Consider the following 561,865-nt stretch of genomic DNA (forward strand, 5'->3'; position numbering starts at 1 on the left):
ATACCCTTCTTACATTTTGATAGATCAAACTGTTAACTATATCATCAGAATGTACTATTTATTATGATTAACCAAAATGTCCACCAGCAGCTACTGTAGTAAGATCCGCTCTACAGCTATGCTGCTACACAGTTCAACATATATGAGAAAAAACACACTGACTGTGAAATTCATCAGCCACACCTGCTGGTTCCATACCGATTACAGGAATGGCGTCATTACAAGCCTTCAACTCCAGAATGCATTTGTCCCTTAACAGTGTGATTGATGATAACCAACAAAGCAGAGGGAGGAGAGAGGAAATAACAAATCAAACAAGATAGATGCAATTAATGATGCTAACTGATCAACACCCACTGGAAATATGGAGCAGGTAAAAAACAAAAAAAAGAGGGTTATATATTGTCAGCTTGGTTCAGTCAGTCAGTGTGCACATCAGGAGGTCAGAGGTCAGAGGTCACACAGACCAAAGTCTCTGACCGTCTTTACCCTCATCCACCAGATGACGGCCCTCTCCTGCCAGGTCTATAGGACAAAGAGCTTCCTCCTTGTCCAGTCAGGGGGTTGTAGTCTGAAACACACACAGAAGAACAGAAAAGAGTAAATTCAGATTTAGATCAAGACGTATGAAGAGAGGCGCTCATCGTGCAGCGAGCGTGTTGATGACATTTCCATGTGGCTGGCACAAAACGGGAAGCATACAAATATCTGAGGCGGAGGAAGATCATGAAGACGCCAACGGAAATGTCTCACTGGACAAAGAAAAATCTGTTGCGAGTCAACGCTGAAAACGTTACACAAATTTAAGCAGCGGCAAGAGAATCTGCGGTTTACGACCAAATGATGAACCTGCCGTTCGTGTCCTGCCAATCCAACACAGAACTACACATACAGAATGTATATATCCACCATGGAATATAAGATCGTTTCATGAAAGTGAGTTTTGCATGCAGACGTGTGTCTTGGTGGTTAAAGCACTGAATCTTGAGGTGGGTGTAACACCTGAACATTTCATTCTGAAAACATTTGATCAAAATATTAGAAAAGCTAAAACATGGCTGCATGCTTTGGGAAATGGCTCTAACGGAAGGTGAAAGCAGTTATTTGGCAGAAACATGCAAAGCCATCAGTGGTGCTGGCTGTGGTCAGAGGAGGAGCACTGCTCAGTGTCTTCAGTTACTCTTTAGTTTAGTGAATGAGAACAGTGTGTTTGTTAGAAGAGGAGCCATACCTCTTTGAATACCCTCAAGGAGTACATGTCTACATGCTGGTGTGTGTGTGTGAGATGCACTACTGTACTGTACTTTGCATCATGGGTCTCGTCTTATGATGTTAATGGAGGTTGCATTGAGTTACATTATGATGTATTCAGTGAAGATTAGCATTGGTTAAAAGTCAATTCTAATGTAATCACGATGTGTTCAAAGTGTAATCTTGTAAAATGAAGTATTGGTGATAGACTTGAATAAATCCAGTAGTTTGAGATGTTTTCACATGAATATGAAATAGATATTAGAGATGAATTATGACCTGATTATCTTCCTAACACCAGCTCTAAGCAGCTTATAACACATGTTCTAAGCAGCTTATAACATGTTCTAAGCTGCTTATAACACGTGTTATAAGCTGCTTACTAATGCCAAGACTTTTTATCAATACACAATTTTTGATTTCCTAAACATTTGATATGTGTGCTGTTGTGCAGATGAACACAATAGATGACTTTAGAAGTAGAAGCATAACGTTTAGGATGTTTGATGGCTTAAAGTGACAGTTGAAATGATTTGGGGGATTTGGGAATATTATCACTGTGTGCCGTCTGTGCTGCAGCTGCTGTGAAGTACATACCTGCACTGCGTAGTGGCTTCTTGTCCGACTTTGGTTTCGACCCCGTTGTCGATGAGCTGGCCTCTTCAGCGGTCTGCAGTGAAATGCATTCATCAGATATTAAAGTGAGGGACTCACCGTGACCACACTCATGTGTTTAATGTGGTGAGCCTTGGTTAACAGCCTTTACAACCTTTGATCAAATCACAGTTCAGTCATCTGAAGCAGTGCCAGTGACACAGCTGTGTGATCAATGATACAGATACACACATGTGATCTCAGAGAATCAGAAGACCTGCTGACACCAATCAGAGTAACATTACACGGCATGTCAGTCTAGTTCACATTAAGTCTCACAAACATGGGACGGCTTTTATTGAGCCAGCAGATGAGTTTGAAATTAGGGATGTTATTAACAACTAAACTTAGTCGTTAGGCAAAAAAGTAAGAAAACACTCATAAAACAGTCTACATTGAGCACAATTTAATCTATGAGGTTAAATACTGTGTAGGCTATTTTAAATAAATTGTAAATCACATTTTTTAATAAGCAAATTATATTTCAAATGCTGTTAAAATCAGTATGTCCCCTCCGGTCCCCCCGGTCTTTAGCGCTGACAAAGACTAAATAAAAGCTATTTAAGAATACCCGGTTAGGAATCCCCTCAGACCTGATATGTGGTGTAGTTTCTGATGAAATGGCAGTAGGGACTGTGTTCTAAGAAGAGTCAAGCTTTTTCATCGCCTAAACCATTAGCATCTTAGCGTGCACGTTGGATTCATTGAGCTAACTGGCGTTAGCCTGTTTCGTTATTCAGCCCTACGCTCCCTCAGCCCTACAATCCCTCAGCCCTACGTTCCTCAGATCGGTACCTCCAGCGGTGTCGTGCCATTGTTTGAGGCTGAAAATGTCCGCTCCACAGAGGCAGCAGATATTGGGATTGTCACCGCCCAACATGTCACGCTAGCCCACTGACCAATCACGTACTTGTAGGCCAGCTAGCAGCTCTGACACGTCAAAGAATACACCCAACATGTCAAACTAAAGATCTGATTGGATGAACACTATGACAATCAACAGTATCGTCCCCATTCACTTGAACTTCATAATGTATTTATGAAAAATTATTAAATTATAAAATAGCTCTAACTTTGTGATTCTGTTTAGACCAGCAGAGAAGGCTTTGCTGGCCCACCACTGTTGAAGTCATAATGTAATTTAAAAATGTGTGCACAAGAGTGAGCAAGATTAAAGGAACTGTAGTAAAAGAATAAAGGTCCCGATGATTAAACTCACCTGAGAAGGTTTCGCTTTGTAACTTCTTCCCTGTTGCATGCTCTCCCACACCTCTATTTTCTGCCTCCTCTTCTCTTCTTCTTGCTGTTACAGAATACACCACATTCAGTTAGCCTGACAGCATCTTTCTTTCAAACATTCCATGTTTATTTCACTACTGCACCTGTCTTTGTTTCTCTCTGAAGATGTCAGCTTTGGCATCAAGCTCCTCTTGCATCTTTATGCGAGCTGCTTCCATGGCTTCTTGTCTTTTTACCACCAGCGCTGCATCTTCATGAGAAAACAGTAGCGATCATGACATTCAGCCTTCACTAACAAGTAGTGTGACCAAACTCTTAGACTTAAATAATAGACAGAATATGAACCAACATCATCAAGAGTTATTTATGCAGTTTGAGCTTCTCCAGTGTGAGGATGTTTACTTCATTGTAAATAGAATAGCTTTGGGTTTTGGATGACTGGTTGGAAAATAATTCACCTACGACTCTTGGAAACTTTGACTGACACGTTTCACTGTTTAGTGACTCAGACAGTGGTTACACTCGTCTTTCCAATGTGACTCTTATGATCAGATGCACCAGGTCATACCTCAGCTGTGTCCACATGTTCACACTTGACACTTCAATGAGACTAATGCAATTTAATTTCTTCACAATAAAAGTCCCTTGATATTTAAAATTAGAGTGACAGAGGACAAAGTGTGTCCACACTCGTGGACATCTGAACTCAATGCGAGCCAGGCCACCTCAGCACGTGGTCTGGCTGACGGGCTTCTAATGAGAACAGGATCCGCTCTCAGAGTGTACAGACGGTGTGATGGGATGACACAAGTCACATTGAACAGACGAGCGGAACCGCGGCCACTGTATTTCCTTAATAATTGAACAGTTGCACAATTTGGCACAATTGTCAAATGAAGAACTACATTTTTTAAATCTGCATTTATTCTTGCATCACTACAAATGCCATTGACTCATTTGCTATCCTTGGTGCCTTTGTAGCAGGTACGTATGGAAACAGGTGTTGGGAAGTGCTGACCTTGCGGTGTTTGTTGGGGCGCGCGGCTGGAGCTCTGGCTGGATCTCCTCTTGCTCAGGTGCTGGATGAGCAGGTAGACCAGAACAGTCACAGCCAGCAGGTACCATCCATACTGGGACAGGAGCTCTCCGACTGTGGGGCCAGGAGCAAACACAGCACTGTCGTCCTTTAAAGCAGCTTTGTTTGCCAGGCATGAACAGATTTACTACCAAGGTTTAATAACCCAGATGATCAAATAAAACTGATGGCAGAAAAAAAGTATTGGTTAAGTAACGAGAAACTGATCTAACAACTGTTGCACTCATGAATAAAACAAGGCTCATTACATGCTATTGACCCATAAAGATGATCATACATCATGTCAGATATATGGCTTACATCGAGAGATTGCATATAAACTAGACTAGAGAGGATGATTATGATTGGATGTATTAAGACTGCAATAAGCAGCAGTGAAGATACAATCATGCTCCTCGCAGTAACGAGCTGGTAGATGACGTAATGTTACGTTCTGTGACTTCACGTATCAACTGACGTCAGTGTAACGTTCAAAACAAACAGTGTTAACGTTAGCTGCTAGCTGCTAACATGCTTACGTATATCGCTGCCAAAGACACAGTAGTGTAACGCTAGTTAAAGACGATGCGACCCGTCTGTAGACACGCTGGTCTTGTTGTCATGTCGCGTTACCGTTCAGGCTCAGGGAGCTCAGGTCCTGGTTGTTGAGAGGCGCCTTCTCCACCCGGTAGGGCGAGTTGTCGTCTTCGACATCTGTAATCTCCACGTCGTCCATCTCAGGCAAAGAGTACCGCTGTCTGAATAGAGCACGAAAATGTATCTCCCGTGTTGCTTAGCTAACGTTATCGCTGTGGAGTTACCGCTACACGTCGTGGTGGGACCTCTTCCCCATGGCAGCCATCTTTACTGGCTAACGCTAGCCACGCAACGCTAAGCAGCATTTAGGGCGACGTGTCGGCGTCGTGCTGTGTTTCAGGACCGCGGGAAACCACAATACTGTTCAAGCGACGGTTCACATGCGACGTTTCTTTCCTCCTATGACTAGACTAAGTAGTATGTTGATCTGCATAGATTTAATATTTGATTTCACTTTATTTAAAGCAAACAACGGCCACCTATAACCAGCTAGTTCTGGATTATAACAGTGATCATACATTAATAAAATATTATAATTTATTACATTGTATTAGAAATTATAATACATGATCCTTGCATAAAATAGTCTGAGTGACCAGCAATCATTAAGTATACTTGACTTTATAAAATGCTTTGTAATTATTATAATACAGCACTATTAGCAGATTATAACACATTATCCATGTTTATTATAGACATGGGTGTCGTAGAAAGTGTTGCCAATGACTTATTACATTATCATTCAGCAATATGAATATACACGTGTACATGGGCCCGGCTGTCTCCTCTTTACTGGTCTGCAGTCATCCAAACTGATCACACCATGTGTGCTGTCCGGAGGCAAGATGCCATCACACCCCTCCAACCCGATGGCAGTGATGGTTCAGTGTCCACCTTCAGTCACACTCGTTAACAGACTGTGCACCGCTGGTACAGCCAATGAATGCCACCAACACTCACTCATAATGTGTGCAGATGACACGAGACTGGCAATAGAACAGGTCCAGAAGACCAAACTACTGCGTGTAGTGTTGGATGAACGGTTGTCGTGGTCGTTGGAACTTACTACCTCCTCATATAACTCATACAGGTAATAATCTGTCATTTAATTAAAGGCTCACCTCAGGCCACTACCCACTTGATGTTTTCCATGTCTCCTGATCCTTCTTTGTGTAAATGATGGATGCAGTGTATATATGGTTGGTTATGACAATATACATCCTAGTCTTTGACTGCACTATGTATCTGATTGTACTGTTTTTAATGTCATGTTTTGTATGCATTATGTTTTGTCCTTTTTGTGGACCCCAGGAAGATTAGCGGCGCTAATGAGGCTCCAGTTAAACTAATAGAGTCAAACATCGCTCAGTGATCGATGGAATCCAACCCTAGAGGGGAAGCTTCCCTACGTAACTACACACATGCAGGGAGTCCTGCATGAATCACAGCTCTATTGACAACAAGTGGCCACATCTGAAAAGGGCCGTTCACTCTCGACATACCGCCACCGGCCTTAGCTGCAGAAACCTGGCAAAGAGTGGGCTATAATTCTGCTGCCCAGACTCACGCTGATGGAGACCCGTCCAGGCAGACTCAAAGCTGTAAAAAGATGCTTCTGCAAAGGGAATAATTGTACACACAATATTTTATTTTTTATGAAAAAAATTAAACCCAGTGTAGAAATGGGTTTTCAGTTTGACACTAAAGGATCTTTCTCAGTTAATAATCTGCGAAAAATAATGAAAGAAGTTGAATGTGATGCAATGTTGTAAGACAGTCAAGCATGACAACTTCCAAGGGAGAGAAGAGCTTTTGTAGGCACCGTACCAGCCAGGACAGGACTAACGATGATGCTTTAGGATGATCCAGTGATCTGTGAACCATGCACCCAATAGTCACTAAAAGTCAGGATGTCCAAGCTTTTAGAGTTTCGATTGCTGCCAGTTTCAATCCATCTGTATGGACGTGCACTGCCGTTTGTAAACAGAGGACATGAACAGATGCATATAGAAGGACCGCACACAGCTGAGAAGGTCTTAAAATAATATGCACAGAGTAATATTAGAAATCAGTTTAATGTATGCGCTTTACAAAATAAAAACCCTGGCAGAAGTACGTCCAACTTAAAAAACACAGAAAACAAAAAAAACATATTTCCAGGTATTCAGGAGCCATTGACATGTGGCTCTTGTTCCATGTCTTCACCCTCCTCTTGATCACCCTCATTTATCTCCTCTCCAGAACCGCCATCCATATGTGCCGTGTCACCCTCTTCTTCTTCTTCTTCCTCCTCCTCCTGCTGCTGCTGCTGCTCCTGCTGCTCCTCTTCCTCCTCTTCTTCTTCCATACCAGCTGGACCTGATTTTACAAATGAATTTATTCATCAATCCATGAATCTCAAAATACAATGAGGTTACCAAAGAAACAAAATGTAATTCAGACATGGGTAGAGCTGGCAGTCTCCCTTATTATCCAGGAGATTATGTAATCGGTGAGGTGTGCACGGCTCATCCCACCAGCCTAACATTTGAGCTCATTCCTGACTGTATGAAGGACCTCTCGTGGTTAGGGTTGAGGACAGGATCTTAAAAGGAGCTGAGGAGTATCAGCAGAGCGTGTTCCTGATCTACTGCAACCGTTGTGATCTTGTGCTGTATAAATAAAACTGACTCGACTATTGTTTGAACGACGTGTGTTTTACACGGCAATAACGTCTGTTCATTTGGTGGAAGAGAGAAACTGTAATTCAGTAGGTGCATGGCTGTATGAATATACTCACTGCATGGATTAATATATTTATTCTGTGCCTTTTATTGGGCATCGAGCTCGCATTCACGTCAGAAAAACAAACGAGGCGCAGACGCATACGTATGGTATGTGCAGACACACCTTCGTCCGTTTAATACTTTGACTCCTACAGAGGACCAAAAACACAGACGCACCGATCAAAACCGGTCATTGACGCGGGTAAGAGAAGCGCTTAGCTCGCAATTTGTCCCTACTGCTACAAGTCCAACACAAGTTGTCGAGGAACAACACTAAACTTTTGGAACAACTTACTAGATCAGGAACTAATTCATGAGTCATTCTAATGCACGCTGCCCAGAGTAACGGAACCACAGCCCTGCCTGGAACGGAGCTAACGGCTAACGTTAACGGAGGTTACATTAACTTAATGATGCGTTCAAGCTCTACTCAGCAAAGATAGGGAAAGGCAAATTATAAAATGATAACATTATCACGATGTGTTCGAGATACTTGAATAACTCCAGGAGATAAATTCACAGCAATGTATAAAAAGAGGGAATCACGAGCCGTTTCACTTCCCAACAAGCTTACAGTACAGCGTTAAAATGACCGTTACGTGATATCAAAGACAATATTTCAATGTAAATACAATGATGCATTTCCTATTCATTTGAAATGTGTGTTTTTTGCAATTAACCACTATAGATGAGGATGAAGTCAAAGTTTACGCTGACTTTGGAGAGTCTAAAACGTTGGTGTAAATTATAGTTCTAAAAGAAAGAAATATGAATCGGCAGGTCAGATGTAGAATTTAAACTAAACCAAAAACAATTGCAATCGGTGGGTCTCTGCTCACAAATGTGTCATTTTTAAAAGCGGGCCCAGTCATTTTCTGAAACAGCTGCTTCAGAAAACATTAAACAGGAAGAAATAGTGCCCAGCACATGCACTATTTTCAGTGGCGGATTAATCACATTTGGTGCTCAAGTGAGTATTTCTGCCAGCAGTATGTGTGTGGGTCTGTACGTCGCCCAGTGCTCATTGAACACAACAGCAGCATAGCACAGAGGAAGAAGAGATATCAGGCTTTGCATAACAAGTACCATTCAGAAACTACTACTGTGATTGGCTGGCAATGTTGCGGCATCAGTACAGTTTAGTCACAGCTCCTAAATAACACAATGTGAGAAAATCTGGACAAACGTGATTATACAAACCAAAAGGGACATTTCAGCCTCAAAAATCCACGTTCAACAGCATTAGTAGCGTTGTAAGTATTTGATCAGCACTGACCTGGTCTCAGATCTCGTCCTGGGATCTGACCAGCCTGCAGCATCCCCTTCAACCTCTCCACCTCCGCCAACGATGACGCATTAGCGATGGCAGTCTGAAACGCAAACTCACGTAAGCTGACAGGCTGATGATTAGAAATATTTTACAGCCAACAAGCTAGAGATCTGAATTTTGATCTCGGTCATTATATAAAGTCACATCAGTGGTTTCTATGACCATTATGTCATTCATTTGATCATCTGCCAATTGGAACATGCTTTCAAGGTAAGTTATGACCAACACGTATTCAGAGTGAAATATGAAAAAAAGTTGAAAATTAAGAATACCGTCTTGACCTTAAAAACAGCATTTTGACCACTCGAGGTTCCCTCACTGGCTATTACTGGAGCTTTCAACCTCATTTCACTGTTTTCCTCAGAGGGCGGCGTCATCCGGTGATTTTCACACGGTTTATTTATCGTCACTCTACAATAACAGGGTGCGCAACCAAGTGCAGTTGTAATCCCGTAATGCTAAATTCACAACAATGAAGGCGTCTCAGCCTGGAGTGTGGTGGTACGACAGCAGCAGGGAGAACAGACTGTGGCTGCATCGTCTTTGTACGTCCTTAAGGCTCTTCACAGGCTCCCCACCTCCACAATATGATCACTGATGCGCGGTAGATGGGTACCAATTATGGGTGGGCAATACATCAAATATGCTCCGTGTATTGCAGCTTGTTCTACAGGGACTCTAATCGAACATAGGTCAAATATTTATTGTGGCATCACTTTTTTAAGCTGCCTACATGAGCCTTGCTTCGGTGTTCTGCTGCTCCCTCTCCTGAGCGAGAGTTTGGTGGATGATATGGATGCAAGTACGGGACACACTTGTATCAGGAGGGAAGCAGGGAACATGGAAAGGGCCTGGAGAACGAAATAAGTGACGCACAAAAGAGTTAACAAGTGTTGAGGACAGACACAGACGGAAGATGCCAGCCTCCACTTTGAAAACTCCCACGTTGTTTTGCGGTACGTGCACTCGGCCTCACGGTAAGAGCACGGAGGAACTGACTCACCGAAAAGCAACCAAGAACTGCCTTCAATAGATAGGAATCTTTTTATCAAGGCATAGCTTGAAAATAGAGATATTATGTATAAGCCATATAGAGAGAAAGAGCAATTATACATCGCTCTCCACTGAGAGCAATTAAGTCCCGCCCACACCGGAGGGGAAAACGATTCCTCGCTCTCCGTTGACTTATCGTATGAAGCTGCCTTCTTCTCACTTTCATCTGCTAGCAAACTACAGGTCTGTGCGGTGGGATGCACTACCAACGTTTAACAGGCCGAGTATACGAGCACTAAAACCTGAGGCATCATCAGCAAGAAGAGACACTGCATGACTAACGTGATGTGTGAAAGCTATGCAGTATTATGTCTTCAAGTGCTTTAGCAACTACAGTAACTTGCTAACACATGGCTAACATTCGCTTGCTAACAGCTGACTTGTCCCTTCCATCATCATTTTAGTTTTTAACCTACTGGTCACCCCTGGTAGACATAGGATGTCTTTAGCTGCTACAGGCATCGTGGTAGTGTTTGAGCCTTTGGTTGCACATCGTGGGGCGGATGGTGTTCCTCTCTGGTGGGCGTGGTTTTCAGAGTACGATGCGTCGCATGCTCCGTCACCATCCAGCCAGAGTGACAATAATGTTGTGCGAGATCTTAATGGACCGCTGCAGAGCCCTCCTGTCCCCGAGTCATGCACACACTTCCAGTCAGAATGCTTACTTCTGCTCCGCTCTTAAAGTTAACAGGAACGTGACACGGGAGTGTTTCCCTCTAATGTTGCCTTCGTTACGGTTACAAGAATGCTCATTGGCTGTCTGAACACGTTCAAAGCATCCACTGAGAAGAGGTCAAAGGTCATCGAGCAGGAAGTCAGCGGCCGACCAGTGAAAGAGCGACGACATCCACACCAGACACCATCTTTGACTGTCCTATCGTACACAGCCACCTGTTCCACTCAGTTACCTCCACCCTCTGAGGAAGACTCCGATGGGATTTAAGAATCCAGAAGAAGACAGTGAGAGAACCTCAAGTGTATCGTTTCATGTTTGGGTTTTTGTTAAATGCCAGACATCGATTGAGGGATAGAAAGTCAAGCTCAGCTCTAAAAACACAAAGTCAAAAGATTAACCTTGATGGCTTCCACATCTGCTTGAGACGGGCCCGTCCTCTTCTTCTCAAGCTGTGCCGCCACCCCCGGAGTGAATCTGAAAGGAACACCCCTCATTAGACCACATGGACACACACAAACGGCTTCTCAGACCTCTCAACCAATGTAGTGATCTCATGTATAGTATCTTTTCTTGAGTCAGATAAACCGATACATTGTCCACAGACAGCAGTCCTGAGCAACACTGTGGGGAACGTTTGACTTCAGGTTTAACGGTAGCGCTTAGAGAGTATTACCTTCACTAAGGAAGAGATGCGTTTGCTCACATTTGACAAATACTCTGAACACGGTTCAATGATTTCAAACGGGGTAATTTTGTCATAAATGCCTGCATATAGAAGACGTATGTTCGTTACTGTGCATTGTTATTCACAGATAGTTTGTAATGGACAAGCGGTGACAGAGCGTGTTTCTTTCTACATGTAACCCGTTCCATCAGCCAGGATCCAGTGATTCTGAGGAGCTGCTGTCTGACAGAGACGTTCATCTTACGTTTTTGTTCGTCTGGCAATATCCTTTGCAAGTTGAGCACCTCGTTTGCCCTTGAACATTTTCTCTGCCTCCTGGCGTTCCTATAACAATATCACACAGTTAAAGGGAAAACCCTCATGAAGCACAGACTGAGCTGCATCCGGGGGGGGGGGGGGGGGGGGGGGAATGTACAACTCACCAGAACGTCAGACGTTCAACAGGTTAGAAGATTTTAACATATTGTTCATAAGCACTGTAATGTTTGAAAGGGAAAAGTTCATACTACTGTTTTAGCTTGCATCCCCCAATACATGTGATCCATGACTCGCACGTCGTGTCAGGTTCACTGACGACCTGTCTCTCACATTTAAAACGGTGAAAACATGCCTGTTCCATGACTTACCTTGAGCTTTACCTTCTGGAAGTCGAGCACACGGATCTGTGGGATTTTGTTGATGACATAGAGCCGGTAATGCTTCTTGTTTGTCACTGGATTCCTTAACAAGCTGGAAATTCAGTGATCATTACAAACATGTACGATCATCATTCAGCGCTGCATTATCTTTGAAGATCCACTTTGTCTGTTCCGCCATGTAGCGGTGGAAAGTCTTCTAACCATGTGAGCTGGTGACTTATAGAGGAAACGGCTGCTGTCACTAATGATGCAGTGAGAGTCACCACCTAAACAGCAGACACCATCGTAGAGTACGTGTTCTGCTATGTTTTAAGAGTTCACAGTAACACCGTAGCCCTCAGACTGTCGGTGCTGCTTTGCTAAATAACGGAGCCAACAGTTAATGTACGGAGGCTGCATTGAATGAAGTTATGATACGTTAAAGCGCTGTTCAGTAAAGATGGTTTTTGGTACGGGTAAATGATAACGTTATCATGATGTGTTCAAATATAATCTTGTAAAACGTAGTTTCTGGAAAGAAATTTGAGGCGTCACGGTTTGATAATAAAAACTGTGCCGACAGTAATAAAGGAGTGCATGTTGACGTACATATCCTTTTGTTTTTTACCATCGTACTGAATTAGGTATTAAGAACCATGTACCGTTACTGGTCCACTACTGAATTTCTAATATTGTGAGCAATAAGTAAAAGTAAAAACGGTGCACTTCTTAGGACGGCTTGCTTTCAAACGTGTGCGTATTGTAGAGAGACAGCAGCGCTGCATCGGAGACTTCCCCGGGTTCATATTGTGATCATACCTGAGAAGAGTCAGTGTCTTCACTGTGGCCAGAGGATCCAAGTCACCCTACACAGGAAACAACATCGGTTCAGAAAACACTCTATGGGGTTCCTGAATATCCAAATGAATCAAATCAAAAAAGGGGCAACTAAATACACTCAAATAAACTAGCAGAGAAATAGAACACCTGTGAAGTGCAACACAATGCAACATCCCTTCAAAATGACTATTTTGCAGCAGACCGTAGGGCTGCACAATTAATCGAATTTTAATCGCGATCACGATTTTGGCTGGCACAATTAAATGAGCATGATCGTCAGCGACATTGACATTTAAACGTGCTCTGCTACATATCAAATCACGCGCTTCCTCAACTAACAGTCAGCCAACCACCAGGGGGGGAACGAGGTGGGAGGAGTCATGTGTAGAAGAATACGCATTCTTCTGATATATCAGTGTAAACTACTTACGTTTGTGATCGCATCTAAAATGAGTAACGGGTTCAGACGGTTCTGTTGCACTTGCTGCTGCTGAAATGTACTCACCAGCTCCTGAATGTTGTTGTTCGTGAGAACCAGTTCTGTCAGACCCTGCAGGGAGAACTCCAGATTCTCACCTATGCGACTGGAGAAACATTTCATTAAGTTACAAGAACGCAGCTCTGTACTCTTCTACAGCATTTTGTTTCTTGATGACACTCAAAGCGTGGCAGCCCCGACTGCAGCTATGAAGTCATATTTAACCCGTTCCTTAATAAAGGGCAATACTCCCATTAGTTCTTCCAGTCACATCAGAGGGTTTGTAATAGTCAACACAAGTCTTTTACACATCAGATATATGAAGGCAGACAACTGTGTTTAATTGGGAAGCATGGCTTGTGATAGGACGTGCATGTCTGAAGTTTAGCCCGTAGAGACCGTACCGCAGAGCGGACTGAATGCAATTACAGCCAATTGTTTTTAGCGCCTGTAAGAGACTTCAAATATGAGGATAAAAGTCAAACGGGTATTTGGAGGGGTGATTAAAGGAACTTCCATGACAAATAAAACAGGAAAATGTTTTTGATTGTGAAAGTCTATGTTGCCTTTGTCACGGTTAAAAGCAGTAATACAGTTTGCCGTCTTGGTGCGGACTACTGAGCCTCCGTGTCCTTTCATAAATATAATGTGAGTGGTTGATTTGCTGTGCAAAGGCTCAGAGAAAAATAAAGTATGCCTTTCACCACGTAACGTTTCCGTTCTATGTGAAAGTGTTCTATTAGAATGACAGTTGAAAATATATATAATTAATTGCAAGAGAAAGAATTCCCTTTTTAAATTGGAATACATGTTCAGATTATTATTTATGGCGTGCAGCTTTAACTTACCAGATCCTGTTGTTGTTCATCAGCAATGTTTTCAGTCTCTTGAGCAGAGGAAAGCCGTCCAGCTTCCGGACTTCATTATCAGAGAAGTCAATCGTGTCAAACTGGTCCAGAGTAGCTCCGAGGTTTTCAAGCACTGGAATCTTATAACCTGTGAGGTGGAAAAAATAAAAAACATAAAAGTGGAGGAGGACCTCGTTCATGCTCCTCCAGAAACCCTTGATTTGTGTCCCCAGAGATCAGTGTGGTGAGAATGTGGCCGACATGCGTCTGTCGAACACCATGAGCCTGTAATTACTTTGATACAACATGATTAAAATGGTACAACAGCGTTTATGGTTGATATCTACACAAAAGTGGCAACACACAGAGGCCCCTTCTTCTATTCAAGAGGTAGAGAATATCCATACAGTTTGTTATGAATAACACAGCTGTGAGCCATGAGGAGCTACAGTACTGGTCAACTACTATGGCACATGCTGTACTGTGTGTGTGTGTGTGTGTATATATCATCGTGCTGGACGTGTTGCACGATGAGAACAGTGTGCGCGTGTTCTATGCTCCACTAAAAGAACAGACTGTTGACATGTACACTTCAAAGAGCATGTGATTTACAACTTAGACAAGTCATCAATGACAAACCCAACAAAGGAGCGTATACGGTTTAACAGTAACTTCACTCAGAAATCATTACAATGTCGCCTTCACTGCGGAACCTCGCGCGAGAACACACCACCGGAAGCCATGTTTAACTATGCTAATGTTGGCTAGCAATGGTATACCTTCAGGACGCCAGTTCTGCGACATAACTTAATGTCTGATTAAAAGCAGGTGTTTCCCTGAGTTCGTTTGGTCTTGGTGAGCAGCAGCACTCTTCTGAGGATGCTATTGGCTTTGTAGAGCTTGTACTCCGACTCGCAGAGCTGCAGTGGTCGCGGTTACTTTCGGACCTCACGTTGTAGTTAACAGATAGCCGGCATAGCTATTAGACCAATTTTAACTTTTATTAGCCAACATAGACACTTTGCTGCTTGCATCGTAGAGTACAAACGCGTATCGCGTTTTCGTTTTTCTTTACGGTGTTCGGCGTGAGGCCCGCGTAAAGCCCGAGCAAGCTGACGTTACATAGCCGGCTAACGCTAACGATACGGCGTTATAAAGGAAGTTGAACTAACCTCGTAAATCCAACTCCCTGTCTCTCACTGCGTTAGTATATTGAGCAGCTTGCTCAATCAGCTCTGCAGATAATTTCACCATATTGAGGCCACGAACAGACGCTACAGACGAACTATTTCTGCATCAAAACGTCCTCCTACGCGCTCAACGCTGGCAAACACGCTGTTTCCCGGAACAAAGGTGTTTGCCGCTCTGTGCTGATGAAACCGTCTTTATATTGTGCTAGCGCCACCCAGCGGATGGAGGACACTCCTGATGCAAAGCAGGCAGCGGAGCACATGATGGCCCAATCACAATTTTCCACTTACGGGCCAAATCCCAATGTCCCCCCTAAAGCCTCAAACCCTGAACCCTCAAGGACTTACTGACGTCACCTGCTAAGTGGTTGAGTGTGAGAGGCTGTGAGGGCTCGAAATGGTGTAAATAGGAATGGGACAGCACTTTTGCTGCAACATGATGCAATATGATGTATACTTGTGTGTATTTATTTTATACTTTGTACTCCCTGATTTGAACGTCTTCCAGGATCTTTCCTCACAAGATGAGAAGTAATTTCATATAATCTATTTACTCGTTTTTGTCAAAACAGCTTCAATGACAAAATCTAATATTTTATGAATAAATAATATTCTCTGATTTCATGTTTATTTTTTGTTCCATCTTTAACCCTTAATGTTTCTGTGTAAATGTAATACTCCAGGCTGAACCCACGTGAGCCGTCCTCTTTGTTTACCTTTTTTTTTTAGTCTCCATGCATCCTTACCCCGTGTTTAACGTCACATTGCAATGATTTGTGGGTAATTCCCTTAGGCTAAGTCAGCATACCATGCTGACTTGCGGAAAGGGTTCATAAAGGGCTCAAAATGTCTGCCAGAGAGCCTCAAACACTCGATGATTTGACAGTGGGACAGCCCTAAACCCTCACGGACTTCTCAGGAGCGAGGAAATGACAATTAAGAGACTTGGGATGTACCCAATAAATCCGAGATGTGTGTGTGTGTGTGCGCACTACTGCTTCACACACACAGGGGGGCATAGTTCAGTCATCACTCTTGTGGGTATCAACATTAAATTCAGCTTTGAATTGGTCTTTACATCAGCATTAAGTAGAATTTTCATTGTATGCTACTTCCTACTTAGGCTACTTCACTATATTTAAGAGGAGAATGATGTACTTTTTACTCCACTTCATTTGACAGGTATAGTTACTAGTTACTTTCAGATTTTACAAACAACACATGTAAACGGTATTTCAATATGATTCTGTGTTTTAGGTTTAATTACCCAGGGTGAACCTCATCTCTCCCCCAATGTCAGTTGGGATGGGCTCCAGCCCAACACAACCCTGTAAAGAATAAGCGGTTATAGATGAAGGATGGATGGATGGATGGGTTGACGACACTATGGTCAGATTTAGGTCACAAAGAACTTGATTAATTTCAGGTAAAATTGTTGCCACGGTTAAAAATTGAAGAAAACATCCAGAAGCAAACCTCTGTCAAAACCCAGCCAGAGTTACTATAAGAATCTCTCACTACGTTATGCACTGGAAGTGAATAATGGCAATAAGTATAAATTGTGTACAGCAAAATCATCCAATATGAACAAAAGAGTGCTGCAGAGATGCCGTATTTGTATTGGCCAACCTTGAAGTTAGCATTGCACTGGTTCCTTCGACAAAAAGCCAATGGGATATTTATATCGGATTCGGGTTTTGTAGCATTTGCAAACAATTGCGATGCATTTTGTTCAGGAAGATCATCTTCACAAACGAATACCACTTTTATGATTTTTGAAGTGTAAATGCAATCAGCAGAAGTAAAAAGCTAACGTTAGGCTATAAACAAACTATATCTTGTTCTCATGAGCGCAAGTATACTCAACAAGGCTGTAGAGGGCGGACTAGTTGGTGTGATGACATTTAGTCGTCTCATTTAGACACTTTTTTAAGACACATAAAAGCTTCTATATCCATCAGAGGGACATTAACTGACATATTTTCTATTGGAGAACAACAACTTGTGTGAACTATAGACCTTATTTCAGACATCTAACCAAAAACCTATACAAAAGTAGGTACTACCTTAACATGCACCAAATATTCCTGTTCTTGCCCTTATTCCGAAAAAAAGACAATATTCCTAATAAGCTGTTTAAAAATGAATATGTTACTAATATTGCCATTTACATGCAGCAGTTCATATTCTGATTAATGTAAAATGACCCCATGCACCATCCTCATCACCAGGGCTGGTGAATCCCACGTCATTCTTGGTAATGTTTGACGGGTCAGAATATTTCTTTTCGAAGTTTTCCACCGGTGATGGACTTGTTTGGCTCTGCCAACACAGCTTCCCTCTTTCATTCCTTCTTGAAAAGCTTGCGTTGTGATATTTGTACACATCCAAACACCTGTTGAGAGCCAAGTCCTTCATAATGCTTAAAAGTAGGTGCATTCCTCCTGCCCACCAGAGATGTGGACTTCTCTTTCGGGCATGCATCTTTACTCCAGCTTTGCAAACTATTGATAAGTTGGCAAATTTGGGAGAGCTGATCGTAAACAAGAAAGTACCGTAAAAACCCCTATTGATACACATATTCCAAATGCACTGTATACCTGATCAGAGAATGATGGCATATGCCACATGTCTTAATTGGAAAATGTTTTATTCGAATAAGGCCTAATTCAGAATATCCAAACAGAATATGATGTTTACATCAGCCAAATCAAATTCCGAATATGGTCAAATTCCGAATAATAGTGGAACATGAGTAGTGTGCATGGAAACCTCGTCAGACTTCAAAACCAGGGAATCAGAAGTTGGAAAATGCTGAGTCATTTCCGGGCACTCTTTAGGCCTTGGACTACTGTGCTGGCAAAGCTGGTGCTGTTTCTTCTTCTGTTCAGGTGTCCCTCTAGTTTTTTACCCTCACCAGCACCACTCCTGCTAGACAAACAGCAGCACTCAGCATCGCCCAGAGCTATCAGTTCAACCTGATACACTGATAACAGCTCATACACATTTGGCTTATCTCTCTTGCATGCCAAGAGCAACCAAACCTGTGACTTCTGCATTTCAGAACAAGCAATCTTTCTTGAAGTTGCAGTTAAAAAAACAAAAAAACAATTTTACGTAAAGTAAACCAGTACTTGATCTATGTGTACTGTATTTTATTCCTACCACAATGCTTGATGGACGCTGTTGCTCATACAGCAACTGCACCATGGAGCAGAGGGACAACTCCAACCTATGTGAGAACCACATCTTTATCCAGTGGTGGAAAGTCTCTTAGCACATTCAGTATTTTGAAGTACTTCTACTTCACAATTTAGTTGACAGCTGCTGGTTACTGATCATCTTATAAAATACGATGTTTTGTTAAAGACTGAATTACCAGACAGAATACTGTATACAACAGTAATATTTATCTCCACTTGTTCAGTAGCTAGCGTGTAGGGTTCCTGCATAAGCTAACTCTATGCCAGGTATATACTCATTTCACCCCAAGGTTAAAGCAAAGTTGAAATTTTTGCTAAAAACCTCAACAATTTAAAATTTACAATTTGATCAACAATGTGATCTCGCTAGAGTTTTGCAACTTGTGGGTTACCTTCTAGACAAGACTGCCAAAGTGTGTAATAACAACCCCCAGGGTCCATCATGTGATGCCATAGGCCCCAAAATAAAAATTTTCCTCCGGACATATACATTCGGAAAAGATGTCTGTAAAGTCTCTAAAAAATTATTTTGCGGTAAAAACCTTAATATCCCTTTTAAAATAATTAGGTCCTAAAAGTTCTAAAATGCACTAATAGCCGAATCCAGGGTTATTTTTCTTCCTCCTGAGAACCAGCGGCTGGTAGGTGGGGTTAAAGGAAACGCTAGTACGCTTGTTCTATGGGCCCACAGATTTGGAAGATAGCCGGAAGTCTATCAGGGCAACTTTCATAGGAATGAACCAGAGCCCGCCTCCAATGCTGTATCCTGTTCACTGAATCCATGTGTGGAACTTGTTGCTCATTTAATTCTGGTCTTTTCAGGCTAATTTCGGACACCAGAAGAACTAAAACTCCGTAGTTGTTGCTTTGGAGCATGCACACATTTGATCACTGATTCAGGCTGTGCGCTAACTGTCCAACAAAAACTGGTGAGTGAAGTGAAGCCAAACATGCTGCAAGCAGTTAGCATTTTCGCAAACAACAAACACTATGCTAACGCTTACCATTGCGCTAACGGCTTCAGACACGTGTAGATAGCGAGGTCTCTATTGGCTACCGCCATTGTAGAGTCTCACGTCATCTTGTGGTCTCGTGAGAGACATCGCCACGTTTCAGACTACGCCGTCTGAGCTGTTCTCTCGCTCCTCCCCCCTACACACTACATGCACCCCCCTCCCTTTACATAGTCTGTTGACTTTAGATAGCGTGCTCATAAATGTATAGTTTTGTTGTACGTTTTAGATATTAGTTGACTAGATCATTATTATTGGAACTTAATAAACTCTGTTATATTTTAAAGAGCAGCTGTCTGTGATTACTTTGTGCATGTGTATTGTGATGATAGCTGGATATGAGGTCTGTTGCTCAAACTTAAACCTTCACTTTCACTCTGAATGTGTAATCGTACTTTGACTATTGACATTGTGAGCGAATACTAATTAAAAGACTTAGTTTATCGTTTGGTTATTGGTCCCTGATCGCAGGGTGGTGCCCCGTTATTATTAATAATCGTTAATAATGACATGTCACTTACTGACATTGATAATTCTATTGATGTCAATCATTTGGTTTTTTGATATGCTGATAACTCAAACACGCTCCTTTTCGTTCCCAACAATACATTTAATTTATATAGCGCTTTAAACTGTACTCAAACGCACTTTACATGGTAAAAACAGAAACAATAAAAGCAATAACAATATAATCTAGGCTGATAGATGACATTATAACAGTAAGAAACAAAACAAAAACATACTTAACTAACTTCACAGGTTAAAAGCTGATTTAAATAGGTGAGTTTTAAGTGCAGTTTTGAAAATGGCGAGTGACGGAGAATGTCTGAGGTGCTGGGGGAGAGAGTTCCAGAGGGAGGGGGCAGCCATGGAGAAGGCCCTGTCCCCCCCAGGTCCAATGCTTGGACAGAGTAGGGGGGGTAAGGAGGTTGCCGTCGGTGGATCTGAGGTTGCGGTTGAGAGCGTGTCGATGCAGGAGGTCTAAAGGTATGAAGGGGCGAGGTTATGAAGGGCTTTGTATGTGATGAGAAGAACTTGAACTGGATTCTTCTCCAGTGGAGGTTCTGAAGGACTGGGGTGATGTGATCTCTGGTGGAGTGGGAGAGCAGACGGGCAGCTGAGTTCTGGATGTTTTGTATTGGAGGAGTGTTTCAGTGGCTGAGGAGGAGAGGGAGGGGCGGATACGGGCGATGTTTTTGAGATGAAAGAAGGCATTTTTTGTGATGTGATTGATGTGGCGTTCGAAGGAGAGAGTTTGATCGAAAATGATGCAGAGAGAGAAGTTGTGGTGGGATTTGTTTAATGATTTGGGGCCAATGATGAGGATTTTGGATTTGTCGCTGTTGAGTTTGAGAAAGTTGACTTGCATCCAGGTCGGGGAGGTATGATTTGAACCAGGAGAGGGCTGTGCTAGTGATATGGAGTGATATAGAGGGAGGACTCATGACGGGAGAGGAGGATAAGTGGTCGATGGTTTCAAAGGCTGCGCTGAGGTCAAGTAGTATTAGGATGTTGAGGGAGTGGTCATCTGAGAAAGTGATGCTTTATATATTTAGCAAGTAATGCTTTGCTGGATGATATTGATGAAGAGGTTTGACACAGACATCTCAAGGTTTGTTTATGATCAAGTATCTTGAAGTTAAGGTCCAAAATTCTTTCCACTAGACATTGGAGAAAATCTTTTTATTCCTTCATTAAATCCTTGTCTTCGTTCCTCCCAATGGCCAGTCCAACTATGCATGGAAAAAGAGAGTGTGCTTTAATCATTTTTTATGGTACAATGCGGTAAAATATTTTTTAATAATGTCTCACAATGGGCTGCACGGTGGTGTAGTGGCTAGCTGTCACCTCACAGCAAGCGGGGCCCGGGTTTGGCTGGATGGGCCTTCTGTGTGGAGTTCACATGTTCTCCCAAGTGGGTTCCTTCCGGGTTCTCCGGCTTCTTCCCACAGTCCAAAGAAATGCAGCTCATGGTAATCGAGGACTCTAAATTGCACGTAGGTGAAAATGTGAGCGTGAGTGTCCCCGCCTTGGCCCAAAGTCACCTGGGATCGGCTGAATAGGATATGCAGTTTGGATAATGGATGGATGTCTCACAACCAGCAAATACAACAAAATAAAGATGAATATAACAATAATTGAATTACAATAAGATAATGCAATGCATTTTCTAATGACAGGTCTGTGTGTCACATGGTGACCATTCTTTAAGCACTTAATATTACGTATGCACCGACTGCTACTTGAGACTGACTAATGCTGTAACTTTGCCAAAGTTGACAAGTTGCATTGTGTTGCTAACACACAATTGACAGCACTGAACAATAGAGGGAACAGGTTTACTGTGATTAATGACTATGTTCATGTCAGAGGAACTTTCGACTGAGTTCTACTGAGACTGTTGCTCACGTGCAATATCGGGAGCAAGGCTAATTCACTTTTTGATGGGTATCGTAATGACCTCCTGCAACAGTTGCCATGGTGTCAGATTTATTGCAGCAATACTGACTGCTGCAGTAGCTAGTTTTGTGTGAGATAATCTTATGAAATAGAATATTCTCTAAGCCAGCCAGACAAGTAATGACCAGACGTAATGACCAGACCCAAAGTTACATTTCATAATTTTCTTTTGAAAACTTCTTTTGAATTCAACGATGTTCTGGAGTCCACACAGTTCATATGGCTTTGTATTGACCATTTATAAATGATGATTTTTGAAATGTGAATCTTTGAGATTCACATCTCAATATCTTTGAGATGTATTAAAGAAGGTATTGTACAATGTGTCAGAAAACATTAGGCTAGTCACAAAGTTTCAAAGAATTAAATCGTTTTTTGGGACACAAGATCACAGTCTTATTCAAGTGAAACTATGATGTTAAGAGCATTTGGCCTGTGATTCTTCACCTTAACATTTCATGGTCCAACTCTATGGAGCTAAATCCAGGTCAAAAGTTTTGTTCATTTGAAAAAAAAAATCTGAACCTGAAAGTTCAAGTTGTGGTCTTGAACATTGAAAAATACAGCAATGTATTCAAAATAAAAATAAGTGAATGAAATTTATTTTTGGGTTGAATATAATTTTTATTCAGTTCTAGAATTATCACTCACGATGACACGCTCACGATGACACGCCCCTCTCAGTTGATACCACGCCCCCCACGCTAGATCAGGGTCAAAAGTCTGAACTGAAAAAAAAGATCTGAAACCGAAAAAAAAAGATTTGAAACTGAAAACATAAGAACTCAAATATGTGAAAGTGAAAAACGAAAAAAAAAAATGTATTCAAAATAATTCTAGAACTGAATCAAAAGGTTCAGATTTTTTTTTTCAAATGAACAAAACTTTTGACCTGGATTTAGCTCCATACAACCCTATCGCTTACAAGAACAATATTATTGATATAATACAAAATTGTATTGCAAAATACATCTTGAAGTAAAAACGACTTGACTGAAATGAGTTGTCACCTGTTAAGCCAGTGCTTATGGAATCTCTGTTCAGCCCCTCCTCTAGTTACATTTAGAATTTAATTTTGTGCTCCTCACTCCAAAGACCTTGTAGTGAGTCCTCTTGGCTTTTCTCTGTTCTGGCCCCAGTGGCAGAATAAGTTCCTGCACATCTTTGGAAAAACCACCTCTTCAGACGACACCTCCCCCCTATCCACTGTTAGCCCTGACTTATTGGCAGTGTCTAGACTTCTGACCTCGTCTAAAATGAATTTGTGGACCTGTTGCACTGAATTTTATTGAAGGACAAATTGAGAAAAGGCAATTCTGTAAAATTCAGTACTTAGTCTACACCATTTATTTGCCCACCGTGTTGCAGACCCAGTTAATGTTCAGGGATTAAAATGGCAGCAGATGTATGCTGTGTATTGAATGGGTCAAGCATGAGTAGAAAGCAGATCTATTGCATTGCCTGTTAAAATAAAGAATTGTGGTTTGTGTAGTTCAGTATTCAATGCTGTTCAAATTGAATTCATTGAGCTTTTAAATGATAATTTACTGTGTGAACTAAATAACCATATCTGTTACAACCGGCTTGTTGGCTGTAACAAAGAAGGGAAATGCAGCAAATTGAAGTTCACCCCAGACTTTAGTTCACACAAGTCGTTACACAGTGGGATTACACTCTCCACATTATGTTTTCCATTTACTAAATATAAAAAAATCCTGTATTTGTTCCTATAAATTATGTTTACAGTACATAGTAATGATACCTATTTATGTCATATGCTACTGTAGCTCATGGCACATTTGTAATCGACTTATAAGAACATTTAAAATCTAAAATAAAAGTCTAGCCAACATATGTGGCATTCTTGTGTTGGCATAATCCAACTCACTAGTCATATTCCTTAACAATTCAATCATCAGATAAGTCTGGATGATATAAATGGGCTTCTCAGCTGATTTGTTTTATATGTACACATGATTTAGTCATGCTAGCCTCATTTTCATTTTATCAAATATTTGCTTTGTGACTTTGCTTTGATTAAAGAATGTGTTCAGATTTGTCCAAAATAATCCATGTCAAAACACAGGTGCTGCTTTTTTTGTGATTGACCACCGAAGTCTCAACCCAGTTATCACTGTTGGTTAAAGGAGGTGAACGCTGTCCAAACACCCAATGTTGTCACATTTAAGTGACTCAGAAAATGTCAATATTGTGCAACATTTTCACTTTACATTCAAGTCAGAGCCAAAGCTACCACTGAAGACAGTGATCTTGTCTTTTTTCAAATACCCTCTGCTACTATCAGATATAGGTGACAAAAACAATATGCCAATGGGTAATACAATGAATTTCTTAAAACTACATTATTTGTCTTGTCATTCACTACAATTTGTGACAAGTTCAGCATCCAGGTAAAGGTATGTGTATCTTTCTGAACAACACTGGTGGGCATCAAAAGTGTAATATGGAGTCCCATTGTCAGTCCTCTCGGCTCAATGAGAACAAGCAAGTGAGAGAGAGAGAGAGAGAGAGAGAAAGAAAGAGACAGAGATAGAGGGAGAGGAATTGCGGTGGTGGTGTAGCAAGCTAGAGAGTGAATCCATAAACTACAACCAGCATCCTCTTGATCATGTGTGCGCATGCTGTCGATTCATATGTGCTTGTCGTTTGCAAATGACTTCATCAGCGAACATTGCGAAGCAACCAACACCAGAACCATGCCGCAAAGCTAGGTTAAAGCTAGCTGGCTAACCGTAGTTTGTCTTAGCTTACAGTTAGCTAGTTGGCCACCCCTGCCTTGCATCGCTCTCTGCTAGTAGAACGCAATCCTTAGTGATACAATTTAGTTTGTACCTTTAAATAATTTATTATACACAATGCTGTTCATCATCCCCTCCAAACTGATCACTCAACTCTGACCTGGGCATCAACACCACTCTGCACTGGATAGTGGACTTCCTAACCAACAGGTCCCCAGTCTGTTAGGTTAGACAAACACCTCATCAACCCAGCGCACCTGTGTCCCACGGGGCTGAGTCCTCTTCTATACTCCCGCTTGAACTACAATGACATGCACATACATGGTTCTAATATATTTTTCAAGTTCACAGAAGACACAACTCGTGCTGGCCTCATCAACAACAATGATAAGCCAGCATACAGCGCGGAGGTCCAGCACCTGGCAGCGTGTTGTACTGACAACAACCTTACTCTCAACACCAAGAAGACCAAGGAGCTCCTTGTGGACTTCAGGAAGCCCAAAGGTGGCAAACGCACTCCCATCTGTATCAACGGTACACAGGTTGAGTGTGTCGCCAGCTTTAAGTGTCTGGGTGTCCACATCTCCAAGGACTATCTTTGGACCTTCAGCACATTGACCCTCGTCAAGAAGGCTCACCAGCATCTCTTCTTCTTGAGGAGACTGAAGAAAGTCCCTCTGTCTACACAGAGTGTAGTGAACTTCTACCGCTGCACCATTAAGAGCATCCTCATCATTTATGATACAGCATTATATATGTAATGTTTTTAAATGTATTCATATATATATATATATATATATATATATATTGCTGTATTAGTACCTGCTGTGCAATAACACTAAACCTGAATCTGATCTGATCTAATCTAATTTTAGGAGCTAATGTTTTTGTTTTACAGAACCTCGTATGAAACAACAGGATTCAAATAGCATGATAAAACAATAAAACAATTGCTGATTTGTGTTGCTTTGTAAATGGCAGGGCTACACCCATGCTGCTGTGCAGTGCACAGCAGACCCTCTTCAAGTAGCTTCATAATCTCATTTGGGTGGATGGTAAAACAAGACTAATGGATCTATAATGCATTTAAGTAATCTCTGCTTTCCATTCTTGTTGCGTCACTGTTGAGTCTTTCTATTGTTAAAGATGACTGCTGGTGATAAGAAAACAAAAGATAAAAGCGGTTAATCACTCAGACATCAGAACACACCTTGAATGGGTTTAATCTTTTATCGTTTGAGTCAAAATATGATAAAGCAAAGCCAATGAAAACACTCAGAGGAGTATTTAGTAGAGTCTTTAATTATCTAAAGCCATGTGTTCCGTAATTGGTCATAATGGTGGTCTATTATTCCCACAGGTCTAAATCAGATTTCAGGTTTCCTATTTGGACCTTGAATAATGCCAAAGCTGTATCCTTAAGCTCTGAGCCTGAAAATAAATAACTTTTGGTTTCCTTCTCACTGGTCATTGCCACAGGTAGAAACATACTGAATTCATCTTCTCAAATACAGGACACATGTTTGGGTTTGAGTTGCGGTTTTAAGCAATGGTTATCCCCAATTCTTATGGTTCCTCTGAAATCACTGTTGATGTTTTAAAAGGGTTAGTTCAACCAAATGACAAAACAGCACTTCCTTCTAGTGGTGTGTCTCAATGCTGTTTTTCTTTAATGGTGTGTATTTGAGATAAAAAATGAAGGACGAAGATGGCTGGATCCGAGCAAGGGCGCCGTAAGTAGGGGGGTAGGAAGTGGTGAAGGGGACATTGGCACCCCCCACTTTACACTTTGCGATTCAGCATCACAGCAGGTATGGTCTCTATTGATTCAGTGATTAGTGATTCAGTGAATGGAACTGGTTCATTTGTCATCATTTGACCTAAGTATAAAACTAGCGATAACAAGCGGTCGTTTATGGGAGCAGATAAAAATAATCTGGAATCGTTTTTATTTCAATCACATACATACAGTCACTGCATGAAATTCTGCATTTTAACTCATCCTAAGCATCAGAATCAGTGGGATGCTATGAGACATCCGGGGATCAACTCAGGCATGGAACCACCAACCTTGTGATTTAAGGACGACCCGCTCTAACCCCTGAGCCACAGTCAGCTCTGGTAGTAACTGGTAATCTTTGTTTAAAGGTGGTTTGGAACTTGAATATGGATACAGAAAGTTATTAAACTGTATGATCAAATGATCAAGTAAAACCACCATGGTAGAATGGTCGTCATTGTGTACATGGACTCCACATCCGTATAGGCCGTGGCCTTTAGGTGCTGGTTTGTTTCCATCACAGATGTGGGGTGGACATCTGTTTGCATGCTCTGTAACCTCGCCCTTCATATATATCAATTGTTTGAAGCGGAGTGAACCAAGGACAATGGAAATAAATGGGACAAACAAAACCGGCAGTTATGAATCACCATATCAAGCTATGGAATTGCCACTCCCTTACCTGCCACATTAAGACCTTGCCCCCTTCTATAAAGAGCTTGGCCTCCCTCCCATCTGTCTCAGAGATCCTGTGGAGAAGCAAATGGCTATGGCTAACGGGTGGCTGCTATGGTTGGCCCTGTCTGCTGTTGTAGCTGCTTGGCACAGCGGTACATTTACCACATTCCATACGGCAGCCTAGCAAATATGACAAATGGGACTATTAACAGTTCAAATGTTTATGTTCAACAGCCTTATTTTGTTTTAATATAGTTTAAGATTTGATTATTGATTACTTGACAAATAACTTGACAAATAACTCTTATTTCTTTCAACAGAGGCAAAGTCTGCTGTGAACGTGTTCTCCTCCATATCCCAGATTCCTGGAAGAATAACAGGTGAGCTTGTTGGTTGTTGGTTAGTAACTGTAAAATGTTTCATTATGTAGGCAATGTGTGAGAATTCATTCATGTAGGTGAAGGCCTGTGTAAAGTACGGCCACTGTTGTGGTGTCATGTCCTGTCTTTGTAGGCGTGAGTCCCATCCACAACGGCCAGGTTTGCAGTACGTGGGGCAACTTCCACTTCAAGACCTTTGATGGAGATGTTTTCCAGTTGCACTCCACTTGCAACTATGTCCTGACCTCTTCATGCCGGAGCAGTTACAAGGACTTCAACATCCAGATAAGAAGACAGGAGGCTGGCACCCATCACACCATCAAAAGCATCATTATGAAGCTGGAGGGTTCAGTGGTGGAGCTTTCTGAGGGCTCTGTGATCGTTGATGGCAAATTGTAAGTTCACTCTTAAAACTCTGCCCTTTCCTATTAATACCTCATAAAAACACCAAAATGAATGGTTTGGATTGCAGTGTAGTTACCATGTCAACTTTAGTATGTTACCGTACATATCTAATGTTGTATGCTTTGTTTATGATGCTTTATTAAACCTGAACTTGGGAATCCTTCTTTGCTCTAGCAATAGTCATTAGAACTCCACAGTGAGAACATAAAAACATCAGCCACACAGAAGTTCATCTACTGACACCCTTTGCTTGCCTTCCCATATGGGTTGATACCATTGACAATCTACCTTTGACTCTAATGGCCAAAACAATGTGATTTTTCCTTTTGCAGAGCCATCCTACCATTCAGTGAAGGAGGAGTGCTCATCGAGAAAACTCCCACCTACATCAAAATTAAAGCAAAGCTAGGATTAGTTGCTATCTGGAATGAGGACGACTCTTTTCTGGTAGGATTGTGACTGTGGTATGACCGTTATGGTTTAAAAGTACTGTCAAAGCTTCAAATTAAGATATTACAGAGTAAGGCTGCACATTGAACAAATGACTGTCATGACGATGTCATGCTTTGTAATCTAACAAGTGTTACATTAGCCTGTTGATTGAAAACAGAGTTAATTAAACAGACAGACTTGGAGAATGCTACTAAAGCTACTTTGGGGGGTGGCTGTGGCTCATTGGGTAGAGAGGATCGTCCACAAGGTTGCAGGTTCGACCCTCGGCTGCTACGAGTCCTTTGCCGAAGTGTCCCTGGGCAAGACCCTGAACCCCTAACCGCTCCCCGGGCGCTTTTCAGGAGCAGCCCACTGCATAGGGATGTATAGGGACGGGTCAAATGCAGAGAACCAATTTCCCCTTGCAGGATGAATAAAGTATAATAAGATTCTAGCTCCTGCTTAAGGCGATGCTTTTTGTCCTCAGGTTGAACTAGACCTGAAGTACAAGAACCAAACATGTGGTCTTTGTGGAGACTTTAATGGAGTTCAGCTCTACAATGAATTCTACAGCCATGGTACACTTTGACCCATTTTAACAAGTCAGTCAGTGTAGATGTGGCCACAAAACTAAGATGCTTTTTTTTTTATATTATCCAAACAGGTGTGAAAATATCCCCGGTGGATTTTGCTAACTTCTGGAAAATGGATGGTCCAACTGAAGTCTGCTCTGACTACACACTGGAATCAACTCAAAGCTGCAACGAGATGGTGAGGCTTCACTCAGTTATAATGAAATGTTATACACAATACTTCGTCAATATTAAACCATGGCCAGTCCCTGATTTCTTAGAGGTTGGCCCTTATTTTCAGATAACTATCTGTCCCGCGGTGTCAGTGCAGACTGAATGCTACTGGTTTCAGCAACTGTGTGCTACCAATGGCTTTTCCTCTATATTTGGTAGTAAAGTAACAGTAACAAGACGGACACATACATTTCACACATAACGTTTGTTTTGACAAGCTTACCTTGAGTCTGAATACTGTCATGTGTCCTGTACAGTAAAACCCACTTCTCCTATTTGCACTGGTTGTGCAAAGAAGTGGGTTTTACTTGGCGGCCACATAATATCATGCAGAGTCAGAAAGCTTAAAGGGGCCCTGCAACGTTACGTTCAGTGTTACTCACCAAATCCCACATCAAACATATCTCTCGCTCCTTATAAAATATTTGCAAAGCTGATTTTAAATCCAGTATTGTTTAAATACATTTTTAATAGCTTGCAGCTTGGTGCGTTACTGCTGCAAAAAACTGATGAACCAATCAACGAAAATCTTCATCTTCATGTCATTCCTGTCTCTCTGTCCTGTAGAAACCTCTGTGTGAGCAGATCCTCACAGGGCCGGCCTTCAGCAGCTGTCACAGTCTGCTGGACGTTGCCTCCTTCACTTCTGCCTGTGTTGCGGACCTCTGCCACTGCGGCAATGGCATAGATGGACACGCAGACCCCATCTGCCTGTGCAACACTGTGTCCGAGTTCTCCAGACAGTGTAGCCATGCTGGTGGAAAACCTCTCAACTGGAGAACCAAGGAGCTCTGCTGTGAGTAGACTCATTCGACCCTAATTATTGAATATCTCATTGGTAGGAGGGCTTGTCCAAAAAGTGTCTTAGGTGTCTGTGTTCATTGACTTAAAACACGCAAAGACTAAAACTCACACTAGGAAATTAGAAGGAAAAAACTTCTGAAAAGTTCACTCTGACATCATTTCCCGTCAATGCTGAAGTTTGTAGTAAGCGTATCAAGAATGTTGGTCAGTATTTAGAGGAGACAGACAGAATGTTTAGAGGAGACAGACAGAATGAGGAGACAGACAGAACAAGCAAGACCAGGGCTACACCAACAATGACCAAAATGATCTCCTAACTTGCTAAATTAGGAGCAAACTAATGTCTATTGAATGTTCCAACCCCACCCCTTCTTAAAGCTTAGCTTAGAGAGCGTGGACAGGTCCATTGAGGGGCTGGAACCAGGCTACAACAGTGCAGTTTGTGTGATTATATGCTCAGAATGAGAGTCAGAAAGGTTACGTAAGTCAAGTGGGGAAAAACATCTGATGCGTTCACAGGGAAGTCATGTCCCTACAAGATGGAGTACAAGGAGTGTGGGAGTCCCTGTGCTGATACCTGCTCCAACCCAGAGGCCAGCCACACCTGTGACAACCACTGTATCGATGGATGCTTCTGCCCCGCAGGTACAGCAGAGTCTCACACACACACACACACACACACACACACACACACACGCACACACAAAGACTGTGTTACAGTACAGTGAGTCTTTGATTACTTTCAGGCATGGTTCTGGATGATGTAAATGGAAAGGGTTGTGTCCCAATGAACGAGTGCTCCTGCAGCTACAACAACAAGATCTATGGATCTGGGGAGTCCTACTCCAGTAACTGCAAAAAATGGTAAGATACGGAGTGTGTCAGTATGTCTGCATGTTAAAGGAACATTACAATTAGTAAGTAAGAGCCTCTTTAGCTTCTGTACTGTGATGTATTCCCCGTGAAACGGAATATTTGAGGAGTGTACGGCTACAAGAGGGATTGAAAGCAAATCCTTCACATTCTATTGGACTGCTAAAAAGTGGGCGGGTTTAGAGTTTATGCACGGTACGACTGTTGGGTTAGGTTTAGTGTTACTGTTGACTCAACACACACACACACACACACACACACACACACACACACACACACACACACACACACACACACACACACACACACACACACACACACACACACACACCTCCCTTAACTGTTGTTAGATCAGGAGGAGGACGAGGTAGAGATGAAAGGGAAATATTACCTATTTTCCACCGGCTCTGTGTCACTGCATTCATCGAATTAAACCTTAGCTGCGTTGTTTTGAAAATACAAACAAAGCTTATGCTTACATATTTAATATCTCTCTCCATATTGCTCTGTTAGCACTTTTATATGACCAGTGTGGCTAGCCAGTCGCCCAGAGTCTCATTTGATTGGATGATATTTTTGTAAACACCCCTGAATGCAGAATGAGACATCAAACATTTTAAATAGTTTCATGGAAAAGACAGGGATTGAATGTAAAACTGCTCTGAAACTGATTTTCTGACATATTGTGCATATAACAAGAGATATATGAACAATTAACACATGATTAAAACTGGGAACTTGTATTATTTATCTAATTTAAGTGAGTATATGATGATCTAAACCCACTAAAAACGGCTGTAGGTATACAGGATATATCTTGACAAATCTACAGATATTACTGAAAACTGCATTTAAATGATTAGACCTTTTTGGGATGTATTTTGATATGATATAACTAATCAATAATGGGAAGTCAAAGTCAAAGTAAAGCAATTATTTGATTAAGATTTACTTTATTTTTGATAAAATCAATGAGGCCTAAAAGAAAATGCAGAATGAATCCAAAGTCCCCAACATTTAAAAGAGACCCCATCGGTAACAAGAACAGTGAACATATTGATAGTTGAAATGATATCTAGCACCAAACAGCATGTTTAATATGAGATTTCTATTGGAAAATCCTTTTTATACAAAAAATGTGCTTTGAATTTGAGGTGTATCGTAATCAGATTTGCATACAACAGTGTCATCTGCATATAAATGAACAAAACAAGTAGACCAACAATGTGGAAGATCATCAATGAACAAAGACGACACTTTAGCGGTTTAATAAATAAACTGCTGTGTGTCCAGTGCAGAGATACAGTAGCTCCCACAATATCTTCATCCTAGCTTGTTATGGACTTTTCAATGAAGATGAACTCGTGTGTGTGCTGACAGTGTGTGTGAGAGTGGACAGTGGAAGTGTACGGAGGAAAACTGTCCAGGAATGTGCTCTGTGGAGGGCGGGAGTCACATCAACACCTTCGATGGAAAAGACTACACCTTCCATGGGGACTGCTCCTACGTCCTGGCTAAGGTAGATCACATCATCATCAATGCTGTAATACCACACACACACACACACACACAGCAAACAAACAGCTCTGATGCATCCCCTGATACTCCTTCTACTGGTATTCTATACCTATAAGCTGCTAACTGCAGCCATGTTGTTTCAGTTCGGCAGTCGTTGGAGAGTTTTGTGTTTGTATGTTTAGGACTGCAGTGGAAACCAGTTTGTGGTTCAGGGACAACTGGTGCAGTGTGGGCTGACTGAGAGTGAAACCTGCCTGAAGTCTGTTACCCTGGGTCTGTCTGGAGGAGCTCATGTGAGTATGATACACACACACACACACACACACACACACACACACACACACACACACACACACACACACACACAAAGAAGTGTGTTGATATGTTTCATCATCCAGAATAACAATATTACAAAAGAAAGTTCTTTACTTTCCAAAGCTATTCAGCATTATTTGTATTACATTAGGAAGGAAATGAGCAAAACATCATATCTTCATCTATCATACAATTAAGTTGTATATTATTGAATAATGTTTCAGTACGCAGTTAAAATAATCTTGTAAACTTGGAACTAGATTGAGTCTATTATAGTGATCATAATTCCTACTTTTGTGTTTTAATCAAACGATTACTTTAATCAAAAGATACTATGAAGAATAATATACAAAATACTTTCCATGTAACTGTTTTAGATCTAGAGAGCAGCAAACAGGATTCTTAGCTCATTGAACACACTCAGACTGTACAGATGTGAATGCTAACATCTGCTCTCCTGTCACATGAAGGTGATCACCATCCAGCCCAATGGAAAGGTGTTTGTGAATGGCATCTACGCTCAGTTACCGTTCTCTGCTGGTGAGACACTCCACTCTACAGTCTTCTCTCTCTGTCTGACATGTAGACAAATACAGTTAGCCCAAACGATCACAGTATACAGTATATGTTTCAGTTGAGCTGAATAACTGAGGAGGAGATACACACTTCATTTCACTTCCTGTCAGACTTCTCAGGTCCTAAATAGTTCACCCTAAGGCCCAAACTATGGTATCTGATTTCTTACTTTATACAAACATTTACATTCTGCTTTAAATCTGTCCTCATGTTTATGTAATACAGAACTTAAGCTGCTTTCTATATTCCATAGTTGTTTTCATTCAGTGGAGTGAAACACTACAAAACACGACACTCTGTGGTTGGCCTTGCCTTATTCTAGAAATCCTGTCGGCCCGGTCACACACAGCTGTCCTGGTTGACGCTGAAGTTAAATCTGTTGAGGACATAGCGAAGGCTAAGGGGCTGTGCATGGGCAGAAACCATGTGCAGAGCTTTGTGGTTCAGCCTTGATCGTCAACTCCGGTGACCATAGTTGCCTGTGGCTGTGGATGGGAAACTAGTGAGGACCAATGTCCTGGTTGCTGCACGAGCACCACCCACTGGAGAGAGTGTGTTGGTGCCAGTGTGTGTCTTGTGTGATGAATTTCATTGCTGGCTGATGAAAAAGAGTGGCTGGCGTCATCTTGTGTCCATGTGAGGTCGTTCTCTCACCGTCACATCTCAGGAGCATGCCCTCCAGCCTGACCATCGTTACTGCAGAGCCAGCGTCTATCCGTCTATCTATCTATCTATCTATCTATCTATCTATCTATCTATCTATCTATCTATCTATCTATCTATCTATCTATCTATCTATCTATCTATCTGTAAGCTGTTTTTCTGACTAGTCTGATGAGCAGACACATAGTAGTTCATTCTGTCACCTCCCTTCCACTCTTTTAACAAACTCCCGTCCTCATCCTTTCTCTTACCCCGCAGCTGGAATCTCCGCCTTCAAAGCGTCCTCCTTCTACCTGCTGGTGCAGACGGGTGTTGGTGTTCTGTTGGAGGTGCAGCTCCAGCCAGTCATGCAGCTCCACGTCTCAGTGACCAGCGACTACCAAGCCAAGACCTGTGGTACGTGGACTAAAATGACCCGTGTGCGCTCTCAGACTGGAAGCATCCCTCACAACTCAAATAGGGATGGTGCTATTCTGAAAAAAAAAAGTCATACATGTATACAATATACCATATAACCATGAGTGTGGAAAGCTAGAAAGGATTGGGACATAAATACACAATATCCAACAATGTACTGGTTCTCTAGTCAGTGTTTTGGGAACACGTTCTAAAGCATTTTCTCATGACTAATAAGTTAAAGTATCTTAATACTTCAGTATTGCTCGTCACTCACTGACTTCTTTTGCAAGCATCACAGTGTATCATCATTTCCACAGCTGCAATGCATCACAATCACTGTTATAACGCATATTATGTTCTTTCATAGATTACTGAAAGCCAACAATAAGTTATAAAGACATTATAATGCATTTAGCAGTTTTCAGTTGTGGATGACTTCACGAATAGACAGACAGTGAGACGCTGAAGCCGTCGTGACTTTCCTCTTGTAAAAATGAGAAGTGGTTCCTCTGTTCTGTGAAAGAGTACCCTCACAAGCTGCCGCTCACAGTCTATGTCGTCATTACTGTGATGGTGTCTGCCTGCAGGTCTTTGTGGGAACTTCAACAGTAACCAAGCTGATGACTTCCTGAAGCTCAGTGGAGTTCCAGATGCCACAGCAACCGGTTTTGTCAACAGCTGGAAGACACATGCTGGTTGCCCCGATGTTAAGAGCAACTTTGAGAACCCCTGCAGTCTCAGTCTGGAGAACGGTAGGTCGGAGTCATTTAGAGTCTCTGTGATCACTGCGGGTTCTTCCGAATGACTGATGTTGGTCTTTGTTTGTCAATGACAGAGAAATACGCCCGGCACTGGTGCTCCATGCTGAGTGACCCCGAAGGAGTGTTTGCCTCCTGTCACTCAGAGATCATCCCTGACTCGTACCAAGAGGTAAGGCTCACAGCTACAGCTTCCACATGTTTCTGTGGACCAGTGTCCAGACCTTGAGGCATGACCTTTTTTTTAATTTTGTCTCCTCACAGAACTGCATGTATGACAGCTGTAGCTGTGAGAACAGCGAGGACTGCATGTGTGCTGCGGTCTCCTCCTACGTCCATGCCTGTGCAGCAGCAGGAATCCAGATGAGCGGCTGGAGGAAGACCATCTGTGGTGAGTGGAGAGCAATTGGTTCTGTATAATTACTTCATTATTTGGTGCTCTTAATTCTCAAACAAATTTGAATTGATTTGAAACATTACACACCAAGTGACCTTTGGGCTTTTGCATTTTGAATACCGATCAATTTCATGACTTTTTAGCGATGGGGTATAGAAATAGGTGTAGCTTGTACTAGAAGATGCAGCTCAATGGACTTGATACGTGGATATAAATATATGAACGTGCCATTTACTGTTCGCCAGGTATGTCGTTACGTTTTACATTTGCACCATTGAATTGGATGATATTTGGTAAACGCCCCTGAGTGCAGGTCCAGTCCTCAAACATTTGAAACCGTTTCACAGAAGAGAAAAGATCGTGAATTTAATGTAAAAAAAGCTCTGATACTGATCTTTTGATATGTATTTGGCATATAACAAGAGATGAATGAACACATTCAGTTGTTCACTGATTCTGTGGTCTGACCTTCTCAGGGAAGTACGCCAGCTCCTGCCGCAGCAGCATGGTCTACTCCTACAACATCACGTCCAGCAGCCACACCTGCCGCTGCATCAGCAGCACAGACCTCAGCTGTCACCTCTCCTTCCCGCCCATCGACGGCTGTATCTGTGCAGAGGGAACCTTTCTGGACGACGCGGGGAAGTGTGTCCCATCGCAGGAATGTCCCTGTTATGACAAAGGCTCCGTGGTGCCTGCTGGACAGGTCGTCAACAAGGACGGGGTCATGTGGTATGTACATGATATATTTGCACACGTTGGTATTAGTCATTGCAGTGAATGAGTACTTTTCACCTTTTATCTGATTCTAAAATCCAAAGTCAAGTTTTGAATCTTCACTCCTTTTGTTTACAGTTGGATTAGAAGAACGAGTCAATATTTGTTCTTTAAATTATTTGTGATATACCAAAAATATGACAAATGTTTAAACAGTGTGCTGTAAGGTTATATATGTATGTATATTAATGTGTTTCTTTTTTTATATTTCTCCACTAGCGCCTGTAAGGAGGGCAAACTGGGCTGCATCGGGGAGTTTATGACACAACCATGTAAGTTACATTGTAGCTGATAAGTAGCGAGTGCTACATTACGTCCTGATAGTAGCTTATAAACTCAAACTTAAACTACAGAATTGTTGTTCTGTAATTGGGATTCTCGGGCTGTGTTTGATTCATGGGGCTTGTTTCTATAATAAAAAATAGATTTTTATTTTATTGTTAATTAAAAATAAAAGGTATAAATGGTAATGGTAATAATAGTAATAATATAAAGAATAACCTCTGGTGGATGAATGGGTCAGACTTCCAGGAGACTAGAGGTTTATTACACATAGTTAACTTATTGTTTTCTGTTATTTTATTACTAATATATTTAGTTTTTAACTGGAGTTTGGTGAGACTTTGGCAACAAAACTACTTGGCTAGGGTTAGGAAAAAATAAGCTAATGTGTACTATTGTTGTTTTTAATTAAGGTATAAAATGCATTATCTTGGAAGTATTAAATCAGGAGTGGTTAATGGCTAAGTTATCGACCGCGATTCATTTGAGAAATAAATCATTTCCAACATGTTTTTTCTCAGTGGCCTGTGCTCCTCCCATGGTGTTCTTCAACTGCTCTGTGAATGGTCCGGCTGCTAAAGGAACGGAGTGTGAGAAGAGCTGCAACACATTAGACATGGACTGTGTGAGTCTGCAAATTACAGATTAATAGTTTGTATCTAGATGACGTATTTCCTCGGGGTACAGTAAAATATTTTCCCTGCTGGTGCACAGATCAAACATTTGGTGGTGGATCAGTGGTGTAAGGCAGTACGTTTCTCTTTGAACACAGTTGTCTATTTGGCAATCTAAATCACTTGTAAGGGCCTGTTCCCTTCATGCCCCCCCCCCCCCCCCCCCCCATCCCATGGGCCCCGTGGAACCTGCACTGTCTGTATTTCGCCCCGTACAGTGGATTGTAAATTTGATCTATTCTTCAGGTGACTACAGCGTGCATGTCCGGCTGTATGTGTCCATCTGGGATGGTGTCTGATGATAAAGGAGGCTGCATCAAGCCAGAGGCTTGTTCCTGTCTTCACAACGGTGTCTCTTACCAGCCTGGACAAACCACCAAGGTGGACTGCAACACCTGGTAAGTGAATCACAAGTAGAGTGAAATGCTGTTAAGCTAGAAATATGCAGCAGCTACATCACTACTTTGGTTGCACCTCCATCTGTGACTGAAATGTACAAATTCAAGGATTCAAGGATTCAAGAATTCAAGGATCATTTATTGTCATTATGCGACACAGGGATGCATGACAAAATACAGTTGTAGCCCATTTGTAACACAAGAAAAACATACAAACAAACAAACCACAGCAGTACTTTCCTGTAGTGCATCTTCTGAATGTGCATCATAATGAATGTAAACAGCAGCAACAAAAACAACTCTCTGGTCAGATAACTTGGCCGGCATCTTTACATTAAAATCTCAACTGAGGAAAACATTTTCCATCAACTTTGACTGTGTTTGAGCACCAAGCATCATGATGTGGACACAGAGTCCTCCTCCTCTGGTCCACCAGAGGTCCTGCTTTCTGTCCTGTGGTTTGCCCATCAAGTGCTGCTTGAACCTGGATGGAGCCAGGTCTCTGTAAAGATGTGAGCTCAGTAGTCACCGACCTCCCGTTGCTGGGTTCTCCTGTGGTCTTATTTCATCCGTCTTATTTCCCACGAACGAACATCAGACAGCCAGCAGTAGGCTGGGTCGTGGAGTAGTCTCAGTTCTTTGCTTCCATCTCGGCTCTCCTTACTCTCCTCCCTGCAGCAGTTTGGTGGTGTTTGGTCCAGCAGGTCTGGCTAGGTGGTTGGCCGTGAGTGCTGATCGTCCCAAGGCATGTCTTTTATTATAAGCCTGATGTGTGTCTGTTTACAGCACTTGTAAAGACATGAAGTGGCAGTGCACCACCAACCTGTGTGATGGAACCTGCTCGGTCTATGGCGCTGGACACTACATGACTTATGATCAGAAGCGCTTCACCTTTGACGGCAGTTGCGAATACGTTCTTACTCAGGTATGAACACACAAAGGTTGTTGAACAGAGTCCTCGGTGAGAAACTTTCTCCATCATTTTCTTCCCATGCATAGTCCTGCTCGATGCTGGTATACAGTAGTTCTTTGGCTTGTAACAGAGTCATGAAATATGTCATAGAATATAATGCGTTCTGTGTCTCTTTTAAATATGTATTCTCCTGTAAATCAACTTCTCTACTGAGTCGGCACACATGTAGGCATGGTTTACTCTTTCCTCCTCTTTTCTATCTTTTGTTTGGGGAAAATAACTTATTTTGAGTATTTTGAGTCCAGCCTTGCTTCAGTAACTGCATCTATCAGGATGGCTACATTCCATATCTCTGACCTATAAGAAAGACGAGAACCAATGGGTCAATAGTCAAGCAGAGCCACCAATATTGATGATTTATATGTGTGTGTGTGTGTGTGTTCCTCAGGACTACTGTGGCAGTAATGAGACTAATGGAACCTTCAGAGTGCTCACTGAGAATGTTCCGTGTGGAACAACAGGAACCACCTGCTCCAAGAACATCAAGATCTTCCTTGGGGTAAACAGTCAATATATAAAACTTTTCAAAAGACCACCTGCTATGTCATGACACAAAATGAACTGCTGACACAAAGCTGAGATCCAAGATGGATTCACATCGGTAAACTGATTTGACGTGTCGAGTGAAAGATGAACCGGAGTTGCTTTGTTGAAGACAAAAGGACCATCTTGGTTTTTTTCACACAAAAAGACAAAAATGTGAAAAAAAAAACTACTTGATTTGTGAGGTGCATCGTGTTCATGGAATACAACAGAAAGAGAGGAGCTTCTCATAGCTGCATTTAGTGTGGACACTGGCTCCAGTGACATTCGCTGAGATGTTGAGATTTGAACTTTGCAGTATACTGTCAATTTCTGTCCTTTTTTAGAGTGCAGAACTGATTCTAACAGAGGGAAGCTACCAGCTGCTTTCTAGTGGAAATGAAGAACCAGTTCCATTCCAATACAGCACTATGGGCATTTACCTGGTCATTGATGCCAACAATGGACTCATCTTCATGTGGGACAGGAAAACCACCTTGTTCATCAAGATCAGCCCAAAATATAAGGTAACCCTGCAATATGTCAAGGACGTTTGGGGTTTTAATGTGACTATAATTGATTTGACAGCAAAAGGCAAGCTTTGATATTTAAATTGACCAACATGACATAAGGAGCTCTACTTTTTCAGGGTCGTGTATGTGGACTGTGTGGCAACAATGACGGCATTTCAAATAATGACTTCACCACAAGAGGCCATAATGTGGTTGTCAACCCACTGGTGTTCGGAAACAGCTGGAAGAATTCGCCAAGCTGCCCCGACGCTCAGAGCACCACCAGCCCCTGTACAGCCAACCCATACAGACAGGCCTGGGCCCAGAAGCAGTGCAGCGTTATACAGAGTGACGTCTTCTCTGCCTGCCACTCCAGTGTAGGTTGTTGTTATGTGGACACAATGTTTGACTTTTTCTCTTGCATCTTCAGGTCAAAAGGTCAATTTTGTTCAGAAGAAATCAAACAACCTAATAGGCAGATTGCCATGAAGTAGTAAACATGCACATGGTTAAGTTTATGCTTCTTAAGGACGTGAATATGGTTAAAAAAAATGTGACTAATAGATATCACCATGAAACTTCCCCAGTTGATTTCTTACCTTAAGACAATTAGTTTTGCATTATATGTTTTCTGAAAAGTAATGTTATGTTTAAATGTTCAAATGAGGCATTATCTATTGGTAACTTTTGGTGAATTTAGGAGAAATCTACAGACGAAAATAAACACAGAAATGTGTATTTTCTTTCAAATAGTCTAAACAAAGACATGTTGTGGAAGCAAAACAGACCAACATTTTACAAACTTATTATTGGCACAAAAGTATCAAAAGTAAAAGTACTCATTGCCCTTTTCAGTGTTAAATTATTATATGTTACTGTTTATTATTTGATCATTATTTGTAGTGTTGTAGCTAGTTGAGGTGATCCATACTATAACCTGTCTGTTTGTAAAGTAGTCAGTGACTCTAGATTTGAGGTAAATGTAGTGGAATAACCCTGTTTAACTCATTAGTGTATCATCATACTCTTCGCTCTAGGTGGCTCCTGCTCCATTTTATGATGCATGTGTGTTTGACTCATGTGCTTGTGACACGGGTGGAGACTGCGAGTGTTTCTGCACTGCTGTGGCTGCTTATGCTGAATCCTGTAATCAAGCTGGCATCTGTATACCATGGAGAACCCCAAAGATCTGTCGTGAGTAACCAAGATTAAACATTTCATTTGTAAAAGCGACAATAAGCACGCAGTTAATACAGTAGTACATCTGAGCCAAACTTATTTTTAAGACAAAGGGAGAAAGGTCTATTAGGTCTGTAATAACTTGTATCAATAACGTATCAATTACAACCATTTGTTATCAGTGATAACTATATTTCTTCCCTCAGTTGTTTAAAGTTTAAATCTTAAATGCACTTTATCCATTTTGAGATCCGGGTCCTTAAGTTCTGAGAAGTGCAATTAAGAACCAATTTAGGAGTGAAAGAGGTTGTTTTCTAAAACTGAGAAATACAACACATTTATCATTCGATTTACTCCTATTTGCAAGGAGGTCTCAGAACTTTCTTTTAGAGATCGCAGTTCTCAAGTCGGTATTTTGCACAAGATTCTTCCACAAAGAATGACTTCACAGGACCAGTTACGTCATGAGGGATTTGCTGGAATCTTATAATTTTCTCAATGAAATGCTACATACTACTGCTACATACAGTACAATGCTCAAACAGGTCACAATACAGTAGACACAGCCCAGTCACATTTTCACCAATAACAAATCCTCCTTTAAAGTGTGAACCACCTCCCACCCATCGGGACGAGTTAGTGGTGATATCCCAGCAGGTTTTGAACACACTAATCTCAAGGAGCTACATGTTCCAGTTTGCCAGGTTTTGTCCTACTTAGACAACCTAATCCTTATACCTCCATGTCAAGAGAAGGCTGCACTCCACATGGTGGAAGACTTACAGTATCCCCCTAGTTTCACTATCCTTCCAAGCCCCCCTCCAATTGACCAACTCCACCGTGTCTCCTTGTACATTTCAACTACCTCCTTGCCCCCGTTGTACCAAGCGCCATTTTCTTTCCCTGCTCGGTCACCTACATTTTGCCATCTGCATCATCCCTCAAGGTCGATCCTTCCTATCCCATTTACTGTCCATCTCCACCGCCACCCTCTACTGTAGATTCATGATTCCACCGTCTTGAATGACACCTGTAAAATGAAGCTGAGACTGTGGTTTTGACTTCCTGACCACTTGAAACAGTATGTGATTTTTCTACAATGTCAAGATAACTCAGCCCGAAGACATCCAACTGTACATCGATGGAGCACCCTCCAACAGATTCTGATGTTACCACGGTAGTAGATGGTTCGCCTCCACGTGGCCTCCGGAACTGCCCTTACTCTCTTTTTCCTCCGCCCTTTTAGGACCTGAACCCCATGTTCACCACTGCCCTTCTTTGGGGGCAGTAGTGTGCCAGAAAAGTCATCCTCATTCATTTAGACAATCGCGCCGCCATCAATATCATACAAAAAGGTTGCTCGAAATCACTAGACATCATGAAGTTTCATCCACACTTTACAGTATGAAGCTAAATATAAGGCTGTGTACCACCACAGGCCTACACGCATCAGTATGCTCTCTGAATAGTCCAGTCTGGAATGTGCCTACACTAAGTAGTATTATCTTTTCCAGCTCTTTTCTGTGATTACTACAATCCCGCTGGTGAATGTGAATGGCACTACAAGCCATGTGGATCTCCTTGTATGAAAACCTGCAGGAACCCCTCAGGCAGCTGCTCTACACAGATTCCTCCACTAGAAGGTATGCCACAAGCATGAGGTTTTTATAACTTGACCTAATCTCCAATCAAATTCAAGATTTAACATTTTTTAAAGTTATGTTTAAAGAGTTGCTTAATAATATCACTCATTCAACCACAATGTCAGGTGAACACAAAAAAAACACGTTCAAATGGTGGTAACAAGTATTGAGGAACCGATTTTTTGCAATGAGTGAACAGTTGTTTGTTTTTCAATTAGGTTGCTATCCAACATGTCCTCCTGCACAACCATACTTTGATGAGGATACAATGACATGTGTTTTGAGAGAACAATGCGGCTGCTACGATAAAGAGGGGAGACACTATAATGATGGTGACAAAGTGCCAACAACTGAAAACTGTCTTACATGGTAGGTATTGAATATATCACATGTCCCAAACAAGGTTATCTAACTTTGTGACAGGTGAAATGAAATTGAAGAAAACAATTCACAACTGACAAATATATTTCATGTTTTCTTTCTTGAAGTACATGCAGTTCAATGACCACCCAATGCCATTACGATGCCCAAGGTATGCAAAGACTGGGAGAGATTATGGGTTGTAAAAATACTAACTTTTGTTAATGGTTAATTATTTTAATGATACATCTCCTCTATTTACAGCCTGCACTTGTACATATCTTGGAGACAAGTATCCCCCCGGCCATACCATCTATAACACAACAGATGGACATGGTAACTGCATGACAGCAGTGTGTGGGAAGAATGGTACCGTGGATAAGAGATCATATCCATGCCCAGTAACCATACAGACAACACATATGCCCATTGCAACCACTGCAGCCAGCCAGTCTCCAACCACCTTTGTTTTTACATCAACCTCACCAGGAACAAAATCACCAATAATACCTACAACACCTTGTCAGGAAACATTATGCACCTGGTCACAATGGATAAGTTCAGACTACCCTCTACATGGTCTTGGAGGTGGGGACAATGAAACCATCAAACACGCCATCCAGAAAGGATATCAAATCTGTGAGAATCCGTTGGCAGTGGAATGCCAGGCTGTACACTATCCCAGCATTCCAATTGACCAATTGCCACAAAAGGTTACATGTAATAACGAAGGACTTCTGTGTAGGAACAGCTTACAGATGCCTCCAATATGTTTTAATTATGAAATTAGGGTAAAGTGTTGCGAGACAATAAAGTGTAGCACAACACCAAAGCCTACTATTACTTCCACAACCATACCAACTACAACAACAACTACGCCAACCACCACAACTCCTACCACAACTCCTACCACAACTGAAACAACAACTACAACACCTTCAACTACGCCAACCACCACAACTGAAACAACCACTACAAGTCAGCCACCTACATCTACACCTTGCCCTGGGGGACACAATATGACATGTGGTTGGTCAGACTGGATTGATCTTGGCAAGCCCACAACCGGCCCTGATGGTGGTTATGATAAATCCATCCAGGAGATAGCGTCTGCTGATCATCATGTATGTTCAGATCCCGAAGAAGTCCAGTGTAAAGCTGTTCTTTATCCAGGCCTGTCCATTTCAATGGTGGGGCAAACTGTGACTTGCAGTAAAGATGTTGGTTTCATATGCGTCAACAAACAACAAGGAATTGAGAAACAGTGTTTTGATTATGAAATTAAATTTAAGTGCTGTGGGTGTCGAATTCCATCAACTCTTTCCACAACAGTTCCAACTACAACACCTTCAACTACGCTGACCACCACAACTCCTACCACAACTCCTACCACAACTCCTACCACAACTGAAACAACAACTACGCCAACCACCACAACTCCTACCACAACTCCTACCACAACTCCTACCACAACTGAAACAACAACTACAACACCTTCAACTACGCCAACCACCACAACTCCTACCACAACTCCTACCACAACTGAAACAACAACTACAAGTCAGCCACCTACATCTACACCTTGCCCTGGGGGACACAATATGACATGTGGTTGGTCAGACTGGATTGATCTTGGCAAGCCCACAACCGGCCCTGATGGTGGTTATGATAAATCCATCCAGGAGATAGCGTCTGCTGATCATCATGTATGTTCAGATCCCGAAGAAGTCCAGTGTAAAGCTGTTCTTTATCCAGGCCTGTCCATTTCAATGGTGGGGCAAACTGTGACTTGCAGTAAAGATGTTGGTTTCATATGCGTCAACAAACAACAAGGAATTGAGAAACAGTGTTTTGATTATGAAATTAAATTTAAGTGCTGTGGGTGTCGAATTCCATCAACTCTTTCCACAACAGTTCCAACTACAACACCTTCAACTACGCTGACCACCACAACTCCTACCACAACTCCTACCACAACTCCTACCACAACTGAAACAACAACTACGCCAACCACCACAACTCCTACCACAACTGAAACAACAACTACGCCAACCACCACAACTCCTACCACAACTCCTACCACAACTCCTACCACAACTCCTACCACAACTGAAACAACAACTACAAGTCAGCCACCTACATCTACACCTTGCCCTGGGGGACACAATATGACATGTGGTTGGTCAGACTGGATTGATCTTGGCAAGCCCACAACCGGCCCTGATGGTGGTTATGATAAATCCATCCAGGAGATAGCGTCTGCTGATCAACATGTATGCTCAGATCCCGAAGAAGTCCAGTGTAAAGCTGTTCTTTATCCAGGCCTGTCCATTTCAATGGTGGGGCAAACTGTGACTTGCAGTAAAGATGTTGGTTTCATATGCGTCAACAAACAACAAGGAATTGAGAAACAGTGTTTTGATTATGAAATTAAATTTAAGTGCTGTGGGTGTCGAATTCCATCAACTCTTTCCACAACAGTTCCAACTACAACACCTTCAACTACGCTGACCACCACAACTCCTACCACAACTCCTACCACAACTCCTACCACAACTGAAACAACAACTACGCCAACCACCACAACTCCTACCACAACTGAAACAACAACTACGCCAACCACCACAACTCCTACCACAACTCCTACCACAACTCCTACCACAACTCCTACCACAACTGAAACAACAACTACAAGTCAGCCACCTACATCTACACCTTGCCCTGGGGGACACAATGTGACATGTGGTTGGTCAGACTGGATTGATCTTGGCAAGCCCACAACCGGCCCTGATGGTGGTTATGATAAATCCATCCAGGAGATAGCGTCTGCTGATCAATATGTATGCTCAGATCCCGAAGAAGTCCAGTGTAAAGCTGTTCTTTATCCAGGCCTGTCCATTTCAATGGTGGGGCAAACTGTGACTTGCAGTAAAGATGTTGGTTTCATATGCGTCAACAAACAACAAGGAATTGAGAAACAGTGTTTTGATTATGAAATTAAATTTAAGTGCTGTGGGTGTCGAATTCCATCAACTCTTTCCACAACAGTTCCAACTACAACACCTTCAACTACGCTGACCACCACAACTCCTACCACAACTCCTACCACAACTCCTACCACAACTGAAACAACAACTACGCCAACCACCACAACTCCTACCACAACTGAAACAACAACTACGCCAACCACCACAACTCCTACCACAACTGAAACAACAACTATGCCAACCACCACAACTCCTACCACAACTGAAACAACAACTCCTACCACAACTGAAACAACAACTACAACACCTTCAACTACGCCAACCACCACAACTCCTACCACAACTCCTACCACAACTCCTACCACAACTGAAACAACAACTACAAGTCAGCCACCTACATCTACACCTTGCCCTGGGGGACACAATATGACATGTGGTTGGTCAGACTGGATTGATCTTGGCAAGCCCACAACCGGCCCTGATGGTGGTTATGATAAATCCATCCAGGAGATAGCGTCTGCTGATCATCATGTATGTTCAGATCCCGAAGAAGTCCAGTGTAAAGCTGTTCTTTATCCAGGCCTGTCCATTTCAATGGTGGGGCAAACTGTGATTTGCAGTAAAGATGTTGGTTTCATATGCGTCAACAAACAACAAGGAATTGAGAAACAGTGTTTTGATTATGAAATTAAATTTAAGTGCTGTGGGTGTCGAATTCCATCAACCCTTTCCACAACAGTTCCAACTACAACACCTTCAACTACGCTGACTACCACAACTCCTACCACAACTCCTACCACAACTACAACTCCAGCAACTTCTACTATCACTTCACCAGCCACAACTACGTTACATGTAGTGACAGGAGAAACCTCCTCGCATCCACCTACTAAACCACTTTGCGCTTGCCTTCATAATGGTACATCTTTCAACCCTGGTAAGTTCAGCTTAATAAAGACACGCTTTTTAACAACATTTATCTTGCAATTGAGCCACGTCTATTTCAGACACCATTGTGGATTTCATGAGCAAAAACCTTGTCCCCCACGTCAATTTATCAAGACTTAAGTACCTTATTTTACATTTAGCATGTTTTAAACCAACCAGACAGTTTTATTGAACAATTAATGTGATAGAAAACTAAAGCTGCTCTGACACAAAAATTCAGGGTAGGAAACATGAGTCAGATGATAATGGAAATACAATAGCCAAACGTGTAAAGGAAGTTGAATGGCTTAGTTTTTACAAATTGACCCCTTTTCTGTTGATAAACATGACATATTTTTGTGGATGGAGCGTAGTAGGAGGCAGAATAATTCTCTTAACACTGGCGAGCAAGTTCTGCTCTTTTTCATAATTGCTGAAGAAACGAGTTTCTCTCAATGTTTACAGTCACTCACTCTTCGAGACCACAAGTTTTACTTGAGAAAGATAATATCAACCAAAACGACGACCATATTAGCCGATACGCTGCTGGCAATCACATTAGGGAAGAAAGCAGATGGGAGCTCCGTGGCTTCGTTAGCTTGTCCATTTTCACTGCTGGCTAGTGAGCTAGCTAGTCTCTGGAGCTTCCGCCTGCTCTTCTCCCATCAAAGGAGTCTCTTAGCAGAGAGGATTTAAGTATAGGGACCACAGACCCAGCCCTGCTGCAGATCACTAGCCTTCTGTGGGATTCATTTTTTTGTAATTAATACATATACATCTGTGTGATCTGTGTGCTATATGATAGCCTCTCTCATAAATGAAATCACATCGGGATGTGTGATGTGTGGTTGTCGTATGTTTCAACAATCTTCCTGTGTTTCATTTTCAGGCTCCATAGTTTACAATGTTACGGACAATGATGGCTCCTGTTACATAGGATACTGCAATGAGAGCTGTCATGTAGTACCCAAACACACACAGTGTCCTAAATTGTGTGTTACTGTAATACCTCCAAGACAGGTACTTCTTTATTTCCATTCTCTACATATTTAACTTTGTTTTTATATGCAATTGTTAAGCAGTACTGCTCAATCTTTAAAATGCTATCATTACATTTGCTTTGCATGACTAATTAATAGGTTATTCTATATATACCAGCCTTCTCCTTTTTCTATAATTCCAATCTATTGTTGTCCTTACAGAATGGTGATACTTGGCTGGAGAGTAAATGTGTTATGGGAAAATGTGAAGATGGCATTGTGACGTATAACAATAAGCCGTGTACACCTCCAAAGCCTATAGTGTGCGCAAATAATTTCCCTCCTGTTGAAGTGCTGGATGCTGATGGATGCTGCCCCCAGCTTGAATGCCAATGTAAGTCTGACCACCTAAAATATTGCTTGGTCTGCAATATCCTAAAGTTTAGTTTTTTTAAATGTTACTTACATTAAATTCAACTATGGACATTATGTATCAGATGATACCAGCTTACTTGAAATGTTATTTTAAAAATATTGTATATGTGTCATATGAAGGTACCTGCTACGGTTGGGGAGACCCCCATTATGTCACCTTCGATGGAACCTACTATGATTTTCAAGGCAACTGTTCCTACTGGCTGATGAAAGAGATCTTGCCCAAATACAACTTCAGTGTTATGATTGATAACTACTACTGTGGTGATGGCTTATCCTGTCCTCAGTCCATCACCGTCTTCTATCAAAGCTACAAGATCTTTATTACACAGAAGGATTTCAATGGCAATTTCACAAATCAGGTACTTACATGGCACTATTAACTTTCTCCATTCTTAATTCAAACTCCAGTCATGATCCTAGCAGCACTAAGCCTGATCCTAATTCATTAAACGTTCTGTGTTTTGTAAAGAAGGGCTAACTGTAGGTGCATTGAACCTTACAAAGAAGTCTTTAAATGATTATTTGTGGCGTTTATACCACATTGCTTTTTTTTTTTAGGTTTCTGTGAATGACAAGCGTGTAAGTCCTGCGTACCAGAATGATGACTTCCGTATAGTCACCACCGGCATTCAAACAGTGCTTGTCATCCCTAAAATCCATGCCAAGGTCACCTTCTCTGGGCTCATTTTCGGTATCTATCTGCGCTCTAGTGAATTTGCCGGCAACACCGAGGGACAGTGTGGTGAGTCCTGCAGTAGAAAGGGATAGCATCTTACTGTATGTTGAGTTTGAACAGCAGTTGATAAATGACATGCTTACCATTTGAATATGTTGTGAAATTAATACTTATAACAGATAAAACATGTTGTACCGATTTAAAACATTGTGCAATCAACATGACTTATAATGAGGGTTTCTCTAGGCACATGTGACAACAACCGGACAGATGACTGCATGTTGCCCAGTGGCGAAATAGTTCCTTCATGTCCTGACATGGCACACGAGTGGCATGCTAATGACAGTTACTGTGATCGAGTTCACCCGACACCAGCACCTACGCCTGATACCTGCAATACAACCATCTGTGAGATCATCAAAAGCAGGTAAGAGGAACAGGGGAAAACAAGCCAGAAATTACACCGTTCATCTCAAGCATTACATTTAATTCCCATTATTTGTATCGTCCAAAATTGCAAATTGGCCTCAGAGGGCTTTACAAAGGCACACGCCATCTTCTGTCCTTGCACCCTTGCATCGGAAATTGACCCACCCCACCCTGAAAAAAAAGAAGAAAAAAACTTTAACAGGAAAAAGAAGAAACCTCTGGGAGAGTAACAGAGGAGGTATCCCTCTCCTATGGACAGAAGTGCACTAGATGTCATGTGCACAGAATGAACAACATAAGAGAACATAGTCATAGTCAACATAGTACTCCATAGTCAACTCCTATAATCCATTACTTTAACAGATAGACCAACTGTTAAAGATTCCAAAGCAGAAAAGGCCTTATTAGACAAGTTTCAACCCAGCTTTGAAACAAACCTGACAAGCAACACATTCCTGGTTTATTCACATGTCTTGATAATGTGTAATGATGCATTCAGATTGTGTAAAGTGTCCATACTGATGACAAATCCCATGTTCCCCAGTGTGTTTGAGAGTTGCCACGAGAAGATTGACTACAGTCCATTTGTTAAGGCCTGTGAGTTTGACATTTGCCACATGCACATTAACCACATCGGCTGCACCAGCTTACAAACCTATGCCGATGCCTGTGCTGAGGCTGGAGTTTGTATTGACTGGAGGACTGCCACCAAAGGAATCTGTGGTATGTAACCAGAATATGTGATGTTAAAGTCAAGCACTATTTCTACTACTTATCATTTCACTGACAATATAACAGCAATGACCTCAACAAAAATGAATGATATGTTCTCTCTTCATCTCTTAATAGAATATAAATGCGAGAGTCCCAAAGTGTATCGGGCCTGTGGCCCTCAGGTGGAGTCTACCTGTGAATCCTGGTACAGCAGCTCACCAACACATTGCAGTCAATCCATTTCCATTCATTTATGCTTTGACTCACATACTGTACAACATCAAGGTGTGGCCTTCACATAACATGCTGTTGTGTCTGCAGGTACAACCAGAAATTCATCGTTGCTGACAATGCTTTTCGTGCCATGACAAGTATGGAGCTGGAGGGTTGCTTCTGCCCAAATGGAACCTTCCTCCTCTCTGCAAGCTCTAATGAATGTGTGCCCACCTGTGGTAAGATAGCAATACTGCACGGCGTTTAAGAATGTGCATCACTTTTTGTGACCAAGTCAAAATTCTATTTCTCATTCTATTCTTATACAGTTAGTATGTATATTTAGCTTAAGGTGGCGTAGACTGGGAGTAATTCAGGAAAGCTGAGACACAAACTGCTTTATGTTTCATATTTTTCTCTTAATAGAAATTTGTCGGCTGCCAAATGGAAAATGGACACCGGTAAGTCATTTTACTACAATGCTAGTCCCTTTCTACGTAACCTTTTTGACAGGCAAGTAAAGATGTCATGCCTCCTACCATCTGCAATAAACATTGTGTCCTCAGGCCAATACAACATGGATAGAAGGCTGTAACGAGTGCATATGTGAGGAGGACACGCTGCAGGTCACATGCCGTCATGTCTCCTGTCCAGCACAGCCATCCCTCAGCTGTGACCAAGACGGTCAGGTCAAGGTCACTGACACGGTTGGCTGCTGTCAAGAGGAGAAGTGCGGTAAGTGAGCACCAAGAAGGAAGCAACTCCTAACACTGTAGTCAACACATTCTGTATTTATTTAGATATACTGAATTTATATATTCAACACAGCGTGTAATCCATCCATTCTTGAGTCTTGAGCATATCCCAGCATGCATTGAGTGATACATCCTGAGCAGTACTTAACACAGCTACTGAGAATAATTGATTCTAATAATGTCCATAAAAGTTTAAATGAAATGAATAAAGCAATTTTCACCCCTTTCAATCACATCCCCAGTCATATTGTGTACTTATAACACAATCCAATGATCTTCTCTTCCTGTAAAACAAGATATGAAGTTTGCTTGTGTAAGCTTGTTCTGACCAATATCAACCAAAAATGATTATGACCTCCATCCATCAATCAATCTGCAACTTTTACCAACAAGAGTGGTTTGTGTGAGGGGCCACAGTCCTCTATAGCTCCGTATCGCGCTACATTCTAAGCCTGCCCACTTTGTAGAAGTCCAATCGATGAAGGATTTAAACTTAAACTTCTAGTATCACAGTGTGACAGGACACCTCTTATGCAGGGGTTGTAAATTAAAGCTCCACCATGAAACTCTTTTCTGCCAATATCTGTGTATGTACCAGTTAAGGAAGCAGCTGATGGAGTTCTATGTATGAACTATGTCTGCGAATATTTATAACCAAATACAAAAAAAAACGCTGTTTTTATTTACCGGTGTGAACATTCCCTCCTTCATTATAACAGAGTGTAATGTGACGCTGTGCCCTCCTGTGCTGACCTGTCCTGTTGGTTATACTCAGAAGATCACTATGGGAGTCTGCTGTTCCAACGTCACCTGCGGTGAGTGCGCTATGCTTGTGCATGTTACTGTAACTGCATAGCCAGGTGTCATTGTTGCCACTGATTTGTTGCATCACATATATAGATTATTGGTTGTTCTCTTTTCTTCACAGAGATTCGAAATGTGTGTGTTTTCCAAAACAATGTCTATCAGGTGAGACCTCATATCTACCACCTCTATGTGAAACTGATGTGAAGTGATGACATTGCAACTTTACAGAATAGGGAGATTGTGGGATTGTGTCATTGTGGAAAACAATGTCGTCATAACTCATGATCATTTAAATGTACAATGCTGCTTTAGTGCCATATATAGGGAACAGCATGTCAAACAGCACATTCGTTGACGACTGGGTGGAACGGGTCGATAGAGTGGTGGATAAGGCTAAAGTCTGCATATAAGTGTGTCCTAGAATCTCACTGTGAATCCAGGAAAGAAAATGTTGCTTCGTTGCCTCATGGTACACAGGTGTATGGTCCACAAGTGCTTCATTAATAGAATGTTTGCACGAGATCTGTTGAGATCTAACATTTAAGTAACTGAGTCACATTATGTGAGACAATATCATTTCTATTTCTTTTTACAAATGTAAATAGAATTCATGAGCTAAATTAAAATTGGGCTGGTTCAGGCTTTAGATCTGTTCTTTTCTATCCCTACATAAGTCTACTATGAACACTCAGTGGCCACTTTACTACTTAAACGTGTTAAACCTAATGCAATTCAAATCAATAGCTCAGCCACGAAATGCACTCTCACATGTATTAATACATAACTCTATGTTTATAACTGAAGTTGCAGTTTGCAGCGGCGTTGTACTGGACTGCATTCTATCGAGTGGAGTTTCTAATGTTTACAAGCAGGAGTAGCTGTATCTCTGCTGACCTTCTCACCCTGTCCATCCAGGTTGGAGACCTGGTGCCCATGAAGCCATGTGACAAGTGCAGCTGTAGTGCAAGGAAAGATGCCAGCAGCGGTTTTAACATAATAGAATGCGAGCCGACACCATGTGACACACACTGCCCTGTGGTAAGATGAGTCTCTATCTCTCCCTCCCTCACTCAGACACTTACATTTGTTACGTTTATTGTTGCGCGGATTTGATTTGGCAATTTTCTGCCATTGGAAGTAATGAAAATATGAGCTGGACTGTAAACTCAACAGTCAACCCTGAATCCCCAAAATACATATCAGCCAGAGCGTGTGTTGCTTTTACATGTTCATGTTGTTTTATATTGTATGTTGTTTGTATGGTAAGTTAGTTTGTGTGTCTCTATTCAGGGTTATGAGTATCAGACCATCGCTGGCCAATGCTGTGGGAAGTGTTTCCAGACAAGCTGTGTCGTCGTGCTGCCAAACTCCAACTTCACACACACAATACAGGTTGGTGTGTGTGTGTGTGTGTGTTTGTGTGTGTGTGTGTGTGTGTGTGTGTGTGTGTGTGTGAGAGAGAGCAAAGTAGATTAGATTGGATACATCTATAAGGTCACTAAGGTCTCCAACAACTCTACTGTCCTTTACAATAATAATGCTATTTTTGGCTTTGTCAGCATAACGTGACATATGACACAGATATGATCACCCAATGCGTATTTAAAGATATTTTGCAGTTTATGTTCATCCACCAAGAGGTGTGGCTCCTCCACAGCTCACAGTAGAGAAGTAGATCAAACAGTATTATTATATCATTAGAATTGAGTATCTTTTCTGCTTTTATTCTTTTTAAATGTACTGTATGTTACGGGAGTGCAGACTTTGCAAATCACTCTGATGACGACGTCATGGATTGCCTTTGTTAATCAAGGCTCAAGTCTCTGTTGATTTGGATTCTATAGTGAAATATTCATCAACTATTTAAAGGGTGTAGAAAATTGACTAAAACATACAAAACCACAGGTATGTCCCTTTAAGTTTTTGCAAGTTTAACATTCCATGTCACAAGAATCAGCACAAATCAACAAGAGGTGAAGTGCATCTTCATCTGATGACACTAACAAATATCCAAAAAAAATTCAGACAAGTCAACGAGGAGGAAAAATGGAGGAGAAGGTTAAACGCGCTGCAACTGCCTCATAAGGAATATCAGGCCTTTGATACTCAGATTAGCCCAATGTTGTATCAGGAGAGACCAAAGTATGCTGGAGAACAAACACTGTTTGAAGACTAACTTCTAGTGTCTTCATCAGAGTCAACAACAAATAAAAAAAACAATCTGATGAGAATGCACTTGGTGTCAAAATGTCAAAAATGAGTTGCTTTAAATTTGTGTGGTCCGGTTTTGACCAAATCTCTAAAGTCTCGTGTGTTTGACACGGAGGCAAAAGAGCTCTGAGTCAAATGTGCATCTGGAGATGATAATGTACAGATCGTAAAGCCCTCTCAGGCAAATTTGTGATTTGTGATTTTGGGCAACACAAAATAAAATAAATTGAATTGAATTGAATTGATAGTGTCTCTGATCCAACATTCTGTTGTTTTGTCCTTCAGCCTGGCACCATTTGGACTCCTGCTGACAACCCCTGTGTGAAGTTTGAGTGTGTGAAGATCGCTAATCAGTTCATCACCATAGAGGCCAAGATCACCTGTCCTCCCTACGACCCGAAAGAATGCATACCGGTGACTGCACACACACACACACACACACACACACACACACACACACACACACACACACACACACACAAACCAACCCTCATTATTGTAGCTTCATATCCTCTGAAAATGTGAGTACTTCAGGTTGGAATATAAAATGCACAACTTAAACATGATGTTCATGTTTAAGGAAAGGTGGTAGAACACAGTGCCCCCTGCAGTCTCATGTGAATCTCTACACAATGAATACATGACCCACAGAGTACTGATGTGAATGTGTGTGTCTCCTGCAGGGAACAGAGACCATAGCTCCGGACGGATGCTGCCATGTCTGTATGTATTGCTGCCATGAGTTTTTCATACCTGCATGTTATTTATGCTCACGTGGCCGGACCACACTCTCTTCTCCCTCTGGTTACACAAACCCACGATGTCCACTAGAGCTTCTAATAATCATGATGTCTTGTTCATCTAGGACACAATAATGCATTTTGAAGGTATCTGCAATACATTCCAATTATGGGGCTGATGGAAATGATCACCAAATCTTATGGTTAAGATGAGACTACATTCAAGGCATCATTCACCAACTTCAAAACACACGAAAACATCAACTTTACGAGACAAATTGGTCTTTTTTGTGTGTCGTCAAGTTTGGTGACGATGTTTCTTCAATTGCTTGTGTCCGTTTGCAGTACTTTGAGCTTTCTTAAGATAAGATAAAATAAGATAATCCTGTATTCGTCCCGCAGTGGGGCCACCGTACAGATGCTATGCTCTGTAAATCAGGTGAAATGAGATGTTTTTCCCTCTTAACATGTTTCTCTTGCCTGCCTCAGGTATTCCCAAGGGTCAGCCGTGCAAAGTGACCACCACTAGTGTGTACCTGGAGAGCCAGGGCTGCAACGCCAAAGAACAGGTCAACGTGACCTCCTGTAGTGGAGCATGTGGCACCTTCACCTTGTGAGTCCCCCTCATGTCTTATCCTTGTCCTCAGTGTCAGGGAAAATTCTTAATATTGAGTTTCAATTGTACATTTATCACATTAAAGGAGCATTTACATAAAAAGAATGGTCTTTAACAGTGTAGCAGAGGCCTGAGGTACCCTTTCAGTCAAGGATTTATTATTTTCATTAGGAAAATAACATGTAGTTGTTGCCTTCACCATGCCACACACACAGCAAGTCAACCTATTTTAATTCGAATATACATCATTAAGGTTGTTTCCTCAGACTTGAGCCATAGAACACATTGTCCTACAGGCTCAGTAGTACGAACCATGAGCTGTGAAACTGCTCTTTATTTGCAAAATCATTGGAGTGTCCCTTTAAATCATCAGAAATTATTAAAACTGAAACTATAGATGGAAAAAAAAAGGTTTAGCTCAGTTCTGTATAAATGTGGCTTAGATCATACGGAGGCCATATTGGGGAACTTTCTAAACTAGCTCTGTAGTCTTAAATTCTAATTTTCTTGAACTAAACTTATTTTTTCCCAATTGCCTTGTTGCCTTCTTTCTTTGTCACCTCTCTCTTTTCCCTTTCTTCACACCGTCCTTTCTCTCTTCTGTCAGCTACTCTACCAAAATGAGATCCTTGCAGCACAGATGCTCCTGCTGCCAGGAGTTGGCTACATCTGAGCGGACGATCGAGCTCTCCTGCCCTGACAACACAAAGTTGAGCTACACCTACATCCACATCGAATCCTGCGGGTGCCTCAAGACCGAATGCTCCGTGCCCGGCCACAGCGAAATGGCGAGCACGACCGTCAAGTCACGTCGACGCAGGAGATGAGGCAAAAACCAGAACAAGCATGTGCTTTGGCCACTTATGTAATGAGCATGAATTAATAGGACCATAACTGAACTGTCATATTTGAATCAATATCAACATCATCTGCATACATAATTCCTGTATTTATGTCTAGTGTATTAGCATACTTAGTTTTAGCTTGATACCATTATAAACCCACAAAGTTCTCATTAATAAAGATCATACTGCAGTGAGTCTGTTGTTGTTTGATTTCTTTCTGCATGCACAGTGTGTGTGTGTGAGTACGTATGTGTGAGTGTGTGTACTTTCCTAGTTTGACAAATCACCTCTCTTTTTTTTTTTTAAGTAAAATCAAAACCAAACCTCTACAACAAACATCACTGAGGTAGAGCGTACATCTTATCCCTCACTTAAATAGCAATTTGGAAGAAAACAGCAGATGTTCTATTAACAACAGAGAGCAGAGAGACAGTCTTCTCTGAGCACATTCAAACTAGAATGTATGCAGAAGGGCAAAGTCAGGGACAGCTGGAGCTGCTTTAGATGTAAATAAATGAGCAGCTGGTAGATTTCATTTAATGCTGAACTTTGAGTTGAAAAATGTTAATTATTATTGATTTGAAGAATTATTTAAACTACACAAACATTTTTGAAGATCATATTTATTCTATGAGTTCTTTGAACACTTAACATTTGTTCCCACAAACTTGCTGCACATTCAGTCACTTCAGGCCAAGTAGTCACAGATGTGACCTTTTTCTCACTGTTCAAATAGATAAAGATCAAATTAATTAGTTGTGATTCAAACCATGGGTATTAATAAAGAGAAGGAAAAGATAATGCTAAAACTCAGCCTTATAATTCTTTGAGAAGCCCCTTCATTCCAAGAAACCTCAGCTCCAACGCTGCATGGTGTACGGGCTCAGAGCATCCTCACATATCAGAAGAGGGTGCTGCTCTATCAGAATCAGAAACTGTTTATTGCCAAGTACGTTACACATGCAAGAAATTTGGCTCGGTGATTGGTGCATAACAATAAACACAGTGCGATGGTATAAGACATCAAAAATGAATAAAAAAATAGGAAAATGTACAATAAAATATGGAAAACAAACAAACAAATAAGAGTACCTTAAAACATTAAAGTGTCAAGTGTGTCTTAATAGATAGAAAGATGTGCGAGGGTGTGTAACTGTAGGAAATTGTCATGGGGATGTAAGTGTCTGAGTCAGTGGGGGTCCCGGGCATTATTGATGAACCCAACTGCAGAGGGGATGAAACTGTTGTTGTGGCGTGAGGTCTTGGTCCTGATGGACCGCAGCGTCCTGACAAAGCGAAGGGAATCAAACAGTTTTGTTCACAAGTCGTGGAAGGACCAGGTCACCAGATGGTCAATCTCCCACCTGTAGGCGGACTCATCCCCACCAGAGATGAGTCCAATGAGGGTGGTGTCATCCGAGAACTTCAGGAGCTTAACGGACTGGTGACTGGAGGTGCAGCTGTTGGTGTACAGGGAGAAGAGCAGAGGGGAAAGAATGCAGCCTTGGGGGGGAACCCGGTGCTGATGGTCTGAGAGACTGAGACATGTTTCCCCAGCTTCAGGTGCTGCTTCCTGTCAGACATGAAGTCTGTGATCCACGTGCAGGTGGAGTCGAGCACGTGCAGCTGGGAGAGCTTGTCCTACAGCAGAGAAGGGACGGTGGTACGGAAAGCAGCGCTGAAGTCCACAAACAGGATCCTGGCGTAGGTTCCTGAGGAGTTCAGATGCTGGAGGTTGAAGTGGAGGGCCATGTTGACTGTGTCGTCTACAGACCTTTTGGCTCTGTCGGCAAACTAATTGTATGGGTCTGTAATTTATAATTACAAATAACATTGTCCTTTTAACATATTTGGATTTTTAATTCATTTTCAAAGCTGATCTGATACAAGCCTGTCTAGGTTACTCTAGCACGTCATTTGAATTAATCAAAATGTTCAAAATGAACACTGTTTCTGTCATTAGTACAGTTACCTTTTTTTTCCTAGGAACCTTTCTAAGAATTCACAGTAACATATATCAATTTCTTGCTAGAAAATGATATATGATTATATTGTTATTACCTCCATCCATCCATTTTCCTCCTCTTATCCGGGGTCGGGTCGCGGTGGCAGCAGGCCAAGCAGGCTGACCCAGACTTCCCTCTCGGCCGCAACATTTTCCAGCTCATACTGGGGGATCCCGAGGCGTTCCCAGGCCAGCCGGGAGATATAATCCCTCCAGCGTGTTCTGGGTCTGAGAACAGCCTGGGGTAGGCCCTGCTTTCCCTTCCTGAGCCGTCGGATGGTTTGCCAGAACCTCCTTGAGGCCAACCGAAAGTCCTTCTCCATGGCCTCCCCGAACTCCTCCCATGCCCGAGTTTTAGCATCCGCGACCACCGCAGCTGCAGCCCTTCTGGCCTGCCGGTACCTCTCAGCTACTTCAGGAGAACCCTGGGCCAGCCAGGCCCTGAAGGCCTCCTTCTTCAGCTTGACGGCTTCCCTCACCTCCGGTGTCCACCACCGGGTTCTCGGGTTGCCGCCACGACAGGCACCGATGACCTTCCGGCCACAGCTCCTAGCGACCGCGTCCACAATAGAGGCTTTGAACATGGTCCATTCGGATTCCATGTCCCCAACCTCCCTCGGGATGTGTGAGAAGTTCTTCCGGAGGTGGGAGTTGAAGACCTCCCGGACAGGGTCCTCCGCCAGACGCCAGATCAGATGATACGATTACAAAGTCGATCATTGATCTCCGGCCTAAGGTGTTCGAACATGGTGTTCGTTATGGCCAAACCATGGCTAGCACAGAAGTCCAATAACGAGACACCACTCGGGTTCAGATCGGGCAAGCCGTTCCTCCCAATCACCCCCCGCCAGGTTTCTCCGTCATTGCCCACGTGAGCGTTGTAGTCCCCCAGGAGAACTATGGAGTCGGCAGGCGGCGCCCTTTCCAGGACCCCTCCCACCGACTCCAAGAAGGCCGGATACTCCGAACTGCTGTTTGGTGCATAAGCACAAACCACAGTCAAAGAGCCTTGCATGGAGGCGACCCTCTCGTTCTCCGGGGAGAACTCTAACACACCGGCGCTCAGCCGGGGGCTCGTGAGTATCCCCACTCCCGCCCGGCGCCTCTCACCTTGGGCAACTCCAGAAAAGGATAAAGTCCAACCTCTCTCCAGGAGCTTGGTTCCAGAGCCAGTGCTGTGTGTGGAGGTGAGTCCAACTATATCTAGCTGGTATCGCTCCACCTCCTGCACCAGCTCCGGCTCTTTCCCCGCTAGCGAGGTGACGTTCCACGTCCCTAGAGCTAGTCTATGCTGCCGGCGATCGGCCTGACCCGCCACCCGGTCTGCATTGCAACCGACCCTGATGCTTGTCCCTGCGGGTGGTGGGTCCACAGGGTGGCTGCTCCATGTTGAGTCTTCGGACTGAGCCCGACCGGGACCCATGCGCTAAGGCCCGGCCACCAGACGCTCGCCGACGAGCTCCCCTCCTGGGTCTGGCTGCGGGAGGGTGCCCCGGTTTCCCTGGTCCGGGCGAGGTGGCTGAAGACCTTGGGCTGCTTATCATCAGGGTTATTTTGAACCGCTCTTAGTCTGGGCTCTCCCCTGAGACCTGTTTGCCTTGGGAGACCCTACCAGGGGCTACTGCCCCGGACAACATAGCTCCCAGGATCACTGAGCCACTCAAACTCCTCCAGCACGTTAAGGTGGCGGTTCGCGGAGGGGATTATTATTACCTATAAAATTAAATATGGCCTAAAATGCAGTTTAGTAGAACTTTAGTCATGTATTCATTGTTTTACAGCTTATTGTAGCTTCAAGGACTGAAGAAGTCTTTCAATAAGTCCTGGAATTGGAATGCATTGGGCTAAACCTTGGACACATAAAGGTAGGAGGTTTCTGAGGACAACTGTATCAGCCACATTGTGATTCAATATCAAATGACGTGTGTGTGTGTGTGTGTGTGTGTGTGTGTGTTTGTGTTTCACCCTGCCTCCACCTTAACCTGTGTTAATACTACACATTCAGCTGAGCTCACATATCAAGAAGCTGTGTGAAAAGCCTTTCACCTCAATACATCCTGTTTCCAGTTTACTTCCCAGCCCTGAATATTTGCCCAACACTTGTGAGATAAATGTCAGAAAGATCACAGCGACGCTGTGATGACAGAGCAGCCAAACACAGCGCTGGAAACTACACACGGAGTCACAGACAAATACTCCCAGTGTGACACTCTGCATTTGGGCAAGGCGGTACCACACAGCACACATCTCCAAGTCAGATCTTTCTCAGGCCAATGAGTGTTTACTTAATTTATTAATCTATCTATCTAATGAAAGCAAATTATCGTGACACATCTCTCAAGACCAAGTTCTGTGAGTGTACAAGTAACAGTGTGTAGTTGCGAAGGGCTTAATCATATCAACATGTTACATGAAAATAAACCCATATTAATTTAAATTGAGTCAGACCAGTAACTTTTTACTTGACGCATTTTAAAGCCAAGTTGTTAAGAGCAATATATGACAATGTTGATGTTGTGCATCGCTGGAAATCATCCGATTATAAATATTAATGTTGTATATGAATGACCTAAGCTAGAGTAACACATTCAAACATGTGGATGTTGAGGAGGAACTACACAGCTACACTGATAAATCACATGTTAGGAGTTATGGTCAAGTGGACCCAAATGAACAACACCGACCAGGAAGCAGATAAAGTCAAACAGGTTTATTGTAGTAAAGGCCTTTGTAGATACTCATATTGTAATGACTGTGCATATTGTAATAATTTAAATGCACTAAAAGCTTATAATGTAATAATCAGCACATAATGCTTTGTGTGGTCCAGAGCAGTGGTTCTCAAGCTGTATTTCTGAGAGTCAAAGTGTAGGTGCCACCACTAAACTGTCATCATAAACAAGGCATTATTTATTTGGGTTCTAGCCTCGTAGGGGCAGAAACTGTAAATTATGTGCATGGGCTTCCCGAGAAATATGACTCTAATCGGCTACATGGTGGCGCTGTGATTAACGGCTAAAACACAATTTTGAAAAAGGCCAAATCCATCACACGGAAACTCTGATTTACTTGAAATTTGATTCATATAGCCAGCTCAATGGGCTCTACACAAATGCTACTGGAGCATGCTGCTAACTATTTTGTCCAACTGCCACTGTGGATGGTGGTTTGCAAAAATCGACCAGCCACTCAATCAATTACATCTGGACCCTGGTCCTTCCTCTGCCGTGGCCCTGCTGACTCCCACTGATAATATCATTTTTATTAGTAGTCGCATTGCTTGCTTTGCCGACACCATTGCTGCTTTTGCTATCATTGTTATTTTACTTTATCCACTGCTTCTGTTATTATTATTAGTTGTAATGTTTCCATCATTATTATACTTACTGCTCTCATTATATGAATGATTTATGTCATATACATTGAATGTGCTGTAACTCTGTTATGTTGACATCTACACATGACATCTATCACACTTCTGTCCATCCTGATAGAGGATCCTCCTCTGTTGCTCTCTCAGGTTTCTTCCTCTTTTCTCCCCGTTAAAGGTTGTTTTGGGGGAGCTTTTCCTGTTCCGATGTGAGGGTCCTGGACAGAGGATGTCACATGTGTACAGATTGTAAAGCCCTCTGAGGCAATTTTGTTGATTTGTGATTTTGGGCTATACAAAGTTTTTCAAACACATCTTTGACTCCTAAATTGTAGGTCTGATTGCTATAACATTTTCTGTGGATCATTATTGTACAAGCCTTATCAAAAGCTTTCAAAAAAACTTGTTGATTTGTTATTTCGTGACCAATTAACTTCAAAAGGGCGTGGCTCAGTGCATAACTAGACCAAAGACAGCAACCCATGGGCCAATCCTCACAAAACCATGTCCACAAGAGTACCTGAGACACACCCTGAAGGTTGCGATCAAACCAAATTTGATCTTTTTAATGTTTATTGCCAGGTCTGACAGTAACATTCAACTATCTTCGAACTCTGTTAAAGTCCATCTTTAGCTGTATTTAACAGGATTAAATCACCTACGTAGAGCAGGAATTTGATCTCCGAGTTTTGAAGTGTGAAACCATGGTGCTATGGACTGTTGTCAACTCAATTCTAATATAGATGTAAAACAGGGCCGGTGATAAACAGGAGCTTTGTCTCACCCCAAGTTCTTGAAAAATAAATGTTGTTCTCTTGTGTCCAATTTCGATGGGGCACATGTTCATTAACTTTATCAATTTGTGTGTTTTAGCTTGTTTGTAAAATGTTCTTATGGCCATGGTGCTGTGCTGTGCTTGTGTAAACTGCTGTGGATGAAAGACTGCGGACAGAGCTGATTGAATTAGGTTTCACTTTCGTTTACATGTTCGTATTGTTGAACAGGTGTATTGATAAAGTATTGGCTTTTTATATTGCATGTACAGTAACGAGCGTAGTTGTCGTAAGAGTATTCTTCACTTCAGGTGTTTCACTTCACCATCTCCACCACAGCATCTCTGCTTCCTGACACTTTATGTGGAAGAGCTCAGGCCGACAGAGAGAGCAGAGGACAAGGACTCTCTGCACTGGCTCCCTGTTAAAATCCTTCTCCTAATTCAACCAGGCACCATCACATCTTAAGGAGCTTATAATAACATATTACCCAACTAGAGAGCTGCGCTCCCTGAATTCAGGGTTCCTAGAGTCTTAAAAAGTGGGATGGGAGCCAATCAAGCTCCTCTTCTGTGGAACAACATTCCCGTTTCAATCCGGGGGGCAGACACACTCAACACAGTTAAGAGTAGGCTTGAAACTTTACTTGTTGATGGTGCTTGTAGTTAGGGCTGGCTCAGGTCTATAGTTAGGGTTGGATCATGTTTGCCTTGGACCAGCCCCTAGAGATGCTGCTATAGTTATAGTTAGGATTTTATTGTCATACTTCTGCATTTACCCATCCCTTGCTCATTGGGAGCAGTGGGCTGCTGAGAAGCGCCCGGGGAGCAGAGTCTTGCTCAGGGTCACTTCGGCACAGGACAACCCTCTCTACCCATTGAGCACACAGCTGCCCCTATAGGCCTAGACTTCCTAGGCAAATCTCCTCGTCGAGCTCAAGCGCCAAATAATTTCTCTGTAACTCATTAACGTGTCATCTGTCATAATAAATGTTAACTACTAATCATTCACTTGTCTCTCCTGATTGAAATACCGTTGGTACAAATCCTTTTCCTGTGTTGGCCAATTGGATTCAAATCACAGACTTCACCTTTAATGTTAATTGATAATGAATAATATGGGATTACTTATTACAATTAGTATTACTATTCCTCATGGAATGGGTTGATGTCATGAAAAATAAAACAAATGGCACATGCAGTGGCAGGATGCACACGCAGGTCCACATGCACATCTGTGTGTGAGGGGCAAGCACCCGCATGGCTGAGTTGTACTAATCACACACATACGCACATACACACACACACACATGACACTTTAAGTCCTCTGTATCTCTTTCTACCCTCCTTAGTGCACACAGACGCACGTACACAGGCACGCCTGTGTGTATTAGGATTCCCGCCACTACGCATTGATAGGGCGGGAGTGAAATGCTACAACGTACCCGATTGGTGCGGATAATTGTTACTGACAGAATTGTAACACTTGCTTTGAACACAATTACTTAAATACAAGTATATATACTACACTGTAAGTAGACTGTAGATCTAACTATCTTTCCATCCATATCATGGTGGATAGTTATCTATACAGGTATTTTCCCCTCCATCCATCTATTGGTCTCAAATTTACATGAATATTGACAAGAGACTATGCGTCAAACACACATACACGCATACACATCCTGCCCATCAGGACTAACTAATCCTCTGATTAAAGAACAACCCGGCTCTACCACTGAGCCACAGTCGCCCAATATATATATATATATATATAATAAATGAATATTTGGTGGTTATGATCAGGACGGATGTTGGTTAAAGAAATGTACTCAGCAAAAGTGGAAATTTGTATTAATATTTAGTGCTTATAACAAGTTTTTTGTTTAATCTGACTTTACACAAAAAACTACAATGCATCTAAATCAACGTTGTTGCTAATCATTAACATATCCCCCTAGCATTTAGTATACAGATTAATACATTAATACAACAGTGGCATTGTGTAAATAGACAATGAAACTGAATATGATGTTGACTGATAAAAAGATTTAACTGAAATAATATTCTTATGGCAGTACAAACGACACCAGCACAACATTTTAAATTAAAGGATGCAAAAGATTATAAACATAATCGTAACTAATGTAAAATTGATCAAAAATGTAGGAATCTGAGTTATTTTGCAATAGAATGCAAGGCATGACATTGTTCTGAATGGCTCATAAGTCTTTATTGACACAACACAAACACTCCAGCTAGCAAAACAGAGCAGAGCTTTTATCAAAGATGCACCACAGGATGCACATCCTGGACTGAGGAGCTGAGTCACGGTGGATTATTTACGCAGGCCTGCGACATCAACACAAACCAAACAATCCCTCATAACTCCTTAGAGCAACACACGCCATGTTTACATCTGAACAAAGTGGCATATTGTGTTCAATTTCCAAAGCTGACTAAGTGATGGGTGCGGACCGCCGCATATTGAAACTTCTTAAGCAGTGAATAAGCCATTGATTAAAGATTCAGTTTCTGCTTGGTAGCTATAAGTCATCTTTATTAATTGCCATTTTATGATGTAGATGTTGATGTCCAATAGTAATTGAAAGCACAACAGCGTGAACTTTGTGATTGGAGGATATAGTGTCTCTTTGCATGGCTACATGCACAGATTCTCTTTTAGACTGGGGGGGATGGGCCCCTGCACACAAAAGCCCCTTTTCCAACCCAAGATATCTGTGGACACACAACTTATTCAGGTGTTATGAGGGCTTCTTCTCCACCTCATTGAGCCGATCATGGTTTTGAGCAGAACTTTTGGACTCTTTGACTCACCGACAGGAGATGTTTCATCTCAGAGACTCTGACTCACCCCGTGCCCGATAGGACCATTTAGTAATTCATCCATGTCTTCCCGGTGCAGTGATTTTGTCCTCAAAATTAAATAAGATAAATGTAAAATAGAATGCATTGAGAGTGCAAACCTCTTCCTGTACATTATTTGCATGATACAACAGTGGTTAGAGTGCATCAGCATCCACAGGGGTCAAGATGCTATCGTGATGTCAGGCTTTTTGGGGCTGGATCTGAACCTTGCTGATCAGGTTGTGAGTCAGTAGTGAAGTTAAATGTGATACCAGAGCCCACGGCTTTCAATATTCTGAAGCGGTGACGTTCAAAGCACTTGGCTGGAACCAACAGGTGGTATGAAACTACCTTTGGGGGGGATGGAGTAGCAAAATGTGGAACCCTGTCTGATTCTGGGAGAGATGAAACACTGACGGAAGTATGCAATGTAACAGCTACCCCTGATGGATACTGATGGCACAGGAGAATGCAATTAACATCCCATGTACTGCTACTACTTCTTTTAACCGTGCCCCTGATCTCTACCCAACCCTAACCAAGTACTTTTTGTAACCTGTTGACAGATCCACCAACGTATCCTCATACGGTTCGTATGATATCTTACGAATCTCATTTTTCGTGCGTTTTCTTAAGAATGCAAGCAGCAAATGCCAGTTTCTGATCGTCACAGTCTTTGCAAAGTAAACTTTTTATTTGTTTTTTTGTTGATGGAAGTGATGACGTGATATTTGCTGAGCAAACAAAAATACCAGTACAACGTTTAAACTATGTGTGTGCACTGTCAGGCATTTATTTTATATGTAAATGAGAACCACCCGGAAAATATCTAGAGTGGGAACTGCCTTTCACACACTCTATTTTTTTCTCTCTCTCTCTCTCTCTCTCTCTCTCTCTCTCTCTCTCTCTCTCTCTCTCTCCTGTACTGGTTATAAAGGGATGTGTCCTCCAGGTGAGTCCTCAGAACCAAACATGGGGACCACAGGACTTCAATCCACATTGTGGCTCATCTACCTGACCCTGGTGGTTGGCCTACTCACTCAGACTGGTGAGTGATGACCTGAAGAATGCTTACAGCTTCACACTTATTGGATACAGTACGATTGGTTGGTGTTCACAGAAATTCAGAATTCAGGAAAAAAAATTCTTTTAATTGCGATATTTTACATCTTGTTATGATAACTTCTACATTTCCTATTATAGTAGGAAACTCCAAAGATTCGGTCTTATAATAATAATAATAATTTAATACTAATTGTTATTATAAGTCTACAATAGTGCATTTGATTAAATTGTTTATGGCACTGACTCATGCGGTGTGAATAGAATTCATTTAACAATTTGACTCCACGACTCATACCGACTTTCATTGCTGACATTACAGTATCTTACCGTTCATTACATTCCTGTACATTCCATATTTAAATGTTAACGGTTCAAACCAAGGTACTGCCTCTGACCGGGCAGATGGCTTATCGCGGATGATGGGTCGGCCAATCCGACTTCAGGGGTGTCCTGGACATGCCCCTGTTAGAGCAAGCTGATACAGAACATGTGATATATGCAGTGGGAATCAATTCTAAATTAAAAATGGATTATTTCTTCTCTTTACTACAGTAACCATCATTCCTTCTCTGCAGAAATTAAGCCTGAGTTCAGGTAACTGTGCAAATTCCCAAACTAGATTTTTGCTCAACTCTTCATGTCAGTTAAAAAGACGTTTTAATATGTTCATATTTTTGTTGTAGCTGATGCCAATCACATCGGCCAAGTATGCACGACTTGGGGACGAGATCACTGGAAGACCTTTGATGGACATTTCTTCCAGCTGGACTCCAGTTGTAACTATGTCATGGCCTACCGGTGTGAAAACATCAACGAAGATTTCAACATCCAGATGAGGCGCACGACAGTCAACAAAGTCACCACAATCAGCAACATCACCATGGTGTTCGAGGGTACAGTGGTGGAGCTCCAAAAGGACTCAGTGATCGTCGATGAAAAGACGTAAGTTCAGTCATGCATCCCTGGGACGCTGTTCCATGTCACACCCTGAGACTCTGTTTTAGATGTTGAGGATTTTTTCTCTAATCAGATATTTACATTCAGTACATTGAGTTGTATTAATGAGTTGAAAGACGTTTTGTTACCTTGAAAACAGTAGGAAACTAGCTTTAAACCACATCTCTGAGTCTGCCTTTAGAGGATGGAGGTTCCATTCCCTGAGGAAGATTGTGAGATACGATTAAAAGCTTTGAAAAAAGCTAATAAGTGGACCGTGAGTTCACAACCAATTATCTCCTCGTGGTCTTTAAAGGCTTTCCACTGTGTGTTAGAGTCTTGAATCTTTTCCCAAGCAGAAAAAGATCAAAGATAAGGATTCTTTGACTATGAGCAACTCGTAGATACAGCTTTATCAAAAGTCACTATGTAGAGATTTCTTTTATCATTCAAATAATTCTGGTGACATAGGGTTTGGTTTATAAAAAGCAGCAGTTAAAGTCTTGAATTAATATTATCCATTCTAATGGACAGCTTCAGTCTTTGTCAATCTTGTATACTAAGTTGTGTTACATGGAAGTTACATGATTTAGATCAGTGATTCCCAGCTGTGTGTACTCGGACCCCGAGGGATACTTCTGCCACGGCGTCACAGAAAAATACCGTTGGATAGCGATCACCGTGTAAAACATCGGCACATATTGTCTGTCCAGGTGCTGAGTCAAAAAGATGAATAGATAGTTTTTCTTACATAAATTAGAAAGAGTGCAATGTTATTCCATAACGAAAAATAGATCTACATATTAGTGTTTCTATGTGATGCTGATATTGAATCATTTGTAATCAGTAATCAATAATCAATAGACTACGAGTTACAATAGGCTGTAGCATACGACAATATTACAGTTATTACAGGAATGATTACAGTTTTATCTCTTTTTAAAGTATTTAACCCTTCTGTTATGTTCGTTTCTTAGGTACAGCCATGATGTTCGCGGGTCAATATGACCCGGTGCATGTTTAATCATCCAAAAGTTGTCAGAAACCAAAAAATCCTAATAAATATAGTTTGTACCTCATCACCAACACCCTTACTAACAATTCAATCAGTATTTAGTGGAATGAAGTTATTCCCCCCTCCATAGATCATAGTTCAATGAGGGTAACTCACTCGTTTTAATGAAAAATACATGTTAAAACAATTTTTTAGGTACATTGGAAAAACCTAGATGTAAATTGCATTAGTCTATCATAACATGTATTTTTCTCTAAATTATTTTTACATTTTGAAACTTTCTTTTTTTCATGGGGTGATGTAGATAAATGGAGATGAGACACCTCTGCTGTTCAGGGTCATATTGACCGCTCACTCAAAATCAAGCCAAATGAGTCATGAGGATTTGTATTGAAATTAAACTGTACTCATGTTTACTTATAGTGTTAAGGAACAGACATTTACAAAAATTAACAAGATATGAACACAATGAACGAGGTGTGTGTGTGTGTGTGTGTGTGTGTGTGTGTGAAGGTTTAGGTGTGTGTGTGTGTGTGTGTGTGTGTGTGTCTACACAGCACACGAGTGACATGTCGTCACGGTGTGCTTTGTGCTAATACATGTTGCCACTGTCTTTATAATATTTTCGGTATACGTGTGTTGGGTGAGGATGAACACTGTATTTCACAATTTTTTGACACAAATGTCTCGCTTGGAGGAACAGATATATCAGTTTCCTCATCTGATGGTTCATAATCAGTAACATTGTAATCTGAATTGACCTCAAGATGGTCTTCATGTTCAGACACATCCTCCTCTATTTCACTGTTGGGATCAAGGATGTGCTCCAGAGCCTCCAGGGCTGTCATCCTTTTGTTTCTGTTGCTCATGTTGTCCTCCAGTAAGCTATTGTGTTGCATGTATCTGCAGAGTGTAATGTTGGTAGGACTCCCAAGCAACCCTTTCATATGTTTCTCCCCTCTCCTGCTAAGTGTGGGCGGAGTTTTCCCGCGAGAAAAAAAAAAAATGGTCTAAACTTGACCCTTCTGACCCCTTATAGCCTCCACTTTCACTGCCGGGTCAAATTGACCCGAACATCATCTCTGTTATATAAACCTGCAGGGGGGGGGTTGCACATACATGATATTTTTTATTTAATTTTTTTCACGTTGATTACCCTAATTAAGGCAAGCAGAAGAAGTTTCATACAGAAAAAGTACTTTAAAATATTTTTTCTAGATTTTCAAACTTTGAAACGGGTCAATTTGACCCGCAACATAACAGGAGGGTTAAAAGAGATCGTGCCAGGCTAAACTCTAACTCCGTGTTAAAGTGTGTGGATGGTAGTAGAGCATATTCACACCTTGAAGAATGGAATGAGTTGGTGTATGTTAAAGGTGGTCACTGAAGGTCAAAATCAAAAACTGCTGTTCATATCAGAACAAAGCTTTTGAAATCAACATAATGCTGCCTGCAGTTCTTCAGATTGAAAACATGTTTTTATTCTGACCTCCTGTAACCTCTGGGAGGGCTGGGACTGTCTGAGACGATTTGCAGCAATAGGCCATTGACTTCTTAAATTCCTTCAAATGACCCTTATGACTCTTTGACTTTCACATACATACAGTTATTACTTTGTGTCATTAGAATATGACTTCCTGTGTCTGCTCTCTGTCTCATGTTCACACGAACTCTCTGTGTTTGCTGCAGGGTGTCTCTGCCACATGTCAAATTCGGGGTGACTGTCATGAAAACCACATCTGGTATCACTGTTGAAGCTAAGCAGGGAGTTAAAGCTACCTGGAACATGGATGACTCCCTGGATGTATGTATCACACCCTCTCATATGTACACACGTCTGTCCTGTTTGTGCTCAGGTGTATGGTCATGGAGTTTGAAACACACCGACAGAAGGACACATTGTGAGCCTGCCTCAAACAACTCAGCAGGATCTGACTCTACCTGTTTCTGAACATGCTTGTTATGTGTGCATACATGACATGCAAACACACACTTTGCCCTAAACCATTTGAATTGTTTAAAGAATAAGGCTGATGTTATCTCATCATTTATCACTTATCCCTCTCTGTCACAGAACTCCATCAACAAAAGCTATTAAAACCAAATATACAAGAGCCATAGTGTTGCACTTGGGTGACATGAAAACAGCTCATCAAACTAGTGGCCACAGTCACTTTGTTCAAAAACCGAGAGAATACATTAACAAAAGTAGGCAATACAGTTAGCGGTGAGCAGCAGTGCACTGATACCGAGCACTCTTTACAGTGAATATAGAGTAAAGATGATCCATTTATTGTGGAGTCATCGACTCCTCAGGGTCTGGTCTTTGAGCAATTCAATCAATACATTTGTTTCCAGTCAAGAAATGAGGGCCTTGTGTCGTCTGTACTGCAGCACTCTCTGTGTGATTGAACATTTTATGAATGCCAATGGTACTCGCCATTAAAATCAGTTCTTCCTCCTCGGCCCCAGCCTGAGTTCAAACCTCGTAGACAAACTGCACTGAAACAAAGTAACCTCCATGGCTCAGGAAATTGGGAGAAGCCTCACCTCAAAGCTTGGTCAATGTGATTGCATAGCAGCAGTGAGTCACTGGGAGAGTTTGTGGGATGTGTCCCGGACCGATATGCAAACTATAAAAATAAGAAAAGCCTGAAAACCATAATGTTGATGTAGCTTCTTTAAGTAAACCTAAGCTCATGTACCAGCTGATAACAATCCAAACCAAACATGGCAGTCCATCGCAGCGCTCGCAAGGCACATGAGTGTGACCTACTTAAATTCCAAAATGGATTACATAGAAATAATAGCATGTTGACATCTTAACAACCTGATTTGAACGATACATGGTTCACTAACTAACCAATAACTACTCTTTGTTTGGGGTGTGTTCACAGATTGAAATAGATAAGAAATACCAGAACCAGACATGTGGACTCTGTGGCAACTTTGACGGCAAAACCAATGACTTCATGAAAGACGGTACGGTCCTTTTGTCAGTGAGATCCCTTTCACTCTGTATTCCTTCATATTAGCCATGCAGCGTCTGATGGAAGTGGGCCAAGAACGTCCCGTGTCTCTTTGGATATTTCAAGAACTAAAGTGGATTTTTTTTACACTGATCCATGGAATGAATACTTTGATATGAAAATGAAAATGTATTAATTTATTTGTAAATCACAGAAATTGCATGCATTAGGGACATCTGCGTAAATGTTTGTTTAACTGAAAAAACTGTCCGCACTAACTAACTGCACATTTTAAACATATTCCCCTTTTTGACTTGAAATTGTTGAACAATCTCAAAAAGGGGAACAAACTGCATCACATGTTTGTACTGAATGATCACAATGAGCTTTGTTGTGTGATTGACCGCCCTGTAGGAAGTGAGCTGTCTGTTGAAGACTATGCTGACGAGAATAAGGTGGACGGGCCAACAGAGACTTGTGAGGAGCCTGCGCTTCAGCCAGCCCTGAGCTGTGGCAATAATAAGGTAACTCTATACTGATAATACTCCAAACATTAAACGTCTCATGAAGTGACATATGTGAAGGATAAGATGCCCGATACGTTCTTATCTTTGCCAAGGTTGAACCACCATGAAGTCAAATGTACCATTTTATTTCTAAAGCCTTCAATTCTGGTTGTTAAAAGTTTCCTCAGGTTTTTACATTTACATTTTCCACAAAGACCTGTTACCTCTGGAGGACATTTGAACTGTGATGAAATGTCCTGACCTTATTTTATCGGATACAACAACACTTAATCAACAATCAAACACATCGGAGGAGATGTGTTTCACTATGAATCTAAACCCCTGAAATCATTTAAACACATTTTCAGTCTGGAAAAGAGAATCTTTCAAAAATAAATTATTCAACAAAAGGAAATAATGTCAATGTTAATTCAATTCTATAGCTAATTGCCATGTCAACACAGTTCAGCGGCTTCAAGTGAAACATACTTGCTACATGAACAACGTCAGTAATAGTGGGATGGCATAGAATTAAGTATGGAATTGGTATTATTCAGCAGTATTTCCTTTTGTTGAATCATTTATTGTTGAATGATTCTCGTTTCCAGGCAGGTTTTTAAAAACACACGCATGTGTTGGTTTACACGCCCTGTTTAGGACTACAAACTGGATTCTATAACAGATTGGGGCGACTGTGGCTCGGTGGTTGAGCGGGTCGTACTTCAGTCAAAGGCTCGGTGGTCCGTAGCTGTTCCTGCGGTGTACAGACGTTAGTTAGAGTCCAGATGGGCAGGTGGCAACTTTCATGGTAGCCCCTGCCATCAGTGTATGAATGGGTGTGTATGTGTGAATGATGACATGTAGTGTCAAAGAGCTTTGAGTGGTCGGAAAGACTAGAATAGTGCTGTACAAGTACAGTCCATTTACCTTGCTTTTTCTTTTTTTTCAGCAATACTGTGACCAGATCTTCTCCAGAGCTTCATTCAGTAGTTGCAAGAACCTTCTGGATGTGGAATCCTTCACTAAAGCCTGTATGGCTGATAAGTGCGACAAAGACGCTGACGCTGACCCTTTCCTCTGCAAAACCATCTCAGAGTACTCCAGACAGTGTGTGCACGCAGGTGGCAAGCCCAGCCAATGGAGGAACGCCACATTCTGCTGTAAGGGTGCTAGCACCTAAAGATGGATAATTAACATGCACTTCATTGAATGTTCTGGCCCTGAATTACAGTTGCAATGTTTTTTGCTTGTTACTGGTACATCAACATGAAAGTGTTTGTCTCCACAGTCATCCAATGTCCATACAACATGGAGTACATGGAGTACAGCAGTTCATGTGCTGACAGCTGCTCCACGCCTCAGGCCAGCCAGACATGTCGCAGCCACCACAATGAAGGCTGCTACTGCCCTGCCGGTATCTACACACATTCTACACGACAGTGTATACGCTCTTTGCAAGCATACACAAGCTCAATCATGCCTCGTGACAGCACTGATTGTTATCTCCCCTCTCCTCCTCAGGAACGGTCTTGGATGACATTAGAAACGCTGGCTGTGTTGCAGTGGACCAGTGTCCCTGTCTGCACCACAACACGGTCTACAAGTCAGGAGAGTCCTTCTCTCAAAGCTGTAGATCCTGGTGAGAGGAAATCTGTGCATTTATGGGCTAACTTCAAGTGCTAATGAATGAACACATATGTGACCACAACCCTTTTTACACTTGCATTCAAATGCACCTAAAGTAATTGTCTTTTTTGACCGCAAAAAAATTTGACTTGTGTGTGTGTGTGTGTGCTGACAGTGTGTGTGAGAGTGGACAGTGGAAGTGTACGGAGGAAAACTGTCCAGGAATGTGCTCTGTGGAGGGCGGGAGTCACATCAACACCTTCGATGGAAAAGACTACACCTTCCATGGGGACTGCTCCTACGTCCTGGCTAAGGTAGATCACATCATCATCAGTGCTGTAATACCACACACACACACACACACTGGACTCATACCATCAGAAGCATGGGGGGGATTGATAAACCATCGGCATAGAGGCTGACAGACACATCATCATGCTGCATGATATGATGTAATGAATGCTCTCTGATGGACCCATGAACTACATAATGATCAGCAACATTTGAGTGTGTCCTGAAACAGATCCTGTTTATGGTTCTTAACATGAGTTTGTTATGTGTCATTGTTTTTACTGTCACCAGCTGTCATCCTTTTAGTCATTATTAAAGTCCTAATGTGTGTTGCAGCAAGGTAATGGCTTCTTATACACTGTGCTGGGGGACCTGGTCAAGTGTGGTCTTAATGACAGAAGGTCCTGCCTGAGAGCTGTAACTCTGAGTCTGTACAAGAACTCTGTGGTAAGCTCCTGATGCAGACACACACTCACACACACACACACACACACACACACACACACACACACACACACACACACACACACACACACACACACACACACACACACACATACATACAGATATACACTGTTGAACAGATCCATGTCAAACTTGCAACTACTTTTATATTTTGCATTGAAATTAGTTTGGAGTGTTCGTGGTGGTATAGTTTTGATGACAATATCACATTTGTGCAAATGTGTTATTTTGAAATAGGTTTGGACTCCTGTTGATATCATCTAAAATGTGTCTTTCCAACTGTCAGGTTATTAAGATCCAGGCGAACGGGCAGGTCAACGTGAACAACATTCTGTCTCAGCTTCCACTATTTACGCGTGAGTTCCTTCAAATGACACACAGCTCGCTGTGTAAAGTCAAAATGTTTTAAACAAAAAAGATCTTATTTCCTAGTAAAAAAATATATATAAAAAAATGTAATAGAAAACTTATGAATTTGTATTGAAGCGATAGATGCACATACATGAATAGACCAACATCAAAATAAAAAGATGGACATGAAGATGGCTACAATTCAACATACAAAGATTTTAAGATTCATATTTATACCTCAGGCAACGAGTTATTAAGGCGTTGATTTTTTTCACGGTCTTCTGACTGCTGCAGCGAAGGTCAGCGTCTTCAAGCCATCATCCTTCTACATCGTCGTACAACAACAGATGGGGATTCAAGTGATGGTCCAGCTGTCCCCCATGATGCAGGTCTTCATCTCAGCTGACACTTCATTCAAAGGAACCATCTCCGGTACGGCTCGACGTTACGTTTCAGTGTCTGGATAACCGAGCAGTCACACAAAAAGTGTTTCTGTTTGTAACACTTCACACATGATCAAACCTTCATATCCGTGTAAATGTGCATCAACTCACCCGACAGGTTTGTGTGGGAACTTCAACAACAAAATGACTGATGAATTCAAGACGACTAGTGGGCTGGTGGAGGGCACCGCAGTAGCGTTCGTCAACTCATGGAAAACTAGAGCCAGCTGCCCCGACATCAAAACACGCTTTGGACACCCCTGTCAACAGAGCACCAGCAAGGGTACAGCTCCAAAGTCTTGTCATTTCACATGATGCAATGTTTGTCATGTTGTACAACATGAATGAAACTATACCAAACCACATTTTCGAGTTAACCATGCTGTTTTGGGGGCATGTGATGTAACTGCTTCATTTCTGTATGTTTCTGTGTCTCAGAGAGTTATGCCAAGTTCTGGTGTTCCAAACTGACGGATCCTAAGGGAGTGTTTGCTCCTTGCCACTCTTTCATCAGCCCCAAGATACACAGTGATGTAAGTCTGCACACACAGAGCTGCAATGACAAATAAACAAAAGTCTTGTCCCCTGATAATGTGTCCATGCTCACTGTCTCCTCACAGAACTGCATGTACGACAGCTGTAACTGTGAGAAGACTGAGGACTGCATGTGTGCTGCGGTCTCCTCCTATGTCTATGCCTGTGCAGTGGCAGGAGTCCACATCAGTGGCTGGAGGGCGAACATCTGTGGTAAATAAAACACCGAGGACCATTTTGTATTACTTGCGGTGATAAAGAGAAGATGGGTTTTCACGAGATTTCATGAAAATATTGCTGTGTTTATAGGACCAGGTGTACAATTGTACCATTTGCACCATCTCATATATCTGCAACAATTTAAAGACATAGAGCAGATCCACTCTCATGCTACGACTCCAATCTTATCTCCCCACTAGGCAAATTCAGTACATGTCCAGCAAAAACAGTGTATGGATACAACATGACCTGCTGCAGTCGTACCTGCCGCTCCCTCAGCCAGCCTGACCACTCCTGCAAGACCAGCTTCCCCACAGTGGACGGCTGTGGCTGTGCCCCGGGAACCTACAAGAACGAGGAGGGGAATTGTGTGGCCAAAGAAAAATGTCCCTGCTACGATAAAGACACCGTTATTCTTGCCGGAGAGGCTGTCAGCACCGACCAGTACTCATGGTAAAAACAGAGTGTAACGATGCCAGGAGCTGGCCCTTATGGGGTCATGTAATAAACACTCAACCGTTTACTTCATAGTGAGTCGTAAATCGAGACTATGTTCCATGTTCTCCGGGTAATACGGAGCATATATTTTACACTGTGCATTCAAACACTCAGATAAAATGGAGGAAAGTGAGCATAGTGCACTAGATAGATAATAGGACGTTATTTCAGGGAGCACCACTGCAGTGGAAAGAAGCTAAAAGTTCAGTCTAAGTATTTTGAGATGCTGATGTTTGTGATGGCAACATGCTAACAATGACAACACAACATGCTTGTAATTCCCCATCACCATCCTCGTTTAGAACGTCAGCATGCTAAAACGCTCTCGGGTCAAACATGTTAAATGATCCGTCTGTCCCACGCACGCGCCTTAAGACCCGCGGTGACCGAGCCTTTGAGGCAGGAGCACCGAGGCTGTGGATGCTCTGCCTGCAGCGCTACGTTTCTCGGATTCTGTGAATTCATTCCAGAATCAGCTCAGACTCACCTGTTTAGACTGGCGTTTGGGTTAAACTCATGTCCTAGGCCTGCTTTTAAACCATGTTTTAATGTTGTACTTTCTGTGTGTATGTAAATGATTGGCCCTTATATGGTCACATCGTGTTGTTTATGTTTGTAAACCTGCCCTGTTAAGCTTTATAAATAAATCGTACTTACTTACTTACATTAACTGTTATAACTGTTCTCACAGTGTCTGCCGACAAGGAGCTCTCTCCTGCAAAGGAGAGCTACCATGTAAGTTTCCACATATGGACAAACTCAAATCCCTGTAACTCTAAAAAACAAGTGGTTTAAATGCTTTTGTGCTGAAAGAGAAAATTGTTCCTGCCAAAATACAGGGATTGGTGGATGCAATTATGCAAATTAGATACTCACTCATACTCTTTATCCTGAATTTATTATTTATTACCCAGCGTCATCATCATGCCGTTCCTCCATGGTTTACTTTGACTGCTCCAATGCTCAACCTGGGACCTCTGGGACTGAGTGTCAGAAGAGCTGCAGCACTCTGGACATGGCTTGTGTAAGTACAGCATAGCACACGCACACGCACACACACACACACACACACACACACACACACACACACACACACACACACACACACACACACACACACACACGATCTGGGTAAGGACATTCAAGCAAAACATACACGTTTATGCTGATGTCATTAATACCATGCTCCCTCCATAGTGCAGGAGGAGCTTCAGGCTGCATTTCAGTTTAAAATTGGTTTTAATTGGTCTTCTCAAAAGCTCTCTTACCGTTGCTTGATGACTTCAGCATTGTCACATCCGATAGTAAATTCATTGACGGGGTGCCCCTCGTACAATTACTAGGGTATATGGATCGACAAACTTTTATTATCATAAAGTGAAGATTTTTTCTTTTCTTTCAATGCCAAGAAATAACTTGTGGAAGCTTCTTTTTGGTCTGTGATTGAAAACGGTGACATATTGTGTGTGCATGCAGCCTCCTAAGAATGAGTCTAAAGTATGCCATGCATTACAAACACAAAGTCCCATACTCACCCATTGCATTCTCTATGATTTGGTGGGTTGGACATCATTGACCACTTGCAGACAACAGTATTGGCGTATTTTAATTTATAAAGTGATACTAGATTAACGTCCAGTTTACGTTCTCTGTCTTAGCTCAAGTAGTTAACAGCCTCGCTCCTCCAAGATCTTGCCTTTTAATTGATTATGTGTTCTGACAAATCCGGGGAAAACATTTTCATACTATGCACCTTGGGCATGGAATAATTTCCCAAAAGATTTATAATGAGAAAGATTCATAACCGTTGACGAATTCAAGGGCATCATAAAGAATGTGCTGATAGAGGCATGTGGTTGTTTCTACTGAGAGGCTACTGTGTAAAACACCTGTTTTCTTTTATTCATGTTTTGTATGGCTGCTCACTTGGCCAGGTCTGTGTTATGAAAGAGATCTTTATCGCATGGGACTTCATGGTAAAATATAGGTAAAATGAAAAAATACACATACATGCATAGGCCCTGTTGGGTTCACAATCTCTTTTCATCCTCCACTTTGGTGGGTTCAGATCAGTACAGGCTGTGTATCCGGCTGCATGTGCCCTGAAGGCCTGGTGTCAGATGGAGTAGGAGGCTGCGTCGAAGAGACCAGCTGTCCATGTATGCACAATGGAAAGGCATATCGGCCGGGGGACACACTGACTCAGGACTGCAACACCTGGTTTGTACAGCGCTTTACACACACACACACACACACACACACACACACACACACACACACACACACACACACACACACACACACACACACACACACACACACACACACACACACCAATACAGTATGTACCTCCATGGAAATGTACATACTATACATTCCTCTCACAGAGGACGCACTACAATGATATAAGATTTCATTTAATAAACAAACCGAAGAAATAATATTTGTAACTTTTAAAAGCAAGTTCAAACGTGACTTTTTATGAAAACATAAATATTATTAGAGAATAGAGAAGAGACACCAGTCCAGACATAATATATACAAAATATGTGATCAAACTAACAAAACAGACATTTAGTAAAAGTCTAAATAACAACCAACAGACATTGAATAAGTGGGTAAAGATCATTTATTGACTTTCCTCAAAATTCAAAAAGAATTTCCAACCTGCAGATATAAAAACATGTATTTTAATGTTTTAATCCTCAATAATCTGTCAGTACAACATTACTGTCTTTATTTTTTGTTTCTTCCACGAATCGCCATCTTATTTGTTTTTGACTGGAACCATATTGTAATACTTTTAGAATTTGACCAACATTGTGAAAACCAAAACATTCACCATTTACAATTGTAAGTGGTGACGTACTTCAACTTGAAGTAGGCTGCCCTATATCAAAGGCTTTATTCGTATCTAGTGTTAAAGTGTCTCTTTTTGTCTTGCAATTTTCTTTAAGCATTCTTTTATATTTACTATACATGGAATAAAACCTGTCTGTCTGGATTATTAGTACTATTATTTATTTTGTAGCACTAAATTACCTAAATTTAGAATTGAATGATAATATTTACAGATGATTTAGCTGATGGCACCAATGAAAACCTCCTAAAATGCAGTGATTTTTCTGGGCAGGATGATTGAAAGTTTGTGCCTGTGTGTGTGTGTGTCTCCCCAGCGTCTGCAAAGGAAGGAAGTTCACCTGTACCACTAATGTGTGTAATGCAGTTTGTGGGATCTATGGCGATGGTCACTACATCACATTTGATGATAAGAGGTTTGACTTCAGCGGAGACTGTGAATACACACTCCTTCAGGTAAGGGGACAGTTGGACAGAATCCGATTATAATCCTTAAGGTGTTAGACCTTTGGTTTCAATGGAAACAGCAAATGTGAAGGGGGGGGGGGGGGGGGGGTTGCAGCTATGTTGTCAGAAAAACAAGAGAGGAGCCGCTTATGTATCGACCATTATTTGATTCCATGCTGCACACAGCTTGAGTAGCTTTTCACACGACAGCAGACACTTAAAGCAGCACACCTTGCTGAGGAGTTGGAGGTGTGCAGCCTCTGCAGCTCTTCATACAACAGCTAAGTGTGGCTGCTCTGTCTTGTTCCCTTACTCCTCTGCAAAGATTTAAAATCATCCACTGACAAAAAAAAAATATCAAAAGTGACCCTTGTCCTTGTTTTGTAGACACATTTTGGGTGAGTGATCATGGTGACACATACATTGCATTTCCTGTGGCTGCTCCATAATAAAAGCTACCCAGTGTGTTACCAGTTGAACACAAAATAAGCAGCAGCAGCAGGAAATTAGCAGTAACTTAATCCAGCTCTGATACAGCTGAAGAACAATGAACAGTAAACAGTGAGGCGGATATCAGGGAGATAGAATTGTGCCTTAGGCTTCGGTAGGCGATCTGAATCCAGCACGGGAACAGTGGAGCCCACCACTACCAATACAAACTGCTATATAGAGAGGTATTTACTGAATGTAAATACATTGAATGACTATTGAAGGACAATTGAAGGACAATTGCAGAGCAGTAACTGGTAATGGGGTTTGATTTCATGAAAAACGTATAACTTGCTGTCCAGTAATTGCACCATGTGTCTATTCCTTACTCAGGACTACTGTGGCACCAGTCAGAGCAATGGAAGCTTCAGGATTATCACTGAGAATGTTCCATGTGGGACCACAGGAGCTACCTGCTCCAAGACCATCCAGATCTTCCTGGGGGTAAATACAACACAATGTACAATGTGCACATGTTCTGCCCCAAACAACAGATCAGAATGTCAGACTAATATAAATGTTGAGGTTTGGCAAGGATTATTAAGACTGGGACCAACCATTCTTTATGATTGATAAGCCATATTATGCCTTCGATAAGTCAGCATTACAATGAATTCTCAAGTGGGTGAGCAAGCAGCATAGAGTGAAACTATACTGATATTTAACTTTATTTTCCAACATAGTTGGAGGCATAAAGCTCACTTTAAAACTAAAGATGATAGAATTTCATCCCGTGGTAACGCTATGTAACGCATTCAATGACACTGTCAATAAAATGTGGCCTTCCAGTCAAATTGTATCTGTTCCTTCGAAAGGAATGATGCAGTTGCTTTCCATTTATTTGGGAACCAAGTTCCTTTTTCACAAAATAGCATGCAACTCCTCAGGTGATAAGTAGAGAAAGAAACCTAGACATGATTTACTGAGTAACTGATTACTTGTTCCACCTCACTTAGCTGGTGCAGTAATACTTGTTTATTTGATGTTGATGCCCACAGGATAATGAATACCAACTTAAAGATGGGACCTTCCATATGGTAAAGGGGAGTGGCCAGGTGCTCCCTGCTCAGATACATAAGATGGGTATTTACCTGGTGGTGATGATCAAGCCGGGTCTTGTGCTCATGTGGGACCAGAAGACCAGTCTTTTCATTAAACTTGCCCCGCAGTTCCAGGTAAACAATCACGTCTGCATGTCTTGACTGACTGTTGGCTTTTGCACAAAGCATATTGGTTTGGGCGGTTCATTCATTCTGGCTTTTTTGTCATGATACTCCATGAGAATCTTCACAGACACATCAGGAAATGTTGTTCCATACAGAGTGGTTGCTTTGATGTTTTTCTGGAGCTTGAGGGCTGAAGGATATTTCACAGGTGCCTTACTCTGCATCAGCCCCATCATATCAGTAAACTCTGTCATTGGGTTCCTCCCTCTCAGGGTCAAGTCTGTGGTCTGTGTGGAAACTACGACGGCAACAGTAAGAATGAGTTCACCACGCGCTCTCAGGAGACAGTGACAGACGTTCTACAATTTGGCAACAGTTGGAAGGTTTCAACCAGCTGCCCGAATGCCGAACTGCTCGCTGATCCCTGTTCCTCGAACCGCTACCGGGCAGCCTGGTCCCAGAAACAGTGTAGCATCATCACCAGTGTCACCTTCCAGAGCTGTCATTCACAGGTAACTATGGTGATAGTATCATACTCCGCACAAATGTATGCCCATACACAAACATTGTCACTTTAACTGCCATGGTATGTTCAATTAAAGGAACAGAATTGAGCCCTAAGTGCTCATTGCTTTTTGTGTCCATCCATCTGTTTATTCAAAACAATGGTCTAAAGCAAGATGTCTTAAAAACTGCTTATCAGCCTGTAATATTTATACCAGCACCAATAATACAGTCTGTGTGATTACAACTTTTGCTACCAAATGCCACAGTTGATACTACTTCTAGAACATTTTTGTTTCCTTTCACTTTTATTTTTCTAGTAAACAGTACATGATTGTGTGTTCAAGGTTGACCCCGGTCCATACTATGACTCTTGCGTGAGAGACTCTTGTGCTTGTGACACCGGTGGGGACTGTGAGTGTCTCTGCACTGCTGTGGCGACCTACGCCAAAGCTTGTAATGAAGCTGGGGCCTGTGTTAATTGGAGAACTCCAAAGCTGTGCCGTAAGTTTGCTCACAATCTCACAAAGAAAATCTGAGCTACAGGAGTTATCATTTGTAGGGAATTGTATCTTTAGCCAAAAGATAAAAATGTGTTGGGACACCCTGACTTTTGTATCAACAGCTAAGATATACTTATTTTGTCTCTTGCAGCTATTTTCTGCGACTATTATAACAACCCTGATGAATGTGAATGGCACTACAAGCCTTGTGGAGTTGACTGCATGAAGACATGTAGGAATCCATCAGGAAACTGTTCCAGCCTCATCACTGCCCTGGAAGGTACATTGGACAGATCTTTTAACATGTCGTCTTCTTGAATAGAGGTTTCTGTCATAGAGGTCAACTCAGGTCAACTGACTGATTTGATGGCTATTATTATTATTACAATTGTTTTGTGATTTAGACCAACATGTCAGGGATAATAGGCAAACTTTTCATTCCTTTGGGTTAGTTTGTTTTTAGCATTTTGCTCTATTTGTATTTCTACTGAGGCTAATCTATTTGTTAAAATGGTGTTGCAGGCTGCTATCCACAGTGTCCTCCATCCGAGGCCTACTTTGATGAAGACACCATGAAGTGCGTTCCCTGGAACCAATGTGGCTGCTATGATGGCAAAGGCATCCATTACAGCATCGGAATGAATGTTCCAGCGGACAACTGTTACATTTGGTATGTCTCAAACAGAAAATTCATGAATGATTAAATCCTTACGTTCAGCATAGGGCATATTGACAGACCAATTGCAAATGCATGTGCCAGAGGCCATTGTCTCATTTCAACAAGGACATGAGCAGCCAGACGTGGGCCCTGTGTGGAGTTTGCATATTCTCCCCGTGTCAGTGTGGGCTTTCTGCCAAGTTCTTTGGCTTCCTTCCACAGTCCGAAATGATTAGGTTATTTGGTAAATGGTAAATGAACGGTACTTGTATAGTTCTTTTTTATTCTTCCGACCACTCAAAGCGCTTTAACACTACATGTTATTCATCCATTCACACCCATTCACACACTGATGACAGGGGCTACCATGCAAAGTGCCACCTGCCCATCAGGACTATCTAACATTCACACACCGTGGGCACAGCTACGGGAGCAACTTGGGGTTAAGTTGACATGAACTCGCGTAGCCGAGGATCGAATCGACAATCCTCTGATTGAATGATGACCCGCTCTACCACTAAGTAACTCTTAATTGCCTACAGGTGTGCATGTGAGTGAATAGTGGTCTGTGTCGATGTGTCAGACCAGTGATTTAAACCAGTCTGTGGTAAAAACATGATTGTTTCATGCCCCCATGAATATTGCATAAACAAACTGATGCAATTAAAATAAGCCAAGCTTCCCGAAAGGGTGCCTGACTGTGGCCAATATTTGCCTGCATATTAAACATGAAATACAGGGCATGGACACCCTGCACCCTGCCTTGACACTTGATGACAAAAAAAGTGTTTGGCAGGACTGAATGGGAGTTTTTTATGGTTGGATATTTTATTGATATGGTTATTATAATCTATTTGAATCCCTCTGCCATGGTCGGTCAAGTATTATATGTTCTGCACATAATTGTGTCGATGCTTATATCCAATTACACAAAAGATTTACAAAATCACATTAATTTGCATTTGCAAATATGAGATAGATGATATAAACGATTCAGGTTTGCATTTTGGGAACAATATCAAAAATAAGTAAACCAAAACTAAAAGGAAAAGAATTTGAAAATTAAGGAAATAAATAATTGAATTAAAGAATGTTGACATAGATCAAATAAATATGTCCTAACTAAAATAAACGACAAATTAAATCGGATTCTAGGAATAGGAACATATCATAGACCTTCCTCTCCTGTTTCCCTGTCCCCTACCCTTCTCTCACTCACAGGTTCCTAAAATAAAACATAGCACAGTGTATTAGTGTAGGCTACAGCTCAAGAACTTCTATTTGTCAGGTGTGATATGAGGGGTTGTCAGATCACATCATACTGTGGTAGTCTGCCCTTTAACATATTTCTTATCCTTTCCAAATGTAATGTACTGATTAGATCACGGATGCACATCTTGGCAGTAAAAATTGTTGCTTCTTTCCATGACATAAGTTGCAGTTTTTTTAGCTGTAATGAGGCAGTAAGAGAGGAATTGTTGTTGGGCTTTGGCGAGTCTTCTTAATGCTTCAAATACACCAAGAATAATGAGTAGTAGTGCTGGTTTTACAAATTGTTAATGATTTCTGAGATGATGTTGAAAATATCAGACCAGAAGCATACAATCATGGGGCATAAAACAAAGCAATGAGATAAAGTTGCTTCTGAGGAATGACATTGATCACATACGGGTGATGTGTTTGGATATGTACTGTGTATTTTTACCTTGGAGTAATGGAGTCTATACAGTATTTTAAATTGTATTAGAAAATGTCTGGCGTTGTTTAAGCATTGTATGTGTTCGAAACGTTCTTCTCATAAGTCATCTGGTATTTCAATACCCATTTCCTTTTCCCGACTGGCCATGAAACTTTCAGAAGATGGAGAGGTCGTTGATAGTAGGGTGTTATCGGGGTAGGAGATGAAATTGTATTTATATTGTGATGTTGTTAGACAAGTGTTGAATGTTTATTGTCTTTCAACCTCAAATCCTATTATATACTTATGCTTGTAATCTATAATTTGCAAGTGTCAGGAAAAAATGCACATGTACCAGCAACATATCCTCGGCAAAATCTTTGACAATACTCATCCCTGAGTCTCTCCATGTTTTATCTATATTTGATTCCTGTTCTATTTTTAACCAGTTAGGTGGCAAGATCGAGGTGTCTAGCCAGAAAGCAAAGGACTTAACAGCAGAGGCCCAGTTGTATAGGATAACATTTGGAGGAGTTAGGCCTCCTTTAAATTTGGATTTGTAAAGATGTTTTAAACTTAATTTTTTAGCCTTGTAATAAGACATTGTTGAGTCTAATCTCTAAAGAAAAACGCTGTTGTAAACATTCTCTTTTTTTAGTTAGATAGAATAATTAAGGTAGGAAGATCTTAATTGAGGTTCACTCTTCCGAATAGGGAGATATAGGTAGTGTCTTCCAGACTGAATTTAGCTTTTTCATTTATCTATTAGGGGGTAAGAGTTGGCCTCCAGAAAGAGAGGAGGGGAGTTTTGGAATCTAAATCCCTGGATAATGGAATTTAGGGTACAGTCTGTTGGTAATATAAACAGGACGAGGGAAAAAAGTACTATAACCATTCCACAAGTGGAAGTTAGCGACAGCGAAGGGTGCATAAGTGTTCTTGGTGAACAGAGGAGAGAAAGAAGAAGAGCAAGGGTACCGTGTGATGTAAATGATCAGTTGAAACGTTTTATAGTTGATGGGAGAGTTTCCGTACCTCATCTTCAGCTTTCAGTACATTTGGAGTCTATATGTAACTGGAGTTTTGGACTAGAGTCCCCTTATAGTCCTCACTGTTTTCTGATCAGCTCCTCTATAGACATATTGCTCTGTCAATTGAATGCTGATGAAAACCAAACATTCCCTACCTCTGAGTAACATTTGCTTTACATCATGAAATATAATTCTGATTGCTTAAATAAGGCTGAAGGTCAATGATATGACTACATTTTAATTTTATTTCAAAGCACCTGTACTGTCTCTGGAGTATCGTGCAGCTACGATGTGAACTGTAAGTATATGTACACACTGACTTTTTATAGCAACTTATTTGTTTATGTGTATAAACACACAAACACACACACATACACACAGACTTTTGAAGCATTGAAAATGTGATCCTCTTGATCTGCAGCTTGCTCATGCTATATTGATGGAAAAACCTACGGATATGGGGAAACCATCTACAACACAACGGATGGCCTGGGGAACTGCATCACAGCTAAATGTGGGGCGCATGGGACCGTAACCAGAAGCATGTACAAGTGCATTTCTACCACCACAACTGGCCCTAAAACTACTCCCTTTACATTCAGCACGGTTGAAAAGACAACTTCAGGTAACAAAATAGCACTTTAATAATTTATAAAAAAGACTTAGAGGTACTTGAGTAATAAAAAAATGTGTATGGAGTTCTTGAGAATTTACTAATTTGTCTGATTTTACCACAGTTACTACATCACAATCAAGAACCACAATGGTATCCACAGCCATTTCTCCAGAAACAACTACATCAGAACAAACAACAGGAAGCGGGACAACACAACCGCCTCCAGAAGTCACCACTGGCCCAGTAACAGTAACTACAACCTCAGTGGCGAGTGCCACAACAACAAGCCCTGAAACAACAGTTGTAACATCAAAACCTTCTGTTGAAACCACAACCACTGAAGTACTGTCAGGAACAACTCAGGGAACCACAGCCATTTCTCCAGAAACAACTCCATCAGAAGGAACTACAGGAAGCGGGACAACACAACCGCCTCCAGAAGTCACCACTGGCCCAGTAACAGCCTCTACCACGTATATTGTTGAAACTACAACCTCAGTGGCGAGTGCCACAACAACAAGCCCTGAAACAACAGTTGTAACATCAACATCTTCTGTTGGTACCACAACCACTGAAGCACTGTCACTACCAACTCCGGGAACCACAGCCATTTCTCAAGAAACGACAACAACAAAAATACCAGGAACAGTTGTAGTCACAGAAAGTGCACAAACATCAACTGTTGTTACAGAACCAGTAATTGTAGTGTCAACTGTAATTACAGGAGGTACAACTTCCATTGCCCCATTAACAAAGACACTTCCAGGCAGCAACACTGTTTATACTACCAGACCAGCCATAACGACAGCGATTACGACAAAAGAACCTCCTAAAGAAGTCACTACTGGCCCAGTAACAGCCTCTACCACGTATATTGTTGAAACTACAACCTCAGTGGTGAGTGCCACAACAACAAGCCCTGAAACAACAGTTGTAACATCAAAACCTTCTGTTGAAACCACAACCACTGAAGTACTGTCAGGAACAACTCAGGGAACCACAGCCATTTCTCCAGAAACAACTCCATCAGAAGGAACTACAGGAAGCGGGACAACACAACCGCCTCCAGAAGTCACCACTGGCCCAGTAACAGCCTCTACCACGTATATTGTTGAAACTACAACCTCAGTGGCGAGTGCCACAACAACAAGCCCTGAAACAACAGTTGTAACATCAAAACCTTCTGTTGAAACCACAACCACTGAAGTACTGTCAGGAACAACTCAGGGAACCACAGCCATTTCTCCAGAAACAACTCCATCAGAAGGAACTACAGGAAGTGGGACAACACAACCGCCTCCAGAAGTCACCACTGGCCCAGTAACAGCCTCTACCACGTATATTGTTGAAACTACAACCTCAGTGGCGAGTGCCACAACAACAAGCCCTGAAACAACAGTTGTAACATCAAAACCTTCTGTTGAAACCACAACCACTGAAGTACTGTCAGGAACAACTCAGGGAACCACAGCCATTTCTCCAGAAACAACTCCATCAGAAGGAACTACAGGAAGCGGGACAACACAACCGCCTCCAGAAGTCACCACTGGCCCAGTAACAGCCTCTACCACGTATATTGTTGAAACTACAACCTCAGTGGCGAGTGCCACAACAACAAGCCCTGAAACAACAGTTGTAACATCAAAACCTTCTGTTGAAACCACAACCACTGAAGTACTGTCAGGAACAACTCAGGGAACCACAGCCATTTCTCCAGAAACGACTCCATCAGAAGGAACTACAGGAAGCGGGACAACACAACCGCCTCCAGAAGTCACCACTGGCCCAGTAACAGCCTCTACCACGTATATTGTTGAAACTACAACCTCAGTGGTGAGTGCCACAACAACAAGCCCTGAAACAACAGTTGTAACATCAAAACCTTCTGTTGAAACCACAACCACTGAAGTACTGTCAGGAACAACTCAGGGAACCACAGCCATTTCTCCAGAAACGACTCCATCAGAAGGAACTACAGGAAGCGGGACAACACAACCGCCTCCAGAAGTCACCACTGGCCCAGTAACAGCCTCTACCACGTATATTGTTGAAACTACAACCTCAGTGGCGAGTGCCACAACAACAAGCCCTGAAACAACAGTTGTAACATCAAAACCTTCTGTTGAAACCACAACCACTGAAGTACTGTCAGGAACAACTCAGGGAACCACAGCCATTTCTCCAGAAACAACTCCATCAGAAGGAACTACAGGAAGCGGGACAACACAACCGCCTCCAGAAGTCACCACTGGCCCAGTAACAGCCTCTACCACGTATATTGTTGAAACTACAACCTCAGTGGCGAGTGCCACAACAACAAGCCCTGAAACAACAGTTGTAACATCAAAACCTTCTGTTGAAACCACAACCACTGAAGTACTGTCAGGAACAACTCAGGGAACCACAGCCATTTCTCCAGAAACAACTCCATCAGAAGGAACTACAGGAAGCGGGACAACACAACCGCCTCCAGAAGTCACCACTGGCCCAGTAACAGCCTCTACCACGTATATTGTTGAATCTACAACCTCAGTGGCAAGTGCCACAACAACAAGCCCTGAAACAACAGTTGTAACATCAAAACCTTCTGTTGAAACCACAACCACTGAAGTACTGTCAGGAACAACTCAGGGAACCACAGCCATTTCTCCAGAAACAACTCCATCAGAAGGAACTACAGGAAGCGGGACAACACAACCGCCTCCAGAAGTCACCACTGGCCCAGTAACAGCCTCTACCACGTATATTGTTGAAACTACAACCTCAGTGGCGAGTGCCACAACAACAAGCCCTGAAACAACAGTTGTAACATCAAAACCTTCTGTTGAAACCACAACCACTGAAGTACTGTCAGGAACAACTCAGGGAACCACAGCCATTTCTCCAGAAACAACTCCATCAGAAGGAACTACAGGAAGCGGGACAACACAACCGCCTCCAGAAGTCACCACTGGCCCAGTAACAGCCTCTACCACGTATATTGTTGAAACTACAACCTCAGTGGCGAGTGCCACAACAACAAGCCCTGAAACAACAGTTGTAACATCAAAACCTTCTGTTGAAACCACAACCACTGAAGTACTGTCAGGAACAACTCAGGGAACCACAGCCATTTCTCCAGAAACAACTCCATCAGAAGGAACTACAGGAAGCGGGACAACACAACCGCCTCCAGAAGTCACCACTGGCCCAGTAACAGCCTCTACCACGTATATTGTTGAAACTACAACCTCAGTGGCGAGTGCCACAACAACAAGCCCTGAAACAACAGTTGTAACATCAAAACCTTCTGTTGAAACCACAACCACTGAAGTACTGTCAGGAACAACTCAGGGAACCACAGCCATTTCTCCAGAAACAACTCCATCAGAAGGAACTACAGGAAGCGGGACAACACAACCGCCTCCAGAAGTCACCACTGGCCCAGTAACAGCCTCTACCACGTATATTGTTGAATCTACAACCTCAGTGGCAAGTGCCACAACAACAAGCCCTGAAACAACAGTTGTAACATCAAAACCTTCTGTTGAAACCACAACCACTGAAGTACTGTCAGGAACAACTCAGGGAACCACAGCCATTTCTCCAGAAACAACTCCATCAGAAGGAACTACAGGAAGCGGGACAACACAACCGCCTCCAGAAGTCACCACTGGCCCAGTAACAGCCTCTACCACGTATATTGTTGAAACTACAACCTCAGTGGCGAGTGCCACAACAACAAGCCCTGAAACAACAGTTGTAACATCAAAACCTTCTGTTGAAACCACAACCACTGAAGTACTGTCAGGAACAACTCAGGGAACCACAGCCATTTCTCCAGAAACAACTCCATCAGAAGGAACTACAGGAAGCGGGACAACACAACCGCCTCCAGAAGTCACCACTGGCCCAGTAACAGCCTCTACCACGTATATTGTTGAAACTACAACCTCAGTGGCGAGTGCCACAACAACAAGCCCTGAAACAACAGTTGTAACATCAAAACCTTCTGTTGAAACCACAACCACTGAAGTACTGTCAGGAACAACTCAGGGAACCACAGCCATTTCTCCAGAAACAACTCCATCAGAAGGAACTACAGGAAGCAGGACAACACAACCGCCTCCAGAAGTCACCACTGGCCCAGTAACAGCCTCTACCACGTATATTGTTGAATCTACAACCTCAGTGGCAAGTGCCACAACAACAAGCCCTGAAACAACAGTTGTAACATCAAAACCTTCTGTTGAAACCACAACCACTGAAGTACTGTCAGGAACAACTCAGGGAACCACAGCCATTTCTCCAGAAACAACTCCATCAGAAGGAACTACAGGAAGCGGGACAACACAACCGCCTCCAGAAGTCACCACTGGCCCAGTAACAGCCTCTACCACGTATATTGTTGAAACTACAACCTCAGTGGTGAGTGCCACAACAACAAGCCCTGAAACAACAGTTGTAACATCAAAACCTTCTGTTGAAACCACAACCACTGAAGTGCTGTCAGGAACAACTCAGGGAACCACAGCCATTTCTCCAGAAACAACTCCATCAGAAGGAACTACAGGAAGCGGGACAACACAACCGCCTCCAGAAGTCACCACTGGCCCAGTAACAGCCTCTACCACGTATATTGTTGAAACTACAACCTCAGTGGCGAGTGCCACAACAACAAGCCCTGAAACAACAGTTGTAACATCAAAACCTTCTGTTGAAACCACAACCACTGAAGTACTGTCAGGAACAACTCAGGGAACCACAGCCATTTCTCCAGAAACAACTCCATCAGAAGGAACTACAGGAAGCGGGACAACACAACCACCTCCAGAAGTCACCACTGGCCCAGTAACAGCCTCTACCACGTATATTGTTGAAACTACAACCTCAGTGGCGAGTGCCACAACAACAAGCCCTGAAACAACAGTTGTAACATCAAAACCTTCTGTTGAAACCACAACCACTGAAGTACTGTCAGGAACAACTCAGGGAACCACAGCCATTTCTCCAGAAACAACTCCATCAGAAGGAACTACAGGAAGCGGGACAACACAACCGCCTCCAGAAGTCACCACTGGCCCAGTAACAGCCTCTACCACGTATATTGTTGAAACTACAACCTCAGTGGCGAGTGCCACAACAACAAGCCCTGAAACAACAGTTGTAACATCAAAACCTTCTGTTGAAACCACAACCACTGAAGTACTGTCAGGAACAACTCAGGGAACCACAGCCATTTCTCCAGAAACAACTCCATCAGAAGGAACTACAGGAAGCGGGACAACACAACCGCCTCCAGAAGTCACCACTGGCCCAGTAACAGCCTCTACCACGTATATTGTTGAAACTACAACCTCAGTGGCGAGTGCCACAACAACAAGCCCTGAAACAACAGTTGTAACATCAAAACCTTCTGTTGAAACCACAACCACTGAAGTACTGTCAGGAACAACTCAGGGAACCACAGCCATTTCTCCAGAAACAACTCCATCAGAAGGAACTACAGGAAGCGGGACAACACAACCGCCTCCAGAAGTCACCACTGGCCCAGTAACAGCCTCTACCACGTATATTGTTGAAACTACAACCTCAGTGGCGAGTGCCACAACAACAAGCCCTGAAACAACAGTTGTAACATCAAAACCTTCTGTTGAAACCACAACCACTGAAGTACTGTCAGGAACAACTCAGGGAACCACAGCCATTTCTCCAGAAACAACTCCATCAGAAGGAACTACAGGAAGCGGGACAACACAACCGCCTCCAGAAGTCACCACTGGCCCAGTAACAGCCTCTACCACGTATATTGTTGAAACTACAACCTCAGTGGCGAGTGCCACAACAACAAGCCCTGAAACAACAGTTGTAACATCAAAACCTTCTGTTGAAACCACAACCACTGAAGTACTGTCAGGAACAACTCAGGGAACCACAGCCATTTCTCCAGAAACAACTCCATCAGAAGGAACTACAGGAAGCGGGACAACACAACCGCCTCCAGAAGTCACCACTGGCCCAGTAACAGCCTCTACCACGTATATTGTTGAAACTACAACCTCAGTGGTGAGTGCCACAACAACAAGCCCTGAAACAACAGTTGTAACATCAAAACCTTCTGTTGAAACCACAACCACTGAAGTGCTGTCAGGAACAACTCAGGGAACCACAGCCATTTCTCCAGAAACAACTCCATCAGAAGGAACTACAGGAAGCGGGACAACACAACCGCCTCCAGAAGTCACCACTGGCCCAGTAACAGCCTCTACCACGTATATTGTTGAAACTACAACCTCAGTGGTGAGTGCCACAACAACAAGCCCTGAAACAACAGTTGTAACATCAAAACCTTCTGTTGAAACCACAACCACTGAAGTACTGTCAGGAACAACTCAGGGAACCACAGCCATTTCTCCAGAAACAACTCCATCAGAAGGAACTACAGGAAGCGGGACAACACAACCGCCTCCAGAAGTCACCACTGGCCCAGTAACAGCCTCTACCACGTATATTGTTGAAACTACAACCTCAGTGGCGAGTGCCACAACAACAAGCCCTGAAACAACAGTTGTAACATCAAAACCTTCTGTTGAAACCACAACCACTGAAGTACTGTCAGGAACAACTCAGGGAACCACAGCCATTTCTCCAGAAACAACTCCATCAGAAGGAACTACAGGAAGCGGGACAACACAACCGCCTCCAGAAGTCACCACTGGCCCAGTAACAGCCTCTACCACGTATATTGTTGAAACTACAACCTCAGTGGCGAGTGCCACAACAACAAGCCCTGAAACAACAGTTGTAACATCAAAACCTTCTGTTGAAACCACAACCACTGAAGTACTGTCAGGAACAACTCAGGGAACCACAGCCATTTCTCCAGAAACAACTCCATCAGAAGGAACTACAGGAAGCGGGACAACACAACCGCCTCCAGAAGTCACCACTGGCCCAGTAACAGCCTCTACCACGTATATTGTTGAAACTACAACCTCAGTGGCAAGTGCCACAACAACAAGCCCTGAAACAACAGTTGTAACATCAAAACCTTCTGTTGAAACCACAACCACTGAAGTACTGTCAGGAACAACTCAGGGAACCACAGCCATTTCTCCAGAAACAACTCCATCAGAAGGAACTACAGGAAGCGGGACAACACAACCGCCTCCAGAAGTCACCACTGGCCCAGTAACAGCCTCTACCACGTATATTGTTGAAACTACAACCTCAGTGGCGAGTGCCACAACAACAAGCCCTGAAACAACAGTTGTAACATCAAAACCTTCTGTTGAAACCACAACCACTGAAGTACTGTCAGGAACAACTCAGGGAACCACAGCCATTTCTCCAGAAACAACTCCATCAGAAGGAACTACAGGAAGCGGGACAACACAACCACCTCCAGAAGTCACCACTGGCCCAGTAACAGCCTCTACCACGTATATTGTTGAAACTACAACCTCAGTGGCGAGTGCCACAACAACAAGCCCTGAAACAACAGTTGTAACATCAAAACCTTCTGTTGAAACCACAACCACTGAAGTACTGTCAGGAACAACTCAGGGAACCACAGCCATTTCTCCAGAAACAACTCCATCAGAAGGAACTACAGGAAGCGGGACAACACAACCGCCTCCAGAAGTCACCACTGGCCCAGTAACAGCCTCTACCACGTATATTGTTGAAACTACAACCTCAGTGGCGAGTGCCACAACAACAAGCCCTGAAACAACAGTTGTAACATCAAAACCTTCTGTTGAAACCACAACCACTGAAGTACTGTCAGGAACAACTCAGGGAACCACAGCCATTTCTCCAGAAACAACTCCATCAGAAGGAACTACAGGAAGCGGGACAACACAACCGCCTCCAGAAGTCACCACTGGCCCAGTAACAGCCTCTACCACGTATATTGTTGAAACTACAACCTCAGTGGTGAGTGCCACAACAACAAGCCCTGAAACAACAGTTGTAACATCAAAACCTTCTGTTGAAACCACAACCACTGAAGTACTGTCAGGAACAACTCAGGGAACCACAGCCATTTCTCCAGAAACAACTCCATCAGAAGGAACTACAGGAAGCGGGACAACACAACCGCCTCCAGAAGTCACCACTGGCCCAGTAACAGCCTCTACCACGTATATTGTTGAAACTACAACCTCAGTGGCGAGTGCCACAACAACAAGCCCTGAAACAACAGTTGTAACATCAAAACCTTCTGTTGAAACCACAACCACTGAAGTACTGTCAGGAACAACTCAGGGAACCACAGCCATTTCTCCAGAAACAACTCCATCAGAAGGAACTACAGGAAGCGGGACAACACAACCGCCTCCAAAAGTCACCACTGGCCCAGTAACAGCCTCAACCACGTATATTGTTGAAACTACAACCTCAGTGGCGAGTGCCACAACAACAAGCCCTGAAACAACAGTTGTAACATCAAAACCTTCTGTTGAAACCACAACCACTGAAGTACTGTCAGGAACAACTCAGGGAACCACAGCCATTTCTCCAGAAACAACTCCATCAGAAGGAACTACAGGAAGCGGGACAACACAACCGCCTCCAGAAGTCACCACTGGCCCAGTAACAGCCTCTACCACGTATATTGTTGAAACTACAACCTCAGTGGCGAGTGCCACAACAACAAGCCCTGAAACAACAGTTGTAACATCAAAACCTTCTGTTGAAACCACAACCACTGAAGTACTGTCAGGAACAACTCAGGGAACCACAGCCATTTCTCCAGAAACAACTCCATCAGAAGGAACTACAGGAAGCGGGACAACACAACCGCCTCCAGAAGTCACCACTGGCCCAGTAACAGCCTCTACCACGTATATTGTTGAAACTACAACCTCAGTGGTGAGTGCCACAACAACAAGCCCTGAAACAACAGTTGTAACATCAAAACCTTCTGTTGAAACCACAACCACTGAAGTGCTGTCAGGAACAACTCAGGGAACCACAGCCATTTCTCCAGAAACAACTCCATCAGAAGGAACTACAGGAAGCGGGACAACACAACCGCCTCCAGAAGTCACCACTGGCCCAGTAACAGCCTCTACCACGTATATTGTTGAAACTACAACCTCAGTGGTGAGTGCCACAACAACAAGCCCTGAAACAACAGTTGTAACATCAAAACCTTCTGTTGAAACCACAACCACTGAAGTGCTGTCAGGAACAACTCAGGGAACCACAGCCATTTCTCCAGAAACAACTCCATCAGAAGGAACTACAGGAAGCGGGACAACACAACCGCCTCCAGAAGTCACCACTGGCCCAGTAACAGCCTCTACCACGTATATTGTTGAAACTACAACCTCAGTGGTGAGTGCCACAACAACAAGCCCTGAAACAACAGTTGTAACATCAAAACCTTCTGTTGAAACCACAACCACTGAAGTACTGTCAGGAACAACTCAGGGAACCACAGCCATTTCTCCAGAAACAACTCCATCAGAAGGAACTACAGGAAGCGGGACAACACAACCGCCTCCAGAAGTCACCACTGGCCCAGTAACAGCCTCTACCACGTATATTGTTGAAACTACAACCTCAGTGGCGAGTGCCACAACAACAAGCCCTGAAACAACAGTTGTAACATCAAAACCTTCTGTTGAAACCACAACCACTGAAGTACTGTCAGGAACAACTCAGGGAACCACAGCCATTTCTCCAGAAACAACTCCATCAGAAGGAACTACAGGAAGCGGGACAACACAACCGCCTCCAGAAGTCACCACTGGCCCAGTAACAGCCTCTACCACGTATATTGTTGAAACTACAACCTCAGTGGCGAGTGCCACAACAACAAGCCCTGAAACAACAGTTGTAACATCAAAACCTTCTGTTGAAACCACAACCACTGAAGTACTGTCAGGAACAACTCAGGGAACCACAGCCATTTCTCCAGAAACAACTCCATCAGAAGGAACTACAGGAAGCGGGACAACACAACCGCCTCCAGAAGTCACCACTGGCCCAGTAACAGCCTCTACCACGTATATTGTTGAAACTACAACCTCAGTGGCGAGTGCCACAACAACAAGCCCTGAAACAACAGTTGTAACATCAAAACCTTCTGTTGAAACCACAACCACTGAAGTACTGTCAGGAACAACTCAGGGAACCACAGCCATTTCTCCAGAAACAACTCCATCAGAAGGAACTACAGGAAGCGGGACAACACAACCGCCTCCAGAAGTCACCACTGGCCCAGTAACAGCCTCTACCACGTATATTGTTGAAACTACAACCTCAGTGGCGAGTGCCACAACAACAAGCCCTGAAACAACAGTTGTAACATCAAAACCTTCTGTTGAAACCACAACCACTGAAGTACTGTCAGGAACAACTCAGGGAACCACAGCCATTTCTCCAGAAACAACTCCATCAGAAGGAACTACAGGAAGCGGGACAACACAACCGCCTCCAGAAGTCACCACTGGCCCAGTAACAGCCTCTACCACGTATATTGTTGAAACTACAACCTCAGTGGCGAGTGCCACAACAACAAGCCCTGAAACAACAGTTGTAACATCAAAACCTTCTGTTGAAACCACAACCACTGAAGTACTGTCAGGAACAACTCAGGGAACCACAGCCATTTCTCCAGAAACAACTCCATCAGAAGGAACTACAGGAAGCGGGACAACACAACCGCCTCCAGAAGTCACCACTGGCCCAGTAACAGCCTCTACCACGTATATTGTTGAAACTACAACCTCAGTGGCGAGTGCCACAACAACAAGCCCTGAAACAACAGTTGTAACATCAAAACCTTCTGTTGAAACCACAACCACTGAAGTACTGTCAGGAACAACTCAGGGAACCACAGCCATTTCTCCAGAAACAACTCCATCAGAAGGAACTACAGGAAGCGGGACAACACAACCGCCTCCAGAAGTCACCACTGGCCCAGTAACAGCCTCTACCACGTATATTGTTGAAACTACAACCTCAGTGGCGAGTGCCACAACAACAAGCCCTGAAACAACAGTTGTAACATCAAAACCTTCTGTTGAAACCACAACCACTGAAGTACTGTCAGGAACAACTCAGGGAACCACAGCCATTTCTCCAGAAACAACTCCATCAGAAGGAACTACAGGAAGCGGGACAACACAACCGCCTCCAGAAGTCACCACTGGCCCAGTAACAGCCTCTACCACGTATATTGTTGAAACTACAACCTCAGTGGCGAGTGCCACAACAACAAGCCCTGAAACAACAGTTGTAACATCAAAACCTTCTGTTGAAACCACAACCACTGAAGTACTGTCAGGAACAACTCAGGGAACCACAGCCATTTCTCCAGAAACAACTCCATCAGAAGGAACAACAGGAAGCGGGACAACACAACCGCCTCCAGAAGTCACCACTGGCCCAGTAACAGCCTCTACCACGTATATTGTTGAAACTACAACCTCAGTGGCGAGTGCCACAACAACAAGCCCTGAAACAACAGTTGTAACATCAAAACCTTCTGTTGAAACCACAACCACTGAAGTACTGTCAGGAACAACTCAGGGAACCACAGCCATTTCTCCAGAAACGACTCCATCAGAAGGAACTACAGGAAGCGGGACAACACAACCGCCTCCAGAAGTCACCACTGGCCCAGTAACAGCCTCTACCACGTATATTGTTGAAACTACAACCTCAGTGGCGAGTGCCACAACAACAAGCCCTGAAACAACAGTTGTAACATCAAAACCTTCCGTTGAAACCACAACCACTGAAGTACTGTCAGGAACAACTCAGGGAACCACAGCCATTTCTCCAGAAACAACTCCATCAGAAGGAACTACAGGAAGCGGGACAACACAACCGCCTCCAGAAGTCACCACTGGCCCAGTAACAGCCTCTACCACGTATATTGTTGAAACTACAACCTCAGTGGCGAGTGCCACAACAACAAGCCCTGAAACAACAGTTGTAACATCAAAACCTTCTGTTGAAACCACAACCACTGAAGTACTGTCAGGAACAACTCAGGGAACCACAGCCATTTCTCAAGAAACAACAACAACAAAAACAACAAAAACAACAACAACAGTTGTAGTCACAGAAAGTGCACAAACATCAACTGTTGTTACAGAACCAGTAATTGTAGTGTCAACTGTAATTCCAGGAGGTACAACTTCCATTGCCCCATTAACAAAGACACTTCCAGGCAGCAACACTGTTACAACTACAACATCATGTGTCTGCATTGTCAATGGGACTACACATCGTCCTGGTAGGTGCTTTTTCATTTTCCATTTTCACATTATCATTTGTCCCTCATCATGATTTTCAGCACCTTTTTACTTGTTTTTTAAGAGAAACTTTTCCCCCAAAAATTGTTCTCATTTAAATGTTTAAAAGGAATTTCTCGATTTAATATTCAGAACTTCAGTTTGAAAGCCTTCTTTTCTCTTTTCTATCACGCTATATTTAACATGATTTAAACATTTGATCAAACAGTGAACAATAATCAATCCATCAACAATAATCAATTTAACACGTTAACACAATGAAAACGTGTTACACTTAGTTTGTAATTGTTAAGATAGTCTATATCATGTTCACGCCCAACACCAAGCAATTGTACATGATGATTTGCTCTAGTTTTCAGCATTAGTTTTCCCCTGTTTTGCTATTCGTGGTAACACTGTCCGGAGACTTGTGGCCCATTTACGGCAGCTTGTTTTTCATTCATTTTCAGAAATATCCTGACACACATGCATTAAATTATCTCTCAAAAAAGAACTTAGATGGGTAAGATGTTATAATACAGTACACAACATTGTGAGCAGTTATTTGGTTAACTGTGAGGAACAAATTTGGAACAACCTGATAATTAATGAGTCTTAATAAATAGTTCCTGAATAACTTTGAATCCAAGACTATGTAGTTGATAATGATGACTAGAGAATGGACTAGGACAGGGGTTGTTAACCCGCGGATCCGGAGCCACATGCGGCTCCTCTGTTGTGGCTCCCTGAGTCCTCCGTCCACACGTTGAATATGCATTGTTTTCGAGATGATCTCCGTCCAGACTTAAACGCCTGAAAACGAATATCACGTGACTATTCATGTACACTGGGCATGCAGTGGGTGCCGGTGTTACGTCCTACTGGTTTTCAAACCTACTGGTTTCCTTCCGTGCGTGTGTTGTGTTCGCGTAACAGCAGCAGCTGTTTTCTGCCTCTGTTGCCAGATTCGTCACACATTCACAAACATATTGCTGGTGATCTAAAAGCCACATCTCATATATATTGCGGGGATTACGATTGTATAAGTGAGCACTACATCACAGCCACGTATGAAGAAATACATTGAAGAAAATATATTTCTGGGAAGACCGCATCAACCTGGATTCGAACCCTGTCGAGCAAAATTGTAAAAAATTCACAAACGGCCGCGCTACGGATCTGCCACTTACATCTTACGTCGCTGTCAGCGGCTTTCCGTCAAGTTGCCAACAAACAATGTAATGTTGAAAGATGCTTCCAGAACAAACACACAGCATTAGCTGAAAGTATCACGCTGGAGATGAGCGAAAAAGAGCGATTCCTCAACTGCTGCAGCAAACTCTCCTCTTCATAAGATTTTGATATTGTTAGAACACGTAAAATAGCAACAAAATGTCAACAATTGTCTTTATTCTTGTTTGAGTTTCATAAATACAACAAACTATAGTTTTTGTATATGTAATATAACTATGTATAAAACTTTATAAACTGTGACATCAAATAGCTTTTGCGGCTCCAGACGAATTTTATTTGGTGGAAAATAGGGCAAAATGGCTCTTTGGATAGTAAAGGTTGCCGACCCCTGGACTAGGAGATACTACATTAATGAATCATTAGATAGTGATTAGTTCACAAATATCTGCAAATCATCAGTCGCATGTTTTCCATTATCCTCCATCCATTTAAATTGTCGGTAAATTGCCGCTGAGTGTTGGTTGGTGCAGCATGTACTCAGCTAAGCTACATTTACATATGCTTACACCACTGCAATAGATTGAGTTCAGTTACAGTTCAGTAACTTCAGTAACTGAATAAAAGAGTTACACAATGAATTGTTGAGAACAGAAAAATGTGTTGTTTTAGATGTTGTGTTCCAGATTCCTAGCTCCTCGTTCGACCCAGAAATCATTCTGGCCCGCCATCATGAAGGCCGTTTTAATGTTCTTATTTCTGCTCATTGGATAAACGAGGAGCATTCTAAGAGGAGGCATGAGCATTTTTCGTCAGGGCTATAGTGAGATAGTCACAAAGTAATGAGGGATTACTTAGTAACTACACTGTATAATATATCACTTTCCTTGGGGTGCCCAAAATTAATGTTTAAGTAATAAGTAATTAACAATTTGTTATTATCTAGTGCCGCTTAGGATTAATGTAGTATACTCATGTAGAAAGTGGTCAGAATGTCGGTTCAGAGATATTTATGATTGAATCATTACATATTACCAATTACCATTGAATTATTAAATTAGTATCTCCCATCTGTTCTGTTGTGTAATTTTCTTGCTTTACAATACATTACCTGGCCATGGTCATATATGATACTTAAAAGTTTTTTATTGGTACGTTGCAACGTATACAATAACTTGTAGCACTAGCATAGCACTGCAACAAGTTTATCCTTACTCTGTTTATCTGTGTCTCAGAGTTTAAGCTCACTGCTGACCTACAGCAGGCTGCCAAATATTCTCTTTTGTTTTGTTGTGGCTAGGGTTACAGTGTGTGTTTGTTTTTGTTCTAATATCTACTCTCTATTTAATATGTATTATGTGCTGCTCTGTGTCCCCCAAGTTGCGCCACTGTTTCAAATCTAAAGAAAATGGCAGCCCACTAGCTACCTGAATAGGACACAGAGTCACAAACGGGCCAGAATAGTGATAAGTGCTTTTGAACAACCTTCTTGGACTTTCGGAAGGCACAAACTGGGGCTTGAAATAATCAAGGCTTGGTCTGCTCACAATAGCTCAGAGTTGGCTTTACAAAATAGATTAATCCTGGTTCAGTCTCAGGCTCGTTTAATAAATGCTTTCACATTGAGAGCCACCTGAGCACAGCTCATTGCCTTTTTTTTTAAAGCAGGGTTGTTTTTGGTCTGAACACCCACTAAATCCTCTCATTTATCATATTTGTAATTAATTAGTAAAGTTTATTTGGTGCACTAAACTTTTAGTTCGACTCTTATTTTTACAGGGGACATGCTGTACAATGTCACTGATGGCTTCGGTTGGTGTTTCGCTGCATTGTGCAATGCATCTTGTAAACTTGAGACGCAATCCGGTCTATGTCCTTCAACACCGATACCCAGCACAGCCGCAAGTTCTACCACTCCAGAGCTTGGAGGCACTACAAAGTCCTCAGTGACTACCAGCCCCCCAGCTACTACCAGCTCTCCTTCCACTCCATCAACCACCCTGTCTACACCTACCACTGACTGCAATGATGGGAATTCAACAAGAACGGTGGGATATAGATAACATTTATTTGAATTCTTTCTAAAAGATTTTGAGCATTTTATTTCCCCAATAGCTGCTTTGTGTCCAGTAAATGGTAAATGGACTGTACTTGTATCGCGCTTTTCTAGTCAACCACTTAAAGCATTTTAACACTACATGTCATCATTCACCCATTCACACCCATTCATACACTGATGGCAGGGGCTACCATGCAAGGTGCCACCTGCCAAAAGAGCACTGGATCATAAACAGGACTATATTTATGTTGTAATATGAAGAATAAAGAGGAAACTCTTTCATTCCCAGATTGTCCATGATAAGTTTTGCATGTAAAACAATCAACTCTAACTGATTTAAACTTTAAAAGTGATTTTAGAAATTACGAAAACACATGCAAAATATAAGACCATATTTTTTATTATACTTTAATTTCATATATGGCACTATGGTGATAGTTGATCTGCTCATGTTTATTGTACGAATCATTGTTATGCCAAATGAAATCATGCACTATAATGTACGGAACATTTCTGCAGGGATATATCCAGTAAATTCAACTTGTAAAGAGTTATCTGCTCTGGGCACAATATTTGAGCTGCTGTGATGATAAATCAGCATTTTACAGACAACAATAAGTTTCCTTTTGAGGCAATGGATGCCCAACCTTTTAGTGCATCATGGAGGGGGGTGAAAGTAGTGAATGGGATTGTCCATGATTCTCACGGCCTTTAACACGGCCACGAATATTGTATATTGTATTCTTTCTGAACCCACCCTGTATCCTGGCCACGCAATTACCTTTATAATATTGATATTAAAGTGCATTTGGAAAGCCCCCGATGCACTGGTTGGGGTGCAGAAAATACATAACATTACAGTCATTTAGCAGACACTTTTATCCAAAGCGACAATTCAGATTCTATCACATTTCTACAGCGTAGGCACAGCTACGGGAGCAATTTTTGGGGTTAAGTGTCTTGCTCAAGGACACATCGACGTGCGATTAACGGAACCGGGAATCAAACCACCGATCCTCTGATTGAAGGACGGCCCTGCTATCCATTTAGCCACAGTTGCCCTGCAATGCAAAAAAAAATCTGTTGAATTATACTTCATTGTTATACACACACATCGTTTCCTGTATGACTCACTGCTTCTCGATACCCATCCAGAATGGAGAGTCCTGGAAGGTCAGCAACTGCACCACGGCTACCTGCACCGATGGCAAGATCATACAAATATCCGCTGCCTGTGCCACAGTACAACCGCTCATCTGTGCAAATGGCCGCAAAGCTGCTGAAGTCTATGATGAAGACGGATGCTGCTTCCACTATGAATGTGAATGTAAGTTGACCTGTGGTAGTAAGTGGTAACCTTTACGAACAGGTTACCACTTTTTTTTCCTTTTAAATGCAGGAGAGAATTTGGTGTCAATATGCTCAGACTATTTACATATCTTCATGTAAAATAAAATGAACTATTTACTGGAGAGCACTGAGGGCCTAAATTGCTTCAGTAATAGCAGTTACTAAAGCAACTATCTACCAAAACAAATACTGTTGTCAATATTATTTGCCAATAAACAAACATAGCCTTCTTGGTGGAGGTAATTGTGCTTTCTGCCTCTTCTAGTTGATACTTATTGTTTCCATTCATGGCTCTTCTTATCCTGCAGGTGTGTGCAGTGGCTGGTCCGGATCCCACTACATGACATTTGATGGAAAGTCATACAGTTTCAACGAGAACTGCTCTTACTACCTGGTCAAAGAGATTGTCCCTAAATATAACCTGACTATAATATTAAACAAGCATGACTGCGCTCATTCAGACGGCCCATTCTGTCCCCCGTCTCTCACTGTAACTTACAAATCCAACAAGGTCATTTTGACTCAGTTGAAGACTGCAGAAACAGCAACGAATATGGTAAGCAACCAGATATTGTCGCAGACATTTATTGTTTTAGTGTTAGTAACTCACTTCTGTTATTACTTTGAGAGTACTTTTCTAAAGTGGTGTGGTGCATTGTACAGTTAGAAAAGCTGCTGTGCTTCACAGTCTTCTCTAATGTGTTTTTTCACTTTGTCCTACAGGTGTTTGTGAATGAGAAACGGATCTATCCCGCCTTCCAAAATTCTGTCCTAAGCATCACGGGCACAGATATGGTGACCACATTGGTGATACCTGGGATCAACACAAAAGTGGTCTATAGGACCGCCTCGTTCAGCGTTGACCTTCCTTATTCCTTGTTTGGTGGAAAAACTGAGGGACAGTGCGGTGAGTTAGCAGACCACTTGATACTTAACGTGACCTCATCATTGGGTGAAAGAACTTAGAAACATTTCAATGCCACTTATAACCAGAGGGCACTATTGAGAGCAGCCTGTTGCACCTCCTGACACTTCCCTGTTACTGGCAGCCTGCAGTTATTGTAGGATAGGCCTCATGTTTAGTGCAGAGTTCAAATAGTCAATACAACAATTCACAGATCTGGAACAACCGGAATGAACAGAAGAACTGGAAAACCCTAAATAATTCCTAAGAAACTAATATGTAGTACAGCTGAGAACAAACACTGAGAATCTAGAAGGTAAAACTAAAAGTTTCAATCCAAGTCAACAATCACATTTAAATCATGATGATGATAATATGGTTAACAGAATATTAAGTTTGAAAATGCATATTAATAATAACGGACCACTTGTGCATTTTCTTTGTCAGAGAAATGTGTTAAATACAACAAATTCTCTTAAATCGCTGGTTCGTTCTATTTAGGAACAACTCTGTTGATCTGGTTCTTGCATGAGCCCCAACGCTTTGGCTTCAGACTCCCGTCTCTTCTTTTTCAGGGACCTGTGACAACGCCCAGAACAATGACTGTCGAACTCCAAATGGCCAAGTGGAAAGCTGCTCCGTCGCTGCTGGCCAGTGGAATGTTCCGGGTACACCCTGTGTCACCCCCACAATCCCAACAACTACGACCACTTCAAACACACCTTTCTCAACAACACCGTCTACTTGCAAACCTGCCATTTGTGAAGTCCTAACCAGCAGGTGAGGGGAACCACAAAATAATGAAAAGTCTTCATTCTCTCAGGCTTTAAGGCACAATTATGTTGTATGAAGCTAATTCTGCGTCCATCCTGTTAGCTTGTAATCACAACCACATTAAAGAGTCTGGAATGATTCTATTCAGAGATAAGACAAAGCTCAAACTTGGAGTGGAATAGGATTCTGGCATATCATCTATTGAAGGTTTAGAGGTTATCAGGTTTTCAGATTTCCTCCTCTACAGATATATGTAGATCTAGATGTAGTTGTGTTTTTTTTCCAGAAGCCTTGAATGTTGGGGCATTATGACATTTTTCTGCATGCAGTTTTGGATGTGAAACAGCTTCATTTATTGGCAAATGGAGAGCCTAAAAAGTAGAACTCCACGTTTGACTTAAGGTAGACCTGTAGCTGGATGATGTGGTACAGCTTGCTGTAGTTTAACAGTGAATGAAGGAGACTGTTGCCAGTTAATGAAATCAGTGGAACCAATCTCAACAAATACAAATTGAAAATTGTAGGTCTATTTTATTGCTCTCTAGTCATAATTTTGTCAGTGAAAATGTTGACAATAATCATTTGTTGACATTCTTGAATTGCTGGATTGCTTTTCCATTACGTCTTAGATGATGTTTATGTATTTCTGGTCACTTTTCCTGACATGCTGTTTCTGGCTTGTATGTTCCTTCTAGTGTTTTTGCACCGTGCAATACAGTCATACCCCCAGGAGCATTTGTGACATCCTGTAGGTCTGACATTTGCGACAGTGGCAACAATGGCTGCACCAGCCTGGAGGCCTATGCCACTCAGTGCTCTGATGCAGGAGTCTGTATCGACTGGAGGAATTCAACCAATGGGCAGTGTGGTAAGATATATAGCTAACAGTTTACAGAACTAGAAGTGGTGCATGGAGTTCTGACAAATGTGTCTATAAACATATCTCCATTTTACAGGGCTCAACTGTACAAGTAACAAGGTGTACAAGGCCTGTGGCTCCACTGTAGAGCCTACATGCGATGACAGGTAACGAATAAATCAATAATGTGTTTTTTTTGTTTATTTTCTTATTTTTAATTTAGAGATGTTGACATTTATACACCACTTGCCTGATTGAAATGCTTACATTTCCACTTCCCTGAATTAAGATGATGCTTAATGTCCTTAGTGGAGATTGTTTTGTTTTGTCACTGTGTGAGAAGGATGGATAGATAGTGAGCCCTGTTGTGTCTGTAATAACCAATCATTTCCTTTCTGATATCAGATACAACCAAAGGTTCCAGGCATCCCAGAACAACACTAAGGAGGGTTGCTACTGTCCTCAAGGCACCATCTTATTCAACACAGTCCAGGACACATGTGTGGCCTCCTGCGGTAAGATGAGATCCTAAAGAAAGCTTGAATTTTCTCAAAAGCATTAGCTTGAAGCACAACTCACCCTACAAACACTTGTTTCTGTTTGAATCTCAGGTTGTGTTGGACCTAATGGAAAACCCAAACAGGTGAGAGCTCTGCCTGTCGCATGTATTTGTATTCTCTAGCAAAGCATGAGTTGTGTGTCTGAACTGGCTCCTGTCTCTTAATTAAACAGCCTGGTGACACATGGACAAGTGACTGCAACACCTGCACGTGTGACAACGATTCCATAAGCATCCAGTGCGAGCCCGTTCAGTGCCCAGTAGCAATTACGGCCATCTGCAACAAACCTGGCCATGAGCTGGTCAACAAGACAAATGGCTGCTGCTCAACACAGTCTTGTGGTCAGTTGCAGTGTCACAGAACTCCATGTGATTCTGTCACTTTGTAGCCTTGATGCCACAAAGTGATAGTTGTTGGTAGTACAACATGCCTCTGAAGCGATGAAGGCCTTCTTTTTATCGGTTTTGAACTTGTAATCGTATATATATATCATCTCCACCTGATATTAACACGTGATCTGTCCATCTGAACACCTCAATGAATGTTACGATTATTTTAGCTATTTAGTGAATGTAGGACTGAATCTTTAAAACTGAAGCTCCCCTCACAAGTGTGAGACAGTACCATTGTTAGCTCAGTTGTAGCATGGACTGCGCCAGGTGGTAGCCAAGCTATCGATCCTATTGCCGCTGCTCATGGGAAGATGGGTTGTACTGAATCGGACGCAGGAGACTGAACTCATTACCAAACCGAAGACATCAGAATCAGCACAGTCATATCAGAGCGTCATCATGTGATTGCTTCCTGATGTACATACTGAAATATATTCAGTATATTACACTTATTTAGCCGACGCTTTTATCCCAAAGCGACTTATAATAAGTGCATTCAACCATGTGGGTAGAGAAAATTTAACTTCATGGAATATGCTGAACTGCTCCGAGTTGCTCCCTTATGAGACAAAAGGAGAACGAGTTTTACTTACGGGACCGTTTTCAGTCTGCGATGGAAGTCGTGTAGAGTTTCTGATGTGGATAGGACAGAGATGATGAGGACTCTCATCATTACCAAAGGCCATGATCAGATGTCATTATCCAGATTAATGTTAATACCAGGTGGAGATTGGGTCTTACTTTACCTTTCAATTGTTCTCGACCACTTTTTAAGCGAGAACCTACCAGTATATGTATGTTGTGTTTGTTTATTCTCTCATGCTTTACATTTATTGATGAAGGGTTAGAAGTGATTGCCTTGTGGAAGAAATAAGACCTGTCCCTCATCCAGTAGCATTATGGACAGGCTTTGAGGTATTTACGGGTAGATGTTTGGAATAAAGTAAACACCAGCAGTAGCTGTTGGGCCTTTAGAGGACCATACCAGTGTTGTTTGCAAACTAACATGTTTTCCCACCCTCAAGCAGCCGGTGGTTTTAGTTATTTTCTGTATGTAAAAAAGCTTTCACACAACATCCTTTGCCTTCTGCTAAATAGTTAAGGGCAAGGCCTTTAACGCCCAGCTGGCTCAGTGACAAGGAGATCAGTCAGCTTCCAGGTGTGAACGTGTCAAACTGTGTCAAAGCAGGGCCTTCCTGAAAAAGAGAGCCTGGGTCTCAGCAGAGTCTCCAGCTAACCTGTAGCGAATCATCTAAAACATGCAGAACTGCTGTTATTCTTCTTTGACTTATTGTCTGAGGCAACTCCCCACATCTCCATAATCACCCCGTCCTTTTGTTCCCAACAGAGTGCAACGTCAACTTGTGTCCCATTCCTGCCCCCTGCCAAGTGGGCTTCCAACTCAACATCATCAACGGCACCTGCTGCAAATCCTACGAGTGTGGTATGTGACTCGACTTCAGCATTATCTTCCAGTCCAGCTAATTCATCTTGAAAGGAGGAATAGTGTACCGTTACAGAGTTCAACCACACGATTGAAACTCATATTAAGAGCTTTTAAAAACAAGAACTTGTTCCATGAATGTTCAGATCTGTTCTGAAGATTTGTTTCTGTGCATCAAGTACAGAGACAGATTAGCCTAGCTTAGCACACATCTGATCTACAGTCAACTTAACGAATGTCTCTTGTTTTGTCTTGCAGTTCCTAAAGGTGTTTGTGTCCACAACATGGTTGAGTACACGGTAAGGACACAGTCCAGACTCCAGATATCAAGATATCATGTCAAAGCTCAGGAACAACAGGGAGGAGGATTCAAATACAGACACAGGCAGAGCAGGTTGAATTACAGGTGCTTTACGTCACTAGAATACAAGTCAGTGTGTGACAACGTCAGAGTCCCTCTGCAGCTTATCAACATTCAACAAAGCTCCTACCTAACCAGTCCAACAACATGCCGTCTGTTATCGGTTTGAATCACAGTGAGGATGTCTTTATGTACCCTGAGATAAAACACTTCTCTGTCCAATGTACTTGTGTTTCTCGCTTCAGTTCTCTTCGGCCAGAACAAAGGAAGAAACAGATAAATTGTTCCTTTTCTCATTCATACTAACTTAATTCAAATGAACGAAGGTAAAAGCATGAGGTCATCCGGACGGACAGGTTACTTAATCACCGGACAGCTTTGTTGCCTGTCGTTCTGGGACAGCAGTGCTACATGGACCAACAGAGGACAATCAAAACAGACTTTGTTGCCTTTTTTCCAATTTTACCTCTTAAAGAAATGGGTGATGAGGAGCATTAGCAGTCGAAACTGAAACTGAACCTCATCTGTCATGAACATTGACGGACATACAGAAACAGGACGAGAATGATAGTTGCTGACAAATAACAATCCAAAACAGACAGATTAGCACAAACCTTCAGTTTGAAGCCTTTTCACTGTGGGATGTATCAGAGAAAGTCCCAGAACTCCTGCTGGTGTTAGCAGGTTACCTCGTGATGTTGCAAATGGCAGCGGTGACAGTCGCCATGATTAGCAGGTAGATCTCTTACATGTAGCATTGTGGTTGGTGCGCTTTGCGATCGCACCACAAACAAACCGAACCAGAGTTTACTTGGAAGTGGTCCTGCATTTGTTTGTGCACCAATTGACAGCCACATCACACCTAATCTGAACCGCATGAAACAGCTTAGACCACAGAGCAGCCCCAGTGCATCTTAAGGGTGCTTTAACTGTTGTGTGCTTTGGTTTTGTTTGTGTGCGTTTGTGTGAACCTTCATTCATTCAAGCTGTGGTGTGGACTAAACAGCTGCACCAAGACCTCTTGAAAATGTGGTTTCTGAACAAATTGTGATCTGGACTGTGTGATACTAAATACATGATATCAGCATGACTGCACTGGTCACACTTAACTGTGAAAGAAGCCATCTTGTTGCATCTGTATGAATGTGGATCTTGTTTTCCCCTTGGTCCAGAACAATTCATTTAAGGTGTGAAAGAATTGCTTCTGAGAGTAAAGCTTTGAATAATGTGTATTTTATAGCCTGGTGCCAAGATACCAACATCAGAAACACCATCAGAGACACCACTAGAAGCACCAGTAATTACAGAACAACCGTCAGCAACCACAAGAGCACCATCCGGAGGAGCTTCCGGAGGAGCAGAAACAACACCATCCGGAGGAGCATCCGGAGGAGCAGAAACAACACCATCCGGAGGAGCATCCGGAGGAGCAGAAACAACACCATCCGGAGGAGCTTCCGGAGGAGCAGAAACAACACCATCCGGAGGAGCATCCGGAGGAGCAGAAACAACACCATCCGGAGGAGCTTCCGGAGGAGCAGAAACAACACCATCCGGAGGAGCTTCCGGAGGAGCAGAAACAACACCATCCGGAGGAGCTTCCGGAGCTTCCAAACCCTGCCAGGACTGTTACTGTGGGCCCAACGTGGATCCCATCACCAAGCTAAACATCATTTCTTGCAAACCTATTGTCTGCAATACAAGCTGCTCCATAGTAAGCTCACTCACAGGACATACCCACACACACATTCACTGTTCAGTAAAATGTATACATTCGTATACCTGAAAATATGACCAGAAAATCCCAGTATCATGTTCCAGCTTTTCAGAAAGTTCCACTACATTTATGGTCTATCCATGAACATTCTGAAGACAAAAAAATAGCTTAACATGGAGGGCACTCAAGAGCCCCCCCCCCCCCCCCCCCCCCCCCCCCCGCGGTTTCTTACAAAGTCAAAGGAGCTTTTGTCTTTTTGTTGTCTCTCTCCCTCACTCTCTCTCACATTGTCTCCAGGGTTATGAATATCAGACTGTAGCTGGCAAGTGCTGCGGTCAGTGTGTTCAGAAGAGCTGCGTCTTCACCACACCTGACAACACAACGCATAACATTGAGGTCAGTACTGCCGCCGTGCGAGTTTCCTCACATTTTGAATGGACCAGAATTTCTGAAAAATGGACGTTTGCTGTGGCAAGATAGTTCTTGTTTAGCTATTGACAATGTCGATATTTGTTAATGAATGTTAGAGAAAGAGAAACATACATATTTATTTGATATAAAGCAAAAAATAAGACGAATCTGACTTATGTTCTGCTCTCCCTGCTGTAACAGGTCAACAAAACATTTGTATCACCTAAAGACAAGTGTATGAAATATACATGTGAGAAGATCAATGGACAGCTTGTTACCAAGGAGACCAAGACAACATGTCCTTACTTTAACCCCTTGGACTGCGAACCTGTGAGTTTATTCTACCCCCCCCCCCCCCCCCCCCCCCCCCTCCTCCTTCCAAACTGTCTGTCTGACCCACAACATACATGAACTGTGTTTTTATCTTTCAGGGTACCGAGACAACAGACGCTAATGGATGCTGCACAACATGTAAGTCAGTGGAGTCACCGTGTTTAATACTGAGTCCAAAATCAGGAACCGACTTTGGAGGACAAATCTGTTGCATTGTGAGAGCCTAAAGGTTGCTGTGTGTTCCAGGCAAGCTGCAGAGCAGCTGTGAGGTCCAGAGTAAGCAGACCGTCATCGAGGTGAAGGACTGCAAGAGCACGCAGACGGTCAACTTGACGTCCTGCGCTGGACAATGTGGAAGCTCGTCCATGTGAGTCTTAATTAGCATCACAGTTTCAACTTAATCGGCTAAACCCCTTCATGTGTGTGTGTGTGCTAAAGGTGGCTCACTGGCTACTGAGCTGTTGTAATCAGTGGAGAGGATAAGAGCTGTTGTGTGTGTGTGTGTGTGTGTACAGATATTCTGCAGCAGCTAACAAGATGGTACACCAGTGTGAGTGTTGCCAAGAGGCCACCACCAGTAAGAAGCAAGTGGAGCTGACCTGTGCCGACGGCTCCAAGGTCCAGCACAGCTACATCGTGGTGGAGACGTGCCACTGCAACAAAGCAGAGTGTGTGGAGGGGACGACGTCCAAGCCATCGCGCCGCAGGAGACGCTGAGCAGACTGCTTCACACTGGACTGAAACCTAGAAACACATTGCGAGACTTAACCTCTGACCTATTCTTTTCAGGTTTTAGTATTTATAGTTAAACATATATATATAGCTCTTTTTTCTGTGTCACCACATTCTACTCCATGTCCACTTTCTTCTTTTTAGGATTTCATGGATAATCATTAATAAAATAACATTTCTGCAATATGAACACTGGTATTGTCATGCTTATTGGAGCCTGGGAATGATTCATGTTCACTAAACATGTTTCTTTCAAATTGCGAGAGAAAAGACAATATAAACAAAACAACAAGAGGACGACAAGGACAGGGAGTACAGGCCAGTTAACAACATTCAGTCAGTGGACGAGCGAACAGAGGTGTGTGTGTGTGAGTGTGTGAAAGAGAGCTATGTGAAATTATAGGAAAGGAAATAAGAAAGGAAATAAATAAAAAAGCAAAAAACAAAAGTCATAAAATAACATCAATAAACATGTGCACTTAATCTTATACTACTAATAATACTACAACAGTAACAATAATAAAACCGTCCGAAGCACGACCGAGGCACCGTCAAGGAGCTCCAGACCAGGTCAGCAGGATCAACTTGAAGTTATTGACAAGACCCTTAAGGGGGGGACTTGTTTTTTTGGGGGGACCCTCAAAAACCCGTTGCACCCGAGAGCGCCCAAATGGTCTCCCGTTCTGTTACGAGGCTCTGTTCCAAATGTCATAGAATGGACTTTTCATACAAAAATATTATTAATGCTTCATACATGCTATATACCAAATTAACGAAGAGATTCTGTTCAACCCGATCCTGCAAGCCAGTGTACACACTCCAAACACAATTCTACACAAACTCAAATAAACAACTAAAAGAATGTCCACAATATCACTCTTTTTTTGCCATGGCTGAGCCGACCACACACTCCAGTAGGCGCTAATAAGAAGAAGCTAAATGCTAACACGGAAAACGGAAATAGCAGAAAACACGCCAATAACACACTGAATCCAAAGATATCTTCAGTATTTCTCTAAGTGAAACCACCACAGAGCTGTGAGCAAACAAGCACCAGAACAACACACCGCTTCACCGCTAATATTTCATAAACTCCTTACCTTTGTGCTGTTTTGATGTAAACAAAGGCATATTTCCCCGGGTCCTACTGTTCTATCAACATCCTGTGACGGCTCTGAACTGTTTCCTAAAAACATTGGGATCAATCTAACCTTAGGGTAACTAACTTTTGACCTATTTCAGTTTTGGCCAATGGGTTTGACCCATGGGGGCGGATCACGGTTTTCGATTATTTTATTGGCTTAAAATTCTGTCAAACAACTCGAAGATCGCATCATACACTCCTCAGACTCTTCCGGTTTTATGTCACATGCGCAAATTGGCCAATCACAGGCTTTAGTAAGGTTCAAATACATCACGTAAAACTCATATTCTGACGAAAATGAGCCATATTTTACAGGTTTTTATATAGCCAAAGCTTTCAAAATGATACCAAACTGCTGTATTAGATAGATTGAACACTATTAGTGATAAAAGAAGTGAAATATAGAGTTATATAATATATAAAAGTACAATAAAACAACTATATCGGCTGCTTCCAAAATCAGAATTGACGTTGGCTGACCAAAGCTGACATGTACACCGGCATTGATTTCTCAGGCATACTTCACTCTATCAAAGCCAATCCTTTTTTTAAAAGGACAAAAGACATGTTGTGATATGATTTGGGAGAGTTTAGGCCTGGCTGTGCATCATTTAAAATCAATAAAAGTGCTTTTTAGGCACAAAAAAAAAGAAAAACCTGAAAATTCTCAATTTGAGCTGTGTGTAACATTCAGCATTTACCAGTAACATATAAAATGATATGTACACATATTAACAAAGCTCACATTTATTTGTGTTATTATGCCATTTCAATTATTCAAATAGACTTTGTAGTTAGCGAGATAAGCCCCTTTGCGTAAGGGTAGGACATTTTCGAGCACAGGGCTAAAAATAGGCCTAGGGTTCAATTCATTTTGCTGGAATGCTTATTGGCTCTTAATTTCGTGAGACAGAAAACTCGCTGGCTTCTCAACATGCTTGTAAAGAAATCTGCACCATCATAAAAGCAACTTTTCAGTCTCTTGAGAGTAAATTGTAACTCATCTGGAGATTTTGCCTTTCTGTATCTAATTCAAGGGATTGAAACACTGACAGCTTCCTGTCCAAATATTGTAATTTTCACTTTCAGTGTTTTACAGAAAATGAACCAAAGATTCAGAAAATGTCTTTATTCTCCAGCTATAAGTGGGGAAACTACAGGAGACGAGAGTACAGAGAGAAAAGTCAACAGAGGTGGGACAGATGTTTATATTTCAGCAGTATCACAAACCACAGCAACCATACAAAACATGACTAATCGTTTGCTTTAAGGATATTAGAATATAATATAAGATGTGGTTCCTCAGTCCATGATGCTTCCTGCTGATTCACTACAGGAGACACAATCCGACTGTGTGTGAACACATTTCCAGGTCAGAGGAATGGGAGACGTGCACCCCTGGACACACATTCACATGTAGGAACCATAAAGTCTCCAACATGAAAGCACTCAGGGAATACAATTCATAAAGACATGAAATGATCTAAAAGCACATAGATCAACTTAACATAAGAGATATAATGTGATATATTTTCATGCTTTCTATCTGACGACGTTTTTAAGGATTGAACACAGTTCTCATATTATTATTACAGATATTTGCACTGACAGTGTCAGTTATGGGATAGTATTCATTAAATGTTTTCTCAATTATTTACACCCTAATACTGGTACTTGAGCCACATCTACCACAACATGTAACTCATCTACCAAACCACTGAACCAATTCTGCTAAAAAATACAAGAACATTTACTGCTTCTCGTGAAGATTGTAGTTCTAAAATACGGACGGACCAATACACAACACTTTTGGGGGTTCAAGCCTCAAAGATGTACAAAACCCTATTGTTTACTAGGGTTCAACCGCCAAGTTTGGTTATTAATATTATTAGTTGTCTGCTGCAGAGGCTCAAATTCCCATGTAATGGAATGAGTTAGAAACATGACACTTGACCCAATAACTGGAAATAATGTGCAAGTGCTTCCCAAGAAATGTCTCCAATCGGCCACATGGTGGCGTTTTAGTTAGTGCCCTAAAACTTCATTTTGGAAAGGCCTCACTCGGAAGTCTGATTGATTGGACTGAAATTTGGCACACATATCCAGCTCAATGTGCGCTACATAAAAACCCAGGAACCAATAAAGTCCGTCTGATTTTTTTTTGTCCTTTTTTATTTAAAGCACATTTTGGCATCTTCTCCTAAACCTTAGTTACAACCAAGCTAACCACACAAATCAGACTTTAAATCAGAAATAGTTTGTGAACCATTACAAAACTCGCAGGACGTGTTTCCATGTGTAAGGGCCTCGCACAAATTTGGTCGTGAATGAATGAGTTCGTCCAAACATCTCCGAACTTGATGGACGTTGAACGTGTCTGTGTTGGCTTTAACCCAAGAACCGCTGTTATTAGTTCTGTGTGTAGAACATTTCACACATCCAACGTTGTGTTTGAAGGATGTAAAAAATATTTTGTTTATATAACAGTATGTTTGTGTTTATATATTTGAGTATAAAAGCATTACACAAAAATATTTAACAAGACTACTGTACATACGTAAACAGCGTATCACTGAACATGAAAGAGGTGTCCCATGAGCTCCCCAGTGTTCAATTGGTTCTTAGAACTGTCTATTCATTTGATAGTGTGTGTGACTTTTGAACACAAAATACCATATTGTAATGATATAGTGTTGTTTTCATGCAGGATATTTGTGGAGTTTTAAGAATGCTTTCAGAAAATCTGGGCAAACAATTGAGAACAAAAAAGCAGGTTTTATATTAACTTCTTCATGTCAGCCTATAGACGCCCTACTGTGGAGCAGTAGACCGTGGTGCATTGTGGGATACACTGAACTCTGAGGTGGCAGGTGTGTTGGTTCATCTGTCTGAACATCATTCAATGTGGAGTTTAATGACGTCTTGTAAAATGTGCAGTAGTGATGTTTTCATCTAGCGCTGGGCAGGAAACTGTTTCTTTACCAAGATAACTCAGTGACCCTGCTCCTGGGAACAACAACAACTTATACAAAAACATTAAATGACAAGATATTCTATCTAAAAGTGTTATATATAAAAACATCACGTGACTGTTAGCTGTGGTGTTACATGGAGTGTGACGGTTGTGTGATGACGTGTCAGCAGTCCAATGGTACCCTGACACATAAACCTCACACAATATTACAGTTTAGTAAAGTCCGGTCTCGTGTTCCAACAGCAGATACAATTCAACCAGTTAGGACTCGTCAGTGGAGACTGATCCAAGGTCAGCTGCAGGTGGTCAGACGTCTGTTGATTTGCAACGTTTAAGGTCCCTGAAATAAAGAACAAAAACACACAGATTATAGAGCAATGAGAAAGATTGTGGAGCCACACTGGTGTCACTGTGATGGTCAAACTGTCAGGTGGGTTCGGATGATCTACGGATAATTAAGAAAGTCTCTGATTTCCAAACATGTCAGGAACACCAATGTCCTTTGGAAAAGATTTAGTTTACCGTTAAAGTAATGCCATTAACAAAATACATTTTAAGACATGAACTATGTTCAATAGTATGCCGTTGTTGTCTCGCTAACATGCTCACTTTCATTCTGCTATAATGCTGTTGTTGCTAACATTTGCCTATTAGCACTAAACACAAAGATTGGCAAAAGTAGAGAGAAGTATCGGCGACATGAAAATGTTGACCTGATGATAGCGCGAGATAAAAAGGTCAGAGGATCACCAAAGTGATCACAATGAATCCTGAGTGGAACATGAACGTCTGAACCACATTTCATCACAATCAAATCAAATAGCTGTTGAGATATTTCAGTGTGGACCAAAGTGGAAGACAGACAGAGACTGACAGAAAGACATTACCATCCAAAGAGCTGCTTACATGACTGACAATCACAGCATTCATTTATGTTTGATCAAAAAAGATTCCGGTCCAAACTATAGCATTAACCTCCACCACATCCCTGCTCTCTGTCCACGGTCTACACTTTCTGTCAGCTGTCGATGACATCATACAGCTTTAGGAGATGTTGTGACCCTGTTCCCACAGCGTGGTTGTGTATTTTCAGAGCTTCAGCTTCATGTGTGGACCTTGTCCTGGGGTGCTGCCGACTTACTTTAGCTCCTGCTGCAGCCGATCCAGTTTGTCGACCAGCCGATTGTTCTTCACCTGAATGGGATTGTTGGGGACGAACCAGGCCGCTATAAACTTGCACACCACCACAACATGCTGCAGAAAAACACACGACACACACACACACAGACACTATTTTAATGCCATCTTCAGTTCAAGTGGACAACACTGCCTTAGCAAAATCTGGAGTACAAACCTCAAACAAGATGACGAAGGCAAAGCGCACAGCCAGAACCAACCAGAACTGAGAAGTCAGAGTGTAGTCCTCATCACTCCTGTAGTCTCTGTAGCTGTACGCACACAGACAGGTTGTCCTGTTAACCAGATATGTGACCCATTCTTCTGTTATGTTTGGACAGAGCAGAGTAACACGAAGGGCTTCTCACCTGCACTGTGTGACGTTGAAGCCGTCGTCTGTGATCATCTGCTTTGGAAGAAAGTCGCTGCTAACTGCCATGTGTGACACAACAGCCGTGGACAACGTGTCATTGATGTAGCCCTGCATGCAGCTGCAACAAGAACACAAGCCACTCGTGATGAGACACGACACAGTGAGCTGAGTGTGTTATCAGGTGATTCTTCCAGCTGTAATATGACTGACTGTGTGTGAGTGCTTCCATTAGCACAGGGGCCATAGCGGTAACGATAGACGAGGCGGGGAATGAAGTCTGATGAGACCCCGATGACCAGACCGTTAGCGATCACCGCTAACACACCGATGGCCTCCAACACCTTCGTCCACACGCCTGTACACAGGAGACAGTACAGTTACACACGTACACAGGAGACAGTACAGTTACACACATACACCAGTACACCAGTACACAGGAGACAGTACAGTTACACCAGTACACCAGTACACCAGTACACAGGAGACAGTACAGTTACACACATACACCAGTACACAGGAGACGGTACTGTTCCAATCACTTTGTGGTAACGGGATCTCAGGTGAAAAAAGACATTAAGATCCTCTCATGTTCTAGAAAGGAAACTGTCTAACTTTGTATTTTCACAGAGAACACTGGCAGTCATCTAAATATGTTGTGTATAATATATTGTGAATTTTGTGAGTGGTGAAAAAAGTGTCTTTATGTTGAGACCGTTCAGGAGTTCTGAACAAAACTAGTGTTTATAAATAGTAACATGCTGGCATTTTTACTATCACATGTCGAAGTCATTTCAATCTGTAGCCTTGCTGACAAACAGGACAAACCGTATCAATTAACCGTTATTATCTTCACACTGCCTGATAAAGAGTTTTTATTTGTTATATTTATCAAATGTTTCATTAGATATTATTGTAGCACTTTTGGACCTGTTGAAGGATTTCTGTGGAATGCTCTTATGTCGATGTTGAGTTCTGCTCTTTTCACCGACTCAGACTTTTGAAAGCCACTGTTCTCATGTGTTATTGAAATGATTCAGTTATGCAAAATGTATGCTGTAGCAGCCCACTCTACATAGAATATATTGACAGACACACAGCTCACCGATGTCGTTGGTCTTCCTAGGAACAAGCCGCCGTTCCAGGCGGACCATCTTGATGGCGTCCAGGCGGATCTCAAAGATGTTGTTGATGAGAGCCAGCAGGGGGGCGAGGGGGAACGCTGCCACAAATATGGTGGTGAAACTGAACTGGACCACTAGAGGGGATGCACAGTGATTTAGTAACATGGAAAAGTAATTATTTAAGCACTTTCATTAAAAGATACAGCATTTAGGTTTGTGCAATAAGCTTTAGGAGTAAGTTTAACAAGTTATGAGAAATGTGAACTGAATTATGCTGTTGTTCCATAACAGCGTTATGCAGGATGGAAAACAGCAGTACCTGAACCTGACCTCACCCCAACCATGTGTACATCAGATCCCTGGAGTTTCTCCCTTGGATTGATTTCACATACAAGGGAGACTAACATACTGGGGATGAAAGGCTGGGATTTCCCCCCCAACCCCTAAAGCCTTTTTTCTTTCACTAAGATATTCTATTATTAGAGAAGTTTCATAATTACTCTTACTTGTGCCCGTGCACCATTGACCCTAACGCTGACATTTCTCAGTCGGGTACTATTGGGACTTTGTATCAGCATACTATCTACCATTGAAAATTGCGTTGGTATTTTCAGGTGTGAGGTTTAGGGGGAGGCTGTGGACCTACCCATCTCCAAGAACTCATTGAACAGAGTGAAGGCGTCTGTGTCGGCCAGGTGGTAATTATACAGCCAGTCCCGAAGTTTGCAAGTGTCACACGGCTCAACATGTCCGTGATGGTCGCGGCAGGCCTTCCTGTAACAGTGACCACACTTCCTCTGCAGCTTCTTTGCAGTGCTTTTTCTCAGACGGTTCTTAAGCCAGCTGGAAAACACAACATTTCCACGTGAATGCAAAGTCTGACATTTCACTAACTCATCACTTACCTGCTGCCTTACAGGAGATGTTGGATGAAAACACGGCACACTTACGGCACAATGAACTCAAAGACGTTGTTGAGAGTCTGTTTGAGCAGCATGATGACGGCCATCTGGATGAAGAGGTCTGTCAAACAACCACTAGGATGGCACTATAACACACAGAGAACATATCGAAGGGTCAGTGCTGTGGTGCAGGCAAGCAGTATGAAAGACGAAACACTAAAGACGTCGCTCTACTCACCTCCTCCAGTCTCCATCCAGCGATACGCACATAATCCCCTGGATGGCCGTTTATCCTAGACAACAAAACATTAGCAATTAGCAATCTGCATGTTAACCCTCTGAACTGAAGGCTGGTGACAGTAACACTCTAGTTTTACAATGGTACATGCTGGAGGAAAAAGATACTAATGGTAAATGGACTGTACTTTTATACCACTTTTCTATTCTTCCAACCACTCAAAGCGCTTCAACACTACCTGTTATTCACCCGTTCACACCCATTCACACACTGATGACAGGAGCTACCATGCAAGGTGCCACCTGCCCATCAGGACTCCATCTAATCATTCACACACCTCAGGAACAGCCTGCAGGAGCAATTTAGGGTGAAGTGTCTCGCCCAAGGACACATCAACATGGACTAGCAGAGCCGGGGATCGAACCGCCGATCCTCTGATTGAAGGACGACCCCGGACTACAGCACCACACGACTAAAGAGGTAGAGCTACTTTAGAGTTCATTCTTTTTATGCTATTTTCTTGATTTTATTAATTGTACCACTAATATTATCACTTGAAGCTTTGGCAATGTTGACATTCATGCAAAAAAAACTGTATTTGAGTTGACAGCTACAGACAGAGACACAGTTACGGACGGACACACTGATATGTAGATAAACTATAAGAGACACACTGAGAACAGACAGTACCTGCCCAGGAAGAAGGCCACATAGAAGAGTGAGGAGAAGAGAGTGAAGAACTGGAAGGTGAACATCTTGACTGTGAAGTTCCTCTCTGTGGCTGCAAATGAGTTGGTCTTCTCTGAAAACACACATATGGCAATGCATTCATGTACTGTGAGATATGTGACAAAATGTCTTTGAATATTTGGTCTCACAATATGAAGAATGTATTTAGATATTGTAACTAGAATTAACTGCTTTAAATCTATGGAGAAATGCATTTCTAGATATTTTATTGCATTTGTTTACGAGCAACAACACACTGAACAACGTTTCCTACTATGTTCTCACCTAGGTGACACAGCTTGAGGGACACCCACCTGTTTACCTACAGGTGAAGTTGAACGAGAGAGACGAACAGAAAGACAGGAGAGATGTGATAGTTATTACATTGTCGGCAGGTTGATCTTACTAAGAGCAGGAGGCTCACAAGCTTGTTCACAAATATCAGATGCCCTTCAGGAGCTTCAAGCAGAACAGTCTCCTTCGGTTTCCTCAGTGGTGGGATGATTGTTCTGTTAGTTTAAAAGACAGAGGAGGATCCCTCTATCAGGATGGACAGAAGTGACATTTATTGCACTTGTGGTCAGAGCAAGGGCGCCGAAAGTAGGGGGTAGGAAGTGAGGAAGGGGCCACTGGCCCAAATTGCCATCTCTAGTTGTATTTGTCCTTCCTCAGCTCCCTTCTGAGTTGACTTGTGTAAGTTATCAAGACACTTTGATCTAGAATCTGTTGTGCTCATATACAAGGCAGGATGGTAAAAGTCAAACCAGCTTCGAGTCTGATCTCTTAACAGCAGCATGTTCATGACAGCGCTGTATTTGACAGGAGGAGGTTTCACTTTGGCCCCATTCACTTCACTTCCAGCAGCCACACGAGCAATTAACCAACTGATGTTGACCATGTTTAGTCTGTGATTTAAGACCAACGGGACACTGAATTGTGATTCAAATCCTGGAGTAACATACTTGATGATGAGGTCATAGGACATCCTGTTGCTGTGAGTCCTTTATATAACGTGAGGATGAACACAACGCTGAGTGTGCAGGACCTGGGCCCTGTACAACGAAGTGAGGGTATCTTGAGGAGTTGGAGACTTCAAGAATTTCTGACACCAACAACATCACCCACTTGGTGAAAAGAACTTTAGACATGTTGACAAACTGTGGGCAGAATGGCTGCAAATGCACCACCACTGGAGTTGTTTGTATCTGGTTTTACTTCGTAAGGAACTGCTGCAAATATTAAACGCAACAAAATAAGCTAATTCAGGCTGCTTCTCTGGTGTGAATACAAGGTCAGCACCAGGAACAGCTTGGAATAATGTGTCGATGTGTTTTTTCTTCCCATATACAGACGTGTGAATGCAGCATGAGGATCAGGATACAGGTATACATACGTACCCGGGTCATGATCTGAATGGTGAGATAGTGCAGCACAGCTCCAAGCATGATAGCCACAGTGTTGGCATGATCGCGGATAAACTCCCAGCTGCCTTCAGACATCAAGGGGGCGGCCACCACTCGAAACACCACCAGGGCTTGAGCGAGACCAATTATCAGCATCAGCTGGAACAAACAAACACACCAAATGTTGGTCGTTCTTTCTAATGCACCGTCGTAGCAACCTTTTTACAATGAATGCAATCATGTCACCAAATCAGCAGGAAATAATGAGGATTGTTTGACTGACAATAATATGAAGTTACAGCTGTTGTTCCGCGAAAAATTAAACTGATCTTTTGGTTGTGAAACACTGTCATTTGGGCAGTTAGTGATCTGTGCAGGGAGATACATTTACTGGCAATGTTTTTCCCCTGAATCATGCCTATCAGGTAGCGCTTCAGCCCACACTGTATTCCACACCCACTAAACTCTTTAGGTATCAGACTACAGATAGAGAGTGTGTGTGTGTGTGTGTGTGTCTTACCATGAGAGTTACCAGAATGAGGACCAGGGTGCTGCGCAGGTAGGAGTGTCTGAAGTGTTTGGGTTTACAGTTTGGATCATTGACTATTTCCAAAATCAGTTCCTCCTGTAAACACAGAGATTTAGCTCACACATTGAAGGGATATTACGAGGACCTTTGTGTCCTGGAATCGTACTTTAAAAAGAAGCTGTAACAGGAAAAAGAGCAGACTTTAAATGGAAAAGAACTTTGTGTCAAATTGAGCTCAGTGCAATGTAAACGTAAAGAAACATCACAAATGCAAAATATTATATATATATATATATATATATATATATATATATAATCTAAATGCAGGAAAAAAAATTCTGGAAATGAAAACCATCATTTATAGACAAGAAAACTTCAAAGCTGCAGTCATGTAATACATCCAGATATGTGGAAGTATTTAAAAGTGTCTCACTACAGTGAAGTGGAATTTACTCAACATAAAACCCTAAATTCATCACTTTTTCATTCAAATCATTTTACCAGAATCATCAGGAAGCTATCCGAGAAGTTCTCGCTTTATTGTAGATCGTTTTGGAAAATCACACCTGTGTACACTCTTCACCTGCATATTAAGTGAGTAGTGTGTATACTGTTTTTCTGCATAAAAACTAGATAGCGTGTGTACTGTTTTACTGCATATTAATTCAATATTGTGTTAACTATATTAACTACTATAATAACTTGTCATTTTTGTTATTATTCAGATTTTTGGAATCTGCATGTCACATGTAAGGATGCCATTAGTGAGGAGCAACACAACACTACAGATAACTACAGATGATCTAGACTAGATCTGTCAGACGTACCTCCTCCTCACACCAGTCATAGACCTTCCACTGAGAAACATGTCTGGCTCTGTGTCTCTTCCACAGCTCCAGGAACAGCGTGGCTGAAAGACACAGATACAACCAGTTAAAGAGGGACTCCACATCACAACAGCTCACGTTGGATTAGACATCAGAGTAGATCACATTAGATTAGTCATCACCATACATCAGACCAGGGCCCCGTTCCTCGTACGTGGTTCAACTAAGTCGATCAAATGTCCTATTAGCAGCTTAAATTAACTCGATGATTGACATCAGGCTATCTCGGTTCCTCAAAGGCTGATCCGCGCTCAAACAATCTCGTTAATTCGAACCAGACTTCAGTAATCAGGATAATTGCGCGTGCCCGTCTTCAAAAGGGGGAAGTGTCGATCGCCGAAACCATGATTTTATAACCGTACGATGGCAAATAAACTCAAAGAAAGAGCCTCTTTTTACTCCGCTGACGAGCAGGAGATGATCATGAACGCATATGAGGAATTCAAGACCATAATCATGACAACATCTAACACCGCCACCGCTGGGAGGGCTAGACGAGAAGCATGGCAAAATATCACAGACAAGTTAAATGCGTAAGTGTTGGGAACATGTATCGGCTAATTATAAGAGCCTCATCACCCCAATCAATCAGATTATATGTCTTTAAATAGTAGTAGACTTAATGGAACGCATCATCCAATGAGATCTATAGCGAAAATAACGATCTCAACTCTTTCAGAATAAGTAGATAAAAACAAGCCCAAAGAGAATCTAACTGATACGAATTAATAGATACTTATGAGGATATATGTACTGTATGCGCTTATGTATCATGTACTATATATATATATGTGTATATACACACATGTATGTGTAGATTACCATATAGAACTAGGAGTTTGAATATGCGTGTGTGAATCTGTGTATGGATGGATCAGTATGTATGTATTATTTATAATAAGCAGTGATTCTCTCTATTCTTATGAGTCCACCTTCATCATGTTCTACAGTAATGATATCTATGGTGCACTAATAACACTGTCATATCATTATGAGTGCTTTCAACCATCATGTAGTTCAACCAGCCATCAAGAGGACACTGGAGCAAGTAAACACTAAGCACACAAACATTATTCAGAATGGTGAGTTAATACAACATGTGCCATGGTGATGTAATGAACACATCCATCAGTTTCTTAAGCACCAAATAAACTTTATGAACAGCACGGCATGCAGCGGCTTTCCCGATGTTCTCCGCATCGCCGACACTGTACAAACATGAACCACTCGCAACACAGCGCGAGGCTGCATCAGTCTGAGACAGTCGATGCTCGGCTGCAGCGTGTGGGAGCTGACATGTTTTTCCGGGGGAGTGGCAGCTAATCCAGCTAATTTAAGTTAGCCTGCGCTGGAGCAGGTTCAAGCTTATGGATGTGTTGTTATTGTGATTTTGCCAAACTTGCTTCGAGGAACCGAAAAGCCTCACTTATGTAATCTCATCCTGAATATTATCCGGCTAACTCTGTTAGCCACGTACAAGGAACGGGGGCTGGTCAATGCAAACACTCACCCCAGATTGCCATGCACATAGCAAACGCCACAGTGCCCTCATTGTCAAACAGGTGGCTGACCTGCGTGGATACAAACACATCAAGATGGAATGTCATCAATATGACAACACACACAATAACAGCAGGAGGAGAGATCCCTCCTCAACAGCATAGAACATCACAGTAAACTTACAGTAAGGACGATTAGGATGACACAATTTTGGATATATTTATACACATATATAAGGAATGGATTTGGGAGGAAGCACTACCACTGTTTAGTCTGTGGAAGCAGTGGCGTAATGCCCTCTGTGGTTCAGGAGGAGCTTTTCAAAGTCTGAGAAAATATGATGTTCTTATGGATTGGGCTGAAATTATTTGCATAAAACCTGCATTACAAACATTTATGACAGTTTCACCAGGCGAGAAGAGAGAGAAAGATTAAGTCGTGTTATTTCAGAATGCTGTATTTTGGGGGTTTGACTCAAACTCGGGGACTAAAGAATATTTTGGACCTAATATTTAGAGAAGCAGTGGTTCGACCACTCTTTTTATTAAATCGGTTTCTCACAAACCAGTAACCCTTTACATACTAAAACACGTGTAGTGTCTTAACGTCGCACAAACCAATAATGTGATCATTATCTTTGTTACACCTAGTAGTTGATAGGCGTAAATATTTTGCGTGACAGCCACAGGAAGACATGGAACAGAGCTGGGATAAGAGCTAAGATAACCCAGCTAGGAGCTTAGGCTATTCCACTACCCATCCTGCTCCTGGCTAATGTCCAGTCAGCCGCAGGACAAGGACATGGATGAAATAAGACTCAGACTAACCCAGCAACAGCAGTCACATGACAAAACACCCAGATGTTTTTATTAATGTAGCTGGTAACCCCGGCCCCCCGGCTGAGTTCACCTTAGCGTAGGTGCAGGTGTCTGATAGCTGCCACACTGCACACCTCTTATCACAGCGAGGACACATAATGATGCTGGACTGACACACTTCCTTACTGAGGACACACAGAGAGACAAAGATTAAAGGGTCGCTGGAAATAAAAGGTCAATCATGCCGCAAACCTAGTTATCAGGAACAACTGGCTTCTCATCATCCAGTAGTCCAACTTAAAAAGTCCCCAACTCATAGCATGAGGACTTGCTGTCAAGTCAAGAGACATAGGAACTCATGCAGGAACCAGTCGTACAGAACAGATCGATTCTCATGTTGCTCATAAGAGTCATTTCGGAGAATCTGTGGCATTTACCAAATGTTCTTGTTTTTAGAATTTTCTCTGAGGTATGAGTAAAATTCACAAGTGGTGAATGAATTTAGAATTTAAACATGATACAGAAATGAACAACAAAAAATACATATAACTAAGATTAGCTTAATATTCTGTTCATCATCATGACTTCCGATTTACTGTTTTTATTATTATTTATTCCTTTAAATATTATTAATGGCTTAAACTGTTCAGCAGAACATACTGTAAAAATATGTCATGTGTGGTGGTAACGATATCTCACGGACAGTCATGAAGTCATCATCATTCCCCAAAGTCAGACATTTTCAAAATGCTAAACAGCGTCCAAAAGACTTTTGATCACAATGATGACGTTACGTAACATTACTCCACAGGATATTACTTCCACAGCGTCTGACTCACATGAGAGGGTTGGTGTTAAAGAAGGCGAGTCCATAGAGGAACACTACAACACCCAGAGCAGCAGCTGGAACCAGCAGCTTGGTATACCAGCCCAGCCACAGGTAGTACAAAGCCACTTTCTCTCCAAAGTAACACCTACGGGGAGGAAACACACAGGCAGACATGATGGAACACACAAACACATCTACTTTCCAGGCACGTCCAGCTGGTAGGAGACTTCGGGGTAGAACCAGAACACGCTGTGGAGATTGTACATCTATATACTGTACACTGGGAACGCCTCGGGGTCCACCAGGTGGAGCTGGACTATGTTGCTGGGGAGAAAGGACTCTGGACTACCTTTAACCTGATGCCACCCTTACCATGGATGTATGGAACGGATCAAATGTATTATTCTCAGTTTGAAAACCTCTGGTTAAATAAATGCAACAAGTTTTACATTCTGCGTTCCTTAATCCAATATGTTAACATCCTTAACAGTGACAGACAGACAGTTACAGACTGAGAGACAGTTACACACAGAGGGTCAGACAGACAGGAGGACGGATACAGACAGACAGACAGGAGGACGGATACAGACAGACAGACAGGAGGACGGATACAGACAGACAGACAGGAGGACGGATACAGACAGACAGACAGGAGGACGGATACAGACAGACAGACAGACAGGAGGACAGAGACAGACAGACAGACAGGAGGACGGAGACAGACAGACAGATAGGAGGACGGATACAGACAGACAGACAGGAGGACGGATACAGACAGACAGACAGGAGGACGGATACAGACAGACAGACAGACAGGAGGACGGATACAGACAGACAGACAGGAGGACGGATACAGACAGACAGGCAGGAGGACGGAGACAGACAGACAGACAGTTAGAGTTACTGACTTGACGTCGAGGACTGGTTGGCCTGTAAACAGACCCGACCATCGAGCCCAGTCTTTCCGCAGCTTTTTCTGAATCTTTCTCTGAGAATCATGGGAAAGATCAACATACAGACGTCAGGTGTTTATCCTATATGCTAATACACTGTTTCACATCAACATTACAACATCTGGGCCAACATATAGATCAGTGTGTCTAAATGTTTCATGTCTTCACTTCCATGATCCATGTGTGCGAGTGTGAAAAGGGAGATTTGGGTGCACCGGTGAGTGACTGACTCTAACCCTCCGTCTGAAGGCTCCATGTATTCCTCCACACTAGACATTTGCACAAAATAAATAAGTGAGGACCACTTTCATTTTCATCAGCCAAAACGCTGTAAAATGCATCCTCCATAACATCCTATGCATCCCATCCTGGTCACTCGTAACTACATCGTCAAATAACTGCTCTGGATGCAGGAAGAACAAGAGATTTTGCAGCTTACTGGGTCAATGTAGCACTCACTGAGGAATCTAGTGCGTCAATCGACTACATTTACCATCAACACTGAATGGCCAGCGACATAAAAGGCTCAGAGGATCTACTCCAATGCTATCGTTTCTCTCTTTCTTATTATAGAAAGCATGTAGGTAGCAGCTTCTCATTTTTAACATGTTCATCACTTTCACCGGTTTAAATGACAAATGTCCCCGGTGGCAGCTCACGGCAGCTGTCTCTAATGAGGTTAACTGACGTCTCCTCGCTTCCTGTAGGTTTTTAGGAGTCACCTTCTCTCAGTTAAACGTTTATTCATCTCAGATCAATTATTTAAACTGATCACCATAATAGCTTTGAATCAGGACCTTCTTTCAGTTAAGGTGTGAACAATAAGGTATGTCAGTTGTAGCAGCTACAGTTGTTTCAATGTGACATATTAATCAACATTTCATATCTTCTGCTGCTGTGTGTGTGTGTGTGTGTGTATCACTTGTATCTGTGTATACTGAGCATGTTTAGCACAAACATTTATTTCAGGAAGATGTCAGTTCAATATCTGATCTCGTGTTCAGGTTGTAGTTGAGCGTGTAAGTATCAGATCGTAACATAATTAGCAGATGATCAATATATAAGACTCTGATTGTGTAATAGCAGTTTAATGAGATCAGTCAATGGTTGACTCACCTCATGGAGGCAGAACATGGTTTCAAACACATCCTTCACCAACAGTTCCTCTAGGTTCTCTGAAAAAAAAGCAGAACATATCCGCATGAGAGGCTGTCGTTTGTCTCATATCACGACATGACAGCCGAAAGATGGGAATCCCGTGACATGTTTTTACTCACGGGAACATTTCTCTGCACCACATGTGATCAAATAAAAGAACTGCAGGAGAAGCTGATTGGTGCACTCATTAAACTACGTCAAATGTCAGAGCTAAATGCTGTAATAATAATAATAATAATAAAGTGGATTCATATAGCACCTTTCATACAGGGCGAGCAGTTCAAAGGACTTTACAACAAAGTGAAGAAACAAGAGAACGAATAAAACAAATGAACAAATACTGCCCAATAAAACCAAACAATAAAACTAAGGAAGATCTACAGTTAATTAAAGGCAATGCAAAATAAACACATTTCACAGAGCTCTCATCTCTTATAGCCTTGGGTTGGGAATTCCATAGTTTAGTGACATAGTTTTAAAAAGAAGGCTACGCTGCCGATTTTCTTACTTGTGTGATAGTTTGTATTTCAAAGAAATATCAGCAGAGGATCTATGAGGCTGTGAAGGATTATAAAACGTAAATAAATGAGTAAGGTAACGGGTAAATGGAGCTTCTTTATTCTTCCGACCACTGAAAGCTCTTTAACACTACATGTCATCATTCATCCATTCACACACTGATGACAGGGGCTACCATGCAAGGTGCCACCGGCCCATCAGGACTCTATCTCACATTCAAACAGCATTCACACCCCGTAGGAACAGCCAGCGGTAGCAATTTGGGGTTAAGTGTCTTGCCCAAGAACACATGGACATGGACTAGCGGAGCCGGGGGTTGAACCGCCGAAGTCCTTACACTGGTTACATGTTTTCATATTGATTTAAAAAAAAAAAATGTATTAGTCTATAAGGCACTGCATGGCCGTGCACCAGACTACTTCTACAAAATGCTTTTGATTTGTGGACCAGGGAGGCCCCTCAGATCATCCAGTTCTTCTCTTAAGTGTTCCACAAAGCAGAACAAAAACATTTGGCAATGTTTTGAGTTATTACGCTCAAAGCCGCTGGAGCAGCCTTCCAGAGGATTTACAAGTATTCAAAAAGTGCTCTATAAATAAAGTTGGATTGATTGATTGATGTTAGATTACAATATTCATGGCTGGATGGATGATATCTTGCTGTGTTTGCTGAAGGTCTGCAAAGCTACAGGAGTTGCTATTGAATTTGATTAAGCGAATCACACTCACCTCCTGTGTTGATGTAGGTCTGATGAAGGATGAAATTGACAATTCGGATCCTGGAGAAAAAAAAATAAATAAATAGAACAGAAAGTTGGGATTCTGTGATCCTAAAATACAACTTTAAAATTGTATTTCCAGCACCAACCTTTAAATATTGCTGTAAATCTTGACTCATTGATTTGAATACATTTGAAAGAAAGAAAAGACAAAATGATACAACATATTGAATATAATGTCCACAGAAGAAAAGTACCTTTTCTACTTCCGTCTGTACTGTATGCGCAGTGTGTTGTACATTTGAAAACAAATGTTTTGATATGAAACAAATGTGTTGCATTGCTCACTTCTCCCTGAAGAACAAATTAAAAACCTTTATGTATTAAAAGAATTTTGGGTGGATCCATATTCCCCAGCTCTGACGGGAGGGCAAGTTTATATCAGTCCCCAGGGCTTTGGAAGTGTTTCATAGACAAAGACGGGGAGGTGACTGGTGACATGAATCATCAATACCAGGAACCGGGTTGAACGGTTAGCTCCAGCAGCAACCGTTTGGTATTCTCCTTGAAATAGAAGGAGAGGAACAAACGGGTAGAGGAGAGGAACAAACGGGTAGAGGAGAGGAGCAAACGGGTAGAGGAGAGGAACAAACGGGTAGAGGAGAGGAACAAACGGGTAGAGGAGAGGAACAAACGGGTAGAGGAGAGGAACAAACGGGTAGAGGAGAGGAGCAAACGGGTAGAGGAGAGGAGCAAACGGGTAGAGGAGAGGAACAAACGGGTAGAGGAGAGGAGCAGACGGGTAGAGGAGAGGAGCAAACGGGTAGAGGAGAGGAGCAGACGGGTAGAGGAGAGGAACAAACGGGTAGAGGAGAGGAACAAACGGGTAGAGGAGAGGAGCAGACGGGTAGAGGAGAGGAGCAAACGGGTAGAGGAGAGGAACAAACGGGTAGAGGAGAGGAACAAACAAAGTGAGTGAGTGAGACACACATACATGTGTGTGAGTGTTACCTGGTAGCCTGGTTGACGGAGCCCTTTATATCTCCACACCAGTTGCAGGAGTCCGAGACTTTGAGCAGGTACTGGTAGTCTTGAAATATCTCAATGGGAGCACGGAGGCCAAAAAACACTTTGTCATCATGGTCGATCCTCTAAGACACAACAACACAAACATTAAAAGGAACAATCTTTCCCATTATATTACGTCATGTATCAAGTCAGGGTGTTTTGAATCAATGTGGGACAGTGACGGCAGCAGACTCACAGTGATGGTGATGTTTTTCTTTTGGAGCTGCTGGATGAAGGCTCTCTGTCTCTGAGCCTTCTGGTCGGTGTCATCGTCCACCTTGTGTGCCACCAGCACGTAGTCAAACGTCCTGTGGGCGGGCTGTTCAACAACAACAAAGAACAGACATTCACATGGATTACATCGTGAAGCAGCTCAAAAGACGTTTTCATGTCAGATTTGTCCACCTAACAGAAACAACAACAACAAAAAACTATTTCCCACTTCCCACCGCCCTACTTCCGGCTGTGACGACCCCTCCCGTCCACTAGGGGTCTGTGTCCCGTTTCTCTTTCTGTCTTTCAGGTTGTTGCAGCTGATGGGACACACCAAGTATAAAGACTCGGCACCTGACCGGAGATGGGCTTCTCTGCCTCCTCCTTTCGATGACACCGCTGCTTATTTGTTTAGTTATTTGTTCTTTAAATACATGTCTATTGCTTTTAACTCTTCTTGTCTCTCTTACGTTGCAGCCTTTGAGCCAGGTAACACCGGCGCCCGCACCATCTTTGAACTAATGAGCACACCTAACCTGACAGACCCATTAAACAAGATACTAGATGCAAATGACAGTGATATGAACAGACTGTTCTATCTTGAACAGTGACAGTCTTTTCATGTCTCACAGCACACAGGTTAATCTGTCCCAACGCAGAGTAGAATCCTTTCATATGAGCAGATATAGTCTCCGTTTGCATGTCACTGATGACCTCTTGTCTACAGTTATCTTGTTGCTGTATGGAAAGTTCAGGAGAGAGGCGGGGATTCTTACCGTTGAAGGAAGTAAAGGCTCAGAGCTGTGATGGTCCTTCCGTCTGTCCCACAGCTCAATGTCTCCCTTTGACACACAGAGATAAGGTTAGCATTAGAACTACACACTGTACGGCACGTATTACAATACTGACTTATTAGTGTCATTTACAGTTAAAGTGAGTGTTAACTTCTGACAGAAGAAATAACACTCTTCGTCCTACAGATAAAAAGATACGAACACTCGGGTGTCACAGTCACACCTGCTCAGGTATGACTAGTTAGCTTAGGTTAGTTTAGCTTAGTTAGCAGCTGCCGGATGCTGGACAGCAGCGTCCTGTGAACAATAGCACCATTTGTTTGTTGGAGACGGAAATAGAAATAAAATGCATTTAATTGGTAGGATTAGGATATTCGCCTAAACTGGTAAATGTTTCTCTTTATCCTTTGCATGCACTGTAGAGCTGTGGAGTTCACATTTCAGTTAGCGTTCGTATCAATGAGGGTGGACTAAATAACTGAAACACCTGTTAGCATAACTATTCAACAGCAGCAAACGATGAACACTGCTCAAACCGTTTCAACACAATCTGAACATTATAACCATCTTGAAGGAGAATTATATGGCGACTGTTGCATCACACTGCATTAGTTTGAGCAGGTGGACCAAATAAAGTGGACATGTGAGCTGTGTGTGTGTGGGAAAAGATCTGCAGTTTGTCACTGTGCGATACGTGGAGCAACATCAACATTCCGCCCGTCTAACTGTAAACTCTTGAATCATCCTGCTTGTTCACGTGGTCTGCTGTGATTCATCTACATACATTAATTCATATATTGGTGCACAGCGGCTGAGAGTCTTTGTCTTCCTGTCTAACAGACATTCAGCCTACAGGTCCAGACCTGCCCGACCATGCTCAGCGCCTCACGCCTGTCGTCTCCCGTCTTCTCCCACATTTCACCCTCTGCTTTGCTCTGTTAAACACATCTTCCTCTGCCCTCGTACCACTTTATCTGCACTGATAAACTGACTGATAAACTCAGTTTATATTCGTGGAGCGATACTGGATCCAGATACACTGCAGTGAACCTTCAACATGGGTGTGACCTTTACAGCTGCAAGTCATAAACAGGTTTCGCTTCTGGCCCACACACTTTATATTTATTTATTCTCTTGATTTTCGCCACCAGTAGTCGGATGCACCTGCTTCAGAACTGATTAATCAGCTGATCGACAGAAAACTTAATCCGCAAGACAATTGTGATGACCGATTCGTCGAGCAAATCATTTTTAATACATTCTCCGATTTAGCTTCCGAATTCTCCTGTGATTTTATTCTTCTATGATATCAAACGGATTCATTTTGGACAAAACATACATTTGAAAACTTCACCTCGAGCTTCGAGAAGTTGTGATTGTAATTTTTCACTATTTTATGAGATTTTGTAGACTAAACCAATGAGATTAATTGATTATGAAAGTAAACATTGTCTGCAGCTTTACGTATTGTCTTTATCTACGTATTTTAACAAAATGCAGAATTAAGTAATAATGCATACGAGTTCCCAGATCAGTCCCAGATGTAAAGTAGAAACAGGACAGCTGCAGATGTTTTGGAACTGCTCACAGAAACATGTTTGTTCCTTTAAGGAGATTGAACCTCAGCAGAAACATTGAAACTATCCTAATAAGTGCAATGCATGCTGGTACTGTGAGACTGCTCTCTATCTGCATGTGATTCAGTTCGCGAACTGAGTGAATTACTATTTGAGGAAAATCCCCGATGAATTTGACAAAGTTTGGAGTCCTGTTAGATTTAATGGCCAAAGCTGGAAAAAAAAACAATGTTATTATTGTGACTGAGATACAATGAAATGAAATTAGCTTTATATGAATAATTGTTATGTCAAATTAATTTTTAAACAGAAAGAGAAACATAAAAGACTACATGTGTTTTTTAAGCAGTTAGATATGTGACAGATATTCTACATTCGGTATAATGTACACTTTTATTTTTGTTTTTCTCTCTTGATGAGTTAAAATATTATTTCTTCCAGATAAACACCTCCATGTACATTCAAGCAGTATTCAAACGTGTATGTAAACGTGTGTGTGTGTGTGTGTGTGTGTGTGTGTGTGTGTCATGTTTACATGACTGTTACATTCTTCTTTTAAACGTGTGTATATGAACTATAGCATTGACCCGTGTGTGTTGGTGTAACCCAACACACACGTTCAGCACTGGCCAAAGCTACTGATAAACAAACATGTCTGAATCGGAATCTAGTCGTTAAGTGATCATCACACACTTAGTCTTTAACCTGCAGAGTAACGGGTGACTGGAACAACGCGTATTAGTGTAAAGTAGGCTCGTACTGCAGTAGAGGGAGCGGTCTAAGTTAGCATTACTGAATCATTCCAACTGACACATTTTAGCCCTACCAGCTCAGTGTTTACCTCGACGGCCTTGAAGAACATGTTGGAAGTTGGTCCAGTGTTGACGTGAAGGTCGGTCAAAGAAAAGTGACGTTACATCCAACAAGAAAAGCGTCTACATGTTCCTTCCTGCTGCTCATTAACATTCAGTGCCTCCATCACTCCGTCATTAACATCAAGCTATCACCAGAAAAAGAATGAACATGTATGTCGTCAATAGCTCCGCTCCTCGCTTCACTTCCGCATGCCTCCAGGTTTTACGTGTTTGTGTGCGCACGTGTACAGGTAAAGTTTTTTTTTCATGTAAAGGTGCGCCGTATCACCTGCAGCCGCTGACGTCATCTTCCGCCACGACAGGACCATCTACAGTTGCGTTCAGTTCCGCGGGAAAAAATGGAAAATGTGAGGCTTTTGTATACTTCTGAAGTCAGTTTTAACATAAACACTATCGCTCAGTTTGCACAGTGAAAAGTACTTTTAATGACATGACAATGCTGAGTATAGATAACTAATTACATTCATACATAGGTCTACAAAAAAGAAACAGTGTACAGCCCAAACAGTCACATCAACCCTCCCACACAACAACACAAAGAAGTGATACGTTCTAAGAAGTCATACCAGTAGTGGAAAGTAACTACCGGTATGTACATTTACTCAAGTTAGTACTATATTTTAAGTACAAATTTGAAGTATTTGTACTTCCAACTGATCGTGTTTCCATTCTTTGCTACTTCTCCATGCTTCCACTGGTTACCCCATGTTTAACGGCCCATTGCAATGAATTGTGGGTTCATAAAGGGCTCAAAGTGTCTTCGAGAGAGCCCTCAAACAATCGATGATTTGACAGTGGGACCCTAAACCGTCACGGATTTTGTGGGAGCGCGCCTCAAAGTCTGTGAGTCCGTGAGTGTGGACAATGAGATTGGGCCACAGTTTCCAAAGAATACACAGGAAGTCATTGAAACGTTTACCTCCTGTTAGTTGCATCTGTAAGATACCTGTAGTCTGCTGAACACATCTGGATATATACAGCTGAAGAAATTGCTGATGCGTTCTTGATCTCTGATGAAGTTGAAGCAGAGGAGATTCCCCTACTTTTCCATGGAGTTGGACTTGGACAGTGAAGGTGATTATGTAAATATTACAAATGAACCAGAACAAATGGCCACGACTACAACTCATTTAGCCATATTTTGCCTATTTTTCGTGATTGCTGTCTTCCAGTAATAAATACCGTGTGTAACAATGTTTGATGATTCTCAATCAGGTAGATTGATAAATTGGGTTTAGGCATTCTCCAACATTTTAGGCTAATGAAAACACAAAAAACTGTAGAACAATCTAGGAATGTAATTGTCACATAGTGTAAAACATGGTCGTGTTTTTATTATTTTATAAAAAGTTGGCATAGTGGTGCTACGTGGTTTTAAGTGGTCAGCAATGATAATAATTCAATAACTGCTCCCTACATGCCGAATGAGTTCTTGAGAATTCTGAAAAGAATCAGCATCATTGTTCTTCTCCTAGGTTGGTTGAGGAGGTTGTCCCTCTGTACAGTGGCACAGTCATTTCAGACTATCAAGAGGATGAGAGGAGGTAGGCTTATCTACAACATTCTAATGACCAAAGTATAATCTCTGATATTTGCATGTCAGTTTGTCTATCTTCTTTGCTATCTAGGACCTTGTGACCACTCTGGGACCTGGATGCTACATGAACAGTCAGCAAACCAAACTACCTGTGTGTAACCGTGTTCTCGCCTGTGAACATATCTACAGCTTCAACACATCTCCATCACTTCTGTTTCCATGTCGCTACACATCTGCATTTCGTGGCCGACAGCGGAAGCACTTCACACATCTCAGTTACGCTTTGAAACAGTTGGATTTCTAAATACAGTCTGTGCTGTCGAAGGATGTCTCATTCCCAATGATAAACCACATTGCAACAATCCCATAGCCTATTATAACAGAAAGCAATTCTATTCCACCATCCTCACCGGATTCTGTGACAGTGAACAGCTCTTCCGTCATGTAAAAGTAAATTGAGCAACACAAATTGCTTGGGGATGGTTGAGTAGTGCTAGGGTGTCATTACACAGACACAAAGTGAACCTGTAGAGCTTCAGTTTCTTAATAAGATGTATCAAAAACAAACACATAAATATTGTTTTCAACATTTTTATTGCTTTCTTTTAGTAACACATTCATTTCTTGTTGCTGCTTTTCAATGTCTTTTAGTTGGGTCAGTATTTGACCCGTACATGTTATTATTTTCTTTTCAAATCTCCCTCTTCTTCTCTCTTCTTCTCTCTTTCAATCTCATGAGTTGAGTTGCAGATGAAGATTCTCCATCAGAGACAATAGTTCTTAGAATAGGTTTTCTGATTCCTCACATTCGTTAATTTATGGACTACACACATTCCAGTTCTCAGATGTATTAGAGTAATGAATAAAAAACCCTTAATATGATTGTTATTATTATTATCAGCCACATCATTTTACAACACGAGACCAATAGCCAGCAATCTTGCGTCAAATTTCACAATTATTTGGATTATTTGAATTGTATTTATTTGAAATGAATTAAACTGAACATGTACATGGATTTTAATTGAATACAGTTGAATTAAATGAGCAGGAAGCGGCAGGAAGCGACAAGAAGAGACAGGAAGGGACAGGAAAAGACAGGAAGGGACAGGGAGCGGCAGGAAGTGACAGGAAGCGACAAGAAGAGACAGGAAGGGACAGGAAGCGGTAGGAAGCGACAAGTAGAGACAGGAAGAGACAGGAAAAGACAGGAAGAGACAGGAAGCGACAGGAAGCGACAGGAAGCGACAGGAAGCGACAAGAAGAGACAGGAAGAGACAGGAAGCGGCAGGAAGCGACAGGAAGCGACAAGAAGAGACAGGAAGAGACAGGAAGCGGCAGGAAGCGACAGGAAGCGACAGGAAGAGAGGAAGAGACAGGAAGAGACAGGAAGCGACAGGAAGAGACAGGAAGAGACAGGAAGCGGCAGGAAGCGACAGGAAGCGACAAGAAGAGACAGGAAGAGACAAGAAGCGGCAGGAAGCGACAGGAAGCGACAAGAAGAGAGGAAGAGACAGGAAGCAGCAGGAAGCGACAGGAAGCGACAAGAAGAGATAGGAAGAGACAGGAAGCGGCAGGAAGCGACAAGAAGAGAGGAAGAGACAGGAAGGGACAGGAAGAGACAAGAAGAGACAGGAAGAGACAGGAAGGGACAGGAAGAGACAGGAAGGGACAGGAAGAGACAGGAAGCAACAAGAAGAGAAAGGAAGTGGCTGGAAGAGACAGGAAGCAACAGGAAGCGGCAGGAAGAGACAGGAAGAGACAGGTTGAAGAAAAAAAAAAGATTGGAGAAAAGAGAATCGAAAAGAAGTGAGGAAACAAGAAAAGGTGTGAGAGAGAAGGAACTATTTCAGTACGGCAGTGAGGAGATGCAAAACACTACAGATGGATAATTCATGTGTTCACCTTAATTCTCTTATTTTCACTCTGAACCCGTTTTTTAAAGAGAGGAGAGGATGTGGGTGGGAAATATGAAATGTGAACTCCAACACAAAAGGGGAAAGGAGAGGAGGGGAGAGGAGAAATTTGAAACTATTTGATAAACATCAGGTATAAATGAATCAGTCTCTATGCAGGTGGATTTGAGGTTTTCTGTCAGAAAGGAAAAAAGTGGTTCAGATAGGTAACATGGTCTCTCAGCCTATGAATCTCAACACAAGGGCCCTCCGCCTTGTGTTCTCTCCCCACTGCTGTGCTAACACCAAAGATTTTGTATCTCATTGTGAATCTCTGCAGATTTGTAAAGATGCAGATGACACAACAGCATGATAAGGAACGGTGAAGAGTCAGCCTCCAGGGCTGAGGTGGGACCTCAGTGGAGCTGTACAGAAAGAGCAATCAGATTTTAAATGTCGCCAAGAACAAATAATTAATCGACTCAGGGAGGGGTGATGGGGCTCAATGACGGAGGTATGTGACATCTCCTGTTTCCAGTTGAGCCTCGCCCAGTTAGAACAGTTAGAACACAAATATAGAAAACGGTTTGGGGTTTGAAAATGAAAATGTTTTTGCAGGATAATCGGTCACAGCGAGAAGCTGATATCATCTCCTGTACCTCTGTATTTACATGTTGACTCAACATGTTTGTCCTTGTTAAACACAAGCTAAAGAGACACACTGTAACTAACACTGCATGACAAGAACTGTTTGTTAATGAATGGGTATTTATACATTCATATTGTTTCATGACTACTGGTTTATTCATTATTAAAAGTCTCCCATAGCAGTGCTATGGAGCTGTTACTGTGAATGTCTGTTGCACAGGTGACACGATGTACAGTCCTGCTCATGGTTTCACATCGTTCACCTGACGGACAGCTGAAACACACCGATGCGTCAAAGACAGAGAAGAGTGCTATTCGCTTTGCAAATGGTTTATAAGGAAATGCATTCAACACACAATGAGTTTTAGCGAGTTACACTGAAACTTTTGTATATTTACAATAAAACTCCACAGAGTAGGGTTAGAGGAGTAGTTTGGGTTGTATGAGGTATTCTCCATAGTCAGCGTATTACCGACAGTAGATGGAGTTTGGAGAAACAGACAGATGTACCTTCACAGGAGCAAAGCGATGTACTGCTGTGGATGGAAACGCTACATTTAGAATATGCTCAATATATTTGGAGGACGCAATTAACCCGAGCTATTTTGGAGCACTCATTTGCATTATCTTTGGAGAGAACATTCACACACAGACAGTTTGCTTCTGGTCTGAACCCGGTCCCTTTCCTCTCAGCCCAATGCCTGAACTGCAGCACAGAGCGGTCTGCACAGCAGTCTACAGGGCAGGCACATTCAAGTCTCATGACTTTATTCTCATTCAATTACAACTTGAAGTAGTAATATTAAGAGAATAAAGGTAATAGTTTGTATTGATTGAATATAGAATGTCTGACAACCTTACTGCATTATATGCCATTATACTTTCACTTGTGGCCTGAATTTTGTGTTTTTCTTTATGTTCAGACCTTTTCCACCATAAATTGATGCAGAAACATTTCCCAGAATGCAGGACCACCAATGTCTAAAATGCATTGTGCTGCACATCGCTTTGCTCCTGTGATGGTTTCTCTTTATTGGGGCTGTGCCGACAGCCGTCTCCTGTAGTAATATACCGACTGTGGATAAGTAGCTCATACATCCACACCGCAGAGAATCCAAACTATCCCTCTCAGATGGTGCTGAGGACACTAGTCTTGTTTTCATTCAATTGTCAAAGTTTCATCAAATGTTGTCGTTTCCACAATGTCATACTTCAGAATGTTCATAAAAATAAGTGAATGGGAACACGGCTACTGTTATGACGTCAAAGGTTTCACACAAACAGTTCACCTGGTTATGTTAAGTTATGTTTATAAGTCATGTTCATCCTATATTTCATCACTCGGCATTCATTAAATGCTTATGAGGATATTCATCTTTTTTCTTTTACACAAAAGAGCCTTAAATGTTTTTGAAAGGATGACAAATAAAATAAATATAAATCAAAATGTTTAATTGAGACTATTCCAAAATACAGAACATGCAACAAGAAATATAAATCAAATTACCATCAACAGCAACATTTCTAAATGCCTACACGGATTCTTATTTGACCAGTTAGGTGTAGACAGGATGTACTCACTGTCCTCATGTTCTTTTATTCAAAATATAAAATGAAGTTCCCAAATCTTCCACATTTTATTGAGTTTTCACGTTTGTCTTTCAGGCTGATTTGGCCTCGCCCCCTTATTTACTGCTGGTAACCCGTCACCCTTTCCTTTTCAGCAGCAAGTTATTACAGCGGTCGATTTAACCATCAAAAGTATTTCTCCTAAACAATCCCATACAACTAAACTGCATTTTCAACGACATTTGAAGGGATTTTGTTTTTGATGCGTCACAAATGATTCTGCATAAGGAGGAGGTCAGGGTCGGACAAACACAGGACTTTCACCCAGGAGGCCGCTGTCTGTGTCCTTTGTGAAACCAAAAGTCAGCATTGACTTATTTTAGTTTACGTCTGTAACTTCAATAACACCACATACTAGCTATTTCATGCCAAACCATGATGTTTTACTACATTAATCAAGTCCTTTTGTTGTCTTTTAATTTACATTAACCGCATGTTTAAAGCTGAGACAGAAGTAGCTTCTTAACGTTAGCCGACGACTGTTGATGTAGCCTCCTGAAATGAAACCTGTCACTACAGCTAGCTAATTAAGCTAACGTTAGCTCCATGACAAAGTTGAAAACACCGTCTCCTGTTAACTTATTGAATGTTTCCAGTAGACTTCTTTTAAAAAGGAGAATCATAAAAGGGTCTTTTTTTTTAAAACATTGAATCCAAATGTGTCCGGCCAATGAAATACTCCTCAGCTTTGGATGTAAATCTAGCTTACCTCATTGTGTGGTATGCTAACACCAGAACATTAACCAACAGTTTAATCCATGGTTCACTGTTGGATGTGGTAACACATTTCCAACCACACCCATGGGAGAAGTTGGGTGTGGGTCAGAGGTAAAGCAGGCTTTCAACTTTCAACCAGAGAAGTCTGCAAAACACTTTTGTTCAGTTAGTATTCATGAGGTTCAGGTTTGGTGACTCTGGACTGGACTAAAAACAGTAAAGTCAGCACATTTGATAGACAACAGTTGTTGTTTTTTTTGTTTTTTTTTACATAAGATGAACTCTGCTGTCTGTATTATTCTGAGACAGTGATGTGCTCAGTTGTCCTCTCGCCCAGAGCTCTTCCTGTAGTTCATACGCTTAGCCTTCTTGAAGGGGATAAAGGCTGGGTTGGCCTCTTCCTTCTTCATCTTCTCCTTCTTCTCCTCCTCCTCCTCCTCCTCGTCCTCCTCCTCATATTTTTCTTTCTGCACCCGTTTCTTCTCCTCTGGCAGACCCACGGCTCCCTTCGTATCTTTTTCTTCATCTCTTTCGTCAGCTTTCTCGACACTCTGGTCTGTTCTCCTTCCTCCAGCCATCTCTTTCTCCCTGCCCTCCTCATCCTCGACCTTCTCCTCCAGATGACTGAGGCGTGTCGCCTTCTCTTTGCCTCCAACCGCTGACGGCTGATCAGCAGGTTGCTCCTTTGGCAGCGCGCTGGGTCTGGAGAAGACCACCTTCTGTTGGATGTTACAGGAGGTATCGCTCTTGCTCTCCTGAGGCTCCTTCCTCTGCTGCAGACTGGACAGGAATTGGTGAGCCGCCCTCCTGTTGTCCCGATCGCTAGTCTCTTCCACATCTTCTAGATTGTAGTGGGTCCATCGCTCAGGGTGCACCAGGAAGTCCGGGACTCCTTTCTTCTTTGCCGGTGTGGGGCAGCTGGACGTAGGCTGGCTCATCTTCCTCCTGGAACGTGGAGGCAGAGGCCGAGCAAACACTCCATCTGTGACGTGATCCTGGGGCAGAGAGGAGGAGGCCAGCCGGGCGACACTGTCCAGGCATTCAAAGATGCTGTGGCTGCGGTTTGAGAAAGCTGAGCCCCCTCCTCTCAGACTGAATGGAGTCTGAGCTTTGTGTCCAGCAGCTGGAACAGAAATCTCAACCTCGTCGTCGTCGTCGTCGTCGTCGTCATCGTCCAGCTCTGGGTCAAAGGGAGCACTGCTGGGTAGTTCTTCGGGCTCAGACTCATCACTGGCCGATAGCTCATCCACATCATCGCTGTTCAGCATCTCGCCGTGGTCCCCGCCATTTTTCTGATCACACATTTTAACAACAAGAAGACTCAGCAGCTCGCCTAAATCAAAAACCTGGTGAAAGAGAGGAAGAGGTCAAACCTGTGGCCTTCATCACACAGCACAAGGGTGAGAGTAAATTCTCTTAGTTGTAAGTGAAAAAATAAGCTTTTATTTCTGTGTGTGTGTGTGTGTGTGTGTGCACGGCCTAGTTAGTAGTTGTTACAATACCCTCCAATTTTGAATCAATGGGTTTTGGGGGCTTGCTTTGCTTAAGCAACACACCTGTGAGTATTGCAGCTTGTGATAGGCTGCATTAATGTGCAGTTGATACTGAAACAGGAAGCTATTCCTATTTAACTCTGCACACATTCGATGCTACGCTTCTGGTTTCTTTAACCAACGACTGGTGATAGTTTTGATCTCAGTGTACAAAACACGACGGTCATCATAAACAACATATACTGTAAAAAGACAATTCAAAAATATAAAGAAGTCCCCTCTAACAAATCAAGCTTCTATGGCCGGCGATCCGAACGACCGGCAGTGTATATGATCAAAAGCGACCAATATCAGAAGCCCCCATTCACAACAATTTAAATACATTTTAAGAATAGATGTATGTTATGATAATGAGATTTTAAAGATGGGTACCTCTCAGGCTGGGTCCTGAAACTCTGAAGAGAATGTGTGCATACTATGTTTGTGCTCCTGTTGTAGCGTCCATGTTGTCTCTGTTGGTCTGCAGACTCACTGGCTCGTTATGAAACTGAGGAAGCCAACTCACCACACAATCTGTGATTCAAAGCAAGAACATGAAATCATTTCAACAAATGATACACTGAAGAGATCTGAAGACGAGTTCCAGCTGAAATACACAGATTTTAAGTGACAGGTCTCAACGTTCACACTCGCACTTTGAGCTAACGGGGACGCGTAAGACAAGTAAAGACACCAACACTGTGCACAAGTAGGGACATCCCAATCAAGACTTGTTGTTGTTCTTTGGCCGAGTGCAGACACACAAATAGTTGGGTCAAAAGTTGAAAACATATTAGTTGTGTTTTGCCAATTCGGGTGTGAGAGCAGAGTCACTCAGCTCTGCACGAGTACACTGAGCTAGAGGAAGGGTCCGCTTTATTACAGCTGATACAACAATCCAAATATCAAAATATTCTACATTGTTTAACGTGGACTACGTCACATGTATTGTATCTTTATAACTCAACATTAAGTGCAATATCATGGACATGTTGGATGACCCGTGTACTCCCGACACATACCGAGACCTCAGAGTTGATATTGAAAATATGAATTCACCTCGACTGATCCTTCCCATTCGCTTTCTGTGACCCTGTACACACACGCGGGAGGTTTTAATTGCTTCGGTAAAATCTATGGAACGTGGAAATGATGGGTGCAATATCCCACGCGACAACATTATCATATCAAAAATGAATCTGTGAAACAGACGCCCGTCTGTGGAGCGGCGTGTTTCATTCTCATTAGCTGATAATCGGACAACGATTCGTTAGCATGCTAATGCTAACTGCTGTGATGATGTGCGTGGTTTTAAAGAGAAGTGCGTCGTGTGAGTTCGTCCGTACCTCGTGGCAGACACGCTGCGTTTTCGTTTCACAGACCTAACCTTCATATTAACATACATCAGGGTTTACCTCATTATTGTTGTCACGACCACGCCAGTGTCTCGCCTATAGCCAGGACACGTTCTTCTTCTAGCGTTACGCTTCAGGTTTCACCCAGACCGCCACTGCCTCCCAGCGGTTACAGGCTGTGGCTGCAACAATGATTGTGCGGGCAGCATGCAGCGCGATGCGCGTACGTTCTGATCTTAAAAACGAAAATACACATATACCACCGTTTATCCGTTTTTGTTGTCTGAATCCAAAAAATAAAATACCAGAGAACCAACGCCAACTAATGAGTCCATTTTGTTTTATGTAAATTCCTCTTTTGTTTTTTATTTTGAAGAGAGACGTAAAGAAAGACAGGTGCCCCGGAAGTTAGAATATTTCAAAATAAAAGTCAAGGCAATGTAATGACCGTATGAAAGAAATTCGTATTTACATTCCATGATGCTAGCACATACCAGAAGAAAAAGTAAATGAATGAATATAAATAAATAAATCAGTGTCTTTGTTAATTATCTATGTTATTGTTATTGTAATGCAGTTTATTTCATCTGATGTTTGATGGTTAATTTGCAACCTAGTAGTCTATTTACTTGTTATTTTTTTATGTAATTTAAGAACCAAACATACCTACATGAAAGAGTGAGCATGTGTTGATCATGAGGCAATAAATAATAACAACTGAAAAATGAAGAGACATTTGGTTTATTCTTATTAAACAGCCTTCAGTGGACCTTGCCTCAGTTAACACCCAGTCATAGCACCACCTGTGCTTCCCATGTTTACCTTCATTACTATATCATCACTGTCATCATCATCAACCTCTAACCCAGTGGTTCTCAACCTTTTTTCAGTGATGTACCCCCTGTGAAATGTGTTTTCAGCTAAGTGCCCCCTAACCAGCGAAAAGCATTTTTGGTTGAAAAAACATCATCAGTGTCTGATTTATTAAACTGTCAACACTGAAGATTGACCATACGAGCTATTGTATAAGACTGAAACATGGAGAGCAGAGCTACTCTCATATTTCTAAGATGTCTCACATGGTTTTATAAATGATTGTTGTTTAGCACTGTTAACTGTTTTTATCCGTATGTCTATCTCTGTGCATGTACATTTAGATAAGTCATATTTATTGTATGTGTACACACTTAGCGCTGATTCTGATTATATAATCAACAATATATTAATTGGGGTAGTTTGCTATTCCTGTAAAACTGAGCAGCGGGGCCATTGGGTTCCCCAGGTTACATGGCGGTCACTAACACATTTACATCAGCAGGTCACGGCCTCCCTTAGCTAAGAGCAGTAGCTCACATTTACTTCTGTATGATCCAGTGACATCTGCACACGTCTAGATTAGCAAAGAAAGACAATCTTTAGTATTTTCTAAATTCTGTATGTCGAGCACAAGTTAAACACTCCCCTAAAAGCAGAAACCTTCAGAATCAGTTGTTGCATGGCATTGTGATTACATTCCTGTATTTGACTTGTATTGCTGCATCTCAATTCTTCTGATTCTTCCGTCTGCAGTTTATCTGCTCACATGATTTCAATCATCACAGTGTTGGCTTACAAGAGCTGTTCCTAAACACAGCACTCTTCTGTCCAAACATGATTGCCATCGGTGAAGTTTTGTGGTCGGAGAGAGGACTGAATCCATCCTCAGTTTGAGTAGATTTCATTTTCTTTAATAAACTGTCACACGTCACAAAGACTATCAGCAGTAGATGTTACAGGCCCAGCCTTTCCCATAATAGATACAAATGAAATTCATGCCAGACTGTGAAGACATGCACATAGAAGAAGAACTAAGAAGAGATTACTAGAATCAGGTGACTTGTAAAGCTTCGAATGACTATTCATACCACTGTTAATACTGTTGTCTCTTGTGCAACAATACCGCTAACTGTTCATTTCACATTCTATATTTGACTTATTTACAAGTAGATGGTGATGCGAGAGAAAATCATCAGTGCTGACAATGTCTTCTTATAACATCAATCAGACATTTGAGTCTTTAAAAAGTTGTGGCAGATTATTGACAGCTTTGTCCAGCAGTACACTCACATCTGGGCACTGCAGAGTAAACTCCCTCTCTGCAGCTTCCTGGTCCTGTGCACTGTGGAAGCGGTTCATGTTGTGTTTGTTGGAGAAAAAAAAATTCTAATTTACTGATACACGTTTGACTATTTTGTGCTGCTACAAATTCCACTGGTGCATGTGCTCAGTTGTTTTGCTCCAATAATACCGTCATAGTTTGGTCCTCTACGGACAGGACAACCCAAAGGCCTCAAAAAGCATCCTGCGCATGCGGACGGCTCCCTCTTCCAATGGGCTCACAGGCGTTCAGACGTCAGATAGGGGGCGGGACTTCCTGCAGTTCTGTTCTCGATTGGCTGCGGCCCTTCAGACCGGGAATATTTTGAAAGTATGGGCGTGTGCAGCCCGTGATTCAGTTATGTTTGGGTGTTCGTCAAACTGACACAACTTCGTAACGCCACTTGCAGTTAGCACATTCACATTGACCGACTTACGTGGCGAACATATTAAGTAGTTCTTCTCAAATCTCCATGGAGCAAGAAGCACGGGAAAACCCGTCTGCTGGGACGAGGAACGCCGGGGACGAGATGTCGGACATCGTGGAGGTTGATTTTGAGTCCTACGTCAACGTTGAACTCGACATGGAAGAGAACAATCATATTTCTGAAGTGGGACACAATGTATCCAGTTCAACCCACGGTCCGTAATGTGTTTTGTCTTGTTCATGGATAAATACTTCTAATGCCAGCGGCTTTGCTTCGCTAACGTGGTTAGCTTGAGACATTTTCAGGTTCACGTTAACTGATATTGCCTCATGTTTAGCTTCTAGTGTTAGTTTGCTGGTCGGTGCGCGTTTAAACACTCGTTTAGACTATGTTATCTGTATTAACGTGACAGTAGCTGTCGTAGTAGTTTAATTTCGTATATTTTCTACCTCTAATCAGTGGTAGCAAACGCTGTTCAGTACTGGCTAACGTTAGTGTAAACTAGTAATGTAACTAACGTTAAATGAAACTACGTATTTCCTCCAGTTCTACCATTTGTTCGACATGATCCACAGATGTCCTAATGGCTGCATTACACCAACATGGAATCAGCTGACGATGGTTTCATTTGGCTAACGTCATCCTGACAAAGTGAGGGTGATAAAAGCGTTAGTATTATTAAAATGACATCTAGTGGCACTCGTCTGGCATCTATAGTGGCACTCATCCGGCAATATTTTCAATTGTAATGTTATACCCACCACTTGCAGGCCCCATGTCTCTCAGCTCAGCCACCCGTTCCACAGGCAGAGACTGGCCTCTGGAGGTGTGTGCTGTGCACTGCAATAAATCACATCTATCTATCTATCTATCTAGGACAGTCAACTATACAGCAGGTCACTGTGGCATTACAGATTAGCATAACTTCCGTTATGCTAAACGTTAGCTTTGTCAGTTGGTTCAGTTAGCGAGACAACAGTTACAGCTAACAGTTAGTGGGTGTGAATATTTAGTAACTTCTCTCTATGTAAGAAGTAGTTTGTAAGTGAAACCAGTTTTACTTTAGTAAATGTAAAACTCCACCGAGAGGACACTTGCAGTATGTATGAAGAGCTGCTGTTTAGACTCTCCAAAAATGGAGAAAAGAACTCCAATTCTCTACTTATTGTAATGCATACGTTCATCCCAACAGCTCTGCTTCAGAATGAAGATGAGAGTGCTGATGATGATGATGACGACGACAGTGGCACAGACCATTTTAACACGGAAAAGTCCGGGACTCAGCTGCAGAGATGTGAGCGCCCGGGAGGAGTGACTTCAAGTCTCCCAGACACCTTCCAGACCAGCCACCTGCTGTTCTATGAGCGGTTCAAAGCGTACCAGGACTACATGCTCGGTAACCACAGACATTCAGACGCGTAGACAAAGTCCTAATGATCATTCTGAGTCTTTCCGTTCCTGATCTCAGTCCCTGTGTATTTGTACGTATTTGTGTGTAGGAGACTGTAAGCCGTCCGAGGTAAAGGCCTTCACAGCAGACTACCTGGAGAAGGTGGTGGAGCCCTGTGATTGGTTGGCTTTGTGGTCTATTGGTGTCTTTGATGTCCTGGTGGAGGTGAGACCAACTTTCAGACATATTTCTGTAACTTTACCTTTTTATTTTCACTCCACTTGACCCTTCTATCTATCGTCACAGCAGAGACTATTTGCCTGTTTCTGAGGGTGTACCGGTGCTCGATATTTTGTGACTAAAATGTATATCAAGTTGATTAAATGATGCCACCCAGATGATGTAGGCAACAGGGCACAATAGGCCTACTCTCAGATTTCTTGACTGACCTGTAGTGATTCAGTTTATTCCAGAAAATGGAGGATGTGCTCCATGAAACTTTGTCAGTTGTTTGGCATTATTTTGGATAAACTATGTTACACAAAATAGTAACTGATAGAAGCATGCACTGATTTGCCTTTTTTTCAGCATTGTAGAAATATGCTCAATATTCAGATTGAAGACTTGAAAGTGGTTATAAATTCTTGACATCAGGCCATTGATTTGACACATGCAAGAAGTCACAGTTGAGCAGATGCCAAAATAAATCTGGAGGAAAAACAAGTTTGGTTGAACTTGTTTACAGTGAACAGCTGTTCATGATTTCAAATGTCAGTGCTGAAGAGCTTCTCCTGATTTCAGGTGTACGATCTGGACCTGAAGGATCTGAAGGCGTGTGTGAGGCTGGTGCTGCCTCTGCAGTGTGACACCAGAGGCTGTGAGCTCACCGAGGAGGCCATTGTGACTCTGCTGGAAGCCAATCAGCACCGACTCCCTCTGCAGGAGCTCCTGGTGGTCTACGAGCAGTCTGGGGACTTTGATCTGACCGCCCTCGCCCTCGAGCACCTCAGGTGGGACTCCTGAGTTGATCCTGTTCCTGGAGTTCACTTGTTGTGTGTCCACATTTTTGTAACAGTTCGATTAAGACTACTGGCCCATTGTCCTCTTCCTCACTTTCCTATTCAATCTGCAGGTTTTTCTACACGCATATCTGGAGGCAGTGGGAAGAGGAAGATGAAGACGATGACTTTGACTACTTTGTTCGTTGTGTGGAGCCTCGTCTCAGGCTGTGAGTACACTTTGGGTTTGAGTGATGTAGTATTTAAGAGTTGTTTCATTCCCATGAATCCTGCTTGAAAATATGTCTTCCTCTCAGCTATTACGACATCTTAGAAGACCGAGTCCCATTAGGCCTGGTGGCAGAGTACAAGTCCTTACTGGAAAACTGCTCCCAGTGCTTCCAGAAGTTCTCTGTTCTGTGCAGAGGCCTCAGAACCGACTCTGACACGGAGCTGGACAACGTGTCCATGGTGGAGAGCCTGAAGCTCTACGACCAGCTGGAGACGCTCAAACGCAAGCTGCACATCATCGAGAACCCCCTGTTGAGGTGAGAGATGAGTTGAGACCATCGCCACTAGTTCCTCTTTGTCTCTCTATCCGACCTTCCCTCAATCTCGTCATCGTCCTTACCTCATCGCCTCCTCCCCAGGTATGTGCTGGGCTACAAAGGTAATGCCAGTCAGCAGTGTGTGCAGAGCCGTGGGCTCAGAGCGTCGGGTATGAGGGTGGTCCATGTGGTCACAGACTCCTGCAGCACCATCCAGCTCCAGTCCCTCCTCAGTGACCGACTTCTGCATCTGTGTTCCTCTGAGGACACTGAGATTCAGGTCAGTACCACACCTGAGCCCTGACAGTGTCAGGAAGCTCCGCCCTAAACTCTACTGTACGAGGAAACACAGTTCAGGTGACTCTCCTAAGGGTGTGTGTGTGTGTAGTTCTCCAGAGACCCCGTGTCGGCGGTGGAAAGGTGCCATCAGGGTGACGTGGTCATTGTTCTCCCAGGAATCTACAGTGTCACCAGCTCCATCTTCCTACCAGACTCCATCACTATAGAAGGTCAGCAGCAGTTTCCTCTGACATCATCAGACGGAGGATCAGTTTTGAGACGGTAGTCTCAATCATTTAGTATCTCAGTCATCTGTATACAATCACCATGTTGTAAAATGTCTTCCCGGTCACATGGAGCCACAATGCAGGAACATGTGGACTTCTGCCATAGATGTTTTTTTCAATTGACCATTACTCAAGAAATGAGCATGAGAAAGACACAGACGGTCTTCAAGCAGTCAATTATGTCCATAAAAACCTGCAGATAGTGTGTAACATATTTTTGAACAGCATACCGATCGCGATACCCTGCCTTAAACAGTACAATACCCCATTTTATTACAAATACATAAAGAATGATAGTGTTCTAATACATAAGAGCCGTATTTATGAGTTGCGGCAAGTAAGTGTAGGGCTGTGTGTGTCAGAGGGAATATGGCTCTTAAATTCTTAGTTCTTAGTTGATGTAAAAAAAAACGGACACTCGCATACAGCCCTGTCCATGATGTACCTACACTCAGGGAGCGCAGAGCAACGTTTTAGTGAGCAGGCGGATGGAGGTGTGAGGTGTGAGGTGCCAGATTCATGAAGAAAAAGAGACGACAAACTGGTTTGTAACTAAGGTGTGATTAACGGGGCTCAGTGGGCGGACATGCCTCTACTCCAAACGCAGATTTAAGATTCTTTTAATAACCTCTTGGATCTGATAGCAAGTTAAATCGCATTAATATCTGCACATGAAAACATCGTCTATATGATATACGACCCCAATCGGCAATTGGAACAAGTCTCATAGACGGGAGTTTGGTTTTATTGCAGAGGACAGCAGCTAGACTGGTGAACAACTGCAGCTGATCCGTTTCCCTTGTGATAAATACACAGACACTCCGATATGTCTTGCTGTCACTGGACATTGTTGGTCAGCTGTGGATCGTATTTTCAGTCTCTTTGTGAATGTACACTGGCTTGCCTCACACCTTGAGGGACAAATAAAAGGAGTGAGAGTTGAATAGAGCTCTGTTAAAACCTGACGAGAGTGCAGTGCAATCTAACGCACGTCTTGACCCTAATTCTATACACTGATTGTGTTCATATGTCGTCTGTGTGTCAGGCTTCGGGCTCCCTGATGAGGTGGTTATTGAGAAGAAAAACAAGGGCGACTCATTTGTGGAGTCCACAGGAGCCGATGTCCGACTGTCCAACATCAAGTTCATCCAACACGATGCTATCGAGGGCATCATGTGTGAGTATACATGAATCCAGGCCCTCGGCCTCTGTGGTGGCTCCTCGTCATCAGCGACATTATTACTCCCATGTAGCTGTGTGACGTGGTGTAAAATAACTCTCTCTCTCTCTCCTGGTGGCGTTCTGTCAGGTGTGCGTCAGGGGACTCTGAACATGGAGAACTGTGTGCTGCAGTGTGAGACCACAGGAGTGATCGTCCGAACGTCAGCGCGCCTCACCATGAACATGTGTGACCTGTACGGCTCCAAGGTGAGAGCTGATGGATGCTGAGCACCGGCTCCACCTCAGTCGTTAAGCTCTTGTCTGTGAACAGCGTAATCTTCCACAACAAACTAGTTCCCCCATATCAACCTCATAGGTGATGATGTATCCGTGTTGTGTTCACAACTTATTCCACAGCAGCTTTAAACAATTGTGACTGAGATGGTTTACAGTGTAAAACTGAGGTTTCTATATGACCTCAAAGACGTTCAGTTGTTGTCTAAATGCAGTGATAAACGATAAGCTGATGTTGTCTGCTCAGTTTACAGAGAGCCTACTTTGTTTAACGGGACTATATGTGGTCATGTTGCTGTGTGCAGGGGGCTGGTGTGGAGATTTACCCTGGCAGTGTTTGCAGTCTGGTTGGTAACGGTATCCATCACTGCAAGGACGGGATCCTCATCAAGGTGAGAACATTCAGTCGGTCTTCAGGGTTCGTACCAAAAACTCACCAAGAAAACAGTCAAGTTTAGAAAATGATGTTTAGTTTAATTGAAATCAAGTGAATTACATGAACATTTCTGGTGTCAGCTGAAAACATCCGTCTCCTTTTTAGTCCCGTTTCTAAGTGCAGTGCCGTCCTCCTGCTTTGTCATTACATGTGGAAAATGTTGGTGTCTGTGTGCGCAGGACTTTGCTGATGAACTTGACGTGATGCCGTCGATCACCATGGAGAACAACGTGATTCACAACAACGCAGGCTACGGGGTGATTCTAGTGAAGTCCAACAACGGGGAACAGCGCGACGTTGCTCTGGACCCAAGTGAAGGTAGGGTGGAGCTCACTCGGTCAGACTAGAACAGCCGCAGCACAGAATCGATGTTGATCAGACCTTTTTGTTCCCAGAAGGCCCTGCTGGACCGACAGCTGTAGACCAACAGCAGGGAGGCGTTACTGATCCAACGAACTCAACCAGTAACGGTTCAGCAGACGTCCAGCCGGAGTCGGCAGAGAACAACAGCACGGACTGTGACGTAGCCTCCGCCTCAGGCAGGAAGTTGCACTTTATTCGCCAGATAAGCAGAAACAAGGAGACGTCCTGCAGCCGAGCCGTCCAGGACCTGATGGACCACCAGATCTTCGTCTCCATTCAGGGAAACCAGTTCAGACGCAATGGCATGGGCGACCTCGGCACCTTTTTCTACTGAAGGTCAACTCCAGACTGGCCGGCCGGCGACACACTCACAACTGTCGCGCGTCTTTTAACATCGTTTATTTGAGGAGCGCTTTGTGCTTTTAGATTTCTTTTGTCATGAAATAAATGTTGCCGATTCACAGCAGAGACGACGACGACGACGACGTTCCTGTGTAGGAAGTGTGTTGTGATCCGTTATGATGCCTCCGGCTTTGACTCTGACTTCTACCGGTTTGAACTTTCACAAAAGCTTTTATCTTATTTATTCCTTTGGGCTCCTGATGTGAAATGTCTTTAATTTTTTTTTTACTGCATTATTTGTTTGAAATCCACTCGTCACTTTGAGTTTTGATGTTTCCACTTCAGATCTAATAAATGTATCTTTTTAAGGTGGTGGTTTGAAAGCAGTGCACAGTTTGTAATGAGTAATGAGTTCACACAAATATTAGTTTCCTTTGTTCATGAGTTTTCACATAGTGCCTCGGCTGTTTTTAAAAGTTAGATGTATTTTATTGTCAAGTCATCAGGTTGACTGCAGAAGAGCTTTTAGATTGACTAATGATACAGTTGAGTCTTAAACTGTTACTTCAGTAAATTGTGAATATAATGAATGTCTTACAGATTAAAAGGTATCTGTTGAAACCTCTGGTGGTGCAGTATGATGACTCATTCTTTATGTGCTGTGGACTGGAGTCATACATTTAATGATTTTAAACTTCAACGACTCGCGTTTGACTTAATGTCCTCGGTGGTAATGTACAAACGTCACTTTATTTCTGGAGGTTCAGCAGCTGAGACTTCTGTATCTCTGGCCAGACGGCAGCAGGGTGAACAGACTGTTGCTGGCTGGTTTTGTCTTTTAATACCTTTGAGCTCTCTGCAGGCTCCTCTTGTCACCAGTAGCACTGATGCTCTGGTTTTAATCCCCCGCTGTGGAGCCTCCTGTCCTGAGCCGTGCACGTCCCATGTCAGTTTGTAATGATTCCAGCCAGGATGCTTTCTATTGCTGTCTATATACTATATAACTATATATTTCACTTCTTTTATCACTAATAGTGTTCAATCTATCTAATACAGCAGTTTGGCATCATTTTGAGAGCCTGGGCCATAACCTGTACATAAAAGTATAATAAAACTGCTATATGTGCTGCTTCCAAAATCAGAATTGACGTTGGCTGACCTCAGCTGACCTTGATTTCTCAGGCATACTTCACTTTATCAAAGCCAATTGTTTTTTTTAAAAGGACTGCTGACATGTGATATGATTTGGGAGAGTTTAGGTCTGCTTCTGCATCATTTTAAATCAAAAGTGCTTTTTAGGCAAAGAAAGCACTTTTATTAGCTAATAAAAGTGCTGTGTCTGTGTTGAGAGACAGAGGGCAATAGCTTGATGGGGAGGTTGAGTCTTTATTGGGTTTTAGTAAGAGAGATGCGAGCAGTGTTCATGTCGATTGGAAGTTTGGATTTTTGTTTAATTTCAGCTGTTAATCTGTAGAAAACTGGGACTGAGAATTCCAAAAGTGTTTATTGAACTCAGCAGGGAAGCCATCAGGTCCTGGTGATGTTTATTACTGTATTCAAAATGTTTGTGTCCGTGTAGGAGGAGTTTTCTTGTTTGTGTTTATTCAGTTGTACTTTGTATTTCCGTAGATCATTTGGACTCTTGTGTTGTTGGATTACATGCGTTGATGCTCTCTAGTTCACGTATGTTTGCTGTTGGTTGTCTTTTTCTTGTATACGAGTGGTCATGTGGTGGCACAAAGCCAGAATAAACAAACATCCGAGGGTGAAGAACATCATTTACACCAGACACCAGCAAAAAATGTGTCGGTTAGGGCTGAATTCATCAGACAATGTCAATGAGGCTTGGTTGTGACTAAATTACAGCCCGGCCACGTAAACGTGTTGTCGACGGTTCAATGTCGTATCTGTCCCTACAGCTGCTGCACGATCCACTTTGTTCACCAGCTAGTCTCTCACCGTGTCGGTTTGTTGTTGAGTAAGCAGTGTACTGTGGCTAGGAGAGCGGCGACAGGGAACCAAAACACAGTTAAGTTGTGGGTCAGACAGATAAAGAGAGGAGAGTCTAAGAACTGTGTGGAGCTGATCTGCAGTCAGGTGACGACTTCCACATTACATGTTGCTACAGTGGGTTCGATGGCTGAGGACATGTGAAAGAAATGAAGGGGACCAATGTTGGCAGCACGTTCTGCTATACCTGGTTGCCCGTGACATCGGCAGACTTTAACATTCATCTGGTAGAAATAGACTAAAAATGAAGAGGAAATAATGTGTACATCATCTTTTATAAAAAGGCACAGCACATCATTTTCATTTATTCTTCATCTGTTCAGAAGCAGAGAGAGAAAAAGAAAAAAAACAATTCTAGCTCCAGCAGTATTTGGAGGTTTGAATGAAGCCCGAAGCAGCAGAGCCACATGGAAGTACTTTATATTTGAAGAGACATCCTGTAGTTTTCTGAAGCTGGAAACTAACAAACATCCAGTGACACTTGGACTGACGTTTGATTTCAGTTTGCAAAAAACAGGCGTTTGGCAGTTCAACAGATGGCCTGATTCATGACTTCTCCTCGTGTAAGCCTCAGCTCACACTGACACCAGTGGACAGAAGGACTGCACACGTCAAATCCTAAGTAATCAACTGTATTCCAAAACAAACAAAACATTTTTTAATTTCCTCTGATTGAATTACACAATCACTTTCAGATGTGCGTCTCTGCATAACCAGTGTTCACCTTTGTTAACAGGACACCAGTTCACTGCTGGCTGTGTTAACCACAATATATATATTACACATAGAAACAGTTCAGGCAGTTTATGAGTGCAACAATTATCAAATTCATTTCACATAAGGCAAGGTGTCGTATGTTTTTAAAGCAAAGCGGCCGAGTGCCATTTATCTACAGGTCATTATCAAAATATTGCTTCATCTGTCAAATAAAAATATTCTCAGTTGTCTTGCTGAGCGAGCGTTGAGCTCCATAGAAAGTCTGGAGAACGTCCTGTGAAATGATGAAGAGTAAGATAAAGTGTTGGAAATGTTGACAGGAAACGGTCCGCAGGTAAAAGTCTCATTGGTCGTCGTCGTCGTCCTGGTTAGCGCTCAGGTGACTCTCCTGCACCTCCAGCTCCTCAGCACTCACCATGGCAGGGCTGATGGCAGCGTATCTGGTCCCGTGGAACTGACGCAAGTGAATCTGTGCGTGAAAGAAAACAAACAGGCAGCATCATAAAAAAACCCCGTCAACTCAAGTCAATAAACACCACACGTCAAACACACGAAACATGACGAAAGCAGCTGGTTTCTGAGAACAGGCCGGCCCTGCTGTTCTGAAGTGGATCTCTGAGTTCTCTCCATCAGCATTGCATTATGAAGAAACGAGCCGAACTGATTTTAAAGGCTGCATTAAAGTAAAGTGATGTCATTTCTGAACTCTGCAGACTGTTCTAGCTGTTCCATTATTTGTCTTTACCCACTTAGTCATTATATCATCATCATCTCTGATGATTATTTATCAGAAATATCCTTGTGTAAATATTCCCTACAATATCGTCTCAATATCCATATCAAGGGATTTGGTAAAAAATATTGTGATTTTCTCCATATTGTCCAGCCCTACAACAAGATACACTATGTGTGACAATAAAGTGCCAGAGAGAATGCATCCTCAATCAGTGATCACCAGGAGGATCACCAGGAGGATCACCCGTAGGGATCACCAGGAGGGATCACCAGGAGGATCACCCGTAGGGATCACCAGGAGGATCACCAGGAGGGATCACCAGGAGGATCACCCGTAGGATCACCAGGAGGATCACCAGGAGGGATCACCAGGAGGATCACCAGGAGGGATCAACCGTAGGGATCACCAGGAGGATCACCCGTAGGATCACCAGGAGGATCACCAGGAGGGATCACCAGGAGGATCACCAGGAGGGATCACCCGTAGGGATCACCAGGAGGGATCACCCGTAGGATCACCAGGAGGATCACCAGGAGGATCACCCGTAGGGATCACCATGAGTCATGGTTTCATGGTGAAGGATGAACCAGAGCTTACCTGTATGTAGAGGTTGACTTCAGCACTCCTGCACAGGTAAGGGAAGTTTCCTCCCGTCTTCAGATGAGCTCGTCTGGCGTTGGGATACAGTTTATACATCTCCTCCTTCGCCTCCAGCGACAGAGCGCTCTGATCAAACACCTCAACACCATTCACAGAGGAAACATGTCCGTCAGGTTATTGGAGCAGAAATATATATATGAATGGACTCCTGATGGAGAGAGACGCTTTTAAACTTACATCTATAATGGTCACAGCAACATCTTTTATTTTGTGCGGCTCCACGTAGGAGTTCTGGCAGTTGAGTGTTAGCCGCGATGCTAACTCACTTTGGTTCAGACTCTCCAACTACAGGACACACAACACATGGAGGGCAGAGGTTAACATTCAAACACAAAGACATCACATATCTGTACTTCAGGGAACAAAACGGATAAAAGGAAAAGTCAAACACTCATTTTATTTATTTCCAAAAGTCAGAGGAGAAGATGGATATCAATGTCTGCAGTTTAAGGCTACTTTTCATTTGTCTGAAATGTTATTTCTTCACTTGTGTCTTTTCCTTCCACTGAAGATGTGAGGAGTGAAGAAACGCCTTTTTAGAGAAACAAGACGTCCTTTTCAGTTTCTGAAGACAACGACACAGCAGGATCACATCCGGATCACAGTAGGGCTGAACAATTCATTGAAATGTAATCAAACTAGCTAAGAAGAAGAGGGGGGGGGGGAGTCCTGTGGAGGCTGAGGACAGAAGAGAAAGACTTACTAAAGCCTTCCAAAAGTTCCATCGCACTGCTGTAGGTCCTCTTCTTCAAATAGGTACCTGGAGCCTGTGTTCAAGTCCATCAGTCACCTCCACACGCAGTCGTAGAACTAGAAGTTATAGTGCAGAACAAGGCTACCAGCCTCTGTCTAGTGTTCTCCAACATTTTCAGTGACTTTTTGACCTGCTGTGCATTCAAGGCAGGGAACATGGAAGCTGCCACATGGAGGCAGCACAGCATTTGAAGCAGGAGCCATGAAGCAGAAGGACAAAGAGGGAGGTGAGCGGACCTTGGTGTCATGCATGGATCTACAGGTTGCTCGTGCTCTGCACCAAGCTGCACACATCCACCCTCTAAACCAAGCTCCGCCTCCATAACTTCGCTATCTTTGACATCACGATACGTGACGCATGTTATGCCGGTCCCGCCACCGGGTCGGCGTTGTCAGCTGTATGAGAGCAGTGCAGCGGCAATGAGCTAGCCAATAGGACACAGAGCTTCCATCACATGATGGGTATGAAGTAGTACTCTATAACTAACATTCACACACTGCAGGAACAGCCTGCGGGAGCAATTTGGGGCTAGCCATGGACTAGTGGAGCCGGGGATCAAACCGAAGAACGACCATGCTCTACCACTGAGCCACAGTCCCTGAACAGGCTTTCATGCTTCTGGAAAAATGTTTTTTGGATATACAGGTTTATCCATTTAGTCCACCTACCCTGTCAACCATGAAGTCGATTGCGTCTGCCATTTTAGGATCCACGGGCCCTTTAGCAAAGTTCCCCAGAACTATCTTCTTCAACATGAAAGCTGGCATCAACCAGAAACTGTGGAGGGACACGGAAAAGGAAACATTAATAATGAATTTGAACACGGGGAGGAAAGCGTGCTATGGGAACGTTAGAAAGCACCTGTTTGATGTCCACGTCTGATTAAAGATGGAGGTATCACTGAATGAATTACATAGGACCAGTGAGTGCACTCTGGGAGACTTGTGTGTGCACTCTGCAAACTTCTGAGCCAAGAATCCACCCAGAGATGCACCGAACAGATGGACCTGAAGGTTGCGACAGAGAGTCATCATTAGATGGAGAGCCGGAGTGTAGAAAGGGTGATCAGGTAACATGCCGCACATCTACTGAATAACAGAACCGTTCCTTTACTCTCCATGGCTCGCTTGTTTTTGCACAGTCAGCCTCTCTGCTGCTCGTCAAAAAGATGCGGTTGAATCTTGATCAGGCGATCATATATGAATCGCTTACTCGCGGATAAAGAAAACACTCAGGTCTGAAGCTAAAGGAAAAACACAGACTTACTTTATCCAACTGCAGGTGATCGAGAAGCTTCCTGAAGCCGTCACAGAACTCCATGAGATCCCAGTACACCGGATACTGCAGCTGGAAACCACACAGACTATACATTTACATAATTGCAGACTCATCCTATAATAAGTGTCAGGCTGATATGGCAATTAATTAGTTGATTAATCAATTAAGTCTAGTGACAGAAACTTAATCTGTTTCAATCCTGCCAAATATTCTCTGGTACAAGATAGACATGTTCCCCTGTTCGGACGGAGAAAGCAATGAGCAGATGAATCAATAATGAATAGAACCATTGGTGGCAGAAATATGAAGCTGCAGTGTGTTTCCAGTGCCGGGCTCACCGAGATGACCCTGTAGCCCCATCCTGTCAGAGCCAGCACCTGCTGGAAGAACACCTCAGCTGTCCCACTGACCGGTGGGAAGAGGATGATGGGACACCTGATGCTCTTTGGGCCGGCATCATACAGCGACCACACCTTACTGTCATCATCGTCGACAATAATCTGGTGGAGACGGAAACACAAGGTGAGAAAAATACATCCGGCAAACTAACCATGAGCCTTATGTTTCTTTACAAAGGAGTTCAACCAGGCTGTATAAAATATGGACCTATTTGACTTAAAGACTAAAGATGGAGACCATAGACTGAATACAAGGAGTTCCTTATTCTCTGACATGTTTACGATTATTGAGAGGAAATATCACGGCTTTACTGTTTTGAAGATTATCAAACTGAATATTCCCAATAGGCCTAATGAACAAAAAATATGTATTATCATCATTAACTAACTATATTCTTTACTTTGTTATTAATCATCTATAGTGGTTATTTGCATAAAAACAATCATTTTTACTGAATGGAGCTCGGCTCTGTCCTTGATAACCACAGCTGTTAGCCGTTAGCTTTCCTCCTGCTCATTCAACACAGATGTGTTGTTCACGATGAAACGTTAGCGTTATAAGAGCAGCGACTAGAAAGCATCAATGCCGCTTTACAGATTTTTACTTGATCTAAGCCAATAACGGTCATCAGTAAAACTATTTTGCACACTATGATGGTTGAACTGTGTAATTATAATCTGCGGTTCACATGACTCCCTGCTCAGTTTCTATCCAACATGCTCCCACGCTGTCGATTTAAAGACATTGTTAGTGGATATAAGGCTGGAGTGTCGGTTCCCTGTGACGTTCCTACAGCTCTTCTGCTCAATGCTTCAGGTGAGTGGCAGCACTCACACACACACAATACAAACCCGTGCACACATGTGTTGTGTGACCTGACTCAATTGGTTCTGTAATCCCTCTCTTTTCTATGGACTTGACATTTTCATGTACTATTAAGTAACTGTGCAGAACATGGGGTGAGCAAACACACTTGTACAATGTTCACTGCTTAAATTGTGGGAAATATAATGTGCTCATAAAGGCAAACTACCCGATGTAACAGACAACGTGCTGTCTGACACGCCCACCGCGGAAGAAAAACATTCTACTCTGGTGAGGCACGTCTGTTCTGAGAGGCACGCTACGCTAAACTAGCTTAGCAGGAAAACAACAGCAGCACGCGCGCTACCAACTCTCCCCACAGCGTTTAGCTGTTCCCTACCGATTCAAACAGGGCTAACGGTATATTTCTACTCTGGAGCAGAAAACCAGGCTGTACGAACATGCTTAATGTTATTGAGCCCCGTGACACTACTCCTCCACGAGCCCATTTCTCCAGACCATAATGTCTGCTTTGGTAAGGAAAACTAAAGCCCAAACAGAGTTCTTCAGACAAAAAGCTACTTGACTGTAATCTCACTACTGAATGGGAGGAGCCATGTTCTTCAGACACGCCCCCTTGAGTCTCACCAGCGAGGATTTGGCATTTCTGTATTGAAAATGTACCGAACGTAAACCGAGAATTTTGTGAACCGTTACACCCCTAATATACATTGTGTATTACATTTATACACAATGTTTCACAGGAACCGTTTATAATTAATTGACCATTCTATTGTCTTTCTTGATATTGTCTCAGTATGACACAGAGTTGAGAAAACTTGAAACAAAACACACACAGTGTGACTCATGATACTGACACAGTCACAACAGTCACGCTGAAATATTAAGGTTCATCATCATTTTTCAAGTCTGTCCATATGAACATTGAAAGAGTTTTTTCTTGTGTGAGTGCTGCTGTTAAAGCAGACTGAGCCGTAGAAGTCCACAAGCTACACGGCTACACTTCTGATCTCCACCTCTGGACCAATGAATCATCTCGTACTTATGTTTTTGTTGGTCCAATCTGGTCCGTCTCTCATTGGTCTGTGTTTTATATTGCATTCCCTTTCTGACCTAATTCTTTGAAATTGTTCCATGAGTGAAGCACTTTGTAATTGTGTGTTTTAAAAAGTACTACATAAATAAAGCTTAAATTTACTTACAAACAGGAGTTCAGTAGTCACCAGAAACACTCTTGCTACAGTAGTGGATCAGCTTAGCCATCAGCTGATCTATTGTGTTTAAATCTGGTTTATTTCTCATTGGTACTCAAGCTGAGCAGCTCAGTTTGGAGGATTTTATTTTTGCTCAGGCCAGGTTGAATTCTTGAGATTAAAATCCTGGTATTTCCTAGGAACTCTCACCAAAACCTGCTCCCTTTTCCCAGGAAAATACCAGCGGGATGCTGGACCCGAGCATGTGTACTAACATACTGAAGGCTGTCATTCGTAATGAAACAAAGAAGCCTCATTACACTTTCAGAGATCTAGTTCAACCTTAACCTGCGGTTATTGTGGTGATCAACCTTTTCAGCAGCAATCTTCCAATGAATGTTACAAGTAAACAAGTACAGCCTGAGAATATGTTTCACACACTGTGAGACGTAAACACTGGAGAGAGGACTTGCTGAAAGCAGACGATTGAATGATTCTGTCGTGTTTTTGTTCTTTCAAAAGCAATTGTTGCCAAGTTGTTCAACATTTAGCCACACAATCAAATGAACAGCTTTTTTTCTTCTCTTCACTAATTTAACTACACTGAAATGTTGTTGCTATTCAAAGTTTTAATTGGTTACAAAGTCACAGCGCTGTGATAACTGTTCTTATAAATGATGATGTTTTACATTTATTATGACATTATCCAAAAGGCCTGGTGGGGATTCTTGCTATTTGTTTCATTACTGTAGCTCTGCTTTTGAATTTGCATCATTAAACTTATCAAACACAAGACCCACAAATGTATTATGTTGTAGTCATGATGATCTGAACACATTTCTTTCCAGCACCTCAAGACAAATGCAATAATGCCATTGAGGTTAAATGTTGCATAACTGTCCAGACTGAGAAAATCAGCATCCCTCCTCCCACTACGGACTCTAACACACATCAAGTATCAGTCCCACCAGCCACTTTAATGCTGGACACAAACGCCTTTTCTAAATGGACATTTTTAAAATGATGCTGATTGGGGAGGTTTGAAGCTATTATTGTCAACCCAAACCTCATGGGACAGACACACATTATATGATAATGTATCATGCACAGCTCTGTAATCACCAAGAGAACACTGAAATAAACACATCAGGTAGAATAATAACACTGGTCTGGTGTGCATTATGAATGCACCCTCTTGTCTGATGACTTGGGGATATTTCTTGTTTCAAAGCGTTTGTAACATTTCACGTTGTGGGTCACTGAACTTGTTGTCCTGAGTTAAGCAGTGGGCCCACGGGTTGTGGAACACCATCACAGATTAGAAATCAGGAGGTACTCACTCTTTTCAGGGGCACTGTGCTTCTGAACCAGTTGTAGTCAGGAGACACTTTAATCTCCTCCATCTGAGGACACATTGAGAGATCAAACATTCAGGAAACAGAGTGACTCCAACAGCTAACGTTAAACCACTTCCCGAATTCAACTGTTACCATAGAGTGCGACAAGCTGTAATATTAGCTTAACAGCTAACGTGCGCAACTGTGCGCATCAACGTAAGTGTGTGGCCGTTTGCACACGTTACGGTGAGAAGTCAATGATCGAATATAACGTTATTTACTGTGCCACTACGATATCTGGGTACTGTTACCGTGTTCGCTGTGGATGTTAGTCACCGTGTCCGAGGAATTTTATCCATATCTAGGTAGCATTTTCTCCGGCTGAGTGCCTGGTCATATGACTCCAGCTCCAGACACTTCCGCAAAGCCTCTGCCACCGCCCACCGCCCACCGCAACGCACGAGGGCACGCTGATTGGACTATGACGTCATTATGTCACGTTTGTATTTGATGACAGCAAATGCCGTGTTAACGGTGTTTACGCGTTTATATGTTCATATTGAACGTCTGAAGGCGGCTTCTTCGTCAGTTTCTGAGGGGAAAGCCTACATAGCATCATAGCAAACGACAGCTAGATGGCAGTAACAGAGCCAGACTATAGGAAGAATAGAGGGGGGGGGGGGGGGGGGGGGGCTATGATTTTACATTGTGAGTATTATGTAAACTTACTTACCGACTCTTGCTAGTTTATATCTTTAAGATGAATGTTGAAATATATATGTTTGATGTAATACTATATATTTTAGTCAAGATAAGATTGATAATAACATGCTGTATATCATACAACTATTTTCTATTTTTGGAAATTTTCATTACTAATAAAATGTCCCAAATTCATAAGAAGAATGGTCAGGAACCAAGCCAACACGCATGCACTTTATTAATACGTTTTACACAATATAGAACCATTGTATCTACTGTTAAAACAAAGGAAGCTATTAAAACATTGTGCGTTCACTGCCGCGTTAATCGCGTCATTCGCACCACGGACCACTTGTTGTCATTCGCGTGATTTACGCTAGATGCGCAGGGGAGGGGGCGTGGCTCATCGCCCTGACAGCCGTTATCAATTTAAGGGTTAAAGATGGAACAAAAAATAAACATGAAATCAGAGAATATTTATTTATTTATTCATCAAATATTAGATTTTGTCATTGAAGCTGACAAAAAATGAGTAAATAGATTATATGAAATCACTTCTCATCTTGTGAGTAAAGAGCCTGGAAGACGTTCAAATCAGGGAGTACAAAGTATAAAATAAATACACACAATTATACATCATATTTGTTGTCATTTTCATGGTAACGTGATATGTTGCAGCAAAGTGCTGTCCCGTTCCTATTTACACCATTTCGAGCCCTCACAGTCTCTCACACTCGACCATTTACCAGGTGACGTCAGTAAGTCCTTGAGGGTTCAGGGTTTGAGGCTTTAGGGGGAACATTGGGATTGGGGCTAAAAGACTTGGGATGTACCCTCAGAGGGCAAAAACAGCAATGACGATTCTACACCGATGGGAGGCAGCAACGCAGTAAACCGTGCCTAGTCTGCCGGAAATGATCAAATGAAGAAGAGGAAACGACGTCAACTAAACATGGCTTCTGTGCAGAGATGGGAATGGATGTAACTATTTAACGTTAGTGTTGTAACGTGCCCCGGTGTGCTACTGTACACGATATGGACAACATATATCACCACGCGTCGTCAGAAACACAGCAGCCTCTTGTGTATAATGGCGGATATCTGGAGACACCGTACACCGCGAGGAGACCGCCGCCGAGCAGCGCGGCTCATGAACCGGCACAGCCGGACCACACTGCTCCACAATGGACACCTACACGGGGATATGACGGTCACCCGTACGGATTTGGATGCGGCTTCCCTGCTCCGTCTCTCGGAGGACCCCTTCCATATGGATTTGACCCCTCCGTCCCCCCGCCTCCTTTCGGCTGCCCGCCACCTGGACACTTCCCTAACGCGGTGACCGCCGCTCCGATAAACCCATTCAACAGCAGAGGAGCCCCGACCTTTGACACATTTACCCAGCAGTTTCGACCCTGTCCCCAGACTACCCGGTATGAGATGGACCCCAGTCAGAACCAACAGCACGAGTATGAGGACTTCTCTGAGAGTGGAGCTCTGCTCGGCCGCCTGCATGACAGGAGTCCGGCTACAACACCGCGACCCGAGGATGAAACGGCCCTTCAGAGGAGGCAGGATCTGCAGTGGGTCGGACGTTTCTTACAAGGCAGAGACAAAACTCCCAAGACCCCACAGAGCCAGAAGCCGCAGCGGCTACGCTCCAGCTCTGCTCCGGACCCGAGAGAGGCTCTGTACAGGGCCGCTCAGCTCGTCTCTCAGCTGGCAGAGTCCTGCGAAGCTCTGAGGAACAACGTGGAGAACGAGTGCGTTTGGGCGGACTCGTATGTAATGGCTTTGAACGTGAAGGCAGAGCTGCAGGATAAACTCAAAGTGCTCAGTGACAGGGAATGTTTAAACGGTTGGAAAGCTAAACTGTCCCGTGTTGCCAAGAGGAGGGCTCGGCGACGGAGAGCCAGGAAAGAGCTCCTGACGGAGGAGAAACACAGAGAGGAGCACATCGCTGAGAAAGAGGCCGCCATCAACAAATGGAGGATGCAGCGGATCCAACAAGTGGAGGAGAAGAAGAAGGTTCACTACATGTGCTAAACGGATTCAAATATGGTTCCATCTGTTGTCCACTTGGGGACAGAATTGTACATCAAACCAACAAAGTTGTTATTGTGGCTAATGAGTTAGCAAATGCATGCTTAAATAACTAGCAGACGCAGAGCAACATTCGTATTCAGTTGTCATTGATGAATAATTAAAGTCCAACATTCACTCAGGTTTGATCTTTGTCTTCCTCTACACACAATGGAGGTAGAAGTTAGTCTGCAAAGCATGCATTGGCCCCATTATGAGTGTTGACCGGTGATGCCTGAGGATTTATATTCAAAATATTACAATATTTTGACTGTTGTAAAAGCATTTAACTAAGCCCGTTCTCTCAAATGATTATTTGTGTATGTGTAGGTGAATGACTAATGGCTCCACATGTTCTCTTGGTACCAGGAGCGAGAGCTGAAGCTGGCTGCCGACTCTGTTCTCTGTGAGGTGAGGAAGAAGCAGGCGGACGTGAAGAGGATGGGGGACATCCTGAGATCTCTGGAGAAACTGCGCAGACTGAGGAAAGAGGCAGCATCGAGGAAAGGTGAGTTATCGGCCATGCACCTTATTCCCGGTCCCTTTATTCCATGTGTGATTCATGGGCGCAACTACAGTTTATAATGGAAGACACCTGTAGTTAATAACCAGAGGTCCCGCCCATAATTCACTGGGGCTAGTATTAGGTGATTACGCTTCCTGTTAGGGACGTCAATTCATCGTTGACTGGCAATAAGATTTCTGTCAGTTAAACAGTTCAAAAGAAAAAAATTCAAAAATAAAAGCTGGAAGGAGAAAAGCCGGTTCATTCCGACCCCCGTCGCTTTAATCAGCAGGCTGCAGGAACCTACCGTGGGTCTTGAAGAGTTGAAGCATTTATTCACAAATCAAATAAACTGTACACACACTGTACTGCTACGTTCACAGCTATAATGTTACTGCCCCCCACACACACACACACACACACACACACTGTCTCTCTCTCTCTCTTGCATGGCATGCAGACACACAGCTGACACCCGTGCAGCTGAAGTCATTCATGCGGCGCTGAAGTCATGCATGCGCCGCGACAATGCACATAACACCGTGCCTTCTAACGCTCCCAGACGGGACTCCGTTGCCTGTTTTGCGCATACAGCGCAGCTGTTGATACACGATGAGTCCCCATACCTGGACCTGTGTAATGTAAATAAACTGTAGCCTTACGGTCTGTAACAGGACACCATGAAGCCTGTGGCCTTCAGTTTGTATCTCTGTGCGCGTGTCAGGAATCGTCACTGAGCAAGAATCTGACGAGGCGTTCGGCACCAGACTGGAGCAGCTGAGGTGTGTGATGAAGAAGAGGACAGCGGTTTACTCCGCAGAGGAGAAAGCTCTGATGGTGATGCTGGAAGGAGAGCAGGAGGAGGAGAGGAGGCGAGAGCAGGAGAAACGAATGAAGAAGGAGAGGGAGAGACACCTGCAGAGGAAACGCAGAGTGAACGACATGTTGTTTGGAGGTAACGACTCATTGACAGTACGATTGAACCACAGACGTGTTGTTTGTTATGACATTGTAATATGTGATTCATTGTTCCTGTTTGTTTCTCAGAGGATCTTCCTGCTGATTGTGTTCTGCAGCCCTTCAGAGCATATTACACCCAGACCGAGCGCTCGCTGCACGCTTTGCTACAAATCAGGTTCGATCTTCACTTCACTTTCACGGTCACATAATAAGGTTCATCAAATAGAGTTATGGTAGCCTTAAAGGGAGTTCCGTCCTGACATCATGTTGTTGTTGTTGTTGTTGTAGTGACCTTGAGGATGACATAGTAACTTGTTGGGACTGTATTCTGTTGTCTTTTAGGAGACAGTGGGATGTGTTTGTGGTTCCAGCGGATCATCCTGACGGTTCTCGGGTTCCTCAGAGCTGGATCCTGCCAGACGCCCCGTCAGACCAGGTCTGGGCCTCCGCTCTGCACTCCGCTGACACGGAGTGAGACGGACTCACCGCGTCCTGCCAACCACTGCCTGACACCCAGCTCCATGAACCTCTAACCGATAGACTGCAGCTGTCTGTGGGAGGACCGGCCGAGGAGGACGTGAACGCAACGTTAACGAGTAAATAAGGGATTTAGAAGTTGTTTGTTCCAGAACGCTCTGTTAGCTTGATTAGGATAATGAACACTGAGTCAATAACAAAAAACACTTTTCTTTGAATCCGTCTGTTCCTCCAAAGCTCCACAGAAACAAACAGGATTTTTCACAGTGATGCGTAATCTCACTAAGTTAACTAACAGCTTAGGTTCTTTTTATTTTTTGGAAAGTTTACTTTGTGTTTGTTTTTATTCATGTGAAATGTCGTACTGACTGATAATGATACATTTAATATCCACCGATGATTTTCTACTTCTGGATCTTCCTTATTTGTATTCAGAGAAAGCTAAATGTTGGGTTAACCCTTTCAGTCCCGTGTACAGAACCTTCATTGGCACGGCATTAGACCAGGAAGTCACCAGAATCATCACCAGTCATGAATGTTCTCAACAAATGGACAGGAAACGGTTTATTATTTATCTTATTCTGTGTGTTTCTCATACAGTAGAACCTAAAGTTGTTTCTGGCATCTTCACACAATAATAAAAGTAATAATGAATGATCACAGATTGTTGTGGAAGTCTTACAGATTAGAGTGTTTATGTCCAGCAGCCTTACATCACGGTGTTTGCTGGATCCTTCTGTAATCAGCTTTCTGTAGCGCCATAATACCGCTGACGTCAGGCTTTTACTCGCTGTTGTCGTCGTCTGTGCTGCGACTGTGTGGACGGTACATCAGCTGGTGTAGGTTACTGTGAGTCACTAGATTACTGTTCTAGTGTCAGTCTGAGCTTCTCACACAGACACACACACACACACACCTGAGAGGACGCTGACAGTCTGACAGCAGCTCCAAGACAACACAGGTGAGATGACATTTGTTTTTCTAAAACATTCAAATTCAGTTTAAATAAGCGAATGAAATACTGTAACACAGGTTGTTGTAAGATAAGGCTGTTCTATACAATCAGTTACTTCATGTATAGAGAAAATAACAAGAATGCCACCCATTCGTATATCACTGCTGCAATCTATTCATTGATTTAAGATGGAGGCAATTACTACATGATTGCAGCCAGATAGTTGATGTATATATATTTACATATAGTGTTTCACAAAGGAAAAAACAGCGTCAGCACCAAGATTTGTTATAATCTGAGGAAATAAAAGTACACTGAATAAAATAGAATGAACCGCCCAAAGTATAAAATATAAGGTAAAAGATAAATGCATAAAACATCAAACTTTGGGCTTTTTTTATGTTTTAAGAAGTGATTTAAAAGATGTTTCTGCTCCTGCAGCCTTTGATCTTCTTTGAAGATCATTTTAGGATGTTCACTCTTGTTGAAGTTCAAAATTCTTTCTCAACAAATACTTTTAGTTTTGTAGTACATGTTGTCTTCTACCTATTAGTTTATTGCAGGTCTCACAGTATAAAAATGGGTTACAGAGGAGTCTGCGTGGAAGTGGTCACATGTGTTTCATGTTGTTTGTCCGTTAGCATTAGCATGCTTCTGTTTAGCACGTCAGAGACAACACGAGGAGCTCACAGAGCACCTGTCCGCTCTGCTGTTGTAAGTCGTGGACCAGCTTGTCTGTTGGTGTTTTGGTGTTTCTGGAGCAAATATCTGATTAGCCTTCACAGGACAGAGGGACATATATATCATACTGTATATGCCTGAAGGTTCACTCACAGGCGTGATTTATGGCTGTCTTTTCCTGCACACAATCCACTCTTCATTGTGTAACATACTCAACCAATTTAGAAAGATGGAGGTGTGAGCAGACAGGTTTCCTGATTTAGCTTTCAGCTTTTCTCAGACCTGCACCGCTCAGTGAGCAGAAAGTCAAATGTACCTGCTGTCGTGTCTGACCACGAGCATCTTCATTCTGATACTGTCTGCGATGCTGACATCCAGTCCATCGAACACAGAACCGCTCTCACTCTCTCAGTAGCCACTTCTGTGACTGTCCCTGTGCAGACCAATGATGCTTTATTTAACTGTGAACGACACAAATCCAATATTTCTGAAAAAAAAGCTAAAATTATTATTATAGAGTATTCACCCAAACATATATACATCTTGCACCTACAAGGATGAATTAAATCTAAGGTTAGTTCTAATCCGAGTGTAGCAATATGTTTAAAATGATAAAGTTTAATCAATATGGAGATGCTTGCTTACCCAAATGAATGTATATATATATTGCTGTCGGGGCCTATAAGTATAGGCTATAACTTTTGGCTGCACTGTATTCCATAATAGAGAACAACTTGTTGGCTGAATTAATGGAGCAGTACGGCCAAATAATAGAAGATACATATCACAGCTTAAATCTGAGTTTAAAGATTTGGTGCAACACAATTAAGTTTATTCTAGGTTTAGAGTCAAAACTAAACTGACATTTAAATAGTTTAAATTGAATCTTTCTTCATTTTAAACTATAGTTTAAAGTTTGGTGCAAAATGACTTCAAGTTAAACAATGATTTATTCAGGTATAAAAATGAATCCTTGTTGGTGCAACCCAGCCTCTGTCTGCTCCTTTTATAACCTCTGTCTGTCCGTACTGTTAACAATGATATACGCCGGCTTCAAAGAGAGTGCAGAAAGGTTCAGCGTAGCTGTAAAAACACTGAAAAGGTTACTACTTTCATCTTTTCATAAGAACGAGGTGAGAGCTGCTTATTAAAACCAGAGCTTTGTTTAGCATGGCCGACAGGTGAACCCTGCTCCTCCCCCTGTACCGGTCTTTTCAAAGGATGACTGGAACGTTTTTATCATTCGTTGGGGATAAGGTCGCTGATTTAAGGCCTAGAATATTTCCGCCTGTAGCCCTGGGCCTGACTGTCCAGCTTGTGTTTCTATATTGAGACAGTTTAGCCCAGTTCATGGGAAGAACGCTCAGCCATTGTCTCCTTATGTGCCCCTCTAGTTCATGACATTTCAGTTCCTTAAGACCATCCATACTCTACATTGTGAAAAAGCTCTCTTAGCTCTGATGTGTGCGTGATTAATTTAAACAAAGCCAAGTCTTCTTCCTCGTAACTATAGACCTATATCCAAGCTTCCTTTGTTTCCAAGGTCTTGGAAAAGGCAGTAAGTAAATAAGACGTCCTGGACAGCTGTGAAATCTTTCACGAATTCCAGTCTAGTTTTGGTTTGAGGTACAGTGCTGAAACTTCTCTGCTCAGGGTTTCAAATGATATTTGAATGTGTGCTGGTGCTTAGGAATGTTCAGTTCTGTTGCTGCTTGACCCAAAAGCAGCTTTCAACACTGGAGGCCGCTCTGTTCTCCGTCGTAGGCTGCAGCATTGGGCGTGCATAACAGGCTGCCCTCAACTGGTTGGCCTACTTGTTCGACAGGAGTTTTTCCGTGGCGCTTGATCCTTACACTTCATCTGCTCATCATTTTTATAAATGTATAAAAATGTAAATATATAAACTTTTCCTAGTTTGACCACCACCGGCAAAGTTGACATTTAATACATTTAATACAGATAACTCAACTCAATGTTGAACTAACAACTTTTGCTCTCTGCGTTCGGAGCACTGGAGCTGATTTGTTGAGTTATGACGCATAGAAGAAGGAGTGTGATTGTGATCGTAGGTCTATTGAATGTCCCCAAAATTGACTTCAGTAAACGTGTGTGTGTGTGTGTGTGTGTGTGTGTCAGTAGGATGGACGGTGTCCCTCTGAAAATGCCACAGGGTGCCTCACAGGAAGTCAAAGAAGACGTGGAAGTTATTGTCCCTGATTATCTCACCAGACTGCAGGACACAGAGGTGAGTGTGGTTTCGACTTGTCATTAACCTGTGATTGATCTTAATGAACCCATGGCCTTCCCTTCATTATCGCCCAAAGCACAAACTCTGAAAGTGTAGCTTCTGGCTGAAAGAATTGCACATGTGCTAGTGTGATGTCCTGTCCTGTTTATTGTGTGCTGTGAATGGCTGCCAATGTGGCTTCAGGCTTTTAGACTACAGAGTTTCGAGGGGTTACACTAGCAGGGTATTAATGTAAAGTTTGGCCTAAAGTTGCTACCAGAGGAAAGGCCATGAAGTTGTATTTCATCAGCCTCAGTCGACAAAGGCATGCTAACATGCTACAGCTCTTTTATTTTGATCTGTGCTAGCAGGGCGGACATGACATGTAGTTCATCCTTCATGTCCCCCTCAGGATGAATTGTTATAACTTTGATGATCCTCACAATTTTCCATCATGAACAGGTGTTTAGATGTTTCACTTGAGAACTTGACCTACAGACTGACATCCGTTAAGATCCCTGCATGTTGCAACAATGACATTTGACTAGAGGAAAGAGAAAGCTACAGAGTTGCATGCTGGTTAGAATCGTTTCCGTCACTAACATGTCGTTTGTCCATGTGACAGTATGAGTTCAGTCTGGAGAACTGGGTGCTAACCGGGCTGCAGAGTGGCTACACCAGCCAGCATCGGCCTCAGCTCCCCTCCTCTTCATCAGGACTGCAGCCATCTTGTCCTCCGTACTGGATGATGTTCAGCAGCCCGCAGCAGAGCCGCCTGGCCAGCCGCCACTGCTCTGACTTCTGGGAGCCCAATCCTCGACAGCGCTCGCACAGCCTCAACCCCGACGTCCTGCGCACCAAGTTGCCGATCTCTGACTCTGAGGATGAGGCCTCAGAGAAAGCCAAGATGTGTTTGTCAGGGAAAGCCTGCTCTGGTGGAGAAATTGCTGCTGCTTCGTGTCAGCGTGGTCAGAGGAAATCACAGAGAGCCTTCGTCCCAGACCTCCTGAACCCTCCGGCCTGCCTCAGCAGCCTGCCTCACCAGCGCAGGAAGAACCTGCGACAGTGCTCCCTGTCAGTGCTGGACACGTCCGAACAGCACAGTCCCAGCACAGGCAGCCCATCCTCAAACAAGACCCCCACCAGCAGAGCCCCCAACACCAGAGCCAATACAGTCGACGTGCTCCCCAGCATCTACACAACACACATGGTAAGAGTTCAACGTTGTAACTTGAGGGAAAGTGTTGTATTGTGACCGACGGAGCTCCAGTTTTATTCACAGTAATCATTTTGAATAGCAGTCTCACTTTTTGAGAAGGATAACAGAGTTCCAGGATGTGTTTCAGTTTCACACGAATGGTGCTGGACCGAGGAAAAGTCTCATGGCAAGAAAAGGTCTGCGCTTTGAGCGAGCTTTTATATTTCTAATACGAAACATCTCACTAAATGTGTTCGTACTGTGGATTATAGAAAAACATTTATTTCATTGATTTGATTCAGTCATTTAGTGCGTTATATCTGAAATACATTGACGTCAAAATGCCAACGTTCTGCTTTAACGTGAGGGTGTTCACATCCAGTGTTGGGACGATTTATACAAAGTCCCCTTTATCAATGTTTATAGGAGAAATTAAAGTAAACCTAAATAAAGTCATCATACTTGAATGAAAACTACGGTTTATTACAACTAGACTGTTCTTTTTGTAGCTCCATGACATCATAAGACTGACTACTGAGATCTCAGGAGGCAGCTAGGTTGCTAAAAAGAGGTTCAAAGATCATGAGACAGGTAGTAAACAAGCCAACAGGTCGGACTTACCTGAAAAAGAAAATGAAAGCAAAAAAAAAAAAAAGAGCTCACTTTTAATTGACGTGATCTGGCAGAGCTGTCACAGGCTGGAGGATCATGTGACCACGTGTCCTTGTGTTGCTGCATTGTAACAGCTTCTAGTGATGTTTTCAGCCATGATCGCCAAAGCTGCATTCTCTCTAGTGTCCACCAGGGGGCGACTCCTCTGATTGTATAGAAGTCTATGAGAAAATGACTCTACTTCTCTCTTGATTTATTACCTCAGTAAACATTGTAAACATGAGTTTATGGTCTCAATCTCTAGTTTCAAGACTTCTTCAATACAGCATGATGTTCATTTAGTAAATGATGGTCCATTTAGAGTCAAACAGACCATAAAGCAGGGGATGCTTTAGGGCGGGGCTACACAGTGATTGACAGGTCGTTACCACAGCGTTGTCTTAGAACTTTATCCCTTTTACTGTGTTTTCAGTTTCAGGAAGTTAATTGTAACATTGTGGTCTCCTTGTTTTTCCTCCACTCTTTGCTCTCCTCGGGAGAGGAACTCCTGGGTGGGGGAAGATGATGGAGACCTACTTTGATAATTTGTCCACACCTCACTGAGACCTGAACTCAATGTGAGCCAGTCCACCTCTGCATGTGGTCTAGCAGAGCTGATCCCAATGTGAGCAAGATTCGATCTTGGATCCGACAGACTCAACAGTTAATGCGTCCCGGCATGATGGGATGACGAAAGTCACATTGAAAAGACAAGTGTAACAATGAGCTTATTTAGTTGAGTCGTTTGGTTGTACTCAGCCCCCCCCCCCCCCCCCCCCCCCCCCCCTTTTTCGTGTGACTTCTGGTTCCAAAAACCAACATGGCTGAACTCCAGACTTCAAAACGGTCGTGAACAAACCAATATATGACATCACGTGACTACATCCACTTCTCATATACAGTCTGCTGTCACCAAAACTTTGTGTTAGGTTGTTCATTTAGTCTCAACAGTGAGAGTTTATAGTGTGGCTTAGGGAATGCTAATGCTCTGGAATCCGTGGTATAGTTAGCCCTTTACTCTGGTCTGCAAGAGCAGACTATGAATACAGCGTAAAGCTCAGGGCATTACCTTCTCCTGAGCCCTACTATAAATCTCCACACATAAGCCAGTGACAGACAGCTCTCTGTATCACACACACCCTGACCGGCCAACACGGCAGAATTCGTTTGACTGTATTTATATTCAAGTCTTTAGATGTCCTTTCATTCGGCTTATGCACGTCAACACTGTGATAGCTGGAAGGGAAAATCAATCCCAACCATTTTTTTCAGTTCACATTTCCAAAGTACATTCAGGAATCTGCACTCTAAAAATAGACGGCGTAAAGTCATGCTCCCTGAATCCAGCCAGGTTATAAGAGGTTCTTCAGCAGGTGGAAGTTCTCTGAAATGTTTTTTCATCCCAGTAAAATGTAATACATTAATTTCACAGTCTCAGACAAATGTTGGCATGGCTGAGGTAAAAGAACACCCTGTTGTCTGTGGGGATGCCCTGCAGGGAACTGCCTCTGGTCAGAGGTAACACATGCCCTCACAGAGATCCTCCAGGTGGATGTTTCTAAATGCCCTATAGTCTATACATGCATACCAGAGACAAATTAGAGGGTTTATCTGTATGGAAATGAGATTTGTAACACTGGACCATCTTGCTGCTGAAGCTGGAAGATAAGAGCTCTAACCTTTTCTATCTGGAGCAGCTGGTTGGAAGAGTTTATAGATTTAATAAGCATGGGAAGAGCTGCTGCTACCTTAAGGCATCTGGATCAGGGCCTGGAGGGATTCTGGGATATAGTAAGGGCCTTCCTCATAGTCCTTTGTATGCTTTTATTTTGTGTTCTTTGTATGTCATTTGTGTATGTTTCATGGATGTAATATCTGTGTTTATGTCCAGTCTGTAAAATAAAAGGAATGTTATGAATTAAAAAAAAGAAAGGGTCAAAGCTGCTGTTATTACAGAAAGAATCGGAGACACTGTAATCCGATTTAATATGACTGAGTGGGTGCTGCTATCGGTCCTCACTGCCTGGCTCTCCTCTGTTACAACACTCACTCACTGGCCTCTTGTTTCCTAGAAGTCCTCTGGGTCGGACTCCTCAGCAGAGCTCCTGTCAGCTCTGAGCCCAGAGGAGAGAGAGCTGCTGGGGGCCATCACCGCCCGGGGTTACCCCCTCCGCACCGCCATCATCGCCCTGCAGAAGACCGGCCGGCAGACCCCAGATCAGGTCAGTAAGCGTCACAAGCGGTAAGACCACGATCATGATCTGACAGCAGATGTGGGCTGACTCTGATCCTCAATGCAATATTATGACTCACATTAAGACCCACTCCAGTGTCATTCCTCATGCCTAAACCTAAGGAACCCAATCAATGAAGGCTACGAGTATTAGCCATCAGAGGCAGAGTAGGATTCTTGAATAAGCATCCTGGACTGTGGCTGCACACTGCTGAACAATGCATCAAAATCATCGATACTGGATTTTTGAGGACCAAAGTCAAACACAAACACAGAAGTGTAATATTATAACATATACTGGCTGATTCAACAGTCCGGCCTTCATTAAAATTGGACTTGCTTCTGATATTCCACTCAAAAACAGCTGTGTCTTGACCAGTCCTGAATTTGATTTAAACCTCTGTTGTAACTGTACACTGCTCAAATATTCCATTTCACTGTTAAATACGTCACAGTACAGAAGCTTCAAGCTTCACTGGAACTTCAAACTATAGCTATTTATACATATTTTACCCACAGCTTTTTTCTAATAGCCAAGAAGATGTACTAAATGGCCAACTGGAGGTGGGAGTGAAACCAAAACACAGAGTAATAAGCCACTTTAAGCCACCGTAAAAATAGACCTCAGCGGTTCCACAGCCTGCTCCCTGTGCTTTCCCATAACCTTCCCTCACGTCTGCTCCGAGTCAGTCACAAGCCTCAGCACAGGGGGGGGGGGGGGGGGGGGGGGCGGGGGGGGGGAGGGATGAACATACCGGCTGAATTATTAATATTTGCTTCTTTTAGGCTAATTCTGATCCATTTTAAACTCTTGATTAAGTTCTACTTGAGCAGCTTTAAAGTAACAAAAACAAACATGCAAATGACAATAAGTTTGAAATAGCTTGAAGTTGTATGAGGAGAAATCTTCTGGTTTTTCAGTGTTACATTACAAGTGGGTTAAATAATCTTGCAGCACTGAAATGCATTTTGTTTGACTTTCTGGCATCTTTAGTGGTTTCACTTAAGTTTATAATCTCTCTTCAGTCAACAGGAGCTGATCTGGCAGCTGCTAAATCACTTTAATAAGAGTTGATCAGGACTTAATGAGCGTCTGACTTTGTCTTGGTCAGTCAGGTCACTCTGCTCTCACACAGATTGTATTTCAAGCACGATGTGACATGAAAGGTAATTACAAACGGATCACATGAGGTTTAACCAGATGACAGTGGTGGAAAGTAACTAAGTACTTTTATTAAAGAGCTGTACTTTTGAGGTTTTTGTACTTTATTGAAGTATTTTCATTGTGTGTATACAGTATATATATATATAAGGAATATGGAGGTGTCCCTTTGGCCTAAAATAATCAGCAGGTTACATAATAACGCAAATAAGCATTAGTTGGTCAAAATGAGCTCCACCTCCAGCAGCTAAAACAGTAAAACCTCATTATGCATGAGTAATAATAAGACATCTATATTAGTGCAATAGTCAAAGGGGACATTTGACTGATTGTACATATTACATTACAGTCATTTAGCAGATGCTTTTGGGCTCGAGGACACATCGTCGTGCGATTAGCGGAACCGGGGATCGAATCACCGATCTTCTGATTGGAGGACGGCCCTGCTATCCACTTAGCCACACATGTTTACTTCACTAAAGTAAAAGATCTGAATACTTCCTCCACCTCTGCTAGACGTGGTCAAAGAATGAGTTATTGTTGATTCTGCGTTATTAGCCTTCATAAGTCAGGTCAGCAGCTCTTTCTCTCAGACCAGGATAACTTTCAGTGGAAAAAGTCTCTTTTGTTTTTTGACCCTATTTGACCCACAAGATGCTGCTGTGTTCCACATGAATGAATATTCGTGTGTGTGTGTTTGCAGATCTTGAGTTACCTGGTGGCGTGTGACCATCTGTGTCAGCTGGGTTATGACGTGGCTCTGGTAGAAGAGGCTCTGGAGATGTTTCAGAACTGTGAAACAAAGGTAAGACGTGCAGAGAGCTACACCATTACATGAGTCTTTCATTGGAGACAGAAACACTTCACAATTCTCTTTTGATACTCGTTTTTATTGATCAAATTGTATTAAAAAAAACATATTGACGTCTTCCTCTTAGGCCGAGGAGTTCCTCCATCTGCTGGGTCAGTTCAATGAGATGGGCTTCCAGCAGAACGCCATCAAAGAAGTTCTGCTGGTTCACGAAAACCATCGAGAGCGAGCGCTGGAGGAGCTGATGATGCGTGTGGCGTGATGGCAGATCAACACACACACACACACACACACACTTTACATAACCCTGCTGCAACCTGAAATGTATTATTTCAGGTTGCTATTATTTTTATTAGGCACAGAGAGAACAAATATTACTGTCTTCTATGAAATGATTATAGCTGAAGATGAACGTGGCCTTCACCTAGGAAAAGTAAACTGTTGATTTATTGTAAAATATGGATGATGATGATGATGGTGATAATGATGAGGATGGTTATAAAGCCAATGGTGGTGATGGTGATGAAGATGACGATGACGGTGGTGATGATAAAGACGATGATGATGACGATTGTGGTGTTGATGATGTTGGTAATGATGACGATGAGGCCATACTGCACATTTTTATTCCTGTTTATTAACATTGTGTTTATTAACATTGTGTTCATGTCTGAAAGTGACTGAACTGATCTGTGTAACGGTCCCAAGTCATCTGAGTAGTTGTGATTGTGACAGATTTATTAAAGAAGCGTTGTAAATATTCCCTAAGGCAGTGTTTTTCCTTTAATTATCATTCATGAATGCTACTTGCAGGTTTCTATTATTATTCAACTCTTTGCATTTTTTATATCTCCTCTGTGTTCTGGCCTCATTCGACCTTGTTTCCTAGAATGAGTCCGTCTGGGAACATCTGGGATTCGACTTGTTTGCTGTGAAAACAGGAGCAGTGTCCATCAGGGACCGGTTCCCACAAACAGAAACTCAACATTACCAAATCATTGCTGTGTGATCTGCAAACTCTGTGATATTCCTACGATGATGCGCGAGCAGTCGGATGTAAACAAGTCAACAGTTAAGCAGATGACATAAAGACGATTCTACGGAAAAACTGTGAATACAGAGAGTACCGCAGGTCATAGTTGAAGCAAGAAGTCGATCTGTAAACCGAAAACTTACAACAGAGTTTGGGTCGTAAATGTATTCTTCCCCTTTTTTTCCCCTCTTTCCAATACATTTCTTTAAAGTAATGGAAATAGGGTGCATGTACCAGGACGAGCTCTCTCGGCAGCTCTTACAGGTTATCCGAGCATTGTGGGGAGAATCTGGGGAAGGCTCTGACGTTCTGGTCCTGATCCACAGAGTTTCCCGTGGGGGAGACGCAGGCTTTAGGCAGCCTCATCAGAAATGTATATATGGATCCAATCCTGCCAAAACCTTTCATCTCCCGCTTCACTCTCCATTTGTAATCCTCTACAGTATACTCTGTGGTCACCTGCCGGCTGAGTGTGAACACAGAGTCTCCTCTGACCACAGCAGTCAACAGAGAGCCTTTGCTGTTCCCGTACTGGCCAGACATGGCCGTCCACTGGCCTGAGCTCAGGTTGTAGCGGTCCATCACACACAGTAAGAAGTCATCACAGGGTCCATTGCGCATCACATACAGATTATCTTTATGGGCCACCATATAAAGACCATAACTGTGCTCACGGATGAGCGTGGTGACCAGAAGCCACTGATCCCGTTCAGACACGTACTCGTGTATATCTGTGGCCCCCTTACCTTTCCAGAGACAGATGAAGATCCTGTTCATGGCTACAGCAGACACTACCAAGGCTGCAGGGCAGGGGAGGGGGGAGACAAACCCCCAGCTGCCACTAGACACCCTGTATCTCTCAACAGACGACAAGGCCTTCATGTTGAACTCACCTCCTATGGCGTAGAGGCAGCCCTCATGGCCTATCAGAGTGAAGTTGTAGCGTTGCTGCTGGGAGCCACAGATGGTGGACCATGTGTTTGCTGCGGGGTTGTAACAGAAACCACTCTCCACTACCTTCTTGCTGATATCATGTACTCCTCCGATGATGTAAAGTTTGTTGTCCAGGACGGCCACGCCGGCCATCGTGGTGCTCGTGCTCACAGGTAGATGGGTCAGGACCTTCCACTCGCTGTGGTCTTCGTCCAGGTAGCAGACGGTCCTCTGGAGGTCCTGCAGCCGCTCGGTGGACGGCGAGTGGCTGCATACTGCCATGTAGCTACTCGGGAGAAGGGACTCTATGTACTCTACCAGCTTCTTTGGTAAGGTGTGAACTTCCTCCTTCAGGTCAGCGTACATATCTCTGATGAATAAGGCTGAACCGTGGGAGAGCTCCCACACGCCGTAGGTAGCAGCCGTGTGGTACATGAGCAGGCAGTTTTCAGAATTGACGATACTGACCAAGTGCTCGGTGAGAGCCGGCACCTGCAGGAAAGCCGTACACTCGATGGCTTCCACGATCTGGTCGCTGCTCAGCACGGGGCGCTCCCCGCCCAGGACCCGCAGCATGACCACAAAGCCCAGGACGCCCACACACTGCAGGTGGATCTCTTCCTGTTGGCACTCTCTCATTCCTGACTGGAACAATGCTCTGAAGTACTCGCAGTTCTCAGACAGAATGGTTTTTTCCACAATGAAGGAGCTGTCGTCAATTCTGACCTTCAGGCTCCTCGGCGGCTGACAGTGTACTGGCTGCTGGCTGAAGCTTGGGCAGCTGTTGGACTCCATCGCTTCCCTGCTTTGGATCTTCATTACATTCCAGCGGAAATGCACGCTCGCCACTAGAAAGCTTTGATCCAGATCAGAGTGCTGCACATCAGTGGAGTTTTACCACATACTGCCAGTGAGACTGAGCACCTCCGATCCAGAGCAGATGCTAGCTGACAAGAGATTTCTCACAGCTCTGAGAACAGACTCTATACATAGCAGGCGGATGTGTGACACAGTTCAAGTACATTATGATGACATGCAGCCAGAGGAGAAAGAGGAGCCGCATAATGGCAGGGTGACTGCGAATGCGCTGATGATTCATATTGCTCTTTGTCTGTGGCTGACAGTTGTGGAACAGCTGAGGATTTGTCCTTGAGCAGCAGGAACAGTCCAACTGTAACAATAGGTCCTTCCCCTGCTGCACATAGTGCAGGACATGCAGGACTCTAACTTGTAAATACTTTTCTACTGAAGCACTGCTAACTTTACTGGAGACATTCAATCCTCACACAGAAGAAGAAATCTAAATAAATAAATAGAAAATATACTAACTGATGTCAGTATAATTCAGCTTTAAAATCATTAGTGAATTACAATTGTATTATTCTCTTAATAATAAGCTACTAATAATCCTCCTCCTCCTACTACTACTACTACTACTACTACTACTAATTATTATTATTATTGCTATAACAATTATAATTACAATCATAATAAATGTGTTTGTAAATCATCTTTGAAAATAAAGTTACAAAGTACATCAAGTACAATCAAGATCAAGAACATTCCATGGCAATAAATGTAACAATGACACAATTAAATCCAGTACATTCATTAATAAACGACATACAAAGCAACCCACTACGATACTGAGTGACAGCATTAAAGCCCAGATAATCCCATCAGGGTGAGTGAATATTGAACTTCATTGATCATGTCGACACAAACACCACTCCAGATGAATGTTGCTGTGTTAAGATAAACAAGCGTCACATTGTTATCAGTCAATATATCTTTGTGTTTTTCTGCTTCTGAGTGCAAAATGGCTAAAAAAAAAATAAATGATTCTAATCATAATGTGTAAGTATGACCAGATTCGTCCAAACGTTTCTCTTAATTCAATGGCTATCAGATACATCGTCGACATGTCGGCCATATTGAATCACAGGAAACAAGAGTTTACTCAAAATGTTTCACAGGAATTCTGACTGCTTGACATCCATAAATCTGCTTTGAAGCCATAGAAAGAAGATGCTCCTTATTACTGCAGAACTTGCCTGAGAATCTTCAGGTTTTCTTCAGTATCAATGTACTGCAGTGAGGCTTGTCTGTACATCTATGGATACACTGCAAACAGCAACTGCTAGCAGCTCATTTAGCCGACTGTTAATGGTGACTATTTGACTAAAGGTATGGGCTAAAAACTAGATACGGCCCAGTATGCCTCTGCCAACCAGTCAGACATTCATGTCTGTCCAAAATGTCTTCACTTTCTTTTCATCCTGTAAGATGTTTGTGTAATTGTTGACCGCTAAAATCAAATCAGTTCATCCTTGAGTGGACGTTTATAGGAATCTCTCCCAGGCCCCAGAAAAGCTTGAACTGCCCCTGCATGGTGGGGAATTCAGTTACGTTACAGTCCAGCTTTTACAAGCTCAGTTTGAAGTCCTTCTCCTAAAATGGAGCGGTCAGTGCACCAGTTGCACACGAGACACTTTTTTCCCTCTCATGGGCCCTGAGGACTCACACACTGAGAACCAGCACAGTATTCCAGTCCACTTGGATCTGCAGAGGACATTTCTCTTTGTCTGGCGCTCGTCTTCAAGAAAAAGAAGAAAAAAACAACAACTTGCCTCGAAGGAAATGTCTTTTAATCTTCTTCAGCATTATCAAATGAGACCAGAGAGAAGCATGTGAAGCAGACTGTTGGAAGATAACCATGTCGGGGATGTTTGGGAAAGGGAAGACGTGTAACTCTGCTGCAGCGCCTGACCGGAGTCCAGCTGAGTGTAACCTGGTGCTTCTCGGTGTGATGGGCTGCGGGAAATCAGGTCCCATTAACTTATTATTTACAGCCAAATATTTCATCTTCAAACTGTAGGTTGACTGAAACAGATTGTTCGTGTAATGCTACTTCAGTGAGAAAATACTGACTGTAAATTCGCGAGTACATAATAACTGTTTTATCACAATGTGTCACAAAGTCATGATTTATGATAAAGTAAGTAGGTGAAAAACCAGAAACACCATAACACAGTGAATGAATTATTCCTGTTTTATTGGATCATTTGAATAATATATCAGTAATTTGCAGCACAGTTTCATAAGAATAATGTGTTGTCTTGGTTTATTCAGTGTTTTCAGTGGAAGTTGTTGTTGTGGTCAGGTACATAGAGCCCTTTTTATTTTGAAATGAACACCATCCAGTTATGTTTGTACTTCATGAGTTTCCTTTTGATGTTAAATGTGGATGTTTATGGAGCAGTGGTTTTCTCAGGGCCCTCCCTGACCCCGGGCCCCTGAGGCCCCACAGTCAGTCACACTGTGTCATGTCGTCTCTCTCTGTTTCACAGCACTGACCGTCAAATTCCTCACAAAGCGCTTCATCAGTGAATACGACCCCCATCTAGGTGAGATTCCTCTGCTTCATTTTAAGAGTATATATTAACTGAAGTACAATGTTGAGGTACTTGTACTTTACTTCAGTATTTCCATCGAGGTAACTTTATACTTCTACTCAACAATATGTCGGAGGCAAATATTGTACTTTTTGCTGCACAACATAACTTTAGTTATGGGGGACTTTGCAGAATAGCAGTATACATAAACACATAGATGATAAGAAATGATGTAATCTAACACATTAGTAAACATTAAACCACTGGTGTACCTGACAGAAAAGCAGTTGCGGTCTGTTGCTGCAGGTTTCAGTTGACTTTGAGTTGTGAGCTGAACAATTCCTGTAGCAGAACTCGTTTCGTTCTTCTTTGCAGCTTAAATAATCATCTCATGATTTCCTGGTACTTTAAGATACATTGCTGAGAATACTTCTGCACTTTTACAGAGCATTTTGAATGTAATAGAGTGTTATTATATGTAGGTATTGGTACCTTTGGTACATATACATAATAAGTATTTTCCATAAAAATGTATAGAATTACATCTTCTTCTTTATGTAAAAACCCATATTCTCTGAATCTGGAAATCATTTTTTTAATAAGATGTTCCCTACTTCAATGAAAAGTCCATAAATCCTGCAGGTACATCCAGGTGAGCTCAGAGAAACTCCAGCAGATGAGTGTGAAAACAACCTCTGGCCACACATTATTCTGCACAGTGAAGCTTAAAAACACCGTTTTGAGGGGAGGGGGACTTTACTTTACTTCTTCCACCAAACATCAGGATGTATCTGTGAAGATGTAATAGTGTCCTCTGTGTCATTGGCTGCTGTGTAGAGGATATCTATTCATCAGAAGAGAAGGTGGACCAGCAGCCCGTCACAGTGAGAGTGATGGACACCTGTGACCAGGTATGGACACGCTGTTGTGTTGACTGTGTGAGGAGGTAGAAAGGCTCAACGGTTTTACTCACATGTTCTCTACCAGATGTTCTTCATCTGTGTAGCACCTTATTGCTTTAATGCTATTCTTTATTGTTTCCATGAAAACCAGACAAAAGGGCTCCAAACTACATCAAATTAAAAGAGAAGAAATGAAATCACAGTAGCAGTTGATTCACGCCCATACAGTATGTACTCTGCTGCATACTGTATGAACAAGAAGAAAACAATGCACCTTTCCACTAAAGACCAAGTGTTAAATATATAACAACAAGCCCCCCCCCCTAACCTTATACCCCAAACCCTGCACGTTTTGAGAAGCTGTAAACATCTGGACCTCGTCACAATACAGATCCTTTTTACTGGGGTCCAATACAGCCCATAGAAAACATGAACCTGGATTCATTTTAACCTAGCATCTCTCACTGGGAGAATCATCTGCCCAACCAAGCCCTGCTACTCCCCATCCACCAGGAGGGCTGACCCACACCAAGCTCTGTGTGTGAGGGTTGGACTTACAGTGCAGGAGGCCAAATATAAAGAAAAATTAACAATCATTTCCAAAAGTCCAACATGATGTTGTCAGATGATTTTATTTTCTCACCGTACAAAGATATTCAGTTTAATATCACCAAGACAAAGAAAAGTCTCAGAACCTGCAGTGAAGAGACTTGTAACCAATCACAATAAACATCTGGCCTCTTATTCAGGTCACAGGTCATATCATCAGTTTGTGCTTCTGCAGTAAAAATATCAGCGCAATCCAACAGCAGCCGGTCACAAGAAACGTGGTCCAACAGAAGTGATTTCATGATTTTTGATCTATGGACTTGAACTGTGTGTTCTTTTGTACATCTTAATAGAAGACAATCCAAGCTCAGGCCCATTTGTGAGCGATGCCGGACACCTGCTGGTGGAACACAGGAACTGTTCACCACAGACACTACAGTTTTCACTGAAGATGGCTGCAAATAGATACAATTCACACAATTCAGAAATGTGTCAGAACTACAAAAACTAAACAGAAGCCTCGCAGCATAAAGCTTCACGTTATTTAACGAGGACATGACTTCATTCTAAATGTCCTTCTTACACTCATGTAACCCAGAGGCATGCTGGGACTGTGTGTGTCACACCTTTATGTGCACTATGCCACTTGGAAAATAAGAGAAATTAAACATTAATTCAGGCCATTTTCAATACAAGGTCATTTTTCCTCCAGATCATATTCAAATGTATTCATATTCAAATATCTTCCAAACGTTGGCCTTAGTGTAAAGTGATTTGTATGAACAGTGTTACGGTTCTTTATGACCAATTTCAAATGTAATCGGCCGAGTGAATGGGCGTCATCAGTGGTTTCTGACAGGCCGAACTGCACCACACTGAGAAAGTAAAAGTCAAACTTAATGTTGTGAATTAAAACAAGTTGGTCTAACTTTTGGCCACGTTTACTGGAAAATCGACAGTTTACTGCACTTAAAGGGACAGGAAGTAATATCTAGCGGCATCTAGTGGTGTGTTGCAGGTTGCAACCCTCTCCACAACGCTCTGCTCCCCCCTCCCTTTCTGACATGTTGCAGAACTACGGTGGCCTTCAGGTACAGAGTTATCTTTTTATCTTCTACTAGGAGCTCCTCTCATCAATACTCTGTTCTTCTACATGACTAAATCATTGTTTCTAAAAACATGTATATATATAATACAACATTCAGAATAGGATCATTTAGATTTAACTAAATATTGGTTCTAGAGCAGCAACAGTTATGTTTACAACAGCAAAGTCACGATATAAAGTAATCAATATCTCACTGGAAACAAATGTTAGATATCAATAAAATAAATGTTTCCGAGGGAAGTTTACAAAAGAATGAAGAACACAGACATCAATCAGTCCTTCATGTCATCATGTCCTCCTGTCTTCATTTCTTCATGTCTTCATGTCCTCCTGTCTTCATTTCTTCATGTCTTCATGTCCTCCTGTCTTCATTTCTTCATGTCGTCATGTCCTCCTGTCTTCTGTCCTTTTACATTTGAGAAACACTCATTTAGGCAACAGAACTAATGGTTTGGTTCAGGACAGGATCGTGGTCTGGGTGGCTGTGGTTCACAGATTGTTTGACCTCCCCATCCACCATGACTTCCTCCTTACACAGACTTCTTCTCTGCTAATACTACATTCCTGACTTTGTCCTTCTCCCGTCATTATTGCTACAGCCTCGAGGGGTTGACGTCGTCTTCTTGTATTCGTATCGGTGATCAGGACGATCCCCGCCTTCTGAACCTACAGGTGTAGCAGACCCTTTCTAACCCATATCTATGAGGCTGATAGCCACTGATAACGCTCATTCAATCGGCTAATATCATTCAGAGCGGGTTCCTTTATGACACAGTTGAAACCTTTGTTATATGAATGACAGAGCAGCCCAGTAAGAGAATAGGAGTGTGCAGTGTGAGTTTTTGGTTTCTGTGTGTGTACAGGAGGGTCCGGTGAATAGTGAGCGTTATCTGTCGTGGGCTAGCGTCTTCCTCGTCGTCTACAGCATCAACAACATGGAGAGCTTCAAAGGCTGCCAGCTGTACCTGCAGACCCTCGCCCTGCACAACAAAACCTTCAACCCACAAACTCCCATCATCCTGCTGGGGAACAAGCTGGACATGGACAGATACAGGCTGGTATCTGTGTGTGTCTCTGTGTCCTAAACAAATAATATGATAAACATAAGAACTCGAATGTGACAATCCAACCAAATGGGTCCATCAATACTGTGTGCACTGTGCTGCAGGACACACATTGAACATGTTTTTGGCTGAGGAAAGGCTTGGCCCTAATGTGCAGATTGTTTAGTTCTGAGGGAGGTATACTGAATGTTCTCTCTGGGAGCTTTCTACTACTTATATAGATCCTTTTATCATCAACAATGTGTGCATGGTGGCAACGGAAGTGGTGTTTTGCCCCAGCCATCCAGACGAGATGGCAAGCTTTAAACGTTGAACTAAAACTGTTAACGGCATCAAAATGTCTGCTTTTCAGAATCAGAATCAATATAGTAACTACAGAGTCAAGTTCTACAGAACTCTGTCAGAGTTACGACCGTTTCAGAGATGCATGTGTTTCAGTTTAGCGAGTGACCGTGTTAACGAGTGACTTGCAGCTGATGGATGCTCGTAGTAACTTAAGTAAATGGTTGGAGTTAATAAACCCAATCGATATGTATTTAAAAATTGATTAAAGGCTTTTACGAGGTCATCTACATGTTCTGTTAGTTTCAACAGCTGCTGTCACTAAGAGCAACCACAATGCATTTGGCTGAGAGCCACCAGTTAACACGGTCACTCGTTAAACCGAAACACCGGTGAAAACAGGACAGATTGTTTTGAACTAAGATGTCTTCATTCCACCAGACAAACTGCAGAAAAAGACTTAATCAGTAATTAAATATCTGAAGTCAGGGTGTGGAGGTCGAGGAATCTGGATAGTGTTCAGTACACTGTGCGCACTTTGTACTCACTTGTGTAGTGTGTACATTTCAACAGGGTAGTGCACACTGCTGTTATGTTCTTACCAGAAGCACTTAGATCAGCTCATGATCAACCCGGCAGTAATTCAATTCAGACAAATTAACCCAATAATGGTTTCTGTTCGACTACAGTATAATGGTACTTTAAGAAAAAAAACATTTTTCAGTTAAATTTGTATAATTTGTAATTTGTTTCACTCCAGCTGCTGCTGCTTCCTCTTAAAATGTTCAGTCTGAGATAGGTTGGTGGTCCCTTTCTTCCGTGACGTAGCAAAGATGGTAAATGTTGAGGGTGAGAAGTATCCAGCGTTCCACAAGCAACGCTTTGACCATCCAGGTACTCATAGTGCACTGCATGTTGCCATACGTGTCAGTGTGAACACGCTTATGCAAACAAAATAGCAAGTTTAAGTACAGAAATATACAAATTGAGACACAGCATCAGTCATTTCTTAGATGAGTATGTGATATTTCAAAACATTACGGTCAGCAGGATTCACGGTCTGGGAAACAATTGATCCGTGTACACTTTCCTCAGTTGTGACACAAGTGATCAGGTTTCAGTAAACTATTCTCTCTCAGGCAGGTGAGTCAGTGTGACGGTGAGCTGCTGGCTTCTCGTTTCGGCTGTTTGTTCTTTGAGGTGTCGGCCTCTCTGGACTTCTTCTCTGTGCAGCAAGTCTTCTACGAGGCGGTGAGGAGGGCGAGGCGCGGTGGGAGGCGCGGCCGTCTGGTACCGGCCGTCTACGTCAGCGAGGACAAAGCACTGCTCGGTGTCCCCTCCTTCACCACCCCCTGCTACAAGGAGCTGCCGGCCCCCGCCACCGCCAAGCTGGTCACCGTGAAGACGTCCAGAGCCCAGAGCAAACGGAGGGCCGCCACACTCACCCTGCTGAAAGGTTTCAAGATCTTCTGACACCCCCTGACACCACTGACTGTGAAAGACCCTGCTGCACAGGGGGTGGACACAATAATATGAACAGCTATACAGTGAGTGTACAGACATGTACTTGAGCCAGCCTTGTGGTTAAAGGACGACCCACTCTACCCACTGAGTCACAGATGATTTGAATAGTTTCATGTCCATCCAAGTCTTGAGAATCATAATATGGCCTTGACAATACACCACATCTCAACACAACTGAACACCTTGGGGCGATATTTGCAGTGACGCGCTCTTTGCATTTGGACAAAAGAAGACAAAAGAACGGCCACTATTGTATTGCACCTGGGAAGTAAACATGATTTGGTTAATGCCATGAACAAAACAGTCTATTTGAAACAGAGAACAGATCCCCCAAGACTGAGGTGCGACCCGCCGTATATCGTCAGCACCATTTCTGTCGTGTCGTTAAGCCTTTCTTATGGTCCTCCTTATTATAATGGTGGGATTAACACCGTTTACTGTCGCAGCAATTTTCTTCCATATCAACCGCTGAAAAGGTGTAACACGTCTAGTGGCAAATAAAAAAATATTTGGTGGCCATCACGAAAATAACATTATGCAAAATAAATTACTTTTGGAACAATATCTTACTTTTTCAGCCCAACAACTTGACTGTGTGACCGTCCACCGCTGGAGACGAATGAACCGTGTTACATATGCAACGTCACTCCAACATGCCGGCTTGATAGCTAGACATGAAAATAACCTGGTCATATCTGTTTTTTTAAATCAGAAGCTTTTTTTCTAATATATTTGGGCATGTTTTGTCATGGCTCAAGAGCTGGGTCGTGACAAATTGGGGGCTCGTCCTAACGTTACTACGGAGCTGCGTTATTGTGTTATTAATTAGATTAGATGGTGTGAATATCAATCGGAAATTTGCTGTGTTTTTTTAATGTCTCCAGTTCTCAATATTGTTGACAAATGACAGCAAATTATAATCAGCACTCAAACCAGTTACACAAACAGATACAGTCTCAAAGTGGGTGATGTAAGGAGGAGAATGAATCGGAAAAGGATGAAAAATTACTTTAGTAATATTAAGAACAAAACATAAATTAAACTTCAAATAGAACATAAAATGGAACATCGCCCATAGGCTCGTCGTCGTCTGCAAAATACAGAAAAAACATCAATCCAAAAACTGCATATCAATTTCGGAAGAAAATGGATGATGTTAAAAGCTATACCTGACTAAGGCAAAATCTTCAGCCCAAAGAGCATCATGACAATACAGTCAATCACAATGAAGAAGAAGAGCACGACGATGACGATGAAGATTTTAGATGTATCCTCCTCTGGGGCCACATCATGGTCTTCGCCCTGCAAGATGGCACAGTACAATAGCCGTAAAACATAACAAATAATAATCACAAAGTAAAAACATGCAGATCTAATAGAAAGCTATATGCAACTTACAGGGCCTTCTACCATCAAAATGTTTGGCAAACGTCCTGAACTGCCTGGAGTATTCATTCTGAAAGAAAAAGAAAAGACAATGTGTTGAAAAAGAACGTATTGAAAAAGAAATGTAAAAAAAAAAAAAGAGTTAAAAAAAAAATGTAATTAAAAAGAAATTTTACTAAACTTTTTTATAAATTAATAAATTATTTATTTTTGTATTAATGAAAGAATGAATGGATGGATGAATGAATGAATGCATTCATTCATTAATGAATTAATTACAAATTAAAACTACACCTTTAGCTGGTCTCTCACACCTAAACCAGTCAAATCAGTTAATGAATGGATGGCGACTGTAGCTAAGTGGATAGCAGGGCCGTACTTTAATCAGAGGGTTGGAGTTTGGATCCCTGGCTCTTGCTCCACTAGTCGCATGTTGATGTGTCCTTGAGCAAGACACTTATCCCAAACATTGCTCCTGTCGCTGTGATAGAATCTGAATTGTAAGTCGCTTTGATCTGCTAAATGACTGTAATGTAACAATAAGCAGTGAAGCCCTCCCCATCACATGAATAAATGCTTAAAAAAAGACAGTGATGTGCTTTTTTAAAAATCTAATTCTCACTTCTACACTTTTTTTATTTTTAAACACGATAAAAACGGACAATTTCGACGTATCTCACACTTCTAACACTCATATAAAGTAGTTAATGGATATTAAGCATAAATATACATGACTTTAGGGGAGAGAAAGAGCTTAGCACTTACCTTTGAAGAGATCAGTTGAGAAATGAGACATAAAGAAAGTATTTAAGGCAGCTCAAACTCTATTTTGATTGGCTGAGCCATTTCGTTAACGAAGTTTTGGCGATTTGACCTTGAATAAAATAGAAAACAATGGGCTAGGAAGCTGAAATGTTCACATTAATTCAACCTTTGCCCATAGATTAAATATCAAGTGGAAATTCTACCCAGAATCCTTATTTTAACTTTGTTCGGCCTAGATTCTGGTCTGGGGAAAGGCATTATCCGAGAAGACAATGGGCTAGAAAAACGCCATAAAGGATTCTGGGAAAAGTATAAGGAGTATCCACTTGATATTCACACCATAACATCTATGGGAAAAAAAGAGTTATGAGTGCTTCATCCGGTCTAGCTGGGTCCAGATATTTATTAAGGCTCTGTCTCACTGCTTTGAGGCCCAGTTGGGTATTAATGTTTGTATACTGATATTGATATAGGAATCTATATCGTAAAAAAGCATTGCTCCAGGAGGCATATCAATTGTTTTGATCTTGTGAACAAAATCGTATGTGTCTTTCACATAACTAGGATGTTTTTGCGATAAGGGATTGAGAAAATAGTCAATGTATTCTGCTACTCTGTAAGACTCGCAGAGATTGTCTGCTCACCTTCTCAGATTGATCCTTTCTTTTTCTCAAGGTCCTTTTAATAAAAAACCTGGGATATTTAGAGTATCCTAGCACAATTTCCAATACTTCAGCACTAATCTAAGGCGTTAGTAGGCCCAAGGTGCTCAAGAAGCTGCCAATTGGTTTATCTGTGACAAGCTATCTGTGAGCCACAGCCACCCAGACCACAATCCTGTCCTGAACCAAACCATTAGTTCTGTTGCCTAAATCAGTGTTTCTCAAATGTAGGTACTTTGGAGTGTCGCAGGGGGCACGTGAGTTTTGTTTAGTTAAATTTTTTTGATTCAAAAGAATTCATGCATAATTCCTAAAATAATGATGCTATAATCTTTTCAATAAAAAGAAGGTTGATAAACCACATTTTATATTCAATAATGGTATTTTCAATCCTTAAAGGAACAGTGAGTAACATTTAGGGGGATTTAATTTCAGAACTGGAATATAATATTCATAAATTTACATTAGTGTACCTGTCACCTGAAACTAAGAATCGTTTATATCTACTGTACTACTACTGGAGGACATGAAGACAGGAGGACAGACGACAGGAAGACAGAAGACAGGAGGAATGAAGACAAGAGGACAAGTGGACATGAAGACAGGAGGACATGAAGACAAGAGGACATGAAGACAGGAGGACATGAAGACAGGAAGACAGGAGGACAGAAGACAAGAAGACAGGAGGACAAGAGGACATAAAGACAGGAGGGCAGACAAGAGGACATGAAGACAGGAGGACATGAAGACAGGAAGACAGAAGACAAGAAGACAGGAGGACAAGAGGACATGAAGACAGGAGGACATGAAGACAGGAGGACTGACGACATGAAGGACTGATTGATGTCTGTGTTCTTCATTCTTTTGTAAACTTCCCTCGGAAACATTTATTTTATTGATATCTTACATTTGTTTCCAGTGAGATATTGATTACTTTATATCGTGACTTTGCTGTTGTAAACATAACTGTTGCTGCTCTAGAACCAATATTTAGTTAAATCTAAATGATCCTATTCTGAATTTTGTATTATATATATACATGTTTTAAGAAACAATGATTTAGTCATGTAGAAGAACAGAGTATTGATGAGAGGAGCTCCTAGGCTATGATGTTAATGAACGATTTAGGTGGTGTTCCCGTTTAAACCGTAGTGTTTTACTGTAGGACTGACTGAGTTACTGTATTCTTTTTTTACCCCCCAAAACCAAAACAAAACCTCCACCCTGCCCCAACACAAAATATATTATTATATCATTAGAGTTCAAGCATAGAATGTTGGTTCGGCTGATCTAATCAGAGCGACTGGTTGATCGGAGGCCAAGAAGAATGAGAGTAAAACTTATTTAGTGGGCTTATATTGAACATCTATTTTTACACCACACGGTGGCGCCGATGAACCACATACAGAACTCTACCATGCTGGCACCTCTGTGACCTGCAGACGGTCAAAACCTTTGTTTTGACGTAATGAATAGCCCGTGGGCGAGAGGGTGGAGCAGCGTAATTTTGTGTTTGGATGATCCCTCTCCCCTCACCTCATCACACCACACCCACCACCACCACCACCACCACCTGCACCGCACAACTACAAACAAGCTGGTAGTTTTCCACTGACACGTTGATAACAGAACATATACGTGTGAGTCGTAATGACTCACACGTATATGTAAACAATGCCTGGGGGAAGCGTATCATCGGTCACCATATACAATGCTAAATGTTTAGTTTGTTAAAAATTATTTCGCATTTTAAATGGATATTTCAACATTTTAGGAAAACACCATGTCTTGCTTTTGTAAGCTATTATGTTGAGTATGTTAAGAAGCAGTGTTCCTGTGTATGTGTTCAGAACAGCCTCTTGGACCCCCACCGGTCTGGGTTCAAAGTGGGTCACTCGACTGAGACAGCCCTCCTTGCGGTGACGGAGTCGCTTCACACCGCGAGAGCTAACTCTCTCTCCTCTGTCCTGATTCTCCTGGACCTGTCTGCAGCATTTGACACTGTGAATCACCAGATCCTCCTCTCCACTCTCGAGGGGATGGGCGTCTCAGGCTCTGCACTCTCCCTGTTTGCATCCTACCTGACAGGTCGATCCTATCAGGTGACATGGAGGGGGGCCGTGTCAGAAACACGCTTGCTGACTACGGGGGTTCCACAAGGTTCAATCCTGGGCCCCCTTCTCTTCTCGCTCTACACAACATCTCTAGGTTCTGTTATTCGCTCGCATGACTTCTCCTACCTGGGTGTGACCCTGGATGACCAACTGTCGTTCTCAGCAAACATCTCATCGGTTACACGCTCCTGTAGATTCCTGCTATACAACATCAGGAGGATTCGCCCCTTCCTCACTGAGGAGACGGCGCAGGTGCTAATCCAGGCTCTGGTGCTAATCCAGGCTCTGGTCATCTCCCGCCTGGACTACTGCAACTCTCTACTTGCCGGAGCCCCGGCGTCGGCCATCAGACCGCTGGAGCTTGTCCAGAAAGCTGCAGCTCGCCTGGTGTTCGATCACCCCAAGTTCTCCCACACAACTTCCCTTCTCCGTTCTCTACACTGGCTCCCTGTAAGAGTTCGCATCCAGTTTAAGACACTGGTGCTAGCCTAAAGGGCAGTGAAAGGAACAGCTCCTTCCTATCTCCAGGTGATGGTCAAGCCCTACACCCCCGCCCGACCACTTCGCTCTGCTGCCTCGGGGCGATTGGTTGCCCCGTCGCTCAGAGGTCCCTACGGCTTTTGTCTGTCCTGGCCCCACAATGGTGGAATGAACTCCCCACTGATGTCAGGACAGCAGAGTTGGTGCCCATCTTTCGGCGCAGGCTGAAAACCCACCTCTTCAAGAAGTGCTACCCTGAGCTCTCTTAGCTCTCTTACTCTTAGCACTTATTATATTCGTATTAGTTTGTTGCACTTATTGTATTCCTTTGTTTCTGCACTGTACATCTTTCTCTGGTTTATGCCCTTAGATACTTGTTTAACAAAGATGTACTTATGACTTCTGGTGACTAGTAGTTCCCTTGAATACCTGTTGAATACATTTATTGTAAGTCGCTTTGGATAAAAGCGTCTGCTAAATGACTGTAATGTAATGTAAATGTAATGTGCCTTTATTGTGGTGGAGGAGATGGAAGGTGAGGAAAGAGGTTCTGAAGAGGTGTGTGAGAAGGAATAAAGTTGCTGCCATCTTGGCGCCGAACACGGAGCCCTGTGTTTATTGTTTTATTATTATTATCCTAAAGTATAGGCGCAACATAAACCCTCGGCTACACTTTCTTTCTGCCTGTGTATTAAGAGCGAAGCAGGTCTCGGGACATGCAGTGACTGTGTGCCACTTCCTTTTCGTCAACATTGCCAGGTTTGGTGTCACTGTGCCTGAATCTACACTGCCTTCGAGACTTTCAAGGAAATTTCCAGATAATGTCAGGAGCAGGTTAACAACTACTAGGGCACCATACTGCCCGTATTTGCGTACCACTGTCAGGTCCTAACATGCCACTGCTAATATGATCTCACGAGAACCCTCACTGACGATTGATTGCACCTTCACACAAACACACACACACGCACACACACACACACACACACACACACACACACACACACACACACACACACACACACACACACACACACACACACACACACAGAGAGAGAGAGAGAGTGGTCATTTCATGCCTTTTGGGGACATTACATTGACTTTCATTCATTTCCTGGAGACCTACACTAACCCTTCCCACAACCGCACTTGCCTAATTCTAATCACACCCTAACCTTAACCTAACCTAAACCTTACCCTAACCCTAACTTTAAACCCTCAAATGTGATGATTTACATTATGGAGACAGGAATTTTGTCCTTATAAAGGAAAGCATGTCCCCACAATGTGACTGTGTAAAGAAATGTATGTCCCCACAACACAGGTAAAACATAAAACCCGGCTACACACACGCAAACACACTTACGATTAAACACATATTTGTTTTATTTACTGTCAGGAACTTTGCCATCAGGGTGTGGTGTACAAAAAAATAAAGAGCTGGCATCTTGGATTTGTTTTTTAGCTTTAACGTTAGGGTAGCAGAAACTGCTGCAAGACTTGACTTATCAGAAATTCTAACTTGATCCCAATCAGTTTTATTGTTGTTTGTGAGAGAAACACACTCACAAGGTTGCCAAGTTGTGTCCCATCCCTCCAGACCACCACTGTCTGTCCCTTACTGTAAGACTGTGAGAAAATGCCCTTAATCTCACCGTCGGCTGCGGAGGGGTCCAAACTAACAGCCTGTTTTAATTTCAGCCTTGTCATGACAGGAAGTGTGTGTGCGTGTATATATATGTGTGTGTGTGTGTGTGTGTGTGTGTGTGTGTGTGTGTGTGTGTGTGTGTGTGTGTGTGTTTTGGAGGCGTGGGGGGACAACAGGAAGCGGGGAGGACAGTGCATGGGAAACAGTTAATGGAGTTATTTTTGCTGGGGACACTGGTGTGAGGAGGGCTGCTTGACCCAGGTCTTGTTCACACTGATGCTAAATATGGCAACCAGGACTAATATTAGTGTTACCAGTCATCTGTCACTGGTTGTGCATTTCAGTTAGACATGAAGATAAATGCAAGATAACATTTTAAAATAAGAAATAAAATCAGTAGGATTGATACAATTTTTTAAATTTTACTTAGATCTTTATACACTATAACATCAATGTTTCTATGATGGACTTGCATGCAACAATACAATTAAATCAGGAACACAGAAAAAATGCAGAGGAACTACACCAAGTCCAATTTATTTTTTCCTCTTTCAGTATTCGTGCTGAACTTTACACAATGCACGAAAAGCCAAAGGGGAAACTGTGCACTTCTAATAACAGCGAATGTGTGTTGCATCCTTTTCGCAGAGTCACTGCAGTTTGTTATCAATGTCAGAAAATAAGGAAGACTGGAGCCGTGTGTGTGTGTGTGTGTGTGTGTGTGTGTGTGTGTGTGTGTGTGTGTGTGTGTTTTGCATGGCTGGAACAGAAGTTCAGTACAGACATGGAAAGAGCTTTTCTTCCTCCTCTATTATTGGCTGCATGCAACACTTTCATAGTTTTTGAGTTTTTTTTAGCTTTTCTGTAAAGCACACAGATATGTGAGATGAACATGGTTGTAGGGCAGAGTTTATCTCCCCTCACTGCAAAGAGCCAGATCATTTTCATATCTTCATTCTGGTGTTTGATTAGTAAAATTTAAGTTGTGTACAGTACTTAAGTATCATTTTGAGTTACCATCACTTTAATTATGAGTATTTTCATCTCATTACACTTGTACTAGCACCACTCCAACTCAGAAATTCAGTGTAAAACATTGAACTTTTTACTCCACTATATTTATCTGACAGTATTGACAACATTCTGATAAATGCATAAAATTACAACATATCAATGGTTTACAAATTCTAATTTCACATATAAAACACATGATAAGTTCATGAAACAGGATGCATTGTTGAAGGCTAAACTACCGAAAAGTATATAGACTACACCTAACTATTCTAACTAAAACAGAATTTCTGTATGTAACATTGTAATGTAACACTCACAGGAGCCATTTGTCTGTATTGAGCGTTTTTACTTTTGATACCTTAAAAGCTGCACTAATCAAGGTTACGATATAAACAGTGTTGGTCTAATGGGAAAGTGGTCAGTTGTGGTGATAAACCCACAGAGAATTATTGCCAGCTCTGCAGTTCCCCTCAGTTCCACGGATTGTTAAGTGTCTTTCGGCTCACTTGTTTGCTTTTACAGCCCATAACCTCAGTCTCATCATCATTTCAGAGTAAAAGCTTTAACCCCCCCCCCAATACACACACTGTTCACTACCTGCTCACCACCAAACAGCAGACAGACACAGAGAAGAAGCAGTAATGAATGTTGGATTTACATTCGTCGGATGGAAAAGACAATCTGCAATAAGAAAACAACAGAGACAGTGATTTCTTGCCTCACATGTCCAAACTCGTACACCACATATGTAGACATGGCATATGCCCGACCAACATTGCGACGTCACTGGAAAAGCCAGTTTGATGCAAACAGGCGATTTAGGCATGAACACACAGGACCACAGACAGACAGATGACTTGTTTGTTTCATGTGCCACAAGTTGCAATGTTGCAGCTTTAAGATGGTTTGCTCTTTGGAGTCACAACAGGAAATGGTAGTTTTAGGTCAAACAAACACAGGAGTTTCAGCCAGGAGACTGCTGTTCATGTGCCGTGTCAGACCAACTGTCAACTTCCTGTCAAGTCCGTTATTAGCGGTTGCTATTTATTCACGTTAGTTACAATGTTACGGTCGTCGTGTTATGTTGTTACACTTGTTGCATATTCACGCTATGTTGTTACGGTACTTTACGTTACTATGTTGCTTTTTTAAAACAAGCCATGATCTTTTTTCTAACCCTAGTGGTTCTGTTGCCTAAACCTAACCAATCGTTTCTCAACTCTAACATTGTGCGTTTCTGCAAACATGATATGGGGCTGATATGAACGCCAACACTCAACGTACCCCGTGGTTTCTAGAAAGGGTGACTGGGTTGCAAAGATCCATATAAAACCAGTGAGGAGTGGGGTCTCCAACATACAACTGTTTTTTTAATTACTACAGTGTAATGAATACAGGCCTGGGAACATGTGTATGTTAGTGTAATCTAAGTGCAAATGTCTTCCTTGAACCTGACAAGAGCCCCTGAGAGAAGGATCATGCTTGATGTTTGGTCATCTGTTTATGCAGAGCATGTCCATGAACATCTGCTTAACTATGATTTACAGAGTAATTTCAATTTAAAAGGCTGCAAATGAAATTATTATTGCATGCAGTGTATATACATATTTCAGTCAGGAACACTCTCGTCATAGATTTTAACCATTAATCGCAACAAATGGAACAGTTAAACTTGGCGATAATGGCTCCACTCTTTGAATGCTCCCCGGATTAGCCAGCAGCTACTGAGCTAAGACGAGGAGCACCGAGCAATAACCCCCCCTGGGTTTACAGGACAGGGGTACATTTTTTAAATACATTTCAACCATTTGCCAGAAGATGAACTAAAAAGAGAGGTGGAGGCTGGGGTGGAGGAGGCGAAGCTTCGCCAGCAGTGCGGTCTGTAACAGCGTAGATGTAGAATGAATCAGTGAGGAGGAAGCCATATTTAAATAAACCTCCGTGAAGTGAGAGTGGGCTGTGATTGGTGCGTGGCCGATTGGAAGCTATGATTCAATCGGTTGGCTGTCAGCTGGTCACAGCTGGGGCGTATAACTTCCGTGTCCTGCATGAACTTATGCTAGCTTCATATATATACATATATATATATATATATATATATATGTATATATCAGCCCCCAAAGTCACGATCCCAGGTTTGAGAAAATCATTGGGAAATATTGAAACGTTCAGGCCAAAAGGCAAACTATGGTTTCTTTCAACTTGGATATCATTTTGCAACAAAGGTTACTACAATGGAATCTACAAGGAAGGATAAATCACTTGCTATGCTGTAGGTAAAGCAAGATCTTGACACAAAGGTATAATTCAGGTCACCCTAAATAAACTTGCCTTGCCTTGCCTTGCCTAAAGATTTAAAAATTCCGAACAGTATCAGTGTCCATTTGTCTTTTGACAGAGTTAATGACCAGCTCAAAAGATGATCTTCTGTTGCAGTGAGTGGGAGCAGGGAATCTCTGAAGCACTGAGGTCATTAAAAGTAAAAATGAATGCACTGAAAGGCACATTGAATCAAAGCCCTTGGTACATCTCAGATTCCAAAGTCTCTCACAGCACACACAGCACGTTGAGAAACAGAATATTGCTGTGTTACTGGTCCAAATATTCCTCTTCACATTTCCACCAAAGGTCCAGAGCACAATTTGTTCTGCGGTGAGAAGACGTCAGCAAACAGAGGTGAGAGACACTCACACCTCCAGTCCGAGAGTCAGCCAACTCTTCACATATGTGCGAACAGTACGTTCCCTCGTAAATGGCCTTGTTTCTTTGCTTTTTTATTTTTGCCCTCAATCGTCTTTTAAAGATGGAAACAAATGAAGACTTTGATGAGAAATGGGGGTGTTTGAAACATAATCTTGCAAGATTACTGACATTCAGATTCATTTGGTTATTGGCAATTGGATGTTGGAGGTTTGGTGGGTTGTGGATGAAACTTCAACGTTAAGTGCTCCAGATGTTTCAAGCCTATAAGGCAAATGAAAACAATAATGTCATACATCTCAAAGACTGCAACAACTTCCAGTCATTGTTAAAGGAGATTACTCAGTGTTGGAAGTAGAAGGGAAACAATCTGCAACTACCCCATTAGCACAAATGCATAATCCAGTTGTGTGGTCCTAGAATTGTTTCATAGCTGTTAACATACAACGTATCGCTGTACAACAGTTAGTTGGATATCTTACAAAAACGTTATTCTGTTGTTTGTCGTGCGTTTGTGTCCAGCAACACCGGCGATCGAACTAAACTGCTAGATTAGGTTCCGAATAAGAGCGTGGTTTGGGTTAAAATAACTGTGAAAGTGGTGTTACTCAATTACGGAAGTAACGTCGACACAAACAGTGGTCTTCTGGGTGAAAGTTCTGTGTTTTACACTCACCCATGCACCCCGACCGGCTCCCTAAGTCCTGCCTTGTCCTGGTTCCAGGCCAAACCCTCATACGTGGGTTACATACAAATCATAGTGCATTAAAGTGATTCTGATTGGCTGGTGTGGATACAAACAATCAAATAAGAACCAAAAAACGGAAAAAGGATGAACAGCTTCTCATTGAAAACGATGCTATTCACATGGTTTCTTTACATGGAAACAAAGATGGCTGTCCCGTCCTGTTTTTCAGCCGGTTAAACAAATCAACTAGCTACATCGGAAACGTAGCAGCTGCTCAGATGAAAGGCAAACAAATCTTCCCATTGAATCCACCATGTGATAATCCTGCAGGCAATGAGAAATTCTGCAGAAACTGTGATGTAATTTACAGTTCCATTTAACTCCTCCACCAGAACTGGTTTGAACGCTACAACTCTTGGCTCAGTGTCATCAGTGATTCAGCGTTTACATGGTAGCAGCTATGACTCAAAGGTGGGAATGGGCTCTGCTGACCTTTAGTGACAACAGCACCGAAGGCTTTCCTTGAAAAGAATGCATGTGTGGGACGATGTATACACTCACAGGTAAACCTGAGAGGGCTTATGCTGGGTGAAGAGCTGCACAGAGCGGCGCCCTTCTACTAAGTGTTGCAGCGCTATTCATAGATGGAGATTTATGATCTTTTCAGAGTTAACTTTTCTTGCATCTTTTCTGCTGACTGTAAAGCTGAGCTGCATTTGACCTATTTTACCTTTAATTTTAAAATGTTGGTGTTAAGAGCTAAAAATAAAAAATAAAACATACGTTCTGTGAACGGTCAGCTAATAAAAAAGAAACGTATAGTATTTCAGTGATGGCAGCCCATTCACGTGGTTTTGCATGAAGGTTTGGGTGTGGCCTGTAAAACAACACCCAGGGCTATGAGAGTCTTGGTATTTGTGAGAAACACAATAGGTGCACTAAGCCCATGCAAATGCACCTTTCCTATCCCTCAGAACATGTGCTGCACTGGCCTAAACCTGCAGCACTGGGGAGGCTTGAATTTCACGCTCCTACCAGTGTCCACACTGACACCCATCTGGGAAATATTTTGCAAACAACACTCCCTTTTCTTGATTTACCTGTGTGTGTGTGTGTGTGTGTGTGTATGTGTGTGTGTGTGTGTAAAAAACCAAGCAGAGCAAGTCACAAAACAAATTTGTTGTCCGAAGGCAGGTCGGGTCGGTCAGGTTTGGTTACTTTCTAAAATGCACTCTTTCTGTGGTAAATTCTGGATTGATCAAGACAGTATGGATGACTCTGCATGAGTTTGACCTGAATGCAAGCAGCGAGACACACCTAGTCACACTCCTATGAACACCCTCCCCACACGATCGCTCAGTGCCTTGTCAGAAATAGTCTTTTTTTTTTTATTATTATTTGACTGTCAGCTCATGTCAAATTCCACACCAGTTTCTAACCACAGTTCCAACTGATGATGTCTTTCATGCCTTGATAACAGAACATTTTTGTGGCTTGGGCACCTTTGTATACTCCATGAGGACAGTTCAACATCAGCTTCTATCACTACTTTACCCAACACGTTTGCAGAAACGCACAATGCCACGTGGTTAATGTTGTGAAGCGATTAGATTTAGGCAACAAAAACTACTTGGTTATGGTTGGAAAAAAGATCATGGTTTAAGTTATAATAACAATGTAACAATTGAACCATGGATGGATTAATGAACGCCTGGCACAGACCCAGGGGCCCAAAGTGTTAGGAGCTCCTCTAGCCTTCACCTACAGAATGTCAAAGAGACATGTACCAAACAGTAAGAGACCCAAAATGACCACAAAGAAAACATAAGACAACTACAAAGAGACACAAAGTGACTACAAAGAGACACAAAATAATTACATAGAGACAGATAATGATGACAAAGAGACACAAAGTGACTACAAAGAGACACAAAATAATTACAGAGACAGATAATGATGACAAAGAGACACATAATGATGACAAAGAGACACAAAACAATTACATAGACACAAAATGATGACAAAGAGACACAAAGTGTCTACAAAGAGACACAAAACAACTAAAAAGAGACATATAATGACCACAAATAGACAAGATGACTACAAACAGACACAAAGTTACTATAAAGAGACAAAAAAATGACCACAAAGAAATGCGTAACCACAACTAAAAAGCACAAAACAAAAACAGGCTAAGTCTGTTAGTCTTAGTTCTTTGTAGGAGAGGTGGTGGGGCATTTTGCATATCTGTGCCCAGGGACATTCTAATGTAACAACATAAGTAGCATAAAACAACAACGGTCTCCTGGGTGAAAGTTCTGTGATTGTTTGACCCGTCCACCACCCCTCCCACCTGCACTAAGGGACTCTCGTTTTGTATACTCGTTACTATACCACGTACATAAATTCAATATCGGCTGTGGATTCTGTGTCACTTTTAACCATTCCTTTCCTCCAGACTGACGTCAGAGGTTGGGTGTGTGTTTGAAAGCTTCCTGGCAGTCTCCTGCAAGTCCACACACGCCTGTATGGGAATGTCTGTCTCTTCTGAGGATACTTCCTGTAAGCTTGGCTGAAATCCTATAGTGCCTGGGTCCATTTACGTAACGCGGAGATAAGAAACAACTTAAATCATCTACCAAAATAAAAGAGAGACGGACCTGGCCCAGACCGGGTGTCTACTGTAGGTTTTGTTGTAGAATGTGTTGTCTTTATATAGGCTCCCGGGCCAACCGGCAGTCCCACGTCTCTACTTTGTCACGTTCCACAACCCACCAATGACCTCTCGTTCTCCCGAAGCCGCTGTGTGGGAGGAGAGACTTTACCTGAGGAGGCCAGGAGTACTTCCTCCTCCGCCCCATCTGCACACACACACACACACACACACACACACACACACACACACACACACAGGTGAGTGGGAAGTGTTACCTGAGCCAAGGTCTGCACTTATTCCTGTCCATCTTCTCAGCCAAACGGCTTCACTTCAACTCTGGAGAAAAGGTAAATCATCCATTTCCTATATACAAATCATTTCACTCCTTTAAAACTATTTAGAAACCTGCATTTGTTTGCTCCTCTTAATCTGCTTGTGGTTGTTGTTGTGTTGTTTTTCCTGCACTTTAATACTGACACAGTCGTCTAATTGGACAGCGTTTTGGGCTCCAGTATAAAAAATAAAAAAACGAGGTGGAAATGATTTGGGAGTTTCCTACACGCTCGTGTAAAGTCTGATTGATGCGCTTTGTCTCGAGGGGCAGTTTGAGCGAGGAGGTTTTGATTGATTCGTGTCCACTCATCGGTTGCCCAATGAATAGGGAAGTATTCGGTAGCGGATTTAAATACTTGTTTTTCATCTTGGTGCCCAGGGGAGGCTGGTTTGTGATATGCAATGCATATGCCCTCACCGCATCTCTCCCTGGAAACTCCGTCTCTCCCACCCAGGCAAGGAGGCGTCCTCGCGACGGACAGCACGCGGGCAGGCGGTGTAACAGATAGTTGTGAAGATAAAGGGTAAAATAATCATTTACACACAAAAAACTAAACAAAAAACACTTATTTTGGTAGTTCTTGTTTTGGGATATGTAGTAGAGCGTGGCTGCAGATATTTAGGACATTTTGTGGCTGTTCATTTTCCATACAGACTGTTTTAATGACGCGGTTTGATTCAGAGAACTGCTCTGTATTAATCCGTTACGTCGACAGGAGGTGTCTAGAAGTGTCCTTTCTTCTCTCCTTGTCCGCGAGACGCTTTTACGCGAGACACCGCAACAGCACTCGCTCGTGCGCCTCCGACCACCTCGCCTACTGGAGGACTCCGGCGCGTGTGGGCGGCACCAGCTGGCGCTGTGACGCTCGAAAACAATGCTGCGTTCACTCCCATTGGAGATAACAATACTCACACGCCTCATGGTAAAGGAAAGTGGAAGTATGTAAAGATATGTAAAGATACACTGGAGGAACCTTATAATCAAATCTATCTCTCTCTCTCGCTCTGTTGTAATATGAGCTTCTCTGTGCTTTGTTGCCATAGCGGGGCCAGACATGCATATCTGTAAGTAGTGTGAGCGGGCCCCACTCGCTAGCTAATGGCCGCCAACGCCGTAGTGACCTATGGTCCCGACCGACGGAGTAAGTGTAGCACCTCACCCCCAGGTTCCCTCCACGGTTAACACTTTTAGCTCTGTCAGCACTATCGCCGCCATTTACACTGGTAGCACCGCTAACTGCCGGCTCAGCTGTCGCCATGTTGAGAGCGCATGGAGGCAATTGAGGCATTGCATTTTTAATTTGGCACCTTTGACAACAGCTCCTGATGCTCTGAAGGTATTTCCTGAATCCTCAGAGACTATAGCCTACCTGGATGAAGAAAAAATACTCCCACCTTTTGTACAACAAAAAAGTTTGTTAACCATTTTTTAATTTATCCAGCACGGAAACTATAGTTGGTTGAAACACAAAAAAACTATGAGTGCATTATTATGCTTTGCATGGTTTTCATATCTTATAAACTGATCATTACCTCCCTACCATGGAATTTAAACTAAACAGGATCTTCAGGAAAATTGCAAACTTGATGACAACCCGATAAGGATCCACTCCACAACTCATGTGGCAATAACTACTGCAAAAGCTGAGGTGAACAGTTTCAATTCATCCCATGAAAACCGAGATGAGTTGTGGCCAGGTGAGGCAGGCAGCCCCACATGTCCCCCTTTTCCCATGGGACCCGAATGCAACATCATTCCAGTTGGCACGATTTTCGCTCAGTTTGCGCGTTATCACTGCTGTTTTATGCGCGAGTGGTTAATCCCATTTAGACAGAGAACGCCCTCACACACGCGCGGACGAGATGCTTCAGCTCAGAGTTGTCTCATTCTGACAGACGATGTCATTTGTGCAGGATTTGTGTACACCTGCAGTAATCCTCTCACTGAGATAAATACTCAAAATATTGGAAACATCTCGGACAAATACTTTCTTTTGGACAAATTCGACAGGGGACAGTTTGACAGTCAGGTCCGCCGGCTCCTCCTAAAGAATGAATAAGTGCTATAGTTGTCCGTCCAGCGTTTCCATGCAACAGCGCAGGCGGCTGTGAAGCCAGGGGATACACGCGGGAGGGATAGATGCTGTAGCGGAGAGAGCGTCGGCAGAGTATAGACCTGGACCCGAAGCGGCTTTTTAAACCCGATGGAGCGACAGGATGACGGAGACGATGAGCTGTTCGGGAGCGTAAGTCACCGCGATGGCGGAGAGGAACCCGGTAAGAGCGCTTTGACCGCCACTTCCCCCCCCCCCGAACAAAAAAAATCGCAATACACCCAGGATTATGATGCCGATGATGATGATGGGGATTTGAGCGCGCGGGCAGAGACGTAGAGGGAAAATAAAGCTGTGCGTCTGTCACATTTTATGAAATCCCTAGATTCCCTGCGAATGCTCCAGGTGGATTGTTGCTGCTGATAACGCGCATGAGCGCACCGATACGGCGCCAGATGTTTGTTTGGAGGGAATCCTCGCACACCTGGAGCCCATCTAATTAGCTTTTTTACATTAAGATGCTGCTGCCGTAGACGTGATGGTAATTTTAAGCATGCTTCTACCAAAATGATTTCCTTTGTGGTTTTGAACTTATTCCAACCTTAATCATAAAGACATAGCCTAGGCTACTTTAGATTTAATGATCAACTTTAAAAATCCTGCTGCTGCTGGAAACATGACATATGAGAGCGGTGAACCTGAAACAGTAAAGTTGTGAGTCCTAAGCTCCAGGACGGAGGCGAGCCGAGCTATCATTCTCTGCTTGTTAGTTAATACCAGCTTTAAACTTAAAGTTACCATCTGAATCAGTTTGAATGACAGGGCTGCTCATTGGAGGGTAAAAAGGGGAAAGCTTTCTGGGGGCCAGCCGCTGCGAGAAATGATAACCAAAATATTCACCATTACTTATTACACCGACTAAAATAAACTTAATATTTATTATTTCTTTAGTAAAATGCAGCCTTTTTTGTTGTTTTCCCCCCCTCATGTCCTGAGGAATGTATTGATCTAAACTAACTATCAGCTAATGTTGGGAGTGATGGGAGTGTGTTCAGTAGTGCCCCTGCACTGCCCTGTGAGCTCATTGGATCGGACTCACCTGTTCTACATAATCTCTGTATGTATATGTATGCATGTATGCATGTTGTGGCGCTCTCCTCCTTCCTAGGAAACCAAGGGTTGGTGGCTTTTTATCACAACATTAATATTTGCAGTCAATATTAACAGGCTGGAGTGAATGCATGTCCTCATGGATTACCTGTAACTACATACAATAACATGTTTATATAACTGTATAACCAGACAAATAACACATATTTAGTTGAGGATGCATGTTTGGATTGGTGTGAGTTGGGCAGTGCATAAAGGCGGATGTACTGTAAAATAAACAAAAAAAATGTTCCGTGCCAGACATGTACCATCAAGTTCACTGCAGGTAAGAAAACCAACCTGTTCTGTTCCTCATGTTTGCTGCACGCCTCACGTATCAGAGTCATTAGAGGTCAAGGACCCGTCCGTATGCACGTTTCCATTTACGTAAATTTATGCGGTTTTGAAGCATCGCATTAGAAAAGCTGGATGGAACTGGCAACATTCTCAAAAACGTTCTCACTTGCGAAGAAAAGTTTTTACGCTCGCTTGAGGTCTTTTTTGCCTTCATGGAAAAATAAGATTCAACGGGATATGGAAACGAACCTCACAAATAAAATCTGACGTAGTTTAACTCACAACACTGATTAGCTTTTTCCGCTGTCGTCGTCTTCCCGGATATATATTCATATTATCTTCCTCTCCTGACAACATGAAACATGGCTACATGACATGAAAGAACAATTAAAACCAATATAAACTAATTCCAGAACCTCTCCCTTTTTCTCTTGTAGATGAGTAAGATGGCTGAGTTTCTGGTATAGGCAAACCATAACTTCTTCTACTCCGTCTACTGGCGTGCAGCCAATGCGTAGGCTAAAGCGCCAACTTCTGACCAAACTAGGCTGTAGCTCAGTTTAATCACTCCAAACCAGTTGATGGAAACGCTCCTAATTCGCAGTTCTTTTTTACAACATTTCAAAGGATTTGCTTAAAATTTGCACGGCTAAATACTCTGGTATAGTTGCCATAAAGAAATAAGGCTAACATTTTCCATCTATATATATCCCATGGCTTTCTAGCTTTGGTGCAACAAGTCTTCATACCTATAGGTGCGAACTGCGCATACACTTTGTCCGCCTGGCCGTCCACCTCAACCTTCTGCCCTAAGAGGTTCTGCAGCGGTATAACAGCACCACGCTACTTCTGCCTTTGCTTCTAAGGGACCGCCAGTCATTATGTGCAGCACCACAAAGAGCTTGTTGCCTGGAAGATTGAGATACGGGACATTTAAGTGCTTGAAGGAACAACCGGCGCAGTCCTTTTTCTTGTGCGGACAGCTTCTTTTGGTTTACTTGAAGGCTTTTGCTTCATCCGCCACTTTGGAGCTCTAAAAGGCAACGCGGCCACTGTAGCCTCCCCCCACTGTAAGGCAGTAGAGAAACCATTAGAGGATGAACTGCATATTCAGCTATGCTTTCATGTACAGTAGCCAGCTTTATCAAAAGAGAAATAACTACTGGGTTGGTCTGGATAATACTTGTTTTGCTTGACTGTATAACAGGAAACTCGATAATTTCACAAAATCATTGTGGAAGGTATATTCAATTGTGGATCGCCATAGCAACAATACCTATGCTTGGTCATGTGTCAGTAAACCAGTAAGGTGTCTCGTCTCACGACACTAGCGACTCCCACTGACCACCAGCAGATTTAGAAGTGACAAGTCGAAATTGTATGTAAATCGCAATACGGCCTTTTGAAGTATTGTTGTGCTGCAGAGATGCCCTGGCCTACACATCATAGTCTGCAGACTTAAGAAAACATCGGATCCCCCCCAAGAATCACATATAATCATTTTACTATTCTAATATCTCAGTCAAAATAACCGCAATTAGATATTTCTTTCAAAATAGTGCAGCAGTTTGGAGGAAATTGGGCATTTGAAATTGGGATTTACACAGTCAACAGTTGCTCATTGAGAGTGACAATAAAGAAGGAACAATCCAGACAGCATGCCGCTGTAGTACAGGGACAACAAGCGTAGACTTTACGTATGTCTGTGTGCAGCAAATAGACATCACTTCTTAGAACTTTTAGAACCAACATGTGAAGATTTATAGAACCACTCAGCACTGGTGGGGTGGCGTGTGTTGGAGCCCATTAACTATAAAACCACTACACCAGTGTGTAGGTTCAAGGTCTTCTGAGATTCAGACGGATCACCACTCAGACATTTACAACCACTGACATCAAGTTGTCTAGTGCCGCTTTAAAGGACCACAATGGTGGTTTTGTGTATTTGAGCCCATTAAACTAAATAGCGTATACATAACGACCACACTGTGTGGGTTTAGACGGACGTTTACCGTCAGACAGATTGTGTTTTTACTTATTTTCATTACAACTAAATATCTGTGAGGAATCATCTACCTGAGGCAAGTTTTCAATGCCTACAAGTTGATTTTCATCACTTACTGAAATTAACTGTTTGGGTTGAATTACAATGTTGTCACCCATTTTTTTAGCACAAATAAAAAATGATGTATTTAGGTTTGGATGTTCTTCCATACGACTGCAAAATATGGGCAAATGGAGTATGACTGTGCACAAATGACGGTTGAAATGAATGTATCACAGCTAAGTGCAGTAGCATGATGTTCTGTGACTAATCAAGCAGGTGTAATGTCTGTGACACACTGGAGAGAGAATTTAATCACAGATATAAAGAATATTGAGTAGCAAAATGCAGTTTACCGGAGCTCTACCTTCAACGCCACAAAAGCCAATACACCAGACAAGCCAATTCTATTTATATAGCCCAATATCACGAATCACAAGTTTGCCTCAGGGGGCTTTACTATCTGCACAGCATACGGCATCCTCTGTCTTTAGACCCCCGATTCAGATGCAGGAAAAACTCCGCAAAAACCCTTTAACAGGGAAACAAAGGAAGAAACAGCAGAAAGAGCAACAGAGGAGGGGATCCCTCTCACAAGACGGACAGATAGAGAGATTGTAAACATATAAGATGCACACAAGGGAGAAAGAGAAAAGGGGAGAGCCTGAGTCTCCTTAGGGACGGAGATCCAGATCCAAACATCTGGACTGAAGCCCTGACAGCAAAGGGAGAGAGAGACAGAGAGGTCCCAGGACGGCTGATGGTCCGGCACAGAGAGTGAAAAGATGGAACAAGGAGACTAAGGAGAGAAGGATTCTAAGGAGAGACTAAGGGGAGAGGGATTCATCACTTGGACACCCATGTGCTTGTGGGACTACAAACAAACTGAGAGGTTAAGAGATGCAGTGTTTTTCTTTTCAGAAACTTATTAACAGTATTCTCTTCAGCAAGACAAACACTGACTATAGTACTGGACTTAATAGATCCACTGAGACCGTGACTGAATGCCGGAAGGATAAAAGGTTACAGGTACAAGCCTGAAGTAATCGAAGAATAAGCAACTAAGGTGAAAAGACGAGTTTTAAGTTTGGATTTAAAGGCCTCATTTCCATTGGTCTGTGCTCGTTATGTTGAGCTTGGGGGCCGCAGGGTGTTCAGGAACCTGAAATCCTGGGGGAAGAATCTGTTACAGAGTCCCGAGGACCTTTCCCCGGATTCTCCGGCAACCTTTCTCAGACGGCAGTAAGGTAGTAGTCTGTGGGACGGGTCTTTTATGATCTTGGAAGATCCTAAACGCTGCCCCCTATACTCTGTAGCAGGCGTTTTCAAAGTCTGAGATTGTGGGCCTCCCCTTGGAAAAAGGCACCCCCTTAATGTACCTGCTTAGTTTTGCTTAATTCCTGGATGCCTATTAGAACCATAAATATGTAATTTGATCCAATAGACACTCATACGCCACATGTGTCATCTGTGTCCGTGAGTTGGCGCTGGGTTTCCCGTGCATACTGTGCGTGCGCTTTGATACCCTGATGGCCGGGGACAGGTTAGTCCAAGCTGATCTGAGGGCTGCTATGTCCCCAGATTCAAAGGAAGCATCAGCAGCAGTACGCGGACCTCAGTGGACAGCCATGGCTTCAGGTTAGCATGTATGGAGATGTCAGTTACGTATTCGTAGGTGGCAGCTTCCTTAAACATGTTCCCATCTGTGCAGCGAAAGCAGTCTTGTAGGACTGAGGTAGCTCCAGCTACCAGGCCTTTAAAACACTGGCCACACTCTGATCTGCTATAAAAGCGGAGACCACCGGAGCATTCGCATACCAAGCACTTAGCGAAGGTTAAGGCGTCTGTTTGGCTGAAAGGTCGAGTCGGTGATATTCCCATAAAGCTACGTTTTAGTGAAAGCAAAGACACGACAGTCCTTGAGTCCTGAGTCCAGCTTATTGTCCAGGGACCGAACATCTGCTGACATTAGTCTTTAGCCTGGCATGAATGCTGGCTTGTTTTCAACGTTTACGTTTCCTCTCACACCGCCTCCTCGTTCAGATTGGTAGACGTAGGCTCTGCTTCGGCTTCGTGGCCCTGGTCCTCGTAGCGGGGCTAAGGCTACAGTGTTAATTCAGTATTGTATGGAAGCTGATTCCCAACTTCCAGCAATGCCAGACACTTTTAGACTTAGTCGAGGACATGTGCCCTGGTTTATCTTTTCCGAAAAACAGACAAGGGCTAAGATTTAAAGTAACATTTAACGCTGTGTTTACCAGACACGGAGAGGCCGCTGTCATTTTATGAATATCTGATAAATGAGAATAAGACGATTTTCCTATTTAATTAAACAGGTAATGCCATAACAGTTGTGTCTTGCCGTATGTAACAGGCAGTTTTCCAATGATACTGTGCTACACACACCCAAGAGAGGCACATTCAACTTTTTTCTGTATGCTGGTTACTCCTGGGCTTTTATTAATTAATGATATCCGTCAGAGTTGTCAGGAAATGTGATAATTAGACTGTGGCCCACTGAGGGCGCAGGTATGAGGCAGGGACTCAGTAAATGAACTGTGTTTGCTGCTTATTGCTGTGTCTGTGACTGATGAGTTTTTCTCTTTGGTCAGAGCTTCATTACAGGAAGGAAGGTGTTCTTGTTGAAATGCCTTGGCCATTTGTGCTCCCTGAGGGTATAACTAAAAACCCATCAGCCTTTTCTGAGATAATACTCAGGTGCAATTGTACAGTAATGACATCGCACCAATCACGTGACCGCTGGATCATTGCACAAAAAGAACATGCTCGTTTCGGATATATTACAGAGGAGCAGCTTGTAATGTAGCAAGCAAGGCGTCCATCGGTATCCATGATGACAGCTGTTTCCTGTAAAGGCTGGAGAGAGTGGCGAGTGCATCCCACAGTTTATCTGTGTTTCTTCCCCTCTTTGGTGCAAAGAGCCGGCCACAGAGTCCCATGATGTGTTTACTGACATCACGTCAAGTCCGGCAGGGCGCCGGGCTGCGAGGGGATGAAATGCGCTACGAGCTTAGATTCAACAACAAAAATTGTTTCCATGGAAACAAAACTTATAACCCATCACAAAGTATTGTTCTAGAAGCTTCTTAATGATGCCAATATTGGCAGATTATGCAGGATATGTGGAGGGGCTGCTATGGTTCTTGTAACTTTTTCCCATTGCGAGCTGCTGATATTCACATTAAAGCCGCAACTGAGGATCCTCACAGTGCAAACGGATAAAATCGATATGAAAAGCAAATCAAAATGATATCCAAACGTTTGTGCAAGATAAATCGTCACGCCATCAATAAACGTATACAGCTAAAATGAATATGGCTAATTATTATCTTTCTCTCACAATGTACTTATAGCTTTGGATGGATTACAGAACAGGCATACTGGGCAAGGGGCCCGGGGTTCCAAAGGGCTAAGGGGCCCGAGGGGTGGTTTGTAGTGACTGTAACATCATGATCAGAGTCTTTTCATATTGAGTCTCTACAAGCAAATCTGACCCGATATTTGTTTTTCGTGTTTTGTTGACTTCATATTACTGCAGCGCAGCATACTGAGGCCACCGGGACATTTCATTCAAATACAGTAGCATAAGTATGGAGCTAAATCCAGGTCAAAAGTTCTGTTCATTTGAAAATAAAATTTGAACCTGAAAGTTCAAGTTGTGGTCTTGAACATTGAAAAATACAGCAATGTATTCAAAATAAAAATAATTGAATGAAAACTTTTTTGGGGTTGAATATATTTTTTTTTCATTTTTCAGTTTCAGATTTTATATTTTCAGATTCAAATCTTCTTTTTTTCAGTTTCAAATCTTTTTTTCAGATTAAAATCTTTTTTTTTTCGGTTTCAAATCTTTTTTTCAGTTCAGACTTTTGGCCCTGATCTAGCGTGGGGGGCGTGGCATCAACTGAGAGGGGCGTGTCATCATGAGTGACAGCATAACAAAGAACTTCCTCAACCACGAAGGCAACGTGGTTGAGGAAGTCCAGACAACTGGAGCAGTCACTATTTTGTAAACTACAACATGAACAATAAATATGGCAACCAGTATAGAGTTTAGGTCATGCCATAGAGCTTTATTGAGATGAAATAAAATAAAATAACATATATGTTGGGCTGGCTTCTTGCCATTAACTTTGAACTTCTTGTCCTAACATACATTTAACTATCGAATTTTGAATAACGTTGTAGTATATAACTGTATGGATGCCTTGCTAAAAATAGAACATCAAGAATATTCAAGGAAACCTTGCAAATTAATGCAAAAATCGCATGATGGAAATGCTACTTCCAGGGAGTACAACGTTGACGACTGCTAACATTAAACTATGCACTTCCTGCACCCAGAGATAGTACATATTGAAGAGCAGCGTCATTGACCCGTTTGGCCACAAGAGGGAGTTTACCTTTAATGAGCGCGTCTGTCAGCAGTAAACTAATGCAGGAAACATACATGTTTTATGTATCACCACAGGTAGGGAGATGTTTTCCTCTGTTTCTTTTTGAAAATATATTTTTCTGAATTTATAAATCCATTGTGCAATGAAATTCGTTAGCGCAGCCGTTAGCATAGCCGTTCATTCACCCCGGTTTAGTCTGCTGGTGTAGTTGCCATGGCAACAAATGCCAACTGATATTAGCCTACATTAGCTTAGTTTAATAAAAACGAGTGGCCATACAATTCGGCATTTTTTTATTAAACCAATTACAACTACCAACAGTCATACCTTCAAGGACCTTAATGTATTGTTACATATTGTCAAATAACGAAAAATAAAGGCTAAACTGCCGCAGCTCCTCTCACACACATGGCAGCTGAGCTAGCAGCAGGAAGTGCCTCTACTAGCTGCCTCAGCCTTCTTTGTTATGCTGTCACTCACGATGACACGCCCCTCTCAGTTGATACCACGCCCCCCACGCTAGATCAGGGTCAAAAGTCTGAACTGAAGAGATCTGAAAGTGAAAAAAAGATTCGAAACCGAAAAAAAAAAGGTTTGAATCTGAAAATATAATAACTCAAACATGTGAAAGTGAAAAACGAAAAAAAAAAATGTATTCAAAATAATCCCAGAACTGAATCAAAATTATATTCAACCCCAAAAAAAATGTCATTCACTTATTTTTGTTTTGAATACATTGCTGTATTTTTCAATGTTCAAGACCACAACTTGAACTTTCGGGTTCAGATTTTTTTTTCAAATGAACAAAACTTTTGATCTGGATTTAGCTCCATACATAAGTAAAGTCATGTAAATCAGAACAGCTCTGCTTTAGGAGAATAGACGCTGTGTCTCAGGCTGTCTTTGATGGCTTCCTGTTATATAAAGTGTGATAGTGTAATATCAAAGCAGAGGTGTGTCAACTACAAACAACACGCTATTTGTATTTGTTTTGTGTCTTTCTGACTTTACGGTGTCCTCTTTAAGTCTGGGCATCGGGGGAGGGGTTTTACCTGTCTTGGGTCCAGGTTACCATCGTCTCATAATCTGTGCATGACTATGCCCCTGACACAGGCAGACTTTGCAGGAATTTGTTATTCACCGTGATAGCCATTCAAAAGTATAATTTAGCAAAAGAATCCATTAAAAAGAGGATTTTTTTTAAAAGGCAGTTCGGAAAGCGGGCATTAAATTCAGCATGCACTGGACTATCTTTGAGATAATAACTAAAACGGCTAATGCGGCCCTCTCTTGGTTCCTCCCCCAGGTTCTCCTGCCCTAGCTCGTGAACGCTCAGGCAGCCCACAGCGGGACGTGTCTGCCATGATGAGGAACAGCGACTACCTGCCAATCGCTGGCGAGGAGAAGACCCTGGATCCCAGGAGCAACGAGTCCATAGTAAGACACTACATCCATGTTGTCATTGTTGTGGTTTGTGGTGTAGAGCATATCTTCAGTCTTTCTAAAGTCATTTTTTTAGGAAGTACAGTGACCCTGAGAGTCTCAGATCACGGCACCATTCGCATATGTACATTTATTGTATCATGTTCGAAAAGCTGAATGTAGACGCCGAGATTTGATAAAACTTCCTCCGTTAAAGGTTTTCACGCTTGCTTGAGGTTTGTTCTTGTCGAGAAAGAGACAATGCTATAAATGTGATATGGGAACGCTTTTGCAAAGTAAGTTCTGACGCTGCGAACATTTAACTCACATGACTGATATATATTTATATTGTCTTTGTCTCCAGACAGCAGGAAACATGGATAATACTAGCTGATGTGAAACCGCGATTAAACCTCGCCCAGTTGAAACAAATTCCTCTACATGTTTCTCTTGTAGATGGTTAGTTGGCCAAGCGGACTTGTTTTGTCTGTTGTGGTGCAGTGCAACCCATAACAATCATGGCTCACAATCAGGAAGAACCCGCTTGGAAGTTTCTTTTCAACAGTATGAGCACTCCACGAAGGTTCTATTTACAGTAATATGTGTCCCGTGTGTAGAGCAGTAGGTTATAAAGCTCCTATCATGAGAAATTAATTAATTTCCCTGATTGGACTGGTAGCTAGGATCCGAGAGAGGCTGTTAACACACATTTTAATTTAAATCTAGCATCTGCGAGGGAAAAGTATTTATTAATATTTCGTTGACACACACACTGTACACACAGTCAATGTGCTGATGCAACATTTTCCCACAATGATTTGTGCACCTGCTCACACAGCAATGGGGAGCACGATTAAAAAGGAAACTGAAACCAAACCATTGACTTCAATCAGTGTTGTTTACTCTTGAGGAGCGCTTTGAGGACTAATAAAAAGTCGGGAGCACCAACATACCGGCTCTACCAATGTCACCTCTGAGTCGTGATTATGATTCATGATCAGGCTCTGCACAGTTAGGAAATAATGGATGCTCTGTGGCTCCGGTATATTGTGCACGACTCAATTCTGCATGAGACGTTACAGTTTTATGGAAATGTTCATGAACTAATCTTTATTGCATTCACATATTGAATTTGTTGAAATATGTATTTACAGTGTTCTGCTCCGTATGATAACACGGCAGTGATCTGGGATGAAGCACATTCCTGAGCTTTTGCATTTGCTTATAGAATCACCCAGTGTCAGAGGAACAGGAAGCGATTTGTTTTGCATGTTAAAGGACTAAAGATGCAACAGAATATTGAGCTTGAGCAGCGCTGAAGTGGCTGTGAAGAGAGCAGTGCTTTGAGTGTTTAAGGATATTCTTCCAGCTCAGCAGCTCTCTCTAATCAGGCAGCATTTTCATTGCCACGAAAACCAAAACGAGAGAAGTCTTGTATATTGGTGGACAGAGGTCTAAATGAACCCAGGCTGGAGAATGTTCATCAAGTGTTGTGGGCCATTTTTAGAGAGTTTTTTCCCCCGAAAACCAAAAGTCAACGTTGACTTACGAAGGCCCACTGATGACTCGTGTTGCTGGACATTTGTACATATCAACTTTAGGAGCGGATGATATCATAGTCATCACAGCCCCCAAGTGTCAAAAATATGATTGCATGTCGAAAGATCTATCAAGTGTTGCATTCTTTTAATAACAACTGAAATGTTTCACTTATTGTCTCTCCTGTACTTCATGTTCTATTCAAGTCTGAATTCTTGGCCTTTAGTGAGGAAAAATGAAGACGCGTTGTCTTAACATAATGAACTCTTTAATTGTGGAATTTTTGTTTTATCTCTCTTATAACTAAAATATGAACACAACTCCACATCATTTGGTGTCTTGAGAAAATAAGGTCATTCAGATTAATCAGTTGGAATCATGAGAAATCTGTAATTTATCTGAAAATAACGAGATAATTAAATCATGGTTTTGGGAGTACAGGCTGAGAAAATATTTGATGACTAGGACTAAATATTACTGACATCCTAAATTGGGCCGAACAGAAAAGCAGCCATGGCCAATTTCATTGAAATAGGGCTTCAGAGAGCCATTTGCATATTTGATTATTTTATGTGGTCACTGGTGCAAGAAACTAATTATTTTGTAGGGCTCAGAAGACGTTTCGGTGCCCAATGTGCATCTGCTTGCCAGCAAAATCATAGCAGCTTTCTCTTTTACTCTAGTGGGATAAAGTGTTTTAAGGGGCCAGTTTCCTACTTACCTCTCGTGGTATTTAGCTTTGGAAATACTTTCTACTGAAGACATAGTCACTACGAAACCTGCTGACATTGACGTCCGTGGATTGTCCACATATGTAGAAAAAACAAGTAGATGTTTCATTTTTAACATCGAATTCTTTTTAATGTTGTGAGTGCCGCAAATGAAACTCCATTCGCCTGCATTGTGTCGTATTGTACAGATATCTGGGTAGACACCACTAGAGGTGAGTGAGAAAACTGACTCTTGAAGTTACCATCTGTCTGTGCTCGGGAGAAGTATGCCAGATTCATTATTGGCACTGTGGCCTTACAGATTGTTACAGGTGTTAAAACTGTCATTTGAAGCGTTCAACATGCAAAAAAACCCTGACTGTTCAAGCTGCTACATGCAGCTTACTGCTATGAAAAACATTATTGACTTAAAAAACTGCTGGGTTGTCTCAGCCTTGAGCTTATTATGGCTCAGATGTGTGTGTGTGTGTGTGTGCGCGCGTGTGTGTGTGTGTGGGTGGCTGTGTGCATGTGGAAGCCCAGAGGAGAGGAGAACCTCATTTCCCGGTGGCTTAGTGAGAAAAGAGTTCCTATTGGCGAATGATGCATACACCACCACATCCTCATGCGCCCTCTGAGAATCGACCTCTGGCCTCTGTAGCTATGACTTCTTCCGGTCGAGCGAGGGCTGAGGATGATTGTGTGTATATATACAGCCCCCCCCTCACACACACAGACATTCACACGCACCAGACCCTCATCATACTATACTGTTCTGTTCATATCAGTACAGTGCCTGCTGTGTCAATATTAGTTTTCCTCATAAGTTCAGAGTTTATGGCTCTTTTATTGACGCCGGGCTGTCTTATCTTCAACATTTATTGCTGTGTAATTGTCCGTCTATCCCCATGTAAACATCATTGTTGGGTGTCGGCTGCTTTTAGTGCTCACGCTAACTCCTACACAGTATGTGATGTCATCAGACTCCCATATCTCTCTCATCATTCCATACTACATATACTACTAAGTAGTACACCTGGTCTCCACCAAAAAATATCTGGCTGTTTAGCGGCTACATTTTCAACAGTTCACCTATGAGCTATGTGCAGGGCACCAAACTCATGTCTACAATGTTTACTTCAGTAATTAATCAAGTGAGAAGTAGAGTCATTTTCTCAAAGACTTTTAGATAATCAGACTTCTTATTGCAACCAGAGGAGTCGCCCCCTGCTGGCCATTAGACAGAATGCGGGTTTAAAGCACTTCAGCATTGGCTTCATTTTCTTTGAAGCCCCTGTGGGTTGGTAGCCTTGCCCACTAAGAAATCCAGCTGTCTCCAGGTGTTTGACAAGAGAACACAACAGGTAATGGGAAAACATAGTGCAGCTTAAAATGATCTATTAAACCGTGAACATACTGTTTTCTGGTTCCTGGCAGGTGGCAACTTCTTCACTTCTGAGAAGTGAAGCCAATGCGCAAGCGTCTTAAAACTTGCATTCTCTCTACGGACCAGCAGGGGGCGACTCCTCTGGCTGCAAAAAGAAGTCAGATTGTATGGAAGTCTATGAGAAAATGAGGTCTCAGTCGCTTGTTCCAAGTCTTCTTCAATACAGCATGATGTTCAGTTAGTAAATTATGGTCCATTTAGAGTAAAAAAAACAAAAAAACAATAAAGCAGAGTATGTTTTAGGGCGGGCTTACTGTGATTGACAGGTCGCTGCCGCTACCAGAGCCGTATACGACGTCTCTACGTCACTCCTCAGTCCAAATATAGTGACTTCTGTTCATCAGTTGCAAAAGACAACAACATGGTGATGGCCGTAATCCAAGATGGCGACGGTGAAATCGTCGTTCTCGAGGCTTCATAACGGCGGTCCACAAACCAACGGGTGACGTCGCGGTGACTACGTCCACTTCTTATATGCAGTCTATGGTCCCGGTTATTGTACCCCACTGTGGTGATGCCCTGGCTGACTAGCATCACCAACAGATTGATATATGTGGTTCAGAGCAAAATCACTTGACAGCTATGGGATAGATTGCCTTGAATTTTGGAACAGACACCAGGATGAATTATTACGACTTTGATGATTCCATTAACGTCATCACCAGTTACATTTTTTAATTTGTCCTATACTTTGGTTTTATAATACCTGCTCAACTACATTTCATCAACATCATCTCTCGCTCACACATTTATTTCCTTATAACTGCTGAAAACAAACAAACTCTAGACCATAACTTAATCTTGTTTCATTGTTAGATTCATGTGTTTATATTAGGCCACAGTTGTTTATACTCTATTTTTATGTCTATGTTCTATTTTTTCCCCTTTGGTTTCCTTGTGCGTTCTGGTGCCCCCCCCCCCCCAAGCATCATAAATTCTCATGTAACGTAATCAAAACAACAAAGATTTATCTGTTAAGAGTTCATACAGCGCGATAAACAGCTAGCCTTTTGTACTGTGTGTCAACTTGCCGGGGGTCAGTGGAAGTAGGGGAGGATCTGTGTGTGTGTGTGTTTGACCGATGTGTGCTTTGTGGTTTTGGCCGATAACCTCAGCCGGCACACGCACACACGCAGGGTTACAAGCACAAATAGCCTGGAGTTTAGTTCATCAAGTGGCAGGACTCAGCTGTAATGAGACGGATGAGACTGGACAAGGTCAGACAGAGGTTGTTTTTTTTAGAATTACACTAGATCACGTCAGAAAATAAAATTGGAAAATAAAAATGTTATATTCTAGGTTGTCCTGCAATGTAGTAAAATCCTTTTTTTTTAAAATCTTTACTTAAAATCCATAATCCCACAATCATTGTACCAGTCCCCTAACAATCAAAACTGAAAAAGTGTCCCGATTAAATCAATGGACGACGACAAGAAATGCCAAGACTTTGAAGCTGGAGCCAAACTAGTGCCACGTCCCCACTGTTCATACAGTTTTAATAAGCCTGGCTGTTGAACGGCCATATTTGCTGATCAGGACTTTAATCATTCTCTTTCCACCGCCTTAAACGTCTTTAGTCTGGCGGCTCATTCTTGATTATATCAATAAAATATTCTGAACTCATATTCACTCGCTTAGCTATTCCCCGAGATATCTTAAGTTCCCAGAGCTCAGAACTTGTCTTTGTCATGTGATTATACTTTTATCACTGGCCATTAGTGTCCTGTTCTAATTGTTACTGTGGTGTCCAGATTCGAAGTTTTGTATATCCTACACTCCCGTCACTGAAACACAGAGATGTTTTTAGTCCTGAGGCTGCTTTCAAATACAAAGACTTTAACTGTGGTTTAGTCCTAACAATGGGTCAGGCTTCAGACAAGGACCGAATAGTTAACTGGTTGCACAAAACTGTCTAGTTCTTTTAAATATTGTATTTAAATTATTGTGGACATTCGGATGTATTTAAAAAAGCTCTCAAATAAATATAAAGGTGGGTTTTGATGTTATCATAATTTAATATTGATCCGTATAAGATAGAACTCAATCCAAACTACAGTGAATTGAACTACAACGGAAGCGAGCGGCTCAGCTGTCCTCAACAAAGACAAATCTGACCTATTTCATGACAAATGACGGGAAAATGTATGCTGTCTGGTGAAACCATTAAAAGACGCGAGGGATTGACGAAACAATACATTATCTAGAAATAAATACTAAACCGTAATGCAAAAACATGTAACCGTGTTGGTTGTTTAAGTAGGTGAAATTTGCCTGTAACTGAACATCGACATAAATCAGTGAAAGGGTCAGGATGGAATAGTTCATTTGTAGGGGGACTATTTTAAGCAGCAGATTCATCAACATTTGCCGTTGTTGCGCGAGTGTTCATGGTAAATAAGGAGAATGTCACCCAGTGCAACAGTGTGGCTCATTGTCCTTTAATTGCACACATAGCAGGTTGAGGCCACCTGGGAGTATGCTTTAGGACCAGGCTTACTGTGATTGACAGGTCGCTACTGCTGCCAGAGCCGTATCCAGCGTCACGACTAACTCCTCCGCATTCACGTCACGATGACTATACGTCCACTTCTTATATACAGTCTATGGTCCAGGTAAGCCAAAGCAGCATCCAGTGAGGAGCTACTGGCAGCTAGGGGCGTGGCTTAGGTGTGTGGGAGACGACACGGAGAGGCGACTGTTTGTTTTAAACAACAATAGTGGCTCCCGAAGACGTTAGCGTCAATGATCGGATTGCATCAGTTCTATCAGAAGAGAAAAGCATTTCTTCATTGAAAGAACAGCAAAGAACAGCACTGAAAGCTTTTCTTCTGGTTGTGTGTAACAAACCATCAGGCGGGTCAGGTGACATGTTTGTTTAGGGCACTATGTTATCTCTACTGGCCTTCTCCACTCAATGTCTCTGGGGACGGTAAATGGTGCTACATTGCAAGTGTTAAAGTGTATGGTGCCCATGAGTGCTTTAGTCCAGTGAACCATCAAGTAAATATACTGCAGAGAATGAAGTCCTGTTACAAACAACAACTATGTTATCTACTTCCCCCTACCAGCCCGGTGCTCTTACTCTGCCCGTCCGTCTCCATCTTTGTTTTGTATTTTGGTTTTGTTCCCAGATATTTCCACAACTACTGGCCACTTTAGCATCATATTTCGTAACAACATTCTTGGTTCTCTGTGGATAAACAGCCGAGTCGGCAGGAACATTTTTTTGGCATTGAACATTTCTTTAAACGCAGATCAAGTGGCGAAGTAAATTGAGCGACGAACAGAGCATTTGGCATTACGGAGCGTCCGTTATTTAAAGTTACGTGCTACAATATTGACTATAAAGAGCGAGAAAGTCACGGCCAACGGGTGAGAAGGTTGGTGGACGGGTCAAACAAACTGGACTTACACTCAGGAGACCGCTGTTCGTGTCCCCTGTGAAACCAAAAGTAAACGTTGAGTGAATGCTTGTTACATAACGTTGTAATCCTTGTTACGTAAGAAAGTCTGCTAAGGACGGTTGCTATTTATTTGAGCTCGTTACGTTGTTACAGATGCTACGCGACATTGTTATGATATTTTTTTTAACACAAACCGTGATCTTTTTTCTCACCATAACCAAGTCGTTTTTTTGCCTACACCTAACCAGTTATTTCACAACGTTAACCACTTTGGCATTGTGCGTTTCTGCAAGTGTGAAACGACGCCGATACAGTATGAATATTATTGATGAAACGCATTTTTGGTTCCAAAACGTCAGCATTCAAAGCATCCATTGATTTCAGAAACACACAATGCAAGCATTTTTTCTGTTCGACTGCATTGTGATACAAATATTTTGATGACACCCTGACCTTTGTCTTGCGCCACCATCCGCCTAAAATGTCAAGCTCTGCACAAAATACTTGTAAATAATATTCAAGAAGGCATTGGATTGGGATTTCCCTGATAATTACAGTGAATATTCATATGGGGTCAGATCAGTCTCAATATTAACAAATGCAAACAGAAGGATTCACAAATGTATTTTGCGATTTATATATTAATGACACAATGCACAATGACACAATTATTTTTGTTTTAATGCACAAAATAATTATCCTTATATAAATGTAAACAGAATCCAGTTGTAACAACAAATAAGGTTCACAAAAATATTTGGGATGCTCACAAACATTTTCTGTTAAATAAGTGTAGTAGAAATACACATACTGTATGTATTTAAACAGATTTCAAATTCTCATCAAAATCATATTTGGATATTGTTACATTTATATACAAGCTGTTAAACCTGCATTTACAAACTGCTTGTCACGTGTGAACTTCACTGCATTTGTGTCTGGGATTTTCGGGACTCCCTTGACGTCGCTCGATTGACAAACAGGATATTATCTGTTGCCAAACAGATGTCTCCTCCACTTTCAACCAATCACATGAGCCAGGGGACACAGGATTAGAACTGGGAATTGTTATTTTTTTTTATTTCACTGTGTCTTTCAAACATTTTTGTAAAAATTCCATAAAATATATTCCTAATACTATGTATTACAAGTAGTTGTAGATATTACTACTTGTACTTGATTTTGGTTCAAACCAGTGTTTCCTTCTGTACATTAAATGGGTTTGAAAACGATGTCAAAGTGAATTCCTTTGAAGGTGACTGCTAGCATAGTGATTGCATGTGACAGAAAAGTGCCCATCTGCATGAAACTGACCCATCAGATCACTATCATACAGTAAAATACTGGAGTGTTGGCCTTGTAGTACTTTTTTCAATATCATCCTTGTTTTTAAGAAGTAATAGATGTTTCTATACATATGTAGTAATCTGTGACATTCTATCTCTTTGCCTTTTTGATTCTAGCCCATGAAAAACCTGGATGAGGGCTCACCTGTGTATCCACAGCTAGGCCCGTACTTCAATGATGGCCAGCGGCGGGTAGACTACGTGCTGGCATACCAGCTCCAGAAGCCCAGCAGCACCAGGGGCAAGTCCTCCAGCTTCGGCGACAACAACTTCATCCGCCAGCTTCGACGCAGCCTGAGCATGAGAAGCAGCCGCGCTCCGCTGCAGCCAAAGGAAGACCCGGAGATCGCCGCCCAGAAGCAACGGACGGACTACCACGAGGATGACAAGCGCTTTAGGCGGGAAGAGTTCGAGGAAAACCTCTTGGAGACGGGGCTGGAGCTGGAAAAGGACGAAGGGGTGAGAGCTGAATGTGACGTGGTATTTTGACAATTGACCTTTTAGGTGCTGTTTCTGCGTCTGTCAAGCTACCTATTCTGGCACAGGAAATTTCATACAATTTTGAGAGAAAAGGCTTTTAGGATGTGAGCTAGTTAGACAACATGCTAATGTTTGCAGCTTATGCTTAGCATTTGATTTAAGCGTTTAGATTTTAGCTTATAAAGAGAGACCACCCTCCGAACTCTTTTAACACAGCCCGATGCGCGCCACTGTGAGATGCGGTGAAATCCAGAGCTTGAGAGACCTCCTTATGATCCGCTATGGCAGATTCAGGTCATGTGACTGATAGTGGAGAGCCTCAAGGTGACAGGACTGGATCCATCCTCTGGTAACATGTGTGAGAAAAAGATTTGAATTCCATTTCTTTTTCTCCTCTGTCTCGATATCTTAGTTCACCTCTACACCTTTGAATTTCAATCTGCCAATGTCAGTGTAATGGGTCTCCCCGATTATCTCACCCTACAGAAGAGGTGCTACTTGCTATGAAACCGCCGTTGTCATGAGCTCATGCTTCAGGTACTTTTAGGATCAAAGTCGGTGTGATGTGGTCTGAATCAATATGTCCGTACGCTTTGGTAAATTGGGGTTAAGCTGTATTGAAGAAGGTGAGAATAGTTCATTATGTCGTACATATGGGCTGAGTGTGTGACGCTGGGCACAGTCAGTAACAGAAGGTGCGTTACATGACCCTTTCTGTGTGTGTGTGTGTGTTTAGCACAGCAAAATGATACATCATAGGGACATAGACTACACAGTGCAGCTCTTTTCATTTAATATATATTGCATTATTTGTTTTAATCGTAAAATTCCATATTATATTTAGGATTCATTCATGACGTCTCCAGTGCTTCAGTAGTTATTATTATTTATATTTTACTTACAAAGTTTGTTGTGACTGTGATGCACAAGTCCTATTGGCAATAAACATGTTTGACTCTGAAAAAAAGTACATTAGAAAAGCTAGAAATTCAAATATGTATTTTTACATCAAGTTATTAGCATTATACACTAATATACTGATATTTGGTAGGCTTTATTTCTGGGAGCTCTTGTGCCGCTGCTTTGTATTTGCTACACGAGTGAACCCGTGAACACAAAAGAGATTTGTTTTCGTTAATGGAGAAGCAAAGCTTTTCGTCATTTCTTAGTCAGTCTTCTGTAGAAAATACAAATGGAGATAAATTGACTCTTCACGCAGTGAATCATCCATTAAAGACACTGCAGGAGCAGCCCTGTGACATAACGTAGCTTGATTCTGAATATGTTCTGAAAAAGGCTTTTAGCAGCACTCTGTTTTATATGATGTTACTCTAAATGACTTGAAACTTTGGAGCCAGTTTACTGAGGAGGCCTATGGAGGCATGAGTGTGCCAAGTTACAGACCTTCTCAGTGGGTAGATGATGCATTATGTGGGGACCGATTATGTATATGATTAATTAATCCTTTGCCAGTGCCATTATTTCTTATATCGGTGAAGCTTGGCGTGTATTATCACAATATGCCGTGGCTATTTAATTAAAAACAATATAAGGCATGTACTGTAATGTTTCCACATGTTGCTTGTGTTAGTTTTGTTTGTGTGGACTTTAGCATCTAGTTCCGGTTCCGCCGACAAAAAAGCCAATTGGATTCTTTCATTGGATTTTGGATTATTGCAGAAAATAAGCTCTGTGGCAAAGAGGAGTTATTAATACTTGCATGTTTAGCTCAGCAAGATCATCTAAACAATTGAACACTACTTTTATGGTCTTTGAAGGGTGAATGCAATCAGCAGAAGAAAAAAACTAATGCTAGGCTATAGACAAGCTACACTTGGTGTACTAGTGTTTGGTGCGGTGCCGTTTTGTAGACTAATTTTGCCACATGTAGGCAACCGCCTTTTTTTCATTTAAACACGTAAAAGATTCCAAATCCGTGAGGACAGTTAATGACGTAGTTTATGTCGTGAAACAAAACGTTAAATCTCTCAAGCTTGTGTTAACCACACCTTATTTCAGGCATCTAACCAAAAACCCATCAAAAAAATCCATTGACTTCCATGATGAGGGAACCGGATGTGCAAACTCATTTCCTTGTTTTAGGACTCATTCCCACAGCACTCTATAATAACCCAGAACAGCTATTGACAAATCAAGGATCATTTTAGTCTTTCTGCACAAATTCAACAGATATTAACAATGTGAGACGGGTATGTACTTCCACTCATTTGCTTCTTCATAACACTAAAACAAACAAAAATTACAATTCCCGAATTTTCATTAAAGAGTAGTTTGAAGTTGCAGTGCTTAGTGTTTATGCAACTACTACAACAGTAAGCTAATGTTACATTTATGATTTTAAACCATGACAATGACTAATTCGTCATTAAGTTTCCACAGTTACACGCTTTAATTAACGGAAACATCCATTTCATTCAAAAAAACACTGTTCCTTCAATACAAATTGAGAGCAACACCCAGGCAGATCAATAACAGGAGTTCTCGTTAGCCAGAGCAATTATTTCTATTTCACAATGTATTTAAAGAGATAAGTTACTGATATGCACCTACAATTTCTTTTTTTAAATGCCCATGCATACAAACCCTATTTGTCATATTCCAATTAATAGTATGTTAATCTTTGCGGTATATCATTCCGCCTGCAGCAACCTGACTTCACAACAGTTTTTACTTTATCAGCCAATGCTTACTGTCATCAGACGGAACAAATAACATGGTCAATCTCTGTGATGTATACAGCCAGTCAGCTAGTTTGAACTGGTTCTTGTGTATTTCTGTATCCAGACAGGTCAGTGAGCCGAGCTGGAGGGTGTGAAGTGAGTCTGGCAGTGCATGAGTGGTTTTGCGTAACAGTACAAGCTGCAGAGAGAGAAAGATCCCATATGCAGCATTAAAGATGTGTTTGTGCTGAAATGGATGCAGTGGATTTTCCTGACAGGAAACTGGATTCTACCAGACAGTAGAGATCTGAATCTAACAGAAGAGCAACTTGCTGCTCTGCGGGCTGCAATGTTATCTTCAAAAATGTATTGTTGGATGTGGTTCATACATTTTTAGACAATCACAAATATCCCCCATATCCAAAACTTTGTTGCATTTCAGGCAAAGATCCCTGGAGTCGGCTTCTTGAAGATCCACGCTCCCTGGGACGTTCTGTGTCGAGAGGCTGAGTTCATGAAGCTCAAGATGCCGACAAAGAAGGTATTCCTCCCACCAGTCAATTCTCCATTTGTCACGTGCATATTTACCGTGGATTTTTCCTGAGGCTAACTGAATTGGCTCTTAGAGCGGGATAGGGTTAGAGTGGGATAATTAACGTTTCATGTTCATCTGTCATTTGCATTCATGTAGCATTATAACACCCCCAATGGGACCAATTTGTGCTCATACAAGCCTTGGAATGAGATTTTAAAAAGAATCCAATAATCCATCGAACACCTCACTACAGTGTACCTGATAGGTAACTGTCACCTTACCTGATAGGTAACTGTCAAAATCAGAGGTATTGGATATCGGCACAAAACACATCAGCTGATATATTGAATCAATATCTAATTCTACCCTCGAGTCTCTATGGAACAGTGTGCATTTCTGGAGACAAATACCGACAAAATGACAAACTGAGCAGTCAGGATTTAGACCATGCCATAGCACACTGTCCTTTTATAGCACTAGGTGAACAACACATTAAAAGGTTTAAAGGCTATCTTTCAAGTAGATTTAAGCAGTTCCAAGTCAAGTGCCCCTTATGTTAGTGAAGGTGTCCCGCAAGGCTCGAGTTTTGGTCCTCTTCTGTTCGCTATACAAATAAACAATATCTCTTCTCTTAATTAATCTGGCCACCTCAAACCTACAGTCTGCTTTTGGTGCATTTCAAATCAGTCTTGTAAAACAAAAGCTTGTTTTAAATACTTACAAAACAGACTATGCTATTTTCAAGAACCAAACCCTTCAGGGCTCTCAAAGTGAGTAAGTAGACCCTTATAGATATAGGCTCAACTAGAAAAACTGACGAAAACCTCTGCTCTCTGATCACATCTAAAAACAGTATTGTAATATCAGATCACACAATATTGTAACTCTTAAAAAATAAAATGAGACCAACTGTATAAATATAGGATGCAAATGATGCAATCTAGATGAATGAAGTGTCTTCTGCCTCCTCTGCAGGTTTACGAGGTGAAAGAAGGCGGTAATCTGGTGGAGAAGATCCGACTGTTCATTCACAAAGTCACAGCTCCTCTCCACCCAAAAGTGGACTCCAACCGGCCACAAAACGTCAAATCCCTCTCCCACCCGTTCTCCAGGGAGAAGAAGCACCTGTGAGTAAAAGCTCTGCTCTGCTGTCAGTTGTGAAGACGGAGAATCAAACTGACTGTAATGTTTCTTAGACGTGTAGCTTGGTACAACTTTGCTTTGCCACATACAGTAGATACTTAGAAAAACTACATGCCAAAGAGTTTTATTGACAGCTAGTGTTCGGGGTAGAGTACAATAAAAATAGAACTAGAAATAAGTAAGAAATGATCAACCAAAATGATTCTTTGATCAGTACATCTCTATTTACTGTGATACAAACCAATATGGTTTAAGATAAGATCTTTCTGACCAGCATAAAGATTTTGACATTTATAACGGTAAACATTCATTTATGTAGCTTATGTGAAGCTATGCTAGTGCTAATTCTGTGATATTTGGGTTTACTGATCTGTTTTATGATGGAGGCTGTGACCCAGTAAAAGTCCTGCAGAGCGATCTTTCGACTAGGAGACACGCTGTTAGTTCCCGCTGTGAAACGAGAGGTCAATGTTGGTTTATTGGTCACGTGACTTGCGTGATGTTGACGATCTTTTCCTAAACCTAACCAAGTAGTTCTGTTGCCAACTGAGTTTCTTGTGAAGACGGAAGTTTATTTTGAAAATACCCTATGCATGTGACGGGCAGAAATTGACACGTGTTGCTTGACATTTTGTAGGAAAACGAACAAAAAAGGAGGAGTAACTTTTCGTAAGATGTATACGAACCACTGTATGAGGATACGTTTAACTATGACACTCTAGGTAACCCTCTAGTGTCATTGTTAGACGTAACTAGCGTGTCAGTTGATGCAGAGGGGCACTGATAAAGCGTCGTGTTTGAGGAGTTGGGAGCGAGAACAGGTTGGACAGACAACGCCAGAGACTAGCTGGTGAACAAAGCGGAGCATTTAGCAGCTAAAGAGAGCTGTTGGAGAGCAAAACAGAGCCAACAAGGAGAAAGAGTATTAGACTTAGATTCGCCCTGGTGCCCAGAGACACAGCTTGACATGAATGCTATGAGTTGCCCTATTTATGATGGATAAGCAACTCTTTGCTAACACAATAGATGATAACAACTTTGTGTTTACAGCTTGTTCTGCTGTTCCCATTTGGCTAAAAAATGTGTTCAGCTTTAAAATGTGGATATCAAAGAAAGGAACCCACACATTTTAAATATCTACATAAATGACTAAATTGTCCAATTTGATCCAGGTTAGTTAGAGAAATAGTGTCTGTCCATTGAAACTTTGTCATAAATGAATGTTGCTTGAAGCAAATGATGGTACAGTCAGTCATCAGAATTTAAGGGAAGAGGCAGACTATTGCAGCTGGCTCACAATTATACATATTCAAGTCAGAAAATCTCCACTAAACGACCATAATTATCTCACAGTTCAGTCCGATATTTCAAGGTTGCTAAGATATCGAGATCGTGTTGGAAAATGCTCCCCAGCTGTTAAATATAAGTGATTTCTGTGTTATTGTAAGACTCTTTTGCAGAGAGCTTTAGCCTTTTGTAATGTAATAAAGTGTATTTCCATTTTTTCACGTTGTTTCACCTCTGAGCTAAAGCAAAGCAGCTTTAATTAACCATTCAGACAGCGTGGAGAGATAACAACCACAGAGGTGTAAATTGAACCAAAAAAATCCCTCAACAGCATAACAGGATGGCTGAAGCGTGACGCTCTCTTGCTGCCTCAGCCTTCTCTCTCCTCCGAGCAAAATAAACACATCTAGCCGAAATCACAAGTCATCTACTTTTCTCAACACTGTGTTTGTTAAAAAAAATTGCACTGGATAGCTAACTGGATTAACTACGGACATAAATCATGACTTCACTGACGCTTCCTGTTCAGTGCCAGCGAATAAAAGCACTTCCAAAGGCAGCGATCAGAGAAGGAGAATGTCTTAGCATAAACGTCAGCCTGCTGGGACGTATGGAGGAGAGAGTGGGCAGCGGGCAGCTATATTTACATCTCTGACTAACAGCTAGCGGGAGATCTCCCTCCACGTCTTCTCCATCACTTCATCTTCATCAATACTGGAAACACTGCAGGCCTGTTCCCTGATATTAAGCCGAGTTATAGATTATACAGTGTAGAGTGGCTTTTCAAACCACATGAACTTAATCTGGCTTCTTCCACATGCTGCTTCTACATTTAGACTAGTCTTAAATTGGAGGCAGCAGGGACACAAGGACCATTTCAGTGCCAACAAGCAACACTAGCTACACAAGTACTGACTGACTGACAGCAGCGGCCCACTCAGTATCTTGATGAGATGCTTTCAGTGCACACCACACTTCCAAGAGCTTTCCTTCTAAGAATTACATCCATATGTACTAAGTCACTGGCAGAAATGTCTGTAGATTAACGTTTGGTCTTATTTTGAGCTTTACCCTTAATATTACACGCAATTAACCATGATATGTGATTGCATTAATATCAGTGGTGCAACGGATCATAAAACTCACTGTTCGGATCGTATCACGGATCAGAGTCACGGATTGGATCAGCGCAAAAGAAAAAAGGGAGCAAATATAACTTTTAGAGCTCCCTGATCACATTTTTAATCCGTACGGATCACAGATCAAGAATGGTCCGATACACCACTAATTAATATGATGTTTTTTTAATGGCATATTATTGTATTCCTGCAGGTTTTAAGTGTAATTTAACATTAAGTGTGAGGTTATATTTTACAAATATTCCTATTCATGTAAAATTACAGGAAGTGTATTCCTTTGAATTGCCGGTCGTTAAGCACGTAAGTTTAATAAGTGTTTTTATGTTTTTTAAGGGTAATTAAAAGTATTTGTAGAGATAAATAAAGTATTTACTTTAAATAGACAATTGAAAAACATTATATTATTGCAATATTATATCTTTACAGAGCTTACTATACTTTTGACACATTTCTTTAGCCTGGTATCATGGGAGTTGTTGTCTTCACCACCACTGCCAGCAGGCCTGCTAACAAGTCTGCGGCTAAAACTGTATCTTGTGATGTTACTGCTCTTTAACATAAAATGCATCTATAAAAATGTATAGATGTTCCGGCATGATGTCGGCTAAACACAGAGCCGATAACAGAGTAGATAAGGAGAGGAGTGACCAATAAATCAGTCCTGAGGAGGGAGTGAGAGCGTGGACACAGCTCATCGATCTCACAGGGGATGTGTGTCACTGGGTCACAAGAAGCACATTTCAGGAGCTATCAATTGAGGCCTGATTTAGGAAGGTAATTCATTGATTGAGGTTGAGGAAGAGTTTTTGTCAACTTTAAACAAACTCAAACAAACATCGCTCTACGTACAGTTTGTCCCGATTGGCAGTAAATATCACAGGTGATGCAAAAATCGCTGCTGCAAGTGAACTGCTTATGAACATGATTAGTAGGAGACAGGGCTGGCTGGTTGAGGATTTTTAGAGCCTTCTTGCGTCTCTTCCTTTCATTTTTATCTTTTTGATTTGAAATTGCAGCCTGCAGCTTGCACTGCACTGACACATAATGACCTAGCCTCCATTTCATTGTACTTGTGCATTAACACACATCACGTGACTTCATGGTTATACTTTTAGTCCTATTTGTGGAGGTCTTTTTTTTTTTTACATCACATATTTTATCTCTGTTATTATCTGTTTATTGTGTGTGAGGTGGACAGCAAAAACAACTTCAGCATTATATTAATAATATTAGTCTGCTATTGTTGTTCATCTCAGCTCTCCTCACTTTCTCTTTCTAATAATTACGATGAAAGTAAAGAGAAGCATATTTAACAAATATGCTTCTAACAGTTTGCACCCTATATGCAACTGAATTTTATGTTCTTTGTTTCCAGATTCGATCTGTCTGACAAGAATAAGTTCTTTGACAGCAAGACCAGGAACTCAATAGTAAGTATTAGTTGAAGAAGATGACACGTTCTCACTCCAGACTCGTCAAATACGGCTGCTTGGTCAGTGGCCATATACTTCAAACTATGAGACTCTACGTAGCCCTCTAGAGTCAGTTGCACATGCTAATTTCCGGTCTTTCCATGCGTACACTGACTTTTAAAAAATAAACTTCAGTGTTCACAAAAAACAGCTCGGTTAGGTTTAGGCAAAAAAACTACTGGGTTAGGTGAGGAAAAGATCGTGGTTGGGGTTAAAATTAGTATGTGTTACATAGTTAAGTACATGAGGTATGCTAAGTACGTTACATAACATGTTAAGTACACAACGTATGCTAACTATGTTACGTACGGCTACTTCACTTCACTCACATACGTAACTTTAAATATGTCAATGTTGTCATACAGAACAGAGGTCTCCTGGGTGAAAGTCATGTGTCCGTTTGACCCGTACTAGTTCACTCCTGTACACCCACCATTACTGCGGCAGAGTATAGTGCCATTGTCAGAAGCGTATTGCCACGGATCAAGCTGCCGTGTTTGACGACTTAGGAGTGAGAACGGCCGAGTTCGAGGTGGCTCCTGTACAAACAGTGTTAAATTCAGCACAGTGACAGCATGTGTTTGACATGTTGCTTACATGGTTGTAGATTCCCCTCCTTTAATAGAGACGAATTTGCTTTTCTACGTAGACCCTATCATCCCCCGATATGCACTCCCCCCCAATAAGACCCCTTGCTTCTATGTGACTCATGAAAAACAAATTCATTCTGTGAATCTGCGTCGTACATGTGCAGCTGCATTAGCATATGCACGTACACCTACACAGCACCTCGCAGAGCCTGACTAATGACTGGGTAATGTGATTGGCTTCTCATTAGTGGATGGAGCTCCTCAATCAGTGCAGTCGTCGTTCTCCCAGCTGAGCCTCGGCTCCCATCAATAAAACTGTCAGCCTCTCTGAGGACGAACATACAAAACTCGGCGGTTTGCCTGCGATGTTCTCCCTCTTAACAGCTTCACCTGTGCTATTAAACAAGTAAAATATTCATTGTCATGATTTTAAGACTGAATGCTTTTTTGTATCGTCAGGTCTACGAGGTACTGAAGAGGACTAGATGCATCAAAACCAAGTACTCCATGGGTAAGACCTCTGCCTGTAACTCTAATACAAGAGATAAATCAATATGCAATTAATGTAGGTGCTGCGTTCATTGGAGTAAAGTGTAATTACCACCTCAAGAGAGGATGAGCCGTTGTCTGCATTGACCAACACTTCTACAAAACTCTCGGCTGGATTTGCCGACCGTCTGAGCCGTCCGCCATGAGGCCAAAATTGAAGTTCCTCCTGACTCTTAACTCGTAGCGTTTGACGTGCAGATTTATGATCCTGAGAGAAAGAAACCTGTCTAGTGCAGCGGGTCCAGGACCTTTCCTCTTGTGCTGCCATTGTGTCAAACCTTAGCTACCTGTGTGCTACATTTCTGTCGCCTACGCAGTACAGTGTTGACTGACAGTGACGGCTAACTGGTCAGACCGGTCAGCCTTTTAACTGAGGTCAACAGCCTCTTGAGTGTTGTGTAGTTGAACTCATTTGGAGAACATCTAAAAAACGCAGGTTTGTTTCTGTGGCAGAAAATGCGAAGTAAATATGTGAAAAATTAAAAAGGGCATATTTTAAGTTTAAGGACTGGAGGAGAGAAATCAGGTGCACTTAACGTGTATTAACAGTTGTTTCAAAGTGTTTCACCCAGCGTCGGAAATACACGAGGGCAAAGGGCAAAACTGCTCCTAAGAAATATCATTTTGCTCCTGATATCACTAGGAGAGGGGCAAAAAATGCCCCAATAATTTCATCTAATAATAATGATAATTTAATGAACTTGTCAAAAACATCGTAGCCTATATGACCCGGTCCAGCGAAGGACTTTGAAAGATAGCAGAAAGATTAACGTGAGACAACATCCGGTTTCTTCAGACTAAGATGCCAACAAAGTATACATATTGCATAATGGAAATTTGATTAAATGAATTATATTCACATTAAGTATAAAACATGCTACCTGCATCTCGTGATTTAAAGGGAAAATACACCTAAATTGTGCATAAAGTGCCTTTATTCTTTGATTTGAGGGGTTGCTGGAAATTAATAATACCTGACTGACAGTCGATTAAGATATTTTGCTAAAACTCTGAACTGAATTTGTACCTTCAAATGGCACATTTTTGAGATTTTTAAGGTGCTATAAAAATGTTTTTCTCAAAAATTCCACACAATGACTGATGTATATGTAATCAAGGCATCGTTGACTTAATAATTGTTAATAGTTGTTTAAAAAATGTAATAATAACAATAAATAACCACAAAGAAATAAGAATAAAACTGAATATGATTGTCTGATTTATGTTTTCGGTTTGTTTTTTGTTAAAAAAAATCTAAGAAAACACTTTGAATCTGTAGACTACTGCCTAATAGTCTTATTATTGCCATTTGATGACAATTGCTCATACACTGTAAGCTTAAATAAGTATATTTATTATTTTGAACAAAGGTTAAATGTTATTTCACAAGTTTCAAAAAGTGCCCCCAATTTATTTTTAAATGCCCCTGGATTTCAGTCAGTGGGGGCAAAAATTGCCCCCTAAAAAATATGTAAATTTCCTACCCTGATTTCACCCTAATATTTAGTTTGTCTTGGCAACCAGTATGTGAACACAGCAGTTGCACTTGGATTCAGGCCAAAACAAGCCAAAAAAACCAAGGGGCTAATGCAACTATTATCATTACCAATAGGAACTGCTTTCCTGTTAATATAACAAACCAATACAACTCCATGATGGAGCTTCATCTGTCTTGGAAAACATTCCCCATACATGTAATTCTTCACCAAGAAGTCTTCCTTTTTAACTTCGAAGACGAAATGTAACAGTCACTTCTGGCTTTGACTCTAAGCTCTTCAGTTTCAGTTTTATACTGCTGCGTGCGTCTCCTCCCAGATTATAATCCTATTAAATGTGCCTTCTCACAGGGATCACCAGTCTGCTAGACAACGGCACCTACACGTCTGCTTATCCTCTACACGATGTGAGTATCACCATCGCACTTCACGGCCACCTCTCCCCCGCTGGCCTGAGAACAGTTGATGAATTGCTGCTTATGTACCGAGAGAATGACTCCAATTCAGCAAGTTTCTAATGTGAAAATCACCCAAGCTTTTCCAGCTCAGCGACTCGTATCTTATTGTTGAATTAAAGTTTTTATTCATGACACGCATGATAAACAAAAGTGTATTCATCGTTACCTACAGGGAGAGATCGAGGGGGTGAACGCAGAACCTAACGACAGGAAGGTAAGTTGATGAATTCCACCAGTCAATAAATTGAGTCAGATGTCACCACAGCAACACTTCCGGTCAATTAACAGATAATCATCAGCCCAAAGAAAGCATGAACGGACAAAACACAACCTGAAACTAGACTGCAGTGCCTTTACGTTCAATAAACCAGCCCAAATCCACTTATACTGTGCAGACACGGCAACCTTGGCTAGCAACCAGAGCAGTGGTATGGTGTCCACTGATTGGTAAGGTGCCAATGAGGTGTTTGATCCTGTCCAGGGATTTTGATAGCTGACTTTGTCAGGTTTCTCAAATGAGGTCAGAGATAACTCTGCTATTACAACAATGATTAAATAAAAAAGAGCATTTCGTTTGTACCAGATATGAGCAACAATCAGGACACGATTTAAATGTAGAAATCCAGTTTGTCCACCAATTTGGTCCAAAAAAAAGAAAAATATGTTACTTTTCACCCTGTGTCTTGATGAGTCATAATACATTTGACTTGCCACCGCCACTGTAGAGATTCGGAAAATGCGTCTCAAAGTACAATGTACTTTGGAGTAAACAGTGTGTGGACGAATAGCTTGCGAGTTAGCTAACCAAACAGCTAGCTTGGTTGGTAAGCCAACTAACCAAACAGCCAGCTAACTATAAACTAACCAAACAGCTAGCTTGGTTAGCCAGGAGCAAGTCTCTACCCAGCTAGCTACAAAAGCTAACCCAGGGGTCTAATTTCTGTGCCGAACTGAGCGTTAAACATGATACATGTGATTTCTGTAAAATTGTTTTACTAAGAAAGCTTTAAAAGGCTCACACCGCTCGTCCCTATGTCTGTTTCTTTGCTGGAGTCGCGTTTCATGAAATTCTGCAACAGAATGCTTTTGCCACAATTGTGTCAATCGGACCCAAGTTTAAAATGCAGGAAATGTACACAAATAAATGTTGACTAATATGATACTGCGTCTCCTTGCAATCACAACAACATGACCAGATCTTCTTCTACAGGTCATATTTCACCCAATAACAGTTTTTAAAGTATTTTTTTTCATCCGGAACAGATCAGACTAAGGCAGCAAAATGCTCTCAAATCGTTAAACTATAAACTTTCCTCATAGAGATGAATGTTTCCACTAAGTTTAAATGAGTTTTGGACCCCCTGTCCGCCAACACAGCGATACATTGGTGACTGAAACATGCCACTCACTGAATTACACCTTAACGATGGAGGCCAGACTACCAAGCTAACGCGACAGCGTTTGTGCGTCTCTGAGCATTTGCCTCCTACTGTACGAGAATAAAATTAACCAGGCGACTGAAAAGAAAATAAGAGCTCACGTCGAGTCTGAAGTCATCTCCTCCCCTGCTAACGCTCTCCATAATTATACTGTGGGCTGTGTGTCACTAAGGCAACAGCCTAATAATTCCCCCTCTGTTGTTCTCAAGCATCAGGAAAAGCTTTAGCTCGGTGCTTTCAAGTGCCTCCACAGCAACATATTACATACACCCTTCTATATCACAAATCCCACGTGTTCCTGTTTAAGATATAGATTTTCCTCGGCGGACGAAATGAGAATGTCGTCTCCGAGCTCAATCTGGCATCTGAACGCCTGCCTCCTGTGATTAAAAGCCTTGTTGCCTCGCTGCTCTGCCTGTGAACGGAGTGTGATCTTGTGTGTGTTTCACAGTGATTAATGTGCTCTTTGCCTACTAGCAGTGGGACCAGAGCACATACGCAGTCAGCTGTTTGATGATCATTGTAAGGACCTGATCATACAGCAGTGATTTGCATATAAATTGCGCTAAGAAACACACACACACACACACACACACACACACACACACACACACACAGGTATCAGTGTTGTTTTGGTCAGACTTTTAAGAACACACTCGTTCCCAGTCTTACATTTTCCATATAACATCATAAATTATATATGACTAGAATTAACACTGCAATAAATGATGTTCTGCTCACATGCACATATCTGATATCAATGAACACCCCAAACTAAACTGTACTGAAACAGTAAATGTGGAAAATGCAGCTTAAAATTAATCATTTACTGAAGAATCTGCTACAGGTGGTTACGAGATGAGATCAGTCCTACATTTCACCTTCCCTTTTTACTGAGGTGGAAATTTGTCTCCTAATAAAATACGAAACATGGATTCATAGAGAGAATCTGTCTTTTCTGAGTATTATTGCATTAAATAAGGTTCACATTTCTAAATGCGGATCTTCCAGAGGGCTAGCAAGAGAGATACTGAATGAAGAATGATAATGATGAAACAATCTGCATTAATAAAAAAGACTAAATGTTTTTGGTCCGCAAATTCAAAAGTCAATGCAATTTAAGAACAAAGGAACTAACTTATCTACCTAATTACTTGCGGTTGGCCTGGTGTATGTTCTTAAATCTGCAACATTTTGGGTGCAAAAGGAGCTTCCTCCAGCTAGTCAGCATTATGCCCATTTCACACAAATGTGCAAAGCTAAAAGCGTCAGTGGCGCCACGCAAGCCATTAGAAATAATAGCTTTCAGAGCACACTGGCGTTGTTGCCACGGTGTGTGTCAAAGGCCCATTAGTGAACTGAATCTTCACTGGCCTAACGATCTGATTAAACCAGTCAGTTTTCAGCTGATCGGCCAATCAGTCTCATTTACACACGGCTGACACATTTTTAAGCAGCACACACAGTAACGTCACAGCCACACGCCCACACACACACACACACACATACAACATGTGGAAATATAAAGGTTGCAATTTGTCAAAACTACAAGTCCAAAATAAACCGTGGAGGAACAAAATTGTGTATTTTATTCATCCAAATAACCACTACAGATGACAATAACAAAGTAAGCATTTCGAAAAATTTACAGGTCAGACAAAAATCGGAAATTGGGAATCAGCCAAGAAAATTGCCATCGGTGCATCTCTACATCTCTTTGATTACATTGATTTCTCGTCACCCAGCACTTCCTTTGGTTGTGTTCTTATCTCCGTGTACACCACAAGCTTGGCACTGCTGCCTGAGACAGCATGTGCATGAATATGCTGCATCAGTGGATTCATTACATATTGTGAAAATATAATTGCAAGGAATTATGCATATATATCTGTAGTGCATCAGAGACCTGGCTGTGATTCACAGTGATGAATAATAAATCATCGAATAAAAGCCAGTGGGCAAATATCTGATGACCACCATAAACAAGCAAAGGCTAGCGGCTAATAAAAGGCCGGGTCCATTAAGTTTCATATCATTTAGCACATTTCCACAGCAACAATAAAGTCATGTGACACTTACCACTCTGCTGCTCTCGGTTTCTCTTTTTGGCAGTAAAGCAACTTAATACTGGAGCTGAAAAAATGAGTCAATTGATCAATTAGTTAATCAAATAAGAATTAAAATAATTGTTTCGATAATCCTTCAAAGTAAAAACAGCGAAAGCTCACTGGTTCCAACCTCTCTATAATACGTACAGTATATTTTCTGCTTTTGTTAGACTGTCTGAAGCCGTAACCATCAGCTCTGGGAACTTGTGATGAGTATTTCTCACTATTTGCTGACATTTTATAGACCACACAAATAATCAGTTTATTAAGAAAATAATCCCATGGTTAATAGTAAATGTTAATTCTATTTTATGTTAGAGAATATACATAAATCTATCAAACAAACATGGTAACATGGAATAATCCGCTCATAACTCGGACGATTGAGCGGCTGATGGTCCGTCTCTAATTGCGTATAATTACTGACTCGTGCTTCTCTTCACAGCTTCTGTACGAGGAGTGGGCCAGCTACAGCGTCTTCTACAAGTACCAACCTATCGCACTCATCAGGTCAGATTCGTAGCACTGCTCTTGTCACTCCCAGCAGGGGAATCGTAGACACGCTTGCAGTTCTCATACGTTTTGCCGTGGCCGGTGCTCTCACAGCAGCTCTAACTGCCCTGACCAGCCTGCAGGCACGAAAGACAGACCAGATTGATGCTTCACTGAAGCTCTTCCACAGAAACAACTGTCATGTGCTGAGCTGAATGTGGTCCAGGGAACAGACTGGGAATGTGAGCTGAATCTCATGGGGTCTCCTATCTAACACATTCTGCTCGGGGAATGTAGTACTGGTGTCATTTGACAAATAATGTGGCTTTGATATTGATTTAATATAATGACCATTAGGCCTACCCGATCCTATCGACCGAAATCTCATTTGTTGAAGTCGAGGTGGAGAGAAAAATGACTTCTTGACCCTTTTAGATCATATCGGTGATCACATATTGTTAATGGTGTAACGGACCATTGCCGATCCGTGATCCGTACGGATCCCCCCTCACGGTTTTAGCAAAGAAGGAGGTTTGTGTGGAGCCACAGTCCTCTGCAGCTCCGTATCACACTTCATTCTGAGCCCGCCCACTTTATAGCGGTCCAATCAAATGCAAAGGATTAACTGTTCACTGCTCAAATATTCTGTTTCACTGGGGAATTTGTCACAGTACAGAAGCTGAAGATGCGCTAACTTTTGAATCATTACGACTTTAAGGGAGAGGTATAATGACTTGTTTGACAGTGACGTACTGATGTTGTAAATGCTGCAAACACCTTCGCCATCTCTTTCTACAGGAAGTACTTTGGGGAGAAGGTTGGACTATATTTTGCCTGGTTAGGAGTCTACACACAGATGCTGATCCCTGCAGCCATCGTTGGAGTCATCGTATTCCTCTATGGATGTGCCACTGTCGATGAGAACATACCGAGGTACACACACACACACACACACACACACACACACACACACACACACACACACACACACACACACAATCATTTTCTCTAAAAACGTCTGTTCTGTCTCTTCCTCCTGAAACTCCCCTTCATTTTTGTCTTGTACTTTTGCAGCTGCATCATTATTTGTTAGCTATCCAATTAGCCAGCTAGTTCAAAACAACTGGTGGTAAATGGTTAATCTACTGACCTGCACATTTTTATGATGTAGTCATTGTGACGTCACCCATTGGTTTGTGGACTGCTGTTTTGAAGACTCGAGTTCGAACGTCACGTTGTATTGAAAAAGACTTGAGACTCACAATTGAGACCATAAACATGTTTACAATGTTTACTGAGGTAATAAATCAGGTGAGAAGTAGAGTCATTTTCTCATAGACTTCTATACAATCTGACTTCTTTTTGCAACCGGAGGAGTTGCCTGCTTGTCAGTAGAGAGAATGAAAGTTTTAAGACACTTCAGCATCAGCTTCACTCGGCAGAACTGGGGGTTGCCGCACATTCCAGCACAAATTGAATTGTTATAAGAGTTTAATCTGAAACAAGTGTAGTCTTGTTTACTGTTAATTCATTTATAATGATTCTTAAAACCAGTTGATTCCTATGGAAAACAGGATGACTTTATAAAACACCTTGGGCAGTTTTCAACAGCAGAAACAAATGGCCTGTTGAGATGGAGATCTCTTGCATTGATGGTAAGAACCAGGCTAAGACCACAACCTGACTCCACCCATTCACACTAAAGCTTTAGGTTTATTGTGACATCAGCTCATTACAGGCTTAACATGTACAGAGCACATTAGAGTTTGGCAATAGGATGGTATTCATCTGCAATAATACCTTCATAATGACCCATAACTCTAAACTGCAACTTACTCAATACACCTCACGCAATATATACAACACAGAGTTGACTCACGGACAAGAACACACGCTCACGCTGCACATTAAACACTGCAGGGGACTATCTGCCATAAAATCTGACTCATCCATAGTCATCAGCATCTCAGTCTCACCTTCTGATCTCTCCTTCAGTTGAAGCACTACTGAAAAACCATACTAGATGCATAAAGAAAAAAAAACACATTGCTATGATGGAAAGACAGGAATAACCTCTCAACATCTCGCTGACAGCTTCTACAACAAGTACTTTTCAACAGAAAGACAAATAGCATTGAAAACAACAAAATAGATCCATTTCACAGACGTCGGGCCCTATTCATCAATATCACTCACCAAACGTTTGGTGTGAACACGGCTTACGCCTTCATATCCTCCCTGAAGCACTGTACCATTTTAGGTTGATCTAGATATCGGGAAATACTATCAAATGTGGGAAACTTCATATTACTGTCATGGCCCAGAAAAACAGACACGCTGTAAACAAAATATCTTAAGAACAGTATTTCTCAAAGCGGGTGACATTGCACCCTGGGGTGGACGGGCCAAGAGTGCCGTAATATTGTTCATATTGTTGTTCATTTATTGTGCTTTTTGGATATGTTTCACCACATTAAAACAATTGGTGACATTTACATGAACTATGGTTTATGTTACGTTTTTAAAATATATTAAAGCAGGTGGGAAAAATACCAAATAATAGTTTGTTTATCCTTGTAAATCTTAAAAAGTAATATAATATTATTTAACTCTTAAAAGGCGGCTGGGGCCTTCCTATATGGAGGTGTTCTCCCTATACCAGCCTGGGTTTCCTCCCACAGTCTAAAGACATGCAGGTCAGGTTAACTGGCCCGTAAGTGTGAATGTGAGTGTGAATGTCTCTGTGTCTCCGCCCTGTCGGTGATTGACCGGTGACCTGCCTGGTGTGTGTGTGTGTGTGTGTGTGTGTGTGTGTGTGTGTGTGTGTGTGTGTGTGTGTGTGGGGGGGGGCTGACTATAGTGCAATGCTCGCTCCATCACAACATTCAGATGCTTGAACACACAGCCTGGCCTGTGTGCTCATGCAAACAGCTTCCCACTGCGCTTCCTCGGGTCCTCCAGCAATACACCTGTCACACACCAGAGTCACAGCTCCTCACTGTCAGAAACACCGCTGAAATACAGTCCAGGGGAAACAACATCAGGGGAAGACGTTACCGTTTATAGTAGGCAAGGTAAACAACCTGGGCCCCTAATTAAAAGGGATAGAAAGATTTCTTATGGTGTTTAGATATAAGAAAAATGTTTAATTATAGTCCATAGCACATAAAACTATGCAACTCAACTGTACACCACTTACTATTTACCTGTTATTTAAGATTATTATTATTGTAGTTTTTTTTTTGGTCTGAAAGAAGACAGGTTATGAAAGCGAATGACCCCAAAATGTAACAATGTTTTTTTGCCAGGGATGTCTCTCCTAAATATTGAATGTGTTATATGTTCAATTTGCACCAAATTCAACTGTGAATTAAATGGGATTAAAGTTGAGATGTGCAAAGCAGATACACGCATACATACAGAAGGACAGACAAACAGAGATTCCTTGCTTTATGGTTCAATAAGCATCGGTCGTTGGGTGTCTCGGTGTGCCTTTTGGCAACCACTGCTTTAGACAGACAACATGTAGCAGCACTTCAATTGTAACATGTTTCTTATGTTTTATTCATTCTGATCTTCCTCCACCATAATTCTTTTCTGTCCTCCATCCCTTTCAATAATTCATCAGTATGGAGATCTGTGATCCCAGGAACAACATCACCATGTGTCCGCTGTGCGACCGCGCCTGCAGCTACTGGAAGCTGGGGACGGCGTGTGGCACGGCGCGAGCCAGCCACCTGTTTGACAACCCGGCCACTGTCTTCTTCTCCATCTTCATGGCCCTCTGGGGTGAGATAAAAAAAAGACACGCACATCCAGCATGCCATAGGATGGGTTCTGGATCAATGAAATAGGCTATCTAACAGAATTAAAACACATAGATCAGCACACCAAGTAGCTCCCTTTAGGAGGATTTTTATTGCTGTGTAACGTTCCCAGCACCAGGCTCTTCCTTAGACCTTTGTGGTGAAGACACATTTTGCATCCCGTCCAATGAAGCCCATGAAATCCATTCAGTGCTTTTGGCAGACAGACACAAATACTGAACCTCCAGGCGCACATGAAATGTACAATAGGAACCCGCAAAGGTAACTCCTCAGCAAACACAGAGCCGCTCCTCCTCTTGATGTCTTGCCAAGCCACGCTGCCATCTGTTAAGCAGCAGCAGGGCTGCAGACCAGGGGAGGTGTTGTATTTTTGGATGAAGTCGGTGTCTGACCGAGTCCCAGCACGCCGGCCATCTGGGCTTGCGTACCGCAGACCCAATGATGGGATATACCGTCAAACTCGATGCACTTGTTGGAAATCACTGTGGTAGCAAAGTAGCAACACATGTGCATGTGTACACAATGAAAGTACTTCATCATGCTGCAGACTGTTGCCGTATTGTCAACTCATCCCATGAAAAGACCCAAAGCAACAGTGAGCGTATCCACTAACAGAGGGTGTGAATCAAAGCATTTAAGCCTTTTTATTTCATGAAAAAGGAAAAACTAGATTTCCATCTTCATTAGGAACCCACAGACTTGGAGCTTGGAGCTATAGAGACTAGAGTAGGGAAGTATTGAGAGATTGAATCATGCACTACTGGTACAGTGTGGGATTTGTTTTGAGTAGTGTCAATTGCACTGCCAATGTCATTGCTAACGCTACAATTAAAGGCTTATAGTGATTATAGGTGCAATTATTCACGCCGGGTAAGTCTGCCAACACACCTTCAAGTGGCCATGTAGTACATGTCTGTACAGATGGCATGAAGAAATATATATTCATAGTTTTTTTCTTGTATATTTGCCACTTTAATCTAAGAGAACATCCATGTTTATTTCTTCTCATAAATATACAACTTTATTTTTGGAAATTCTGAGTTTTTTTCTCAGAATATTACCCCTTCCCCCAGCTCCTTAATAATTGTTTGTTTTTTACCAGCAATGGCCCTAATTGGCCGTTGTATATATATTGAATGTACTAAAGGGTAAATGTAAGCGGGTAACTGTGAAGCTCTTTGATGAGTCGGAAGGTGTTGTAAATTGTTTAATTGATCTGATTGACTTTGATTGTGATTGCATTGAAACAGGAAGTGCTTTTACTTTGAAGCCAGGAAGTTGCATGATACGTGGCTTCTTGACGCTAATGGTGATGATGATAGTATGAAAAAAATTCAAGTGTCGAGTGCGAGGGCGCGTTCTGTTCACTTTAACAGTTTGTTATACTGCAGTTCAGAAGTAAAGTGTTCCGTGTCTTGGTCCTCATCATAAGCTCCACTTCACAACAGAAGGTGAAAAGGCGCCCCATGAATGCACGTCCATTCACCATATGTGAACATGAGTGCAGAAAGACTCACAATATGAAAGATTGCACGTTCACACTCACGTATTCTTGTCATGGTGTAGACAGTGTAGACGTTCAACGCGCCTGTGTTCAGTTTGCTGTGTCTGCTTGGTTGTGCAGCCGTTCTCTTCATGGAGCACTGGAAGAGACGACAGATGCGACTCAACTATGTCTGGGACCTTACGGGCTTCGGAGAGGAGGAGGAGGTGAGGCAACGCAACGAGTAACTTTGGCATTCACACGTTAAAAGATACACATGCACGAATGTCCGAGCTGTAGAAGAAGAAAAAGCTGGAGCAGGGATTTAGAGAATTGGGACGAACACTTCTCCAAATCTTATTTCGCAGTTTTGCGAAGAAGGAGAAGAATATTTTCCACTCCCACCTAACGAGGAGACGTTTATTACCTTATGAAAGGACACAGAAGCTTTTCACTGCACTTAGCTTAAAAGTCACAAAGTAATGAAAACGACATAGAGGTTAGGATGGGAATGCACCTCGTCTGCGCTCCGTAGTGAGTCAGCCCTCAGCAAACACGTCCCACACAAACACCACGGCCTCAGGGCATCTTTTAAAATCACGATGAAACGAAACAGTGTACCACCATTTTTCTGTTTTGTTCTAACGGTGAAATGTTTTAATCTTCAGAGACAACGACTGCTGACTGACTTTTGTATGTTTTTTGTGTGTGTGGTTTCACAGGAGGAGCATAAGGTTTGGATCCGTGATTTATATTTGCTTTAACTCACCTTCTCTCCTTTTTTTGTTGCCTGACTGTTTTAGATCCGTTCTACAGCCGCTAATACTAACCTTTTTCTCCCTCAAGCTGCCTCAGGTATTTTCACTTGACACCCCTTTCATCTTCCCTGCTCCCGTCTTATGTTTTGTTTTTTTCCTTTCTGTAGATTTTCTCTTTGTCTCTGAGGTTCGCCCTAACGCTGGCCATCCCTGTGGCCTCTTGTTAGTGTGGCCTCTCAACACAATGCTGCTGCTGTTGTTTGTGATGGCAGCGGAGTTGACCGGACAGTTTTGTTGACTCATAGCTCTTGTCCTTGCTCCTCTTATAATTCCCTGAGACAACCGTTCCCTCCATACCCATAAGGAGGGCAGCACGCACAGTCCCAAAGTCAAGTAATATACCTTTAAATAGAAGAAGTGGGTGCAAAATATGGGCTGAGCTCCCTCTTTAAAACTTTATAAAAGGAACACAATTCATTTTTACATGCACATTTTTTAATATAATTGATATAGCCGGTATAATTATTTAAGCTCTTGGAGACTGAGGTTTCCAATATTGTTCAGTAATGGTGCAATGAAAGTAGCGACTATCAAAGGGGACCCTTTTGTCCTCGCCCACAAGAAACTGACAAGGGCTTATGTAATCTGAGCTTACTTTTTATTGTGCCCACGTGGACATGTTGGCTCGGAACACAGTGATACGTCAAACTCATACATTTCTAAAATACCTGAAAATAAGTTTCCTGTAACAGGACCAAAAGAGATCAAAGTTGCAGGGTATCTGGTTCTAATTTGCACCTTAAAAGTTGAATCAGTGAAACATGTACAGCCTTTTGAAGTGTAAAAACTGAACTAAAATGTGTTGTTATATTAACAGATATATTTTTGAAAGGTTCTTGTAACACAGAGAATCATCCACCTTATTGTTCTGCTTTTACTGCACCACAACTTTACAGTCTTGGTTCTGTCTCCCAACTCTCATCTACATCAAGCGTTTAGCAGCCAAATTATTCTCAGGTGTTGGTGGAGACCAAAACAGAGCCAGAAGGTTACCAGAAAGCGCTAGCTATCCGTAATTCACGTTAACTATGATATTAATTGGGATGCTAATTACTGATGGCGAAAAACAGGCTTCAAACAAAATGTTGTTAATGGAAAAAAAAGGAACTGCCAACTCCTTAGAGTGAACAACGACATAGTTCTGACCTATTTGACCTGAAATGGGACCATAAATTACTAAACGAACATCATGCTGTATTGAAGACTTGAAACTAGAGATTTACACCATAAACTCATGTCAACAATGTTTACTGAGGTAATAAATCAAGTGAGAAGTAGGGTCATTTTCTCATAGACTTCTATACAATCTGACTTCTTTTTGCAACCGGAATCGCCGCCCCCTGCTGGCCAGTAGAGAGAATGCAGGTTTAAGGCAGTTCCACGTTGGCTTCCAGGCAGCTTCTCTCTGCATTTGGGTCTTTTTGTGTCTGTCTTCACTTTGTCCGTCTTTCGGCACATCAGCTTGACACGTGGATCTACGTGCCAAAAGCGACCGTCTAACAAAAGCGACCGTCTAACCCCTCAGCTTTGTTTTTATGATACAGTTTCCTCTTCATTCCTCTTGGCTTACTGCAGATTGGGTCGACGCATTTTTTCTCTTTTCATGAACAGAACGCTGTACTCTAATTCAAACACACCATTTGGCAAAAAGCTTCATGCAAACAGGCTGCTCATTTTAATGTTATCCCTCCATTCTGAAATACCACAATGATCATTTTCTAACAGTTTGTTGGCTTGTGCACTCACTGCTTCATAACATATCAGGTATAGCGTAATCAGTAACTGTAACATCCAAACTGATTTCTTTTCTCTTTCCAGGACCACAACCGAGCGGATTACGAGTCCGGGGTCATGAAAAAGTCAATGAAACAGAAGCATTCCACCCCGAAGGTAAAACCGATTAAAGCATTACTGAGTCGTCATCTTTTAGAGATCAGCGATAAGGGCTTTGGATTGCCCTGCCTGAAGGAATTTTGGCTTCTTTATAACAGTCTTTCCTTGTTTTATGTATGCAAGATTTTACGAAATTATCTTGTAAAAAGAACATTTTCTTTCTTTGTCTCAAATCTCCTGTTACTTAGTGAACTCTGAGTCATCGTTGATTACTTAAAATGTGGTCAGAATCACGTGAGACATGGTTGTGATAAAAGAGCTATGTGAGCAAAACATGGTATGTATCTCTGAAACGCTGTGTCACATAATCAGCTTCATGTCATGTGTTTACATCCTTTATACAAGACTGTATATAAGAAGTGGATGTAGTCATCGTGATGGCACCCATTGGTTTGTGGACCGCCGTTATGAAGCCTTGAGTTTGGCGATTTTGCCATCGCCATCTTGGATTACGGCCGTCGCCATGTTTTGTTTTTTTGCAACCAAAACAATGCGGAGGAGGGACTTGGTAATGCCGGATACGACTCTGGTAGTGGCAGTGACCTGTCAATCACAGTAAGCCCGCCCTAAAGCATACTCCGCTTAATGGTCTATTTAACTCTAAATGGACCATCATTTGATAAATGGGCATCATGCCGTATTGAAGAAGACTTAAAACTAGAGATTGAGACCATAAACTCATGTTTACAATGTTTACTGAGGGAATAAATCAAGTGAGAAGTAGAGTAATTTTCTCATAGACTTCTATACAATCAGACTTCTTTTTGCAATCACAGGAGTTGCCCCCTGCTGGTCAGTAGAGAGAATGCAAGTTTTAATTAAGACACTCATCGTATTGGCTTCACTCGGCAGAACCGGAGGTTGACGCACGGTTTCACTTCATTTCAGTGCAGTTTGGTATTGAACTTGCAGAGAAAACGGGCAATATTTCTGGGGTTCAACCAAGCAGCTTCCTCTCCCTGAAACACTAAAACATGCACCGACACATTTAACGAGGGCATGTCTATTTGGGTTATCATCCTTTTGACTTTTGTCTTGTACCAAGGTCACATCTTACTTCTCATCAAATACACACACACAGACAGACAGACACACATACACACACACACACACACACACACTTCCTGAGCTTTCTGACCCAGTTCTCAGCAGGCTTGGATGTGACATGATGGCTCGGAGCGGAATTAGCTGTGCTCCACTGCCGCCACATAGTGTCTGTGTGTGTGTTTATGGTGTGTGTGTGTGTGTGTGCTGCGTGCCCTCAGCATTAAGAGCTGCTACTGACAGAAAGACATGACACAAAGGTCCAAACAGCTGGAAATGCGGTTAATGTTTCAGACATTCTTCATGTCAAGTCTAGTGACTCACATAACTGTGTTTGTGTGTGTGTGTGCGTGTGTGTGTGTGTGTGTGTGTGTGTGTGTTTGTGCGTGTGTGTGTTCAGGACGAGAAGGTGAAGCTGACCTGTACCGACAGAATGTCAGCTTACCTGACTACCTTGGTGATGATGATCTTCATGGTGAGTCTCGGCGGCCTTCCTGCAGTGTTACGTTCCCTAGCCTTTGTGTTTCTAACTAATGTATGACATTTGAAGCAAAGATATACACTTTTTTTGCACTCAACTCAACAGTTAGGGAGAGCAGGGCTCTAGTTCAAATGTTTTCTTTAAGCTATCTAGGGAGAAACTTCCACGTAGCTTTAAGGATTTTGGGCTTTCAAAAGAGGCGAAAATGATGTGCCTAAACACACTATGGAAGAGAATACCCATGGATACACATCATGCTAGCTGACAGCGAACCTTTAGCTGAGTATTTCATGTGTTTTTTTTATTGTGTGACGAAACTAAAACGGCTGCAACTTTCGGCTGCTGTCTGGTCAGTGTGCTCCGTGCAAGCTGGTGTCTACTCGGCTCTCTGTAGCATCACTTAACAGATGCGTGTCGACTGCATGTTGCTGCAGTTCAACTAGGCCAGGGATCGGCAACCCGAGGCTCCGGAGCCGCATGCGGCTCTTCGGCCCGTCTCCCTGAGGCTACATACACACTAATACGTTTAATACGAGTTTTAACAAACAAAAACTATCTCCGTCCACACGGCGTTTCAGCATTGTTTTCGAGATCCAGACTAAAACGCCTGAAAACGAATATCACGTGACTATTCACGTACACTGGGAATGCAGTGGGTGCCGGTGTTACGTCCTACTGGTTTTCAAACCTACTGGTTTCTCTTCCGTGTGTGTGTTGTGTTCGCGTAACAGCAGCAGCTGTTTTCTGCCTCTGTTGCCAGATTCGTCAAACATTCACAAACATATTGCTGGAGATCTAAAAGCCTCGTCTCATATATATTGCGGAGATTACGATTGTATAAGTGAGCACTACATCACAGCCACGTATGAAGAAATACATTGAAGAAAATCTATTTATGGAAAGATCGCATCAACCTGGATTCGAACCCTGTCGAGCAAAATAGTAACATATTCAAAAACGGCCGCGCTACGCGATCCACTTCTTGCATCTTACAAAGTAAAGCGCCTTTCCTTGTAGTTGGTTGATCATGATTTGCAGACCTCCACCCTCGGTCCGCCCTCGGTAAACTATTAATGGATAAATCCAAAAGAAGAAAAGTCACGGAGGAAAATGGAGAGTTTCATTCTGCGTGGACGTATTAATTTGCTTTCACTGCCAACGATGCTGGCTTACCTGTATGATTGATATTGCCGACCCCTGAACTAGACCAACAGAGTGGTGGTGAAATGAGTTAGCTCTTTATGTCACATTCATGTCCGGAGAATCCTTCAGTTAAACTTTTATGCATATCCATATTTTCATCTCAGCAGTGTAGCAAGTGTGTAAAATGTTGAGTTATTTCAATATGGCCAATACATTTAATCAGCATGTCACATCTTGCATGTGTAGCCACAATTTGAACATTAATCAGGCTCACTCCCCATCACAAACATGCTAGATATAATGCTATTTACAACTTTTTATTGAATTTGTCAGAGGACAATCGTTGGACACAAGGTGCAATAGACAAGGAGTCTTACACATATGAACAGTATTTAACACAAATATACATATTATCATTGTTTTGTAAAAAAAAAAAAGAAAAGAAAGAAAAGAAAAGGCAAAATGAATATAAGAATTACCTTAAATTACCTTAAATTATTGTGTGCATTTCTCCAAGGTATGGGCGTTTTGATACTTAGTATTTATTTTTTAAACTTGTGTAATAGTATTCTAATGTATAATATATGTTAACCAGATCCTTACACATGTTTCTAACACCTGACCCCACATTTTATACCCAATCCTGACTTGAACCAATGTTATATTTTGGTTTGCCCAAAAAAATGTCAACAAAATGGTCCAAAACTGACCCAAACCCGGGTTTTGTTGGGACTCGTTGGTTTCGGGTTTGGTAGCAGGAAGCTATTGTGTAGCAGAAGTTGCTGCTCTGCACGCAGACGGGTTATAGTCAATGCAGATTGTGAATGTCAGAACAGCCGCCCTTATTGCATGCAACGCCTGCAAACACGTTGGCGTGTTTCAACGCAGTCTTTGTACATAACAATTACAACACATTTCTTTTAGACCCTTTGCGCTCATGATTGGTGAGATTAAAATAAATGCAATAGAAATGATATTGTCAAAATAGGAAGTTCATCCAATAGGCTTTTCAATGACTTCTTCCTTACCTTGATTGTTTTGGGAAATCCTCAGCAGATTGTCACGTTAGGTGATCTCCTCCTCCTCCTCCTTGCTTTTTAGATCATTGTGACGTTTACCATAGTCTTCGGGGTCATCCTCTACCGGATTAGCATCAAGGCAGCGCTACACATCAGCACCTACCCTGCAGCGAGATACAATGTCAGAGCTACCGTCAAGACCACCGCCGCCATCATCAACCTCATTGTCATCATCATCATGGATGAAGTCTACGGCAAAATCGCCCTCTGGCTCAACAAAATGGGTGAGGCACATTTTCACCGTTAACCCCTAAAAGGCACGAATGATCCTCAAACCAAGCATTCGTTTCTGATTACACATAGACTGAGATATTCGTACAACAAGCAAAAGTGTTTGTGGGAATTATTATTTTTTTATGACAAAAATGTTTTGCTTATTGTCGCGTCACTGGGATAGTTGAGCTTCACTGTACAGATTGATGTATATGCAGAGTTTTCACATTTATTTGCCGAAGGGGCGACGTTTCTCTGAGCTCACCTTAAGTCTCAGTCCAACTCGTGTATGTACGAGCAGGATTTTGAGACATTTTGTGAGTTTGGACACCAATCACAGTTCAGTATGAAACCTAGATGAGTGTTTGTGAAACAAACACTGAGAACTGACTTTTTGTACCTGTTCTTATTCCCAACTTTTTAAATAACGACTCTTGGACAGTGGCCCCCGATGCACCGAGGCCCCCTTTAGCATCTGGGATGCACAGGGGCTTTTTCCACAAACTCCAATGTAAAATCACAAGTCAGTATTAGACAGTCAGACCAACTAATACGATAATGAAGGGAATTACAAGCAGACATCTTGAAAAGTAAACACCATCAATGGCGCGGTTTATTGAGAGTTGTAACAGTGTCTTATACCAGTGGTGGGCCATCAGGGCCAGCAAAGCCTTCTCTGCTGGCCTAAACGGAATCAAAAAATTATAGCTTTTTTATAATTTAATAATTTTTCATAAATACACTACATGTATTCTAATTATTTTTCCCATTAGCTTATTTTCTCATTGCACAGCTCCTGTCTTTCTCTGTTGCTCTCACCTTAAGTCTCAGTCCAACTTGTGTATGTACAAGCAGAATTTTGAGCCTTTGCAGAACCTCTTGAAACCTAAGCCTTTTTTTAGGCCTCTTCTCGAAAATTGTAATCCATACTAAAGAGACTATAATTCTGTAACTACAAGGTCTATTTTAAATATTTTGATGCTTGAATAACACTAGGAATTGTGAGATTTGATGAGAAGAGTAAATATTGTGTATATGTTACTGGTTAATAGTAGCTGAAGACTGAACACAGCAAACAGGGAAAATTCCCAGGTTCGCCTGAAAAAAAAGCACTTTAATTTATTAAATGAGGCCCTGGCTAGCCTAAAAACATTCCCAATTCATAGCAAAAAGGGTGCAGGTGCCTCACAAAAAGATTTGGTGTAAATAAAGTGAAGCAAACCCCAGTTATAGCAGTTTGTGTATGAAAAAACATGCCAAATTCTCATTTTCGAACCAGGATTTGCAGCTGTTCCATTGTACCTTTATGTACTATATAACTATATATTTCACTATATTTCACTTTGTTTATCACTCATATTGTACAATCAATCATAACAGAGCTGTTTGGCATCATTTTGAGCCATTTTGACCTCTCATATCTCTCCTCCATGCATTTTCCTCGTCTCTGTCTGTGTGTATGGAGCCCTTGCTAAGCCTATGGTGGGCGCATATTATCATGTGACCACTCGTTAGAACCGGGTGGTTATTTCAAACACACCCATATGTTCCATGAAGTGATTGACAGAATTTTCAGCCACTAAAACTCCAAAACCGTGCCGCAACCCCCCCCAAGCCCCAAGCCCCTGTATGATTCGCCGGCGGCATATTGACCTCCATTTTGGCTCAGATGAACGGAGAAACGCCATTTTAAGTTTCAGACGTGCTCAGTGACTTAGCGAACACATTTGTCATAAGGAATAATTTGGGATTCCTCTGTTTTCGCCCTGAAACCCGACTCAAGGTATGATACGGTTCTAATGTTTGGCAGTTTTGGAGTTGTGCTTTCTGTGGCTTGTTGGCTGTAACTATTGAACGCTTTCACGGAGAGAAATTCGGATGTTATCGCTGAAATCTGTGGGAAATGCTCGTGCTGTTTGCTGTGTCATTTGCCGGGGGAGATGCAATGGCCCCTATGTTTGAAGCATTTTCTGAGTAGTTGGATCGCCGGCTGTGGCGTAAAATGCATGATATTGTGGCGGATCTTCTTAGTTAGTTAGTGTAATAGTTTATAATGGTGTTTGCAGTGTGTAAAATGGTTTACATGATTAAGTTAAGGAGACTTTTTTAGAATTATTTTTTAGTTTCTATATGAACTTTGATTTCTACGACGCTCTCTTCGATTAAATATCTCGCTCTGAACCCCAAACGGGGCTCGCTCAGGTCTAAGAGGTAAATGGGGACGATATTGTTGATTGTCATAGTCTTCAACCAATCAGATCTTTAGTTTGACATGTTGGGCGTATTCTTCGACGTGCCAGAGCTTTATAGGTGGCCTACAAGTATGTCGGCATTAATTTGCAGCTCAGCATTAACGTGCGCCGTGATTGGTCACTGTTGTGAAACCGAAGCTAGCTAGCAGAACTTAGCGTTTTGCTTGGTGTAGATTCTTTTTTTTTTACAGTGGCTCCACAGAAAGAACATTTCCCACAGTTTAAGCTTCTGCATTTTCCAAATGCAATAGTATTATTCAAACATATTGTACTGAACCGTGAGCCTCGTACCAAACGGTTCATTACGAATACGTGTACTATTGTTACACCCCTAGAAACAAATAATAACCGTAGCTGTGGCATCATAATGAGGTTGTTAGAAGGTGGTTCAACTGTAGTAGGACAGCACTGCAGGCCCAGGTATAAAACACACGGCCCGCCACTGTCTTATAATAATACCTAATGCCACTGGATGTATTCATGTGTATATGAGATGTCTAAGCCACATGCTGTCTCTTTTTCAGAGATTCCAAAGACGGACAAGAGCTTTGAAGATCGCCTCATCTTCAAAACCTTTATCCTAAAGTTTTGCAATGCATTTACACCCATCGTCTATTTGGCCTTTTTCAGGGGCAGGTAAAAACATTACTTCTCAATGCTCGTGTTTTGTGCATTTTTGTGTTAAATAATTGTATCAAAAATACTAGTGTATGCTAGCAGCTTTCCTTATCTCATGTGTGTGGTTGTGTTTGGTTCACAGGCTTGTTGGGCGGCCCGGGAACTACCTGTATGTCATCGGATCGTACAGAATGGAAGAGGTAATTAACACCGAACACAGTGAGACTTAAAGGTCACGGCTATTCCCTGGTTTTATATGTGAAGAAAGCCCATGAAATGACTAAGAAGAACTGCGATGAACTTTATTATTATAAACAGACGTTACTCAAATGGGAGGAAATAGTGTATTCAATGAGGACTACTTTCAGCAGTGGATTAATCCACATTTGTGAGTATTTTTGGCAGCAGGCTGGTGTTTGTGGAATTGAGTCAAAATAAACTACAGTGTGTGTGTGTTTATGTTAATGAAGCAGCATGCAACAGCGCGGCTCACTGATGTGTTTTTAATAGTTTTTGGACAACAATGGAGCTCTATGGCTCAGAGGAAGAAGTCCTATCAGGCTTTGATACACACACAATACGTGTTAGTGAATACATTCATGTTTGGTTTGGGTCTGCAGCACAGGAGATTAGTTGAGGATAGGAAAAAAAAGAACGGCCCGTTTCAGTGGAACTCTGACCGCCGTTATCACGAGGACAGAAGAGATAGGCCGTGGATGTATTAAGAACATCAGACAGTGAGTGGATAACCGCCTCCAGAGGCGGCTTGGACAATCAGATTTCCATCTGCCTTGAATGCTTCTTGGATGCATTTACACTTAGCTTTTAAGAGATCAGATAGCCGTCTGATCCGCCCGGGACGCATGAAGCCACTCGATGTACGCAGACTATATGTCGGTTGAGTTTTAACGCAAGCGGAGCTGGTATTGCTTTCGACTTGTGAGTCTGCGTGTGTGTCATGTTGGCAAATGTGGTACTGGAGCAACTACCACAGAGGCTGTTTTGAGTACGTTGGTGTTTATATGTCTGTGGACAGATTTTGTAATCGCAATAGCAACAGAACCATGCAAGATGCAGGCAAGAAACTTTAGAGATGTGTAGATAAAAATGAAGAAGATTGACGTGGTCCGAGCAAGAGCGCAGGAAGTAGTAGTTTAATTAATTTCTAATTTTGAGAGCACATGCAGCAAGGTGCTTTTAAATATTTTAATTTCAATTTTGCCGTGGTCAGTTTCTCTTGCTTGCTTACTTTTTCACTCCCCACTGTCAATTTCTTTCAACTCCCTCCATCCGTGCTCTACCGCCTCACGTTTGCCTTCACTTTCTGACACCTGTTCACTTCCTCTCCCTCCAGTGTGCCCATGCAGGCTGCCTCATGGAGCTGTGCATCCAGTTGTGCATCACTATGCTGGGCAAGCAGCTCATCCAGAACAACCTGTTTGAGGTCGGCATACCGTAAGTGCAGAGCGCACAATGCAACATGCTCCAACGTACACACTCCCATGGTGCTGACACACAGCGTGGGTTCGGCAAGCCACAGAACAAATTATGTACACCCACTCAGTTGTACTTGCAACGGCGATGATTCATTGAAACGCCTGTCTGGTATTCAGACACACTTACCTGGGAATTAGACAACACCTTGCCGCAGTCTGTCAACCTGCAAGTTTCTCTGTCTTGCTTTGTTCATACAGTACACTGGAAGTTTCTAAGTGTAATGTACTGTATGTTTGGTTCTCTTTATCACATAAAACACCAAAAGCACAGATCTAAACTGTGACACAGATCAAAAAATGACAGACATCCAAATGAGTGTAGCCCCAATTAACCACCAATTATCCAGAATATCAGAAATACCACAAGTACCACAAATTGATTTCATAACAAATGTTGTAAAAATGAATTGTACTGTATTGAGTTTTACAAAGAGGTGTCTTTATTATTTTGTCTACCCTGTTCCTATCAATCGGGGGGGGGGAATAACAGAAACACCTCTCTGAGTCTAAATGTGTCATTTCCATGATTGGCTTGTGGTCCATGCAGGAAGCTGAAGAAACTGCTCCAGAGGAGGAAGTCGGACTTGGAGGAGGTGAGCAAAACGCTGCAGTGCCACGAGAAAGACCACATGCTGGGCCATTTCGTTGGCCTCAGACCAGAGTACATGGAGATGAGTGAGTCCACACACGAGACACAAACCCACAAATATACAAGACATGCTGCTCTTTTGTGATTTGTTTGGTCTGCAAGGGTTTGAACGTCATTTTGATTTTCGGCTTTACACTCGTAGAAATAAAGGTGCTAAACCATACAGGAACAGTATAGAAGCTTAGGGGGTTCTTTGGCTTTGGTTTTGGCTCCTGGTAGAACCTTTTATCAAGGTTTCACCGTATGAGAGGTTCTACAGAGAACCTTTCTATTGTGTAAAAGGTTCCACCCAGGACCATCTCTAGAGGCTCTATCCAGAACTTTTCGAACTTCTAAGGTTCCTAATAAGAACCCTTTTTTATGACTAAGGTTTCGTCTAGAACCCACACAGGAGGTTCTACTCATAACCCTTTTATATTCCAAGGGTTTCATCTAGAACCCACCATGGGGGTTCTACCGAGAGCCCACTTATATTCCATTGGTTTCATTTGGGGTCGGAATTTTAGGAGACTACCAGAAACTTCCACACCTTAACCCTGGTTTTACCTGAACATTTGTAAAAGCTACGACTGTCTTCAGGAGAGGTGTGTAGTTTTATCCTTGTTAATGCTGCTCTTCCTCCTCAGTAACGCATTTTCCAGCTTGCCCGACGTCTGCTAACAGTGAATCATCCTCATCTCTTCTGTCAGAGTGCTGTCTTCTACCCTGACTCAAAGTAGATCCTTGAGAAATGCCTGAGGGAATATCAGCCTTTATAACACCCTATCCCTTGCGGAGCACGTAATGCTGAGGTTAAACCTAACGAGCATAATGGCTGCGAGCACTTCGAACAATCACTTTAATGTCACCTTCTATGTTACATCAAACACATTCAGTTGCTCCTCTGCCTTGTGCTCCTGCTTCACGTCTGTACATGTTGAGGTACACTGTGGTTGACCTTTGATTTAATGACAGCACACAGTCTGTCATTCAGTGATGTGGAAACCTTGGATAGGTCATGCTTCATTTGCTCCAGAGATTTCTGTCCGTGCCTGTGCCAGTGTGCATTTAATGAAGATAAGTGGATTAAAGCTTTTCATTTGGCTGGTCAGCGCTCATGGCTGTTGCGGTCGTCTAATTGCTCTTTTTGGATCTATATTGTCAAGCAGTGCATCCCTTGAGGGAAGCAGATGATAGAGGCTTGCGGAAGCTTGTAACAATACGACTGAAAGAGATGATTAAAGATACTTCAAAGCTCAGCACTCTCCATTCTTCATGTCCTAGTTCAATATTTATCGTTTAAAGGAAAGTGCAACATTCCATGTTTAGCTGTGACCAGCAGAGCGTGAAATACCTCTCTGATAGCCGGCCAGTGTAAATCCAACTGCTGCATCTCACACATTGTTTTTCACTGCAAGTTTCAGTGCACACGATCCACACATTTCAGCGTGCGTTTCGCAATATGTGTAGAGTGTGTAAGGACGAACAGCCACATAACTGAACGACGGGTCCAACAATGGCACCACCCTGCCTCCACCCTCTTCTCTAAGCAGAGCTACAGGACGGAACATACCGCTTGTGAAACGGCTCAGCATTGATAGATGGTAGTAATTGTCACATAGATCAGTCAGGTGTAACAAACTATTTGGTGCCCGTGTGATATGTAGTGTATTAGTATATTGATCATTTCACCTTTTAAACTAATGAGTTTTGGTTGACTTACTTTTGTATTATTTCAGCCAGTGCACTGATCAATATTTTTACATTACCAATGGATGTGTAATTAGAAGGAAGTCGGTCACAGTGAAGAACCCATAGACGACTAAAACAGTTCATGTTTAATTGAATGAATACAAACCATAATTGGCCTCCGTCTAGACCACAAGTGTATCAAACAACAGATCTTATTTCAATAGATACAGCTGTCTGCACCAGCTCTGTGCAGCGCTTCATGTTGACAGTCTAACACTTCCTCTGAACAGAAACTGTCGGTCCTGCTCTGAGTTTATTGCATTGGCTGTCAGCTCTGTTAGCTCTATTAGACCCGTTAGCTGCTAGCGCTGTTAGCCAAGCAGACAGTAGGACTGTGCTGCCGACCGGCTGCTAACAGCTAGCTAGCTCTTCCTCCTACCAACATGAAAAGACTCGCTCTGTTGTAGTCAGTGCTCAGCAATTGTTATAAATACATACATACATACATACATACATACAGTACATACATACATACATACATACATACATACATACAGTTGTTGATCACTTGCGGCCCCTACCGGCCGTTTAGAGTAGTGAGGAGTCAACAGTCAATAACGGTATAAAACAGTAAAAATACATTTTTCAAAAAAATGACAATCACTGCAACCATAAGATGTCCTTGAGCATACATTAATTAATGAGCACAACAAAATATTAGATTGATGGGTCCAGCAGTATGTGAGATTACCCGTGGACAGAGAGACAGATGCACATGCGACTGAACAAATAATGTCCTCAGGCTACTGGTGGAGCTAATTATTATTTAAAATCACTCTCTCTACAGTCATTTTGTTATATGTTTTAAATAAATACGGCATATAGGCAATTGCTTGCTGACATGTTAGCCATAATTAAAGGGTGATAAAATGTCAGAGGTTATATATTTGTTTGTGTTCTGCTGCTCCCAAGTGACCAAAGAGTAATGAACGCAGCTTTCATTTAACCGATATTTCCACCTGTACTGCAGCTCCCAGAGCTCCAACTCTGACAAATCTCATCAGTCGACCAGCTACTCCGTCCGTATTTTTCCGACAGAAAAGCTTAAACGGATAGTTAGAGGAGCATTCAAGCAGTTTTTGGGCACCACACATTTTACCCAAACTTGGTGGGTGGTAGTGCCCACATTCAGTTTCCCTTTTTGAAGAAAAATTACAATGTGTCCATCCAGTAACTTCTGCTAATTTCTCCTCTTGTCTGTGTCTCCAGTCATCCAGTTCGGTATGGTGACTCTTTTTGTGGCGTCCTTCCCTCTGGCTCCGCTCTTCGCTCTTCTGAATAACATCATCGAGATTCGCCTGGACGCCAAGAAGTTTGTCACGGAGCTGCGCAGGCCGATTGCAGGGAAAGCCAAAGACATTGGTGGGTGTCCACCAACCCCGACTGAAATGAAATGTTTATTCTGCTAGATGTTTTCAGCTACACCGCCTTCTTAAGGGTAAAAAAAATCCAAGAGAAGACCTTGGTCAAGAAGGAGAGCAGATATGGAATTAATTTTGATAAACTTCACCTCACTCTGTGTGGGCTCTCAGCAGTAGAAATGAAACTACCTCAGACAGGTTTCAACGTACATACGGGCATGTGAATATTGCTTTAAGACAGACTTGAAAAAGGGTTTATCTATCCTTTAACTCAGTGGTTCTCAACTGGTCTGGCTGCGGGACCCACCATCACCCCTTAATGACAAGCCGCGACCCAAATGTTCAACTTCTCAACTGTATTTAATGTAAAGATGGTGCAGTTTGAACCTGAGCTGAAAATGTCCTCTGCAGTCGTAGTAGTAACGAGTAAAACTGCTCTGTTTGTTATGTCTGTAGATTCGTCCATTTGTAATGCAAAATGACCACTTGCCTTAATTCGAGCTGTGGTCTGTTGTTTGATGTCATCCGACATGTCTTCAATTCGCCTACTTATAGTGTCATTTGACAGAGGTATAGTTATCAGTTTATCTGCTGCGGATTGATCTAACACGTCCATGTCCATGGCTGCAGGTAAGTAAGACACTTTTGTGATGTCCTCAGGTCTTGAAGTCGTCTTCGAAAGTACTCAACAGGTTTATCTTTGAGAGAAGGTGTTTCTGTGCCAGAACCTCGCTGCACAAAACACACTGAGGTTTTTGCCCTCTTTTGTCCTCAATGTAATAAAATCCATATCTCATGTAGTCGGTGTCGTACTTCAGTTTTGCCATGCTGAATTAGCACATGAAAATTCACTTTGTGGGTGTTCTTCTATAGTGTGAAATGGTGGGTGTCTATTAGCATTACAAGGCATTAACAGCAAATACTGTTAAGGACTGCTGCATTAAAAATTCCCTTTAAAATAAAAAAAACAGGTGTAAGTGCCATATAAATACTGTGAAATTATCGAAACAGCCTGTATTAAGAAACTGCCTTTAAACAAGCCATCAGCATTTCCGTACCGTTGTGATGTCACAACCCATAATATATAAACCATTTCACAGTTTTAAACATTCTTAATGTCCCAGTTTTTTTCCGGGTTGCAGTCAAGGAATATCTATTTATTTATCCCTTGGTTGCAGTGTATGTGGATGGCATCAGCTGACAGGAAGTAAACATGGACCCAAACTGTTGCCTAGCAACACAATTCTTTTGAAGCGTATTTAAATGGAGCATTTCAGACAGAGGGTGAATACAGGTATATTCAAACAAGCATGTAAACACGTTCTAGTAAAAAACCCAAATACAAGTGTGAACCTGGAAATTAGCATGATATGTCCCCTTTAAATCATAACACTAATATATTTTATTTATTCGTAGAGCACACAAACAATAATTAATAAAGTTAAATTGATTGGAGCAAAACAAAGTAGGAGTTAAAAGTGACAGATGAAGACCCATTAGTGCAGAAATGGTTGATAAAAGTTTATAAAAAGATTTAAAAGGAAGTCACTGAAGTAACAAGAGCCCTGACAGCAAACACACAATCTCATTCAGTTTTAGTTTGGGGGGGATTGCCAACAGAGTTTTGTTGCAAGATCCGAGGTTAATTGGAGGTACATATTGGCACAAAAGCTCACAGATGAATGCTGGAGTTTCAGTCCACGTCAACAGTAATATCATAAAGCAGTTCATAGTTAATGCACCCTAAAAGTAAAAGGTAACATTCCTGCAATACAATGCACAGTGAGGTCCACCTCTGTGCTTGTGCCATCTAGTGGTGGCTGGGACTCACTGACCTCATACGGACGTGTTGAAGCTGACAGTTCCTTCCTTCTTTCTGCAGGCATCTGGTACAACCTCCTGAAAGGCCTCAGCAAGGTAGCAGTCATCGTCAATGTAAGTCTCGCGTCGGTACGGTCACATTAACCCGGTGTTTTGATGTCATGAAGGCGGTAAGCTGAAGTGCCATTCTCCATCCCCCAGGCCTTTGTCATATCCTTCACCTCGGACTTCATCCCACGGCTGGTCTACAAGTACATGTACAGCCAGGACGGCAGCATGCACGGCTTCGTCAACCACACGCTGTCTTACTTCCAAGTCAGTGACTTCCAGCAGGGGACAGCCCCTCTCCAGCCGATGCACCTGGGCTACAAGGTAGACATCTGCAGGTAAGGTTTCACTGGAAAAAAAGAAAAATGTAATTAATGCCTTTAATACAGTATGCATGTATATAAGATCTCGCCCCAATTAGAACTTATTTCATCATATAAAATATAAACATTTTAAGTAAATATATAACTAAACAAAAGTAAGATTAAAGGCGAAACTTAACAGTCAACGATGATACATCAAAAAAAAACCTCCCAAACAATTACTTATCATGTCTATTCTACCTTTTGTAATATTGATCATCTATAAGAAGCAATGGACATCTGACAACTTGTAAAGCATTAATGAAATCTTTTGAAACGTGTCTCTCTGTCTGCAGGTATAAGGACTACAGAGAACCTCCCTCATCCAGCACACCGTATGAACTGTCTAAGGAGTTCTGGGCCATCCTGGCCGCCCGCCTCGCCTTCGTTGTTGTCTTTCAGGTTTGGAACCGCACACGGATATTAATATCAGAGCACACATGCTGCACGCCTCGACATGCTTTCAGAGCACAGTGCTCACTTTCGCCTTTCATATTGTATGAGGGCAAAGCAAACAAACCAGCAAACAACTCATTTATTATCGATGAATGAATGGCCTCTGAGTGAATCAGAAGGCTGTGTGGAGCTGCATGTGTCTGTCTGCTTCTCCTCCATTCATTTCCCTGGTGTGATTGATTTCACATTATTCTACAAACAAGTTCCACCAGTCCTATCTGCTGTTTAACGCTGTTGCTTCAAAGATGGTGCTCAATCTAACCGGAGCCACATGGGTTCTTTAGTTCCTGGCGTACGTTTTTCACCATCTGCTCATGTCCTCTTTGGACCCGATTCTCTATTTTGTAGATTTCTTTTCTGAGCTCCTGTTATTCTCCTCACTGATTGTGTAAATCGTTTGAGTTTGGAAGCCCATTCCCACCAGCAAATACAATTATTTGATTTTTATAATTAAATCCAATGACTGATAGATAGTAAAAAATGATGATATCTTCGTTAACATTAGAGCTAGACTGATGAATCAGAGAATATGATAAAGTGTCACCTTCCTATTCGTCCAACACAAAGCTCTGACAAGTAGATTTTTACACTCCCGTGGGGTCCAGATGCATGCCACAACTTATATATAACACAAAAATATTTTAAAATTATGTCATTTGAAAGATTTGACTGTGTAGGTCAAAATGAGAATTTATTACATTTCAGTCATTTTTATCCAAAGCGACTTACAATTCAGATTATATCACATTTCTACACCGTAGGCACAGCTACGGGAGCAACTTTGGGGTTAAGTGTCTCGCTCAAGGACACATCGACATGTGACTAGCGGAGCCGGGGATCGAATCGCAGATCCTCTGATTGAAGGACGGCCCTGCTCTCCACTTAGCCACAGTCGGCTTTATAAACTTATAATAATGAAAGTATGGCATTTAAATCCATAATCATAAGACATTCTGACAGACTAAAGAATTAAAGTCATAACTTTCATTTCCTATGTCAGTTGGGAGTTAATCTGTTCATTTACCCAACATCTGAAGCTCGACTAACTCACTGGGATAGCTATGGTTCAGGGGTCGGCAACCCGCGGCTCCGGAGCCGCATGCGGCTCTTCGGCCCGTCTGCTGCGGCTCCCTGAGGCTACATCCACACTAATACGTTTAATGTAACAAACAAAAACTATTAACAAACAAACAAAAACTATCTCCGTCCACACGGCGCTTCAGCATTGTTTTCGAGATCCAGACTAAAACGCCTGAAAACGAATATCACGTAACTATTCACGTAGTGGATGCCGGTGTTACGTCCTACTGGTTTCCTTCCGTGCGTGTGTTGTGTTCGCGTAACAGCAGCAGCTGTTTTCTGCCTCTGTTGCCAGATTCGTCACACATTCAAACATATTGCTGGAGATCTAAAAGCCACATCTCATATATATTGCGGGGATTACGATTGTATAAGTGAGCACTACATCACAGCCACGTATGAAGAAATACATTGAAGAAAATATATTTATGGAAAGATCGCATCAACCTGGATTCGAACCCTGTCGAGCAAAATAGTAATATATTCAAAAACGGCCGCGCTACGCGATCCGCCTCTTGCATCTTACGAAGTAAAGCGCCTTTCCTTGTAGTTGGTTGATCATGATTTGCAGACCTCCGCCCTCGGTCCGCCCTCGGTAAACTATTAATGGATAAATCCAAAAGAAGAAAAGTCACGGAGGAAAATGGAGAGTTTCATTCTGTGTGGACGTATTAATTTGCTTTCACTGCCAACGATGCTGGCTTACCTGTATGCTTGATATGTGGCGAGAAATTTGACATCAAATAGCTTTTGTGGCTCCAGACGAATTTTATTTGGTGGAAAATAAGGCAAAATGGCTCTTTGGATAGGAAAGGTTGCCGACCCCTGCTATGGTTAAAAAGAAGGAAACAGCTAGGCTAGTTAATGTTCAGTTCTTTTGCCGCTAACCTAAAAATGTGTTAAAAATGTAATAAGAAATCACTTTCGTCTCTGAGAAGAAACAACACATAGTCCTCTTACAAATGAAATATTTATAAAACATAAAACAACGATCGCTTCAGTTCACTCTGGGGTTTTAGAGCTGCAGCCTCACTTGGTCTGGTATGACCATTAGCTTCTGCTGGCTAAAGTTAGCTTCTAGATTAGCTGGCTGTGTAAATGTCATTACAGCGTCAGCTTGTTGACTCCTGATATGGCCGCAGATTGGCAAAGGTCATATAGTGCTACTAGACTGGAACACCTGTGATATCCGCTTCAACAAGAAGTTCATTTGTGAGCCGTTCCAATCTGCTCTCTGTCCCCTCTGTCCTGTGCAGAACGTGGTGATGCTTATGAGCGACTTTGTGGACTGGCTGATCCCTGACATCCCCAAAGACATCAGCATCCAGATCCATAAGGAGAAGATCCTCATGGTCGAGCTCTTCATGAAGGAGGAGCAGGGCAAGAGGCTTACGGCGCGCGACAACCTCAACCAGGACAACTGCCCCTCCCCCTCGTCGGCCAATCGGAGCCCGGCGCAGCCCCGTTCGCGGCCCGCCACGCACGCCGTGGTCTGGGAGAACAAGAGGAAAGAGGAAGAAGCAAATGCAGCACCCATGTATGAACCGTAAACGAGTTAATCCGCTGCTTGACGCCCGGCTGTCTTATTAAGACGGCTATCCATAAACACGTGATCAGTTCTTAATAATTGGCAAAGCTGACAGTAAAAACTGAAACGATGACGTGTTCACATTAGAATTCCTTCGCATTAAAAACAGGTTGTTTGCTTCCTTTTCACATTTCTCCCCATGTTAAGTCAGACATTGTCAATTTCAAAATCCAACGACTATACTCAAAAGATTTATGATGACGACGCGTTATTTATTAGATGTACTGAATTTGAGGGGAACAAGCCATTAGCTTCCACTTGACTCTGGGGAAATTACTTGTCAATGTCATCGTCGATCACAATTTCTGAGGAAACGGCGCCAAACCCCACCTGCAACCCAACATGAATAATGTAATCCTGTTTTCAAGCAGCAAGTTCATGCCTGCCACCTCTCCCACGGGACCTGAATGCAATTTTCGTATTGAAGACAGCCTCCGTCCAGATGGTCCCACTGAGAAGAGGTTCCTCCTGATACCGTACTAGTGAGACACAAGTCAAGAGGAGGACCTCTCTCCTGCCATAAAACTCAGAAGCCTTTTTTTTTTTTTTTTTTAGCACAATTATATACGAACGCAGGAATTTAATGATGTACTTTTTTGAATACGCAACGTGGTCGTCGGTTTGTTGGGATGAACGGCAAGGATCTGGAAGACCTGCTGTGTCGTGCGGCCTGTTGATTTGTACTATTGTCTTGTTCACGAGCACCACTTTGCTCGTTGTTACATTTGTTACAATTTGTGAGTGTGAACACACTTACCTAACCGTGCTCAGTGGCGTTTAATCCTGGAAGCACAAGTCACATTATTATTCATTCCAATTGAACTGGAATTATTAAAGCTGCAATTGGCGAGATTTACAGCACAAACACAAAGTGATGTCACGCTCTGTCTCACCTCCTTAAGTGTTTCTTAAAGCTGTACTAACCGATTTCTATTTTATTTATTTTTTGCCACTCGGGGGGCCGCAGAGCAAGTTTAAAAACACAACACTTGCATATTGTCACCAAATAAAGTGACTACTTGCAAACAATTATTTACACATCCAACAAAGAGCAAAGTAAATGTTTCTGGCCACCCGGTTCATTCCTTATAGTTTCAGCAGCTGAAGATATTTTTCTCTGGCTCTTTGATTGACTTGCATTAAGCTAATTAATAACTTCCTCTGTCTGCTCTTTAGTGCTGAGCAGATAGTGTACAGCGGGTTTAAGAGAGAAAACATCTACCTGCGGCTGGAAACAACAATTCCCTGTTATGGTAATGTGATCTATTTATATTTCTTTAACATGATTAGCTGCTATAATTAACAAACTAATGCGAATGTAGCTCTGTGTCTGCTGGATGTGAGAATGCAACTGTTTGCTAACAAGTTCACCTCGTCGACTTAAAGGGTAACTTTGGTATTTTTCAACCTGGACCCTATGTTCCCATGTTGTTGTGTCTAAGTGACTGAGGACAACCAAACTGGTCCAGTATTGAAGGAGAACTCTGCAGACGCTAACCGGGCTGCAACATAATCGCTCGGGGCAGCTCTGCAATGTCAATGTACGCTCACTAGTAGAGCTTGTTTTTGCCACTGACAGAATGCTCAGAATGTCTGGTAACATTATGGAAAGAACCCTACAGAGAAATAAAAACATTTTCATTTTGGTCTGAACAAGTTTGGCTCAAGGAGAAGTCTCGTTCTGCGATCTCGCGTCACGTCCACATTGTCGACATCAGCGAAACAATCAGCCGCCACATTGAAAATCTTTGAGCTAACACTTAGCTTTCTGTACTCATCGAACTCTCATTCGCGTTTCCTCTAGTGAGATGTCAGAACGAGACTTCTCGAGTGAGACGTGGTGAGACACGATAACAAACAGACCAAATGAAGCAAGTTAAAGAAAACAGGTTTTTTTACTCTGTAGGGTTCTTTCCATAATGTTGTCATTACTCATAATAACAATCTGGACATGTCAGTGGCAAAAGCGAGCACTTACGTACAATACGTACATTGCCGGTGTGGAGTTGCCCCGAGCTGCTGCCAGCGGCCGCGTTATCCCTCAATACCGGACCAACTTCAAAAACTGCTGTCCCCGTTAGTCACGTAGACACAAAAACATGGGAAGGTAGGTTCAAAATACCAAAGTTACACTTTCAAAAGCTGTGACATGTCAGCGTTGTACTTTCATCTCGTGTCTACTGCCCCCTAGTGGCCACAAAATCAGTCAATGCATGTTTAAATTTAAGTAACTGGATCAAACTCTCTGTAAACAGGATGAGAGTCCAGCATTTACTCTTTTTTGGATCATCTGTAAAGCAGAGCCGTTTACTGATGTCTACACTCAGAGTTTCCTCGGACCAAATCGTCATTCTTGACAAAATTCTTTATCGGACACTTTTTAACCACCGATGGGTAATGTTGGCTTTCGCAGCTTTGAAGAGCACAGAAGATGACGAGTAAATGTTTTTCTTTTAATTTCATTAAAAAAAAACACAAAAGCCATTCATACCTTTGCATATCGTTGAGATGCTCAGCTGTATTTATTAGAGGGTTTAGGTTTGTTGTGCACTAAAAATAAAACGTTATCTTCAAAATGTAGCGGTATAAGTATGTGCATGCAGCGTGTGCCGTCAGGAAACTGCATCTTGGGACAAATGGGATTGGAGGAATCTTGATCTTCTTACTTAAAGGGACTAATTTTCAGCTTCTTAATGATTCCGGAAAGCAGTTGTAGAGCGACTCTCTCACCCTGCCTTATATTCTCCTCTCTGGCTCGTTTGAGTTTTCCAAACGTCATACGAAGGGATACAAGTCAAACCAGGACAGGCAACACTGTTGCCATTCGGCATTTTCAAGCACAAATGATTGAATAATATTTTGTTTTGTATTTATCAAGCTGCAAAGAAAAACATACGTGGGAGTGACTGGATACTACTTTGAAGAACGTAATAGTGCTGCAGACTGAAAAGATGGAGACACGTGCGCAGTCTGCACACATCGATGTGTCAAATCCTGCCTCCCCCATTGTAAATACATGAACCTACCCCAGATTTAAGCGCTCAACCCAGACTGGTAGAATGTATTATTCTTATTATTTTTTAATTGCAGTGATGTATAATCACTGTAAGGTCAAAAATGTTTAATATCAGTTTTTTCTAATTTCATGAAAATGCATTTCTAAGTGCATTTAACGTGTTGAAAGGGTTTTTTTCCGCCCGCAAGGGACCAGTGACTGGTACTTTGTCCTAGTGTGTCTTCATATTAATTCATTATTGTGTTCTAGAAGACATCACTATGGACCTATTTCGCTGTAACTGCAAGGAAGCCAGACCACAAAGACATTTTTATCACTAAAGGACAGTACTTCTTTCCGGGATGGGACTTGCTCTTTTGAGAAAAAAGACTTTTCTTTCGACCAAATCTTATACTCTGTGTGTATGTAGGGTTAGCGTTGATATTCAGTGATAGATTGACGAGTTGCCTTCGGGCCGCGGAGCCTGTGTCGGCTACAGCGGTGTTTTTGTCCTCCGAATCTCTTGTCACATGATAAAACACTGCAAGTTGTGACATAATATCTATTAATAACATATGTCGAAGCACATTTCATGGGTGAGTGTTTATGCATGTATAACCGATTTGTCCGTGTCTGATATTTTGAGTCTTTTTTTTTTGTTTTGTTTAAGCTAACTGCAAATAAATGAGAGAACTACCTGGAGTGCATCTATTTATTGGAAATCCCTGCATTTCTTTGGTACTTTGATTGATTGCTAATTTCTACCACAGAAGTACAATATCAACTAAGGTGGGTCTTTTATTGTATCAACCCTGTCTCCTACAACATTTCGTTTCCAACTGAACTGCACTCTCAATAACGTTTCGAAAGACTACTTTCAAACACCATATACTCATTGCATGTAACCCCATAATGTTTAGAGACGTTTCAATTATAAAATTGCTTTTATGTGTGACTTAATCTAAAACTTAAAATGCATGTAATACATCATTTATGCTTGTAATGTTGACATTATGCTAAAACTAATGAAGTAATTGAAATTTGAGTTAAACTCACTCTGACATGATTGAATGACAGTCAGCAGGGGACAGACACCTTCTACAAAGAGGGGGGCTAGCAGAAAAGTATTAAACTTAAAAAGTAGGTATGTCAGAAGGGATGAGACTATGAGAACTGTTTTGTCCAATGATTAAAAAATGATTTGTTGTATGACCTTATATGGACCCAGAGGGTACAAAAAGGAGAAAAGAGGATTGTGGCTTCTTCTTTTGTGCGAGCTTTGAGGGTTTGGAGATTTTGAGAACTGGGTACATTTGAGATATTGCATGATGAATCATTTTCATTTTTTTTATTATTCATTTTTTTTAACCTTTTTTGAACTTCTTGTAAAAAAAACAAATAAAACTGGTTTGTATTTTGTGCATTCCAACCAAAGTCCAGTGTTGCTCATCTCTGGTGGTCCTCGTACTCTCCTCGAGGTAAGAGAGCTCTTCCCCTGGGATAGGCTGACAGTAGTACATCTATAAGACATGCGATTTGAATGACGTTCCTGCTGAAAGCTAAGGTTAAGATTGTGTTGTTTATCATGGCGGTGATTCACTAATTTGGTTGTCTCAGATTGATTTTGAAGCTCTGCTAATGTATCATATGTGATGTTGCAGTGTTGGTTGATAATGTTTAGGCATTAACTGAAGTGTATTAGGAAACAGTAGGGATTAGATGGGTATCTAAATGTAGGGGTGTTAGGGCCAGGGTCCTGATGCTGCCCTTAGCAACCAAGCGAGGCTCCCAACCACAAGGGAGTTCCTCCTCCAGCGGTGACTCTTTAAGAGCGGGCTCACCCTGGAGTACATCCAGTCCTCCCACACCATTTGCATACACACACCTAAATCCGTTGATATTCGGCAGTCGGGGAGTCCGACGTTTTTAGCATGAAATAAGAGATACGACGGTGGCTAGTGTTATTAAATCATCCTGGCTTTCGCCTCCCTAAGCAAACTACGACGGTCTCGCGTGTATATTTTGGGGGATGCGTCCGTTAGCTCGGTCAGAGGTTATTGAGCAAGCCGTCTCCCAGTGCTTCGAGAGCAATGGGAGGGGGTATTGGTTACGCAGCCAGGCTGTACACCTTTTCAGTTCCCCCTCAGATAAACAGCGTTAGCTCTGTCAGCACGGTTGCCGTAGATTGCACTGTTAGCGCACAGCTGTCGCCATGTTGAGAGCCGTGTGAAGGAAATAGATACGCTCTGAATATTAAATTTAGCACTTTTGAAGTTGGAAATTTAAACAAAACAGAGAATCAACAAAACAATGTCTTGGTAAAAGAGCATGAGTTTACCCAGTGAGCATTTTTCCGTTGAAAAAAGACTATGCTCACCCTTGAAAAGAAGTCCAAAACTGGTTCAAAAGTGAACGGACGGACTATTTGAAGACGTTGATTAAACGTTATTAAACCATATTACACCGGGATTTGCCATAGTGACATTTTTCCATCCTCTACATTGTGCCAATAATAGCATATCGTTATTTTAGAGCCTATCTGAGAAACCACATCCAAATATTTCCACAAACAAAATACAAATATGTGTTTATGCAATACATGTGCCTACATTGATGGAATTGTATGCATCACAACCAGTTAGTTCCTATACAGTGACAATTAACATGCGAAAAGCCAACACAACAGGCTATATATATATAAAATATATTTCCTGCACCTGACATTATATACGTGATTATATACGTCACCCAGGTATGACAGAGCAGGGAAGAACCAAGAAGTCTCCAGTTAATACCCGCACGCAAACGCACGCGCTCACAAACACACACACACACACACACACCTATCTTAAACTGCAGGCTAACAGACGGAACAAGCGGAAGTGAAAGTAAAAGTGAGGCGTTTCCTGGTTCAGACGGACAGCGTCGGCTTCTCGGCGGAGAGTTCGAGGCGACATGAGCTCTTTAGCGTTCAACAGCGTGTTGCTGCACATTTCGACCCAGCTGACCACGGGCCAGCTGGATAGCATGAAGTATCTGTGCGGAGACATCGGGAAAGGAGTGCTGGAGAACATCAAGAGCGGGACACAACTGTTTCAGGTCCTGACGGAGAGAGGCAAACTGGGAGCCGACAAGACGGAGTACCTGGCCAAGTTGCTCAAAGAAATTGAACGAATCGACCTCTTGGAAAAGTTGAACAACTTCGAAAGTGGGCCTGGAGACGGCGACGACCAGCCGGACGTGGCGGAGAGAGGTAGGCTGGAGTTAGTAGAGCCGCAGAAGGCGGTGTTCTCACCCGCTAACGTTCCTGCTGAGTAGCAGGCTCCCACTAGTACTACCGTTACTAGCTCAAAACTACTATCTAACTAATGCAGGCTAATACAGCAGTACTGTCATAGCATTTATGTTATTGTGGAGATTGTACACTAGCATTCAGTGTTGTTGAACTTCATTGCGCTATCCTGTCAACAGCACCACAAAACTACATCCGCTAAGCTGAATGAAACCGTTTGCACACAGAGGGAACATGAAGGAGGGTTCATTGCAGTGACAGGCTGCATTCCTGTTAGCTTTAGGGGGACATACTGTAGTAAACTGGTAACTGTAATAGTGTAACAGCAGAGGTGAAGATGTATCTTTACTTTTACTCTCTAGTATGGCTCAAGCTCCCAAAAAACACTGGATCCTACGTTTCTCACAATGCAACTTCATTGTTTCACTTTGTTCGACCCTGGTCGTTTCCTGACCACTTTTCCTTGATCTCGATGGAAAACCTCATGAGGTCAAGGCCAGATGTGAAGGGCTATTCATGAAGGTATATTTGTCTATATTACGCAAACAAAAAAAATATTTTGAGAGCAATGACTGAGTTTAACACCAGAGTGAAGACAGATCAGATTAAACTCTAGTTTATATTTGATATGTTTTCTGATTCACCGTCTGGTTTAAATAGATGTTCATTGTAGTCCGAACAACGAAAGGACCACAAACAACTTTCTTCATTCATTAGTGTAAGATTTGTGTTTTCATGATCTGATATTTCCCTCAATAACTTTATTATGGAAACAATTAAAGTGAGAGCGATCTCTTTACATCATTTATCATCATTTCATTCAGTCACGTGAGGCTGATCATTCCTGAGTGTTTGATGAGTTATATAATTTAAGAGAAACCATAATCATATTCTGGGTTATTTAATAATGAGGTCCCAGTCACAATTTCAAAACGTACAGATGCAAATAAGTCATAAATAAAACGATCGCATTCCGCCGGTAGAAATCGATCCTGATCTTATAAACAGAACACAGACACAGTTTGTTAGCAAAGATTTTTTTTGAGAGCAAAGCTTTTTGTTTTGCAGTCAAAAATTCTAGTTTCATAAGCAAAACTAACAAATAATTTATTCTCAGTTTATATATTTTTACTTACAAACTTGATTTTTGATTGCAGTGCGAGAAATTTGCTCTCAATTTTTTTTGAGAATAAAATGTGTTTTTTTTTAGAAAGTGTCGTAACTTTTTTCCGGAACGAGTGCGATTTTTTTTCGTTCATCATCTCGCAATGTGCTTAAAGCCATCAACCAATCTCGTTGTGTAGAACGGGGTGAGTTACGCCTGTGTTTAAGAGACAACAACATGGTTCTGTATCCTGAACAAGGACGACTAACTTGATTACTGCTTTCAACCTTTGCAAAGGCAGCGCAGTCCAGATCCACTCCTTTTACTTCTTAACTTTCAAAATAAAAGCCCTGAGATGTGTAACATTAGGCTGAGTTGTACGCCTCATGACTAGTAAATTAACTTTGACGAGTAAAATGGCATTATTGCCGCCTTTTAAGCTCAGGGATCTCCACAGTGCATTAAGCAAATGTGTAACCCCTCAAACCTCATCCATCAGCCATCAGTTCTTTTCTTAAACTTGCAGTCACACTTTGCTCTGACAGATGTCTTTTTAAATACCTTGATACCACTTTACAGTCTTTGTAACCTTGTGGATGAAGTCTTAATCTATTCTAGTTTGATATGACTCATTACTGTGAGAGTCATGATAGACTAGTCCAGTTAAACTCAGCCTATAGTTAACATTGCCAGGCATTAAGGGAAAACCAGCGTCTCTGAACTTGCCGTGGCATGCACACATTTAGAGAGGACCTGGCCGTGCTAATGCCTCCACCCTCAATATCGCTGGTATTTTTCCATGTCCTGACCTGTTGTGTGGCTGGAACAGAGTCGTTTCAAGTGGGAACACTTCAGCAGCAACAGTATGTGAATCACACAATGTACTGTTGAGTTCAAATGTTTCTCAAACAGAGGAGAAGCAGACCACAGAGGAGAAGAAGCAGCCCCCCCCCCCCCCCCCCCCTTCCCTTGCTCTCTTGTTTCACATTTCTCAGCCAATCGATCAGCTCAGTGATTGGCCGAAACCCTTCGGACTTCAGTCGGCCATCTTCTTGACCCATTCCTCCCTCCTTGAAGGCTGTGCTCAGAAACCTTTCAATAACATCCCCCTCTCACTGATTTTTATTACTTTATGGCGGTGTCATAAATTCTCTGGTTTCTCGCACAGTGCACAACACATTCAGTAACTCGTTTTAGCTTAAACCTTCTACAAGTAAACATATTGTAACACATAATATCCATGCTAGGAGCGCTTTAAAACTTAAATTCCTCACAGTACCATGTTAGTAGACTTTGCAAATGTAGTTAAATCTTTTGACCAACTTCAGTCCCAAGACCCAAGCCAAGATCCCTGGTCTTGCTTGCCACATGCTGATTAATTTTAATAGAGTTTTTTATTTATATATATATATAGTCAGACATAATTACATTGCTTCTAATGCCACGTGACCAGAGGGGAAGTTGCATTTTATATTTTGCATAAAGATGCTTTGTTTCCCAAAATTTTGATTTTTTTTCGTCTTTTTTTTCTACTCTAAACCCGTAACATCTCCTCGGCTTCCTCATCAGCCAAACTGGACATCGCCACCAAGGTGATCGCCGAGAACCTGGGAAGGACCTGGCGCAAGCTGGGCCGCAAGCTGGGTTTGACCGACGTCAAGCTGGAGTCCGTCTCCAGGAGGCACACGGATCTGGAGGAGACGACCAGGGAGCTGCTGAAGGAGTGGAGGAGGAGTCGGGGAGCCGGGGCCCGAGCGTCGGACCTGGTGGGAGCCCTGAGGGCCTGCCAGCTCAACCTGACTGCCGACAAAGTGGAGGAGAGTCTTCTAACCCACTGATGTCAACGGGAGGTTTTTACAGATGAGACTGACGTGAAATCGTGAAATGAGAGCTGTGATTAACCTTCGAGGAAAAAAATATAAAAATCACCTGATCAATAAATCAACTTCCTGAATATCACAAAACATGCTAATGGAGTTATGTTTAATATTTTGATCCAAGGATGAAAACAGAGAACTGAAATGATGAACTTAACGTGTTAATTGTAACGTGTCACCAAATGATCATTCAACATGGAGACTTCTGCAGGTGGTGGTGGGTTAGGGCTTGGCAGCACAGTTGGTATAAATTACAGTCTTTGGATGTTTTTTCCTGCTGATACCAGAATAAAGTGTGTTGCCGTAGTCGAGTCTGGAGGAGATAAATACCTGGTCCTGGTCAAAATGTCCACGTTAGAGAAAGCAGGACTGTAGTCCACTTTAGACACCTGAGCGTGATTCAACTGAGTTATAAATGTCACCTAGGTTACGGACCTCTATAGACCAGAGTGTTCGTGCTGCTATTGGTGAGGGCGGGTCTACAGGGCTCATTATAATCGACTATTATAGATTCATATTCCAAAGAACTTCAGGACATTTTTGTACATCAGTATCTATCAACTATTATCAGTGGATAGTGACAACCGGGTTCAAATTCAAACTAAATCAATTGTGTGGAGAAAAAAGAAGTGGAAGTAGTCATCGTGACGTCACCCATTGGTTTGTGGACTGCCGTTATGAAGCCTCGAGTTTGGCGGTTTGCGCGGTCGCCATCTTGGAACACGACCGTCAACATCTTGACTTTTTTGCAACAGATGAACGCAAGTTACCATATTTGGAATGGGGAGGAGCGACGTAGAGACACCGTATACGGCTCTGGTAGCTACAGCGACCTGTCAATCACAGTAAGCCCGCCCGAAAGCATCCCCTGCTTTATGGTCTGTTTGACTCTAAATGGACCATAATTTACTAAATGAACATCATGCTGTATTGAAGAAGACTTGAAACTAGCGATTGAGACCATAAACTCATGTTTACAATGTTTACTGAGGTAATAAATCAAGTAAGAAGTAGAGTCATTTTCTCGTAGACTTCTATACAATCAGACTTCTTTTTGCAACCAGAGGAGTCGCCCCCTGATGGTCAGTAGAGAGAATGCAGGTTTTAAGACGCTTCCATATCGGCAGAACCGGAGGTTGTCGCCGGAGGACAATACACGGATACAGACATATGATACATAAGTACTTGGGTAGTGCAATACCGCCTCTTAAAAACCTGGTGGGTTTTATTAGAATACATATGATTATACAAGTTATTTAACTTTTGGGAAATCTACTTGTTCGCTTTCTGGCAGAGAGTCACTTTTGTTCAACTGATCAAACAAACAAGACACGTGTTCATTAGTGAGCTTTAAAGGTGCTGGTAGGCAGAATCAGGTCAGCTCTTTGTGCTAAGTTAAGCTAATCAGCTGCTGGCCAGCACTTCATATTTTACAGATGTGAGCTCATGTTCTGCCCGAAAATGAATATTAGCATATTTTCCAAACTGCCAAAATATTTGTTTCAAGATTATGTTTTCTGACTCAAAATAAAAATCAAAAGAACAGGAATGAATTGTAATAGTATAAGCTGGAGTCGCTTCATTTCCTGATTAGAAGACATCAAACTGTTGACATTGATTGTTTTATGTGATACGAGAATAAAAATGAGAGTGTGTTTGAAGTGACACACTTAATGTCCCCTGAATCTACAAATTTCCCACGTTCTTTGCCATTCCATTACTAAACATTCAAGGCAGCGATCAGCGTTTGATGCTTATGAAGTCTGCAGGTTTATTGTTACAGGACAACCCAAACTGCCATCCACTCGAAACCCTCATCCATTTCCGTGATGTCATCAGGGAGGCGGGGCAAAGGTCACGTGCAGTTTCTGCAGAATAAAAAGGCGTGTCATTAAGGGGGGGACCCTGAAGTGGGATTGATAGTTGCTTGGTGTGTGCATATTCCAAAGATGTCTACTTGAACATAAAGGATAGATTCACTGTCTCAGAACAATACTCATATGCCTTCTTTCTTTTTTTAAATACAGCAGCTGCCCTTACAAAGTTTGTGCTGTTGCATGCAATATGTATTCAGTTGGCACATACTACTTTGTCATAACATTGCACTTTGAACTTTGACCCTCTTGCTCCTATATCTGCTACGCAAAGGATTGTGGGTCAGAATAGCCAGAAAAGCATGCTGGCTTGCAGCGTAAAAAAAAAAAAGTGACCAGATGCAGTAGGACATCCTGGAATTTTTCAGCGTACTGGATTTGACATCTTATGAATTGGGACATACTATAACTGTTTCTGGCGTCCTAAATAGTATGGTAGTATAGGTATTTTTTGTGTGTTTTTGTAAGATGACATGGGGGGATGACATGCAGCAGAGGGCACATGGTGGCCAGACTCAAACCTGGGCTGCTGCAGCAAGGACTGAAAAAAATAAAAAGATAAAAGAATATAAAGAGCACCAGCTGCAGTTGGTGGGGCAGCAACGCTTAGAACGTTTTCTTCTTAGAACGTGTCCTTATGGCACTACATCGCTTCTTCAAATTGTAAGGCCACCCCTTCTTTATTTACCAAAGAGCAAAGGCCTCTTTCTGTTTTTAGGGACTGCAGTGAATTTACTTTTACTGTGACCGTGTGTTTTTGTACATTTGCCGCAGTATACTTACAGCACTTGTACAGCCTGTTCAGCCTATCGATGTCATTCTGGCTCATCTGGGTGGCCTGGCCGAAGGCCACGTTGCTGTTGGGAATGGGCACCATGGTGGGACGGTTGTTCTTGGAGAAGGCGTACCTGGAGAGTCACAGATACCACAATGCAGAGCGGGTTAGGAGTGGGTTTGATGGAAACTATCCCTGATACAACTGGTGATTTTAGTTCTTTGATGTGTCATGTGGTCATGTTTGAAAGCAGATCCAGGTTGGTTGTGCTATTTCCCCAAAGTCCCTGATAAACAATCTCTTATTCAGGGCCTTAGACCTCCCTAAAGCCAACAGTAGCAGTAGCTCATATAGGAGCACATGCTGATTATATGATAATAATGAGAAACTTACAAAGAAACACTAGAAAGTCAGAACATCTTCACAGTGATATGAACTACTTCTAGGCAGTTACAAGAAAAATGGAAATGTTTGAACTTAAGTAAATGACACAAACATGAAGTCATCCATACTTCTCATATTGCATGACAGAGCCGTAGTCATAAGGAGTTCCCTGGTTCAGGGTGGCGATCTTGTCGAAGTTGTAATCCATGCCTGCGGGGATGAGAGTAAACATACATTTAAAATCACAGACATTTACCGTTTTAAAGTTAAGTAAGAAGATCTGAATTTCAGTTGCGCAAACATGAGCTCAACTGGTGAAAGAAAAAAAAGAAACAGCAGTTTTTCAGAGTGCCAAAAGTCAATTGTAATAATCAGCTCTCACTCTCAATACTCAATACTGGTATGCTTTAAGCTGCAGTTGTACTTATGGTCACTAGATGGGGGCTCCTAAAAACACAGACTTTATGGAACATCATACAAAATTCCCTTTTTAGCGTGGGTAAATGATGTGCACTTTATTACACCATCTATTGATCTTGGGTCCAGTCGGCGGTGTTATTTTCCTTTTTCCAGACAAAATCCAGTGAATGTGTTTTAAATGCGCTGAGCTCAAGAGGCCGCTTTGTGGGGACAGCTTGATGCTTGCATTGTAATTTGCCTCGAGTGTGGCAATACACATGTTTAAAGCCTTTTGGCAATTAAAGCAGGTGCCACAAATTTGATGTGGAGTGGGGCAGATCGCCGGTTGCCCCGCTGCAATCTAATTGGCTATTTGCCAAGCACTGTTGTCGTCATTTGATGGTTAACCTAAGAGCAAAATAGGCTTTTTGCCCCTTTTATTCAGGTTTAACTCAAACATCGAGACCGTCTCTGCCTCTAAGACTACTCGAAAGACTAAAAACCATACAAGTCACGAAGTAGACGGTGAAGCCGTCTCACCATCGATGATGTTCGCCCACTCCACTCTGATGTGGTTGTCCCTGTCGGAGCGGGTCTGCTCGTGGTTGAAGCCCAGAGCGTGGAGCAGCTCGTGCTGTACGGTGCCGTGGTAGAGGCATCCGCTACGGGCCAGAGACACAGTCTGAGCGTTGCCCTGACGGCCCACGAAGGAGTAGCAGCTGTCGACGCACAAACATACGGCAGTTTTGAGAAATCGCACATAATATCGCCACGTATAATCCTTGTAGAACAAAAAAAATATATTGAGTTGTAAAATCTACAGCCGGACCCTTACCCATCCCTGGACTCGATGCTCAGCCACTCGTTGTCTCCGTTCTGGTAGGGTCTGAAGCGGATGCAGGACACCGAGGAGAAAGACTCCAGTCCGCGAGTGATGATGGACTGCTCTCGGGAGGCTGGCAGGGCAAATATGGCAGGTCGAGAATATCTGTAGTAGTGGAGCTTTACCTTTACCGTAATAATGTATGTTGTGTAGTTAAACTGCACACTGCACCGTGTCTGACACCGACAGCCTCAGGTTGTTATTATAAGTGGACCATAGGACATTATGGAGAAATAAAACCGTTTTGGTCCCTAAAAGTCAACTCATGTGGTTGTACAAAAACATGACTGTAAGGTCAAAAAGAATGAATGTAAATAAAAGAATCACTGCTCACAGTAGTGGTTGGCGATGAAGTAGGGGATGTAGACCTTTCCATCGGTCCACTTTCTCCACAGGCAGCCTCTGGCAGTGCAGGGGTCAGCGTTTCTGTCGGCCTCAGACTTGATAGCGATGTCGCCTCCGATCAAGATGGGCTCGTCCAAGTCAGGGTCTGCAGGACCGACACGGTGTAAGGCGTGAGTCGGAAATACACAGTGCGTAAATTAACCTTTTTGTTGTAACGTACAGAGGTTTTACAGGCCGTTACATGCTGTGTGTGTGTGTGTGTGTGTAACCTTTAGTCGTATGTTAAAGTGTGGTCTCGGTGGAGCAACCAAAATGTTGCATTCAGTGACAGCATTTCTTTCTTTTGCAACATTTCCTATAACATGGCCTCTACAACAAAACAGTTAAGGTCAGGGAAAGCTCTACTCACTGCGGTCTCTATTGGCTCTATCCAGCAGCTCACTAACAGAAAGCTCCCTGGATGTGTCCTCCTCAATGGTAGCAACATCTGCACAACATGTGACACAGTATGAACTGCACAATCCGCATTTTGAATATAAGAGCTTAGTGAAGTCAGAATCACTTTCACGTTCCCTGCAATTGCATATATATATATATATATATATATATATATATATATATATATTATTTAAAGCTGATAAAGGGCTTTCATTTCATTCTTACCGTCCTGTGCTCGTCCACAGCGACATGGAAAAAAAGAAGAGCCAAACGTTATGGAAGCTCGTTCACAGAGACGGAATACAAATCAGCTCCGTACTATCATGTACTGGATCCTCCAGCTGTGTGAAATTTTGAAATATTTTGATGCCGAAGGTTTTGATTGATGAAAAAAAATATATATTTCTATGAATGTTTTTAATTAAGAGGTGAATCATTATGTAGAAGAATACAAGGGAAAATAATCATTTGTATGTATTATCGAAACTCAGCTCATTGTAATAAAATATGTAATAAACAGCTTTTATTTATTATTTGTCACTTTTTGTGTCATAATGGTATTATATAGATATATGTGCAGATATAAAAAATGATGATCATCCAAAATAAGATTTATAAACAACATTTCATTACATGGACTTGTTTAACAATGACTTGTTATTTATATATTGAATACGTTGAGGCTCCATATCTTTTGGCCGAGTAGCTGTTTGGACTTTTTGTTTCGTTGCCATTATGCATCTGGACATTTCCACATATTTTTCCACATTTTCTTTGTAGCTTTACTTGAACTTCGATCAATTTCATTGTCAGACTTAAATCTATGCAAGTTAAACTATAGCTTTTCATTTTCAAATAAAGGTCCTAATATCCATTTGACCTCTGAATATTTTCAGTTTTTAGAGTAAATAAAACTGCATGTATTAATAAATAAGTAATACGAATAAAATTAGATAAAATACAAAAAAATGATAAACGAACTATTAAGGATAACTATGTCTATATGTTTTTGACATGTCTGTGTTTGTTTCCAATATCTACTTATTTATTTGGGCCTGGTTGTTTCTAGTAGTTGATAAAACATTAAATATTTAACATGGTTCTCCATCTATTTCCCTCCTTCTGGAAGATGTTTACCCTAGGTGCATAGCTTCAGCCTGAAAACATTACATTTCAAATAAAATAAAGTGTTGGAACTTGTTTTTCGGGTGCCCTATTTTTGCCACATTTATGACATTAATTTCCGATTGGCCTGTTTGGAGCCAACACGCAGGCCTTCATGTCATGTCGGGGAATATTTTACCTCGGCCCATGAAGATGACACCAGCAGCAGGGTCACGAGAGACCAAGAGAAGACCAACATGGCTGCAACAGACCTACAGTAACCAGAGAGCGTGAAGAAGATGAGGAGGGAAATGAAGTGAAAACAGAACTCGCACAGAGGAAAAATTAAGTAGGGTTAAGTCAAATTAACCCAAAAAATAGCATGTTGTCAAAAATATATAATCCATCTAGGTTGTATTACTTATTCTATCACTGATGGGGTTCTTGCCTGAAAGCCTTAACAGAGAATGATTGTCTGGCTGTTACCGTGACCGTTTTTATACAGTCCAGGTACTCCAAGAGCTGATGATATATCAGAGTGTGCAAACACAACAGCACACCTTTATCACTGTAAATGGAAAATTATTTGCAACCCGTGTGAAGCACTGCGACTGTCCCAGGTGTCTCGATGGGTGGGTGCAGTACAGTACTGCCCCTTTTTTTTTTTTTTTATCTGTGCAGCAATAGAAATAGTTATACATATCCTCGGGTTCTTTATTTGTGCAATTGCTAAAACACAATTTCTGAAGAAGCAGAAACACAAAACACACAAAAGCATTTAAAATAAATTGCAAAATATCTTAAATCTCATTCAAAAGCATTCTTTTAAAGCAATATATAAACTCTTCTGAAAAAAATATTTTTATATCACAACTTTACACACGAACACCAGATAAATTACTCTTCCTACATGCCGACTGCACACTGATGTAATGAAACACTATTTTCCTAAATAGTCTTACATTTTTACATTTTGGGCTATTTCGCTTCCGTAGCATGTCTTCTTTCAGACTAGTGGAAAGAGAACACCCAGAATTATTTTTTATTTTTTTATTCTATTACTTGGTCTAAAGATTTCTCCAAAATTCACCCAAAGTTACCATTAGATAATGCCTCATTTGCATATTCAAACATTTCAGAGTAATACAACAAGTATTATCTCCTTAATGTAAGTACTCAACTGGGGAAGTTTCATGGCGACATCTATCATTAAAAATATTCACCTGCGGTCTCTCCCCTTAACTGAAGGTGAACATATTACTGTATTGTACCGTAAACCAAATACAGTACATTGTATTTACAGTCCTCTGACTCCCTTTCGCCAAAACTGGCCTCCATTGTTGTGCACAACGAAGAGCAAACCTGAATCCTATTCATAGTGTTGAAGCTCTGATTTTTAAGAAATCTAATTGCTTTCAGGTGTTTGTTTTCACAGGTGCATTCTGGGTGCAGGCAATTGATAATTGAGTGTGGAATTTCAATGGCAGTGTTTAGCAACAGACAAACTGGATTTCAGTTTTGAATGATGTCTCTATGGTTCAGCCTGGTCAATATATATACTACATGAGTTAGTATAACAGCATTTGCCTGAAGGCAGGGTTTTGTTCCCATTCGGCCACGAGAGCGTTAGCGAGGCTCCAACACAGACGTTGGGTGGTCAGGTCCGGCTCATGTCGTCATAGACCCACTTCCTTTCAAAAGGTGTTGGATGGGGTCTAGATCAAGTCAAGTTCTTCCACACTTAACCATGTCACATTGACACAGTGTACTTTGTGTTTTTTTTGCCGCTTCTGAGTTTAATTTCTTATTTTTTCGACTGAGAACGAAATCTCACCTCAAGGTTCATTTTTTAGCTGTTCTGGAGCTTTTGATATGATCACATGGGTTTCGTCAACAGATGGAGTTTGTCCTAAATGAATCATATGTGTATTTAAAATGTAATCATATTACAATTGATTTTTTTTAATGGGCCTGGGGACATCTTGTATCTATAATCCTGCTATCGTCCTGATTCACGTATAACGTCCTCATCGGCATTTTCACTGTATCCTCACCGACTCTTACATGTTACGTTGGAGAGTCTGAGTTTGAAACATCTGTCTGAGAGAAAAAAACACACACACCTTCCTCTTCTCTTATCAGTGTGGGACATTCACATTCAACACACTGCTGTCAATATAACCCCCCCCCCCCCCCTCCCCCCCCACCCACAGCAGGAAACTGTTGAGACAAGGCCTGGCAGACACGTACTGTATGTAGCCAGTGGGGGCGGGTCATTCCATCCACAGCTAATACGCCCGATATATCAACGTATAACTCAATATATTCACATTGTGCTTTAAGATTCCAGAGGAATTACGGATGCATTTGTAACTGCTAAAACACATCTTCTGAAATGTGGGCCCTCTTTGTCAAAACTGCACACAAAAACCAAAAACAAACACACAGCCTCATTCAAAACAAGACAAGACACACAAACTGGTACTTGTGGCACAAATATTGAAAGTTAATGGCCGAACCATAAGCACACTGTTGCTTGACAGTAAACTCTAAAACACACTTTTTTAGAATTCTAATTACATACGAATCAGCAATATTTATTAACAGGAGAAAAGAAAATAATTAGGCCCTGCTCACCAACATTATCAGCGTTTTTTTTTATGTCTGCTTGATTATTAATTTCTCTAAATGTTTTAGTTTATTTCCTACATTATCAATAAAAGTGTATAAATTACACAAGTTTGTTTATTTAGTTGGGTTTATGGGTTGTTGTTCAGCTGAATCAAGGAAAGAACAAACAGGTGTTCCTCTTTATGTCCTGTCAGCAGGGAGGGGCTGTTAACATGGAGGAGGGCAGATGAAGTAGTTCTTCAGTAAATGACATTCAGTTGCATTTGGTGTGCTCATAGGTACAAGTACCTCAAAAAGATACTTATGTACAGTACTTGAGTACATAATTAATTAAATTCCATCCCTGGTTTTTGATGACTATTACACTTGTGTTATTAAGGCAGTCTCCAAAAATCTTTAAATGAAGCTTTTTTTCCCCAGAGTCATTGTTCCTGTTTTTTTAAGACGTTGCAAGACTTGTGTAAGTCAATCATACTAAGAAATTGTGCCCACATTTTGGAGAACACAAAAAAAGCGTTTGCAACTCTGCACCTCAGACTGTAACCACACAGAGGGGTTGTGTAAACACCAGTTATAAGGAATTATAAATTCAAGTTCCTCTAAAGTTCCTTTAAATATTTAGTCTACAACTTTGAGACATTTAATGTCCTCATCACACTTGTCATCATACCAGAACATTTCTGACTGAATACATGAATGATTGAGTGAATATGCTCAGTCAGCATTTGAGAAAACAAACACAGATGTGATGAAAGAAAGCAAAGAGAGAGCCGTGTTCCAGTCAAAGTGTCTTTATAGTCGATCATTGACTGTTGTGCAGATGAGTTCAGGTCTGTAGCTGCTGCTGTTCAGAGAGCACCAGGAGACAGTCTTCCCTCTGCTGCGTCCTGTCAGGACATCTGAGCGGGCTTCTTCTGTAACGGTGAACAGCACAAAGGTGGATCAGGTCAAAAACTGAGTGATGGACACAGACTGCAGACAGTGTAACACAGATATTCACAGTGCGTTCATGTGGACACTCACAGCAGCTGTAGAGCGTATTGAGTCTGGCGATGTCGCTGCGGCTCATCTCCTTGGCGTTACCGAAGGACACGTTGGAGTTGGGGATGGGGACCATGGTGGGCTGGTTGTTCTTGGAGAAGGCGTACCTGAGAGAGAACACGGAGCAGTTAGAGGGAACCACAGCGCATCCTACGCACACACACACACACACACACGCATACACACACGCGTATGAAGACACGCAGCAGGGCCAAAGTGAAGCTACTTGTTCTCACTTGTGGTACTGCATGACAGAGCCGTAATCGTATGCAGTGCCCTGGTTGAGAGTGGCGATCTTATTGAAGTTGTGCTGCATTCCTGGAAAAAAACAAGAAGAAGAAAAAAACATTTGTTTGGTTTGAATTCACTTTGACTGGTTTTATATTCAGAAAGCTGCAGTCACACAATGAGCTTCTGTTTCATGGAGGATCAGTCATTTGTTAAAACGTGCTGTTCAGGCTGTTTTTGTCCACAAGGGGACACCAGAGACCCGCTGTACTTGTATGGAAAACAAGATGAGAAGAAGAATTTAAATTCTTCCCACATGAAGTGATTTTTTTTACATTGAGATTTTTTAAGGAAAATGAATGAAAGGAATACATGGTCATGGATGTGAGTATCATCACACTGTGTTTGAGGAGCTCAAGAAGACGTTTGTCCACTTGTGAGGACAGTGTCATTGATCAGGTTCTACAGAGCCTCATCAGCTCTCAAGCAGCACACAGACGGCTACTGAACTTCCACTCAAAAGCAGGAGACTACAACAAGATTATAGGATTTGGTGTTTCCTGTAGTTTGTTTAGAAGTGGACTTTTTCAGGAAGCTACAAAGAGTTTTAAAGTCATTAAGCGATGTGAAAGAGCCGTTAGCTCCTTTAAAGAGTGGCATGATGCGGTTAATGAGCAGAAGTGTTCAACATTAGGTCTGCATGTTGTATAAGAGGAAACAAGTCAGTGTCTCTGATCTGAAAGAACTTGTCTGAGGTTCACTGGCTCTCCTCTCTAATATATCAGAAGAACAAACAGCTGCATTACCAGACTGAACGTTCTGCAGCAAGACTCTGATGTGGTTGTCCCTGTCGGAGCGGGTCTGCTCGTGGTTGAAGCCCAGAGCGTGGAGCAGCTCGTGCTGGGTGGTGCCGTGGTAGAGGCATCCGCTACGGGCCAGAGACACAACCTGCTTCCCTCCACGACGGCCGACGAAGGAGTAGCAGCTGGACGGGATCAGAGATGAGTTGAACAACACAAAAGTCTGAGGAAACGCTCTCGAGTGTAAACGGCTCCACAACGTCTCTTTCTTACCCGTTCTGGGACTCGATGCTCAGCCAGTCGCGGTCGCTGCTTCTGGTGGGCCTGAAGCGGATGCAGGAGAAGGAAGAGAAGGACTGCAGTCCACGGGTGATGATGGCCTTCTCACGGGAGGCTGGCAGGACCACAGCACACAACATTCAGCTGTTTACTGTGAAAAACAGAGGACCACGCTGGCCCCAAATATCTGACAGATTTTCTAAAACCTTTCTGTCAAAGTTGCTGCATTAGAAGTGACAGCCTACTGTAAATAGACAAAGTGTGTGTGCGCAGGCCTCCCAGGCCTCCGTGTGACACTTACAGAAGTGGTTGGTGATGTAATAAGGAACGTAGACCTTCCCGTCGGTGAACTTGCCCCACTTGCAGCCTCGGCTGGTGCAGGGGTCGGCGTTTCTCTCGGCCTCGCTGTCGATGGCGATGTCTCCTCCGGTCAGGATGGGGTCATCGGCGGAGCGGACTGAAACACATCACAGCAGCAACTCAGACACCTGTTGAAGTGCTGCTACTAAAAAGAGAGCAGAAATATCAACAGCTGTCTGGAGGAACACGGTCACCACAGCAGCTCACTCACTCAGATTACTGTTGGCTCTCTCCAGCAGCTCAGAGACAGAAAGATCCCCGGAGTCGTCCTCTGCACAGTGACATCAACAACAATACAGTTTCACTTTGTATGTAAAATACACCAGTCACAATACTGAGCATGTCGGTACCAGAGCTCTGATCATTAGAATAGATCACATACCTGCCTGCAGGTTCAGCGTGGGATGAGAGAAAAGACAAACACATTAGAAACAAAACCACATGACCAGAAGTTACAGCTAAAAGTCAACGTTACACTGTTTCTTAAAGGGGCATGTTCACGTTAAAACGGTCAGAAGTATAAAGAGAATATGAGACGCACGTTCAGCATCATTGAACCTGAAGCTTTGTAGATAAAGTGCACCATATGACCTAAACTGTGTCATCATCTGTGAGAAATTAACACTACTAAAAACCAGTGAACAATGTTAAAAACTCAGCTGAGGGGTAAATAAATGTTCTATTTAACCTCCTAACAGCATCTTTGTGAACGTGGAGAAGACGACCGGCTTCATATGAGAGAGAGGAGGCCGTTCACGTTCATGACTGTGACAGAGGACGTTCAACATGCATTGTTTCCGTTAACATGTGGAAGTGTTGATGAATGACCAGATATCTCGCTGCGCTGCCATCGTCTCCCTCTCCTCTCTCACTGTGATCCTACCTCATCGTCGGCCCAACAGCAGGCGGACAGCAGCAGCAGAGCAACAGCTGAGAACCTGAACACAGACATGCGAGCCATCCTTAGCAGACCTGCAGGACACAGACAGGAATCAGCTACAGCCTCCTCTCACAGGAAAGACAACAGTGTTTGAACCAACATATAAAACAGACAGCTGAAAAAAATTGCACACTTTTCTACTTCATATTGTGCTGCAGACGTTTGCAGCTGAACTCACCTTGGATCCTTAGTGTGGAGACTTGTGGAGCTGAGGTTTCCCTCTAGGTTTTTATATATGTCTGACTGCTCCGGTGAGCCCAAATATGGATTATCTGTGTACGAAGAAAGCAAAGAATCAGCTAAATCCACCGGCTTATCAGTCACATATGGTTTTGGACACATACATCTGAAAAATGTCCATACCTACTGTACACTACTGGGTGGGAAAAAGGACACTTGTATAAAGATGTACATACTGATCCGCCCATACACAGATTCACACACACATATTCAAACTCCTAGTTCTATATGGTAATCTACACATACATGTATATACACATATATATAGTACATGATACATAAGCGCATACAGTACATATATCCTCATAAGTATCTATTAATTTGTATCAATTAGATTCTCTTTGGGCTTGTTTTTAGCTACTTATTCTGAAAGAGTTGATATAATTATTTTCGCTATAGATCTCATTGGATGATGCGTTCCATTAAGCCTACTGCCAGCAGCACATTTAAAGACATATCATCTGATTGATTGGGGTGATGAGGCACTTAAAATTAACCTATACATGTTCCCAACACTAACGCATTTAATGACGTCTGTGATATTTTGCCATGCTTCTCGTCTAGCCCTCGCAGCGTTAGATTTCGCCATGATTATGGTCTTGAATTCCTCATATGTGTTCATGATCATCTCCTGCTCGTCAGTGGAGAAAAAAGAGGCTCTTTCTTTGCGTTTATTTGCCGTTGTACTGTCAGAAAATCATGGTTTCGGTGATCGACGCTTCCCCCTTTTTAAGTAGGACGGGCACGCGCAAGGATCCTGATGACTGACATCTGGTTCAAATTAACGAGACTGTTTGAGCGCGGATCAGCCTTTGAGGAACCGAGATAGCCTGATGTCAATCATCGAGTTAATTTAAGCTGCTAATAGGACATTTGATCGACTTAGTTCAACCACGTACGAGGAATAGGGCCCAGGACTCTGTATGGACTAAATATTCACAACAGAGGCCTAAAAACCAAATCAGCAATATTTATTAACAGGAGAAAAGAAAAATAATTAGGCCCTGCTCACCAACATTATCAGCGTTTTTTTTTTTTATGTCTGCTTGATTATTAATTTCTCTAAATGTTTTAGTTTATTTCCTACATTATCAATAAAAGTGTATAAATTACACAAGTTTGTTTATTTAGTTGGGTTTATGGGTTGTTGTTCAGCTGAATCAAGGAAAGAGCAAACAGGTGTTCCTCTTTATGTCCTGTCAGCAGGGAGGGGCTGTTAACATGGAGGAGGGCAGATGAAGTAGTTCTTCAGTCAATGACATTCAGTTGCATTTGGTGTGCTCATAGGTATGTAATCATTGGCCATTTAGTTGTTGAGACAGTGTTACTCTGACACACAACACACACTGTAGAATTGGGCATTTTGTCCAGATTGCAGTAGAAAGAAGCTACGGTGGATTCTCTTTACTTGACAAACATTCTGCACAAACAGAATCTTATTGTTTTGAAACGGACACAAAAAAATTGTAATTAGTACGGCCTCTGACACACTTAATAAATCCATATTCTGCTTCAGGAAATCCTTTCTCTTCTGATTACGTGTTCTGATTATTTTTTGTGACGCTGCAGAACCTCTGACTTTTTCATATCCATTAATAAAAGGTGTTCACTTCAAACACTTGGAGACAGAATCAGTATGTGAACACCGAGAGATTTTCCTCACCAGCTCTTACATCAACAGACATGTCACAAGACAAAGCCACCGCAGCTCTCTTTGGAAACGTGTCGCTGTGATGAGAAGTTGTTGCAGCAGGCTGGATTGCATAAGGTCAGAACTGCGGGACTGATACGCTGCCATGCATAAGACAATTTGACGATACTTCATGTCTTTCACTGATTTTTAAAGTACTTCGCAGTTATGTTGTTTTTTTTAAATAAGGGATCAATCAAATTAAAGCTAAAAATAATCAGATCGTTTTTGACAGAAGTACTCAGATCTATTACTTGAGTTAAAGTAGCAATTCTACAATGTAAAAATATTCTGTTACAAGTAAATATTGTATTGGTTACAAACTTTGGTTTGCACAAAGTTTGCTGCTTCAGTGTTTTTAAATCTTTTTGTCCGATGTTACTATGGTTTACTGAAGTATAACCACGCATTTCATAAGTGTCAAAGGCTTTTATTGACAATTACATTAAGTTTATGCAAAGAGTCAATATTTGCAGTGTTGACGAGAAGTTGCTCTCGGAGGATGTTTTGGTACCTTTCTTTATTCATGGCTGTGTTCTAAGGCAGAATTGTGAGTGAGCTTGTACTGATGGTAGCGCTCACCTTTTCTTCTCCGGAAAAGCTTTTTTCCGGATGCCCCAAACATTCGGAAAGGGGGATTCATCTGAAAAAATGACTTTACCCCAGTCCTCAGCAGTCCATCCCTGTACCTTTTTGTAGAATATCAGTCTGTCCGTGATGTTTTTCCTGGAGACAAGTGGCTTCTTTGCTGCCCTTCTTGACACCAGGCCATCCTCCATAAGTCTTCGCCTCACTGTGCGTGCAGATGCACTCACATCTGCCTGCTGCCATCCCTGAGCAAGCTCTGCACTGGTGGTGCCCTGATCCCACAGCTGAATCAGCTTTAGGAGACGGTCCTGGTGCTTGCTGGACTTGTTGGGCGCCCCGAAGCCTTCTTCACAACAATTGAACCTCTCTCCTTGAAGTTCTTGATGATCCGATAAATGGTTGATTTAGGTGCAATCTTACTCGCAATTCATCTGATCACTCTTCATAACATTCTGGAGAATATGCAAATTGCCATCATAAAAGCTGAGGCAGCAGACTTTGTGAACATTAATATTTGTGTCATTCTCAAAACCTTTGGCCACGGGTGTACTTCCTATGCCTTTTGCAGTATGATACATATTATATCTCTGGATTGATTGATCTGGATAAATATTGATGCATTGATGTGTTCATCACTTTAATGTCGCAGTTGGTAAAGTTGGGGCTAATTCTAATCACTTTACATCAATAACGGAACACTATCATTTATTAGATGATTTATTTTTTCTTTTCTGACAAATAATTGTGGTCGGAGTAAAAAATACAAATTTGTCTTCCAAAATGTAGACGAGTAGAAGTTTAAAGTAGCATAAAGTGGAAGTACAAGTACCTCAAAAAGATACTTATGTACAGTACTTGAGTACATAATGAATTAAATTCCATCCCTGGCTTTTGATGACTATTACACTTGTGTTATTAAGGCAGTCTCCAAAAATCTTTAAACGAAGCTTTTTTTCTCCAGAGTCATTGTTCCTGTTTTTTTAAGACGTTGCAAGACTTGTGTAAGTCAATCATACTTAGCAATTGTGCCCACATTTTGGAGAACACAAAAAAAGCATTTGCAACTCTGCACCTCAGACTGTAACCACACAGAGGGGTTGTGTAAACACCAGGTATAAGGAATTATGATCCAAGTAACCAGATCAACTTAAAACTGGTCACTCAAGTATCAGTACAATGATTTGTGTGTTGTATTCCCCCAAAGTTTTCTTTATCACCAAGGAGACTGTCCTTTTAAACCGGAAATGAAAAAAGTTCTAATAGATTATATTCCCTTCAGACAAAACATGTCCGCCACCCTCAACAATAAATCAGCTGTTTTCAGTCAAATCTGATCCACAGCCCTCAATTCATTCATCTCTGTGCTCGATTTCCAATCCACAGAGCAAGGATGAATGACAACACACACTCTTTCATTTAAAATTAATTCTGCCCACCGTTCCTCTCCTCATCTATTTCCTCTTTTTTTGTTGCTATATACATATAAATATACGATGGGGCCCTGGGGACAGGGGTGGTGGGGCTTGGGGGACCGGACTAGTTTTGGGACAGAAATTTCAATGTTGAATAAAGCCAGGTTAAAAATTCTTGTTGACATAATAGAGCTCAAGTTTTTTACGAAGGGAATTTTGGATATCTCTTTTCATCACTCCACAAATCAGAAAACCATGAAAACAAAAATCTACTTTCACCATGTTTCTAGGAACAAAATGTTATGTAAATCAGGCTATAAATGATATAAATACCTCTGTATAAACCTGCAGAATATAGATAGGAATGAAACTGGAAGGTTTGGTATATGTAAGTGCTACTTAAGTGGAAAATTCGGGCTCAGAAAACAGCCTTTAAAGAATCTATTGTAAAATACATTTTGACGACACCAAAAAAAATAAGGAATCGATATCATCATGACACTAACCCAGTTGATCGCCGACAATCGTTTTTTTTTGTAATACAAGTTTTCTGAAATGATGGGCTGAACCGTGGTGTAGTGACTAGCACTGTCACCTCACAGCAAGAGGGGCCCGGGTTCGGTCCCGGGTGGTCCTGTGGAGTTTGCATGTTATCCCCGTGGCAGTGTGGGTTCCCTCTGGGTTTCTGGCTTCCTCCAAAGACATGCAGCTTAGGTTATTTGGAGACTTGAAATTGCCCGATGTTTGTCTGTCTCTACATGTGCCCTGCGATAAACTGGCGACCTGTCCAGGGTGTACTCTGCCTTCGCCCAATATCAGCTGGGATCGGCTCCAGTGCCCCGCAACCCTGAATAGGATAGGTTTTATTTAATTATAAAGATGATACATTATCTAACGGTAACTTTTGGTGAATTTAGGAAAAAAATCTAGTCTGACAGAAGACATGTTAGGAAGAGTGCATGAAAAACAATGTTTTTTTCCTGTGGTGTCTCACAAGATAAATGTTCGGGTCGGTTTATTGGTCAATTTGACCTGTTTCTTAAACAGCCGATCACTGACTGTTAAATTATGTAATCTGTTCATGCCTGTGGACAAACAGGGCAAAAACAAAGCCCACATCTTACACAAACCACAGTCCGTTTTAAGTAATAACTGACACTTCTGGTTGCGCTGAATTTGTCAACAAGTCTTTGGTCAGCAGTGCACCATATTAGGATAGAAGTAGTCGTCTTTCACTCCTATATAAGTTTGGAACACCTCTGTTTCCCCAGGCTTTTTCCTTTGGTCTGCTGCTGTGGCCCTATAACCAGCCATGCTCCTCCAGGCTGCTGCGCTCAGTGTCCTCTTCTGCTCAGTCCAAAGTTTTACTCTACAGGTAAGCATCAGCAGACAAATTATGTCTCCATAATCAGGTAAATACACGTCATTTTTTATGACACAATTTGAAAAGAAATGTGATACATTCTGAAATGTAAAAGTCCCAAATACAGTTTTTCTTCAATGATTATGTGTAAGGGATTAATCATTTTATCATTATTTTTTTATTTTATTTAATCGTGGGAATTTGAAACTCTTTCTTAACAAAGACAATTTGGTAAATTGCTAAAAGCTAAATGTGATTCTTTGTTTCATTTTATACTTTGTAGTTTGTGGCTTGCATTACTTTCTTATCCAATGCAGGAACGCTCAAATTTAGCTTTCTCTGCCTTGAAAAAGACATTAACAAGAAATATTAGTTTCCATTATTCCCCCTATCCCCCTACATGCTACTTCTATGGGACCTGCACCTCCCATAGTCGTCTCAAACTGAAGTTGAATCTCTGCTGGAACTAAACTTTATCTGAATTTACATTGAAGCGAATTTAACATTTTTAATTCAGTGAACTGCAATCAACCACCTTTGTCTAATCACAGGTTCCTTTTGAAAATAGCGAGGAGTACTCTGGTAAGATGGCTTCTTTTCAGAAGATACAATTCTGTAAATACATAGTAGTACATCAAGTAACTGATACAAAGTGTTTCTATTCCACAGGCAACACCGTTGAGGATGACGAATTCAGTGTCTCCACGCTGTTAGAGAAGGCCAATGTTCATGTTGGTATGTTCATCACGGCAACTGCTTTATTGTTTCTTCATTCAAGCAAATGTACAGTAATAATGATAAAATATCAAAATGAAAAAAGTCATTAAATCATTAGAAATAATGCATGATGCTGGTGTTGCTGACAGTACTTAGACAAAATCTGAAAATATAATCTAGTGATTCGTGTACATGGACATGAATTAACAAAGCAGTTTAATCAAGAAAATGAAATGCAGCTCAATAAAAAAGATCACAACATTTTCTCGATCATCCTCACGTCATTTTGCAGGAAAGAACTTCGATGACCCTCTGGTGATGTTTGGTGACATAGCGGTGCCAACAGGTCTACAGAACGCTGATCCCTGCGTAGAACGAGGTTGCCTGTGGCCTAAAGCCACCGATGGCAACGTCTACGTCCCCTACCGCATCGCCAGGGACTATGGTAAGTAATGAGGGCAGGGCCTTTTTTTTATTCCAGCTATGACTATTGTACAGTTTCACCTTGTGAGTCTGTGTCCTGGAGACCTCAGCAACTACCACAGAAGTGGATTTGAAGTACTTCAGGTCAGTCAGGTGTGTATTTGTCCGCCTGTGGACAGATTTTGTCACCAAGATAGTTTCACAACTGTGCAAGCAGCGGTCATGAAACTTTACAGGTGTGTAGTTGAGATCAAAATGAAGGTGTGGTTCGAGCAAGAGCGCCGGAGGTAGGGTGGTAGGAAGGGGCGATTGGCGTCGATTGGCGGCTGGTTCCGCAATTTACCAATATCACATGCGTAGTTGTCATGTTAGTTGCAGGCATAGTAGCAGTAATAGGAGAAGTAAAGGTTACAGTAGCAGCAATAGCTGTAGCAATAGCAGTTGCAGATTTAGTGGTAGTAGTAGGAGCAGTATAGCATGAGTAGTAGTAGTATGCAGCCTAAAGTAGTAGCATTAGCAGTGGTAGCTAAAGTTAGTTGTTGGGTAGTAGTAAAACTATGGGTATCACAGAAGTAGCAATATTTTTAGAAATAGCAATAGCAGTTGTAAATCTTGTAAATCTAGCGGTAGTAGTATCAGTTTATTGGTAGTAGTAACAGTAGTACTATGTAGCCTATAGCCTAGTAGGAATAGCACTAGTATAGCAATAGCAGTTGATAGTAGCAGGCTACTAGCCTAATACCAATACAAGAAGAAGTATTAGTAGTAGTAGCAATAGCATTAGCAGTGTAATGTTAGTTGTGGTGGTAGTAGTACTACCAGAACAGTAGTAGTAGTAGTAGAAGTAGTAATAGTAGTGGTAAGTAAAAGAAGGCTGGAAGCAATACTAGCAGTGGCATAATCAGTAGTAGCAGTTGTAGTTATAGAAGTAGCAGCAGTACAGTAGTAGGCCTAGCAGAGTAGCCTAATAGTGGTTGGCTACTAGTGGTATAGTACTGGTTTAGTAGTAGGCTAGTATACTTGAATGAATAAATGAATGAATAAAATGAGTGTTGCTATTATTTAAATACGAATACTTGTATAGTATTAGTGCTAAAAAATCCCATTTTACTATGATGTAGAAGATGAAAGCAATGAAACCCACTAAATTGATTATACATGTGTTTTTTTGGGGTTTTTTTATTGTCAAGACCAAAGAGAGAGAGATACCATCGTTGAAGGTCTGCGATCATTTGCTGCGTCCACCTGCATCCGCTTCACCCCCCTCAACGGAGAGGAGAACTTTGTGGACATCCAGTCGCGCGGAGGGTAGGGGCCACAAAATACGTACCAGATATGCATTCATTAATACGATCTTATAGACCTCTATTTACACCTCGGGTCTTACAACGGAGCTTTCATCTGTCTTGACATCAGACAGGATCAAGGGAAGCAATGTAACTTATTCACAATGGTGCTGATCAATCTGTTTTACTGTTTGGAGGTTTTATTTATTGCTCTCTTTCAGGTGTTTCTCATTTATTGGGCGTCGTGGTAGAGGCCAGGTAGTGTCTTTGAGTCGCCAAGGTTGTGTTTTCCGGCAGATCATCCAACACGAGCTGCTGCACGCCCTGGGCTTCAACCACGAACAGACTCGGTCCGACAGGGACCAGCATGTTCGCATCTTGCTGGAGAACGTTATTCGTGGTGGGTCACTTCCTTTAATTATGACGAATATAGATGGAACTTTATTGAAGAATTTTGCAGATGATAGAAACAAATGGGGTCTCACAAGTAATACAACTGACCTTTATTAATGTTAAGCTCTCAAATGAAAAAGTTTTAAGGTCCCATATTGTAGAAAGTTAGATTCCTCTTTTCTTTTATCAACCAGGTCTAACTCCTATAGATATAGTGAAAGTATCAAAATGCTCAATCCACGGAAAAATGCACAGTATACAGCCCATATTCAGAAAGGTTGTGATGTCACAAATATACAGTCACTGTGCCGCTAAACTCTGTGTAGTGGACTCACCCAGTGAGTACCCGACTGCAGTACAGCGACAGCACAGATGCAGGAGACTGGAAATGCTGACCAATCAGAACAGACTGGGTATTTGACGGGAGAGGGGCTTAAAGAGACAGGCACTGAAACGGAGCATTTCAAACAGAGGATGAATATAGGTATATCCAGACAGACTGTATGAGAGAAATACTGGTGTTTTTGAACATGAAATAATGTAAACATGTTCTAGTAGAAACCCCAAATTAAATTATGTACCTGAAAAATGTGCATGATAAGTCTCCTTTAAGTATAAAGAAATAGATCAAAATATGACTTGACTTCATCATATCATTGTAGCAGTTGTGTAGAAGAAAAACATCTGATTGAGCTGTGTGATCCTCTCCAGGAATGGAGTCCAATTTCAGGAGGATTGAAACAAGGAACCTTGGCACTCCCTACGACTACAACTCTGTCATGCACTATGGAAGGTAGCGTCTCACATAAAACATATTCTAATTCTCAGCTGAAGCTATTAAGAGGACGCAAATTAAGCTAAAAAAGAAGGTTAATTCATGTAACCAAGAGGCAGGCAGGCAGGGAGGGAGGGAGGAAAGAAAGAAAGAAAGAAAGACAGACAGAAAGATTTTAGCTTTAGATTAGCTTTAGGATGGATTTTCCTCCATGGCTTACATTCTTTTCCAGACCAGTATGAACTATAGGAATTATTACAGAAAACGTTCCTTTTTTTCATTATGTTGTTATCAGCATGTGAATATTGTTGGAAGACAGACTTGATTTTTTTTTAATTTTTTTGGCCAAATATGCCATATTCATGAGGACACAAACGCGACTCCAACTGAAAGATAACGTTTCTCTGTCTGCTAACTAGAAAATTGTTTGCTAACATGTCAGCCGTAACGACTTCGTAAGGTGGTATTGTGTCAGACGACATGTTGTTCAGCTTTCTGCTTCTTAATGCAGCTTTAAGCTTGCAGCCTTTTCCATAAATCAGCTCTCAGTGGTCATTAAATCAGTCCCGATGTACAGTTTAAACGTCTCATCGCCTCTGTGTATTTTGCACCGCAGGTTTGCCTTCTCTAGGAACAGGAGGCCGACCATCGTTCCCATTCCCGACGGCAATGTAGCCATCGGCAGGGCCACCCAGATGAGTGCCACTGACATCCTTCGGGTGAACCGCCTTTACCTCTGCAGTACGTATCTTTTTAAAGAAGTAGCTTACGACCTCTCCAACTAAACTTCTGCTACCACCAGCACTCACTCACTCCATCTTCCTTCTGACAAACCTGACGGACATAAGTCGGATTGAACACAGATCAAAACCTGTATATGTTTATATGCATTGTAGCAGTAGCATAAAGAAACCAAGCAGCTTTAACAGAGTTTGCTGTCTCTTTGAATTCATGTCAGATTCGACTGCTTCCAGGCATGACCTGAATCCGTGGCAGAGAAACCATTTCCTCTAGAGATGAAAGTCTGCTATGTGTGCGCTATCGTCAACGCGGTGTAACGTAAGTATGACATTCACATGAGCCTGACTGTACAGTCTGTCTTCAGATGGAAGTTTTCCTCTTTTTATGTTTGTAGTAGCTTTTATTAATTGCATATATTTTTTCCCGTAAATTTGGCATTTTTATAATTTTCAGATAGTGACTGATACTTAAAAATACAATATAAAATAAAAATGATATACATTTTTCCAGCACCTGTAGCACTATTTATCAATCTATATTGTTTTGGTGAGAGTTGCGTGTTGATACTTTTGGAGACATCAGTCGTAAAGATGTCTGCCTTCTCTCCACCACAATGGGACTATAAGGCAACCTGAAATCATGACCTGATTAAGACATGGTTAAGAGAGAAATAATACTTTATGGTCTGTAAATTATCTGTTGAGTTTTTCAAATGTTTTAGCCGATATCTCTATAACACACAACTTAACAATCTAGTTTGATCAAACAGCACTACAGCTGAGAGGGAAAACACACCTTTGGGATTTAGGGATGAATTGTCCCTTTAAGGACTTTAAGTATCTCTTAGTTTGTGTATAACCAAGTGTTTGTGTGTGTGCGTGCACATGTACGCAGATTCATTCAAGAGTTTGAACAAATCCCCTTTTTTCCTCCAACAGGAAATCAAGAGGAAATGAGCCAAAGTGATGCAACTTTTTTTTTTGTCATCTACAAACAAAACCAGAAATGCGTCTTGTGCTTAATGAATTTGCTATAATTAAGAATTGTATTAAATTAGCTTGTGCTGTCTAATGAGAAATAAAAATGTGTCCATCATCACAAATGTACTCCTCAATAAATAACTGCTTGTTAGCTTGATACTTTTTATTAATAATGAATAAAAAATACGTATTCACATATCTTAACATCAGCCTGTGTGTCTTTGCTCAATATTTTAATCTGCAAAGATACAAGTGAAACCCAAGGTGACCCCACATGACCTCGTTCACAGCCATTGGCACAGACGGTTATTTATGATAATTATTCTTTCCCCGCCTTGCTCTGCCTCTGATTGGCTCGTAGTCGCCACCTTCTTCTCAGAATTTATCAAGTTTATTGCTAAAGAACAAGATTGTTGGCGGTTTGGTCGGGTCAAGGATTTGAACTCAGACGTGGATGCTTTCATAAGGACGGCAGCCTTCTTTTAAAGTGCTCTCATTACTGTGTCCTGATTATGAGATATCTTTTAAATATGTTGCTGTGTATGTTGCTTCTATGGTTGGAATAAAATTACGGATGCATGGAGATTTAAATGTTGATGTTCTAACATAATTCAACTTACATTTGTCCCACTGATGATTAAAATGTTTCTTTATATCAAAAATGTTGCCGACCCCCTGCATGTAGAAGCAGAACTCGCAGGTGATCAGCAGCGTTCACATTTCCAGTCATTCTCACGTCGGTGGCCTTCATGAATTGTGAAGCCCTCTTGATAAACACACACAGGTGATCAAACGTAGCAGCGTACTGTAGGTGATAAGCCGTCTTTCTGGCCTTGCTCCGAACGCCACATGCAGAATGTCCACTCTCACACACTCGCCTGTCGGGCTAGATCAATCAATTATTCCTCTTATATATTATTATTTTTGAAACAAATGAGTTAATTTGGCAATTTGTAGTAATTTTGTAATAGGCTGTAAAGTGCTGCTTTTATTTTGTCCATCCTCTCTGGGTACAATTGCACTCGATCTGTATTCCTTTTATTTTGTACACCTCTGCATGTGTGAGTGGCCAGTTTCATCTTTGTTTTCAGAGTAAATAAATGTCCATCCATCCATCCATTGCTGCTAATTCTATTTAGTTTTTATTTAGTTTTTTTTGGGGGGTCCGATGTGAAGGTCCAAGGACTAAGGATGTCGTATGGATTGTAAAGCCTTCTGTGGCAAATTAGTGATATTGTGCTATACAAAAACAAATTTAATTTAATTCATGTAACTAAACACTCATTACACTCTTTGAACTACCAAGGTAAGTCAATACAGTCCACCTAAATAGAGCAAATGACACATGAAGATCAAACATTAAAGTGACCTTTTTTTCCCCTGACATCCGTGTGTTTCGCTTAGTATGATGGTAAATGCAACAAGTGTGCTTTTTCCCACCCTTAGTGGTATTGAGATGTTTCCATGTGTCCAAACCGTATGTGACTGATAAGCCGGTGGATTTAGCTGATTCTTTGCTTTCTTCGTACACAGATAATCCATATTTGGGCTCACCGGAGCGGTCAGACAGATATAAAAACCTAGAGGGAAACCTCAGCTCCACAAGTCCACACTAAGGATCCAAGGTGAGTTCAGCTGCAAACGTCTGCAGCACAATATGAAGTAGAAAAGTGTGCAATTTTTTTCAGCTGTCTGTTTTATATGTTGGTTCAAATACTGTTGTCTTTCCTGTGAGAGGAGGCTGTAGCTGATTCCTGTCTGTGTCCTGCAGGTCTGCTAAGGATGGCTCGCATGTCTGTGTTCAGGTTCTCAGCTGTTGCTCTGCTGCTGCTGTCCGCCTGCTGTTGGGCCGACGATGAGGTAGGATCACAGTGAGAGAGGAGAGGGAGACGATGGCAGCGCAGTGAGATATCTGGTCATTCATCAACACTTCCACATGTTAACGGAAACAATGCATGTTGAACGTCCTCTGTCACAGTCATGAACGTGAACGGCCTCCTCTCTCTCATATGAAGCCGGTCGTCTTCTCCACGTTCACAAAGATGCTGTTAGGAGGTTAAATAGAACATTTATTTACCCCTCAGCTGAGTTTTTAATCAACATTGTTCACTGGTTTTTAGTAGTGTTAATTTCTCACAGATGATGACACAGTTTAGGTCATATAGTGCACTTTAACTACAAAGCTTCAGGTTCAATGATGCTGAACGTGCGTCTCATATTCTCTTTGTACTTCTGACCGTTTTAACGTGAACATGCCCCTTTAAGAAACAGTGTAACGTTGACTTTTAGCTGTAACTTCTGGTCATGTGGTTTTGTTTCTAATGTGTTTGTCTTTCCTCTCATCCCACGCTGAACCTGCAGGCAGGTATGTGATCTATCCTAATGATCAGAGCTCTGGTACCGACATGCTCAGTATTGTGACTGGTGTATTTTACATACAAAGTGAAACTGTATTGTTGTTGATGTCACTGTGCAGAGGACGACTCCGGGGATCTTTCTGTCTCTGAGCTGCTGGAGAGAGCCAACAGTAATCTGAGTGAGTGAGCTGCTGTGGTCACCGTGTTCCTCCAGACAGCTGTTGATATTTCTGCTCTCTTTTTAGTAGCAGCACTTCAACAGGTGTCTGAGTTGCTGCTGTGATGTGTTTCAGTCCGCTCCGCCGATGACCCCATCCTGACCGGAGGAGACATCGCCATCGACAGCGAGGCCGAGAGAAACGCCGACCCCTGCACCAGCCGAGGCTGCAAGTGGGGCAAGTTCACCGACGGGAAGGTCTACGTTCCTTATTACATCACCAACCACTTCTGTAAGTGTCACACAGAGGCCTGGGAGGCCTGCGCACACACGCTTTGTCTATTTACAGTAGGCTGTCACTTCTAATGCAGCAACTTTGAAAGAAAGGTTTTAGAAAATCTGTCAGATATTTGGGGCCAGCGTGGTCCTCTGTTTTTCACAGTAAACAGCTGAATGTTGTGTGCTGTGGTCCTGCCAGCCTCCCGTGAGAAGGCCATCATCACCCGTGGACTGGACTCCTTCTCTTCCTTCTCCTGCATCCGCTTCAGGCCCACCAGAAGCAGCGACCGCGACTGGCTGAGCATCGAGTCCCAGAACGGGTAAGAAAGAGACGTTGTGGAGCCGTTTACACTCGAGAGCGTTTCCTCAGACGTTTGTGTTGTTCAACTCATCTCTGATCCCGTCCAGCTGCTACTCCTTCGTCGGCCGTCGTGGAGGGAAGCAGGTTGTGTCTCTGGCCCGTAGCGGATGCCTCTACCACGGCACCACCCAGCACGAGCTGCTCCACGCTCTGGGCTTCAACCACGAGCAGACCCGCTCCGACAGGGACAACCACATCAGAGTCTTGCTGCAGAACGTTCAGTCTGGTAATGCAGCTGTTTGTTCTTCTGATATATTAGAGAGGAGAGCCAGTGAACCTCAGACAACTTCTTTCAGATCAGAGACACTGACTTGTTTCCTCTTATACAACATGCAGACCTAATGTTGAACACTTCTGCTCATTAACCGCATCATGCCACTCTTTAAAGGAGCTAACGGCTCTTTCACATCGCTTAATGACTTTAAAACTCTTTGTAGCTTCCTGAAAAAGTCCACTTCTAAACAAACTACAGGAAACACCAAATCCTATAATCTTGTTGTAGTCTCCTGCTTTTGAGTGGAAGTTCAGTAGCCGTCTGTGTGCTGCTTGAGAGCTGATGAGGCTCTGTAGAACCTGTTTTAACAAATGACTGATCCTCCATGAAACAGAAGCTCATTGTGTGACTGCAGCTTTCTGAATATAAAACCAGTCAAAGTGAATTCAAACCAAACAAATGTTTTTTTCTTCTTCTTGTTTTTTTCCAGGAATGCAGCACAACTTCAATAAGATCGCCACTCTCAACCAGGGCACTGCATACGATTACGGCTCTGTCATGCAGTACCACAAGTGAGAACAAGTAGCTTCACTTTGGCCCTGCTGCGTGTCTTCATACGCGTGTGTGTGTGTATGTGTGTGCGTGTGTGTGTGTGTGCGTAGGATGCGCTGTGGTTCCCTCTAACTGCTCCGTGTTCTCTCTCAGGTACGCCTTCTCCAAGAACAACCAGCCCACCATGGTCCCCATCCCCAACTCCAACGTGTCCTTCGGCAACGCCAAGGAGATGAGCCGCAGCGACATCGCCAGACTCAATACGCTCTACAGCTGCTGTGAGTGTCCACATGAACGCACTGTGAATATCCGTGTTACACTGTCTGCAGTCTGTGTCCATCACTCAGTTTTTGACCTGATCCACCTCTGTGCTGTTCACCGTTACAGAAGAAGCCCGCTCAGATGTCCTGACAGGACGCAGCAGAGGGAAGACTGTCTCCTGGTGCTCTCTGAACAGCAGCAGCTACAGACCTGAACTCATCTGCACAACAGTCAATGATCGACTATAAAGACACTTTGACTGGAACACGGCTCTCTCTTTGCTTTCTTTCATCACATCTGTGTTTGTTTTCTCAAATGCTGACTGAGCATATTCACTCAATCATTCATGTATTCAGTCAGAAATGTTCTGGTATGATGACCAGTGTGATGAGGACATTAAATGTCTCAAAGTTGTAGACTAAATATTTAAAGGAACTTGAATATAGGTCTCAAGGCTGGAAAACCAACCAGCTGCTCATCAAAGAGATTACAATGATGATAAAACACACTCTTATGGTCGCAAGCCTCACGATGAAGAATGTAATATTATGGAATGAAAAATGATAATAAATGCAGAAAGTTCTTCCTGATGGTAAACTGAAATTATACAGGAAACACAAACATTACTCAACATATCTAAACTCAGACTGATTATTCTGTAATAATGAGGAAGAATATTTGGTCCACTTATTCTTTAAATGTCCACTCTGGAGACAGATGTCTCTACTTATCTTCACTGCTTTCTTTAAACCAATAGAAATTAAGGAATAGATGTCGTGTTTTTGGAGTGTGATGCTGGAAACTCATTTATTAGCTGATTCAAACTAACTGTTGTATCTTCTCCTAAAGTTACACATTCACAAATCAAGAGTTAACAACTTCAAGCCAAATAGTAAACTGTTTTTTGTATCTTTTGATAGTTACATTTCATTCCTTAAACAATGTTTATCCTCCTAGAAAAGCATGAACTAAATCACTAATTTTAGACAAAATAATATGAATTATTGTATCCTATTGTGTTTCCTAGTTTTTGCTACAACCATACAATGATTACAATTAATTTCATTAAATTATTAATACGCATGCATTTGCATTTATTAATTTCAAAATTTCAGTGGGCATTGTCAGACGTATCTCTGCACCTTTATGTTCTGGTATCATTGTGATACAGTTTTTAGTGTGATACAGTTTTTGTGTCACAAGTACTGAAGGGAAATAAATGTGGAGGAGGACCGGTTAGCAGAACAAGCTACAGAGAGATGCTAACGACAATGGATAACGTCCCATCGAGCAAATCAGAGATCAAGGCAACAGTTTGGAGTGAAGCAGTAGAAGTGTGGTAAGAGCAGCGGAGCACTGAAACAAGGGGAAGGTTTCTTTACAATTTAAGTTAATATATTTATATATAAATACATTAAATTAAAAACAAAAAGATATTGAGAAAAGGAAAGGGAAAGGTACCTCAACATACTGTATATGCTAACATATAGACAGAATGCTTAATTTTTCAAGGTCATATAGTCTGTTAACCTACTCGCAGTTATCTACATTAGATGCATCATTACAAACTAATAATCTGTGTGTTGTTTGCTCAACACTGCCATTGAAATACCACACTCAGTGACCAATCACCTGCACACAGAATGCAAATCTGGCTCTCGCTCCAAAATTGTCCTCCATTGTTGCACACACCAAAGAGCAAACCTAAATCCTATTTATAGTGATCTAGCTCATTACTAAGTGATCTCATTGGCTACAGGTGTTTCTTCATAGGTGCATTCTGGGTGCAAGTGATTAAGAACTGAGTGATGGTATTTTAATGGCAGTGTTTGGCAAACAACACATGCTGGCTTTTGGTTTTGAATGAACTTATAAAAGGCACGCCCTTCATAAAAATATGGAAACAATTAATGTTTTTTTATTCAACAATTGCACATGTACAATTCCACAAATTGTCAGTAAGAAACAGCAAAATACAGATATTTAAATGGACATGCCAGGGGAGCAACCGCAGAGAATAAAAAATAGACTGAAATAAAAGCAGAAAAATTGAAAAAACGTAAATTAATAATATAAAAAGAAAAAGGGGACATTAAGGCACAAACTGTGATTGTGTAATTGCAAACATATATCACAGGCAATGCATGCCATTACTTTCCTTATGGCCTTTTTGTTGGTACATTTCAGGGTTTTTAAATAAATGTCAAACTCTTTGTACAAACACAAACAAATGGGTCTTTGGCTTGTAAACTTGGACTTCTGAATATAGCATTTGGCAAACATAATAAATAAATGTATGATATACGCTCTTTTCTCAAATGTTCTGTCATAGATAAATAATCCAAATATAACATGTTCACAGAATAATGAAAAGTCTTTGTACAAAACATCGCTACTAAATGTTGAAAGAGACCGCTTTTAATGAACAAGCAGTACATGAACACCAGATGGCGGTACCATCATAAAAGGGAGCTATCGACTCCTCTGGCGCAAGGCGAAAGAGAAAGACTTCCTCGTAGCTCCACTGTCTCTGCAAAAATGGCGGACACGTGTGGCCAAGTCTTGCTGGGATCAGGACTCACCGTCCTCTCCCACCCTCTGATGTACATCAAAGTCCTGATCCAGGTAAGAGAAGAAGTGCTCGTGGAGACGACGGGAAGATGTTGCTGGTTAAGCAGCGGCTCGGGTCACGGTTAGCTAGCAGTTGTAACGTAAATACGGCACGACCCAACTAGCTAGCAGCTTGAAGAGCAAACTGCTGAAGTACTTTGAAAATAGCATCGACTTTGAGTGAATTGTTGTGCATGGCTTAAGCCCTTCCGTTAACTACCATTGGCTCTATAATTCGGCGTGAACCTCGCGTTACTGCACACCAGCAAACGGCATGACAACAACACCAACTAATGGCTACTGTATTTGTCCGTCTCCTGTCCCGATGACCTTCTGTTAACAAAACACTCGGCAGTAGGCGGAAGTGAGGTGTGACAGCCACTTCTTACAATTCATACTGTATTAATTGTGCTGCTTTGTTCATTTGCTGTACTCGTCATGTACCAGAACACGTCCTGACACATATTCCCAGATACAAAAGTTAGGTTTTTATTACTAACAAGCTAATGTTGCGAGACTTACAATTGAGGGATAACGGCTAGTTAACGTTAGCTGTCAGCCGACCAGCTCTGCCACTGCGATCTAACATTAGAGCTTCTATGTTGCTGCATTTTAGAACAATTTTCCGGAGCGACAAAGCGATTAATAGTTTACATTCCTGGGACAGTCACACACACACACACACACAGTGGCTTTGTTGACCTGTTTAACAGTAAGTGGAAGGTCAGGGACGAGCTAACATTTCTTCGCGAAAACATGCTGGTTGTTGTTTTATAATAAAAATGATAACAAATGGTCCTCTTGAATAACACACATGTATAACATTGATGACTACATGGCGAGTACAGAGTTCGGGCTCTTCTGCCATTTACTGACCGGCGCCCTTTGGCCCACTAAAATAGCTCGTAAGCTAACATGATCTGTTGCTAACTAGCTAAAGTCAACGTTAATCAGTAAGCCAACTTGATACAACGTTAGCTGTACGGTCAGAAGTTGTTTCACGTAAGTAGCACACAGAATTTATTCAACTGACTAAGTGAACAAAATATTGAGACAAAAAAATTAAATAAAGTTGACTAAATGTGTCAAAGAATCTATGACGGTGTGGAAGAGTCTGTTTGTGGAGCTGAGGCACATGACGAAAGTGCACATCTAGCTTCAGTACTTATCACTTCTTCTTATTGTTGTGCGTGTGCGCGTGTGTGGGTGTGATAGGTAGGACATGAGCCGCTCGCGCCCAGCCTGGGCAGGAACCTCTTTGGCAGACAAGTCTACCAGCTGCCTGGACTGTTTGCTTATGGTGAGTGACTCTCCACATTAAGCCTGGTTCAGAAAACGAATCTGTGACATTTATTACAGCACTCTGACAAGATGGGGCTTTTAATGTCGCTCTATGGTTGTTTAATCTTGCAGCTCTTACTTTTACTGTGACAACTCTGTCTGTCTTCAGCTGTGTTGGAAGTGTTTTTGAAATTGTATGAGACCGGATTGACACGTGACATGAAGTTGTTTTTCTTTTAGGCCCCTAAAAGTATCCATGTCTTTGTACTTAAAACCGTAATGACAAAAGCAGCCAAAGCCTCTGGAGTTCTCCTGTATGTAAACAAAGCATTCAGTGTTTCTCATCTCAATGCATTGCGTGTTGGCACGTTGTTTTATTTATTTAGCATGTTACTGTCACCAAAGTCATGAAACCCGTCCCATTTTGGCGTCTCTGCCGGTGCGATGCCATCGCGAGATGGTCTCTAGTTAAATTTAATTTGGGGTATGATCCCTTTTTTAAAGTTTGGGTCATTAGTTTATTCTTGTTTATCAACTGTTTGACCGCTGGAATCTCTTTACAATCCTAACGGTGACAAGCTCTTGCGTTGATCATCGGTCACATTTCTCGTATCTAAATGTTAATTCTTTCTAGCGATCGCTAACAATCGTACTTCTTTATGCATCTACTTGATATGAACCTCGTACTGTTTTTCGGCCTTTCCTAACTTGTTCTGCTGTGTGTTTTTTCCAACTGTTCCAGCCAAACACATCATGAAGATAGATGGAACAGCGGGTCTCTTCAAAGGGCTCGGGCCAAGGCTCTGTGCCGGCTCCATCGGCACCATTGTGCACAGCAGTGTTGTGCAGGTAGGAATGATCAAGTGCGCCATGAGAAGTATGTCGCCATACCTGCAGCTTGTTCTTCAGATGAAAGTATGCAATCGTATGCTTGTATGGCAATGTGGTGCAATAAGTATCGTCCTGAGAGCATTTCCTTTAACATCAATTAACTTGAGTGGAAAGTGCTGTTTAATCATCAGCTATATTCAGTCTATATATCTAATTTTACTGAGCTTGAGTCTTGCTAAACAATTAATTTTGAGGTGTAGAAATGGGTTATACATGTTGGATATGGCATAGATTTATTTATTTTATCTTTATTTTGCGACGGCAGTTTAAATGACCAGAATTCATACCTCAGGTCAAAAGCAGTTTAATTCCTCTGAAATGCAAACGTATGTCAGAGGGAGGCTTGAGAATACAAATCAATGAGGTCTGCTGACTGGTATAGCATTGTAATGTTACAAAAGTAGGATAAATGGAACGCGTCAAGTCTTTATTCACAAGGGCAGTTTTATCATGTTAACCTCTAGTTTCTTACAGAAATGTCAAGAGCACGGCACACCTCAGGTAAGAGCCCTTTTCTGATTTATTGTTTGAACTCTTAACATTGATATAGTTTAAAGACGGGTGGAGCTGAGGTTTGATTCTGTTGTCCAGGTACTGGGAGGTCAGCAGAAGGCTGTGGAGGGCTCCCTACAGCACGTTGTTAACGAGGTAACGCACTGGCACAGTCCCAATGAGGGGCAGCAACACACCAAACAAGAGCCAACTCGGGCCACACGAGTGTTGGTTCTGTTTAGTGCGCTACACTTCATTACATTTATTATACATTTAATATATAGACGTAACCCTGGGTTCTTTTACGAACAATCTAAGAGCTCAGCTGCCCTTCAGGATGCAGCTCAACAAAGTCCTCACAGCTTTAACGTCTTTGATTGTGGTCTGGCAAGGTTGGTCATTATCTTTAGGCTGAACAACATCAGACATTGTTTATTTCATGAAGGAACAATGTCTTATTTTGACTGAAAGTTAATTAATCGTAATGACTTTTCAGCGACTAAAACTGGGAAGGATGAGAAAATGTGACGAAAACTAAAAATCATTCTCGACTAAACACTGCATAGTTGGTGACGCTTCAGAAAACGAATGTAAACAATACATCATTCAAAATATTTAGCAAATGTTTTCATGAGGAAGAAAAACATTTGCGACATGTTTGTTCGACCTCAAGGATGCACACGTTTAGAATCTAAAATAGCTACGTTTAATGTTCTATCTTCGCTATTACATCCATCTCATCCTTACTGAGTGAGATACAATTTGTAAATAAACCGAACATTTTTGAGAGAGCGGCGGATGAATTGTTATCAAGGTCTGTTTCTTTTTCTATTAAATGCAGAAAAAAAGATTTGAACTCGGTGACGTCATTCTGACGGCTTTCAGAACTTACAGCAGTCTGTCAAGACTTGAGTCATACGACCCCTGTTTAAAAAGAAAACATATGTTTGTGTCTCATGTGTGCAATAAAAATCCTGCAACAAGCAGCCGAGCTTCAGTATCATCTACCCATCTCCATTCATTTAGGTCCATGTCAATGTTTTTTATTGCATTTACATAAAGAGGTACGCACATTTTATCAGTCGGCACTGTTTCCTCTAGTTCTCTTTGCTAAATGCCGTTTCTTTTTGAGGATCAAACTGGGCTTATGTGTAGAATAATAATGTATTATTGTTTCATACTTTCACTTTAAGTTGCTTGGTTTAACTTTAACTTCTCTTCCACAGACAACCAAAGAGATGATAGCCCGATCCTGCGCCACCATTGTCACGCATCCCTTTCATGGTACGTCACTCTTCAGATGGCTTTAGCTGGCTAACTACAGCGTTGTGCATGCGACACTCCCAGAGGCTGTATTATTCACTTGTGATACATTTAAATGTTTTAGTTGGATCTGACAAATGTGTGTGTGTGTGTGTGTGTGGGGAGACACTAGTCTGCATGTCAAGTTTTCCTCGACTTGTTTTTCAGTGATTACTTTGCGATGTATGGTCCAGTTTATTGGGAGAGAAACAAAATACAGGTAAAGTTTTCATGTTTTAGACATTAACCTCAGTGAGAAGAGCCGCGACAGTCGTCTAAAACTTACCAATGTGTTTACATGTCTTCTGTTGTCAGCGGGGTGTTTGACTCCATAGTCACAGTCTACAGAGAAGAAGGCTTACTGGGCTTCTTTGCGTAAGTTTCACTCCTCTTGTCTTCTTTTTACTACGGTTTTTTGGTGCATTGACTCGATGGTCAACTTTGACTCATTAATGAAAAAAATGCCAACTAGAAATATGCCAAATAAAAAACTAACTTTTGAACCTACCGACAAACATGAGGGAAATAAAATGGACGAGCCCCCAATTTATGTTAAGTCCAGCCTAAAAACAAACCACATGACTCTCACAGGGGACATTTCTGTCTTTTTAATGTTTTGATAATTTGTGCCATCTTGTTTTTTTTGTTTTTTTATTATTAAAATTTATTTTGGAAGTTTAATCTCCGATAATAAACTGTGTAGCCAAAATACAGACACTCGGACCCTCAAGGACAAAAATGGTCCTTATTGAAAGAGAACGTGTTTTTTTTTTTTTTTTTTATCCCACGACCATTACAGAATAAATCTCCCACTCTATTATATCAGGCTTTCGATCTACAGCTTAAACATTGTAGTCTCAACCATTTTCCACCAGATGTTCTCTTGTTTACACAACAGGGCAAATGTTTCCACTCGGGGCGTTGCTGCTATATCGTGTGTTTGATGCAACGCTTCAAAATCAGTGTTGTTGCTAATCAATGATATGTCCCAGACTGGGGGGGAAATGAATCCCCACAGCTTTTGGTATACAGAGAAAAGTGAATTATTCCCCCATAACAGTGGCATCATGTAAAAAAACATGGCATTTAAAGTCTTCAAATTTGGAACATCAATAAATATCTTTTTTTTTTTTTTTTTTTTATATCTAAGGACATCAGAGTAACTTTAAAGTTAAGACTCGAGGGTAAAAAGTTCCGTCCCCGGTGACCATAATGACTTATCAGCCACAAAATTGCCAAATTAGGGGACCTAAAGTACTTTGTGGATATATTTGAACATATATTCTACATTACAGCTTAGACTTACGGTACTGTACTCTGCCTAAAAATAAGAAGCGCTTCAGTGTCAAACTGAATTCTAACCATGACTTCTAGTGTTAATTTATTCTTTTACAATAGTGTGATCTTACATATCCAGTATGCTGATTATTCTCCCTCACACTCTTGATGTTTTAATCATGTTTTCCTGTTCAGTGGATTGATTCCTCGCCTGCTCGGTGACGTCCTGTCTCTGTGGATTTGTAACCTGCTGGCTCACCTCATCAATACATACGCCATCGATGACTCGGTATACCACTTCTTCTTTCGCCCTGCTTAGTGCCGTCAAGGGTTCTGTGTAGGGGTTCTGTGTAACACACCTGTTAGTGCGCTCAAACTTAAGTCCGGTCTGCAGCTTCTGGGATTCATATTTTCTTTTCCAAATTGGATCATTGTATCCCCATGACGGTCCCTTTTCTGTCTCGTAAAACAAAGAGCGCCCACCCCCCCCCCCACACTCGTGGGATGCAGGAGATTGAACGGTTCAGTATAGGCATGCAAATCTCTAGGAACTTCCTTTATTTGAATATTGGATGTAGTAATAATCGTTAAAAAATAGAGGCACATTGTTTCTGTGACGGCTCAAAATTGTAATGTTTTTGATTGAAAACTATCATTTTTTTGCCATTATTGTTACCATAGATAAAGCCCAAAAGCTTTTACCAAACTTGCTATAGTTAAATTCTAATTGTATTACTTCAACATGTCAAAGCCTACATCTGAACACTGAATTCATCTGGCCATTTTTTTTTTTTAAATCATATTCTCACAATCAGATTCAGAACATTTTATATATTCATTCACAAATTAAAAAGTCGTGACGAACGGTTCACCAATTAGTTTAGAAAATGAGCTTGCTAATAATAATAACATGAGCCTAGAGCCGAGACCCCCGGGTCCATAATCTAAAGCCAAGCTTCTCTTCTTCCAAGCTCCGGTTTATTGTTGCCACCACAGCCCTGGTTGTGTGTCACATAGCCAGTTCAGGCTCACATGCAAAACTAACTATTTTATCTGTTCTTCTTCAGATGAGTCACACAGGAGAAATCAAGAACTGCTCTCAGGCTGTGACCGGGGTAAGTGTAATAAACGAGGCCCGTCTGCAGCATCAGTTGTCGACAACATTTTACATTTTGATCACCCCCCCCCCCCCCCTCTGCTCTCTTCTTCCAGTTCTTTGCCAGTATGCTCACATACCCTTTCGTGTTGGTGTCAAACCTCATGGCTGTCAATAACTGCGGGTGAGTCGGCAGCTTCGTTGCAACTGTACGTCCTCGTTTGTGTTGGATGGAGTTGGATTTACAGTTCCTTTTGTCCTTGCAGGCTCGCTGGAGGCCTGCCTCCCTATGCATCGGTATGTCCCACCTGGGTGGACTGCTGGAGGCATCTAAGCAGAGAGGTAAACACACGGCACACCAAACATCTGTGTACGCACCGCCTACTCTGGACAGATACAGATGTCACATGAGGCACCACAGTGCGGGTGTGGGTTAAGTCCTCGGTAACCATCCCGTGGATGTGTGTTTTAGACCAGAAGATACAAACAGAAGGGTTGTATGGGCCAACATAAAAACATTTTAGACGCCTAAAATAAAGGCTCAGCTAAAGAACGCAGAGATTCCACAACGCCGCCATAAAGAAGATCTGCTGTCACGCCAACTTCAATTTAAAACAGCGATGGCCTAGCACCGTCCCAGTGTGTGATTTCAGATGGCACGCCGGCATCATGAGAACAAAAGAGGCGTATAGTGTGACGTACAGCATTCTAACGTCCCTATAGGTCATCAATCGGAGGGTAAGGAGCTCCCGGACCTCGTCGTCTTCCCAGTCGGCTGCCATTCTCAGTCGCTGTAGGGTTAGCTAACCGCTACTAGCGTTTTTGGTCACGTTTCTACCTGGTTGTCCTTCTTTTGAGACACGAGGTCCAGCTGCAGTTTTGACTAATAACACTCGTGATTAAGTCATTTGTTCGTGAGGTCTTTGCGACGCCAGAGAAGACAAACGCATGGGGTCTAGCATGAGATGTAACTGATGATGACGCCATCACCAAAATGATTCCTATGAATGGGTTACCTGTCGGTCCATTCGGCCTCATGTTAACAGCTCCGGGGTCGGTCGGTGTCGACACGAAACAAACGTGAACTAAAAAGCAACAATGAATTTATTTTGACCCTGGTTTGGACCAACCGTTGAACTACAGATGTGAAGTGGCCTAAGCGTAGTTGGAACAGGTCACATTATACTCACCACCAGTTATAGCAAGTACACATAATGTGATAGCTGTTCAATCATTTCATGTTTGATTTTCCCAGATGTACACATGTATCAACAGGCCCAGTGATCTCCTCGTGTGCCTTAAGCAATTATATTTACTTCATAATGTCATGGTACAATGCTGAAAATGTCCTTTTGGTCACATGTATACTGTACCACCAGCCACTACTAAAACACTTGTATCCTCTCTTCTTTCCAGGGCAACATGAGCAGAGGCAACAGTTTATTTTTCCGGAAGCTTCCGGCAGGAAAGGTATACGCCGTTGACCAGAAGAGATTTTTTTAAAAAGCCTCAAGAGAGAACTGAGCTGAACATAGTTGTGATAATAAAAGAAACCAGAAATCAACATTGCCTGACCTGGAGGTTGGACAGTCGGCACTTAATCTTTTCTTTTTCTCTTCTTTTTTTTTTGTATGCACTTGTTTACTATGGGGTTTTTTGGGGGGTTTTGGTTTTTCTTCTCAACCTGCCATCATGTGAAATAAAAACACATTTCCAGCAGGTTTTGTTTTATTAACAGATTGAAACTGCAGGGTTGTGAGATAATACGATGGAGCATTTATCATTTTAAAACCCACATGTACTAAATCTGATGGGTGGATAGCTCATTCTGTCGAACCCATAATGTTGATAATGAACCCAATGTAGAGGCCCCCCCATCATCAGTTAATTATTTTCATGTATAGAGTACATGGCTCCCCTTCATCCAACGTGATGGGATTTGTTTGTTGAAAACAGCACTTCAGTCTGCATGTGGTAACGTCTAATAACTCACATGTTAGTGATCAAGTGGGACCTCTTGTCATGTGGTATTGTCTCGATGTGTTAATTCTAAAGCTCGCTGCTGGGCGGGCGCGTAACGCTAGTGAAGAGGAGAGCGAGGACTCTGGGCGGATGGTTGTTCAGGAGCATGTTTGGATGTGTGGAGGCATGAAGGGTAGCCGGAGCTGACCAATATTTTTCTTGGCACTCTGAGCGCTTGTATCAACTCGTTCTGACTGACCCAAATAAAAAAAATTGCTTTTTTTTTACCTTGTCTTTCTTGTAAAGCTGTTTGGTGTAGAAGGGGGGGGGAGGGGATACAATACAATACAATGTTTCTTGAGCTCATTGTTGTCCAGAAACTATTAAGACATCAGTGAGTCACGCTGTTACACTGGGTGACATGTTTCGTCATTACAATGAACACAAACTAGTTTATTTGGAGTCAATCCCACATGGACTGTCCTGCCACGAATACTCACCAGAGCACCAAATGTGGATTAAGCCGCTGCTGCAAGCAGTCCCCAACAAATGCACTATTTCCTCCTGTTTGGGTATCTACAGTGACCAATTGTTTAAGGAAATTACTGAACCGTCTATAAATAATGAAACAATACATTGGTGAGCTGTTTATATTTTTTTAAAGCTTTACAATAGGAACCAATGGGTAGAGAGTCACAGATGTGTATTGAGAAACAAACTACCTCATTGTTGGTTACTGTCTTTTCATTGGATTTGGTTTCACACAAAAATCTAGAATAACGGCAGACTGATCCTGTAAGTAGCAGGTATGACAACTTTAAACAAGAGCAGCAGCAGTGAAAAGGAGCAGCAGTGTAGGATTTAGTGGCATCTGGTGGCGAGGTTGCAGACTGCAGCCACCTGGATACCCTCCTTTTCCAAGCGTGTAGAGCAGTAGACCATTCAAGCTGCCACTTCAACGTAAAAACAGGAAAAGCCCCCTAGAGCCAGTGTTTGAATGGTCTGCGCTGGGCTACTGCCTATGCAGATGTGAAGGGCTCATTATAAGCTCAAAACGATTTTTAGTTCCACGTGATAATACGCTAATAAAAACAATTATATTTCTGCCAATAGATCCCCCTCTATCCTACACACTGGTCCTTTTAACGACACCTGCACAATCCACAAACGAAAAAATACATGTGTCTGTGTGTCCATCCAGCTATAACAGGACTGTACAATGGAAAATCTTGTGGCTACTTTCAATGTGAAAAACCAAAGTTACAGTACAGTTATTGTTAATGCAGTGACCACAAAAGTAACTATGTGCAATCTTCAAATGTGTGTGGAGGACACATGTTGCAGTGGATGACCCAGCAGTCTGATATTGAATGAAAAGTCATTGTATGTGTGCCAGGAAGCAATAGGCAGAACCGTCTTTTGTTGAAACGGATAAAGTAATGCAAAAAATATTCAAAATCGCTACCAAATAACCAGTTAATAACTCACTGCTGCAAGCAGTTTGCTCAGAATAAAGAGGCGACAGAAGCGTCCACCGACAGAAGAGTCCTCGCCTCCACGCTACGAGCTGGCGGCGGAGCTCCCCGTCTCGTCCGCGGGTTTGCTGCTGCTGTGTTTGCTGCTGATGTGGTGAGTCATTTCCTTGCGGTTGGTGACCGTGTGGCCACACTGCACGCAGGTGTAGCGCCCTTTAGTGTGCTCCCACAGGACGCGTCTGCTGCCGGTCGTCCCTGATGGATGAAAGGACAAATGGATGTCAGTGCAAAGGAACTGGATTATGGCAATTTAGAATTCAAAATGACGTTTCTCTGCGACCATGAGATGGACCAATGGCACTGAAGCTCCGAAGCTTGTTTAAGTTGAAGCGCACTATTTCAATACTTTGTGTCAAATGAAGAATACTTTTAGATTTTTCGACAAGGCTTTAAAGCAGGGGTGTCAAACTCATTGTCGCTCTGGGGCCACATCAGCATCATGGTTGCCCCCAAAGGGCCGGTTGTCGGCGGGGGGGGGGGGGGGGGTGCTGCTCCTTCTTCGTCGGCGGGGAGGGTGGCTGCTGCTGCCACATACGCTGGTGGAGGTGTGCACGGCGCGTGCGGATCGGGGAGGAGCTCCGCCTTGCGCGATACAACGGATATTTGTAAATTGTCCGACTTTTACATTTTTTTTTTTTGCTGGCGGATTCGCGGGCCACATAAAATGACGTGGCGGGCCGTATCCGGCCCGCGGGCCGTATGTTTGACACCCCTGCTTTAAAGGCTAATCTGTGACAGGAACTTGCAGCTGTGATTTCTGAACTAAGACTAAAACACTATGTTTTTAAGTGAGAGAGCTCATTTGTCACCTTGAAAATAGCAGTTTGACGAACTAATCTCAACTCAAGGTCCTCTTACTCGCTTTTAACTGCGACTCATGTAGAGACTGACTGATATAACCGACACTTATTTGTTTGTTGGGGCCGATACCAATATGACAACTGACGACAAATCGTGACTGCACTGGTGGAGCTAAACATGTGGCCACATCTGGCCGGATACAGCTGTTGCTGTAGTGCAGTGGTTCTCAAACTGTGGGGCGCGCCCCTCTAGTGGGGCGCAGCGGTATTGCAGGTGGGGCGCAGGGGGAATGCAGATTTTTTTTATTTCAAGAACTTTATTCATACCTGCAAACTTCGCCGTTTTGAATCAAAATATATCATCCACGTGAATCGTGTAGATGAGTCTTGGCCAAAACAATTTTGTTGGGGCGGTGGGGCATGAACATTTTTCTTCCTCCAAAGTGGGGCGTGACAGAAAAAGTTTGAGAACCACTGCTTTAGTGGGAGGACGAGAGGCTCACCTTGACCCTTCTTCCAGACAGCGGCATACCCAGGAGGAGAACGGGGCGCCGGTCCGGGAGCAGGGTGAACGGGCTCAGGACACCTGGTCTGTATCAGGTGCTGACCCTGGGCATCCGGGGGGTCCGAAGCTGGGGTTGGGCCAGCCAGGTTTAAAGATAGAGGAAGTTCCGAGGGTTCGCTCTTGATGAGAGGCTGGGGTGCTGCCTCTGTGAGCTGCAGCGGAGCGAGGTGGGGAGGGGAGGTCTCCGGGTTGGACAAGAAGGGGGGTCCGAGGAGAGGGGGGGCAGGGTCTGCCTCTAGGACAGCGGCAAGGAAGGACCCTTCCGTGTTTGGGATTTCAGAGGGAAGCGGCTGGGGGTCGGACACCGGGTCAAGCTGCGGGGGCTTCTGGTCCAGGTTGGTCACAGCAGCAGGCGCAGGGGGGGCCACCGGTTCCGACGGCTTCGGCCTGCCCCGTGACACTTTGGAACAGGTGTGCAGGTGAGTCAGGAGGCCGCGGTAGGATCGCAACTTTGTGCGGCAGCTCTCGCACCTTTCGGAGGAAGAAGCGACTTAGTACCTGATAAACATTTTGAATGCAACTGAGAGTAGTAAAAACAAAGAGCAACTCACAGGAAGAATATGTTGGGCTTGTGATGATGCCTCATGTGTTCCATCAGTTTCTGCATGTCGGGGAAGGATCCGCTGCATCCGACGGTGGAGCACAGCAGCACCTTTCCTGAAGAGAGGACGGACGGCGTTCACACCATGTAGGTTCACTAGCCAACAATAATATTAGCATGGGGCTGTTAACGTCGCATTAAAACAGCCCAGCGACTGATTTACTTCACGCGCACGAACTTGCAGAAGTGAAGGGCTCACCTGGTAGTGACTGAGCGGAGATCTCGTGGTCCTTGATGTGGCTCTCCAGAGACGTCTTGTTCGAGTACACACGCTTACAGCCGTGTAACGGACACGACGTCCTCTTGTTTCCTGAGATGGACAGACCAGACTTAATACAATTCCGTAAACATGTATTATCCACTTATGTGAGAACAGTGTGTGTATAACGCCCGAAGTCAGCGACATAAGACCAGCGGGTTAGCATGCTAGCTAGCTTGGTAAGTTAGCTAGTGTCGCTAAGCACAACGGGACATACACGTAGCGAGTGTGGCGTCTGTCTGCGATGTTTGAGCTAAATTACAAACCTCCACTTCCAGCCTCGGCTGTCTGCATGGCTGTGCTGCCCGAAGACATCGTGAGGACGGTACAGCTGATCTCTGCAGCGACGACAAAACAACAACAGAGGAACACAACGCGACTACAAGAACCAGAATGCAATGCGACAAGAACGGCACGTACGCATCGTTTATTTACGTTTATTCATTTGACATTTGAAACTTACTGTTTTTTTTTTGCTTTTGTGTTAATACCAGCAGTTTGTTTTGTAATCTTCTATCGGACTATTTCTGTCATTAGAGAATGATGGTCCATTAGAGAATGATGGTAAACATTGCAACGTGGACATTTATTTTGTCAACATGTTTTTTATTGATCTTATGAACATGTCATGTACATAGTTGCATTGGAAGTTTATACATACAATATACAAAAGGAATTTGCATTGGTGCAGAAGTATCTAGTTATTGCATTGATCAATTATACAATAATCATTTATCTCATGGGGGGTTTGAGGACCAGTCTGGCTTTTTAAAAGGTGACTCTGCACAGAAAATGTCAAACTTTTATTCATACCCCACCGACACATATGATTTAGAACTCAGCTGCTTGACTCTTAACATGCCCACCCTGTTCTTTATTAATCCAGTAGTGATCATTGAAGAAGGTGCATTCATTTAGAAATCCAGCAAAACACAGCACTTAAAAAAACCTCAGATTTATCATACAAATCATTTTACAAATACTTGGGAAGAGATATGTATTCATGCAAAAAAAAAGCAAATATTTTACACACCTTTAAACTTTATTCACATCGTGCATTAAAATACATTTTGAGTGTCCCAAAAAAACAAATGTCCAATGTATGACTTGGTGTAGTGCATCAATCCAGTGGATTCATAAACATGAATACAGCAGAAACAAAACAACACTTGTAAATGTACACACATACAATTCCTCAAGTTCTGTTTTTAATAAACTAGTTTTTCATTTTTATTTTTCATTTCCCCTTTCTTCCAGTTCAGTGATAGGATGTCCAGTTGAACCCAGTTATCTAGAAGAGTGCTTTCCAACCTCCTGGCTGGTGACCCCTTCAAAATAATACTTATGTTATGTGAGTTACGACCAGATCAACAAATAGCTAATTTTCCCCCTTTCATTGAAATATTTTAGAGGCCAAAAGAAGTCAAAATGATCCAGTAATCCACAACAAAAAAAAGAAACGTGAAAAAAACCAACATATAATTCTGTGTGAGATTAAAGTAATTTTCTACTTTGCTGTCCTTTTAATCATCTTGCAAAACCTCACTGGGACCCCTTCAGTGGAAGGAAATGAAAACCTAGGCAGACACACTCAGACACAGACTGTAAATTTCCATTATTGTTTGCCTACTAAACTCCCATTTATACAGCCTACAGCAGCTATTCTCAACCAGTGGGCCGTGGTTGGCCTCAGAGCACCGACCTTAATGTTACAACAAGAAGAAGATGCTGGTACGTTTATCAAAAAAATCCAGCTGTTTACAGTGTATTTAACGGCTAGAGCTGCCGCAGTGAGTGGCTGGTGTCATTAGTCTCCCTGGTAAGATTGATTCATATAGCACCGCCCTAGAGCAAACACCACAAAGTACTTCACAATAAAGATTAATACAAAAGACAGAGACACAAGAGTACAATAGAAAAATGAAGCAAAGTTAAGTCCACGCAGATCCTCCAAAGTGAATATTTGTTCAATATTAAATTAATAAAAAAGGACATCATGAAATGAATATCATATGAATAAATTGTGTAAATATATGATTTAATCAGCAATTTCTAAAATTATTATTATTATTACTATTATATATATATATATCTTTTTTTTTAAAGTTAGTTTTTATGTGATATTGGCATTATCCCCAATGACTTTGACTTTTTGTCACCTTTTATCATCAGTCACCTCCCCCAAACCTTTCAGCCAATCACAGGAATCCTGCCTCTTACCTAGCAGGCTCAACAAGTGCTACTACATTTAGCCGGCTAGCTGCTGTTAGCTAGAGCAACAACAATGCTAAATGTCATTCTAAGCTCACAACTGCGCCTAGCTAGTTAGTAGGCTGGATGTGCAGCATGTGCAGCAGAGTAAATACATGTTTACTCAGTGTCTGTGTTTTGTGCTAATTATTTTAGCACTATTATAATTGTTATAGCTAACAGGTGCTAGCTGCTTATATTCTAGCAGTTGCTGAGCTCGCTTGGACTGGGGCATGAGATTGTGAGGGCAGTGACAGAAATGAAAGTGTCATTAAGCAGACTTTTGAATTCTGAAATAAATATTTATAATAATACATGCAACTATAATTCTTATTATATAAAGAGTGCTGCAGGAATGAGTGCTAAAACCTGGAAATGAGTTAGCATTTTTGTACTTTTAGTCAATACCAGCAGAGTATCACTTGTCCATCAGTGACTGCTGGATGTGTAAGAGGGCCACTCTTTGTTACCGTAACATATCGGCCATAACAACTATGTATTTAGTGTGTTTTGGAGCCTCAGCCCCCCCCCCCCCCCCACCTCAATCACTTGATGCAGCTTTAAGGAGGAGGAACTTTTGAGCAACATCACGGGAGTAAGCATTACATTATAGTAAGGTGAATGAAAACTTGTCGTAATGTGCTGAAAAGCCCTTAGTGTACAAAGCAACAGTACAGTATGAGTAGTGCCAGCAGGTGTTTACTGCATGCATTTAAACAAACTAACCTATTTTTTACAGGTTTCCAACCATTTTCTTCCCAAACCCTAAAATAATTTCTCTAAATTCAGAACAATCACAGTGTATTCAATGTGTGACTATGTAAAACGGTCATGCCACGGTTAATACAACGTTTTTTCATGGGCTCGGTTTTGGGCATTTACAGTTAAAAAGAGTCCTAAAGTGAAATTAAATCTTGGATTTCTTTGTTATACCTTTGCAGCGGTCTGTCTCACTGGATGTAGACTGTGTGTAGAAGCCTGCCATTTGGCCACATTGCATCTATTTTGAGGGACATTGCTGCTGCATCCTGTGCTTTACACCGATTGTAATTGGTTTAAAGACGTACAAAACAGAACGTCCCATAACGGAATGATAATGTGTGGAGCCAGACCTTTCTTTAGCGCTGTGGAAATAGGTTTGGCTATTCAAGACTATGCCTTCGCAGTCAGTCACAGTGTTCATCACATCGCAGAGCACATTTTGGGGGAGCTGGTCTCTGCGTTTGCCTTCTGCCGGATGCACTCTGGATGATTGAAAAACAACAAGGAGACATCATGCACCTACACATTCCAGATTCCAGGAAATAGACGAGCACAGATCGACGAAAATGCTACTTTACTCGGCAGAAATAGAAAAGTGATAAATTAGTCATAGCATTATTAAGGACCTTAATAACGGTGCGCCGCAACGGTACAGACTTGTGGTAGGTGACGCAAAAGTATTTCAGATTTTTTTGCAACACTTATACAAGAATACAAACCGCAGTGCAGTTTCCTGTGCTCACCTGCCAAGTCTGTCCGTGAGATTTCCACCAGTCCCTCGTAGAGGCCTTTGATGGGGTTCTCCCCCGCCATCACGACTCCATGGAGCCAGATTAGCAGCATTCGGTGACCATGCTCTTTGAAGCTTTTCATGCCTAGAGGTTCAGTTCAGAATTACAATACGTATCAACATCTTTGAGAAGTCCCAGTTGAGATGGGTGACAACTGACAATACACAGACATGTATTGTGACCAAAGACCAGTATTGAGAGAGTGATAAAGTGTTTGTAATTTAGCTCAAACATCGCAGACAATTTGTTTTTTAAACAACTCAGTGCCACCTATCAAATGCACTGGTTGCACCTGAGCTGGAAACTATAGCTACTTGATGAACATTTCATACAAGTCACTTGATTGTCAAACCACTTTCCAGAGGTCGGCGTAGCTCACCAGTCCACTGTTGTTCTATAGCTCGTGTGTGTGCGTTGCTGAAGTCCCAGTGCTGTGCCAGGATCTTCCACTCCCCGCGGCAGAGGTGCTTAGTGGCCAGGCTCCACAGGACGGACCGGAGGTGCTGTGTCTCTTGCTGGTGGTCCTGCTTGAAGCTAAGAGGTCTCCGCACCCAGGAGTCCTCCTCGCTGCCCATCTGATCCTGAAGTTTTTCATACAAAGTGTGCACATTGGTATACATGTGGCATACTGTGCAAATCTGTGAATCTGAAGCTAACACAAAATGTTAAATAACTCTTAAAACCAGCAAAGCTCACTCACATGTCCAAGATGGTTGGAGTACTGCGATTAGATGCAAATGAAATCAAGGGTATGTGACAACCCAAAGGCACAACAACAAACCCACATAGATGCTTGGGCAAAGCATGACGCTTGGCACGCAGCAGTGAAGGTAACAGAGGAATCCAGCAAGGCACACAGATTTTGTGACAAACTTTAATGTCACACATACAGTAGGTAACAATCATCTGGCACTGAGCTCCACAAAGTACAAACAAATGCTGAACAAGACATTTTTAGGCGGCCAAAATGTTACAATTAACTTTCATGAGGTGAAAACACAGTGAAAGGGTTAAAGTTCTAAGACAAACACGGACAACTGAGACCGAAAAACGCTGTGGTAGCAACCTGTCAATCAGCCCCCGCCCTAAAGCATACCCTGTCCATTTCACTCTACATGGACCATAATTTACTAAATGATTATCATGCTGTATTGAAGAAGACTTGAAACTAGAGATTGAGACCATAAACTCATGTTTACAATGTTTCCTATGAGAATAAATCGAGTGAGAAGTAGAGTCATTTTCTCATAGACTTCTATACAACCAGAGGAGTCGCCCCCTGGTGGACACTAGAGAGAATGCAAGGTTTCAGATGCAATGAAGATAAACTCACCTTCTCCCATTTATAAAAACGGTCAGCTTTGATGATCATGTCGACCAGGATGACATGGTTTCCTCTGGCTGCCACCTCCAGACACCTTTTCCCCTGCTGAGTATATGATATGGTCAATAAAACACAGTGTGTATAAGACGTCCATTACTCTGTAAGATGACATAGATACAACAGAATTAGCACGGAAATACCATACGACCATAATGTACTAAATGAACATCATGCTGTATTGAAGAAGACTTGAAACTAGCGATTGAGACCATAAACTCATGTTTACAATGTTTACTGAGGGAATAAATCAAGTGAGAAGTAGTCATTTTCTCATAGACTTCTATACAACCGGAGGAGTCGCCCCCTGCTGGTCAGTAGAGAGAACGCAAGTTTTAAGACGCTTCCGCATCAGCTTCACTCGGCAGAACCGGAGGAGCTACTCGTACTTAACTTCTATATTTCCATTATATCCTATCACATTAAGTAACTAACTTCAGTTCTGATCATAATTATCAAATATGCCTTTATTTTCCGAATTTTAACACTTTAAATCACAGTTTGTTTACATAATGCCACTGTTCTTATGAATGTGTTTTGTATCAGCCCCCAGTGAGATATGTCAATGATTAGCAACAACAGCATTACTTTTGATACACTGCAGTGCTCCATAATAAAAAGTAGAACAAAAGCAGTAAATCATGACACTAGAGAAGCTGTATTGTGTCCCGGGTGACGCCGTGTGCTGTGTGGTACCTTGTCGGTCAGATTGAGGTTAACACCAGAGATCAGCATCATCTCAGCCAGGACCTGCCAGCCGTGCTCTGCTGCTATGTGCAAAGCAGTCTGTTGTCTCTGCGAACCACATGACGGAAAAATCTGATATGAATGCATCGTAGCCGCTGTGTCATTTCTGAAATATGCATTCTTCTTGCAATGAACGTGGACATGCGGAGGTCCTGCGCAGCCAGCTGCTTTTTTGTTTATCAATGTGTTTAACAGCTGTCGAGGTTTGTACTCACACTGTCAGTGATGTCCAGGTCACAGTCAGCATCTATAAGCAGCCGTAAAACCTCGGTGTGGTTGTGGAACACAGCTAAGTGGAGCGCTGTGTTGTCATGCTGTTTTCAAACACAAGGAAAGATGAAGAACATTTGAAATGTGAATGAATAGCAAATGTTATGGTACACTCTCTGTTATATTGCCTATTAAAAAGTTTTCCTCTTTACTCTAAACGTGGCTATTTAGTTTCAAAGATCATACAATTGAATATGATTCTTTAGTCATGTGGGAATTTCAGAAGCAGATCTTAACAATACACTCTTTGATTTTGATGTTTTGGACTCAAACACTCAAATTTCCCCTAAATCAATACCGTGGTTTTCAAAAATCAACTTTGAACTGGTCGAATTTCAGCCCCCGTACAGTTGTCCCGAACGGGGATATTAGCTATAGAGACTAAAATGTTTGTTTTTTTGTACCAGGCTGTAAACATGTTTTTGTGGCCATTTGAGGAACTGCAGTTTTTTGGGCACTTTCGCGTTTGTTTCATTTTTCAGCACCAGCCGCTTGCGTCTTCTACGTCATATGAACCAAGACATACGTCCCATGGGAGCGGCCACTACTCACATTGTCTACAGCATCTCTGTTGATTCCTGCCTCCAGCAGCAAACTGGCTTCCCTGTCAAAGCCATGCTGAGCCACGTAATGGAGAGCGTTCATATTCTTCTGCAGACAGAAGAAAAGAAGGATTCCATCTTTCAGTGTGTCGAAAGATACAAATACAAATACAAAGTTAGATCTTGTGTTTATTGCAAGTGATTTCTGACATTGAATGAACAAACCGTACATTAGTTTGTGCGTTGGCATTGCAGCCAGACTCCAGCAGCAGTCTGACACATTCGTAGTGACCTCCATCAGCAGCCAGGTGCAATGCTGTGAGACCATCCTAAAAACAAGTACATTGATGATAGCATGATGCTGCTTTGTTTGTGACGGTGGTGTTTCAATTTTGTATTTTTATATATTTATTTTCATGATATCATTTTTTTGTTACACACAACTATCAGGTTACCTAAATCTTATACCAATCATCCTCAGATATCTGTGTCCTGCTTCTGTTTCACATAAAATAATGGATCTTTATCATATCAGGCTTTCTAGAGCCCTGGCTTCAAAATTGTAGTTTCTACTATTTTTCACCGAATAAGAGACATTTTCTAACGTTTTCCACATGGGGCCATGTTATTTTCCTGGTTTCCATTAGGGGCATTGCTGCTGTATTATAGAGCACTGCAATGTTTGATGCAATGCATTAATAACAATGTTGTTCATCATTGACATATCCCAGACTGTTAAAAAAATACGTAGCATTCAGTTTATAGAGATTTTTGGTTGGTTCGTGTCATTATGTAAACAAACTGACATTTAAACGGTTAAATTCTGCAAATGAATGGATATTTGGTAGTTATTATCAGGACTGAAGTTGGTTAAAAGATTTAACTTGGTAATATTAACACATAATTTGACTTTTCATTTTCGTCTTCTAAGGACATCAGAGCAACTTTTTTTTTTAAAGGGACAAGGCTTAATGTCTTTACTGGAGCAGTAATCCTAACTCTGCATCGTAAAGAAAAAATGCAGACAAGCTGCCAATTATGCACCACAGCCGCTCTGATTAAGTAACACAAAGTGGGCCTTGAAGAACGCAGCCCAGTCCAGTCCACTCACTATATTCCTCTCGTCGACGTCGACTCCGGTCTCCACCATCTTCTGCAGGACCTCTGTGTGCCCGCACTTCGCTGCCAGATGCATGGCTGTGTTCTCTTCCTGTAGTCCAGACATAACGGCACTTTACGATCTGAGACAACTTCCTCTCCCAAAACAAGTCAAGAGGGGCTGTCAACGCCTCGCCGGTGCTATGGTCTGAACCAGAAAGGGGGAATCGCAGTTTCTTAACACGCCGACCTCCTCAATGTGTCGACAATCGCCACACAAACCAGTAATGCCTAACCTGTTGCGAGGTGAGTTTTAATTGACATAACATGTATTACAACATACAATGTATTCACCAGCTCTTGAGTCATAGACAGGAGAGAGAACTATTTAGATCAGACTTTAAAAAATGGTTGAAACATTTTTTTTTTTGTCTCACTTGCATCACGGGGCCTCCGTATCTATTTCAGGTCAAGTTGAATTTCTTTCATGTCACATTAAAAAGTGACGTTATGGAACAAAGAGGTTACCTATGTATTTAATATTGAACACTGTGGAGCTCCATGTACCGTGTGGTACACAACATGGCAACCACCCCACCGTATGTCTATAGTGGCCTGTTTCCCTGCCCAGTGTACACAGGATTTGAGGTCAGAACACATCCTGCTATAATCTGTTTGGCCGTTTAAAGCTGGCTTTAACAGCCTCACAAATCAAATATTGTGTGTGCCTGTTTGCTTGAGCACGATCACTGTGTGTTTGTGTGTCACTACCTTGTCCTTTAACCCGTGCGTGCAGCCCATTCCAATCAGAAACTCCACCACTTCAAATTGTCCGTGTTCAGCAGCCAGGTGAAGGGACGTCTTCCCCGCCTACACAGGAGATACTTATAAATATGATCTGTATACACACTGTGTTCCATTCGCCTTCATTTATTGGCATATTGCTGATATTCTGATAACAAACAGCAACATGTTTGTTACAGTAACAATATGGAAAGAAGAGTTAGAGTTGTATCTTCTACAAAAAGACAAGTTCCAATGTGTACATTTGAAATAGTGCCAAGCAAGGAGTCACCTTGTCAACTCTGTCGAGTCGGACGTCTTCCAGGTCCTCCATGATGAACTCCAGCACGCTGATATGGCCTCGCTGGGCAGCACAGTGCAGCATGCTCAGGCCATCCTAGCACACACACACACACACACACGCAATCACGTAAAAAAGACGAGATATCAAATCGGACAACATCCGGATAGTTTTGAGTCCGCGGCGATGATGAAACCAGGCAGCACTTACTTTGTTTTCACAGTTGAGCTTGGCCCCGCAGGACACCAGGATCTGCAGCACTTTTAGGTGACCGAACCAGGACGCGAGAAGCAGAGCATTCATGCCGAACTGTAGACCAAAAATAAAATGTAGGAGTGTTATAAAACAGCGAAGCTCTGACAGTACGAGTATGTAAACTAGCATTCTCCGTACTGGCCTCGGTCTGTCTCTGTCCTACTGTGTGGCTCCTAACTGAGTTAACTGACCTGAATGTGTCGGCTTCTTTTATTTTACGCTCCTCTTACAGTTGTCTGTTGAGGTCAGAATAAAGGGAGAGATCATGGCTTTGTTACTAAACACATGCTCTGTGGTTTTGTTCTCATGTTCTAACTAAAAAGAATACTCAGGATCACTCTTTATAAAGCTGCCGTCCCACAGTTCTCTGCTTCAGCGAGGAGGCAGTCCAACCAAAATTACTTTTTTACCCCATTTGTTCTGTCCAATATTGACGATAAGACATGCATTTTCTGTGAAAATGGTACAAAAGGACAAATCATTTTATCTTTGCGCAAACACATTAGCGTGATCACAAAAGTCAGTGAAGCATTTTACATTTGATAGACGACATCGAAGTTTATGTTTGTTTTATTTAAGAAGGGACAGTCTGCAACAATTAACATGAGCACTTGAGTCCATCATGTCAATAGCTTATTTCTAATGGCAATGTTTATGGCTTTAAAGGGCCAGTGTGTAGGATGTAGCGGCATATAGCGGCGTGGTTGCAGATTGCAAACCAACTGAATACCCCTCCGATCACTCCTCCCTTTCCTCGGCTACTGTAACGCGAACCGTAACGCGGAAGCTGTCCATACCACGATAACACTACTTTAAGGAACAACGGAAGTCAGGTGGCAGCTGGCGGTACCAGAGTTTTTGCGGTACGTGTTACCGCAATTTCACAAGCGTGTGGGAGAACTACGGTGACATATGTGTTAGAGCCGTTGTCCGTTGTGGACTACTGTACAAACATGGCGGTGCAACACGGCGGACTCCACGATGAGGACCCGCCCCCTGTACAGATAAGAAGGGCTCATTCTAAGCTGACGAATAAACAATGATTGTTAGTTTCAGGTGATCATACACTAATGAAAACATAGTTATGAATATGACATTCCACTTCTCATGATAGATCCCTGTAAATCCTACACACTGCTCCTTCAAAAGAAAATATACAAGAGCACATAAGCACAGACAATTAATACAAATTAATGAAATGTTTTATGTCATTATGGGCAGATTTTCACCCTTTTACATTATTATAGGGAGTTACAGCATTACAGAGAATGCTCACGAATCAGGAACAATATATGAGAAATAACCTCTATGTTCTTAAAAGGTTTACCTCAGGAGATGAACGCCCGTAGGTTGTTACATGCTTTTAGAATGTACCTTGTCCTTGATGTTTCTTATGTAAAAGATTTGTTAAAGTGTCAGCTGTTAGAGCAGCAAATGTAAGAGCTAAGGCAGGGATCATTATTATGTTACATCACCAGTCAGTGATGTAACCTAACAGTGAGTTAATATTTCTGCGTTGGGGGAGTGAATGAGTCCAGTGGCTCTCTCTGCTTAAGTGTGTACGTACAGTGTCCCTCTCATCAACGTCAGTGTCGAGGTCCAGCAGGAGACGGAGAGCCTGTTCGTTCCCGGCTCCCGCTGCCCAGTGCAGCGCTTTGCGGTCTACCTGCACAGAGACAGAGAGATACGTGACCGGGCGACACTCACAGTGCATGCACGGCTGAATTAGGCCCAACACTCTCAAACATTGACCATTCAAACAATGAAATGAAATGCCACTGATCACCCGAGCCCATCGTTGGTTGATCAATAACACTCCAGCTGACATTTTGGCTCATCACTTAGTCCCACTAAGCGTCTCAGTGAATGTGTAGCCTAATACCAGAGACCTGGAACTGGCTCATCTAAATGTGACATTATGTGCTTTTTCTATCGCAACGTGTTAAAATATCTGCTGTGAAAACGGTTCACTTTCACCCGAAATGTCAATAAAAAAATATAGACCGCAGTTATAGTGCTCTCCATCCTGAGTTTGTAACACACATGGTGTTCAGACACACTCGTATACATTGGCATGCCTCGCTTACATAGTGCAGTAGTAAAAGACATCATTTAAAAATAGAAAATGTAAAAAATGACAATGAAATATGCTAAAACAAACAAGTAAGAGTACATTTAAAACAAGTATGTCAATAAAGGATCAAGTGTGGTAGAGCTGTAGAGTTGTGCTAAGGTGTGTGTGTGACTGTCCTGGGCATGTAAGTGTCAGAGTCAGTAGAGGGTCCCGGGCTTTGTTGATGAGCCCGACTGCAGACGGGGTGCAGACTTGCTATGGAAATTAAATAATGCGGCTTTGAAAACTGTAAATTCAAAAAGCCAACAACTGGCAAGAACCCCTTCAGCAGGCTTACTTTATTTTTGGCCTTGACGTCCACACCCTTCTTGATCAGCTCCTGCATTCTCTCTGGGTCGTTCCTCTTCGCAGCGTCGTGGAACTCCTTTTCTGACCAAAGCACTGTCAGGGATTATAGACAAGGAGGGTTATCAAGTGTGCTCTGCAGGCCGGCAAAAAGCAAGAAAAAAACATAAATCAATTTGCACTGTATTCAATAAGACTCTTGCTATTGACCCTGTACATGACTGGCTGTAGTGTTAGGAACCACTGGACATTGGTATTGCACTTAATTGGCAGATGAATACAGACAGTACAGATGTGAAAGCCACTGCATGCTGGGAATTCTCTGACATGCTCCTTATAATAAATATATAATATCAGTATATAACAGGCACATGGAGATGAGGTGGACAATTCTGTCTGTGATGTTTTCACCGACGTTTCCCGGTAATTCACGTAATTCCTTAATTCAGTCGTAAACTTGTCTTTCACACGGAGAGAGGATGCACTTTAATAAAAGCGGTTACTTGTGACAACAATTCCCAAATCTTGAAGCAAAGTGACAGTGTGTCATTTTACAAGGTAACGGAACATGAATATTGTGTTTAAAACGTCACATATTGTACAGTAAGTTACCGAATCACAAACGGATATTCATATCGTGTAAAACACCACAGGAATACAGACCCCGTCCGGTATGGTTGTCAAAAAGTAGCCCATAATCAACGTTTAAGCCCCGCCGCTCATCACCGCTGCTGACAGATGACAGTCGCTCGCTCCCTGGTTCGTACTTACAGATATCATCCTCCGACACCAGCCCATCCTCCATCTTTGCGCCGTTTTAACTCTTTGCCCTCGTCTCTCTCATTGTAGTGCTGTTAGTATATTTTTTTCTTCCAGGAGATGAAAAGAAGGTTGGACGATATGCTTTACAGTTTTTTTTCTGTCAAGCCACACAGTAAAACTGTGGAAATACAATTTCCGGTAACGACTTTCAAAATAAAATGATTTATTTTCATGTCAATGTTTAAAGGTGAAACATCCTGTGCTATCCTAAAGAATGATATTCACATAAGCTATTACGTTTAAAATGATGTGACGCATAGAAGAGCAGCACATCCTCACATTTGCGAAGCTACCACCATCAAACATTATTGCTTGGAAGATTACTGTTTAAACAAAACAAACAATTAATTGATTGTTCAGATTTGTTGAAAATTTTCTGCCAATTTTACTGATGAAGTATTGTTTTAGCATAACGTAAATAACAATTTAGACAGACTAAAATCATCTTGGCCGTTTTCAGCAAGGTTTGAAAACAGATCTTTCTAAAGGGAAACCAATAGATTAATAGGCCACAAAGTAAATCAGAATAGATGTAACACTTTCTTAGAGGTACAACTCCATTGAAGACACAAAACATAAACAGATAAGTTTCCTTTTGTTTATTTGGGCAATAGCAAATTGTATCAAAAGAGTACACTATGTCAGGTTAGAACATATTCTTGCATTTTCTAAAAGGCTTGACATATTTGAAATAGTCTTAAACACTATCGTCACATCTTTTTAATAACAAATAATTGGACAGAAATAGAGACATAAGTGAAATTAAACTGTGAGAGGGGTTGGTTAGAGCCAACAGGGCTGCTACAAGCTCTTTGTTCTGTGTTATGTACAATATCAGTATGAAAACATCATTAGTAACAAAACTGGAATCAGTTTGGATTACCAGTACTTTATTTTGCTTTAATCACATGATTAGTCTGAAAATATTTATTTCAGAGAACTCCTGAGCTAGGTTGATATATCTTTCCTCGTCGACAATGAACAGCACATGCTGTAATAAAAGCATTAAGTATGTACAATATTAATTCCCTCATAAACTGCCAGCATAAACATGGTATCTGAAAATAGGACAAAAAGCCTATTCAATTCACAAAGAAGAGTAATTTGGTATTAACATTTTTAGTACTTTTTTGTTCTCAATGTATTGACAGTGCTGCTTTGTCATTATATTATTAATTCTCTAATTCACTTTCAAGTACTTGTTCTCAAAAATGTCTGAAATGTCACATTCAAAACAAAAAATGATATATACACAGTAGAGCGTAAAGCATTACCTTCAGCTGCAGAGAGTTAAACTAGAAATAATTGCACTTAGTTAATAATGAGCAGTTATATGAACAGTTGCGTGTGCTGCATAACCATAAAAAATTAGTCATGCTGCCCAAGTTTCAGTCAACAGCGTGCTGCAAGAATGAGTCCTAATCTCCACAAATTGATCGATGTCTCCGTTTAAAGCTGGAGTGAGGAACTTTAGTCTCCCCCTCTGGTAGGGAGAGAAATTACACAAACACCGTTGACGCTGCTTATGACTGGTGAGGTAACCGCATCTCACCCGCCCCCAGGAGTGTTTGTCCTCTGTTGATTGCTTTCTTTTTTTTTTTACTTTGATGTTGAGATGAATTGAAAAATGCCTTTTTAACAATATATGCAAAACAATTACAAGAAAATCAATTCCTTCATATTTTTATATCAAAATCCACTCAGCATTTCCTCCTATAAAACAAAAGTTGAGTGTGCTTACGTAAGCTAGTGCCAACCGAATTCAATATCATGACATCCATCCATCAATCAATCTGCAACTTTTAGCGACAAAGGAGGTTTCGTGTGGAGCCACAGTCCTCTGTAGCTCCATATCGCGCTACATTTTAGTGGTCCAATCAGACGCGAGGATTTAATTTAAATCCCTCTTGTAACTGTTCAAATCTGTTTTCGTTTCAGTTGGGAATACGTCACAGTGCAGAAGCTAAAGACGCTCTTACTTCCGTTTCACTGGGACTTTAATCCTTCTTCTGAACGCCAAGTTTCTTTTTTATCTGCAACATCCACTCCAGAAACTTTTCTTGGACGCTTGTCACAATTATCCGCCATAGTTTCCGCAATATTCCTCGCGGATCCTCCGTTGCTATATGCTCTTTCCCCCTTTCTGTGTTAACTCATTTGGCAAGGGCTCGAATATCACAGATGTTCATTTATACATTTTAACATTACAAGTGAAAAGGCTTTTAGGATGCAGATCCATTAAAGAGCAGGACAGAGTCGCTAACATTAGTCTAAACTCTGATAGAATCTAGGACCGGCCTCCACACAGTGGGGCAATAGTACATTGTGGATGTGCTCGTTGTGAATAGGGTTTCTTTTAAACCCATAACCACACAAACTAATGTGTTTAACTGAAAGGCTATTTGAAAGATCTTGGAAGAAACTGTAGGTAGTAAGCCTGTTAGCCAGACACGCTAATGATTGCGGCTTACGTTGGAGCGGACAAACACCCTGTTGAATCTATTTCTTACATGTTTGGCATGTTTTTAGTTTTGGAAAGGCAATACCGAATATCACTTTTACTTCAGCCTCATGCAAATCATACAGTAGACTATGTGGAGATATCCAAAGCTTGACAGGCTTGCTGTGCCTATCAAAGGTTGCTAAGCTATGACTGGACAATCACTGTTCAGGAGAGGGGTTAAGCAAATCTGCTGTGACTGACATTCACCAGCTCTTCCTAATGCTCGAGTTGTTTGCAATTTTCAGTTTATTGACTTCTCTCAGGACATGGTCGGCCTTCTTCAGCTTCTCCATGGCCTTGGCAAGCAGATCCTCTGTCTTGCCATCCCCGTCACCCCCCCCCTGCGACTGGGACACTCTGCTCAGGAGCTCCCTCGTCTTCTCCATCTCCAGCGCCACTTCGGTCTCAAGTTTCGTGACGTCGGTACCGGGGGCCCCGTCGCCACCAGCCACAGCTCTGGTATGCTGTTTCGTCTGAACACAGACTGAAGAGTCAGACAGCAGATCTCCGATGGAGGCTGACCTGGCCTTGGTTGAGGGCTTGAGGGGCGGAGTGGGCCTGGGTGGAACTGAGCGCCGACAGGGGAAGACCCTGGGTCTAACCTGAGGCTTGAGTGGGGCCTTCGTCGGCCTTGAGCTAACGGGGATCTGAATGTCGTCCTCGCTGGCGTCCAACAGATCCAGACCGGCGTGGCTTCCTCTTAATGCGGCCGTGGACGCCGCCAGCGTGTCTTCGCTCCCAGAGCCCTCGCTGTCATCATCTGAGTGCTGACCGCTGTCTACAGATTTCTCCTCCGTCTTCTTTTTCTTCTCCCCGGGCAAGTGACAGAGCAGCGGACTCAGGCTGAGGCTGTCGCTGACCGGGTCCTTTAAAGAGACGACTACTGAGGGGACATCACTCCTGGGTAGTGCCTCTTCTGCTTGAGGAGAACTGGCTGAGGTATCTGAGGCTGTTGGCAGTAACGCAGTAGGATCCTGTCCCTCATTAATCTGCGTTACAGTTGCGTTATCGCCTGTATTTTGTGTGTCAGGCTCAACAGGTTTCTCAGGCTTTTTCTTGAGGATTAGAAGAGGACTGGTGCTCTTCCCGAGTGTCTCTGTGGGTACTTGTGGCTCATTGTCGGATGCTTTGCTTACGTCACTACCTATAGTCTCCTCTGATTCCTCTTCAGAAACCTGTCCTTCTGCGCCGGGACTGTCAGGTTCATCATCTCCGACACTAGGTGGAGCTTCTTTAGATATCGACTTGTCTGCCTCATGTGCTTCCGCAGCTGTTCCTGCCGCCTCCTCTTGACCGCCTTCTTCCTTCACCAAATTTTCGTCAGTCGTGCCTCGAACCTTTTGGTCCGGCTCCACAGCAGAATTTGATGGTTTCTTCTCTTTTAATGGAAGGGTTGGAGGGTGGGAGTTTGGCCTGGACTGTGAGGTCTCTGCAAGGTTGCTTAGGGAGCCGCTGGAGCTGGGTTTGTTGGGAGGGGTTGGCGGTGGACCTGTCTTTTTCTTGGCATCGGGACTCTTTTCAGACATCTTCTCAGCTTTGACCTCTTCTTCTGTGGCGTCATCAACAGGTGAAGCACACGGCTTGGCTTCTTTAGATGGAGGCATTGGCGGTTTCAGGACCTTAAAAACATGTAAACCCTTTTTTAGAGACCATTTTATGCAAACAGAAAGACACTCAAATATTTCTGCACTGTATGATAAGGGTTGTATAGCATAATACAGACCTTCTTCTCTGGGCCATCATCCTTGTCAGGTTCATCCTCAGGTGTTGAACTGCGTTTTGCCTCTTTGGTAGGGGGCATAGGAGGTTTGAAGACCTTTTTCTGGGGACTGACCTCTGGCTCAGTCTGAGCCTCCTCCTCAGCAGATTCACTGGCATTGGATGGAGGAGTTGGGGCTTTGATTGTCTCTTTGGGGGTTTCAGTGCCATCAACACTGGCATGATGGGTCCCATTAGGCATTATGGCATCCTCAAGATCGAGATCCAAACGCAGGATACCATCAGACGACACACCAGCTACCTACAGGACAAGAAAAGATATCACGTAGACATTTAATTAAATCCAAAGCCAATATACCATAAATTCTCAAATAAAAGCTGTTCTACAAACATAAGTGTTGGATGCTAATTAAAGCAAAGGTTGAAAAAAGGCCCGAGGAGTCATGTCATATTCACCAGTCTGCTGCATTTGAGTTTCTCTTTTTAACAAAAATACTGTTACAATACAGAAATAAAATTTAGTTCAGATGACGTTCTTATCCAGAGCTTCTTACACACATTCAAACCTATAGTGTGTTTGAACTGACAATGAACCCAATCATGAGAAGAACAACAAGCTCAACACAGTTGAAATCCAAATCTAGACGTATTCACTGTAGCGACAGAGCTAACCACACAGTGTCCTGTTACACACACACAAACACACACACAGACACACATGAAAGGATTCTCACATTCACACACACACACACACACACAAACCTCTTTCATGTGTATCCTGGTCGGTGGCCGCCGGTTCCGGTTCCCTTTGGGCCTCGTTCGAGTAACGTGCTCTAAATTAATGCTTTCGTCAACCGTCACCTGTGAAAACATTACGCTTATTGATTTGTGTTTTCACCAAATCCATTTGAGCTTTTATTAGCTCAGCGTGTATAAAGACTCAGTGAGGATATCATCGACTGAAATTAAGAGACGCATACGTCATCGAAGACTTTGTTCTTTGCTCGATTGATGCCATCACTCAGAGCTTTAATCCAGGCCTCCTTCTCCTCTGCAGTCTGAGCTTGGAACTTCACATCATGGACCTATCAGTCACATAAAGACAAGACTCGTGTCAGCTGTACAGAATCGTCATTTCAAAATAAGGTTGATAAACTAAAGTAAAACTAACGCTGGCTGCTGCGCTGCTTTAAGTAAATCTTTTTTGGCACCATTCAGCCATTTAGAGCCAGAGCTGAGGAGGGTTACCCTGGAGAAACCAAGTGGCAGCCAAGTAGCTGTTCACATCCTGGTCGGGCCCTCTCACTTCATTCACCCTGAACGACCACAATAGATTACAAACTACCGACCGATTCAGGACCTCTGAGTTTAACAAATAGGGTGCTGTTGTCAAATGTGGAATGATGGTAATTCAACTCGCAAGACAATCTTTTATAACGCTTCCCTTTTTTTTCTTAAACTTCCCTTTATTCAGAAAATTGCTGTGACAATGGACATCAAAACAATTGGTTTAGTCTCAGCTATAATACGGCTGGAAAGAAAAGAATAAATAGTAGCTCCATTGCTCAACTAAGGGTCAGAAACTCCACGAGTTGCCTTTAAAGTCTCGTCTTTACCAGGTTATTGGAATCTTATTTTTATCATCACATAACATTTAAAGAATTGTACTACTATAAGCGGAAAAAAAAACATTACAGATTGTTGAGCCACAGCCATAAATTGTGGATATTTCAAATGATTAAAAGCAGCAGTATGTCCAGAGCAGTATGCTACTGGTGTCTGACTCACTCCTCAGCCTGGTCACTGCATACGGACTGGGGGGAAAAAGTGACACACACGCACAAGAGAGCAATACTGTGTGTTCGTGAAGTAAATGTAAACCTCTCTTTCTGTCACACACACACAAACGAGCTGTTGGCAACATCTTTACTCACTTCTCTTTGCACAACTACAGCTAAATTCACTAGTAAAGTACATTTTTTTGCAGTTTTAAGGACAGACTACAGGAGAGAGATGCATCAAAGATTCCGGGCTGAACTTTGAACAAAGGACATTCGGTGATTCTGATTTCATGGGTTACATGAAGGGTAACTTTGGTATTTTTCAACCGGGACCCTAATTTCCCATGTTTTTGTGTCAAACTGACTACTAGGGACTGCAGCTGGCACCATCAATGTACATCCGCTAAAAGTGCTAGTTGCCACTGAAAGACTCTGGTTGTCATTATAAGTGTCTGACAATATTATGGAAAGAGTCTCGCTCATGGAGAAGTCTCGTTCTGAAATCTCAAGAGGTGACGTATTGCCGAAAGACAACGGTGGAAAACACTACATCCGTGGTGGGAAAACGCGAGTGCCGGCTGAGCAGCTCGTTGCGTTGGAGTAACATTACAGAAAACATAGTTTAGTGGTATTTAATAGATAAAAAAAGAAACAATGGTTAATGTGCATTTCCGAAAAGTTTTTGCGTTGACTTGGCATCAGTGCTGACAAAAGTGTGGTAGGCAAGAACAATCATTTAGTCTGTGATAGATGTAGAGTATCAACTGATTCATGTTTGATTACAAAATATCGATATAGATTCACTTCCCCTTTTTAGCTGCTGAAATTCTTTATAATAAACATGGCCTACATTTACTTTTTAAGGATTTACTTTATCGTCCGTTGCGGCATGCAAGAACGTTTTCTGAAAGAATTCAAGGTGACACGCAGCGAGTAACTGACATACTGACTTTTAACCAGATGGCTGGATCTCATTTTACCTCTTACTATGGCATTTACATAAAATTCTATTCTCCCCCAAAGCATCTCCCAGCTCACCTTGTTTCCAGGCTTGGGTGATCGAATCAGTATCAGTCTGTGCTTCTTCTTGAAGGGGCTCCTTAATTCATGACACTTATCATAGTTTTCCAGGTCAACCCTTTCTAAGCAGTTCTGCAGGTCCTACAACACAAAGTTACAGGATAAAGATGACAAGATTTTAGCTTTTTATTAATATCAACAATTTCCGTAAAGAGAGAACTCAACAACCTTCTAACGAGGACTGTATTATCTTTGTAGCCACAGTATTCTGAACAGTTATGTGACTGAGAGCTTTCTGTGATTTTATGAAAGCAGGATAGTGTGTGACGTTCCAACAGTTACATGATTCAGTTCAGTAATATGGTGCATAATGGTGAAAGTGCTGCATGATGGAGAAACAACTTACCTCATTTTCATACACCACAATCTCTGTCTTCTCCACACGGATGTAGCGGTCCTTATAGCTTGCTAACAGCCTGCCGGGGGCCTTCTTCACCCAGCCAGCCTTACCCAGGAACTTTGGCTCTTTACTCTGGGCTGGGTCCTCTTTTGCACCCTGCAATGATAAGAGGAAGGAAATCACTCTCAGAGCACACACCACAGTACGAACATAGACTGTCTGTCACAACTGCAGACTGTCCGACATTATCACTTTCAGTTTTTCATTGTTACTAATGGCATTGTACAGCATACCTGTACTAGAAAAGTATGGAATGCCATTTTATTCAATATCAAATAAATAAATATATATGCCGATGAAATTAACTGCGACATAAATCCTGTAATATATTGATCAGCCGATAAATACATCAATAAATGTAGTGTGAATATGTAAATGAGTCAACTTAGTTTAAGTAAATAAAACGTTTTTTTTAATTAAATTGTATTTAATAATTTCACGATTATGAAGGGGATTTTTTTTCCCTAATGCCACATTTATTTCACAGCTTTTTTCATTTCCATCTGTAAAACAAATAAACGTGGTTATCTTATAGATTTAGACCAATGCAGCAGCACAAGCTGACCCCATGGCCTGTCAGCCAACAGGGTGGACCAGCCGACGGAGATATTCAAGTACAGCCGCTAACTGAAGGTCCGACTGGCTGAACCAAACCTGTGTGGGAGCTTCAGGGCAAACTTTTTCTTTTGGGCCCCACATTGACCCCCCAAAATGTATTTGGGAATATGCATCACATGAGCGTGATATAAACTCAAATTGCCAACTAAAGTTGCTGATTTTGTTCATCCCGCCATGGGTCTCACATGTGAAACAATGGGTGTTTTACGCCACCGGTGTGTTTGCATTTTATGCTGACAGAAGCGAATGTGTGTGACATAATACTCTAAATTACTCACCAGATGACACCAGCTTATAGTATTTAATGACTTCTTCCTGTTTTGACACTCACATGTTTTTTTAATGTGATTTCCACAAAAAAAAATAATATACTGTATATATCATTTATTTTTTATCAAAATAATACACCTTCCAACCACTCCCAGGTCTAAGACATGGTGATGTTCCTTTAAGTTTAAGAGGAAAAGTGGCTGTGTGATCACTTTGAGTTCTGATCGAAGTTGTGCAGCCGGTGAGAAAAAACACCCCAGTTCTGCTAACAATGTGGTGTTATTGCAGAACTAGTTTGGTTCACTTCTTATCAGACTTTTTCATTTCTGCCCTCTTTTCCTGAAAACAGGCAGCACCTCTGACACACCTCGTCCCTTTGGACGGTGTCCATTTTGTGCTTTCCTCTGCATATTAGCTTCCCACGTGTTCTGTCCCATCGCTGTTTGCCCACAGATAGGTAGTAAGCGATGGCAGTCTGGCGTCTGTTTACAGAGCGGCCAAAACAAGGGGAGTGTCAGGGCATAAAAAATGAAAAGCATGACAGCAGCAGATGCTATATGGCTAGCGCAAAACGCACTCACTAGAGCGATAATGAAACTGTGAGCAAATTATAAGGGACCTGAAACATTTGACATTCATAACGAAAGTGGCACAGAGCGCTGCTGTATTCAACCAGTGCATGCTGCATATACTTAGAAAACAATGGCAGTGTGTTTTGTGTATGAAGTAAGATGCAAAAAATACTTTAAAAAAAACAAAAAACTCCCAATCTTACAAAAGATTGTTGCTGTTTTTTACAGAATACAATGTAGTCTATTGTAACTGCTGGTGAATCTAAGAAGACTACACTGTGGCTGCCAACCTCCGTGACATATGGACTCCTGTCAGCATATCAACTTGTGGAGTAAACGCTTTGTCAACCCAGATGCTCCTTTTTTTTCATGCAGGTGTCTGTGAAGATTCACAGCCTTTTTGTTTCTGTTGGAGGAACTTCCACAGGATATCAATTTTTTTTCGTGGTGGTGGAGGGGGGGGGGGGGGGTGTTAGGTGGAAGGTCATTAAACTGTTTTTCCACTTTCACTGTAACTGCGAGTGTGTATCTCAACGTGGTAAACAGCAGTGCAGCTGCTGCAAAGAAAGGAACGCCAGGCGTGGAGCAAAGACAGAAAGCCCGGAGGGCAAAAATAAAAATGTAAAAAAGTTTGCAGAACTTACTTTGCAGAACCACTTGGAGTGACAAAATAGAGTGACAGACTGCGATGAGGAAACGCTCGCCGCGTAAGGACGACAAAGCAGCCTCAGATGTGCAAGTGCAGGAAAGCACCGTTGGGGCACAGAGGGGCCTTGGCATGCCTCGGACACGGGTCAATGTGGTGACACAAACCGACGGGGCTATATGGAACACTTCAGTACAGCATTGCACTGATCAGACCCTTTACATCAGAGCAGCAGTGGAAGGTTTCCATTACTCAGGACTCAGCTGACTATTATAGCTCCGCACTGCGATATTACACATAGTAGGTTAAGGGTCTCCACTTTTGGACTAACACAGGAAGTCTATTCTGCTCTGAAACCAAAACCTTTACCTCAAAAAACTTTGTGCGATCTATTAGCCGTCCTATCTGAGTGTGGTCAACACCGAAACGTCCAAAAAAACGCCATCTTGCATTGTGCAGATTCAAAGTAATACAAAGACGTTATGAAGTTACAATATGCTAAAGCTACGGCACAAGCTGGGTCTTAAAAGAGGAAGAGAGCGCAGGGCTTTTTGTAGAAGAGGCACACCTTAGCAGACATGTGTTTCTGATGAAGTTTTAGGTCAGGGAGCATCTGGCACTCATTGATTTTCACGCTGACCTGCCCAGCATGAAGTCACCACAAGCCTCACTGGAGCTCACACTTTAGCCCCACTAACCCCTCACAACTCGGGCCGTGGGGAAGACAGCGGGGCTGGACAAATACATTGTTTTGCTGGTATGATTAACCCGTTATTAGGCTTAAATGAAACCTGCCAATCAGTGAGGTCACCGCTTCTGCCCTGACGAAAGCTGCACAAAAATAAAGGCTGGAAAAGCTGAAAAAAAAAGAAAAAAAAGAAAAAACAATCAAGTTACTATTCAGAATTTCTGACTTGGAAATGGTCAGATAAAAAAATGCCCGACTCCCCTGTGAAGATACACTTCCTGTTTGGTGACGTTACTGCCAGTGTTGTCAGAGCCAAATATACTGCAATAAATGACGGGAGTGTTTCCATGTGTAACTGCTGGGTTGATTGTCCTGTCCACACCCTACAATAACCTACAATAAGAACTTACTCGTTGCTCAGTGTTGCATTGGCATTTGAGCCAATCACTGTCCACAATGTATGCATTCTAACATGCTATGTATCGAAACTCTCCTGCTTACTTATTTAGTGTAAAGCTGTGACAATAAGGCCTCTGTTCTACATATCACACCACAGGCCACAGGTGGTTCAAACAGCTCTGATGTGTTTGCTAACAATACGATAAATGCACACTGTTCCTGTTACATAGCATACTGTCAGTATGGAAACACCCCAATGCTTCTACTGGTATTTTCTTTTTTACTAAATCCAAAATAGTACTGCATTTACTTACTTATACTAACCAGATGACAATCCTTGGACTCATCTTGAGTTGAAAAAGAGGTCAATGTGTTTCACATTATAGGACCAATCAGTACTGTCATCTGATGGTGGTGCAAGAATGTTTTCACAGTTTGATTACTGAGGCAGGGAGGATATCTATTTTTATAATGCAGTCATGGCCAAGCGTGAACATTTATGCACACGTAGCACCCACGTTCTTCCTATTACACAACCCGTTGTTGTCTCTGAACACTATTGGCTTCACAAAAACTTATTATAAACTTATTCTGAACTGACAAATGTAAATAATGAGAAAATAACTACATTTCATTTCCGTACTAACCATGGCATCGCTACCACCTCTCCCCCCAAAATAGGACTATGTCATGATTGGGTCCAATCGGCAGACATTAAGTCTCTTCTGATTGAAATGACCATCACCATTTTTTTTCCACGCAACGTTCCAAAACCCCAAAGACATTCAGTTTGAGAATATATGAAAAGAGTAGCAAATCCACACAGTGGAGATGCCACATGTGGCATTTATTCTTGATAAATCACTTTTTTTATATAGTTAGATTAATCGGTCATCAAACCCCTTTTCAATTCATTTTCTGTTGATCAATGAATTGACAAAGTCTCTGCTCTTTTTTTAGAGAGAGAAGCCTTTTAAACAGCAAAATGAATGCAACTCACCAAAAGAAGACTGACAAAGCAATACCCAATCATGACCATGACTCACTTCCTGTTTAATGCCTATGGCACCAAATATGGTGATGGCTGGACCAACTTTGTTTTCACAAAAAAAAAAAGTAAATGTCAGCCATACATAAATATTGATGTAAATTGACCAGACTAAGGAAGCATGATGTTAGGCGGAGGCATCAGCTGTTTCGTTGATGCTTCACAGTCGCAGGCTCAATCACCAGTTGTGTAGCTGACTGGCTGACGGACCATGTCCAATCACATCCATGCAGTTGTGCAGCGTGGTTACTACGGCCGGACACTCCACCATCCCAACCATCCACATTATGTGTTGTATTTAAGGTTTCATGCTTGAGTTTATTAAGGCGGTATTAATTCTCCCAACATCGACAGCTCCCTCATACAACGGAGCCTAATCTGCCAAATGTAACTGTATACCCATTTTCCAAAAATGGTCACTTCCTCCACATCTGTCTCTGACTGAGTCTTGGTTTTGTCTTCTTCCCTGTTCAGTCCTGTGTTTGAAATGTCATTTTAGTGGAAGTAATCAACACAAAAGCTCAAGATGGTGTAATTTTTTCCATTACAGCTGTAACGAATTTTTTAAAATGTTTTAGACCAAAACATACAATTCTAACATCGTCACTTTGGGCTCTAAGAAGGTGTGATGGACACTTTTACACTACTTCTCCACATTTTAAAGAGGATTTATGAATCTATTCCTCAACAAACCAACCGACAGATTGCTCAACAGTGACACCAGTTGTCAGTTGCAGCCCAAATGATGTTTCTCAACAGCACAATCTTTAACATCAGCTCTGAAACTGTCAGCTGACATTGTCTATATAGAAACAAAGAGCAGGACTTTTACTTCCAGAACCCTGAAATCAGTCGTCCCACTTTGCAACTCTAGGACGCAGATAGACAGAGACATGTCCTGATATTATGAAGAATAGAGTGAGAAATATGGAGAAGCATCGATGTAGCTAACAACAGCATTAATTCACCATTTCCTTTCAATCCGAAATTAACCCCTTGTGCAATAAAAAAGAAAGTCTTCCAAAAGAACATTTCCCTCATCTTTTCATCTTTGGAGGACTTTTTTTGTCATACAAATTCGACAACACACACATGCATTCACTATTGAGGACTTTCTCTTTTCATAAAGGCACTTTCCCAGAAATTGTCAGCGGTGCCCCAGTGACACGATACACACACACACACACACACACACACACATCCATTGTGCAGCAGAGGCCTGGATAGCAGGACGATTATGAGAGAGGGTTAATTGTTTTCTGCCTGACACATAATGTGTCAGTCTGTTTCCTCTTTGCTGAATGAGTCGGGCAGACACGTCACACCATGCACTCTAGGTCAGAGGGATGGAGATAAACGGATGACTCACAGAGCTGAGACAAACAACCCATCATGGAAGGGTTTTCGCGAGTGAAAGATAAAGAACATAAGGAAGAATGTGAGGTAGAGAGGAGGAAAACGGGAAATGACAAATAGAAAAATCTAAAGAAACAGATAAGAGCCAAACAGCTGTCAGTGGGGAAGCCAGCCAAGTAGTGGGTGTTGGGCATACTGACAATCTTTTACAGTCATAAACACCAAGCACTAGTTTCAGCTCAGCTTTAGATATTAGAGTACAATATCCAAACAACAATGTTGAAAAATATAAACTATATCTGTATATTTATGTCACAGCGTGGTACACTTCAGACTGGAGCACGTCATACTTCTGTATAACCTGGAAACACTGATACAGGCTTCTTTTAACAAGCCGTTGACTGTTAGCCTCTCATTCCTTTACACTGCCTGCCTACAAACTACCTGTGTGCACCCTAACAATCATTGCACCAATCAGATTTCCTCAGCTGGAACCCAAAATTCTTCCCTCTTTTTTTCTTTTTTACTTACAATTTGACCAAATTGAACATTTCAATTTTAACATCAGTGTGAAAGGCCAACAGCAGCAAGACAAATGTTTCACAGGTATATTAAAAAGACCTCCCACTTCAGAGTATTGCTGGGTTACATTACAATGTTATAATAATGTTTGCAATTTATTTAAAAGAAATGTCAGCAAGTGTTCATTTGATCTGAGGGGCTGACAGACGATGCTGGTTGAAAAAGGAACTTGAGTCCCACCACCGTCCGCTGCACTAGAATATACTGAGACTCCAATTCTGACACAATGCAATCCACAAAACACATACTGAACCGATGAATACAATATAAAAAAAGGTTATGAAAGATGCAGCCTTTTAACAGTCATCAATCAGACCTCACCACCATGACAGTGTAATGTGTATACCTGGTTGAAAGTATTTAAACACAAGCTCTATTTGCAGCTTAAGAGCTTGTAGACTTCAACATTTCATTTTGATGGAGTCACAGTCATAATTGTCTCACTGTGTTCATTAGTCGTTGCCCACACACAGCATAAAGGGAGAATGTATTCTTGCGTGCAGTTTAAATGTGGGTTGTAGCTGTTTCGTGGTTTATAGCCTTCATAGTCTGGCCTGGAGAGGGATTCTAAGAAAGTATAGACAAGTAAAAGAAGAAAGTAAAGCTGCATTTAATTATCAGATTATGGACGGTGAAGGAAAGGCAGCTTTATGTGAGGGTTTTTTTTATCAATGTTACAATTAAAGGCATGCACAAAAAAGGTTTGCAACAAGTTCCTTGCATACTGTACACATAGTAGGCTATGTCTCCACTTCCTTTTTTTCTGTAAAGTTGGCTTCCTCAAACTGCACCCCGGCATGCAGTTAATCAATAGCTACATCAAAGCTTATGTCTGAAGTATGTAGGCTATGTTTTTTAGGATCAAATGCATTCGTTATTCTACTCAGATATGCCACAAATCAAACGGCAAAATCTCGTTATAATCTGTTTTGTGACTAGTTAACACCGGTTATCTTGTTGGCAACGGCAAGCCAAACGTCCTTCATAAATATGGCAAATCACAACTTACTTTGTAATTATGAAAACAGGAAAGGTTATTAAGCCTATATTAACACTTTTACTGACATATTCGCCTATCATAGCGGATTCGGCAACGGTACAATCTACCATGTATATTTCATTTCTGAAATACCAGCCTTTAGACATGACCTCCCTGGCCAAAATATACCGTTACGGAACGTGTGCAACCCAATAATAAATGTTGAAATGAATTACGCATACATATTAAATGAAATGAAATAATGCCGAATGTACCAAAGCATCTGCCTCAGACGAGGTCCGTATTTCTGCTTTTATGGTCATATGTTGACACCCACACGTTGCGTCGCATTAAAATGCAACAATTCGCTACAGTTTCACTACAAAGTTGATGAAACAGATTGACAGGTGGGCAGGTGCTCTCGTGCCAAATAATTATGACTTTAGTTGACCGCAACGGACAGTTTGGTACCACTAAGAAATCTCAGACTAACTTATTTATTTAATTACTATTACTAATATCACGGAAATAGCGTTTCCAAATTGCCACCTATAGTCTATTCTATGGGCCCTATCTGTTTTCTAATAACTTGGTCGCGCCCTTGCAAAGTAGCAGTGTCTAACATCACACAGTGGATGCCTACTTAAGTGTTCACTTTCACTGCAAATGTCTGAAAAACTACAGCTCTACATTGCAAAGACGGTATAAACTGCATGAAAAGGCGAAGCAGCACACACGGGCGGACTGCAGTGACTACTCACATCTTCCATGATAAAAGGACCAAAATCCGTTATGTGAGCGTTGACTAGCCGTAAAAAGAATCCCTCGAAGTCGCCTTTTATCCTCGCCAGAAACTGTTTACTTCTCCCCCGTTGGTCGGCAGCTGACACATTTCCAACAGCGGGCGTAAAAGAAATGAAGAAAACAAGGAACCGTGCAGTTTATGACACCAAGGGTCCTCTTTTGCTTCAGAGAAAGAAAAAAAAAGTTCGAAGAAAAAAAAGTTTGGTTTCCGGTTGAAGTCCCTTTTACACTTCGAATTGAAAAAGTCTGTTGAGGAGGAGCAACGCGATCAGCACCGTCTGTGCATCACCCGAGAGGCATCCTAATTCAAACTCCAAGCACCAGAGACATTGTTGTCTGTTTAGCCGATACGCTTTGCATCAAGCCGTTTCATTTGTCAGCGCGATGATCAGAGCAGAAACAAAATTTGGCTGCAAAACAACTGCAGCATCATCTGAGATTCATAGAGAGGGTCCTCCTCATCAGAAAGTTACTCTGGAGAAAACCTTTCCGTAATTCACCAAACTTCAGAAAGGGGGGCTTTTTTCAAGATAGTTATATAAATGTTTTAATACTATTTAGTTTTTTTAGCCTCCTTAAACGCCTTTTTTTTTAGGACATTCTGGATGATAAACTTTATAGTGGCCACTCACGTTACTACACTGAACACTTCCTGGTGGGTGTGGCTGTTCCTGGTCCGGTTGGTTTAAAATTTGCCATATAGTCTCAAAGACAAACCAAAACTTTTTCGTGATTTTGAGAAGAAAAAAAAGGATGATTTCCATTTACTCATGCTTATTGGTTATAAACCAATAACTATAACTAAAACTGGGTTGTCAGGTTGTGTCTAGCCCGTGTGTGTGTTTATCTTTTTTATTTGGTCAAATGCATTTATAAATGAGGGTAATCAATTAATAAATGCTTAATACGTTCTTAATGAACATATTTCGCTCCAGATCAAAAGTGGCCATGTGGGCTCCTCGCTGGAAGCTAATTGGTCCGTGCACTGGCTTACACAAATGCACAAATGCATTACTTGAAGTCGGACAAGATGGATTTTTTTATGTGATATGTGATCCTGGGATTCCAGCTATACCTGCAATATGAAGCCCAAGTGATCCTCTTTCCAATGGCTTAAAAATGTTATATAAAACCCAAATTAATTATTTGTATGAAGCCATTGGTTACGATCGGCGATGGATAGAGTGCTACTACCACTCTCATTTTACACCAAGCGGCAGCAGGCCAAACCACTTGCAGTCACCTACGGACCATGTTGCACCACCGACAACTGCCAGGAAAAAGAGGATACCTCGTGTCTGATGCCCTTTGGCCCTGACATCCAGCTAATGATTGATTCACTGGGGACAGTGAGGCAGGTTGGCTGAGCAGTTGGGCTCCCACTATACGCCTCCATCAGACCCCAGCCTCTGCATCACCAATGCTCCACGGAGCGACTCTGTGACTCCAGGCCACAACAATCAGGCTGTGTCACAAGGTGGCAGTATGGCTTTATCACCAAAGTGTAACGATCACTCTCTGGTCCATGTGTCCACTCCGCCGGAGAGATGAAGCAGAGGAGAGGAGCATCATTCTTTTCCTTTGTTCCCACTGTCGGTCGCTGCCTGGGCTTCGGAGATGAGACAGATGCGCACTCAACCCCAGATTATTAGCCTCCGTGTCCCTCTCCGTCTGTCACACAGAAATAGCTGCCATTACGTAGACACTGCGATCAAAGAGCCTCTTCCTGGTGAAATTAGCTCTTTGCTTCATAATAGTAGGTTTTCATGCCCTTCTGAGGATCTGCACATTGCTGATCGCGAAACAATCAAGTAATGCCCAGCCCCCACATCCTCCCCATATGCCCACTCTCGGCTATTTCCCCATCGATCTTCAGGGAAAGGTCACCGGAGAGCAACACGTTTGGAAGTTTCATCCTCTTTGCTCACTCCTGCCTCTCCACAGCCCTTTCCAGTAACTGCAAGAAGAAAGCGGGAGAAGAAAGAATTTCCATTTGTATAATAAAACATCATAGCATATCTGCTCAGAGACCCAAAGAAGGCCGTTCACAGGCACTTCGCCGCCGATCTGACGGAGCTTGAGAAGATCTGCCAGGAAGAATGGGACAAACTTCACACGTCCTGGTGCGCAAAGCTTTTAGAGACTTATCCGAGAAGACTCAAAGCTGTAATTACTGCCAAATGGGCTTTTCTTGGGCTGATTTTGATACATTTTTGCCATCTCAAGCCAAAGTATGCTTTTTTCCTTTCTTCCTCTGATTACTTAGTGGCTACTGCAATTTTTTATGTGTTAGACATCAATGTTTTGTCAAATTTACAATATGTATGTTTAATCTTGTTTGATGGCAATCACTGATGTTGAAGCATATTTTCTAATAATTTGCCATATTTCATGGTTTAATTCACACTTGAGTATACTATTGTAAGTATACTTGTCTTAGAGGTTTAGGTACATATAGATGTCAGTTTGGGATATATCTTTTGTTGCTAAGATGAATATAAATTAAGTTACAAGCAAAATCAGCAACATAAGATTTTGTTTTTTTTATATTCACATTTAGTTACATGTATCGGTCGTGAAAAAAAACTGCAGGGTATTTTGCGGAGAACTCTAAACTCTAATGCAGGGGTCTTCAACGTTTTTCAGGCCAAGGACCTCCAAACTAATAGAGAGATGGAGCAGGGACCCCCGCCTATATATATTGTATAAAATTGTGTTTTATATTAAACTGTGTATAAACATACCTCTTTATTGTGCATTCAATACTAAGCTATTCAAATAATACACAGGTTCATATATTCATGTTTTTGTTTTAAACATGTGCAAGGCACAGTGAGTAGGGGGGCCGTGCCACTGCCATCTATAAACATACCTTGTCAACTGACACCAATGCCAATATCAACATTGTCTGTCAATTGCATGATAATCATGCATACAAGCTATTCAAATTGACGATTTCATTTTAAACATAAATGTGGAATTGAAAATGAGTGATGGCCTATTAGTGCCACTGCCATGCATAAACATACCTGTTATCTTGCATACAATACTGAACTATTAAAATAATGGACACATTCATGTTTTGAAAATATATATATATGTATATGTATATATATATATATTTTTTAAATTGTCTAATCAACCAAACATTTCGCGGACCCCCTGTTGAAGACCTCTGCTCTAAATCCATAAGGGTATCGTCTATGCAAAAATGCATTTAAAAAGTAATAACCAGGTTGTTGAACGGAAATCACTTTCTCATGTAAATGAGATGTTTCAGTTTTTGATTGTTAATTTTAAAGCATATGACGTTTCCCATATCGGTTAATGAGTGTGTGCGCACGTACCGTGTGTGTGTGTGTGTGAAAGTGAAATTCCAGCGCGCTGATTGTGGCGCGGAACTGATGAACGTTGTATGCGGAAATACACGGACGACTTTGAGGTGCGGACATGTGCAGCACCATATCCACTCCTTGCTGAACCCACTGCAGTATGACATTAAATAACACAGGGCTTCGTAACATGTCGCGTTTTTTTAAATGCTGTTGTGGAGAAGACATGACGTCGATTCGTAAATAATGTCTGAAGCTGCTTTTGAGGAAGTTTTCGTTTTATCCTCCATTTACTGCGGAGAAGGAGAGTTCCAGCTCATCCAGCAGTCTGGTGAGTTTACTAACATGTCCCTTTAAACACCGTCGTATCTAACATATTAATATGCAACAAACCCAACATGTCAACGTGACTTACGACCGAAAGTCTTTGGCTGCAAGACATTTTTTTGCAGCCTCAGTGTTTATGTAGCCAGCTAGAACCAACATTTAGTTACATCCAAGTTTCAAAGTAACGTTACTGCTTCTATGAACATTACCAGTGGCGGCTAGTGGAACATTTACTAGGTGGGGCCATCCAATCAATTTCAGCAAACACCCCAGTATGATTTAATGTAAACAAATTAAGGTATCAAACACGCATTACTACTTTGCAGTTAAATATTCAACATTTATTCCAACACAAGAAAAAGCAGTAAATAACACTTTGATAAACACGTCAGGACATCTTATTTTAGTCACCCTCACAGGGAATTCAGTATTATATATATCATATAATAATATTCAGTATACTATAAAACACACGCTTATAGATATAAGCTATGATGAGTTTTCACTGTTAATTTACCATCTCAATTAAATGTTGATGCCTCCATGACCAAGTTGTCATGAAACTATGTAGAAGAAAAGATGTTCACTTTGCTTAATATGTAGCTTGACAGAGTTCTCATGTGTGCCCTGGTGTTCTCATGTTTCCTTACCTCCTCATCCCTCACTCCCTAACTGTCCGTGCTGGATCTGTCCCCGGTGTTTTAAAAAGCTAAATAAGTTATTAGCATGACTGCATCCAGCTAGCCAAACCTGTCTGGTACATCTAGTAGAGAAGCTTCATGTACTGCTTCCCTTTCCCGCTAGTCTGCTGTCTGATTGTGAGGTCAGGCTGATCTGGGATCAGCTCTTTCACTGTACTTTCTCCTCAAACTTCTCCTCTCAGACGGATCTTGGAGGAGTAGTGCTCGCGCTGGTGTGGCACACCCAAAAATGTGACCACAATGATTTAATAACTGATTTAAATATGTAGAACATGGTTTGAGGGACTGAAGTAATTTACAGAGTTTAATCGGAGCATATGGACCGAACAGAGGGACAGGAAAGAATTGCAGCGCCTGAGGAGGAACTATTGACACCGGAGCAGTTGCACGCAGGTTGCTTTAGGGTGTGACACCCGCCCACTCCTCATATCTGATCTGGAAGAACAACTGAACGGCTGGTGTCTTGGTGGGGTTTTTTTTCGTTTTTTTTTTCGGGGCTCAAGGTGGGGCCAGGCCCCATGGCCCTCTATTGACCATCCGCCACTGCTTCAACTACTGGCTTTATTTAGGAATAAGGGCTTTTTAGAAAGTGATATCATCTATTGTCTTTTTATTTTACAGGCAACATGAGTTTGGAGGAATACTTCAAAAGAATTGGTTTCCACGGCCCTTTCGATAAACTGGATCTCGCAACACTGAAGTTGATCCACAAAAAGCACGTCATGTCAATTCCATTCGAAAACCTCAGCATGCACTGTGGTGAGAGGAACATCATGGACCTTGAGGCCATTTTCAACAAGATTGTGAGGAACAACCGGGGAGGTTGGTGCCTTGAGAACAACTTCTTGTTTGGCTGGGTGCTGAGACAAATGGGCTACGACACTACGGCGCTGGGCTCCAGAGTTTTCAACAGTGTCCTCAATGATTTTGGCCCCCTTGATTCTCATTACCTCAACAAGGTTGTCATCGATGGGAAGGCTTATATAAACGATGTAAGCTATGGGGTCTCTTTCCAAGTGTGGGAGCCCCTGGAGCTCGTCTCTGGAAAGGACCAACCTCAGGCAGCGGGTGTCTTTCGCCTCCTAGACAAGGGGGACATCTGGGTGCTGGAGAAAACCGGTAGAAAGCCAGAGGTTCTCAATCCAGAGTTTGCCAAATCAAGTCTGGTGAACAGTAAGGAAACCACTCAGATCTACTGCTTCTCCTTGGTGCCTCGTGAGGCCGAACATTTCTTTGAGATAAACAACAAACTCCAGACAGAGACTTCCCTGTTCACCAATAAGTCCATCTGCTCTTTGCAAACGCCAACAGGATTCAGAGCCCTGATTGGCTGGACCTACGGCGAGTCCACCTACAAACCCGACGAAGGAGTTGACGTCTTAGACATAAGAAACGTAACGGATGACGAGATAGAGCAAATTCTTCGTGAAAAGTTCAACATAAAGCTGCTGAACAAACTGCAGCCTGTCAACAACAAGTCCTTCTACACATTCTGAAATCCTACGCGTGCTGTTTTGAGATTCACCTGGAAAGATCTCACAACCTGTGTTGATTTCACGACCAACTATAGGTGTGCAGCTTGTTGAAGAATCATCTATTTGCAACATAACCAGTGCTTTGAATTTAATCTTTCGTACATTGAAAATTGTGCAATTGCATTCGGCCTGGAGAAAATGGAAGACGTGTTTTTGATTTCTTCTTCTGGTGTATGTGTAGGCGAAGTATCCTGAGTCAATGCAAGGAGCAGACACGTCGTCCTTAAGGAAAGTAATGATGACCAAATAAAAGTTATTTTAATAAATCTTCAAATCTACATAAAAACACAAATTATTGTTTTCCAAAAATGTCTATTTTTAAAACTTTCTTATACCAATGTACCCTGCTAAGCTTAAAGTTATATGATAATGTGTCGACCATTGTGCTTGGATGTCATCTGTACTCGGCGTACTCTATATATCATCACCATGATTAAATATTATAATAGGCTATTATAATATTTAATCATGGTGATGATATATAGAGTAATGTTACATTACCAAATACATGATAATAATGAGACAAATATAATGCTGTAGAGTGAACGATGTCACATTTCCTCAATAAAGCCTTAAATGAAAGAGGACCAAGACTGTTTTCAATCCGAGTCAGCTGTTTCTGAAAAACATTGAGCATTACAAGTTTGACTTTTAAAATGGCGTTGACAATAACGCATTCCCCTCTCTGACTTGCCATGCAGTTTAATTAAAAAAATGCGGGTATTAGACTTGGAAACCCCCCCCAATGACTGCAGTGCTACTATATCGCTCTGTCTGCCTTCTAGCTCAGGATGGGATCCTGGTCCAGATCAACAGCACTGTTGGAGGAGAAAGAGGGCTGGATGTGAGGCTGTTGTTCCATCTGCTCCCCCACTACCCTTCCTGTCCCCCCGCCATCTCCGTCTCCTCCACCGCTCTCTCCAAAACTCAGTGTCACAACATCAGACTGAAGCTGCTGGATCAAGCTGCAGCGTTGCCTCCAGAACCGATGGTCCATCAGCTGGTGGAGTGGTTGCAGGTAAATGAGCACACTGACTTTTATTTGTTTACATTAAAGCTATGCTCCACAAGTAATAGTTTGCTCTGCGTTTAAAAAAAAAAATAGCAGTGTGTAGAGGTGACGGAGAACGGCAGAGGCGGTGAAGAGGAGGAGGAGGAGGAGGAGGAGAGGGAGAGAGAAAAAGAAAAAGAGGAGTGGACGGCGGTGCTGTCGTTGGACCACATCCGATCTCGAAGTCGCTACACCGGTCTGCTGGAGCGCTGGACTCAACAGCTGCAGCTCAGTGGGAGGTTACTACTGGGAAGAAGTATACTGGTGATTCTGCAGGGAGCCAGGCCCAGCATCAAGGTACCAACGCACATGTTTTAGTCTTAGAAATTGTACTTTCTTGTTGTGTTTGTCTTGTATACAGCATGTACATACAATACTGCGTGTCTTATGAATTTAAAGATGTATTGAGTATGCCTTGGAAAACATACAGTGCATGTCAAATGGGCAGTGTATAATACTATTAAATGGACACATCTTTACTGCGTTGTTGCTATAACAAGGTAAATAAATACTGGCGAAAGATGAGACGATGATAACTAGAAGAACAGTGCCCTCACAATTGATTAATTTACAGCTTATTTTCTTCATCAGAACGCAGCTAAACATCAACAATGTTATGAAAAAATGAAACACAGTGTCTTCTATGAGCGGAAAGAGTGGAAAAAAACAAGAAATATGGAGCAGTAATTGTAAATGTTATGCATGTTATAACCCTTATTATATAGAACAGTTTACTTTAACTGCAAAGTAAGTTGTGAATGAGTGCTGCTGTGTTTTTACCCCTGTGTACCTTTTTGGAGTGTATTCTGACTGTGATCATGTCTATTCAGGAGTTTTGTCGCCTTTTGAGGACGGTGAAGGTGGATGTGGATTCGTCAGGCAAGAAATGCAAAGAGAGGATGATGAAGGTTCTCATTGAAAGCCCTACGTCTTCCCCCGGTGGACATGGGTACGGATCACAGACGTATGACTCTGATGTAGCAGAGGAATGGAATGAGTCTTTTTGGGCCGTGTGATCCAACGCTGGTCAACGCTGGTCTGCCTTCAGCTCTCATCAGTTTTCTCTCTGTCTCTTTCCTTCCATGTCTTTCCATCAGGCTCCAGGGTTTTGTGGTGAAGAATTACGAGTCGCTCCCAGAGCTGACCGCAGCCTTCCAGGAAATCAACATGACTGATGTTTACCAGCAGATACGGCCGTCACTAAGTGACTGACGGCACACAGCCTTTTTCTGTGGAAACAGGTGCACACAGGAAGAGAGGACTGAATTCCAAATGAAAGCCTCCTCCCGATACCCAACTCCAACATAACACTATAACTGTGCTGTAGCATCACCTCAACAACGGACGTAGAAAAAAATCAGATAAGATAAGATAATCCTTTATTAGTCCTGCACTGGGGAAATTCATACACTGTAAAAACTGTGATTGGTGTTAATTAATATCTCCTCAATAAATAATAGTAACCTTTACATAATAAAAAAGACTATGTAAAGTTTGGAATTATATTGAGCTGAATTCAACAAATTTCAATAATTTATTAATTACATTTTACTTAATTTTGTTTGAATAAAATCAGCTGTGAATCACTGAGTATACTTTAATTATATTTTATCAGTAAAGTCAAAGATGCAGTGAAAATGATGAATTTTACTCATTGGGAGGTCTTTGTTTTTACTCAACTTACACTTCCGCCCAACGTATTTTGGCCACATGGACATCTTCTGCCACATGTTGCAGCGGCAACCATTTCCCCAAAGGTAAGACCTGTTTTAATTATGCTCTTTAGAGATACCACCTCATCTACTTTTACAAACTGTCATGGACTCTGACCGAGTTTCGTGGTTTCCACCAATCCCCCACCTTAACAAGCTAAGTTAGGTTCGCTAAGAAGCAGCAGAACGTAGAGACCGCATTAAGGTAAATGCACAAATTTAGGAACAAACATTCTTGCTCCCAAAGGTAAGTAATGAGGCATACGAGTTATATTAACATCACTGCATTTCGTTTTCTCAAGTAATGTTAACCTAACATGCTGTTAAAAGCAGTAAGGTTAGACCATTCGGTTTTAACGGTACCGTGAATTTCTGGAGAATAGTCAGTGAAACAAATGAACAAGGAGCGCTATTTCACCTTTCTTTATTTTAAATGTGACGTTATATTCTGCTACAGTCTCGTATTGTGTTTTGTGCAGGCTTTGGTCGGTGTTGAGCTAACGTTAACCCAAGTTCACCTTCGTTAGCAGTCGCACAGTCTCCGTTCACGGTACTAAGATGCCGCAGCAGGACATTCAGATCAGTGTTCCTGCAGTGACGATGCAATAAGATAAGATCAAGAAAATAATGGACCTCTTTGACCATTACTATGGACCGATGAACAGATGTTCTCTGATTATCCTCATCATCAAGGTTTTGAGAAATAACCCCCCAGAACGCTTGGGATAGGCCGTTGGAAATTTCAATTGGGAGTTAAAGAGCTGAGTGGGCGCAGCTGAGGGACCACCTGAACGGACGTGTGCGTCGCGAAGAGGCACAAAAGTACCAACAGTTGGTTAAGGTGAAGGGGAAGTAGTCACTGGCGCTGACGCCAAAGGGTTATCAAACACATTGACTTCTGCCAGGGACAGACCTCAGCCCTCGCTCTTGTGTTGGTTCATAGGTATTGCGGCCTTCCGGCAACCACACCTTCACCACTGTGAATGTTTAATAATGTTAAATTTTACCTCAAGAACATCTTCCACAGAACACAGTACCCTATTTCTAAATTAACTGTATCTTAACATGACGCTCAGAATATGGATCGTACAGAAATGACGGGAGCGTCAGTTTCCTGAGGAGACAGAATCAGAATTTATGAAACACAGAAGGAGGTTATTATATGACAAGCTTCATCACAAGATTCCAGTTAGAATTCATTCTGTGGGGCTTCTATTTTGAAATGGGAGGGAGGTTCTCGAAAAATATCTAATGTATGATAGCGAAAGAAGAGAGAGACAGACAGTCAGATGGACTGTGAGTGAGTGGGAGAGACGGACAGGAGGTCTAATGATCTCCCCTGAGTATCTCTAAGTGATGTGTTTTCTCCAGTTAGCTCACTCACAAACACCTGTCCGTGGGAGAAATTTGCCTATACAAGTCTAACCATTTCTAGTTCAACTGGTCTGGCAAGTTTTCTAATTTGGAGAATGGTCAAAGTTTTAACATTTACAGTTTACCTAATTAGTGTCCTGCTCTGCCAAGTCTTTCCTCGTCTCGCCCATTTGTGTCATGGTGTGTATACATCTCACTGGAATCAAGAAACTTGTCAGAATATCCATATTTGATTGGCTGAGCTGCATCACATATATCTCTAAGTCATGTGTGTCTGTGAGTCTCTGTTCACTAATTAGCTCAATCAGAATCACCTGTGTGCCTGCAGCCTGTTCAAGCAGGGAAACACCTCTCAAACAAATCCTCAAACCCCCATAACCGTAGCTCCTATTGCTCCGATATGAATACATGAGAGGAATGATGAGTTGAAGAGCAGATCATGTGAAAAACTTTACTGGAGCGACGGAGCCTCTCCCAGCTGTTAGCAGACTGTTTTGCTTGCAGGCAAGTGAGCTGTACCCAGCATGCAGTTCGGCGGTGTAATTTTATAAATGTAAAATTATTAGTGTTACAAATTGTTTGTGTCACAGACTGTTGTGTCGTGGTGTTTTGCTCTGTTAAAGAGCGTTAGTTGTGGGTTGTTAATTGTTATAAAGTTATGACCATGACTAGGGGTCCCTCTCAATACACATAAGAAAACTAGCTCCAATAACAAACGCCTTTGGCTGCGAACAATATTTTTAGCTGCCTGTTGAAGACAGACAGCACTTGATCCGGCTTGCTATGTGAAAAGTTCACATGTACAAGAAATTGAAACCGTTATACAAGATTAAATCCAAGAGTATGGATCTGAAATGCAGAAAAGAGAGAAGCGAGATCTCAATCGAACCTCAACGATACTACCGTTAACATTGGAGTGTGTAGCTATATATTGCGTATTGCGACTGTCAAAATACAGATACATGATACATGCAACACAGTAGCTTACTGGAGGACAACATGAGCAACAGAAACAAAAGGATGACAGGCCTTGAGGCTCTGGAGCACATCCTTGATCACAACAGTGAAATAGAGGAGGATGTGTCTGAAGATGAAGACCATCTTGAGGTCAATTCAGATTATAATGTTACTGATTATGAACCATCAGATGAGGAAACTGATATATCTGTTCCTCCAAGCGAGACATTTGTGTCAAAAAATTGTGAAATACAGTGTTCATCCTCACCCAACACACGTATACCGAAAATATTATAAAGACAGTGGCAACATGTATCAGCACAAAGCACACCGTGACGACATGTCACTCGTGTGCTGTGTAGGCACACACATACACCTCGTTCATTGTGTTCATATCTTGTTAACTTTTGTAAATGTCTGTTCCTTAACACTATAAGTAAACATGAGTACAGTTTAATTTCAATACAAATCCTCATGACTCATTTGGCTTGATTTTGAGTGAGCGGGTCAATATGACCCTGAACAGCAGAGGTGTCTCATCTCCATTTATCTACATCACCCCATGAAAAAAAGAAAGTTTCAAAATGTAAAAATAATTTAGAGAAAAATACATGTTATGATAGACTAATGCAATTTACATCTAGGTTTTTCCAATGTACCTAAAAAATTGTTTTAACATGTATTTTTCATTAAAACGAGTGAGTTACCCTCATTGAACTATGATCTATGGAGGGGTGAATAACTTCATTCCACTAAATACTGATTGAATTGTTAGTAAGGGTGTTGGTGATGAGGTACAAACTATATTTATTAGGATTTTTTGGTTTCTGACAACTTTTGGATGATTAAACATGCACCGGGTCATATTGACCCGCGAACATCATGGCTGTACCTAAGAAACGAACATAACAGAAGGGTTGATCAGAGGAGGAGAATAAACGACTGGTACGTTTGGGTTGAATGAAAAACTATCTGATGTCTGCCTGGTGCACATCTCAGATCACCAGTCAATCACCTTTCAAATTATCATGGGAGCACCTGCAGAGTAACATTTTCTTCACCATGCTTTCACTAGTCACCTGTCTGCTGCCTGCATCAACGCTTCAATGTTTCCTTTCTTAGCTTATTTAGCATAGGAAACACTGGACCTTCCTTTACCAATGAAAGAAGATAATACCGCCCCACAATTCCTTGCAGCGGCAACATTTAAACCATTCGGCCCTCCATGAAAACAAACGATATCTTGTATAGGTTGTCATAAAAAAATGGGATTAATGTTGATCGACAGTGACAACCTTTTCGTTTCATTCGATATGTGTTTATTTACTTTGAACGTGTAACAAATAAGTATGATTTCATTTTGCGCCAGTAACCTAATTGTCTTGTGAGTAATGCATCAAATGTGTGTAAATAAATCTGACGTCTGCCCTAATGAGAACCCTAGAGAGTTTTACAATCAACTTAAAGACTACAAGTGGATCCAAACATAGAAGAGCAGATTGGGGAGATCCTCATTTTGGATGATCTGTGCAGGTGCACAGTAGGATCTACTGCTTCACTTCTCCAGCGCTCATACTGTTAGTGAAGGAAAAAGTTCCAGAGTCAGGACGGGATGCAGCTCAACTGGTGGAGACCTTCCTGGCAGCCCGACCAGGGTCTAACAGCTACTGGTTGGAGGCTCCACAGAGGTCTATCACTGCAAGGGTAAGTCATTGGGGTTGATGGGTGGAGATGGTCTGCACACTCAGTATCATTAGTATCATCAGTATCATGGAGAGCATGGGCTGGTTTACCATTGATCTTAACTAGAGTTTTAAATTGTAATTACTTTCCTTAATCTATCATCAGTAACATCAACAATCAATCAATCAAATTGTGATTAAAAAAATAAACTTTTGCTTTTACCAAACAATACCAGAAATGTTAATAAGACTACTTGTGTATCTTGATTTTATATGGTAAATGGACTGTACTTTTATAGCACTTTTCTCATCTTCCAACCACTCAAAGCGCTTTTACACTACATGTCATCATCATTCACAGACATTCATACACTGATGGCAGGGGGCACCAAGGTGTCACCTGCCCATCAGGACTCTAACTAACCATTCATAACTAATCAGGCACAGCCTGCGGGAGCAATTTGGGATAAGGGTCTTGCCCAAGGACACATCGACATGGACTAGCAGAGCCGGAGATCGAACCACCGATACTCAGATTACTCGGATACTCAGATACTAAGCGGTGGACTAAATCAGACACCTCTTTGAGCAGTTATCATCACCATATCCCAAAATGAACAATACTGCAGGTAAATATGTCAAAATACGAGTATCTTTGTAAGGTTTTGTTCCACAAGCCTCCAGAACAGCTTCAAGAAACTCGACAGGGGGTTAGTTTCTTCTCCTTTAATTTGTCACACAAGTCAAAACCAGAATAGCTAAAATGTGCTGTGCAGAGGTGTAAATACACTTCTCAAGTGTGCCTGCAGAGGGCAGTGAGTCATAGTACAGTTCTAAATGTTCTAAGGTCTGTCACTCTCTCTCGCACACACACACACCAAAATAACCTATAGCACAAATAACAAATAATAATCTGAAAGTCACTTCTACAAAGCTTCCACATAACATTTGCATTACATTTTAGTGCCGCCTATGAGGCACACATCAGTACTGTGGATCAAAAGGTCTTAAAAAGTCTATTTCTACCTTGATTAATGTAATCCTCAAACATTTATGTCTGTATTTAGGAATATCTGTATCTTGCTAAAAACCAGTTGGGCTAGTTACAAATATGCAGCAGTTATTGTTATTGCATGTATAGGGATATTTTGAAACATGTTTACAGCTCAGACATAGTAAAATATACCTTTTAATATTATTATAAAAATGTAATTGATTTTTACAGATATAATTATGAATGTAGGTTCAATGTTCAGGTTCATTCATGCTGGATAGTTTTTCTGTGGATTTACACTTTGCACATGTATTATTTATTCACATGTCCCCCTCCAATCAAACATGTGTTTTTCTTATTGTTGCTAGAGCTTCACTGTGCACAGACATCAAGTCTTTTTCGTTTTCGTTTTCACATTCATCTGCTGAAAGGAGGGGGGCAGTTACTCTGCGCTCACTTTAAATCTCAGTTTAACACGCGTGTATCAGCAAGAGTTTGTAAAATCACAACTGTTTCGGGCCCCAATCATAGTCCAACATGAAACCTAGACGAGTGTTTGTGTCAAGGTAACAAACCGAGAACGGACTTTTCCGGTGTTCTTATGTTCAGCCGTTACACCTGTGACATATTTGCATATTTTCGGCGAGATAAGGAGTGAGGATCCCTTTTGGTCAAAGCAGCAGCATCCGGTTCGGGTGCTGATTTAATCCTCACCGGGTCTCGCTGTGATCTCTGTGTCATTGGCTGCTGCCGTGCGTCAGTATCGCACAGCCTCTCCGAGATTTTCAACTGGACTGTGAGTTTCACCGGGACGTTTTCAAGATTTATTTATAACAGACTTTACCAAACAGCTACGGTGCTTACTAAAACAAAGATCCGACACTTATCTCTTCAACCGACTTTGATTTGTTCAACTTTGAAGTCACAATGACTTCATTCTTGCTATTCGTTGTATTAGCAGTCGTATCTGGACACGGTAACGTTTTTACAAACCACTGGGCGGTGCAGATCACAGGTGGTCAGCAACAAGCTGATAGAATCGCAGCAAAATATGGATATATAAACTTTGGACAGGTAAGTTGATCCCTGTTTATTTGCTATTACTGCTATGGAAGCCTTGTGCCTACTTCAGCATAAAGTTCACTGATCACTGAACACCTCTGATCTCTCAACTGTTTGAACCAGTTGTGAACGCCAATTTGAAAGCCATTATATAATAAATATAAATATTATGTGGATGTTAGTAAATATTTGAGAATTCACGATTTTCCACCCACATAGTTGACATTACATGGATTTTCTGTAACTTTAACCAATTATAACCAAAGATCTGTGGCGTTACTCTTGAGGTAAAGGTTGTAATGAATGTTCTGTTGAAGTAACTTTCCAAACTACATTTTCTTGTCTGAGATAACTGATTGACTGCTAAGATATTGAAACATACACAACGAAGATTACCAAATTGCTGCCACTTTCTAATGCGTTTTTATAATTGGTTATTCATAGTTAATAACTCATTTTCAAATTCTAAATAGATCAGTAATTAACAAAAATAACTTTTTGGGTGCAAGAGTGAGAAAAATCCTTCTTGCTGGTGTTTATCCTCCTCCAACAAGACACTTGATTTATCCATCAGGTAATGTGTCCACTTGGCATCTGGAAAAACCTGGACCAAAATCCATTTTCTTAACAACTTCTTAACATCCATTTCTCTAAACTTGGTGGCTAATTAAAAGTGTCAAACCCATAAACAACCGCCAGGAATGTTTTTTTTACAATCACGGAAATCCCAAACCTGTTCTTATTAATGGCTTATAGCTGATAATGATGTACATACAAAAAATGACAGCAGCCCTACCTAAAATTAAGATATCACATGATACAAAATGGCGTGTTTTTCTTACCTTAGAATAAGTTTATTATATCTACATATGGAGCAGGTCCTCTTCACGGTGTCGGCCATGATTCGTTTCAGTAGCCTAGAACGGACAAACCAAACACTGGCTCTGGAGAGGGCCATTCACGTTTTCACGTTTTCGCATCGGCCACCTTACTTCTCCTACACGCTCGGCATACGGGAGTAGTTTAAATTAGTTGCAATTGCATTTTCACCACTGAATGTCACCTCATACGCTGGCCCTTTAAATAAGGAATTCAACTAAAATGGGTCTATTAATAGTGCAAACATACATAATACTTAAGTCTATTAATGCACAGGTTTGCACTTTTATTAGACTAAATTGTTTTATGTGCAGAGTACATCATTTTGGGCTGATGGGTGTTATTTTGTATCTCCTGATATTCTCCTGTATCTCCAGGTGCAGTGTGTCATTTTCTGTTTGTGTATAGACCTGATTTAGTTCACATAGATGATTACCTGATAAGGACCGTGAAACATTGCAACATTAGAATTTTAGGAGCTTCTTCTTCACTTTGGAATTGTGTCCTGCACCTATAGAATCAGATGTGCACTGTTTACCTATAAGTGATCTGTAAACCTTCAGTAAATTATTTATTAACATTTAATACAACTGCCCGTAGCAACTCATCCTCTTAATCCTTGAAGGCTGCCATATTATAAAGTGGTACTGGATAGGCCTACAGTCTGTAAAAGAGAATAACTCAAGACGTGTGGTCGAGGCGGTAGGGAGAGGATGAAGACAGTGAGCCAGCTGAGCACATGTGCTGAGAATCATGTTCACATTTTTGGTGTAAAGTCAAGAGAGAACATACATATTTATTGAATCATAAACAGATGACCCAAATGTGTTTTAAATGAAGGATAAGCCGGACCACCAGAGTAAAAGCCATTTGGATAACATCAGCTTAACATATTTAGCCATCTTTTTATAGCTTACATTCCAGTGTGGTTGTTCTCATCGATGTGTGTTGGATGTGTTTGGTCAGATAGGAAGTCTGGAGGACTATTACCATTTCCATCACAGCAGAGTGGTTCGCAGAGCTGTATACTCTTTCAAGGGGCCCCACAGCTTCATCCATATGGATCCTGAGGTGAGATTCTTATCAGTTTCTTTCAAGTGGAATCGAAATGTTCAACAGGAGATACGGTCATATTAACACATTTGTCCTCTTGTCTAAAGTCTTCCAAGCAGACCTGCCAATCCTGGACAAAGTTTAGAATACTGGCAGTGGTTCACATATTTCTGTATTTTTTCCATTTAATTAGTTTATACAGTGGTGTGAAAACACACCTCATGATTTCAAAATATTGACCCACCTTTTCTTTTCCACTTAAATTATAAGAAAATTCCATATTTATTTGTGCGGTTATACTCAACATTTAAATCCAAATGGGTTCATAAGAGGAAACAGATTTGCTTCTTCATGGCTGATTTTCAGGTACATGAAAAAAAAAAGTGCAAGACAGATTCACCCTACTCCAATAGGGCTGATTTTGAAAAGTGAGAGACACACCCCATGTGATGGTCGTCTGGTGAATTTTGTTTACAACTAAAGCCGTCATTAGAGCATGAAGACAGCAGTGAGCTCACTGTGGACACTTCATCCAATCAACAATTAGCAGGAGAATAATTGCAACTGTGAGATGGAAACATTTATTTTATGGAAATATATAAATGACCAAAGCAAAATGTACTGAATAACATGTAAGAGAGGAAATAAGATTACAGTAACAATGAGCATTTAGAAATGAATGATGTGCCTTTCTAGACCACTCAAAGCGCTATACACTACATGTCAATATCGTCACCTGGCGTCATATTATATGACCTCATGAATGTGAACGTGTGATGCCAACTTTGAGAAATGGGAATCAATCCCATCTGATACTTATGATTATATTTACCATAACACGTACCCAGCAATAGCAACCGGAATTTAATAAACAAAACAGCAAAATGGTAAAAAAAAAAAAAGGTCAATAGGTACACAGGTACCACAATAAAATGTTGTTGGTGTTGAAAGTAATGTTTTGATACCATATTGTCCTTCTCCATAGAATGTTTTTTGACATGTGACAGTTGGAAAAAGATAGGCGTAGATGTCGCATGGCAGAATATTTATTAATTTAACTTAATTAATTTATTAATATTTGTTTCCCTCGACAAAAAGACAATGTGATTTTTTCATTGGATTTTGGATTATTGAAGAAAATAACCTCTATGGCAAACACACACAGATTATTATACCTACACGTTTTACAAGAGTAGCATCACAAATGAACACCACTTGTGATTTTTGAAGCGTGAATGCAATGGGCAGAAGTAAAAAGCTAACTTTAGGCTCTAAAAAAAAAGTTTTGACTTTAATTATACAGTAAAATATGTTTCAAAATAATTCTATAGGTGTGGACAGCCTGACTTTTCTTTAACTTGAAACTGATTTATAGTGTTCTTTCTATTTCCATTTCCATCTTTAGGTGGACTGGGCTCAGCAGCAGGTAGTAAAACACAGAGTAAAAAGATATGCCAAAAGTGACCCCAGCGTCATTCATTTCAATGACCCTAAATGGTCCAACATGTGGTACATTGTAAGTACAGAACACTGAATCGTTCACACTGCCATTTCCATTTTGACAAGAAAAGATAAGAAGCTTGGTGCTTGTCTACCATGTTTCTTTTCAGCATTGCAATGATAAGAGCAGCCCTTGTCACTCAGAGATGAACATTCTGGCTGCCTGGCAGAGGGGCTACACCGGCAAGAATGTGGTTGTCACCATATTGGATGACGGCATTGAGAGAAACCACCCAGACCTGGCTCAGAACTATGTATGTGCCATCCATCCAACCATTTCCGAATATGGATACAGTTCAAACTGAAAATATGTCTTAATGAATTTCATTTCTGCATTTAACATCTTGGGTTGTTGCCCTAAGTTATTAACACGTTTGGCTCCAATTCATCACTACAAGAACTAAGATAGAAGCCTCCATAACTGAGCTGTTTTCTCTGTCTCAGCATCACCAATATGTTGCTATTTCTTCTGTTGTCCTTTATTGTTTCTCTAGGACCATCTAGCAAGTTATGATGTCAATGGGAATGATCATGACCCGACACCACGTTATGACTCCCGCAATGAAAACATGTAAGAAACAATAGCACCAATGTCTTCACCTTGTCACATTCAACTTAAATCTATTCTGCAGTTCCCTCATCTATGTCCCTTAATAATGTCTCTGGCCAAGTGCCCGCTATACAGCAGGAGTAGTTCCAGATGGGTTCCAAGTACTGAGGGCCTCAAAGTGTGTGTTGGATAGTCTAATAGCATCTGAAACCCCTTTTTTTTTTTAGTTTGTGTAACTTTAATGCCCGAATGTCAGAACTGCGGTATTCGTGAATGACTCACCTGCATGGATGTAATGACATTTTTATTTTAATGATATATAAAATACATTTTGGTGTGGTTTATAAAATAAGTCTTGTCATTAGTATTTACACTGCCAGGTTATATCAGATGTGCCTTTTCCTCATGCTTACAGTAATCTGCCTTTGAACATGTCTTTGAAACAGATCACAGCTATGTGTCAGGCTGTAATTTCTGTGTTTGTTGTTTGTTTACATGTAGACATGGAACTCGGTGTGCAGGTGAAGTTGCTGCAGTGGCCAATAACTCCCATTGTACCGTTGGGGTTGCCTATAATGCTCATATTGGAGGTAGAGTTCTCTGTCCTTTACTAAACACTCACACCAGACTGGTAGTGTGGGTTGTTGAACCATCACTGTGTTCGAGACATAAATATATCAGCAACAATTCAATGAGTTGCCATTAAACGTGGTGCAGATATTCATGGTTCATATAGGATGGATCTCCTAATGACTGTTGATCCCCTGACTTTTAATTTAACACCACAATCAGTCAAAGGTTCACTTATACAGTGAAATATCTCAAAATCTAAGTTTGGTACAAACATTCACAGTTAACAAACATTGAATCCTAATATATTTGTTGATCTTACTATTAATCAGGTATCTGCAGAGGTAAACCTGTAAACAGCATTTTACGGGTGAGCTGAACCAGTTGGTAGTAACTATAAGTTATTTATACCTTTTGAATAGTTTTAACTATTCCAAAATATAGTTTATGAGTTCAACATGTGCTTTGTGTGAAAAATCAAGCATAACCTTCAGCCATCAGATAAAGTATCAGACAAAGATAGCAGAGTAAAAAGTGTGATTTATTTTCTATGGGTCTCTTTTGCTCGAAGCTGAAAAATAGAATTGTTATTTTGTGTAGATGCTGCTTTTAGCTGTTTATTTATACACCCATTCACTGTATAATCTGATGAAGATGCAAGGAAGACTGGGTGCCTTACATTCATTCCATCTGAAATGAGTTTGATGTATTGGGTTTGATGTTACCTTGGACACAGGGATTCGGATGCTGGATGGTGATGTGACTGATTTGGTAGAGGCCAAGGCCCTGGGAATCAGACCTGACTACATCGACATCTACAGTGCCAGCTGGGGACCAAAAGACGATGGCAAGACAGTGGATGGCCCTGGGCCGCTAACTAAGCAAGCTTTTGAGCAAGGCATCAAGAAGGTTTGATCAGTCATAAAGAATAAACAGAACTTCTCTGAGCAATCTTATGCATGTATGTTGGATGTTTGAATGAAATCACAGCACCACATCACTATGTGTCACACAGGGACGCAAAGGCTTGGGGTCCATTTATGTCTGGGCGTCGGGGAACGGGGGTCGACAGGGGGATCACTGTTCATGTGACGGTTACACCAGCAGTATCTACACAATCTCCATCTCCAGCACCACAGAGAACGGAAACAAGCCCTGGTACCTTGAGGTCTGCAGCTCCATCATTGCCACAACATACAGCAGTGGAGAGTCTGACAACAGGAATATTGTGAGTACTGCATAAATTGAACGTTAACTGTAGCTCAGACAGTTAGATAGAATATGTGCAATTTTGATGACAATTCAAAACAAACTAGTTACCCCAGTGTCATGGGACTGTTGAATGACTCGCTCAATTTAATACTGATGCCTCCATATGACCTAGGTAAGTAAACGAGACCATCAGCGAGAAAGAAATAGCCAACAGATTGGCTATTTCTTTTATAGTTATTCGCCTTGCTGCTCTGCCAGTCCTAGGACACAGCTCTGATAAACTGACTGTGAACATACTGGATCATTTAGCAGCTGAAGATCATTTTCTTAGGAGTTTGGTGGTGACCAACACAGAGCTAAAAGGAGAGTGATTACTGAATCTACATTTATCATGGCCAACAGTGGTTAGTTAAATTAGCTAGTGTATTAGTATTAGTAGCTAGTAAGCTAAGGTAAAATGAGGGGAGGCGAATTGACTGAAAGTAAAAACATGGCACATGTCTATTGTCATGAGACAGGAAGTACTTGTAAAATTAAAAAATGTTGTGGGGTCTAAGGAATTTAATCAGCTACAAACAGACCACAGAATGTCAGACATGCATTGGTTGTCAATCAACAAGAAACGGATGACGGTCCTACCTGAACCTCAGTGAACTTGACTAGCTTTTAAATCAAATCGATTCAAATGTATTGTTATCGCACATTTAAAACAACATATGCTGACCAAATTGCTTTACAAAAAAATGCAGAATGAAGGTCAACAGAGCAGTCAACACAAAATGCATATACACAGGCAGGGTGAGGACTGAGTGACTCCCATGGACGAGGAGTTACAGTAGTCACTGTGAGTGGTAAGAAAAGCATGGATTACTTTTCCCAATCTTGTAATGATAAATATTGGAAAAAGCTGCCTCTTATCACAGAATGTTTCTGTCAAAACTGACAACCAATTAAAATTGTGAAATGACAACCTGTTACTGTGACATGTGGTTACATGGAGCAAACAAGCCACACCGCTGAAGCTATGAGTCATACTGTATTTGTGTTCATGTTCTAGTCATTTCACTGGTAAGTTGACCATTTTCTATTGGTAGCACCGATTGTGTGTGTGTTTTTGTGTGGGAGAAGAACAAAGATCAACAGAGGTTGTATTTGCTTTGACTGCAGTGTGTCTCTCACATCATGTGGAAAGTAGATAGAAAAAAAGTCACAAACACACACACACACACACACACACACAGTTATGTCGAAGGGGCCCTTCTCGATTTCTCGTCTTCCCAAAAAAAGACCTCAATCAGAGGCAAATTGGCATTGACTCGGTGCTCATCGTTCAAAGATGCAAACTGAAAACTTTGCCAACACATAACCTAGCAGGCCATATATCTGACTTGTCAGGGAATTACAGCCAATGAAAGTAAAACACACGTGAATATTTTCTTACCAATTGTTGAAATTCATCCACCACATGATAAAACACTTTTTGTGATGTGATGAAATGTGGTTAAATCTTAAAACACAAACTTAATAAAAAAGGAAAACACGGAATCTGGGAAAAAATGAAACAGATTTCATAGGGCCCCATTTGTGTTTTCACGTTCTCCTACACGCTTTGCACGCAGGAGAAGTTTCAGTTGGTTGCAATCTGCAAACTCACCGCTAGATGCCGCCAGATCCACACAAGACCTTTAAGTAAAGGAACCCAGTACTGGATTTCAGATGTTGCACGATTTCTTTTTTTATAGCTGATAGTACCATATTGTGTCATGCTAATTGAACTGTTTTATGTCAGTGGATTAAAGGACAATACAGACCCTCTACCTGATATTGAGGAACTGACAGCTCGTCTAATTTGTCTAATAAGTTTGTAAGCAACGAAGGATACAAATGAATTGCATGACTTAGTGGATAGAGATTCAGGGGCTACTGACACAGGAGGGTTTATCACCCTGTCAACAGTAACAAACAAGGTACGTGGATTGTTTTGGCAATCATGTCAGAGTAGGACAACTGCTTTGTGTTTCTCATTTCTAAATGATGTGAAGTCTCTCTTTAAAGATGTCATAAGAACCTGGAAATTGTTTTTTTTCCACCTGCTTTTAACCTAATGGGAACTATACTGTGTTTGTGATCCCTTGCAGGTAACCACCGACCTCCGGCACCTCTGCACTGATGGTCATACCGGCACTTCTGTCTCTGCCCCCATTGTGGCTGGAATCATAGCCCTCGCACTGGAGGCCAAGTTAGTCAAGTTTTCTCAGTCTTTCTTGTTTGCTGCCTCAATTATCTGTTTTCCCCTCCTCTTCCTCCATCTGTCTTCCCTTCAGATGCTCTGCTGTTAAGACTCTCTTATCAAGATACTGCATAGTTACACAGCCACAAATATAATTTCTGTTGTCAGGATGTTTACCAAATTTCTTTTATCTTTAGTCAACCCTTAAAAACATTTTTTTTTTGGGGGATGTTCACAATGCTCTCAAGGGAAAGTGTTGCCGCCATTATATTTCCCATTACCCGTGCGTGTGATGAAATTCACCTACAGCAAGAATTGTGACTCCAGTTAACTATCTAGAGTCAAAGTTCAATTTAGTTGAGCCACTCTCTCTCTTTTAAGCTTTATTTGTGCGCGTGGTGCAGTAGATGGTGCACAAGCTACGAGCATGCAAATAGGCATTTTTTAAATTACTGTCACTGCCATGCTCAATAAGCTGTTTATTGCAGAATTCTTCAAAACGCTAGAGGGCATACAAACTCATTGTACTGTGAAGAAGCCGGAAGACAACGAGTGTTACCAGCAAAACAGCATAAACCAACCTGCACAATACCGAGGAAGAATTGTAATTAACTGTAAACTCATACGTCATAATAAGAAAAAAAAGTCAAGTATTAAAGGCTTTCTATGGAAAAGAAGGTTGAATTAATATTAAAAAAAATACTTGGCTTGCAAAATATATACTCAAATGTAGATTTTAAAAACAAATTGACCGTCTTAGTATAATCCCTAGACATGTAAATAGTGATTTTGTCAGTGAACTATTTTTGACAGTGACGTCTGAGAAGCTCTGATCGAGTATCCATTTAGTTACAAAAATGTTCATGCGCCGGCTTCACTACAGCGAGTATTAACTAAGCTTAAGTTCGTCTCACGAAGACGTCCCTGCCTTGTCTGTGGCACTTAGCTCCAAGACCATTGGTTCCTACTGAAAATGTAACTCTTTTAAGCATGGCTGCTAAATACAGATTAAGTTGTTGCGTAATTTTATTAAACAGCTGTAAGCAGCTCTGGCACAGAGGAATACGATATCTGGCTTTGAATACACACACAATTCTTGTTTGTAGGATACATTGTTGGTTCGGGTCTTTTCATGGGCTTTGTTAACAATAGGAAAAGCATACAACCAGTCTAATTATTTTAGTTTCAGTTACCAATGAAGGCTATGTTGCCTCTTCCTCAATGTATCTACATGTGTGTACTGTAAAGGCTTAAGTTGACCAATGGAACACAGTCTACCAAAAACACAAGCATTTATGCAAACCTGGTTGAACTAAAGACATTTTACTGACTCATAACAATCAAAGACTCATCAGACAAACAAAGATAAAGTTCACGAGTCGCTCTGTCTGGCCAAATAAAATGAACAGTGTCTTTGGTTTTTCCAGCCTTTTGCTGACATGGAGGGATGTGCAACATCTTTTGGTGAAGACATCCAGACCAGTTCACCTGAAAGCTGATGACTGGAAGACCAATGCTGCGGGACTCAGAGGCACACTGCATTCTACTTCTAATACTTACATAATACATTTACTGTTTTATACTGAAAATACAAAACTGAAGCCTTAGATAATTAAAGAAAGTCACAGTTTGATCTCTCTTTACTTTGTCTTTGTCTTGTAATCAGTCCGTGTTTTTTCTCACAGTCAGCCACCTATATGGTTTTGGCCTGGTGGATGCAGAGGCCTTGGTGCTGGAGGCTACGAAGTGGAGGACTGTTCCTCCTCAGCACACCTGCAGTCAGATGCCTGTGCGACAAACCAGGTGAGAAAAACTGTAGGCATAAGTATGTTGCTAAACCGTGAACCTTTCTGCAGAAATGAAAGTGGCTTCTGACTTCAGGTTTAGCTTGAGAACAATCAAACAAGGCCAACCGCTACACCTCGTTTTCACTGAGTCACTTTATGCATCTTGGGCGGATCAGATAGCTATGTGATCTCTGAAAAGTGTAAATGCATCTAAAGCATCCAAGGCAGATTCAAATGTGATTGTTTGAGACTCAAAAGATGTTGAAAAGGTGTAAATGCATCCCTCTCTCACACATACATATAATGTGATCCTATCTCCTCCCATAGTGTAACTTTGTCTGTAAGCAGTGTGTGATAATATCCACTCAATGTCTGATGTTCTTAATAAAACCATCATCTCCCTTTTCCTTGTGATAACGGCATCTAAAGTTTCACTGAAATTAATTGTTTGTTCTCTGTCTTGTTACGTAAAGAAAGAAGGAAAAAATGCTTTAGTTATTTTAACACAGTGCAGTCACATACATTCAATTTCTGATCAGTTCAACCACTAATTGACCTGTGTGGGTGTGGGAGCAGTGTGAGTTAGAGCTGTGGAGACAAACACACTTCAATAACATGCACTGACCAACACTATGACAGTGCAGAAAATACCTTAAAATGAAAATCTTTATTAAACAAGTTGTTGGAAAATATACAGGTATCTATTCCTGTTTGATTACTTCATACGGATTCTGTACTATATACAGTACAGAATCCAAAATCTAAACTGAGGAGTAGAAAATACAGCATCTCTGTGTGTGTGTGTGTGTGTGTGTGTGTGTGTGTGTGTGTGTGTGTGTGTGTGTGTGTGTGTGTGTGTACAAAGTCGTGCAAATTCCAGGATGGATGACTGATGTTTTGGAATTGTTGAAAAAATACCACTTGTATATTAAATAGCACATAGTCGAAGACTTAGAAATCTAAACATAAATGTCACACCCATAATTAAACACATATATCATTTAGTACTGTATACATGTAGGTATGATATGGATTAGTGCAGTTTATTGTGCTTATACACTATGTAAATGAAAATGTATTGACACATGGTTCATAGATCTTTGCCTTCCCAGTATATCTATGTTTTGTTAAATCTGGAGATGGCTTATCTTGTGGGGGGATCCTAGTGGAGTATGGAGCACTGGAGGCCATTATTACAAGATATGCAGTCTTTATATAACTGTAGTGAGAGCTGTGGCTGCATTCATGACAGAAAGTCCACCAGACTCTCAGTGGGCACTGGGTTCCCTTCAGATTTTCATTGACAGAATTTGTAGGTGTGAAGAGTGTCTGGTTCATTAGCCTCAGGATTGCATCTCTGCTCTTTGCGGATGATGAAGGCAGATAGCTTACTATTATTACTTTCCTCTCAAAGCTTTTCGCTATTGTTGTTGTAGTTTGTTCAGAGTCTGTTGCAGACTTCACAGACACAACGTTCCAGATCAGTGGAGAACAATCTATTCTAACAATTTTGTAATTGCACAATGCTTATGTTTATGGATGTCCCAGGCACATCCATGCTGGCCAAAGTCTGAACATCAGCATTACCACCTCTGGGTGTTCAGAAGAACCTGACCAGCACGTGGATTACCTGGAACATGTAGTGGTCAAGGTCCTGATTGCCCACCCACGGCGAGGAGACATGGAGATCAACCTCGTCTCTCCGTCTGGGACGAGATCACAGCTTCTGGCCAAGAGGTGAGAGCTACACTGTACACACCAATGAATGCTGCAGGCCCAATATCAATACCACATTGGCCGTATATTAAATTGTCAGTTCTACCAAATTCCCCAATTGTATCTATTCCTATTGGAAACAGTTCACAGTGAGGTCTCAAGTAACTGGAACATTGTTGTCGGCAAGACATAAGTGGCGTTTATCAGCCCTCCCCAATCTCTGCTAAACTGAGTGTGGTGTACTTTATGCATGCAGGCCATGATGAGACTCAACGTTTCCTCAAATGGTTCAGAGTAGATAAGAGGTGGCCCCTGCTTTTATCTCTCACAGCGCCTCTGCAGCACTGTCTGTGATTACCAGCCACGACAGTGACTCTTGTTTTGTCCTGGAGACAACTACTGTAGTGGGAACTAGCAGAGAAGGAATTTCAAGTACTTTGCCTGGTGTCCATATCTTAACTTCACCTTTCTCACATTTCACCTCACTACTATGTTTACAGGTTGTTTGACAGTTCCAATAAGGGCTTCAAGAACTGGGACTTCATGACGGTTCATTTCTGGGGTGAGAGGGCAGAGGGCATATGGACTCTGGAGATTGTTGACTCACCATCAAAGCTACGCAACCCTGAGGTGCTGGGTAAGGTCCGACAGCAAATGTACACACTAAGGCATACATTTAGTTGAACCACAATTGAAGCTGATGTCCTTATCCAGAGCTTTATTATTATTGTTACACTTCACAGGCAACCTAAAAGAATGGACACTGATCCTTTATGGCACATCTCAGAACCCTTACCAGCCCCACAGTGCTCAGCACTCCCGTTCAAGGACGTTGGAGATCCCAGCCCCAGCGGAGATCCTGGAGGAGCCAGAGTTGAAGGAGGAAGATGAGTACAATGGTGAGAGCTCATCGAGTCTATAGAAATAGTGATAGTATAATGAATAGAGCACGTTTCGGAAAGAGAGTTATTAGCTGTTTGCACTGGTGATGATGATGGTGGTGTTGTTGATCTTTATCAATGTGGTGCTCCTCAAGGACCATGCCACAGTGAGTGTGGAGACCAGGGCTGTGACGGACCAGATACTGAACACTGCCTCAACTGTGTCCACTTCAGCTCAGGCAGCTTGAAAAGTGGCAGGTAAGAGTTGACAGAAGGAAGTGGAACCAGACAAGTGGAAAGTCCTAAACGTAAAAGCTGAACTACTAAATATAGTTTCATTAACAATGGATCACATGACTGTGTGTAGTGTGAAAATGGTCACTCATATTGGCAAACTCTTGAGAATTGTCACAACTCTGCCTTTCCCCTCAGCATTACAGAGCGTTTTAGCTTCTTTCAGCTGATTGTTAAGATTTTATGCTGTAAGGAGTGCCTCTCATGCATTTCCTTATTTTTGTCATATATATGTTGGGTGTTTATATTAAACGTGGCCAAAGTGTCAAATAATGATGTAATAGTATGTAAAAGTATCAAAAACATCAGGCTTCTGACCATTGTGAACACCACTGTGTTTTCAAGGATTTTTCTGTTACTTTGGCTACAAGCTGACATTAGTTAGTGCCGGATTTCTGTATATGGTCATCCGCTCTAGGCAAAGCAGGCCCACAAACAAAGTACATGAACGAACTCCATGTACTTTGGAGTACATGGATGCTCAACCCACAGATGCTCAATTGGCAGCTCAGTCCGTCTGGAAAGTCTCCCAGGAAGTGCTATTTCCTTTGCGAAGGAAAATTAATTTTGTTTACCTTTCCTTATGCAGAAAGCACCAGACAGTAAGGGATTCATTCAGTTCCTTTTTCAGGCCAACGACAGCCATATGCAAACGTTTTGGTTTGTTCATGTCATTTCTCAGAAGACTCTTTCGTCAACACAGCCTAGTATGTATGTCTTGTAGTCTTGTTACCCAGAACCATGTAGGAAGCCGTCACTAAAAAAAGGCAGACACTTAAAAAAAGTACGTGGCAGGTGATTAGATGAGCCTTCTGGCAGTCAAACTCTTACCGAAGCGTCGGGAGAGGAGCACGGATGCTGATTGGTCCGTGCTCTGGTTTACTTGACTTGAACGCATTACCTGGAAGGCATTGAAGCCTGACAAGATGGATTTTTGTGTGATATGTGATCCCACAATCTCGTCTCATCGCGAGAATCCAGCTGCCATGCAAGTTAACATCTTCACCACATTCCGCACAGATCATTTAGATGCAGAGAGAAGATTAGCGAGAAGAGGCTTTAGCTTTGAAGGTAAATATTAGGTTGGGCTTAGAACGCTAAGTTACAACCGACATGTTTAAGACCAGGCGTGAGCCCTGTTGGTGGAACTTTGGTCAATTAGCTACAATGACTTGTTTCTGATTGAGGAACTGAGGGCTTGCATGAAGAGCAAGTTTAAGATAAATACAGATTTACGCTACTATAGTGGTGTGACAGAATGTAAATATGGAGCTGGAAATGAAATGCAATAGGTCCCCTTCAATGTTTTGGTTTAGTCGTTCCATTATTTGGAAGACTTTTAAGGGAACATTAGATCTGGGAATGTTTAGGGGACCATTACAAGAGGGTGTTCCCTCTCGGGAAGTTTGCAGAACCTTTAGTGACATTACAGGAACCTTTAGGGGACCAAACTAGAATGTTACTTTTAAGTCCTTCCATCACGTTCTCATCAATGCAATTAAGTTCTCTACAAAAAGTTCTCATATGATCAACAGGGAACCATATGGGGATGTTAACGTAACATCCCAAATTAATTCTTTTTAATGTTGCAATGTGACCACAAAATAACCCAAATGGAACGTCTCCCTCATGTCATAATGGGAACACCTGTCTGCCTTGTGCTCCACTGAAACGGACCAACTTCACACTACAAAAGCAGCTGAGGCCACCCTGTGGTTGTGGTTGTGTAAATCTCTCAAATTTCTAGATTTGTTTTGTATTCAAGAGCAGTAGTGTTATTTGTATACTGTTACAGTTGTGCAACACTTATCAAGGGAACTTTTTCTTCTTGAAAGTCCTAAAGGGATTGTTCTCATATGATCTAAAGAATGAACTTCAAACTGCAGGACTTTTATAACCAAAAGAGGTTGTTTTAGGAATGTCGGCAATATTCTGTAAAGGCCGGTTCCGAGACGTTTGTCACCATTATGTTAGCGAATTTTGCAAAATGTAGGTAGATAGATCAAGTTTTAAAAAATCAATACAGGTCCACCCATACAAGCTAGTCCATATTTCTGCTGTAAACTAACTCTCTTTGCACCGTCTTACCTTTGTGTGTAGAGCCTGTGTGAGCCACTGTCCACTTGGACACTATGGAGACATAGCGTCTCGACGCTGTCGACGCTGCTCTAAAGGCTGTGAGGGATGTGTTGGCCAATCAGCCAGCGACTGTCTCTCCTGTCGAAAAGGCCTTTACCTCAACACACTCAACTCCAGCTGCATCAATACCTGTCCCCCTGGTTATTTTGCTGATGAGCGTAAGTCAACACATCCACAGTGTGGACCGAATTCAGTTGGTCTTTTAGTAAATAGCCGATATGTAACAGTCATGTAGATCAGAGGTTGTCAACATTTTTCTTCAACATTTATTTGCATCACAAAGTATACAAGTAAACCGGGCTGTCCAGAGTAAACTAACTTCACAATAGCATTGTACATTATTTTATACCTCCAAAAAAAAAAAATGGACTGTAATGTAATTTACCCTAAATCTCCCCCCCCCCTCTTCGGAGATGTCCTCCTCCTCCTCCTCTGAACTTTCACCTACACAAGTTACACTGTGTACCTCGGACAAGTCATAACAGAGTTTTCTTTTTATTAACCACAGTCTCCTTCCCCACTCGTCTTCTCCTGATTTCGCCTCTGGCTGCCCGTCACAGCGACCGGCTCCCGTTCTTCCCCTGCGTTAGAAATCTTGCCCTACTTGTTTATCGACGTCATCCCCCCTCTAGCTTGACCCGGGCTCCAAGGCCGCTGTACTAGACTCCCTGTCAGTGACGTGAATAACATATGACAATGATACAGGCCATTATCACAGTATGAATGTGAATATACATGATACATTTCAAATACATTTTTCTCCCACACCCGCTGCTGGTTCCCTAATCTCAATACACCAATTCTGCATTCATATGTAGAAACATTCATATGCAGAAACTGTAAGAAACAGGACAAGATTTTGGTTACCCTTTGTGGTCGAAGTAGTATTGACCAATCACAGTCGCTTAGGCTTCGGTTGAATATTTATTAAGTAAACCGTCCCCTGTGGATAGAAATAGAAGCAGAAAGCATAAACCACCTTCAGCTATTGTCTGACAATGATTTAGATTTGTATTGAATTAAACTTAGCTTGTAATCTTGGTTGTACACAGTTGCTTATCGGTCTGTAAACAATGAGCAGTGCACTTAATTCATTTTGTTACTCTTAATTACTGTTGTTTCCACCAGTATATTGATGCATATGCATGCTGTGTATGCCAGATCAGAGACAGTGTCTGAAGTGTCACTACACCTGTATGAGATGCCTGAGGTATACAGACAGATGCACTGCCTGCAGCGAAGGCTACCGGTATGTAAAGTACAGTGAGATTGCCATGTATATTTTAACTTTGGTTTTAAACAAATTGTTGTAATGAAGTTTTTGTTTATAGTCTGGCGGGGATGACTTGTGTTCCTGAATGCATCAAAGGGACCTTTTTCCATGTGCAAGAGATGACCTGCAACCCATGCCATTCCTCTTGTAGGACTTGTACAGGTCAGTAGTGTGTTTGGCAGATATACAGTTTCTTCAGTGTCTTCACAGAAGCAGCAGAAATAAAACCTAGTGATAAGGCAAATGCTAATTAAAAAAGAGATTCAGGTATAGGTGTGAATATATATTTTGATCACGTCTTTCCAAAAGCGCTGTTTGCTCCTGATAATTTGTTCATCTTGCCATGCGTTTAATATCTGTTTTTCCCAGGGCCCGGTAAGAAGGAGTGTATCCAATGTACTGAGGGCTTCCTGCAGCAGGAGTGGAGGTGTGTGCCGATCTGTACTCCTGGCTATTATGCTGCAGAGGCAGCCGGAGTCCCTCATAAGATGTGCCACAGGTGGGTGGTTCTACGTTTTGCGAATATCACTGGTTCATCCCTGGATCATTGTGTGTGACTGTGTGCGTCCATCACTGAGTTAGTGTGCACATCTGTTTTTGTCCAAGGCTAATCTGCTGCAGCAAACACATATTTTTGGGTGGCCAGTTATGGTTGCATGCTCAATGACCTCTTGTGGTTGCAGTGACTCACACTTTCTTATAACACCTTTTATAACATGTTCTATACTGCCATTGACTTCCTGGTTATTCCTCACTCACCACTCTTAACCGGCCCCTTGGCCAAATGATAACATAGCTGAGTTCATCTGCAAACCCTACTCTGCACCCAGAGACAAAGTGGGGCAGAAACACTTTTGCACACTGTAATTGTTTTTGGACGGTGTGTTTGGCAAACTGTTAACAGAAAACAGAACTACCAGTGCACTTACTGTGGTACCTCGTCGCCACGAAACTGCTGCTAAGCGGTCAGACAGCTTGTTGACTTTAACTTTGTGTTTTGGCACGATTGTATGAAGTGGATTATACATACTTCAAACCCATTGCTTGTGTCACGTTACATCGTCGCTTGTTTTTGAGTTTGAATGAAGTCTGTTTGACTACGCTTAACAGCACTGGTTATTTTAATTGAATCACACACACACACAACGGATATCTCCACACTTCTGAGTGCACCTTTCTAGTTTTAAAATGTCAGTTAGGGTGCGATTCTTCTTTTGTATAACTTAACTCTTGTGCCTAAATCAAAACAAGTTGCTCCCTTCTGAGGCACAAGAGTTCAAATCAACTGAAAAATTCAAAACTTTCTTTCTCTCTTTCTTCTATGACAGAAACATTTGGATTATAGACTTGACATTTTATGGTGCAAATGCAGAGGAATCATACTTTTACTGATTGAGTACTCCCAAGCAACTCTCTGTATATAATAGGAAAGGAACAAATTGTTTGTCCAGGTTTTGATGATTTCAGCTCCATTCTACTAGTTTTCATCTCGCTTTGTCCCCCAAGGTGTGAGGAAAACTGCCGTAGCTGCAGTGGCCCCGGAACAACTTGCACCAAATGCAAAGAGAGTTACAGTCTGGTCGGCAGGACTTGTGTTGTGAATGCCTCCTGTCATAATGGTGAGTTTGAAATTCTAACCCACATCAGCTTCATTGTGCACCTCTACTGGCAACACTGGAGTATCTCCAGGATAAAAGCTGCTTTTTTCCCCCCCTCGGACTAAATGTACAGTTCATTTCTGTTTTTATTTTCACGAGAGAACTTCCCCTGTCATTGATTTGATGTTTGGACTTGTATAACAACAAACCTTCTGTGTTGCATCTGATTTGAACACCAAAATAGTTTTTGACCACTAGCAGCTTTATAGAGCAATATTTTTACACGTGGGTCCCCGTTTTAGTTGCACTGTGCTGATATTCAGAGCATTAATGTTGCACAAATAACTACTTGCTATGTAAAGATATATGTAATATAATATAATGTCTACCTGAGCAGAGAATGACGTCCCTCTCCCGTTTGTGTTTAAATCAATAACAAAAAAAAAGATGTAATCAGATTGATTTTATAATATAGCTAGTATAGCATTCAGTTATCTTACTCTCTGCTCAAGCTCGCTTTCCAGTTTTTGTTGGTGGAGTAGGCCTATGAGATCATTTCTCTAATCACTGCCTTGGCTGTTTCCCAGAGCAGTATGGGTGAGGAGGTTGTTGGACAGTCATTCAATTCAATGAAGGATGTCCACTAAATATGAAAGTATGTATTGAAATCATACTTGAATATATAGTGGATATCCAGATTTGGATAAATAGTTGTATTGAAGCCACCTCCAATAATAACATTTGTATCAGAGAAGATCATTCATTGTGACAATAATTCATGAGAAAAGGCTGGGTTGTCCTCATTCAGACTTTATAGATTATCTATTGTTAACCTCACAGATGGAACCACGGATTATTATGTATCGTCCTTCGGGATTTGCAAAGACTGAGTTATTGTTACATTGTATTTTGGTATATTATGGTATGTGGTTAATCAACACTGTGACATCTCTTTTCTTTGAAGAATAAGAAGCGGCATGGTTTATCTAATTATGGGTTAGGGTTAGATAGAGAGAAAGAGACAGAGTGTGAAAGTAGTAAATATAAGCAAAAAAACGATGTTAAAATCAAGTAGACACTTGGAACAGGGAGCACACAGTTCACTTTTTATTTAGTTAAGCTGATTCTTTTCTCCGATCTGTCTGTCAGCTGAGGAGGTGTTCTGTGAGACGGTCAAGTCCAACCGTCTCTGTGAGAAGAAGCTTTACCGTCTGTTCTGCTGCCTTACCTGTCTGATGAACGGATGAGGAGCCAACCACCATTGGATACCTCCTTCTCTTTCTCTAAATCCGTCATGAAAAGAGACTGAAGTGTCATCAATTTGTCAAACCTATGTCTATAATCATTCGTGAATAAATACAACTTTTTTTTTGTAGTTTTTTTGGTGGATGCATCGATTGAGAAGGACGCACTTTAGTTGTATTTTTGCAGGTTGCAGAGGGCAGGTGTGATATTCGTAGAACATTTTGTAAACTGCAGCATGTAGAATGTGTACAAATATTCTGCACTGAAAATGAATTGTATTGAACATGTAAAACGGCACTATCATGAATGTGATTTCCATGGGATGCACTGTTTAAAAACAATGCAACTGGCACTTGTTTTATTTGATTTTTAGCTTAATATTTGTATTATTATATATTCAGGTTAGTTAAAATGTAAATAATAAAGCACACATAGGTTTTTAAAGCCCGACATGCTGCCTCTGTCTTCTTTTACATTGGCTACCACAGCTTTATTAAATCATGATGCTTCAGTTTATAATGACTTCTACCCATGCTAGCTCTGCTTTTATTAGTACTCTGGAGCGTTTGAACATCTTTCAGCTCATTGTTGTTTTTAGTAGCCCACATACTTCAGTGTTCTGTTCAATCTCACTGCTCTCACCCACATCATTTCAAGCAGCAGCAGGCAGCTGTTTTCAGTAACAAAAAGCTCTCAGTGTGAAATGTTGTGATTCATGGGCCATGCAAGTATTTGGGTGGCACAGGCCTGGAAGAGGCAAGCCCCCAGTCATGTGGTGGTGGTACAGAATGTGTTGAAATGATGTGCCAGCACCATAGTAACAATGCCAATGGAAAGTCAATTAGGAGCCTTTTTCAGGGTGGACACACACATTCCCAGGTTCAACAGGAATATGTTTTGATGACATTTGCATATGGAGGAGGTCAGGGTGGATGGGACAAACACTGGACTTTCACCCAGGTGACTGGTGTTTGTGTCCCATGAGAAACCAAAAGTCAAAGACGTAAGAATTTACTTAACAAACTTAGTTTTTTTTTACCCAAAATTATCTTTTTAAATATGCAGTGGTAAGAGCAGAGCACAGACCAATCACCGTCCTGTGGGGGGCTATTGGCAGCTACAGCGTGGCTTAGGTGTGTGTGTGAGACGACACAGACAGGAGAGTGTTCGTTCAAAACAACAATGGTGGCTACCGAAGAGGTAATCGTAGATACTGCCATAACAACCGTTATATCAGAACTGGACAGTATTTCTTCATTGAATACTGTCAATGTTAGTGCAAACATCAGTGCAAAGAATGGCACTGAAGGCTTTTATCGACGGAATATACATTTTCTCTCTTCTCCCGACTTGCATCCATTGACAGATCGATCATCTAATCACCTGCCAAGTATTTTTTCTGAAGTTCCTGCCCTTTTCCAAACTCTTTCCAATGACGGCTTCTCACATGGTTCTCTGTATCAAACTATTTGGCGGTTCAGGTTAGTTTATAACCAGATATCTGCAAAATACCTTTAGCCGCAGCTGCACTTTGTCTATAGTGCTAATTAGCAAATGTTAACATGCTTAACTGGGATGTGGAAAAGTATTGAAATCATTGGCTTTGTTTTTAATAACCAATCAATCAGACCTCTTTACATGTTCCTATTCAAAGAAAACCATAATCCCTCTGGACACCTATTGTCTGTATTGAAGCTCAATGACTGTGTATGTTGTGTAATAGCATGTTTCATCCACCAGGTGGCGACATAGACTTCACATAGAAAATGAAGTATATGTTTTCTCTTCTTCGCCTGCTAGTTAATGTAGTTAATGTCCAATGCTGTCAACACATCCGGAAGCAGACTTCTGACCATACTTTAATAAACTGTCCTAATTTCAATCACTAGCAAAATACCAGCTGGTGCATGACAATAACACATTTTGCATACATATAGTGGATGTATAAAACAATTACTATTATTAGAGCACAGTTAGATTCAAAGTAGCCTGTAACTATTTTATGAAATGTTAATGTAAATATAAGTAAGACAGAAGCTAAACAAGAGGAGATGATTATGACAAGACTAAGGAATGGTCATACTGGTCTGAACAGTTCCCTCTATGTTATTGGAAAGCGTAATAATGGAAACTGTGAATTTTGTGAAGAAGAAGAAACGAGTCAGCGAGAGAAAGGTCTAAGAGAGATGGGAGAGGAGAATATCATTAATGTACTAAAGAAAAGCTTTAGTGACAAATGTTGGAAACTTTTTCTGGAATATTTAGAGTCAACAAGACTAATGAATCGAATTTGAGAAAAAAATTAATTATTATTTATTTCTTCTACTTTATTATTTTATTTTTTCTATATGTATATAGATATTTCTATATCTTTTTATATACATTTATTTACACACATATATGTATATGTATGTGTGTATATATGTATTTCTTTTCGTTTGGTTGTGACATTAGAGTCCTTAGTCCACACTTCAGATCAGTGGGTGGCGGTAATGCACCCGAAAGCTGTTTGCCAACTGCCATAAAAAGCAAAAGAAGAAGAAAAAGCAGGCGGCTTAAAACGGTCCGACTTGAACGCAGTTTTTTGTCAACGCCCCTTTCTACGTCCGTCTGCTCTCGTCTGCTTTCCAGGCGAGGCGCAGTTCATCTCGAACGAGCCTATTGGTTAGAGTTCAGGGTAAACCAATCAGAAGAGAGTAAAGGCGGGTCTTAACGTTGCCATAGCAGGAAAAAAAGTTCGCCGGGCAAGCATGACGGACAACAAGCAAAGCGCAGGTCCGTACGAGTCAGCTACAGGTGTATACCGTCCATCAACTAGTCTCAATCTCATGTTGAGGCAACAATAAACGCGCCATATTGATTTGGTTAGCGGTAGTTGAGCGTTGTTTGCTTGACAGACTTGGGAGTTGTGACGTTAACTCTTGGCTCCGCTCCCGGTTCTCCCTCTCCTCTCTCCTGTCTTGTCAGAGCCCGTAGAGACAGACGTCCACAAGAAGATTAAAGCAGCGTTTACAGCGTTTGACGATGAGTCGAACGAGAAAGTGGATGTCAGGTGAGCTCCAACTGTTTTATACAGAGAGAGGTGGTGATGTCTCCTGATAAACTCACTCCTCTCAACTCTTTAGGTCACAACTCATAACTTCCAACACAGTAAATATGAAGATAGAGTTAGCAATATTAGACGATGTCTACTCAACAAAACAGGTTACTTTACTCTTACTTAATTAAGTCCATATTTACATTCATCCGATGCTGTTGTAGGTCTTTATGTTCAATAGTGTGGTCTATAGATAACATGGAGTTTGTTTCCCAGGGAGATTGGCACCATCATCTATTCCCTGGGGTGCTTCCCCACTCAGGCAGACCTACATGACATCATAGCTGAGGTGAGAACAGTGCTTACCACCTTCATTGTTTTGGATGAATAAAAGCACCGGTCATCTCATCATCGGAGGGGTATTTACATATATTGGTCATGCAACAATATCTACTATACCTGCTTCGACATCAACCGTTTTTGCTCCAATGCAGCTTGATATAAATTGATATTATGATCAGTTTTGCCAGAACATTCTCAGCTTGTTGTTAAAAAAGGCCCAAAACTCAGCAACAGTCCTGTTCAGGTTGAGGAGGACCACACTGGATTCGTCCCTTTGGACAAGTTCCTCCCAGTCATGACCAAAGTGCTGCTGGAGCACAAGTAAGACATTATCTCTTATATCTTATACAAACTCTTACCTGAGGCCAGCCATGTTGTCTTATATATCTACCTGAATTAATTAAGATGTTGAATTTTGACATTGTGTGTGTGTGTGTGTGTGTGTGTGTGTGTGTGTGTGTGTGTGTGTGTGTGTTAGGTTCCCTCCCATCCCCGAGGACCTGCTGCTTCAGGCCTTTGAGGTGAGATAAACTTCTGTTTCCTCATATTCTATCCCATTCATATCCCAGTGTTGTAGTACCAGCGACTGCACAGCTTCTATACAATGAAGTAGGAGTTTGAGCCTCTGTGACTATCACACTGTCAACAGAGTAATATCACAATGTAAGTTACTGATATTTGTGTCTCCAGGTTCTGGACAAAGAAAAGAAAGGGTACCTGGAGCCTGAGGAGCTGACAAAGTACATGACGCAGGAAGGTAAAGCAGAAGCTTTCAGCTCTCACCTTGTGATGTTTCATGCGTGTTGAAAAGCAGATCTTTTCATAGATAGGTTGTGTGTCTAACATTAGTTCCACAAAACAGCCTTTGAATGTGCAAACTTCTTTATTTCCCACCACGGCTGTGTTTAAACCAGGTGAGCTCTTCATTCAGGAGGAGATGGATGAGATGCTGACAGCACTCGCTGACCATGAGAAGAACCGTGTCTATTACAAAGACTTAATCTGCCAGTTGACCGTTGACCCTGACATGTAGGCAATGTCACAGTGTATAACTGTTGAGAAGTCTGTGTGTGTTTGGCATTTGTGTTCATGTCTGCAGGTTATTAATAGGCTAGTAGTTCTAAATATGGTATAATAAATAAATAAATGTTCGTATCTCAATCCTGACCTTGTGTTTACAGAATTGTCTTTCGGTTCAGATTAAATACTATAAGTGCTCAAACTGCCCCCAGTATGAGCAGGCCCCACCACCATTTACATATTGTAACCAACCTAATTTATAATTTGGATGGCAGAAGATGTTTTCAAAGTCAATTTGAATGCATTATTGTTACCCATAACTCCAAGGCCTCGGCCATATCGAATCCCAAATTAGAATAATTAAAGTAATTCAAAATGTCAAAACAGTGTCTAGCAAATGACTCTGATGTATAATCTATATAGTATATATTAATGATAAATAAAGGTTCAAAGGGGATAGTGTCAGAGATATTACTGTTTCTGGGGGTGGGAGGAATCAACGCAATGCTTTCGTTTGTAGTGCACCCAAAGTCAGCAGCGTGTGAAGCGTCAGTGTTTGGGAATATTTTCTACCTGCTGACCGGGCACAGCAGGGAGCGCTGTTGTCATCCTTATCAGTGAGTCGGGGCTGCGAGCACCTTCATATATACAGCCTATGGTGTGGAGTCATGAAGCGCTGATCAATCACAAACCTCACATGTTATCCTGTAAAGTTTAATTATATATATATATATATATATATATATATATATATATATATATATATGTACAGCGGCTACATTTGTAATTGTGTTTCTGCCCCCCCCCCCCCTTTTGCTTTAACTTAGTTTTGGTGTTCACAAAATCCTTGAGAATCATATCTGGTAAATGCTCCACTGTGCTCACCAGCTAGTCTCTATTGTGTGTGTTTGTTGACACAGGTAGTGTGTACAGAGGGGGCTTTGTAGAGCTTTCTGTACTGAAAACAGCAGCCTCCGGGCAAAAAGGTTGTTTGTGAGAGCAGAGAGGCAAACCAGTAAAACAAGACACTACGAGGTTTGATAAAGCAGAGGGGAGCGGTCGAGTTCATAATTCACTGTGGGTTCATAACTATGAGGAACTCGTCTCACGTTGCAGCCAGTCATTTCATCCATTGCTGCAGCGTTGGGCTTGAGTTGGTTTGGGTGGGGGGCACATGGTGCAATAAGATGATGCCAAGAACATGGACCATTGCGTGAAATGGAATATCTTTTCAAATAACGAATGTATGTCGTTGCATCATCGTTCTCCAAACAGTCAAAACAGGTTACTTCCTGGTGCAATATGACAGAGTTCATATTGGGCCACAGCACGTTGCAACACGGCTCTACCTCATAGATTGACAACAAACCAGGCAGAGTTGACTTGAATGTTAGTCTTTGATTCACATATTTTTACTGTATGGCACTGAGTGTGATATACTACTGACTCCTCACTCATGGCTCAAAAGAGGACAAAAAAACAAACAAACTTTTGGTCCCTTTTTGAACCAGAGCATCTGCAGATGAATTCATAATTGAATACAAAAACATACCCGATATGTCATGATCCACTAAAGTTATGCAGTGAATGATGAATGAATCCCTGGCGGTGATCTGCACTCTACAGAGTACACTTAGTTGTACTTCCGTCATAGGTTGGGTTTCAATAAGACTTATCCGGAGGCTAACTGTCTACCTTCTATATACTCTTGCTACAACGTGTTCGCTCTGGGTCACAATGCATCTCTTCTAAATATGACTCTCTGGGTATAAAGTGCAACTCCAAGAGACCTGATCAAGATGCAGATCTTGTAATTATCAATTCATAATTACTAGCTGCTAAGTTCCTTTTACAAGATACGGAAGTCATGACTATAAGAGAAAACGCCTTCACCGTTCTGTTTTTATCTTTATTTTGGCGAGTGTGTAACTGCTGCTATATGTACTGTACCTGTTCTCAAGCTGTGGCTGAGTATTTTTTCGTAGTGAGCCACTAAAATAACATGCCCTCTGTTAGCCCTGCCCGATCAAACACCTGATTCGAGAACTAGTCCAGAATCTTGTGTCCGCCACTTGTTTCCACTGTTCAGTTTTTCAAATGGTTCATTTGTGTGAATGCACAGATTACACTGTCACTGCTGCTAACAGATGCCTCCTTATGTGCAGGACACTGACAATCATGGCATCATTTTACATTTGGAAATATAACTTATATGACTACGGTTGATGTCATTCTTCATTTCCTTTGAAACAGATATTTATATAAAGAGGAACCATTGTACTGAGAAAAGTCAACCACAGTGTTTTGAATGTGATGTGTTTTGAAAGCACAGATTAACACACTATTTGTTTCCTTCTCGTTTATCTGAAATCTTACTGGTTTCAACTAAGCGAGGAATGGCTTTTCCCACAGTCTGCAGTTTCTTATACACACAAGCAGTCAGTGGTGGCAAAGTATTCAGATACTTTGACTAAATAATAGTAATACTGCAATGTAAACATGCTCTGTTAAGTATCAAAAGTAAAAGCTCTCCTGAAGAAAAACGCCCCTTTTCATAGTGTTACAGTATTATACATACATTATACATATTATAGAATTAATGCATTATCATTATAAACAGCATTTAAAAGCTGGTCGAGGTGGAATATTTTTTATCATCTTCTGTAACTAGTAAGAATGAATGTAAAATGAATGTATATATTATTATATTTTTCAAAAGTACAATATTTCTCTTCAAAATACAGTGGAGTACAACAAGGAAGAAGTCAAATACAGCACAAGTACTTTTTAATTGTAGTACTCCACCCCTGCTTACAATCTAGAGACAGAAATGAATAGAAACCCAGATCTTACTCCCATGTTTCCTTAATAGGCAATTAACATACATTGATTATGACATATAGGTAGGTAGGAATAATTCATATGAATTCTGTCTTTATTTTTGATGGACCAAATAAATTAGCATAATCACATTTTTATTGTTTTGATTTATTTTCTCATATCCATACATATAACTTGTGTCGTAGGTAAATTATTGTTGACCCCGTGTTGACCTTTGCATACCCCTAACCCGTAACCCAGGAACATGGCTTGTTGGGTTTTAAGCTTTTTACCCTGTTAACGTATAGTACAGCTTGGAGAGTTGGAACCAGCTCTCCAAGCTGTACTATACTGTTGATACAAGGTTCCTTCTACATTTTAATGTGTACGTTTAAGGGAGATTATACTGTGTTGGTTCATGGGCTGCATAATGTTCTTTTCATTTAAATAATCTTAATTCTTATAGACATAAGCCAGGGACTGTGCTCATTTTCACAGGAACTCTCTAACGTTGTTACAGCTTCATCGGATATAATAATAAAAAAGAAGGCCTAACATGGTTTGTTTTCATAAGAGAACAAAGAGGATTAATTTTTTATATCGTGACATCACCACTCTCTGTTCAAGTCACTGTGCTCATCATAACATGGTGTTGGTCTGTAGCCACCTTGCCAGAGGCAGGTTGGGCACAGTTCCATGTGGTAAATACCATTTTATTGTGTTGCCCATGTGTGACGTGTGCTGTATGGAAGTATTCGGAAGTGCGTCAAAAGGTGTGCAACGTCTAGGGACTTTCTTACTTCGAGCTCAAGGGAAATACCGGTTGAGAAAGGTTCCAGGAAAAAGTCCAACCATTTTATTGTTTCCCACCACACCTCTCTATCTCTGTTTGTGACAATATGCAAAGTAAGCAGGTTTGGTCTTCATCTTGTTCATCCATTTAGCTTAGCGTGTTACCATGCTAAAACTGAAATGACAAAATCATCAGTTTTTTTACTTGGTGACTATTATCACCAAGTCACAATAGTCCATCCTGAGGTGAACATAAATGTGTGTACCGAATTTCAATCCGTCCAAGGTGTCCACCGACAACCAAAATCAGTTGGATTCATCCTCTTGGCACTTGGAAAACCTGTGCAAAAGGAATGAAAATCTATCCAATAGTTGTTGAGAGTTGTTGAGATGTATCAGTGGGGGATTGACTGACAGACATTACTGTTAACACATATTTGCCTGATTGTTCACAAACATTAGCATGATTGATCATTAACATCTGCCTCACATTTGGGCCCTATGTAGCCAGTCTTTGGAATAAACTATGAAAAATACAAAAAAAAACAATTCTGTGATGTTTGAGTGTTACTATCTCAGCAAACGGGGCGGACATGTTGTCAGTAAAGTTGTTTTGTCTGTCTGTCCCGATTTTTAAAGTACTTCTGGATACATTTCCTTGAAATAATGACCCACACCGATGACACTTTGATACAAAGCCTCTTACATTTTTACGAGGAACACCCTGGATGTTCATGGTGAACAAATGTAATCACAGTATTGGATAAAAAGTCATAGTATAGCATGTCAATACATTTATCAGAGTCAAGTATGCCATAAAAGTCATGAAAAATGGAAATATATCATACCACAGAAAGTCGTAAAAAATCTAATTATAGTATGCCATAATATAAGTTATTAATATGTTATAATGTCATGGTGTAGATTGCAATAAAAAGTCATGACTATGTCTGAGTACAGTTTGCCATCAGAATGTCACAGTAAAGTAAATACAAAAAAATGTCAAACAAAACTCATTGTATACTACACCATTAAAAAGATTAAATAACAATTCAAATAAAAGGTCATAGTGTAGAATGCTATAAAATATCATTCAAATATAATGAAATATGGCACAAAACCTCATGAAATGTTTCATAAAGAGTCATGGAAAAGTAATAGAAGTATTTAGAAAAAACTAAAATCATTTTTAGTATTGTATGTTGAACAAATATAAAGTCATAAAACTAATAGTATACTGTATCATAAAAACGCATAGTATGGTATGTCAAAAGAGTCTTTTGCACCATGTCACGTTACCATGACGTCATATCATTTTCTGTGTAAATGTGGCTCTATATTTTATATTTCTTACTCACTGATGTGAACGTCTTCCAGGCTTTTGCCTCACAAGATGAGAGTTATTTGTCAAATAATCTATTTACTCGTTGTTGTCAAAAGAGCTTTAATAACAAAATAAGGTTATAAGGTTAATAAATAAACCATCTGTGTAATGTAGACTCTGCTTGCATTCCTCTGCTTTCATGTGTTTGTACGTGCCATCTTTAATACCGAATGTTTTTGTGTAAATGTAATATGGAGATGTGCCAATCCTCTGTGTTTATCTTTTTTTTGCTTCCGTCGCGGTTTCCACTGGTAACCCGTGTTTAACGTCACATTGCTGTGAATTGTAAGTTACGCCCTCATAATGTGTGCAAGAGAGCCCTCAAACACTCGATGACCTGACATTGGGACAGACCTAAACCCTCACAGACTTTGCTGGAACGCGCATCAAAGTCCGTGAGTTGGTGAGTGTGGCGATTGGAATTGGGCCTTGGTCTATCAAAAAAAGTTATTCAAAAAAGTCACAGTAGGCTATAATATGTCAGAAAAAACTCATACTATTGTATATCAAATATAGTCATATATTATTTATTCATTTATTAAAGTAATTATTTAGTTGGTCGAAAAAAAGTAATTAAAAGTCAAATTATATTTAACGAAATAAAATCAGAAAACATCATTGTTGAAATATAAGTCACAGTATGGTATGTCGAAAAAAGTATTTTTAAAACGCACAGTTAGAAAGTGCTTTACATATTAGAGAAAATACACAGATGCAGGGATGCATATCAACTTCTTTTATTATCATATGCACAACAATTACAGAGAAGCAGCCGTTGGCAATATATATCCTCTGAGCACATTATCAGAGACAATCAAAGGACGACTTCATAGCAATAGTCTTCCCACAGACAGCATAACGTGAAAAGACAAAATATGAACATAAATAATAAATATATAAACGTAATAATACATTGTTTTCTTGTTGTGTTAATGACAGAGTGGGAATGCCTTTTAACTTGCTCTTATTGCACAAAGCTGCATCAGTATGTGTCCATGTCAAAGAGAGGCCGAAACACCAACACCATTGTTTCTGAGTGGCAGCAGCACTCTTCACGTGCTTACGTTTGGGGCTGCATGTGCTGTGGTTTGAAGTAGACATAGGTGGACCAGGAGTCCATCTGGGTCTTCATCCACTTGCCGGGGTCATGGTTCTCCATCTGCTCCTCGGCCTCCTCTTCCTCACTCAATCTGTCCACTTCATCTTCATCCGAGCCTATCTCCTCTGTGCTGCCCCCATTCACGCGAGACACCTCTGGGGCCTCCGCCGCCGTTGAGAGACTTGAGTGACACATGGTGCAGACCCTCAACCACTTCGTCGGGTCAATGTGTCGGATCACCGCTCGCTTCTTGGAGCAGGCACCACAGACCACAAAGCCGCATTTGCGGCAGTGGTGTCGACGTTGGGTCACGGTGAACCTGTCGCAGCAGCGCATGCAGACCGGGGAGGCCTGGTCAGGGATCCAGGCGTTGGCGAAGTGGGACCCGGGCCGACAGCCTTTGCTCTGCAGCAGACTGGACCGGCAGTCCTCTATGTGTTCGATCCAGGCTCGCTTCTCCTCGAGCGAGGCGGCTGACACGTAGAAGGACTTGCGTGGTGTACGGATCAACCATTGGTTCCTCATTTTTACGCTGTCCTCCAAGTCCTCAAGCTGGCTGTCCTCTGAAATAAAAAGATAAAATGAAAATGAAATAACAGTACAATTCAAATAGAATAAGTCGGAATAAGGTCAGAGTCAGTCGTTGAGCGTGTATACATGCACTGTCACTTGAAAAAATAAAGTAAAATGAAAAACAAATCACAATAAATTAAAAAGAAATCATCCTGAACTATGACTTTCTTTCAGTCTTTCAGTCTTTCGATTTTCAAGTAATCCAAAAGTAATTCAAGTGTATTCAGATTAGATTCCTTTTTAACGGCGCTCCCTGTAGCTGCAAGCTCCAGTAAGCAACAGGTAACCAGTGCAAGATGGCTTGCACTGGTTACCTGTTATTTGTGAGTCTGAGTTCTTTCCTTTCTTTTCTTTTTACTGTCAAAGCATTTGAAAACCCTAACAATGATCACACAATGATGCCTAATCTCTCCCCTCAGGTGTGTCCGTGTTGCTCACCTAGAGGGATGATCTTCTGTTTGTTGTGCCAGCGGCCGTTCAGAATGATGCTGCCGTACACCAGCACGTCGTTGAAGAGGAAGAAGACTTTGGGCTGTGGCCCCCGACGGCTCATCTTCGTCAGCCGGCCCTCTCCGATCAGAACCCGATCCGGCGCGTACAGAGGCTTCCCTGACGCCCCGAACGAGTTCTCCACGGCGTGGATGCGGTCCCGGTTATCCTGGGCAAACATAAGCTGGTTCCCCACGGTGTCCATTTGTATCTAGTTGACAAGTCAACAAGAGCCCTGTTGTCAGTGAGCTGTTGTTGTTTTGTTGCATATAGTTCCACGTTTCTGTAGGTGTGAGACGCTGTGCTGTGCTCGTGCAGTCTTCCTAATGACACAAGCTGCGCACAGGCACCTTTTGAAGTCTTGGTGACGCGTCGTGGTGACATAATGGCACTTCCCGAAATAAGATTATGACTAACCCTTTTTGAAAGAAAATACATTTGAATTTCCTGTCTGCTGGGCGTTGTACACAAGTCATGTCTTTAGACTGAATCTATTTGACTACCAAGAAGGACTTCGGGTGGAAAGTTGTTTTGACAGACGGTTAATTCAAAAGAACCTGTGGCTCGCGCTGTTTCCAGCTCATGGATGGGTCAACTGAGAATGTCTTTCCACCATGCACTCTATCACCAACTATTTAGTGATTGGCAACCTTTATTTAAAAAATTCACCAACTGGTGAATTTTAAAATAAAAGTTGCATTAAACAGCTGGGCAACAATGTATTACTGTATACCGAGGTTATACATGAGATAATACTGTTTAGTGGCCGCAAAATATATCATATTGTGCGGCATACAAAATGTCATCGAAAAGTCATGGTATAGTGTGGCATAAAAAATGTCATAGGATGACATAAGTCATTGTCATAGAAAATGAAAAAAGAAAATTCTAGTTTAATTTTCTGAAACTTATAAAAATAAATAAATAAAAATATATAATCGTAACTGATTACTAAATCTAATCTAAAGCCTACAATTCTTTACACATACTTTGGAGAGAGTAGGCAATAGAAATGAGTCGGTAGTTGTGCACATCATTTTTTAATCACCAGACTTAAAGACTGGTACATTTCTAGTAATCTTTGTCATTTTAGACACAACAAAGTACAGCAAGGTCGACAGAGTAAACAGGAGGCTCCACAATGTCATTCATAACGGCTGTGTTCATCTGCACCAGCTTTATGTGTTCATCTGCACCAGCTTTATGGGAGCTTTTCATATTCATAATGATGACTTTAGAGACTTTGTTTCTAGCATTTAGCAATCAAAAAGAATGAATTAAAATAATGGCCTTGAAGAATATTAACTGAGAAGTAGCACTCTTTGGTTGGACTACTTTGTTAGCGAGATTTTCAGATAAAAAAAAAGAATAGAGCAAATTGTCAGCAAGATCAGTAGACGGCGTCAACACCATCGCTCGATTTCTGTTTGACTTTGGTGTCAGGAAGTGCGGAGGTGTTGTGAGGACTTTCAGGATTGCTTTTGATCACCTCAAGACACTTCAATAAGATAGGTGGTGTTTTCTCCAGGGCTGGGCAGTAACTGATCACATGTAATCGGTATTATGTACGTCAAAATAACTTGTTTATGTGCCAGTTTTATACCATCAGTCATAGACTGAATCTATTTGACTTCAGGTGGGAATGTTCTGACGGACTAAAAAGTTGTTTTCTACACCTTTTTAAACATCTCGGCAACAATATGTGATATTGAGGTATATACACGTGATAATAACCTGTTTTAGTGGCCACAAAATATAATTGTAAGACACAAAAGTGAAAAAACAAAAAGCAGAGTGGGATCTTTTCAACCGTTACCAGAAACTACAGAGTAAAACAAACCTGACAAGAGCTCACATTTCACAAACAGGAGGGGTTTTTGCTCAGGTGGTGTTGGGTGGGAAGGGAAAAAAAAGAAAGAAAAAAGAAACTGATGCCAAAGTTTGATGCCATCCTCATTCTTACAGAAAGAATGCACACAAAAAACAAACGCAAATGCTTACTGGTAGGAAGCTTTTTTTTTTTTACACGGCTTCTCGTGCATTAGTTGGCACACAAATACATTTTGGCAACACTTCCATTGTGTACTGCAGGAGAGTTGCCATGGGGGCTTTCTGATATGTGCATTATATTGAGATATAGTCTTGTCTTCACACAACGAGTCAGCTACAAACCTGAAAGTCTGGATTCTGCAGTCTTAATCTCAATCAGATAATCTGATCCGAGTGAAACCGCTGTGTGATGCCTGTCTAGTGAACCCACAGTTATCTTTAAATAGCAAAAATAAAAATACATTTGTTTCTGCTCTGTCAAAGCAAACACTGTTCCAGGTCAGCCGTGTCAATATCTGGTTGGACTGGTTGTCTTTAAAAAGGAGACAGTCAGGGAATTTACGAGAGAAAAACGTGCACTCAAGTCGCTTGTGCGTCCCCAAGCAGCAAGTGGAGTTCAGGAAAGTACACAGACAACAATACACAGCTTATAGTCCGCCATGTTTCACGTCTTTCTATTACGAAAGAGTGCAGTACATCTTGTGAACAAAATGTTTGCTTTGTTCTCTTCTGTACAATACCCGATAAATAAGAAAACAAATGAGTTAAATAAAACTAAATACTGCTGTCCAACAGCTCTACTTTTACACTCTAAATGTCATCAATCAGCTCAATGACACCCGTTAACGAGAGCTGAACAAATTCATTCACTCAGAGAGCGCTAAAGACTGAGACCGGTTCACTGCTGTTATGTACTCAAGCAACAGTTTATTCAGAGCAGAGCATGAGAGTTACAGTTTGCTGAAACAGTTGTTTGAAACTTTAAGAGTTGAGAAGTTTTGGCGATTAACGTGTTTTTCTATTAAAAAAATAAATAATAATAATAATAATTATATTCTCACGTTTGAGTTGAATTTTTTTTGTCTCAACGTGAAGCAGCCGTAAAAAGGCCTGAGCACAATACAATTTAAAATGATAAAAAAGTATGCATTTAATTGCAGAAACATTAGGTTGAAAAAATAATAATAATCAATAAATACGACCAGGAACCAGAATTAAACGAGCCTGCTGTCTGGTTAAAGTGGTCTCTGGAGCCAGTGTCTACTCTGCACTGAAACAGAGGAAGCTTCGCTCTGTAACGCCGCTCTTCAGTCCAGTGGACTGAGTGTTTCTCTAGTTCCCACAACTCCAACAGAGTGAGACGTGAGACGTCTCCTCTTCAGCTGATCGCCTCACGTCAATTTCAGGTTCCTGATAACTTCAGCAGGGTTATTTCCTCAGACTTGACAAAGCTACTTACACAGAGGACATTATACAACTTGTATCACTGGCTGATTAGCACTCCCCATGACAAGTAAACTGAGAGTGCCATCATGGTGGAGTAACTTTAATATAAAGTGACACCTATTTGTGAAAGTCGTCCATATTCGGTTTGGTGTAAACAGAACCAAAACCTGAAATATCATTTTTGATGACCTCAATGCATCTTCGACACATCGGTCACCGCAGTTCTTTGTGACTTCTAATAGAAGACAGTAGAAGCCTGATCAGGTGATGTCTCTCTGCATCATGCTGCGTCCTGTGGTGACACCTCACAAGTCGATGGTTCCTCTCACTTTGAACTTCTTGGCGGAGCGCTCGCTGGCTCGCTGCTCAAACTTGCTCCCGTAGATGTGCGAAACGAAGCCGTTGATCTCCACTGCAAACACGCTGTTCCTCTTCGGGATCACTGCGACAGAACAAGAGCAGGGCGTCAATAGGGGTGGGACTCACCAGAGATCCCGCGATACGATATTGTCACGATACTGCGATATGCTGAGTATTGCGATAACATACAGCTGATAACGCCGTCCCGACCCACGGCGTCGACGAGGAAGCGTAGTACGACTCTCGGGTTCCCTCTCAGATAAACACTGTTAGCTCTGTCAGCACTGTTAGCGGCTAACAGCTGGCTCAGCTGCCACCATGCTGAGAGCGGTTGAGACTTCCTAGATGTGCTCTAATTTTCGTATTTAGCACCTTTAAAAAAACACGTAAATATGTTGTCACATAAATCAGATTTACTCTATTATGTTAAACGCGAATGATATAATAAAACAGATCAATCTTGCAATGAATAGACTATTTTCACTGCAGACAGTTTGAAATGTCACAGCAGATAAAATCACGTTATGTAAAGCTTGGCTCAGTTCCAACAAGTGTCCCACTGAGCCAGAAATGCAATCAGTTACACTTGTGTAAGACAAAATGCACCATCATCCAGGGATCCAGTGACCTTTGGTTGCACTGGTGCATCTAACTTTTAGGCCAATTCATGTGTAGATACTTTAGAAAGAGGTTTTAAAAATCTTCATTTGAATAAATATTTTGCAGCCAAATCAAATAGTTTAAAGGATATTTAACATTTGTTTCTTTATAATGCATTTAATACTTGACTTCTTTATTTACAGGGCCTGTACAAAGTAAATAAAGTAGTCCATGAATATGACATATACATTTACAGATCATTATAATCCCTCCTTGGCATTGTTGGGGTCAGTTTATGGCTTTTTACCGGTTACACCTACAGTCTAACTCATAGATCTGCCCATTCACTCCTCACAGTACAGTTTGTACGCCCTCTGCTGTTTCAGAGAATAATGCAGCGCACAGCTCAGAGGGTATAAACGCCTCCATTCATCCTCAGAGCTCGTGCTCCTTCTGCGGAGGCTTGCGCTACGCCAAGCTTAAGATTTTTGGTCAGATTTCCCAGACAGTAGGGGGTCCAAGGGGCCAATGGCCCCCTGACTATACATCCCTGTCGTGCATAGCGAACGAGAGCAGAAAACCTGTTGAATGCCAGTGGAAGCTTTGATGCTTGTAGCACTACCATGTAGTCGGCGTGACGCCACTCGTTGGTTTGTGGACTGCCATTTTGAAGTGTTTTGCGTTCGGCGGTCTTACCTTTCAGTTTGTCTTCTTTGGTGATGATTTTGAAGATGTGTTTAAACTCTTGGACTAGAATCCCTGTGGCGCCGACATATGATGGGCATTTAGAGCGGACCACTACGAGAGAGAGAGAAAAACTATTAGTACAGCACTGTCACAGCTGTGTCTGCGCTCAGAGAAACGCATCCAGATGATGGTCTTCAGGAACAACAGGTACAATAAAGCACAGGTGACACATTGTTCAACATGATATACACCATTCAGTAGGTCACACATCACATTAACACTGTGTTAAAATATGGCTCACAGTCCTGCCATATCTCAACCGGGCAGTGAGATGGATCGTTGACAGTTATTTTCCTCATAAAGACATCAACACAGCACTAAACTGTCCCCACGCTGTCACTTTAATAGGCGATACGCCCCCCCCCCCCCCCCCCCCCCATCCTGGAATCCTTGGATGATTGCATTTGAAGAAATTGGGCGCTGAAGGTTATAAAGTGCCTAAATATGACACTGCTGCAGCTCCAGCAGCTGACTGTGCTGGTGAGCGGTTAAAATCCAGAGATGCATCGACATACATTATTTTACTTACGATCCGATACCTGAATATGAATATCTGCCGATACTGAATTTGAATTTAAAGTGGTAGTATCAGAATGTCGGCTTTACACACATTACAAGTTGCTGTCTTGCTTTTCTGTGTTTCGAGACTAAAATATATCCAAACTAAGGACGTGTAAAGGTTTGCTAATCCAATCGGTTTAAAGAAAACTTAAAAGATCTACCTGTGATGATGGCACCGTGGAAGTCTGCCTTCAGAAGCTTCTGTTGCACAAACTGTGGACTGCTGTAAGAAACACAACATAGCATACGAGACTTCAGAAATCGCTTCAAACTGGCAGTGAATGAGGAATCTGCAGCGAGCCAAACTGATTTACCACGTTGGTTTCAATCCGTTACACAGGTCAACGACGTACTGTCTCCAGAGTTCATGCAGAGGCAGGAAGAGCTCGTATCTGTGATGGAAATGACAAAGACAGTGATGATGGGGAGAGGGGAGGGGTGAGGTAAACAACTGGCTAAATGGGAAACGTTATCGCAATCAATTTAGACACAATGACTGCTCATCCTTCAGGAGTCGTCACCAACCTCTGGTGCTCAGGCTTGATCTGGAAGATCTTCATCGCCCTCTTCTGCCGAGCGTTCAGTCCTTTGGCTTTCTTGCTCTTCCTCTTGTCCTTCTTGGGCCTGGCGTAGCCCAGCACCACCGCCTTGTGAGCCAGCATGGTCTTCAGGTTATGGTGAGAGTTCTGCTGAATGCTGTTCTTCAGGAATGCCTGGGTGAAGGCCTCGGCTTTAGATTTGGTCCGAGACTGGAAATAAGAGAGTGACACCGGGGACATTTAGAGGGATGTGAAATGTAGTTTTTATTTTATCTTGTAAACAATGTTGGGGAAGCTACTTTAAAAAGCTTTTCAAGCTTCCAATTACTTCACACTGGAGGAAGTTGAACTACAGCTAAGCTATCCTTGGGAAACATCTAGTTTGGTTAATTAAAGCTACTTTAAAAAGTAGTTGAAAGTATTTTGTAAAACAAATATATAACAAAATATCACCTCACACTTGTATGCCTCTGTCAACCAGTCAAGTTGCAGTTTACATCCATGTCTGTCCAAAATGTCATCACTTCATCATTTTATCCTCTTAGACATTTGTATGATATTGTCATAATAAGCGTATTCATTTTTCAGTTATGGTCAAAAACATTGACCTTTGACGACCAGATTAACCAGTTCATACTAAATTTGAAGAAATTCCCTCCAGACGTTGCTGAGGCATCGCGTTCACGTGAATGGACCGGACAAAAATGACAAAACCAATGAACTGATTATCAAAATAGTTGCTGATTTTTAAAAAAATCTCATATCACTCTCTTTTCTGCAGTAACATCTTTGCACAACATGATTGGAAACTGCATGAGAGATTACACATTTCATAGTTACACTATACAGCACATCCCTCGTCCCTCATCTGCTTACCTCAACACCAAGAACCTTCACCAGATCCTGAGGAATTGTGGCTCGAACAAGCGCTTCTGTTGAACAGGACAAACAAAACCAGTATTACACACAAGCTAATCTACTTACTGAGGTACAGGACCAGAATGCAGGAGAGGCTGTTGGCTCTCTTTAACCGAACATGTGAAAAAGCATCCAGCTCACCTCAAGCGTCATTCATTTGCATAATGTACTTAGCGACAATATCACTTTGACACCTGAACTTGAAGTACAAACACTGAGAATGACCTGAAAATCTAAATGTCAGGTGTCGGGGTTGGTGATCAAATTGATTTGGATTGATTGACAAAAATAGCCGTCCAGGAATAAACTATTTTTGTTGTTTTTCTGGGCAGGGACTTCCCTGTGGCACTGATGAATGAGGTTATCAGTTGTCCAACGACAACCTCTCCAGTCTTAATCTCGGGTTTGGGTACATGTCGTACATTCTCTAATGTAGAGCCTCAAGGGAACCAAAATGTCCAATCTCAGTACATTTCAGTGCAGACTGAAATGTTAAGTATCAAAATCTGACACACAAAAATCTGCCATTGGGTGTCAAAATTAGAAATTTTAAGGCAAAGTTCTTGCTCAGCAGCTACATTTAACATGTGGCGTCTTTTGTTAAAGCTGCCATAATCACTTTTTTTAGCGACTTGGGGGCAAAACTCCACAAACAAAAAAAATCTCACGTTGGACGTGTTACGGCTTCGTAGAGGTGATATACCTGACGAGTTCAGCAACCTGTTAACACATCCAGCGGAGGAAGATTAGCATTCGCTTGGAGTCGTGTTTGTACCTGAGACATGTAAGGCCCGGACCACACTGCTCAAGCAAGCAGCGAGTGTGCATCGCAGAACATCTCGCCGTCAACATCTTGGATTGCTGTTTTTTTTTTTGCAACCATATTTGGAATGCGGAGGAGTGAGGTAGAGACGCCGTATACGGCTCTGGTAGTGGCAGCGACCTGTCAATCACAGTAAGCCCGCCCTGAAGCATACTCTGCTTGATGGTCTATTCTACTCTAAATGGAACCGAACCCTGAATAGAACATTTTTAAGCAACCAAAACGATTAGAATTAACCTTACTGAACTGAAAACACACCGTGAAAGGGTTCAAGTTGTAAGACGAAAACACTGACAACTCCCAGACCGGACAACGCTGTGGTAGCGACCTGTCAATCACAAGTTAGCCCCGCCCTAAGCATCCCCTGCTTTATGACCTATTTGACTCTAAATGAGACCATACATTCCTAAATGAACATCACGTTGTATTGAGGAACACTTGAAACTAGAGATTGAGACTACAAACTCATGTTTACAATGTTTACTGAGGTAATACGTCACGAGACAATCGGAGTCATTTTGAAATTGAAATCAAATCAAACATTACGGCCATTATGAGAGGCAACTTATGTAGAATAGAAGCGCTGGCAGTAGCAGTAGCCCCGAGCCAATATTCACTCTGTCAGCTCTGCTTTTGGTCTCTTGGGAAATATCTGGTTCTTTAGCTGCCACGGGTTCCACTGAGCATATTTTCACTGAAAACAGCTGCCTGGCTACTGCTGGAAAGCAGAAACGGGGTAAACAAGAGTTTGGGCTGTGAAACCAAAACAACGAGCTTAAAGATGCTAAAACGCTCCTCAGGCTGGAGATATACGTAATATTCACATCCATTGAAAGTTACTTGCGTGTCGCTCATAGTGTGTAATGTGTTCAACAGGCTTAAATAGCAACAAAACCTCTGGCCTTAGAGCTGAACAAAAAATGCGGATTATCGCAGCTTTAAAATGAAAAGATGTATGACACACATGGTAAAAACTGTAGGTGGAGGATGAGAAAGAGGCAAACAGACCTTTCTCATATCACACATTTGGTTTTGTCAAAGCAGTAAAGGCGCAGGTGGAAATTATACCATTTAATCAAAACATACCAGCCTGCTGGAAAATGGCACATAAGAATGGAATATTATCCACATCATTAATTAGGCCTACACCTGTTGCTCGCAAAGTCAGAATGCTAGTACAGTGGAAAAAAAAAATAAACTACTGTTTGAGCCTTTGGGCCACGATAGAAAAATGAACACAGTAGTAAAAACAAAGCTGCTGTTCACTATACAAAGGTGAAGTCCATCCTACTGTCTTTGTTAACAAAGAGTTCAATGACGCGGGTGGACAGCACATTGGTGCGGTTCAGTTCCAGCAGGAGGTCCTTCTCAATTGCTATGGACGCCAGTGATGACTGTCGAGTCTCCCCATCTGTACTTCTTGAGTACGTTTCGATGCGTTGGAGGGCTGAAAACGCCCGCTCGATGGGGGCGGTCGATACTGGGATCGTCACCGCCAAACATGCCAGTGTGTAAAGTTGACACATGCTCTCCCTCAGAGCGGTCTGCTGAAGGAAAGCAAGTAGATCAGCGGGGCTTTTTCCTTCAAAGTCAGCCATGGCGTACATTACAGTCAGTTCTGTTTTAAGCCGTGTCAGATCATCAAACAGAGATCCGTGGCTCTGCGTTAGGTTGGAGAAGGCCGAATCCGGGAATTTCTTCCGATGTGCCTGAAACTGCTGGGGGTCGAGGAGGGAGAGAAACAATAATTTCTTGTGGTCTTTGAACCGATTTCCTATCTGGGCAACAATGTTGTCCAAGATATCGCTGTGGAGTTTCTGGTACCGTGCACGAATGTCTCCCTCCGCTTGGCCTCTCCGTGCGCTTGGAGCACCTGTTTCACGCACAGTGGACTCAAAAATGTCATCAAACCGTCCCTTTTCTCTCCCAATAGTGTAACAAACATCATCCACTATTTTCAGACAGAATTGTACGTCCGGTATTTTGTTCTCTAGTACTCTAAAAAGCACATCCGAAAACTCAAAAATCCCATGGAATGCGGACAACAAAAAAACAAACTCAAAGTTCTCCAGGTGGGCTTTGTATCCGTCAGCACAGCGCACAGATTCATCGTTGTACTCGTCAAGGTGCTCCAGAATGTGCTCAAAGAGCTCCTGTAGGGCGGATCTCTTTTCAAAGACCTCGTTGACCAGTTCAGAGCTACATTGCCACCGTGACGGTGCCACACGAGGAAGACGCCGCTGGCAGATGTCGTCGAGCAGCTGTGTGCAATGTGGGGACCTGGAAAAAAACTCAGCGAGGCCGTAGAGATGTGAAAAAAATGTTTTACATTCTCTCAGCTTTGAGACCCCTTGAGCCAGCACTACATTCAGCTGATGGGCATAGCAGTGTGTAAATAAAGCCAGAGGAGCCTTCTCTTTAACTTTAGCCTGCACTCCATTAACTCCAGATGCTGTGACCGCTGCGCCGTCAAAACACTGAGCCACGACTTTGTCCAGACAATCGTGGTCCTCCAGGAATCGGATGAGAAGAGCAGCAATGTCATCGGCTCTCTTGCCGGTAACGTCGTCAAATCGGACAAACCGTTCCTTGACGCCGGTATCTGTCACATAACGGACCATCAGTGCCAGCTGCGCCGTATTACTCACATCAGTCGTTTCGTCCAACATAACAGCGACAAACGGTGCTTCATTTATCTCACGTCTTATCTCCTCTCCCATCACTTCAGCTATGGCACCGATCAGGTCGTTTTGTAGTTGGCCTGATGTCCCGGTAAACGCTTTGTTCGTGGAAAGGTGGTAGTGTAAGTCTGTGTCGCGCTCGGCCAGAAACGAAAGTAGCTCCACATAGTTGCCCCTATTTGTGGACTCCTTACTTTTATCGTGTACCCTGAATGAGAGCTCCTGTTTAACCAAAAAGACGACACAATCCATCAGTCTTTTCAGTATTTCCCTATTTTTCTTAACTTTTTCGTTGTGGAGCTCCTTTTCCCTGCGAACTTGTTCGTTAAGTTGTAGATACACTTGGTTCTCTACAAAAGTTTTCGAAAGCACCTCAGCTTGTATGTGTCCTAACGTGCTTTGGTGTTTTGTTGCTGCCTTGCTCAGGCAGCTCAGGTTTGTATATCCAGCGTGGTTCCAAACACCAACACACTCAGTTGAAAATAAAACGCATTTCCAGCAATACAATTTGCAATTCTTCACCGACGCCGTTAGCCAGGAATACCGTTCGTAGTTGGCGAACTGAAAGTGGCGCATAAATCCTTTTCCTGGCGTGGTCAGGTCTAGCTGTGGGGTTGGCCGGCCCTTTCTTACAATGTCCAGCTTTTCTTCAAATGTTCTTCTCCAAAAAGGCGTTGCCAGTAAATCCGCCACCAAGTCCGTTTCTTCTCCTCCTTCAGCCATTGAAAAAAACAAGCTAGTTAAAGAAAAATAATCCACACCAACCAAAACGCTAAAAATGTCATGTCAAGTAAAAACTTCTTGCATATCTTTAAACTTGAACTCTTACTACTACAACGTTCTGCTAGCTAGCCCACCGACCAATCAAGTCGAAGAATTGATTGGTTGAACACTATGAGAATCAACAATATCCTCCCCGTTTACTTAAACTGCAAAGGGACTGTCTGTTATGTGAAGTCTGAAGGCCTCCGGGCAGATGTTTTTTAGACACAGGGGTTAAATCTGATTGGATTAAAGCTCTACTTAAAACAAGCTGTGCTGGAAGCAGCTCAACTGAGGAAGACAGTAGCTGTGCAATGAGAAAATAAGCTAATGGGATAAATATTTACATGTAATGAAAAATAATGAAATAGCTTTAACTTTGTGATTCTGTCTAGGCCAGCAGAGAAGGCCACCACAGTTACATAAGCTAACGTTAGCCTATTAGTTATATAGCCTATATGGTTGTATAGGCGAGATGGCTTTAGTTATATTTGTACTTTTGTATTAGATATTTTGATTGCAGGTTTATCATTAAAATATTACTTTATAGCTCCACTGCTTTCACCAAATCCCTACTGTTGACTGTCGACCCTTAACGTTACACAGAAATCATAACGTTAAAGAGGCGTTTATCCGAGCCGGGTCAAAGTAGACGAAGAGAGAAAACATATCGTTGGATTTGAAACGAGGGTTGAAGTGAGTTTGACTAATGTCGGGTTTAAGGGTCAGAAACAACTACGTCCTGGCTACTTTATAACTGAAACGTTACTTCCCTCTCGGAAATAAAACTCACCGTCCATATTCATGTTTTCGCCGACTTCACGAAGAAAACGGTGGGAAATCCTACACTTTGTAACAGCTGAAAAACTGTTCACCACATGTGTTTTGATTCTCACGAATTCACTTCCTGTTCCTTCTTCTTCTTCTGTCCCTTCTCCTAAACGGCAGACTCTCCACCGCGAGGCGCACTGGTGCCCTCTACAGTCTATACCACGCATCACACGCTCTTTCTAATTAGTATCTGTAGATTTAAGACATTTTTAAATATCCAGATGCGATTTACAGCCTTTTCAAAAGAAAGCGATGGATTAAAAAAACAAAACAATATTCAGGTAACTGGTGCAGCACTAAGTTTCTGCACAGAGATCAGTGAAACAAAAACAAGTGCAGTTCTTTGAATACAAAGCACTGACCACACAGAAGATTCGAAATAAGGGCCACATTGCACCATGTTCCTGTCCAACCACGTAATATCATTCAAATCTTTGTTACCTGTTTTTATGGAACTTGTGTTTTTTGTGTTGCCATAATTTAAAAATGTAGTAAATCATAAAATTAATGAACATAACAAGATGTGATATTGCCCACAATAAATACAGAGGAGCCGGATTCAAACCTTCACTCTGATACAGACAGACAGACAGACAGACAGAGAACTGTCACTATCGTAAAAAACATACAAAATGCCGCTGTGTATCAAACTCGGGCTCCACCTTAACAGGCAGCCTGATTCCAAATCTGATAAGAAATTCAGCCAATATTATGGAGGACAGGTGCTTTTAGAGAAACACATTCAAACCATGTTTTTAATACTAAGTTTTAATAATATGACAATAGTTATAATTCATAAAATTGGTTGATACGAGAAGGCTCTGGAAAAAAAGCTAGTAAGTGGATCTTGAGTGGGGATTGTTTTGTCAGACTGCTATTTCAAAGTCTAATGAACATTCAGTGCCTACTTCTGTTCAGTGGGTCACAAACACATGCCCCTCTTTGGATGTAATGCAAACTAAATGTAATTTATATTTAGAAACAAAAAAACCAGAGCAAAGATATTAATGACAAAATATGTATGTTGAATGTTATTTTGATTAGATGACGTCAAAACACGAGCTACACTGTACATAACCAAATCACTGGTGTGGAAAAACAAAACGTTGTATGTTTTAGATTTGTTGTTACATGTTCTTGACTCTGGTTTCGACATGTTTGCTTGACGAGTATCATCATTTCTTCTCTTGCCGGTTATTAATCTCTTGATCTTGTAGTTTGCATCTGATTCCTGCCAGACTAGCTGGCACGAGAGCACTTATTGTTTGTTTCCTCATTCTGCTTCAGTTCATCTCCACGTGAACTCTACGCCCCACAGAGGAGGCCATGAGCCACAGTTTGAGAACCGCTGCTTGTACATTCTCGGGCGTAGTAATAAACTCATATACAGTGAATTCATTCAGTCAATTACAGCATCAATATCTCTTCTTCTCTGAGGCGCCTGCTCGGCATGACCTTTGACCTCGCTATGGTGGTCTATAATACACCACATACAAAAACATAAATATTAAAAGATTTATAAACAAACTATTATTCAACTTTGATATTTTGTTATGCATTCTGGCGCCTTATTTACATTAAAAGTACAAAATTCTTAATTCTTAAGTGTGTGTGTGAGTGCGTGGTTGTGTAACACGGTACGACTGAGGGAATATAGCTGCACATGAAAGCTAATTAGATCATTTTAAACTGAGAGAAAGGTGAAACTCCCAAGTACTTCTCCCGATAAAACAAACAAAAACAATCAATAAAATCACAAACTAAGTCTTTAGATTTTTTGCAAAATATTTATTTAAAATCTGTTTGTAGGTTTCTTTATACACAGTAATAGCAGTTCACAAAATGCAGGCTGAAATACAAGCTGTACCTCAAGATAATTGAAATATCAGTTGCACTCCAACTTCCCTATACATCCCAACTTTTCAATTCAAAAATATATATTTCCGTTTTTTCTACAAATAAACTGCATTTGGTCTTTGAATGTATTTATATAAATACCAAGGCACTTTGTCCATTCTAGAAAAAAAAAAAAATCTAAGTTTTACTACACTGGCTTAATGGCAGATATCCCTTTCCAAAGACAGAAACATATGTTCACATATACTGAGCTTTTGATACAGTATATGGATGATAATCCAGTATGCAGCCTCCAGCCTCACCAGCAAATACCACAACCACTCCCAGAACATCTGCCCCTTTCGCACATGCACGTCACTCCCTAAATGTCAAGGAAAGCTGACCTATTGGGGTCTCGGGTGTGAATATAAAGCAGTCACATCAACAAATACACGTGGCTGCATGTTCTCACGCACAGAGTGTACACGTGTATTTCCTTTCACCAAAAGGGGCTTTTGTTTTTGGTTCCAATAGTGAGTAGGATGTCAAAAATCTGAGATCAGATCAGTAGAGTATATTTCCATGCTGTGATTCTTGTGGTTGCACCGTCACACAATCAAGCCACACTAAATGCGTTGGGTGTGCCTCCCTCCATTGTTGTTCGTGCAAAACACAGAGACAAAAGTACACGTTTGTGTAACATCTGTGAGCCTGTGGGTGTGAGTCACTTTGTTAACAAAACAGATCAGGATAGATTCTAAAACTTACAAATTGTTAGAAACATCGGAGTTCCCACTGCATCCAGTGAAAGATAGAAATCTGCTAATTCTTTGGAAACAAATTTTACAGCAGCAGTTTATATAAATATATACATACATTATTTGCTGAGTGTGAGGAGACAATATACTTGGAGAAAGCCACATTTCAAAGTGTTCGGCATTTTGGCCTTCATCTTTTTTTTTCACCAAAAAAGGTTTACTAAATAACTTTCAAGAATTGAAAACACACTGTGAAACTCCCAGACCGGACAACGCCGTGGTAAGGGACCTGTCAATCACAAGGTAGCCCCGCCCTACAGCATACTCTGCTTTATTGTCTATTTTACTCTAAATGGACCAAAATTTACTAAATGAACATCGTGTTGTATTGAAAAAGACTTGAAACTAGAGATTGAGAGTCACTTTCTCATAGACTTCTATACAACCAGAGGAGTCGCCCCCTGGTGGACACTAGAGAGAATGCAGGTTTAAGGCACTTCCGCACTTGTTTCACTTTTCAGAACAGGAGGTTTCTGCCTGATCAACACAGAATGAATATTCTTGTGTATATTGTTACAGTGTATCGATAGTACTTTGGAGAAACAAACCTTGCCCCACCTTCACTTTTTCAATCTAGTGAGACTCATGGCCTAATGAAATTTGGATTTGCTTTCTCTATGTGCAGTTTCCATATTTAAAATTCGGAGTTGGAGCTTTTTGTAGTCACAGTTTTGATTAAATTCTTGTGCAGTTATTGCAAAGACATTAATAGATACTGAACAATATTTCTGTACGGAATTGGCAAACAACTTGTGGTTCATGAATAACATAATCAGAACACGTGCTTCCATACTTGTTTCAGTAGAAGTAATTCATATACATATTAAAGCATTTAAAATACACTTTTAGTAACATTGACATCTCAGTGCTTTTACCACACAATAGACTAAATTAGTAGCAGTCTCTTGACTCGCAAGTGCATGTACAGTAGGTGCTGGGTGCTCTGTGTGTGTGTGTGTGTGTGTGTGTGTCACCAGTGTAGGTGTAAGTGGGGGTGTTGGATTAATTGACATCGTAACTCCTCTTCGGTTGGCTCCTGGATATGCTCTCTGCAGAGAAAGAGGGCAAGTCATGGGAAAAAGGAATGATTAGACAAGCAGTTCGCTGTTTTTTTAAAGGTGTATGACTCACAACAAACCGGCAGCGTCCACCTACCTGAACATGAGCTGAACAGAGGTTTGATATCTGATCCTTTCCACGTCTGTAACAGAGCAGCTGTGACTCCGGTCCCACTTATAGATGAAGTTCTGTCAGAAAACATTTGTTATGTAGTTCATGTTAAAAAAATAAGGCCGGCATTATTACAGAACAAGTCACATAAACCACTGCTTACTGCTAATGCACACGCAACATGTCCTACTGCTGCAGCGTCACACTGGAAGCATTGAACTGGCAAAACACAAGTTGACTTTGATTACAAAAAAAGTCACTGGAAACGCAAAGCGGTTGTCAGTGAGCTTGACACGGACTGCCATCGCTCATCAAAAATGTTGACAGCGAATCACTTTGAAATCTTGCAGGGAGTTAACGTAACAAGAAGGCGCAGCCACAGATGTAGAAAAAGGCCAATTATTGCCTGAATTCTTTATGAAACGACAATACTTTTGTTTTATTTTGGAGCCTCCAGTATTCTGAGGCCTGTAGTATTAAACTGCATTAGAAGTTACCACCAGTGAATAAGGTGTCCCCTAATCAACCAGGACTGGAATCTTAAGGATCAACACAAAGGAAAAAGGAGTTTCTGTGTTTAAATTGTCATTAATTGTGTTAAGTGTGTTTGTAGCCCAATCCATAGGCCGGTTACTTAAAAGCATGAAAAAGAAGTTGTGTTTCCAAAGTTACATTGCAGCTTAATATACCTTGTGCGCTGACGAAAAGCAGCATCTAAGCCTGTGACCGGAACGTATGTATGTATGTATGTATGTATGTATGTATGTATGTATGTATGTATGTATGTATGCATCCGTCTGAGGGAACTGACCTCTAAAATGACCGCCACAAACAAGTTGACCCACATGACAGAGGAGGTGAGCCACCAACACACAAAGTAGATCTTCGACCACCTGTGAACAAATAAAACACGCTCTTCAGCATCGTCACCACCCGTCACCAGCATCAGCTGCTGTGCGTGTCAAAATGATTTCTTACTCAGTGGTGTGTCTGCTGTATGCTTCCAGGAAGGCCTGCCAGTTGTTGACTATCATGACATCGTACAGCAACATGATGGCTGCCTGAGAGAGAGAGAGAAAGGGAGGGGAAGATACTCTTCTTTCACTCTGCTGCACTTTTGTTCGCTGTATATCATAGCGGTCTTCAGCGGCGCAAAACAATTCAATCACTGTCCCTAACCCATCACTAAACGACGATCAGTGACAGCGATAGCTCATCATCCGCAAATATCAAACAGGTAAATAATTATGTTATAAAGTGCCAAACAAGAAGGAATAAATATATATCAATCAAAAACATTGATTTTTGATCCCAGATTTGATCTCGTACACAACGATGAAGATCCGACTGGTCTTGTTACTCACAGCGAAGTCATCGAAGTTGTTTGGCCAGTATTCCAGCTGCTCATAGGTGCCACACTCCATGCTGAAGTTAGAGGTGATGTTCTCCATGGAGGTATTGGTGAGCACACTTGGAAACGCACACGCACACACACACACACACACACACACACAAAATCAGGGACGGCTCAGATTCATACCGTCACTCTATGTAACAACTGTAGCCTCATGATTTTGATCTGTAACATATAGCACTGTTCATCTTGGACGGATAGTCCGACGCAGCAACAGAGCGGGTTGTTCAGGTTACTTAAAAAGGTGCAGTGTGTACGATCTGGCCAGGATTATAGCTTAAAATATAAAAAAAGTACTGCAGATGACCTCATACCTCATCTCTGAAGGAGGTTGAATGGCTCCCTCAAACAGCCAGATCCCAAGAACGGCAAACACATAGTACACCACCTGCAGAGAGAGCGTGAAGAAGACACCAAACCATTCCCCACGTTAGGCTTTCTCCACTTGCATGTCAACTGCTCTGCACGTCTCTCAGGTGAAAACTGAATACAAGCATGAGCGTGACCAAAATAGCAGATAAAAGGTTTTCACATAACAATAGCAGGTAGACACTCTTTCAAAAACTTGTAAAATATTATTAAAACTTTTTATATTTAGGAGTTTTTCCTTCTTGAGCTCCATTGAAAAAAAATTGAAAAATGTGTCTGTGATGGGATTCCATTGAAACTAAAGTTACTGATTTATTACATATTTCTATGGCAAACAGTAAGAGTAGATCGCCTGGTTGATTTAAAGGAGCAGTGTGTAGGATTTAGCGGCATCTAGCGGTGCGGTTGCAGATTACAACCAACTGAATACCCCTCCGCTCATTTTTGACAGGGTGGAGATAATTACAACCGAACTCTGAATAAAACATTTTTAAGCAAGCAAAACAGTTAGAATTAACCTTAATGACCTGAAAACACACTGAGGAAGGATTCAAGCTGTAAGACGAAAACATGACAACTCCCAGACAGGACAACGCCAGCAACCTGTCAATCCCAAGGTAGCCCCGCCCTAAAGCATAACTTCCTTTATGGTCTATTTTACTCTAATTTACTAAATGAACACCATGTTGTATTGAAGAAGACTTGAAACTAGAGATTGAGACCATCAACTCATGCTTAAATGTTTACTGAGGTAATAAATCAAGTGAGAAGTAGAGTCATTTTCTCATAGACTTCTATACAATCAGACTTCTTTTTGCAACCAGATGAGTCGCCCCCTGATGGTCATTAGAAAGAATGCAGGTTTAAGGCACTATCTGCATTGCCTTCACTTTTCAGACCCGGAGGTTGCCGCCTGTTTTGTCCGTTCTGGGCTACAGTAGAAACATGGCGGACTCCATGGAAGACGACCCGCTCCCTATGTAGATGTGAACGGCTCATGAAATGCTCATTCTAAGCTACAGAAAACACAATCATCCTTATTTTCAGGTGATAATACACACATGAAAAACGTAGTTATGAATATTATATTCCATTTCTAAGTCCTACACACTGCTCCTTTAAGTATGCTGACTTACGATCAGTATCCCTGCAAAGGCTCTGAGGTTTTTCACCAGGTCCAACACTGTACTTGCGACCAAAGCCATGAGCTGGACAACAAGAGAAAAGGGACAGAAAGACAGTCACAGGAACGTAATAGTGATTAGACTGCAGTGTCTGTAACAGAAGATTTGTATTGTGAGAGAGGACACAATGCTGAACTCTCTGTTGTTATCATGGCTAAGCACAACAATGTTTCACATGTAGTGTTTCACTGCATATCCTTTTACTTTTAATACCCATAAACGTCTTGGTTAGGCATGCAATCTACCTCTCTTTTCATAATACTCAGAGAAGCGAACAATTAGTGTGTGAGTGCTACTACATTTGTTCTGGGACAGCTTTGATGGAAAAAAAAGAAGTGCTGCGTACCTTGATATCTGGGATGATGCGCAGGAAGCGGAACACAATCAGCATGTTGATCAAACGAACCATCTCCCACAGAGACATTACACCCTGAGAGGAAGGGTCCCTGTTGTAAGACACAGACACACACACACACACACACACACACACACACACACACACACACACACACACACACACACACACACACACACACACACACACACACACACACACACACACACACACACACACACACACACACGACAATTGGCAGGTCATTTACTGATTTAACAGAGACGTTTCTAGAACTTTCTTTGTGAGCTTTTGTCTCCTTCCGCTACAAATTCTATTCCTGTGTATAGTTAATAAGCATTTTGAGCCTTTCATAAGCAGCATCTTCACTCCTGAATAACAAATTCAAATATAAATGGCAACTGCACATTTAAATGGTGCAGTCGACAAATTCAATTTGGCATAAATGTCCACGTGGTCTCAATAGAATTTGGTGATCAAAGGTCACAAAACACGCAAAATCTGGAATATGTTTGATCCAAAGATGTGTAATTGCTGTCTGTTTCTATTGTAGAGATGGGAAAGAAAATGCTTTGTGCTCCAGCCTCTGGGAAAAGTCTCTATTGCTATTTGTCTATGTTCTTAGCTGATACTCTTATTTTAGATTTAGATGTGTATTTCTCTTTGTGCATGTGCGTTGTTTTTTAATTATTTAGTATTTTTTGTTTGTTTGTCCTGGATCTTGTTAAATAAAGTTACATTTGAAACGTAAAACCTGATTTCATTTTGAGACATTCCTGCGACTTCAATGTGAATCATCAAACACAAACATTCACTTTAAAGTGATCAGAAGAAAATACAAACCTACCTAGAATGAGGAAGCCTGTAGGTGACAAATATAGTAATCTCTAGGACCTGATGGGGGGAAAAAAAACACATAAGATCAGTGATGAATATCTGAAGTGCTAACTATAGCAACAAATCCAATGTTCATGAGACCTTTATCTTCATTAAACCTGTAACAACGGATCTCTTCGGCCACTCGAGGGCAGCAGATACAAGTCCAAAGGTCAAAATTGACCTTTCATAACCTTTTAAGATGACATGGTGACAGTTGCTTATCTACACATCCGGCAGTTACGGAGCAACACGGTCATTCATGTGGTGTGGTGTTTGTCTAAAGGCTTCAGGCTAAATTCAGTGTTTACACAGTGTCTCTTTTTTTGATTTGCATATAAGGGAGGGTTGGGCAAATAACAGGAGGAGACGTGTCACAATTGATTAGGTCATGAAATTTGCGATGGTGAGCTTTTCGTGTAAATAGTGCAATGTGTAAGGTAACCGAATATGAAGAGGTTATAGTGTTGATGTTCTGTCAAAGACGTTTTGCAGACTTATCACAAAGAAATCCATCTTGTCAGGCTGAAAGTAATGCGTTTGAGTCCGGTAAGCCACAGCACGGACCAATCAGCGTCCTGTGAGGAGCGACTGGCAGCTAGGGGGCGTGGCTTAGGTGTGAGTGCTCGCTCTAAACAACAGTGGCGCCTCCTATAGAGGTTAGTGTACTGTAGACACTGCTATAGCATTAGTTTTACTAGTATTTATTCACTGAAAGAAGAACAAAGAACTACAATGAAGGCTTTTTTTCCATAAAAAAGATGTTTGCTCCCTTCGGGCTGGCTTCAGCCCGAGTTTGATTGACAGAAGGTTCATCCAATCGCCTGCCAAGTACTTCTTGAAAGTGTCGGCCCTTTGCAAACAGTTTCCATCGACAATGCGTGTGTTTGGGAAGTAGTGAGAATACAACTGGATTCATTAGACTTGGCTTATACACACGAGTTGTGTGAGAGTCGTTAGATGGAAGCTCTGATATAGATTTGCTGTTGTTGATCGCGGCCCCCATTTACCCCCATTCATCGAGGATTTGCTTCATTTTTTGATTCTTCGTTCGCCGTGGAGGCATGCAAGATTTGGGATGCAGACATTTTGGAAAAATAACTTTCTTGACGAAAGTAAGTTGAGAAGATCAACAGTCTCAGCTGGTGGCTGGCCACTGCCAAGAAAGAGTATGGCACATACAGTAACTCCCCTTAACATCACTAACATGTTGTTTTCTTGTACAGGTTAAACAAATGAGACATGGTAAAGAGGGGCCAGTAGGTGGATTGTATTATCTTTTGACAAAGCCAAGCTAGCCATCCCCTTAAATGATGAATTACTCCTTTAATAATCAGGATGGACACATGGTCACTCAATGATACTGCCACACTTTTAAAACACTGCTGTAGCTGGGTCAAGTATTTTGTTCATGCTAAACATGCACACATTATGTCACATTTGACTAAACTGCATAGTGCTGTACTAAATATGACAATAATAAAGAGTGAGTGGTTAGAGCAGGCAGTTACCAAGAGCAGGATGGTGAGGAAGAAGTCAAAGATGTTGTTCCTGTAGGACAGGTACCCCTTCCATCCGAAGGCGAAGATCTTCACGCACACTTCAAACAGGTAGTAAAGGATGAAGCACAGGTTGATGATCTGACGGGTGGACAGTGGAAGACTGAGGTCAGTTCATTTATGAAGAAGGTTATGGTCACAGTTTTAACAAAGCTGCAAAGTTCATTTTAGACCATTAGATGAAACAAGTGACCTGCTGATGATTTTGCTGTTGTTTAACTCTTTGTCTTAATGGGGAAGCTAGAGAACCGTTTTTTATTATTATAATATAAGTGGTGTGAATCCTTAATATTCTTCATGTGTGAAAAATCAACAAGTTTGCGTAAAAAAAATAATAATGAAGCTTGACCTGGTCATCAAAAACGTCAAGGTTCAATATTCACAGTCAATTTTAGGCATACATTTTTGAGTTACTGTGTCAAGGACCAAAGCGTGATTGAAGGTGTGTTTATGGATCTCAGTTACGAGATCCATAAATCTCGTAACTGCCTGTAATTTTTCCCAGGAATGTCGCCACGGTCACCAAGTTCGTAATACTGCAAATGCAATGGCTTTCATCAGTGAGCCACAGGGTCAAGTCACCATTGTGTTCGGCGGTAGATAGCCACTTAACGGACAATCATTTCAAAGAGAATTTAGAGCAAACCTATGATCGAGGGATTGCCTCTACACGGCTCTCAACATGGCGACAGCCGAGCTGGTGCTAACAGCGCTAACAGTGCAAACAACGGCAACGGCGCTGCCAGAGCTAACAGCGTTTACCTGAAGGGGGGAACCAGAGGGTGGGCGCTACGCTTCTGCGAAAATGCCGCGTCCCGACTGATGGCATTGGTATTGGTATCCGCTGTACGAGCGCAGTGAAGAGCGGCGGCCGTTAGCTAGCCAGTGGGGCATACAAAGACTCATAAGCACTAACATGCACGAGCGGTCGGCCCGGCTACGTTAACAAAAGCATAGAGAGGCAGAAGAAGAGCAATTTCATTCTGTGCTCAGGTAGACTTCACTCCAAACTACTATTTGCTATGTAAAGATATATCTTTACATAGCAAATAGTTGTTTGCTGCTGTATTAATGCTCTGAATGTCGTATAGAGAACCTTTAAATGCTAATCTTCCAGGATATTACTTCAAGGTGTCATGTTGACCTGATGGTGGTACTAGGGGAAAGATTAGGGGGTTGATTACGAATCATCCTCTGTGGGCCATGAACATCTGTAAGACATTATATGACTGTGTTCACCTCAATGGTGTAGTTGTCTCTCTCTGCCGTGGACCTTTCAGCATTCAGTACCAGGACGGTCTGAAACACACACACACAAAGGTAATATTCCCATATGGTGGACAGCTCGGTCAGCGTGTGAGGGTGTATGAATATATACATGTGTGCATATGTGTGTGTGTGTGTGTGTGTGTGTGTGTGCAGCTTACACATATGCACATGACATTGGCCAGTGCCACCGCATTGCCAAGTATCGTGAGAAAGTAGTGACTGAAGACCACCTGGAGTCTCTGCAGGACTAAAGAGTTGTAATGGGGCAAGGGAGGGTGCTGGAGGAACACACACACACACAAGCATGCACACAGTCAGAAGCATAAAACAGATGTCACAGTGAAGTGAAAGTGACCGCGGGCACATCTCTACCTCCTTAATGCGATCTTTGTCCAGTTCATCAAATATCTTCCTGAACTGCTCTCGGTCCATGTAGCCCACATCTGCATACTTGTGCGCCTCCTGAAGTCCAGATGGCGTAAAGGAAAACAGTCACGGTGAAGAAGCAGAGGATTTATCCTCTCATCCGAATGTGTTCTGACGCCATGATTATGTTATATTAAGATAAATATGTTACATTAATTCTTCTTAATTTTGAAGATTTGTTTTTTACCATATTGCTTGTAATATGATTTTTTATTCGAACAACTTAATTCAGCTAATTTATATCTACGTATTTATCTTTATACATTTGTTCCATTTTGTTAGTAAAGCAATGTTTAAAACAGGGCTTACAAATAAAAGAATGATCCCGGTCCCTTCCACACAGCGAGGCCCGTGTGATCAGACCCAAACATAGAATGTGTGTGTAGAGAGAGCGGTGTGGCGTCGGCTCTGACCTTAGTGATGGCCTCTCTGTAGTAGCTCTTCATCTGGACCCTGAACATCACCTTCAGCACCAGATCAACAGCCACATGCTCCCTGACAGGAGAAAACAACACAACCATCTCCGTGTTTTCTCTTCATTTTATATCCGTAGGGAGAATACTCTGAGCGATCCTCACCGCAGGAGCCTGTTTACCGTGAACCGCACTGACATTGCTGCTCCTCTGGAGGTAGCACACAGTACAACTTGTTCCAACTAAAATATAATGTGTGCGTGTCTCTCTTACTCAGCAGTAAGGGCACCCTGGCAGCTCAGGATTTGGAAAGCAGCTCTGATCCCCAGTCGTCTCCTGATGATGGACGTTTGGACCGACATCTGGACCAAAAACACGATCAGAAAGATTCGCTGACTGCACACTCAAACTGCTTCCTTTAAGCATTTCCCATTGCTATTGTGGGCAATGTACACTGTATTTGTCTCTTACCTTTTTATTGCTCCAGTACAGATAATGATGCCTTTGACTTTGTAATATCTGAGAATGCTATAATCTAGACTCTTCTTATTTTCCAGAAGAGGGCAGTCACAACTCAACTACCTGTTCCACTCACTTCCTCAAGTAAACAGGTGGCCTGAGGGTCTTAAAGGGATATACTGTACTGGTGTGTTTGCAAGTACACACAAGTACAGGTAACGTAGTTACTGCTACCATTTAGAAAAGCACACTGTTCAGTTTAAGATTGTTTTTTTACCTTTCAGGGCAACCATTAGTTTCCTTGTGAAACTTGCTGAAGTTGAGAAGTGTGCCTGTGCTTGGTGATGCAAAACTACAATGAAACTTTGACCCACATGTAATGAGGACTTGATACCCACTGTGGTAGAATACACAATTCATGCAAGATTCAAGACTCTGCTGAAGGATTTTTTGTACATTGTACAGAAATGAATAGAAACAAATGGATGCCTGAAAGGGTATTAACAAAAATGGAATACACAACAGCAACACTGACTGCACAATATTTAGCTGTAATGTATAGTAACAATAATTTGTAGTAAAATGCTCTTAAACATGCAAAACCACTGCCTGGCTATCTGGGTGGAGTAAAAGCACACACTTTGTTTTTGTATTGGCCAATGACTTAACTCCTGCTCTTTAATTTAGGGTTAGGCACACAATCATGACTCAATGTTGGGCGTATGCTGGGGCATATGAAATATGTCTGATTACTTGTTTTTCCCCGTGGACACACCTACTTTTCCAGCTGGAAATAATTAAGTAACAACAGTCATGATTTGTTTGGTAAAAATTAAAAAAATAACTAAATCTCTCGGGTGTTTTCAAGTATGATTGTGTGGAGTAACTTTAACTGCAAGATAACTCTCAGGGTAACGAAATGCTCCTCAGCAGCATGGCGTCATACTGCATGTGTGACTCACCAGTAAATATCCCCTGAACTGGTTATAGATGATGGCTGTCAGTAAGTTCATCAGGCAGTAGGTTCCTGCCAGGAAGCAAAACAAATCCACTCTAAAAAAACACATGTATTTTGCTTTTAACAGCAGCACAATGATCTAGTATTATTTCAAGCCACTTTAAGGGATAGTTTGGATGTTTTGAAGTGTGGTTGTGTGAGGTACTCGTCTATAGTCAGTGTATTACATACGGTAGATGGTGGTGGACACGTCCCTAGTTTGGAGAAACAGTGAGGAGTATCGGCACTGGAGCCAAGCAGCGTACTACTGTGGACGGGGGCAACTAAACATTTTAAAACACCTAAAAAAAAATCAATATTAGTTTACGTGCACGTTATATTTTGATTATTTTCACCGCTTTACCTCGCACACAGACAGCCCATTCCATCGGGGAACTAAAGCCGTCATCTAGGCTCTCTTCAAAGACTCAAAGACAAATAGTAATCTTTACCATGCAGAACATGGGAGTTGCTGGTCTGAGTTAGTTATTTTGTGTTGTTATGTGACTTTGGTGAATCTGAACCAACCCTTTAAAAAAACAAAGTCACACAATAGAACAAACAAACTCATCGATGGAGGCAGCCGTACACCAGCGACTCCTGCGTTAAAATGACTGCTTTTTTCCAAAGGAGTCTTCAAGAGAGCATAGTTTACGGTATCAGTTCCATGTGGGAAAAGGGCTTTCTGATGGGAAAGTAAAGCAGTGTAAGTATTCTAAATAAAGCGTACACTTAAACTGATATTGATTCGTTTAGCTGTCTAAAGTACACTTCAAAACATCAGCACTGTCCCTTGACTGACACAGAAAAGGATAATCACCGCTTACCGATCACACTGAAGGTGACAAAGAACATGGAGTAGGCTCTGTTCAGGGAGTAGGCAGGGATCATCACTGTGACAGGACAGAAGACACACGTTGGAAAGAGTTCCATCACGTAAAACAAAGGCTGGTGTATCAGGTGACTGATTGAGTACCATCTGGGTTGTTGGCTGTGGTGAGCAGCACCAGCAGAGAGGTGAGGGAACTGGGCAGGTCTCTGAAATGTAACCTCCACTCCTCGTTCTTCTTCGGATCCTGAACAGAAGAGACAGAGGCAGTTTAGTTAGTTTTGATATTTCGTAGAAAGAATGTGGGCTTCTTGATTCATTTACGTATTAATATTTAAATTGATAAACAAAAAATAGTCATTGGTTCTATAGTTGTACATGAGCACTACTGCAGCACTTGATATTAGAATTACATTTCAATTTAAAGAAATATATCAGATATCCACCAACACTCTCTTCTAATTCTAAGTTGCTATAGGCAGAAATATTAAATAAACAATATTGTGCTCTTTCTTTTTTTAATGTAGAATCCCTATCTAGACAGATAAAGTTAACCTCAGGGCATATCACTCTGTTCAAGGGATGGATTTCTTCATTTCTTTCTTGTGCATCACTACAAATGTTGGTGGGAATTTTGACAGAGGGCTTCACTTACAAGTTCTTTGAAATAGTTTGGGCATCAAACCTAATTAGTGGCTTCACACATGCACCTTCTTCCTTTCTAGGTCTTAAAGCTTTGCTCTTTTTTAAACATATTTGATATCTGCACGCGCACACTCGTCAACACAAGCCAGAGCGTCAGTAGTGTGCGTTTAGCAGGGTGTGACGTGACCTGAACTCACCTCGCTTTTAGCAAACAGCAGCATGCCGATCATAGTGAAGAGACACAGGTGGAGCGCCAGCAGCAGGATGACACTGCGCACACACACACACACCCACACACACACACACACACGCACACACTCTCTCAGGGTAAGGGTGAAGCATCTAAATCTTTCAAGAGTCTTTGGTATATTACAGGTTTATGCAGTGGCCATCAGTTTTAATCATTTCAACTTTAAAACTGAAAATTCATATTTCTTTAGTTTTTTATGGCGGAGGGCTCTAAATACTACAATACCCACAAGCCCCAGCAACTGTTGCTATAGAAAAGAATCCAGTCAGCGCTGCAACAATTTCCGGGTGTCTGTTGCTGCAGTTGGTAACAAAACACTGATGATCCAAAACTGACCCAGAATCCGAAATGAACTGATCCAAACGGCAGTTTTATGAGGTTTCTACAAAGTGTCATCTGTTAGCTATTAGGTGCAAACTACAGATTATAAAGCTCTGTGATTGGACGATTTCTTACAGTTGACTTCTCTCTTTACATTTTTGATGTACAAATAATTATTTTGCCAGATGTTTTCCAACATATTGGCTCATCTTTTGTACAGATGATTTAACTGGGAGAGTTTCATGTCCATCTGAGTCTTGGAAGTGCTCCAACTGTCAAAATTTTATGTGAATTTTCTATTACGGTTTTCGAAATGAAGCTTTGAATGTCTGTCATCACATTTTATGACATCATTTTTTCCCCCCAAAACATTCTGACTTTTGTCCTTTACAACGCTCTGGAGTTATCGGAAATATTTGGATCACACCAGTTAGAGATTGTACGCAGCCACCACTGGAATCTAATTCTACAAATAGTATAATACTAATAAAATGAGTATAGCCTGATATTTATCTGCAACTGTGCAGAAATACTGCTTTTAAACAGAATGGATGGACATGCAAAAGAGCTCCTCCACAATTAATTGTTGATTTAGAATTCAAATGTCAACGTTATGAATGAAGCTTCCAACTGTTGCTGGGGCCTGAAATACCTACAACAAATGTATAGCACCAAACACAACCTCCAAACAATCCTCACTGTTCATGATTTGAAATTCAATGCATTGTTGGAACTTGGACTGTTTAATAAAGTAGAGGTGGTGTAATCAGAGTATATCCTCATCAGTCTGTGGCCACATTAAAGGGAAGCAGAGACCCACTGACAGAAGTGAGAGTGCTCTGGGTAGAATAGAAGTGAGCTGCACTGTAGTTTCATTTTGTTTAGAGTGTTGAGCTAACCCCTCAGCTCCCCCTTCCTGCGCTAGTGACGGCATTTACTTTTGCTGTTGAGTAATTAGTTATGGAATGGAATTACTTTTGCAATAAGTATAACTGAAATAACTTGCCCAATGCTGTTACTGAGCCAGTCTGCTGACTGATTTCCACCTGTACTGTCGTTACACAAACAAACACATTCACAAAGACTGGACTGTGGCGGCTGAAAGCACCATGAACTCTCCATCGCTATTGCGCTAAAGTAACACACCTATAAAGTTTAAACTTTGCCTGTTTTTTACAATACTGATTGAAATGATCCATGTGGCAAAGTAATAATGTTGCCTTTGAGTCAACAACCCAGTAGGCAGAACAATGGAGGAGAGAAAACGCTTCTAGCCGACGAGGTGGAACGGAAATCTTCAGAACTTCAGGCAAGGAATTTAATTTAACATTTTTGCACCAAATGTCTGCATATTACAAAGGAGCACTTTTCTGGGGGTTTTTGTGCAGGTCTAGCGCCCTCAAAAGACGTGCAATGAAGCTTCCTACACTAAACAGGAGGTGGATTACTCCTGTTTTTGCGATGACGCTCTTTTGCATAGAAAGGGTGATAAATGTCTAAATATTACCCAATTTAAATACTGTATGTGCAAATAGCACACAGGCATCGAAACGCTATTTGCTTGGCAGCACAGTTAAGGGGTGAATTTCACCCTTTGTGGCTGCTTTGAGAATTACACTGTTTCCTTTTGTCTTATTTGTACAAGTTTAGCTGCCGCAAAAGCGCATAGCATACACCATTCTCTGGTAATTGTTACTTTTGATCACAGTGGCCTGTGCTTTATTATAGAAAACATAAGAAAGAATAATAATAAATAGCTTAAATTACGTTGCATAACGTGACCATGAATGCGAGAGTAAAGATCGACCTTCCAGGGATACTTGTTTATTCTAAATATAGAGTACACTTGAACTGATATAGATTTTTTTTGGGTGTCTGAAATAAGTTTTGCTGCTGCTCCCGTCCACAGTAGTACATCGCTTTGCTCCCGCGTGCTGGTACTCCTGTCTCTTTCTCCAAACGGGTGTGGTGCTGACCTCCATCAACTGTAGGTAATACACTGACTATACATACAGTAGGTGTCTAATACAACCCCACTTCAAAAAACATCAGAACTACCCCTTTAATCCAATAGTTGCTTGATATGCTTCAGTAAAGACGTCAGATACCTGGCAATCTCTGGCAGAGTCCTCTTGATGCACTTCAGTGTCTTTTTCATCATGGAGGAGTTCTGCAGGAGGAAGAACGGCCGGAGGAGTCGCCTGACTCGAAGTTTCTGATTGGCAGAGAACAGACAGCATCACTTGTTTGAATGCAACGTGATCACGACTCAACTCAGTAGACGCACAGAATATGCCATGTTCCATGTCCTTGGGAGTTTGAATCTTACAACAACGGGCACATGCACATCAAAATGAAATGTAAATTATTTCAAAGACAAAGTCACCCTTTATAATATTTAGTTGACTATGAAACAGATACATCTTTTATCCTTGTACTACAATATAAAAGCTTATATCATATAGCACACTGCCACTGTTCCTTTTTACATTTATCAAATACACAGAGGCAGCGCTGATGTACAACGTCAACTGAACCATAATTGTACCTTCAGACAAACTCATTTGGCATTGACAAATTATAGGTTTTGACTGTGAGACCTATGTTTATCTTACATAATTATATCTTATGTTTAAAACAGTAATGGGCCACCACAGAAGTAATGTACCAAAGGGGTTGCTGTAATAAGACTGTCCCAGATAGTGGGTCCTCATATCTTCAGAGAAATTTTGCCTCAAGTTTTTGATAAAGATATTTGAAATCTAAATAGCTGGGGGCGTAGTAATATGGGGAAAAGTGAAAACTGGCAAAAAAATTGGTTGAGAGGATAAACTCTGTTTCAACAAATATAAACAGTGGAGGCTCTCTGGGGTCCCACTCCTCCTTTAAAAAAAAGGCACAAAATGGTTTAGTCTGCCCTTCTGCTCGTCTCTTAATGGTGCTATGAGTCGCGTGACTGCTGATGCTGCCTGGAGCACAAACAACGTAAATGAGTCATGTCTTTCCTCAAGAAAAAGACAAGGTTATGACAGGAGCCATACATTTGACATTGAGGACAGTTCAAATTTGGAGTGATTTTTAGCCCCTATCCCGGCAAGCTAGCACGTTTGGGGTCAACGGATTCATCATAATCCAAAGAGTCGTATGAGAGACTGTAATGTTAATGCCAGTCAGATGATCCACCATCAATTTCAGAGGGTTAAACATTGGCCAACTAAACCAACTGAGGAGAATAATTCCAATTTTAAGGTCATGGTGATCATGGTCATGGTTGGTTGAATTTAATTAAAATCGAACCTATGGTTATGGGGGACTGCTTATATATATATAGGGCTCACAATTGTGTACGACACCCCTGTGTGACACAGTTTAACAGTTGTAGGCCGAAAAGTTATAAGAGTTATGAGCCCGGCTCCCTAAGTATCCTCGCTAAAATGGACGAAGCAAGACCACTTTCCGTCATTCGGACAGTACTTGGCTAACTTTGAATCAGGCAATGACTGAAAATGAGTCTCCTACAGTCTGATTTATCTGCTCAATCACAATGTAGCCACACCCTAAAGAATACTCCGCTTCACCGTCTATTTGAGTCAAAATGGATCATAATTTACTAAATGAACATCATGCTGTATTGAAGAAGACTTGAAACTAGAGATTGAGACCATAAACTCATGTTTACAATGTTTACTGAGGTAATAAATCAAGAGAGAAGTAGAGTCATTTTCTCATAGACTTCTATACAATCTGACTTCTTTTTGCAAACCGGAGGAGTCGCCCCCTGATGGCCAGGAGTAAGAATACAAGTTTAAGGCACTTTAGCATCGGCTTCACATTTCAGAAGCGGAGGTTTTTGCCTTCTCTAAGCACACCATGCCAAGAGAAGCGCTACCGAGGAGGACGGCCTCACCTCATCACACGCCATGCTGACAGACAACATCCAGTCGATGACGGAGAATGAAATGACAAATGTGTAGCCGATCAGCCATTTGTTCTTTCTGAATTCCTCCCAGCCAATCAAGTAGCCCTGAGGACAAAACATAAGGAGTGCAGCAGTGGTTCAAATGGACAAATAAGAAGTAACTAACAGCAAGATTATTTAAAACATCACAACCCTTTTTTAACCAGCCAGTGTCCTGGGAGCAAATGTCCTTCACCCTGGCTGTGCTTACCTTAACGGCAAGATCAAGAGAGAAGATGACGAGGCAGAACATCTCGATGCTTTCGGTGAAGCCACAGGGAGGCTCCCAGGGCGGAAAGCGATGTCGGGGGTCCGAGGAGATGGACAGGGAGGACGGGCGCTCCACGAATGCCAGCAGCAACACCACGCCGATGGCTAGGCCCAAGCCCCTGGTGCCGGGAAAGACAGGTGAGTAGATGGACAAATGGGTGTACGGATATCAGAGAAATGGCTTCGAACGAGGTCCATCACTTACTTTTAAAAAGTAGTTGCTAGGCTGGCAAAAGGCATCAGCTTTTTCATCACCTTATATTTTGAGTTCTTAATGTGACTATTCGTGTGACATGTATACAAACAATGTCATTTGCTCCATCATTGTCTCTGGAGCAGAGACGGGGGTAAACAAACCTGCAGGGTTGTCACGTGAATCGTTGGTTGCGGTTCTGACTGTAACAGCGATATCTAAATATCACTAATGCGACAAATATTAAACAATTATTCATTATGGGATGCACACCTTAATGTTAGCTTCGTAGAAACGAAGAACTTGCTGGAAACCAGTAAAATTACTGTTCAGAGGTGAATTTTTATGCAGCGCTTGTCCTCGCATTTAATCACTACATGATTATCGTGGCCAAAAAAAATCATGAAAGCAACATTATCGCAATATAAAAATGAATTACCCTCAAAATATGATTGTAGGTAGGTGGAGAGAGAGAGTCTGTAATCATTACTGTACAAAATGAACGCTTGGACGGTGACAAGGCAACCAGATGAACTGATGAAAATTAAAAAAAATCAGAAAGCCTAACATCTGCCATCAATACAATGTCGTGGTCAACTCAAACAAAATCACTTGTTGGGAGCAGGGGACATATATTTACACGATATTATCATATGTATACTACATGTTTTAACACAATGTCCAAATTAATTGACAGCTTCATTCCTATAATGCTGCGTTGGATGTGACACAACAAATGAAGGATTTAAAGAATGTAGATTTGAGGACCTCCGTTTATGTGGAGAGCACGTTCTCTCATGTTCACCCAACACAAGGACGGTTGCAAAACATCCATCTATTAGTAATCTTACGGTCATCAGTTATTATCTCTCCTCCCACTGAATGTCTCTGCTTCAACACCATCTCGTGTTGGACACCTCCAGAGATATGAATATCAGCAGTGATCTGAGTTATTTAGGAAATTTGTTAAAATTCCCTTCATTCCATTTCTGAGAGTAAGAGCAAATTTGAGACACTTTGAGCCAGTTAGGACCAATGTTCTTCTTCTTCACGACGCTTCAGGGTTCTTTTTCCAAAAGTAAAGTATGTCTGGGAAGTAAGTGTATAAAACTCCGCATTGTGACTTGTCATAGCGGGAAAAGCACAGGTGTTACCACTAACATTAACGAGGCCTCTGTTCCATCCTGAAGCAGCTAAACAGATTACAAATTGTCTGTTTCAGTCCCTGCAGACGTGTGGCCCTAAAACGTTAACTCGTTGCAAACATCAACGCAGGTCTGGTTTCATCCACAGGCCTGAGCAAATGTTTGAAAAGGTGTGAACTCACCACTGGCATATCCTGGAGTAGTACCATCGATACAGGCGGAGTGAGCGGGCATCCACCCGGTGGTTGATGGAGCGGTACTACAAGCGAGCACACAAAGGGAAGAAGACAGTAGTCAACGCGTGAAGTGGTAAAAACACACGCTATAATCTATGGTGGCATTCTTATCCAAGCGACTTATGGTAACGTGAACTCATGAAGGAGGATGAAGGACATAAAAAAGAGGTCGGACACACAATATGGTAGTATTTACCTCTTCTTATCTTTTACCGAAAGAGAAATAAGTCATTGCACTTACCTGTATGGCGTCCTCGATCAGCACAACAGCTTGCTGGATGTAGAGCTCCTCAGCATCTGTGGACAGCGAGGCAAGTGTGAGCACCATCTGAACAACATGGAACACCTTCACGTAGCTCAGAAGCGCTCGGAGAGCTGTGATCTTCACTGCCCTGAATCCCCTTCACTCAGTGAATAGCGTAGCATCCTCCCACGGGACAAACACAAACGACATACAAGAGGCTGTTGTCTGTAGGACTGGTTGGACTGGGAGCCGAGGTGGAAGTTTGTTCTTCCTTGAGGCAAAACTGGTAAGTGCTCCGATAAAAAGGTGTGGCTTATTTTCCCCCTCACACCTGAAGCCCCCAGGTACAGCACCAGGCTTTTGAGGCAAGTTTTATATTGAGGCCAAAAGGTGGAATTACAACTTCCAGGTCCATCAGATGATGCCATTCCCCCCCCGCCCCCCAATCATTTAATCATTTGAGACGTTTTTCAATCAAAAATGCCTAATATCCAAAACTTGATGATTTTCTTTGTTCATAAAAAAAACGATCTTTTGGTTACTCGGATAAAACTGGTAATTGAATTACCTCTCATTGAGAAACTATGATGGCCATTTCTTTTCTACAATCTTTTCTAAATATTTTTTAAAAGAGTTATATCAAGATATGCCAACTGGTCAGCACTTTTCTTTGGATGAATAAGCCATCGTGTTTGGGTTTGTTGTGGAATATTTCTATGTAGATGCGGGATAAGAGTTGATTAAATAAACAGAGTCTGATGAATGCTCAAAGTAGTAAGAGTCAATTTAATGCTTGCAAGCAGGAGAGCGGACACACAGACACGTATCTCAGTGAACTGTGCAAACACTGTCAACGAAGTACAAGGCACATCATATTTTATGCATACTAGGAATCACGCCTTTAGTTACATGAAAGGAAGGGAGAAAAGGGAGTATAGGTTTTTGGACACGGGTTGATTTGTTCTGCTCATTATTTTGAGTCTTCAAGGTGCGTTCAACTGGGAGTCAGTTTCATACAGAGGTCAGAAACAATGTTTCCTTTCATCTTCTTCTCGTGTGTGCATATGGACAACCTTGGAAGATAGGACATTGGTTTCATGAACTAATTAAATACCTCTGTAGGACTGCAGTGATCTTTTCCTGTATCTCTGTACTTTCCCATCAGTAGAACAACATCTTTCAAAACATCCCAAGATACTAAAATATATTTTACCATTATTATACTTAATACATATTTTACCATTACAGGTTTGACACCCATATAATACGTCCTGCTAGAGGCTGAGGTTTGATGTTATTTGACCTGGAACTTTATGAACAGTGGTGCTGAATTGGATTATGTGATCAAAAAGGGGGGGTGGTGTTAAGAATGTGCAAGTAAAATTCAGATTTGGCTATATGTTAACGATTGTAAGATATAAACAAATCTGTCAAGCAAATCATGTGGAGACTGGTTGAAGAACACAGTTGTATGAAATAGAGTCAGGGCTCAGCACAAACTTTTAAAAGCGGCCTCAGCTTTTGGTTGCCAAAACTGAAAATAGGGTTGCCGTATTTAGCCACCTTATATTTTGAGTACTTGAGATACTATGCAGTTATACGTCAGCTTAATAATGAAAGTGTAATGAAAGGCACAGAATTGGTTGCCAATTTCTCAAAATGGCAACCTGGCAACCCTGTCACACAGCACAAGCTTGTTCCACAGCTGTCAGGTGATCGTGTTTAAAGACGATTCAATTTTCCATCCAGCAGTTACATAGACAAAGCCGTGATGACACACACACACACACACACACACACACACACACACACACACACACACACACACACACACACACACACACACACACACACACACACACACACACACACTTGGTGCTGCTGACTCAAAGTTTCACGGCAGGATGAGTCATTGATGGTCGGCGGGTGTCACTGACAGGGCAACACTTTAAACGGCTGCAACACACACACACGGCCAACAAACACGTCTGCACGGTGGACAAACAAGTGAGAGCTGCACTTCTCACGCTCGCTGCAGCAGCAGTTGAGAAAAAGAAACTGTCACAGAGAACCGACAACACCACCTGTTCAATCATATTTGCCTGTGTGAAGTCAAGTGACACAACAGTGTGACAGAAACAGCTAAAAAGATGTATGGAGTAACTTTAAATCTTTAACTTTTAAGTTGAAGATTAACTTAATGAATCAACCTACATACTAAAGAGAGCAAGAACAACATTTCTATTTTTGTAAACTCCTTGTTAAATCACTATTATTAATATAACGTAATACTTAAAAAGTGAATAATCAGTTATCAGCTATTGGACTAAAGTATTCACTCTGGGATGTATTGGTGTGTAGCATGCGAGCTCAAAAGGTGCAACCTTTAAATAAGATGGTCTTTTGGTTGTTGCCGCGTTGGTTTGTTTTTTCACTTTTGATGGAGCTATGCTAGCACTTTACCTGCTTCCAGTCTTTAAGCTAAGCTAGGCTCCATCTCGCGCGGACATGAAACTGATCTTTTCCTGCAATTCTGATCAATGATGATGTAAAAGAACTACTAGTTTGGGGTTTCTTACGATTGTATTATCAGCACATACAGACCCATCCCTATGAAAGTCATCTATGGACACGTCATGTACCTTAAGACATAGTGTCATAAACCTGAGTGGGTCCAAGCACAAAATGCAAATACTTTATCCAGCTGGCTACCCGGCTCGATTACCCGTGGTGCTGGTCGGCTAACACGGGGGAAATGATGAGCGCGATGGCAATACGGTCGAAAGAACGTGATGAGCTGCAATGTATTTAATTACATTTTTATGTCTGGTTGAAAAATATGTTGGCCGGTAAGCTTTTGAAATTAGTTTACCAGCCATTGGCAGACGGATCAAAAAGTTAAATTTGGACCGTGCCCGAGTCACACAAGACGCATCCCTGCTGCTTTAATTCTATAAGCCGCAAAGAGCACAACAAAGGGGGTTCTGACTTAATTGCACAACAGTTTACTCTCTGGTAAATGAAATGAAACAGAGCCAAAGCTTTAGGAAAACAATGTGCCTTAATCAATATGATGACACGTATATCGGCTTTTTCACATTTTCTCGGCTGGTAGAGTTGAAGAAAGGTTTGATACCGCTTACACTAATAGATTCCGCTCTGACATTAGAGTCAGACGTACCGATTGGACACCAATCTGTGACCCACAATAATAAGTCACAAGGAGGAAGCCAAATCCCTGTCCAAAAACACCTCATCGGGTAACTTTTTGGGGTGTTGGACTGTCGGTTGGACAGTACATTAAAGACAGACATTAGAATGGGATGGCCATTATAACAACAGATTGACAGAGTTGTTAGTTGCAGCCTTACATCAATATATATTAAAACTACACACATTCAGTGGCCAATTTGATCAGGTACAACTGTATTGTGTGGCAGAAATCTGGTGCATAATGTCATGCAGATATGGTCAAGAGGTTCGAGAAACGTCTACTATCGAAAGGACAATGGCCACACTGGGTCAAGCTCACACAAAAGTGACAGTGACTTAAATAACCAGGCGTTACCACAGTGCTCTGAAGAGGAGCATCTCTGAACACACGGCGCGTGGGAAGTGAAGTGAAGTGGATGGACTTGCCCACGGCAGCAGAAGGGTCAGGCGTTCCACTCCTGTCAGCTAAGAACAGGACACAGAGAGTGGGCACAGGCCCACAGGAGAACGGGACAACGTGCAGGAGATTAAGACATTAGGGAGTTCCTATCAGCTCCACCGCCAACAATAAAATTATACTTCTATGCACTTTTATTGTCACACGTTTGTATTATTTTTGACGAGGGCAGAATCATGGCTGCACTTCCAACCAGGCAAGACACAACAGTGACCCAAAGCCCCAGGCCCTCAGGGGCCCCATAAGATCCAGACTCACGGTGTTCATGGTTTATGGTAATTAGAAAGGGATCCGTACCAATAAATAGTTGCTGTTATTTAAGCTATTAAAATGTGCTTCCTGGACACTTCATGGATGGGTTAAATGCAGAGGTCAAATTTCATGCATGTATCTGCATGTATGAATGTGAAGATTGGCATAACGTTTGTTACGTTTTTATATTATTATTTAGGCTTATAATGTGCTTACATGATGCACACTACTGTATAAATCTGTTTATTAATATGAGTAGTTGAATGTAACAGGATCATAGCTCACTTTTGCTGCAGGGCCCGGTTTGACCTGACATATTGATAGGGACTATTTTTTTTGCATAGTTTATTTGACTGATACTACTTCCTTATTTACTTTTTTGAATTAAAGTTTTAAATGGGCCTATAGGAGTTTTTGTATATAATGGAGGACTTTTACATTGCTGTGTGCCCTTTTGGAGGATGTGAATATTCTTCCACCACTGGCTTTTATACCGTATAACAAACAGGAAACACCGCCGACCTGAGAGGGTCACGATACACCCTCCACTCACCTGTGTCACTCTCGACAGCGCACGACTGCCCGGCGACGGTGTGCGACCTCCGTCTGCTAATCCCCGGGGACCCTCCGTGCTCTTTGCCCGAGGAGCCATAATCCTCGTAGGCTGCGTTCACGTTCCCGGCCACCAGACCGTGCGTTTCCATCCGGGAGATCTACCGAGTTCTTCTGCGCTGTGAAAGTGAAAGTAGCAGTTGGGCGGCACACGGAGTGGATTCAGCTCTCCAAGGAGAGTGAGTTAAGTCCGACAGCAGCTCTCCGGTCAGTGACAACTCTAAAGTTACATAGTTTCAAGCGGCGCACGACAGCCTCAAGCAGAGGGCAAGGGGAATGTGTTTTTAGGAAGTCGCCCCTCAGTGCTGCTCCACCCTCCCCTCCTGTCCTCAAGTATCACTTTACACTGACTTTAAAAACACTCAAAACTCCACCTACAGCACGCTGCACGTGCTGCAGTCTACTGCGGTACAGTGGAGCGAGAAACCTCGTCTCACAGTCACGTGAGAGGACAGAAACGTTCAATGTATACCGGTGAGGAACGTGGCGTGTCGTAAAAGCAAGCAGTGTTAAGAAAACTTTATGGGAAACTATTGTAGGAAATATAGATTAAAAGTTCTGATGCACGGCTCGTAGCTCGCGGGCAATCTGCGGAGGTTCGCGCTACGGTGCCACGCGCGCGAGTAGGCCAATAAACAAAACTTCACAGTGTCTGTCTAAACGCGGTGTCGGTTCAAGAGCCCGTAGAGTCCCGTCACGCTGGGAATAACGGTCACATCGTGTCGGAACTGCTGCTCAAATGTCAGGTATGGAAGCCCATTACTGTAATTACAATAATGACATATTGACTTTTAAAAAATCAAGATTTTTTTGATGCTCTTATCAGTATTTTTGTTCAAAAGTATGAGATAAAGTCAAGTGTTTGGCAGTGTGTCAACCATTTATACTTGATTCAGTTAATCCCATTGTTTAAACTGGGTATAGGCCAAAATGTTAGACTTAATTCAGAATTTTAAAAGTAGAACTACTGACTATGGGTCATTTATTAATCTGCTGATGATTATGGTTAAATGGCTATAACGTGTAGCATTTTAAGCAACCTATTATCAGGATAGAATATAATATTCATAACTATGTTTTCATTAGTGTATAATCGCCTGAAACTAAGAATCGTGTTTTCGTGAATACGACCCGAGTCCTCTTCACAGAGTCCCCCATGTTGCACTGCAATGTTTCTACAGCAGCCCAGAATGGACAAACCACATACTGGCAATAGCGAGGGCCTTTTCACGTGTTTACATTACCTGAAGGCCACTTTAGTAATGCGAGCGGCCAGTAAGCGTCTGACCAGGCATTGACCTTGAATGGTGAAGGTTAGGATAGGTCGGCAGATAGAAAATCTCGGAAAGTTTTTGCGGGTTACCGTCTAGACGTGACAGTCCAACATTATTTACCAAAACTAGTTTTTATGCAAGATGGACAAGCTTTATAATTTGTAAGTAAGTATGCCATTATACAAACATCATCCACTTCATATCGCTGACCGGGTAAGTGACTAGTTTATTCAGTATGGAGCTGCAGTCCCAACAGTAGCTGGCAGACAGCAGACTGAAGTGCTGTGGGTATGGAAACAATTACAACTCTATGAAAAGAAAGATGAATCATGTTAATTAGGCTCCAACATTGCGTGTCACATGCTCTGTCAGCTGACAACTAATTAAACCAGCAGGGGGGGTTTTTCTACACAGATGCCGCTGCTGTCCCCAAAACATCGTCCAACTAGATTAATGCTCAAACAACAGCATGTACAAACAACACCGTAAAAATAATTTGTCTTTTGGAGTCACTTTATTTCCAGCAAACACACAATTCAGTGTCTCACCAACGACATTAAACTCCAAATACAAGCCTGTGTAATCCAATAACCTCAGTGTCCCAGACATTGGAGGAAAAGGTCTTTCATGGTCTTAATCTAATCTGTCATAGTTTAGTAGCAAATGAGCACCATTAACCCTTACTGAAGAATGTCCCAGGAATAAACCCTCCACCTGACATTGGAACCAGAGGTTGAGTGAGAGGGCATGTGAACCAGCGTCTTAGAATTTGTGTTTCCTTAGTTATTCGTCCTAAACCCCAGAAAAAGCACAAATCACTGGAGATTCCCATGTACAGCATTTTAGGGTGAGCGTGGGCAGAATGTGCGTTGTGAATATGTCAGTGATTCAGAGGCCCACACATAGCACATTCTACAACCCAATCTACCTCTAAATAAAGATATTATAACGCTATTAGCTTCTCAAAGATAAAGAAAGCTGTTCCTCCAGAGGCCTAATCTAATACATTTGCATTGGATAGATTTGCATCCCCATGGGACTTTAAACAATAGGCCCAAGTCATTTTTAATACCATAATCCCATGCTTATGTAAATTGAAATAGATTTATGAAGGGATTTTGTTCAGGGTCAGTATGGACAGGAGGAGTGATTACAGTGACCACATTTACATATCGACATGAGAGTATTGTGATAAGATAGACGTGACAAAATTTGAACCCATCTTTAAACTCAAAATGAACGAAAAGAAATAAGAAATATTGAATCTTCTACTGCCATTTTCAAAAATCTTCGAAGATTTCTTAAAATGCTTTTAAAGTCACACTAGTGGCTCTGAGTATGGCAATGTTGTGGCTTTAGTCATATTCACAATATTAGGCTTCCAAATAGTAATGAATAATATTTATTGTTTAGTTGGTACTAATCACATACAATGTAAAGAGAGGTGGAGGAGCCATTACTTCTTACACTGCGATTAAACATTTTGCATATTTTGCAATATTTCACTGAGCAACATCTGGGAATGATAGCCCTTGTAACACTGAGGTCGAACAAATGTTCAATATAGTCCCTGACATTTTTTTTTTCTCCTGCTTGACCTTGTGCTTGCCAACACAGTGCAAAGTATTTGGCTTTACTGAAAGTGGCACATAAATCACCACAAAATCGATCCTTTTGATCCGTCACAGATGTGATGGATTTTCTCAGGACACTGAAGACCTTAGGTTCTTCTTGCTTTGGGGTGTTATCTGCCATCTGGGACACCTGTGGGGAAAGGAGGGTAAACATCAGTGTGAGGGACTGAGCTGGCTGGCATGAGGAATCACAGATGGGTTTTTCCCAAAACTATAGTATATAACACAATATAGTGTTGTCTTGACTCGTAACCCCAATCCTCACCAGAATGTGGAGGACACACAGTACTTTCCAATTGGCCACTTCCTGCATTTAAAGGTTCTGTTTTAGGGGGCGCATCCTTTATTCCAGCCGGCCAGGAAGTCCCTCCAGCAGCAGCAACCAGCAACGGAACCCTCAGCAGTGGTATCTAAAAATATAATTTTTTAAGTATTTAGAAAAGGCAAACATACTGTATGTCAAGGCGAGGTAAAGTGTGACCGTAAATAAATTAGCTAAATGTGTGCACTAGAAATAGAATCTAATGAACTATGAGTATAGTGTATGAAACAAAAGGCATGTGCCATCATTTAGTTTGTTAATGTGTGTGTTAGTGATGTAACGGATCATAGTTGAAAAATATCCGTTTGGTAGATGAACATTAATGCTTCTAGTCGTTGATCCCTGATAATGCTGCATTGTAAACAATAAATACGCATTGAAATCCACAGGAGGAGAGCTAGTAACGTTGGCAGCATCGGAGCTAAGAGCTAACATACGTCATTGAGTTACATTATGATGCATTCATGCTCTATTCAGTAAAAATGAGTATTGGAGCGAAGGTAAATTAATGCCATCTTCTATTTCCTAATCATTTGAATTGTGTCTTTTATGCAAATAACCACCACAGATAACAGTTACAAAGTAAAAGAATAAGATTTAGAATTTGTGACGGTTTCAACACAGTCTTCGGGACGGTTGTAATTATTCTTTGGGACGGTGGTGAAATAATAAATAATAGTATGGAGCCTTGTATACCAGCCTCTGAAAAAAACAAACAACAAAACGGACCTGTATAGGACGATCGGAAATTGGTATCTGCGATAAAGAAATAAACAAAAAACGTGATTGGGCAATCTCTAAAAGTTAAGATTTGTTCTCTTTATTATTTTCTGATCTGATTCGTGACTCAAAACTATGATACGATCCCAACTGAGTTTTGTGATCCTACTTTTACTACTATGATGAACTACTAAGTGTTAACTATAGATAACTATAGTGTGTGCAGGAAGTACAGCCATCACACTCGATAAAAGTCCAGCTCTACCAAATACTATAGTAGTTCCTTCCTGTATCGCTACATCTCCGTCAGATTTGACTTCCCCCACCATTCCAACGGAGAATGAGGCGGCAGCGACGTTCCTGCCTGACTGCTACCTGGTTGTCGATGCACCTGAACTGCCAGGTCCAGCGTGTGTTGTAGAGGAAAGGTCGGAGGTCAAAGCGGTTGTCGTCGGGGCTGTAACTCTCGGCGTGGTAGGACGGCGTCACCGTGGTCATCTTGTGGCGGTTCACCGAGTACATCCGGAAGAAGTGCTTCACCTTCTGTGCCACCTGGAAAAAAGACAACGACACGCTGTTGTTTCTAGGGTAAAAGTCTTAGACAGCCACTAAATGCACAATATTCACTATCAGTGTTCAAAAGACACATTTTGAAATGTTTCAATGTAGATTTGCTGAAGTCTCATTCAACTCGGAAGCCGATCACATCATCGTTTTAAGCCCCAAGTCACAGTCAGGCTTCAGAGCTGTCACTCTGTGAGACGTTAACGTTAGCTCAAGCAGCTAAAGTAACAGCTGTTAACTGTACGATTAGGAGTCATCAGCCCAATATCAATCAGAGCTGTCCCATTATCAGATTTTTACGACACGACTATTGTGGCCAAAAGAATTCATGATAACATTACAATCGCAAGCTTTATGGAAAATATGATTAAATAAATAATGCTATCAGTGAAATGTACTTTTATATTGTTTTGTCTCTCATTTGGCAGATTTATTACACTCAAAATACAAGTGTAGGAAGGTGGAAAGAGAGTCTATAACCATAACTGTTTAAATGTTTATAGAGAAGTTGGATTATTGACACGACATTATCAAATGTGTATTGTCAACACAATATCAATGTTTCATTTTTCAAATATCACGGTTATTGCAACACCCTTAAATGTTCTGTTTAGTTATAACAAAATGCAACAAACGCAAGTGTGCAAAACCAGCAATTTGTCAATAAAAACAGAATGGATCAGGTATGTAGCCATTATTAATAGATATTGTTACAAAGCAACTCTATAACAAGGGGGTATGAATTCCATTATTGCAGAATATTTGAATAATAGAGTAATGTTTAGTATACTTGTAATATCTTAATAAATGTGGGCCAAACACTTAAAATGAGTTGTACTTTTCTTTGACTGTCTACAATCACACGTATTGTTTTATCGGATTCTATTCCAGCAGAAATACTTGAATTTATGATTATTCTTGATACAAGCTAAGAATTACATTTATAGAAAAGAATTGCAATTTAAATTGTTATCACAATATTGGTAAGGAAAAGTCGCAACTATATATTTCCCTCAAATCGTTCAGCAATAATCTCAAAAAACAAAACTCCAGTCGATAGATTTGTTGAAAATCATGCTTCCACTCAAAGTGTCTGCTCTGCAATTTTCTATGGTTGAGTTTATTTAGAAAGTATTCCTCTAGTTTACAGTTTGGATTACACTCTCCGGCAGACTAGCATAAAACATGTTCTACACCGCAAAGAAGATAACTGACCTCTGCGGGTGAGAGCGCGTCCCTCCACGTGTGAATGAGTTTACAGAACATACTGAAGGGGCCGCACATGGAGATCTTCCTCAGCCGTCCGATCACGGATAACTCAGAGTAGGTCATCCCCATGTCTGCCTGAGGAGGGAGGCATGAGGTGGTTAGTGAAAGATGGATGAAGGTAGGAAAAGGATGATGACAAATAAAGCATTATGAAACAAATACTGTTGTTGGGCCTGTCGAGCTGACCAGAGATGTACAAAAGAGAAAGAAGCTGACGGGGAGAGCTAGCGATGTACTTGGCTAAGTTAGCGCAAGGATGCACGTGTGACTAGGTCCGTTTTTTCTAAATAAGGTATTTACAAAGTGTGTATACAAAATTGATACTGTATATTGAAAGATTAATTGAATTATATTCACCAGAAGTATAAAACATGTTACCTTTGACCCTTGCCAATTAAAGAGAAAATTCCACTAAATTGTGAGGGAAATGCCTTTATTCTTAGATTTTTTGGGGGTTGTTGGGGACAATGACTCATATATATTTGACTTCAGATCAGCTGTGACTACATAAATGCTGAAAATCAAACATTTTAACTATCCGTTTAGAGATCCCTGGAAGTGTACGATTTTTTCTCCACGTTGGTCTGGTGTTAAAAAAGAACATAAAAACTAAAAATCTCAATAAATCGTAATATCAAATCGAAACACTTGAAATATTCGGCACCCAAGTATTGTGATAGTATCGAATCGGGAGATATGAATATTGTCCCAACCCTAGTAGACTATAGTTAGAAACTCCATGAGTACAAATATTACTGGTTACTATCTTAACAATACTAATATTAACTAGAGACCACTTTGCGATGGGATCCCATCGGCCGCTTTGCCAGATCGGGCCTACTTCCACTCTCTTGCTCGCACCAAACCCATTTTCAACACCGACTTCTTCTTCTTACCTCATCGGTTTGTGAGACCTGCCCGTCTGTCAGCGGCTCCAGCTCAGCTGTGGGCGGAGCCGACAGGATGCTGCAGAGGAAACCAAAAACCACACGAGATGCTGCGTTTGTGGCTTGCAGAATATGAAGTTTGCATGAAACAATGACTGGTGCATGAAAACTAAATATACCCATACCTATCTATATATGTATATAGAAACGTAATATAGAAATGTTTAAATGTGCTGCAGGATGTGTATGTACAAATGTGTATTGTCAATTATTTAAAAGCAATATATACTCAAACAAATGAAATCATGGCCAAGACCATTAACGCCCCGATCTCACACTGGTGGTGCTGGTGGGTTTGGCTCATTTCCCATAAATACTGGAGCTACTTTCACTTCTCCCTCTGAAGGTTTTGTGCTTGGTGAAGAGGATAATATACTGGAGCTGATTCCGGCTTCAGCCTTTTACTCCTTCCACCTTTGTTCTGAATACTAACAGGTACGTTACCCAGCAGTTCAATCTCCCCAAAATGTCTGTCGGCTGACCTCACCCTCTCAGAGCGGTGAGCTGGAACTGCTCGACACAGTAGAGCAGGAAGCTCTTCAGGTCCGTCTTGCTGATGCCTCCTATGGGGTTGATGTCGGCACTGGAGCAGTCGTACTTTGTGAAATACCCTGTCAGACTGAGCGGGAAAGGTTGTTGTTAGGCGGTAATTATTCTCCACTCAGAAAGCATTTATCTTTCGGTAGTTGCACCGCTCTAGCTACATTCACGCGTTTAGTTCAGCAAGAGAATCTTCACAAATGTTGTTTGTTTTTAAGTGTGAATGCAATCTGCAGAAGTAAAGAGCTAACGTTGCGTCAGTGAACGAACTACACCACGGTCGCGACAACGCCGTGGTAACAACCTGCCAATCACAATGTACCCTGCTTTATGGTCTGTTTTACTCTAAATGAACATCATGCTGTATTGAAGAAGACTTGAAACTAGCGATTGAGACCATAAACTCATGTTTACAATGTTTACTGAGGTAATAAATCAAGAGAGAAGTAGAGTCATTTTCTCATAGACTTCTATACAATCAGACTTATTTTTGAACTGGAGGAGTCGTCCCCTGCTGCTTAAGGACAGGTGAGAACTAGAATTACCGCCTCTGCCAAACAGTCGTGTTGCAGTTCACATCCATGTCTGTCCAAAATGTCATCAGACACTTCATTATCCGTCTGTCCCACGCACTCGCCTTAAGACCCGTGGTGAGCTCATGAGGCAGTAGCACCAAGGTTGTGGAATGCTCTGCCTGCACCCCTACGTTTTGCTGATTCCGTGAATTTGTTTAAAAATCAGCTGAAGACATACCTGTTTAGACTGCCGTTTGAGTAAAACTCATGTTCTAGGCTTGCTTTTAAGCGATGTTTTAATTGTGTACTTTCTGTTTATTGTGCCTTCTTTAATACGTTTTATGCTTTACAATTTGTTCTTAAATTATTGGCCCTTGTTTGGCCACATTGTGTTATTTATGTTTGAAATTCTGCTCCTGTTAGGCACTTTGTGACTTCTGTCTGTGAAAAGCGCTTTATAAATAAATCTTACTTACTTATTGAGGTATCTATTTTACCTATGAAACTGCAAACTTAGAATTTATTTCAAAAGGAAATGTCACATATATGTCTGTGGTCAGGGACTAGCCCCAGTAATACCTCTCATCTACGTTGGCTGAGCCCAGGACCAGCAATCCACCTGGCTTCCCCCGGGTCCACAGGCTTAGCTGGGCAAACAGGTAGGCCAGGACCATCCTGACTCGAGCCTGGGAACGCACACACGCACAGACACACAGACACACAGACACACAGACACACACACACACACACACACACACACACACACACACACAGAGAGTGAATACAAAACTCTCTGCAGCACTGATAGAAACTACAAAACGGTCACAGTTGTGTTACTGAAACACAAGTGTGAAGAAGACTGTGGTCAGAATATGTTAATGACAGACAGTGAGAGATAAAAAGGAGGAGTGGCAAAGACGTTGTCGTGACGATAAAACCATCGTGATGACCCAAAGACAGAGTGTTGGTGTGACTGAGTGTCGTACCTGTACATTCTGCAGAGCCAGGTTTTCTCGGTGGCTTCCTCCGTTGGCGCGAAACTGAGGCCACCTTCCAGTAACCACTGAGAAGATACCCAGAATGCCTTTCACTGCCATATCTATGTTAATATTCATGTGTGTGCTGCAGACAAAGAAATGAATAACAAGAGGATGAAAAGATATTTCAACGCAGCTCAAAAGGACAATAACTCCAAAGAAAATAACAGACTAGAGATGAAACATTAATACAAATAAAGATTTTTTAATTATTGAATTTAAAATAAATAACATGAACACTATTATGGCCTATATTCAGTGTGTTTTGCCACAGAGCTACAGGGCCATTGCTCTACCCTACTTTATAATAATCTCATACGTTATATATTAGTTCACATAATTCTTATGCTACTGTATTCTCGGTTCTCTCGCATTCATAAATATTTAACAAAACATATATGCCACGTACTATTTGTAAATATTGATCATTTTAAATACAAATATATCCACTTTATAATTGTATTTGTATATTATTTGTCAAAAATACTAAATCTGCTATTATCAGAAAATTGCGCGATTATAATTTATTAATTTTCACTTTGTTTTTATAGCTATCATGTTTCTATTTCCCTCATGGAATCAATTAATTGAATCTTATCTTATTCTATCTTAAATGTGGTTATTAAAGAATTGTTAACAAGATATCTACTGATCCAGACACGTCTCAATGCAAAAATGAACTTGTCAGTGCTCTCTGGAGATAATTCATGTAATGGAGCTCAAACATACAGCTCGGGCATTTCTGTACTTCTTATCACTAAAGGAAATACACGAACTAACTTTCCAGGTTCGATGAGAAGATTGAAACCATTCTCATGCCTCGGAGCAAGAATGCGATTAGCTAAACTCAGCATAGCAAGAAATAGTTGCAGCGTGCAACTCCCCCAAAAAACAACAACTTTACAGATTAAACAATCAAGATACAGTGTGTTAGTCAGTGAGTTTCAGGTGTGTTAGCAATTGTGAGCACAGCCAGGCTAAAACTTTCCTGCAGTCGTTATGCTTAACTAGGCTAATTGCATTACAACAAAATGCCAAACTATTTCTTTGAGATATATACCAATACAATAATCTGTCATGAGCTCAAGATGGCAAATGGTATCGTCCATGCCATATGGATCAGGTTCTTCCTTGACTCATACATTTAGACAAGAGTCCAATTTCTTTGATTATCTGTTGACACGTTCCGTTTACACTGTATTTATGATATGCTAGTGATACGAGTATTTCATTGTCCTGTATACATACCGTATTAAGTTATGCTTCACTTTTTGTTGCCAGTTGCATTCATATACCTTCATAATATGTCGTCAAAATTGTCCTTTTATCCCAATCTGGCATCATGACTGTGGTTCTGTGATTATTAGCCAGTATTTGCCTCACTTATTTCCATTTTTCATGTGCTGCGCTGTACTATTGTTTCACTTGATTCTCACACTCTCACACTTTTGATTCTCCAAAAGCCCTTCAGGTTGAACCCCGGCCTACCTGCCGATCTGATTGGCCAGGCCTTTGGCCCTGCTGCATGTGTCCTCTGAAGAGTTTTCACTGGCCATGTAGCAGGTGGTGAAGATGTGACCACACAGCTCCCTCGGGTGCTCAGGACGGTAGGAATCATCCCCGACCACTCTGCGGACATCCTCCAGTACCTGGCTGTCTGATAGACACGGAGAGAGAGAGAGAGAGAGAGAGAGAGAGAGAGAGAGAGAGAGAGAGAGAGAGAGAGAGAGAGAGAGAGAGAGAGAGAGAGAGAGAGAGAGAGAGAGAGAGAGAGAGAGAGAGAGAGAGAGAGAGAGAGAGAGAGAGAGAGGGGAAAATACTGTTATACTTTCTTCATTGCCAACAAATCCAATGAAAAGATTAGACCAACAGTGTATTAGTAAGTCGCTCAATACTTTCTTACTTCCCGACCCTGTCTGTGGGTCTCAACACAAAGCCTGACCTCACAAATATAGTGTTTCATTTTTTTAAATTCCTAAAACGGTGAGTCACTGTAGCTTCCAACAGACGTTACTCAAGCAGGACGAAATAGGGCATTTGTTGGGGACTATTACATTTCGTGTTGTGGTGAGTGTTTGTGGCAGCAGAACAATTTATGTAGGATTGATTCAAAATAAACAACAATGTGTATGTTCATGGTAGTGAAGCAACAGTGTGGCGCAGTGGTGTGTTTTTTAAAGCGGATCTCTATGGCTCAGAGGAAGAAGATGTATCAGGCTTTGATGCACACATTCACTGCTGGATTACCGCCCTTATGCCTTAACAAGAGCATGTGTCAAGAATCACTTTGAGAGAATGAGTGTGTTTAAAATAATCTGAAATGAAAGCAAACAGGATAGTACTCACTGCCGTCCTCTATGGCCTGGCAGAGCAGCACGCACATCGAGTGGACAATGCAGGCAGTGGAGGAGCTGTCGACACCTCCACTCAGAGGCAACAGGAAACCGGCCTGGGACACAAGTCAAAATCGAATAGCTTTTTCATTTTAGTTATTTCGACGCTTCGCTAACTTCCAGCCTATATTTAAACGCAGATTGGCCAATCACAGCTTAGCATCGGCCGGCTCTGGACCAGGGTCCTACAACGACCCGGCTCAGCTGCGGAGACGCTCGTGCAATCTTTTCAGATGTTCTTCATTTTCAGTTCGGTTTTGTGGATTTGGAGCTGGTCATGATTAAACGTTGTGTAGTCGGAAGGAGATATACGTTTCTAAAACTTTCTGTTTCTATGTAAAAACTTGTGTCGCTATCATTAGCCGAGTATGTTTGCATATCATTAACTAGTGTTAGCACCGCTATGCTACGCTAGCTACTGAAGGTATACTGAATATACATTCATATACACATGCTGCTTTTGCTTTTTAATGACAGTGATTAATGTCTACCCGGCTTTACCGGAACAGTGTTTTTCCTTCATTTCTTCTGTCACAATCTCCAGGTGATGTGGTGGTTCACTTTTACACCGTGATCTGTAGCTTTAGCTTCTATCTTTATCTTTTTAACCTGTTTTTCACTGCTGAATCAGTTTGACATCCTGGATATATTCTTCAAAACACATATTGTGTTTCTGCTTCTCTATGAAATTGCTTTTATGTTTTTCCAAAAATTAGATAATATTTATTTATTTAGGAATCGAAGTTGGTGACAGTGTGGGCTCCATGGTAGCTCTGACAACTTTGACAGAGTAGCATCAGGGGGGCGGGGCTTAGCGAAGGGTCAACTGAGACACACAATGACACACTGTGCAGCAGCATTTTTTCAGCGTGTGTGTGTGTGTGTTCCTCCTCACCTGTCCACTTCTCCTCAGGTAGTCCCACAGCCAGCAGGCTGGCCCTAGACTGAACAACAAAGGTGGCAAATGCGGTTTGTGATTTCTGCACTGGGTTCCTTCAACTGGCCCTTTTTAGAAGCCTTTAAATAGTTTTCTGCTTCGAAAAAATACATATCTTGCACCAAAGTAAATATATGCATTTGTACCTGATCTCTTCCTCTGGTGAATGGAAGTGCAATGTTATTGGCTGGTGGGTAGGGAGGTAGATATCGTCACCATTGGATAAAGAAAAGTCAACTTTGACCCTGTGGCACGGTTTGGGTTCGATTTCCTACAACAGAGAAGTATGAGACTGAGAGGAAATGGCAAGACAAAGCGACACATAGTGAAACATACGCGAGCAGCAAACAGTGATCAGGAAATGGAGAACGGTTTATAAGCCATAGTTCACTTGTAACCTACCTATGTGTGACTGTCTAACTAAACCAACTAAAGATGCTAGAAAGTAAAGAGAATTCAAATTGAATATGATTTTTAAGAAAGAAACTATTTGGGATGATTTAATATGTGAGATTATTTTTGGCCACCTGGGGCAGCGCAACAGAGACAACATCTTTTATGAGGTTTGATCTATTATAAAGTTAGTAGCTTTAAGTAAACAGTCGGCTTTTTACACATCCAGCAGACAGAGCACCGTTATCATTTACTTGGGAGTCGTGTTTGTGTGCACCTGATGAATGTCAGTCCAACATTCACTCATTCAGCTCTGTTTTGGTCTCCACCAAGTCCTGAGAAAAAATATCTTGCTCAGTAGCTGCTAAATGCTCCACTGTGTTCAGCAGCTAGTCGCTAATAAGTGTCTCTCTGCTGTTTGGTGCTGAGCAGGTAGTGTGCAGCGGGTTTGACACCGAAAACAGCTGCATGTTGCCGGAAACACCATCGAGCTGAAAGAGGCTAAAAAGCTCTGTAGAGCTGAGGGGAGCGGCAAGGTACGCTGGTAATTCTCTGTGGGTTTGTTACTACGAATGACCCATTTCACATTACACATAGTCATTTGATCCATTGTTAGCATGAAAATATTGATTGGTGCAGCTATAATATTTATTTATTAATTTGATTTAATTGTCTTCGGGCTTTGTTCAAGTGTGTTTCAGTGGCATACGTTTGATGTTAAGTTAATATATTGTTTGAGTTGTATTCTGCACGTTTGAGCTGTTCTGCATTGTTTGTCTGGACTCAGTTTTCTCCATTTCCAATTAAAGGCACGATTCGGGACTCGACCTCTCACGGCCGGAGATCGGACATGGACCTAACTTAGCTGAGATATGCGTCTCAAGAGGAGCAGACTTGCTCACGGGTCTGTAAAGATAGAAGCATCTTCATCATGAGAGCGGGGCCCCAGAGCAGCCTCTGTTCCAGTCTCATTAGCTGTTATATGTGAAATACAAGAGTCAGGCCTGCTTTACCACCCAGGGTCACTCAACTGTAGAAACAGCCACACCTTACATACTACACAACCGAGGCTTTTTACACATTAAAATTAACAATATGTTACATAGGTGATTATGGGGCCACATGCCACTGACTAAATACAGTACAACAATAATGTGCTTAAACTAAAATAATTATCTTTGTAATTTAATAAAGGTTATTGTTCAGATTTAGTTACTTAAAGGCTAACACTGGTATATTTCTGCCTGGGCCCTAGTTTCCCACGTTGTTGTAAAGGGGACAAACACTTTTGTCCAGTATTGCGGGAGAACACTGCAGACGGCTGATGCTAAAAGTCTCTGGAGGCAACTCCTCACCGTCAGTATACGTTTTACATTGTAGCGTTATAGTCTAACGTTAGCCTTTTACCTTTATTGCGTTCGCGCTACAAAAACCTTAAAAGTGGGTTCGTTGTGAAGATTATCTTGCTGAACAAAACATGTAAGTATCATAAACATTTGTTTGCCACTGAGCCTATTTTCTGCAATAATCCAAAATCCAATGGAAAAATCCCATTGGCTTTTTGTGGAGGGAACCAGGCGATGCTAACTTCCTGGTTGGCACAAAAAAAATACGTCATCCCTTCATCACTCTATAGAAAGTATAATGTTTGATATGTTAGTTTAGCATGCTGACATTTGCTGGTCATAAACGCAAAGTACAGCTAAGGCTGATGGGAATATCAGTAGTTTTGCATATATTTTGTCATAAAAAAGTACCGGACACATTGAAATTTTCACCTATTAGAACCTGGTACGGCAATAGCAAATAAAAGCAAAACAAAAATCAATAAGCCATGATTCGTCAACTTTGTACATTACAAAGGTTGGAGGGAGGTGCTGTCTCACCATGTTCGGCTGGCAAATTTCCCCTCGGTAGCTGCGCACATCCTCAAGGTCAAGAGTGGCTGTAATCACCTCCTACAACACACACACACACACACACACATGATTACCTAGGACAGTTTTGAGAACATTACATTGACTTACATTCACTTTCTGGAGACTAACCATAACTGCTATCAGCCTAATCCTTAACCCTAACCTGAATTTAACCTTAACCTTCACCATAACCTTAACCTAAAACTAACCTTACACCAAGTCTTCACACTAAAATTGAATGATTTACGTTATTGTTGTTTATTGTTTACACCAATCACCAAGCCAAATTCATTGTATGTGTTCGTACGCACTTGGCAATAAACCGTTTCTGATTCTGAGAACATGCATTTTGTCCCAATAAGAAAGGCGAGTCCCCACAATTTGACTGTGCAAACAGATTTATGTCCCCTTAATACAGGTAAAACACACACACACACACAAAGATCATTCTGCAACAAAGGAATGCTGTCTGCCTGCTATCTAACTGTATGACCTGTTCTGCAACACTTACCCAACAGACCCGTACACACAGAAAACACCAAACACCACACCTACAATAATGTCACTTCACACCGGTCAATTATGATTTCCAACTACATAAAGACTTATTTGCAGGTATGTATTGAGCCTGGTCTGGTTCTTTTCATGTCCATACCACATCATTGAGCGAGAACTCTGCTCCCAGTGCCACGATGTCTCCGTTGATGGCCACCATGGCACAACCATCATAGTAGACACGGTCTCCATCACAGCCCTTCTGGTTGGCGTAAAGGTAGATTCCGCCACTCTGGAACAACACCAACGATACACTGAATGCAGTACTGATTTTAGTCAAACCATTACATTGTGCTAAGAACACAGGATGTTACGGACGCACTATGTCCTGTATTAGTAGTTCAGCACTGCCCTCTGGTGATCTCTGTTTTGCATTGTCTGTGTAAGTACAACAATCATCAAGTCTATGGTAAGTTACTGGCCGAACTGCATGATTACAGGAATGTTGCAAATTTTTTTCTGACCAATATTGCAATTGGGATATTTTTTCAATATCTGTGACATCTCAAGATGGCGCCGCAGATGTGTTGGTGCGCATACTCTTGCGTAACTAAATACTACATATGTTTCTATCAAGCATAGTCACAAAGTTTCCCTGTTTTTATATCAATAAACCAGCAAATGTTTGTGAATTCTACGGATGCACCGATACAGATATCAGGCCGATACTGACTCAAATATCTTGATCAGGTATTAGTGACAATGGGGCCGATCTATTAAATTAAAATGTATATACCATATAAATGACTCGGCTGTACACAGAGCAGAGAGGAAAGAACAAGAGAGGTTGTAAAAAGGTCAATAGGTCAATATGTGTAACATGAGGAGACCAATATTCCAATATTGGTAACACATGTGGGAAATGTTTTATAGATTCAATTTTTGTTCCAACTTTTGAAAAATAAAATTTTTTTCTAACACTTTTTCTAACTTTACAAATTATAACGATGATATACTGTGCAAAAGACATTTTTGAGTTCCACTTACTGGTGATTTTTCCGTTTCAATAGAGGTGCACGAACGTGCACGTGAGTAAAATAAAAAATGCCTTGAAACTTGGGGTTCAGAGGGTTAAAGTGTACCTTGGTGGTGGCTGACTTGATCAGGTTGACTCTTTGGTCAGCTTTGCGGAGCACGTGGTGGCTGGCAGACGCATTTGTAAAGATTTCAACCCCATCCAGACCCATCTGAATATGGGGGCTGACGAAAAGAGACAAAAAAAAAAAAGGTTCTGTCATCGGGAGGTTTGGATTGTTTCAGTCAGAACACAGAAAACGACAACACCCCATGCAATGCACCTTTACACAATCCTCTGTTGCTGTGCTGTACCTTCTGGGGTTCCAGAGCTCTTGGCATAACTCAGTGCCAATGCAGGTATCCTTCGTGGACAGCACACAGTCACCGAATGGGACTGTATCCTGATGGTCACAAAGAAACATGGGAATAAAAAAACACTGACCATCTCTTCGCTAATATTTCCGGTGGAGAAAAAAAGGCTAGTCTTAGTCTCAAAAGACAGATAACAATAGTTTGCTTTAGTTTTTTTTACCTGCCCTGTTACCTCCTGGATCATTCGGGGTAGAAAATACTCCTCCACCTGCCTTAATGAAACAGGCAAAAAGACAAGTACTTTCAATACCACCCCAGTTGTTTTCAAAAGGTGAAGCAAAATTCCATCATTGTTTTAGGCCTTAGTTCAAAGACCACACTCATGGGGGAACTGTTAGCCTCGCTTCTACAAAAGTGAAAAAAATACACCTTTCAACAGCTCAGTTCAGTTAGCACTAGATTAACCTGTCCTAACGGGGGTTTCAACAGGTTTGGTTACTGTTCCAGCTCTGGTCGGTCTGGTGACTAGCGCGCTAGCCAACAAGCTCCATCATAAGACAGCTTTGTAGTGCTAGCATGCTTCGTGTTAGCTTCCGGTCTTCGTGCTAAGCTGACCTTAAAGCTATTGTCTCCCTGTACTGGACAAAATTATAAGTAAGCATATTTTTTTAAAAGGCCGCTTCCATGTGTTTTACACATCACAAACAGCTTACTCATCATGTGGAGCACTACTCAAGTTTTACCAGATAGTGCTACTAAGAAGGGATTTTTGCTGGAATTAGCATTCTGTGAATATATACACTTCAACGTCCCTGCAAGAACAGGGAATCCGGAGGTCACAAAGGGCTGCAGAGAAGCAGACTCTTACACTTCCCACAGGTCCACAACGTGTCGCGTGTCAATGAGTGATGACTGACCTTAACTGCTTCCAAGGTGAGAACCAGCGCAATTCTCTGTAGACCCCGAAATTGGCCATCAGCATTTTAGGTCTGATCAGCAGTATTTTTCTGCAGGATGAGGACAAATGCTCAGTGATAAAACATATATGTCCAGTCAAGTTATACAGATGCATAAAATGTAGGGAAAAAAACACAAGTCATTTATGAGAGTGGACTGGTGTGCTGACGTACCTGTTGAGGAAAAGGACCCGACAGTTGTAGCGCACATTATGATGCATGATGGGCCTGAGGGGAACAGGATGTTCCAAGGTTACATTTTTTCTTAAGTAAATACAAACTCTCACGACAAACTGTCAGTTTAAATTCTAATGTGTGGACTGCAAATGTGAAGCGTGTCCAATGTTCTGAGCAATCCTTGACTTTTTTGTAATTTAAAGTGATTAAAAACTTGAAACATTTAGAGTCACAGCCAGACTGAATACTGATTTTGGGCTGGTCTGACGGTTTGATGGTGGTACCCACATCCCCACGTCACAGATGATGTCCTGGGTGACAGGAGACTCTAGAAGCTTCCTCAGGACCTGAAAGCTGTGGAGCAACGTGTCTGACTCATAGAAGTGGTCTGCGCAGCCATAGCCGCTGTAAAGTGAACAAGAAAAGTCAAAGTCATACTCTGGCAGCATTAGCGTTTCATAAAAGTTCTGCGCTACAAGGAGCTAGTCCACTTAGATCATACTATGACATTCCAATGTGTGAATACACTCATGTCAGTGTGAAACTTAATGAAGCTTTTCCAAATCATACCATATCTCCAGCTCTGGGCCCAGTCTGTATTTGGCTCCGTTAGCTTTAGCAATCTCAATACCTGCATAGAAACACACAGACAGGCAACAGGCAAGATTATTGGTATTTTGGCAAAAAAATACTGTTGGTTTTGTGTGCATTGACCCCCGTGGCAGAAGAAGATAGCTATAGGGTTCCATTTGGGCCAAAACTATCACATGCTCACCGTCCATGTTGACTGAACATGTGACAAAAAATGTGTCTCTTTCTTCAAAACTTTGAACTGTACTTTAGCTGTGAGAAAACTATTTAAGTCAATCTGATTGTCTAAGTCGATTGCTCAAGTTACAAAACATTTGTCTGTGTCTATTCAACTTAAAACAGTACTTCTAACAGTTAGTGGCACTCCCTGTCATCATGATGGGTCGTCTTCCCTGTTGTTTTTAATGTCGTTATGATGTGTCGTCTGACTGTCGTTTTAATGTCTTATGATGTGTCGTCTGACTGTCGTTATGATGTGTCGTCTGACTGTTGTTTTAATGTCGTTATGATGTGTTGTCTGACTGTCGTTTTAATGTCTTATGATGTGTCGTCTGACTGTCGTTATGATGTGTCATCTGACTGTTGTTATGATGTGTCGTCTGACTGTTGTTTTAATGTCGTTATGATGTGTTGTCTGACTGTCGTTTTAATGTCTTATGATGTGTCGTCTGACTGTCGTTATGATGTGTCGTCTGACTGTTGTTTTAATGTCGTTATGATGTGTTGTCTGACTGTCGTTTTAATGTCTTATGATGTGTCGTCTGACTGTCGTTATGATGTGTCGTCTGACTGTCGTTATGTTTTGTCAGGTGAGCAATCGACATAGGCATTTAACATAATTTTGGCACAAATGGAACCCCATAGATTTCAGTGATTCAATATTGCACTTCCACAAAGTTGGGAGACCTGCAAGAGGCCAATTAAAAAAAAGGTAACAAATGTGGCAGCAAAGACAGAGATATCTTGACGTTTAATCCCTAGTATGGATGGGTCGAGTTTATGGGTAGATCAACATGAAAAGTTGTTTTTGTGGCTAAAACTGCACAAATCACAAAAGTAACTGGTGGTAATGTTATTTATCTCAAGAGGGAACACTTCTGGTTAGCTCAGAGTGCAGAATTAGCTATTAGCTCTGGTGACAAACCCATGGATTGTATAACGTGCAAAGTACTGGACCCAGAACCCTGTGAGGAGGGAATGCTTGTTTTAAGGAAAGACAGTTCACACTGTCACTGCATGTTTATGGCTGTTACATGACATGTGTGAACGGTTTTCAGGCTTTATGATCAATACTTTGAGGATCAGGTTGAGTTTCACTGGGACTTGGAGACAGCTGTGTGAATGTATGTCTTTGAATAGAAAGCGCATCTTTTTGAGAGGAAAGGGTCTATTTACATGCTCCCGAGTGGCTGACCAATCACACTTGATAAGAAACCTAGACACAGTTTGTCAGGAGCGAAGCTACACCCGTTTATACTCCACATATGAGGATATGAGGATTTGCATAACGTCATATGGAGTGTCTGGTGTGTTTTTTTGCATACATGTTTACATTATTAATACAAACCAGAAAGCTACACCTGGCAGAAGTTACAGTCTATGACAGCACTGCCCTGCAGTAATAGTCCGACTTACTCTTCAGTATTCTCTCCAGGTTGCCGTCGAAGTCCAAAGCCCACTGATTCAATGAGCAAGTAGCGAGGGTCACTTTCCGTCCCATGTTCTTGGTCGTTAGTTTGCTGGTGCGTCGCGTGACCAAACCAGGCGGACCACGATGCTAATGATATCGAATATGAAGTTAAGCTTGCACGTTAAGGTATAGGTAAATACTGTAGCTATATCTAGCCCGGATATCATCAAGAGTATGTGGAGAGGAGTCGACTTGGTTTGGAGAAATGTACAGCACACCAGTACAGTACTGCGCGTCTTCTTCTTCTGTCATTTGGGGATTTAAATCGCTTCTGAGCACATTACTGACCCCCGCAGGATAAAGGAGACATTACTTCAGTCACCGTGAAAACGAGTATGTACCTGACCTGTCCTTGAAATGTTGAACCTTTTGAATCTGAATGTATTGTTGCCTGTCATTGTGTTTTATTTTACTGTCCTTTCAGAATAAAACATTGCAAATGTCTTATATTTCAAATACCAAATGCTAAAAATATCTTGAATATTGTATTTATATATATATTGTCTTGTATTGAAGATCAAATCACACATCCACGTTCTCTTCCAGTTAATTCAAAGGCCAAGTTGCTGTATATAAAGCAACTATGCCTCTGCTATTCCCAATGCTCACCCTCTTTTTCCTTTCAACCTCTAAGTGAAGACCTTCTGACTATTCCTCACAATTTATTTAGTTTTGAAATGTACAGACTTTAAGTCAATGTTTGGCTTTTCTTATACTAAAAAATAAAAAATGGTTGGCAGCAAAACCATTTCCGGGACAAACAGCATGGTTGGGATTAAAACAACAAAAACTTAGTGAAATGTAAACGAGGTAACATTCGAAAAGTACAGACCATGTCAAATGTTCTCCTTTTTTGATAACGTCATTTTCCACCAGCGGCGTTGACGGCGTTGTGTCAGCTAGCCTGTTCTGCTCCTGTTATTAGGACAGCGAGACCTCGAACAATTTAGAGTTACCAACTAACCTCTTTGGAATCGAACCCTCTTCCTGTGAGGCAACAGCGCTAACCACAGCAACACTGTTCCGCCCATGGAAACAATATTTTTTTTACAGCAATAAATAATTCCATTCTCTACTTTATGTTGTTCTATACAACGTTATTCAATTTCAACCATATCAAAAGATGGGAAAAGAAAGGCAAAAAAAAATGCCCCAACATCAGGCCTGACATTTTCTGCTCGTGAAGAGGAGGGCTCCATCATTCCCCCTTGTGAGTTGTAGGGCTCCATCACAGATGTTTGTGAGGAGGAGGAGTCCATCACATATGTTTGTGAGGAGGAGGAGTCCATCATATATGTTTGTGAGGAGGAGGAGTCCATCATATATGTTTGTGAGGAGGGCTCCATCAGATGTTTGTGAGGAGGAGGAGTCCATCACATATGTTTGTGAGGAGGAGGAGTCCATCACATATGTTTGTGAGGAGGAGGAGTCCATCACATATGTTTGTGAGGAGGGCTCCATCAGATGTTTGTGAGGAGGAGGAGTCCATCACATATGTTTGTGAGGAGGAGGAGTCCATCACATATGTTTGTGAGGAGGAGGAGTCCATCACATATGTTTGTGAGGAGGAGTCCATCACATATGTTTGTGAGGAGGAGGAGTCCATCATATATGTTTGTGAGGAGGGCTCCATCAGATGTTTGTTAGGAGGAGGGGTCCATCACGTATATTTGTGAGGAGTCCATCACAGATGTTTGTGAGTAACGTTTTTTTCTCGTTGTCATAGTAACGTGATGTGTTGCAGCAAAGTGCTGTCCCATTCATGTTTACACCATTTCAAGCCCTCACAGTCTCTCACACTCAACCACTTACCAGGTGACATCAGTAAGTCCTTAAGGGTTCAGGGTTTGAGGCCTTATGGGGGACACTGGGATTGGGCCGATGTGTGCTGTGATTATATTTGGAGGTAAAATGTACAACGGACATCCAAGGGTCACCTCCTCTGTCTCCGAGAGGATGTAAAGTTGGCGGGCAGCTTCTTGATTACTGTTTGGTCAACTTCCACATCCATATTGGCATTGAGCTGAGCCGAGTCATCTATCAATCTATCCAGCCGAAACTGAAGATAGTTGTTGAGTACATGGTTCTCTAAATCGTTCGCTAATGATCGTATTTCATTTGAAATGGAGTGTAAAAACAATGTCGTGAATAAACCAGCGTTGAAAACAAATGCTAACGACTTCGGGTTCTGCTAACAGTTAGCTGAGTGGGCTAGCCAACTTCAACGTTACTGTGCAAGGCAGAAGGAGTAGACCAGAAGCGATCACACTTATGTGACCAATCCTGCTTTAGACAGAGGTTAGGACCTCCCACCTCATTAGCATACAGACACAAATAAATAAATGTAGGTGAACAAAAATGTAGAAATCAAATATATGATATGTATTTCTTTATGTCCTGTTTGATTATCAACTTGTATTTATTTATCGATACATTAATTAATTAATTAAAATATTAATTTGAGCATTTATTTATACTTTTATTTATTTCAGTATTTATTTCAGCATTGAATTATTCTTTTATTTATTTGTTTATGTATTCAAACATTTATTGACGCATTTATTTATTTATTCCTGTATTTATTCAAACAATTACTTATGCATTTATTTATTTATATTTCAGTAATTTGTTGTCCTCCATATCCATCGCAAATGCTGGTGACCACATCCGCTTCTTGGCCGGTTCAGCATCAGATTTAAATGCAGGCGCTTCAACATAAACAAAAAAAACAAGCTGCTTCTTAAACGTGCGTTCAACAACACTGAACCAAATGGCATTACATTTTCTACTGGGATCCTGACAAGGGTTTAAAGGTAACCCATGTTTCTTGTTTGTGAAATCAATGTAATTTAACGATCTGCAATTCAAACTCATCAAATAGGATTAGGAATAGGAGTGTTTTCACATCAAAAACATACCTTCAACTCCGACGGAAGCCTTCCCCCTCTTCCTCTCCCTCTTCCTCTTTTTGCCCTGCACCCAAATAAAAAAAGTTTTTTTCTCAGCTCTAGTGTCGTGATGCAAAACATGCGCGCAAGGGGTGTGCTTACATAGGTGTCTTTGTTGCACCAGTCGGGGTGTCGCTGGGCGTGCAGCTCTTTTTCTTTTTGGGCCATGTCGAAGTATTTGGCCTTATCCTCGCTTGTCATCAACGACCACTGTGGACAGACGACGGCACGCTGTTACCACATGCACGCACACGGCTACAGTGTGCACGTACACAAAACGCCAGCATTAAGACATATTAACAGATACAAGTGGCTGGGTTCTGGTCATGAGGCAATACACGAACAGCACAAATCACTGCAAAGGTGTGAAGATTTAAAGGGGCTTTTTTTTTTTCAGCCATGGCTTTTAGAAAATTTGATGGAGGGTGCAACACTGAGTGTCTCAAGCATCCAGAGCAGACACACTTACCCTCTGGCCCAGGATTTTATTCACGGCCGCACTCCCTCCGCACTCGTTGATACCGGGGCATACAGAGGCCTTGACATCTGCCCTCTGCTCCTTCAAGAAGAGCATGAAGGCGTTCAGGGGCTTCTTTACGTACGACCGGTCGTCCTCCTGCTTGTCAAGCTTTCTACGGGGAAAAAAAAATTAAGTACGAGCTCCTGTTAGCGCTGCGCAAAACTGTGAGGAATGACGTACGTGTTGTTAAATCAAAAACCCATTAAAAGAGACTTGATCGTAGTGATATTCATGAAGGCATTTTGGTAGACAAATAACACCGGAAATTGCCGCTTTACATGAAATACAAGATGATTTTCGATAAAGAATCTGGCTTATTTATGGCCACAGATCATGTGACAGAATCAGCTTCAATGACAGTAAAACAAAACAGTAAAGTGACAGTAGAACAAAAAAATGAAATGTACATTTTGACCCAAAACTGTAAACTGTAAAACGAACGTACATTGAATTGGAGGCATTTGGTGGAGGAGCGGCCCAGACAGGTGGCGCGAAATGGTCTTCTTCGATCTTGTACAACATCTTTCCATTCCTACACAGGTAAAGAGAGTCAGGTAGGAAAATAGAAAGAGTGTGTGTGAGCACTCGTGTGCATTTTTTGAGCGTGTTACTTACAGCAGTCCAATAAAACGCAGCTTCTGACATTTGCGGAGCATCACCACCGGCAAATTGTTATTCTGGAGAGCCAAACACACACACACACACACACACACACACACACACACAGAGGACAGGTGATGAGACCGGCTGTAAGGGTGTCACCAATCCAACAGGTGTCAAGATCCCTCCCTTTAAATCATAATAACTGTTTGAATGACATCTGTGGAGTCATATCACGTCTAGAAACACACAGGTCGCTGTTGAGGGTCACAGGGGTCAGGACGGTGTATTCATATGAAGGTCTGGAGCAAAAAGCTAAATATGGGTCTAATTAATGTATTCATGCAGCATTCAATGAGGACCAACTTGATTAAAAGTGAATGTTTGCTCCAATCGGGCCCGTTTGGGTGAAGTAACATCCGCCTTTTGTATTTCTTCATATTTATATGCGCTTTTTGGGCTTCAAAGCATCCGCACAAATAACCACAAATCCTATTGGTAGGGGATGGATGTTGCTGTTATTACTTAATGAATAAATAGTTTTTTGGGATAACGGTCCTATCAGAATTGTTTCCCATTCAGTCACTTGGCTTTGAGGAATTGCAGTCAGTTTTGCTGTTTTTGCTGATTCCTGCCATTCAGTTTTATTATAAGTTGTACTACAATCCTGACACACACACAGCGTTTTCTAAACATGTTCATATCCCAGCAAAGAAACAACAACTTCACCCTCTGTTTAAATAATTGTAAATTGCAAAATGTGTTCAGAGTGTGTGTAGTTCATTAACCAGAGTCTTACTGGGTGTGGGGACGTTAAGCCGTCTCCGAACGACATAGACGGCAGGTACTGTGGAGAGAGAGGGAATGTTAACCATCCATAACACACACACTCAATATCATAAACCAACTCATGTTACATGCATGTAAGCACACAATCTTTACTGTTAACTCACACGCGACACAATACTGGATATCTACTTTTTCAGACCTGTGATCACTTATATATATATATATATATATATATATATATATATATATATATATATATATATATGATTGTATATTGTAAATAATAATAGTATATTGTATATATGTATATGACTGTATTACCAACTTACATTAAAGCAATAATTACATTCAAATTCCATTTCATGTGCAATATTATTTTCATTAATCTATGTGCAATATAACTTTCTACTACTTTTTCAGTATCATTGACAATATCTCTCTCAATATCATGCTCAATATTACTTTTCTATTTTAGTTTCCATCAGGCACTGGTGTTGGTATCACTTCATATACACTTTGTATTTTACTTTTGTATTTAATCTTTGTTTGTTTACTTTTTCTATTTTAGTTGCATTTGTTTAGCTTATTTATTGACCTTACTCTTATTGCTATTATATTCTAATGGTGTCAGTGTTATTTATTTTACAGTTAATACTTGTTATTCTATTGTTCATATGTTTATATTTGTATCCTATTGTTTTTTGCTATTCTTCTATTCTTTCATCAAACTCTGGCACAATATTTTTAATTAATAGATTCTATCTTGTCTTATCTTATCTTATTTTATCTTAACTGGAGGCTTATCACGAGGATGGGAAAGTCACCATCACCACGTGTGTCACCTTTTTCCTCTCTGGTTTCTTAACCAGAAAATATGTTGAAACAGAAAAAAACAACTGACTATGAACTGTCTGTGTTTGGTTCAACATGATGGGGGGTCAACATCTCTCCCCACAGGAAGGACATTTAAGTCTGCAAATTACAAGGGCTGCAAAAGAGTTATTACTTTTAAACACATGGTACGTTTTTACGTTTATCGATCAGCAGCGTCACGTGTTTTGGCATAAAGCATCATAGATATTGATCCACTCCTAAAGACACCTGTCCCTCATCTATTCTTAGTGTCTTACCTGTCCCTGGCTATATGAACCCGCCTGACCACAAGGGTAATCTGGCTGCCTGATGTCTTCTGCACGCACAGCTTCATCGTACATAGTGGGAGCAGACACGGTTGACCTTAGCTCCTCACATTTAGGAGGAACTGCTCCCAGGGGGACACAGGCACCGTACCCTCCACCGTAGCTGTCTATTGGCTGAGGTTGGGCGTTGAGTTCCAGCCCAGCAGGTACAAGTACAGGAGGAGGAGGAGGAGGAGGAGGAGGAGGAGGAGGAGGAGTGTTGGGTGTTTCGTCCAAAGATTCCTGTAGCACTGCCAAGAGAGTGAAATAAAACTCTTTCGCCCCCATGTTGGCTATAACACGGTCAAACTCTGCTCTGACATCCATTGTGGTGGAAGAGATGTTTTGTGCTCTGTCTACAGCTTGTTGCTCACTGAAGCCGGCCAGAAGATGAAGGACTCTTTCTGATCGTTACTGGACTCACACAGGAAGCTGCTTTGGAGACAATGCTACATTATATGTAGCACTATATATTATATATCATATCACGATCATTCTGGGATACATTGCATGTTTCAGTTCACTACATTTATGTGAAAGCTGTTACTTTGCAGAAACGGATTTTACAATTGAGATGCTTTAACTGCTCCACTACTAAAATACTGCTGGAGTATTTTCATTTTTCTGCCACTTATATTTGTATTTTATTGAATATATTTTGAGTCCACCACATCTCAGCGATGTTGAACTTTTTTTTACTCCACTACATTTATTCAACAGCTCTTTTAAACCAGTTACCTTGCAGATTTAGATTTTTACACATACAACTGATGTTGAATTCATATTACTTTTTTTCTGCAGAGAAAATGTTGAGTTAACGTTTACTGCAGGACTCAACTATGCCTGTCAAAATGTATACTGCTAACCTAAACTTCGGACATAATTATCTTCGAATACACACACTGGGCTATTTAAATACTTACCAGTTATCTGTTGCGTTCACTGGTCGCTAACTTGACTTTAAAATCGTCTTGAGGTTTGGATTGTTCCACTTTTTCTGGAGTTGCGTCGCTCTGAATGTGTCTGTGGCTCGAAGCTAGAGGTCTGCGGGTGAAATGAGTCCGTTCGACTGAAACAATCGTCATTGTGCCGCACGTTCTGCGAACGACACAACGCGTCACTTAAATATTCAGTTCTTTGGTTCCATTCGCACGTTCCAACAGTTTTTCACCCATAAACAGTTTATCGGTAACAGTGGTGGATTGTCACTCTTTTTTTACTCAAAATAATTTACGTGAGTCATTTCCTATACACGTTTGTACTTCTACCGTTACTCTACATTTCAGAGGGAAATGTTATACTCTTTACCCCACTGGATTTAGATTATTCATACAAAACAACTAATATTATGATGTATTTTCACGGACTAAGCTACATTAACTGATAAGATCATTTCTATTTATGACTACTTTTGCTTTATTATTTACATATAATGTAATTGTTATGAACGCATTTTAAGCTATAAGCACTATATATTCAATGAAAAAAATCTGAATTGGCCTACTGGTAATAAAACAATTTATCAACTTCTAACGCCATGTTTTGGTATTTCTATTCAATGCTTTATTTATGTGTCACAATAATGTAATGCTTTGAGTTAAAATATCTTAATTCGTGGCCTTTTTGCAAACGAATATTGATAAATGTGTTATATTCCTGCTGCCCCTTTAATTAAAGTCCCTAGGTCAGCACATGAATATTTCTATAAATCTGCCACTAGTTGATCAGAAACATTTGAAGTTATTTTCTGATCATTTCACGGTGGTTTCGTTCTAAAGTACAACTAAAGGCACCAACACCGCTGAAAGCACAGGCTTCTTCCTGTCCGCAGATACCGGTCTGCTCTGTGTGTGTTCGTGTGTCAAAGCAGCTTTATGAATGACTGGAACACAAACGTCTCCAACACAGCAAAGTGAGATGGAAACAGAAAATACAGGAAGAGGGCAGGGTATCTGTAGACACACTTCTAGTGGGTCGTGAGTGGTGATTGAAAGGGATTATTTAAGTTTTGATTGGAAATTCCTGCATATTATACCTTTAAGTAGGCTACAGTTCTTGAGTAGATTCTAACTTACTTTGGGATAACTTCAACAACTAAAAATGGTGAACTCAGGAGAGTGCAGACCTCTGAACAGGTGTGTTTGTAACAACCACTGCTGTATCGTGTGTAAATCTTTATATGTGCTCATCATAAACTTGAAGTCTTCAGTGTTCATTTCCGACATCGCTGAAGGTCATCGTCATGCAGTCAGAGCCGCTGTTATAGTTCAGAGGGCTGTGTATCTTTTTCCATTCGCCGGAGATCGTTTAGAACTGAAAGGTTTGGTGCGAAAGCGATTCCATCCAGGTAGCAGTTTGTGTTGACTTTACACATAAACTTCAGGCCAAACATTGACGTGTTTTATTTATTTCACATATTATAGTTGTTTCGGCAAACTTGTTAGTGAGCGGTTGGTTATTCAAACATCCAGTAGAGATGGAACAACATAAGTCTGGCTTCAGACCACCTGATGAAAGCGTTACTCTGCGCTAAATGTGCAATGTGTAAGATGCAGCATTCTGTTCCAATGAAATAGGGGTTAGCATTTCACCTCGACTACTGGGTCCATGCAATCTCAATTTAAAGTTTGCAGATTCTGCGCGGAGTCCAGGCGGTGAGCCTTTTTCAGCCAATTGATGAGAGCTGAGAGACTCAACCAAAAACAATAAAATTACCAAAAACAAGGAGCTAAAAGATGCCAAAAATCTCTGTAGGGCTGAGGGTTGTAATTCTCGGTGGGTCCGTCACTACAAGTAACATCTTTCATTCAATTATTCATTCATTTATTGTAAACTTACCATCTTTTTACATACTATATGAACATAGACTAAATATTTTAATTTTATGTCCAAACATGTGCCAATAGTTTAAAAAAATAAGGAAAAGGCAAAGCATCAACAAAGTCACATTCAAAGGATTGACATCACTATGGAGAGCTACCATTAAGTAGGTAATGGACTTTATTTTTCTACAAAACATGCACTTGGTGTGGACAGTGTAAATGGGTGGAAACAACATCTTGTCATCCGTTACAAAGCAAAGGTCATAGCCATTGGCGAGAGCTGACACAGTCAGTGTCATTACACTACAATCACAAACAGTGACTAGAACCGTCTGGTGTTGGAGAGAAAAACGGCAGAGTTTACATCCTTTTCCCAGACATTTACATCAATCACCTCTTCCACTTAAATAACCAGCAGGGTGTTTTACAAAGCAACATTGCCAGTAAAAGTCAGACTTACCTCAATAAATCAGGCTTTTTTTTAATCCAGGAAATTCTGTCTCATAGAAGAGGTTTGGTTAAAGTGAGAACTTTGGTTAAAACTGAAATATCTCAACAAATATCAGATTTTAATTGCCATGAAATGTTCTACAGACGTTCATGGTTCCCAGATGATGAATCCTAATGACTTTGGTGATCCTCTGAAATTTCATCTACGGCCACGAGCAGGTGAAATTTTTCACAAATTCTGTAAAATAGCCCAAAATCTACTGGATGGATTGGCACAAAATGTAGTATGGATGTTCATAGTTCCCAGGTGATGTATCCTATTGACTAGATCCTCTCCAGTGCCACCAGCCAGCGGACATTTGTGGTCAAGAGTAACATTTCTAACAACCGTTGCAGTGAATTTATGTTCATACCGTTATAAATTTGGTCATCCTCTGACTTTTCTAAGCCATCATCATGTCAAAATTCAAATGTGTCCAATACTTTGGTTGAAGACCAGATATCTGCAAAATGAATGAGATTCCAATCAGCCTCGACTATACTTTCAGTTTAGTGCTAATTAGCAAGTGTTAGCATGCTAACATGCTAAACTGGAACGGTAAAAACGGAAATCAATACTTGCCAAACATAACGACTGCTATTAGCAATTAGCTCAACGCCACCGTACTTTTAGTCTTACGCTATAATTAAATTAGATGAAAGGTAATAGTAATATGTTTAACCCACGGCTGCAGCCTTAGCCAAAGTAGCATTTTCAATTAAAGAAATGAAACAGATACCCAGAAACACTATTATCAAAAGTACTGGAGACACAAATCCGAAGATATGAAATTGTACTTTCGCCATACGAAGGCTATTATGTCACTTGTACAAACAAAGTATTGTAGTATAATTCGACTGAACTTTTCTTTCTAAGACTTATGTGCTGCTCTGTTGCTGGGAACATCACAGTTTTTCCTTTGTGTTTTCTTCAAGGATGTGACCTGTGCTTGATGTTTCAGGTCAGCTGTTCTCAATCCAGACTCAGTTTGACGCCATTAGCTCTGAATTGGCTTTATGAAACAGCTTAATCCAGGTTTAGTTTGTTGATCTCATTCAAGACGGGCTTTTCACAATGAGTTCTGCTTCTCGAAGCCTTCTCTACGAAACACCTCGCTGAAGGATGCTACAGTTTCTTTACAAAACAAACAAACAAATAAACGGCGTCATGGCGTGTGATTGTGGTTAATTTAAGGCCAAAAAGATTCATGCTGTGTGAGAGGGGACGGTGCAGAAGACAGGATGGTGAATATGCTTTTGTTCACTCAGGAGCAGATTTATGTGTGAAGCGACACGCCTACAAAGTGTGGACCGGTTATCATCTGCTTCTTCAACATTGCAAGGTACAAAATGAGTCTGTAGTTTAAATGAACACATGTTCCAATAATCCCTCATTTCACGCTCTTTCTCTCTCTCTATCGCACACACACTCAAACACATTCCATATGAAATAAATAGCAATATATATACAAAACTTATACAGTATGTAGGTACACAAAAACACATCTACACACAATACATAACTTACATCATGTAAACAACCAACAAAATGCTTAGCCCTGTCATGTAACAATGACGTAAAAAACAAAAGAAACAAACCATGAAATGTAACTTGTACAAGGATTCCAGCATTAATCGAGCTATGTCAGATTTAGACACAATCCAGATACGAGGCATTTCCCAATGGCGTCGTGAAGGTGGCCGGTGTGTTCCTAGACGTCACATTGCTGTGGTTAAATCTCCACTAACAGTCTTGAACCCTTAGGACAAAATCAAAAGGCAGCAATTAAAGGATATCTCCCGTATGAGCCCACAGTTGAGAAAAACATGATCCGACCTTACTTGTTCCGGGGGCACATCCTTCTAATCATCTTCCTCCCACCACTACCCCGACTCTAAAGTACCGACAAAATAAATAGCTGAGTTCTTTGTCAGACAAAGTGTAATAGAAGACAAAGACAGTATGTAGCAAAGTCCAGCTGCCTTGATGAAAGACAACATGGGATCTCCTTTGACAGCCTCCTCAAATGGTCGAACACACAGCTTTTGGGGTAAGCAGTGTGGGTAAGAGTTTTAAGTTTAAAGTTACGGAGGTAAGACTGGAAATAAAGTACCCTAAGAATCATTCATGCTGGAATGCCACAAGAAACTGAAGGCAGATATGTTTCACCCATATAAGGGTCAGACGAAGATCTGGTTCAGTGTCCACTAATTATGCGACAAATTCTCACTTCCAACTTTGTCAAACACAGATGCTTGGTCAGTGGCCCTATGCTTCAAACTATGAGGCTCTAGGTACCCCTCGAGCATCAGTTTTAGACGGTTCAGGGATGGCTTGTCAGTTTCCGCATGTTACATACCTTGCAATCTCTTAACCCATCGGCTATCGGGTCTGAGAACATAAGCCTCTGGGGACAAGGGGTTGCATTTCTGGGGTTCCGGCAAAAATTACTATTCTGTGTGCTGCTTGCTGTTTACAGTCCGAATAGCAAATTGAGATACAAGACTGGAGTTAAGAGTTAAGAGATGACGTGTACGACCTGGTTGTTTTACAAGTAGCAAGTTTAAAAGCTAAACCATCATCAGACGATAGCCAGTGGGTTCCGAGATTGCATTTCAGACAATGTGCTCTACCTCTTTTGCTTCCAACACGGACTGTTTACCTGGATTCACCCACAGCCTGATATTTGCAATTGGTCATTACTATATGGACTACAAACAGAAACCAGAAGGCGTCCGATACCAAAATCTTGTCCCGTTGTCTACAGATTCTGCATACGAATGTGTTTATAGAGATTACATGATTACAGTTGCTCTGTGTGTCCCATAATGAAGTGGATGGGTTTACATTGGAGTTAGATGAAAGCCCTGCACGTCCCATACAGATGCTAAAGTTTGCATCGGCGCATCGATATCAGATGCCGAGTTGCACTGACCAAGAGCTGGGATTTGAATTACGATACACAACAGTGTTGATCAATACTACTTTGACCTTCGAAGTTTGATTTGGTTTCGAAGTTTCTGGTTTGGGTCTTACTTTCATAATTTCAGGAACTTTTAAAATTGTATAATTATAATTTTTCTTGTACTCACTAAAATCATTAATGAGATGTCGGAACATGGCAACAGAGCAAAATAAATAAATAATCCTTGCGTTTAGATGGTCAGACAGGTTGTTAACAAGCCAACAGTTTAGCCAGATTATTTTACCACATGGAGGTAAAACTTAAACAAGGCCACCTGAATTGTTGCTAATACTTCCTGATTCAACAGGAAAAACGTGTCTAGAACTATTGCAGAGTTCGGCTTGGGCCTAAAACTGAGACCAAAACCCAGCTCTATCTTTCACACCTGACCTATAAACCCCAAGGCTCTCCCCACTAGGCAATGTATCTTACAACACATGACACACATGAAAGCAGACAACTGTAACCATCAGAGAGAGAGAGAGAGAGAAATATTATAATACAGTTCATTTGAAAATAACCCAACACGACCAGACCCAAGACCATAGACAGTATATAAGAAGTGGAAGGAGTCAATGTGACGTCACCTATTGGTTTGTGCACTACATCCTCTTGGTTTTTGGCTGCCACCATCTTGTTTTTTTGCAAGCAGAAGTGACACAAGAGGGTGGAAGCTAAGTACAACCTAACGCTGAATTTCTGTTCAAAATAGGCGACCAAAATGTTACCGTTAACTTTCATGTTCTGAAAACACACCGAGAAAGGGTTAAAATTCTGAGATGAAAACACGGACAACTCCCAAACTGCAACGGTTTGATAGCAACCTGTCAATCACAAGATAGCCTCGCCCTAAAGCATACCCATTTCTATGGTCTATTTTACTATAATTGTGACCATAATTTACTAAATGAACATCACACTCTATTGCAGAATACTTGAAATTGGCGATTGAGACAATAAACTCATGGTTACAATGTTTACAGAGGACATAAATCAAGTGATAAATAGGGTAATTTTCTCATAGACCTCGATACAATCTGACTTATTTTTGCAACCAGAGGAGTCGCGTCCTGATGGCCATTAGCAAGAATGCAAGTTTAAGGCACTTCTGCATTGGCTTCCCTTTTTTCGGAACCAGAGATTGCCTCCTGCCCAAGTACCAAGGTTTACGCAGGAAAATGGCCCCAAACCAAATCAATACTAGATACACGGTTCAGATCAGGTTGCAGAACTCTAAGCTGCAGCACTGATGATTTGTCAAAGTATGGTTGAACAAGTAGGGTTGGGTTGACCTAACGGTTTGTCGAAGGCCTGTCTGACTGTACAATAGAAGCCTACTTTTAAGAGATGTTGTCGTGTTCCCAGATCTCATTGTTTAACTCAGTGAGAACAATGGTATGATTAGTAGAATGTAGGGCCAAAAAGTCTGAAAATGAGATCCAAGTGGTAATAATAATTTAGAATTATACCATCTGTCCCCCAGACTAGATTGAATGAGTGGAAGCAACAAAAAGGTTAGAAATAGGCCATGTATACGAAGTTAAAGAAACATTTACGGAACCACCTGACTGCTTTTACACCGTTATAATATCAGAATTTCTCTTCCATGGTTTTCATTTTCACAGGGCTTTTGGGTGGTCCAAGTGCTTCTTGGTGAGCCAAAGTTCTTCTGTGGTCGGTCCAAGTGCCCTTCAGGTTGGCCCAAATATTCTTGTCATATGCTCAATTTTCATTCTGGTGTGACCTTAGGGCAGAAATGAACCCTAAACCCAATGGAGGAATAGATGCCCTTTAATGATTACCACCCCTGCCCTTCTGAGAAAGTCTGTGAATGCCAATGTTTGAACAAGTTTTCTCTCCTGTGTTTCAGTAGGGAGATTCCAATTCAGTGTTCAGAGTTTTGTCGCTCTAGTAAGGGTCATATTTAAAGACACTGATATTCAGTTATTGGCAGGTTCAATGCAAATTAATCATCAGTGTGGGCTATCTGTTGACCTATACACTGTAAGTCCCTCTTCTCCTTCTAACCCTAACCTAAGAAAATAACAGGGTTGTGCAAATATAGCTCAATATATGCATGTGGCTACTAGGTGGTGTAATAGGATACTTCCCAGAAAGTCTGAAGCTCTAATGGTGTGTTCACACCAAGTGCGAAGCGAAATACATACAAAGTCGATGCAAAAAAATGCTAACGGATGCAAATTCGTGCCGGGCGACGCAAATGATGCGAATGATGCAGGACGCTGAGTCACGAAAGCCTATCAGCCTCCTCCGTCTTCACTGACATCTTGACATTGTTGAATCAGAATTGGAGGAATAAAATATTATATCTGTGGCCACCAGAGCTCTACGATAGTACCTCATATTTGTCCAGGAACTCTAAGTGTAAAAATGTATGTGTATAAACCATAAGAGTGTCGATAATGTAATAATGTCACTGCCGTATAAATGCCTAGATAATGTTATTTTGAGTGTTGATGGAATAGCTACTATGTTAGCATAGCCAAGCATTGATAGATACAAAGTCCATTCAGAAAACAAGCATTTTAAAAGTTGTGCTTGTCTTCTTGCTGAATTCAAAACTTTTTTCAAAATCTACATCATTATATAGTCATTTCGGCATCCCTTTGTCTGCTTATTGCACAGCAAAATCAGTTCATTTTGGGTTCGTAATGCTGTATTAAACCAGTTGATGTGTGGCTTGCTAGATACAGTGAATGCGGTTTGATGAAATTCACCGATGTAATGTATCTGGGAAAACATGTACAAAGAAGCAAGAGTGGTTATTTCTGCCATGTTTGATGAAATGTTGGTATCTTCATAGAGGTAAGCCCCCTCATCCTCTCCGGCACGTCTAGCGCGAGTGACGAGAAAAAAACACAAATGATCACCGCGGCAGACTTCGTGCAAGTAACGGAAGGCTAAAACTCGCTTCGCATTTGGTGCGTACGCAGCTTGAGTGCTAATATCCAGTTTAGTACAGGAGCCAATCCGTAAAAATGAATCCGATCACAGTTTCAACCCGAGGTTCAGAACCTCGGCACAGCACAGCTCCAGTGACTGCAAAGTCACATCAGTTATCAGCAAAATCAAAGGCATTGATCCAGACGCAGACATACAGTGAAATGATCAAGTGTTCTTTGGACAAGTGTGTCAGCTGGCAAGGGTACACTGGGAATCCTCAATGTCAGCATATGTCCAATGATAGCACAGTCCACGGGGTGCTATTAAGGCACCATGCAGTCCCGGTCCACGCAGCATTCAATGTAACACACTGGGCCTTATTGACATTTATCCCATGGCAGCCATTTGGAAATTGTCACTCTTGGGGTGAGAAACTCAAACTTGAACATCATTCAAAGATTCCTCACTAAAAATCTACCAAGTCTACCCAGGTAGCTTTGTAACAAGATCAAGGCTTTGCCCACTGCCTCCACGAGTGGCCATCTGGAATATATACAGTATTATATATATATATATATATATATATATATATATATATATATATATATATATATATATATATAGTACCTTGGTGGTTTAAAGGTGCAATCTGTAAGATCTGGCCCACCCGCTCCAAAGATGCAGTCTAAGTTTAAAGTCCTCTGTTATTGAAAAATAAATAGCAACTTTGTGTTTCCTGTGCCACTAACTAGGAGCTGTACGGTCTGTGTGCCCTTTGGTAGTTTGTTTGATTAAATCCAGAGTGGCAAAAATTCTGCAGATTTGCAGAGTTGTAGCAACTGTAATTGGGTGGACTGATTCCAGTGGACTGGCCAAACCGTACTCCCCGCCGGATCAGCAAACATTCTGTTGCCCCCGTTACACAAGTTAGACCCAGCGCTCATCTGGCCTGATGTGACTCCCGGCGCTGGGGTTTGTGCTGGTTGAATGCGAGGTAACTGTAGCTGGTTAGCACGCTCATTTCAGCAGACATCTCTGCAACACGATACGTAGACGTCTTTGCACACAACGTCACCTCTTCGCGTTCTGTTGATTCATTTTTTTTGTGTTATCTTTTCTTTTTTTCCCTACACATTGCACATTTAAACAGTAGGCAATACATGCCAATCTGCAGGAGTTTCTCACCCTGAGTGTGGAAAAACGTCAAATACCCCCCCCCACCCCCCTGCCTCCTGTGGAATTGTAGGAGCTGCAGTCATGTAAGGAAGCTCTATCTCCTTGCAGTCCTTCGCTGGATTTAGTTTTCACTTCCTGCATTCGGCATGGTGTGTTGGCCAGTGTCAGTCCTGCCTACACCATCTCCTGTGAGGTGTGACGTTGGGCTGTAAAACTTAAATAAGGAGAGGACAGTGTGTGTTTCTTTCAGTGTGTGTGTGTGTGTATGTGAATTGTGTGGGCCTGCATGCATGTATGCGCATGTGTTTTATTAGTCTCTGCGTCTTTTTCAACGTCCGTACCTTCTTACGTGTATGTGTGTGTGTCACTGTCTAGGGTAGGTGGGGTAGTGTGTCATTGACTGTGTGTGTATGTGCGACTGGGACTGTGCATGTGCGTTTGCCAGGGGCAGCGTGGCGTGATGGTCCGGTGGCAGGCGGGTGGACAGCAGGTCGTCCTCTGCAGCATCACCTACAGACAGAGGATAAACACGGCTTTTACTTTAGAGGCTGCTGGTACTGCAGGTGTGTTTTTATCCCTTTGGACATAACCAGGACAGCTGTTTCCCCCTACTTTCTAGTTGTTCTGCTAAACTAAGCTAACCCTCTCCTGACTCCAGCTATGTACTTAACGCTTCACTGAGATTGACTCTCAGAAATATAGCCAAGAAGCACAAACTGTTGAACTACTATTTAAACACTGAAAACAATTTCATTTAATTAAGTCTGATAGATTAATTATTGTTGGTATTATCTTTTTTTTTAACGATAGCTACAGGGTTTTACACAACTCAAACAAAAGTTTCTATCTCAACCGTGACCAGATTTAAAAGTATATTTAAGTGGAAGAGGCAAAACCCAACATACATGAGGTTTTCTTTTTCTGATTTTGGTGTGTTTAACCTCGACTCTCGCCATGTTGGTGACAGCAGCTTTGTTTGGAACCATGACATAAGGTTCAGGCACAATAGCAATGGACTGAGAAATGAGTTGTCATGCTTTTGAACGATACATAGTATGTAATAAGCCTACATAAGAAAAGGAATAGATAAAAAAATTGTCTGAAGGGTCTGTGTAAGGGCCTACCGCTGCCATCCATGCCGGTCTGGTTTCCAGTGATGTGGTGCCAGTAGACGGATCGGGGCAGGATGGCGGTGGGGGTGCATGGGTAGGAGCCAGGCTCTGAACCCATAGACATCAACTGGGAGTCATAAACATAGGACACAACTTCAGGAGTTTAAAAAAAGCACTGTAGATTAGCCATTTCAATCAAGTATGAGGCACCTCAATTAGCAATGTCTGCGATTATTTTTGTGAATTCATTGGTTAGTTAATTATGATTCACCAAAGTCACACAATAACAAACTAAGGCAGCGGTAGAAACAGCCACTCCGAGGCAAAATGACTGTTTCTGTCAATGGAGTCCAGTGGCTTTAAAGAGAGCATAGATGGATATAATGGCTTGAGTTCCCCAAGGAAATTCCTCGGTTTTATTACTATTTTATTTTTTTGTGTTTGTGAAGGATATAGGTGTTTATGCTGGGACAACATTCCAAGAAAATCTTTGTTTAATTTCACCACTTGTGTATGTGTAAAAAAACCTGTATTCCTTATAATCATAGCTGGATTAGCCTGTTTGGGGCCTTGGGCGAAATGTTGTTCTTGGGTCCCTGTTGAACATATTATTACCTGATGAAGCTGACATGGTGATCGTGTTCAGTTACCTATACACATCCAGCAGACACAGAGCAACATTAGCATTCATTTAGAGCCGCATTTCTAACCACGTCATGGATGTAAAACCACTATTCCCTCTCTTTTAGCTCTGTTTTGGTCCCAGGCTCTCACCCTGCTGTTCTTCTCCATCTCCAGCAAGACCTTCTTGTGCTGCTCTGCAATAGCCAGCGTAGAGGAATGGACCCTCTGGTAGATCTGCTCTCCCTCTCTGGTCTGGAAGGTGTAGAGGCCTTCACCGCTGTCACACATCCTACACATAACAGCAAGATTAGTGTGAAGCCAGTGTGCAATACAGCACTGCACAGAATGGCCCATACAGTATAATGGAGGATTGTCTGGAAAACCTCAATAAGCTCCTACTCCCTCTACACTCAAAAGAAATGAATCAGTGTGGGATTTCAGGAAGTGATTCAGTGTCCCCTGACACAAATGTAATGGAAACACGGAAGCATTGTCAGTTTTAAAGCCGTTCCACATCATGTACGAACCTACATTTTTATGAAAAAATGCAAATGGCCTGAGTTCCCTTGATTGTAGTTAATTTGGGTCAGATCAAAGAAAGACATGATACATTGTTAGCTTTTAGTCGGCTGACTAATAAACTAGGGATATGGATAAGGATGTTTATTGTCATCGTAAAACATACAACAAAATTAAGTTGGCGACTCATCAGTCAGTACAGCAGCAACAAGGTAAAAAATGTATAAAAAACATGCACCGATCCAACTTTTTCAATCCCGATGACGATACCTGGGCTTTGGGAAGCGGTCGATACTGAGTGCTGATCCCATACCAATAGAATGTAACAAATAAATAAATACTGTATATATAAATGCACTAAATTGTCAGTTATTGGACGTGATTGGTCAACACTCCTCGGATGACAAACACACTACAAACCGGAACCAAAACACGTCCGGGTTTGGCCTGCATCATCACCGCTTCACGCACCCACGTGGGGAAATGAAATGAATTTGACTTACAGCAGCGCTTTACTGGACCTGATGTGTGTATTTATGTTGTCTGGTGTCACAAAGAGCTCACAGAGAAGGACCTGTTTACAAGCATTATTCGCCCATAATGCCTCGTATTTCAGGACGACGGGACAAATAAAGAGTGCCGAAAGATATTTATTGACCAAAAGACCAGACTGAGGCCACCGATACATCATGACATATAAAGCAGCTCAACAGAGGTGGATTGAGCTTGTCTTCTACTCTGTGTATTTAATAGTTAAAACAAGTGTAGAGAGCACAAAGTAACTATTACCTCAAGTCGTATTTCTACCTGTTTGTTATTATTCAAACAATCAACTAGTAATAATCACATCAATAATCAGGCATTTCTCTGTGAGCTCTTTGTGCCAACATTTATACACACAGGTCGGGTAGAATGATGCATGCTCTATTGTCGGTCGATGTGGGTGATGATGCAGGATCACCAAAACTGTCCAATGAATGAGCATCCTGTCACTCCGTATGATTGCATTATTATAACTCTTGGTTTGTTTGCAAAAAAAGTCAGCCAACTTATCATTTCCGGACGACATGACTTAATCTACAGGTGTGAAAGTGAGCCAAGGTTCATATTCCTGTGCCACGTTAAATGACCGACAAGAACAAGTGCACCTCTGCACATCCTCAGTGGTCTTTGGCAGATGACTTAACACTTTGTAGTTAATACTATTAGTACATTAATAGTAAATTAACTCATTTCAAACAGTCTGTTTCCAATAAGTTTTAGTTTTTGCACATTCTGTCTCCATATCGTGAGGCTAGCTAAGACGTGTTAGTTTAATGAAAGGGAGTGTCAGTGGACGAGCTGTAAATGAATACACTACAAAAGGAGACACGGTCTTGGGGGTGACGCAGTACAACACACCCACAGACAGAGGGCTCTCTCGCTCCACACACACTGACACCTTTATCTGCATCCAGACCCAATCGTAGCTCGTCAGGTTTTATCAAAGAGTGGGAGATAAGGAGGTCTGACCCAGCATTGATTCATCGTCTAATCTATTCAATCAATCTCTTCATGGACTTAGAGAGAAAGAGAGAGAGGGAGGTATCCTTGGACTGACCGTAAGCACACTGACAAAGTGCACAGGCACGCACTTTGGTTTCGAGTTCTAATAAACAGTTGGGCTTTTCATTTTAAAAGGGCAATGTCTGTATTTTTCCTATTTTACCATGTTTTGGTGTCTTAGTGACTAATGGAGACATTTCGTCCATTTTTTTAAACTGGTCTCGTGTTGAAGGAGAACACTGCAGATGGCTGCTGCTAAACTGGCTACAATGTAATCATATCGCACCGCCCAAGTGCTTTATTTTTTGTTTGTGAACGTGTCATGTGAATGAGAGTTGGAGGGAGGAGTCTCAAGTCTCTTATTTGATTTTTCCTCGCTTGAACCGTAAGTTGTTCTGCACCGTCATCTCGAAGGCCGTCCCAAAGTTCTTTTTTGGGCTCTGAGGAGCTAGATCGAGGAGCGTGGTGGGATCTGTGAGGAGCCATGAGCAAGAATACACGAGAGCAGCCTTCACGGAAGTCTTTTAACGGCCGACACGCTCCGCCATATCAGTTATTGAGTGGATGCTGCATCTGATTGGCCAGATCTTAAATCACTCCCAAATTTATTTTGTTTTCTGATTCACCATATGTTAATTGTGGATCTGAACAACAAAAGGACCACAAACAACTGTCTTCATTTATTAGAACGATTTGTGTTTTTATGATCTGTTATTTCATATATCGGGATCATTTCATTCAGTCACGTGAGGCTGATAATTCCTGAGCGTTGCCGGGTTTGATGTGAGTTAAATAATTTAAAATTTCCCCAAAAAATCAACTCTCCATGCATCCCTGGTGGTAGGGATTAAAATGCAAGAAAATCACGCAAGTGAGGGAAACGTGGATGCAAATGAGAGACTTGGGATGTACCCGATGTGACGCAAAATTACAGAACAAGACTTCTCCGAGCAAGACGCGCCATACCAAACAGACCGGATGAAACGACAGGTGAAGAAAAAGGTTTCGTTTCTCTGTCGGTTTCTTTCCACAATGTTATCAGACCTTTTTAATAACAAGCTGAGCCTGTCAGTGGCAAAAACGAGCACTTTTCAAAAATGATTTTCAGTCACTTAGACACAACAACATGGGAAAATAGGTTGAAAAATACAAAGGCGCCCTTTAAAAAGGGTGAACAAAATGTCGTACCTAACACTTCACTATGTATGTGTGTGGTAACCCACGATGTGTGTGACCTGCATGTATGTGGGGACAGTCAGCGATCAAACACCCCCCAGCCATCCCATCCCCCGGTCTCACCTCCCGGCTTCGAAGGTGAAGCGGGTGGCGTCGCGTCCGTAGCGCCGCAGGGAGCAGAGCGGCCAGGTGACCAGCTTGGTGCGGGGGTTGTGAATGTCCCACAGGTAGATGTTCTCGTGGGTGATCTGCATCATGCACTCCCCGTAGATGTCCAGGTTGGGACAGGGCAGGAGGAACACGTTGAAGCGCTCTGCGGGGACCGAGGAACGACACGAACAGAGTCAGGGGGTCATAGTTTGAGTTGCTTTTAAGATTTTAAATCTGAGCTGGAGGCCCCTACGCTAAACCACAGACCTGCGGTGGTAGCAGTAGAAGCTTAAACACCCCTTTGAGATGGAAATTTTGACTCTTGCTTGTTTGATTTTGTGTGTGTGCGTGTGAACTACCTGTGTGTTCACACTGCACTCCGGCAGCCAAGAGGTCCGGCTCTCCCATACTGATGTCATTGAGCCGTGTCCCCAGACACTCGATTGACAGCGTCTTAAACCAGTCCTCTGCCTCCAGCTCTGTAATGAGAGAGAGAGAGAGAGAGAGAGAGAGAGAGAGAGAGAGAGAGAGAGAGAGAGAGAGAGAGAGAGAGAGAGAGAGAGAGAGAGAGAGAGAGAGAGAGAGATATCACACCTACTTAGAACCAAGAGTCTTGTTAAAAAAGAAGTCAAATGGTGAAATGACGACCTCTTCTACGGGCAGATGTTTTGAGACTACTGATGTACACTGGAGACATTTGTATCTCTCTCAACTATTTAATGGTGAACAACACCCAGATGGACTAACTGTGCTCAGCTTCCCGCGGTACACCGAGAAATATTCCACCTATACGTTTACGTACATATTACACAAACGAGACACACCGTGATAATTAGTGAGCTTTAGAGCCGTTGATTGGTGTTTCTTTGTTTTGCTTTGGACTGAGCCACGCTAACCGTTTCCCCCCTGCTACCGTTCTTTATGCTAAGCTAGGCTAAACACGTCCTGACCCCATTTCTGTTCTTCACCCACAGGCATGAAACTGATGTCAATCTTCTCATCTCACTCACAAACAAAGCAGCGTATTTCACACAATCTTGCGCCATCCCTTAAATTTGTACTAAGTGCTCCACTTTTTTTTTTTAAATTAATTTAAATACTGTAAACTAACCTTCAATGAACTCACAGTTATCGCACAGGGTCTGGTGCGATAACTGTATCAACAGAAAGTATTCATGCTCAAACTTGGGTGGAACGTGGTTTTGATCCAAAACCGAGTCTAAAAGACAAAGTGGACAGGGATGTGTGTTTTGCAGTTTGGTGTAGTGTGTTGAGGGGAGTGTTTTAGGGTCGAGTCCTGACAATACAGAGCTGTCAATCTGTGTGTGTGTGTGTGCGTGTGTGTGCGTGTGTGTGCGCGCGTGTCCGTACGTTACCTGATTCACAGGTGAAGGTGCGTGCGGTGTCGTCTGTAAACACAATGGCCACCGCCTGTCGCTTGGTATCTCGAGGCAACCGCGTGATATTCTTGACGTTGCTAATCTCTGTCACCTAAGCAACAGGTTGAAGGTAAAATGGTTAACAAAGTTGATCTTAGTGTGAGGAGTTATTTTTCAGCAGCAGGTATTCCAGAAGTAAATGTCTGATTGACATTCTTCATTGATGATGTTAGTTCACTTGAATGTGACAAAAAAATAAAAAAATCTCCAAATTTGTGCAAATAAAACGAGGTGAGAAGATTTTAATCGCATTCAGTCTGAAGACGATCTTTCTCATACACTGTTTGTAGCAATACCTACAAAAATAAATGCACTATAATTCTTATATAACCTAAGTAATCAATTTGTATTTAAGCCAGGACAAGTGAAGTAGTATAACCACTGACAAATTCCACATTGGGAGGAAGTCGGAGAGGTACAAGTTGGTCTAAAATGACACAAGACTTTCATCCAGGAGACTGCTGTTCATGTCCCGCGTGGAAACAAAAATCAGTGTTGACTTATTTGTCATTATCATTTAAACCCAAAACCACGACCTTTTCCTAAACCTAACCAAATAGTTTTGTTCCTTATTAAACACTGCAGGGGCTTGGACTGATCGCTCGTGCTGCTAAATATTCTTAGGAAAACGCACAAAAAATAACGAAGAAGATATAAAATTTTTGCAACCGGTGAACAGAAGTTACCATATTTGGAATGCTTAAGAGTGACGTAGACACGTAGACATGGCGTATACGGCTCTGGTAGCGGCAGCGACCTGTCAATCACAGAAAGCCCGCTCTACAGCATACTCCACGTTTTATGGTCTATTTGACTCTAAATGGACCATGATTTACTAAATTAACATCATGTTGTATTGAAGAAGACTTGAAACTAGAGATTGAGACCATAAACTCATGTTTAACTAATTAACAGAGAGGTAGGGTCATTTTGTCATAGACTTCTCTATGATAGGACTTCTTTTGGCAGTCAGAGGAGTCGCCCCCTGCTGGTCAGTAGACAGAATGAAAGTTTTAAGACACTTCTGCATCGGCTTCACTCGGCAGAACTGGAGGTTGCCGCCTAGTTGCACCATTTACGTTCCCCTTCTCTCCCCACAAAATTCCTTCTGTCTAAATGAATGTAAAGAAAAATGTATTTAACTTCAATGACTACTCGTAGCTGCCATTCTGCTTTGTCGCTCGCAGTGAGAACACAGTGTTAGCCAGTTAATAATTGGTTTGTATGGAATAAAACTACTGTCTTGTACAAATGTGAAACCCTCTGTGAAACCTCTCATATGGTTTTATAATTGTGCTTACAGTGAAAATAAATGGAAAAATGGATTAAAAAATTGAGCAAAGTCCCTCTGCAGCGTCACTTTAGGCCCCCCGGCGTGTTGAAGGACTTTAAGTGGAGTGTGAAAGCAGGAGGTCAAGTGAAGGAGAAGTGGTGATGATGATGATGAAGAACGAAAGACGAGTGATTTCTGAGGGAGACGGAGTGAAGAAAAGAGAAGAAGAAGAAGAAGAAGGATTGTTGATTCTCGCTGAGCTCAGAAGGTCTTTTAAGGCAAGGCTGACTACTTTCATCCCTGTCGGTGTGTGTCTGTCAAGTCTTTAGTTTTCTCCTGCAGAACAGAGTATACCTGTCACTCACACACACACACACCCTCACACACACACACACACACACACACACACACACACACACACACACACACACACAAACACACACACACACACACACACACACACACATCTACCTTAGGAAAGGCTCTGATGTAGGCAGACTTCTCATCAGGGTATTTCTCCAGACGACGAGGTCCTTTGCTCGATGACTTCTTGAACACCAGCCAGCAACGCCGATAGATCTGTGATATAAATGCACAGTTTTTAGGTAAAAGTAATTTAATATTCAATTTCATATTCAACTTTTATTTTTGTCAGAAACAATAAGAGGATCTAAATCCAAACCTTATGTGACAGAACAAAAACAAGTTAACAAGCCTCTACTAACTGGTAACAGAATAAAAGGCCTACACTATTACTACTGTACGTACAGGACAGTATGTAATGTGTACTAACATATGTGGACTTGCTGACATGATGCAATGTGTGTTTGCCTGTTAATCAATAGATTCTGTTACTAAGCTGAGAATGACTGTGTCACACATAGAAAGGGTTGTGAATAATAAAAACATTTTGTTTAAATCCATCTCAGAAAAAATCGTATTGTAAAGTCAACACCTAAACAGTTACAAGAGTCTGTTGCCAGCGACCGTCCGCATGTTAGGGCATGTGAGTACCAGAGGAACTTTGTCCAGTAAAGAGAAAGTGACTTTATGAAAAAAGAACACTGCATGCCCTCGAGCTACATTGCACTCTGGACCGAAATGTCTTAGAAAACACGACAAAACAACAACAGCTCAGAGGTGCAGAAATGTAAAGTAACCTCTTTTTTCTTTTAATCAGCACCATACAGTAAGCCAATTTCATTAGTTTAAGTTGAGGTACAAATACAGAGGTAACTCTGTAAGGCAGGACTTCACATGACGCTGAACTAACGGTCTTGAAGATGTATGCATATGAAATAGGCGTGACAAGATAAACAGTCTTAATGCATTTCGTAGCGAGGACGCTCAGCGGTATCTTTAGTTAAATAAGATGTGACACCTCCTGAAATAATTACGTTTATTGACTTATTTCGAAATGCCCACGTATCCATCCAAGTCTACTGCCGATGCAGCACTTCAAGGTTACTACTAATGCCATGTCTGGGGAAACATCCTTTTCCTGCGCTATAATGTGAGCAAAACCCCTCTGGAATAAGAGGAACTCCAAGCTGTTTCTCATCAGTTTCATCTTTGAAGATGTGAGAAGGGAGCAATTAGCACTTTCTGTCGTCTTTCCCTCCCTGCCACCCCCTCCCCTCCCCTCCCCTCCCCTCCCCCCCCGCTCCTCTCTTTAACTTCACTAAGCGCTGCTCGCAGTTTGTCTGCAGAGACCCGATTACTTCAAACACAGGATGGGCGAAGTGATATGGGGGAATGAGAGATGAAGGGGAGGAGGGAGATGGATGATATGGAGGACGGGCTAAAAAAGAGATGGTGGGCATGAAAGCAGAAGAAGTACCGAAGCAGGCAAGTGAGAAACAATTCTGCCGATCCATTTTCTAAGTCTGATTTAAATGATTTTCTCATTATGACTTTAGAACAAGTTCATTTTTTTCATCTGTGAAACAGGTGGGGGAAAACGTTTTGGCAGGTGAACATGTTTTTGGTCTATGAGCTCAACGTAGTACAAATTAGGAAAACGGGTGCAAATAGAAAAAAACACAAGAAAATTACAAAAACATTTCATGAATTTGACAACACGCACAGCATTTAGGGAAAGAAACGCAGCCAATAGAGAAAATACAGAACAGAAACACAGCGTAAGCTGTTTCCAAAGGACGCGGGGGACGCTTGTTGTTGCCATGTCTATGGCAGATTTGATGCACTTAAGCCCAGATATGGAACACAGTCATTGTTTTGAAAGTCACAGGAACATCCCAGGTCTCAATTGTTCTGAGCCAAGTCAGTCAGGTGAAGACAGAACTCTAAACTATTAATATTGTGCTTTAAGTCAACCAATGCAACAGTAGGCTATAGTTTGACTTCTGTCGGACTATTGTCATTGAAGACAACATATAGGCTACCAAATGTTAGAAGCAAAGTTCCATCACCACATTGTGGGCCAGATTGACTGAGGAAACGTGCGCTGCAGTTTTCATTGAGTCTACAAACAATCTGTGTGTATTTAGCTCCAGATTTACTAGGACAGAAGCTCCAAAAATCTTGACCAAACATTCACTTCATCCACGGTTCAAAATAAATTCAATTATATTAAACTTTTAAGCACAATGGGAGGTAATGGGGAACGAAAAGGACACAGTACATGCAGCACTTAAACGTCTTAGCAAAATAAAGAATTGCTGTTGCTGCTGTTATTGTAAGGATGGAGAAATTAGAGTAGCTACAGCACGCACAATTTACGGTTTCGTTAGTGGTGAGTGAGTGTGAGTGTGAGAGAGAGAGAGAGAGCGAGAGAGAGAGAGAGAGAGAGAGAGAGAGAGAGAGAGGGGGGGGGGGCATTATAGCAGCTGTGGTAAATTGACTTACAATTAAAAAGCCCATTAAATTTCGTCAAAGGAAATACAGAGAGGCTGTGGGGAGGGAGGAGGAGACAGAGAAGGGAACAGACAACAGCAAGAGATAATGAAGCAATAATGAAGGAAAGAGGAACGAATACAAGACTGGAGAGGACGGCAGGGGGAGGTTTGTGACAGAGAGGGACCGGGACTAAGAAGACAGGGTGAAAAGACAACCCAGCTGCTTCCTCTCTGTAATACAAGGTGCTTAACATTGCGGGATTAAAATAATAAAATACTCTAAATAAAAATTAAATTGTTAAGAGTCAGACATTACAAATGTCTACATGGATAACAAAGCCAAAATATATAGAGGTAATAGAAATGGACCATGTGCGTATGGAAAGCGGTTTACTTGAATTCACAACCGCAAGACATGAAAACTTCATCAGGAAGTGAAGTGTGACACCACTGGTCTTTTGATTTGTTAAAAACACAAATATGCTGTGAAATATGTCACCTTGCTCTGAACCCTGGGTTTCGAGAGAATTTATTGGTGTTATAGTGACTTGTGTCTTGACTTGGACTTGCCCCTCAAAGACTTGAGACTTAACTTGGACTCCAGTTTAAAAACTTGAGACTTGTCTTGGACTCTAGTTTAAAGACTTGAGACTTGACTTGGACTCTAGTTTAAAGACTTGAGACTTGACTTGGACTTTAACTCAAAGACTTGGACTCTAGCGCAAAGACTTGGACTCTAGCTCAAAGACTTGAGACTTGACTTGGAGTCTAGTTTAAAAACTTGAGACTTGACTTGGACTTGCCCCACAAAGACTTGAGACTTGACTTGGACTCTAGCTCAAAGACTTGAGACTTAACTTGGACTCCAGTTTAAAAACTTGAGACTTGACTTAGACTCTAGTTCAAAAACTTGAGACTTGACTTGGACTCTAGTTTAAAGACTTGAGACTTGACTTGGACTTTAACTCAAAGACTTGGACTCTAGCTCAAAGACTTGAGACTTGACTTGGACTCCAGTTTAAAAACTTGAGACTTGACTTAGACTCTAGCTCAAAGACTTGAGACTTGACTTGGACTCTAGTTTAAAAACTTGAGACTTGACTTGGACTTGCCCCTCAAAGACTTGGACTTGGAAAAATGACTGTTTACTCAGAACCCTAAACAGACTCTGTCAGTACTAAAAAGCAAAAGTTCTTATATCACTACAGTTATGTGAATTCTAGCGAACACCAGATCTAATATGCAGGCATTAACATGGCTGAAACTACCCTGTCTGCGTTGCAGGTCACATAATGCGTACTTGCCTTAGAGACATTTTCATACAGTACACAACTATTACAAAAGAAGCAGCTATAAAGTGATGAATACAATTTTACGAGATTCACAAACACACCAAATGACTGTATTAAAAAGATGTGATGCATTTGGTCCAAAACCGCCAATGTGGAAAGTCTAGAGTGAATTATTTTCATGCCATTCATGCGAGCTGGCAGGATGTCAGCAGGATTGACCAGGAGACGTCTCGAACACACATATAAAACAATAGATATATGAGCAACTTCATGAAGTGAGATTTTGAACATGAATGCTGAATCATACAATAAAAGTAATAAATAGTCCCGATAAAAACTGTTCATAGTAAGAAAGAGAGAGTGAACAAGGGAGGTCGGATAATTTACTTCTGACCGGCTGCTGTTTTCCCCCCCCTCCCCCTTGCCACCCAACTAACCACCCACCTCCACATGCTGCCACGGCAACCAAACCATCCCGCTGCCACAGCATCAAAATCCTGCTGAGCGCACATTTTCTTCATCAGCTCATCTGACATAGACAAAAGGAAAGTGGTGTGTTTGTGTGTCTGCTTAAAAAGGTGCAATGTGTGAGATCTGGATCGCAATTTACAACATTCAAGAAATGAACAAAACATTATCAACTGCGTGTGAAGAGGTTACAGCTTTGAAGTTATGCCAAAGACGTCAACGTATGAACCTTTTAACAATTTGTATACAATGATGACGTAAGTAAGTGTAAGCTTGTCAAGCTATGCAAGAGCATTAATCACCAAAGATTCCAAATGTAACCTAAACTAATTGACTTTTCAGATCTGTGCGTGAGTGAGTGAGTGAGTAGAAAATATTAACAAGTGGCCCAGTCTTTAGTGGCAAGATACATACATGAATTTGGTGGCGAAACCGAGAAAATTACAAGCATACAAGTCACTAGATGCGTTAACTAAGTTATCTGTGGTCATATACAGAAGGTCAATTACAGTGACATGGAGTTTTGAGTTTATTGAGTTTTAAACTGGGCGCTACAACACAAGCATTTTTCATCAGTACAGTGGAAGTCAACACACTTACGGTGTTTTGGTCTAACGAGTGACTTTCAGCCGAATGCGTACACGTCCTTTAAAAAACGCGACTGGCCAGTAGGATGTCTCGCATAGCCAGATCTCCACAGCAATGTGTCAGAGCTGAAGAAAGGTCAGGCTCCAAACATTACCATTCTGGTATCCGGGGAAAATAAGCTTGTTTGTATTTCTTTAAACCAAATCACAATCATCTTTGGCGGCGCTGAGCACAGAGTGCAGCGACGGAGCTCTTGCAAAATAGATAGCTCAGATTGTGGAAGGGGAGCAGGCCCGGTTGCAGACATCTGATATCCATGCGCTGGCCCAGTGTAAACATACTAGGCGGCGCTGGCACATGAGTTTATTGATCAGGCCGACAACACAATTATAGGCACATCCTCCCGATATATAAGCCCGCGAAGCATATGCACGTCGAGAGAAGGCTGCATTCCATTTCCTGGGTAGCAGCCCTAGTAGGCTGAATTTTCACTGATCTGGAAAGAACATGTGAAATCACTGACAGTTAATATATTTAGTAGGTCAGTGGAAATGCACCCCACATGGCTGCAGGGAGAGACACTGCTGACTAACTTTGCATTTTAGCAGCGAGTCGCTAAAAGGGTATGAATATCCCGACATAGCCAATTACGGATGTCACGATACCAGGATTTTAGTAGGCGATACCAATACCAGCTAAAAATCCACGATTCTCGATGCTCAATTCAACACCACAATAAAAAAAACAAAAAACAATAAACATCTCCTTCAAACAACTGTTTTTATTCAAGTATCTGGCCAAAAACAAAATGTCCAAGATTACATGTGAAACACATCATGATAACATTACAATCTACTTTAACAATAAAAATGTTTACTGAATCGAGCTTGAACACATCAAAATGTCACTCAAAGCGATATCCGTTCACGGTAGGTCCCTTATTTAGCCGTGCGGAACTGTGCTGCCCAACAGCTGCTAACACAGCTAACGTTCACAGCTCTCATACAGCCAATTAAAACACTGACTTGTTGTTCACAATGTAGCATCATCGGGGAAACATTTGGGTGCGTCTCCTGGACACGTCAATTGTGATTTTTCTGCGTCTGTTCAGATTTGAATGCATCAACGTTTGGTTGTGCACTGCACAAAAGTCATACCGTTCAAAATTACAGAATTTTGGCATTGACTCGGTACCAAAGTATCGGTTCTTGTGACATCCCTACAGCCAGTTTAATGCGTCATACTTATCGCAATACTGCTTCACTGCTCACTGCTTACTTCTACTGTAACACTCCAGTGGCAGCCTTCAATGCTGACCACTGACAACTGCCGAATGTCGATTCCAAGGCCCACTACAATAACTTTTGTTTAGGTGCCTTCCTGTAGTGCATCTCGCTGCACACAAAAGCACCTCCCTCCTCATCAGCGACTGTGCCCGCCAATCACACAGGAGATTGGAGTTCAATTCCCAGACAGGGTGGCGAGCTGCCCAAACAAGTGCGACCTATTCCTATCTGATTGGACACATCTTTTCCTTAGCAGGACAATCAGCTTCGGACACGACGGATCGATGTGCTGTCGCAGTGCCTCTGGGAATGCTGCGTCCCTCTCCACCCGATGTCCCCACGGACGTCATTAAAGATTGATCTGATCTTATCTTACCTGCTTCAGTGAGCTTCGGGCCACCGCCTCTGCAGCACGGTCCTAACGCCTGCGGAGTAACGGCAGCATATGACTCCTTTCGGCAACACTGGCTCTGTAATAGTCTGGCTGCTATATTTGGCAATGACTTTGGCCTGCTCCTCTCACAGAAAGCAAGGTCAGTTCTAACAGCCACCAAGATAATGATTCGGAGTAATCACCTGGGCGCTTCGCTTATCACTGTGGAGGTGGAAAACGCAGTCAGAGTCATTTCAATAGCTCCCATAACCATTCCATCATATGTGATGGGCCCAAAATGTGCTGCACATCACTGAGCGACTGCTAATGCATTGTTGGTATTGTTGACTGGGGCGACTGGGGCTCAGTGCTAGAATGGGTCGTCCTTCAATCAGAGGATCGGCAGTTCGATCTAGTCCATGTCGATGTGTCCTTGGGCAAGACACTTAACCTGTAGGCTGTCCCTGCGGTGTATGAATGGGTATGAATGATACCCATTCTTACACCATCTTGTTCTGATGGTGTGTGAATGGGTGAATGACATGTAGTGTTAAAGCGCTTTGAGTGGTTGGAAGACTAGAAAAGCGCTATACAATTACAAGTCCATCATCGGTTTGCACAGGAGAGTGAGGATATCGCTGCAGCCTGGGGTGTGGGTCATCACTCAAAGATGTTAATATGTTTATTTGCTTTCACGAAAGTCTGGCAGAAGCAGCGTGGGAAACACCAGCTCGAGTTAACAAGAACATTTTTGTTTTTTTTAATCGCAAAGCACAAGTTCTTTAAGGTAATACTTTAAAAGGGTTTGTTCAGAAAAAAAACACTCACTTTCTACATGAATCTAGCCATGCAGACATGTTTACACTGTTTCATTTGACATTCCTGCTCTCCACATGGGCATACATTTGGGAAAGGACGGTACACAGGTAGAGCCATATCTTACTAGGAGGAGTACAGTAGATGTGTGAGAGAAATGAGGGATATCTCATATAACAAACATCGGTCAACTGATACTATATTTCAATTCCAAGCGTAAGGTGATGGCTAAGAGGACGTCAGGTGTTTTCTTTGCTCACAGGTTTCTTTGCTGTCCTGGAATCAGGCCAAACATTTATCAACTTTAACATAAGTAACATGTAGAATAACATTTATTCAACTAACGCCATCCCCACCCTTTTCCACGAGTTAGAGATCACATATACGCAAATGTGCCTGTCCCATTAAAAATGTCTCTACCAACATTAACAAACCCATGCCCTTTGCTCTCAACATTAATAAATTACTTTGAAAGCTCCATTTTTGTTATGCCCTGGTTTGACACTATAGTCTTATAAAGTTAGTATCTTGAAAGTTCTTTCTCATGTTGCAGAAGCCACTGAGACTGAATCTTGTGTTCTGGATGTTATTATAATACTGTCGGTGATGTGTCTGTGTTTTTGCTCCGGTGCTCTGAACACATCTCTCTGAAGCTCTTTGTAGGTGGTATGAAGGTCCCCGGGACCCGCCGTTAGACAATAACCTTTTTGTAGTTCATGAAATGTACCCGTGTTCAGGAATATGAAGTATAGTCCTACAGACAGATGTTCCTGTAATCTTACGTCGCAATAATATCTTCAGCAAATTGTTGCAAATTGTCACTGCTACCAGCTAATCTGACCAGTTTAAAGCCGGTGGGTGTGCCTGTGGTGGTTGACCTGCCCGGTCAAGTAGCCTTCTAGCTACTGCCGTGTGGCCACGTTGGTTCTAAAAACGTTGTTGCTAGCCAGAAAAGAAGGATAAAAACAAGAAAAACATCTGCACTGACAAACCAGGCCAAAATGTTGGAAACCCACCCAAGCTAATTTTTACCGACATAATCCTTCCTAAAGCTATACAACTGGGCGTAAAATGTTCCAGTTATTTTCAGCGTGCAGTGTCAACCAATCAGAGGCCACCAGGAAATTTAAACATATTAGACACATATAGCACAAGGTGCGGCCTTAATAGACCAACACACCGCAGCTTGAAAACTAACAGTTTTTGTGTTCATATATGTATCTGAATGCAGACGTATATATGCAGAGGGCCTTAAAGCACAGATATGCTGACAACCCAGTGTGCACGCATTCACATATTTCGCAACACATGTATCATTTTCCCATCATTTCGGACTGGCGGTTAGTGCGTGTGTGTCAGTGGGGTCATAACTTCATCTCATCTCATGAGTCCATCTTTTTCTCCACACAAACTTCCATTCGCTGAGCTGACAGTTTTATGGTGCGTAAACTGTCAACATAACAAATCGGGCTGTCCCCGGATGCCTGATGGAAATTGTCAGAAATAGAAGCACAGTGCACATGAGCACTCCGCGTGAGGGCATTGTGACGATTTAACGTGGCAGGTTCCGTGCACATTTCTCCTTACACTTTATTTCAACAACAGTTGACGTCAAAGTGGTTCCTGAGACTCAAACTTCAGTGCCGAGTACTTTCATCAGAGTGAAGGATTGGTGATTCAGCAAAACTGGGAAAAATGACCAGCAGCACATTGAAACTACATTCATCCAAACAATATATGTATTCATCATATACAAAACTAACAGTACACCTGTACTCCATCCAGCAACACCCTTAAGATAAATCTATATAATACAATATAATATTTGTTTCTTTCCTTGCATGAATCCTCAGGTTCTGTGCTTGGTGATTGGAGACATATTACACTAGTCAGGAACAATAATGAGCGTCAGGTGTGACCATTTTTTTATTATCATTCCTTTTCACACATGCACTGCAACCCTGAACTTCTCTGGATATTATTGGGAAGGAAAGCACATTTCCGATTCAGTTGTACTGGACATTAAACAGTTTTGCACGAAGGTGTCATAGAAAAAGTGATGACTTCATTTAAAATTGCTGCGCTCTCACCTGTCACTAATCAACAACTGGCCCAACAAAATCCAAAGCATTGCACACAGCTGCACACCTTCCAACTTAATTAGAGGACATTCATTAGACATTCACCTAACAATTAATTCACATTTAATCAAATTTGCTGTTGCCTCCAACAGTAAATAAACAGTAGCGTTAGCGAATTAATGTAAAATAGGTTACACCACCTCCCCATCATGCACTTCAGTCTTACTGGTTTTTATATTAAATAATCTGCAGACCTGATACGTGATGGACTGATGAGTTGGCACTGTGGCTAACGTTAGCCCAGCTGCTGGAAACAACTGCTCAGCTGCATGTCCTGGACAACTTGATCTGTCCATCTTTGACATCCCTAATTGTGGCCTTTGTTTACCTCAATTGCAAAGAATATAATGCCATTGTCTTCTAAATTTTCCATCAGAGCTGTTGTAACACAGGTAATTCCAAACCCCAGGGATGTTATTTATCCGACCTTTATTAGCAACCAGTTAGTATTTGTTTGTGCCCACCTATTATTTGAGATATGGCAATTATTGGAACACCAGCTTTTATTAAAGAATTTGCAGTAATCTTTTATTAGAATCTTTGGATATGTCTTTAAAAAGAACTCAAACATTGAACTTGGAAGATAACACTGTATTGTTGCAGTGCACCATAATGAAGTCTGTAGCTTTATCTGTCAAGACTGAGCGACCTGAATTTGTCTCTTAAAAAACAGAGAAAGGGAGCACCAGATGAGGAGAAGCAGGAGGAGGATATTATGTGGGGAAGCAGGGAGGTCAAAGCGCCTGCAGCCAGAGCAGTGCTGAGAGGAGAGGTGAAGCTGAATGCCAGATCAGGGGAGCTCAGACTCGATAGTGCAGGCTAACCTATTAGTCTCAGAGGGCTGCTTACATAATGATGCCTTCAAGGCGTATAAAACACATTTACAGGTTCCTTGGACTGAGCAGAGAAAACTGCATGTGGCAGGCTGAACTGTAAAAAGATTATCAAGTACTTCACTTTTATCCTGTTTTATTTTTCACAATACATATTCTTGCAGCCCAGGGCTAAGAGTTGGTCCTGGGTCCTCATTGCACTACAAAATCAGTGACACAAATTACAGTGTTTGCTTAAGCCCTGTTTTACACAATTTTAGATTTTCAGGTGATAATCCCACAGAGCCAACTCTGCTTTGGAATTTGCAAGGATTGTGCCAGGGTGGAAACTCACTTAGCTCCAGGCTAACAGCTCACTTATCCTCAGTCTAAACGCTCACTTAGCCTCAGTCTAACATCTCACTTATCCTCAGTCTAACAGCTCACTTATCCTCAGTCTAACAGCTCACTTAGCCTCAGTCTAAACGTTCACTTATCCTCAGTCTAACATCTCACTTCTCCTCAGTCTAAAAGCTCACTTAGCCTCAGTCTAAAAGCTCATTTAGCCTCAGTCTAACAGCTTATTTAGTCCAAGTCTAAAAGCTCACTTATCCTCAGGCTAATAGCTCACTTATCCTCAGGCTAATAGCTCACTTAGCCTCAGTCTAACAGCTCACTTATCCTCAGTCTATAAGCTCACTTAGCCCCAGTCTAAAAGCTCACTTATCCTCAGGCTAATAGCTCACTTATCCTCAGGCTAATAGCTCACTTAGCCTCAGGCTAATAGCTCACTTAGCCTCAGTCTAACAGCTCACTTATCCTCAGTCTATAAGCTCACTTAGCCCCAGTCTAATAGCTCACTTAGCCTCAGTCTAACAGCTCACGTATCCTCAGTCTATAAGCTCATTTAGCCCCAGTCTAAAAGCTCACTTAGCCTCAGGCTAATAGCTCACTTAGCCTCAGTCTAAAAGCTCACTTAGCCTCAGGCTAATAGCTCACTTAGCCTCAGTCCAACAGCTCACTTAGCCCTAGACTAACAGCTCACTTAGCCCAAGGCTGATAGCTCACTTAGCCTCAGGTGAACGGCTCCCTTAGCCCCAGGCTACCAGCTCACTTAGCCTGGGACTAAGAGCAGTTTGAAAAGACCTACTGATGAAAAAACGTATCGTCTATATTAGCTAAGTGTTTGGATTTGATAATCAATGCTAAGCCTACTCTTAAAGTTATGCTAATCGCTAATTTGATAAAAATGTAATGTGTAATGTGAAAAGTGTCGCTTGATTAACCCTCAGAAAGTATTTTAGCACCTTTAAACTCATTGTTATAGCTATTTATAATGAAAAACTTCGATAAAAAAAGGCAGACAGAAGAATTTAGAGACCTGCTGGTGAACCTATTGGTGCATTTAGAGGCCACAGAGCTAGATATTTCCTTCAGGAGGTGGTTAAAAACCAAAACGAAGCTAAAAGGAGAGTGAATATTTGGTTTACCTTCATCAAGTCGACACAAACACAACTCCAAATGAATGGTTTTGCTGCACAAAATCACAATAACAAAAGTGCTTATTCAATTTGACCTTCAAAAATGACCCATCCAAAATTGTGGACACAATAAAGCTGACACATGCATCTCTGCGGCCCTTAAATCAAACCCACTTTGTCTGTGCATTTGCAGACAGCTAAAGGGATCTTAATGAAAATACTCTCTCCGGTGTGAATGGTCGTGAAACTTATGCACACGACATATCTTCCAGATAAAGATAAACAGCGTCTGAAATGTTATATCCTGCGTGTTAGCTGAGCTCTCACCAGCGCCTGTGTCGTCTCTAAGTTTACTCGGGCCTCAGGCGATGTCACATTTAATTCCAACTGTGAGACTCTTCCAGGACTCCAGGGTGTTGCCTCCTCTATTAATCTAAGTGAATAATTTACCGTATGTTTCTTTGAACATAACGTACATCTGCCGAGGAGCAAGATCTAAAAGGTATTAAAGAGTATGCGCTCTCCATATTTGAATACACACCACATCTAAGGTATGTTCAGGGCACCATAAGCATATGGACAGATGGTGAAAACACAACTAACATATGCTTTTAGACTCCTGCCTATCAACCATTTGAGTGCTAGTGCATTGACTGCATTCGTCATCAGTGGGAGGTTGGTAAAGGAGTGTGTGGGTTTAGAAACCCCTGTCCCACGCCTAGAGGCTGATCAATATCAATTTCATCAATACGGAAGTTCACTACGCTCAGAGGACTGTGGTAATACTTATGCAGGACATGAAAAACAGGCCGTTGCGTGGAAGCATCGGGGCTCCGTGGGTACATCGGTGCACGTGAGGTTAGCGGTAAGTCAGCGTGCGCATGGATTTTTGCATGTCTGGGGCTTTTTTCCTTTGGCTTTGTCGTTTTCCCACTGAGGTAAATTAAGCATGACTTCGGTAGTGAATCTACCTAGCCTTGAGGAGGACCTCAGCTGTGCGTGTCCTCTCCGCCCTAAGGATGAAGAGACTAACTCGGGTAACTCCCTTGTTATCTCTCTTTGTGCTCATGCCCCCGTCTCAACCCCTGTCTCTCGCCTGGGTTTCCTACAACACCGTATTGACTCACTGACTGAAAATTGATCTCCCTACAGGGTATCCAGACAAGTCTGAGGCTTCTTAAGACTTTGTTAATGCTATGCTTATCTTTAAAACGAAAGTGAGCAAAACCAGACTGCTTTTCCACCTTAAGAGCTGCACTTATAAATATGTTAATATTAATAAAAGATACATTGACTACATATCATGTGAACGGTGTCACTAATAGTAGCGTGTGTTTCCATTCAATTAACAAGTGAATATTAAGCAGACTTTTGTAATAAAAAAAAGAAATTTGAATTAGGCTAATTTCCATTAACTTGTTTGGCATCGTTATATGGGGCAGTAATCTGCCAGAAAAGATAGGTGAAGAAGTAGAGGTTTCGAACCAGAAACCTCATTTGTTTCAAGTTGGCAAATAGTAAATGTACTTGTACTTGTATGTACCTTTCTAGTCTTCCACTCACAGCGCTTTAACACTACATGTCATTCACCCGTTCACACCCATTAATACACTGATGGCAGGGACTACCATGCAAGGTGCCACCTGCCCATCAGGACTTACTAACCTTTGACACCCACACTCCACAGCCTGCACAGGAGCAATTTGGGCCCAAGGACACATTGACATCTGATGGAAGAGCCGGGGATTGAACTGCCGATGTTCTGATTGGAAGGACCTGCTCTACCTCTGAGCCACGGCCGCCATAGGTTAATTGTTCTTTTATGTCTGCTAGTATTGGTTATGTTTCACGCTGTCCAGAAACAAAGAATATAAAAATATATCAACGGATTTATTAAATGATTAAATAATTATTAAAACTATAACAGGAATTAAAATTCCAGTACATAATGTATATTCTTGTATATAAACATAGAATTGAATTGAATAGATCTTCTCCATAGTCACGGACACTCGGTCCAGCTATATGAGTCAGTATCGGCCAGATATCCAATATCGGTATCGGTGCATCACTCTAATACTAATAATTACAGCTAAGAGGCTAACATTAGCCGTTTTTCCGACTTGACTGTAAGTAATGACAGTCTATATCAAAGTACTTTAACATTGCAATAAGCACAACATGTAAAAGGGAAACAGAAACCTTTTTTTTTAAATTAAATTACTGTAAAACCAGTAAAGAGCTTTTCATATCCAAAGCATGCCAGCTGCATTCCAGCAATGCCAAACTGTCCCCGCTTCACACCACACATCACAACGTAAGGACTGACTGCTGACAAAACTGGGACAGCGGGAAGCTGGATTAAGAGAGCAAATGAAAAAAAAGAGCGAGGGATAGAAAGATGACACAGAGAGAATGCTAAGGAAGGATATAGATAATGAGGCAGAAAAGGAAGAATGAGATGTGAGGAATCAGCGCTCTGGGCAGGAAAACCGCAGAGGGAGAAAAAGAAGACACAGAGCAATTAAATGACGGGCAGAGTGAGAAAGAGGGGGAAAATAAGACAAAGATGCGCAAAGATTCCCAAAGAGAAAAACTGCAAGAGTCAAATTTGCTTCGGTCCCGTTAATTCCACTAGAAGCTCAACTGTACAGTAAATAAAATTAGTCTGAATGTTTTTTAAATAAAAAAAGACGCTGGCTGGGCCAATCAACACCATTTTCATGCTCATATGTTGCCCGTATTTGCAGCACATTTCAGAACTCCTGAAGCTCATCCAAAAGTGACAAGTGCTAATTGAGAAGCCAGATAAATGGGCAAATGAATAAAAGCAGTACAGATTAATGAAGGATGACAGGAAACAATCATTTTCGGCATCAGAGCCAGATGGTTTCTAGCGCCGATCCAAAGCAACGGGCCGGTAGAGGACACGCAGTACGAGGAGACGCAAGGGGACAGAGCAGGAGTGTCGTGTCCCAGAGCTGGATAATCCAGTAGGACTTCACGACTTCATGAAGGATCGGGTCTACGTTCGGCAATGTCGACTCAAACAAAGGAGGTGACATTTCTCCTTTTGTTTCCTCCCATTCAGACTCTCGAAGATAAGGGTTAGAAAGTTAAGGAATTCACAATGAGTCGAATTAGAAACAACAGTTTCCCCCCCCCCGGGAAAGTTGAGTTAACTGAAGCTTTAATCATTTAAAGGGGCGGCAGTTCAATCCCCCGGCTCCTCTTAACCGCATGTCAAAGTGTCCTTGAGCGAGGCACTCAACCCCAAAGTTGCTCGGGCGCTTCACAGCATCCCACTGCTCCTGATGCTCATTAGTGGTGGGGTTTTTTTTTGTCATAGTTAAAAGTATTGGACAAATTAAAACATTAAGGTTTTGGCTCTGCTGGTAAAAGCAAGGATAAAAACGCACACAGTTATGTTTGTGCGTAAAGCATTTAAAGAACAAACAGAAAAGTCGGTCAAGAACTAAAAAGCAAGCGCGTTATTTCCCCTCCGGCCACATTTTGGTCTATACAGAAGCCAGTAACTGAGCTGCTTAACTTGAGGACAAGAAACTTTTATTTTGGTATTACCCTAAGCACCGCGCCGATGCTGTAATTGGAACGTCATCAGTCCCCCTCCTGGAGCTGTACAGCGCTGTGTGCGAGCAGCGATAGCAGAGGAGTGTGGCTATTTGAAGTGAGCTGCTGAACAGAACCTGGCTCTAATTGATTTGTGTTTGTTTCCCTAATATGAGTCATGCAGAGTTGAATTCCACTGCTTACGCCGTCTGAACGTGACGTCACGCTCGCTCAAATTAGCATTTCCCCGTGCAGCTCAAGCCGCAGGCAGAAATGGACATGGAACACAGAGGAGACAGGTTCGTTGTGGAGGTCATACACGATGTTACATCTTCGAGCAACATGCTCAGTGTTAAGAACTTAGTTTTCACGAGCCAACTGGGACAGTCTGCGAAAACAAATGTGCTTGCTTCCTAATATTAATGTACATGTTTTCCTGATCTTCTTTATTAACCTTGTTTCAAGACAACAACATCATTATCCTTCTCCTTGTTACCGTCATCTTTACTCATAGGGTAGGTTCACCCAAATGACAAAAAAAAAGAAAAACTTATTTTTCTGGTTGTATTTGTCAAGATAGTCGACAAATAAAACCAAATCTGTGTTGTTGTTTTTTTGTAATTTCAAGAAACTTTTGAAATACATACCATGAAGCTAAGGTAAAAACAATTAAAGGTGTCTGTGAAACAAAGTGAAGATGTGATTTAAAAGATACAGGTCAAGCAGCCCGAGCTTGTCAAAACAATATCAAGAGACTGAAAGAAAAAAAAGTCCTGAAACAAGTGACACCGGATTCGTAAGAGATGCCACCGGAGTAATGCTGGATTGCTGTGTTCATTGCTGCAGATCAGCATGGTTTTTGGATGACACTTTCATTATGCAAAAACTAATTGACCGTAATATATTTGCTGTGAAATGGCTCTTTCCGCATCAGGCTTTAATGAATGAAGTATTTCAATTTACTACCAGGAACTTTTCAATGGTTACTCATCTGCTGCTGCAGCTGTGTTGCTGGGCCCGCTGAGTTACTGGTGTTACGGGAGAACCAGAACTACGGGGGGCAGACTGACCGACCCGGCAAAAGTAAAATGACAAGGAGTCTGGCTATTGCAGGTCCGCAACACTTTTTTCCACAGGAGCGGAGAAAATGTAAGTAACTTTTACAGTAACTTTAACTTGAAAATTAAGTTCTCAACATTTTTAAAAAGTAATAGCTTGTACATGTACTATATTATCGGCAATGTTTTATAAATACAAAGGAACCGAAGGGGCCTCCATACAGGATAATTCATTATATACTTACTGTGCAAGTCTGCACTGTATAAATGTCCCAATAAAAAGGGACTGAATGGACTTTAATAGAGTTTAACGCAATATATAAAATCACAATAACTCATAAACTGTGCATCGTTATAAAGTCACGTCACCACAATGGCATTATGTACAGTTGATCGAAAGACAATAATGACTTTGTACAAAAATCCAAAATCGCCTTAGTCGCGCTGTAGGAGTAGAAACAAATCAAAGGAGTCTTTGAAAATACCTTTTTCAGGAATAGCATTTAGTGGTGGGTGTGATTAAACACGAACGCAGACACGCACTCACCCCCAGCTTGCGGCTGCGCATGCGTACGTAGCCCTGCTTGACGATGTCGTTGAAGTTGGAGGCCATCTTCGGGTGGGGGGTAACCTGCCGGCCGTCGCCGTGGAGACCATCCAGATGCTTCTTCCCTCCCTCAAACAGTCCCTCGCTTTCCCGTTCTTAGCTCTCAGCTCCTCTGTCCTGTGCTCCGTCCGTTCACTTTCAATCCCGTCCCGTCTCCTTCAGGACTTTGTGTGCTTCCTCCCTCTAGCACTTCCTGTTTCTATCTGTCCTCAAACTCCGTCGCTCCTCTTGCAGCTCTTCACATCTTCCCCGCCCTCCCCGTTTCCTTTCCTCCCGTTTCCTTTTCGTTCCCCTCTGTTGGACTTGTTTCTCTCCTTCTTTCGCCTCTTGCTGTCCGTGCGTTTTTTCCTTTCCTCCGTCCTCCTTTCATTCACTCCTCACCAGATGGGTCTTTCCATCATCTCCATTATTGGCATCTCTAAGAAATGTACAGAGAGAGGGAGAGGCACAAATGTTTATATATGTATATATTATTCAGAGAGTGAGAGTGAGGAGCACAACATTATCGTCCATTATTCATGCGGGTGGCACGCACCATTATTGAGGGCAAGAGGGCGGGATGGCTGCCGGTGACTTTGTGCTGTAACGGGCAGTGTGCTTTGCCGTTTGTCTGAGAAAAATGAGTGCATGTGTGAGCTTGTGTATGAGTGTGTGTGTGTGTGTAATGGCATGAAGCTGTAATGCTCTACGAAGGATATCACAGGAGGCAGCATCCATTAGCAGGGAGTGTATCTAGGAAATACAAATGTATGAGGTTTAATCTGTTCTCTAATCAAAGCCTGCTTACCCATCATGCCACGCTGTTTACTCCCTGCTTCCATCGAGAAACATTTCCACTTCAAACACCCGAATCACTTCATCCCTTACTTTCAGCATTTATTGCGTTGCAATGCCGGTGAAGGTACACGCTTACAGTATTACCACCTTTGTGCGAACATGGATCTGTTGCCCTTGGCTGTGGTTAAAGCTGCACCCTTTTTTTTTAACAGCCAAATGACTGTGTGATGTGAGGTGTCGCTCAAAACTCTGCAGCTCCCCTCAGCTTCACGCAGCCTTTTTATCTTATTTTAGCTCGGATGAACCCGCTGTAGTCCTGAGCCCCTTTCAAACATCCATTGCAACCCTGAAATGATCTCGAACCGGAGGAACACAAATGTCAGAATCATTCGGACCAGACTTTCAACGGATTTTAACCTGCCTGCAGCACAAAGTCTGTGCACCGTACGATTCTGCCCGTGTGTGAATAGAGCCGCTCATTGTCCGGAGAACTCTATTGTTCGAGCGATTTTGCGACAATTGGCGTGTCCGGTGGCGTTATCGGCCTTTAATTGTAAATGATCACGTCATATGTGTTTTTTTAGGCCCAAGACATGGCGGTCAAGTACTTACTTTATTGTTGTCGGAATATGCATTTGAAAAATGTCAACGTTAAGACGTTTTCCTCCTTCATAGAGGCAAGAGCTCCTAAAACGATCTGTTAAAAAAATGATAATCCACAGTGATACTGAACAATATATTGTTGCTATTGGGTGGAAAACTTCTATCTTGTCATTTGTATTTTTTTTGGGCCTATACGCCGGCATCAGCCGTGGCCGGAGGCATTATGTTTTTTGCCTGGAGGGAAATACATCCATCCATTACATTACATTACAGTCATTTAGCAGACGCTTTTATCCAAAACGACTTACAATAAGTGTATTCCACACAGGTATTCATCCTGAGGAGACTGGTGTAGCTAGCTAGTAATGTGAGCTGATCGCTGGTCTAAAAGCGTACCTTGACATTTGCTGGTCGCAACCTTATAATAAAACTCTATTAAAGCTTAATTTTGGTAAAATGTGAATATCTTTGGTAAAATATGAGTAATATAATGACACAAGTATGTATCTGAACATGTATAAAGACATAACTTTGACCATGCTCTGTCTTTTTATTTCCTGAAAAGTTAAAATTTTGGACCTACAAGGTTTCCACCCGACAGTGACAATAAGTAGGAAGATAAGAGTACAACAAACTAAATCATCTGCTTTTGATTTTGGACATGATGGTCCAAAATTTCTGTCACATTTTTGTCGGGAAAAAAAAAAAGAGGAGGAATGAAGCGACAACGATGGCCTTGGCCTAGTGCCGGAGGAAGTACAGGAGACACATCTCCCCTCCGGAGAGAGAGGACACTTGCCGTCTTCATTAACTCACTCGCCGTATAATGAAGCTGATATACAAGAGGTGACGTGACTTATACGGCCATTTGTGCATACTGAGCATGCAGATGCACGTCTGCAACCCAATGTGTGTGTGTGTGTGTGCAAGTGTGTGTGTGCGTGTGTGTGTGTGTGTGTGTGTGTGTGGGTGGGTGTGCGTGTGTGCGTGTGTGTGTGTGTGTGGGTGTTTGCCATCAGGCTAGGAGCAGTTGGGCAGACATTTCCCATAGGGCTCAGTGGTAAATCTCCCTGACAACAGCGGAACAGAGACATTAAACTTTAACAAGGGGATCATTAATACACACACAGGTGCGTGCACATACACACACACACACACACACACACACACACACACACACAAACAGAAGGCTGGCAAAAGACGGGCAGGGGCTTATCATTATGGAAATGTTGGTTTAGCTAAGTGGCTCAGGCACAAAAGACTATTAAACAAACACACGGATTCAGACTAAATGGAAGCGCACACACTCGTGCAAATACACACACAGATGTCAATGACTACAACAAACATGTACATATGATTGAGTAAATACAACAATAATCTGTTAGTCCTCGTGGAGCTGAGCAATTGCACCACCTTAAATAAATATGCTGCTCGGGACGCACTGTGCTCAAGGTGTGCTATTCATGAAATATTATATGAATAAATCATTTCCATTTGTGGCCATTAGTATGTTCAACATAAATACTTTAAGCACATTGCTAAGAAGACTAGAAGCCTCTGGTTGGCCTGACTCCTTGAGAACCACCAGGTACAAGGGATGAAGGATTTTGTGAAAATATCAAATAGTAATTTTAAACCTGCTCTTATCAATATTTGTATGTTAATAGTGGATCAAGTGAGCCCCCAGAGAATTATTATCAAACTCACATTTGGCTATTTAAAGGGGCAGTGTGTGTGATTTAATGCCATCTAGCAGTGGGAAGTGCTCATTCTAAGCTAACGGAAACACAATGATGAAAACATAGTTAGGAATATTATATTCCATTTATGCAAATAGATCCTGTTAAATCCTACGCACTAGCACTTTAACGTCTTTCAGCTCATTGTTTTGGTTTAACAGCCCAAAATGTGTTTCGGTTTGGACTCACAGCTCATATCAACTTTGTTTCCAGCAGCAGCATGCAGCCGTTTTCTAAAAAGCTCTGATAAACCTTTTGTCCACTACCTAATAAGCACCAGCCAACAGACGGACAAAGTTAGCGACCGGCTGGTGAAAATAGTGGAACATTTAGCAGCTAAACAGCTCGACACATTTCTCAGGAGTTGGAAGAGACCAAAACAGAGCTCTAAGGAGACCGAACAGCAGTTGGTTAACACGTTCCCTAAAGTCAAATATGTCCCTAGGTGTGTTTCCATCTACCTGTTTTAATGCACACTTTACACTTTACACTGTACTGATTGTGTTGAGCTGCTGGAAGAGAGGGTGTACTAGCAGCAGATGACGTAGCCTTCTGGAGGGGCATCATGATTTATGTAGGGGTGGATGGTGCGGCCTCCACACAGCCAGGAGCTCACTCTGCTGTGTCGATAAAGCTTTCCCACAAGTTTTTTTTTCCCTTTCCCAATAAATCAATATTTGTGTCCTTGATTATAGTGTAGCCCAGCGGCGTCAAACTCATCTTCACTCTGGGCCACATCAAGGGCCGGTTGTAAATGTGAGCCTGTGTAAATGTAACTACTCCTGTATGTAACATATTGGTAAAAAAATGTCTCTGCATATTGATTATTGTTTATTCAAGTGTAAAAATATTGTACATGCAGTTATATAAATGTAAAAATATATTTAAGCACATTTCTGTTATTATAACTTAAATCCTTTTAATTTAGGGTTAAGAAACCCACATTACTCTATCACACTTTAAAGAAAATAGCAAAGACAAATATCAAACACAAGTTATTACAATAACTTTGTTCAAAGCTTAAAATCCTTTCAAGGGTGCGTTTTTGCACAATCCCACGTGAAGTATTTCATGTGTAGTAAAGCCACGTTTAAAGTCGTCTTCAATGTACTCACAATACATTTACATGTCAAATGTAGAGCAACCAGCCAAAGAGCTGCTTCTATCTCATAATTTCGACTATGGGGATATTTTTTATTTATTTTATTTTTTACTTTTTGCTGGCAGATTCGCTGGCCACATAAAATGACGTGGCCTTGAGTTTGACACCCCCTGGTGTAGCCCATAGGATGACAATAACATGAATATATACCACCGGGTATATGGTATTTGAGAGGCAAGAGGGAGATCAAATCTATTGACCTATACCTATAACCATTACCTAAACTCAGTATCATTTATAAAATGTTTTTTCTGTCTTCTTTGGGAAAAACATCCATTGTTAGATTAAAATGCTTCAACAGTGACACCTGTAGGACAGGCAAGAACGAGGTAGTTGCACATTAGTATCAATTTAAATGTAATCCCCTTTTTTTCATGCTAATCTGTTATTGGCCAAAACACGTAAAAAATGAGGCTCCAAGGGAGGGCGTCCTACTTTGGTGGCGTGCGGCGGCCTGACATGCTGCCGTACTCCGCTCACCCGGGACAGGATCCCAATACGGGCGACGGACTGCTGCATCGCATGGGAAGATGTTACCACTGTTCATTTAACAGAGGATCTGAGCACTTCCTAAACCACTGCTACTATCTGTCAGAAAACGCAGCGACGCAAAATAGTTTATTTAGATCTGATGTTTTTTTAATACGGCAAAAACCTGACAGCACACTCGCTACAGTTCCAAACATCCAACAGTACAGAGTGGTGCTTCTTCTTTCTCAAATGCACTGATACCTGTATGCAGAGAGCTTATTACCCAGAAAACACTAAAGAGTGTAATGTTATAGTTGTGGCCTCACAGATTTAATGATATTAGCTGCAGCTTAGTAAATCCTCTGGTAACAGTTTTCCTATCGCCGGTTGAAACTTTAACCTCGAACAGCTTAAGGCCTTAATAATTGTATTGATTTTGATAGCAAAACGTCTTGTGTGCTGTTCTTCCAAACGACACAGGACGCTGGTGCGTGAGGAAGGGGACGATCCTGACATGGGTGCTTGATTTTGGACCATTTTGATGGCTCCAGAGATTATGAGCTCTTGAAACCAGCCGACTGCTTTTCATATTATTCAAGTATTCCCATTTCAGCTCATGTGTCCCATACAGAACTCAACGATCCACTGACTATGCTTTCATAACTCAGGTTTGATGATATGCTATTAAGTCCGCTGAAACGAAACCAATGAGCTTTGGTGTCGGGCATAAAAGAGCCACGATGAATAAGCTTTGATAAGCACCATCATGACCAGAAGGACCGAGTGCAATCGGAGCCTTTCTCCCCAAAAAGTACTTTCCTTTCCCCCCCCTTTCAATCTGCATACATATGCTACTGGGCATAGGGTCTTTGACCACATTTAATCAGAAATATATGGAAGTCTAGAGCTGTCAATATTTTAAAGAATTCAAGTCTTAATAATGTGTCATTTAAAAAAAACTTTCATTCTTCCTCCGAATGCCAAGTTTCTTTATTATCTGGAGCTTTTTAGGATTTTCCGCCATACTCCTAGCTGCTTCTCTGTCACTATGGTCTCTCCCATGTGGAGATTACTCTCACTGCCAGAGGGGGGAGACAAAAGTGTTGCACTCCAGCTTTAAATTGAATCATAAACTGTAAAACAAAACAAGACAATATATCCTGTATCCTCTGCCTTGTCCGGCACATTGTCCTCTGTGAATCCTTTGCAACGTCCTGGACACTGCACATTTGCTCTTGAGGACTTTAAAGAGGTTTTGCTGTAGTTTATATAGCTTTAATTGGACAATTGTACCGGTGTATATATATTTTTCTAAATCTGAAAAGAAATCTGTATTTCACTGTAAAACTTCTTTAAATCTTAAATTTGCTTGAATTTCTACATTTAAATTGTATTTTGAAACAAGACGTGGAAGATTTCAGTTTGATTAAATGATTTGATTTCATCACTGCGTCTGTGGATATCCACACAATGAACTGTGCGCCTTGGATAATTGAATGATAATACAACACAAAGAACTAGGAAAGGAAAGAAAGATACAAATACACAATCGAAAACAAACTGCATTGGGTGTGTGTTTAATTACTTTCAAATGAGCTTCAATCGCACCATCAGACTTAATGGGTTAGTCATTCATCTACTTGAATACACACACACACACACACACACACACAAAGGCATCTTGTCAACGCAAGATCTAACTCATAACAAGGGCACCACATCGATTGGCTGACGCCCCCTCATTGATCCTGCGTCGGTTCTTCCTGCGTGTGTTTGCGTTTGCGAGTGTGCGACGACACTGAATCAATGCAGTGTTCACAGTCTGTCCCCCGACCAGCCGGCGGCCCTCAATGCTACAGTTCGAACACCTCTCGATCACTCCGACAAAAGCGTCCTTGTATCAGATGAACTGTGATGCGTCCCTATAACGAGTGGGAACGTTGAACGAAGAGTGTGAAAGAGATGGCAGCCCCTATCGCAGGTAATAGAACCAGTGGTAGGACTTCTTACAAGTGCAGTTAGTCATATTTTAGTGGCTTTGCACAGACAAAAGAGGGTCAGTGGCACTAATACATGTTTAACCATGATTAGCGCGAAATCCACAAAACCAGCCTGAAAATGAAATAAAATCTGAAAGGATTGAGTCGAAGGAGCACAGACGGATATTTGGCGGACCTTTAACAGGCCAGTCTGCGTCAGAGGGCAGGACTTAGCGAGGATCTATTCGCCTTTGACCACCAAAATGTAATCAGTTCATCCTCAGGTCCAAGAGGACATTTGTGCCAACATTTTTTGGGAAATTGCCTCCAGGTGTTCCTGAGATATCGGTTTCATGAGAATGGGACAGACGGACGGACGAACAAATAGTGCCTCCTCGCCGGCAACCGTAAATACACATAGCTGAGCCGTACACTCTGTCAAGTTCAAAGATGGATGTGTATGAGTCCAACCTGCAGCTACGTCTTGCAAATTCCAACAAATAAATATGTATATGTGTGCGCGCGTGCGTGTGTGTGCATGTGTGTGTGTTCTTCTGATTGTCTGTGTGTTGTGACCTTTATCCTCTCCTGAGAATTTTCACTCTCAGGTCGACACTTTTGAACATCAAAGATCACATCTGGTCAGTATCTCTGTACAACACACACACACACACACACACACAGCTAATACGATTACTGCCAGTGCCACACACACACACACACACACACACACACACACACACACAGCCACCTGTCTCTCCAGCCTCTCGCCTGCAGAGAAGTGACTCATGAAATCAGTCAGGCAATCGGTCCCTACTCCTCCATGCCTGTCCCTTCTCTTCTTCTTCTTCCACTTTTTTTTCTCCTCTCCTTCCTTTTACTAACACATCCCCTCTTCTCCATCGTCCACGTTTCCCCTCCTCCGTTCTTCTTCTCATTCATTCGTTCAGATAAAACCGGTGTACCTGTGTGTCATGTCTGCCCGTTTATCTAAGAACCAGATACATTCGGACATGCGCAGGAGCCACGTTAACCTGCTGCTTAGTTTTGCTGGTGTTTTCTTTATAATATTTAGAATATATACTTTTGGTCACACACAGTGTAACAGTTACAGCCTTCAAATCTAAATAAAAAGGAGATTATTGTGCACAGGTGAAGCCAGGTTTTCTTCACGGAGGTCATCCATTCATTCCAACGTATCCTCATAAAACACACACACACGCACACACACACACACGCACACAAGTCTTCTAGTTAAGCTGAACTAATAGTAGACCTCAATCTTCATCGATTTGCATCAGATGGTCCAATTTCCGAACAGTGCAGCCCACAGACAAATGATCAAACATCCCAACCTATGCATGGACAGTCAGAACCCCCCCCCCCCCAAAAAAACCAAACACAAACACCAGAGAAATTGATCTGTAAAATCAATCGGGCATTTGGAGTGGATTGTGTTTCGGACATGTGAAGCGGATCGGTCAATGAGTATGTGACTCGCACGCAGCGGCCAACAAAAATCGGTGGAACCTGCAGTTCCCTCGGGGGACAAAGCAGAAGTTCCTTTAAGGTGAAGCTTGTTATAAGGAATTGATTAGAGAAGAGCAGTCTACTCAATTTCACACCCTCTCCCTAACAAATATATGTGTGTGTGTGTGCAGGGGTGCTCAATAGACACATGGCTATCCTCTTTCTACAAAGCTGTTTTCTGCAGACTATATTGTCTTACTTATTGCGTGGAACGTTTCATCCTCTGGGGACCATGAATATTCGTAACAAAACTTCATACAAGTACCCCTAATCGGAGATGCCTGTTCAACATGAAAATTCAACTGTTCATTCCTTTTGTTTTTTATTTGACTGTCTGGCGATCAGAAAAATCCATCCAGAGTTCCAGTGATAATTTTGACCACTTGTGCAATGTGTTAATGTGTTTATGATGACAATCAATGACTCTCAAAACTATTTATTCACCCGGACACATGTATACTCAGGCACCATAACACTCCTGACACTACTGTTCGCAGAGAAATAGTTCCAGTTTACGGTTTCAAATATCTGTAAAGCAAAGTTAAAATACTAACTGTCCACGGCCCTGGATCCATCTGCAGGCCAAGCTTCCCCTTGAGACCCTCATCTCTTTAGATGATGTGAGAATGCGTCCTTGTTAAAACTGTATGATGTTGTGTATTTTATCATATAAAATGCTGCTGCTGTGATTTGATGTCCTGTCATGTGTTGGATGCTGCTATTTGACCCTTTCTTGGCTCGGTCTCACTTGTAAAAGAGGTTTTAATCTCAATTCGACTTCCTAGTGATAAAAAAAGTATATATTATTTATTTATTTTTTTTACGGCGTGGCTGTGGAATCTGTGTATGATTGATGGAGGCTTTATTACCGTATGAGGAATTGAACTTTTCTTACCCAGTTTCACCCCGCAACACCTTCATCAAAAACACTCTCTATCACACACACACACACACACCAAAAAACCTCATATCCTTTCCTCTTCCATTTCCCCTCCTCTCATGGCAATCCCTCTATCACATTTCACATTTATCACATTTCACATATCACATTTGCATTCAATTCAAGATTTGTTTCAAATCTGGTTATATTTACAACTGTCTGATGATATCATACGAAATGAAGATATACATAAAGCTCAATACAAATAAATGACATTGATTCATATAAATATTTCCAAAGCATCTGAAAGTGTGCTTGGGTGGTGCAGGGTTGGAAAGCACTCACCTTCAGCTCAATTGCCTGTGTTGAGTGGTGAGAAGCCAGTGAGGGATCATATCCGTTGCTGGTCCCTTTGGTGGAGGGGGGCCCTGAATGATTCAGGGGGCACAGAGCAGGACAGCGGCCCTAGAGAAATTAAGAAACTTAAGTCAGAACAAACATTTCCTCAAGATATTTTTTAAAGTAGGATAAGTAGCAGGTCTGCTCTTGTATGTACTGCTTCCTGGAAATAGCCACGGCCTCGCACTCTGCTTTCATATATTTAAGGAGGTAGAAATAAAAGCATTACGCCCGAAGACAGTACAAGAAGAGAATGTATGCCTTCACCAATAGGTCAGGTTGCATTTTACATTCATCGTTTTATTCAAACATTTTTGTGAAATTATCATAATTAGCACGTGAATTCATGATTTACGGCCAAAAACGATGTTTTGTGAGCTCACAATGACCTTTGACCTCGAAAAAATATCAGTATACCGTTGAGTCCAGGTGAACATTTGTGCCAAATTCGTAGAAATTCCCTCCAGGCGTCCCTCAGAGTACGGACAACCTGCGCACAAAATGCCTGCAGCCACAACTGTCGCCGGCTCAGAAGCATAAAATCACAAACCCACTCAGCGCTGTGGGGCATATACATTTGCTTGTTTTAAACAGTTGACCGATGACTGAGACGGTCTCCACTCGGGGCTCACTGAAGGTGCTGAGATTGTTCAGACCTGTATAACCTGACTCAGCTGATAGCAGCTCCCACATCCCCCCTCGCAGCCATTTTCCCTTCCCGTACATGCTGAACTGGAAGTTATACTGACGGCGCTGGTATAACTTTTTTTAAATCGTTATGGCTAACGTGTTAGCAAACAGTTGCCTATTTACACACCCATAATGTTGATGTTCCAAATTCTAAATCAACATTTGAATGCTGCGCAGTTGTTGTTTCTATTCATTCTGATTAGGCTACATATTATTATTATTATAATTAGAACACAATATTATTGGTAAATTTTTGTCTGTTGAATAAAAGACTACAGACAGCAGACGGCTAGCTTAGCTTAGCATAAAGACTGGAAACGCGGTAAACAGACCACCTGGTTCTGTTCGACAGTAATAAAATCAGTTTAAGGCAAAAAAACAAAAACAAAAAGGTTGTCTGAACTGTAACCCCATTACTTTAGTTTTTGCACAGAATAAATACATTGTTGTTGACTAGTGAGCTATAGACTGTGGCTAAGTGGAGAGCAGGGCCGTCCTTCAATCAGAGGATCGGCGGTTCGATCCCCGGCTCCGCTAGTCGCATGTCGATGTGTCCTTGAGCGAGACACTTAACCCCAGAATTGCTCCCGTAGCTGTGCCTACGGTGTAGAATCTGAATTGTAAGTCACTTTGGATAAAAGCGTCTGCTAAATGACTGTAATGTGTTGGCAGGTGGATTTTGTTACTTTTGGACAGAGCCAGGCTAGCTGTTTGCAGTCTGTATGCTAAGATAAGAGAGATAATTACAGATAAGAGAGCGGTATCGATCATCCAATCCAACTCTCCGCCACAAAGCAAATAAGTCTATTTCTCTAAATGACAAACTATATATACAATATTCAATGTAAAGTTGGCATCGTTTGCAGTAAATAGGCTCGATTCCTCTTAGAAAGAAAAACTAATTGAATGCTGGATGTGAGACTGAATAACTTGTGAAAATAAAATGTATTTTTTGCAGCTAAGACAAACAATAGGAGTAACTGAAAGAAAAAGGAAGGAAATAATGATGTAAAGAACAAGGGAAGAAAAAAAACTGTGGGAGTTTGGGTTGAAACAGAGCATTTCAGAAGCTCATCTCTTCCTCTCTCTCTCTCTCTCTCTCTCTCTCTCTCACACACACACACACACACACACACAAACAAACACACACACACCCTCATGCCTCTCCCCAGTCCGCCCCAAGGCTAACACTTGGGAAAGCGTCAGTCTGTCTGCTCATAACTATCTGTCACAGATAACGGTGGGGATAAACACACAGACACACACACACACGCACACACACAAACTCACTCTCCCACGCTCACCCACAACACGTCCCTGGACAGCTGGGCCACAGACAGACAAGACACTGCGTCTCCAGCCCCCGTATCAGATGAGCTTATGCATACATGATAAACACACACGCTCACAGCCATAACCACTCACGGTTATCTTGCAAGTCGTGATAAACAGCTTCTTGAGACCGTCTGTAATATTTGGATACATTCATGTTAAAACGAAAAGAGAGTTTTGACAAGAACAACAATCCGAAAAGCAACACGGAAGAAAAGTAAAGCAATAACCGACAACAGACAACAAACGATTTGGTCGAGATGACCGGGAATGAGCAGAGCTAAGCAGCCTTTTTAAAAATGTGCAGCGTGTGTATGTGTATCATTAAGGGAGACTACATGAACGCCTATATTCATGGAGCAACAGAGTAAAGTGACTGTGACAGCAAAGTGCCAATTAAGTTCATTTCACAGTTTGTCATGACTTCACTTGCTCAGCAATGGGCGGGGCGGGCCGACCCGGAGGGACGCGTCAATACAAATTGGGTGCTGCTGTGTAGTGCGGATATAAAACATTAGGCTTGGGCCTCCGCCTACACGAAACGAAGCTGGTGCACTGATGTTCTCCTGGCACAAACACACACACACACACACACACACACACACGCACGCACACAAATATCACTAAAATTCCATAAACCCCTTGCTCTACAGTTTGTGTTAACTGCTCAAGTGCGTTTGCTTCCACCCGTTCTAATGAGCAATCTGTGCATTGAGAGACCAGAGAGGACATGCCGAAAGTTGAGGTTGAGGTGTTGAGGTTGCTGTAACTCCAAAAAACAAAATGACACGATAAATACATTGTTATTCACATGAAACATTTGACTTTTATATTTCAATCATTTACATACATTTGAACAAAAGTGGCATCGGATAAAACCAAAGATGCTCTAAAGATGATGCATTACAAGCTCCGCTAGTTGTTTGATACTGTATGCACTTCCTGGGTCCTAAGTGGGCGTGGTCATGGCGTATTTGACCCCCCCCCCCCCCTCCTCCACCTTGATTGGAAGGGTTGTGAACATGGAGTGGACGAATGAAAGCAGATTGGGTAATATTTGCATATTTATTTCTATTTTCTTTTGCAAAAATGTGTTATTTACACAGTCAACAAGCCGGATTTAAAATTACGCAAATTGGTTGGCCAGGACATTTGGGAATGATAGTTGCCAGATCCAGCGAGAGTGTGTTGTTGAGACGAAGAAAGGTCCCGAACAAAGTTTAATTTTCTCTTAATAGTTCTCTCATAATCGTTGGTTTAATGTCGCCCTTGGGATGAACCATGACAACTTTGGCAATGATCTGACTTTTCATCTTGTGCAATCATCAGGTCAAAATGTTGTTTTTCCAAAACAGTTGCCGTTCCCATCAGCCTCAGCTGCACTTTGTGTTTAGAGCTAATTAGCATTGTCTTAATCACATTACCAAACCGGTGCCAGCGTTCAGCTCAAAGAATGGACTACTTTTCTAATATTGGAGTGTATTATTTACATATTCAGTGTTAATGAGATTGTAGAGCAAAGAGAAAGTAGCCGTTCAATTTTTATGCTGAAAATGTGTCGTCTGTGTGAGAGGTGACTTTTACCTCATTGGTCTAAGTGGACACCTCTCCAAAATCAACCGCTGTGTGCCAAAAGTCCTGCAGTAATGCTGAACATCAATAAACATTTTTCCACTTTATCGTACAATATTACATCATCAATCCAGACAGTTATAAAGGCCAGTGCATCCGGTCAGTCTCTTCCAAGTTCACAAAGAGCCCGGGGATGAATGCTGTGCTCTGGACCAGACTAAACAAGCCAACGCATTTAGATTAAAACAAGAGACACTGATGAAGCGGTGGCTAAATGTTTCCGTTGGACTGTAAGTTTGCAATTAAACAAGTATAGCCTGTAGGGTTTCTATCATGTGTTATTGATACTTTTTGGTAAATAATATGTAATGTAATATGACTACACCAATACAGATCACCAGATCCTTGGTTAACTGCATTAAATTCAAAGCGAGAAAACAATCCGCGGTATCTCTATATCTTGAAATGGTATCTCATTTCGTGCTCCCTACCTCCAGGAGACCACTTCGCTGGTAGTGGAGAGTGCGGCTCTGTAGCAACTCATATTCAGCCAATGCAAACCCCAGCACCAGGGGGCTGATCCTGGGGGACGGTCCCAATGCCCTGCCGCATCAGCAAACTTTCTGTTGCTGCCGTTACACGGGCTAGAATCTGCATCAGCTCCCGGCGCTGGTGTTTACTCTGGCTGAATTTGAGTTGCTACACAGCCGCCAACTGACGGTCGGTCTCCTGGTCCTCCCAGGGAGGTTGTCGTACACGGACCGTACAGCCACAGGTCAGTGGCACACACAGATTGTCTCTAAAAATCATAGACTAGATAAGAAGTGTACGTATTCATCGTGACGCCACCCATTGGTTTGTGGATTGCCGTTTTGAAGCCTTGAGTTAGGCGTTTTGGCCGTCGCCATCTTGACCTTTTGCAATCATTTAAAGGAAGACATCACATTTGGACTTAGGAGGAGTGACGTAGAGACGCCGTATACGTCTGTGGTAGCGGCAGCGACCTGTCAATCACAGTAAGCCCGCCCTAAAGCATGCTCTGCTTTATGGTCTATTTTTCTCTAAATTGACCATCATTTACTAAATGAACATCATGCCGTATTGAAGAAGACTTGAAACTAGAGATTGAGGCCATAAACTCATGTTTACAATGTTTACTGAAGACTTTCTGTATTACAGTTGTATTATCACACAATTTTGTCTCAAGTTCTTTCTTGTGTGGATCTTTAGCCTATCGAGACTTCCACCGTATCTGTCTGGAGAAATATCAGTATACAGCTTTGATTAATAAAAAATAATGATGTTAGATGGATGGCACTGAGTACTGGCTTAACCACCACATACTACTACACTATAATCAGGGATATTTCTGATTCTGTAATTGAAATTAAAGTTGAGGAACTACCGATCTTTTTTAGCCTCTCAACTAGCAGCATAATAGAATTGCATCAATTCAGCAATGAACAGCAGCATATCATATATTTCACAAATGTAACTGTATTGTTTTTGGATTAAATCGTGGCCCACAAATCCAAACGCGTATCACCCCGTCAAAGAGGGAGATACAGACACACCCATGTGAATAAGTGCTGCATTAAACCCGTTAAGTGCACCGTCAAAGCCAAAACCACAGAGAACGTCATTAATGCAGCCTCATCTGAAGTTGCAAAACAGGCATAAAGAACAAATATAGCTTCATAGAAGTGAAAACCTAATTGGAAAAAGACATTGAAAAGTATCCAAGGGAAATAAAATAGAACCATTCCCGCAGTACAACACCTAATTATTGTGAATTACTACTCTATAAAATGTACCCCGACCGTTTTCTTCCCTTAGCAGTGAGGCTGGACGTGGACACAGACAGACTTCACAGAGATTAAATTGGCAGACTATTTTATCTCTGTGAACACACACACACACACACACACACACACACACACACACACACACACACACACGCACGCACGCATTCATGCATACACACATGCAGGGCACAGTGGGTAGCACTAAATCCTTGGCAATTTCTACTGTTCGGTGAGGCCTTTCAAAGTTCAAGGCAAGAGCAAAAGAGCATTGGAGGCGGGGCCACGTTTATTCCAATGGAAGTTGCTCAGTGAAGCAAAAAAAAGAGTTAAGACTTCCGAGTATAAAATCACCCAGATCACCCGGTGATCCTCCACATCCATGGGGCCCATAGAGCCAGCGTACTAGCGTTTCCTTTAACCCCGCCTCCTAGCCCTCGGTTCAGCCCTTCAGGCTCTTTCATATGAATAAATTAAGGAAAATAATGCTGGATTTGACTATTAGTGCATTTTAGAACCAAATCATTATTTTTTTAAACGTTCCGCTTATTTACAGAAGCTCCTTTCCCAAATACTAAATATATGGGGAAAGTCTTTTTTTTAACCCAGTGGTGTCACATGACAGACCAGGAAGTTGTAATTCCACCGTTTGGCCGCTATGTAAGATTCGCTTCAAAGCATGGCGCTCTTCCCTTAGGGCTTGGGCTAGAGAGGCACATGCCTTTATCCAGACTGGATGTAGGAAGGAAGGCACTAAGGAAGAGAGGAAGGGTACTGGGAAGGGAAGGAGGGAGGGAAGTAAAGGGCACTGGTCAATCAACACCATCTGCCAGTGCTGGAACGGACCACTGAGCTGTCTACAGATATTACACTGATACTAGACTGGCGCCTGTCGAGTGTGTTTTTTGACAAAGATGGAGACAGACGAACACACACACACACACACACACACACACACACACACACACACAAACAAGTGGCTACAATGACATGACAGCCTCTAAGAAAAGTTTAATTTAGACAGACTTATATAGAAAATTGAAAAAGGCCGCCACCTCATATGTAAATGAATGTATTTTCTAAATCCTAACTGCGAACACACACACACACACACACACACACACACACACACACACACACACACACACACACACGCATTCATCAGTAATCTCAATGATACCAGCAGCATGACTCCGGTGGTGCTCAGGATTATTAAACTGCAGGCATTTGGGCAACAGTTGTGAGTCAGCATTCTCAGGGACACGGATTGACATTTTGGACCAAAAAGAAATCAAAGGCTGGCGGTTGTAATTGCTGGCAAAGTTGACCCCACTACGCAGCCTCACAATGCTGCCGGGCCCTCTCCCAGTCTTCTTTCCATTACTTTTTAACAGTTTTACCTCGTACAAAAACATTTTCATTATTAAAAAGGTCCCCATTGATTTTGACATCAAGCCAGTTGTCGCGCTCTCCCTCTCTCTCAGTTTCAATTTACATCTTGCTTTATTGGCATCAGACAGGGACTTGGAATTTGGACAATAAATAACTACAATGGTGTTATACACTGTGAGGGCTGGGCGAAAATGTTCACAGTAAAATCTTTTCAGAAATTCGTTGCCTGGGTCCAGACCTTTGAACTCCAGCGAGCCAGTTGGAAACAAAGTTGACGATTCTGTCTGCTATCAGGCAGTCAACGTGTCGCAGATGTTTTTCCACATGACCCTTTGGTTCTCAGCCAAAATAGACACCGAAAGTGATCTGTTGAGGGCTGGCAGCAGCGGCGCCACAGCGACAATGCAATTGACGCTCCCCGCGTGCAAGATGCAGCAAGGTACCGGTAAAGGTAGGCTGTAGCCTGCACGTAGGCAGTACAAAGCAGTACGGTGTTATGACAAGTACATCTCCCGAAGTGTGTGCCAAAATCAAAACATGTGTGTGCGTGTTTATTATTTTAACGACAGTATTGCAAAATCCATGTCTTGGCAGAACATGGCACCGCTGACGAAACCGGTACACCGACCACTCTTCATGTACATGAGCTTAACTTTTTTCAAAGAAGCTGATATTTTGGTGCGAATAAATTCAACAGAAGATTTTTTTTAATTTTTTTATTGGGGTTTCCAATAAAAGAATAAGCATATTTGAAGGTGGGTCCCATGAAGCAATTTGCTGCTCCGTATTTCAAATTGATTTTAATATGAAAATGACTCATAGAATTCACCAAAGTGAATTTCTCATCTGGTGAATTGAATACCTAACAAATCAAAGGACTTCATGACATGGATGCATGAACCATAGAGACATGGTTTCAACGGAGACAAGTTCTGGTGCTAGACAAACTTTTATTGTCTTACATCTTCTATTTTTCACTTTTGACACCGTTAGCCCTTTAATTCCACCCTCTATGCTAAGCGTGGCTAAGCTAAACACATCCTGTTGTGGAGATGAAACAGTTACTTATCTTCTCATCTGGCTCGCAAAAGACAAACAAGCATATTTCCCAAAATGTCTGAACGTTCCTTTCAATTCCACTCCTTATCTGCGGTCACGTTGCAGCAGAAAGTCAGACACACAGGCAGCAGCTGCTTTATCACCCAGCTCATCAGCATCGCGGTTGTAGGAATATAACAGGCCTATTATGCTGTTATCACTCAGCATGTGAGTCCTCATCATGGTATGGTAACAATTAAAGGAGCAGTGTGGAGGATTTAGGGGGATCTTTTAGCAGTCATGGAATATAGTTTTCATAACTATGTCTTCATTACAGTATAATCCCCTGAAACTAAGACTGTGTTTTCCTCCTTAGCTCAGCTTTCCTTACACTCTTCTAAAGGACGCATTTAAAACATTAAGAGAATGACATTAACTAAAAGTCAAAAACTAAACACATAAAAACACAGAGAGGATAACGAATTTAAATGTCACAAAGCATACTTAAAAACTATTTTAAAAAAAGAGGGTTTTTAAAAGTGATTTAAAAGATGAGACAGCCCGGATGTATCGTCATTCCAAAGTCTCGGAGCCCTCACTGCAAAGGCTGTATCACCTTTTTTGTCAGAATCTTGACCTTGGTACAAGGAACAACACATCCGAGGAGGGGACGTACGGCTAACAGAGGTCTGATAGATAACCTGGGGCGAGGACTCTCTGAGCTTTGTACGGAACCAATAATATCTTGTAATCAACAAAAGAGACCAACACCGATCCTTGGGTCCCCCCCCCCACAGCAAGCACCTATTGCAGCTGACCTAGCATCAGCAATGCCAAGGCAGAAACACCTGTCTTTTAGGAAGGGCCTCAACCATTGCAGAGCAGTGTCAGCGATACCCTTGGCATCTAATACAGATGCGAAGCATATGCGAAGCGTCGGGCTTTCAACTAACTCCAATGTAAACCCAGCTGCGCCTTTATTAGACAGAGAGCAACTGATGTAGTATTAAGAGCGGGCAAGTCCTCGTGGGGTGGGCTGGGAGGCTCTGGGATAGTCATACAAACAGACTTCGATCAACGTTGACGGTTTTTATCGTAGTTTTGTGCGTAGATAAGGTAGCTGTAACACCAGTTACATAAAAAAATAAAACACATATTGTAGGTAACAAACATACTTATTTTAATCTAAACCACGATCTCCTCTTAAACCTACCAAGTAGTTTTGTTGCATGGGTAAAATCCTAAAAACTAAGTACACCTACATTGGAAGTTTTTTGTAAATAAAGTCTGTATGTTTTAGGGAAAGTAAACTGTACATTTCCTGTGAAGTTTATTTTCAAAAGAGACTATGCAAGCGGAAACTGACCCGTCCAAAACCGACGCTACAGAGGTAGCTGAAGTGTCATCGTTTGAAGCGTGGGGCCACTGACAGAGGCCGCCATAGTTGCACACTACGGAAAGAGAGGGGCGAGCGGAGGGGTGTGATATCAGGATAATTATTCCAGAGAGTTTTTCAGCAAAAGACCACAAACACACAGGAGCTGAAAGGACTCAAGAGATAAAGGTCAGTGATCACAAACACACGGCCCACCTCCCTCCCACTCATCCTAGCTGTCAAAGATGTGACGGGCCGTGACACACCAGCACTGACAGTAATCACACTGACGTGAGGCAGAGGCAGGGTGGAATAAACAAAATACAGCTGGGCATCGCGCCCAACGCACGCGAACGTCTTTACACCCCTACACAAAGAATCACAGAGGAAACGGCCTAATGAGGAAGGATGCTGCGCTGCGTTGGTATGTTGGCTTCTAATACGATCACTGTCCCTCTACACTGTTGTGCTACACGCTACATTATTTTAGACTTCCCATTCGGCCCCTTAAGGTAACAACTGTGCTTTCACTTACCTCCACAGATCAGTTAAAGGCTTTGTTAAAGTGTCTTATTCTTAGCTTTTAAGTTAATAAGTTGGATAACTATGAGCCCTGCTTCAGCAGCTGAATCATCCTGGAGCACCCTCAACATTAAATCATACTTCAGCTCATATTTCTTCACCCTTATATGAAGCCTTTAAATCATCTTTTACATTGTCATGACTGTGCATTCTTGTTCTGATGACCTGGCTCCCGCCGGTACAGAGCTGCAGCGCTTTTGGCAAACATAAGTCACAGGTCCCACATCAACTCAACACCTCTCCTTCTTATCACACTTTGTTTAGTGAGACTGATTCAGAGTCGCTCCTCGCAGAGCCCTGTGAGCTGGGTCCAAAGCAGAAAGCTTAAAGCGATCTACGGAGCTGGTCACGCTGCATTATAACATCCGCTAAAAAAATTATAGCATGTAATGCTAACTAATTTGACTGCTGCCTCAAATCTTCATGGTTTGGTATCGTTCATTTGCCGTGTTTCCATTTGATTGTCAAACAAATGTTAAGCAAATATCTGAAATGTCACCAAAAAAAAAAACATAAATAACAATTGTGTTTCCATCAACTGGTTTGGAGCGAATTAACTCAAAGTGTTATTTGGTCAGAAGACGGCGCTGTACACTCTGTATGGCTGTAATCCGCCAGTAAACAGAGTAGAAGGAGTAGAGGTTGCGAACCGGATACTGGTCCATCCAACCCCTGTACGACAGACAAATGAAGAGAGATCTTCCATAAATTTAAATTTGTTTCAATTGGGCAAGTTTTAATTGTTCGGCCACGTTTTAATTTGTCCGGAGACAAAGACGAGCATTCACACGTTCAGGGACTATCTGTGAAGATGCCGACGGCGGGAACAGCTGATCAGTCATGTGAGTTAAATGTTTCACACAATCTACTCCACAATCCATTTATCGCATCAACCTGTTTTGACAAAGGCAAAAAAAACCACCTCAAGCGAGCGTAAAAACTTCTTGAGGAAGTTCTATCGAATTTCATAATTTCCATTCAGTTTTTCGAAAAAGAAATACGTGAATGGAAACACGGCTAGTAGCGACTGAATCATTCAGTGGCAGTAGTTGTGCTCTATATGCCTAATTTACCGTCGAGTCTTGCTGGATTTGACGTGGTTGTAATTAACTTTTACTATAGTTTAGAAATGGGCTATACAACAAACAAAGAAACTATTGTTTTAACACTAAGTTTCAACTTTTTTTTAATCAATTGCTGGTTTTTAAAAAAGGTCCACAAACCAATAGGTGACGTCACGATGACTACGTCCACTTCTCATATACAGTCTATGGTTACAACCTTTAAGTTATTTGCCTATCAATTATACAGTATGTATAGGGTTTCCTCGATATACATTCATTATATTACTAACTCATACAACAGTACTTCTGGTAGCTCCATTGGTGTCCTCTTCAGCAACTGCTGTTGAGACATTTTTTATGTTTATTGAACCACCCCCCCAAACGGTGAAATCAAATATTTGCCTTGTCTGCCTATTCATGATGCTAAGTGCATTTAATAGAAACTGCATACGGCTTTCCTACTAGTAATTCAGATCGATGGCACTTCTAAAACCCAAAGTACAGCAGAGTTCAGCAGTTCCTCGTATTATATAAGATCTGGTGGAATCCCATTTCAGTCGGCAGCAGCTGAACAGGCAACGACTGGTCGAAAAACGGCTATAAATATTTTAGTATGCCAAGAGACGTTTCATCGGTGTGAGGCTGCCACGCATGTTCGGCTATCTGACAACCTGCAAGTGCACACCTACACACACACACGCACACACACACACACCCTATCGCTTTCTATCCCACGACTGCTGTAAAGACTTTCCTAAGAAGAAGTACACATGAAACATGAAAGAAGCATTTTTATGTGACTTCTAATTGTTCGGTAATACTGCCTTACTGGGTGACAGATCCAAACAAATAATTCAGCGCTACTCAGAAGAAATATTCAAAGCGATTCTTTTAAATCCGTACTTAATATGCAAATCCTGACTTAGCTTCAAGACGGCAACGGTTTTGGGCTCTTTCATTAGGTGGATTATATTATGCCTTAGTATTCCAATTCTAAAAACACTGTAGTTTATTTTGACTCAATCCCAAATACACCGTCCTGCTGCCACACATACTCATTACAGCACTAAATGTGAATTCATCCGCTGCTGAAAATAGTCCCCAACCAATGCACTATTTCCTCCTGTTGGAGAAACATTCGCTAAAAACTGCAGGGGTCGGCTGTTTTAGGAAATTACTGAGCTTTTTCTTCTTCTTTTTTTTTAAAGTTAGCTATAAATGTGTGAGGCGTTTTTTTAAATATTCACGTCTTGAGAGAAACCAGTCGGTTGGAGCTGAGAGCCGCAGACAGAGAAGGGAAGTCAGATGGTATTAAGAGACAGATTTGACACACTGTGGATTTTGAGTTGTGAATATATATAAATTCCTCTAAAGTATAGGAGAAGGAAATCCTACAGTTTTCTGGTAAAGTAGAGAAGCTCTATATAAATGCAGGCAGTTAACCATTTAAGCAACAGCTCTGGACAGGCCGTGTGTTATTGTGATCCGCCTCGTGTCGGGCCGATAGCGCCTCTTAGCTGTGATATAACCACGCCGGCGTGAAGCGAGCTACTGCTTTCAGAAAACGCTCATTAAGTAGGCAATATGAAAGTTACTGACACAATCCAATTTCAATGATTTTTTTATTAACAAATAACAATGTTTACATTAAAATAGGCCCTCCTGGACTGTCTGTCTGCACATTACGAGGAGGTTGCTATGGATTGGAACGTGCTAGCATATATTCATTTCTTATCACGGGCTAGCGTTAAATCGATTTGGCTGTTCATTTACATTTTTCGTGTTGTTGCCATTTATTGTGCCAGTAGGATGACTGTGATGACTGCTTGTACTAGGCTTACTGTTAACTGTCAGGTGGAGGTGTAGTTGCTGAGTTTCGGCCCCCCCCCCCCCCCCCCCCACACACACAAGAGTTCAAGTTGAAACATATGTAAGAGACGTTATGACACGTTTTGCTTGGTGTAGATTCTTTTTTTTTTTACCTAGCTGTGTTTTTTTTAACACTCAATGGCTGAAGGAGGAGAAACGGATTTCTCAAGGACATTTCCAGAAAAACTGGACATCGTATGAAAGGGTCGGTCAACCCCACAGCTAGCAGCCCTGACCCAGCATGGAAAAGGATTTCTACCAACTGTATTTCTGGCTGACAGCGGCGGAGAAACGTTGCACATTTTAATACGGTTTAATACGTGTATTATTACACCCCGAGAAACAAATTAGAACCATAGCTGTGGTGTCATAATGAGCTTATTAGGAGATGGCTCAAGTGTAGTAGGACAGCACAGAAGGCCCAGGTATAAAACGCACGGCCCGCCACTGGCCAGATCACAACAGAAGTCATTTAATGTTACTTTTCCTATAGAACATGTCTATACCTTGTTCTTTTATTAAACAAACTAAATAGCCTTATGTTATTTATCTTATTTACACGACGGCAAGTCATTTCTGTCTCTACATGGTCACGCGTTTACAATTCTCCTCTGCTCTCTGTATCACGCACGGCGGAGTTCCGCCCCGATGCGCACACACACACACACACACACACGTGCGCGCACACGCACAGGTGAGCACACTCCCACCAGCGGAAAATATGTTGCGTCAACCTCCTGAAAAGCAGACAACAATATCTGCATTTTTTAAATGCTCCCATGTGGTGAAGATGGCAACACTCGCTCTCCTGCGAGTAGCAGCCGGAGTAGCTCTCCTGCTCCGGGTCCAAGTACAGAAAAGAGCCCAAGTGCTGCACGCAGGCTGAATAATGGAATATGTGATGTTTTGTTGGAAACCACAAATGATCAAAACGTCACGGAGGACGTCGCCTGCGAGCTCCATGTATGGGGATGAGATGGATGAGTTATGTAGGGAAACACATCAGAGCATATTACAAATCAAGACTATTGTAGCATCAAGATACTAGCGAAGGGATCTGGTCCCCTTGTGTGAGATAAGAAGGAAAGGTGTCACGGAAGGAGGAGAGAGGACAAGCAGGAGGGGGACGATGGGGACCGCCTTCATCTCCTTCCTCCTCTGGAGGTTTGAACGCTGTGATGTGGAAACGGCCGGTCTGACCGAACTGCAAGAGAGACATAGACAGAGAGAGAGACATAGACACAGAGAGAGAGAGAGAGTCCAGCCTGCACTCTGTCATTTACAGATGTGGAATGTGGCAGTCAGTTGGCCCTGAGCACTAATTACAGACCATCTCTCTCTCTCTCTCTCTCTCTCTCTCTCTCTCTCTCTCTCTCACTCACTCACTGTCAAGGCCAGTCAACCAGAACCAGACTGCACCCACAATCCTTTGCACCAAGCTCCAGTCCCCAGACGCAGAAAACAGGCAGTACCCATGATTTACAAACACCAACATACACACACACACACACACACACACACACACACACACACACACACACACACACACACACACACACACACACACACACACACACACACACACACACACACACACACACAGAGTGATGCTGGTGCTCCAGCTGCTACACTTGAAGCTGCCTGTACTGATTATGATCCATTCACACAAAACCACCAACTCATTCATTTAATTAAGTTGCTGTGCTTGTTAACTTGAGGACACCAAATGGAAACAAGCAGTGAGAGCTCGCCACAAACTACAAACGCCACGTTTAAAACAGACGGCTGCACTGCATGAATTCACTGAATGAGTCTCACCATGTAGTTTGCAGAACGGACATTCGACAGCCATTACTAAAGTATATTGACACTGATTTACAACAACCCTGCTCGCAGGGGGGCGACCATGGGTAGAGAGGGTTGTCCGGTAACCGCAAGGTTGGCGGTTTGATCCTTGGCTGCTACGTGTTCTGTGTCGAAGTGTCCCTGAGCAAGACACTGAACCTAACTAGCTGAACCCTAACTGCTCCCCGGGCGCCTGTCATGGGCAGCCCACTGCTCCCTATATACAGGGATGGGTCAAATGCAGAGATTATTATGGACTCAATGTCTAGTTTCAAGTTCAATACAGCATGATGTTCATTGAGTAAATTATGGATCCATTTAGAGTAAAATAGACCATAAAGCAGAGTGCTTTAGGGCGGGCTTACTGTGATTGATAGGTCGCTGCCGCTACCACAGGCGTTTATGCTCAATACACAACAATACATTGTTGCACAAAATAATACACGTTTAAAGCAAAACAACCACATGTCAAAATAATAATGTTAAAAGGGTGATAGACCCAACTAAGTTCTGGGGTGAACGGTAATGAATTCAAGGGCACACAGCAAGCAAATGAAATAATACACCATAAGAAAAACTAAATGTTAAAGGGACCAATCCAGAGATAATTCAAGCTGCCATTTCAAAGTAAAAATGCAAATAGGCTCCCTCTATAGCCAGCGTTTGGTTTGTCCGTTCTGGGCTACTGTAGAAACATGGGTGACTCCGTGAAAGAGGACCCACTCCCTACGTAGATACGAAGGGCTCATTCCAAACGGAGACGGTTCTTAGTTTACAGCTCGCTAGCTAGCCCGGTAGCAGAACAGTCTGTTAACAGCTGGGAGAGGCTCCGTCGCTATAGTAACGTTAGATTAAAGAACAGAACAGAGCGATGCAGGATGAACAAAGAGAGACCGGAGATGCACCGATAAGAGTCTGTGCCCAAGAGAGGAGCTGTGTCTGCTGTTTGGAAGTGTTTTGGTTAAAAAAAAATCTGACGTCGACCAAAAGACTGTATATTGCAAAGTTTGTCGAGCCATTGTTGTTGCCGCTGGTGGTAACACGAGCAACTTTCTCCATCACCTCAGCAGAAAACAGTGAAGCCGAAGGGTCACACATCGCTTGAGGAGGCATTTGCTCGAGGCAGCATATTACAAGAAAAGCAAGCGGCTGAGCGACATTACGAACGCAATAACGATCCAGCTATTCAAGGACACGGTCCCGCTACAGACAGTCGACAAAGACTCAGAGCAATGATTAAAACACTGGATTCAAGGTACGTCTTACCGGGGCGACAATACTTCAGCCAAACTGCTATCCCAACATTATACGAACAACACCGAAGCAAGCTGCTGTGGACAGGCTGGTTTTCCTGGCACAACATTTGTAATGTCTCAAGGAGCTCCAATTACCAAAGCCTGTATTTGTGGGGGTGATTTGTGCAGGTAATGTTCATAATGGCTCCTGCATGTGTACCAAGATGTTGGCATCAAAGGATATTATTACTGTGAGTTTAAATGTGGATAGTTTATTTTTCCAATGGGAAAACAAGCGCAATAGAACCCTTTGAATACTTCAATACTGTACCTTGAAGGATAATATTAATGCAAATTCAAATGTTGAATGTTTTATTTGTTACATGGAGAACCAAGGAAATTGTAACTGAGCAACAGCCATTTTAATTCTTGAATACCTTGGCTTGAAGGATAATGTAAATCAATATTAGGCTTGTTTCTTACTTGTGCAATAGAACGTTTGAGAAATATCTCTTTGAATACTTAAATACTTTGAGTATTTTAGGTCCGTTTATAGTGTTTAAACTATCTTAAAGTAATTTTGTTTTGAAAAAGGAGCCATGTTCAAGTTTATTGGCGAATCTATTTGTTTTTAAGTTCTGTTTTTACTACGTTGCAGTTTGCACAATAACAATTGTTTACATTTTGCAACTGTTTCATGCTTTCTGATTCCTTCATACATTGTAACATTTTGTGTGGCCAAGCAAACCCGACAGTAATCAAAGCCTTTATGCCTTTATACATATCCTATGTACTCCTGACAGTAGAGTAAGCCACTATAAACCAATATAAAAACCCAGTCAAGGAAAAATACCGTGAAACCGCCAGAATCTTAAAAAATACCGTGATACAAATTTTTGGTCATACGGTACCACCCAGCACTAGTTTCAGGTGATTATACATAATTAATGGTTAATAATGAACACGTCCCATTTTAGAGCATGGTGGTGAAGCAAATTTATCAAATTATCGACATTATGAACCTTGTACCGATCCCAGTTTATACTTTTCATAATACTTTTTAAAATATCTGAATATCACAATAAATAACAATAACAGCAACCAGTGACATATAACCATAGATTCAACCAACCAATCAGCCCACTGAGGTTTGAATACAATTATTTAATTTATCTTTCTCAAACTAAACTTGTGACAATTCATCGTGATATAGACGATGAATCATCTATCATCTATATGAGGCAACCTAGGAGTCATCTGATATCAGTTTAGGTTGAGAGTTTGGACTTGCTTTTCAGCATCTAGTTCCATTTCCGTGAGAAACTGTCCAACATTTCTATGGGAGAAGATTTGCAGTGTACAGTGTACACACTGCTGACAGCTGACGTATGAGGCCCATAGAGTGCTGCGAGATGACTATCTATCACAATCCTTCCTCGTCTGCTGCGCTCTCCTCGTCCATCCTGCATACGTGCAAATGTACACGGACAGATACAGAACTTTTTCCTCACTAAAGAAAGTGGTTTGGCTGAGTAGAAGCTGATGGGAGAGGACACGACCAAATCGTCGCAAAAACAGACAGCTCTAGTTAGACGAGAGCCCACGTCAAACGTGGGCTTGGTGCACATGTCAACACAAGTCTGGCAAACATCATAAACCAGAGCTCCTGTCTAAAAGCCTAATTGTCACTTTGTCCGCATGTAAAAACAGGCTGCGAGTTGTAATAAGCTGAAATGACAGTGTGGAAGACGAGACGAACACACACTGGTAATGTAGCCTGTCATCACGGGCAGGTGACTGAGCACACCAGCCGCATTCTTTGGATTTTGGACACGGGGGTTATTTTGGTGTCAGTGCTCCCATCATGCAGTGGCGAGCAGATCACCTCAGCCACCAAGGAGGCGGGCCGTCTCTTTGGACACTGAAAGGGAGCCTGTCAGTTTGAGGATTTCATTTGCATGCTCCAAAGGTTAAGGATGTTAGCACAGTTTCCCGCGACTACTCCCCCTACTGGCCCCACCTGTTGCCTACCAACTCAAAACTCACCTAGACACCAATCAACTGTACGAGTTATTTCAATCCAGCTTCAGATCTCATCACAGCACAGAAACCGCCCTCATCAAAGTCACCAACGACCTCCTCCTTTCCTCTAATGACCACTCCCTCAACATCCTAATACTACTCGACCTCAGTGCAGCCCTTGACACCATCAACCACTCCATCCTCCTTTACTGCCTCGAGTCACATTACTGGCACAGCCCTCTCTTGGTCCACGTTACACCTCCACCAGTTCATAAATATCAATAAATTCAACTCTGACACAGCCCCAGTCTCTCAAGGTGTCCCCCAAGGCTCGGTACTCGGTCCCCTCCTCTTCATCATCTACATGCTCTCCCTTGGAAACATCATACAACACCCGGGTAAAGCAAAGTATTGCACAGTTTTATCTTCTATTATTTGGCCCTATTGCTCCATTAATTCAGCAAACAACTTTTTCTCAAAGGAGGAGAAATTAGAGCTATCATGAGTAACGTTAGCCTAACTGAATTTTTAGCAAAATAGGTTCCGACAGCACAGAAATGTATTGACTTTTTATTTTGAATGGGGTAAGCAACCATTTCCATATTGTTTAAACTTTCATTTTGGTTAAAACTTGGATTCACTAAACGGAAATTAGATTTGAATTGTGCAATTTAGCTCTCCTCAACTTCAAACCTGGATTTGCTCATTTTAAACCTAGTTTTGCTAAACTCTGATTAGAACTATTCTTAGGTTAAGTCTTTCCCTGTTGGTGCAGCCCAGCCTTTAGTGTCTCTCTCCCGCCAATACAACGTAAAGGCTGGTTCAGAGTCTGAGCCAATGGAGCAGCTGTCAAAGCAAATTAGAGCAGGAAAAACACGGGAGAAGTCTCCCTCCTCCTCCTCCTCCGTCCTCCCCCCTCACCTTTTTCTCTTTCTCTTCTCAACCTCCTTCTTCTGCTCCTCCTCACTATCCCTTCAACCTTCATCCTCCACCCTCTCCCTCCCTCCCTCCCTCCATCTCCCCACTGTATTCCCTTCTCTCCTCATTCACCCGGAGATTGAGCCACACGCACACACACACACACACACACACACTCCAGAATGCAAATAATGAAAGAGCATGCATGAGCATCACTCAGGAGACCTGCGTGAATGTTCTGTGTGACACTAGACAGCTTCACCACAAGTGTGTGCTATAGATTACACACACACATACACATGATAACTGATCTGTTAGCAGTGGAGGCATGCAGAAGTGTGTTTGTATGTGTGTGTGTCTCTCTGTCCTCATGGGACGCAGACCACAGAGGTTTCCGTTATAGTTCATCCACACAGTGGCCACACACACACACACACACTATAATGCTACTATCCTCACCACATAGGCATAACCACGATGGTATGCACCATCCTCATGTGCCTCTGATGGTAACAATGCTGGACAACTAATCCTTCACCCTGGATGCCCTCAACTCCCCGGCATGATCAAAATCACTCAAAAAAATAAATAAATGACAGGGCCTCCATTATCAGCCTTTCTTCTCCGGGGGTTAGGGATTATAGTAACGGCACATACATGGGACGAATGTTCAGTACTGAAGACAAACCGAACAAACTAACAGTGGTGATTTTATCCAGTGATAACCAAACCAATGGACTCCGGCTGCTTTTATTGAATCGCCATATGGAGGGATGAGAAGACACAGGGGGTCGTTGCTACAGCATCATTTCCTCCCCACAGAACAGTTGAGGCGATGGGGGGTCGCTACCTGAACTTGATCCATAGTCATTACGAGTATCAGTGTGACACTAACAGGCGTGCTGTTCGAATGGAATTGCAAACAATCTTACTTTGGATACTTTCAACTTGACAGACACTCACTGCATCTCTAAAATGAGTCTGTATCACGGTTGGAAGCACAGGGAAGAAATAATGCCTTGTGGTGTGGAGCCTACTGTGGGGGGAAAAATATTGTATTTCTTATTTCTGGTAAGGCTCCAACTAGGATTACTTTTATTAAAGTGTTGTTTTATATGTAAGTATTTGCCTCCAATAATCAATAAATTGGTTGGTCAATAAAGAGTTGGGGAAATAGCATGTTTGTTTACACTGAATTCAGTTAAAAAAACTAAAGATATGCCGTTTTCAGAATTATTCAGAAATTTCGAAATATCTATAAAACCAGAGGCTGGGAAGCTGGAGCCAGTGGCATTTTTGCTGGAGGAAATATTCAAAAACAACTTTTTTTCAAAAGTTTTACTTATTTATTCTCTGTTAATTGAATAATCAGTTAATCGACTTATTTGCTTGTTTGATTTAAATTTGGCACTTTTGCCTGAAAAACATTTGCGCAATCACGGATTAGGAATATAATTTAATAATTATATAAAATAACAATATTTTAGATTTCACATTTAGTTATAATTAAATAGACTATAATTGAGCGGTAATCTTTTAGAAATAGGGTGAAGGACGCACAACACCGGTTAGAGCTTTCTGCTGTGATGTGGTCTTTTAGTGACTGTATTACGCCAGAAAACTTTCATGAATATCACAGCAATAGAGTGCTACTTATCGTTTAGCGAGTTAATAACATAATCATAATAATAATAAAGGTGGAGTAAGGTCGCACCTCTATTATAACATTATGTAATTACACTGCTGGGCATCGCGGAGAAACAATCATCGCGTCACCATAAACTCGTGCTTCAGCCCTTCAATGCGTGTTACCTGGATGACAGCTGCGACCGTCCGTGAGCTCCAGCGCAGCGGGTGGAGGCTGCGGGCGGGGTCCCGGTGTTCGGACGGGTTTCTCTGATGCTTCTCCGCCTCCGCTGACTCACCCCTCCGCTCCTAACCTCCCTGCTGCAGTGGCTCCACCGGCTCGAGTCAACCTCCTTGCAGCTGCAGCAGACGCGACAGTTAAATCCAAAGACGGAGCGCGAGGGTTAAACGCTGGCCGCCGGTTTTCTGTTGACACACAACACGGGTGGTTTGTTTCGTACGCAGCGGCGGCGCTGATGCGGCTCGCCGCTCCTCTCGCTTTCTCTCCTCCCTGTATGTGTCTGCGACGCTGAGCCGTGCCGTGCCGTGCCGTGCCGTGCTGTGGTGGAGCGGACAGGAGCCCGACAGGACAACACATACACAAAACACGCCCAGCCGGCCAGCCACGCTCCAACAGGACCCGCCTCGTACCGTAGTACACAGTAAAAAGCCTCAGTCTAAAACTCAGACTCAACAACTTCTTCAGGCAATGTAGCCATCCTGCTAGTAGATAGCAGTAGCTGTATGACAAATAGAAGCTTAAATGCTTCCCTACTAGACATTAAGTTGTGGCAGAAGCAGGTGTATGAAAACAAAATAGAGAAAAGCTCCAACCCCCCTCTCACCTTTGCACACCTGGCCAATCACTGTGTGAAGTTTCGCATGATGCTAAAGTTGTTATTTGGAAAATTTCAGATCCAGTTCAACCCTCCGACAAGCACTTCATGTGAAGGACTACTTTTAAAAAGGAACATTTAATTTTGGGGAATATGCATATTTGCTTTTTTACTGTTGAGAGTTAGATAATAGGATTGATACCCCCGTCATTGTGACGTCACCCGTTGGTTTGTGGACTTCTGTTTTGAAGCCTTGAATTCAACGATTTTGCCGTCGCCATCTCGAATTACGGACGTTGCCATGTTGTTTTTTTCGCAACCAACGAACGGAAGTTACCATGTTTTGAATGCGGAGGAGTGACGTAGAGACGCCGTATATGGCTCTGGTAGCGACAACGACCTGTTAATCACAGTAAGCCCGCCCTAAAGCATACTCCACTTAATGGTCTATTTAACTCTAAATGGACCATAAGTTAGTAAATGAACATCATGCTGCATTGAAGAAGACTTAAACTAACGATTGAGACCATAAATGTTTACAATGTTTACTGAGGTAATAAATCAAATGAGAAGTAGAGTCACCTTCTCAAAGACTTCTATGCAATCAGACTTCTTTTTGCAACCGGAGGACTCGCCCCCTGATGGTCAGCAGAGAGAATGAAAGACACTTCTGCATTGGCTTCACTCGGCAGAACCGAAGGTTGACGCCTGATATGAACTGGAAACCGTGGGAAATGGCTTATCTGGCTTCATCGAAAAGATAGAAAAAAATTGCAGTTGGCAAATTTTATGAACAAGATAACTTTTTATCATAAAAGTGATATTCTGTGATGTGCACCGGTCAGTGGGCAGTACTTGGTTTTGGATGTGTTAATATATTTTTTTTACATGTGTAAATATGTCCATAGTTGAAGGGTTATTGTAGAAGAAACATTCAAAAATCAAAAACGATACAAGTCAAAATGTAAAACAGGAAACTAAAATACCTGCAACGGATTGGTGAAAACGATAATTACACTCACTCAGCATGATGTAAATCATGAATATTGAGTAGTGTCTTTTTTTTTCTTCTGAAAGGAATACATACATAAAGCATGGCAGCTGGCACAATAGAGGTGGAGTATGATAGAATACAACTCTTGTCATTTCAACCATCGTGAACTAACCGCATAATAGTCGGACGGGTTATTACAGAGTTCCATTAGCCTACATGAGGAGGTCAGAGAAGCCCACACATCAATCGTGTGTGGCGACAGTACAGTTTTGCTAATAGACGCTTTGAATGGGGTCAACTGTGAGACTCGGGGGAGCCGTACCAGTTACTATCAGAATGATAGATGAACGTGACTCTCTCTTCATCGCTCTGTTCGCCGAGGAAACGCTGATTGGGGAGCTTTGGGGTAGTCGCATCGCTGCGTTACCTTGGATGTGTTGGACGCGAGCGCCAACGCCATCAGTCACCCTGACAGCCAATCAATCAGCCGGCCAATCAGGTGAGGGCACGAGTGAAAAATGGCGGAACTCTTAAGCGGTGCTGAAAGTGCGCACACCCGCTGTGCACTGAACAGCTCAGGGCTGTCAATGTCAAGGTTTCATCCTTTGCAACCGGACAAGGAGGCGAGCTTTCACCTGATACGTTGCTCTGGTCCATCCAGGAGGTATGGACAAAATAATGTGAACGTCTCCCAAAAGAGGACTTTACAGATGTTGTTTTTTGCGGCTTTACAGTTTTGTCGACTGATGAGGTTCGGGCCGCAGAGCTTCAGCCTCTGTGGGGGTGTGGTGGTCGTCTTTGTGAAAACTCAAACATCGATTTCATGTTCCAGGCGGATCTCTTTATAGCTGACAAATGCCGCTATAACTGCCACGCCACCGACCCTTCCTCCTGTCTCTGACATCATTTAACGGATGCCATCCTATGTGAAGCGGTTAGACTATTGAACGCTACAATGTCAATATGCTTTTCATCAAAGGGCGTGCAATCATCAAAAAAATAAATGCAAGATTCACGAGGTTTGCTGTTCACTCCGGTTATATTCAAGTACAAATGCGTGAAAAAATGTAACAGTCACTATAAAAAACAATCAAATATAAGTCCTAAACTACACATCATGCACCCTTCACAAATAAAACTGGGAACATTTATTCATTGGCTTCTAGTTGGAGAAAGAATCATACAAATCAAGTGGGGACTTGAAATAATGAGGTGCCTAAATATTTGTCCAACTACTTAATTTAGATGTTATCCTTTTTAGATTCAATACTTCAACTGAATGGAATAAACTTTCAGTTTCTCTTCAACTCATAATTTAATCCGTGGCAGTTTTTTTTAATGTAGGTGATAACAGTCTTCAGGTGATTCTAACCATCCGTCTGTCCATCTATCAACAAACGCACCTTTAACCTCCTGTTCGCACTATTTTATAACCGGTTGCTGACCGGAATGATTCAAAGTGTATATCCGTTGTTAGGAAAACGAAAGAGTTGAATCACTGCTCACTCTTTGGGAGCCAAGACGGAAAAAGGCTAAAGTCCAAGCAGGCTCGGCATGGGTCTCGCTCACCTCCGGGACTAGATGATCTCTAAAGCTTGTTGTCACGCCTGAGTTCCATCAACATACTGCCTGCGCCCACAAGGGGAATAAACACTCAGAATCACCTCCAACACACCATCTAAAAAGCAGCTACAGAGCAGAATCGCTACTCGCGTTTCGTGAAGGGCCATCTTGCTGAAGTCAAAGTATGTGAGCAAAACTACGACGCATGCCCCCGGTGACACTTTAATTTTTTGCATTATAGGAAGGGAAAGTCAAATTGGGAAAATTAGGAAGATAAAAAAAAATTAAGTAGCATGCTTTTATGACTCACAAATGCTATGTAACGTTTTTACAAATATGTGTTTTGCACAAATGATTTGACCAATACTCCAGGCAGCCCTGATGGTCCAAGTAAAGTTACAAGTCATTTTTGTTTCTGTCAAAGTCGAGTTTCAGTCAAGTCATCACACTCATGACTCCAGTCTGACTGAGTCACGTGATTCAAGTCCACATCCCTTATATGAAGTGGAGGAATGATTACAGAAAACAATAACTTTCAATGTGCATGTGGCATGTAACTAATGTATTGTGGCGTATTTGAAAATGTTGAACCAATCTTTTAAAAATGGAAAGACCGTCAACTTTAAATTTAGAATAAAAAATAAAAGGATAAATCCTTAAATGTTTAAACAGAAGAATAAAAATGCGGGGTTTTTAACAGCCCTGCTTAAACTGGGAGGGGTGTTGTATTACAAGAGCTACGGTAGGGGTAATAACAAACCATCATCTCTACAGTGAGTATATACAGGCTGTCTGTCTGTGTGTGTGGGTGTGTGCGTGTGTGTGTGTGTGTGTGTGTGTGTGTGTGTGTGTGTGTGTGTGTGTGTGTGTGTGTGTGTGTGTATTATGTGTGTGCGTGCGTACATGCACGCTCAAGAGCTTGTATTCATGTGTGTCCCCAGGTGACTGTTGAACTGTATACTGATGACACAGTGGAAACTTCACACACACACACACACACACACACACACACACACACACACAGACACACACACACACACACACACATACACACAGCTTGGCATTGGGACTCCTTGGCACCTAAGATGTAGGAAGTGAAGCGCAACAGAGCAGTCGAGTCTCACAAGTATACAGAGGAAACAGACAAAACAACCCCCCAAACACCCAACACCCTCCCCCCCCACACACACACACACACACACACACACACACACACACACAAACACAAAGTTTCAAGCATGAACCTATACGCACAAACAAATTATAAAACGCTGCATCAGCTAATGCCAGCTTGACCATCCCTCAGTGTTTATGACATAAAGAGAGAAACACAGGAGCGTGTGTGTGAGTGTGTGTGTGTATTAGACAGAGAGGTTTGGTGCCAGTGAGCTGATAAGGGTGTGATAGCACTGACACAGTGAGGCTCATGGGACAAAACACAGATACGAAGACTCGCACTGACAGGCCTCTACACGCACACGCAAGCACACACACACCCACACACACACACACACGCGCGAGGGTGAGCAGACTGCGGGGGTAAATGTCGACGCGCTCTTATTTATTACATGACATATGTTCATTCCATGCCGTCGCTGCGGTGCTATCAAACGAGTCTGTTTCTGTGTGTGTATCATAAGTGTGTGTGTGTGTGTGTGTGTGTGTGTGTGTGTGTGTGTGTGTGTGTGTGTGTGTGTGTGTGTGTGTGTGTGTGTGTGTGTGTGTGTGTGTGTGTGTAGCCGATGTAGAACGTTCATAAATGGGCGTAATGGGCTCCATATGGTGAAGTCGGAGAGCTGGAGCAGAGTGTCTGGGAAAAATATCACTCCTGTCTCCTCCTTTCACACACTGCCGAGCTTAACGCACGCACACGCGCGCAACTTCCTGTTGGGATAAAGATGCTGCTTCTCCAGACGGTGTTTGCGTGTTAGTGCAGCGTGTTGTCAAATGGAAATGATTAGAAGGAAAAACAGAATTATTGCTTGTGCGACGAGGAAACAAGGAGAGAAACGGGAGACTGGGTGCTGAATACTATGTGCCTTTATTTAAGTACCGTACTTAAGCACAAATTTGAGGTACTTAGGTATTTCCATTTCGTTTTATACTTCACTATATTTCAGAGGAAGATATTGTACTTTGCACCGCACTTCATTTATCTGACAGCTTTAGCTACACGTTACTTTTTAAGATTCGTTTTACATTTTATAAAAAAGCATCACTTCTACTTGTGGATAGAACTACAAATCAGTAAAGTAGTTAAAACATATATCTCCACCTCAGCCAGCTATACATCTGTAGAATGCTACTTTCATATTAATGCATCAGTAATAATCATACTGTAAATGTATAACACTCACAGGGTCCGTTTCATTCTGCATGAATACTTGTGTACATTTTGCCAAAACTAAGTGTGCACTTTTACTTCAAGGACATTTGTGTGTAACAAGCAGAGGTTACGCGTTGTGAACTGGCCTATAGGCGCCTCTGTCTGAATAATGCCATTTAAATAACAGGAAAATACTGCACCATTGACTTTAGACCAGGTCTTTGTTGGCCAATGGTGCAATCACTTTCTGCATGCCTCAGCAATGTGCCAACGATGCTCCTGGCCACGCCTCGTTTTATGACCAACATGTGGGCACGGAGAAAATGACTCTACTTCTCTCTTGATTTATTACCTCAGTAAACATTGTAAACATGAGTTTATGGTCTCAATCTCTAGTTTCAAGTCTTCTTCAATACAGCATGATGTTCATTTACTAACTTATGGTCCATTTAGAGTAAAAAAAAACACAAAGCAGGATATGCTTTAGGGCAGTCTTGATTTATTTAATTAATTTATTTAAAAGGGACCATGTACAGTTAAAACATAAATGTCACCATTCGATGCACTGTACCAGATTGTAGCTTAAGCTAATTTGCATCTGCAGGCCCTTGGCCGGTCAAACAAGTACAAGACAATAACACAGTAAAAGGAAAAGGCTGGTAGCTGCAGCTACCAGAGACGTATACGGCGTCTCTACGTCACTCCTCCACATTCCAAATATGGTATCCTCCGTTTATCGGTTGCGGAAAAAAAACATGGCGATGGCCATATTCCAAGATGGCGACAGCAAACCAATAGGTGACGTCACGATGTAGTCTATGGTTTTAAGGCAATGGCCGATGCTGTAATTTCTCTGGTGGCCATCAGAGACATTACTGAATGATTATTGGTGCACAAACAAAGTCAAAGTTGATGGTAAGTGTTTCCTTCGTTGTTAATGTTCAGATGTCGGCCATTATGCCCAGAGAATTGTTTTGTTGCTGCTGTTTGAATTTCTCCTGATGCAAGTTTTAAAAGAAAAATGCACTATTGTAGCAAATGGGTTACTACTGCATTTAGTTAATAATAGTTATAGTAATTTTAATGACAATAAATTATCCTTGAATCCATAGATGTAAAATGTTTTGGTTTTATCTGTTGACCTTGGTAGACCAGAGCCACTTGTTTTTTTACTTGAGTAAAGTATTTAAATTACATAAATTCAGTGGTATATATATTTCAGCATTAAGTATTCAGCGGTGGTTCAATTTCACAGTTAATTATTTAGCCCCTTATAATTAATTCATCATTTTATTATTGTGTGATTCTAATATTTGCTTCCTTACACTCCAGGGCCCATATAGGCTACCCATTGGTCAAAAATGATATTTAAAGAGCTTTCCCACCCTGTCAGGAATCAGGGGCCACTTCATAGGCTAAATGGTGTTTGTGAATGTGAATGGATAGAGCTCGCTAATTGGTTCACCCCGCTGTTATACTGTCACTGTAACCGGGGAGGCGTAAGCGCGTGTGTGTCACAGGTCATATGGGTGGGAGAGGATGGGTTGGACTGCAACAGATACACTCCGTCTATACACTAAGGTCACCTTCAGTCACAAAGTCTGGAAATAATAAAACATTGCAACAACTCTGGATTCTCTTTCTCTGGGAGAATAAATGGCACAAGAACACACAAACACACAAACACACACATTCATACACAGAAAACCATAAAGTAGAACGGAGGCCGATTTGAGCTTTTATCAAAATGAGGCATCTCATTAACAAGGTTATTTCAGAGTTAGCTTTCTTTACTTAACAAAAGCCTCCATTCAGCACAGGCACTCCTACAGCCCACAGCTAATGGATTGTAATCTAAATAGAACACACACACAGCAATATTTCAGTCATACCTTGTTATACGCACAGACAGCAGAATAAAAACTTTTCCCACGCCTGGGAAATGCCCGGTGTATCATGATGCAGCTCTGTGTAGTCTCTCACCAAGCGCACAGTCTCGATGAATCCTGAAGTTTAAGGAAACCAGTTGTCACCCCAACTCGTCAAATAGCGCCGCTTCGACTCGGCGTGAGTTTTTTTTGGAGCTCCCCGCCAAAAGCCCGAGATCAGAGGCAAAACGGGATCGACTCAGCACTCTAGCGCCATGTGTGAAGAAATGGTGGTGTTTGTTATCCTTGGAAATCTCGAGTGAACCTTTCATCTGATCTACATTCCTCCTGGTGGGTGTATTTCTTAGGACCCGAAGGCATGGTTTTGTCAAATTTGGTGCAATATAGACGCACTTTTAATAAACAAGCGAACAGCACTCTGTTCAGCATGCGGGGCGGGGCTTCATGGCTCTGCAGACTGATAGACAGGCAGCATGTCATGGCTAATTGACTGCAATTCACTCTACAGCCAGAACTCTTCTTCACTCTTCTGGAGTCAACAGGAGCGGATTTCATTTAAATCCATGCTCTCATAACCGCAGTGGTTATGTCAAAACAAGCGACTAATAGGCATATTTGGAAATTTCCTCTATATGCACTCCTATGCATCTGACTGCGAGAAACCCCGACCCGGGTGTGTTTTTCGGGGGTGGAGTTAGAGATTTTGGAGAAATTTTCACTCTAATGTACTATTAATATAAATTAATATATTACATTAATAGTAAAACTTTCAATACCGCACCCACGGCATTGCAATTATTTGTGAAGTGCAGTGTGGTAGAGGCATTATCAGCACAATGTAGCCTACTTGACATTACTTCACTCTATTCAAGGAGTAGCTTTCAGTTCTAATGTGATGGGATAGTTTAAAGAATAATGCATCATATTTTAATTTTCATATTTTGTGGTTCAATTCTGGATCTGCAACATCACCGGTAGTTTCTCTACTACAATGTTTTCCTATTAACTAAAAGTTGGGAAGTAGTATACAACTGAGTTACATATTTGTATGAATAAGTTATTTCGGTGTCAAATAACTTATTCAAATCATAACAAATCCACAGGTTTTTGGGGCCCTTTTATTTGGAGGACCAGGTTGTCGTCCTTGCCTAACGCTAAAGTCTGCCCCTGGTGTTCTTTCCTGAACCAAAGTGCATTTTTCTGTTGTTTCTAACTGCGAGTGGGTGTGTGACGCAACTATGCCCCGGCAGGTGTAGGACCCAAGGAAGCAGCCTTAAATGTGAAGATGTCTGTATGAGGGATTCTGTATGTCTGGCAACAAACACCACAGGCCAAGCATTCCGCCCGTTCTCACCAGTAGTAAAGATAGAAAAAGATAGAAAAAGGAGGGATTGGTGCTGGTGGTGATGCTCCTGGAGACTCAGTGCCTCGGTGCTCTGTACTGCTGTTGTGCATCAGTCATTGCTGGAGGCCGAGCCTGTCAGAGACCTAAGACTCTCTGCTGGAATGCCCCGGGGGATGTTCAACCCTTAAGGCAGGTGAGGCAGGGAGAGATGGATGGATGGATGAACACCCTCCCGCCGCGATACCTTCACGTCTACGAGTCATCCACATTTTTACCCATGCCCTGTAATGAATCTTTATCCAAGAAAAGCTGATACGTTTGGTTACATTTGAAGTGCCATGTTCAAGTTCTAAGTTGTAATGATGAAGCTAATAGTGAGTAGCTGCAGATACAGTGGCTTCATATCATGTAACACTGATTAATTAAGAAATATTTTGATATATGGATGAGAAAAATGCTTCTAAAAATGTCTAAATGTTATTCTGTTTAGCCCAAATTATTTATAGAATACTCAGATATACTAAGATAAACTCATAATTTTATAGTAGTATATTAATAATGTTTTTAATACTTATACAATCTATTCATTCTTTTTAATCTTTCTTTACTAAATAATTCAAGTTTAAAGCTGACGCGACTCCAAGCCATTTCTTCAATGGATACTTTTGTGCATTCTTGACAACAATACAATAACAGTGTATCATGCCCTTCAGCCTTATTTATAGAGATAGATACATTGCATAAGGAAGCTAAATCCCTCAACAAAGTTTCTGTTCCTCTCGAATTTTCTCTCGTTTCTCTTTCTAAGCTTCCATCTCTTCCTCATTCTCCATCTGTAGTCTGTTTGGTTTTCTTTTCTCCCCTTTTACTCCCCTTTTTTTCTCTGCAGGCATATCTCCCTGTTCCACTCCTTTAATCTCTTTTTTTACCGCTTGAATGAGTGCATAAACCACCATTTAACTGACACTAAGAAACAAGTATATGCTGCATAAAACAATTTGAAAATGTATCCTGGTTTATTATTGTCATTCAGGCATGCATGGATAACCAAAGAGGCCAGCAGGCCCCCGAGGGGTCAAGACATCATTTTAACTGTTATATTTTATTCTAATTCATATTTTTCAAATATTCTAATGCAGTTCCTTGAATTGCCATTTAGAAAATTGCGGTGACACTAAATGTTGCTGAACGAAATGTTCAGGTGTTTGTAATTGCATTATTTTCATTGGATGACCAACATGTAACCCCCACACAAAAACTGTATGAAACTGCACATATAAAATCAGCTGAGCCAAATTACTGCCTGCTATCAGACTATAGGATGCATGAGAAGTCATCACAGTTTGTCCACTGATATAAGACGCATTTAATATTTCACATGACACTAATCCAATTTAAAATTCTCGACAATAACCGACTAACAAACATGCAACATTTTGATGTAATTATTTTTAAGAGGACTGTTAACTTTTACGCAACCACAGCTAGCTTAAACATGATTGGTCAATATTACTCTGACTAAAACGGAAACCAGAAAGCTTCCGATATCAAAACCTTGTCCCGTTGCCACAGATTCTGAAGTCATATGCAGATATCTGTCTATAGAGAATCACATTGCTATTACTTAAAACGCAAGTTGTAAAAAAAATGAAATTTATCTTTTAAAAGCTAAATTAAAATTTTATATTTTTCAACAAAACTCACTACAACAATTTCTTAAATGGTAACCAGTTATACAAACATAGGCTACTGTACTTCCTGCTTGGCCTATCTGAGGAATAACATCTAACTCACCTTAAAATGTAGGAGTATTCAGACAAAGACAGCCGTTATATTTTCTGTTCGATTCAGACTGGGGAGTCCCAGAGACTACATTTCAATACAGCCATCCTTCACCAACCTGCACGCATTCGGGAAGCATTCGGGTGCAAACACATCAGCTCACAGATCATATGGCCAGCCAACAATACTAAAGAGAGGCAAATAAAACACACTGTGCATATTCTATCAGTTTCATATGCCATCTCCACAATGCCTCATTTAGGGCAATATTGCCTAGCATGGGCTTTTGTAAATGGAAAGCAGAGAGAGATAGATTCCAGGAGCACTGGTGGATATCAATCCCATTTGTATCAGCAGCCATGCCAAGTCAATCCACCAAGAGATTAGTTGTGTATGCAATATTTGTTTGTATAGTCAATCCTTCTTTCCACACATTCACTGGTCTGCCACCTCCGTCGGTATGCTTCCTCTCACTCTTTACATCCACAGTAAGAGGCTGTGGGTGTACTGCTAAAAGATTTGATTCTCTTTTGAATTGAATAAATGGAGGTTAAATAGGTTACATCTTCTTTGTGTTAATCATTCGTCATCATTGAAAGCGCGCCTGCCAAAGCCCAGTGGGGAAAAGTTATTTTGGCATCCTGGTGAGGTAAAAGTCTCATTTATTTTCTGCATAGGTAATTTCAGGTGACTGGCAGTTGGAGCACTTCCAAGGCTTGGAGGGCATGAAACTCTCCAGGTGAACTCATCAGCACAAAAGATGAGCAAATCTGTTAAAAATTTGATCAGAAGTGGAAGGTACAAGCATGGGCACATAAAAAAAAACATATGGCGAGAAGAGGACTATGACTCCCAAGTCAGAAACATCCAATACAATCAAGTGTAAAATTCGGTTATGTGTGGCACTCATCACAAGCTGAGGATTACACTCTTTAGTAAACAGGGTTGGGTGGTATTGAAATTCTCCTACTGACGATATTGCTATAAGAAAAACAACAATACAATATATTATCATCCCAAAAAGAAAGACGCACATAGATATGAATATCTATGGACTGGTGACACATATGTTGCAATAATGTAAAGAGCAATTTTACCCATGGGCATGCTAAGATCAATAAATCAGACAAATCAACATGTGATGAACTCGTTCATTGGCTTTTTGTTGAGGGAACCAATGTGATGCTAACTTCCCTGGTTGTCCAACAGAAATATGTCTTCTACAGCACTCTATATCAAGGAGTTGAAATTTGCACCACCATCTGCAGCGGGAATTAATGCAGCAGTCATATCATTTTGTCTCCAAGTTGCCAATAAATCAATTCATGCAGCTATAGAGAAAACATCAAAAATGGTTGACCTTTAAAATGGAGATTTTTTCTAGTCTGATAAATAAGACTTAAGGACTTGAGACTTGTCTCTGTTAGCTCCTCTACATCAGACGACTGATAGTGAAGAAAGGATCCTACAGGAAATAAGGAGGTTGACTTTTGGAATAGTTTGGACACACAACTCTTGAATTATGCTGCTCAAGCTGTTTGCACTAATTTGATGGATATTTTATGCTTTTTTTTGTGGCTGCAGGAAGATGGCCGTTCAAAAGTTTGAGATGGAAGATGAAATCATGATAATAATCTCACTGTTTTTATTGGTCCTACCTTCTTCAAAGGAACTTCATTGGACGTGCGGGGAGAAGATAATGACTGCATTTTTATTTTGAGGTGTGCTGTACTTTTAAAATGGACATTTTCTGCAGCGTAAGCAGAAGTGGCTGATAATATAGTGAAGCTTTACAGACATCATTCTGTCCCCGACACCATGGGAGCAGAAAACTGATTCAGCATCTTCTAATCCTCACATTTCTCTCTCCTTGCACATGGATAGGTGCTTTTAGATGGAATCATCATACCTTGGAATGGGAGGAAAATAAAATCACTGCAAAATTCTTCTGGAAAACTGGAGACAAAATCGTAACAAAATGAAATTATTATATTCGGTATTTAAAACACTATGGAGACATCGGTGCTGCTATCAAATTACCAAACACATTTGTAGTCCCTGTGCATGATGACAGATGTTGACCGACATCTCAAGAAAAATCTTAAAACTAATTTGGTTCAGCTGAGAAGGAAGTCCGAGGTCTAAACCATCTCCCACTTCCTACAAACTTCTAGTTTCCTCTGCAGTTTGATTTACTTCTAGAATTTATCGAGGAACCAAACCTCAGTATCTTATAACGAGGTCTACCTCGTTATAAGATACGAGGCAAATCCCAGCCCTACTATCAAGATAATGACATTTCATTTAATTTGCATTGTAAAATTTTGATTTATTTCCAAAATTGTTCACATTGTTTGACTGTTAAACGAACAGATGCAATACAAAAGTTTGACAGTTTTACAATGTAGGGGTAGAAATCATCAGTTAGTTATCACAATACATCTAACATCTACATTGCTACTATGAATTATTTTTTTTGACTGCAGTACAAAATGATAGAAACATTGCTGGATTGACCTAATTTATTTCAAATGAGGAGTGGGATAAAGGCTTACAGGAAGGCAGGTGCAGATACAAGTAGGCAGGAAGACATGGAAGCAGAGGCAGAAAAAAGAGGCAGAGTCGGGTTAAGGTTCAGGTTCACTACCTGTGGCAACTCTAATATTCTGGCAGGGAATGAATGGCACTGGACCGGTATATGAACTGAGGGGCTGAGGAGGGAATGAGATGCAGGGGAGGAGGTGGGCAGGGTTGGCCAGGCCACTGTGGAGCAAATGCAAGGCTTATTGAATGAAGGCTTGAGCTACGGGTATGACACATGAGCAAAATAACTGGAGCTGCAATATTGGTATGGTGACCGATCAGTTGTTCTTTGAGTGCACTCGGCCTGATAGAACGTTTTTAGTATGCTTGAATGGATGGCGGCCAATATACAATAGGACATTATCAAATAGATATTTGTTTGTGGTCTATTATTAAAGATCTTTTCAATAATTGCAGAATTCTAATTCTCACCCATAAAATAGGCGACTATGACACCCTCCTTGCAGACGCCTCAGTGAAACAAATTGATCATCCCCATGTTCTATGATTATGTCTCAGCTAGTGAGCCTTTCGGCAAGTGCAGACCAGATTGTACTGCGCATATGTTGTACCGCCTCCTTGAGCAGATGACGAAAGTGAGAACAGGTGTGTAGATGGGCAGGGCAGTCAGGTGATTGGGTAAAGAGGGAAAGTCCGAGGGCATCCGCTGGATTAATGGAAAATGGAAACGAAGGAGCCTGTGGAATAAGGGCCAAGAGGAAGGGCCCAAGACTGTGACAGATGCAAGATAGAGACAGTCAGTTGTACCTGACACTTTAGGTCTTTGATCAGACCTGATAGACAGACCAGACCTCTATCAAAAGCTACTAAAACCTAAGGACCATTTCGTGATAGGATCACACCAGCCACAACACCAAATCAGGATGAGGGCATAAAGTAGGGGGGGGGCCAGTGGGGCCTTCCCCAATTTCTACCCCATTACTTCCGGTGCCCTTGCTTGGACTGCGCCCATCTTCATTTTGAGCTCAACTACACACCTGTCAAGTTTCGATGCTATCGCGATGACAATATCTGTCCACTGACAGGCAGACAACACCTGGCAAAGTACTCAACATTTCTTCTGTGGTAGTTCCTGCTACAGTTGGGATCTCAGGACCACATTTTGCCATGATGACACACACACACAGACTAACAAGGTGAAAACAATATGGGCCACACACCATCATGGCTGGTACCAATGCTGGATGGTGGTACAGTCACCATTTCTCGAGATGTGCTTTAAGACTGTAAGAACATTTTAACGATTGAAAGCCAACGACCCAGAGACGTCTCAACAGACTGTCATTAATGGCCCTCTGAGGGCCCTTCAATTTGTGCCCCTTGACAGGATTAGCTAATGATGCACAACCTCCCCTAACTGCTCCTCAGTAGTGGGAATTTAAACAAAACCAATTGACGTGCAGTGAACATGGGGTTGCTGGGGCCTAGTTTGGCCCGCTTTGACAGATTCCTTCGATAGAAAACAGAATGGGCTTCCATCCATGTTTAAAATGTTTCCACTGACAATCACATTTTATAACTAATTTTGCAGTTGGTATTCATGAGTTGTTCTTGGGGCTGCTTCCAGTTGGACTGCAGGATTACAATCCCAAAAGCAGTATCATCGGCAAGAAATGCAGACAAACCCAGACGGACAGCGACAATAGGTGGGCAATTTTGCTCTTCATGTCCGCCAAGCAAACAGTCAGAATGATCTTACACCATGGCGAAGATATTTTTGCTGTATAAACCAAATTACGTTTTCCCAATATTTCTCAACTTGCTTTGCAAATTGCTGTCCCTTGCTATTCTCCATGGTCTGTTAAAAATACAGACAAACTAATTCTGTCTTTATTGTGTCTTGTGTTTTATCTTTATCTTTCTTCCGCTCTTTCCGTCTTTATCTCTCTAATACTGTTTAACAGAGGATGTAACTTTAATGGTCCATTGCAAGAAACTGGGTCATTGCAGCAGCAAATGGGACACAAACAAACAAAGATCAGTTGGAGATCTTCTCTTCTTGTTTTTACCCTTCTACAAGTCTACACGTAAAAAACAAAAGGTAGGAATGGAGGATGGAAGCAAGATATTGGCCAAAGTGTCCATTTTTAGTCATGCTAGTGGCATGGCCCCTCGTCAGTAGTCATTAATGCAAACTGCTGACTGTGTCACTGTGAATGAACGAAGTAAAGACGTATTAATTTAATGCTGAGAAACTTGTCAGTGGGACAGTTGAGAAGATGGACGGATGTTTAAGGGTCATACAGTGGTAGTATAGGCATTTTCATTATTTGATCATGATGTTATCTATACCTTAAAGCTACTATGAGGAACTTTACTTTTGTGTTGATTTTGGCGGTCCCTGTGGAGAAATGCGGTAGTGTTACCGAGTACCAGAGATAAGCCGGAACTGGGTCTGTCCGCAGTGGGCTGTTTGCTGCTGGAGGCCGTGCTTAGAGTCTGAGCTGAAGGAGTTACTGGTGAACCTGATTTTGTCCGATTTTGCTTGAAATCTGACCCGGTGGCACCAATGACAAGCCTTAACAATAACTCTATAGAAATTGACAATCTTCTCGCTGATTGTCTCGTTGACTTACGTGGGTAGTAGAGGCATCATTGTTTAATTGAGGTTAGGAGTTTCATAACCAATTAAAAGTTCCTCATAGTAATTTAAAAACAATGATTCAATATTTAGGGAAATTGTTCTTACTCAGGGGGAGATGACATTGATTGAGAATATTGATACCACTCTCATGTCTGTGTGTTGGACCGACAGCCAGGAGGCCGATTAGCTTTTATTAAAAATTGGAAGAAAGAGGAAATAGCTCGCCTGGCTTTATCAAACAATACACTTATCAACACCTCTAAACCTCACTAATTAACACGTTTAGCCTTTATACACACACAACTTTCCCCTTTTTCTTTATGCTAAGTTAGGCTGTCAGAAAGTCAATAAGCAAATGTATCAAGCCAAGAGGACTCCAAAACAATATTGAAGAAATGTTCCCAGAAACAACCCAGGTGGCAATACATTTCCCCTCAAATGCACATTGCTAATTTTAGTTCTTGCTAATATTAGACCGTTGTATATATATATATATATATAATAAGTACATTAATAAAAGGACATAACTTGATAAAATCATAGCACAACAGCATTGCACAAAGAAAATAGAATACAAACAAATAAATAACAGAGTGTGGTTAGGCATGTCTTCATGATGATTATTAAGAGACTAAAAAGTATTCAGATGTGTCTTTAGGCTGGTTTTAAAGGTATCAGTGGAGGGGAATGATACCTGTTAGTGACAAACTGTTCCACAATTTAGGCACGACAACTGAAATCACCTTTTGTTTTTAACAGAGTGTATGGAATGGATTGGGCTCCAGATCTGAGGGGTCGGGAGGTGGATTAGAGGATGTGCAGTTCAGAAATGTAACCTGGTGCCAGTCCATGCAATGCTTTAGAAATCCTTTTTTTATGTTAAAATCCATTCTGTATTTCACTGGAGAGAGGACAGTACACAGGAGATATTGTCTCTTTTCCTGGTACCAGTGAGAACCCCCGCTGTCACATTTTGAACAAGCTGCAGGTGAGATATGGCTGACTGAATGATTCCTACATAGCAAGAAATGCAATCGCCGAGGTGAAAGGAAGTAAAAGCTTGAGCTAAAGTCTCCAAATCTTTAACAGGCAGGAATCAGTTCAATTTGTTAGTTGAATTGTTTATGAAATAAAAAAAAAGAATCAAAGATAACTTTACATACAGCCCGAGGGCATTGATTGTAGATGAGTTGTCTGCTGAATTGTCTCTTTGGATATGACAGCATGTTTGTTTGAAGTAAGCTGGGACCCAACCATTAACCAGAGTTATTCATATTGATAAAACACTGGGCCCGATGGTGTCCAGCACTTCCGTAAGTAGGCGTGAGGGATCTATATCATATGCTAGGGTTCATATATGAGATAATATGTGTCAAAGAGGAACGAGAAATCGGTTCAAAGTTGTTAAGAACAGAGATGCATGAGCATACTTCTGAAGGATCGTAGGAGGGCGGTTATATCTGAGATCTTATCGTGTCAATTTTGCTAATAAAGAATCTTAGAAAATATTCAGCGGTATCCGATGTTGCTTCATGACAATTTGTAACTGCAGGGTTGAGTAGTCCATTTATTTTATTAAATAAAACTTTGGGTCTATAGGCATGTTTGTGCGAAGATATCGCTGGATATCTTGTACTGACAGTGCAGGTGTTGATGTTCAGTCTTGTCCTGCTGCCAGCCCTGATAGAGCAGCTTTCACCACAGCTCATCAGCCATATAAATGTCCGCTCTGCTAGCCGGGCCCAAGACTCCTCTTTTTTCCCTCTCTCTCTCCACTCTGTGTCTTTGTCAGTAAGTCTGGTCTCTGTGACAGGGGTTCTGTCTTGTGATCATAAGGGCATCTGGGGTGTGTAATTCAGGAAGTGTGTATGGTGTGCGTAGAGATGACGAGAGAGGAGGAAAAGTACTTCTGCAGCATTATGTATTAAAGAGGTTCTCGGCTGCAGAGTAATATCCCCTTACTGGCACTGACTGCTTTACACATCTCTCTCTCTCACTCTCGCTCTCACACACACACACACACACACACACACACACTTTCTCTCTTTGTCATTCTCATTGCTTTGTCTTTGTGCTTTTGTCCTGTCTGGACAAGAGCGGTAAACACAACATTGACATATTGTGACCTAAACATGTTATTCTGTATTTTCATACATTTTCACCTTGCGTTACGTGAGTTTGACCACGGGATCATTTGTGTTTACTTGCTTCACAGGAGGGCGGGCTTACCTCCATGTAGACAGCAACAACGTTTCAACAATCATGGTCGAAATAATCACTATTGCTGCTTTATGCATGTTGCTGTCCCAGATGCAGCTTGAAACCAAACGCGGGTTCGTAACATCATCCGTTGGCGCTAGATACTGTATCTAGCAGTGGTGGGCCGTCAGGGCCTGCAAGGCCTTCTCTGCTGGCCTAGACAGAATCACAAAGTTATAGCTATTTTATAATTTAATAATTTTTCATAAATACACTACATGAATTATAATATTTTTCCCATTATCTTATTTTCTCATTGCACAGCTACTGTCTTCCTCAGTTGCTCTGCTTCCAGTGCAGCTTGTTTTAAGAAGAGCTTTTATCCAATCAGATTTCACCTCTGTGTCTCTAGGTAGAAGAGAGGCCCGAGGCCTGCAGACTCACAAGTGAATCCATGTGCAGTTTAAGTAATGGGGACGATATTGTTGATTGTCATAGTGTTCAACCAATCAGATCTTTAGTTTGACATGTTGGGCATGGGTAATATTGTTCCCTCTGATATGAATAATATTTGAATGGCGCATGCTCTTGAGTGTGTGGCGGAATGTGTGTTTCAGCTGAATTGATTTTGACTATATGCATTGTTCATTATTGCCGCCGCGTCCCGTCATTCAGGTATTCATGCAGTTAGTGTATTTGTAGGTGTTGAGCTTCATTTTTATGAGTAAAGGCCCAGGTATAAAATGCACGCCCCCCCCCCCCCCCCACTGGTATCTAGCATGCTACATGTCGGCTGGTTTACTACAGCTGTATGAACCCAAAATAAACAATGTTGTTGTGATTTATTTGCAATAAATGTATAAAAAGGATGCAAAAATAACAAATTATTGGTGTAGATTTGTAAAAAGTCGGAATTCATGCTTTGTTCTGTCCGCAGGCTGACAAGCAAACAACTTTTGAAATTCTTATTTTCTGAATGGAGCTTGGATCAATCAGCCGCCAAAAGCGTTTAATAGTGCTTTGACAGTGTGGACATGCTAATAGAGCTCAGCAGTCCACTTTTTCATTGGCTCGGGTTCCAGAAGGTAAATTCACTTTTCATTCACTTTACTGATGTTTTAGGAAATCCTTATTCACCTACCCCGCCAATTTTTTCGGATTCGTTCTTCAAGTTTGGACCTAGTAGCAATGTCAACAATGAATGATATTTCAGAACATTCAGCAGCTACACTGTGTCGATCAGATGGTTTTACGGTACCACATCCATCAGCAAAGGTACAAGACTGTGTACATAAATATTTTAAAAGTGAAGGAACTCGTTGATCAACCATTGATTAAAAAAAATGAATGGGAGTTTATCTTCAGGTGCAAATGTAATACATCTAATCGGATTCTGACACAATCAACTGTCCGCATTTTAATGACAGGTAGAAAGTAGGCCAACAAACTCAAAAAAACTCTTCCCTCATTTCACCTGCCTAGGGACACAAGCTTTGTTTTGTTTATCCCTTACCTTTCCAACAATTTTCGTGTTTTATTATCCTCATCCTGAGGCAGCCCCGGGGCTAAGCAGCTAATGACTGTTCACACAGTGCTGGAGACACGAGGCTAACACGGCAGGCAACACCAACACAGGGGGGGACGTGTTTGTTGCTTGTCCCATCTACCGGGCCTAAGGCGAGCATTGAATCAAATTCTCATTACTGGTGCTTACAGCACCTTCTATCAGTGCAACATCCATTATTCCAGGTAAGATACCCGTGATGGGTATCTGCTGAGGTTCACAAAATGCATTGCTGGCATTGATCAAAGCCCCAGTGTGTGGGTCTGAAGTGGCAGGTATCAGAAAGAAGATTTTATTGACCCAAAAATCCATCCATCCATTATGTGGGACAGCTTATCCTGTACAGGGTCGCGAGGGGAGGGGGCTTTGGGTGATTGCAGCCGACATTGGGGGGGAGGCGGGGTACACCTTGGAGAGGTCGCCAGTCAATCACAGGGCTGACACACGGAAACAGACTGTTCACGTTCACATTCACACCTACGGCTAGATAACGGCAAATAACCTGACCTTTGTATGGTGAGAGGAAGCCGGAGGAGAACGCACAAGGAGCAAAACCCTCAGCCAAACTCAGGATATGCTAACTTAAAATAAACTGACTAGAAGAGAATGGAAGTGATCCAAACTGACCAAACAAAGAAAAAAAATGTCAACAGAAACGGGGACTTACAGTATCAGACCAACACAAAGACAAACATGACCAGAGAAGAGGGTCTATCAGTTTCAATATTTTAACAATGAACCAAAACAAATGTACCAAAAAACTAATATATTCTAAAGAAAAACTAAATCCCTCAACTAAAAATCCAGAACTGGTTCTAGAGAGAGCCTTTCATGTTTTCACGGTACCTGAAAGCCACTGTAGGTCTTCAACAACGTGAGCCGCAGAGCGCAAAACCACGGTAACACCAGTTGTCTGAATTCCGCTGCTCCTAAAGTAGCGTTATTGTGGTAAAGATGGCCTCTGAAGGAGGTGAATGGCGCTACAGCGGTTTTGCACTCGCTGGCTCTCGTTACCGCGAGTCAACGAGAAGTCAATGTTGATTCATTTGTCACGTAACTTGCGTAATGCAGTGAAGGCACTTCCGTGGTTATTTTAAACCAAACTAGGATCTTTAATATTTCACGATCTCTTCCTAAACCTAACCAAGTTGTTTTGTTGCTTAAACCAAACTGAGTAGCGTTAGTTTCTTGTGAAGACGGAAGTTTATCTTGAGAGGACCGTATGCATGTAATGAGCGGAAATCGACACGTGTTGCTTGCTGTCTTAGGAAAACAGACAAAAAAGGAGGAGGAACTTTTTGCAGGATATCATACCAACCGTTGTATGAGGATACGTTGGAAGAATGACCACAGCACAAATAGGAACTAATGTCCCATAAATAAACACATAATAAAACAGATAATAAACAAGAGTATCATGTATGAAACAAAAGCGTATGTGTCATCATGTATCTTATTCGTGTACATGCAATATGAATGCAATGTGTATAATAAGTTCAACAAACACAGACACACTTATGCACACATATAGAATACATACGCACACATCAACCCCACACGTAAAACCCTAGAAGCAAATTAAGCGTCACGGAGATCCCAACTTTCAGTGAGTGTTGTCCCCTCCAAGCCTGGTCCTCTGCTGTTTGTGTACTATTCACGGCCGATTTAAGAACATTATAGCATGTCGTGTGTGCTTGGTGCTACACCAACCGCCTGGTTATCAAACTGAACCCCCCACCCCTGACGAAGCACACTGTGTCAATGACTTTCCAATGTCCGTCAGTGGAAGGACAGTCTAGACAGTCTGCTATCAGAGCTAGTCAGCTGCTAACTGGTCCCACTGGGCAGAGCAAGAAACCACAAAGGCTCAAATCCACACACACACACACACACACACACACACACACACACAAAAACAAAAAGGACAACCGCAGGCTGACATAACCAGTGCTTGTTAATGGAACTGTCACATGACAGTGGCAGAGCAACCCATGCATTTGTAGATATGGAAGCAGACAAGTGAATCGATTAGAATGCATAAAAAACAATCAAGACATTCAGTGACAGATGCAAAGCGGCATGGAGAGCAGGGCGTCTCCAGAGCCAGAACAGAGGAGCGGAGGATTTCTCCATACTCGTGGTATTACTACTCTCAGAAGCAATTCAAAACAACAAAAAATAAAAAACTGTTTAGGTCTTGTATAAGACAAGAGCAAAGGCCTTTACACAACGAAGGCATGATGAATAAACGCCACAAAAATGCTAAATACTTGCCTGCAAATACTTCGCATCAAAACTATTCATACCGCCAGCGATGTAAATTTGCAACAGCTGCAACACTTTTTGAAGAAAGGGTTACAATAGATCTGCGCAGGCAGGGGAGCATCTGGCAGTTGTTGTAAAGGCTAAGCTACCGTGAGGTATTTTATTGAGTTTCCTTTTAGCAAAATGCTCTGAGTGAATTTAAATTCCCTCTAATAAACAGTGTATAGGGCTTTTATTGTGAAAGGTAAGAACAGAGGGAGAGGATCTGGTCTGCGCTCCTTTTGTCGAGGTTGAAAGGAGTAACAAAGTTTGCGGCTACGAAGCCTCCCTAATACCAGGGTGTGTTATGTTCTGTTTACCATTCATCACTCATCTAAGTTTAGCATGTTAGCATGCTAATATTAACAAACACTAACATTTGCTAATTAGCACTGAACACAGTATAACTGAGGATGAACAAATTAAAAATGTTAACCGATGACGGCTCCAGAGGAGAGGTCAGGTGATCACTAAGTGATAACAATAGACCTGTTTTACAGCAGAAAAAGCACAGGTGAAATTAATAACATTAACGATAGCTCTGGTCCCAGTAAGCTCTCTGCCCAGAACGACACATAAGAGATGCATGTTTTCTATTATCTGAAATCTATTTAACTACTGAAAACACACTTTTACCCATTAGCTTTGACTGCAATTTGACCTTGAGCATGAGTAATGGTGGGAGATGTATGAATGCACCCTATTCGGGTTTTGAGGCCACATTATGTTTCTGTCAGAGTGCACAGAGTATATTCGTATGCAGCTGAATGCCTCTGTCAAGCTTAATGGGCATGCACAAAATAAGCAGATTACCAGGCCCAGTCCCTTCGGATGACATGGAGATCAGCAGAGGAGGGAGAATTTATGTGCATAGCTTTCAGGGGACTATAGACCCTTTCACAGCCGACATCAAAAATGTGCTTGAGCATGTTGGCAACGCAAGTAGCGTTTTTGCCCGCGCCACCCAGAAGAGTTAGCAAGCTTTAAACATTGAATTTAAAGTGGTACCAACATCAAAATGTCTGGTTGCTGCATGTTCGATTGTCAGAATCGATATTTCAACTACGGACTTAAGTTCTACAGAATTCCTGCAAGATCACGACCGTTACAGAGCAACACATGTTTCAGTTTAACGAGTTAAGCCGAATGTGTGTAAACGGTTGGCGTAGATAATGAACACAGATGAATATGTATTTGTTGTTTTCAACAGCAGCCGTCACTACGAGCAACCACGAAAGCAGTCGGCTGAGAGTCTTCATTTAACACGGTCACTCAATAAACCCAAACACCGGTGGCGTCTACGGCTGCAAGCTATTAAATGTGTTGACTAATGTTACCACGGGACTGTTTGTAGTGTCCATTTTAAAACTCTTGAGTCTCTGTCCGTACTTTTAAGCTATTGTACAACGCCGTACTTACGTTGCCAAACTGCATTTGCACACGTACGTATACCTGTCTTACTTTAGATGAGAAATTACAAAGTTTTAAAGTACAATATTGGACGATCAATTATTGTTGAATTGTTTAGTTGTCCATATTTATTCTATGAAATAAAAGGACAACAACGAATAATGATCGTCAAAAAAAACAGCTGATTTATACACAGTGTGGTCAATTTTAGGGTGTCAACGATCTGGCAGAACTGAAAATAAAGCCCCTGGTCTGCATGCCAGAATGTCTCATCAAAGTAAAAACAGCACAGAGCCAAACAACAAACAAAATGTTGCCGTCAGAATACCTAATGACGCTTTTCTAACGTTTGCGCACAGGCTTCCTGACAGCCGGAGGACAAGGGGCTCTGTGCATTTGGACAAAGGGAGTGGACTCTCACCGGCTCGGGGAGATTTTTAACAAGAAAAGGACTTGCTGAATATTTCATACACTTAATTCTGCAACAGTCACACCATTCTGCACTGGAGGGCAATCTTGCAAGACCAGATCCGGGAGTGGAGTAGACTGAGTGAGCAAGCAGCTGGATGTCAGAATCAACGATATGGTTGTCATCAAATTCATTGTTATTTTGCTCGTTCACATGGAGCAGGGCTGCCCAGCCTTTTTAAAACCAAGATCTGCCGAGCTCAACGTGATCTCACATTAGGGAAAGTTCAGATTTAAGTGTTTTAGTAGCTTACATTCTCCTGAAAATGTTTGCTCTGTAAACTCATATTCTGTAAATCAAAACCTTTAAATGTTTCATTCATTATATTGGTTCAATAAAGAAATGTACAATAGGACGTCAACATCGTAACGATAATTTACAGCTAAATAAGTGTTTTCTCTGACAAAATAGCCGTTAGCCATTTTATGCTGGAGATCTACTCTCCGTAAATCTGCAAAAAGTGATCAGCTTGGTCGGTTTGGTTTCGGCCTACTAGTGAATGACGCCTACAGTACTTCGAAAATAGACAATCAAATTACCGCGGGGCAACAGCCAATCAGCCTTACTTGGCATCAAATTTGTGCCATCCGAATTGATTGCCCAAAGGCTTTGGGGCACACGTTCTGTTTTCTTTCCACACTCTGGGCACATGACATTGTGAGCGTGGCAGCATCTCAAGCCAAGCGCATTTAAAACACAACTATTTTATCAGCCACTGACTGTTTTATGTCAAGCATTAGGCCAGAATTATATGAATGTCTGAGTTACTCAGTACCATACAAAACCACGTTTTTTTCCTTCCAGTCTTTTAATGCCCATCATCCACTATGACCACCTCTCTGTGACGTATGTGCAGTCCAAGTTTCTTACACCTGAGACATATGATCTGGATCATAAAGTCCTTTTAGAGATATTTACAGTATAAAACAATACATTTGCTCAGCAAAGGATAACACAAATGTTATATGTTTTCTTATGGATTCCCATCCATTTCTGACACTCTTCAAGTTAATTTCAACCGACGTCATCTTTTGCTGTTATATTTATATTAATTAATGCTGTCCACACTACGAGGTAACCCCAGAGTCAAACTTATCTGGATTCGGTAGCGTTTCCAAACTCTTTTGTTTTTGGTGCTCTAGAACTCTGGAGTAATGTGGACGCTCAGTGTAAATGTAGCAAAAGGTATGCGTTTAAAAATGGAATCATAGTAGTGTGGATGTAGCTTTAGATGGTCTCCAAGTTTCACACAATGCTGCCATTATTATCCGTTACAAAGAACAATAGGAGCGAGGGAGGTGAGGCTGAGCTTCCTACTGAAGAGTGCAGTAATTGCAGCACTTTAGAGCTGCACTGAGATGGAGTAATAAAGAGCATTGTGTCTAATTCGTGGTTAGAACACACACATGTAAACAGATGTTATTGCTCTCTGGGAGAATGAGTCAGTTTGGCCAGGAGAGAAAGGGGGAGGAGGTAAAGCTAATGAACAACAAACAAAGGGATGGAGGGATTGGACTGGAGGAAGCAGAAGAGGAGGGGGAGAAAGTGGTGGTGAAGGGATAGAAGTTGAATATCAGAGCAAGATAGAAACAAGAAATGTATTCGAGAGGGGAGAAGTCCGTCTGTCCTATCAGGTTTGACTCCTTCTGTTCTTTTGTGGCTTTAAAGTCAGCACGTTGAAATGAAGAGAGCGGGGGAGGAAGATGCGGGAGAAATAAGGGGAGGTGGAAGAGGAAAGCGGAAAGGTTAGAGTTGTAATTAACCTTCGGAGTCAGCATCGCTCCAGAATAAACAACCCCAACTTTCTGTAACCCTACAGCTTTGTTTAACCTTGTCTGCAGCTTTCTCTGCACTTTGTTCCTCACCTATAAAATACAAGGGAAGGTTTTTCTTTCTTTTTTTTACTTTTTTGGAGGTCCACATTTTCATTATTTATTTATCTTTACACACAGCTCCCTTCCTTTTTTACCTATCTTGAACATGTGTCATCTGCTTTTGTAGTTTTGGGGTACTTTTAAATAAGGATTTATGCATTTCTGCTCTATGTACAGTGCCCAAAAGACAAGCTGGTGCCATTTTATACTGTTGTCTCTGTAATTTGTGTCTGATGCAAATTTCTATTGACTTGTGGGCAATCGCACCGCCTGTGAAATGATGTTCTGTCCAGGCGGCAACCTTCAAGCTGAAAAGTGAAGCCAATGCGAAAGTGCCTTAAACCTGCATTCTTTCAAATAACCAGCAGGGGGCGACTCCTCTGGTTGCTGGTTGCAAAAAGAAGTCAGATTGTATAGAAGTCTATGAGAAAATGACCCTACTTCTGACTTGATTTATTACCTCAGTAATTATTGTGTACATGACTTTATTGTCTCAATCAAGTCTTCTTCGATAAAGCATGATTTCATTTAGTAAACGATGGTCTCTTTTAGAGACCATAAAGCAGAGTATGCTTCAGGGCGGGGCTACCTTGTGATTGACAGTTTGCTACCACTGCGTTGTCCGGTCTGGGAGTTGCCCGTGTTTTCCCCTACAACTTTAATCCTTTCACAGTGAGTTTCCAGTTCATGAAAATGAATTGTAACATTTTGGTCATCTCAAAAAATGTCCCATACTATGTTCGGTTGTACTCAACCCTCTCGTGTCAGTTCTGAATGCTGAAAGCCAAGATGGCTACGGCCAAAAACCAAGATGGTCACCGCAAAAATGCGAAACTCAAGGCTTCGAAACAGCAGTCAATTAACCAATGGGTGACGTCTATGGTTATGTCTGAAGAACATGAATCATGTTGGCATGGCTTACACTTGCTAAATAGAACTGTTTCAATATGTTCAATGACAACGTGAAAATACCTGGTGAGGACGGGAATCTCCAAGTGGTGGTATGACTGTGGAGCCTGCTGAACAAGTATAAATGGTACTGCAATTAAATGGATCCAACAACAATTCCATGTACTGTGCTGCTGATCCAAAACACTAAGGATAACTGCTGTTGAGAGTCACAACAGGCTTTTAGGCAGTCACAGCAGAGAGCAGTTGTACACCATGTTTCCCACATACTGACATTAAAAATGAGCGAAAAGGTGTACCAAAAAAAAATCACTTTAAACAGAAGGAGATCAATTTATATATGACTGCCTCCATTACAGCTTCTCTGCTGCTCAGTTCACTATATGCTCCATCAGGATCCATCATCCTGCTGCCCACAGACACATGCAAAATCACACACACACACACACACATCTCTGAGTAGCCTCTGAACACCTTTAAACATTGTTTGGGTCTCACAGGCGTCAGTGTAGTGATGTTTTTTTTATTTATCTGTTTATCTCTTTCAGTAGCAAACGGGCTAAAAGCAGCAGTCGGTGCCATCTGTTACTGTGGAGGCTGATAGCTGCTCTGATGGGCTGGGACTAAGGTCCACACTGCTGACACACACACACACACACACACACACACTCCTGCTGTAACTTAACTGTAGCAGGTTTGGTTCAGGTAGCCTAAGTGCACACACACACAGATCAGCATGTACACATTTCAGTCTGAGCTACCATGTGTCTAAAATCCATAGAGTTAATGATGCCAACACACGGACAATTGAAGGTGTTCATAAGCAACAGAACTGTTGATTATCTGAAGACAGGTGGGTACTTCATTACATGTAAGTAACTATTCGATCCCCGGCTCCACCAGTCCATGTCGATGTGTCCTTGGGCAAGACACTTAACCCCAAACTGCTTCCGTAAACTGTGCCTACGACGTGTGAATGCTGCGTGAATGTCAGTTAGTCCTGATGGGCAGATGTCACCTTGCCTGGTAGCCCCTACTCTCAGTGCATGATTGGTGTAAATGGCTCAACGACATGTAGTGTTAAAGCGCTTTTGAGTGGTCGAAAGACTACATGGCGAAGGCTCTGATTGGCTAGTACTTGTTGCCTTCATTGGTTGGTTTGGCTGGTTTAGGCATGAGGAGTGGGAAAAAATATTGTGACCAAGTAGGTCTAATGATGTCATTCTGCATAAAAATTAGCCATGAGAGTATCTATATTATGAGCAATGGGCTTTTGGTCCAAAAGAACATTTTAATATTGTGGTTTCGGAACAATGGGCCGTCGGAACAATAGTATGGGTCCACACCTTTGTTTGGGATTATCACTATGAGGGAGAAGCCGAGGAAAAGCGTCTGTGCGCTGCACTTCATTGGAGTTGGGTAACTTAACCAAACCTGCATTTGCCCAAAAAAAACATTTCGTCTTCATCCTTAAAGTCTTTTCTATTGTAAAACTGAAACATATTCCACATCACAGCAGATCTTCAAACAAAGCATAAATCTGACCTTTTGCGTCGCTTGTTTGTTTTCGAGTGTGGAACGGGCTCACTCTGGTCAAACAAACAATCCTGTATGGTTGTCATTATGTTTTTTCCACTTTAAAGATGGAAAAAAGAAAGGAAGAGTACTTTTTTGATGAATTGTTGTTCCACTATAGACTGACTGCTGGACATAATACGCATTTCAAAGACTTTTCTGTGACAATTGCTACTGACAAATCATTTTTTCAAGATTTTTCCTCTGAAGTGCCAATGAAGTGAAATACAAGGGCTTTCAGGGAGGTTTGGAGTGGGCTACAGAGGTCTAGTCAGCTCATTTCTTTCTAACTCCACACCCCCAGATGTCACAGTGCAGTGACTACTGGAACAGGGACTGGACCCAAATGCAGACAGCAGGATCAATGCCATGATTTATTGTAGAGAAATGCATACAGATTCCAAAAGACGCAAGGGCAGGAAGCTAAAATGTCTGAAATGAGAGAAAGGTGAGTATAGGAAGCCATGAATAAAGGACAAAAAAGGTCAGAGCAGAGCGGAACATGACACCCAGAATTTCTTTGATTTCGAACTTGTATCATTCACACCCAACAGACACTGACTCAAGTGACATCGCCTGAAGCCATTTATAAGACTGGCTTCTGGAGACAACTTAAGGCCTTATACAACTAATTGACAGATAAAGCAACATCTGGAAACAAACTAAGGGGAACTGCTTGTGTAAAGTCCAAGCAGTTCCCCTTAAATTGCCTTAGACCACATCATAATCTATTATTTAGATAATTATTTCATACAGCCTTGTGCACTCTTGGATTGTGTCTTTTTAAGATTTTATCTACCAGAGGGAGGCAAACTCTTTTTTTAACTTCACATACTCTCAATCCATATATCAGATTGCTTTAAACCTCAACAGATCTTATTTTAAAGTTTAGTTTTTTTTCATCCTGAATGTGATTTCATCCATTGTTCTCTGTTGAGGCGACACGGCTCCTCAAAGCTCCTGCAGAGGAGGGGAAATGAAAAGCCCGAGTTCAGATTCCTAATCCACTCAGCAGCGCCAGCAAGGCTGAAGGGTGAAGAGGTGGGCAGTGTGAAACTGTGCGTAGGATGTGGTAAAGAGATGGAGAAGCAGCTCTCAGCATTTCATTTTTTTATGTTCTTTCCTGGGAACGCTGAGAAAAAAAACATATTTTATTTCAATATCTGCAATAATATAACAGACGCCAATCAAAAAAATGCTCTTACTTTTTTTGGGGTATTTGCAGTAACCTTAACTCGACCTTCATTGTCTGATTTGTTTCCCTCATTGCCCTCTCATGCTTAGCTGCGTGGATGATAGATGGTGGAAATGACTTTCTCTGGGCTGGAGTATCCCCAAATCGATTTTCTCAAAACAGAAATGCATTTCCATACTAGGCAGAGCTACAGCAGGAAAGCTGAGTGGTGAGACGTGGGACAGAGAGAGAAGAAGAGGTTTGGCTGTAATTCACTGGTAAACAAACCCAGATTCAGTACAGCACAGAGGGCCCTGTTCTACTGTATTTACAGTCCTTTGTTTTACAGTGATAGACAACAGAGAGAGGAAGATCATTGTTATGAACATTCCTATATGAGATTCAGTTGTGTTATGGCAGAGTCACAATGATGTTAATGTGTGACATAGAGGTAAGAGTAAACATTTTAATGCACGTTTCTTTTCTAAGCCGCCAAATATCTGATGTCGTTGTTTGATGAATTGTTAAACATTTTTGGAAAATGTACTTATTATCTTTCTTTCTGTAGTATGAGAATATTTATATCAATCTGATGCCTGAGCATTAAGTACAACCTCTAAAAAACACCTCTAAAGCTCAGTCCACAGGCTTCATTTGATAAACTCGTACAAACAGAGTGATATAAAAACAACACTTCAAGGTTTTCAAATCCCGCTTTGGCAAAGGCACATTTCAGGAACAAAGCAATTCAAAGCGCAGTACTCATCAGTGTTGGGAAATAGGCCGAGGGGGGCTTCAAGTAGCAGCATTACTAGTTTAACTACATTTCTCAGTAGTGTGGTGGTAGGGAAAAAAATGAGTAGCCATCAATGGGGATCCAGAGCGTCTACGACAACTCAAATTTATACTGAGACCAGACAAAACGATATGTATAAATCTAGGTGCTATATTTGTACCTTGATGATATCATTTTGAGTGCTGATGGAGCAACAACAATGTTAGCAAAGCATCGCACCGATCAATCTTAACAATCAAAAAACAAGCATTTTAACAGGGTCAATTCCATTCATGTGAACACCATAAACCTTAAAGAAGCAACATACAACATTCAGAGCATTGATAAACAAGCCAGTGGTGGGCCGTCAGGGCCTGCAAAGCCTTCTCTGCTGGCCCAAACAGAATCACAAAGTTATAGATATTTTATAATTTAATATTTTTTCTTAAATACATTTAATTTTTTCTTATATGTATTATAATTTATTTTCTCATTGCACAGCTACTGTCTTCCTCAGTTGCTCTGCTTCAGTGCAGCTTGTTTTAAGTAGAGCTTTTATCCAATCAGATTTCACCTCTGTGTCTCTAGGTAGAAGAGAGGCCCGAGGCCTGCAGACTCACCAGTGAATCCATGTGCAGTTTAAGTAAATGGGGACGATATTGTTGATTGTCATAGTGTTCAACCAATCAGATCTTTAGTTTGACATTCTTTGACGCGCCAGAGCGGCCTGCTGGCCTACAGCTACGTCAGCATTACTGCAGCTCACTTTGCAGGGGTGAGGTGCAGTGTGTGCTGTGATTGGTCAGTGGGCGAGCACGTGACTATTGTGAAACAAAACTTATCTTACCAGCAGAGCTTAGTTGGAGGAGTACGAGTTCAAATTGAAAGATATGGAAGAAATTATAACATTTTTAGGGTTTTGCTTGGTGTGGTTTATTTATTTTTTTACCTAGCTTTGTTTTTTCAACACTCAACGGCTGAATAAGGAGGAGAAACGGAATTAGTGGCGGAGTTACTGACAACGCCTTTCTCAAGAAAGACATTTCAGGAAAAGCTGGACATCGTAAGAAATGGTCAGTCAACGCCACAGCTGGAAGCCCTGACTCAGCCAGGAAAAGGATTTGTATGAACGGTATTTCTTGCTGACAGCGACGGAGAAGCGTTGCACATTTAATGGCTGGGTTTGGAGCTATGCTACGCTAACCTGAGGACAACCATAGCATTTGAAAACTTTTGGAGAGACTCGAGTGGATCTACGAGCCGCAGGCCCCGCTGCCCAATGTTGAGAGCTGTTGAGCGGAAATGGAAATGCTCCAAATCTCTATTTCTTTATAGTACATGTGGACCGTGAAAATTGTCCCATCAGAAAACCCTTTCATTTTACTGCACCAGGGTCTGAAAGTCTGCCCAGCTCAGTCCTAGTTCTGGTTTTCCCTTACATCCCTTCCCTCCTGCGGGCCCAGCAATACGGTCCGGGCCTCCAGCAGCGTGTCGTCGATGTTGGCTCCCAGCGTCGACCCAACTGAATTTTGCTATTGAGGCTTTCAGGGGGTCTGAAATGTCAATCAAGGGGACGGTAGACATATTTATTTTACATAGCAAATAGCTGTTTGCTGCTATATTGATGTTCAGAATATCAGATAGAAGACCTTTAACAGAACATATTTTTCTCAACAAAGAACATTTTGTATATGGGAAATCATTTTCACAGTACTGTGTGTTGTATTGACTTGAATTTGGCTCTAAAATGTGATCTTCCCCCGAGGAAAACGATTAAATCATCTCGTACAGGAGCAGGACCTTTTATCTACAGAGTTGGTCTCCGCTGTGATAACACTTAAAAGCCGGCTGATCTGATAGAAATTTCCTCTCCAACCCGCAGTTCAAAATCTCTGTCTTGCATTGACCTGGCTCCCCTCTGAGTGCTGTGGCTGACCCTGTCTTTCCATGATGACAATAAACATCAGGCTTCGTTTGTGCTCCAGCTGTGACTCTCATTTCTATCCAGCTTGGAACAGCTTGTTGACCTCTAGCCTCAGGCTGCCTCCTCTCCGCTCACATCGAAACAAAACTGTGCCTTTACTGCTCGTTGGGGATGTAATACTTGGAATATATTAGAGTTCAATCCAGTAATATATTATACTAATGAATGATATATATAGTAATATAGTACATCTCTCAACTTTAGTTCAAATGACTTTGCAGAACAATTTATATCAAGGTATTCACAACCTTCAATTCATGTTGGCTTGTTCACGTATGACCATTATTTTGTCCTAATATCGATCAAGTATTAAGAGTATTAGTTTAACCATATCCTATTCACACTGTACTGCACTTGCAATGTGTGGGTATTGTTTTGTTGGGATAGGTAATGCAAAAAAAACATTGGCACTGAACTTACAAAGATTGTTGTCACTGAACACAATTTTGGAATTTGCAGAATGGTACAATATCAACGTCATATCGAGCAAGAGTTTTCATGAAATAACAGCAGAGCATAGTATATTATAGTTTAGTATGCTTTAGTATAGTATACTATAATATGCGATACTATAGTATAGAATAGTATGCTGTAATATAGTTTAGTATAGTATGCTTTGGCATAGTATAGTGTAGTATAGTATTCTACAGTGTAGTATAGTATCCTGATGATTTGCTGCTGGAATCAGCAAATATGTCTGAATGAAAATAAAAAATAAAAATGACTTTATTCTTGAAAACCATGAGACATCAAGAGAAGCCGGAGATTAAATGTTGAGAGTGAAAGGACACTCAAGCGCAAAATAATACAATGAAAAAACTATCATGAGGGAAATTGAATGCACCCTGTGACTGAGCTAAGACTATTGACACTAGTTCAACACTAAATAATATATACTGTATATTTTATGATCCAAGCACAATATTACCTTGTGTTAAGTTACTAATGAATGAGACTGAATTAACTAACAAAGGAAAAACAGAGAGAACACCTCTAGTTGGTTGAGTTTGATAAGCCTGAGGAGAGAGGGTTGGAGGTGGCGGTGTCACAGCTGTGGCAGCAGCTGTCCAGGTTGCGAGCTGTTGTGGCTGCACGCCTTCATTACACATGGGGACACATCATGTGGCGTGGCTGATGCCAGAGGGAGTGGGGAAAGTTTGTGTTTTTACTAGTTTATCAGAATTACAAAGAAGTAGGCAGCTACCGGAGACTGCTTGGTGTTGAAGTGGTGAACATGGTAAACATCAGAACTGGTAACTTAACTCAACGCATTTGTAGTAGCTTTATGTACAGTCTTGCATACTGCACGCATGGCTGTCGACTCATGGTCTTGTTTTCGGCTGTTTCCCTCAAACAATTGACCCTTCGCTAAGTCCCGCCCCAAAATCCCAGATTGGCCAATCACCGTGTAGCATTATCAGAAGATTTAAAGCTAGTCATGGTTAAACCTTCTGTATTAGTGATACTCGTCACCTGGAGAAGTTGGAAGTTGTCCAGAAATTGTCCAGTTGTCCAGTTGTCCAGTTGGAAGTTGTCCAGAAATTTAAACCACAGATTGGTATTGACTTAATAAAACTACACACATAAAGAAATTGTAACATTCTAATCCATAAAAAAGTTCGGTGCAATAAAGTGGAATGACACAGGAAAAGAGAATTGAACACAGTAAGAAAAAGCACTAACCCAGCTGGTTCCACTGATTAGTTCTCCTACATGTGCTAATTAGAATCAGCTGGGTTAGTCAATCTTGGTGGGTTAGTACTTCCACTATTTAAGAAAGGAACACCCACCTTTTAATGCAAAATAAACAAAAGCATTTTTTTCCAAGCTGTCATTCAAGGAATATCTCGTGACGGGTAGAGGCAAAGAGCTCCTCCAAAAAACCTTCGCAACAACATTGTTGACCAACGTAGCATTAGCTCTTGTTACCGACAGATTTCTCAACTCCAAAATGTTCCTTTAAGCTGCATTATGACCATTATCTGCAAGTGGAAGGGATATCAGACCAGCATCAACCGAACATGCAGAGGAGCTGCTCGCATGATTTTTGACCAGGCAGTCTGACATAAGTCAGAAGAGTGGCCCAAGAGCACAAGGACCACTCGAAAAGAGCTCCCGGTTCTCAACTTTTTCGAGCCAAAATGAACATTCATTTCACGTGCAACAGCTCTGGTGGACATTCCCGCAGTCAGCGCACCTCAAGACATGCGAAATCTGTGGCATTGTGTTTTATGATGAAAGTGGTCTTGTATTGTGACCAGCCCCAGGCACACCTGTGGCATAACGAGGCTGATTAATCATCTTGATGTGCCCCACCATTCTTTGAGATAATTACGTCTTCTGTTCGAATAGTTCAACTCGTGAGAATTGGGAGGAAAAATAAGTGTTTTTATATATATTTTATATTTTCGTTTAGTGTACATTTATTGTTATTATAGCCAAACTTTGTTGATACATTTAATGTACATTCATGTTTCCCATAAGCGTAGCCTAAATGCCTCAGAGATGCAGTACCATCATGTGTAGTACTTTCTTTTTCACATGTTGAACATTAGCTGTTTGTCATGTTTCTGTGTTTTCTGTTGTGAATTTGGTCTCCACAGTGGAGCTTTCTTAAAGCACCGAGCACTGATTTGCATTATTCTCCAACCTTCAAATACTTTCCCTCATAAGTTAGACAACAGTGTTGTGCTTTAGTGGAATTATCCCCCCCTACTGAGAGTTTTTAACTTGTTTTAAATCAAATTTTAATGTTGGATTTGAGAACAAAAGGGCTTGTTAACGTGGGCATTCTTTCTTTTTTTCCAGAGCAGATCGCATGCAGCTCGCTCCAAAAGCCCACAGCTCAGGGAGAGCCGGCGAACGAGGTAATTAGTATCATAATGTAGAATTCATACAAACATGAACCTCTAATCATAAAGCCTCTCGCAGACTTTAAGTGCTGAGACGCATGGGGCTCTAATGGAGAATGAAACGCGCACACACACACACACACAGGAACATTAGCAGGCATAACAGAGTGGCGTTAAGGCTGCCATTAAATGCTCTCTAGCAGAGTAAACACAGAGGCAGTGCTGGGAGTCGTATCACATCCCATCCTCGGTGAACAGATGGACGAGCAACTGCAGCCTGGAAAGCAAGAAGGGACCCTAAAAAGCAGCTAATGGCCTCCGAGGTCCTGCTATCTGCGTGTTTCAATGCTTATTCTTATTCTTCCTGGCAAAGTTGACTGTGCTTTATGCTCTTTTCCATCACCCTCATGCCTTACACAAACAGTGAGACTCAGCTGCCCAGTGTGACCACAGCCCTCTACTGGTGGCCAATCAGAAGGTCAGTTTGAGGGCAGCTGAGAGTATGTTATTCTGTTACTTCATTCACACATTTTACCATGTTATCTCAGGATTTGTACCTTGCAGCAATCTCCGGTTATGCCGAGTGAAGCCGTTGCGCAAGTGTCTCAAAACCTGCAATCTCTCTACTGACCATCAGGGGGCGACTCCTCCGGTTGCAAAAAGAGGTCTGATTGTATAGAAGTCTATGAGAAAATGACTCTACTTCTCTCTTGATTTATTACCTCAGTAAACATTGTAAACATGAGTTTATGGTCTCAATCTCTAGTTTCACGTCTTCTTCAATACAGCATGATGTTAATTTTGTGAATTATGGTGCATTTAGAGTAAAATAGACCATAAAGTCGATTATACTTTAGGGCGGGCTTCCTGTGATTGACAGCTCGCTGCCATTACCAGAGCCTAAGATTTGATCCAGTGTCCTTTAAAACACAGGCCTCACCTTGAATGATCTGAAGCATGCTACAGAAACATCTTACCGTTTCATGGTTATGGTTGAGGGATTGCCTCCACACGGCTCTCAATATGGCGACCGCTGAGCCGGCGGCTAGCAGCTAACGGTGTCCAAAGCACGAATTATGCAAACACCATCAACAGTGCTGACAGAGCTAACAGGGGGAACCAGCGGGCGGGTAAGATGCTTCCATGACCACGACAAGGGTCGGGAAGGCGTCATCGGCGGTGACTGTAGTATGAGCGCAGTGCAGAGCGGTGGCGCCTAGCTATAGCCTGTGGGTCATACGCACACTGTGACTCATATGCATCGACATGCTCACACAGCCAACATGACTCCTCAAACAAAACACTAAGAAGCTTGAATTACAACATAGAGGGAGAGTGAGCTTTATTCGCGGCTCAGGACACCGTTTTATCCTCACATAGTGAATTTAACAGCTTTAAATGATCTTTTTTCTCATAAAATTGCAACTTCAATTCATATCATACCATTAAAGCTTGGGAAAAAAATCATAAAATGATGCCATCATATAATGTCTTTATTGTTGAAGTTATGACTTTATTATCATATGAAATTTTTTACAAAATATTTAAACCTTGTTCTTGGATGTGTGTCTCCCCTATCCTCAAACAGCCACCAAGACAAGAAGCTCTTGCGACACAGCGTCATGCAAATGTCTCATTCAAATTTAAGTATTTCATTCACGTCACCCAGTTGGCAAATTACCGTCTTTGCATTGACTTCGTGTGTAATTGCACCAAGGGAAATGTTTGCATTGTATAACATTGTGGCTGCAATGATTCTACAGCATTTCAATAAAGTTTCATGTCTTTAGCAATACTTTCACCTCAGTATGAGTTTATACAAACAGCGGGAAATGTCATTTTTGTAAACTATTTACATCATAAAATGCCACATATTGCTTTAAATCATTCAGGTATCAAGCAAACTGTGCGTGTGTGTGTGTGTGTGTGTGTGTGTGTGTGTGTGTGTGTGTGTGTGTGTGTGTGTGTGTGTGTGTGTGTGTGTGTGTGTGTGTGTAACACAGAGAGAAACTGTGACGTCCTGTATTGCAACAGCAGTCTGATAATAGAGTTTGAGAAGTATGGATTTGTGTGACCAGTCTTTGTTGGCTCTTTGTGTGTGTGTGTGTGTGTGTGTGTGTGTGTGTGTGTGTGTGTGTGTGTGTGTGTGTGTGGTAATAGAGGGTTAGCACAGCCAGGTGACAGGGCCTGTAATTACAGCCAGCGAAACCAGACAGCCTGTCTTCTCCCTGAAAGAGAGAGACAGGATAGAAGAGAGGAGACAGAAAACACACACCCACTGGCCAAATGGATGTGTTTGTGCGCCTGTATGAACAAAGTCAATTGAAACGTTCAAATCAATGAACGGAAAGTTTCAGATTGTTTTCATTGACTTCACATGGTTGAACGTGGAGGCCAGCACAGCCCTGTAATCACAAGATACATATTTAAAATATAAAGACGCATTAGAGTGCAGATCTCCGCCAAGAGTGTCTGCAACAACCACCGCTGTATTGTGTGATTGAATGAATACAACCTACGATTGGCTAACCTCCCGTCTAGACACTGATATGGGCTGTAAGGCTTCGTAAACGACACTTCGTTCAGACTTCAAAACAAGCTGCGATGTATGCAGGCAATTGGCTCGAAGTCATTATATAAGGCAGTTCTACAGTCTTGCCAAAAACTAAATTAAACTCACCAAGCTGTTGACCGGGTGCACTCAGCAGTGTGTGTACTGGTAGTTTCGTTAGCCAAAGACACCGTTCCAAAGCAATAACAATGACAGTTAAGCCGTGGACAGACACAAAGGTGCACACTCACTCACACATAAACGACATGCAACCGATCGCACGATCCTCCTGAGGGAGATAATACTTCAAAGTAAAAAAAGTCTGATGTAACTCAAAACCTCTGATGTTGAATTCACGCTACGCTGCCGTAATAGGTTGACGGTATATCATTTGATAATATACGAGGTCAATATAAGCTTGTTGGTTAAAAAAAGAAAAACTGATCGCATGTTGTGTTTTGTATGATACATTTTGACTGATGAATTTATTCCAGGAGGATTGATCAATCGTACAGTTGTTTGTAGAGCCAGAGTGTAACCAGAACTTCTAGTCCAGAAGTAAGACAACTTGATTCAAAGATCACATTGGCATTTGTGTAATAACACAAATTACTAAATTAACAGTATGCTATGGTTCATAACATTTGTCTGGTAGGGTAGGTCATTTAAAAATAGTCCAATGTTGTTCTGTTTCAAGGTGTCCACTGGTAGCAGTGTTTGTGAGAGTGGCCTCCACGCGGTACCTTTAATATGTCTGTGATTAGCTGACTTTAAAGGGAGACAAATCCCAGGTGAATAGGATAAAACATGTAACTAATAGATACATTCATTTAACAGTTTCCTCACAATGAGACATTGTCTTGTCAAACATGTGTTAATTTGCATACATTCCCAAAACAGGTATCTGCACATTAGATAAAGCCAGGTTCAAAATGATTTTCATTTTGTTTACATATCGGCATCAAAAGTTTTTAAAGGGGGGATTTTAGATATCTCTTTGTATCGCTCTATAAATCTCCCCCAAGGTGTGAGAACTACCTCAGCGAAAGGTGCGGCACACCTTTCGTGCAAGCCAATCAGCGCAGACTGGAATTATCCAGAGACGAGGGCTTAAAGAGACGGGCGCTAAAACGTGAGGGTGAAAACAGTTATTCAGACGACAGTATGAGAAAAAATATTTTAAAATGTTCCCAGAGAAACCCAGAATACAAGTATTCTGGGTTTCTGACAGTTAGCATATGTCCCCTTTCTTTTTTTGTATTCTTTTTTGTATGTTTAAATATGCAAATTATGATGCAAACCTTTGGTGAATTTAGGAGAAATCCAAAGACGCTAACAGACAAAATAGTAAATTAAACTAAATGTCTACTTTGGATGTTTTCTTTCCACTAGTCTGAAAGAAAACGTGTTATGGAAGCAAAATAGCCCAAAATCTCAAAATGGATTAGTGCATGAAAACAATGTTTTCGCCCCGGGGCGTCTCAAACACCATCTCTCAGAAGCCCAAGACCTCTTAGGTTAAAAAGTCACCAGTGCAATTAAAGAGAGAGAGCAACTAATGGCCACAGAACATTGCTGTACTGTCATATTTTTTGGGCTGTTTCATTTATATTGAATGCATGTGTGTGTGTGTGTGTGTGTGTGTGTGTGTGTGTGTGTGTGTGTGTGTGTGTGTGTGTGTCAGATACATTACAGGATCCTGTCATGAAAACAGAGCAAAGCTGTCAGAAAAGCAATTGTATTTGTTGTCTCATCTGCCCGTCAGCCTGTTGGAGCCCGACACTCCGTCCTCCCTGCTCTTGACAGCACTAAAAGGGACAATTATTTTATTGCCTGCCCTTCTCCATTCTTTCCCGGTGTCTGTGGAGAAATCCCAGCAGAGCGTCTCCTCCCTCTGTCAAGAAATAACAGCCTCAGAAAAATGGTATCCTCGCACCTCCGTGCGTTGTCTCGACTCATTATTCACCCAAAGCCGTGTTTATAAAGATGATTCATGTTCACACTTGCCGTCCCCTCCGCAGTATGTAAGAATAGATGAAGTCCGAGCTTATGAACCCTGAGCTGAGTATGGAACAGTTACAGCTCTGCATCCTCCGTGCACACTCTTGTGTACGAGCCTTTGTGTTGTGCTGTAAACGTTTTTTGTTTCTTGATTTGCCGCGTGTGAAGATCTCTCCCTCGTAAAAGTAATTTCCCTTCTAAAAGGTGACATAACTCAGCCTCCGGCAGCCATGCTGGAGGCACTCGGGCCTCAGCAACAGAGGGCGTTTCTACACACAATGCAGCTCCACAGGCCTGAAGAGACACGGCCCATTTCTGCACCGTAATGGACGGGAAACGGATCAATTCATTATTCATTAATTGGTTCTAATCGGTTTACCATCAGCTCTGTTGTAAACAAACCATTAGCACTTTAAGATAGCATAGGCTCTGACTACTACACTGACCACATTTTGTGCTTTTCTAACCCTGACTCTAGTTTCGTTGATTTTCCTGTGCATTATGATAATGTTTCACTCAGCAGTTGGGGTACAGGAACATCACGAAAAGATGATGTTTTTCTCTTTTGTGAACATCTTAAAGTTGTGAGCACAAGTTTTATATATATTTTTTGAACAAGATCATTTTAGGAGAGCGCGAGGAGCAACGAGAAAGAAAATAGCGGCGCACGCGCGGCTGTGCGGTGAAGGAGTTTCCCCTGCGGTGATCATTAATGGCTCAACAGCGGGATATGGGGTTTATCCTAATTTGAGTGCAACATAAATACTTTATGCTTTATTGTTAGACTAACACTAGGTGTATGGTTGCTTTTTAAAGGACAAAGATGAAAGCTTTAAAACTGACTTACTTGTTGTTTAATGCAGGAAACAAAAGGGCAATAAAGCATTACGGGGGTTTTACTAGCTGAGACACTGGAAGCGGTCAGAGTTCGATGCAATAGAGTTTATTCTTTTAGCAAGTAGTCCAACTGCTTACCCTGCTTTGAACACAGTCTTATACAGTTCCTCCGTCAGGGGCCAATGCTCCACCTTAATTTGAAACTCCTCCTTTGTTGCCCTGGAAATATTGATATAATATTTGTTATGGTCCCATCCAGGTTTCACTTTTCTAATGGTGTCGTGGAAAGTCCCAAACGTTCCATATATTGTCACTTTTTACACTTGATATTTACCATGTTTATGCAGGGTGTATGTATTCATTTATTGTTTAAATACCGCTATTTTAATTTAGCTTTTTACCTCTGTGCCCTTTTCACGCTTTCCTCTTAAACTGACTCAGTGAGCATTGCTTTAAATGACTCTGATATATTTTTTAAGCTGCAAATGGCAAAGAAATCTCTTGAATCAAGACCCACAAAACGTCATAGCAACAGAACAATGTTGGTTTCCCTTAACCGTGCCCATGATCTTCATCCGACCCTAACCAAGTGATCTTATATCATTTTCTTTACTCGACTTAAGACCAGAACGGACGTAGCTAAGTCAAAAGCAAACAGCAGAAGCGTTCCAGACACAGCCTGGTCTCCTAACTGGTATGCTCCCATACAACAGAACTGTATTGTCAATTACGTTTCGAGGGTAATAATACATCTTCTCCCGGGCTAGATTTTTGACGTAACACAAATATGTTTCCAATAAGGTCCGCAGAAATCTGTGTTTTACCAGGTTCTGTTGTCGCGTTGTTGTTTTGTTCTCTTTCAGCTCACAATGTTAACCGCTTGTTTAAAACTGCAACAATAATCCAGGAGAAAATATGTTTCCCTCTTAACATGGGGCATATTTGAGAACTCAGTTTAGTTGTGTGGGAATGCATTTTTTTAGGCCGCTTTCCAAGGTCGAGAATAAACTCTCACATTGAAAATGGAGAGAGAAAAAAAGAACAATGTGATGAAAAGAAACTCGATTGTCCTTAAATGTCTCTCAGCTGGCAATCAGACAGCCTGTACCGATGGTAATGACCTGTGTGTGTTTGTGTGTCAGGATCATTTATTGGCCTAGTTCACATGCAGTCAAGCTTAATTAGTTTAGTTTATTACAAAAGAGACACCAATTCAGTGCAACAAAAATGAACATGGAAAGGGAGCCTGTCATCACAGCTACAGTCGATGCAGAGATAAAAGAAATCTAACACGCCACGATCTAATTACTTTTCACAACACAAGGATTCATTTTCACATTGTTTCTCTTTTGTAGTGACACATAAGCATGCACGCTCACGCTCACACACACACACACACACAGACATACAGTACATACAAGGAGGTGCTGTGGTAGCTGTGGAATAATTATAGGGGGATCAATGTAATGTTCTGCCTTCCCGCTGTCAGCCATTACTGGCCTAATAAAGACACTGAGAGAATTAACATAATGAACTAAGCTCCAGGCTTTGTACGCACACACACACACACACACACACACACACACACACACACACACATCTGTGGAAATCAAATAGAAGAAACAACCACCCTCAACACATACATTGAACACCACACATCCCCTCGGCACATTACAGCCTGTGTCATGCTTAGCCAACAGTTTTCGGAATTATCTTCTCTACTGCACTCATGGGATCCAGCTAAACATTAACACACACACACACACACACACACACACACACACACACACACACACACACCAGCATACACAGCTAACAGCTTGGGTGTGTGGGGTTCACTGTGTGTTTGCCGTTACCCCAAGGGCGCCATAGTGGCTACTTGTACAAGTTTGTATGTCTAAGCTGTCAATATCGGTTTTATGCAAAGTAAGCACGCACACACACATACACACTCACACACACACACACACAAAGTGCAGGGGCCAAAGTCGTGTCTTATGATTTCAGTCATTCTGACTCCAGCCTACACAAGGGTAAAACATTCATTATATGCCTTGGCGTCTCGCTGAGACACACACATGCACGGAGTAATGAATGTGATCTCAGAGGGAGATGTGAGCCGTTCCCCCCATGCTGTGTGTGTGGGGAGTCGGGCCGAGGTTCAATCTCATTACTGCGTCTCCTCGGCGCAGCACACCAAAGTCTGCGCTGCCAAACGCACCACAAGAGAGTGTGTGCGAGTTTAGTGCTCTTTCTCACTCCAACTCCTCCTCCTCCTCTCACGCTGCAGTAATCATTCTGCCTATTATTAGACCGCAGAGGTTATGTGTTCTAATTTAAAAAGTATCGTCAAACTCTAGTTACTAAACCTGCATTATTATTATTGTCTCCGCCAGGAGGATCATGCTATCGGTCGTGCGTGTGTGTGTGTGTGTCCGTGAGTGAGCGAGAGAGTGAGCACCTCAGTGTCTGTCCACGGCTAATCTGGCATTGTGCTGCAGCAAACTGCATTATATTTTGGGTGGCCAGTTATGGCTGCATGCTCAAGGACCTCTTGTGGTTGCAGTGACTCACACTTTCTCATAACACATCTTTATTGCCTGTTTCATATCCAGCCATTGACTGCCTGCTGACTCATCACTCAGTACTCTTAATCGGCCCCCCGACTGCTAGGGGCCCGCTAGTGTTAACACAGTTGAGTGCAGCTCCGGGCCCCGCTACCAGGCGGCAACCTCTGGTTCTGCCAAGTGAAGCCGATGCGGAAGTGTCTTAAAACTTGCGTTCTCTCTACTGACCAGCAGGGGAAAACTGCTTCAGTTGCAAAAAGAAGTCCGACTGTATAGAAGTCTATGAGAAAATGACTCTACTTCTCTCTTGATTTATTACCTCAGTAAACATTGTAAACATGAGTTTATGGTCTCAATCTCTAGTTTCAAGTCTTCTTCAATACAGCATGTTGTTCATTTAGTAGATTATGGTCCATTTAGAGCTTTAGGGGGCGGGCTTACTGTGATTGACAAGTCGCTGCTGCTACCAGAGCCAGACACGGCGTCTCTACGTCACTCCTCCGCATTCCAAATATGGTATCTTCCATTCATGGCATTGGCCGTAATCCCGTGATGGCCAAATCGAAATCGCCGAACTCAAGGCTTCAAACCTTAGTCCACAAACCAATGGGTGATGTCACGATCACTACGTCCACTTCTTATATACAGTCTATGTCCGTTACTCTGCGCCCACAGTGGGGGGGACAACAGTTTGCGTTGTGTTTGGCTCACAGCTAACAAAATGGACAGTCTGTTTGGCTAATAGTTAACATAATTACCAATACAAATACTGCTGCACACCTCTCGGCTGCTGCGCTCAGGTTCACTGTATTGTATGAAATGTCATATACTTCGACCTGATTGCCTGCATACTTGTTTTTGAGTTTGGAGTGTGCTTAGAGGGCATCACTGTCTAGGCGGGTCAGCCAATCGCGGGTTGTCTTCATTTAATCACACAATACAGAGGTGGGCGTTGCAGACACACATGGCCCAGATCGGCTTTCAAGTTTTTGTTGCTAATGTTGAATCAAATGACTGAAATATGTAATGTAATATGCTGTACCAGCCCGTTCTCACTTCACTCTATGCGGCCGTAGTTATGGCGGGAGTGAAGGTGGAAGTGATGTAACGCAGTTTAAAGAGCAACAAATCTGCAAAGGGTGGTGGTAGGGGTGGATGGATGGGTCAAACAGAGCACAGAGTACCTGGAGCATCATCGTCTCAAGCGTATGGCCACAGACCAAACTGACTTGGGCACCGAGACTATACACTTTTAACAGAAATCTTACATGACAGACATGGGGTGTTACGTTTTAAGTACGCTGGCACTTATTAGGGAAGATAGTATTGGTTGCATTGTGGGAAATGTAGGATTCAGCCTTGTTCTGAGCCTGTTTCCTAAATATTGACTCATGTTTGCATATTACCCATGGATTTACAGAACGCTATCACTGGATGACTTTGATACTGGAGAGACTTAAAAACATGATGATTCACAAGCAAATTCAGAAGTCTCTTTTTCTATGATATCCAAGCGTCTATTTCCAATGTAAGTCACGATGAATTTAAACGTGTACATGTCTGTGTGTTCATAATTGACTGAGTAACTTTTTTTATAGAATTAAGTACCCTATAGTGCTGCAGGAATGAGTCCTGAAACCTCCCCCGTCACCATCTGGTACGCTGCAGCCACTGCCAAAGACAAGGGAAGATTGCAGCGCATCGTTTGCTCTGCCGAGAAGGTGATCGGCTGCAATCTGCCGTCCCTCCACCGCTCGTACGCCTCCAGGACCCTGAGGAGGGGGAAGGGTTAGATTGTGGCCCACCCCTCTCACCCTAGACACAAACTGTTTGAGTCACTTCCCCTAATGGCAGGAGCCACAAAAACAGCTTCTTCCCAACTGCAGTTGGGGTCATCAACGAGGCCCGGACCCCCCACTGACTCGGAATCAGGACAACCATTTACATATCCCTGCAGAATTGTCTACTTTAAATACACTTTAAAGACACTTAACATTTAGCATAAAAGACATATCACCCCCCCAAAAAAACAGAAATGAGTCAGTACTTTTGTGCTTCCAATTCCCTAGGCTTGAAGTCAATGGGTTTTTTGAATGGGTTTTTGTTTAGATGCCTAAAATATGGTCCGTGGTTAACAGAGCTAAAGAGATTTTGTTCTAGGATAGAAAATACGTCAGTAAATACCCCACTCTTTAGTTCTCCAGCTTTTACGTGTTCTAAAAAAGGCGGTTGCTAACAAGCGGCCAAATGAGACTACAAAACGTCGCCAAGCCAAACACAAGTTCGTCTTTAGTTTCATAGCGGTGAAGTGAAGTTGTGGAACCCGGGGTGTAGTTTGTTTACTGCCTGACGTTGGCTTTTTACCTCTGGCGATTATACACTTCATGGTTTGAAAACCCCGGCGTTGCAGTATTGATTTTCTTTCAGTCGAGTAGTCGACTAGTTGTTCGCCGGAGAACAAATGAACACACAGGAAATTGTTTTGACAACAACAAGTGTCCAATAAAGATTTGATTAACGTGAGCATGAACATTACCAGCACTACCATGGCAACTTCCTCAAATTCCTCCTGGTCTCTGAGAAATCCCTGACTCTGCCTATTTAGGGAAACTGTACATTTTAGAGAAACGTTAAATAGAACAACTTTGAATTTACAGGCACTGAGGCTGGTTTAGACAGGATTACTCTGACACATGCATTATGAATACATAC

The 561,865-nt window shown here is 41.8% G+C and overlaps 32 protein-coding genes and 1 long non-coding RNA gene across 39 annotated transcripts in view; 16 read left to right on the top strand and 17 right to left on the bottom strand.

Annotated features, from left to right (window-relative positions):
* Nucleotides 1–5,095, bottom strand: part of selenos (selenoprotein S) — a 5,145-nt gene extending 50 nt beyond the window's left edge. Inside the window, exons 1-6 of the mRNA XM_079163879.1 lie at nt 4,853–5,095; nt 4,163–4,294; nt 3,288–3,394; nt 3,125–3,208; nt 1,849–1,921; nt 1–571 (exon numbers count right to left, since the gene is read on the bottom strand). The exon at nt 1–571 is cut by the window's left edge and continues 50 nt beyond it. Coding sequence (XP_079020005.1) covers nt 492–571; nt 1,849–1,921; nt 3,125–3,208; nt 3,288–3,394; nt 4,163–4,294; nt 4,853–4,955 — 579 coding nt within the window. The 5' untranslated portion in view covers nt 4,956–5,095 and the 3' untranslated portion in view covers nt 1–491. The remainder of the gene's footprint in view (nt 572–1,848; nt 1,922–3,124; nt 3,209–3,287; nt 3,395–4,162; nt 4,295–4,852) is intronic.
* Nucleotides 5,096–6,443: 1,348 nt separating this feature from the next.
* On the bottom strand, nt 6,444–15,448 carry snrpa1 (small nuclear ribonucleoprotein polypeptide A'). Its single transcript, XM_079181073.1, has 9 exons — nt 15,281–15,448; nt 14,109–14,256; nt 13,288–13,366; nt 12,762–12,808; nt 11,952–12,054; nt 11,570–11,649; nt 11,039–11,114; nt 8,858–8,951; nt 6,444–7,174 (listed from the first exon to the last, which is right to left on the bottom strand). Exons 1-9 carry the CDS (start codon nt 15,360–15,362, stop codon nt 6,981–6,983), a joined length of 903 nt encoding a protein of 300 aa, XP_079037199.1. The 5' UTR covers nt 15,363–15,448; the 3' UTR covers nt 6,444–6,980.
* Nucleotides 15,449–25,044: 9,596 nt separating this feature from the next.
* On the top strand, nt 25,045–44,248 carry LOC306696675 (mucin-5B-like; the record flags this gene model as incomplete). The annotated part of the gene is made up of 29 exons (XM_079160341.1): nt 25,045–25,425; nt 27,553–27,571; nt 27,705–27,966; nt 28,309–28,423; nt 28,896–28,986; nt 29,073–29,179; nt 29,782–30,010; nt 30,538–30,663; nt 30,765–30,882; nt 32,272–32,410; nt 32,592–32,702; nt 33,195–33,264; nt 34,222–34,359; nt 34,950–35,114; nt 35,198–35,292; nt 35,385–35,511; nt 35,994–36,249; nt 36,514–36,566; nt 37,098–37,201; nt 37,497–37,648; nt 38,435–38,573; nt 39,010–39,120; nt 39,491–39,670; nt 39,793–40,032; nt 40,693–40,849; nt 42,349–42,477; nt 42,696–42,809; nt 43,102–43,206; nt 44,130–44,248. The coding sequence occupies 29 exons, from the start codon at nt 25,045–25,047 to the stop codon at nt 44,246–44,248; spliced, it is 4,152 nt and encodes a 1,383-aa protein (XP_079016467.1).
* Nucleotides 44,249–46,353: 2,105 nt separating this feature from the next.
* LOC306696683 (intestinal mucin-like protein) lies at nt 46,354–56,157 on the top strand (the record flags this gene model as incomplete). Its single annotated transcript, XM_079160354.1, has 15 exons — nt 46,354–46,421; nt 46,564–46,679; nt 48,287–48,528; nt 48,728–48,911; nt 49,092–49,272; nt 49,819–49,997; nt 50,124–50,193; nt 50,310–50,440; nt 50,628–50,662; nt 50,768–50,908; nt 52,679–52,801; nt 54,260–54,388; nt 54,658–54,697; nt 55,204–55,327; nt 55,938–56,157. The coding sequence occupies 15 exons, from the start codon at nt 46,354–46,356 to the stop codon at nt 56,155–56,157; spliced, it is 1,983 nt and encodes a 660-aa protein (XP_079016480.1).
* Nucleotides 56,158–65,091: 8,934 nt separating this feature from the next.
* Nucleotides 65,092–284,724, bottom strand: LOC306702447 (hatching enzyme 1.2-like). Of its 2 annotated transcripts, none has more exons than XM_079168077.1 (9): nt 284,712–284,724; nt 284,476–284,565; nt 283,805–283,867; nt 283,535–283,690; nt 283,228–283,348; nt 282,961–283,139; nt 282,163–282,244; nt 281,909–282,033; nt 65,092–65,102 (listed from the first exon to the last, which is right to left on the bottom strand). In XM_079168077.1, coding segments are annotated over exons 2-9 (807 nt in total). In that variant the 5' UTR covers nt 284,555–284,565; nt 284,712–284,724; the 3' UTR covers nt 65,092–65,100. The 2 variants fall into 2 exon arrangements, with proteins under 2 accessions (XP_079024203.1, XP_079024202.1); XM_079168076.1 differs by lacking the exon at nt 65,092–65,102 and adding an exon at nt 281,661–281,799.
* On the top strand, nt 66,168–86,892 carry LOC306709323 (mucin-5B-like; the record flags this gene model as incomplete). The annotated part of the gene is made up of 31 exons (XM_079177404.1): nt 66,168–66,238; nt 66,808–66,849; nt 66,939–67,197; nt 69,896–70,010; nt 71,104–71,188; nt 71,590–71,699; nt 72,631–72,841; nt 72,970–73,095; nt 73,203–73,320; nt 73,483–73,621; nt 73,935–74,045; nt 74,350–74,419; nt 74,709–74,846; nt 74,976–75,140; nt 75,296–75,390; nt 75,478–75,604; nt 75,811–76,063; nt 76,800–76,843; nt 77,023–77,132; nt 78,177–78,328; nt 79,285–79,423; nt 80,237–80,347; nt 80,902–81,078; nt 81,342–81,581; nt 81,921–82,077; nt 82,228–82,356; nt 82,599–82,746; nt 85,698–85,741; nt 85,865–86,068; nt 86,181–86,406; nt 86,784–86,892. The coding sequence occupies exons 3-31, from the start codon at nt 67,043–67,045 to the stop codon at nt 86,890–86,892; spliced, it is 4,008 nt and encodes a 1,335-aa protein (XP_079033530.1). The 5' UTR covers nt 66,168–66,238; nt 66,808–66,849; nt 66,939–67,042.
* On the top strand, nt 97,937–111,569 carry LOC306702264 (intestinal mucin-like protein). The gene is made up of 19 exons (XM_079167838.1): nt 97,937–98,294; nt 101,263–101,531; nt 102,698–102,869; nt 103,201–103,448; nt 103,616–103,799; nt 104,372–104,576; nt 105,266–105,438; nt 105,527–105,596; nt 105,835–105,944; nt 106,041–106,072; nt 106,162–106,330; nt 107,730–107,825; nt 108,084–108,124; nt 109,427–109,900; nt 110,201–110,299; nt 110,516–110,644; nt 110,746–110,785; nt 110,894–111,014; nt 111,163–111,569. The coding sequence occupies exons 2-19, from the start codon at nt 101,268–101,270 to the stop codon at nt 111,362–111,364; spliced, it is 2,829 nt and encodes a 942-aa protein (XP_079023964.1). The 5' UTR covers nt 97,937–98,294; nt 101,263–101,267; the 3' UTR covers nt 111,365–111,569.
* On the bottom strand, nt 113,638–134,071 carry LOC306701118 (anoctamin-9-like). Its single transcript, XM_079166365.1, has 24 exons — nt 133,844–134,071; nt 131,408–131,473; nt 130,615–130,737; nt 130,362–130,501; nt 129,361–129,410; nt 128,072–128,130; nt 126,911–126,990; nt 126,013–126,147; nt 125,265–125,358; nt 124,366–124,426; nt 122,796–122,878; nt 121,960–122,064; nt 121,434–121,598; nt 120,322–120,358; nt 119,998–120,109; nt 119,308–119,362; nt 119,118–119,215; nt 118,814–119,010; nt 118,149–118,301; nt 117,257–117,401; nt 117,042–117,164; nt 116,852–116,945; nt 116,639–116,751; nt 113,638–115,837 (listed from the first exon to the last, which is right to left on the bottom strand). Exons 1-24 carry the CDS (start codon nt 133,862–133,864, stop codon nt 115,804–115,806), a joined length of 2,343 nt encoding a protein of 780 aa, XP_079022491.1. The 5' UTR covers nt 133,865–134,071; the 3' UTR covers nt 113,638–115,803.
* On the bottom strand, nt 139,393–143,324 carry tssc4 (tumor suppressing subtransferable candidate 4). Of its 2 annotated transcripts, none has more exons than XM_079176488.1 (3): nt 143,251–143,324; nt 142,229–142,369; nt 139,393–141,649 (listed from the first exon to the last, which is right to left on the bottom strand). In XM_079176488.1, exon 3 carries the CDS (start codon nt 141,605–141,607, stop codon nt 140,621–140,623), a length of 987 nt encoding a protein of 328 aa, XP_079032614.1. In that variant the 5' UTR covers nt 141,608–141,649; nt 142,229–142,369; nt 143,251–143,324; the 3' UTR covers nt 139,393–140,620. The 2 variants fall into 2 exon arrangements, with proteins under 2 accessions (XP_079032614.1, XP_079032615.1); XM_079176489.1 differs by lacking the exon at nt 143,251–143,324 and adding an exon at nt 142,895–142,965.
* shcbp1 (SHC SH2-domain binding protein 1) lies at nt 145,745–152,479 on the top strand. 2 transcript variants are annotated; one of them, XM_079161596.1, is made up of 13 exons: nt 145,745–145,968; nt 146,947–147,150; nt 147,254–147,369; nt 147,946–148,154; nt 148,277–148,372; nt 148,460–148,690; nt 148,793–148,970; nt 149,079–149,199; nt 150,302–150,433; nt 150,566–150,684; nt 151,017–151,103; nt 151,327–151,465; nt 151,543–152,479. In XM_079161596.1, the coding sequence occupies exons 1-13, from the start codon at nt 145,800–145,802 to the stop codon at nt 151,842–151,844; spliced, it is 2,103 nt and encodes a 700-aa protein (XP_079017722.1). In that variant the 5' UTR covers nt 145,745–145,799; the 3' UTR covers nt 151,845–152,479. The 2 variants fall into 2 exon arrangements, with proteins under 2 accessions (XP_079017722.1, XP_079017723.1); XM_079161597.1 differs by having other exon boundaries at nt 151,546–152,479.
* Nucleotides 154,141–162,184, bottom strand: spg21 (SPG21 abhydrolase domain containing, maspardin). Its single transcript, XM_079162551.1, has 9 exons — nt 162,073–162,184; nt 161,765–161,827; nt 158,346–158,507; nt 157,996–158,076; nt 157,591–157,736; nt 157,398–157,506; nt 156,153–156,260; nt 155,913–156,053; nt 154,141–155,048 (listed from the first exon to the last, which is right to left on the bottom strand). Exons 2-9 carry the CDS (start codon nt 161,825–161,827, stop codon nt 154,923–154,925), a joined length of 936 nt encoding a protein of 311 aa, XP_079018677.1. The 5' UTR covers nt 162,073–162,184; the 3' UTR covers nt 154,141–154,922.
* pdcd7 (programmed cell death 7) lies at nt 163,407–167,113 on the top strand. The gene is made up of 5 exons (XM_079176105.1): nt 163,407–164,491; nt 164,915–165,053; nt 165,775–166,005; nt 166,098–166,185; nt 166,353–167,113. The coding sequence occupies exons 1-5, from the start codon at nt 163,499–163,501 to the stop codon at nt 166,483–166,485; spliced, it is 1,584 nt and encodes a 527-aa protein (XP_079032231.1). The 5' UTR covers nt 163,407–163,498; the 3' UTR covers nt 166,486–167,113.
* Nucleotides 170,264–176,683, top strand: ubap1lb (ubiquitin associated protein 1-like b; the record flags this gene model as incomplete). The annotated part of the gene is made up of 5 exons (XM_079163329.1): nt 170,264–170,368; nt 170,976–171,560; nt 174,272–174,421; nt 176,298–176,399; nt 176,533–176,683. 5 exons carry the CDS (start codon nt 170,264–170,266, stop codon nt 176,665–176,667), a joined length of 1,077 nt encoding a protein of 358 aa, XP_079019455.1. The 3' UTR covers nt 176,668–176,683.
* Nucleotides 177,693–179,259, bottom strand: kbtbd13a (kelch repeat and BTB domain containing 13a). Its single transcript, XM_079163316.1, has one exon. The coding sequence runs from the start codon at nt 179,188–179,190 to the stop codon at nt 177,697–177,699; it is 1,494 nt and encodes a 497-aa protein (XP_079019442.1). The 5' UTR covers nt 179,191–179,259; the 3' UTR covers nt 177,693–177,696.
* Nucleotides 181,085–187,172, top strand: rasl12 (RAS-like, family 12). Its single transcript, XM_079156809.1, has 5 exons — nt 181,085–181,199; nt 181,722–181,778; nt 182,604–182,677; nt 185,189–185,383; nt 186,815–187,172. The coding sequence occupies exons 1-5, from the start codon at nt 181,088–181,090 to the stop codon at nt 187,142–187,144; spliced, it is 768 nt and encodes a 255-aa protein (XP_079012935.1). The 5' UTR covers nt 181,085–181,087; the 3' UTR covers nt 187,145–187,172.
* Nucleotides 188,386–201,723, bottom strand: LOC306694102. The gene is made up of 3 exons (XR_013767037.1): nt 201,584–201,723; nt 188,594–188,651; nt 188,386–188,497 (listed from the first exon to the last, which is right to left on the bottom strand). It is a non-coding gene; the product is annotated as an uncharacterized lncRNA (long non-coding RNA).
* LOC306694082 (anoctamin-1-like) lies at nt 201,555–266,476 on the top strand. The gene is made up of 26 exons (XM_079156797.1): nt 201,555–201,655; nt 212,910–213,040; nt 221,589–221,930; nt 225,075–225,173; nt 226,143–226,294; nt 230,112–230,166; nt 231,258–231,309; nt 233,195–233,250; nt 233,474–233,515; nt 237,294–237,358; nt 238,139–238,273; nt 240,969–241,129; nt 242,792–242,877; nt 243,373–243,384; nt 245,287–245,358; nt 246,806–246,880; nt 249,131–249,332; nt 252,098–252,209; nt 252,334–252,391; nt 253,546–253,646; nt 254,235–254,362; nt 257,277–257,429; nt 259,311–259,363; nt 259,451–259,635; nt 259,956–260,061; nt 262,452–266,476. Exons 2-26 carry the CDS (start codon nt 212,966–212,968, stop codon nt 262,743–262,745), a joined length of 2,871 nt encoding a protein of 956 aa, XP_079012923.1. The 5' UTR covers nt 201,555–201,655; nt 212,910–212,965; the 3' UTR covers nt 262,746–266,476.
* fadd (Fas (tnfrsf6)-associated via death domain) lies at nt 268,685–273,568 on the top strand. The gene is made up of 2 exons (XM_079168262.1): nt 268,685–269,031; nt 271,745–273,568. The coding sequence occupies exons 1-2, from the start codon at nt 268,734–268,736 to the stop codon at nt 272,011–272,013; spliced, it is 567 nt and encodes a 188-aa protein (XP_079024388.1). The 5' UTR covers nt 268,685–268,733; the 3' UTR covers nt 272,014–273,568.
* Nucleotides 273,021–278,804, bottom strand: LOC306702723 (low choriolytic enzyme-like). Its single transcript, XM_079168377.1, has 9 exons — nt 278,676–278,804; nt 278,454–278,526; nt 277,122–277,203; nt 276,702–276,857; nt 276,320–276,440; nt 276,025–276,203; nt 275,214–275,295; nt 274,710–274,834; nt 273,021–273,920 (listed from the first exon to the last, which is right to left on the bottom strand). Coding segments are annotated over exons 2-9 (807 nt in total). The 5' UTR covers nt 278,514–278,526; nt 278,676–278,804; the 3' UTR covers nt 273,021–273,918.
* Nucleotides 284,725–289,743: 5,019 nt separating the features above from the next.
* On the top strand, nt 289,744–295,350 carry LOC306694447 (low choriolytic enzyme-like). The gene is made up of 10 exons (XM_079157305.1): nt 289,744–289,838; nt 290,378–290,408; nt 290,496–290,561; nt 290,836–290,988; nt 292,157–292,274; nt 292,474–292,652; nt 293,357–293,438; nt 294,037–294,161; nt 294,379–294,479; nt 295,100–295,350. The coding sequence occupies exons 1-9, from the start codon at nt 289,776–289,778 to the stop codon at nt 294,432–294,434; spliced, it is 873 nt and encodes a 290-aa protein (XP_079013431.1). The 5' UTR covers nt 289,744–289,775; the 3' UTR covers nt 294,435–294,479; nt 295,100–295,350.
* Nucleotides 295,351–296,701: 1,351 nt separating this feature from the next.
* Nucleotides 296,702–299,587, top strand: LOC306702362 (hatching enzyme 1.2-like). The gene is made up of 9 exons (XM_079167954.1): nt 296,702–296,766; nt 296,913–297,001; nt 297,614–297,677; nt 297,792–297,947; nt 298,134–298,254; nt 298,343–298,521; nt 299,000–299,081; nt 299,215–299,339; nt 299,449–299,587. Coding segments are annotated over exons 2-9 (807 nt in total). The 5' UTR covers nt 296,702–296,766; nt 296,913–296,923; the 3' UTR covers nt 299,451–299,587.
* A 2,245-nt stretch (nt 299,588–301,832) lies between these two features.
* Nucleotides 301,833–310,526, top strand: mtch2 (mitochondrial carrier homolog 2). The gene is made up of 13 exons (XM_079163166.1): nt 301,833–301,947; nt 303,148–303,232; nt 303,956–304,062; nt 304,579–304,605; nt 304,696–304,752; nt 305,823–305,880; nt 306,067–306,118; nt 306,214–306,273; nt 307,372–307,465; nt 308,244–308,291; nt 308,389–308,456; nt 308,539–308,614; nt 309,689–310,526. Exons 1-13 carry the CDS (start codon nt 301,861–301,863, stop codon nt 309,773–309,775), a joined length of 906 nt encoding a protein of 301 aa, XP_079019292.1. The 5' UTR covers nt 301,833–301,860; the 3' UTR covers nt 309,776–310,526.
* A 356-nt stretch (nt 310,527–310,882) lies between these two features.
* Nucleotides 310,883–314,353, bottom strand: LOC306700679 (zinc finger protein 414-like). The gene is made up of 5 exons (XM_079165759.1): nt 314,261–314,353; nt 313,935–314,045; nt 313,686–313,791; nt 313,073–313,605; nt 310,883–311,964 (listed from the first exon to the last, which is right to left on the bottom strand). Exons 1-5 carry the CDS (start codon nt 314,307–314,309, stop codon nt 311,795–311,797), a joined length of 969 nt encoding a protein of 322 aa, XP_079021885.1. The 5' UTR covers nt 314,310–314,353; the 3' UTR covers nt 310,883–311,794.
* A 3,073-nt stretch (nt 314,354–317,426) lies between these two features.
* ankdd1a (ankyrin repeat and death domain containing 1A) lies at nt 317,427–326,409 on the bottom strand (the record flags this gene model as incomplete). Its single annotated transcript, XM_079166168.1, has 15 exons — nt 326,365–326,409; nt 325,586–325,689; nt 324,742–324,840; nt 323,130–323,228; nt 322,911–323,015; nt 322,607–322,705; nt 321,849–321,947; nt 320,968–321,066; nt 320,748–320,846; nt 320,141–320,239; nt 319,875–319,973; nt 319,131–319,226; nt 318,177–318,378; nt 317,750–317,881; nt 317,427–317,488 (listed from the first exon to the last, which is right to left on the bottom strand). The coding sequence occupies exons 1-15, from the start codon at nt 326,396–326,398 to the stop codon at nt 317,427–317,429; spliced, it is 1,527 nt and encodes a 508-aa protein (XP_079022294.1). The 5' UTR covers nt 326,399–326,409.
* A 602-nt stretch (nt 326,410–327,011) lies between these two features.
* On the bottom strand, nt 327,012–341,947 carry plekho2 (pleckstrin homology domain containing, family O member 2). Its single transcript, XM_079175859.1, has 7 exons — nt 341,818–341,947; nt 333,845–333,994; nt 333,457–333,579; nt 331,618–331,722; nt 331,400–331,498; nt 330,642–330,938; nt 327,012–330,537 (listed from the first exon to the last, which is right to left on the bottom strand). Exons 1-7 carry the CDS (start codon nt 341,824–341,826, stop codon nt 329,122–329,124), a joined length of 2,199 nt encoding a protein of 732 aa, XP_079031985.1. The 5' UTR covers nt 341,827–341,947; the 3' UTR covers nt 327,012–329,121.
* A 3,368-nt stretch (nt 341,948–345,315) lies between these two features.
* On the top strand, nt 345,316–350,392 carry LOC306700421 (arylamine N-acetyltransferase, pineal gland isozyme NAT-10-like). Of its 3 annotated transcripts, XM_079165440.1 has the most exons (5): nt 345,316–345,523; nt 348,541–348,773; nt 348,861–349,103; nt 349,637–349,755; nt 349,904–350,392. In XM_079165440.1, exons 1-5 carry the CDS (start codon nt 345,439–345,441, stop codon nt 350,016–350,018), a joined length of 795 nt encoding a protein of 264 aa, XP_079021566.1. In that variant the 5' UTR covers nt 345,316–345,438; the 3' UTR covers nt 350,019–350,392. The 3 variants fall into 3 exon arrangements, 2 of the variants coding, with proteins under 2 accessions (XP_079021566.1, XP_079021565.1); XR_013767207.1 differs by lacking the exons at nt 348,541–348,773; nt 348,861–349,103; nt 349,637–349,755; nt 349,904–350,392 and adding exons at nt 346,842–347,790; nt 347,937–348,489; XM_079165439.1 differs by lacking the exons at nt 348,541–348,773; nt 348,861–349,103; nt 349,637–349,755; nt 349,904–350,392 and adding an exon at nt 346,842–348,489.
* A 6,060-nt stretch (nt 350,393–356,452) lies between these two features.
* On the top strand, nt 356,453–375,910 carry pcsk6 (proprotein convertase subtilisin/kexin type 6; the record flags this gene model as incomplete). The annotated part of the gene is made up of 21 exons (XM_079160364.1): nt 356,453–356,599; nt 358,433–358,537; nt 359,925–360,035; nt 360,130–360,273; nt 360,514–360,590; nt 361,071–361,159; nt 361,876–362,048; nt 362,155–362,367; nt 364,490–364,590; nt 366,009–366,112; nt 366,267–366,384; nt 367,917–368,105; nt 368,585–368,721; nt 368,828–368,983; nt 369,121–369,223; nt 371,360–371,556; nt 372,560–372,647; nt 372,730–372,833; nt 373,041–373,170; nt 374,178–374,290; nt 375,419–375,910. The coding sequence occupies 21 exons, from the start codon at nt 356,453–356,455 to the stop codon at nt 375,514–375,516; spliced, it is 2,697 nt and encodes an 898-aa protein (XP_079016490.1). The 3' UTR covers nt 375,517–375,910.
* Nucleotides 375,911–378,260: 2,350 nt separating this feature from the next.
* On the top strand, nt 378,261–380,054 carry drc8 (dynein regulatory complex subunit 8). Of its 2 annotated transcripts, none has more exons than XM_079164166.1 (7): nt 378,261–378,310; nt 378,482–378,566; nt 378,828–378,900; nt 379,138–379,214; nt 379,372–379,414; nt 379,584–379,650; nt 379,808–380,054. In XM_079164166.1, the coding sequence occupies exons 1-7, from the start codon at nt 378,265–378,267 to the stop codon at nt 379,924–379,926; spliced, it is 510 nt and encodes a 169-aa protein (XP_079020292.1). In that variant the 5' UTR covers nt 378,261–378,264; the 3' UTR covers nt 379,927–380,054. The 2 variants fall into 2 exon arrangements, with proteins under 2 accessions (XP_079020292.1, XP_079020293.1); XM_079164167.1 differs by having other exon boundaries at nt 378,262–378,289.
* Nucleotides 380,055–385,630: 5,576 nt separating this feature from the next.
* plekhf1 (pleckstrin homology domain containing, family F (with FYVE domain) member 1) lies at nt 385,631–387,383 on the bottom strand. Its single transcript, XM_079163525.1, has 2 exons — nt 387,020–387,383; nt 385,631–386,571 (listed from the first exon to the last, which is right to left on the bottom strand). The coding sequence occupies exons 1-2, from the start codon at nt 387,273–387,275 to the stop codon at nt 385,970–385,972; spliced, it is 858 nt and encodes a 285-aa protein (XP_079019651.1). The 5' UTR covers nt 387,276–387,383; the 3' UTR covers nt 385,631–385,969.
* Nucleotides 387,384–389,861: 2,478 nt separating this feature from the next.
* On the bottom strand, nt 389,862–399,235 carry pop4 (POP4 homolog, ribonuclease P/MRP subunit). The gene is made up of 7 exons (XM_079183020.1): nt 399,131–399,235; nt 394,030–394,085; nt 393,140–393,363; nt 392,929–393,006; nt 392,776–392,837; nt 392,003–392,104; nt 389,862–390,788 (listed from the first exon to the last, which is right to left on the bottom strand). Exons 1-7 carry the CDS (start codon nt 399,141–399,143, stop codon nt 390,652–390,654), a joined length of 672 nt encoding a protein of 223 aa, XP_079039146.1. The 5' UTR covers nt 399,144–399,235; the 3' UTR covers nt 389,862–390,651.
* A 1,713-nt stretch (nt 399,236–400,948) lies between these two features.
* tpcn2 (two pore segment channel 2) lies at nt 400,949–425,258 on the bottom strand. Its single transcript, XM_079156544.1, has 25 exons — nt 424,880–425,258; nt 420,402–420,457; nt 420,107–420,183; nt 418,528–418,705; nt 418,266–418,382; nt 416,467–416,573; nt 413,985–414,057; nt 413,290–413,389; nt 413,141–413,206; nt 412,279–412,343; nt 411,131–411,219; nt 410,858–410,939; nt 410,391–410,480; nt 410,177–410,296; nt 409,989–410,048; nt 408,702–408,830; nt 407,162–407,208; nt 406,306–406,405; nt 405,912–405,983; nt 404,721–404,794; nt 404,357–404,462; nt 403,971–404,053; nt 403,804–403,885; nt 402,978–403,069; nt 400,949–402,871 (listed from the first exon to the last, which is right to left on the bottom strand). Exons 1-25 carry the CDS (start codon nt 425,028–425,030, stop codon nt 402,793–402,795), a joined length of 2,295 nt encoding a protein of 764 aa, XP_079012670.1. The 5' UTR covers nt 425,031–425,258; the 3' UTR covers nt 400,949–402,792.
* Nucleotides 425,259–426,718: 1,460 nt separating this feature from the next.
* nadsyn1 (NAD synthetase 1) lies at nt 426,719–444,910 on the bottom strand. The gene is made up of 22 exons (XM_079165977.1): nt 444,646–444,910; nt 442,990–443,050; nt 442,708–442,824; nt 442,417–442,470; nt 442,204–442,293; nt 441,507–441,558; nt 441,287–441,375; nt 441,040–441,157; nt 440,058–440,189; nt 439,370–439,441; nt 437,237–437,361; nt 437,049–437,097; nt 436,107–436,209; nt 435,249–435,417; nt 433,710–433,845; nt 433,303–433,409; nt 432,156–432,287; nt 431,618–431,687; nt 430,668–430,796; nt 429,264–429,440; nt 428,112–428,256; nt 426,719–427,976 (listed from the first exon to the last, which is right to left on the bottom strand). Exons 1-22 carry the CDS (start codon nt 444,728–444,730, stop codon nt 427,957–427,959), a joined length of 2,232 nt encoding a protein of 743 aa, XP_079022103.1. The 5' UTR covers nt 444,731–444,910; the 3' UTR covers nt 426,719–427,956.
* Nucleotides 444,911–461,456: 16,546 nt separating this feature from the next.
* On the bottom strand, nt 461,457–486,286 carry dok4 (docking protein 4; the record flags this gene model as incomplete). The annotated part of the gene is made up of 8 exons (XM_079163352.1): nt 461,457–461,602; nt 462,217–462,331; nt 462,979–463,117; nt 466,192–466,381; nt 466,578–466,697; nt 467,595–467,709; nt 469,402–469,509; nt 486,221–486,286. 8 exons carry the CDS (start codon nt 486,284–486,286, stop codon nt 461,457–461,459), a joined length of 999 nt encoding a protein of 332 aa, XP_079019478.1.
* Between the last annotated feature and the right edge of the window lie 75,579 nt (nt 486,287–561,865).

Source organism: Pholis gunnellus, assembly GCF_910591455.1.
Source record: "Pholis gunnellus genome assembly, chromosome: 1".
In the NCBI taxonomy this organism is placed as follows: domain Eukaryota; kingdom Metazoa; phylum Chordata; class Actinopteri; order Perciformes; family Pholidae; genus Pholis; species Pholis gunnellus.

Coding starts and splice junctions, on each gene's coding strand:
- snrpa1 (XM_079181073.1), bottom strand. CDS start 15,362: ATGGTGAAATTATCTGCAGAGCTGATTGAGCAAGCTGCTCAATATACT. Junction 12,055..12,761: donor AAGACACTGACTCTTCTCAG/GTATGATCACAA, acceptor CTGAATTTCCAG/CTTGTTAAGGAATCCAGTGA. Junction 8,952..11,038: donor CAGATGTGGAAGCCATCAAG/GTTAATCTTTTG, acceptor TTTGCGTTTCAG/ACTGCCATCGCTAATGCGTC.
- LOC306702264 (XM_079167838.1), top strand. CDS start 101,268: ATGCTGTACAATGTCACTGATGGCTTCGGTTGGTGTTTCGCTGCATTG. Junction 103,800..104,371: donor AAAAACTGAGGGACAGTGCG/GTGAGTTAGCAG, acceptor CTTCTTTTTCAG/GGACCTGTGACAACGCCCAG. Junction 107,826..108,083: donor CTGCAAATCCTACGAGTGTG/GTATGTGACTCG, acceptor TTTGTCTTGCAG/TTCCTAAAGGTGTTTGTGTC.
- LOC306701118 (XM_079166365.1), bottom strand. CDS start 133,864: ATGTTCTTCAAGGCCGTCGAG. Junction 130,502..130,614: donor AGAAAAACATCACCATCACT/GTGAGTCTGCTG, acceptor GTTGTGTCTTAG/AGGATCGACCATGATGACAA. Junction 116,752..116,851: donor CCTTCGTCATCTTGTTTGAG/GTTTGTACTCCA, acceptor GTTTTTCTGCAG/CATGTTGTGGTGGTGTGCAA.
- tssc4 (XM_079176488.1), bottom strand. CDS start 141,607: ATGTGTGATCAGAAAAATGGCGGGGACCACGGCGAGATGCTGAACAGC.
- shcbp1 (XM_079161596.1), top strand. CDS start 145,800: ATGGAGCAAGAAGCACGGGAAAACCCGTCTGCTGGGACGAGGAACGCC. Junction 145,969..146,946: donor TGTATCCAGTTCAACCCACG/GTCCGTAATGTG, acceptor TCATCCCAACAG/CTCTGCTTCAGAATGAAGAT. Junction 148,691..148,792: donor ATCGAGAACCCCCTGTTGAG/GTGAGAGATGAG, acceptor CCTCCTCCCCAG/GTATGTGCTGGGCTACAAAG.
- spg21 (XM_079162551.1), bottom strand. CDS start 161,827: ATGGAGGAGATTAAAGTGTCTCCTGACTACAACTGGTTCAGAAGCACA. Junction 158,077..158,345: donor GGGGCTACAGGGTCATCTCG/GTGAGCCCGGCA, acceptor TGTGGTTTCCAG/CTGCAGTATCCGGTGTACTG. Junction 157,507..157,590: donor CAGACGTGGACATCAAACAG/GTGCTTTCTAAC, acceptor GTCCCTCCACAG/TTTCTGGTTGATGCCAGCTT.
- pdcd7 (XM_079176105.1), top strand. CDS start 163,499: ATGGACAACATATATCACCACGCGTCGTCAGAAACACAGCAGCCTCTT. Junction 164,492..164,914: donor AAGTGGAGGAGAAGAAGAAG/GTTCACTACATG, acceptor TCTTGGTACCAG/GAGCGAGAGCTGAAGCTGGC. Junction 166,006..166,097: donor GAACGACATGTTGTTTGGAG/GTAACGACTCAT, acceptor TTTGTTTCTCAG/AGGATCTTCCTGCTGATTGT.
- kbtbd13a (XM_079163316.1), bottom strand. CDS start 179,190: ATGAAGATCCAAAGCAGGGAAGCGATGGAGTCCAACAGCTGCCCAAGC.
- rasl12 (XM_079156809.1), top strand. CDS start 181,088: ATGTCGGGGATGTTTGGGAAAGGGAAGACGTGTAACTCTGCTGCAGCG. Junction 181,200..181,721: donor GATGGGCTGCGGGAAATCAG/GTCCCATTAACT, acceptor TCTGTTTCACAG/CACTGACCGTCAAATTCCTC. Junction 182,678..185,188: donor TGATGGACACCTGTGACCAG/GTATGGACACGC, acceptor GTGTGTGTACAG/GAGGGTCCGGTGAATAGTGA.
- LOC306694082 (XM_079156797.1), top strand. CDS start 212,966: ATGATGAGGAACAGCGACTACCTGCCAATCGCTGGCGAGGAGAAGACC. Junction 231,310..233,194: donor CAAAACCAAGTACTCCATGG/GTAAGACCTCTG, acceptor GCCTTCTCACAG/GGATCACCAGTCTGCTAGAC. Junction 259,636..259,955: donor TACAAGGTAGACATCTGCAG/GTAAGGTTTCAC, acceptor CTCTGTCTGCAG/GTATAAGGACTACAGAGAAC.
- fadd (XM_079168262.1), top strand. CDS start 268,734: ATGAGCTCTTTAGCGTTCAACAGCGTGTTGCTGCACATTTCGACCCAG. Junction 269,032..271,744: donor GCCGGACGTGGCGGAGAGAG/GTAGGCTGGAGT, acceptor CTTCCTCATCAG/CCAAACTGGACATCGCCACC.
- LOC306702723 (XM_079168377.1), bottom strand. CDS start 278,513: ATGTTGGTCTTCTCTTGGTCTCTCGTGACCCTGCTGCTGGTGTCATCT. Junction 276,858..277,121: donor TAGAGCCAATAGAGACCGCA/GTGAGTAGAGCT, acceptor TCGGTCCTGCAG/ACCCTGACTTGGACGAGCCC. Junction 276,441..276,701: donor CTTCATCGCCAACCACTACT/GTGAGCAGTGAT, acceptor TTGCCCTGCCAG/CCTCCCGAGAGCAGTCCATC.
- LOC306702447 (XM_079168077.1), bottom strand. CDS start 284,554: ATGGCTCGCATGTCTGTGTTCAGGTTCTCAGCTGTTGCTCTGCTGCTG. Junction 283,868..284,475: donor CTGTTGGGCCGACGATGAGG/TAGGATCACAGT, acceptor GATGTCACTGTG/CAGAGGACGACTCCGGGGAT. Junction 283,140..283,227: donor AGCATCGAGTCCCAGAACGG/GTAAGAAAGAGA, acceptor GATCCCGTCCAG/CTGCTACTCCTTCGTCGGCC.
- LOC306694447 (XM_079157305.1), top strand. CDS start 289,776: ATGCTCCTCCAGGCTGCTGCGCTCAGTGTCCTCTTCTGCTCAGTCCAA. Junction 290,562..290,835: donor GAAGGCCAATGTTCATGTTG/GTATGTTCATCA, acceptor GTCATTTTGCAG/GAAAGAACTTCGATGACCCT. Junction 293,439..294,036: donor TCTGTCATGCACTATGGAAG/GTAGCGTCTCAC, acceptor TTTGCACCGCAG/GTTTGCCTTCTCTAGGAACA.
- LOC306702362 (XM_079167954.1), top strand. CDS start 296,924: ATGGCTCGCATGTCTGTGTTCAGGTTCTCAGCTGTTGCTCTGCTGCTG. Junction 298,255..298,342: donor AGCATCGAGTCCCAGAACGG/GTAAGAAAGAGA, acceptor GATCCCGTCCAG/CTGCTACTCCTTCGTCGGCC. Junction 299,082..299,214: donor TCTGTCATGCAGTACCACAA/GTGAGAACAAGT, acceptor GTTCTCTCTCAG/GTACGCCTTCTCCAAGAACA.
- mtch2 (XM_079163166.1), top strand. CDS start 301,861: ATGGCGGACACGTGTGGCCAAGTCTTGCTGGGATCAGGACTCACCGTC. Junction 304,753..305,822: donor TACAGCACGTTGTTAACGAG/GTAACGCACTGG, acceptor TCTCTTCCACAG/ACAACCAAAGAGATGATAGC. Junction 308,292..308,388: donor GCTCTCAGGCTGTGACCGGG/GTAAGTGTAATA, acceptor CTCTTCTTCCAG/TTCTTTGCCAGTATGCTCAC.
- LOC306700679 (XM_079165759.1), bottom strand. CDS start 314,309: ATGTCTTCGGGCAGCACAGCCATGCAGACAGCCGAGGCTGGAAGTGGA. Junction 313,792..313,934: donor CTCCGCTCAGTCACTACCAG/GTGAGCCCTTCA, acceptor TCCTCTCTTCAG/GAAAGGTGCTGCTGTGCTCC. Junction 313,606..313,685: donor AAGCCCAACATATTCTTCCT/GTGAGTTGCTCT, acceptor TTCCTCCGAAAG/GTGCGAGAGCTGCCGCACAA.
- plekho2 (XM_079175859.1), bottom strand. Junction 330,939..331,399: donor CCAGGATACACATGAAAGAG/GTTTGTGTGTGT, acceptor CTTGTCCTGTAG/GTAGCTGGTGTGTCGTCTGA. Junction 330,538..330,641: donor ATGATGGCCCAGAGAAGAAG/GTCTGTATTATG, acceptor CATGTTTTTAAG/GTCCTGAAACCGCCAATGCC.
- LOC306700421 (XM_079165439.1), top strand. CDS start 345,439: ATGTCTGAAGCTGCTTTTGAGGAAGTTTTCGTTTTATCCTCCATTTAC. Junction 345,524..346,841: donor CCAGCTCATCCAGCAGTCTG/GTGAGTTTACTA, acceptor TTTATTTTACAG/GCAACATGAGTTTGGAGGAA.
- drc8 (XM_079164166.1), top strand. CDS start 378,265: ATGACGGACAACAAGCAAAGCGCAGGTCCGTACGAGTCAGCTACAG. Junction 378,311..378,481: donor TCCGTACGAGTCAGCTACAG/GTGTATACCGTC, acceptor CTGTCTTGTCAG/AGCCCGTAGAGACAGACGTC. Junction 379,651..379,807: donor AAAGTACATGACGCAGGAAG/GTAAAGCAGAAG, acceptor TGTTTAAACCAG/GTGAGCTCTTCATTCAGGAG.
- plekhf1 (XM_079163525.1), bottom strand. CDS start 387,275: ATGGACACCGTGGGGAACCAGCTTATGTTTGCCCAGGATAACCGGGAC. Junction 386,572..387,019: donor ACAGAAGATCATCCCTCTAG/GTGAGCAACACG, acceptor TTTTTATTTCAG/AGGACAGCCAGCTTGAGGAC.
- pop4 (XM_079183020.1), bottom strand. Junction 393,364..394,029: donor TGAAGGTTCTTGGTGTTGAG/GTAAGCAGATGA, acceptor TCTTATTTCCAG/TCTCGGACCAAATCTAAAGC. Junction 392,105..392,775: donor CCACGGTGCCATCATCACAG/GTAGATCTTTTA, acceptor TCTCTCTCGTAG/TGGTCCGCTCTAAATGCCCA.
- tpcn2 (XM_079156544.1), bottom strand. CDS start 425,030: ATGGAAACGCACGGTCTGGTGGCCGGGAACGTGAACGCAGCCTACGAG. Junction 414,058..416,466: donor ACTCTGCCAGAGATTGCCAG/GTATCTGACGTC, acceptor GTGTGTGCGCAG/TGTCATCCTGCTGCTGGCGC. Junction 413,207..413,289: donor CACAGCCAACAACCCAGATG/GTACTCAATCAG, acceptor GTCCTGTCACAG/TGATGATCCCTGCCTACTCC.
- nadsyn1 (XM_079165977.1), bottom strand. CDS start 444,730: ATGGGACGGAAAGTGACCCTCGCTACTTGCTCATTGAATCAGTGGGCT. Junction 440,190..441,039: donor TCAAGTCAGCCACCACCAAG/GTACACTTTAAC, acceptor GTGTTGTTCCAG/AGTGGCGGAATCTACCTTTA. Junction 430,797..431,617: donor AGGTCTCACAAACCGATGAG/GTAAGAAGAAGA, acceptor CTCCCTCCTCAG/GCAGACATGGGGATGACCTA.